This window comes from Spermophilus citellus (genome assembly GCF_964194105.1).
Source record: "Spermophilus citellus genome assembly, chromosome: 5".
Lineage (NCBI taxonomy): Eukaryota > Metazoa > Chordata > Mammalia > Rodentia > Sciuridae > Spermophilus > Spermophilus citellus.
The window spans coordinates 54,328,507-54,813,714 of record NC_138186.1 but is presented as its reverse complement, the minus strand read 5'-3'; the positions used below and the strand labels follow the sequence as shown (position 1 = coordinate 54,813,714).

At 40.4% G+C, this 485,208-nt stretch overlaps 2 protein-coding genes and 1 pseudogene across 4 annotated transcripts; all 3 read left to right on the top strand.

Annotated features, from left to right (window-relative positions):
* The first annotated feature begins 24,666 nt into the window (after nt 1-24,666).
* LOC308649408 (protein dpy-30 homolog) lies at nt 24,667-24,998 on the top strand (annotated as a pseudogene). Its single transcript has one exon. The product of its transcript is annotated as a protein dpy-30 homolog (transcript).
* A 3,414-nt stretch (nt 24,999-28,412) lies between these two features.
* GLO1 (glyoxalase I) lies at nt 28,413-47,718 on the top strand. The gene is made up of 6 exons (XM_081294492.1): nt 28,413-28,609; nt 35,829-35,911; nt 38,643-38,783; nt 40,310-40,377; nt 41,052-41,141; nt 45,879-47,718. Exons 1-6 carry the CDS (start codon nt 28,529-28,531, stop codon nt 45,971-45,973), a joined length of 558 nt encoding a protein of 185 aa, XP_081150618.1. The 5' UTR covers nt 28,413-28,528; the 3' UTR covers nt 45,974-47,718.
* A 24,000-nt stretch (nt 47,719-71,718) lies between these two features.
* BTBD9 (BTB domain containing 9) lies at nt 71,719-475,789 on the top strand. Of its 2 annotated transcripts, none has more exons than XM_081294490.1 (11): nt 71,719-71,873; nt 113,781-113,992; nt 117,302-117,665; nt 118,638-118,902; nt 127,595-127,814; nt 130,326-130,445; nt 334,609-334,718; nt 373,557-373,746; nt 399,653-399,760; nt 458,235-458,313; nt 474,250-475,789. In XM_081294490.1, exons 2-11 carry the CDS (start codon nt 113,808-113,810, stop codon nt 474,445-474,447), a joined length of 1,839 nt encoding a protein of 612 aa, XP_081150616.1. In that variant the 5' UTR covers nt 71,719-71,873; nt 113,781-113,807; the 3' UTR covers nt 474,448-475,789. The 2 variants fall into 2 exon arrangements, with proteins under 2 accessions (XP_081150616.1, XP_081150617.1); XM_081294491.1 differs by having other exon boundaries at nt 71,739-71,873; nt 113,845-113,992.
* Nucleotides 475,790-485,208: the final 9,419 nt, after the last annotated feature.

The window sequence follows — 485,208 nt, the reverse complement described above, 5'->3', positions numbered from 1 at the left end:
TTTTATTTATTTTTTTATGTGGTGCTGAGGATCGAACCCAGGGCCTCGCACATGCTAGTCAAGTGCTCTACCACTGAGCCACAACCCCAGCCCCAGACTATTTTTTTATTTTATTTTATTGTTGGTTGTTCAAAACATTACATAGTTCTTAATATACCATATTTCACAGATTGATTCAAGTGGGTTATGAACTCCCATTTTTACCCCGTATACAGATTGCTGTGTCACATCAGTTACATTTCCATTGATTTACAAATTGCCTTTCTAGTGACTGATGTATTCTGCTGTCTATCCCATTCTCCACTATCCCCCCTCCCCTCCCCTCCCCTCCCCTCCCCTCCCCTCCCCTCCCCTCCCCTTCTCTCTCTCCACCCCCTCTACTATAAATCGTTTCTTCCACTTATATAATTTTTCTCCTACCCCTCCTTTCCTCTTATATGTAAGATCTCATCTGAAATGCCACCATCTCAGGGAGCCTTTACTGACTCTCTGAGGAAGGTTCAGTACCTCTACTAAATACACTCATGGAAACCAACTTATATTAAATCCTTTCTTCAATTGATTTCAACAAAAATTAAACATTTAATTATAATTCTTTAATTTAAAAAAAAACATGGAGCTGGGGATGTGGCTCAAGCAGTAGTGCGCTCGCCTGGCATGCGTGCGGCGCGGGTTCGATCCTCAACACCACATATAAACAAAGATGTTGTGTCTGACGAAAACTAGAAAATAAATATTTAAAAAATTCTCTCTCTCTCTCTCTCTCTCTCTCTCTCTCTCTCTCTCCCCCTCTCTCTTAAAATAAAACAAAATAAAATAAAATAAAAAAACATTAAAACGTAAAAAGTCTGACAGATGACTGATGACTATTAATTTGTAAAAACATTTATAAAATTTATAAAACATTTTACAAAATTTGGAAAACTAATATTTACAAAATAACCATTTTTAAATGGGATTTTTTTTAAAAATGCAAAATATCCATGACAAAACCACAAAAGTGTTTTAACTGCTCAGTTTCTTCCTTTGGGTTTGGGGTGGCTGTCCCTCTGCTCTCTAGAGGACACCAGTCCCAGTCCCCTACAGAGATAGGAATGTGAAAATCCCAGACTAATGCTATGCCATGCAAGAATGTAAACCTTCAAATGAGACCCACAAAGCAAAAATGAGATTTGAGAGATATTAATCTGGTAAGGAATTCTAAAGAAATTGCCCTGAGATCCATGGAAATGTTCTATTCCTATCCTTGCCAAGGCCTAACTGTAGTTCAACTAGATCTAAATCATGTGAACCGAAATTCTGGTCTTGCTTGAATAGGCCAAAGTCAATTTCTGTTACTTGCAGAGGCCAAAGGACATACCATATGCCTGTAGCAACCTAACAGCCCAAATGCCCATTCACAGAGATTGCACCTCCCCTTTTATTCCTCCTCTTTTTCCTTGCTGAGAGAGCGTATTTTGTCCTGTTCAGCAATGTGTGCCTTCCCAGAGAGAAAACTACTTTCCTAGTTCCCTAGTCCCTTGAGTAGCTATGTGACATAGTTTCTAGCTGATAAGACAAGCTTGATCTTTCCTGAAAAGGTGGATGGATGGGACCACCAAGAGGGGAATGATTTCTAAAACTCACAGTCCAGCTGTAATGAAATACTGTATATAGTTTGTTCAAATGAGGGAAATAAGTAGTGACATGGAAAATGTCTAGGGTACACCAGCAAGTGCAAAAATCCAGTCAAGAATAAAATGTAAAAAATAAGTAAAATGTGTTGCTGTGATTCATTTTTAAATTATAATAAGCATTTGTATGTTAACAAATGCATATAAGATATGTAGTGAAATATTTAATAAACTGATAAATAATTACTTGTATAAGTAATGAAAATAATAATTAAAAATATGTCTACCTTGATCTTGCAATTTTCCCTGTGAGATTTCTTCCTAGAATGTCTTTCTCGTCCACATAGATTTAGCTTCAATGAATGTTCATTGAGGCATCATTTAAAGGAGCAAAACTTGTAAACAACTAAATTGTAATAGGAGATCAGTTTTGAAAATTATAGCAACATCAGCTTCATGAAATGAAACCATTAAAAATTTAATTGTAGAAATGTATTTATTGGCACAGAGAAGTTAATATGATCAAATTTTAAAAGCCACTCTAGAACAATACATAGAGTTGGATCTCATTTTTGTAAAATATGGGTATATACCAAAGCAATTACAAAGGAATATTCATCAAGGAATTAACAGTGTTTTCTCCTACCGAGCAGGACTGTAGGTAGTTTTTATTTTTCTTCTAATTTTAGATATTTTCTTATCTTTCTATAATTTTCAACTATTGTTTTCATTTTTAATGAATTATAAAAATACAGGCCCCCAGGATAAGAACTGTGATAAACAGAGAATCTATAGAGTAGATCTAGACACTAATTGTGAGTTTACATTATTTTGTTAGAGAAGCAGGATTTATGGTTGTCCTTTGGTATCTTAGGACCCCCAAGGACACCAAAATCCACAGGTGCTCAAGTCTCTTTTATAAAATAGCATAGTCTTTGCATATAACCTACCTACATTCTCCCATAGACTTTAAATCATCTCTAGATTATGTATAATACCTAATCCAGTGTCAATGCTATGTAAATAGTTGTTACACTGATGATTTAGGGAATAATGACAAGGAAAAAGTCTGTACATGTTTAGTAGAGTTATGATTTTTGAATCCAAAGTGCAAAACACAGACTGGGGCATAGCTCTGTGGTAGAGCATGTGCTTAGGAAACGCAAGGCCCTGGGTTCAATCCCCAGAACCACTAAATAAAACACACCACCACCAAGGTGCACAACCCACAGATTTGGAGGAATGACCGTATGTATTATTAAATAATTAGAGGAAATAGTCAAATGCTGTATTTATGATGCAAACTTTAAATGACCCAAGAGTCTGGAGAACAGTGATAGATATGGGTTGGAACACTCTAGGAAGGCTATGTAGAAAGAGCATGCATGAGGGGACCTAAAGGAAGATCAGAGAGAAGAAAGCTATGTGAGAAAACAGGTAAGTGGAGTTAGAAGAGTGGGAAAGAAGCCTAGAAATGACTCCGCGTGTAAGAAAGCAATGAAGACAGTAGCTTAAAGGGAGCAGCAAATTCACACCTGCAAGACTAGATCAGACTAGACAAGTACTGTGCACCCAGATTATAGTGGGCTTTGGACAATGGGGGATTTAGACCCACGCCAATAAAAGCAGGTAAAAAATACTTACTTGGCAGGAATCTGTAATGTGAATTTGTGAATCTCAGAGAGAAAATATGATAAGAGATATTATCAATTTTCAATCTAGATTACTAGAACAGGTGTAAAATAGTGGCCTAGGCTAAGGCAAGCAGAGGAGGAAAATGATAAAGAAATAATAGGAGGGACACACTGAAGGTAAATCCACAGTCCTTAGAAGATAAGTAGTCCAAGAGGACGGTCCTACTCATTAAAACAAAGGTTTAATAAGCTGGTTGCATGTTAATGATTTTAGGTATAAAGTGAACAATGGGGAAAACTAGATACCCCCCGCTGCCAGCTGTGCCAGCACAAGACACTGAGGCAGGACCACGGGGGCAGCCGATGGGCTCTGGGTGGCTTCATGGTCATTTCTAGTCACCTGAAAACGTGAACAATATGGCTACACCTGTTCCAGGAAAACGCAATTAAGTTCCAGTGAAAATGTGTGTTCCCGGATAGAGGGCCATGATTTCTATAAGGAGATTTCTCCTTACATCATTATAGCAATGTCTGAAATATGAATTGGGGGTGAAATTGTACTGTTCTTAAGGCACGCTTTTTTTTAACATAAGCTTCTAGTAAAAATAATATATAAAATAGAAGATTGTGCGGGTAGAAGAGAAAAAACATGCTACATTTTTAACACTCACTCACTAATCACTAGCACGGTACCCTCATAAGACATGCTTACCAAGGCCAGGTGCATCTCCTTCCTGGTACAAAAATTTCAATGTCTTACAACCACCTTTCTCAAAAAATTGAGTAAATGGTTCCAGCTGTTAAATAAAAGAAACAAACGATGATCAATAAGGGACTAGGGGATTACAATAAAATGAAGCAACCTCTGTGGGAGGCATTGCACATATCTTAATCACATCATTTTGTAAAGAAGAAAAATAAGGCTCAAAGATTCTATTGAAAGGACAAGAGGAAGGTGCCTCAGAGGCAAGATTAAAATAAAAACCAATTTACCTCCAACATTGCAACAGAACATACGGTGTATTCCCTACTCTACCTTCCCCCCATTCCTTTCCTTTTCTTTCCTTTCCAAGACAGGGTCTCACTATGACAGCCAGGCTGGCCCCAAACTCCTGAGTTCAGCCATCCTCCTGCCTCAGTCTCCTGAGTACCTAGGACTACCACCTAGTGAGTTCTATTTTTTTCTTTTATTTCTATTTAGTTTGGTGAATTCAATTTCTGAACCTACATTAGATATCTACCTATACCATTCTGGCCAGCCACTTATTTGACCCTGCCTCATAGAATGTCATAGAAGTTGATAATTAAGTCCAAATGGAGGTAAGTATAAGAAACTATTATTAAGAGAAGTTATTTTTAAAAGCTGACATAGAAAATAGAAAACTCACCTATTAACTGTTTCACTTGACCAGTTATTTAATCAATTATACTTTTAACAATTGTAATTTGATTCATATAATAGACAAACCAATATAAAAATCAAATAATTACAATAAGATTCTTTCATATTTATGAGCACAAAGGTTTTATCTTTTGAGGAATCAGTATAGTATCTTAGCAAGTAGAGAACTAGATAGGTCACATAAGCTTTTATATCATATGAAACGAAACACAAAGTTAGGATACCCCCTTCATTTAGTCCCACTGATCATAAAGAAGTCTCTCTCTTGGGCAGAGAGTTTTTCTTCATTTACTGACCAGTTGGGGTAAAGTATCTCGGGTTAGCAAAGCCACTCCCCTTGGGATGATGGTTTTCAATCATCTGCATGTGTCAGAAAATCATATAGAGGGATTTTTAAAAACATTCAAAAGTCTGGGCATGAGAGTTTGCATGTCTAACACATTCCAGGTATTGCTGATACTGCTAGTCCTGGGACCACATTTGAAAACCTCTACCCTAGGAGATGAAATAGAGCCACAGAGAAGTGCATAACTCTGGCCCCTAATTTTCTGCTCTTCCATCTCTTGCATGAACTTAAACCTTTTTGTATAATTACAACCTACAAGATACAAAAGCTGGAAGTACAGCTTTTCTTGCTGACCCTTTAGCTTTGAAGCATAAAAATTCTCAAAAGTAGTGCACGTGCCAGGCATGGTGGGGCACGCCTGTAATCCCAGCAACTCGGGAGGCTGAGACAGGTCAGTCTCAGCAGTTTCACAAGGCCCTTAAGGAACTTAGTGAGACCCTGTTTCAAAATAAAAATTAAAAGGGCTGGGGATGGGGGCTGGCTTTATAGCTCAGTGTTAGAGGGCTTGCCTAGCACGTGTGAGGCACTGGGTTCGATCCTCAGCACCATAAAATTAAATGAATAAAATAAAGGTCCATCAACAACTAAAATAGATAAATATGTAAATTTATCTTTTAAAAAAGACAAGTGTCTAAAGTTAAAAAAAAAAAAAAGGACTAGGGATGCTCAGTGGTAAAGCATCCCTGGGTTCAATCTCTCGTACCAAAAAAAAAAAAAAAAAAAAACAGTAGTGCACATGACCATGATAAAAAGACATCAGAATACCAAATGCAATGAATCATTGCTTTTTAGATACACTGTTACTTATAAGACTAGCAAAATCAATGTGATTGAGGGTCAAAATCATGACTGCAAATTTAAAATCCATTTATATTAGCTAGGTGTGGTGGTGCATGCCTATAGTCCCAGCTACTCCAGAGGCTAACAGGAGGATTGCTTATGCCTATGAAATAGAGATTAGCCTGGGAAATTCCCCATCTCAAGAAAAATAAAATGCACTTGTATTTCATAATATTTTGCCAACAGTTTGTCTGATCCACACTACAACTTTGAACTATAGGAAAGGTGGGATTATTACACCCTCTTATAGAAAAGTAAAACTAAAAAGATTTTAAGTGATGGTCTCAATGACACTCAATCACAGTACTAAGCCTGAGAGACTGGACCCCAGCCTTTGGTCACCAGATCTGCACTCCTTACCTGTCATGCAGAAGCAAGGTTCAGGGATCCAGCAGGTGAAAGAAGGCATGGTGGGAATATTGATCATCCTTTATTCAGAGGATAGCCCCTAGCCAGCCCCATGAGCCATTTCTATAGGCCTTTTTATGTATACAGGCCAAAAAAAGGAAACACACTGCCAACTGGTTACATAAGTGGGCACATGCTCACAAGCAAATGTTTCTGATCTTGAGTACATACACTGAATCAGAGTGTTTCTGACCTTGAATACACACTGACCATAACATGACATAATTCATGGTCTAGGTCACACACTAAAAGCACCACATAGCCTCCTGGAAGCCCTGGCAAGGGAGCCTAACTAAAGCTATTTTGGGCCTGCCCCTACACTACCACTACCATTTTGACTTTGGAAAACACTGCCAAATAAGCCGGGAAATGATTATCTCCAGCAGTACTTAACAAAGGGACCAGTAAAACAGAAAGAGGCAAAAGCAAGAATGTCAATGTCATTGAAACCTCTGTATTGGTCAGGTCCTAGCAAGAAAGGGAGACATTCAAAAAAGAGTTCTTGAAAAAACTTTAAAATATGGAGGCCCCAACTAGAGGCCAGATCAGGGTAACTGACGTACAGCCCTAGCAACAACAGAGGAAAACCATTTCCAACCCGAGGCCTGAAAGGAAAGGGAGGAAGGAGGAAGTAACTAAAAATGGCTGAGACCTGAAGGTGTGTGCAGAGGAGCTGTAGTTATGGGGAGTGAGGAGCGTGGCCAGTGGGGAGTGATCAGGTTTCTCTCCCCTTCTGCCCTCCATTCTCCTGTTGGAGCCTCTCAGTGGCAAAACCAAGTAAAAGCCAGAGAACAAGGGAGCCCAGTTCAGCCCTCTGAGCCACAGAGCAGGGCAGAGACAAGGGCAGAAAGATCTGATGGCAAACAGAAGAACCATCACACCCTCCGTTAGCTACCTTTTGGGGGTGCCTTTACTGAGCTGCCTTCACCCTGGAGTGTATGTCAGGTTTCACATGAAAGAAATATTTTACTGCTAGGTGCGGTGGCACACACCTGTAATCCCAGCAACTCAGGAGGCTGAGGCAGGAAAATCATGAGTTCAAAGCCAGCCTCAGCAAAAGTGGGGTGCTAAGCAACTCAGTGAGACCCTGTCTCTAAATAAAATATAAAATAGAGCTGGGAATGGCTCAGTGTTCAAGGGCTCCTGAGTTCAATCCCGGATACCAAAAAAACTTTTCCATATTCCATATACCTAATTTCTTTCTTTCTCTTTTTTCTTTTTTCTTTTTCTTTTTTTTTCTTTTTTTTTTTTTTTTTTTTGTATCAGGGATTGAACCCATAGGTGTTGAATCACTGAGCCACATCCCCAGCCTTTTTTATGTTTTTTTAGAGACAGGGCATTGCTAAGTTGCTAAGGCCTCGCTAAATTGCTAAGGCTGGTGTTGAACTTGAGATCCTCCTGCCTGAGCCTGTTGAGCTGCTTGATTACAAGCATGCACTCATATACCAGGTTTTTTAAACCACACCACACAAAACCATGACACTCCTTGTTCCTTCTTCCATCTTCTTATTCACTTCTTATTCACCTTGATGCCAATTTATCATATGTCCCCACCTCATCCCTTCAACTAAATAAACACTCGGATCTCAGAGTTTGACTTCTACCCTTGCTTTGCTAACTTCTCTCTACCATGGCTTTGTACATTCACAAACAACTCTTAAGGGAAACACATTTTCTAGCTGGTTCTTCTCTTAATGCTATATTTCCCTTTCCATGGACCCAAAGTTCAAGACATAGTCCAGGAATGGAAGGGTTTGCAGGCACATGATATTTCTACTTCCTGACTATCCTCCTACTTAGTGAGAAAGACTTCCTCTAAATAGAGACACGAGCCCAGAAAGCCAGATGGCAAATATTTAAGGTAGGAGTACCAGCTCTGCAGGTACCTTCCTCCTCCACTTAGATCTGGCAGTTGTCTTCTTTTGAAGGCAATGGCCGGGCCCCAGTATCTATGCCTACACCATTTGCAGAGTTGCTGGGATTCCGTTGTGGATGTAGCCAAGTGTATGGCCTAGCAATTTTCTGGCTTGATTACCCATCTAGTTTTCTCCCTAAACAGATGCAGAATGGTCCTCAGGACAGGAAGCCTATTGAGAAACACTTTTTCAGAAATCAGTTTCTCCTTCATCTCATTTCCATTATCTCAGGGATGTGCATAAGATTGTTTTGCACTGATCGTTTCTACTTAAAGACCAAGCAGACAAAAGAACTAAAATATTCATTAGAGAAGGGGAGCCATTAAAACAAACAAACACAACTTGAGAATAGCAAAGAAAATCCTCTTACTACATTGTGGTATCATCCACAGTCTGGACCAGCTACAGGATGTGTAGTCCCAGTGCAAAATGAAAGGCAGGACCACCTGTTTTAGAATTTAAAGATGGGCGGGCACAGTGGCCCAAGCCTGTAATCCCAGTGGCTCACGTGGTTGAGGCAGGGATTTCGAGTTCAAAGCCATCCTCATCAAAAGCAAGGCACTAAGCAACTCAGTGAGACCCTGTCTCTAAATAAAATGCCAAATGGTCTGGAGATATGGCTCAGTGATTAAGAACCCCTGGGTTCAGTCCCTGGTACCAAAAAAAAAAAAAAATTTAAAGATGAGCCAGGCCCCTTGGCACACACCTGTAATTCCAGTGACTCAGGAGGCTGAGGCAGGAGACCACAGTTCAAAGCCAGCATCAGCAACTTAGTGATACCCTAAGTAACTTAGTGAGAACCTGTCCCTAAATAAAATATTAAAAAGGCTGGGGATGTGGCTCAGTGGTTAAGTGCCCCAGGGTTCAATTCCCAGTACCAAAAAAAAAAAAAAAATCAAAATGGCAGCAAAAGATTGTTAAACCAAGCACAGGGTTCTGTGTGACTACACAGACCACATGCCCATGAAGACAGCCTTGACTACAGTGGCACATTCTAGCAGGGAATTTTGGTGATCTAGGAAACCATACTCTGCTTCCAGTTGCTTGCTGTGGCACTTCTTATGTTATGTACATATCTCCATGGATTCTCTGCCCTTGGTCATTATAGCTTAGGGCTATCAATGTCTTTGCATCAATCATATCACCATCTCACTGTTAGAACCATACACTAAGGGAGCAGGAAAATGAAATCCCATTCATACTGTCAGGGGACTGCCAGGAATAAGCTTTCATAAAGGTTCAAGAAGAGATAAAGGACAAACAAGATAGTAGAACACACAGCATCACTAAAGGAAGAAGCTCTTAAACTGAATCCCTTTCTCTCGCCATGCACAAAAGTTAACTCAAAATGGATCAAGGAGCTCGATATTAAATCAGAGACACGGCGTCTGATAGAAGAAAAAGTCGGCTATGATCTACATACTGTGGGGTCAGGCCCCAAATTCCTCAATAGGACACCCATAGCGCAAGAGTTAACAACCAGAATCAACAAATGGGACTTACTCAAACTAAGAAGTTTTCTCTCAACAAAAGAAACAATAAGAGAGATAAACAGGGAGCCTACATCCTGGGAACAAATCTTTACCCCACACACTTCAGATAGAGCCCTAATATCCAGAGTATACAAAGAACTCAAAAAATTAGATAATAAGATAACAAATAACCCAATCAACAAATGGGCCAAGGACCTGAACAGACACTTCTCAGAGGAGGACATACAATCAATCAACAAGTACATGAAAAAATGCTCAACATCGCTAGCAGTCAGAGAAATGCAAATCAAAACCACCCTAAGATACCATCTCACTCCAGTAAGATTGGCAGCCATTAAAAAATCCAACAACAACAAGTGCTGGCAAGGATGTGGGGAAATGGGTACACTTGTTCATTGTTGGTGGGACTGCAAAATGGTGCAGCCAATTTGGAAAGCAGTATGGAGATTTCTTGGAAAGTTGGGAATGGAACCACCATTTGACCCAGCTATTCCCCTCCTCGGTCTATTCCCTAAAGACCTAACAAGAGCATGCTACAGGGACACTGCTATATCGATGTTCATAGCAGCACAATTCACGATAGCAAGACTGTGGAACCAACCTAGAAGCCCTTCAATAGATGAATGGATTAAAAAAATGTGGCATTTATACACAATGGAGTATTACTCAGCAATAAGAAATGACAAAATCATAGAATTTGGAGGGAAATGGATGGCATTAGAGCAGATTATGCTAAGTGAAGCTAGCCAATCCTTAAAAAACAAATGTCAAATGTCTTCTTTGATATAAGGGGAGTAACCAAGGACAGGGTAGAGATGAAGAGCTTGAGGAAGATTAACATTAAACAGGGATGATAGGCGGGAGGGAAAGTGAGAGTTAAGGGAAATTGCATGGAACTGGAAGGTGAGCCTCAGGGTTATACACAATTACATATAAGAGGAAAGGAGGAGTAGGAGGAAAATTATATAAGTGGAAGAAACGATTTATAGTAGAGGGGATGGAGAGAGAGTAGGGGAGGGGAGGGGAGGGGAGGGGTGAGGGGACAGTGGAGAATGGGATAGACAGCAGAATACATCAGTCACTAGAAAGGCAATTTGTAAATCAATGGAAATGTAACTGATGTGACACAGCAATCTGTATACGGGGTAAAAATGGGAGTTCATAACCCACTTGAATCAATCTGTGAAATATGGTATGTTAAGAACTATGTAATGTTATGAACAACCAACAATAAAATAATTAAAAAAAAAAAAAAAAAAAAGGAAGAAGCTCTTTCAAGCACCATTCCACAAAATCTTGGCTCCACAGGAAACTAATGAGTTTTGCCCAAGTTTGCTGACCACTATAAAAACAGAGGATGTGGCCCCTATGTGACAACTCACCATAACCCCACCACACCTCAACTCTTTCACTAGTGTTCTCAGTGGGACAATCAAATCACCACAGCCTGTATCTGCTCATCAGTATGACTACAATTCCTGCCTGGTCTGCTCTTAGAGTTGAGAAAAGCCCAAGCTGGCAGGACGGAAAGTATGACACAAGTTTACGGTACATTATAATAATTAGGATGACCATATAAATTTATCTTCCACAACTGGGACATATCTAGGAGTGAAAGGAGGCACTGCTAATAATTATTCCAGGAAAACAGACACCATCCAGACATGGTAACTGATCTGTCATCACCGCATCTTTTCTACTATCTTCATACCATAGGCTCTGTGCCCTAGCTCATTTTGGTACTTTGTTTTTCTATACAAATGACTTGCAGGGGCTGGGATGTGGCTCAAGCGGTAGCGCACTGGCCTGGCATGCGTGTGGCCTGGGTTCAATCCTCAGCACCACATACAAAGATGTTGTGTCCACCGAAAACTAAAAAATAAATATTAAAAAATTCTCTCTCTCTCTCTCTCTCTCTCTCTCTCTCTCTCTCTCTCTTTAAAAAAAAATGACTTACATACATAGTTCATATAACTTCACTTATAAAATGCTCTACCGGTGCTTGACTGTCCCTCTAACTTCTGAAGTCATTTTGAGTTACAGTTTTAGCCCAAACCAAGGTAGAATTTTAGCCTCAATTCTTGTTGTTGGCTTCTCTTTTCTTCCTCCACAGTAACAGGCCTGACTAGAAATATCATGCAACTGGCTATAATTACATAAAATAAAACTTTCTTCTCTAGTCCATAAAATTCCGACCTAATTTTTCTAAATGTTTTATGGTGCATGTTGATGCTTCCAGTTTGTTTTTTTTTTTTTTTTTTTTTTTTTTTAATCAACTGCTTCTCAAAGAGCAACTAGAAAATAATGAAGGCGGAGGTGGCTCAGGGCTGGAGAACCAGCTTAGAATGCGGGAGGCCCTGGATTCCATCCCAAGTCCCCAAAATAACAAGGATCCCAATGAATGAGAAGACTTCAACTTACCGACGGGCAGTCCAAAATTAGTTCTTCAACAGTTACTAGGTCCAGGCCAAGTTTTGCTGATAGAATTTCAAATATATATCTGTAGGTCGGATCAATTTTTGATTTTCGGTTTTCCCTGGCATCTCTAAACCTTGCCTAAAGAAGGACAAACACTCAATAAAAGCTGTGGTCATCAAGAAGACCCACCAAAATAATGTCATTTAAAGTAAAAGCATTATCCATGAAAAAAAAAATCTCCTTGGAAGCCCACCTGTTTCTCTTTCAGCGTTTCCTGCAGGTTGGGAATGCCGCTCATACTTCGGTGGTACTTGGACAAGCGCCGGGAAGACTGGGAGAGCGCCTCGGAAATCCCCGACTGGGCGGGTCGCGGGGCAGCCCGGGGCCGAACCCGCGGCTGCTGGTGCTGCTCATCCTCTTCGTCAGAAGGAATGAGGTCGTGATAGTCGCTCACCTGGCTCACCGAGGGGGCGGCGTCCTCCGCCATAAGGTCAAAGTCGTGTTCGGGATTCTCCCCCCTCGGAGGGGGCGGGGCTTCATCTCCCGAGGGCGGGGCAGTGCCCTCTGAAGAAGGGGCGCCCGGCTCTCCCACGGGGAAGCTACCTTCTTCTTCACTGCTCATGGTGTCTGTCCTGGCCTCCAGCCGAATATCTAGAATCAGAAAACGTTTTCATCTAAAATTGTACCATAAATTGAGTGGTCTGTATTTTTATCACTCCTCTTGAAGCTAGCTAGGTGGCAAGATTATCTGTTCTTCCCCCACCACATTATCAGAAGAAGCTAAGATTACGGGGCTAGAGAGGTGATTTTTTTTTTTTCTTAAAAAGAGCACTGTATGTGAGCGAGAACGCGCATGCGCGTGCACACCCCCTCCAACACCCGGGTTTTTCAAGTTGTACTTCTAGTGATTATGATATGACCATAGGAAACTGTCCCTTTGCACATATCTCATCCCTGAGATGGTAACCACCCCAACTGATGGGAAGGCACCTATCTGTCCTTGGGTGTCTTAGGGCTGAAAAAAAACTGAAAGCCGGACTGACTGTAGGTCAATGCCAACATGCTAACCAGGCAAGAGACCAAGCAAAGATTTACAGGGACTTGAAATGTGACTTGCTTCAAGAAACTCGGTGATATAATACAGTTCCTCAGACAGACACCCAACTGTCCAGCCATCGCATTTTTAGAAGCATAACCAAAACTCAAAAACATAAAACGTCCTCTTAGCACTCAGAATCCCAAGTCCAAACACAAAGTTCATGGTGAAAGGTGACTGTGACTTTTTAGTGACACAATGGTAACTATATATAAAGAATAAATCCAACCTACCCAATCACAAAAGCTCTAATTACAAAGGTGTGTAGAAGTTAATCAGGAACATATAACCATGAAAACAGGGCATACCAGTAGAGTGGGAGAAAATGTCAAACAAAAAATCATACTGTAGTACAGTAATGAAGCCTCCATCAAAATAAGTTTTCAGGATATGGTTAAAACCTAGAAACCAGAATAACAGTAAATGCTTGGAGAACAAAAAGATAAGTTCCTAAGCAGACAAGACAGAGAAAGATGCTTTCTAGTGAGAAATTCTGAGGAGGACACAGTGCAGACCTGGCCTAAATAAGCCAAAGCATCTAATGGCAGAACACCAGGGCATGACACAGAGTCAGCCTGTTAGCTATGCCCCACAACCTCCCCAAATTTTCCAGAGAATTTATAAGCCGCTGAAATTGTTTTCTTGGATACCCTTGGTTAGCTTATTCAAGGACAGAAATACTCAAACCAATACAACTTTCAGTTTTTATTGTTACATACTCATACATGCACACAATATAACAATATAATTTGGCCAATATCATTCCCCAGTGTTTCTCCTTTCCCTCCCTTCCCTCCTCCTCCTTGTCCCTTTCCTCTGCTCTACTGATCTCTCTCTGACTTTCATGAGACTCCCCCTCCCCCACCTTTCTTTTCCTTTTTCCCCTCTTGCTTCCAACATATGAGAGAAAACATATGACCCTTGAGCTTCTGAGTTCAGCTTATTTATCTTAACATAATCGTTCTCAAGTCCCGTCCATTTTCCTAAGTGTATGTTTTTTAATCTTGCAAAACAGTTCACTTGAATCATTAAGAAAATCTTTTTTATCTTTTCTCAAAGGATACTGATAGGCATAATTGTCAAGTTTTTGGTAACCAGTGCAACATTTAATTTAAGTATAGTGATGAACATATGCGCTGGTTGAATGTTTTTTGTTTGGTTGGTTGTGTATTTATTTATTTATTTATTTTTGGTACCAGGGATTGAACCGAGAGGTGCTTTACCACTGAGCCACATCCCCAGTCCTTTTTGTATTTTAATTAGAGACAGGGTGTGGGAGACCAACCTTACAGGTGACTGGGTTACACTCCCTGGCTGGGTGCTGAGGCACTCAGTTGCAGAAATGTGGCAGAGCTCTCCCCACCCTTCTTGGGTGCGAGGGTCGCTGTCTCGTGCATGGGTGTGTTTTTCTATAGCCCCATGGGTGAAGCTAGGCTCACCTGTTCCTTTGTAATATAACCCCTTGCCCTGTTTAGGATAGAATCTTCCATGGAAGTGCCTTGTATGTAGTCGCCTTCTCTTACTGTGCCCTTGGGTGTGGCCTACCCAGGTGTCAACCTGCTGACAGTGGACATCATGAAGATACTCAGCCCCCTGAAACCTGACCCCTTGTCTCATTTGAATAGCTTCCCTCAATAAAAGAGGTCAATGCATGCTCTCTATCTCTCTCTCTTTCTGCGGACCCTTAAGGTCAGAGGAGCCATCACAGCGACCCCAAAGAAAAAGGTATTTATGTCTCTTGTGTGGTTATTTCGTGCAGCCCAGTTAGCCCAGTTTAACTGGAGTGACCCCTGAGCCTTTTAGTCACGAGATCAGAAACCAGGCAACAGGGTCTCTCTAAGTTGCTTAGGACCTCCGTAAATTGCTGAGGCTGGCTTTGAACTCACAATCCTCCTGCCTCAGTCTCTTGAGTCACTGGGATTACAGGTATGCACCACTGCACCTGGTCCTGGTTGAGTTTTGTAGGGCTATGGTGCTTCCCTATAGGTAATTGGTGCGTCTTACAGAGCCACACAACTTTTAAATAATAGTGACCACTGTTAGTTAGGCCATCAAAGAAAGGTTAACATTGAATCATAATACTTTGATTCAATCAGGGAAGTATGCAATAACTCTCAACTTTGCATCTTAAAAGGGGTACTGTAATTTTTATAAGTAAAGGTACACAGTAAATGTCATTACCCATCATTTATGGTGTAGATATGAGGTGTCCCCCCAAAGTTCCTGTGTCAATGCAAGAATGTTTGCCGGTGAAATGATTGGATTGTGAGAGCTGTAACCTAATCATTCCATCCTACTTTAAATGGATATTCCATCCTACTTTAAATGGATATTCCATCCTACTTTAAATGGCAGTAACTGTAAGCAGATGGGGATGTGACTAGAGGAGACAGGTCACTGAGGGCACTGGAAGGATTCATCTTCCCTGTGGCCCCCTTTACCCTGGCTCCAATGAATGGAGCAGCAGTCCTCTACCATGCCCTTCCTCCGTGATATTCTACCTTACCCTGAGCCCAAAGCAATGGAGTCAGCCAACCATTGACTAAACCTCTGAACTGTGAGTGAAAATAAACTTCTTCTCTTCTAGGTTGTTCTTGTCTGGTATTTTGTGTTAGTGAGTTAGTCATGTGCATGACTAACTCACTAACACAATGTTTTCCCTAATGATTCCAGGTAGTTAAGACTCATGGGCATATAATTTCAGAAATAGGGGGAAAGAACTTAGGAATCATCTAGTTTACATCTCTCTCTTTAATGGTAGTGAAATTTCAGAGAAATCACAGGTCTTTCCCTATTGGGTACATGGATAATAATCATCTTTCTGAAAACTTCAGACTAATCATTTCACTTCCCTATTTGAATTCTATGCCCATCAAATATAAATCCTTGTGTCCTCCAGGACATTCCTGATTGATCCCATTTCTCTCTTCCTCTTCTCCATCTCACCCACCCTAACCTCAGAGGAAGCAAGATTAAATTCTTCTCTTCCTAGGTCAAATTATGGGATTTTCAGCTCACTGACCACAGGAATGAAGAAATCCAGACTTGGGAGCTGGTACCTGGAGATCAAAGAAATAGCTGGCTATCCCTCAAGGCTACCACTTGGATGTGAATTTGACTCCTGCTAGGCACAACTGAACGTGTTCCCTCTTTAAGAGCCCACTGCTCCCTATGGCAGTTAGAATCACAGTCTCTGAAACTGGAGTCTCTTGAGTGTTGTCATTTGCTTAAAAAAAAAATAAAAAAAAACTTCTTTTTCTCCAAAATTTCGTTCTCATTGTTGGGTCAGCAACAGAGACAAAGACCAAGTTTCAGTATCAATCCTTAGTCACACCTAGGAATGTGAGCAAGGTGTATACCAGTGTGCTACATCTTTTCTCTGATACCCATCTCTGTAGCCCTATCCCTTCCAGTATTAGTTCATTACTGATTTTTGTGCTTGGCTGTGTAGCTAGCATTAGATTAAGGAGCCTCTCCGAAGCAGAATGTCCAAAGTGGGAATACAGACTGTTAAATACAGCACAGGGTCGTTGATGTCAATAAAAGCTGAATTAACAAAGGGCTGATTAGAACTTCTGAAGGGGAAAGTGACGTTTACTCACAGAGCTGTCAAGAGAGAATGAGAGGGCTGGGATTGTGGCTCAGTGGCAAAGGCTTGCCTTGCATGTGTGAGGCTCAGGGTTTGATTCTCAGCACCGCTTATAAATAAATAAAATAAAGATTAAAAATCCATTGACAACTTAAAAATAAAAATAAAAGGGAAAATAAAAAAGGAAGGGAACAGGAAAGGAGACTTCAGGGCTCTAGAGAAGTGTGGAAGGTAAAGGAACAGAAAATAAGTCTGGATGGACTGATGTTTTGCCGATTTAATGGGGGACGGAACCCAGGCCTGTGCATCTGTGCCTGCCAAGCAGGTGCTCTACTCCTGGAGCCACACCACCCGCCCCTTATTTTTGAATTTTCAAACACGAAATAGGGCGTGAGGTCACTTTCATACCCAATGAAGAGGCTGGGAATTAGAGGGCACAGTGACTTGGCTGGGGTTTCGTAGCAGGGTATTTCCCTGGCTCCCACGAATAGGTTTAAGGTACTGGATTTTAGCATGAATTCCAATCCCCAAAAAGGGAACCCGACGACGGAAGGCAGGGGGTGGGGCTGGAGGCTGTCTGGGGCTGGGCGCTGCGCTCAGCGCTTGCAGACCACACACTCACCACCGCTCCCCGGCTCCCGACGTTGCCTGCACCCGCAGACCTGGAAGTCAAGCCCCGGGAGGCTGCGCTGCCCGAAGGAAGCTGCTCCCGGTCCCCAAGGCCACCGCGGCTCGGCGGTTGGGAGTCGCGAGTGGCTCGCGCAAGGCGCTGCTGCCCGCGGGGTGCCAGACTGCGGGGCGCGGGCGACAGGAGCCCCAGCATCCCAGGCGCTGCCCAGGGAAGAATCCACCTCCCCAGACTGAGAAGTGAAACACTGTTCAGGAGGTCCTGGACAGGTAGGGCAGCTCCCTAGGACAGAAATTGGGAGCTGGAGCACCGTGCTAGGACCTTGGCTGGATTCCAAGGTACGGTTTGAGGACATTGGCATGGAATGTGTAAATATATAAAATAACGTTTCCTATGGCCTTGCCAGTTTCTGAAGTCACTTGGTGTTTCACTTTAATATGAAATGTTTCCTGTTGAGTTTGTTCAAAAACCTATGGAAAGACTGAAGGAACCAAATTCTCAAAATCGACCTCTCATTGGGCTGGGGTTGTGGCTCAGCGGTAGAGCGCTGGCCTCCCGCATGGGAGACCCTGGGTTCCATCCTCAGCACCACATTAAAAATAATAAGTGAAATAAAGGTGTTGTGTCCAACTACAACTAAAAAGTAAATATTTTTTAAAAATCGACCTCTTCTTTTCTGCGCATTTCTGCGAGGACTGTGAGGTTCGCCCACTTTATAAATAAATAAGTCAAAGAAAATGAAAATAAAAACAAACAATGAATATAAGACTCATAAGCCAGGGGCACCCTTGTGGAGAGATCCTCTACAGTGATGGGCAGGGGCAGTTCCATCCTCTACAGTGAACATATGATGTGATTTGATGGGCAGGGCGGTTCCCTCGCATTCTCGTCAGTGCTGCCTCTATATAATTCTGATATAGTAAGACACAAATTACAGGGCTGGGGGTGTGGCTCCGCGGTAGAGCTCTCATCTAGCACCCGCGAGGCCCTGGGTTCCAAGCCTCAGCACCACATAAAAACAAATAAAATAAAGGTGTTGTGTCCAACTACTTCTAACAAAATTGTTTGAAAAAAGAAACAAATTACAGAATATCATATCCCTTAAAGACGCTTAAATATATTTGTATGCCTTAACTGACAAATTCCTCTTTTGAAAATAGATTCTAAAGAAATAAGGCTACATAGAAACAGAGCTTTAGTTTTAAAGATGGGTGCAGCTGAATTAGGTTTGTAGCACCATGATCCACTCAATAGTTTCATTAAAACTGACAGAAGACTCGGTTCATGGAACACTGCCAAATGGTAGCACTCCTGAGAAATACTGAGATATTGGAAAACTATACCTTCCACGGAGTTCTCTTGAGGCTTAAAGAAGATAAACACCATGTAGCACATATGTGACATTAAGTGCTCAAGACTTTGAGAATGAAATGTCCCTGAAAATACAAGTGGATATATGTAAAAACACTTAATACAGTAGCAGATGGAAATGGCTTAATCAATACTAGCCGTTATTAGTAGTGTTTAATATGAACATATGTAGTGAAAGAAATTACTGAACAGGTAATCAGGAAACTGAGATTTAGTGCTACCCAGTAAATAACTAATTAGTTGAATAATCCTTAGGTTGTAAAAGTGCTCTAGTCTTGGGTGTCCCCATCTGATAAAATTAAAAGAAGAAAATGAAATAATTTCTAAGTTCCCTTCCAGTTCAAAAAATCTATAGCTCCATGATGAGTTTGGTTTTAAGCCTCATCAATTGAGTAAAAGATAATAAAATAAAAACGTCAAAACAACCAACTGAAAATGTCTAGATGTTATAGGGAATGCACAGATTATTAGTATTTGTTATAATTGTCCTAACATAGCCACATGATCATATTATCAGATAACAATTTAAGTAACCAGCCATTGAAACATAATATATATAAATACTGAACAACTATCCACAGCTCATTCCTTTGAGCTTTTCTTCCAAGATTATCAGTTTGTGGCTCTTACAGCACATTTATAGCCTGTTTAGTTGTCCAGTCTGCTAACAAAAAAAAAAAAAGAAAAAAAAAAAAGAAAAGAAAAGAAAGAAAGAAAGAAAGAAAAGAAAAAGAAGAAAAAAAAAACGAGTCAATGCAGAAATCCAAACACCTAACAACAACAGATTGCAGTGTAACAACCTCAAACACCTAAAATAAGATGATGTTCATTAAGGAAAATAATTGTAATCATAAAAGCATTTTATTCGTACACAGATTAGATCTCCTAAATTTGACTTTTGCTAACAAAAAAGAAAAAAAAACATGTGTACACCCCTTGCAATGGGTTGAATTGTACCCCCCACCCCCAAAAATTATGTCCAAGTCTTAACCCCAGTGCCTGTGAACATGACCTAACTTGAAAATAGTGTCTTGGCAGATGTAATTAAGTTAAAAATCTCAAAATAAGATGATCCTGATAAAGAGCAAATGCTAAATTCTATGACTTATGCCCTTTAAGAGGAATAAGAGGGGGATTACAGATACAGAGACATGAAGAAGTCCATGTGAAGACAGAAGCAGAAATTGGTGTAATGTTCGAAACTCTAGGACCCACCAAAGCTGGAAGAAACAAGGAAAGATTTCCTCATAGTGCTTTTGGAGGGAGCATAATTTCATTTCAGTGAAACCTTCAGGTTTGTGATGATTTGTTATGTCAGCCCTAGGAAAACTAGCACAACCTTTACAATACCAAAAACTTGGTTCTTATTCCCACTGCCAATCCAATACCAGACAAGAGGTTGTGAATCTAATTGCCAGGGGGAGCACTGGGGTCTTAAAGAGGGGATACAAAAACTACCACATATGCCTATCAGGAGTCATAATCCTCGTCCATGTGATAGCCCTTTCTTAGTTCCCAAGTTTGGATTTTTCATTCCTGTTGTCAGTGGTCAGTGATCGGAAGGACAGATAACTTAGCCTAGGAAGGGAAGAAAATTTTTCTTATGCTGAGGTTGGGGGGGTGAGAGAGAGAAGGGGAAGAGGCAAATGCTGGTTTTAAAATTAGCCACGGGTGGTTGAGCAGCAGTTTATCTTCAAAGCCTGAAGTGGGCCCCTGTTACACTTCTATCAAAAGTGGAAACTCTTCTAAACTTTTTTGAATTCATCTTCTCAAATAGGAACCATTTCTAAACTACTTCTTCCCTGCAATTGCTGTCTCCCCCGGTCCCACACTTTTAAAACAATTTGGTGTTTATTATTTTTTTAATTTTAAAAATATATTATAAAATCTTTAAGATATACAGAGAGGTATAAAGAGTAATACAGTGAGTATTGATTTGCCCACAAGCCACCTGAAAATATGAAACACTGTTGACATTTAAACCCCCGGAAGGTCCCTCCCCTATTCCTTCCTCTACTGCCCCTTAGAGGAAATCATGTTCCTGAATTTGGAGTTGTTTATTCCTAGGCACTTCCTGATAACCTTACTAGATGTACACTTAGCTATAAACAGTGCATTATATTATTTTGCATGTTTTAAAACTGCAAAAATGATATAATGCCATGTGTATTTTTCTACAACTCATAATTACTTAATTTCTATTTGTGAGCTTTTATCCATGTTGGAATAAGTGTCTCTGGTTCATTCATTTTTACTTATGTATAGTTATTCACTTAATGAAAATAACAGCTTCACTGGATACTGTCAAATTATTTTCCAAAGTGTTTTTTAAACCAGACACAGTGGCACATGCATATAGTCCCAGGTACTCAAGAGGCTGAGGCAAGAGGATCACTTTAGCCCGGGAATTCAAGGCCAGCCTGGGCAACAAAGTGAGACCCTGTCTCAAAACAGTCAAACAACAATAGGAGAGAGAGACAGAGAAATGAACACAAGTGTTTCTAAAAATTTAGGTTTCCATAGGCAAATGCCTATGAATTTCAGTTGCTATACACTGATACTTGATACTGAAAGATTTTTTTTTTTTTTTAGTTGTAGATGGACACAATGACTTTATTTATTTATTTTGATGTGGTGCTGGGAATCGAACCCAGTGCCTAATGCGTGCCAGGCAAGCATTCTACTACTGAGCCACAACCCCAGCCCGATACTGAAAGATTTTTAACTTTTCAATTTTTGTCAATCTGAAAGGCACTTCCCTATTAACATAGGTTTTTCACAAGCAATTTGTGTTCCTTCTTTTGTAAACTGCCTGTTCTCCTCTTTTATAATTTTTATTGTTATCTTTTGTTGTTGTTGTTGATTGGTAGGAGTTTTTACATATTCTGTATACTGAACTTTTGTTGGCTATGTGTATTTGCATATTTACCCATACCTTCTCCCAGACTGTGGTTTATCTTTTTATGGTATGTTTTAGTTTTCTTTATAATTTGTGCTTTTGCATCTCACTAAGTGTAATTAAAAACAACCAAAATGAGGGCTGGGGTTATGACTCAGTGGTAAAGTGCTTGCCTCACATTGTGTAAAGCACTGGTTTCAATTCTCAGCACCGCATATAAATAAACGAATAAAATAAAGGTCCGTCAACACTAAGAAATATTTTTTAAAAAATGAGCCTGGCGTAGCAGCGCATGCCTGTAATCCCTGTGGCTAGAGGCTGAGGCAGGAGGATCACAGTTCAAAGCCAGCCTCAGTAACAGCAAGGCGCTAAGCAACTCAGTGAGAGTCTGTCTCTTAAAAAAAAAAAATGACCAAAATGGTTTTGGCATCATTATAGAAGCACAAATAATTGGAATGGAAGCAGACCTCAAATCGATCAGCATGCTTTCCTTTATTCTTCAGTAGAGTCAATCAATCAGGCACTGAGGGGCTCACTTTCTGGGTAGAAAATGGTCGCCAGTTATAGATGGACTAGTGAAGCCGGATGTGTCGGTTTGGACAGTCAAGAAAAAAGGCCTAAAAAGTTCAAAACTTGGGGCTGGGGTTGTGGCTCAGTGGCAGAGAGCTTGCCTGGCATGCACGAGGCACTGGATTCCATCTTCAGCACTACATAAATGTAAAATAACGATATTGTGTCCACCTAAAACTAAACAAATAAATATTAAAAAAAAGTTCAAAACTTATTGTTACTGGGAAGGGATGAAAGTTCAGAACTCAACCAAAGTTCACTGCTTATCTTCTTCCTCTGGGACCCAGAGCTTCACTGTTTGTTTTTCTCCTTCCAGGACTCACCAGCAATGGGAAAGGGTAAAAGTCCAGGGCCTAGCATTTCAGTATCCACCCTTCAGGACCCATTGTTGTTGGGAAGTGATGAATGTTTGCTTTTGATGGAGATGCTGGGGATCAAATGCAGAAAAGAATGAAAGTTTGCTTTTTTTCTCCTCAGGGCCCATTGTTACTGGGAAAGGATTAATGTTTGACTTCTTCCTCTCTCTTCCTTCATGTCAGACGGTTTGGGGAAGTTGTCATTTCCCTGTCCTGGGGGTTGTCATTTTCCATGTCCTTCACTAAGAAATCACTATCATACATTCATTCATAAAAATATTGACATTTAATTCTTCAGTGTTTTTATGTTTCTTAGTTTTTGTTTGTTATTTTTGTTGCTCTTGTTTGTTTTTATTTTATTAAACCCAGGGCCTCACACATGCTGGGCAAGTGCTCTACCACTGAGATACATCCCCAGCTCTTTTTAAAATTTAATTTTGAAACAGACTCTCCCTAAATTGTCCAGGTTGGCCTTGAACTTTTGATCCTTTTGTCTCCAGAGTAGCTGGCACCACAGGCATGTGCCACTGTACCCAGTTCATTCTCTAGGCTTTTAAGTTTTGCCTTTTGACATTTATAACTTTAATCCACTTGCTCTTCTGTTTTCCTTTAAAGCATGCAATAGAAAATCACCCTTACTTTTGCATATAGATGACCATTGTCCTTGCACTATCTATTGAAAAATTCATCTCTTCTCCCACTATCTGCAGTGCTCCCTCTGACGTATATCAAGTTTTGTATGTTGTCTATTGCTGCTCAACAAATTACCCCAAAATTTAGTAGCTGAAAATAACACATATTATCTCACAGACCAGATAGAAAGGTCTAACTGGGGTGTCTTTCAAGGACAAAATTAAGGGGCCAACAGAAGCAACAGTCTTCTCGAAGTTCTCTTGGGGAGGACCCATTTCCAAGTTAACTGGTGACTGCTGGCAGGACTGTCCTCACTGGCCATGGACTAGAGACATCAGTCCCTGCCACAGGATCTCTCCACAGCATTGCTCACAAAGTGGTCACTTGCTTATCCTTTGGGTGATATAACAGAAAAACAAAGAGAGCACCTAACACAAGAATCACAACCTTTTAAAATCTCAGAAGTGACATACCATCTCTTTTGTCATATTATTCTATATATTAAGTGAGTCACTAAATCCCATTCATACTCAAGCGGAGGGAATTAAACAAAAGCCTGAATATCAAGAGGTGAAGATTCTCAGCTGTCTACTATAATTTCCATGTATTTGGCTATAACAGTGTCCTTACCATACTGTCTTAATTACTATTTATACTAACTCTTGTTATCTGGTACTGTGTGTTTCCCTACTTAATTATTCTTCAGTACGCCTTGCCTAGTTTGAACTTTAAAAATAGAATCTAGACCAGATTATTTCAGTTTAATGAAAAATTCTTTCAGGATGTTTATTGTAATTGTATTACATTAATGGATTAATTTGTAAATTGATATTTATGATATGGACTCTTCCTGTCCATTTATATGTGTTATCCCTCACATATTCTGAGAAGGTCACTAAAGGAGTTAGAGGGGAAAAAATTTGAGGTGTTTTTTCAATAATTGGGTGGTAATGCACAGTGTATGGAGGGTTTGTGTATTGCCTCAATTCCTGAGACTAATAGATTCCAGGCCTATCTCCATGTTGAAGTTCTTTAGTCCTACTCCACTGAGTTTTGATGAAATACACCCAGTAATTTAATAGTAGGCATGCACCAAATTTCTGTTGAAGTTCTTATCCTGCCCATCTTTTTGCCGTGGACAGTTTCAGCCAGTCAGTCTTAATCCAGGCTGCCAATAACAGTTCCTTCATCACAGAAGTAAGCACAGGGCCTCAGCCAGATCAATCCTGCTCCTTCTTGGATGTTATTAAACTGGAATTCAGGGAAGAGGTTCACTTTCTCTCCCACTGAGAGGCTGCGAGTTGCCTGATTTGTGGAGATAGTGTGTCTTGAAAAAAATGAAGTTGAGAGTCATGCAGCATTCGACATTCATCACTTAGGGCTGGAGTGGTTCGTGCTGGTAGTTGGTGGTGCGGTGCAGACCTTTTAGGAACCAACAGCTTGAGCTCTTTGCAGGGTCCACCATGGAGCCAGAGCAGATGCTGGAAGGACAGATGCAGGTTGCAGAAAACCCTCACTCTGAGTATGGTCTGACCGACAATGTTGAGATGATAGTAGGAAACGAGAAGATGAAGGCAGAAAAGTCATCAAAACAGAAGGTGGATTTACAGTCTTTGCCAACTCTCTAACTCGTGCCTACCTGGATCAGACGGTTGTGCCTATCTTATTACAGCGACTTGCTGTGCTTGCAAAGGAAAGACCACCAAATACTATTGAATTTCTAGCATCCTATCTTTTAAAAAACAAACTTATTGGGAAGAGCAGAAAAATATGGTTGCTACTGTAGATTTGACATGATTAAGAGGCAGCTTTAATTGCCATGATTTTCCCCCCTCTTTTGGAAGTATAAGAATCTTCAGGACAACAGAATTTATTTCCAGAGTTATGGAAGAAAACATATGTCCCTTATTTTGATTTAATCACCATACTTATTTAATGAGTGCATTCTGTGCAATGTTTTCTCAGATTGTCTTTAACTTTGTTTAAAAAATGACCTTCAAAATAAACTGTCATAATGCAAAAAAAAATGAAGTTGAGATGCAGAAAGAAGATGAGAAATGAAAATATGTTGGTGGCAGTCAGGTGACTAGTGTCATATGCATCGCTGCCCTTCTTAATTTTGGTTATGTAAGCCAATAAATTCCCATTTTGCCCAGCCCCTTGCAACCAAAATCTTGACATCCATCTATATTCTTACATATTTACATAGATCCTCTTATTCATATAAAATCTGTCAAAGCTTATTCTTCATTCACCTATTGCTATAAAGCCCTTTTTCTGCATTACATTTATACCAATTGTTACCATTTAGTCTTTTAGTAAGTGGAAATACTTATTGAACATCTATTATGAGCCAAAGTATGGAAGACAAGGCGAAGACTAAGGCTTCCAGTGAGCACAATCAATATATATGTCTTAGCTGGGAGTGATGGCTAGCAGATGTAACTCCAACTGCTTGGGAGGCTAAGAAGAGAGAATTCCTTGAGCCCAGTATTTGGAGGCAAGCCTGGGCAACATGGAGAGACCTGTCTCAAAAAAGAAGAAAAAAATACATTATATATATATGTGTTAGCAAAATTAATGTAAAAAGCATTGCAGGTTATGGAAATTTGGATTAAAAGAAGGTGTGGGGAAGTTTAAAACTTATTCTTTTTTTTCTAAAGTTTCTATCATTGAAATCTATGAAATAAATTGACAATAGATTAATAGGAAAAAGAACATGTATGTTTATTAATGTTCACAGAAAAATCTTAGCATGGGAGTCACACACAAAATATGAGTCTCCAAGAAAAGCTTGGAAATTTAAGTTTTTAAGATAAAAACAAAGAAATGGGGAATAGGGACATGGGTTCTGGTGGGAAGTAAAGAGGTGACAAAGTATGAAAAGCGGAGGGGAGGAGATACACAGGGAACAAGGGCTGTCTTGCTATGTAGAAGTCTGCCAGCAATAGCCACCTATTAGAAATTTGTATCTGGGCTGATGTCAGACTCCAGTCTCTGACTGTCAAAAGATCTTTCTATGTAGAAAAGGGGGTATCAGTAGACAATCGTGTTCGTCTGCTGACAGTTTGTCATTAATTTAGATTTTCTTTACTGACATAATTTCTCCTATGAAAGGGGAGCCTTTCAAAGCCATGCCTGTATTCCAGAGGTATACAGTTTCTCTGACATACTCAAAATATGCCAAACAAATATATTTCAGGGTCTTGTTGTAGGGGACAGATGGGGTAGGGCACCAAAGATAGCAGGAAACAGTTTTATTTGGCTGCAGCCAGGTTCAGAGGGTACAGCTTTTGCTGTAACCAATTAATCCCTGAATCTGGAGTTCAGATAGTTTCAAAATTTTATACCCAGCATTGAGGAGAGGGGCTCAGAAGTTCACAGACTGCAGAAATTCACATAAAAGCAGCATTTTCTTTCACTGTTCTGGGCAAGTGGTTAGATGCAGGGCAGGCTGAACGAATGTTAGCTGCAGGATAACCTGGGCACTCAAACCCTCCTCTGTCTTGTTCTCAAGGACCAACACTCAAACCTGCCCCCCTCCCCTCCAAAGGCTGAACACTTAACCCCCCTTATGCCAACAAGGCAGCTTGTAAAGCCAAAGACCCTATTAGATTTAGGCAGCACAGTAGAAGGACTATAAAAACTTTCTCCTGCTGGGCTCTTTCTCTCTCTCTCTCTCTCTCTCTCCTCTTCTTTCTCACTGCTGCAATAAAGATCTATTGGTCCCTCCAAGAGTGTTGTGGTCATTTTCCTTTCACAAGTTAACCCTTCAAGGAGAACACCTGAGGAGGGGACAGCTTCTTCTCCCTTTTCTCTCCTCCCTCTGCCAGCTACTACCATGGAGCCCAACTGGAAACTTCTTGAAATGTAGATAGCTCTGTGAAGCTCCAGCTCAAGGCCAGAGGCCTCGTAAAAATAGAGCAACAAATAGGAACACATTGAGCTCTTGTACAGACTCTTTTTTTTTTTTTAAAGAGAGAGTGAGAGAGGAGAGAGAGTGAGAGAGAGAGAATTTTTAATATTTATTTTTTAGTTCTCGGCAAACACAACATCTTTGTTGGTATGTGGTGCTGAGGATTGAACCCTGGCCGCACGCATGCCGGGCGAGCGTGCTACCGCTTGAGCCACATCCCCAGCCCCTTGTACAGACTCTTTTGCTGGTAGTCTTAAAATCTATTATGGTAAAGATTTCTGGAGAAGCTTAATTAAGATTTTCTTTGGAGGAGGGGGTGCCACTACAGTCCCACATAGTCAAATCATGACTCCTCTATCTTATTTAATTCTCATCAAATCCTTCAAGATATAACAGGAGTCTAATAATACTTAAAATATAAATCTTGCTGTTCAACCACTGACAGCTTATTTTAAAACTGACACCCCAATACACACCTTTTCTCCTCCCTTTCCCCCTCCCTAGCCTCTGGGGAAGCTAGACATTCTTTTCTTCAGCCAAGTTATAGCTTACTGTCCACAGGAATGAAGAAATCCTGAGTTGGGAGTTGGCACCAACAAATCTACAAAACTGCTTTCTCACATACTTTATATATAAAGATATGAAAAATTGTGCACTGTATGTGTAATAAGAATTGTAATGCATTCCGCTGTCGTGTATTCAAAAAAATAAAATCAATTAAAAAAAAAAAACTGCTCTCTCAAAGCTACCTCTTGGATGTGAATTGACTCCTGGCACAAGTGGAGTTTGGCATTTGTACCCCCTATTTAAAAGCTCATGGCTTTCAGTATCAGCTTATTACAAGCTTCTAGAACTAAAATAGAATGGGACCAAAACTTGAACATGGGTTTTTCCACTAAACCAGAGTTTTTTACTTATCCTGGTCTGCTTAAATTGAGAAAATAAACTGATAATCTCTACAATTTAAAAAGAATAACTCCCAATTCTCACTTTACATCAGATCCCTATTTTCTATAAAATTGCCGCCCTGACGTAGAGAGGGTTACCCAACTTTCATAACTAAACAGAAGCAAAATTAGGTCACTTGTAATACAATCGCTGCCTGCCAGCAGCAGATTTTCCCCCAACCCCCGCCTTAAGAGCGGGCCTCCATCCTGCGCACTGCACCTTGGGAGTTGTAGTCTCTAGGCACAGAGCCCTGTGGTCGGAGGCGCTGACTCACAGAGACCCAATCAGAAGATAGCCCACAGCTCTCCGCCCGGCGATTGGCTGAAGTCTGCGACCACCTCCCAGCGGCGCCGTCGCGCTGTCTCTAGCGGAGGCTGCATAGAGGCTGGGTAAGAGGGTGTTGGTGGCCTTCGGTTCCCTTGTTTCATCGTCGGTGATATTGCAGCGCAGCCATGGCAGAACCGCAGCCCGCGACCGGCCTCACTGACGAGGTCGCTCTCAGTTGCTGTTCCGACCCGGACCCTAGCACCAAGGTGGGCACTGGGCCTCCTCGCGCGTCCGGGCCCGGGGGAGCGGATCCCGGGACTCCGCAAGGCATTTGAACCCCATTCGGCCGGCCCTGCGCGGACGAGGCGTGTGCTGGGAAGAGGGATAATGGAGTCCAATCCCAGGGACCCTGAGATCGGCTAAGAACGGAGGGGATCCCTTACATCAGGTTGTTTCAAAAACCTGCAACCCTACTTCATTAACTTGTTTATTTTGGGACGGCATTTAGAAGCCAAGCCAAACGAGGGTCAGGTTCCTTGTCCATGGGTGTGACTGTCCCCCAAGTCAGTCGCCATGGCTGATAGAGGTGCAGTTTCAAACTTCTAGTCATAGGTTCAAAGGTGTGTCTATGCTTGTGGCTGCGATCATTTTCTGTAGTCACTCCCAACTCCAGCTTCACTCTCGTTTTACAGTTGTGACCCAGTGAGAAAAATGACCTGTTGCAGATTTATGCTTTCACTTACTTAACATACTATTCTGAGTCAGTGTAACTCACTCAGGTGTGGTGCGTCCTGCATTGCCAAGCTAGACACGTCATCTGCTTGGGAAATTTATTCCTGTGGTTATCAATGTCAGTAAATGTCTATGTGTTCATTTAATTGCATCACTTAAAAGTTTCTTGAAAAGTGAATATGGGGGGGGGCTGGGGTTGTGGCTCAGTGGTAGAACACTTGCCTCGCACATGTGAGGCACTTGGTTTGCTCCTCAGCACCACATAAATAAAGATATTGTGTCCATCTTCAACTAAAAAAAAAAAAAAATGAGAGGCTGGGATTGTGTCTCAGTGGTAGAGAGCTCACCTAGCACGGGCAGGACCCCGGTTGGATCCTCAGCACCACATAAAAATAAAGGCATTGTGTTGTGTCCATCTATACCTAAAAAATAAATATTAAAAAAAAGAAAAGAAAAAAAATTGAAAAAAAGTTAGTAAAAGAAGAATGAATATGGGCATTACGCAGATCTCTAAGAGAGGCCCATAGATTGCCAATTGTCCCTACTTGTCCTTTGCCTTCAGGGCAGTCACATACCTCTGATTACTAAAGCCTTTAACTAACTTTTGGTCCCCATGTAGGAAAAAAGTGTTAATCACTGCAAAATTAAGGGGGAAGGAAAAAAAAGTGTGTGTGTGTGTGTGTGTGTGTGTGTGTGTACCCTCTCAACACCCCCCTCACTTAACACCTAGTTATTTTATAATATAGATAGTTATTCCCAGATAACTGAGCATTTTATGTGCTGGGTTATTACAAATAAACACACACCAACAAACAGATTTAAGGGATGGTTTAGTACTGGGCTATTTAAAACAAAAAAATATTCCAGTGGCTGGAAGTCTAGCTCAGTGGTAGAGAGCATTCTAAGCATGCATGAGGCCTTGTGTGCAATCCTTGGCATAAATAAATAAATTCTGGGGAGTCTTTATAAATATATTAAATATGCTTCCTTGCATCTTAAGTTACACTCCTTATTAGCAAAATTTCTCTTGATGATTTGGAGTAATCATTTTTTTTTTTTTGATCAGTAACTTTTGGCCTTTGAAGTACGATGGACATAAAATGGAATACATTATACTAATACTAAAGTACTATAAGAAAAATGGAATACATAATATTTTTAAAATATTTTTTTTAGTCATAGATAGACACAATACCTTTATTTTATTTATTTGTTTTTATGTTGTGCTAAGGATTGAACCCAGTGTCTCACACATGCAAGACAAATGCTCTACCAACTGAGCCACAACCCCAGCCCTGAAATACATAATATTAATATTATTTGTATATATTAAGTGTGTGAAGCCTTGGGTTGGTGGCTTAAGTACATTACTTAATTTAGTCCTCATAACAGTCTTTATAGGAATGCATAATTATCTCCATTTAAAAAATATTTTTTAGTTGTAAACACATCTTTTATTTGTTTATTTATATGAGGTGCTGAGGATTGAACCCAGGGCCTCACACATGCCAGGCAAGTGCTATACCACAGAGCCACAACTCCAGCCCCTAATTATCTCCATTTTACAGAAGAGGAGACTTAGAGAAGTGTTGAGTAGCTTGTCCAGGAAAGAGCCCACATTCCCAACCCCTACCTTATCTGCTTCTGGAATACTGACTCAAGAAATAATTTTGGAATATTCCTTGAAGGAGGGGGGAAAAACCCTTAATAAATGCATTTTGGACAGACTAGGAGGATAGGCAAGGTGAGGTCTCCTCCCTTTACCAAACATACACCAATTCTAAAGTAAGATGGACCTGGGTGGGCATTCTAGGGGAAGGGAGCATTTTGGCAAGAATGTGGTAGGATGACAGATGCAATGCAGAGCATGTCCTAAAGAGTTAATTAAATATTTTTGGTTGAAATTCAGGCTATCCAGGCAACAGTGGAGAAGGCCAGTATGGTAGATTGGAGATAGAACATGAAGAGAACCTTGAATGTACATATAAGAGAGTTTGTGTAGGTAGGGAGAATGATCTAGGACTTTGTAGGGTAGGTTAGAAGGATCCAAATCTGGATGTGATGAGGTCATTTAAGCTCTTCCAGAAGGTGAGATAAGTAATGCAGGTCTGGTTTGGGAAGCAGAGAGCAGCAAGGGCAGAAAGTCAACTAGTTTAGTGAACATTTGCCACATCTTCATCTTGAAGGCACATCAAAGAATACACAGCTACACCACATCTTGATGGTCTTATTTGGCTTAAGAGGCCTAATTTCTCTTTGCAAATGGTGATCCCTAATGACCATTTTTAAATTATTTCCATCAGAGTGCTTTGATAGAATACACAATGTCTTCAATGTTGCAATTATGTCTTCAGTTGTACTACCAATGTCAACTTCACATCATTCTGTAGATATATCTCACACATACATGGCTCTCTCTCTCTCTCTCTATATATATATATATATATATATAATTATTATTTTTAATGTGTCTCATCTGATTGGTAGGGCGTGGTATCCAAGGAAATGTTCAGTGTTATTGACACTTGAACTGAGTTTTGTTAATTAAGGAGGTAACCAGGTAGAGTTGGATGCAGAGTAATGAACAGGAAGAAGAAAGAGGGACAATGGCAGGATAGATGGCTAACTGTTCTAGACTCAGTATATATAAAAACACAATGACATCAGTGAACTGAGGCAGAGAATGAAGTTTTAGGTAGTGGGAGTTGAAATATACAAAATACTCACTTGGGAGATGCAAAGAAAAATTGAGGACTCTTAATATGTTTCCTTGTTTTCTCACCTATAAAAATTTCTACTTGGCAATAGTGTATTTGTATTATATATTTATATTATACATATATATTTATATTTATTTATATACTATATATTATATTTTTTTGTCTTCAGGACCTTATGTGTGTTAAGCATATGCTCTGACGCTTATCCACACTCCAACCCAGTGTCATACTGGTATATTCATGTTGGTATATTAGACAAGTATGTAATTAAAATAAATACACATTTATTGGGGGGTACACCCATTTTTTAAGTGATAAGGTATGAAATTGTAAATGCTTGAGATAAAAGATGAGGTTAAAGACGTATACAATAACCATATATGCTGCTTTTACCCAAAGTGTTGAAAAACTACTGAAGGATTGATTTATTTTGGATGATGGGGTATTGGGTATTGAACACAGGGCTTTACACACTAGGCAAGTACCTATCACTGAGCTAGGTCCAGAAATGGGTTTTTCTTATAGAAGGATCACTCTGAATTGCATTTAAGTAAGCCTATATTGTCCAAGCAGGAACTTGTAAGTACCTGAGCAAGGTAATGGTCATTAGGGAGACCAGGAGGAGAAAGATTCCAAGAGAGATTAAGCAGACAGGTAAATAGAGTGCTTGGTTTGGGGAAGGAATGTTGAGGGAGGAATCAGGGAGAATTCAAGTGTCTGACTTGGGCTAACAAGGGGTAGTTGAGACGTTGACTCTTGGCAGTATAGGAAGAAGTGTTTGTTTGGGCTATAATGAATTTGATGTTCTAACCCAAGTGGAAATGATGAATAGGTGCAGGATGTGTAAGTTCATAGCTGAAGTTAGAGGTATGGGCTGGATAATACAGATTTGGGGAATCAATAGCAACAGTCAGTAGTGGAAACTCTGGGTGTTTGTTTTATAGTAACACAAGCGGCAAGACATATAGTAAGCAGAGTAGCTTGCTTTGGACCCAGTGTTATGCTAAGTACTTTCATGCATTATTCCCTTTACATTTCAGCTCAAACATAACAGCTAGAAACTGTAATGATCCTCATTCTAAAGATGTGGAAGCAGGTTCAAGGAAAGTATTGATTTACTCAAGGTTTCAGTTGTAAAGCCAGCATTTAACCATATTGCCTCTCAAAAATAATTCCTCTCACATTTGTGTATTTTTTTTCCTTTTCTTTGCATGAGAAATGAAAGACCTCATGATACTAAAGAAAAGCCCAATAATATTGGATGCAGCTTAGTGAGAAGTATATTATCTCATAGCTCTGTAGGTTAGAAGTTTGACATGGGTCATACTCGCTTAAACTGAAGGTATCGACAGGGCTGTGTTCCTTATTAGAGGCTCAAAAGAATCTGCTTCCAAACTCAGATTGTTCCCTGGATTCAATTCCTTTTCAGTAGTAGGGTAAGGTCCCGAGTTCCTTGTGGGCTATCAGTTGTTGGGGTGGGGATGGAAGAGATCTGTCTTTATTTCCTTCTGTCTGTACCCCTGCATCTCACAGTCAGCACCTGTAGGTCAGTGCCTCACCTTGGCATCTCTCTGGCTTCCCTTGCTGCCCGCCTCTCTTCTGCTGCCTTTTCATATGTCTCTTCTGTCTTTTCATACGTCTTGCTTTTTTTTTCATACGTCTTGCCTCTCTCCTCTGTTTTTAAGGTCTCATGTGATTACATGGAACCTATCTAGATAATCTAGGCCAATCTCCCTGTTTTAAAGCCAACTCACTAATAACCTTAATTCCATCTGCAAAGCTCTTGACAGTTAATGTTTGATAGAATAATCAGAGACCTCTTTAGGATTTAGTCTTTGCCTGCAACTCCCTGGCCAAGCACCAAGTCTAGCTGGGGAGGACAGCTTGCCCCTAGGAGGCCTGCCAAATAGACCCTTTGAACTCACCTCTGGTCTGGCCTGAAAAAGCACACAGATTTCTCTAGATTTGTCCTCCCCCAGCAAACATTGTAATTGACAGGGAAGCAGCAGTCACTCACATTACTGGGAGGGGGAGATGTTTTTGTATTGTTCTCGGTGCCTTGTTTTAATCTATGCTTAGACAACCATAAATTCTATTTTTGGTCTCTTAATTGCAGCCACAGAATGACTTTGTGGGTGTTTTTTGTGGCTGTGTGAGAAGGGAACTAAGGCCTAGCTAGTGCCCAGATACTGGGAGCCATTTTTCTCTTTCTCAACTGTACACTAACCGTGTGAGGCCTCTAGGAGGCCAGCTCCTGACTGAGAAAAGCAATCAGAATGCTTTGGAAACATGGAACCTCAGAGCCAGCTCACTTGTATGTGATTATACGCTATGAATAGAGAATTTAATTCTTATATTAATTTAAGGTTGGTTTTAATAAGATATAGTAGTTTTCAAGCTAGTTTTGTCTTAAATGAGAATTTTTTTAGTTGTAGATGGACACAATATCTTTTATTTATTTATTTATTTTTATGTGGTACTGAGGATCTAACCTAGGGCCTCACACGTGCTAGGCAAGCACTCTAACACTGAGCCACAACCTCAACTATAACACTTGTATTAAAAAAAAAAAAATTTGTAGTTGTAGGTAGACAGCATGCCTTTATGGTGCTAAGAATCTAACCCAATGTTACACACATGCTAGGCAAGCGTTCTGCCACTAAACTAAAGCCCCAGCCCCTACATTTGTATTTTATGTAATATGAGTTACAGGAGAGAGATGATGGTAACTGCAAAGAGAGTAGTGAGAGTTTTCAGACCCGTTTTGTTACATCCATAGGTACAGCAGAATAAAACTATTGGGGAACACTGACAAGGTTGACACATGGGCTTGGAAGGTACCTATGGTAAAAAGAGACCTGAACTTAGAATCGGGAGGCTGGAACAATTAATTTAATCATTTGGAATCAGCCTCGAATCTATAAAGCTGGGATGAGTTTTTACAAAGACAAACCCCTAAGCCAAATGTTACTGTTAATGCTAATAATGAAATCCATTTTGATATTTAAAAAAAACAATAAAAAATGCTAATAATGATCTTATTTCCATCAGTTTATATGCACTATCATTTTATCAGTCAAGCCTTCTATTTCCTGATGTGGAAATTATAGTTTCACAAAGGTGTTAGAGACAGTAGCTTTTTACCTTTTAGTTATTTTGGAGTATAGGGTCATGTGACTTTTTGCTAATTTATATAGTTACCTGTAAATGGTTCAGGAAACACATTTCTCATGCATTCACTCAACAAATATTATAGCAATTGTATTCTTTATTTCTAACATCAAATAAAGTCTTGGTTCAGGGGGCTGGGGATGTGGCTCAAGTGGTAGCGTGCTTGCCTGGCATGTGCATGGCGCTGGGTTCAATCCTCAGCACCATATACAAATAAAGATGTTGTATCCGCCAAAAACTAAAAAAAAATATTAAAAATTCTCTCTCTCTCTCTCTCTCTCTCTCTCTCTCTCTCTCTCTCTCTCTCTGTCTTAAAAAAAAAAAAAGTCTTGGTTCAGGTTGTGGAAAGGCAGCCTAGAATAAGGGTTGTAAATAGTTTCTTGGGGAGGTGGTCATAGAAAGCTCTGTGGTTTGGGGAAGGGTGGCCTACAGTAGTGTTTGCTTGTGATCACTGTGGGCACCTGGGATTCCATCCCTCTGAGGAACTGTGTGGAGCATGCCTCAGAATTGTCCCACCAAGGAGCAAGAAAGCCACATCTTTGCTATACCCTTGGTTGAGGGTAATCTTGGAGATACAAACTTCCTGGCACTTCAAGGCTACCACACTGGGACCTGCAACAAGAAAGCACTGCTGGGCGGAGCCACAGGAGCTTGTGGGTGATAGGAATGTTTCCAGGCAGTTTTCCTAGTAGACTGAAGGGACAAAGGTGTTTTCTTCTTTTTTTCTTTATTCCTTTCTCTCTTTCTTTCATTCATTGTATTACAATGGTGGACTGTCTGTATCTTGTTATAAAAAACACAATTAATGTTGGTAATGCATAGTAAAAATTAAAGGTTTTTAGTATATTCTGTTTTTCTTTAGGATTTTCTGTTGCAACAGACCATGCTGCGAATTAAGGATCCTAAGAAGTCATTGGATTTTTATACTAGAGTCCTTGGAATGACGTAAGACCATTTATTGGAACCTTATTGTTTAAATATATAGCTTTGCCAATATAGGTAATGCTTTCAGGTCCATTTAAAAATTGTAGTTTGTTTCAAAAGTAACAAAAGTTCTTTAGGTAAGGAGTCTGTAAGGAGGTCTGAATAAATGGGGTTTAGATTAACTTCCCTTTCTTTATTCCAGCCTGGCTTAGTGGCAACAAAAGGCACAAATACTTTCATTTTCTCCAAATTCTTTTCTCTTTGAGAGCTGCCTGCTAAATCCTTAATAATATTCAGTCCCTTTTTGATGTTCTGACCACTTTTAGCCTATTGTTAACTTCAGAAAACATATATATGAGGACATTTTACTCAGAAAACGAATGGTTTTACTTAAAATTGGCCCTCTTCCAATTTTATAGACTACATTCTATTTTACTGAACAAGTAAAAGCCACTGCTCTTTTAATCCTTAAAGCATATTTACTTATTTACACCAACCCTCCAGCTTTATTGTGGTATAATTGATAGTTTTATTTTTTTTTCCTTGATTTCTTTTTCCCCTAAGTAACATGAGTTTTTTGTTTATGATACTATAGATACATAAAGAATAAAATTAGGGCTGGGTTGTAGCTCAGTGGTAGAGCACTTGCCTAGCACATGTGAGGAACTGGGTTCAATCCTTAGCACCATGTAAAAATAAATAAACAACAAAAAAAAGGTATTGTGTCCATCTACAACTAAAAAAAAATTTATGAAAAGAATAAAATTAAATGATCTTTAATTTACTGCCTAGATGCTCTCCACCGACATTGAGAGAATAATTTAAGTAATACAGTAGGTTTGTTTAGAAAATCCAACCAGTTTAGAAAAACATAAGATGAAAAATGATAAGTTTCCTTCCCCCTGTCCTCCCTAAAGATAACTGGTCTTACAGTTTCTTTGATTTTGTCCGGCATGTGTTTATGGCATATTTAAAGGGCATAATGAACACAGATTTACTGGACACCTGCTATTTGCCAGGCACTTCTCCCATTATTTCCTCTAGTCTTTACAGTAGGTCTTTGAGCAGCTCATATCCCCATTTTTGCAGGTGAAAAAAGCAAAGCTTAAAGATGGAAGTTGCTGTCCCAAATCCCACAGTTGGCACATGGCAGAGCTGGAAATTGAATCTATGTCCAGTTGACTCCAGTGTTGACCTTATTTTTTTTAATGTTTTTTTTTAGTTCTCAATGGACCTTTATTTTATTTGTTTATTAATATGTGGTACTGAGAATCGAACCCAGTGCCTCACACATGCTAGGCAAATGCTATACCACTGAGCCACAACCCCAGCCCCAGCGTAGACCTTATTTTAAAAAGCCCCCAAGTAGGATGCAACTTGACAATGACCTAAAGATATCCTCCTCTGGGGAGAATCAAGTTGCAGCAGGTTCATTTGTTTCAGTTGCCAACTGATTGGCGGGTAAGGCTTGTGCACTTGACTTCAGGAGGTGCAAAGATAGTTTGTCATGATTAGACTGTTTGAGGTGTCTGATACTTTATTATAAGCATATTGGAGTAAATCTTACTTGTGGTAAGTCTGTAATGGATCTGATTGGACCAAGGTATGTACCTAGCAGTGATAATCAAATGAAAGATTTGGAGCAAAACTCTAGCAACTTTCCTTTTGATGTGCTTCAACCATCTGTACTTGTTGATTATGAACCAGGTCATCTTCGAGCATTTAATCCTCAGTAATTGAAAGAAAATGGCATTACATACATTCTCATTCTATTCTGCTCCTTGCAAAATAATCCTACATTCTTTAAACTCACTTTATAAGCTGTAACTTCAGTTATCTTTTTTAAAACCTCAGAATTCACTGTTTCTCTCATATCAAGTGTCTCCTTCCCCACTGACTTTTTCCTTTCATCCTACAAACATGCTTAAGCCTTCTAGAAGGATTGTTGCCCTGCTTTCTTGCCTCATGGAGAGACCATGCTTGCTGCTGTTTTACCTGCTCACCGCCCCTGTCTCTCCCAAGTCCAATGAGATGCAGCTTCTGCTCTACACTGTTGAAACTGCTCTCACAGGATCTTGCTGTATTTCTTGACCTTCTCTTAGTCTTACTTCTGTTTCACCCTTTTGCAGTATTTGCTACTGTTAGCTGCTTTATCTTATTGTTGATGTTCCCATCTTCTGTGATAATAATCTGTCATTTTTCCTTCTCTCATACCACCTGTCCTCAATTTTATTTCCTAGAAATTCTGGCATAATAAGAACTCACTAAATGTATATATTTAAATATCTATAGCGCATATTTGAAAGATTAGAGTAATGCATTGTATCGTTCACTAAAAAGAAACAAAATTATCTCTTTCCATTTATAAATGAGCACTACAATTCCAATTAAATTTCATTAAAATTGAAGACTGATGAATTACAAAAGTTTTCTTTTATTTTTGTATTTCCTTGATATTTACAGAGGGTGATGGTCCTTTCCTTGTTTATTTTGTTTTTGTGGTGCTGGGGATTGAGCCCAGGGTCTTGCACATGTTAGGCAAGCACTCTTCCACTGAGTTCCATCCCCAGCCCCAATTAGGTGTTTTTAAATAAGATTTTTTTTCCACTGATTTTTTTCTCTTGCTTTTTCCATTCAGATAGTTTTCCTATATACATAGTTCTTATTTATAGAACTTGAGTATTGGGTTATGTTGATTTTAGTATGAATAAACCTTTCCTTCATGAATTAGTCTTGTTTTATTTAATTTCAGGCTAATTCAAAAATTGGATTTTCCTACTATGAATTTTTCACTCTATTTCTTGGCTTATGAGGATAAAAATGACTTTCCTAAAGATAAAAATGAAAAAATGGCATGGGTATTCTCCAGAAAAGCTACACTTGAACTGACACAGTGAGTATATTTTTATCTTTCTATGTATTCTAGATTTTCTTAAGTTTTTTTCTTTTGTTACTTTTTTTTTTTTTTTTTGCTTATTTATCAGTTTAATTCAATTTGTTACAACATGTTTGAGTGTTTTTATATGGATCTTCCCGTCTGGTCTTTGTTTTATGGTATCGATAGGGTAAATGTCTTTCAGAGAATTTAAGACCCTGAAATAGTAAGATATTTGCCAAACTATAGTTAACTAATGTTTAGAGACTACAACTAAAATCATCCATCATTCAAAATTTTGTTCTTTTGTAGTTTTGCTGCATTTTTGATCCAGAAATGTTATATAATATATTTCCTTAAAAAGTCATCAAACCATTTTTGTAACAATTAACATTAAAATTTTAAGATAGTTTGCCAGGCCCTGTGGAACATGCCCGTAATTCCCACAATGAAGGAGGCTGAGGCAGGAGGATTGCAGGTTCAAGCACAGCCTCAGCAACCTAGTGAGGCCCTAAGCAACATAGCAAGACCATGTCTCAACATAAAAAATAAAACGGGTTGGGAGGTATTTTTTATAATTTCAACACTTAAAAAATGTAGGAAGAAGGGCTGGGGATATAATTCAGTTGGTAGAGTGCTTGCCTTGCATGTACAAGGCCCTGGGTTCAATCCCCAGCACTACACACACACACACATTAAAAAAAAAAAAAAAAAAACTAGAAAGAAAGAGGTATTCCCCCCCCTTTTTCCTTATTATTTTTTTAACTTTGTTTTTCTGTACTCTTTAACAACTGCCAAAAGAGCATTTGTTTTAAGATGTGTGATTTAATGTGTATCTGATTTAAAACAAAGTTTTTCTATCAGACAGGCCTAGATATGGGTCTTAAGCACTAACACTAATTCTATTGACCCTGAAAAATTCCCTAAAGTGGCAGGCTCATTTATAAAATGGAACTATTCAAATCTGGGCCATGGAGCTGTTTTGAGGGTTAAATGAAATATAAAGTGCTGAGGATAATAAATAATAGTTGTTGTTATTTTTGTTATTGTTCTTATTCAGATGCCTGATTTTAAAATCTTCTTAATCTAATTAAAATCATAAAATCATACTTTAATGATTACTCTCTGCAGTTGAAAATGTGATATTTGTAGTAGCAGGGGTTAGGTCAAGTATGTAGAGTAGCATATACACATGGCAAGAGTTTAAAGACAGGGATTTCTTCTCAGAATATCAATTCTATAACCTGGTGCAGTGGTACACGCATATAATTCCCTTGGGAAGCTGAGGCAGGAGGATTATAAGTTCAAGACCAGCCTCAGCAATTTAGTGAGGCCCTAAGCAACTTAGTAAGACCTGTCTCAAAATTAAAAAAAAAAAAAAAAGGGGGCTGGGGATGTGATTAAGCACCCCTGGGTTCAATCCCTCATACAAAAAAAATATATATATGTGTGTGTGTGTGTGTGTGTGTGTGTGTGTGTGTGTGTGTGTATAAAATCTTTTCTATAGAACAGAACTGTAAGTTATATTTTCCCTTCTTTTGTAGCAATTGGGGTACTGAAAATGATGAGGCTCAGAGTTACCACAATGGCAATTCAGACCCTCGGGGATTTGGTATGTTTGTCTGTTTATATGTAATGTGGATTTGTTGATTTTACATGAGATCCATACTTAAAATTATAGTAAACCTTAAACATCATGGCCTAATTAACAAATAAAATCAATTTATTAGAGGTATGTTTTATTTCCACAAATCTTATTTAGGAATTATATAATTTCACAGTAAATATACTCACAACAGTTTTACTTTTAAGTCTATATATTCTATTTTCAGTTGACTTTTTAATTAAAAAAAAAACTATGGTTATTAGAATCTCAATTTCTGTTAGTATGCACTTCCGTCTTGATTTAAAATTTGTCAATTCAGGATGACAGGATTACAGACTTCAGTTGGCTACTGTATAGTTAATGCCAACAACATACCTCCTAAGCATGATTCTTTTTTGTATAGATTATTCTTAACAGAACTATATGTGAGGTAGTATTGGTTTATTTTAAGTATCATATAATTTATAATTATTCTATTATACTCAGCTAGTCAGTCTACATTTGTTCTTTATGAGATTTTGAACCTAGTTGACTCAGTTTGCTTTCAAATGTTATGTTTTTGAAATACACAAGTTTCAGAAGCTACCATGGCACTTGGAGACCCTGGTATAATTATATCTTCCTTCTCTCTGTATTTTTCTTTTTTCTTTTTTTGGTGTGTGTGGGGGGTGTCATCTAAGGTCACATTGGAATTGCTGTTCCTGATGTATATGGAGCTTGTAAAAGATTTGAAGAACTGGGAGTTAAATTTGTGAAGAAACCTGATGATGGTGAGTCTTACTGATTTCATGCCTTTCTTTAATTAAATAATATTTATAAGCATCCACAGAGGGCACGGTTACAGTAAAATCCTTTTGGGGCTACAGGTAATGGAAGTTGACATCAGCCAACTTAAGGCAAGAAGGAAAATTATTAGAATACCTTGTTATCTTAGGGAAATGGAAGACAGGGTGGCTTTACAAGGGACTAGACACAGGATCTGGAGAGCTATCAAAAACCTAGGCTCGGGGATGTGGCTCAAGCGGTAGCTCGCTTGCCTGGCATGCGTGCGGCCAGGGTTCAATCCTCACCACCACGTACAAACAAAGATGTTGTGTCCACCGAAAACTAAGAAAATAAATATATATATATATATATAAAAAAAAAACCTAGGCTCTTTTTCCCACTCTATAACCCTATCACATTCTCTTTGGCCACCACCTTTCACTATCTCAGGGTTTAACTGGGGTCATCCAAAAATAAGTTTAAGCTGGGTGCAGTGGCACACACCTGTAATCCCAGCGGCGCAGGAGGCTGAGACAGGAGGAGAATTGCCAGTTCAAACTCATCCTCAGCAACTTAGTGAAGCCCTAAGCAAGGCAATGAGACCTTGTCTCTAAATAAAATACAAAATAGGGCTGGGGATGTGGTTCAGTGGTTAAGTTCCCTTGGGTTCAATCCCCAGTACCGCCCCCCCCCCCAAAAACAAAAATGAGTTTGTTTTATTTGATATTAACATAAAAATACCAGGTCTCTTTAGTTAATTATTATCTAGTATTTCTTTTTTAGTACTTTACAACCTTTGTATATACTTATATTTTAGGTATGTCTCTTGAAATAGTATTTATCTGGGTTTTGTTTGATTTGCATGTATTATGATTATTTTACTTGGGATCTGTTTCTGCCATCAAAATTTATTATTTTAAGTTAAAATGTTCATTATTTTATTTTAACCTTTTTTTAAAAATTAAAATATTTAACATCCATATCTCTTCCCCTATAAGAAAATAACGTATTCCCCTCAACCCCCATCATGTCACATTACATAGACTGGGATATTATTGATTCATATTTTCTTTTTCTTTGGTTGTGGTATTTTTAAAAATAGCATTAAATACATTAAGGTATTTTGAAAATCTTTTCTGCATATATCTCTTGTAGCATCTTTTGAATTTCTCTGTCCATATATATATGCATATATATTTTTTATATATATATCCCATATATATACTTTAGTTATAGATGGACACAATACCTTTATTTTATTTATTTATTTTTATGTGGTGCTGAGGATCAAACCCATATGTTAGGCAAGCACAGTACTACTGAGCTATAGTCTCAGCCCCTTTTGTCCCTTTTTGTGAGTACCTCAACCAAAACTGTTTTCCAAAGGTATTTGAGGCAAAACTTTTGAGACTTTGTATGCCCAAGAATCATTTTTTTATATGAATGACAGTTTTGTTGAAAATCCTAGGTTTGTTTTCTTTCAATCTTGAAATACTACTCCATTGCTGGTTTGCATAGTTTTACAGTTCAAAAATATACTGTCAATCTGTTTGGGTTTCTTTATATAGTGTATTCTGTGTTATTCTGGAAGTTTTTATATTCTTCATTACTATGCCTTCTTTCTAGAGATATTTCCTCAAACTGATATACCAGTTAACTAATTATTCCCCAAATGTATCTGTTCTGCTATTTAACTCAACTATTTTTTTTTTAAGAGAGAGAGAGAGAGGAGAGAGAGAGAGAATTTTTTTAATATATATTTTCCAGTTTTCGGCAGACACAACATCTTTGTTTGTATGTGGTGCTGAGGATCGAACCTGGGCCTCACGCATGCCACGCGAGCGCGCTACTGCTTGAGCCACATCCCCAGCCCTCAACTATTGTGTTTTTAATCTATTATTTTTTTGGGTTCCTTATTTTTGCTTGGATCCTTTAATATTTTCTTGTTCTTGTTTCATGTTGGTAATATTATTTCATATTGTCCATCAATTTTACATGTTTTAATAATTTTTGGTCCATATTGTCCTAATATTTCATCGTGTTGGGAGATAAGGTTTTGCTGAGTTGCTGAGGGCCTTACTAAAATGCTGAGACTGGCTTTGAACTTGCAATGTTCCTGCCTCATCCTCCTGTGCTGCTGGGATTATAGGCATGTGCCACCATGCCCAGCTATAATTTTATATAAAAAATAAAAAATAAATACACACACACACACATATACACATACATATATTCAATTGTTATGTTCTTTAAATTCTTGTTATTTTGACCTCTAAACTTACAAACACACACACACACACACACACACACCCCTACAGTTGTTTGCTATTTCAGTCCCTCGTATAGCGTGAATAGAAGAAGTCCTGTCCTTAACAACCTGAATGATGTTAAGAAAATGGGCAGGGTAAGCCAGGGCTGAAATTCCTCGGAACCTGGAAATGAGTCAAACTCTTTACATGCCCCACAACAACTCTTTCCAACTTTGTCCCTAAGGGAAAAGCAGTATTAGTAGGAAACCCTTCTGAGATTGTCATTCCCTACCCCTGGGCATGTGGAAGTGGGTAGGGAGATGAGGTAGTCCCTTTCTCAGGTCCTCATAAGCATAAGTTTTCTGTGCCATCCTTATTTAATCCTAAGACTGTTAACCAATGGTTTGAGCCCCTAAGTGTAAGGGCAGGTGCCGATGCCCCAGGTGCTGGGGGGAGCAAAAGCAAAACTCCTGCTTATTCACCCACAATTGTAATGTACTTCCTTCTGGTCTGACCCACAGAGACTAGGTTAAAATAGTCACTCTACCCCGCTTCCACCTGTTCTTCTCATCCATCCCCCCTGAAATCCTCACTTTTCCCCCCAATGTTTTCCATTTGTATCCTTTTGGGTTAGCCTTGGAGAAAACATCCAGGGAAAGGAGTCAAATCAATTCAGCATCTTGGTCCCAAAATAAATTTCTCAGGTTACATTTTTACATGTAAGCAAACAACTCTGACCTGTTAGCCTTTCCATCCCAGTTACGAATTTCTGGGAGAAAGAATCTGATTGTCATATTTATGTGACTCAAGTCTGTAGATATTTTTGGTTGTGTAGGTAGGACACACTATCTGCTCTCTTAAGCACCTTCCTATTTTCATCTTTAAAATAATGTGGGGCTGGTGCGTGCCTGTAATCCCAGCTGTTTAGGAGTCTGAGACAGGAGTATCATGAGTTCAAAGTCAGCCTCAGGAACTAAGCAAGGCCTTAAGTAACTCAGCAAGATCCTGACTCTAAAATAAAATACAAAAAAAAGTGCTTTGGATGGGTTCAGTGGTAAACACCCCTGGGTTCACTCCTGGGTACATAAAAATAAAAATAAATGGCACTTGCACAATGGTGCATACCTGTAATCCCAGCATTTTGGGAGGCTGAAGCAGGAGGATCACAATTTCAAAGCCAGCCTCAGCAACTTAGCAAGGACCTGAGCAACTTAGCAAGACCTTATCTCAAAAAGACAAACAAACAAACAAAAAAACAAGCTGGGGATGTGGCTCAGAAGTTAAGCACCTCTTGGTTCAATCCCTGGTACCCCAAAATAATACTAATATTATTATTATTTGTGACTGCTGAATTGGTATTATGAACTGTATCATGAAGATGAGGTAAACACTTGATACCTAACAGATGTTCAGTCCCATGGTTTATTTTAGGAGAGCTTGTTTTCAGCTGTGTGTGGAAAATAACATTTTAGTTATTATGAAAAACATAAATTTGGGCAACACTGACAAGATAGAATTTTTTCTATGCTATTGGGGATTAAACCCAGGAGTGCTCTACAACTGAGCTACATTAATAGCCCTTTTAATTTTTTTATTTTGAGGCAGGGTCTCACTAAGTTACCCAGGCTAGCTTCAAACTTTTGATCCTCCTGCCTCAGCCTCCTGAGTTGCTGGGATTACAGGTGGTCCAGCACAATATAGAATTTCTTTTAAAAAATAAATAATAGTTCACAAATTTACATATCATTCCTGTGCAGGGGCTATGCTAATCTCTATCATTCTAATTTTTAGTATATGTACTGCCAAAGTGAGCACACAATATAGATTTTTTTTTTTTTTTTTTTTTTTTGGTGCTGGGGATTGAACCCAGGGCCTTGTACATGTGAGGCAGGCACTCTACCTTCTGAGCTGTATCCTCATCCCCACATTATAGAATTTTTTAAAAGTATAAAACTACAGGGGCTGGGGCTGTAGCTCAGTGGTAGAATGTTTGCCTTGTAGGTGTGAGGCCCTGGGTTCGATTCTCAGCACCACATAAAAATAAATAAACAAATAAAGATATTGTGTTCATCTACAACTTAAAAAAAATTAAAACTACAAATATGGTTGTGGTTGTGGTTCAGTGGTAGAGCACTTGCCTAGCATGTATGAGGCACTGGGTTCGATTCTCAGCACCATATATAAATAAATAAAAACAAAGGTCCATTGACAACTAAATTTTTTTTTAAACCTACAGACAAAATAGTGTATTTTTAAATGTAAATTAAAATTTGAATTAATAAAACTATTTAAAAAAATTTTTTTTTAGTTGTCAGTGTACCTTTATTTATATGTGGTGCTGAGAATCGAACCCAGTGCCTCACACATGCTAGGCAAGCTCTCTACCACTGAACCACAACCCCAGCCTGATAAAACTATTTTTAATTTACAAGGCTTTTGTTTGTTTGATGGTTTTTTTGAGTTTTTCCAGTAATGAAAAATTTTAATTTACAGGTAAAATGAAAGGTCTGGCATTTATTCAAGATCCTGATGGTTACTGGATTGAAATTTTGAATCCAAACAAAATAGCAGCAACTATTAGTTCATGAGAATGCTCCTTTTAAGATGTCAGTGAAGATGGCGATAAGGAAGGAAACAATACGACTCAAGATATCAGATACCAGAAGCATCTAGAACTGATGGATCATTGTTCCAGTTCAAATTATTCTTTAGTCTATTTCACTTTCCTTTTTCAGCTGTGTTTTTCCACCTAAGTGATCATTCTAGTTTTAAAGTAGTGCTTTATCTTATGACCTTGAATGTAGTTCTGTAACTTTACTTTTTAGGCAATAATTATAACAATTCCCTTTAGAGGCTGCATTTGCTGCCTTCTGTCTCCTAAATATTACTTTTCTTCAGGTCTGCCTTTGAATCATCATCTTTTGAAAAAGAAACATTTATCATTTTTTTGTGGTGGTTATCTTCTGGGGTTTCAGTTCCTCAGAAATAACTTTTCACAATGGAAAGTAAAGAACACTGAACAAAAATGAATCTTCATGTGTACTTCAAACAGTATAAAGTGTTTATTTTACAAAAGAGAAGGTTCTCTTGAGAGCAATTCAGAATCATGCTGACAGGGATACTGATAGAAAAACTAATTTCTTTTTTATTTAAAATACTTTTAAGGATCAAGGACTAACCTCATTTATTTGGGATTGGGGAGGAGGGAGGGAATAGTATTTACTAGGTACCCATGCCTCAGACTAAGCTATAATATACTGTACATCACTTAATACTCTAGTATTAAGGCTAAAAATGTTTTAGTTAACATTTTTGCTGCTATGACTAAAAGACATGACAACAATTTTAGAGGAGGAAAAGTTTTATTTGGTGCTCATGGTTTCAGAGGTCTCAGTCCATAGATGACCAACTTCATTGCCCTGGGCTCAAGGTGAGATAGAACATCATGACCAAAAGGTGTGGAAGATGAAAGCAGCTCGGGCCGCAGTCAGGAAGCAGAGAGAGCTCTGCTCACCAGCAACAAAAGACAAACCCCAAAGGAACATCCCTTCCCTCTTCCAGCCACACCTTACCTGCCTACAGTTACCACCCAGTTAATCCATATCAGTGAATTATTAATACGCTGATTAGGTTAAGGCTCTACAGTCATTTCACCTCTAAACTTTCTTGCATTGTCTCACACATGAGCTTTTGGGGGACACCTCATATCTAAACCATAACACATGTAAAATATAATGAATTGAAGGCAATACGAATAGGCTCAAGTACTCAAGATCTCATTATTATTTTTACTATTTAGATTATGCCTCAAAATTCCTCACCATGCCTCCTGCACTAGTATCTTATTGTAAAACCTTCAGTGAGTTTGCACACTGTGCTCTTAACTCTTGGGCCTGAGTACCACAATGAGGGTGGAAGCTTAGAAGTCTATAAGACAGGCTACCCTACACACAATTACTCCTGCATGGGTGATACCCAACTCACAAGGAGTCTTCCCTACCCCATGGGCTTTATGCTTCTAGTAATCACATTATACTCACTGGTAGCATAACTTAGTTATCAGAAATCAGCTCTGTAGTCTTCCCTCCTATGATTGATGGTTTGCTAGATTTCAAAAAAATCATAGTGATTTTGAAAATGTCTTATGGCCCAGAGAATAAAAACATCCAGTTTGTGGTTTAGATTTTCTGTAGACTGTAGGGGAAGACCTTTGGATAGGCCATGCCAATTATTCTTGCACTGCTAGAAACACTTTATATTTCCTTTTTAGATGAAATGTAATTTGTATGAGCAATTTAAACAAATAGCTGAAATAAAATTTTAGATAAAACCATTTAATTTGTAAACTTCTTTCAATCAAGTTCTTTCTTCCAAAAGGCTATCCTTAGTACTGAAAGGATTTGAAATGGCTTGCAAGGTCATTCTGAACTGGGAGTAGTCACAATTGTATACAGCCTGTTAACCAGGTAGTTTGTATAGGTAAAGAAGGTGGGAATTACAAGAATAAAATCATAAAAAAGAAGGGTGGGAAGAGGAAAGGAAATAAGGAATAAAGGATTGTGGCAGAAAAGTACACAAAGAAGAAAAATCAGATATCAAAATGTGAGTCATAGAAACTTAAGAAAACCAGTTTCAGTGTTGAATGCTACAATTGTCAAATGGAAGCCCTCTTAGATTCATAAGTTCAATAACTTCAAACCTTATTTCCAGGAAAAGAAGATATCTCTACTTGCTAAATAAATCTTGCCAAAGACAGTTCTTGTTTATTTCCTAATTTCATTCCTATATGCATTAAAAAAATATTGTATAAGTAGGCCTTCCTAGGGATTAGAACAATTCACCTCCAAATTAACTTTCCTGACAAGAGGTGACAGGAAAAAGCAAACCAGAGGACAAGAAGTTTTCTTCTATGATTAGACAGTGGTACTGTGGCTTAAGGTCAGTGTGGAGTCATGGCCCATGAGCCCTACAGGGCTGAGGCTGGGATTCCATTATTATACAGGTGGTTTGAATATCGAGCTGATGGGTGAACAGTAATCATTTGTGGTCTCCCCACACAGTATTTTGACTAGGATTTGCTTAACACTGTGTTTTAGGTCATGCTGCTATAACAAAAATACCATAGACTAGAAGGCTTAAACAACAAACATTTATTTCTCACAGTTTAGGAGGCTGAGAGGTCCATGATAAAGCACCAGCAAGCCGACCCAGGGCTAGGTGAGGATCCCTTTCCTGGCTTGTAGATAGGCAACTTCTTGCTGTGTCTTCACACTGCCAAGAGAAATCATCTCTTATGTCTTTTAAAAGAACACTATTCCTAGGCTGAGGTTGTGGCTAGCCTAGACTGCGAGGGCCTGGGTTCGATCCTCAGCACCACATAAAAATAAATAAAATAAAGGTATTGTGTCAACTGCAACCAAAAAATATTTAAAAACAAGAACACTATTCCCTTTGGCTTGGGATGTGGAGGCAGGGGGATTATGAGTTCAAAGCCAGTCTCAGCAACCAGTGAGGCACTAAGCAACTCAGATTATGTCTCTAAAATAAAATGCAAAATAAGGCTGGGGATGTGGCTCAGTGGTTGAGTGCCCCTGAGTTCAATCCCCAGTAACAAAATACCATTCAAGAAGGCTCTGCCCTCATAGCCTAATTACCTCCCCAAAGCCCCAAAGAATTTGGGGGGAAGTTATGGATGAGATGATGCTTGTCAAGTTTCTCCAACAGTTATTCACCCATCCCCTTTCTGTACTCTTTGAAAGGAAGCCCACACGTATGGGGGAATTATACTTCAACTCCTTGAGAAGAAGAAATAGGGTTGTGTTGTTTTCTAAATTCAGTGGGACTTCCCAAGACTGTGCAGGCCATTGCTGGATGTCCAAAATTCCTGCTCCCAATTCACCAGAAACCAGTAGTGAAACCAACTGAAAATGTCCAAGTTTCCATAATAACCCCTAGGGGTCAGTACTGCCCTATTGAGAACCACTTATAGAAGATTTCCAATTCTGTGCGCGCGCTCTCTCTCTCTCTCAATATTTTTTAGTTGTAGGTGGACACAACACCTTTAGTTTTTACCTTTTATATTTTAACCCTTTATTTTTTTGTGGTGCTGAAGATCAAACCAGTGCCTCATGCATGCTAGGTGAGTGCTTTACCTCTGATTCACAACCCCAGCCCCCAATTCTGGTTTCTTTAAAGTGGAGCGTAAATTTAAAGCATTTACAAAGGATTCTGAGTGCAGAATCCATACTGTTATGCTTTCCTCCTGATTTACATATGATTTTCACATCTAACTCAGTAGCAATTTATATGAGCCATTTGCCTTGGAGAGTTCTATTAAATGTTCAACTTTCTTTTCATATGAACTTGTTTGAGGACTAGGAGTGTAGCTCAGTATTAGAGTGCTTGCTTAGCATATGTGGGGCCCTGGATTTGATCCCCAGCCCTGCAAATGGCGGGAAAAACCCTTAAATTCATTTTTAATGTTTTATATAACATCTCATTATATACTTAAAAAATTTTTTTAGTTGTAGTTGGACACAATACCTTTATTTAATTTATTTATTCATATGTGGTGCTGAGGTTTGAACCCAGGGCCTCTCACATGCTAGGTGAGTGCTCTACTGCTGAGCCCCAATCCCAGCCCCTAAATTATATACTTCTATAATGACAAAGATAACTGGATTGAATATGTTTGTATGGACACAGTTGACAACTCATCCACAAATCAGAGATGGAGCTATCCAGAGAGGACAACCAGTTACATTAACTCAGCCTTTCAATTCTCAGTTCTTTACTGAAGAAATGGTGAATCAGATTAGTAATTAGGTAAGTGGAAATTAATTGATAGAATTTATACTATAAATGCATAGGTTTGAGTCCCACAACATTAGCAAAGATTATAGAAGTTTTTTTTTTTTTTTTATGCCAATACCCAGGACTGCTGTAGAGGTAATGGAATAGGCACTTTCATAGACTTCAAACTGTTTACACATTTCATTTTGCAGTAGGTTTCAAGAGTTTAAAGATCAAAATGTCCAGATCCTTTTACTGGGTAAAACTGTGATATTCTGGGAATTCTATTTCCTAGAAAATAGTCAGATTTCAATTTCTAAAATATATACAATGTGTTGCTTGTGTTATTTTCTAGCAACAAAAAATTAGAAATAAAAGCCCCAAATGGAGAAATAGTTAACATTTATAGTACCCATAATAATAGAATATCATCTATTCTAACATGACTTAAGCACTCTGTGCTTGATTTAAACACTGTTTAAAGCTCTATTTAAACACCTGTGCCTTCAAAGAATACTTAAAAACAGCAGAATGCACCTGAGACAGTAAATGAAAAAAAAGCAGGATGTACACATTCTACCCTTAATCTCAGTGGCTCAGGAGGCTGAGGCAGGAGAATGTCAAGTTCAAAGCTAGCCTCAGCAATTTAGGGAGACCCTAAGCAACTTAGTGAGACCCTATAAGTAAAATATTTTTTAAAAGTGTTGGGGGTGTATCTCAGTGATTAAGCATCCCTGGCTTCAATCCCTGGTACCAAAAAAAAAAAAAAAAATACTTGGAGGGAAAATACCAAGTTGTTGTGGTTAACCCTAGCTGCTGAGATTACCAAAGATTTTATTTCTTTCCTGGTATTTTTCTGTATTTTCCAAATTCTTTAAAATGGTCAAGTATCATTTTTATAATCTGAAAAAATTGATAAGAAATATTGTTTAATATGCTAACATATTATTTACCTTTTGATTTAAATTAGATATTTTAACAAATATGCATTTTTTCTGCCACTCACATGTCTGTTCAGGATAATAATATTAAAAATTGGAAGATACATTCATATTAAGGTATTCAGAAACTCTTACAAGACTTACAATTCTCATGACCAAGTTCAATTGACATTCAAAATTTGTTTAATCATTTAAACATAATGTTTAAGTATTACAAAAGTTGAATGAAACATGTAAAACCCATAAAGTTGGCATTATATCTATATAATATTTATTTTTAGCTGTAGTTGGACACAATACCTTTATTTCACTTATATTTATTTTTACGTGGTGCTGAGGATCAAACCCAGGGTGTCGCAAGTGCAAGGCGAATGCTCTACCGCTGAGCTACAACTCCAGCCCCAGCATTATATTTTTTTTCCACATTTCCTGCTCTTAGTTGACTGATTCTGAAGAAACTTTCTTTTGTTACAATTTGGTAGCCACTACCCTACCAAACTATATTTTATTTAAGAAAATGTAGCTAACATATATCAAAAACCTACATAGCACAGTCATCTTACCAGTATTTTAGACAGCCTCCCTACTTCAAGGTAGCTTCTGTACCAGTAGCATCAGCATCACCTTGGAGCTGATTGAAAATTAAGAATTTCAGTCTTCACCTCTACCTTACTGAATCAGAAATCTGTATTTTTCATAGAATCTCCAGGTGATAGATATGGACAATAAAGTTTGAGAAGCACTATTTTACTACCGGCATCAACAAAAATGTTTACCACCAAAAATACAAATTTGTTTCTCCCAGTATTACGTAGTGAATCACATTATTTGTAGCAATGAATTACAGGTGGTGTGTCTAATCCACAAACACAAGAGTGTAAGAAGCAGGAATTTACTTTATTCTAATCATACATAAAGCTCCCTATTTTTTGAGGGTTAAAAACCAAATTTCAGTAAATACAGGCTCTCTCCTGCTACTTTCCTCTGGGGGAAAATCTTAAATTCTTGAAGGTGGAGGAAGGTAAGCATGTAGTCTTCCTAGGTGAACCATCCCACTGGCATTTGCTAAAATGACAGTCAGGGGCTCCATGAAAGATAGGACCTCCTTTAGGAGTGAGGGATAAAACCTTTCAGGGGAAGTAATACAGCCAAGCTAGCTCTCAGTTTTACAGGGTTAACAGCTGTACCAGAGAATTAGGAGTTAAGGGTACACCAGTCTCCAAGTTCATGGGAATGATAATGCCAGGAGATAGAAGGCTGGGAGGTTATGTGGTCAGCAGAAATGCCAGGTCTGAATAAAATAATATTAAAAACCTCGGATGAGAAGGACAATTCAGGTAGTGAGGGGCAAACCCATGTGTAGACTCTCACCAAAGTAATCCAATAACCTTTACCTTATTAGCATAGTAAAATGCACAGCCCTAGGTGGAGATTTAAGATGGTAAGGAGACAGACACATGAAGAAGCACGATGAAGAGGTGTGCAGGAGCCACTCAAGTCCCACCTCTACATGTGATGGCATCAAGAGACTAAGTTCCTGCCTACCAGTAGATATGACAGAAAAGCCACTTCCCTTTGCTATTTGTTTGTCTCTGATTTTTGTCCCTCATGTGCAGTTTCCCTCCTGGTTTGATACCATCGTTAACTATTATTACTGATTCCTTATTGCTGGCACCTCCCTTGCTGCTTCACTATTTCCATGCCATGTTGGCCTATAAAGAGATCTTTGTGGCTAAGACTTCTCCACAACCCTTTGCTATTCCATGGGAAACTAATTCTATGAGATTTATATAAGGTCCTATCTCACAGATACTTCTCTTGCCATTGCTTCTCAGGGGTCCTGCTGACTCCAGGAGGTATACCTGGGAGGCCAAATACAAGCCCCCTCTCCTTCTAGATCCCCAGACACCTTTATCTAAGGATTTTGTGGTTTATCTTTAAGTGAGAGAAAGGTGAGGCCTCTTCACGGGGACTCACTGAAGAGCCCTCTGTCCTGACTCCCCTTCTCACAAGCCAAAGAATATCAAGGTTGAGAGTTTTGAAAGTCAAGAGCCTTTTTTCTATTATACCATCCCTGGGTCCAGGGTCTAGCTGCCTGATGGGGGTGGAGCCATGGGTTACAAAGAAATGCAGGGAGGTAAGTTGATATTTTAAAATACCATGTCACATGAGTTATAGGACATAAAGATTTAACACACAGTCATGTTAAATGTCCTTTTAGAACAAGAAGGCTAAGAATATGAGATAGATCCTATATCAAGAAAAATTAGAATCTTTGGAGGCAAACTGCACAAAACAGCTAGAAAACAAGAAGCAGAATACCTACAGGAGTAAAGTAGGTTTAATAGCACCCTTTTGGCAGGGCTCAGTGGTGCATACCTGTAATCCCCAGCAGCTGGGGAGGCTGAGACAGGAGGATCATGAATTCAAAGTCATCCTCAGCAAAGCATGTTACTAAGCAACTCAGTGAGACCCTGTCTCTAAATAAAATACAAAATAGGGCTGGGGATGTGGCTCAATGGTTGGGTGCCCCTGAGTTCAATCCCTGATATTGGACCACCCCCCTAAAAAATAAAGCACCCTATTTGGGAGCTATTAGTGGTAAGTCAGAGCATTTGATGGAATAATTTGAAGCATTCACCTCTAAATTTGTGGTTCTCAAAACAGAATATGCATCAGAATCACCTGGAGACACTTGTCAAAACAAGTGTTTGGGCCCCACTCTGATTCAATGTGTCTGGGGTAGGTTCTATGGTGAGCATTTCTAACAAGTTCTCTGGTGATGCTGTTGCTGCCACTGGACCACACTTTGAGAACCACTGTACTAAGTATCAGTGTTCTTCTTGGTTTTGTGTATAAACAGAGCCTGGAGCTGTTGCAACAGGAAGTACCAAAGTCCCAAGTGGGTAACTGGGAGCAGTGTATGGTTACCCTAGCAAGAGAATGTCGTCCCTCCAGGGAAGACCTGGAGGAGATCATTACTGATTCGCTTTGCTGTGGTGTCATTCTTCCTGGCAACCCGATCTCAGTCAGTGGATTCTGAGTGTGAAAAACAAGTTCAGATGTGGAAATTGAGCAAAAATTTGTGGTTTTAAAAAATTATTGGATCAATGGTACTCAGCTTTTTCACTATCGAACTTTGATTTCTTATGATAGCATAGATTGAGCAGTCCGCTTGTTGGCTGCTCATCTACTGACCTTGGGGAGTGCAGGTTTTATTAATCTCCTCCGCAGTTCTCTCCAGATGAGCCTCTCCCCTCACTGACTGACACCCGAACTTTACACCCACCTTGTTTCTGAAGGTTAAGGGCATGGCCTCTATTGTGTTGGGCCCTTTCATCCCCGTTACTATCAGGCAGTTTAGTTCTATAACAGCATCTCCTAATGTCAGCTCTAGAGAATACAGAGCTATTGTGGAGATTTCGATGTCCTTATCATTGGCACTCTTTATTGTTTGGGTTGAGTGTCTTAGAGGCCTTCCTGTGGGATGTAGTCAGTTGGTGGGTTTTCTGTGTAAGATCAGGCAAGGCGGGCAGAGAACAAAGGAGACAGATTTTAAAAGGCCGCTCAACGAGGCTTTATTGTGATATCACTCCCGGGTAGAACTCATCAGACCCACAGAGTGGACAGGAGAAGGTTCTGAGGAGAAACCGCGTAGGAGCTCGACCAGACTGGAATTTTTTTTTTTTTTTTAAAGAGAGAGTGAGAGAGAGAGAATTTTTAATATTTATTTTTTAGTTCTCGGCGGACACAACATCTTTGTTGGTATGTGGTGCTGAGGATCGAACCCGGGCCGCACGCATGCCAGGCGAGCGCACTACCGCTTGAGCCACATCCCCAGCCCATGTTGACAGCTCTTTACTGCAGAGTATGGCTGGCACTTCAGTAACACACCCTGCTCATTAAAAGACTGTTTTTCAATTCAAGGGAGCAAGTAAGATTGGTCTCCTTGAAACACTCCTCCCTTTGTTTCCATGAAACTGTTCTCAACTATTTTTTTTTGTGTGTGGGGGGTGGGGGGTTGGGGGAATGGGGGGGGACTTGTGGGGGCAGGTAGCAGGGATTGAACCTAGGGCCACTTAACTACTGAGCCACATCCCTAGCCCTTTCCATTTTTTAAATTTAGAGACAGGGTCTCACTGAGTTTCTGTGGTTGGCTTTGAACTTGGTATCCTCTGCTTCAGTCTCCCAAACTGCTGGGATTACAGATGTAGCCACCTTACCTGGCTCCTCACCTTGTTCTAATCCTACATTCCTGACTATTTCTTTTGTCTCCATTTTCTCTTTCTTTTATATACAGCTGAGAAAGACTGAGTAGAGAAGAAAAGGAGCTGCCTCAGGGCAGAAGATCAGTTTCCAAACCTTGGCTCAAGCACTGAGTGGGCATTAGCATAGTGACACTCACTTTACTTCCTCCAGGGTTACTGGTGGGGGAAAAGAATGTGAACTATTTTGCACACTGTGCTGGAAGGAAAGACCTCTCCCTCTATATTCTGCTCTTTTCTTTCTATAGACTCTTCCTCCTTTGGTAATATCACCTATTTTCATGGCCTTAATTATCATCTCTTCGATAAAATTATTTGAGGAGATAAAAAGATTAAAGCAGAGGCAACATAGAAATATAGAGTATGGTTATACCTGGCTTCAGTGTCAGTCTTCTTAGACTTTGGGAACAAGATTGGTAGCTTACTTCCCCACATGGAAAAAACTACCTTTCACTGTTTGCTATTTATGTTCTCCTGGTCTCTTTTGTTTTCTCTCATCATCTGGGCATTCTTCTTTATTTATTTTTCTTTTAAAGAGAGAGAGAGAATTTTTAATATTTATTTTTTAGCTTTTGGCGGACACAACATCTTTGTTTGTATGTGGTGCTGAGGATCGAACCAGGGCCACACGCTTGCTACCGCTTGAGCCACATCCCCAGCCCCTGGGCAATCTTCTTTATACCCTTGACTTTTCACACTCTTTTTGACTTTGTCTTTTCCATTTCTACCCTAAAGCAGCAGTTTTCAGACATCAGCAAATCAGAATCCACGGAGGAACACGTGGTGCTTAGTGAGGGAAGCCGGTCCTAAAGGACTGAGTACTGTATGCTTCCATTTCTAGGAACAGTCAGGAACAGGCAAATCCATGGAGGGGTAAGCAGATGAGTTGTTGCCTGGGGCTGGGATGACAGCACTGAACGAGGAGTGACTGAGAATGGGAACAGATTTCTTTCCGTTGTGATGAAAATAGAATGTGGTGGTATTTGCATAACTCTGTGGGCACACTAAAACCTCTAAACGGTACACTTTGAATAAGAGACATATCCAATAAAGCAGTTAGGAAACAAAGAAGACTCCCATGGAGGGCTTGTAAAATACAGATTTCTGGGCCTTATCCCCAGAGTTTCTGATTCAGTAGTTCTGATTCAATAGGTATGACTTAGAATTTCTGATCTATTAGAAACTTGCATTTCTAGGGCTGGGGATGTGGCTCAAGCGGTAGCGCGCTCGCCTGGCATGCGTGCGGCCCGGGTTGGATCCTCAGCACCACATACAAACAAAGATGTTGTGTCCGCCGAAAACTAAAAAACAAATATTAAAAAAAAATTCTCTCTCTCTCTCTCTCTCTCTCTCTCTCTTTAAAAAAAAGAAAAGAAATTTGCATTTCTAACAAATTCCTAAGTGCTGCTGCTGCTAGTGGTCCGGGACATTGTGACAACCACTGCACCAGAGTAGTGCTGTCCAACAGAAATAGAGTATAAGCCACATGTATAATTAAACATTTTTATTTTTTAGAATGTAGTTGGACACAATACCTTTATTTTACTAATTTATTTTTATGTGGTGCTGAGGATCGAACCCAGGGCCTCGCACATGTTAGGCGAGCGCTCTACCACCGAGCCACAACCCCAGCCCTAATTAAACATTTTTAGAAGCCACATAAATAAGTAAATTTTCATCACATGCCTTAATACAATATGTAAGACTGGAAGACGCCACACCACACGACACAGATCACCAAAGAGGTTTCCACTTTATTACCCAAGGCTGTGCGTTTATATAGGTCTCAGGAGAGGTCGCCGGGCTGAGGTAGATAACAGGTCGCCCGTTTATTGGCAAGCTCTCCCAGATGTCAGTTCCGGAGCCCAAGAAGTGAATTCTAATTGGGGCTAAGGCTTCCTACCAGCAGGGTTTGAACACTGGCGCCGGTGGGAACGTTTGGTGCCAGTGAAAGAAACAAAGAGGAGAAAGAGGGTCGTTAGACGCCATGCTGGGGTTTTTCTCTGGGGTGCTGCTGCCATTATATGTTTTCCCAACACAACATATGCAAAATATTCTCAATAGACAATCAATATAGTATACTCATTAATAAGGCGTTTCATATTCCTTTATTTGTATAAAGCCTTTGGCACCTGGCGTGCCCAACACTACATGCACACCACATCTCAAGTGTTGGATGCCCTAGGTGCCTACTGTTGTTAGACCAGGACGAAAGAAAAGACCACTGACTCCAATTAAAATCAAATTAAAGCAAGCTTATTATTTCGACCGGCCGGGCTGCCTTTCCCTCCCAAAACGGCGGGAACAAGACAGCAGCCCCACCTTTCCTACAGCCCAGCTTTATAGCCCAGGAAGTTACACAAAAGGGGGGTTACGGATATCAGAACTCTGACAAGCATCACACTAATGGTAGTTTACATTTTTTTTTTTTTTTTTTGCTGGCTCCAACATCAGAATTTATGAGGACCATTAGAGCCTCAGAGAGGGTCGTTGACTGGCCAGGGAAGGCCAATATTTATGAGGTGTCACTAAAGTTTCAGAGAGGGCTGCTATCTGGTCAGAGAGCCAGGCATGGGTGAGTTCAAGGCACGGGCAAGCATTCCAAGCAGGTTCAGAATTTGCAGTAATTTATAGTAAAGCAGAAATTAGCTTTTCATGGCTTTGTGGCAAGATGGCTCCCAATTTTAATAAAAGATCAGGTTGGGTCTATCACTGTAATGGACAGCACAGCCCTGGAATATTCTCTTTTCTTCTTTTTGAAATGGCCTAGGGTTAAGCCTCATCTGTATAAGGACAACAACAGCATTCCATACCTCGTGGGATCTTTGTAAAAATGCTTAGAACACTTTCATCCAGGTAATAAGCAGTCAGTGTTAACTATTATTATTTCTCTAATAATAATCATCAAGTGAAAGAAAGGAATGTCAGGCTCAGTCAATTTTGAACTTTTGAAATGCTAGCCATTTCAAGGTCTAACCTAAATCATTGAAATGAAATAGTGGTAGATTTTAACCTGTTTGTATCAGATAGAATTCTTCTGGTGGAAAGAAAAAGAAAATTTAAGCAGATTTAAATAATGAGGAAATTAAAGTCTCATCTACCTGGGGTACAGAGGCAAATACAGTTCAGTTTCAGTTAATATAATTCAAACAACATCATCATCAAAGGGTCTCAGCATTTTTCTGTCTCTTCACTCTGAACTCCAATATTGTTTTTATCCTACAACTGGTATCTCTCTTAGTTTGGGAATGGCTGCTAGTAACAATTTAGGGTTAAATGCTTTTTGATTTATCTCTGGCAGAGAGTGCGACTCCTTCCTAACCTCTGAATAAAGTCTCTTCCCTTCAGTATAATGGTGGGGTGGTGGTGTCTGGTGTGCTAGTGACATTCTATTTCTTGACCTGGGTTTGCTTTGTGAAAATCCAAAATGCTGCATAATAGTTATTTGTACACCTTAGGGCTGGGGCTGTAGCTCAGTTGGCAGAGTACTTGCCTAGCCTGTGTGAGGCACGAGGTTTCATCCTTAGCACAGCAAAAAAATAAACAAATAAAATAAAGGCATTCTGTCCGCCTACAACTACTAAAAATTTTTAAAAAACCAAACCTCTTGCAACATTGATGGGAAAATAAAGGAAATACTTCATATGTGTTAGACCTTAAACAAAAACAAAAAGCTTTTTTTATACCAAGGAGATGATCTTAAGGTGGAAAAAATAAGTAAGAAAACGCTTTAGGTTCATGTCAAAATGAAGTATATTCTCTTAGCAATATATAGTATTATTTGGATTTAAAATTCATATTATAAGAATCATATATAGCTTGCTTTTTAATTCAACATTATATTGTAAGGTTAATCCATGTTGATACATATTTCATGTTGTGCAGTGTTTATTCATTTTTCTGTTACTAGATGTTGAAGAATTTTCCTATTTTTCTTATTAGAGGTTACACTACTATGAATGTTTTGTACACATGTCCATGGGAGAGACTTTTCTAGGGTTATATCTAGGTATTACACCTACAAGTAAAATTTCTGGATCTTGGCATATGCCATATTTCAGCTCATTATGTAATGCTAAATTATTTCCCAAAGTGATTTTATCTTTTAGAACTGGATTTAGTTGCAAGTGATACTAAGCTCAAAATAACAGTGGCTTAAAAAATAGCAACACAGTTGGGCATGGGGCTACATGCCTGTAATCCCAGCTACTCGAGAAGCTGAGGCAGGAGGATTGCAAGTTTGAGGTCAGCCTGGGCAACATAGTGAGATCCTGTCTCAAAATGAAATTTAAAAACATGGCCCTATGGGCATATATGATTACATGACCTGTGAAACTCTATATCATATACCACCAGAAGAATGAGAAGTTACACTCCTCTTATGTATGATGTGTCAAAATGCATTCTACTGTCATGTATAACTGATTAGAACCAATAAAAAATTAAAAAATAAAACATGGGCTGCAGCCCATGTAGTTCAGAGGTGGAGTGCGTGCCTAGCATGTGCAAGGCTCTAGGTACAACCCCCAGTACCATGAAAGGGGGAAAAAAAGAGTGAAGAAAAGAATAAAGCAGCACACTTCTTTCTCATATCAGTCTGGAAGAAGCAGGAAGGGGCAGGTAGCTTAGCAAATTCCTCAGGGACCCGGAAGACTTCACCCTTGCTGTGCCACCATTCTCAGCATGGCATCTTTCATCTCCCATTGCAATATAGCTTCACCATAATGGACACATTCTGGCCAGCAAGAAGGAAGAAGAAGAAAAGAAAGATTTCCAAGTATATAACATTGGCCCGAATGGTATCGCATTTAGCTGCAAGAGAATCTTTATTCTGAGTGACAACACAAATCATACCTAGTGAATCCTAGTGGGAAGAAAGAGAGAACAGTTCTTGGAAGTAAATAAGCAGCCTCTGCAAGCAGTTACACTGTGCAGTGTACATGTCTACCAACTGTTTAAAAGTTCAAGTTCCACAAACTTATCAACAACAGAAAAGATCAAGCTTTACATCTTTGCCATCAGATTGGTATGAACTGGTTTCTTTTTTTATCAGATCTTTTTAGTTATGTTTAACAGTAGAATCCATTTTGATATAATTATTTATTTATTCACTAATAAGCTTTTAATTAGGGTCTACTATGTGCTGGTTACTCTTAAAAGGGCTGGGGACATGGCAGTGGGTAAAATAGTCCCAAATTCACAAATCTTATATTCCAGTGAAGAAGACAATAAATAAGTTAAATTAGTGTGTGTATGTGACATATTGACAAATGCTGCTATGGAGAAAAATGGAATGCAAGTAGTGTGCTATTGGCTATATGATGGTAAGACAAGTGACACTGAAGCAGTAACCTGAAGAAAGTGAGGTAGTAAGCCATGGGAATGAATATATTGAGGAAAAGCATTCTGCAGAGGGAGTAATCAAGGGCCAAAATGATTACAATGGAGAGAGGAGGAGAGTGGTGGGGTTTGATGAGGGCAGGTGTGGCCTGCGCAGAGACGGGATGTGAAACAGGGCTTGTGCTCTGTGCTGATGCCATCACCACCCAAACAACATGCTCCCTGAGCTGCTGCCCTTCCTGCCTGGGCTCTAGAATGCACAATGGCCTCTTGTTGCATGCTACTGAGATTTTGTTATGCAGCATTTTGTGGCTACAACTGACTGGTACACTTCTACATTTTCCCTTCCCTTCCAATTTCTTAGTTTATCTTGGTTTTCTTTTTCTTCCTAACTTTTAGTGGAATGATGAATTCAATTATTTATAATATTTATCTCAAAAGTACATGTAAACATTCTTGTCTGAGAACTGTTTTGATCACATAAGACAGTTTCTTTTCTTTGCAGTACTGGGGATTGAATCCAAGGCCTCACACATGCTAGTCAAGTGCTCTACCACTGAGCTATATCCCAAACCCTTTTCACTTTGAGACAGGGTCTTGCTAAATTGTCCAGGTTGGCCTTGAACTTTCCATCCTCCTAGCTCAGCTTTCTGTGCCACCATGCCTGGCATAAGACAGTTTTTGTATATAAGGCACCCACGGCTGTTCTTTTATAAGTTCAGTTTTTATTTCCTCATTAGCTTAAAAAGATGAATTTTATTTTGCTTTTTTGCTTGGTGAGGGGTGGTAGGGATTGAACCCATGCATACTGTTTCTAGTGTACCAATGAGCTATATCCCTCCAGTTCTTGGTAGCTTTTAAACTATTAATTCTAGTTTTATTGCCTTGTGGCTAGAGAACATGAACTGCATCTTTTTTTTTGGACTGAGGATTGAACCCAGAGGTACTTAACCACTGAGCCACATTCCCAGCCCTTCTTTGTATTTTATTTAGAGACATGGTTTTGCTGAGTTGCTTAGGGACTTGCTAAATTGCTGAGGCTGACTTTGAACTCATGATCCTCTTGCCTCAATCTCCCAAGCTTCTGGGATTACAGGTGTGCACCACCACACCAAGCAGACTGTATTTTTTCTTCTTTTTGAAATTTTCTTTGTGAACAGTATATGACTGATTTTTGTGAATTTTTCTTGAACAAGTATGTTATTTTGTTATTAAATCAAGTTCATTGAAGGTTTAACTAAAATCCACCAACTTTATATTATTATTAGTGTATCTGGCACATCCAATTCTAAGAAACATATGTCATCTTGGATTCCACTATACCTGAAATTAATATCACCACCTCTGCTTCTTTATTTGTATTTACTTGAAAATTTTGCTCTTCTTTTACTTCTACTTTGTTATATCATTTTTGGTGGTGCTGTGTATCAAACACAGAGCCTTCCACATGGTAAGCAAGCACTACTACCACTGAACTACATTTCCAGCCCCAGAAGTTTTTTTGTACTAGGGATTGATCCTAGAGGTGCTTAACCACTGAGCCACATCCCCAGCCCATTTTATTTTTTTGCGATAGGGTCTTACTAGTTGTGTAGGACCTTGCTAGGCTGGTTTTGAACTTGGGATTCTCCTGCCTCAGCCTCCTGAGCTGCTGGGCTTACAGGCATGCGCCACCATGCCTGACCCCACAACTTTATTTTTAATAAATCAAAGTATATACTTAAAAAAAAGTTAATTTCTTCTCCATCTTAAAGAAACTAATGCTAACAATTTGGTATCCTTTGACATTATTCTTAAGTTTACAAACATGTTGTGGTAGGCTGAAAAAATGGTCCCCAAAGACATCCAGATCCTAATGTCTGGAACCTGTGAATGTTGTCTTATATGCATAAAGGATCACTGTTGATGTAACTAATGAGTGTGACATGGGAGATAATCCTGGTGGATACTAATGCAAATCATAAGTGTCCTTGTAAGGAAGAGGTAGAGAACAATTTGACACAGAATAGGAAAAGGTGATATGATGACAATTACAGAGACGAGTGATATGACCACAAGTCAAGGGATGCTGGCAGAAACCAGAAGCTGGAAGAGGCAGGGAATGGATTCTCCCCATAACCTGTGGAGAGAGGGTGGCCTTACTTTGATTTTGGCCCAGCAAATCTGGGACTTTGGGTTTCTAGTCATTTATAACTGCATGAGAATAAATATGTTTAGTTTTGGGCCATGAAGCACACGGCAGATTGTTATGGTAATCATAGGAAACAAACACATTTTCCTTTAGTTTTTTCTACAAAGATGACATCATGCTTTTCTACTCTTAGTAATTTATCACATTACATTATTACAGGTCAATATTTATAGATGTCATTCTTTTAAATACATGGTATGGATGTTTCATAATTCATTCTTCATTTCCCTATTGATGTTTCTAATTTTTTATTGCAAACAGTGCTACATTAAATGTCCTTACATGTATGTGTTTGCATGCTGGGATTTTTTTTTTTTTTGTGAAGAAAGGAGAATATACTCTTTGGAAGATCTATGAGTAAGTGCATTTTTAATTATAGAAGATGGCAACAGATTACTTTCCAAGAAAGGTGTGAAAACTCACTCCCCCATTTGATTTGGGTTTTCCTCAGGACAAGTAAAACTGTCATATTTTTAAGCAATTTGTATTTTCCAGTTTACGTAAGGCTTGTTTAGTTCCTTGCCCATTTTTTCTTTTGGATTATTTGCCTTGCCCCTTTTTCTGTCAAAGGTTTTAGAAACCCTTCTCTAATCTTTCAGTTGGTCTTTGATTTTACTTTCCTTCCATCAAACCAGAATAGAACTTCTCCTTCCTATTCCCATATAAACAAACCTGAGAATCCAAAATACCTTTCCACTTACCTTACCTTGATTTTTTCAAGTAGCCCACATACCTCCTCCATCAAAATATGGGATGTTTGTTAAAAATATAGACTCCTGTGCCACCCAGGAAATGAGGCTCTCTGGCAGTAGGCATCGACATGCCCAAAGTCATTCTTCTGCGTACTTTATACATGATTTTTCTCCATCTGAATTTATTTTGCTCTACCATATGATTCTCACATGGCCTTGGACTAGGACAATCCAACAGAACTTTTCTGCAATGAGAGAAGTGTTCTATACATGCATTGTTTAACACAGTAGCTATTGTGGCTACTGAGTTCATGAAATGTGTTTAGTATGGCTGAGGAACTGAATTTTTAACTTAATTTTAAATAGCCACATGTGGGGGCTAGGGTTGTGACTTAGCGGTAGAGCGTCTGCTTAGCACGAGCAAGGTCCTGGGTTCGATCCTCAGCACCACATAAAAACAAATAAATAAATACATAAAATGAAGGTTTTGTGTCCAACTACAACTAAAAATAAATAAATAAATATTTAAATAGCCAAATGTGGAGAGAGGCTAACATGGGACAGTGAAGTTCAGACTGTTAGTTCCTTTAGTACAAAAACTGATCTTTATATATCTTCTCAGTGCCTAGATCAAAGTGACCCAGTAAATGAAAACTGAAATAGGAAACAAGTGTAGGCTATTTCCATGTTTTAGGTTCTTGGCATATTAAGAAATGAAGAAATGGGGGCTGGGGATGTGGCTCAAGTGGTAGCGCACTCACCTAGCATGCGTGAGGCACTGGGTTCGTTTCTCAGCATCACATAAAAATAAAATAAAGATACTGTGTTCACCTAAAACTAAAAAATATTAAATAAAGGAAAAAAAATGAAGAAATGCCCAAACAGGATTACAGGAAATTGTGAAATATTTTAATGTTTACCTTACATTTACAAAGCAGCTTTATTGTCTTATTCTCAAGTAATAATAGAATTAAAATATTAAATCATAGATTGGCATATGATGATAACGTGTAAAAATGGTCATCACATTCAATTAACTTTCAGCCATCAGCTTCCCAAATATAAAAGATGTATTAAGACAACAATGAACACTGCCTTTAGCCCTTCCATGTACCTTCAGTTAAAGAGTGGATGTGAAAAAAAAAATAAAGTGTATATGTGGACATATACTAGCAAATACAATGGGATCACTAATATGTGAGGTAGAAAGGAGGTTAAAACAAAGAATATGACTTAAATTATACAGAGGCTAATTCTTCAAATCCAGGCCTACCAGAAGAGAATATTGAAAGAACTGAGAAAATTATATGATTAAAGAACTTGGGACCTTAAGTTTCCAACTTAAGCTTGTCAACCATTATTTTACCTATCCATCTCCCTCCAAAGGGGGAAAAATATCAAAGTTAAAGACATTGCAAAGTTAAAGAGTTGCAACAACATTAAGAATCCTTTGAAAGTAATTCATTGTTCTCTTATTTATCTCTTATAAACCCTGGAGAACTCATAAAGAAACATTTTTGTCAGCATGGAAGAGTGTTTAACTCCTGCCTGAACGGAGGGCAAATAATTAGGCATAAGAAAGTTATAGGCATATTTACCATTAATTTCCCAGCTTTTTCTATAATTTGAGATGACTAGTGCAATTTCACACAGAATTTTAAAATAATAGATAAATCAGAGCAAGAGATACCCCAAATTTATTTATTTATTTATTTTAAAATTTATCATTTAGTAATTTATTTTTTAGTTATTGGTGGACACAACATCTTTGTATGTGGTGCTGAGGACTGAACCCGGGCCATACGAATGCCAGGCGAGCGCACTACCGCTTGAGCCACATCCCCAGCCCCGATACCCCAAATTTAAAGAGAAAATTCAGACCAGGGAACAGATTAGAATGCAGATATGTAGACACAGGTTCTACCCAGGAACTGAAGTTGAGCTACAAATGTAGGTCAGAGTTTTGTGGTAGCCAAGGTGAAAAGGGAAACAAATTCAGTTACACATTCACTTGTCTGTAAGGAATATACATCAGTTACACAAGGATAACCAGGCATTTCATAACACTTGGCTCTGAAAATTCTCTTGTGGCATTTCTGATAAGCAACATAAAGTGATCAAGTGCAGAGAAACACCTTTACAGGAAAGGTACTAGTGGGTTTTGTGAAACTGTTCCTTCCTTCTACAATTTCTTAATATAAGCAGAAGAAGCCAAGACTCAAACAAGTCAACAGAACACTCCTGAAAGGGGATGAGAAGGTTTCTGAATATGTGAACTCAGGACAATTTGGCTAAGTATGCAGTTTTCTGATGGACTGGTTCCTATTGTGTGGCTGAAGGCAGATACATATTGCTCAGATTTCAGTAATGAGATCAGCAGATGGTAGGGTGTTCACTGCCTTTTGTGAAGAGTGAGTCACCTCATTAAGACTGTCCTCTTAATAGGAACATATGGTAGTAGATAGAGGGAGCTCCTCCCCCCCATGTAATCCAGGATTTTCCTTTAAAATCAACTCTTTGCAACTAAGAATAAAGCAAATGTTGAAGACCATTAAGTTCTAACCCATAAAGCAGTAAGCCTGCAAACTCAAACTTTTTTTTTTTCTTTTTTAGAGTTCACATAAGTTACCAATATTTAGAGATCAACTGATTTCAAGTCTGGCATCGATGGATGCTTCCTCCTCCTCCTCTTCTTCCTCTCCTTCTCCTTCTTCTTCTTCTTTTAGTTGTAGATGGGCACAATACCTTTATTTTATTTATTTTTATGTGGTATTTAACCCAGTGCCTCACATGTGTTAGGCAAGTGCTCTACCACTGAGTTACAACCGCAGCAGCCGGAAGCTTCTATTATTATATGACACAGCAACAATGAATACAGAGCACTTGCCCACTGGCCTGGGCTGCTGGACATTCAAATGCCCTGTTGAAGAATGATGAGAATGTGCACTAAAATATTTTCAAAGAAGAAATTTTTAGTTTCTCATTCCGACTATAGAAAAACCTGAATACTGCTGTCCTGAAATATATGGCTTTTAGCAAAACAACTGCCAGTAAATGTACCTGAAGAATTACTTGCAAAACATACCCTTAAGTGAAGAACTTAACCTGGGTTTTAGTTATTGGATCTGAGTCAATTAAATCCAAGGACATGTTAATAGTTTTAGTTTTGGAACAGGTCTTAATTCATTCTTTCTGATAAACAGTAAGCAATAAGATCAACTATATTCATCACAATATTATTCATCATAATAAAATATCACCAGCATATAGAAGATAATGGACCTTCTTATCTCTAAAGTATGTGTACAAATAACCTAAAAGTGGTTTCAAATTATTTAGATATAAGTAAAAAACTAGAAGTGCCACAATTAGGCTATTTTATGCTATTTGAAATACTTTCTGATCTGTCTGGCAAACAATTCAGTTAATCTGGACTTTCAAGGTCATGCAGTAGTCTTGATTTTTTAAGAACTGAGATTCTATATTTAACACATTCAATTTAACCTCAAACTAGTTTTTATTCAGAATCAAAACATGAAAAAATCAAAGTTGCACATATCCTTTTTAAAACAAGGCTTATGTTTGCTACTTTTAAAATAAGAAAAGTTTAGGGGCTGGGGAAGTGGCTCAAGCGGTAGCACGCTTGCCTGGCATGTGTGTGGCCTGGCTTCGATGTTGCGTCCACCGATAACTGAAAAATAAATATTAAAAAATTCTCTCCCTCTCTCTCTCTGTTTAAAAAAAATAAAAAAATAAAATAAGAAAAGTTTACATTATTATTTCCAACTATTTATTTTGAAAAATTTCAAACCAATTGCTGTAGTTTGGATCTTGAATGTCCCCTGAAGGCCCATGTACTAAAGTTTTGGTCCCCAGGGTGGCACTTTTGGTAGATGTAGAACCCTTAGGAGGGGGGCTGAGTGGAAAGTCTTTAGGTTACTGAAAGCATGCCTTTGAAGGGCGTTGGGGAACCCTGATGCCTTCCTTGTTCTCTTTTTGCTTCCTGGTCATGAGGCAAGCTGTTTAGCTCCACCACACACTCCTGCCGTATATACTGCCTCAGTCTAGGCCCCAAACAATAGCGCCAATTGATCATTGGTTGAAACTTCCAAAACTGTGAGCCAAAATAAATATTTTCTCTTTATAAGATGATAAGCTCAGATATTTTGTTATAGCAAATGGAAGGCTGAGTAATAAAAAAAACAGAACACAGTATGCAGAACAAGCCACTCAGTTACAAACACTGAGTCAACACATTTATGCAGAGCTTCTTAGCAAAGAGAAAAGGGAAGAACAGCCTGTTATATAATCCTATTGCTTATGAAGAGAAAGAACATCTATTACTCAAGAGTAGCCAAATATTTCATGACTTTTTACTCAGAAAAAATTCTTTTGCATTCATAGAAGGACCACAGAGAAATATCATATACAACAACCCTACAGTAATTATACATCAGTAAGTTCTGTGAGCTGTTTTCTAGAATCCCTCATGTAAGCAGAGGGTATATGGTCTGCAGGTAGCAGAATGGAGGTTAAGAGCATAGATTCTAGCATCTGACTATCTAGATCTGAATCTGGCTCCATCACTTATTAATTCTGCAGTGACTCTGAGTGACTATTTAGCCTTTCCTTTTTTTTTCTTTTTTTGGTCCTGGTGCTGGGGATCGAACCCAGGGCCTTAAACATGCCAAGCAAGTGCTCTCCCACTGAGCCACATCTTAAGCCCTTCATTTATAAAATACTGTGATAAACTATAGGGTTGTTGTATATGCTTTCACTCTGTGGTCTTTCTATGTGGTGCTTCTAAGGGCTGTTATAAAGTTTAAATGAGTGAATGCCCATAACACATTTAAACTCAGGTAAAAGAACAGGTACAGGAATTATGTACTTGGCACACAGCAAGCATCACTGTTACTGAAGTAAATGCCACAGTGAAAATACATTATGCTCATAGTCAGAGGACAGGCACTTAAATCAACTAAGGATTCAAGGGAAGGCTTTCTGGAGAGAGGACACCTGTGCTAGGTCTAAATTTCAGTCTGCTACTTAATAGTTTTGACCTTGGCCAAATAACTTAAATTTTATTTTCCATTTACTAATACTGAGCTATGTCAATGGCTGATATAATAAGCTAATGCTTGAGAAATTAAATGTGACAATATATAAAGATTAGATAAGCAAAGTACCAAAACATGGTATTTATAACCATGAATGTTTCCTCTTGGAGCTTATGAAAAAATAAAGTACTCTTGCATTCAACTCTCATTTGTGGCCATTTTCTCAATTAAAAAAAATTAAGTTTAAAAATATTTTTTTAAAATTAAACATTTATTCAGATTACAACCAAACTACTTGGAAGGAATGTTAAGTGATATCACTGGCTTAGCACAGCTCTCCTGGCCTTTTTCATACTCATGCTTTCATATATTCTTGTCCATTTTTGAGGTGTCCTGTGTCTACCTGTCAGTGTAGGAAATTCGTTCAATATCCTGACTTCACTAGGCAGAACGGAATGGTCCCTTTCTGAATCAGTTTATACAACCCTCATTTTGCCTTGTCCATATTCTATTAAAGCACCTGGTATACTGCATTATAGTTATATTTATACCTTGATTTTTAAAGAAAAATAACTATGGCAACTACTATACATATGTGTTTTTTTTTCCAAAATGTGAGTTTCTATGACTGTGTGACAGTCATAGAATCTGGACAGAAGTTGGCATATCAATATATTGACTTACAAGGTTTTTGAAATGATCTGAATGGGATTTGATGTGTGCTGTTATAAGCAAATGAATCTAATACAATTTTATATTTTCTCCCTGATTGATCTCATCAATGCCTATGGATTAACTGAACAATTATAAGTTCATGTTCTCCACATCTGGCTTATTTTAATCCGAGTTCTTTCCTAATTCATAGACCTGAAGAATTTGTTTATTGGACATTTCCCTCTAAAATGTGGAGGTTGCCTCCCTCAGGTCACATTCACACTATTATAGTTCATAGGAGGCCTAATAAATTGTACCCTTCTTTTCTAGATGAAACCAACTGCCATCTTCATTATTGCTAGCTTCCCACTGTTGTAACACATGACTACAAACTTAGTGGCTTAAAACCATATACATTTATTATCTTAAAGTTCTAGAGGTCAGAAGTCCTAAAATCAAAGTGTTGACAGGACTGTACTCCTTCTGGGAGCTCCAGGGAAACTACATTTCCTTGCCTTTTCAAGGATGTCTATATACCTTGGGTATCCCTACCCCCCTGCACCTGAGAATCAAAACCAGGTCCTTGCGCTTGGGTGAGGCAAGCACTCTACCATTGACCTACACTCCTAGCCCCCTTGGATCTATCTTGGAGGTAGACAGTGAAGCATTTTCAAATCTGTTTCTCTGACCTTTGCTTCCTTCTCCTTTTCTGACATTTCTGCCTGTAGCCCAGCCATTCATTCAGTATAATCTCCCTGTATTTGAAGACTTTTCACCACACCAGGTGACATATTCACAGGTTCTGGAGATTAAGATGCAGTCACCATTGTGGGCCCATTTTCCTGTATAACAGAATTGACAAAGCAGATATCTGATATCACCTGTGGACAGTTTCCTTATGTTATACTCTGGAAATAAACAGGCTTACTTGCTTTGTAGCTCTGGCCTAGAAAACTTTACCACTAGCCCTTGCCCCAGCAGAAGAGAGAAGAGAACACAAGGACAGTTCCTTGAAGGCAACTCTTTTCTTTAATTTTGTTTTAGTATAGGTGGACACAATAACCTTTATTTATTTATTTATTTATTTATTTTTATGTGGTGCGGAGGATGAACTCAGTGCCTCACATGTGCTAGGCCTGTGCTCTAGCTGAACCACAACCCCAGCCCAAGACAACTCTCTTTTGAGAGAACTGTTTCTCCTTTTAAGTTCATCAATCAGGAAATCACTTTTCCAGGGAGGAGTGAGTTGGGGATCCAGGCAGGGAGAAGCCAGAAGTATCATACTAATGGATGCTGCTCCCTACGGAAGGAGAGTGGAATAGTGTTTCCAAAACAAACAGATCTACATCTGAACTCATCATCCTATCTCACAGGTCATCGTCACTATGTAGTATATTAGACACTTTCTTCCCATCTTGCTAGTATCTACTCCAGCACCTACACTAGAATTATCCATTTATCCTCTACCCAGTGCTGGCAATTGTACCACCTAAACAGTGTTCCCTTCCTCTGCATTCCCACTGCCAATGCCTTAGTTAAGGTTCTCAACACTTCTTGTCTGAAGGACTGCAATGGCCTCAAACTGGGTATCCCTGGCCCAAGCCTTGGTTTTCCCGACTATTTTCACTTCCTACATTTACTCCTTTCCCTGGAATTAAGTCTTTCCTAATTAGTCTCCCCAGATCCCTGCACCTCGGCCCCCACCTTGCCCTGAAGGAAGTAACTTCCAAGGGGAACTGATTCTCCAATATCAGCCAGGCTCACATCTAATTTGCTTTCAGATTTCAGTGAATGCAAAGTCCACACTCTCCACTTCTCTTGCGCTACTGTCTTCTCATGAGAAAGTAAAGTGAAGTAGGTTTCATCCTTTACATAGTGTCTTCCGTTTAGCCTCAAAACTTTCTAGTGTGGGCAGGACGGATATTATAATTCCCACTTACAGAACGAGGACTCTGAGGCATGGCAATTCAAGGCTCGGGCCATCACACCCTGCTGCTAAGTTAACGAATGTCACTCAGCCCCTTCGGGTCCCACTCTTGGAGAACGTTCCAGCATCTGGAAGAACTTGCCGATCCGGTCCGCGCCGGTCCGGACGAGGCCACTGCTCCGTCCACAGGTGCCCTGGACCTTCCCCTCCGCAGTGACGCGCACCGGTGACGCTATACAGTGACGTGTGGTGACGTGACTTACCCGGAGCCAGGTGCCCGCAGGGTGGCCACACCCTGGGGGGCCCTGCTCAGCCGGGGCAGCGGGTCTGGGCGGTGGAGGAAAGCCGCAGAACCCGCCCGAGGCCCATGGGGGCCTAAACCCCGGCGGTTAGCCCACCCGAGCACGGTCGGTTGCTAAGTGACGCCAGCGCGCAGAGGCGCGTGCGCGGCCACGGCGGTGTGCGTGAAATCGGACGCGCGCCGCGGCGGCGGCGGCGGCGGCAGCGAGGACGGCACCGAGGACGGCAGCGACGGCAGCGACTTAGGGGGCGGTGGCTGCGAGGCGGGCGCGCAGCTAGCGGAAGAGGCGTCTGTGGGGGCGACTAGGTCGCAGAGGAACATCGTTGGGGTGAGTAGCCAGGGCTTCGCAGGGGAGGTGGGGCCTGGCCGCACCTGCTGCGCGGGCCCGGGGCGCGGGAACACGCGCCCCTACCGTACCCGCGCGCGCCGCTTCCCGCCCTCTGCCGCTTTTTTCCGGGGGCGGGGAAGGAGCGCGGACGGGGGCTGAAGAGGGTCAGTTCCGGGACCCCGGCTCCCGGGAAGCGGTAGTAGGAGGTCGGGGGAAACTCCTAGTCCTGGAAAGTGTAGTGGGGAGTAGGTGTCTGGGGTTTCAAGGTGGCTCGGTCTGGCTTCCAAACTGAGGAGTTCGAATTAGAAGCCCAGGTTCCCCAGCAGCCTCGCATCTTGCCTTAGGAGCAGTGGCTCGAGACCCACGGGAGGCGACACCCGAGGCCCCCAGGGTTGGGGCTGGGAAAGTCTGGGACTGCTGGGGCCTGCATCTCCCCTGCCCTGTCGCATCTCCGAGTGGGAGCCGGTTGTTATGGAGAGAGTTGTGAATCAGTGCCTGCGTGAGCGTCAGACACACCCACGACCTGGGGAAGGCGACCTGTCAGTGTAGATACCTAAGGCCAACCTGTTGCCTGCACTTTTCAACCTCACGTGTGTGTCCACGTGCTTCCCTGGCATTTTATCTCGGTGTTGTTACAGATTTTGAGGCCAAGGGGCTGAAACGCATCCTCAGTTGTTACTTCCTTTCCATGGAGTCAAATCTGCTGTTACTTTTCCCAGACCCATGTGTGCTTTTGTCATTATTAAGGCCAAGAAAGTATGGAAGCATTATTTTTGTTGTTATTTTTCCTCAAAGAAGTACAGGCTTGCTATTTACCAGGTGGAAAACAGAGATTCTGTTCAACGTGTGGGCTTGATTGGAGAAGCTGGAGTGTAGAGGTGCAGCGGATCATCAGCCCAGTGCTCTCTTCTCAGTGGGCCTGACTCCTTCGTAGGTAGTTGTGTGGTGGTTGTAATTGCCATCCTTAGGAAGAGCGGAGCATTGAAGATAGAAGTCAGTTTTTTTCTGTAACTAAGGCATTGCCTATAATCTGTAAAAGATAGTCTACTGAAATTTAATCAATATTTGTGCAAGAAATTTGGGGAATATTAAGTTTTCACTAAAATTCTGCAATTAAGTTTCATAACACGGGATCTGTAAAGAGTTATGTTACCCGAGATTCTTATGTCTTGGAACCAGTAAACCTTGTTTGGTAATACTTAAAAGTACTCTGAATTAAAACTTTCCTCTCTGAACTCCAGTACCTTTTAGAACAGGAATTGTCTGTTTTCTTCTTTGCCATATCTCCAGCACATAGACAAGTACTTGCCACAGAGTAGGCACATATTTGTTATGTATCACACTCTGCCTAAGTGGTTTATCTATACAGAAAACATTTTGTGCAGTCCTTTGTGTACTTAATACATGTGCCCTGTCTCTCCAGTGTTATGCTAGCTATGGGAGGAAGATTATGGGGTTGCAAATGATATGAAGACCTGGCACTTTTCCTTCAAGAGCAAACAGTCCAGCTAGTAAAAGAAAGCAGGTATATAAAAAAGAATTATGAACCCAAACGAGGTACTATGTAAACTGTGATGTGAGAACTATAAGTACAATGAAGATTTAGAAAAGATAAAACGTGGTCTGATTTACAGAACTCTTTGGAAGAAGTAAGATTTGAGCTGGTCTTTGTTATTTACTTATTTATTTTTGCTACTGGGGATTGAACCCAGGGGTCTTAGCCACCAAGCCACATCCCCAGTCCTTTACATTTTTAAATTTGAGACAGGGTCTCCCTACATTGCTTTGGGTATCACTAAGTTGTTGGGGCTGTTCTGGAACTTGCAATACTCCTGCCTCAGTCTTTCCAGTCATTGGGATTACAGGTGTGCACCACCATACCTGGCTTGAGCTGATCTTTGAAAGAAGTGTAAAAATTTGAATTAGAAAAGAGATCCAAAATCATATGCTGAGAAGTTGATGTGAATTTGGTTATTGGGAGAATATATTGAGGAGACTTACATGGCTAGAGCAGAAGTTCTCAGGGGACTAATGTAGAGATAAGGTTCAACAGGGTGGGAAGGGAAAGTGTTAAAGATAAGGCAGTCTTATCAACATCCCATTGATTAACAAGATAGAGCCTGCATGCAAGATGGAGTGGGGGTTGTATTAGAGTAAAGTTAAGATAAAAATAAGTGTTATTCTTAAAGGATATTCTACTCAAAGTAGTATCAGGTTGTTATACATAGTTTAGATTTCGATTACTAATTGGAATAAAGGCTCACTAATGCGCATGTATTTTAGGTAGTCACCAGCACATGTCTCTGTTTCTGAAACCTACCTGATTGTGCTTACGCTTCTATTGTAAATTTACTGAAATGATATACCCAAAGTAGTTATCCAGCCATACTTAGGGACACAGTTTCACTTGGGATTATATCTCATAGTGGCCTTCGAGGCTTGTAGTTACTGCTGATCCTACAAAAACAGACAACAACAACAACAACAACAACAACAATAAATATTATTGGGAAAGGAGTCAATCTGAAGGATACTCAAAAATATTGATAAAAAGATTTGACAATAAAGATGCTGCTGCTGAATATTGAACCTTTAGTCTTTATTTATGCCATTTTTATTGAAAATTCTTTTGAGTGGTGTGTAAACTTGCAATTGAATTGCTAACCAAGATGTGTAAAATTTCACAGCAAATGTTGAATTATTTAATGACTCAGCAAGTATTTATTGGGTGCTGGGTATGATTCGCCATGCTGTTGGGCATTGGGAAGATATAGATGAATAAGACACAGTATTCCCCCTGACGTGCAAGTGTTCATCAGAGATCAATCACTAGTCATCCATGTTGTGATTAGTTAAACAGTTTTGGAATGAATAAAGTGCTGGGGGAATAGAGAGATCATTTGGGGATAATAGTTGATAGTCAGGGAAAGCTTTAAGAGAAGAGGATGAAGATTAAGTAGAATTTTGCCACATGTAAAGGGAAAGACAATATTCCAGGCAGAGGGGTCAGCACAGTGTTGCTGAAGATCAAAATCGAATGGTTTATTTTTTGAAATATCCTGAGTTGTTTCTTGTAGGCTTGATGTATGACAGTAGTGATACTACTATAAGTGATGAAAGAAAGTAAAGACATGTTTTTGCAGTCAAGTTATGGGGGGAATCTTCAACTCCATCCTGAAAGTCTAGGGATTGGCCCCTTCCTCCCATTTAATTGGCACAGAGAGCCATGGGAAAGAGTAGTAGATCAGAAAGTTAATTGGCACTTGGGAGAAGATTGCATTAGAGTCAGCAGGGAGGGCATTTACAGTGTAAGTGAGCTATGTTGGTAGCCCACAGAAGGAGAATGGGAATGGATAGAATGCAGAGATGTGTTGGATGTTAAATCTTTAAATTTTATGACATCTAGGGTGAGGCAGAGGGAGAAGTCAAAGATGACATGTCTACTTTGAACAATTGGGTGATTATGGTGACATTACATTAAAAAATACAGGAGAAGAAATAGTTTTACATTGGAGTGAAGAAATGAAGTCATGTTAATTTAAAAGTGTCTGTGAGGAGTTTAGAGAGATCCACTAGGTAATTGAGGGTTCTAGGTAATTGGAGTTTACAAGATTATGAACAGTTGTAATGTAAATGACAACTGAGGCTGTGGGAATAGCAACCTTCTAGAAAGCATATTGTGCAGTTGTTAACTTCATGGCTTTGAAGTTAAGACCTCAGGTCAAATCTGTTAGATCATTCTTGTCTAGATCAGTTGTTAGTCTGTTTTGTATTTCGATAACAGAATACCAGAGACTAGATAATTTATAAAGAACAGACATTTATTTCTTCACATTTCTGGAGGCAGGGTTGGGGAGAGTTTACAATAAGATAGATGAAATGGGAAAAACCCAGTGGAAAGAAATGGGAAGAAGTGTAATTACAGAAATGTGGATGTAGGGGAATCTGAATTTAAGGATTGTCTGCTTGAGTCTTACCCATCACATATACTGAGGACTGCTGGCAAATATTAGCTCTATTCTCTAATAGAAAGTTGTAAGGGAATTTCACTATAGAAGGAAATCAAATAGTGGTTGTGCAAATTTACAAACACATTTGTAAAGAGATTTTAGGAGTTAAATTGAAGCTTCTTGACAAGCACCACCATGTTTCCTAGGTGCTTGTTCTTTCTCATTTATTTTCTCAGCTAGTATTCATTAATTTACTATTTCCCTAGAAATTGTGTGAAATGCTGAGCACAGAGAAATGATAATTGCTCTGGGCACCTGAGACTACCTTTAGTTAGGAGAAATGTGTGTTCCCATGTATATTTTGTCAGGAGAAGATGCCTCACTTTATAAACTTAAGATTATAATGATATGAATAGATATTGAGGACACGAAGTCAAATTCATTCAGTGTTATGTGTTCAAGAGGCCATCTTCATGGTAATTATAGTGACATATAGACTTATCATATTCTTTGTAGCACTCCAAATGTTTTCTCTTCTATGAAATTATAAATTTGATTGCAAAAAAATCTATATAAGTGTTGACTAGGTACTTAATACTTGTGGAGTGGCTAGGTGTGTTGTTTTGATTTCAACTTGTAAGCTATTTGATGTTTTAGAAATTATAACAAGTTATAATTCCATTTTAACCTCTTGGCTGCCTTTTGCATCTGAATATAAGAGGCAAAAATATTCTGATGGTATGTGTCCTTGTTTTCTTGATCTGGGAGGTATACTCACCATGCATTTTTTAAGCCAATGTTCTATTACTATAACAGATACCTGAGGTTAATCATCTTAGGAAAAAGTTCATTTGGGCTAACAGTTTTAGAAGTTCCAAATTGGGTAGACCCATTACTTTTTTTTCCAATGGAGGGGGCAGCACATCATGGATAGATAGAGACTAGGGTCCCAAAGTCCCTTTTATAGTAGGCTCCCAGTGACATAAAGCTTCCCATGAGGCTCCACCGCCTCCCAGTAGTACCACAGATGGGAAACCAAGCCTTTAACACATGGACCTTTGGGTAATATTTGAAATCCAAACTGTAGCATGAATATAGGCAAAAGAGTTGTTATAGTTTGGATTTTAAATATCCAAATATTCCCCCAAAGGCCTATACGCTAAAGGCTTGGTCACCAGCCTGTGGCATTGTTAGAAGGTTGTCGAACTTTTAGGAGATGGGGCTACTAGAAGGAAGTATGTCATTCAGGCCATGCCCTCAAAGGGGATATTGGGATCCTGGCCCCTTCTTGTTTGGTCTTAGCTTCCTGGCCACCATGAGGTGTGAGCAGCATTGGTCCACTACTTAATCCCTGCTGTGATGTATCATGTCACCACAGCCTGCCATGGACTATAAAAACCACATGAAACCATGAACCAAAGTAAATCTTTCTTGCTTTTAATTTTTTCAGGTATTTTGTCACAGTGATGGAAAGCTGACTAACACAAGAGACATTAATGACTAGCAGTCACTGAGTAGTTCTATTATGTGAAGGCTTTTTTTTTTTTTTAAATAATCTTTTTGTTTTGTTTTTTGGTATGGGGACTGAATCTAGGGGAGTTTTACACTGAGCTTCATCCCTGGTCCTTTTAATTTTTTTTTTTTTTTTGAGGCTAGGCTTGAACTTGTGATCCTTTTGCTTTTGCCTCCCGAGTAACTGGATTACAGTCATGCACCATGATGCTTGACTATGTATTACTTAATGTTAAATTTACAAGGTTATTATAAGAATTATCTCCATTGTACTGATAAAGCAACTCAGTTCCAGAATGGGGAGAACAGTTTATCTGTAGTTTCTGGCCAGTGAGAGATGGCACTGGGCTGCATCCCCAAACTTGGACTCTGAAGCCAGTTCTCTTTCTAGTTCATGTCAATTCCTGGTATCAGCATGGGGTTCTAGCATGCGAATGTCTTGATGGAGAAATATAATCTCATTTCTGCTGATTTATAAAACATTTGTGGAGGAAGTTAGGATTTTAGTAATTGCTCAAATGGTCAAAGATAATAACTAGGAATAGAAGGGAAAGGGAGCTAGACAATTAAAGGCCCCAAAGCTGATTTTCCTGTAAAGAGATGCACAACATTTTTAGTTGACTGTCAGGCAATTCTAAATTAACTACTTCTTTATAGACAAGTACAAAAGCTTCTAGAGAAGGAACTGTAGTTTTCAAGCTAATGACATTTAAAACAAATGCAGAATTTTTTAATCCCTTAAAACCTCACCCCAAATAATGTAATACTTGAGATTTCCCAGCTAATCTCCCTCTGTTCACACCACTATTTCTTCCATTAAAATGTTTATTTTTAAATCTATTCATAAAGTAAATATTTTCTATTTATGGTCTACTATAGTTATTCTGGTTTGATTCGTTCCTTGCACTTTGATCCTGTTTTCTACATTCCTGGTAATATGGACTGTGATTATCTCATAAATAACAGTCAATTTTATATAATTCTACACCAAATATTTCTACAAAATTATAATTCTGCAAATGGAATATCTCTTAAATACTGTATTTATTATCTGTTGCTAACAGGTTATCCTCAGACTTGCTTGTTTACAACCAATAGTTTTTATTTGACAATTTTTATGGGTGAGGAATTCAGAAGCTGTTTAGCCAGGTAGTTCTGGCTCAGAGTGATGGATGAGTTATAGTCAAACTTTTGACCAGTGCTGCAGCTGTCACCTGAAAGCTTCATTGGGCTGAAGGATGTGCTCCTGAGAGGGTCTATTTAGATGACTGTTGGCATGGGACCTCAATTCCTTTCTGGCTGTCAAGAGTGGCCTCACGTCTTTCTTAAGGTTGCTTGAATGTCCTCACAACATGTCTGCTGTCTTTATACAGAGCAGTGATTTAAGAGAGAGCAGGAGTTTCATATGCTTTTTATGTTCTATTTTGAATACATACATTTTTACTTCTGCTATATTCTCTTTGTTGTGAGTCACTAAGTCCAGTCTATATTCAAAATGAGGCAGTTAGAGACTCCACATTTTTGGAGGATAGATTGAAGAATTTGTGGATTTTAAATAATTATGTGGACATATTTTTAGATAACCATAAATTTTTATTCATATGAAATTATTTTATCAGCTAATATTGTTTCTTATACCACATGCTTGAATTTTTCTGGAAAAATACAAAATATTATATCCACAATATTTCCTGGAAATGCTCTTAAGATTATGAGTTAGCCAGGTGTGGTGGTACACACCTGTAATCCCAGTGGCTTGGAAGGCTGAGGCAGAAGGATCTCAAGTTCAAAGCTAGCCTGGGAACTTAGTGAGACTTTGTTTGAAAATAAAAAATAATTTTAAAAAAGGGCAGTGGCTGTATTTCAGTGTTAGAGCACCCCTGGATTCAAACCTCAGTATCTCCCCCTGCCCCAAATTGATGGTTTTTAAAATATAAAGCAAGTTTTCATAAATTTGTTGTGGATTCCTTGAAGTTTTATATCTATAACATTAGCTTCAGTACTGATATAACTAGAATGCTTTCATTTTTATTCTATTGTATAATTTTTATAAAATTTTATTTATACTTAATAGTTTTAATAATTAATGTGAAACCTAACTAAACATTCTAGGTAAGGTGATCTACCATTCAAACTTCTAGAAAAAAAGTACTTGCACAACCACTATCTGAAAGCACACGTTTCAATTTCACAGTGACTTTGGGTTGTAGGGTTCATTGAGTCCGTTTAATTTATATTTAAGTCTTTTGGGTACTTCATAATTTTTTTTTTTCCTTGAGTAACATCCTAAGTAAGATGTATCATATTCCAAATCTCGTTTTCCTTAGAAGGTGTATATAGGACATAATTTGTTTCATCAGGAGAGTTAGGTTTATATTTTGATAATTCTTGGATGTTAATCAGATCTTAACTTCACTACCTCTACCCACAGCTAGTATCAGTTGTCTGCTTACTTTTTTAAAAAAAAAATTTAACCTAATCTTATCTATATGGAAAAGTTGCAAGACTAGTAAAAAGAATTTTCCTATAACCTTCACCACATCTCTCCTAATGTTAAATTTTATCACATTTATTTTATCTTTTTCTCAGTTTCCCCTGAACTGTTTTGAGTTGCAACTGTAAATATCCAATCCTTCAGTGCGCATTTTCTAAAATCAAGAAGATTCTTTTACCACATTATAATCATCAAATACTACTATGTGACCTACAGGCCTTAATCATGTTTCATCAGTTGTCCCAATTGATATATCCATGAATATTATTTATAGAAACAAAAACAACAGAAACCTGTCATGCAAAACAAACAAACAAGGGAAAAAAGATGCATTTATCTGCTTTCATTTGGTCCCCTTTAGTCTGGGACAGTTCTTTACCTTCAAAACGTCTTTACCTGACATTTTATGTAGGTCCTTTTTTTTTTAATTAAAATTTTTTTAAAGATTGTAATTTTTAAAATACCTTTATTTATTTATTTTTTTATGTGTTGCTGAGGATCGAACCCAGCACCTTGCACATACTAAGCGAATGTTCTACCACTGAGCCCCAGCCCCAGCACCCCGCCCCCTGTTTTGTTTTGTTTTGTTTTGATACAGTGTCTCTCATTTGAGGTTTGCTGGTCATCCTTGGACCATATTATGCATTTTTGGCAGGAACACTATAGATGTGAAGTTTTGTGTTTTTCTGTTTCATGTCAAAAGGCTGATGATGTTATTTGTCTCATTAGGGATGTTCATTTGGATCATTTAAGATGGTGTGCCTAATTTCTCCACTGTAATCACTAGTTTTTCCTTTGTTAGTAATATCTTCTGGGGATATACTTGGAGACTATGTAAATCTCCTGTTATTCCTTGAATTTGTACCTGTTAATTTTAGCATCCATTGACTCTTTCCTGAATTATTGTCATGATCGTTGCCAAATTTTCTAATTTCATCATTTCCTTTACATTTATTGATTGGCTTTCCCTGTTAATTAATTGACTAGTTAATTATTAGCTCTTCAGTGTCATAGATGGATTCCTACGTTTTCAGTGGGTTTAATTCTTATGTCTGTTTACTCAAATTACCCCAGGTTTGCCCAATGGGAACCCTTTAAAGCTGGCTTTGTTTCTTTGTGACGTATTTCCATTATTCTTTTACTATTTTCTTATTTTCTGATACAAGATAGTCTATATTCTTAGTTATTTCTGAAAGGAGTCCTTGGTGGAAAAGTATATGTATTTAGAAACAAGATCTCAGTGTTAGATGTGTCCATAGCTACCCTTATAATTGCTTCTAGGCCCTTTTTAACACAGGGTGTGTGTGTGTATGTGTGTGTGTGTGTGTGTGTGTGTGTCCATCCCACACATTTCTATATTTTGTAATTTCCAACTATAAAAACCACCAGTTCATGCTGACACCTCCTATTCCAGGCCTACACTAACTATAGGGTTTATTCTGTCCATTCTGCTTTACTTATTTGTAACTCTTTTCTCTAGCAAGGAGAACCTAGCTCCCTTTATCAGCATATTTATTTGCAACTTCTAATGGACCCAGAAATTAGATTCAAAATTGCTAACCCATTCCTCTGTGAAAAAGAAATCCATTAGCTAGAGTTCAGTGTTCTTTTTTAATGTTAGCCTGTAGTTCAGATGGTGTGTTCCAAGGTTACAGGGATTATTTCTCCCCTACCTTCATTCAGTATTGTTGTTATTCATCTGAAATACAATTTGGTTCATATGATTTTGTTTGTATTTCATGTTAGGCTTTCCTTCCTCCATTTTTGTTAAAATTTTTTGTTGTCCTTTTTTTGGTCTGCGAAATATTAACATGGTTCCACAATCAAAAAGGTTTTTTGCAGAAGCATCACCCGTGTTTCTTCTGTCCTTTCTACTCTCTCCCTATACATTCCCCTGTTGATATATGTATTTATCTACTGAAAATCTCTGGCCTTCTTGCGAGCACACCTTGCTGTGGGTGTGTATGATAGAATTCCTAAGCTATATGGTATGCAGATCTTAAAATTTAGCACATAGTAGTAAAGTATTTTGGAAAGTGTTTTGGAAAGCAGTTAAACCAATTATATGTTTCTGTTTATTTTGAGTCTTATATTAACAGCCTGAACATCACTTATGTAAGGCCTGCTGATATTTATGCTATAGTTTTGTTACCTTACTGAAGTTTAGAATTGAAACAATCAGATGGAAATTCCCTTTGTAATATCTCATCTACTGTGAACTCATTACCTTTTTGAAAATTACTTTTTAAGGAGGTAATATATGAATACGGTACAAAATTTAAAACTAGATAAGAGATACTGCATCTTGCTCTTCTTGATATCATGGAGGCTATTCCATATCAGTACATTACTGCCTACAGAGTACATGGCATGATGTTCTTAATACTAACTTATCCTAAAATAGGCAAATTTGGATTGTGAGAATTTAAATTTGCTAGTTTTTTTTTTTAAACTCCTAATTTGGCTCATCACCTTACTAATGTGCACCAACATTACTCAAGATTTCCTGGCCTGCATTAAAAGCACCACTATGGAGCCATCTCTTCATTTACATACATATTTGGTGGCTTGGGGGAATTTCTCTCTGATAATTGGTTTGGTGTTTTGTAGGAGTAATAATCTTGTGTGCCTTTGCACCGTTTTCATTGATTCCTTGGCTCTCTATTGTTCTGCCACCCTCAATTAAATGTTTAATTATCTAAATATAAAAATATGCATACTTTGTTAACTATTGAAGTAATTATGTGCCATTTCTTTCAGTGGTAATGTAATTCGTTTGACATTGAGAAATCACCCCATGAGAGTTTGTCAGTTCTCCTAAGGCTAGAGAAACTGTTTTTTGCTACCTCTTGTCAGTGTTTCTCTAGGGCCTTCAATTAATTCTTTGTTGCCTGCATTTATTTGTCAGTGATTGAGAAACTTCTGAAATCACTCATGCATTCTGTTTCAGGCTGGATTACATCTAGGAGCACATAGGCATGAAGTGGGGTGGTGAGTAGCTCCCACTCTAACTTCTTTTCTTTTTTTAAAAGTTTTTTTTAGTTGTAGATGGACACATACTTTATTGTAATTTATTTATTTTTTTTAATGTGGTGCTAAGGATTGAACCCAGGCCCATGTGCTCTCCCACCTCAGCCGCACTCTAGCTTCTACTTCCACATAAGTAGTTGTATTAGAGTCTGGTGTGGCTTTAAGGTAAAAAATTAATCTCAGGTGGAATTGGGGAGTAGTGGTCCAGGCAGTTTCTCTTTCATTTAAGAAATGTGTAGACCTCTTGCTAGGTTATAATAGGTATAGTGTGTACAAAGGAGAATGTTTAATGGTCTGTTCCCTCAAAGAATTTGTAATCTTAGAGGGAGAGACAGTTTTAAAGTTAGATGTTTATAATGTAAAATGGTAAAAGCTGTGATCGAAATATATCCAGAAGACTATTAGAATTTACGTGCTAAGATACTTAGCTAATGATTTGAGGAGAAAACTTAATAAGCTCTGGTGCTTAGAGAAGGTGTCTTGGTGAAGGTGACACTTCACTAGGCTTACAAAATAAGGTCTTCCCTATTTAGTGGGTGAGGGGAGAATGTTTGTTAGAGAGATGGGGAGGTATGTAAGGCTAAGTAACCATAACTAGCTTCCTGTTTCTGGAGCAGAATGTGAGAGGCAGCGTGTCCTCAGAAGGGGCCTAGAGTGGTGAGCAAGGTTGGTTTAAAGAGGGCCCCTTCTGCCCTGGCAATGAACTTGTGTACTAGCCCAATAATGTGATCATTGTTGACTCTCATTTGTTAAACATATAATAGTATATGCCAGGAACTGTACTAAGTGCTTTATAGGTATTCTCTCATTCAATCCTGTGGGACATCCACAAGGGAAAATATAGAGGTTGAGATATGTTCCAGGCCATGCCTACTGTCTGTAGAGAGTGGTCTGACCTGAAAACTCTTTAATTGGAGAATCATTAGAAAAGTGTTAAGCAGGGGAGTAGCATGATTACATTTTCATTTTAGATTACTTCTGCAGACAAAGTGGAGGTGGAATTAAGGGGGACAAAATAGGAGGCAGGGAAATAGTTGTGAAGCTCTTGATGTAATTACCCCCAGGTGAGGGGTAATTGAAACCGGATCTAGAAACTTTTAGGTGTAGGAGTGATGAATTTGAGGAATATCCAGGAGGTGAAATCAGAGCTAATTAGATATGGTGGGGTCCAGGAGAAGGAGTCAAAGGAGACTTTCAGGTCTAGCATGGATTATTGTGTGGTGGTGCCACTTTTAAGACAAAGGACTCTGGAATAAAAAAAAAAAAAAAGAGAGATGATTAGGCTGTGGAGGCTTCTCCCTTCACACAGCATTTAGTTAGCTTTCCCTGTTCCTCTGCCACAGGGGGACATACTGTTTCTCTCCTCTGGAGGACACACCCGTCACCAGACAACTGAAAGTGCTAACTCCTTTTTTTTTTTTTTTTTTTTTTTTTTTTTAAAAGAGAGAGTGAGAGGGAGAGAGAGAAAGAGAGAGAGAGAATTTTTTTTTTCTTAATATTTATTTTTTAGTTCTCGGCGGACACAACATCTTTGTTGGTATGTGGTGCTGAGAATCGAACCCGGGCCGCACGCATTCGAGGCGAGCGCGCTGCCGCTTGAGCCACATCCCCAGCCCAGAAAGTGCTAACTCCTTGACCTTATACTTCCCAGCTTCCAGAACTATGATCAAGTAAATTTCTGTTCTCCATAAATTACCCAGTCTCAGGTATTTTTTAAAACAAACAAATGATAAAGGAGGGCTGGGCTTGTGGCACTAGGTTCGATTCTCAGCACTGCATATAAATAAATAAGAATAAAAGTCCATCGACAACTAAAAAAAATTATTAAAAAGAAAAAACAATAAAGGACAGCGGAGGCATATATGCATAAAGACACAGGACACCAGGGCATTCAGTAGGAAGCAGGGTTTGTTTGTGCTGTCACAGGCTCAGCGGATTCTTAACAGAAGGCTAAGCATTTAGTGTAGGGAGGCTTAGCCTTATGTACTCTTGTTTGCTTTTATACATTGGTACTTTGTTTCTCAAATGAGGTAATAAGCATATCTGATTAGGCATTCTATTTCTATACTACAGAGTAGCAATACTGTTACAACTGAGTTGTGGAAGGTTCACATTATACTGATGGCATCCTGTTATCTTTTTCTGTGCTCTTCAGAAAATCTCTACCAGAGAAGATTAGTTCAGTAGTTGAGCTGAGGAGCCAGTGGGGACATTCAGTGGCATCATACCTCAGGCATATGAATCTGTACTTGTGAGTCTGAAACTCAGAAGAGAGATTTGGGCGAGAGTTGGAGATTTGGAAATTGTTAAGTGGCAGTTGATATCCGGAGGATTGGTAACTAAACACAGCTGGAAGGCATCACCCTGGAGAATGGAACTCTTCTTAAGGAGGCAGTAGTGAAAGAAGAGACCAAGAGGTAAAAGGAGAACAGTGGAGTGTTACAGAGGCCAGGGGAGTAGAGAGCTTCAAGAAGACCCTGAGGAAGGTGTCATATGCTACAGAGTGACACAGGAAGGTAAGGATGGAAAAGTGGCTTGATTGTTTTAGTTCAGAAGTCATAGTTAGCCTTGGTGAGAGTAGTTTCAGTGGAGTGATGGGCTGGTTGTGGGACTTCCATAGATTCAGGAATGAAGTGGAGTTTGGAAAGAGGAGATCAGGATGATAGATAATCTTGGAGAAAGTCGGAATAAAAACTAGACAGGGGATTAGAGAGTGTATGTGGAACATGAGGTTGAAAAGCTAACTGTGAACTTGGCATACTCTCAACCTTGAGGAAGCTGGTTTGGGCTCAGTCCAGTGAGTTGAAAGTTCTTGAAACTTTTGGAGAGTAGAGACTTAACTAATGGGAGTTAGGATCAGGTGCTTGCTTCCTCTGGAGCCTCTCAGGTGAGGGTTTATCTGTTCCTGAATGGAGTCTAATTTACTTTATCTGTTGTGAATGTAGTATACATGTTAGAAAATCATCACCAGAGTGCATCATCCTAAATTATATTTTATAACAACAATAACAAAAGATGGGGATATTGAGGGAGGAAACTCTGGGAAGGAAAATGACTGTTAAATGTCAGGCATTGGGCTGGGGTTGTGGCTCAGTGGTAGAGTGCTCGCCTAGGTGGGTGAGGCACTGGGTTCGATCCTCAGCACCACATAAAAATAAATAAATAAAATAAGGGTATTGTGTCCAACTGCAACTAAAAAAATATTTAAAAAAATAAAAATAAAGGCATTGTGTTCACCTACAACTAAAAAAAAAATGTCTGACATTGTACTCTTTACTTCGGGCATTTTATTTTATCCTCCTTGGCACCCCATAGGGATAGTGAGGACTTTGAGATCCCAGTGCCTTATCTTTCCTTATGTATCTCAGGTTCTACCCCTGAACGGCTGTGGCCTTCAACAAGTCTCTCAGTTTTCTCGTTCGTAAAAAGCCATTGTTATGATTCTTAAGTTCTTCCCATCTCTAGTTTCTAGGTATCTGTGAATATTCACTAACTGTGTTCTTATTTGGGCACGAAGAAAAGGCTAATAAGGGAATTTCCCCCCTCTCAGTGAAGTAATAACTTCATAGTAGCACTGTCAGGTTGTTCAGACTAAATAATTTATTTTCCCATCACAAAGTGAGGACCCATTATGTATGTGGCTTTAGAAGGCTAGTGTAAAATAAATCAAGTAAATAGGCTTGGTGACAGGCCTTCCATCAATTGTTACTGGCCCTGGGCACATGGGCAAATAGCTACCTGCAAGATTGTGTGATAATTTTAAAGTGTGTTATAGGTTAAGTGCTAAATATTTTTATTAATTTAGGAATTACTTTGGCACGTGGTCTTTAAAAATAACGTTATTATATTATCATAAATCTTGATTAAGGCAACAAAACATATTTACTATGGCCAGCTTCACAGCTGGGGTGAAATATTTTATAGCATGTATAATGAGCCACAAGATGATGATTATTCTCTGTTCATATCTGAAAAATGAGAGTTGGGAAATGAATTAGAAGCTTTAAAGGTCTATTTAATTGTAAAAATTAATTTCAAGGAATGGCATCGTGTGCCCAGTGAGTAATTAATAATTGAGGAGGTCAGTGAAAAGGAAGTTATAAGGCTTTTAGACCTCCTCAAGTCCACTTTGGGAAAGGCTATAATAAAAATACAGTGCTAGTGTGACTATCACAAACTTGCTTTAGAACATGATGTGAAAAGAAACAAAATTAGCAAATACTAGGCATTTTAAGTTGAACCGTTCATCCAAATTGGAGTCCATGACCTGGTGTGAAAGGAGACGTGGACATCTCAGAACAGCTGTCAGCTGTGCATCCCTGGCTTTTACTGTGGGCTCAACAAATGAGAGGGCCTGGCACTAGCACAATCAGTGCTTATGTTGGATGTTTTTATGGTGTTGGCATTCTGTATAGTCATTCTTGTCCTGTGGTCCTGTTTGGGATGAGGGGAGAAGAATATATAGGTGCAGTGGACTTAGAGAACTTTTAGCCCTTCTTGTTTACAAGTGAGGTTAACAAAAGCCAGAGAGGAAAGCCGACTTGGCTGGTAAGAGAGTCAGGGCCCGGGTCCTACAGAGCCCGGGCCCTACAGAGCCCGGGCTGAAGTTCTTTACCCTGCTGTAGAAACACCAGCCAGGGCCCCTTATCTGTGTATTCCCATGCTTTCTCTAAACATTTTTATCTACTAAAATGGAGATGTTATTTCATAAGTTTACCCCCAGGGCTTTGAAAAGAGACTTTTCTATGAATTGCCTTGATTCTATGAAAGAAAGAAATCTTTCTCCATCTTTCTACCTACTTATATCTTTGTCTTTTTCCTCATTATGTACTACTAGTGAATAGTAGTAGTAGATGTTGCTGTAGAAGTGTAGTAATGGTAAATATTTATTGAGTAGTGTTTATAATATGTTAGGCCCCTAGTAATTGCTTTACTTTACCTCATTTAATTTTACCAATAGTTCTCTGAGATGGCATTTTATTATTACCCACATTTTCCAAAGAGAAAGATGTTAAGTAGTATATCAAAGGTTAGATTTTATAGAAGAGAAAGATGTTAAGTAGTGTATCACAGGTTACATGGTAGTAAGTAGTGGTGCTCAGATTTGAATTCAGGCAGTGTGACTCTATACTTTTTACTGCCCTTCCAAGACAATCTGTAAAGAAGTGCTGTCCACCAGAAATGTGAGCTACAATATATGTTACATACATAATTAAAAAATTTCCAGTGGGAATGCTGAAGAAAAAAAGCAAAAAGAATCAGGTAAAATTAATTTGTGCAACCTAATGAATTTTATAGTGCCTAATGTACCTAAAATATGATTTCAGTATGAACTCAATAAAATAAAGTGAAATTTACTAAGTCTCTGAAATATAATGTATATTTTAAACTTACAGCTTATCAATTTTGACTAACCATGTTTTTAAGTGCTTGGTAGCCACATGTGGAAAAGGGCCACTCTTGTGGCCACTGCTGCTTCAAAGTGACAGGAGAGTTGGTAAAATGTCTGATGCTGTGTTCTACTGAGGAGTGAACCAAGAGAGTGAAACCCCATGGAAAATCAGCAGATGAGACCATTGAAAGGGAAGAAGGCAGAATAGGAATACCTGGTGGGACCCAGTGACTTCCACCCCTCATCCCCCCAGCCCTGACTGGGAGCATGAGGAGGATGGAAAAGAGTTTGATGCCTATTTCCCTGGAGCTGATGCCCTTCTTTTTTCTTCCCAAATAGATCGCATCTCCCCAGGTTGTTACTCATCTGGTTAGTTTCCATAGCACTCATTCCTTAAGGCACCTTGGGAATAAATAGGCATTTGTGGGCTGGCCACCACATATTGCACCATCGTTTCTATGGAAAAGAATGCTAAGACTTATAAATAACTTGGCTTTGCAGTATCTTTTGTTAATTGTGGGGGAAGTAGGTCCAGGGAAGAAATGGTAGTTGTCATTTGTTTTGTAATCTCTAGGTTAGGGCATAGGTTAAGTAACAGTGGTGAACTTTTAGTTGGTATTTAGGGGTCATATTTATCACCTCCTCTCTCTTCCCTTGTGATTCTGCTGGGCTGCCCTCCAGGTAAGCTGTCTCCAGTTGTTGACTAGAATATTAGTTGAGAAGAGATCTTGGAAGTGAGCTGTGTGAACGGTTTCCTTTCAGAATTTCCATTTTTTTAAACACATTCTTCCCATAGATTCTCTTGCTTATAGAAAGCAGTAGAGGTTATGCTAATAAAGCAAATAACGCTGAAGTGTCTAAAAAACGAAGGGTCCTAGGCTTCCTCTGTTCCAAAAATGCAAACCTGTGTATTGTGTAAAAATACCAGAATAAGAATTTTGTATTTTTCTGAATTAAAAGGTAAAATAGTGAGATTTTAAATACCGAGTACTCTCAGAATTATACTGTGGTTAAGATTTGTTTACATTCCACTGAAAGTATTTATAAAATTGAAAAGAACCTCAATCACTAGAGACTTTGAGAGAGAACACCAAGAAATGTACTGCATAATAAAGTGATTTTGTAATTTTAAAAATATTTGAAAAGAAATGAGAAATGTGGAAAATGTGATAAGGGAATATAATCTTGATTAGTAAAGCAGAAATGAGGAAACCAAATACCTGCAGACTATTAGGGGAAGGGAGAACTTAGTGAAAATATTTGATTTAAATAGTCAAGAGATTTGTAAGATGGGCATATATGTTTCTATAACTGATTGCTAAGACTGGCATGGGGTCCCACATTTGTGTCTCTAGCCTAGGCTAAGATTATTTCAGCTCATTGAATTTATTGATGCTTCCTGTGGGACTCCAGGAAGAAAGGCCTACTCACTCCTCATCCAAGATTTGCATTTGGGCAGATGTTTAGCTAATTCTTAAAAATTTTGTGTTGAAATTCTGTCTGCTTCAGTGTTCACTCATTCTCATTGCATTGCCTCTCTGTAAGGTACAAGTCAGAGGTCAAATGCATTTAAACAATTCATCCTTTTAATAAAAATTTTTTTATTAAAAAATTTTTTTGGGCAGCTGAGGTTATGGCTCAGTGGTAGAGCACTTTCGTGCATGCATGAGGTACTGTTTGATCCTCAGCACCACATATAAATAAGTAAAGGTATTATGCCCATCTACAACTTAAAAACAAGTAATTTACTTTTTAAAATTGTAGATAGACACAATACCTTTATTTTAATTCATTTAATTATTTTTATGTGGTGCTGTGGATCAAACCTAGTACTTCACACATGCCAGGCACAACCCAAGCCCCAACAATGCATCCTTTTGACAAACTTTATCACTTTTCTAATGTTATACTTTAAAATTTTTTTAAATTTCATTTATATGAAAGACTTTATATATTTTTTTTAAAAGAAGGAAATATTTCAGAAATACACTGAGTTTGAACATAAAACTTTCCATTTATTTTTAATCTTCCCTCACTCCCACCCTCGTCCCTGGGGGTTGCTGTGTTAATAGTGTATGCTTGAAGTTCCTTTTTCCTATGTCTACGTTTATTTAATTTAGTTCAATAAATATGCAGGTGCCTTCTAAGTGCCAGATGTGTACATATACATATATGTACATAGACACACTTATATACATACATATATTTACATAAATGGATCCTATAGTACTGAGACTTGCTCATGTCACTGTCCTTTGGAATTTAGGTCAAAACTGCAGCTCTACTCCATTCTTCTCAATGGCTACATTGTTTGAATGCATTACAGTTTATTTTCCGCTCACTGTATTGATGGACATTTAGTACCTCCAGCTTTTTGAAATTATAAACAATGCTGTAATCTGCAATACTTTATGTATTTAAAATTTTGATGAGTTCAGCTACTATCCAAAAAGCTGAACCAATTTATACATCCAGTAGTATATGAAGCATCGTTTTCTACATATGTTATTTAGTTACTAGAGTTTCAGAACTTGAAGGATCACAGAATACAGCCTAACTCCCTACTCCAACCTTTTCCAAGGTAGAAACCCAGTCTTGGGGGCTTGAAATGATTTGCACAGGTCTTACCCAGCAGAACTATGAGCACTTCCCAGTTTCTGATCTTTGTTTCCTTGAAAAAATCTTGATTTAGACACATTTTATATCACAAGGTTCCACCAGTGTTTATCTGTGCCTTTATCTTCTGTTTTTACTGAAAACAAACATCCTTTTAAGTCTCACATTTTTCGCTTTGTGTTACTAAGTCTCCTGCCCTTGCCATGTTGTCTGCATGGAGCATCCTTCATTTAATATCTTTAAAAAGCCACCTTATCCACAGGGTGCATGGGTTACTTTAGATTTACTCATGGGTGCAGCAAAGAGAATGTTTTTATGAATGTTTTGTTTTCATCATCATTAGATTCCACCGTTTCAAATAAAACATGCATCTTCATTTATAAACTCTGAGAATGAAATAGACGACAGGCATTTGTCTATTACAGAATTTTTACTACACTTGATGGTTTTATGTTTGTCAAATAATGTGATGCCATTTCAGTGAAATGAAGTCCAACTTAACATTTAAAAAATTTATTAACCACAGTTTATTTTTTCTTTTAGAAATGACATTGAAAAGGAATTCTGCTTAGACAGTATAAATAGTTGCTCTTCTTCTGTGTCAATATATTTATTCCTAAGGTGCCTTTATTGTAGGCGCTCTTCCAAAGGCATGGCCCCAGTCTTCTCTTTTGATGGGCTCTGAGAATCTGTGTCAGTGGCATTCCAACTTGGTGCTGTAGCTGAGCTGGTCACATATCAAGATTATGACTTAAGGTAGAGAATCAACTGATGAAATTCTAAGAAACAGATCAGCCTTGTTGCATATTTTGTTCACAATAAAGGAGATAGAATTCAATATCAGATGTGAATTAAGTTTGGTCCATGAATGTTGTTCAAAACTGAGAGCAGCAGTCTAATCATAAGCTCATCAATTATTCAATAACATCTTGGGGGGATTAGTGCACAGAATACAGACGACCCATCCCCTATCCTTTAGAGTTTTTGTTCTAAAACAGTAGGAAAAAATACATTATTCTTCCCCTTTTTATGGGCTTTATTGTCCCACAGTATTAAGTGAAATATATATGTATGTACCAGAAAAGGCGAAAGGAAGATCACGTATTTGCTTATTCATGGGGACTATGGAAGTTTGGGCGTAAGATTAAGTTTGAAACATGAAAGAGTAACAGTTTTATAGAAAAAAAATTTTTGCTAATCTTAAGAGACATGGAGTTCTTGCACGTAAACTTTTTTTAAAAAATATTTTTAGTTGTAGATGGACACAATACCTTTATTTTATGTATTTATGTAGTGCTGAGGATCAAACCCTGTGCCTCAGACTTGCTAGGCAAGTGCTATACCACTGAGATACAATCCCAGTCCCAGACATGAACTTTTCTAAAATGCAGGTAATTGATTTGAGCTTGTTTGTTCCCTTATTCTTATGAAAGCACTATAGATTTGGATTTGGGAAGAGTTCTTGGTTGACTCAGTGACCCCTTATTTTTTGTTAGTCAGTGGCTGTAGTTTTGAATAATAACTTCTAGACTACCTGGGAATACTTTCTTTCTTTCTTTCTTTTTTTTTTTTTTTTTTGAGAGAGAGAGAGAGAGAGAGAGAGAGAGAGAGAGAAATTTTTAGTATTTATTTTTTAGTTTTCGGCGAACACAACATCTTTGTCTGTATGTGGTGTTGAGGATCGAACCCGGGCAGCACGCATGCCAGGCGAGCGCTACCGCTTGAGCCACATCCCCAGCCCCCTGGGAATACTTTCTCCTGAGTTTTATCTATTGTTTCTTCATTGCGGTAGAGAATGGTATGTTAGAATAAAGATAAGCCTCATGAAACTAAAGAGGAAAAGATTATTTAGGAGAAAAAGAACAAAGACTAATATGATTTGTGAATATTTCCTTTGCATTTTGTTCTAGAATGGCACAAATAAACTTATAAATCAAGATTGTAGTTTGAACTAATTTTTCAGAATTTACCTTGTTTTTTTTTTTTTTAGTTTCATAGAAAATAGCCAAGATATCGGTGTTTAACAAACTTTAGTCAAAGCATGCATAGTAGAAGGTTTTTATAACATTCTACAAATGAAAAGCCAGTTTCCTTTACACAGACAGTAATGCAGATGTTCACAGTAGCTTTGCTACAAAGAAATTAGATTGCTGCAATTGATGATTCCACTGCTTTAATGGGAGCTCATGCTATAATAACATCTATTAATTCAGAAAATATATCATTTAAATCTGGCAAGAATATTGTAGACCTGTAAGTTGCCACTGAAGAAATTAAACGGAAGTGGCTTGTCCTGTATTTTCAAATATTATTACAACTAATAACCTCTGCACCTATCATGATTTTTCATTGTTGTTTTGGCTCTAAGTGCATATATTTTTTGCTGTCAGCATACTGTTCATGTAGTTTTCAGCGGACTTGGGACCAGTATAGCTGAGTACAAAAAAGATTAGTTATGTAAAACCAAGATGTATAAATGAGCTACTCATAGAGTTCAGCCTGTGGCTTGTCTTTCACCTTCTGGAGGACTGCCTTATACAAAGTCACACGTGGAGCAAGTGAGAGCTGCAATTTAGGAGGGTTGATGACCGGGTGAGATAGGTCTTGGGTAAGCTTTCAGAACTTGGGTTAGGAAAATCTCTTAAGTCTTTGTACCTGACTCCTTTCTGAAGCATAAATTGAAGAATGTACTTGGAGGGAGAAAGAAACAGCAAGCTTCTGTATTTGGGGGAAACTTTAACCCATAATATGTATGTATGACATATCAAAATACATTCTACTGTCATGTATAACTAAAAAGAATAAAAAATTCGAAAAAACCTACAATAGAGTGAAGCTCATTTGGGTCATTTGATATTTACTTTGTCCAGGGATACTCTATTTGAGTGCTTTTGTTTGTATGTTTGCAGGTACTTGGGAAAGGTTGCTTTAATTAGAGATTGGGCCCTGAGAGACTGAGGCTTGAATTGAATAGAAAATAAAAATAATACTGTGGATTAGAAATTGGGCCTTTATTTTTCTTTTTTTGCCTTGGGAGTCTTAGATATTTTGTAATTGAATAATAAAGCAGTCCCTTCTCCTAGCCACCACAGAATTAGTTACATTGCTAAAGCAAGCCTGGAGCATTGCCTAGTTTGAAAGAACATTTTCCAAAGATGGTCCAAAGCCACTGATGGGCCCTGATAAAAAATACTGGCAAATAACAGGCAAACTCAAAGTCTCTCATTTATATATATCCTTTGGCAGCCTACTAATAACCAAACAAATGAAGCACTAAGGGTATGCAAATTGTGGCATTCATAAACTCACATTAGCATAATACAGAGTTTATGAAGGATACTGATTATTCTAAGTCTGGCTTCTATGTAATGTGTAGCAACACATGTCACGAACATGCATGGGTTAGAGTTATCTTACATTTCTGGAAAGACATATCATCAGCATATGTCAAATTGAGTTTTCCAGTTGTTTCTATTGTTTTTTTCTTGTAAGTTACTGTTTAGCCTTCTCATCATGTAATTTAGTTTTAGGTTGCTCAGTTAACCCAGTAGTGTATTTTGACGCATATTTGTATCAATAGCATTCTTGTTCTGTAACTTTTAAAAAATATATTTATTTATTTTCATGTGGTGCTGAGGATCAAATCCATGTGTGAGGCAAGTGCTCTACCACTGAGCCCCAGTGCTTGTTCTGTAATTTTTTAGTGACTATACATTGCACTTTGAATATGAAATAGTCTTATATTAGTAAGACAAATGGATATGTAATCCCTCAAAAGAAGGCCTGAAAAATGGCCCTTCATTGTTCGACCAATGGAATGTATTTTACTTGGTTTGAATAGGGTATGTTAAGATTCAAGAACTGCTGCCTGGAGGGGCTGTCAGGTCAGATCATTTCTTTCCTTCACTATAGCAGACTTCTTGTAAGTTCAGGACTTTGACAGACCTTGGTTTTTGAATTCTCTATTGATTGTGTCCTTGGAGAAGTTAACTTAATCTTGTGTGTAACTCAATTTCCTATCTGTAAAGTGGGAAATTAAAAAGTATCCACTTAATACATTTCTTTGAATATTAAATAAGATGATATATGAAAAGTGCTTAGGGGGGCTGGGGTTGTGGCTCAGCGGTAGAGTGCTTGCCTCACATGTGTGAGGCACTGGGTTCAATTCTCAGCACCACATATAAATAAATGAATAAAATAAAGGTCCGTTAACACTAAAAATATTTTTTAAAAAAGTGCTTAGGACTGCCTTAATAGATAGAAGCATTATTTATTATTATTTATTTATTATTATTATTAATTATTATTTTGATATGTGGTGTCACTATGTGCTGTGTGACTCAGACTCACTGTGAACTCTGGTCTCAAGCTATACCCACCTCAGTTTCCTAAGTAGCTGGAACTACAGTTTTGTGGTCCTGGAGAGTCCAACCCAGGGCTTTCATGTTTTCACATGCTGGGCAGGTGCTCCACTACTGAGTTACACCCCAGCCCTTAGCAATTTTTATTAAGTGAGAAGTACTTTCTATGTCCCTACTACAAGATGGTTAATTTACTAGCAGATTGTAATTTTGTTTAAGCTTGTTTCAGGTTAAAACAGTTAACAAATAGTTATTCAGCAAATATTTTAATGTCATTTGTTTTCAGGTTCAGGTTCATTGATAATTATAGTTTATGTTTCAAATGATCTTCTTGGTTATTCAAATTTTGGTGTCATTTTGTAAAATCTGATTACTTAGGAGTAGAGTTGTCGTGTTGCTGTTTTCTTATTTACCTGTGATGGGAGTGTTACATTGCCTTCAATCAGCTGTCTTCTTGTAGGACCGCTTTTTTAAAAAAATTATTTTTTAATTGTTGATAGACACAATATCTATATTTTTATGTGGTGCTGAGGATCGAGCTCAGTGTCTCACATATTTGAGGCAAACACTCTACCACTGAGCTACAACCACAGCTCTTATAGGAACTTTCTTAATTCACTTGTCATTTTGTGAGCAGCAATTTAATTAAAACTAGACCACGTTTGGAAAATTCACTGAAGTAGGCACATGTAAACTTAGTACTCCCCATAAACAAGGAAGAGCACTGCCTCAGGCCTGCCTCTTTGTGGAATTCCCATTCTTAAGACACCTATTTATCTTATGAGACAATCAGCTGTTTTTTTTAGAGGTTTTTTAAAAATATTTTTTAGTTGTTTATGAACCTTTATTTTATTTATTTGATTGTGGTGCTGAGAATCGAACCCAGTGCCTCATGTGTGCTAGGCAAGCACTCTACCACTGAGCCATAACCCCAGCCCCAAACGGCTGTTTTTGACATGTTGATCACAGGAGGGAGGCAGTGTCCACCCACATATTAAATGTTAGTAAAGCTTGATATTTTTAGTCATTTTTGTAGATTAAAAATAAATATCAAGAGAAGTGTTAATATTTTCTTCCCAAATCCTTACGTATTGTGCTGTCCCTGGGAACTGAGCACCCAGTTTTGGAGAACCAGTAGCCAAAAACTACTGAAACTAGTTTGTCCTTGGCAAAGAAGTAGAGAATCAAGGTAGTAATTGGCACATGGAGTTGCATGTCCTCTCAATAAAATAATTTTGTCATATAGTTTTGTTATGAGGCAGTTTCTTAGTGTTAAAGCTGAACATATCTATAAACACTTACTTACAAGCATATAAAAATCACAGAATGGGGCTGGGTTGTGGCTCAGTGGTAAAGCGCTTGCCTAGCATGTGTGAGGCACATGCTGGGTTCAATCCTCAGCACCACATCAAAAATAAATAAAGGTATGTGTCCATCTATAACTAAAAAAAAAAATAATTAAAAAACAAAAACAGAATGACAAGACTTCGAAGCTGGACTGGATGTGACTTTGTCTTTCCCAGAGAAAAAGTTATCAGGAATCCTGTCATGTGAATCTCAGTCATGCCTCACTGTAGCAGTTTACTGCCCTGGTGAGAGTTCTCGTCTCCAAGTTTACAGAATATCAGAATCAAGGTTACGCCTACCAGTATGGTCAGTCTTCACCTCTTTATTTATATGTTTGGATGACAAGCACAGAGTATATATCAAAAGAAGTGGAGTGCCCTTCCCATGAGATAGTGATGTGATTTTTTTTTTTAAAGAGTGTTTAAGATGCAGACAGGACTTCATTTATCTCCCCAAGCGATATTAATTTAAAGTTTAAGGAATACTACTTGAAATTACACACCACATGGGTACCAAGAGCAGAAAGAAATTGCTAAACCATATGCTTGTAAATGCCATCTCTTCTCTCAAGAGAAAGATCATTTATATTTTGCAATTAAAGAGCAGAAGGTCCTTTCCCCCATAAAGGCCTTTCAGTCAGGAAAAGTGCGGGGTGGAGAGGGCTTCCCAGGGGAGATTCAAACAGCAGCATTCAAGGACTCATTGGCATCTCCACCTTGTGGAACTCTGTTCTTTAAGCATTTCCTGATTAAACCCTGGAGAATAAGCTTTAATTCTGAAAAATGTAGTTAGCTCTTGTTATGGTTAAGTTTGTAAATGGTTCTGCTGAAAGTGAGCCTCAAGTAAAGAAATTGATGTTTGGGTCAACTTGGTTTTTTCCTCCCCAGCAGGCAGTTATGACATTGCAGTGTATGAGCTACATATGGTGCTCTCACTTTATTGACGGACATTGTTTATTATTTTGGTTAGAACAAATGGGTATGAGTTTCTAATTGCATAATAAACAGGCAGTAACCCTCAGGATTTAAGTACTGCTTCTTTAGTAATTTTTTAAATGTTTGGTGCATTTGAATCAATTAAAATGAATTAATCAAGAAAAATAATGTAGTTTATTATTCCTGGTAAATAAAAACATATGAGGTCTTACCCCCAACTAATAATTGTATGTGATACCATGAAAGGTACCATTTTCTAGTGGATGTATTTCTGTCCTCTCTTACACTAAGTCCTTGTTTCCCTGCCTTCTTATTCTTTCCGCCCACCTTGCAGGGACAGTTTGAAGGGAACACATTACCTTAGCCTTATCTTGTAGCTATAAGTAAGTTTAGACTTCAGGACTGTAACAAGAGTAAATCTCAGAACTCTTTGCTTGTTAGAAAATTCTACCTTAGATCTGGAAAAAGTCAGTTTGAAATCTCTTAGATGAAAATCTTAAATTGGGATAGATCAGATACTGTCCTTCTTAGAAGGACGTGTAGGTATCTGTTATACCTGTCTTAGTGTAATGGACTTTTTTGGGGGAGGAGGGGCTGTGTTAGTGTAATGAATTTTTTGTCCTTGCCTTCAAGTTGTAATTAATTTTTATCTGTAATATATAGTCCCTCTGTTTGCCATTTCTGTCTTAGTCACTAAATCAGGTACTACTGGTTGTGGCAAATTAAAACACTTGTTCTTTGTTACATCAGCCAATTCATTTTGTAATTTTAACAGCCAAACTTATTGAAACATTTGTTTCTAGTTTTATTACAAATATAACATAATTATTATAAACCGTTTAAAACATCATGGAAACAAATGGCACACTATATAAAATTTTTCTACAGCCTCAATCTATTGAATTACCCCTTATTAACAACTTAATATATATATATATATTTCTGCATTTTCAGTGTCTATATTTTATTTTTTATTTTATGAGACAGGTTTTACTATGTTGCCTAGGCTGGCCTTGAACTCAGGATCTTTTTGCCTCCATCTCCTGAAATAACTGGGATTAAAGGCATGTGCCACCACACTCAATTTATATTATATTTGATTTGTTTAAGTAAAATAAGAGTTTACTATAGTAAAATAATTTCTTAGTATGTTTTTTGCATGTAAATACATATATTTAAGATTTTTTCAAGGTCATAATATCTAACTTTATTTTTAATTATTCATAATATTTCACTATATTGATGTATCATTATTTGACCATTTCCTTTAAATGAACATTAAGGGTTTTTTTTCTTTCTTTCTTTTTTTTTTGTTTACAGAAAGTGCTGATGCTGACATTTATGTCTATTTAATTTTGCACTCTTGTGTGAATATCCAGGTTATTTTTTGAAGAGAGCCAGTCAACATTTTTTTAAAAATAAATACATATTTTTCTCCCATTGAATTGAAAAGCTACATTTATATAAATGACAAATTCCTTCATATATGTTTGTTTATTTCAGACTAATATGTTCTCAGGAGCTGTCCTTCTAATGTGACATTGTTTTGCTCTGATTTACAATTTTTTTTTTTTTAGTCTAGTAAGCTGGCCCTTTCTTTGCTTTTTTTTTTTCTTTTTTCAGAATATATTCCAACTCACATATTTGTTCTTTCATTTGAACTCTCTTATGTCAGTTAACTTTAAAAATTCTTTTGTGATTTTGCCCTAGATTATTATTATTATTTTGGACAGAATGTCTTTATTTATTTTTATGTGGTGCTAAGGATTGAACCCCAGTGCCTCACACATGCGAGGCAAGTGCTCCACTACTGAGCTAGAGCTTTAGCCTTAAGATTATTTTTAATTCCTGGATTAATTAGAATTTTGTTTCTCTTCATTTTAGAATACTTCTTGATAAGGGTGAATGTAGCTCAGTGTTACAGCACTTGCTTGCCATTCATGAAGCCCTGTGTTCAGTTTTCCAGCACTACAAACAGAAAAACCTGCAAACTTATTAATAAATACAAAATTCTTAGGGATAGGGTTGTAGCTCAATGGTAAAGTGCTTGCCTAGCATGTGTGAGGCACTGGGCTCAATCCTCAGCACCACATAAAAATAAACCAAGGCATTGTATCCATCTATAACTAAAGTATTAAAAAAATAAATTCTCTTAAGATTTTAGTTTGAACATGTATTTTTTTAAACTGTGTATCACGACCAAAGACATTTTGTTGAATTTCATTTTCTAGAGATTCATTACAAAAACTTTTTTTTTTAATTTTTTTTTTTTAATCTTTATTTTTTAGTTTTCGGCGGGCACAACATCTTTGTTTGTATGTGGTGCTGAGGATCGAACCCGGGCCGCATGCATGCCAGGCGAGCGCGCTACCACTTGAGCCACATCCCCAGCCCCACAAAAACATTTTTGTTCACAATATAAAGTATAATAAAACATCAAGTATCCGTTTTTCATGTGCTGATTTAAGAATGATTGATCTCTTTATGATATTGAGTCTTTTTATTCCAAAACAATGTGTGTTTCCTTATTTATTTTTCTTAAATTCTTCAGTAGAGCCTGCACCTCCACTTTAGGTTGGTTATTTTTCCCATATTTTTAATTGATGCATTATAGTCATATGTAATGACAGGATTTGTTGTTATACATTCCTGCATGCACACAATATAACAATATAATTTGGCCAATAGCATTCCGCAGTATTTCCTTTTCCCCTTTCCTCACCCCATTCCTTTTCTTTGACTTTTCATCCCCTACCCTGCCTGCCTTTTTCTTTTTCCTCTCTAGCTTCCATATATGAGAGAAAACATGACTCTTGACTGTCTGAGATTGGCTTATTTTGCTTAACACAATGGTCTCAAATTCCATCCATTTTCCTGCAAATGACAAAATTTCATTTTTATTTATGACCAAATAAAACTCCATTATGTGTGCATATCACATTTTCTTTATCCATTCATTTATTGATGGACACCTAGACTGGTTTCATAATTTGGCTATTATGAATTGTGGTGCTATAAACATGGATATGTTGAATTATGCAGGATAAATACTGAGGAGTGGTATAACTGGGTCATATGGTGGATGGACAGCATGCCTTTATTTTATTTTGTTTTATGTAGTGCTGAGGATTGAACCCAGTGCCTCACACATGCTAGCCAAGTGCTCTGCCACTGAGCTACAGTCCAGCCCCATTCCTAGTCTTTTGAGGAACCGATTTCCAAAGTGGTTATACTAATTTCAGTCCTACCAACAGTTTAAAAGTGTTCCTTTTTATCTGCATTCTCTCCACCATTTATTATTGTTGTATTCTTTTTTTAAGTGCACTTTAAAAAAAATCCATTTGTTTATTTTTATGTGGTGCTAAGGATTGAACCCAGTGCCTCACACATGCTAGGCAAGCACTTTATCACTGGGCTACAACCCCAGCTCTCTTTCTATTTTTGATGTTTGCCATTCTGGCTAGAGTAAGATGAAATCTCAGTGTAGTTTTGATTTGCATTTCCCTAACTGCTATAATGTTGAACATTTTTAAATATATTTCTTCTTTTGAGAAGTGTCTGTTTAGTTCATTTGCCACTGATTATTATTTTTTTACGTTTTATCTATTCTGGATATTATTCCTCTGTCAGAAGAGTAGCTAGCAAAGATTTTTCTCCCATTCTGTAAGTTCTCTCTTCACATTCTTAATTGTTTCTTTTGCTGCGCAGAAGCTTTTAAATTTGATGTCATCCCATTTGTTAACTCTTGGCATTATTTCCTGAGCTTTTGGGGTTTGATTGAGAAAGTCATTGTCTCTGTCTGTGTGCTGGAGTGTTGATCCTATGTTTTCTTCTAGGAGTTGCACAGTTTCTAGTCTAATTCCTAAGTCTTTGATCCCCAAAGGTCTCATCTCATTTCTTCTACATATGATAATCGGTTTTCCTTTGTTAAAAAGGCTTTCTTTTTCTCCAGAGTTTCTGGCACCTTTGTCAGGAATCAAATGACTTAATCTGGGTTGGTTTGTCTCTGTATCTTTTATTCTGTACTGTTGGTGTATGTTTCTGTTTTTATGCCAGTACCATGCAGTTTCTATTACTATAGCTCTGTCGAAAAATTTGAGGTCAGGTATTATGATGCCTCCAGCATTGCTTTTTTGGCTTAGAATTGCTTTGGCCATTCAGGGCCTTTTGTTCAAATGAATTCATTTTAGCACTGTTTTATATTTTACTTATATTTTCTAGTTCTGTGAAGAATGTCATTGGTATTTTGATAGGAGTTGCACTGAATCTGTATATGGCATTTGGTAGTATGGTCATTTAAACAATATTCATTCTGTCTATCCATGAACATGGGAGGTCTTTCCATCTTCTAATGTCGTCTTTAGTTTCTTTTTTCAGTGTTCTATAGTTTTCACTGTAGAGGGCTTTCATCTCCTTGGTTAGATTTATTCCTAGGTATTTTATTTGAGACCTTTGTGAATAGGATTATCAGCCTGATTTTTTAGTCAGCAGATTCATTATTGATATAGGAAAGCTATTGATTTTTCTATGCTGATTTTGTAACCTGTTACATTGCTGAATTTACTAACTTTACCATTTCGGTGGAGAGCTTTTTTTTTTTTTTAATATTTCTTTTTTAGGTGTTGATGGACACAACACAATACCTTTATTTTTTTAATATGGTGCTGAGGATCGAACCCAGATCCCGCCCGTGCTAGGCGAGCACTCTACCGCTGAGCCACAATCCCAGCCCCTTGGTGGAGCTTTTTGGATCTTGTTAAGTATAAGATCATCATATCATTTGAAAACAGTGATAGTTTTACTTCCTTTCCTATTTTTATCCATTTCCTTCTCTTGCTTAATTGCTCTGGCTAGAATTTCTAGTGCTATATTAAACAAATAGGAGTGGTAAGAGTGGGCATCCTTGTCTTTTTCTAGATTTTAAAGGAAATGCTTTCAGTTTTTTCCTGTTCACTTTGTTGTTGGCTTTGGGTTTTTCAGATATGTAGTCTTTGTGATGTTGAGGTAGGTTCCTTCTATCCCTAGTTTCTTCAGTGTTTTTGTCAGGAATGGGTGCTGAAATTTTGTCTGCATTTACTGAGATGACTAAGTGATTTTTGTCTTTAATTCTATTTATGTGATTAATTACATTTATTGATTTGCATATGTTAAATTATCCTTATATCCTCGGGATAAAACTCATTTGATCATAACGTACAATATTCTCTCTCTCTTTTTTGGTATTGGGGATTGAACCTAGGGCACCTTAACCACTGAGCCACACCCCCAGCCCTTTTAATTCTTTTTATTTGGAGACAGGGTCTCACTAAGTGGCTTAGAGCCTTGCTAAGTTGCTGAGGCTGGCTTTAAACTCTGATCCTCCTGCCTCAACCTCCTGAGTGCTGGCAATACAGACGTGCACCACTATGCCCAGTGACAATATTCTTAATATGTTGTTAAACACAAATTGCTATTATTGGATCAAGAATTTTGAATATAAGTTCATCAGGGATATTTATCTGTAGTTTATTTCCTTGATGTATCCTTATCTGGTTTTGGTATGAGTGTGAATTTGGAAGTGTTCATTCCCTTTCTATTTCGTGGAATAATTTGAGGAGCCTTGACATTAGTTCTTTAAAGGACTGGTAGAACCTGTAGTAGTGTTTTATATTTCCTTTATATGTCCTGTGAATGTATTCCTAGATGTTGCATGTATTTAGTATTTATAAATTATGAATTATTTTACTTATATTTTCTAGCTCGTTTATTTTGCATGGAAGAATACTATATATTTTCATATAGTTATTTGATGTGGTCATCTTAGTGAACTTCCCTTATGTTCTTTAATATTTTTTGGTTGATTCCTGTGGTTTTTTAACGAGGCAGTTATCATCTACAAATGACTCTTTGCTCCTTTGTTTCCTCATCTGTTTTTGTTTGATTTGGTTAATTGCATTATCTTTTGTTCCTGAAAAAATCTTAATAGTGATAAGAGTAGTCATATCTCAGTGTTTCTTGTCATTTATTAACCTAAAGCTTACATCTTTTAGGCTATATGTATGTGTGTATCAAATTAATGAAGTAACCTTTTATTCCCAGTCAAAACATTTTATAAAGTTGTTAATATTTACAAAGGTATTTAAGCTTTTACAGATCTAATTATATTTTTTCTCCTTTAATCTTTTTTTTAAATTTGTAATTGTATATGGACAGCATGCCTTTATTTGATTATTTTATTTAAAAAAATTTTTTAGTTGCAGATGGACACAATATCTTTATTTTCTTACAGTGCTGAGGATCTCTAACTCAGTGCCTCACATGTGCAAGGCAAGTGCTCTACCACTGAGCTACCGCTCTAGCTCCTATTTGTTTATTTTTATGCTGTGCTAAGGATCAAACACAGTGCCTCACACATCCTAGGCAAACATTCTGCCACCGACCTACACCCCACCCCTCCTTTAAGCTTTTAACCTGAAGACGCTTTAAAGAAGATTGAGTATCCTTTGAGACTTTTTATAGTACCTGAAGTTCTTTTATCACACAAAGTTCAGCTACCTTTCAAACCATACAAATCCCACTCTTAGAAAAAGGGATGAGAAATGTGACATTAAAGAAAAGTGAAGGAATGAGTACTGCTCAGTTTCTCATTGTAGGTTGTGTCTTTGTATGTAAAGTAAAATTTCTATACAGTTTTCAGTCTCATGGGAGATTTTCTCCTGAGCTAGAATACTGCTCTCTGAAGTGGTTGTGCTAATTTTCAGTCCTACCAACAATGTATAAGTATACCTTTTTCCCCACATCCTCACCAGGAATTATTGTTATTTGTGTTCTTGGTGATTGTTTTTCTGATTGGAGTGGGGTGAAATCTCATTATAGTTTTGATTTGCATTTCCCTAATTGCTAAAGTTGTTGAACATTTTTTTTTCATTTATTTGTTGGCCATGTTTTTTTTTTTTTTTTTTTTTTGAGAAATATCTGATTAGATCACTTTCCAATTTATTGATTGGGTTTTTTTGTGATAAGTTTTTTGAGTTCTTTATATATTCTGGATATTAATCTCTTGTTGGAAGTAGCTGACAAAGATTCTCTCCCATTTGGTAGGCTCTCCCTTCATGCTCTTCTTTCCTTTGTAGTTCAGAAGCTTTTCAATTTGATGCCATCTCACTTGTTATTTTTTTTAATTTTATTTTTTGAGCTTCAGGAGTCTTATTAAGGAAGTTGGTACCTCTGCCAATATGCTGGGGTGTCTACTCTGTTTTTCTTCTAGCAGGTATAGTATTTCTGGTCTAATTCCTAGATCTTTGATCCACTTAGAATTGGTTTTTGTGCAGGGTAAGAGATAGGGTTCTAGTTTCATTCTTCTACAATATGGATGTCCAGTTTTCCCAGCACCAATCGTTGGAAAGGTTATCTTTTCTCCAACATGTTTTTTGAGTCTTTCTCATTGCTGTGCCTGTGTGGGTTGTCTCTGTGCCTTCTGTTACATTGGTCCCCACATTTGTTTTTGTGCCAGTACTACGCTCTTTTTGTTTCTAAAGCTCTATAGTATACTTTGAAATCGGGTATTTTTACCTCCAGCATGGCTCCTTTTGCTCAGAGTTGCTTTGATTTTCTGGGTTTTTAATTCTTCCATATGAATTTTAGGACTTTTTAGTAGCTCTATGAAGAGTATCATTGGTATTTCGATGGGGATTGCATGGAATCTGTAGGTCACTTTTGGTAATTTGGCCATTTTAGCAATATAAATCCTGCCTATCCAAGAACATGGGAAAGCTTCCCATCTTCTAGTGTCATCTTTAATTTCTTTCTTCAGAGTTCAATAATTTTTATTATAGAGGTCTTTCACCTCATTGGCTAGATTTATTCCTAGGTATTTCATTTTTTGAAACTATTGGAATGGAAATGTTTTCCTGATTTCTTTTTCAGTGAATTCATTATTGGTTTAAATAAAAGCTATTGATTTTTGTGTGCTGGCTTTGTATCCTGATACTCTGCTGAATGTGTTTATCAGTTCTAGATGTCCTATGGTGGATTTTTTTTTAAGGCAAGAGTAAATAGAGAAGGATTTATTTAAGTGAGAGGAGAAGAGAGAACTCTTACAATGCAGGAGTGGACCTGTTAGCAGGAAAAACTCCTCTGGTGGAGTTTTGTAATCTTCTCGATATAGGATAATAATCTGCAGTGATAGTTTGAATTCTTCCTTTCTTATTTGTATTCCTTTTATTTCCTCCAGTTGCCTAATTGCCCTGCCTAAAATTTCAAGTACTGTATTGAATAGGAGTGTTGAGAGTGGACATTCTTGTCTTGTTTCTGATTTTTGGAGAAAATGCTTTCAGTTTTTACTTACTCAATATGAGATCAGCTTTGGGTTTCTTGTATATAGTCTTCATGATGTTGAGGTAAGCTTCTTCTGTCCCTAGTTTCTTCAGTGTTCTTTTTTTTTTTTTTTTTTTTTTTGGAATTTTGCCAAAGGCTTTTCTGCACCTGTTGATATGATCATGGGTATTTTGTTGTTAATTTTATTTATCTTGTGAGTTACATTTGTTCATTTGCACCTGTTGAGCCATCCTTGCATCCTTGGAATGAAACCAACTTGATCTTGATGTACAATCCTGTTAGTGTGCTGTTGAATAGGATTTGCTGGTTTTTTTCATTGGTTCTTTTTAATTATACATGTCAGTAGATTCCATTTTGATATAATTATACAAGCATGGGTGGATTTGCTAATAGTTTTATTAAGGAGCTTTACATCTGTTCATCTGGGATATTGGTCTGTAGTTTCCTTTTCTTGATATGGTCTTATCTGGTTTTGGTATCGGGTGGTACTTGCTTTATAAAATGAATTTAGAAGTGTCCCCTTTTTCTATTTTATGGAATGATTTGAGGAGCACTTGGCATTAGTTCTTCATTAAAGGTCTGGTGGGGTCCAGCTGCGAATCCATCTGGGTCTGGGCTTTTCTTTGTGGGGAGATTTTATTACTGCTTCAGTGTTTTTCCTTGTTATTGGTCTGTTTAGGTTTTCTACATCCTCTTGGTTCAATTTTGATAGGTTGTGTCTAGAAATCTGTTCCAATTTTTTGGAATATGGAATATGTTTTCAAAATAGACGCTACTGATCCTCTGGATTTCACTGATGACTGATATCTCCTCTTTCATTTTGAGTTTTATTAATTTGGGGTTTCTATTTCTTTTGATTAGTTTGGCTAAGGGTTTAGCAGTCTTTATCTTTCCAAAAAAAAAAAAAAAACCCACCTCTTTGTTACATTGATCCTTTATATTTTTTATTCTCTATTTCATTTATTTCTGCTCTGATCTTAATTTTTTCTTCCTTCTACTATTTTTTTTAGATTATAAAGACTTCTTCTTTAATCAAGGCTTTTAACATGGAACAGATTTCTCCAATAAAATGGAAAATTTCCAATACATTAAGACATGAATCCATAAGTCATAGTACATACAACACCCAGCAGGAAAAAACCAAAACAGCAAGTTCACACAATCCCTGTAACAGCCGTGCTCTGATTCCCAGATGCTCCCTCCATCTGCCAAGTGTGTTCAGCTGGATACAGAGCACCCTGTGGCTCCTGGGGTCACACCCACCTAAGGCTCTGGTCCACAGAGCACTCACTGGCAGGGCAACAGTGGCTCTATTCCACAGGCAAAGCAGTTTACCAGCACATTCAAACAGGGTATTGAAATCCTTTAAATATCAAAGTGGAAAACAAGAAGGCAACATAATCATGTTACCAGAAAGATATCAGAAAGTAAGGACAGCTGTGTAAAGCTCGAGGCTGAAAAGAGGCTCGCTAGCTTTACTTCTTTGGCTTCTTGGGTAGTGGCCGCGGGAACAGCAAGATGTGAGGTTCTGGTTCGTGGATCATATAATGAACCATCCCTGACTGCTGAATGCCAAGATTTCTTCATTCATATTCAGACATCAGTGGGTCTTAGGGACCAGTTTGGCTATGTCCTTGGGCAACATGACATGCTTGTCCATGACTGAATAGGCCCGTGGATTTGTTGGTGTGTGCCTGTGGGCCTGACAGGAGCAAAAGGTTTCTACCACCAGGAGATGGTGGTTTGGAGCCCATTGTGGTGATTAGTGTCCATTTTTAAGGGACCCCTCAGTTCCCCTTCTCTGGGTCTTCCCCTCCCTCTGGGCAAAGCTGTTGTCTGGGCATTAGGTTTTGGTCCCGGTCCTTTTTGCCCTTCCTTCTACTAGTTTTGGAAGTGTGTGTGTGTGTGTGTGTGTGTGTGTGTGTTTTCCCTAGGACCTTGCAGTGTATTATTAGGTTATTTATTTGGGATCTCTGATTTTTATATGTAGGCACTCACAGCTATAAACGTTCCTCTTAGCACTATCTTTATAGTGTCAGAGATTCTGGATGTTATATCTCTAATCTTGTTTGAGTCTTAAGAATTTTAAAATTTCTCCCTTGCTTTCTTTTGTGGCCCATTCATTATTCAACAGTGCATTGTTAAGACTCTGTGTGTTTCTGTAGTTTTTCTTGTTGAAATATAATTTCATTCCATTATGATTTGGCAACAGTCAAGGAATTCATATATGTACATATATATGAATACAAGTGTATATTTTTAATACAAATATAAACATGTATAATTAAAAATATTTTCCAAGACTTCATGTATTTGCTGACTTACTTCATGGTCTGTTTTGGAGAAAATTCCACAAGTAGCTGAGATGAAAGTGATTTTTTTAGTATGAAGTGTCTTTACTTGTTTTATGTCTGGATGACTTATCTATTAGTGAGAGAACTGTTAAAATCACCCAGTATTATTGTACTGGGGTCTGTCTGAGCCTTTATGTTGAGTAGTGTTTGTTTTATGTGGTTAGGTGCTCTGACATTTGGGGCATAGACATTTACTATTGTTATATTTTCTTACTGAATTATTCCCTTTAGCAGTATAATGTGGCTTTCTTTATCTCTTTCCTTCTCCCATTGAGCCACCATGCTCCTTGCCTGCCCCTTTGTATTCCTTTTATTAATTTTCTTCCTATTCTGGCATCCAATTTGGTTTTTGCTTGGTTGCTAGCTCTCTGAGATGCCTACAGCTGTTTTTCTACAGCCTTCCTACCTCAATATGCTGCTGCAAACTGTTGTTTTAATTCAGTCTTGGATATCTGCTATAATATTGTGGATTCCTCTAATTTGCCATTTCTTTCTCCAGATAAAGATTTATGCATCTAGTATAGGTGATAAGATGCCTGCATGTTTGAGAAGAAATCTCAATATTTCACATTGCATAATTTAAAAAAAAATACACCATAGTGGAAGTTCAGAGCCAGTCCCAATGGCATTATCTACTCTCTGTAAAGTATGTGTCTTTCTTAATGGTCTCTCCAGGTTTCTTCTCTCAATAAATATTTAAAATGAATGAACACAAAAAACTAATTTCAGTTACAGATTATTCTTTGATGATGTACCTTGGAGTTTTGTTTTGTTTTCTTCCCTCTCTATAGGTGATAAAGCTGACTCTTAAGCTTCTTGTGTACCAGTTTTGAAATTTCTACAATTGCAGTATTCATAAAGTAAATGAAATACTTTTCACATAATAATTCTTTGTTAACTATTGCTACGTAACAAAGCTTTCTAAAATTAATGGCTTAAATGGATAATGATTTTATATTTAATACAGTTTTGTGGATCAGGAATTTGAATAGGGCCCAGCTGGGTTGGTGTGTGTCTGCACCACATGATGTCTGCTGAAGGTAGAACATCCTCACATATCTATGCCCTTGACTAGAGGGGCTCTGATGACAGTGAGCAGGTTGTAATGACTTGACTGAGATCATATGTCTGGGGACTTGGTTTTCATTTCACCCAGGGTTCTTTGGTTCTTCCTTGGGCAGTATCAAGGCCTCTCATTTTCCATCTGACTTCTCCACATGATCAAGGTAACTCAGGATTCTCAATGGGCAAAAGCAGAAGCTGCCCAACTTTCTCAAGGCACAGTCCTGGAACCTCACTTCTGTGATCCCAGGACCATCCATGATTCAGGGAGAATGGAAATGGAATCCACTTCTCAGTAGGCAGATGGTATGTTTGTATAGGGAAGGGAAGACAATTGAAAGCAGCCATTTTGGGGACTATCTATCCCAATAATAATGTATTTGTCTGAACTTTTCGAAATTTCCATTCCTCCACATAAATTTTGATTCGAATGTTATATTCTGGTTTTATAGCTTAATTATCCTGATTTTATATCCAAGCTAAAACAAATTAAAAGGCAGTGTGGTAGAGTTATAAAATGTAACTTAAAAAACTATCTTCTATATCTATGTCATTACAGGTGTGAAAATAGTCTCATAGAAGTTAAATGTTTGTCAAAGGTCACATGTATAAGTAATGGCAGAATAACTTATAAAACTGAAGAAGTAAGTCAATACAGTTTCACTTTTAGACTTTAAAAATATTTTTCCAGGGGCTGGGGCTGTAGCTTAGTGGTAGAGTGCTTGCCTCACACATGTGAGGCACTAGGTTTAATCCTCAGCACCACATAAGAATAAAATTAAATAAACATAAAAAAATTTTAAAAAGTCGAAAAAATATTTTTTTCCAATTCAAAAGCTTATCAAAATAATTTGTGGCTTAAAAATTAACTTTATTCATGTGTGGTTTCAAAAAATATGCATTTAAGAAAGTTCATGTGTAAAAGCAGGTAGACCCCCAACTACCAGGTTGTAAATAAGCTAGCCCAACTTTTTCCATTTAAGCTATGAATTGATAACTTTGTTAGCATCATTAACCCCTTTGTAAATAATATTCATAATAGAATTATATCCTAAATGAATTTCTTGGTAGATATTTTGTGAACTTGTGGACTAAGGGATGTAAACTATAATAGCCATCTTTGCATTACTATAATTATCTGAAGCAGGATCACTATAAAGGAGAGAGGTTTGTTTAGCTCACAGTTTTAGAGGTTCAAGGGTATAGCACTGGCTTTGGCTGAGGACCTCATGCCAACATTGTTGAGAATGCATGTTGACAAAAGAAATCACATCTTGAAACGGGGAAGCCAGAGAGCTGCTAGGTGATTCCAGGCTTGTTCTTTTTATAGCAGTCCTCTAGAGAGAACTGTCTATTGGTCTCTTCAGAACTACTTTAGTCCTGTCCCAGGGCAATGCCCTCAATGACCCAAGGACTTCCCACTAGACCCCACCTCTTAAAGGTTACATATCACTCCCACCACCATCATCCCCAGGACCAACCCTCCAACACATGGCCCCTGAGGAAAAACAACATCCAAACCATAGGGTGTACCTACAACAACTGTTTAAGTCAGTGGCTCTTCTCCAGGCTGCTCATTAGAATCACTTCAGAGTGATGATTCCAATGCCTGGGCTCCATTCCAGACTCATTCAATAAGAATCTCTCAGGATGGGACTCGAGCATTACCCCCCCCTTTTTAAGTTCCCCATATAGTTGCTATGTGTGGCAACTCACTGAGAATCACTGGTCTAATTAAAATTATTTCTATTTGCTAATAAAATAAAAAATTCTGTTTATTCCACACTAAGTGGCTATTTTCCATACCCAGCAATATTCTCTTTATGTCTCCACTTGGAAAAACATAATTAAAATGTAAATTTAGCAAATGAAATTATATGTATTGAGAAGTGAAGAGCTGGAGAAACCTATTAAGATAGATATTTACATATGTACTATTAATGTTTATGATATATCAGTTGAAGAATTGTAAATTTCCCTTTTGAGCTAGTTAACCAAAAATCAATCATTGTTTGGCAAGAGTTATTCTGCTAATAATTTGAGTCTTGGCCATGACCTAGACAAAATGTTAAGAGATTCATACCAGAGTGTGTACACTAGGACTATGCATTGCATCCTTTCACCCAAACTGTGTTTGTACCTTCATCGGAATAATGGATAGTAATGTGTGCAGTCCTGGTAACAAGAATAGGATTCTGGAGTGAGTTTCTAGTAGCTTTCAGAATTTCCTAGCTAACATAAGAAATGAACATGTTATTTTGAATATCAGTTGGGTGGGTAACCCAGCAGAAAAAATGAAAAAACCTCATCTGATCCTTTGCCTAGAGCATAGTCAGTTCTTGATCACACATTAGGGAGGGATTGGCAAAATGGCCTGTTGACCAAATCCAGGTCTTTTTTTTTTTTTTTTTTTTTTTTTTTGGTATTGGGGATTGAACCCAGGGGCACTCAACCACCAAGCCACATCCTCAGCCCTTTTTTGTATTTTATTTAGAGACAGGGTCTCACTGAGTTGCTTAGGGCCTCACCAAGTTGCTGAGGCTGGCTTTGAACTTTCGATCCTCCTGCCTTAGCCTCCTAAACCACTGGGATTGCATGTGTGTGCCGCTGTGCCCAGCTCAAGTTTTTTTTTTTTTTTTTTTTTTTTTTTTTAATTTTAGTTGTAGGTGGACACAATACCTTTATTTTATTTTTATGTGGTGCTGATGATCGAACCTAGTGCCTTCCACATGCGGGGCAAGCACTTTATCACTGAGCTACGACCCCAGCTCTCCAGTTCTTTTTTTCTAACAAATAGTTTTACTGAAACAGCCTTGTTCTGTAAGGCTATTTGTTGTCTGTGGCTGCATTTAGGCTTCCGTGGCAGAGTCGTATAGTTGTGACAAAGGCTGTATAGTGAACAAAACCTAAAATACTTTCTCTGATCCTTTGCAGAAAGTTTGCCCTCCTTCGTATTGGGCCGTTGTCTTACACATTAGACTACAGTAGCACACATTATCTGCTATGCTCCTAAACAGAGTCTTTGAAGGTGAATTTGGTCCTTCATACACAAGTGACTTAGAGACATTTCAGTTTTGAGGCTGCACTGGAAGGAGAGGGATCTGTCCTGGCAATAACAGGAGGATGCTGCTAGTCCCCTGATGCTCCTACCTATTATAAGGGGACCAGGAGCTCTCTCACTTACCTGAGTGGATGTCTCTTTGCTAGCTGGTCCTTCCCTGTTCTCCTGCATCACAGTCCTTGCTGTTGATTCCTTTGTTGGGGGCAGGCGTGTGATAGTAGGTAGCTTCAGGAACTTGGTCTGTGAAGCTCTTCATTGTAGTTGTAGGACAGAAAGGCTATTTTTACCTTGCAAATAATGGATCTGGATATGGAAGTTTTAAAGCCTTGATTCTGGTCCAAGTAGAGAGTTCATGAAGGTATAGACGGCCACTGGGGAAAACATATCCGGCTCAATTCCCCTAGTGTCTGGTGCAACCGAGGAGTAGCTGAGTCGCCTCTGGGCAACCAGATCTCTCTCCACCGGGGGCACTGAATGCTAGTAAAGTCTACATATAATAATGGAAGAGAAGTACCTGCAAATACATTAGGGGCTTAAAACATAAGTATTTTTAGCTTTCTAAAATCATAAATCCCCTTTCTAACATGTAAAACTATTAATCAACCTATAACCTTTGATTTTCAGTTACTTTGTAGAAAGACATTGCGTATAAAAGCCAGGAAGTGCCTATAAGTGAAATAAAATGGAGTGAGGTTCTGGTAAACACTAGTAACCTAATCATCAGAACTACAAAATTGAGATGGAAATTAGTCTTTAAAAAAAAATTTTTTTTAGTTGTACATGGACACAATACCTTTATTTTATTTATTTACTTTTATGTGGTGCTGGGGATTGAACCCAGGGCCTCACATCTGCAAGGCAAGAGCTCTACCACTGAGCCACAACCCCAGCCCGGAAATTATAGTCTTGAGAAAAATTCTGGAGTTCTTCTTTTTTGGGAGGGGCTTGGATGCTACTGTAGACTTTCATTAATGTCAAGTTATTTTTGTGATTCTAGAAGATTACTTTTTGGAGAGTATTTAAGATGGTTTTACACCAAAGTATCTTCTGTGAAATCTGATAATTTTATTTATTCTGTTTGTAATTGAGGCCTAGATCTATGCCTGGGTGTATCTGGGTATAGTTATGCTAAACCTTACTAAATAAATGTATGTAAAATAATGTTGATTTTTTTTTTTCTTTTTCCTGCGGGTACAATAAGGAATGTGGGACCTGTACTTGGCTCAGTTTTCTAGAATATGATGGTTTTAATTGCCTGAATGTTTGAAGATCCTGGCATTTTGCTTTTCCACTGTGACAAGGCCTGAAAGTAGGTTGAGTGTTTCTCAGAATAAATCAGTTAATAAAGCAACCATTGATGAGTGCTCTCTCATGTTAATTTTTTGAGCACTTTGAACTTTTGCTTAGTTGTATTATTAGGTAGCTTTCTGAGTGCACTGTCTTCCATGCTAACTCTTACCCCTTCTTTGTGTGCTAGATCAGTGACTACCGTCTGTTCTACAAGATGAGTAACAGCCACCCTCTTCGCCCCTTTACTGCAGTGGGGGAAATTGATCACGTGCACATTTTGTCTGAGCACATCGGTGCCTTGTTGATTGGGGAAGAATATGGTGACGTCACATTTGTCGTGGAAAAGAAACGTTTTCCTGCCCACAGGGTAATTTTAGCAGCCAGATGCCAATATTTTCGGTAAGTGTGTAATGTTTTTTTGAAAATTTAAGTCGTTGTGTAGAAGACACTGGTATTTTCTACTCTGAAAAATATGCACCTAAGCAAACTAGCAAATTCTAGCAAACTTTTAATTCAGCCTCTCTAAGAATTTCATCTTGGTAGACTTTTTAAAATTATTATTATTTTTTAGAATCACCTTTTCCTTTAGGAACCATCTTAGAGTTAAGGAGTTTGAAGGCTTCCCAGGCCAGACAGTGCCCACTGACTATTTTTTAAGATATGAAGAATATTTCTTAGACTGAGTCTTTTTCCCCCACTACATGGAATGACATTTATTTTATTCAAATATATACATGCATTTTTGCTTTAACATTTGTGACCAATATTGTATAAGAACAATGCTAGTGGCCTTAGCTTCTCTACTGGGACCTACACACAGCAGGAGTTAGGTGTTTATATAATTTTTATTTGATTTTCAAATTAATAGAATTATAAAATAATTTAGTGAACCTGAATAATATGTATGCAAAATACAAAAGGATATAGATGATTTCATTGTAGTCTGTATTTCTGCAATTTTATATTCAAAACAGTAAATTAACTTTTTTTTAAAAACAGAATTCCTTTAATTTTGGATTGTATGCCTTTCACATCACTGATTGGCAGATAGACTTCTTGTTATTTAGGTAATACTCAGCTTCCAACCTGCTAATGAACATGTATGCCTCTTGGATTCGGGCTGCTGAGGCCTAGGACCTGTAGGTAACTTGAAAGATCTGTAAGACGAGTAAACTTTTAAACTCAGTTAAAAGAAACAAATAGGGATGGAGACTAAGTTTCATAGTTATATTAGAACTAAGACTAACAAAATATATACTTAATTAATGTAAAAATCCCACATAAATACAGCTATTGTTTGTCATTAGATCCTTTATTTTCAGATTATATTGATCTCTTAATTACCCTTCATTTTACTTACATTAGTTATAAGGGAATTGTCTCTGAATTATTGAGTGAGTAATAATGTATCTCTGATAATGGACCTTATTTATTTACAAGTAACAAATGGTTCATAGAATTATAGATTTTTCCTAAGAAGCTGATCTAAAAATGGAGAGAGGCCCATGCCTCTAAAATTTTAGTTGCCTTCTAGCGAAAATGGCACATTGGCTTTTATAAGATCTGTCTTGACTCTTTCCTGAGGTACAGGAGGTGAGTAAGGAAGGTTCCATATTTACTGTGAAAAGTTCCCTCTTATACAGTTAACTTGTCCTTTACTGGGAATTGTCAGACTCTTGTGACAGCGATTGTGAAGGTGCTTAGGCCTCTCCCAACTGCTGACGGTTAACTGTTTTGCATAAAACAAACTAAGATGGCAAAACAGCAACACCCAGATTCACACTTGTTGTAATAAAGTGTGTCTCTTGGAAATATGTGTTCTAGCTAGAACTGCTAGAGTCCCTTATGAACATTTTCAACACTTCCATCTTGTTCAAATAAAATACTACTATAGATGAAATCAGGAGCTTAGAAAAGATGGGAGGAGTTTTGTTACAGATTCCTGTTAACACTCTCCTTTTCAGTTTCCTTAGTACCTTAGCCAACTCATCTGACCTTGGCCAGGTCATTATTTTTACCAGCCTCTGACCTCTGCACATTTTTCCTTTTGTGTATCTTTAAGTTTTCTCACTTTTGGTCTACTTACTACTATTAAAGTGTTTTTTAAAAATTTTTTTTTGGTAGTAGTTGTAGATGGACAGAATGCCTTTACTTTATTTGTTTATTTTTATATGATGCTGAGGATCGAAACCAGTGCCTCATGCATGCTAGGCCAGCGCTCTACCACTGAGCTACAGCCCCAGTCCCTATTAAAGTGTTTTTTAAGAGTCTCCTCCTGCTGGGCATCATGGCACATACCTGTAATCCCAGAAGCTAGGGAGGCTGAGGCAGAAGGATCTCAAGTTTAAAGCCAGCCTCAGCAGTTTTGCGAGGACCTGAGCAACTTAAGGGAGACCCTGTCTCTAAATAAAATATAAAAAAAAGGTCTGGGAGTGTGGCTCAGTGGTTAAGTGTCTCTGGGTTCAATCCCCAGTGTGTGGGGGGGAAGGTCTACTCTTCATTAAGTCAGAATTTTTCAGCTTTATGTTTAATATTTTTGAATATGTATACCTTGCAGTTTACAGTATTCAAAAATAATTGGAACTAACTGTGGGCATCTTTGAGGTTATCAGTATATTCTTAAATTCAAATACTTTTTAGAAATTGGGAGGTCATATTGAGTGAATGCAGTGTACTTCCCTCACTTTTTCTTAATGTCTCTCTGAATATCGAACCTTTGTAATATTTGATGACTCATTGGCTAAACTCAGAGCCGTTACCAAGACTTTCTTGGATAGATTCTCATTGAACACTATTCTTGTGCAAAATAAACCAAACTATCGGCAGTCAGAAGAGGCCTAACCGCTGTCCCAAAAGCCTATCAATTCCCAGGTAAGGACAACCTAACTATACAAGAGTAACTTTTCACAGTAAGCATGGAACCTTCCTTACTTGTCTGCTATATCTTGGGAGAGAACCAAGATAGATCTTTCCAAGACAGTACTTATCAGTCTCCATTGGTCTTTGTAATCGCTGCATAGAATGTTATGTCATTATTTTTCAGCCATATTCAACCATGTTCCTATTGAGGTTTCCACAGTGTTTCAGTATATATTCTTTTGTATTTACCTTTACTATGTTATTTCTCTATAGTTGAGTCTTGAGAGAGAGATTACTGACTTGAATGGTATACACATTTCAGATTTCAATTACTAAATTACTTTCTGAAAATGGAGGCCCATTTTTATATACTCTCAAAGCAGTGCAGGAAAGAACCTTCTTATTGCTTTCGAAGCTCTGGATATTAAACGGCTTTCTAATTTATACCAGTCTGACAGGGGAAAATCACATCTGATTGTTGTTTTTAATTTGATCTGGTTACATCTTTTCGTATAGAGATTTAGTTTTTAAACTGCCAAATTGATTTTTAGCATCTTTATATTGATTTCATTGTTCTTCTTAAAGGATGACTTCCAATTTCCTATTTAATCTTAAGCTCTCAGGATAACTCATTAGTTCAGTTGTTTATGAAATTAATTCAAATGGTTTTTAAATTCTTCTTCTTCTTGCTTTAACAAATCATTTAAAATATTACTTTTCATTTTTTCACCTGGATCTTTGTGCCATTAAACAAATGTATGTTTGTATAACACTGATAACTATTATTTCACATATCTTGTAGCAAATTTTACTGAGGCTTTCCTCCTGTGTTTCTTCTCTGATGTGTAGAGCGTTGCTGTATGGTGGAATGCGGGAGTCTCAGCCTGAAGCAGAAATCCCTCTTCAAGACACCACTGCAGAAGCATTCACAATGCTACTCAAATATATCTACACTGGGCGGGCGACACTGACAGATGAGAAGGAGGAGGTGCTGCTGGACTTTTTGAGCCTGGCTCATAAATATGGATTTCCAGAGCTGGAGGATTCTACTTCTGAGTATCTCTGCACCATACTTAACATTCAGAATGTCTGTATGACTTTTGATGTCGCCAGTCTCTACTCACTTCCCAAGTTAACTTGTATGTGCTGCATGTTCATGGACAGAAATGCTCAGGAGGTGCTCTCAAGTGAAGGTTTCCTCTCCCTTTCCAAGGTGTGTTGTTGTTTGCAAGTAGTTTGTAGGCATGGTACAGTGGCAATACAATAATGAACTAAAAACAAAAAATAAAGAACCTCTTTGATACCAATGATATCTGTCTAGCCACTTGCTTCTGCTTGCTGGGACTGTAGATCAGAGAAGAAGAGAAGCTAATTGATTCTGTTTTCTTTTAAGAGTCTTCTGGCAAGTTTTATGTGCAAAAGAGACTGTGCTGTTGGGTGATTGTTTTCAGGATGATGACAGCCAAATAGGGTCCATACTACTTCTTGGTTTTGTATTTCTCTGACGGAGAGTGCAACTAATCATTCTTTAAAAAAAAAAAATACATATGTATATATTTTAGTTGTAGTTGGACACAATACCTTTATTTATTTATTTTTATGTGATGCTGAGGATCGAACCCAGGGCCTCACATGTGCCAGTCAAGCACTCCACAGTTGAGCCATGACCATAGCCCTTAATCATTTTTTTAGCAAGAGGGAAAATTGATAAAGTCTGATGAGTCATTGATGTATTTAAAACACTGATTTTTTTTTTTTTTTTTTTTTGGCTGGCTCAAAATTCACTATCATAGGTAGAGTAAAACTATTTTGCTCAAGTCTTTTAATTTTCAAATGCCAGATGTATCTTATTGATTTACAAGTGTACGTTCTCCTAAAGAACTTGTTATGTATTGAGAGCTCTTCACTTGGTCACTTTTCTTCCTGCTATTTTAAAAAAGACAGGTACAGATGTATTGGAGAGACCATCTAGTAGTACAAGGTACCTGGGCAGGAAGGAAAGGTGCTACCATCCTTTCTTATTATAAAGGCAGCCATAATAAGCAAGTGGCATAAGGAAAGATGAAGGTCAGAAGGAATTATCTAAATATAAGTGATATTTGCAGTTCTGTAAAGCCTAGGCTGATTGATTGTACACATGGTTGGTCTCAATCATAACTGGATTTTTCCTTTTTATCATTTTCAGACAGCACTTTTAAACATTGTGTTAAGAGATTCATTTGCGGCTCCTGAAAAAGATATTTTCTTAGCCTTGTTAAACTGGTGTAAGCACAACTCAAAGGAGAATCATGTGGAAATCATGCAGGCTGTGCGTTTACCTTTGATGAGCCTCACTGAACTTCTCAATGTTGTGAGGCCCTCGGGACTGTTGTCTCCGGACGCCATTCTGGATGCTATTAAAGTACGGTCGGAGAGCCGGGATATGGACCTCAATTATAGAGGCATGCTCAGTAAGTACCTGGTTATCCTAAATTCACCAAAAGTTTTATTTGCATCTTTTGCCATTTGTAGCTACTTGCTACAAAACCATAGTGCAGGTATAAATGGTATATGTAGGGCTAAACATCTCTAGTTCCTATGGAATATCTTTCCTGTTATTATCTATAAATTCTTCCTGAGATTTATTAGACCCCCACATGAATATTTCTAGTCATTCCTGGACAGATTTCATCTATTCCCCAGAATATCAGAAATCATTTTTCTGAAAAGCTGCTTTGTATCCTAAGACCTTTCTTCTCTTCCTCCATCAGAGAAGTACTTAGTACATGCTGTGTATATATTTTGGTATTACAGACATGGAGATTCTAAATAACAGCCCTGATATTTAACATTGATATGGCATTTTCAATACTTATGTGGTAAATTTTTTTATTAGTGAAAATAATAGCAATTAACACTTATCAAATGCTTACTGTGCAGGCAGAGCAGGTCCTTCCAACCTGACCATTTAGATTTCATAGCTCTTTGTGAGGTAGTTCTTATGTTTAACTAATTTTACAAATGAGAAAGCACAGAGACATTAGTAACTTGCCCAAGGTCTCACAGAAAAACAAGGAGCCAAGAATCAAACCTATGTAGTTTGACTTCAGAGTCTGTGTAAGTAACCACTAAATTATGCTGCATAAGTGTAAAAAAACAGTCTCTACCTTTGATCCTTTTAATTTCATTGTGATATAAGATATAACTTGCATGGAAACTTAAATACAGTGTCCAAGAGGGTACATGCTATGCCATTTCAGAGAGAGTGGCTTAGAATGAGGGAGATTTCATGGAGCTTATGAAGCTCAAGTTTGATTTGAATGGCATCAGTTTTGGGTGAATTTCAGGTGGGAAGACCAATGAGGCTAATTAGATAGAGGTTAGAGCATTTGAGGGGCCACATCTAGAAGAGCCTGATTAGAATAGAAGGCTTATGGGGCTAGAGTTGTGGCTCAGTGGGTGGTAGAACACTTGCCTAGCATATGTGAGGCACTGGGTTCTATCCTCAGCACCACATAAAAATAAGTAAATAAAATAAAAGTATTATCTATCTATAACTAAATAATAATAAAAAAGAATAGAAGGCTTATGTTGATTAATAATAAATTATGTATAGGTCATTTCAAGCCAAATCATGGAAGTCTTTGAAACTGCTTGGAATGTCCTTGTTATGCATGGGGAGCGCAGAGGGACAGCAGCAGGTGCACAGTTGAGGCCTGGGCAGATTGATCTGTGGTGCTGTCCTTGATGATTTGGAATAGGGAGTAACTGAATTTAGGAAGACCAGTGAGGAGGGCTTTTAATCTGTACACAATTGATAACAGTGTTATACCAGGTGGTATCAGGAAAAAATGGAAAATAATGGATGTATAGGAGGGATATTATGGAAAAATATTAGATTTTAGTGATTCAAGGGATTTAAAGTTGGGTACCAAATTTAGGATAAAGTTAACATATTTTTTCAAATTGAAGAAGCCAGAAATTCTGAGGCATTATTATTTTATGTACCACAAAGAAAAGAATACTGCCAATTAAATCATGGCACTCCATGATATCCTAATTTCAGAATTGTTGAAATTTGAAAGACATTCCTTAGAGTTAATGAAATATAGGCTGAGCTTGGTTTTTGATTTATTGCATTTGAGGGTTTCTGGGACATTTAAGCTGTAAATTCTGTCTAATGTTAGTCATTTCTCTGAGTGATCTCTTCCTTGACCATGGTGTTAGACATGCTTGAAATACTGATTGATCTTAAACAGGTATCCTTAGCCTGGATTCATCTCCTGACTCATCAGATCTAGATTTCTTTTCACTAGGCATAGACAAAAAGTATTGATTTTTGAGGCCAGACAAACTTTATTTCTAATCCTGAATTAGTCATTTACCAGTTATATGATCTGGTAATAGAAGAGTTTTACTTTTGTATCTCTTACTATTGTTACAAGAATTAATTGAAATAAAGTGTACAAATAATGTGCAAAAATAATGTGTGTATAGAAAGCTCAATATAGAAAGCCATTGTTGTAGTGTTCTTCCTCAACATCTGTGTGGGAGTTGTCCCATTGATCACATTATTTTAAACATATTTGTTTACATGTCTTGATCCTTGAAGGCAGAGATGATCTTTGTAGATCTCATTGATCTTTGTGTCATTACCATTTAACACACTGAATAGCATATAGCAGACTCTTGGTAACTGAATTAAAAAGAAATATCTGATAGGAAGCAGTCAAAGCTGGTGATAAAAAGAATTGAAACCTGGACTAGAATATAGAGAAAGAAATAAAAATCAAAGTCTGAGACATGGGGAAGACCTATGGCTAGGGGCCATAAGGTAGAGAAGGAAGGGTTGGAGAGGTGGAGAGACCACTGAGACAGAGGACTGCTATAGAGACTGAGGGGAGAGCTTTTATATGAAGGGCGTGGTTTATGGCATCTCATGATGCTAGGAGGTCAAGGCCAGTAAGAATTGAGAGGAGGCTTTGGCTGTAAAGTTGTGAGTTGGTAAGTAGTCTGAACGGAAGCTGGCTACACAGGGAATTAGGCCACATATGTTTGAACAGACAGCAGATAGGATGTGTCAGCTATCTGATATGTGGGGTAAAAGGTAGTAGAGAAATACTGTGGTAGTGGCAAAAAACAGGTTAAGAGGGTCCAGGAAGAGGTGCTGGCTGAGGATCAGCCTTGGTTGAAGTGTGGGTGGATGGAGGGTGGGGTAGTAGTTAATTTTAGACTTTCAAATCCTTGTTGTTGTATTCTTTCTTATGGAAACTCCCTGCCATCCCTTCTTGTTCTAGATTTGATCTGAGCTGCTGATAGGACCTTGGAATTGGATTTGTTAAGGGGACAGGCTTAGGACATGGCTGCAGGAATGAGGCGGTACTTTGGACATTTCACATAGTTACTGGTAGCTTGGATTTGTTCAGCTGGTACAAATAGGTATAAGATCTGGATTGTAATAAACCCATGAGATTACCTGTGAAAGGCATAATCAGCCAGGAGAGGCACTCAGTTATAGAATGATGCACTGATTATGATTATTGTTCATCAATGTTCAGTTCTTCATGTTGGAGTAATTCAGGGGGAGCTCCAGGAACAGATAATGTAAATGTTTGGTAATCTTTTATCTAGCTTCTAAACTTGAATAATGATTAAATAGCAAGCTGTTTTTTTCCCTGACTTTTCAAGTGTTTGAATAGTAAAATCAATAATATAAATACTAAGGAGGCATAGCATAAAGATGTTAATTATTTTCTAAGCCGTTATCCAAACATTCATGTCGTTGTTGTTATTATTATTATTATTATTATTAAAATTTATTTTTTAGTTATAGGTAGAAAAAATATTTTATCTTTATGTGGTGCTATGGATTGAATCCAGTGCCTCATGCATGGTAGGTGAGTGCTGTACCTCTGAGCCACAACCCAGCCCTAGCATTATTATTACTTTTTAAAATATTTATTTTTTTAGTTGTAGTTGGACACAATACCTTTATTTATTTATTTTTAATGTGGTGCTAAGGATCGAACCCAGGGCCTCGCATGTGCTAGATGAGTGCTCAACCACTGAGCCACAACCCCAGACCCCCTAGCATTATTTTTTATCAAATTTCTTCAATTAGGAGAAAAGTTCTAAAGTTTCAGAATTGTTTCTGATGGTTTGAAAAGATAGGTCTGCTTACTTTGGAATTATTGACAGAATTTATTTGTTTGGTTTGCTCCTCCCTGGCCCTATGTTTTGTGTCTTTAGGGACTTTTCATGAAACGGAAGGAGGTCCTACCTTGGGGACAGGAGCATGGACTCTAATGCTTTTTCTCTGAATTCATTATATTTGATTAGCACAAGGTTTAATTCTTAAAAATGCATGTCCTGAAGCTTTTATAAAATTAAAGAGATATTTTTTCCTCCTTAAAAAAAGAAGATCCAGGGGATATTTTTAACTTACCAGTGATGACTGGTCTTTCTGGAAAGTAGTTTAGACTAGTTTTATGCATATATAATGATGAGCATTTATCTATATGGCTGGGGGAGAGAAATTAACTTTTTAATGAAATTTTTTTTTTCTTTAGGCTATTTGAAATACCTGTAACATCTCAACATTTGGTTTTATCTTGGCTATGGAGAGATTTCTGTCTTGAAAGTTAGTGCTTTTTCTATTAAGGCTGAGCTACTTTGTTTTGTATATATCAGGCTTTAGACTTTGGGAAAGAGAACAGTAATTTCTTGTTTCTGCCTATTTATAACAGGGAGCTACATCACAAATGCTATTCTCAAGATTTTTGTATTGGGCAAAAGTCAATTTATTGGTGTGTGTGTGTGTGTTTAAATTTGTCCGTTCACCCTGTGCCTGTTTCCATAGTTCTAGTCATCAGATGGGGAGCTTTGCTACTGTGATATTCTAGTTGTTTACTTGCCTAGGCTCCTATTGGACTGAAATTCCTAAGGACTTAATTATGTCTTTTTTTTTTTTTTTTTTTGCATTTTTCCAGCGCCTAGCATAATCCCTGAATATAGACTTTTAAAATAAATAAATGAATCCTTTCCTGATTTCTAAACTAGAATTTGCTTCATCATCACAGAAAGATAGTGCATACTGAACCTTTCATGCTTTTAAAGCTCTTGGACTTTTGTTACGGTTGTATCTTCCCAGCTGTAGTTTGTTGTGTTGTGGAAATCCTGTCAACTAGGGATTCATGAATTGTCTCTAATGAGCTTCTCTCTGCAGAGGTATTTAGTGTGCATAGTTGTGCTCTTGTCTCATGAGATGGTGAGCTCCAGAGGGCTGGGTCCAGGACAGCAGGCACATAGTAGGCAGCTCAGGTCTTGTTGTTTTTTGTTGTTTAAATAAACAGAATGAAGTTCACATTTAGTTCTAGAATCTTTCTAGGTAACTATCCAAAGTTACCAAGTAAAGTCAGTGCCTAAGCTAAAATAAAAGTGCTGGACTTCTGCCTGCTGAGGCCAGTACTCTTCCTTAGTTTCTCCTGCTGCGGATCTTTTAAATTTCCACTTTGTGGTGTGTTCGAGTACTAGTATTGGTGAATGTGGAAAGGAGGCCTGTAGAGAGTGGGGATAATGGAGAAAACTAAGGTAAGACAGGAGTTGTTAAGAAAGTCATTTGTAATGCTGTGTTTGTTATGGGGAGTATCAGGGAGGAGGATTCACACATTCTTTAGGGAAATCAGGATGGGGAGTAGAAGATGATTTAGGTGACAGAATTGGGTAAGGAGAGTCCATTGAGCAGAGAACTAAGTCTGGATCCATATAATCTATTTTGAAGCTACATGTAATAGAGAGTCCAATAAAAGATGATGAAGAACAAAAAGATATTAAACTCACAGGATACTACTCCAGCACCACTCAGATTTTGGCACTATGTACCTAGGGACAGGTCCTGCCCCATTTTTCCTTTCTTATAATTGATTTGTTTCTACTAGTATAGAGTTTCAATAATTTTTTTAATATTTATAAAATTCATTAAAATTATAAGTATAAAGGAAATCATGACTTCTCTCTACTATCTTATTTGTTCCCTACCAGCTTGTATTTTTTGAGAACTCTTTTCTCTACCAATAGAGGTTACTAAGAAAATTCATGGTTTGGATTTTTTATGATTTGAATTTTTTTCATAATCACTTTTCCTACTGAATTCATTATTTAACTGTAACTCTTATGTTAAGAGAAAATCAAAGGTGGCATCAGTCTCTAAATCTGAAAGCTTGATGTTCCCCTCTTTGGCTTAAATTTATCTCCTGGTGGTGTCAGAAATAGAGGAGATGGTTCCAGTGGTCAGCAACCACAGATTTTGTGCCTCTACATTTTATTCCTAGCAAGGAGGGACAAAGTGGTTAATGATTGATTATATATATATATATATAAATTACCAAGTGGTTAATGATATTGAAAAGCACAAATTTGAAGCCTTGTTTGCTTGTTTATAAAGTACTTCATCTCTAGATTGGAGGGGTCAGAAGGACCCATCTTGGTCTGATTCACCAAGTCACTCCCAGTGCTGCTTTTACAGTACCTGGTATCAAATGAGTTCTCATAAATATCTTTTTCTTTTTTCTTTTTTTTAATCTTTTTTTTTTAGTTGTAGGTGGACACAATACCTTTATTTATTTTTACTTGGTGCTAAGGATTGACCCCAGTGCCTCACACATACTAGGTAGGTGCTCTACCACTGAGCTACAACCCCAGCCCCTCATAAACTTCTTGACTGAAACGAAGCCTATGTACTTACACAGTACTTTAGCATATGTTGCTTGTAGTATAGTTTTGTTTTTAAAGCGACCCTAGGAGATGGGTTAGAAAAAGATTATTTATTGGGGCTGGGGATGTGGCTCAAGCGGTAGCGCGCTCGCCTGACATGCGTGCGGCCCGGGTTCGATCCTCAGCACCACATACCAACAAAGATGTTGTGTCCGCCGAGAACTAAAAAATAAATATTAAAAAAAAAATTCTTTCTCTCTCTCTCTCTCTCCTCTCTCACTCTCTCTTTAAAAAAAAAAGATTATTTATTATTTTTAGATAAGAAAACACATTTATCTGGGTATGTTGACAAATACCTAGAATCTCAGTGGTGGTGGAAGCCAAGACCAGCCTTAGCAACTTAGTGAGACCCTATCTCAAAAATTAAAAAGGATGGGGATGTAGCTCAGTGGTAAAGTAACCCTGGTTCAACCAAGAAAACAGATTTAGAGAGACTAAGAAGCCTCACTGAAGGACAGTGAATAATAGGGTCTGAATCTCAAATCTAGATTTTTTTTTTTCACTTTAAAATTCCACTTCTTGGGCTGGGATCATGGCTCAGTGGTAGAGCACTTGCATAGCATGTGTTAGTCACTGGGTTTGATTCTCAGCACTTCATCTACAACTACAAAAAAAATATTTTAAAAAATCCCAATTCCCATTTTTATTTTTTTAAAAATCTGTATGAGATTGTTTCTTTCCTCTAGGTCTTAAGCAACCTTGGAGGGAAGTGGGGGTTAGAAAGAGAAAAGGTGTGGCCATGCCATCAGAATCCTCACAGGGAGGCAGCACAGCACTGTGTTAAACGTGGGGCCCTGCAGACAGACTGCCTGGATTCTGACCTCAGCTTTGCTACTTGCTGGTTGTATGACCTTGGGCAAGCAAGTGCATCTAACTTTTCTCTGCCTCCATTTCTCATCTGCAAAATGGATGTGTTAGAAGCACTGTTCTCAAAGGATTTGGTATTTGTCAAGTGCTTAGAACAGTGTGTAGCACCTAGTATACGCATTACACAAGGTTTGTTAAATGAACAGGAAGAACGTGCATGATTATCGTAAGCTAACAGACCTTAGAAAGTCATCAGTCTGTGCCACTCCGCTTCTGATGGCAAGCAGCTGAGAGTGACTGCAGTTGTGGTTGCTGAGTCTCCTCAGTCTCTGGCTAATTGCTTAGATCCCATTCCACCCTCCACTTTTCAGCTGTATTTATTGTCCTCTTCTGGAGCCACGCTTTTTACTGGTCCCCATTCTAAATGTTTTGAAAAACCAATTTTCCAAGAAATGTGCAGTGGTGAATTACTTACCATCTTTCCCCTAACACTTTGATTATAGCTCACACTTTACCTTTCTTCAAATCACACAGCCAAGACATATGCGTGCCATGAGGATTTGGTGTTTACTTACAGTCTATAAACTTGTATAGTTGGCTTATTGTGTGTTTATATATATATGTTTAATAATAGTAATGGCAGTTTTTAAGAGCATACTATCTGCTTTACAAGCATCACCTCATTCAATCCTTAGACAGACAGGGTAGTATTATCCTCTTAAGAAAGTGAAGTTTGAGAGGGTATCTTCCCTGAAGTGACATACGTGGTTAAAGGTGGAGCCATGTCTAAACTGTGCCTCCTCGGCCTCTTAACATGCAGCCTCTTTTCTTTTTATGAGAGTGTCAGTTTTAGAATGTTAGTATCTGGGAGACAGGTTCCAGAGCTGTGGAACATAATTTGCATAGTAAACTTTGAAGTCCCAGGCACAATAGATGTTTAATAAATCTGATATTGGAGAAGGGAGAGAGGGATTAATAATAATCATAATACTGATTTTGATGACAGACTCTGAATTTTCATTTAAAAAAATTCTCAAGTGAGGTGAAATATATTTTCTTCTAGACGTAGTCTTGGTTTTTAGCTAGATGAAGTGATCCAACATGTCCATGTGTGTCTCTCAGCTGTGCTACATTGGAACCCTTCTTTCTCTTCTCTTATTAGATGTCTGACCTGTTTGCTTTGCTTTTGTATGTTGCTCTTAGTCCAGATGGCAATACAGGTCATTCTACGTGCTATCTTTGTCCAGTAAATCTTAAATTAAAGCTACTAACAGAATGAATTCAGCAGAGCTGATTGGTTTATCCCAGTACATGTCTTTTCTAACATTATTAACTTTTTCTTAAAAAGATTTAGTTCCAGGCACATCGTAGGTGTGATAGTGACATTTCATTAGAACTTTGGATATTGTCTTAATCCTTACAGATCTTCTGTATCTTCTACCCTCATAGACTTGTCTATGCCATTTTAAAATTAAATGCAGATAAGAGAATCATTTAAAACCTAGAATTTTGTCTCCCCCCTCCCAAATATAGAATTATTTAATAAGTAACCATTAACCTTGCTTTTTCTATTTTTAATTAAAGTTCCAGAAGAAAACATTGCAACTATGAAGTATGGAGCCCAAGTTGTAAAAGGGGAGCTGAAGTCTGCCTTATTAGATGGTGATACTCAAAATTATGATTTGGATCACGGATTTTCTAGGCACCCAATTGATGATGACTGCCGTTCAGGCATTGAGATTAAGCTAGGCCAGCCGTCCATTATCAATCACATACGGATACTCCTGTGGGACCGGGACAGCCGGTGAGTCATTAGAGAGAAACGGATATTTATGTTTGATGGAGGTAACCTAACTTTGTGGCCATCTACTTTGGTTTTACAGATTTTAATGATTCATTTTAGTCATCATTCTGATGTTTATCTTGAAGCTCCTCCCACAGAACTAGCTTCAAGATAAACATCAGAATGATGACTAAAATGAATCATTAAAATCTGTAAAACCAAAGTAGATGGCCACAAAGTTAGGTTTTTTTTTGTTTTTTTTTTCCTTCTTAAAAAAGTAGTGAATATGTGTTTATTGTGGAAAATATCAAGAAGTACTCAGAAGAAAATAAAAATTGCTAGTAATCTTTTCCACCCATTATTCAGTTTTGCATGTATTTAACTAGTGTGTTTAAATCGCCTAGACACACACACACACACACACACACACACACACACACATACTCATAACACCTGCATATATAGTGTTACAAAATAAAGATAAAGATAGGATTTACAAAAGTTAACTTCATTTTTTAATTAATACATTTTAAACATTCTACTGTTTTGAGGATATTCCTCTAAAATGTTACTTTCAATGGTAGTCTTATATTGTACCTTTTAGGCTAACATTGTTCACTCAATTCCTTACTTTTGGATATTATAACAACCTTTTACATGCATTTTATCCTATGGATGAAGAAATTGTCTTTTAGTATGTGGATAAATATCCTCCTGAAAACAAAAGAAATTTGTGAAAAAATTTGTTGTGCTCCAGCCTGGGACCCATGTTCCTCAGTGGTTTCAGGATTCTGCCTTCCAGCCACTGGGATACTTTCACCCACAGTGGCTTCTAGGGTCCATCCATGATGGCAGAAGTACCAGAACTGAATTGTCTTGCTGCTGCTTATCATTGACCTAAGCCCTCCCTCCCAGGAAAGGGGCCCTATTTTTGCCCTTTTGGCCTGGTCATGAAGGGCTTACTAGTAATGGTGATGATGCCCTGAAATCCTCATGGGGCATAGTGTGTTTCTCCTTCAAGGCCACTGCCCTCGCCTCTTGGGCTATTTGAGTCGTATATGAGGGAATCTCTCTGAGATGAGCCGGGATTTCGCAGGTGTGTGGATGGACAAGGTCCCTGGGTTATCACTTTTGGTTTCCTTTTTATTAATATATATCCTGACATGTGTCTTGGTGGATATGATTTGATGTTTAATTGTAAAAGTGGAGCTAACTCACATCTCATTTCCAAGAGTCTCTGATTAATAATAACAATATAATGATAATATTTATATGAAACTTTTCATTACTTTTATGTGATAGGCATAGTTCTAAAAGCTTGAACATTTGCTCATCTAATTAATGATGAAATTAGTACAAAAGTACAAATTAATAAGAGAAATGGTTTGTGTATTTGAAACACAGAGTACTTATCATTGTTTTCATAATATTTAATATAGGCCACTTTGTTTAAATATCTGTGTTATATTCACTGGGGCTTAACTTTACCATGGAACTGTTGTTCTTTTCTCACAAAAATTGTTATCATTATAAGCAGAGGTGAAAAATTCAAAATCTTAAGCCAAAAAGATTTTGACATGTTGTAAAATTATATCCTGGATTACTGATAACCCAGAGAGGTTCAATAAAAGGTTATAACCAGTTTGAGACTGAGTGATAAAATGAATGGGAGGTGAGGGTACAGCAGAAAATGAGGGGATGACACAAAATAAGCTGACCTTTTCTGGTCACAACTGTAGGTTGCAGGCTGACATTTATGGTCACCTAAATCTTCCAAGATTGTTCCTGTTGATATTACAGTACAAGTAATAACTGCATCGCAAATTTAAATTTGGCTTTATGACAAGGAATATAGATTTGTCGAGTATGGGACCAGCATGTAATGGTGCAGGGTAGCTGACTTGGGGAGGATGATGGGCTATTTTCATTACTGCCAGGTTATTAGCTGGCTAGGTTTAAGTTGTATCCAAAGGAAACACTCATTATCTCTTCACCCATATCATTTATTTTTTTGCAGGCTGCTTGTGTGTGCTGGATGGTAGGAGACAGAGAGGTGGCAGGATATACACTAGCCTCTGTGGGGAACCATTCCAAGTTGGCTTTCCCCCAAGAGGGAAGGGATAAGCACTAGGCCAGGGACTTAGTGCTTCTCTGTTTTCTTTTTCCTCCCCTCTCTTCTCCCTATCAGCTCTATTAATCTGCTAATATGGTGTGATCAAGACATCCTGGCCATATTTGAAAAGGAACAAATGTCTTGCTTGCTTTTGATATTTACTGAGCTGTGGTCCTTGTTCTTAAGCAGTTTGTGATTTGATGAGGCAGACAGACGAGCTGAGAGAGAATTCTAATACACTGTGGTGAATGATAAGAAAGAGGGATATACGTAATTTTCATTATTATAAAAATTTGTTGTACAGAAAATATAATTAGTTAATTCTATATTTTTAGTACTTTTTAACATTTTATTTAAGTATAGCTTAGTATTGTTGTTTTAATGTCTTTTCCCCCTGTCTTTTCCCTTTTGATTCATAGGTCTTATTCCTACTTTATTGAAGTGTCAATGGATGAACTTGATTGGATCAGAGTGATAGATCATTCGCAATATCTATGTCGGTCTTGGCAAAAGTTGTATTTTCCAGCTCGTGTCTGCAGGTTAGTTCTCATGGTTAATAAGTGATTTTGATTTTTATTTAAGGAGATTTGAGCTTTGAGATGGAGACTGCATTTTTCTGTGTTGTGGAAGAAGTTTTTCAGGGTATCAACTACCAAATACAACCCAAGGGAGAAAAAACTTAGGGAAAATTATGCACCTTAATATTTAGAATGCAATATAGAACTATTCAACATGCCTTTTACCATATTTATGTGCAAAAATGTGAAGAATGAGAAGGGACAGGGAACACTTGAGAAGTGGAGATACCTTTGAAACTCCCTGCTGTACATGGAAAGCAGACTCGGTTAGGGGCGTGTTCTTCCCACGGAAGCCAGGAGAGACTTCTGGAAGCTTTTCTGGCAATGCTTGGGCCAGTAGGAGGTTTTTGGATAGTGGGTGCATGTGTTCTGTCCTCTATGTCCGTGGCTAGATGGGTTTGACAGAACAGGTATTTTAGGTGGGACTGGGTCTGGGGCCCGGGATACTCGCTGCAGGACTTCATACCCACACCTTCCCTCCCACCATAGCACCTCAGCTTCTGTTATTGTTAAGGTATTGCTGCCTCAGGTGAGATTGTTTTTTAAAATATTCTTTTTAGATGTTGGATGTGGATGGGCCTTTATTTTGCTCATTTATTTATATGTGGTGCTGAGAATTAAACTCAATGCCTCACACATGCAAGGCAAGCACTCTACCACTGAGCCACAACCCGAGCTCCAAGATTGTTTTTAAAAAGCTACTGTTCTAATATTTTGTATTCTCCCTTTAGGTTTAAATCATTATTTAAAATAACTTTCTGAAATTCTACAAAACTTATAAAATTCAATTGGAAATGGAGAAAGTGCTTAAAGGCCTCTGAAATTCTGTAGTTTTATTCTTTTGTTGTTTTCATGATGAAATTGCTCTCAAACATTTCTTTAGATTTTTTTTTTGTAGTTGTATATGGACAGAATGCCTTTATTTGTTTTATTTTTATTTGCATGGTAAGGATCAAACCCAGTGCCTCACACATGATAGCTAGATGCTCTGCCACTGAGCTATAGCCCCAGCCCTCAGATATTCTTCACATTCAAGTAAAAGATCAGAGGCAGAAAACCTTTGATTCATTTAATCAGCTGTGACAGGGAGAGAGGGGAAAGGATATGACTGGAGTAACTAGAGAGAATGTGGAGCTGGTTCTTCCCCTGTTCCCTTCCCCAACTCCCCTACAACCCCAGCTGACTTCCACTGTGACTGAGAGGATGTTCCACAGCACTTCATCTCCTGCTCAGAAGTCTCCGTCATACTTGTTACACTTACAGGCTAATGGCATAAGGCTGAACTCTTCAGCCTGAGAACTCCACAAAACCTTTCAGCCTCTAGTACTGCAAAGAATGTTGCCTACTTTTTTTTTTTTTTTTTTTAATGGGTAAGACTGGACATAATATTGTTCCTCAGAATATTTGTTCTATCCTCTTGTGTGAAAATGAAAAACATCAATTTTATTTCCCCAAAGAGGGACTAAAGTGACTGAGGTCTGGCATTTCTTTTATCACAGAAGTTTTGAATGGATTAAAATAAGAGGGACAAGAAATTGAGTGAAGATGCCATATCTCTGAGCTGTCTAGGCATTTGTGGAAAGTGAAAGAGGGGACCCAACGTGGAGGAGGAGATCAAGTCTACATTGACTTGGCTTATTATGGTCTTATCGGATTAAAAAATAAGCAGGATAACAGTCAAACCATCTGATATATGGAGTGTATTTGATTTGAAATCCTAAGAATATGAATCCCAGAACGAATCATCATGGCTATAATACCAGCCAGGACAGTCTATGTGCTCTACCCACCTCACAGCCCCAGTTATTAGGAGGGAGACATGTGCCTGTAGTCACGATCTCTGCCTTTTAGAAAACATACTTTCCTTTATGCATTAATGGGTATTATTTATCCTTCTCTTCTTTTGTCTCTCCTGTCTGGCCTTGACTTTGGTAGTATAGTTTTTGTGTGTTTAGACCTTGATTGCATTTATGATGCTAGATTTTGTCTTGGTATAACAGCTTCCTGCTCTGAAAAAAATTGAGCCAAGGTAGTATTCAAGATGGTGGTAATAAGAAAAGGAAGGAGTCTTGATACCCACATTACTGAGAAATATTTTTTTAAAACCTTATTACTTTATTAACAGCTACATATTTCATAAACTAAGCCTTTGGTAATTTTTAGAGTTTTTATAGTATTTTTAAATGAATCTAAGAATAAGTTTCTATTGATTATCTAAGAAGGTCTTGGTGTTTCTAACAATCATTTATGGACTCTCTAAACAGTGATCAACACACACTTCTTTCAGGAGTTTCACTTGGCAAATAAAGACTTTATTTCCTTAGCATGTTAAATGTTCAGTTTACATTATGTTAATTTGTGTGTGTGTGTGTGTGTGTGTGTGTGTGTGTGTGTGTGACCTTTTCTCTTCAGTGTCCTTTGCAAGTTTGTCTTGCTTCTGATACTAAAATTACAAGCGTTTAGAGGCAAGAAGTATAGATTCTAATCTTTTAGCATTTTGCATAGTACTTAGACTGTTTCCTTGTGTGCAGTAGATATTCTGTAAACCTGTAATTTTCAGTACAGGTTTCATGGTGTCAAGGTACCATGTAAGGAAGAGAAAGTAACATGAATACGTATAGATGTTCTTTGGTAGATTTTTATCACTGTATTCATTAAGGCGAGTATGAATCCTGGAAAACTACCTAGAAGAGTAAATGGTTCTATACTGTTTGCAAATGTCACTTTCCTTCTGTTCTTCAGGAAAGTGAATTTTGAGGTCAATCTTGAAGGATATAATTGTAATGTATTGATGAAAGATTTTGTTCATTGCATCCACAGAAGAGATACTCCATGAATTGGGGAAAGGGAGATTACTCAGTCCTCTTTCTAAGTCCAGTAAAAACTGAATAGAAATCATCATTGTAATAGAAAAGCTATGGGCTGTGGAGTCAGAACCTCTCTCAGATCCTGATCTCATCTCTTGCTGACATTGTGATGGAGTTGTGTCTCTGAGCCCTGGTATCTGCAATCTTAAGGAACAGAAGCAACACCCTCTTTAGGGAGAGTTGCATGGCAGCATATTTACAAGTACTAAGCACAGTACAGTGCTTGATTAGAAACAGAGGCTCAGTAAGTAACAGTTATTTTTATTATTTTTTCTAATTTCTGAGACTATCAACTGGTGTTTGATCTTCAGAGGAGAATCATCTTGCCATTTTCTTTGGCCATGCTGACTTTCACTCAGAGGACACTGTTCCTTATTTCAGGAGCCATATCTTTTCGGCATTTAATTTCGTCAATCTGTATGTAGCAGTCCAAAACAAGTCTTAAAATAGTTCTCTTTATCTTAACAATCTGCCCATTTTTGTGTGTTTCTAGCAGTTTTTTTTTTATATTTTGTTTTTGATAAAATATTTTAAAAAGTTTTTGTAAAATACATAGTATAACATAAAATTTGGCATTCATATATCTTGTGCAGTGTAATTCAGTCAGGATTTACCTTGCTAAGATAGTGGATGTTATCTAATAGCAGTAAGGATAATGTCAGGCATCAAAGCTAGTGATTGCTCCAACCATGATAGTGAGTGGAGGGAAATGATTTACTCTTTGTCAGCTCTTTTTAGGGATCTTTGTGGGTTAAGTGGAAGCTGTTCTATGTAGCCCAAAACTTACACCAATCATCCCCTTTAGTTCCTAGCCGAAGATGAAAGGGGCTTATCAATTCATGTGCAATCTTTTATGTGCTCTCAGAACTGTATTATGTTTTGTCAGCTGTTTCTTTCTCAGGAAGGCAATTTATGCTTTACCCTGATCTGCAAGCTTCACATTGCCATCTTGGTATCTAGTGAGCTCTCTCCTAGTCCTTTCCATAGTTTTTGTACATTGTGGAGACTAGGACTGAAGAGAAAATAACAGTAAGGAGTGGCAAATATCGTGTACCTTGGGGATTTTAAAAAAAATAATATCTAGCTGTTTCTCAACTTGCTGTTAATTTATCAGCCAAATAATATTGCTGAAATATAAGAAGACTTGATAACACCGTTGCTGTAACAAAATATCTGAGCCTGGGTACTTTGTAAATAAAAGAGGCATTTGGCTCACAATTCTTGTTGCTGGAAAGTCTGTGCAACCTGGTGCCAGCCATCTAGCAAGGGCCTTCATGACTATGTCAAAACATGGTGGGAAAGTGGAAAGAGAAATGGCCATGTGTAGAAAAGTCCAAGCACATGGAGGGCCATTACGTCAGAACAATCCACTCTTGTGAGAATCAGCCTGATCCTGTGAGAACTACATTAATCCCTTCCAGGGTGGTGTCCCATGACCTAATCACCTTCCAGTAGGTCTCACGTCTTAAAACTCCCCCCCCCCCCCTTGAAACTGTTAGACTGGGGACCAAGCTTCTAGCACATAAACCTTTGGGAGACACTCAGAACATGTCCAGACCATAGTAGCTTTCATGATTGGTGGCTGGAATTGCACATGTGATTTTGGGGTAAAACCTGAGAGCTGAGGGAGAAGAATAGTAGAGCTAAAAGCAAAGTTCTCAAAGAGATGAGAATGGATGGCAGAAGTACTTACCTACAAGGGCTGGTCAGAGAGACGAGGAGAATTGGAGGAGGGTAGTTTACTGAAGCCAAGGCAGATGGGCTTGAGAAAGGTACAGCTTGACCACATGAACCTGGTTAATGCAAAACATGGTTTCTTTCTTATATTTTTAATTGTCAGATGGAAATGTCTTTCATTATAATATTATCATGTAGCATATATTTTAAATATTGATAAAACTTGTCCTGTGGAAAGGCTTTATCCAATTTTTTCCCAATTGCATGTGAAAATACCTCTTCCTCATCAATGCAGGCATTGTTAACTTTGTGCCAGTGTAATTAATTATGGTTTGTAAGATCTGCCTTTTTTTTTTTTTTTGACTTTTTTTGACTTTGACAGTGAGTTAAAGTAATTTTGTTACTTCTTATTTAAAAAAATATTTTCTTGTGCATATTTTTTATGGATGATTGTCTTTTTTGCTGTGAGAACTGTGCATAGATACATTGATACATTTATGTGTATATATCATAGGAATTATCTTTTTGCCTATCATGTATGGTGCAATTTTTATTAGTTTTTAGTGTTTTATTCATATTTTCTGCCATATTGAACGTTTTTAAAATTTTCACTTTTAAAATTTACTCAAATCTGTCTTTTAAAATGATTTCTTGTTTTACAGCATGTTTAGAAAAGTGTTCCTTATTCCTTACTCCATCATTAAAGAATGCTATATATCTCATATATTTCTTCTACCACTTAAATTTTTTTCTCTCTCTACATTAAATGTATCCAGAATATTTTCTGCATGTATTTTCAGGTAAGATCAGTCAGTTGACGAAAACCATTCATTTAATAATGATTTCTTACCACATTTCTTAGTGTGAGTGGCTCTATTTATCATGTGCTGAATTCCAGCCTATGTACTTCTGTGTTCCATTGATTTCTTTGACTATCATAGAATGTTTTAATTATTGTAGTTTCCCTTCACTCCATTTTCCTCTTTTTTTTACAATGAGAAATTACAATGTGCCAAATGTGTCATAGAAAAAAGAAAGGGTGTTACAGATGCCAGCCTGTCTTCTGGTCTCGGGGGTTACATTAGAGGCCATAGTGATGATAAACATCTCACTGGAATGAATGGTTCTGTTTTCACTTACAACAAGAAATTTAGGCATGCTTCACCAGCCAAGGAAATAGATTTCTCCTCATTTATCCATCTGTTTATTCACTCACTTATTCAATGAATAGGTGTCTACTTTGTGCTGTACTTTATGCTCAGTACTGAGGTCATAACACTGAAGAAGACCCCTGGGGTTTCTGCACTCCTGGAATTTGGGAGAAACAGATATAAACAACATCAGAACACAAGCATTAGGAAGATGGCATTGGATAGTGACAGGGTGAAGGGAGGGAGTTTGTATTTTAGGGGGGTAGTCAGGGAAGACCAGAGAGGGGAGTGGGTGTTTTAAGGGAGATGAAGGGAGTGACATTTCTGGTGGTTATTTTCAACCCTTAGGCTTTCCCGGGTGTACGTGGAATGGTATTTGGAGTGGCTGGTCTACTGTGGGAGGCCTCATTAGATGAATACTAAAACTGTTCTGTTTTTTGCATAAGGTACTTTCATCTCCTTTATTGCTACCATACATTCCAGGTTTCCCCCTCATCCCTGCCATCATTAGATGCAGCATAACTTTTTTCACCCATTATCGTTAGATTCTAGTACCTACACTGTGCTGCAGATCTAGGAGACTTAAACAAATGAAAAAATAAGCATGCTATTTATGGAAGCGTCCTCCCTCTGCCATATTAACAGTGTATGAAAGCCTGTGTGTCTTCTTTCTTTTCTCTTTTGTTGCCTGTGGCTCCCTAACTGGGTGTTGATACATTTATTTACTTTTAAAGGCAGGCACTTTGACATTATTTAGTGGTTCACCAGGAGGGTTTAGAATCTTAGCAAAAGTTATGCTGAGCCTTTACTTTCTTTATGTATTTGGAGAGCTTCATAATTTAAGAAATGCCTTATTCAGGTGTAAAAGAAGCAGGAATAGTTTTACCTTGAAAAAATGGATTGAGTTCAATCCAGTTTCAGTTTTTCCTCTACCAAGAACTTGAATATCATAATTGAACTAGCATAGAGCAACCCTACTTACAGAGGAACATTTTCTTCTAAGAATGCAAAGCAAAATGTAGCCACATGGTGTCGCTAAATTATAACAATTTTACTTAGAGCCAAAGAGAATTTGAAATTTTTTTTTTATAAAATCGTATTTAAATATAAATTGTTCTGAAGCCTGTGATTTGTGAAATAACATGTGAAACTATTTGTACTATTTAAGTCTTCCTACTGATGTGGAGCATTAATTATGCCCCGAGTCCGTAAATGTACATTCAGGTGCTGGCTGGCCCTGGAGTCATCATCTGCAAAGCATAGTCTGTGGGCTTCTGCGGTACTGTTGTTCAGTTCATATAAATACGTTTTTTAACCTTCTTTTGGAATTTTAAAATAAATAGAAGAGTAACTTAAAAGGAAATATATTCACTAAATATTTATGAGAAATCAGAAAAGAGAAGAAAGGAGGAATGAGGATAAGGAGAGACTGGGTTGCAGGACCTCAGGGATGGGCAGGAGGGGAGCAGTCAAATATTTTTATTGAACATTTGCCACGGGTCAGGCAAATGCCATTCTCCTAATAGCCTTATGAGAGAAAAACCACTATCTTAACGGTAAAAATGAAGAAATTGAGCCCTGGAAAAGCTGAATTTATAACCAGATCTCTCTGGCTCCACAGTTGTCCCTTGCCACTGCTGGATGTAAGGTAAAGAAATAGCTGGGCTTGGCTGGGGGTGTGGCTCAGTGACAGCACCTTAGCCTGCACCAAGCCCTGGGCTCAGTCCCCAGCACCAAATGAATAAAAGGGACAGAGGAATAGCTCTGTTTTGGCACAGGAGACCTAGAGCCCAGAAGAAGGCTTGCTGCCTCTTTAGGAGGGGCGGTTTCCAGGAATGCTGGGAGAGAGGGCAGCCGTGACCACACTCTGGTGCTGGTCACAGGCACCCAGACTATAAGCGCACACATACTAATAATGATGAACAATTGAGGAAGTTTCCTTTTTAAAAATTCTCCAAAGAGAGTGTGGCAATCCTTTATCTAGATGAGTTTTGTCAGTTTGTCAATAGAGCTTTGAATTTTCCTGCCCCTTTGTTCCCCTTAAGATCATTTTAGACTTTGTTATTACAGAGTGAACCTGATGTTCTTTACTCCTGGTTTGTTGTGCTTTGGCTGTTTATAAACAAATTTCATATATTATGATTGAATTGCAGTTTTTTTTAGTTGAGAAATTATCTGTTATTTTTACCTAGAATCTTCTTATTTTCTTATTAAGAAAAGAAAAAAAAACCCACAACAAAAAACCCCACTGTGTTTTATATTCAGTAAGACCTTTGAGAAATGGCTGTTTGTGCATAAGTTATTCAATTGAATCCAGGCTTTTTTGTTTTGTTTTGTTTAAAGGATAATAACATGTTGAGATCCTTTTGTGTGTAGTGGGGGGATTGGAACAAGAGAAAATAGATCAGGGTTGTCCTTTTCTTTTTGCATTTTGTTTTACAATTTTAGAATATAAATTAGTGTCTTAATAAGCCCATAGCATGAGATGATGTTAATGACACTAATAACCCATTATTATTATCATAAACAGCCGTTGTCTGATTTTCGTTCTAGAAGGATACAAACTATATTTGGTTCTGCGAACAGTTGCTTCCCAAGCAGTTAGGCCCAGGATTAAGTTCAAATTGAACCTCCCTAGTGAATCATTAAACATTCTTTTTTTTTTTTTCATATTGTCCCTCAATACCACTTTATTACTGATAAGAGTTATTTATTCAGACATTCACCTGACAGGCATTTATTGAATACCTGCTGTACTTCAGGGATCTGGTTTAGGTACCAAGACACAGTCCCTCTCAAGAATTTAATAATATAGTGGGGATGACAACTTTCTAAAAACCGATAAAGTAAAATATGATAGGAGTGATAATAGAGATATACAAGGATGCACTGTAACATAATTATGGGTGGTCCTACTGCAGAGAGGATTTGAACTGAGTTTTAAAGGACCTAGACATCATTCAGGCAAATAAGGGAGAAAGGGTCTTCTGTATTCAGGACAGTTGTCATAGGCAGATCCTGCATTGGATTTGGCCAAATCTAAACCCTTCACTCAGAGCTCGCCACCATTGGGTCCTCTGCTTCCCTACCTTTGTCTTTTTGTTTCTTATGGAAAATGCCCCTTTTGTGCCACCTATCAAAATGGGCTATTTACCATTTGCCCACCCATACCTTGTCCCTATGTCCCTAAGCTCAGAGAATATACATGAATGACAGTCTCCTCTGTGTTACCTTTGATAAATGTGTTAGATATCTGGGATTTACTTGGTTTTAGTTAAAGTTATGTTTTTAAAATCTTCTTTGAATAAGATTAAGACTCCCTGCAAAGAACTCTTAATTGGGGTATTGTCACAGAGAACAGTGAAAATTCCTAAGAAGGAAAGAAAAGTCCCCTTTTGGAGACAGGATTTGAGCAAGTGTCTCTTTTGCTAAGCAAAATAATACATTCTTTAGGTTCTTCACTGTGGGGCATATGCTGCACGTGAGGAAGTGAATATTCATGTATGAGTGTTCATATTCCAGATCTCCTTTTGGAATTTGTTTTGGTACTACTGTTCTCCCAACATTTATTAATGAAACTTAGGAAACAACGATGGCATATACTGAACTATTAGGCCTGAGATGGTGGGTCTGTCAGGTAGAAAGCAAGGAAAAGAATAGAAAGCACAGCCTCCAAGAACCTTGGGCTCATAAGTGTAAGCCAGGGCCTCTGGCACAGGGAATAGACACAAGTGAGCCATAGAACTGGGAACAGGACCCAGGAATTAATGAAACCTTGGGGAATAGTTTCCAGGATCTCCCATCCAGCTTCTAGAGGGGATAAGAGTGTTCTCAATGAAACAAACTTCATTGACTTCAGTTTTTATGAGACAAAGAAGATAGAAGGGTAGTTAGATCTTGGAGGTAAAAAACCAAACTTGGACTCAGATTTAGTGTGAATTACATAGTCATTTTCCAGTATTGTTTCCTTTGGAAATGGTAATCCAAAGAAGATAATGGTTTCAGTAGTTAATACATTTATTGGTGGACATTTAGGCCTAGGTACATTCAGATTTCACCCCACTCTGCCTTGCAGTGATTGCTCTGACCTTTCATAACATTTATAGCTTGAACTATCTAATTTAGCCATTAATTATATATATCTTGTGTACTTCTCTAATGATTTTGTGGTCCATGGACCTTGCTCTTATATTCCTTCGGTAGAAGTTCATCAGATCTCTTTTTGGGTCTCTTTAGATCTCTTAACATCCCTGAATGCAGTTGCCTGGATAGTAATCAGTTTTTCTGGAAAAAATCCTTTTAACACTGCTGTCTTTTTTTTTTTTTCCTAGTGTTAGAAAGAGATACCAGGAAACAAGATTTTATAATATTTCACTCCACAGAAATATGTTTAAAGAGAACTGCACGTACAAGTCCCATGGTTAATAAAATCATCAGAGCTTTCTCGGTGATCATTATAAATGGTACAAGTTCCCTAGATCAGGGTGCTCTCTGTGGATAGGAAGTTAGCTCAGGGAAGAGTGGACCAGAAGTAAAACCAGATTGCCTGTCAGCTGCCAGAAATTCTGGGCAGAGTGCCAGGCTTGGTTCACCTTCTAAAAATTCATCTCCCAGTATGAAAATAGAGGGCTCGATCCCTGCAGGGAATGGTGGTAGCATGAACACTTGGACTTCCTTCAGCCAGAGTGCTTTATTGATGCAAAAAAAGGGGTGGGGGAGCTGGACAGTGTGGACTGGTGGCTTTGACCTCATTTAGGAGCTGTAATATTTTCTTTAACAGCCTTACTTCATTATGTTTCAAATTATAATTTTATAAGTTAATAATTGTTCTTCCAAATAATGTGGGTCATATATACCCATGAATATGTGCTGCCTGTTAGGAAGCTATAGGTTTAATTTCTAATAGTCATAGAAATTCTGTGCACATTATAAAGCTATTAGGATGTAACAGCTGTTTTAGTTCATTTCACCCTGCAAAAGAAATGTGATGCAGACTGAAATGATCAGTAATTATGTATTTTGAAAGCTAAACCTCCAGTTATAGAAAGAGCTAATTTACACATTAGATACTGATAAAACTACAGTATGCTGTGAGTTTCAAAGTTACTGTTATCTCCTGCCTAAGACTATGAAAGCGAATCAGTGCCAAAAGACATTTTTCTTTCTTTGAAATCCTCTTTTGCATTGCCCATTGTAATTTTGGAGTTGCAAATCAACAGTAACGAAAAACTACTTGATATTTTTCTAAAGAAAAAAAAATTAGAAAGACTGTTAGAAGGAGTAGGATTTAGAAGGGTTTTATTTTATGTCTGTTGATCAGTGACTACCATCTGCCTTCCATTTAATGTTGTAGGAGCTTGCATGCGTTTCCCAGTTCTGAACAGATGATGTGCATGGTTTGTTGAGATATATGTGTATTCTAGATGTGTGTGTGTGTGTATATATACCTACAGTGCTTAAAATCACACTTGAAGTGTAAAACAGATAATGAGTCTCCATTTTGGGCTAATTTGCATATTCATCTCTTGTACATAAAACAAAAGACTACAGTGACACTGATTTTCTTCTCTACTTCAGAATCAGCACTAACCAGCTGTCAACAAATATTTTGATTAAACACTTTTCTTTATTGGGGGAACTTTGGGGCATATTCTTTGTGTATAAACATATTGTTTTCTTTGATTTCAAGGGACATATTTTCAGTATGATTCATGAATACATCACATCGGTAAGCTGTCACACACACAAATATATTTTTTCTGTAAACTTCCATTTGCCATTGATTTCTCTGGGGCAAAAATATGGTTAAGAACAATATTCCAACTCAGGATATTTTCTTGAAATCAAGGTGGTGAATGTATAAACCTCCTTTAAGTGAACTAAAAAAATTAAGATATGGATTAGAAAGTTGATTTTTTTTCATGAGAGTTTTAAAGAAGAGTTAACAATTACACTAATGCATTTGAAATACAATTTGACATATATGACATATGTTCACTAGAATATAGGATGCATATTTTAGTGTTTTAAATATAATCATACTTAAACATTATTTACAAAAGTAGTTTTCAGATAGTACATGCTATTTTGAAACCTTGCATGTATACCTTTATATTTAGTGTGGCTGTCATTCTTTGTTAGTACATAAAAATATGATTTTTCCTTTTTAAAAGTAGCAGGTTATTCTAAATATACTGTTGTTCGCAACCATCTCCCCATTGAGGAATCTTTAGGATGATTCCGGCTTGCGGTGTTTGCCTACTTATTTGATTATTTGTAAACCAGAAGAGTCAAAGGATTACAATCATATTAAATTGTGAAACATCCTGTTTTGGTGGCTAATGCCTATAATCCCAGTTACTTGGGAGGCTGAGACAGGAGGATTGCAAGTTTGAGACCAGCCTCAGCAACTTAACAAGACCCCATCTCAAAATATTACCTTTATATTCAGCGAGGTTGTCATTCTATGTTAGTACATAAAAATATGATTTTCTTTAAAGTAGCAGATTTTACATGTTAGATACTGATAAAACTATAGTATGCTGTAGCTGAGGGTATAGCTCAGTGGTAGAGCAAGTCCTCAGTATCACAAACAAAACAAAACAGATGAAACATATTACCACATGCCATCCAAGAGCATTGTACCAGTTTACTCCTACCACTTATTTATCTTCATCCTTATTAACAATGAGTATTATTATTTTTAATCTTTGTCACACTGATAAGAGACCAGTTGGGAAACACCCCTTGTAGTGCGAGAGTGGTATTGGTAGTTTGTGTAAAAATGGTGACAGTGGAGTTAGAGGCAAGTGGACTTGGGACGTGATCTTCAGCTTGTGAGACTTCTGAGGAGCATTAATAGATATACCACAGACTTGGAGCTGAAAAAGTAGGTGTGGATTCTTGAAGCTATAGAAGTTAATTAGAGAGAGAGAGAGAGAGAGAGAGAGAGAGAGAGAGAGAGAGAGAGAGAATGAAATGTAGAGGAAAAAGAAAAGAGCTAGACCTGAGCTCAAGTAGAAGAGAAGTGTCAAAGAAAATGAGGAAGGGACGGCAGCAAGAGAAGAACAAGCAGGACAGTGTGGTTTCAAGAAGGTGGAAGAGGCCAGGGATGCCTGATGTTGCTGAGGGATCAAATGGATCAAGAATGGCAAGGGTCCGCTGGCCCTGGCAACACAGGCCATGCTGTTTACCTGGGCAATACCAGTTTTACTAATGTAGCAGGGAATAACGAAGTCTACTTTATAGAAAAATCTAACATGGATATGCCCATTGAGCTGCAGCTTCCTGTTGGTAAAATTCAAAGAAAATATCTATGTGAAAATTTCTATAGCAGCATTGTTTGTAGCATCAAAAATTGAAAACTACTAAAATGCATATCAATAAGGGAATTAATTAAAATGGAAATACAGCTGAGCGCTAAAGCATGTCTGGGTTCAATCCCTGGTACAAAAAAAAAAAAAAAAAAGAAAAGAAAAAAACAAGAAGTATAGAGATAGTTTAACTTAATTAAAATAACTGTATCCATACGAATTCCTGGAGGAATGTCCATAATATTGTTAGGTGAAAAACCACTATCATTATAGATATTAATTATGATGCTGCTTTTGTCAACAGTCTGTGTATAGAAATGTTTAAGTGGATTTATAAAAGCATATTGAACATACTTTAATTCCGATAACTTTAGGAAAGTGAAGATGAGGTGAGAACAGGAAGAAGGCTGTTTTTTATACTTTCTTTTTTAAAAAAATATTTATTTTTTAGTTGTAGGTGGACACAATATCTTTATTTCATTTTTATATGGTGCTGAGAATCAAACCTAGTGCCTCACGCATGCTAGGTGAGCGCACTCGCTACCACTTGAGCCACATCCCCAGCCCCTCCTTTTAACACTTTCTATGACATCTTTTCTTTTTAGTTTAAAAAAGGGTTGAATTTTTTGAAAGTTCTGGAAGTTGAGGAAATGGAGTAAGAGTCAGAACTTTCTGAGAAACTTTGCTGTGAAGGTAAGTCAAGAGGTGGGCTTTGTCAAGAGGAAAAGTACTAACACGTGTTCAGATGCTGATTAAAAGGATCAAGGAGGGAGGTTGAAGAGGCAGAGAGTCAGTGGAATGAGAGACACCTTCATTCTGTAGAACAGGAGGAAAGAAAGAAGACAAATAAGGTTCCAGACTGTGAGGGCCAGTGAGACAGCTTCTGATTTCTTTAAGACACGTGAAACAGAGTTGCCAGTTGAGTGATAGAAGGTGGAGGTTTGGTAAAGTTGGGGAATGTAGGAAATAGTTGTTGAAGATAGAGGAAGAGTGAATTGACTAGGGTAATTGTGGAAGGTCAAGCAGGGTTGAGCATTCATTTGAGATTGAATCACTATAGAGCCGTGCTTTCCAATCTGCCCTGTGTGGTTTTTTTCTCACTGAAGTTTAGTGTTCAGGTTAATGCTCAAAGAAGTAAGTGTTTTGGTTCATCTAGGATGGGAATCAACTAGTTCAGTGCAATACAAGGTGGGAAAGGCAGCAAAGTATCTGCAAAGACTCAAAAAGCAAAGTCTAAGGTGGGTACAATGGCACATGCCTGCAATCCTGGTGACTCGGAAGGCTGAGGTAGAAGGATTGCAGGTTTGAGGCCAGCCTCAACAACTTAACAAGGCCTTAAGCAATTTAGTAAGACCATGTCTCAAAATAAGAATAAAAATAAAGAGGGCTGGAAATACAGCTGAGTGGTAAAGCATGTCTGGGTTCAATCCCTGGTATAAAAAAACAAAAACAAAAACAAAAAAAATGAAGTATAGGGATAGTTTAACTAATTACTGCTTACTGTGACAATAATAATCCCTTCACATCTGGGTCCTCTCCTACCTTGTTTTTATCTTTTCTGTTGACACTGCACTGCTACCAATTCCATTTTCAAATAAACAACTCTAGGGCTGTGGGTGTGCCTCAGGGGTAGAATGCTTGCCTGGCATGTGTGAGGCCCTGGGTTCCATCCCCAGCACCACAGAAAACAAAACCAAAACCCCACAACCAAACACATACCCATTTCTGAGGACTATTAAGTATGAACAGGCATGGTTATTTCTTGGTTTTCTTATATTTATGGAAACCTATGTGTATGACAACTTACTTTCTGGAAAGAAAGCCAAAAAACAAAATAAAACAACAACAATGACAAGAACAAAAACCCCACCAAAACTAATAGGCTTAGTTGAAACTGAGAATATGGCCCAGATGGTACTTATTGTCACTGTCCACATTACACCTAGAAGAATGACAGGTTTGCAAACTTTTCAATTTCTTGATCAATTGGGAAAGTATTTGGATCATTGCCATTGAATAGTAATCATTATTTGATCATTATATCATTGATTTTATCAGTTTGTCATTTATGTTGTCATCTTAGAAGAGATATAGCCGGGAGATCTCTCATCTTTGGAACAACTTGGGAACATATATTATTGCTATCATAATATGTTTTAAAATATTACCTACAGAATCTAGGTCTGAAGGAATCAGACTCATCTTGATCTTGAAGGTTTGGGGCTTCTATTTTTTTAACTTAAGTTTTTTTTTTTTTTAACTACTACTAGTACTTATATAAGTTATCTTTTTCAATTCTTAAAATGACCCTTGGCATTACGTTTTATTATTTTCTCTTTACACTGCCTGGAGATAAATATCATTGCCTATTTGTGTATTTCACCAATAAGGAAACTGAGACTTAGCATAATGAATTTATAACCATTCAGCTAGAACATCATAGCTGGGATTGAAACTAGGTCTGTTGGACTCTAAAGGTCTTTTTAAACACACAACGCTGTCTTTTTCATCTCTGTTTTTCATCCTGTGGCATTATCCTTGCTTTTAGTGAGGCTTCAACGATAAAATTGTTTATCCTGGACTTCAGGATTTTGAAGTAATAACTGTCAGCGCAGAATGGTCAAACTCCCTCCTCTCTTCCTCCCTCTGGCCTCCTGCCCTTATAGGGCAAGTATGATATCCATTGCTATATATCTTTTAATTTTCTAAAAGCATTTCATATCCTCAGTAGGTCTAAATTCTGGCAGTTGCCAGATATGCATTTGGATGTTTAAATTAATAAATCAAAATTTTAATTTTGCTACTATGATTAGTGAATGGTGCCAGATTAAAATCCTTTCCATTATCAAAGAGTGAGATGTATACTAGGTATCATTTTGTTCAGTGTATTTGTACCGTGATGATAAGGCATACAGACAGGCAATATTAAAATGTAGAATGTGAGGATGTGCTTCTGGGATATGCTTCTAGTCTCCTGAGAAACTTATCTGGTTCAAGAAGACAGAAGCATTTCTGTGATGTCTGTGGCCTTTCATATATGGGTGCCCTTGCTATCTGAATATTCATTATCTCATGCCTTGCAGTCTCCAAGGTTGCACAGGGAGGCAGAAGTCATCATAATATAAAAATGTTCACTAATGAACTGTCCACGTGTAAAATTAGTTCCACTCAAACATTCATCCCTGATGAATACTATCCCTTCCCATCCCATTAGTTATAGTGTTTCACTGATTGTTGGGAAGATGTAAAATTGGTGTACTCAATGGCAAAATTCAATAGCAGATTTTGCAAAAATTCAGGACATAAACATTTCATGAAATCAAGAAAAGTAAGGCTGCAGAAGTGCCAGGCTCATATGCAAAAAGCCATTGGCAAATGAAATTTTGGCAGTGTTGGACCAGTGAACCACTGAAAAGGGGAAAAAAAATCCATCAACATGGCGACACAGTACATGTTTCAGAAGAGGAATCCGACTATTAAAAATTAACAGAATGTTAGTGTGCTAGATATTTTTGAAGGAATATCCCTCACTATAATTGTGCTGGTAATGTTAGGAAAGGTTAGAAAAACTATACTGAAAGGTTATCTAATGATCATATCTTACTAGTATTACTGTTTTAGTTAACACATAATTGCACTTAATAAATTTTGTTAAATAGACGATAAAATATACCACCTTGATCTCAGTTTTAACTTAATGAAACCCTTTTCCTACATTCACTATGAAAGTTTTGTTCCTATTTTAAGCGAGTTCACTTCCAATGTCCTTTTTAAGATATCTATTGTCTTGGAATAATGAGAACCTCCCATAATGAGTTGTATTTTTGTCCTATTTTTGTCTTTATGTATCAGTCTATCTTTCCTCTTTGAGTTTTGCAGGTAATGAACAGCAGCAACAAATACTGGTGTGGTGTGTTTAGAGGTGGGGGTGACTCATCCTGAGTAAAATGGTCTTTTCACCAGTGAGGCAAAGAAACAGAGCTTGATGAGCAATAGTCTCTTCTAGAAGAATGGCTAACCAGCAGATTATACTTTTATCTTGGAGAAAGGACTTCAGGTCACTCATTAAATGAAAAGGCATTACATAAATAAAAATTTCCAGTTTGAGGGGAGTTGAGGGAAATATAGCTGTATTGTTTTTGAAGTCTTTGTTTCTATTCAGTACCGTTACCCATAGCTTTGATGTTACTCAGACTCCAAGGTGAATACATTTTGGAGCTGACTAATCCATTTGAAAAGAAAAACGTGTTTGTGACTTTACCAGCCTTAATTTGGCCGGATGGTGGACTTGGCATGCTCAGTTGCAACAGCAAGAGTGGAACTTAATGTACCCTGTTGGCTGCTTTCACTAGAGCCAAGGTTCTGGAAGCCCATTAGTCCTAGAGAGGACATTAGCTTTTGGCTTTTTTTTTTTTTTTTTTTTTTTTCTTTTTTAAGGTCTTAGAGTCTGGGGAATATACCAGGGTTGTGGTGGTGTCAGGGAATTTAATATTTTTTGGGTCTTGAAATATGTGTAAGGAACATACTTTGGTTGAAACTAAAACACATAGTTGATTTTCTGGTATCTTCCAACAACATGTAAGCCGTGTTCTGACAAAATAAAAAAAAATTTATTAAGACATGAAAAACTAAATGTATACCTTAAAGCCATTCTCCAAATGGAGTTCATTCATTATAACCCACATTTACATTCATGCTTCCCTTGAACTTGGGCCAGAATATTTGTCTGTACAATTTAAGTGGCAACATGTTAGTTAAGTGTTTGATTTAAAGTAGCTGGCATTTCAGTTTATTTTTCTTTTATTGGAAAAGTTCATCCCTCTGAAAAGATTTGAATTGGTCATTGTGTAGTTTAGATAAATCGCTTGGTCTGGGGACAAAACATTTACAGGATTTGTGGAGCTGTCTATAGCACCTATGTGACAGACACATCATGAATCTCTTAATAGTTGTGAGATTGCTTTTCACTGAAAAGCATGACATGTGACTGACTCCTTTGCCTATATTTTATGGCAAATCATGTAGCTCATGATGTCCATACTAACCATAAATCTTAATTTATGCTGTCCAAGGAATTTACTCCAAAATTCACCTTCTAAGTAGAAACTGAAAAGGTTCAATACCATATGGTTTCTTCTATTAGTAGGATCAAGAATGTATTTTCATCAAAATATACCATCTGTTAAGAAAAGTATAAATGCATTAGCATATTTACTTTATTTTTTCCCTTTTTAACCTCCATTTAATTAGCTCCATCTTGTAGATTAGATTAATTAAAAAATAAAAAAAATACGTGAAGCAATAAGCTCCTTAAGAGCAAGAATGTCACACATATAGGAAAATTTCATAAAACTTGTTGAAGTTATCTGTAACTGTGGTGTTTTATGTTACGGTGTAAAACTGTAGAAATGTATTATCTGGTTGGAATTACATTTAGCTAATGCTGTGAAAAAAGAGGCATGACCGTCTTGAGAACATTTAATGGAGAACTTTGACCTTACTCTCACATAGGGGTGGAGGTGGGTAAAATTAAAAGGAATTATCTAGTCAGGGAGGGCGTAGGGGTAAGGGTATGAGAGGCAGAGGCATCTCTAGAATCTTCACAATGCTGCTGTCTGTCTTTTCCTCTGCGCCCCTGTGTCTCCCAGCACCTGATCCTGTTGGTTGTCTTCATCTCCAGATCTCTCCCTTGGAATGGCCAAGTTCTTCCCTCCTCATTAGGCATAATAGTTCTGCTATCTCTGGTCCTAAACTCAGATAAATTTTTATAAAAAATTCCATGCTCTTGCCAAAATTTCACACCCTGATCAAGGAACCTATTCTAAATCACACATTGACATCATTCATTCATTTTTTAAATTCATTAAACAAATGTTTACTTGGCACTTATTTTCCATCATTTGCCTTCTAGGGGGCTAGGGCTTTGACCCTTAAGGAATTTGTAGAAAATACTGGGATTTATGCGTCCAGACCTCACATTTCAACAAAATAAAGTATACTCAGTTAGCTTTTTGAGTTTATGAAGAACAAAACATTCTTTTGTGACATGTGAAACCATTATGTGTGTACCATAGATGCCTCAGAATGAAACACACCAAAAACTGTGACTTTCAACTAGACAGATCCTTGTTATTTATTTTATTGTAAAAATAAAAAAAATAAGGTTGCATATGGGTTAATTTTCTATACCAACCAACAAACTTATTAGGTATAAATCTTTTTTTGATGTATGTATAATTATTTTAAAATAGACTTGCCTAATGGTGGTGGTGGTGACCTGTCATTTTTGCCCAACTGATTTCTAAAGGAAATAATGCCAGCTATGTGGGTGATTTTGTTATAATTGGAAGAATATTTTGCATTTTTCTTTTCTCAGAGTCTATAGTAAATTCACCCCTCCCCTTGCACTTTGGTATTATGTATTTTTTAAGACAGGTTGGCTGTATTATAGTCATTTAACTTTCTATAACTGAAAGACACGCTTCCTTGGTAAGACTAATGAGCTTATCGAGAGGACTCTTTTGGTGTGAGAGGTGGGGTGGGGTAGGCAGAAAAGTTGACTTTATTACCAAACCAGTAAGCAGTATATTTTGTTGAATGTCTTCCATGTGCCCAATATTAAAAGCTAGAAATCCACTGGACCTAGAATTTCTTCCCACGAGTTTAGTAATTGGTCTTAGAGCTGTTTTCTTTTGTGGTTGTTGTTTGCAGTGCTGGGCATTGAACACATGCTAGGCAAATGCTCTTCCACTGAGATGCACCCCCTAGCCCTGGGCTTAGGTCTTTTAAGTTGTATTAAGCTAAATTACTAATGGGAATACTGCCATGATCTCTGATTTTTCTTGAGTAGAAAGATTATTTCTGTTGTGTTTTTTTTATGACATACAATATCCTATAGTATTTAGATATTCTCTCTCTCTCTCTCTCTCTCTCTCTCTCTCTCTCTCTCTCTCTCTCTCTGACTCTCCTTAAAAGACTCTGCTCTTGATTTTTTAGAAAGGCCATATGTGTGTCCCAATCCTCACCTAATATTGGGGACTTTGGGTAAGGTCTGTCTAGTTTTTTGTTTTCTAGTATTCAGAAAGTGAATATGAAAGCTGCTGGGATTCAAGTGAAGCTGGCCAAGGTGACAGCTTTGTTCTTGGACCTGTTTCAGTGACAAGCTGCCCCCTCCAAATCCAATCAATATCAAGTGAAAATTACAGTTGCCTCACCACTGTCTTGGATTAATTTTACTTTCAGATTGACCCACTGTGGAGTGGTGATCGTGTTTATCTTTTGCCTCCTTCATTTTCTTCAGCCCTTAATGTCTGGCTTTTTCTAATATAGTAACAATATACTAATCTAATTGGGCAAAGTCCAGGACATTAATCAGGCCATGTTTACCAGAGAGTAAGGTTTTTGGTTATTAAATAATCATGCAGCCATAGAGTCTGCTCTTTGATTTTCTTTATCTTTGGAGTTGGGTCTACTTTGCCATTATGGTTTTCCTCTGAAGTCTCCTGCCTCCAGGATGGCTCTGCCATTCCTTTCTCTGTCTGGACTACTTATATCCTTCCTCCTTCCATATAGTCATGTGAGTTCCACCAGAACACCTCATACTATGTGGGTTCATCCCATTATCTCATACTTGGTCTCATTTTTTCTGTTCTTAAGTGTGCTGGACCCTGCTTTTGGTTCCTGTACTGGGTGATTGGCTTGAAGATGGAGAAAATCCCAAGCTGTAGAACTGGTCATAAGGAAAGATAGAGGCTCTTAAGTGATTCTAAGTCAAATGCTCAAGTCCAGCTTTATTAGATTCCTGCTTTAGGGTATTTGGTTATTCACCCAGTTCATGATGTGATGATGCTTTTATTTGCTTTCAGTTTATTGTTCTTTCTTTTAAAAAACATAAATACCTGAAGACAATGGCAAAAGGCAGAACAGAAACTCCTGAGTCACATTATCAAAGCTCTAAAACTTTCCGCTTCCTGTTTTTTTCTCAAATCTGTCCTCCCTTCTTCCTACTCCTTGCCTTTAACATCTCTAGCTTGGACCTTGGTGGTATCTGCCCCTGATCTGTCTATTCTCTACATTTCTGTCTTCCTAAAATTCAAACTACCATATCATTCCTCAGCGTAAAACCCTTCAGTGCATCTTCTGTATCTGTACCATGAGCCTCGAGATCCTTGGCCCAGAGGCAGTAAAGTATAATGGTTAACAGTATGGCTCTAGAGTCAATCTGGGCTTAAATTTGGCTTTTATTTAATGGTTAAATGATTTTGGCCAAGTCACTTAGCCTCTCTGTCCCCAGTTTGCATAGCTATATAATGGAGATAGCAGTAGTGGCTTCTTAGTAGAAGAAAGGGTACTATTCTGATTAAATAGTTTTAATTCCTTTATCCTGGCTTCATACAGTGTCTGAGATATACTGCTAGTTATGATGGTCAGATCTCTGCTTCCATTGCTGGTCTCAGTTTCTACTAAAACTTTAAGCTCCAGCCAAACCAAACTGCTTATAAATTCCAGATGCACACTCTACTAGTTCATTATTCTGTATCTGTAAACACAGTATAACCTTTGCCCAGAATGAACCTTGCCTACCTGATGCCTGAGCATTGCCTTTTCTATGAAGATTTTTCAAACTAGTCTGGACAACCTGAGTCACGTAGGCATTGAGGATTCAGCAAAATATAGATTGCACAAAAATGCCTGTTTTTATGGAAATTATGTTCTAATGGGGAGAGACAGACAATAAGCAAAATAAAAAAGTAAAGCAGGGAAGAGGGACTAGGGTGTTTATGGCATGGGTTTGCAATTTCAAATAGGCAAGGCCTCGTTATGAAGGTGACATCTGAGTAAAGAGCTGAAGATTAGGAAACAAGCCAACGTGGCAAAGAAGGTTCCACGCTGAGGGGACGGCAATCAGTCCTGACATAGGAACATCCCTGGTCTGCTCTTGGAATGGCAAGACGGCTGCTCGGGTTGGAGAAGGGAAAGCAGTGTTAGACAATGTCAGAAAGGAAATGGGGCCACATGGCGCAGGGCTGAGGTGAGGGAGCTGGGGATCCAGTGGAGGGTGCTGAGCAGGGGAATCCTGTGATTGTTGGAACCGCTGGGTGGAACACATGCTGGATAGGAGCAAGGGTGGACACATCCTAACAGGAAGGATTTAGGCAAAAGATGGTGGTGGCTTGGATAAGGGTATAGGCAGTGAAGATAGAGAAAAGTGCTTTAAGTTCTGATATATTTCAAAGGTAGAGCCAGTGGCATCAGCTGATAGACTTGATATGGAGTGTGAAAGAGAAAGAAATCAAGGCTGAATCCATGGTTTTTGGCCTGAACAACTGAAAGAATGGATTGCTGTAGACTGAGATAAGGAGGACTGAGGCAGTTGAATATATAGATCTGAAGTCCAAGGGAGAAGTCTGACCTGAATACATGAATCTAGGAGTGATCAGCTCAAGACACTTCTTAAAGCTGTGAGACTGGATGAGATCACCAGTGTTGAGAGGTCGCGGAACAGGGGGAGCATCGGTGAGGCAGGGGAAAAGTGATACTCGGCAAGGGTGGTGTCTTGGAAGCCAAGGAAGGAAGTGTTTCCATAGGACCTAGCGATCAGCTGATTGGGCTGCCCAAATGTGATGCAAGATGAGAACTGAGAATCAAGAGAATATTTGGCAACCGGGGATCCTCATACCCTTGAGAAGTGGTTGTAGAGAGGTGGGAGAAAAATCTGCCTGCAGGAGGTGAGAGGAAGAGAAGGATTGGGAACAGCACATGCACACAATTCTTTGGGGGAAGCATACCTATGAAAAACAGGAAGCTTTTGGGTGGTGGTACCCACTCTGGAAGCTTAACTATACAGTCACTTCAGGAATCAACTGCCTGGGGAAAGTTGGTTTTGCAGAAACTTGGTCATTAACCATTAAGGTTTTCCTCTCTACTGACAGCTGTCATTTTGGGTTGCTTTCCTCCTTTCTCTGATAGTGCCCAAGTTAGGACCTACTGAAATCTCGCTTTCTTTCTGATTCTCAAACAGGGTGCAAAAATATCGAGGCAACATGTTTGGTTGGAGTCAGAGCCTGCCCTCCAAAGCAGGCTACCAGCACTGTCAGTTTGCAGACATGACATCTCTGAAGACCTGGGGTGATGCCATGTGGCGAGGAGGGAGAGCTGACATTGAGTGCTGCTTCTGTGCCAGCAGTGTTTTGTGTTTTCCATCCATTATCCATTTCACCATTGCAGCTACTTGGGGTGACAGAGCTTTATAAAGGGAATGTTACACGTAGAGGTCTGAGATTTGTGACAGCTCTCTTAGCAGCATCCTGCTTTATCTTTTGAACTTCAATAGCTCATTGGAGTATCCACGGATGTTTCATGACTGTCTCCAAAGTACCAGACACATTAATGGAACTGGTAATTTAAAGGAGTCACACCGTAAGTTACTTTTTAAAAACATTAGAAACTCCTGGTTAAGAAGGTAGCTTTCACTTTCATAAACGGAGAGGCTAGATTTTGGGGAAAACATTCCAATCCAACGAAAACCCTCCCCAAAGATCTTAAATCCTTAGAACTTACAGGTCCCTTTCTCCATGAGTCCTGTTGTCCCTTTCTGCAGTTATTGATTTTTCCTGGTGCCTTTTCTATAATATCTGCCTGGCTGTATCCACTTTCTTACGGATTTATTGCTCATCTTTTTACCCTGCCGTCTTTAGAGGAATACTATGTCAAACTTTTATTCCTTCCATCAAGTTACAACAATTTAAAGGTAGATTGTGCTCCTGGCCTAAACATGTTGACAATGACCCTTAACAGTTTATGAATTATAGTGTGGTTTTCAGGTAAACATCTGAAAGCGATGTTTTCTCTTTATGTCTAGATCTCACTTCTTTACTTATTTACATATCTCTAGGGAGAGATGAATGCCTGGAATGGGCAAAAAGGAAATTCTGCTCTGAAATTGCTCTATTCTTTTTTTTAAGGTGGCATCTAGGAATGCACTATTTTAAAATTTTGAACTTTGTAAGCACATTTTTATTTTAAAAGAAGAGGAAAATAACTCTTAAAAATGTGTTGGCAAAATCTGAAAAGAAAGCTCTAAAAAAAGGACTCTAGCCTGACAAGAGAATAGGAAGAAATGATTACTGATGATTTCAATTTCCAGTAAATTACAAAGCATACGTAATAGGCTTCCAAGAGAATGATTCCTATGGCATCCTTCATGCTGCCTTCACAGATAAGTGTGTAAATTAAAGGGAAATGAATTGGTTCAGCCTGGCAAATCTGTACCATTTTGGTAGAGTAAAAATGAGTGAAATTGAAATAATTCTATCACTCCTTACTGAAAATAAAACATATAAATGTTTTTGATGTGTTTCTAGAGAATAGTGTACATATAGATTTGCTACAAAGAAACAATTTTGAATCAGAGGTAACTGAGTATAAAAAAATAAGGGTATAATAGTGTTTTACATAATTTATCCTGCAAAATTTGAAATTTGGAAATACTTTGTGATTAGGATTTTTTTTAAAGAACAATCTAGAACTTAGTTTTTATTTATTTATGACAGCGGAATGCATTGCAATTCTTATTACACGTATACAGCACATATCTCTGGTTGTATATAAAGTATATTCACACTAATTCATGTCTTCATACCTGTACTTTGGATAATAATGATCATCACATTCTACTATCGTTTCTAACCCCATGGCCCCTCCCTTCCCCTCCAACCCCTTTGCTATATCTAGAGTTTGTCTATTCCTCCCATGCGCCCTCACCCAATCCCACTATGAATCAGCCTCCTTATATCAAAGAAGATATTCGGCATTTGGTTATTTGGGATTGGCTACACTACTTAGCATTATCTTCTCTAACTCCATCCATTTACCTGCAAATGCCATGATTTTATTCTTTTTTATTGCTGAGTAATATTCCATTATTTTTCACAATAGGAAAGAAACTTCATGTATTTGTTTAACACATATTTATTGAAAGCCTACAGTGTCCCATGTGATATTAATAGGATAGACATTTCCTGCCATTAAGGAGCTTCTAAGCTAGAGGAGACAGTGAACAATCACATATCAAATTCCATGATTTCACTTACCATGTGGTAGGTGCTGCACAGGAGAAGTTTGGAATTCTTTTGAGACGTCCCTCCTGAGGAAGACAGGAGGTAACCAGCTGAAGGGGAGGGAGGAAGGACAGGTGTGTACAGAGGCCTGCAAGCAGGACAGAAGCAGAGCGCTGGGCAGCGAGCAGGGAGCAGATGGGCCAGATCTCCTGGGGCCGGGCGGGTTGTGTTGGGGATCTTGATCTTTATTCTGATAGTAAGGAGAACTATTAAAGGATTTTTAAAGATAAGAAGTGAAGATCTTGAATAGACAGCTCTCCAAAGAAGATATACAAATGGCCAGTAAACACAGGAAAAGATGAGCCATATCATTAATCATTAGAGACATGCAAGTAAACACCACAGGGAGATAGTGCTGCACATGATTAGAATGGCTGTTCTCATTCCACCGTTGTTTATTTTTTTAAAAAAATAATAATAAAAAAAAAACACTGGGTTGCAGTGGTGCACTCCTATCATCCAGCAACTTGGCAGGAAGATTGAAAGTTCAAGGCCAGCCTCAGCAACTTAGTGAGATTGTTTTAAAATAAAAAATAAGAAGGACTGGGGATGTAATTCAGTGGTAAAGAGACCCTGGGTTCAATCCCAACTGCCAAAAACGAAACAGAAAATAACAAGTTTTGTCAAGGATGTGGAGAAATTGGAACCCTTTTGCATTGTCAGTAGGAATATGAAATGGTACATCCCCTGTGGAAAAGAGTTTGCCAGTTCCTAAAAAGTTTAAATGTAGAATTATCATATGACCCAGCAATTTCACTCCTAAGTTTACCCCCAAAGAATTGAGAGCAGGGTCTCAAAACAAAAGCTTATGTATCAGAGTTTATAGCGGCATTATTCACAGTAGCCAAAATGTGGGAATGTCCATTACCAGATGAATGGATAAACAAATATGGTTTGTACATACAGTGGAATATTATTAAAGCCTTAAAAAGGAGTGAAATTCTGTTACATACTATAACCTAAGTGAGTTTTGAAAACATTATACCAAGTGAAATAAGCCAGATACAGGCAAATATTTTATGATTTCTTTTATATGAGGTCCCTGAAATAGGCAAATTCCCCGAGACTGAAAATATACTCCACGTTACCAGAGGCTGGGGTGGTGGTGCATTGGGAGTTATGTTTAATGGGTATAGATTTTCCGTTTGGGGTGATTAACATGTTCTGGGAGTGGACGTTGGTGAAGATGATTGTACTTATATGCCACTGAATTGTACACTTATGAATGGTTAAAATGATGTAAAAAACAGTATAAAAATCACCGTTTATATCGGCTGGGAATGCATTTAGTACAAGTCACAGGAAATTTTGGCTTAAATAATTGGGATGCTGATTTTTCTTAGATTAGAAATCTGGAGGTTGGCGGGGTCTGGAGCTCAGCAGTGCCGTTAGGAGCCAGCTGTTTCTGTCTTTCCACTTTGATATCCTTAGTATGTTGGCATTCGTCCTCATGGTTGTCTCTGTAGGTCACCAAACGTCTGCTCTACCTCTGGGCCCTTGTCAGTACAGTATTCCAGGCAGGAGGGAGGAGGAGGACCAGCAGGGATGACGACATCTGTATCAAGAAAGTAAAAGTTAGGTGCTTAGGTACTTGGTGTAATCCTATGTTCTTTTTTCCCCTCATGTTTCACATCTAATTTGTGAGTGAATTCTGCTGGCCCTACCTCAGGATTTATCTGAAATTAGAACCACGTCCCCCGTATCCACTGCTGCTTTTCTGATCTAAGCCATCACTGTCTCTCCCATAGATCATTTTGTGTTCTAACCTTGTGTGCCTGCCTCTTTCTAATCTTGCACTCCTGTGATTTGTTCTCAATCCCTGGAATGTTTTGTGTTTTTAAAAATTATTGACATAATTCACATACCATAAAATTCAACTTTTAATAATGTGCAATTTAGTGGTATTTAGTATATTTGAAGGTCTGTGCAACCACCACTAAACCATCTAAACCCACAGATTGTTCCCTTTTAAACACACGTTAAAAACTCCATAAAACCTGCCAATCATCTTCATTTCACTCAAGGTAAAAACAAATTTTCTGAATAGTCTGCAAGGCCCTACATGATGTGCCTGCCCCTTACCCCTGGACTTCATACAAATACTGTGGGCCAAACAGAATAGCCTTGTAGATAGGGCTACAGGATTGGGGATGTCAGTTTCAGGACTGGGGGGATGGCAGTGGAAATGCAGAAAAGCAGATGGAATTGAGATATATTTTGAAGGTGGTAACAATAAACGAGATGATAAAGTGGGTGTGTGGAATGCAGGAGAGGGGGAGGGCAGGGAGGTCTCATCTTTGACTACTGGATTTCTGACATGGACAACTTAATCAGTGGTAGAACTGTCTACTGAAATAGGGAAATTTGGAAGAAAGGCCATCATGGATGTGGGAAGACAGAATATTTAGTATTGGTACTTACCAAATCTGAGATGTATGTGGGCTACCCAAATGGAGATTTTCAGAGAGAGTTGGATACATAGGGCTTGATTGGAGGTAAAAATTGGGGATTACTGTTGTACAGTTTGGTTGAAGCTTTGGGGGTAAATTAGGTCAACTGTAGAGAGAGTAGAGAAGATGACTATGTGTCCCTGTAAGGGTTTTAACTGTACTTTCTAGATGGCCATCTTAGCTCCCTCCTCTCCACAAATTCTTCCTATATAAATTTATGGGTTAACATGTACTTACATTTATATAAGTTTCCTACATAAGAAAGTAAATACTTTTAAAAAAATTTTAATAAGCATGACAACAATCCTGGGTGCCTTGGGGTTCTACTCATATGCAACTAGAAGAAATGACTGGCTTTTTAATTAAGCTTTCTAGAAGCAGAAGAAGAAAGCAGGGCTTTGACTAATTCTTGATAGAGGTTTTAGGGTGTGGTCAATTCCAAAATGAAAATTTTATAATTGGCTTCTGTGTTCATGCTGTGGTTATAAGATTCTTTCTTTTTTGAATTCCCCCCTCTTTCCAGTGCTCCTGCCTCTCTTCCCCCCTTCCTGTCTCCTCACATACAAGTACTTTCCATGTGTAAGACATTGTGCAAGCATAGGAAATGTAAGAGACCAAACCAAACCATGAAGCTTATTGTCTGTTTTCAGTAATAGTGTGTGACCAAATATTCTATTATCTGACATTCATTTTTCATGCTTTTTATATGGGAGAAATGGGAGGCCAAAAAAACCCCCACAAAAATTAGAATATGTTTTTCACTTTAGGAGTCTTTCATCTGGGAATATCAGAAACATTGTTCTTAAGTTTCTGTTTACTATTTCTCCTTTGTCTGGCATCAAGACAGCTATTGTGTTCCCTTGACTTGCTGTCCTTTTCAAGCCGTGACTGTGTAGGAGAGAGGCGCCTGCCCAGTACAGAGCGCAGGGAGGTGCTGCTGGGTGGAGAGCGTTGCCACTTTGCTACTTGGCATCACAGAACACGGCATGGGACGCCTCACAGCTCTGCTTTGCTTTGGAGTTAAATTTCGAATAGTGGTTTTATTTTAGTTTTTACATTTTAACTTAAGCCTTTAGGTATCTTAACACTTGCTTCCAGGGAGGCACCGCTGTAGCTCTCCTGCTAGTTAGCTCCGAGTCTTTGGTGTCCATGGATAGCAGCATTTTCTTGAGGTAGACTTTTCATTTTATAAATCTTTATAAAGTTAGCCCTTTGGGTTGACCTTCAGGTATAAGACGTACTGCTTTTGTTTAGTACTTTAAAAAGAGCAAAAAATAAATCTGAACACAGCCAGGCTTTTCTTTTTGTTAGAATTTTGTATCTGCTTTTATACCCTATGAGTGTCCAGAGGCATCATAAGATGGACATGATTTTATAAATCTTAAATAAAAAAATAAATGCTTTATAGGTTTGGGATTTGTAAGTGCATAATATGCTGGAAGTCAGTGAATCCGTTGTAATACAATAAAGTTTTTTGTAACATAAACCTATTTATCAAAAATATGGCTCATGGATTACTAGCCTAATCCATAAAATGGGCCCCACTGTGGAGCATTTCATTTTAATTTATGATACCTCCAATGTGTATTATTACTTAGTATTATTAACCACCAGCAGTTTCTTCCATACTGAACAAAACCAAGAGATGAAACTTGACCCAGGCCAAAAAGTTGTTTGACACTCGTGCACAGGAGCAAGATGCAGAAAAAAAATTCCTGCTTTTCTCTGTGTCCTTTTCTAGTGTCTGTGCTCTTAGTATACGTTTGATTCCTAAACTGTTTCAGTCCATCTCAGAATTTGGAGTGCCTATAGAAATGCACATCTTTCATGTATTATTAATTACAGGTGTGAATGGAGATCTTAACTTTTAAGGAGGAGGCATGAATCACATCAACAGTCCTGCCCTTTATCCTGTGAGAAACTGATTGTTGAGCCAACCACCTAGTGATTTCCAGAAGTATCTCTGAGCTTATGAATGCTGAGAGCACAGTTTTTCTTTGGTTACATATCTATGAGCCTGTTCCACATAGAGCCTAGTACAGATTCATGTTTTAAAATACCTTATTTTTAATACCTAGAGTCGAATCTCATTTGTCTCTTATAATTGGGCTATGTTCTATTTTATTTGTGGTGGGTTTTTACAATTAAGTTCAGTTGGTTCAACTACCAGTTTTGCTTCCATAATTTGGTTTGTACCCAGAGAATGCAAGTCATTTCTTATACTACTCTGAAAATAAGGTAATCAAATGAACCTCTTTAAAAATTAATAGACATTTCAAGGCTAACGAAAATGGATTTGTGAGTTGTTCTTGATCTCTGTCTTTGTTTAACATAAATTATCAACAGTTGGCTGTGGCATAACATTCTTGAACAGGGCAGTGGTTATCTAGCTATAAATACTTGAAATACCAGCCATCCACTCAGGCACCGGAGTGTCGGATTCTTTCCTTCACTTTTACTCACTTGGACATTAGTGTTAAACTTGCGTTCCCTAGGTTGGAGGAATAAATATACTTCAATAAGACTGATTTTGGTAGTATTGGATTGAACCGAGATACAAATATTAACGTTAAGTTAGTTGTTGACGTTAGTTAAACATGGTACAGTGATTAAAAAATTATTAAAGGCTATCGATTTAGTAAATTTAGATAAAAACTGATAAAGATAATAATTCTGGATATCAAAATTAGTTTATATATAAGAAGTGTTGAAAAAGAAAGTTGTGTAGGTAATACCTGTTATGCCTAGAATGTCCTTGGATTTAAAGCACAATGAATACTTTTATCATTTCTCCCACTCCTCCCACTCCCATTTGCCTTTTGTTGCTAGTGTTGACAATATGTATGTTCCTCAGAAACCCTTTACTTTCCCCAAAGTAATTTGCAGTTTTGTCTCTTGGGTTTACTATGGACTCAACCATTATTTATTTATTTAATCTTAAGCAGCTAATAAAGTCCTAGGCATCAAGTTCTACAAATAGATTCATACTGTACTGGGGAAAAAATTTTTTTTCCTGCCAAATTGGTACCTCAGCACTATGAATTTGCAGAGAGTGGTGGTGGATTCTAATATGTAATTTTGATGTTTAATTTTATCAGCATCAGTATTAGTAAGGGTGTAGATTAAGCTATTGTGACAGAGAGACTCAATGACTTTGATAAAACAAGAATGGTACTTTTCTCTCGCTGAACGGTGTGGGGCTAGCAGGCAGGCTTTCCTTGATGGTGTTACAGGATGCTGTCTGGTAAGGGGGCCCAGCCATCCTTCAGATGGGACTTCTATGGTTACTCTGATGGATTCTGATAGCAGTGGAGTACAGAGGCCCCATGATGTAAAGCCAAAGCTTGGAAGCACTGCATCACTCTACTCACATTCTGTTGGTGAGAACTTAGCTATTGGCCACACCTACTGGCAAAGGAGGGTGGGAAATGTAGTCTTAAGTTTGGTAGCCACGTGCCAGCTAAAGTTTTCTGTAGAAAAGGGGAGAACAAATTTTGAAGGCCTGCTATTCTATAATATACCTAATGTTTTCTCTATGCGTAACAGAATCCAATGCCATGTTGTCAGTATTTTGGAGCCAAAGTGAATTACTTTCTGTAACTCTTCCCCATTCTCGCATCTGAAAAATAAAACAAAAACTAAAGAGAGATACTTGCTTATGTGTAAAAATGAAGGATTGATTACCTTGATACATTAGATCTGCACACTCGGCTGAAATTGACAAATTGTTCCTTGTCCTACTTTGATAATCTGTGTGTATTTACATACCCACACAGATATGTTAATCAGAAAGTTGTGAGTCATTCGTGGAGGATAATAAAGGTAAATTTACTGAAGGTAAATTCTAGGAGAGCATGTTCAGGCGCTTCACAGGGGAGTGCTGTTTCCCGTGTCTGTAGTAGCCTAGGGCCTTTGTTCCTTTGGATCATCTTAACTGTCTTTTGAAGTACCAACTCATCAGGTATCCTCCTGATTCCTGCACAGTTCTCTCTATACACTGAGAACGTTCACCAGTCATAGGCTCTGTAAATATTTTTGAGTTATTTCTCATAAAAAAATAAGTTATCGAGAATCGTAGTGATATATTCTTCTCTAGAAAATCAGTTTCTGGTTAGTCTGATTTCTACTGAAGTGGTTTAACTAATAAGAGATAGAATATGCTGATCATGCCAGCATATATACTTTCACCCATGTGACAAAATATCATTATAAATTAATAAATCATTCTAGTGCCTGTGTCAACCTTAAATGAAGTTTATTGTTTGTTATCATCTGTGTGGGCTTGATCACCCAGACACTGTACAGAAAGCCAGAATTAGCTGACTTTCCCTTGTCGGACACTCCTCTCCCACGGATGCAGAGAGAGAGGGAGGGAGGGAAGGAGGAAGGGAAGAAAGAAGGGAGGTGATGAATTATTCTGATCTCTGTTAACTCCTTCATTACCAGCCTTAAAAACTTAGCTAGAGGGCAGAGATCAACACTGTGGGTTTACTTTAGAGTGTTTATCTAGCAAGGATGGCTTTAAGAAATAAATGAATTTGTTACCCCAATAGTGCCCAAATGGAAATCGGCTATGCCAAAACTAAAACAAGTTTCTGAATGGACAGAACTAAATTACCCTGTGTTATTTAGTCAATGTGTATATTTCCAGAAGACTTTTAATGTTGGACTTATTGAAATATAGTTCTGCATAAAAATGTGTTCTGCAGGATACAACTTAGATAATTTTTGTGGTCAAGGTAGCTCATTCATTTATTAAACAAACATTGATTTAATTCTTGCGATGTGCTCACTGTCTAATCCTAATCTATTTCTATACTTTCAGGCAAGACTATTCAATTTTTCCTTATAATTTTTTAATTGTAAGTCTTCTAGGGGGAAGAAATTTTCTGAGGTCATCTTATATTTAATATGTAATCATTAAAAGTTTTTTTTTCCAGATACTGTTCTATCATTCAGAAATGGAAACTCAGCAAATGGTCTGCTTTCCTTTAATAAACCTTCTATACTAAAATGGTGGGACATTACCTTCCCAGACTTAAAAATCTTGGCCAATTACTCTGTGTATGTCACTTTCTTATTTTTAAATTTAATATAAAAATATTAATTTTGATATATTTAGTTTAAAAAATTTGAAATAGTTGAAAGTTCAATCCCTTCTTTTTAAGAAATTAATCTGGTTGGGGGAGAAAACAAGCATGCCAGATACGGTGGTGAATGCCTGTAATCCCAGCAACTTGAGAGGCTGAGGCAGGAGGACCACAAGTTCGAGTCCAACCTCATCAACTTAGCAAGACCCTGTCTCAAAATAAAAGGTAAAATGGGCTGGGGAATGTGACTCAGTGGTATAACAACCCTGGGTTCAGTCCCTAGTACAACAAAACCATGAACACAGCTTGTGGTCTTCTAATAATGGAAGACATTTCTCAAAGCAGTTTATTTACAAAACAACAATTTAGCCAGCAATGCTCAAGGATTCTAGATAAACAGCAGAACACAGTGGCTAGGAGCACAGACTTTGGAGTCACGCTGCCTGAGTGGGAATCGTGAATCTGCTGTTCATTAGCAGCTGGATGTCTGATCAGCTGCTTTGCTTCTCTGTGCCTCAGTTTCCCCATCTGTTAAATATAAAAAATAAGAGGACTCACCTTATAGCATTTTTCTGATATATAAATTAGTTAATATGTATAAAGTGCTTAGAATAGTGTTTGTTACATAATAAATATGATTTTAAAGTAGTAAAATAGTGATGGTGAAAAGTACTTTAGGCTTGGCTTTCAAAGTCAGATAGAAATTTGGGACAATCTTAGAGGAGGGGAGGGACTGGCCCAGGCAAGGTTGGGAGGCCACAAGATGTGCAGAGGCATTGAATCCCCTGGTGTGGTTGAGTCAGAGATGTCTGAAAGAGGAAAATTTGAAGGTGGGGCAGAAAGATGACTTTGGCCCAACTCTCATACTTTCAGTGTCTCTGAGTATCAGGAGTTTGGATTTAATCTTTGTAAGTAGTAAGGTATGAGCAGCATTTAGATTTTGATATGAGATAGTTTGTTAGATTGGTAAAGACAGAGGTAAGAGTGGTGGCGGGGTAACCAGTTAGGATGTTCTGGCGTGGACTGGGCCTGGACTTGCACGGTACAGTAAAACTGGAGGGCAAGAGATGTCTGCAGGCAGCGTCATCGTGGGAAATGCAGAGGGTCTGCTTGCTGGACTTGGTGCAGTTTTCTCCTGTCTAACGTACACTCTCCTTCACTTGGGGAAGTCAGAATAGGGAGCCGTCTGTGGGTGGAATATCAGGCCTGGAGGGTATCCTTAGATTAGAAGGCCAGTTGGAAATGCCTGGCAGGAAGTTGGATACAAGGGCTAAAGCTTCAGGAAGAGGGTGGAAACAGAGAAGCCAGGGCTGCTGTTAGAAATGTGGCAGTCATCTCCTTAGAGCTGATGTTTTAAGCCACAGGAAGCATCAAGATCATGAAGAGACAAAATAGCAAGAGCTGGACCTATTCCTGGAGGGACATTTGCCTTAAGGGAATGTGACAAAGCAGCCAAGAATTAGGAGAAGACTAAGGTGGTAATGACTTATGTTAAAGAAGTGCTTGCAAACAGCATGTAGTCAGCAGTGTCAGAGGCTGCAAAACAGAGGAGGCTTGGAGCAGTTATTGGATCTGGCAATAAGGAGGTCATTAAAAATCTTGGTAGATGAATTTTCAGTAGAGGAAACCAGGTTGTGGGGCTTTTAATTTGACAGCTCTGGATGTGAACAGAAGAATAAATATAGGATAGCTCTAGTTAGTTCAAGTTAAGACTTAAAAAAAAAAAAAAACTGTGGACAATGTGTGTCTGTGGACAATGTGTGTATTTTCAGGCAGAGAGAGAAAAGCCAGTGGTGGTTGGAGAGGTTAACAATTTGAGAGATGAAGGAGGAACGAACTATCAAGGAGCTGGAGCAGATGGGAAGGATAAGACAGAGCCTGCAGGCTTCGCTTCAGAAAGTGGGCAACCCAGGCTCTTGGACATTGGAGTGGCGTCGTGAGCCTCAAACAATGCTGGACACCTGGCAGGTGTTGGGAAACAGCTTATACAGGTGTGACTGAAAGGAGGGAGTCGGGATAGGTATAAAATGATGTTTAGAAGTAGAGAGGAGGTGAAAATGAGTGTGGTAATAATGCCTTTGGAGTTAAATTCTATTATTAAGGTACAAAATGAGATCATTAGACAAGGTATTCATGAAGATGATAGCAATGATGTTTAATATCTGCATATCAAGCATCATACTAAGTATTATCTCATTTATTTCTCAAACCCAAGAGGTATTTCTGTATTTTGTAGGTGGATAAATTAAAACAAAAAAGATTAACTGACTTGTCCAAAACCTACATTTGGTAAAGGTCAGGAGGGGATTTGAATGTAGGTAATATGATGTCACAGGTCATGTTGCTGCTTCCCAGCCCCTGGAAAATGGATGGAAGATTTAAGACATTTATAAACATTTAGATAATTAATGGTGGGCTAGTAAGCCATAAAATATATACTTTTTCTTTATTTTTTTCTTTTTTTTGTGCTGGGATTAAACTCAGGGCCTCACACATATTGAGCATGTGTTCTATCACTGAGCTATACCTCCAGCTCCAATATATACTTTTAAATCTTTAATAGAAGTAGATTTTAAAAATTTGTTGTAATTAGTTATACTTGACAGTAGAATACATTTTTTAAAATTTTTATTGTTGGTTGTTCAAAACATTACATAGTTCTTGATATATCATATTTCACACTTTGATTCAAGTGGGTTATGAACTCCCATTTTTACCCCGTATACAGATTGCAGAATCGCATTGTTTACACATCCATTGATTTACATATTGCCATACTAGTGTCTGTTGTATTCTGCTGCCTTTCCTATCCTCTACTATCCCCCCTCCCCTCCCCTCCCCTCCCCTCCCCTCTTCTCTCTCTACCCCCTCTACTGTAATTCATTTCTCCCCCTTGTATTTTTTCCCTTTCCCCTCACTTCCTCTTGTATGTAATTTTGTATACCCCTGAGGGTCTTCTTCCATTTCCATGCAATTTCCCTTCTCTCTCCCTTTCCCTCCCACCTCTCATCCCTGTTTAATGTTAATCTTCTTCTCATGCTCTTCGTCCCTACTCTGTTCTTAGTTACTCTCCTTATATCAAAGAAGACATTTGGCATTTGTTTTTTAGGGGTTGGCTAGCTTCACTTAGCATAATTTGCTCTAATGCCATCCATTTCCCTGCAAATTCTATGATTTTGTCATTTTTTAATGCAGAGTAATACTCCATTGTGTATAAATGCCACATTTTTTTTTTTAATCCATTCGTCTATTGAAGGGCATCTAGGTTGGTTCCACAGTCTTGCTATTGTGAATTGTGCTGCTGTGAACATCGATGTAGCAGTGTCCCTGTAGTATGCTCTTTTTAGGTCTTTAGGGAATAGACCGAGAAGGGGAATAGCTGGGTCAAATGGTGGTTCCATTCCCAGCTTTCCCAGGAATCTCTTTTGCTGAGAAAAAACTTTTTAGTTTGAGTAAGTCCCATTTGTTGATTCTAGTTATTAACTCTTGTGCTATGGGTGTCCTATTGAGGAATTTGGAGCCCGACCCCACAGTATGTAGATCGTAGCCAACTTTTTCTTCTATCAGACGCCGTGTCTCTGATTTGATATCAAGCTCCTTGATCCATTTTGAGTTAACTTTTGTGCATGGCGAGAGAAAGGGATTCAGTTTCATTTTGTTGCATATGGATTTCCAGTTTTCCCAGCACCATTTGTTGAAGATGCTATCCTTCCTCCATTGCATGCTTTTAGCCCCTTTATCAAATATAAGATAGTTGTAGTTTTGTGGATTGGTTTCTGTGTCCTCTATTCTGTACCATTGGTCCACCCGTCTGTTTTGGTACCAGTACCATGCTGTTTTTGTTACTATTGCTCTGTAGTATAGTTTGAAGTCTGGTATCGCTATACCGCCTGATTCACACTTCCTGCTTAGCATTGTTTTTGCTATTCTGGGTCTTTTATTTTTCCATACGAATTTCATGATTGCTTTCTCTATTTCTACAAGAAATGCCGTTGGGATTTTGATTGGCATTGCATTAAACCTATAGAGAACTTTTGGTAATATCGCCATTTTGATGATGTTAGTTCTGCCTATCCATGAACAGGGTATATTTTTCCATCTTCTAAGATCTTCTTGTATTTCTCTCTTTAGGGTTCTGTAGTTTTCATTGTATAAATCTTTCACCTCTTTTGTTAGGTTGATTCCCAAGTATTTTATTTTTTTTGAGGATATTGTGAATGGAGTGGTTGTCCTCATTTCCATTTCAGAGGATTTGTCGCTGATATACAGGAATGCCTTTGATTTATGCGCGTTGATTTTATATCCTGCCACTTTGCTGAATTCATTTATTAGCTCTAATAGTTTCTTTGTAGACCCTTTTGGGTCTGCTAGGTCTAGAATCATGTCATCTGCAAATAGTGATAATTTGAGTTCTTCTTTTCCTATTTTTATGCCTTTCATTTCTTTTGTCTGTCTAATTGCTCTGGCCAGTGTTTCGAGAACTATGTTGAACAGAAGTGGTGAGAGAGGGCATCCCTGTCTTGTTCCAGATTTTAGAGGGAATGCCTTCAATTTTTCTCCAAGTAGAATACATTTTGACACATCATATATAAATACATAACTTCTCATTCGTCTGATTGTACATGATGTAGAAATACACCGGTTGTGTAATCATATATGTACAGAGGGTAATAATGTCTGATTCAGTTTACTATTCTTCCTACCCCATTACCCTCTCCTCTCTCTTCACTCCCCTCTTTCTAATCCGAAGTACATCTCTTCTTCCCAACACCCCCCTTATTGTGAATTAGCATCCACATATCAGAGAGAACATTCAGCCTTTGGTTTTTTGGAATTGGCTTATTTTGCTTAGCATGGTATTCTCCAGCTCCATCCAGGTACCAGCAAATGCCACAATTTCATTCTTCTTTAAAACTGGGTAGTATTCCATTGTGCATATATACCACATTTTCTTTACCCATTCATCTGTCGCAGGGTACCTAGTTGTTTCCATAGTTTAGCTATTGTGAGTTGAGCTATTAGTTCCATAGTTTAGCTATCGATGTGGCTGTATCACTGTAGTATGCTGATTTTAAGTCCTTTGGGTATAAACTGAGGAGTGGGATAACTGGGTCAAATGGTGGTTCCATTCCAAGTTTTCTGAAAAGTCTCTGTACTGCTTTCCATCGTGGTTGTATCAATATGCAGTCTCACCAGCAATGAGCCTTTCCCCACATCTTTGCCAACATTTATTATTACTTGTGTTCTTCATAATTGCCTTTAAAAAAATTTCTTTTCTTAGTTTTTCTATAATTAATATTTACTTATTGAAGAAAACTTAGAAAATAAAGAAAAGTATGAATTTGAACAAAATCATCTTAATCCCAGACATAAACAAAGTTGATAGTTTTGTGTATTTTTATGTAATTTTTTCTTTGTACAAAATTGAATCATAATGTAAATGTATGTTTGTGTTTGTATATATACGTGTGTGAGAGCAGTTTTGTAGAATTTTCATTTAAAATTTTATTCAGAATATTATCTCATGTCATCAAATAGCATAAAAGTTTCACCATTTTTCTTTTGTTGAATAAGCCGGTCATTTCTGTATTCTGTTCTTAGAAATAATGCTGCAGTGGCCATCTTTCTTTGTCTACAATTCTTATTGTTACCTTAGGCTATATGTTAGTCAGAACTGTGGTTGCAAACAGCAGAAATGCACCTCACACTGACTTAGGTTCTGCTTATGCGGCTGCTGAAATGGCAGGGAATGCACCTGGGCCTCAAGGATAGCTGGAGCTACAAGAAGACTCAGTCACCTCAAAAACCCTCCAATCCTTGTTCCTGGCTCTTTCTGCCTGTTTGTTTATTGAAACAAGTTACCTCCAGAACCTAGGAGACATGACACTGGTAGTTCCTAAGCCATGCTGATAGCCTTGTCAGCAAAGTGGGACTTCAGCTTGCTCCCCGAACCCCAAATTTTATAATGAAAAATTTCAAACAAAAAAGCTAAGTTGAAAGAATTTTAAGTTAACACTTTACTATACAAGTAGGTATAAATACGGATATACTTTATCACATATCTATCAATCCCGCTCTTTATCAGTGCATCTTTAAAAAATACACTTCAAAATAAGTTGTGGATATCAGTATACTTTATCCTAAATACTTCCATGTGCATATCATACATTTAGAGTTCAGTGTTTTCTTACATTTTACTTTTGATGTAAAAATTTCTTGCAAAGAAGTGTACAAGTCTTAAGTGTTTATATATTCACTGACTTTTTGACAAATTCAAATAACTTTTGTAATCCAAACTCTTATGATCCTAAGTTACAAAAAAAAAAAAAAATCCCTAAGAAATGGCTCTCCCTACCCCACTTTTGGTCTGATACTCATATAGAGTAAAGGAAGCAGCATATTGCATATGCAAGAGGATGCTGTGGTGGGCAGATAGAACTACAGATATCTGCAGTGGAGCTTCCTGGAAGTTGAATTACACTAATTGAATTTAGTGTTGTACAAAAAGCCTGCATAGGAATTCATCTGCCTGATTTCCTCCCATCTCCTGTTTTTAGTTGATAGAGGCTTACTCCATGGGGAGCTAACTTGGTTGTACTCCCAGGCATGCACATGCAGGCTTTTTGGCTACTCAGGATGCTGTATCCCAGGCTCCTTTAGAAAACTGCTTTTCATGCCCAGCAATGATTATTTTATTATCTTATGTACCTGAACTTTACTTTTTTTTTCTGTAATTGATAAATCATTTTTTTCTCAACTTGTTGTAGACGTCTTTTTTTTAAAAGTTCTTTTTTTTTTTTTAGAGAGAGAGAGAGAGAGAGAGAGAGAGAATTTTTCTAATATTTATTTTTTAGTTTTTGGCAGACACAACATCTTTGTATGTGGTGCTGAGGATCGAACCTGGGCCGCACGCATGTCAGGTGAGCGCGCTACCGCTTGAGCCACATCCCCAGCCCTGTTGTAGATGTTTTTAAAAAATAGATTGTAAGCTTTTGAAGCAAAGACCAATTCTTTTCAAATCTAGTATTATTTCTTGTGAAATGGCACATGATGGTGCATATTCAGATTCTTCCCCAACCAACCAAATGCTTTATGCAATCAAGAAGCTGCAAGAAGAGAAAACTAAAAAGGCTTAAATAATGAGGTACATCCTTATGTAAAAGTACCGACATTGGCAAGCTTTAGGGTTGGTTAATTTTGTGGCTTAATATTGTCAAGGACCTAGGATTTTTTCCATGCTTGGACTCTGCCACCATTATGATGTAAGCTTTGCCCTCAAACTAGATCTTTTTATGATCACAAGGTGACTGATACAGCCCCAGGCATCATGACCAGAACAGTAATATTTCTTCCTTTCATGGCTCAAAAGAGCAAAGAAACCTTTCCCAGGAGTCCCCTTGAGACCCTCATATATCATTGGCTAAAACTAGTTGAAATTACCAACCCTGCATCAGTTGCTAGGGAAGATAATGGAACCATGATAGTTCCTGTTCAAGGTTTATGCTTGGAAAGGGGTGGCATACCTCATTTGTTTCATGTGAGTTGGAATAGTTAGAACTCTTACAGAGTTCTACAGTTAAAACTCTTTAAAAGAGAGAAGGAAGGAAAATTTTTATAAGCAACAGATAGCATCTATCCCATAGCACCATTCCTTAATGAAAATGCCTGATTGTGACCTCTAAAGTTAGAGGTAGTGGTGCACCTTAAAAATAAATTTATATTCAATTCTTGTAGCTACCGAAGTGCTTTCTGTTTGGTAATACTAAATTGGCCCTGGCTTTTTAGGTGATTAATATCTATTTTTTACTTCTTCTGAAGATGTATTGGTCTTTGACTCGATGTATTTTGAAAATGCGTCTTTTAATAATTTCTTCTTAATTTCAACTGGAATCAGTGCCTATGTACCTAGTGTCTCAGCCTTGGATCTCTGGAATACAATCTGAATCAAAGATTCAGGAGTTGATGCTTTGAGAGGTGCAGGTCCAGGTCTGCAAGGAAAGAGGCAAAGAAGTGGATTTGACATGTTATAAAGCTACCTTTTGCTTCATACCAGCTATGAAGAGACTTAGCAGGCATGGTCATCACCCTTCCCAGCAGGACTTCTCTGAAAGGGTTGCAAAGAGGAACTACACTTAGAGGGGTCTTTGAAAAGAGAAAGACTGAGGAGTTTACTAGTGTCTCCTGTTCTGATTGGTGGAGGTTCACTCCTTAGGGAGTGTCCTCTTTTGTTCTCCTAACTGACTCACTTAGACCCCCTGTGGTGACTCAGGATGCCAGATTCTGGCACTGTGGTTATTTCTTACAAATACAAAGTTACCTGCATAGGTCACCGGCTAAGAGAGGTAGGGCAAGAGGGGAAGCCAGAGGGGGAGAAAAAAGCAACTGGGCCAAGGATCTGAGAAGATGCATAAGATTTGTGTCTCAGTACTTAAAAAAGGTTGAAGTAAAACCGTTGTAGTTGTTGTTGTTTGTTTTGCCAAAGCATTACTTTGCTATTTAATACTAGGAAACATATTAGTTTCTCAAAATAAGCTACCTACTACTTTGGTTACTCAAAGCTCTAAATAATCACCTTACAATCTGGTTTACTTTTCTTTGGTCTGTGAATCTCTTACAAGAAGTGTTGGCAGTGTTTCAGAGCTCACAAATCATACTGGTTGTGGATCTAGGTCAACATTGACTCCTTCTAGTCATTCTGAAATATGACTGAGACCAAGTAGAGTGGCTCTGGGCATCCTTAGAATGTCCAGTCTCTCCAGGTTTATCAGGATTGATGGGCTCTTTGGAGCTCTAGCCACTTGGGGATCCTCTGAGTGTTGGCCTTGAATTCTGAGAATTCTTACAAGGCCAACTTCTTTTCAAAGAGAGCAATTTTTGCTTTTTTATTCAAAGTGTAGTGAGAAAATTGTATTGAATTGGTGGCAGAAAAGGTACATTCTGATGGAATGAAGGCAAGAATGGCTGTTCTAGGTTGGTGTGGCCTTTGTATTCCTCATATATGTCTCTCATTTTCTTTGGTTAAACATCTTTTTGTTTTTTCCATTAATGTACTTTACTCAGATCACGATGACTGCTTAATAGATATTACAGAGTAATGGTAGCTGTTTTTGTGTGGGAGATTAAAGGATGAGCTTGTCAGAGATGAATGTTAATTGGGTGCATCTAATAAGCCTAAGGAGACTTCCTGCTTCTGTGGCATAATAGGAACGGAGGCAGAGCATTTGGATGGACATTGCCAGCATGCCAATAGCTGAATGCTTTTGACCCGCTTCTGAATTGCCCGTAGTGGGTGGTGCTGGCATGGAGGAGGTGGGGCCAGGTAGCCCTTTGAGCTGTGTTGGAGGCACGAGGATTATTATGGCTTGGATATGAAGTGTCCAAACAAAAGCTCCTGTGTTGACACAGTGATGGAGAGGTGAAATGATTGGACTGTGAAGCTGTAACCTAGTCAGCCCATCCTCATTAGAATGTAGGCAGGGGGCATGACTGGAGGAGATAGGTCACTGGGGCATTGCCTGGAAGGGTCATCTTCCCTGCAATTCCTTCTCCCCTTTCTCTGCTTCTTGGCCACTATGAGTGATGCAGCTTTCCTCTGCCATGCCCTCTGCCTCGTCTTGGGCTGAGAGCAAGGGATTTGGCCAACCATGGACTGAGTCTCTGCAACTGTGAGCCAGAATAAACTTTCCCTCCTCCAACTTGTTCTTGTCATGTGTTTTGGTCATAGTGACGAAAACCTGACTAATACAGGGATCCTTTGCTAGTCCCTGGTTTGCGCTATCCATATTTTTGGATATGTTCTGAAAGGATCTGTGTTCTTTCACTTGACTTTAGTGACTGTATTAACCTAGGAACATAAGGTCACGTTAAGTCTGTTGGTGTTGAAACACACAATTACAAATGTCATCTGGTTTATTGAACCATTCTTCCATTGAAAAAAATACTAAATTCATGGAATTTCTGAGTTTTGTTTATTTAATGTAACTTTGAGAATAAAATTTTCCTCCCACCCCTGCCAGCATCCTTTTTCTAGCCCTCTGAAGATGATTACCTTTTTCTTTTGCTTGCCTCGCTCGGGTACTTGTTTTCTGCCCTGAGGTATGAGGCTATAGCTGATTTAAGGTGAGATTTTTTATCCTTCTTTTTGAGGCTGTACTTATGAGTTAGAATCATAAAAATTCAAGGATTGTGCCAAATTTTCTTTTGTTGATGACTGTGATTTAGTCTGTTATGTAACTGTAATGTATAATTTACACATCCTGGAGATCATCCGTCTCTGTACAGAGACTATATTTAACCCTCACTTCTTTGGAAAAAGAGAACATTACCAATTATCTTTGAAACTATATTTGTGAGACAATGCACATTGATCCACCCTCTGTCTTCATTTAAAATTTTTGGTACATCATGTAGTACTTTCTGATTTCTTCTATGCTTTTCATGTATAAAGGCTCAGAGGAGAAAGAGCTTAGTAGCTGATGACTCTATCTCGAGGCCTCCCATGGCTTATATTGTCTAAACCAGGAGTAACAGACGTGATGTCTCTATCATCTCTATTAATATGCAGGCCCGAGAGAACAAAAGGACAAATCTCTTCCCACTGTTATCTTTTAGTTGCGGAAGGCAAATGTGGAAAGAGGGTATTGAAATAAATTTTTAAATGGCGAACAGTGCTGTGCTTAGTAGAAGAAAATAACGCTTCTTTTTCTAAATCATGATAGCATTAATTACTATGTGAGTCAAAGAGTTTTGAGAAAGAAAATGGTTAATGTCTGTTTCCTCGTACCTTAGACTTATAAGGTCCAATCCAGTTCCAGGCTCCAGTCCCGGACTGTGTTTGTAAACAGACGTGTTTCTCTGCCACCTCGCATTTGCCTCCTTGCCCTGCTGCAGGCTCTGTTCGTGTGAAGTTGTCACGTCAGAGGAAACGTTGACTGCTTTCACATATGACCATGCTCCCCTAAAAAGAAAGCGTTGAATGAGAAAATGACGTTCTCATTAAGTCGGCTCTTTGAGAGTAGGTGGGAGGAATTGCCATCGATCTAATGGATTTAATAGTTCGTATACAAAGTCTGTGGAATAGAAGTAATATTCTGCAGCTGAGTAACTGTAGACTAATCCATCTTCAGACAGCATTCTGGAAGCATCTGTAAAACTAGAAAATTACTTTTTCTTTCCTTTTTTTCAGGCACAACTGAACTAAATGTATTTCCCAAATACTTTAAAATTAAATTATATCCACATAAGTAGGTCTACTAAAAAATATATGACAAATTGAAATAAAATCATAAAATGTAAAAGTTAGGTTTTACTTGGCTGCATTTACTCTATCTAGTAACAGTCTGTTTGGAAGGACTGCAGTGTTGAAGGGTACCCAGAGGTCACTCATAGGAATTTTTTTCTTTGTTAGAAGGTTTCCTAGTAGCTACTGGTAGTCCATTTTAGTTTCCAGTTAGATGAAGTAGAGTAGTTCTTTTAGAGTGGGTGGTAAAGCCGACAGTAAGCTTATCTCCAGACTTTCCCTCCGACCCCTTTAAAGCCTTTTTTTTTTTTTATTGTTGGTTGTTCAAAACATTACATAGTTCTTGACATATCATATTTCACATTTTGATTCAAGTTATTCTACCCACTGAAAGCACATCACCAAGCCTTCCTCCTATGTCAGGAAAGGCCAGCCATCCCCCTTCCCCTTCATGCCCTAACCTTTAATGAGTGCTTGATTCTATGAAGATAGGGGAATTCTCAGGACATGTGAGAATTTTAATAGGTTTGAGTGACATTCTGAAGACAGGTTTGTAAGACGCGAAGGTGGGGGTGCTTTATTCATGTTTCATTCTCATTTAAATTACATACTCCACTCCTGTGTTGTCTATGAGATATTTAATTGGGGCAGCATATACTGTTTGAATGTTCTCAAGGGAAAACAGTAAAATAAGGAACTAATGTTAACAATTACAGTTGTTTATTGGAAAAGAAAAAAATGCAGAAGGAATTGGGACTTTTTATAAACATGCAACTGAAGCAGAGTAAGACACGTAATGGGAACCACAGCAGTCCCTGTGTTTCTGTACAGCACTGCCATTTACAAAGCACTTCTCACATACTTCATCTGAGTTTAGTGGCCTTATATGATGGCAGGGGGGTGGATTGGTTGGACTCCCATGGTTTCTTTCGCTTTAAGATCTCTGGATCTAATCCTCACGCCAGCAGTTTTAATTGGCATTCTCGCTGTACTGTATTATTAGACTCGCTGAATAGTCAGATAGTCTGCTGTTGGTGGCAGCTGTTCTTCTTCATGTTTAATCTTTTCCGTCCTCTGCTTCTCTCATCACTGTCACTTTCCAGTTTGAAAACTAGAGCATATGTAACCATCTTTATTTACTTTTGTTCTGTGCTAGCATTTGCCTTTTACTAAATGAGGTTGTCATTTACGAGACAGCTGGCACTTTGTTTCTACAGTCAAGACTCATATAGTGAGTCTTTGGAACCTGGGCTATGTAAGTAAGGCCACAAAAATAAAAATGTTCATCTGACTGAGCGTGGTACTGGTGCTGGTGAGTGTTAGACAGCCTTCCTGCGTGTGTGTCTGTAGATGGCGTTGGTGCTTTTGCTTGTCCACCCTAGCTCTCCTGATAGTCATAGAATCAATGGTAGGCTACGAGAATAGCTATAAATAGGTGTGTGTGTGTGTGTGTGTGTGTGTGTGTGTGTGTGTCTTCATATTGATCTTTTTCTCCGAAGGAGAAACATTCCTTGGATTCATTTTATGAGCAGTGTACTAATTTGATTTTAATATTAGTCCAAGTAACATTTTTTCTCTTCCATTTACATTGGAGTTGTTGAAAGTGTCATGGAACATTTTAGGCAAAATGTGAGTATTCTTAAAAATGTGTACTTTTTAAATTCAGTGAACCTTGTAAGAACTTTTTAATAAAGGTCCTTTGGGCTCTACTAGGTTCCATGGTCAAACTCTTGGTAAAAAGGGCACCATGAATGCCTTGAAATTTATACTTGGTTAGGAATCATTGCGCTTGTTAGCAAGAGCTTTTTGACTGGGTTCTTGTTATAACTTTGTTAATTTTGAAATTTTTAAACTATGCAGATTTTAACAACTTATTTTGACATTACGCGATGTTAAACTTTCACATTAGGCTACATGGAAATACTTAGGTCTTAACCACAAAGTTCTATCAGTATTGTAGTTATTCGAACATACTAATATAAAGAATGGTTTGTAATAATATGAATTCATTTTTAAAAACTGTTCCATTAGAGTTAAAAGCTCACTTCATAGAGGTGAAGATATTTCCTGAAACTTATTAAACTCTTAATGACCGCCCTAATAGAAGTCTTGTGTGTGTGAAGGGTCAGACGAAGTAGCTTACTGCTCAGCAGTACAATCTGCTGTGTTACAGAAGCTGGTAAAGGTTTTGCAGAGCATTCTACATAAAGGTGTTAAAAGAAGTCAGTTCATTTCAGTAAAGATGCTTCCACCCATTTCTTGGCACTGGAGATATAGTGGTGAATAAGCCCACATCCTTATTCTTAAACAGCTCACAGCTTACTGGAAGAATGAATTTACATGGGTCATCTCAGTTGATGACACCATATGGTGTTTGAGATGCACATGTTCCATGAGTACTCTGTGATTAAATGGGTGATGCAAACCATTCTGTCCCCTTTGTTCTTTAAACTTTAGTGCTAGGATTTTTTTTTTTTTCCCTTCAATTGCCCAGAAGATCAAGATCAAAGTCCCCACTCTGAGATTTGGAGAGTTCCCCAAACCATTTAATTTCCCTTTCTTTTGCTTCTGCACATCTAAGGTTACGTCCTTCCCAGACTTGTACGTCATGTTTGAAATAACCTTTCTGTCACCTGTCCAAGCAAATTTTTATTCTTTGCTCTTCTGTGTGAAACTTTTTCATATTTTTTAGAATAAAACCCAAATCTCTGATTTCCTCTTTTATTTTGAATTGTGCCTAATGAATATGCAGTTAATCATCACAATTGAGCTAGGATTCAGGCAACACTAAAGATATTTACAAAATACTGTGGGAGCAGAACACAGAGGAGGAAGTGATTAATTGTTTCTGGGGAATTCAGAAAAAATATAAGGAAGTTAATCTTCATCTAGTCTTAAAGAAAAATCAGGAATTTCCAGGTGGGAAGGGTATTTTAGGCAGAGGGAATAGTGTGTCTGAAAAGTTAACAGCATCATGAAAGAACATGGCATGTTTAAGGAAGGTGGCCCACACTTTTATTTGGTGGTGCTGGTGCTGGGAGGCAGTGCCATTGTAGGGAACAGACAGATGTGAATGGTGGGAACACGAGCTTAAGAGAATGAGTCTATTAAATGGGCCTACTGTGCTGATCCCCAGATGCCCTCTTTTCCAAGAAGCAATTTACCTGCAGCCCTGCCTGGCCTAAGTGAACAGCCTGTGTCACATTCCTCAGCAAACTACCTGTTATCTGCAGGAGAAATGCAGGCCCAAAATAATGTCCATGGGAGAAAACCAGGAGACTTGTGAAAGATCTTGAAACTCAGAGAGATGAGCATGATTCCTCTTAACAATGAAATCTATAAGAATGTATGGTTAGGAACCCAATTAGAACTGGCCAGCATAGGCCAAGGTAGCCTAGAGTTGCCATGGCAGTGGGTACTTGAAGTCTGATGTGATCTTGCTATCAGTCAAAAAGTCAAGAGATGGATGTGGGTGGGATTCTCTGGAAACTTCGCTGGGTTCTCCAGGAAAACTGGAGGGCAGTAGAGGCACATTGTCCCTCTTCTCTCTGAGAGTATCCACTCTCTTCCTTGAGAGTGCCCTCTTTCCCTTTTCCCATCCCTTCAATACACTCATTCCTGTAACTCTGAGCAACATGTTTGAAATCTTTTTGACTTGATCACAAGAATTGGGGTTTGAATGAAGGGGTCTTCATGCTGCCTTAGTTTCTTGTATAGTAATCTCTGATATAAAACCAAGCTGATATAGTTCTCTTAGTATGCTGTGCACTAATATGTTACCAGGTAGGTTTAGGCATGTGCTAAATATTTTTGTGATGAGACATAAAGCTAAGGGTAACTGGCTCTTTGATCAGGCTAGGAAATGTGAGTAGTCCTTTAAGAGCCATATTTATTCATTCATCAGGCATTCATTCAGCAAATATGTACCGAGGCTGCTGCATTCAGGGCAACAAGGGAAATATAAAGATGTTTCTGCCCTATTTGTGCAGTGCCTCTTCCCCAAATTCAGGGTTTTATTAGATTTTTATTTTGAGAAGTGTTAATTCTATGCCATTTTATTATGTTTTATGCATGCTCGCTACTAAAGTACTGTGTAGTTACTGCTCTTTCTGAAAGGTTCAGAGCCACTTTAGCCCACTCTACCGCTTTATTTCAGTAGTTCTCTCTGAGCATTTTGAGGAGAGACAGGTGCTCGAATGGCTGGCATTTTTCTGTATAGTGTGCTTTTCCAGTCAGTATTTATAAGATCAGGGAGGCAGAGCATGAAGAGTTACAGATGTGAAAACTGGTTTGTACTGAGCCTTTTAGTTCTAACATAGTTTTGGCTGCCATTCTTTACTTATAGTTGATGAAGAGAGAACATAGTTTAGCTGTAGCAAAGAAACACTGAATAACACTAAAAGCAAAACAGAAACTTCATTCTTAGAGATTGCATCCTGGCAATATGTCCTTTTACCCATGTGAGGAAGGGCATTCAAACCTATTGTATTCTGGAGGATTGTCTTAAATTTATAATGGCGTGTGTGTGTGTGTGTGTGTGTGTGTGTGTGTGTGTGTGTGTGATGGATTATAAATAGAAGCAGGGAGATCAGTTAGTGGCTGCTTAGATTAGGCTCATGGCAATAGAGGCCGAGTGAAGAGAGTGGCTAGTGAAATAGTTTGTGTGGAATCAACATGATTTGGCCGATATGTGAGGGAGGAGGGGTCAAGAAGGGAGGGAATGCTTTGGTATCTGATTTTATTATTCACTTGATCTTGCAGTGCTAGGGATCAAATCCAGAGCCTTGTACATTCTAGGCAAGTGCGGTTCCACTGGGTTATACCTAGAAAGCCCTTCTTGGTGTCTGATATATGTGCGTGCATATATGATGACACCATTTACTGAGGTGGGAAAAACTGAGAGGAACCCAAATTTCTAGTGTAGATTGGGGCTGGGGAGACATGCAGAATTAAGATTCTTACATAATATGTGCTAAAATTCAGTTGCATAGATTTTTTTTTTAAGTTTGGTAAATGAATATATATGGAGGATAGAGGAGAAGTTTGGTTTATGGATAGATGTTTACAATATGTATAGATGTGTGTGTGTGTGTGTGTGTGTGTGTGTGTGTGTGTGTGTGTATGTTGATGAGCATTGAACTCAAGGCCCCATGCATGCTGGATAAGCACTCTTACCACTGAGCTATAACCCCATCCTTCAGACAGATATCATATTTATGAGTTGGCATATGTATGTGTTTAAGACCACAAGAATGAATGAGATCACCTCAGAAGAGGATGCAGCCCTGGAGAGTACCAGTAGTTAGAGGTCAGATAGAGGAGACAGAATTTGCAGAGAAAACTGAGAAGACAGCTAATAAAATAGGAAGAAACTCAGGAGAAGGTGGTGTCATGAAAGTGGACAGAGGGGTGTTTCAAGAATGAGGGGAGTAAACAGCTCTGTTGAATGGTTCTAATGGGGTCAGAAAAGTGTCTATGGATTTGGCGTCATCTAGATTAATGGTTACCAATACGAAACCATTTTATTGTGGTGGGGACAGAAGACAAGGAAAGGAAGCAAGGTGGTGGAGTTCTGCCAATTGCATGGGTATAGATCTGGTTCATTCTTTTAAGGGCTGTTTGATAGTCCATGGATAACGTTACCATAATTTATTCAAGCTTTCACTACAGATGAGCATTTATTTGTATTCCTTTTTGTTACCAAAAATGATGCTGTAATAGGCATTCTTATCTCTGTTTCTCTCTGTATCCATCCTTACATAATGGCAAATTTGTTTATAGAAGACAGACTCCAGAAATGAGCTTATTGGGTGGAAGGTTATATGTTTGTAATTTCAGCCAGTATTGCTAATTATTTTCCCAAAAGGCTCTGACAGTTCACATTTTCACCAATAGAGATTGATGATGCAAGACAGAAGGGATCTAACTGGAGGTACAGAGTCCTTGAATAGGTAAGAGGAGATGTGGTCCTCTCACGGGTGGAAAGATTGAATTTTTCTAGGGAAGGGGAGGAGGAGGAAGAGTTTATATTCTCATAGCTATTACTAACAAGTGCTACAGAACTGTTGTTTGTAAAGGAAGGATGGACATAGGGGCTGGGAGTGCACCTCAGTGGTAGAGCATGTACAAGGCGCTGGGTTCAATCCCCAGGATCTACCCCTGCTCCCCCCACCCCGCCCCCCAAAAAAAGGGAAAGAAAGAAAATAACAGGAGGGAAAGGAGAATTGGAAAACTGAAAGTACAGCTGGGTGCAGAGGCCAACACCTCTAATCCTAGTGGCTTAGGAGGGTGAGGCAGGGGGATCACAAGTTCAAAGCCCACTTCAGCAACTTAGTGAAGCCTAAGCAACTTAGCAAGTCCCTGTCTCAAAATAAAAAGGGCTGGGGGATGTGGTTCCGTGGTTAAGCATTGCTGGTTGGCCCTCTCCTGCAAAAGAAGACGACAACTCAGAGTACAAATTGGTTCCTTGAACGTAGAAAAGGGGATATGATAGAATTCCTGGGCGTTGCTGAATTTGAAATTAAGTCTGATTGTGTGTTTTTTTTTTCCTATCTGTATGCGATTCCTGGTCTTATCCTGACAGAATGGGGACACTTGAGGTCATTTAGGGCTGTAGTTTGCCTGACAATCATGATGGAGAAGGAGAGGCAAAGGGAAGGGAGAGTGCGCTGCAAGGGAGTGACTGTACATAGACCAGGATCTTAGCTGAGCAGAGGGAAGAAAGGGGTTTTGAGTCTGTTGTGGGACCATGAATTAGAAAGTTCTGGGGGCGGGTAGCAATGGGGATACTAAAGCAAATGAATGGGAATGAGTATTAGAGCATGGGATATTTGAATTCAGGATTTTGACAGGGCTCTGCTTTCTTTTAAAGAGTTGCATGTGGATTTGGGTCACTGAAGTATAGTAGAAAGGAGCTCTGGACATGAGGATGTTAAAGCCCCCGGAGGCCATGATGTCATTTGCACACTGTGCAGTGTTGTTGACCCATGATGTCAGGAATGGGAGTGGAGAAGTGAACCAGGAGTGTGTTTTCAGTTGGTGCTGAGCATGGAGTTGGGGGATACTGTTCACAGGAGCAGGAGGGGCCTGAGGGCGGAAGGGGAAGGGAGAATTATAAGCATTTCAAAAAGGGCAGAAGTGGTTTGGAAGTAGTAACCAGAAACGGGGGAGCAAGGATAGGTGCCTCTCCTGTCTCCTGTCCCTGGGAATTATGGGACATTGAGAGGGGAAAAAAGGTCCCCTCTCTAGAGGACTGCTAGGAAAGCATGTTTAAATGCTGGTGATTAGAAGTCAGGCGGGAGAGGCTGGGGAGCAGAGGTTCCTGAGAGGGGAGAATAGATGGACGTGCTGGAGAGTCTTAGTGAAGAGATTAGCCTTGGCCTTCTCCTGGAGGGCAGGGGAAGGCAGCAGGCCCATGGGGTGGGTAGCCAGAGGCCAGTGCTCTTGTTTTTTCTCTGCATGAGGCAGCAAGAACCACTGCTAAGAGCAGGGATATTGAGGATCGTAGGGGATATGGGAGGAATGTAGAGGTGTGAAATAGCAGCTGTGGACAAGAGAAGAATGGATGTGACACACAGAACAGTCATTGGAGATGGAGAGGGCTCAGCTTTCAATAACTGTGCTGAACCCTAACTTAGACCATGAGTTAGGCACAGCTTCTCACTTCCCCACTTCCTATTACATGTGTATTGTCTATTTTTTTCTGTTCCCACCAAATTGAATTGCTTTTTCTTCTGTGTTTCACAGAACTGGCACCTACTTTTCTATCACTTCTGCATTGCTTTAGAGGGTCTGGCTGTTTCCCTTTCAGAACGTGAGTTGTTGGATGGTGCACACTCATGTCTCATTTATCCTCTCTCCATGGTCGCCTAGACTAATGACTGGAACATAACAGGCACTCAGTTAACGTTCATTGAATTGAATCGAATTACACAAGTATGGTCATTTAATTTTTCTAATAGTTCTTTTCCTTCATGGAGCTGATGCCATGTATTCTAAACAACTTAGTGGTTTCTGCGGGCACGGTATGCTCATTAAGGATAAGCCATCTTATTTCCATGCTGTGAGAGCAAGACCTGTGCAGAAAATTAAGATACCCTACTTGTCTCTACAAGTTTATATTTGCCCTGGGGATTTCTGTCAGCAGAATTTTGTTTGCCTTGTTATTGACCTTGCCACTTGGCCATAAGCACATCTTTGAAAATATGGCAAGTAGCTATTTTCCTCTGAGCCCTCTTCCCCTATTCTCATTTCCCTTCCATGTGAGTGGTACCAGGCTATGTGATATGAAAGTTGTACAACACTAGACATGAAGGAAATCATCTTGCTTCCACAATGTTGGAAATACTGTACTGACATCAAGACCATAGAACCATGGAAAAAATATTAATTTGCACATTGATGTGCTCATATTGTTTTGTGGATAGTAAAATGAAGGTACATTAAATATTATTCATACTCCATGTTAATAGCCACATCTCTGAAAGGAGGTTTCCTTTGTTCCCTTGACGACAGAATTATACAATCTTGTTTTAGAAGGAAGCATCGAGAGCAGTCGGTCCAGCCTCCCAGTCCCTTTGAATGCTCTTTTCATCGTCCCTGTCAGCGAGGGCTCCATCCTGTGATTATGAACCTCTAGAGTCCTGAGAACAGAACCCAGGTTCTGCATCAGCAGTGGACGTCACAGATTGCAGTCTCTGCACCTGTAGTTCTCAAAGTTTCTACTTGTAAAAATTATGGAGAATCCTCAAAACCTTTGTTCATGCAGGATATGTCTATTATATTTATTTGTTAACTTTAAAATATAATAAATCCATTACATATCAATGTAAATAACATTTTTAGTGAAGAATAGCTGTATTTTCCAAAATGTAATAAATTTAGTGAGGAGAGTAGCCTTGCAAATCTCATTAATGTCTGGTGTAATAAATAGAAGACGGATTCTCAATCTGTTGTGATATCACAGGCCGTGGAGCCTACGGAAGGTGCAACTGTATGTGCATGGAAGGTGAGTAACTTCTTAGGGTTAAGAAGTTTCCACCTGGGGCTGGGGATGTGGCTCAAGCGGTAGCGCGCTCGACTGGCATGCGTGCGGCCCGGGTTCGATCCTCAACACCACATACCAACAAAGATGTTGTGTCCACCGAAAACTAAAAACATAAAAATAAATAAATATTAAAAAAAAAAAAAAAGAAGTTTCCACCTTATGGATCTCCCCAAAGAATCTCAGGGACCCCTGGAATGCCCGGGCCATACTTTGAGAACTGCTGCTTTCTAAGATATGGAGAGGGGATGAATTAATGAAGTAAACTAGTAGGGGGATACAATGAAAGAAAAAATAGATGCCAAAGGGTGCTCACCCCTGTGGTCAGCAAGTATTGAGCACCTACCATGAGCACAAGTGCAAAGCACTAAACATTAACACTCAAATTGGTTGCTTTCTGTCTTTTCAATAAAAAGATACATTTTGTTATTGAAAAATATCTCAGGACTATAAGTTAACCCTTTTTCTCTTGGTATGCATTGATTGAGAAAATGGCAAGCTGCTGTGAACTTAGTTCTGGTTTTTAATACATTTGTTTTATTAATCACAGCAGTGTCTGTGGACATTAGAAAATGAATACTGCGTATGTTTCATACATTATACATTTGGTCTGCAGGCAGCGCTTGGTGCTCAGGGGGATTTGCAGAACTCTTGCAAATAACCCTGTGCCTGGCCTTTGTCACTGCACCACTACATAGGGCCCACAGGTTGGGAACTGAAGTCGTTCATCAGTTTTTGACACCAGTGCTGTATGTGCTAAGTGATGGATTTGTTTAGAGGTTGTTTTTAAGCCATTAAGACTTTTGATGCCTTTAATCAGGATGGCCAGATATCACAAAGAAAAGCCAGAGCGATGTGAGCTTCCAGCCCTTTCCCTAGTCCTTCTCTTACTAAAGACGTGGGATGGACTCTTGGAGACCACAACCTGCCTTGTGAGATGTTGCTGAGAGCTGATGGAGAGGATTGTGTTGAGAGTTAATACTGAGTTAGAGAAAAGTGGAAGTGTGGTAATAGTGCAAGGGGAGGAGTGAGGAATTAAATGGTATCTTTTTAGAAGTCTGCCTTATTGCAGTCTGCATTGCTCCTTGGGGATTTTTCTACTGAGTATAAGAAAATCAGCAAGCACTTCTTGAAAAACCCAGATGAAATTACTGCCATAAATTTTTATTTTTTTTTCATGGTACAAAACCCTTAATTTAGATGGGGAGGGTTTATTACCAGTGTTTTCTTGGCATGGCTAAGTTCAATTAATTTCAGATGACAAGCTCCATCCCCCCATCCCCCCCATATGTGGAAAGTACAATTTGTTATTGGTTTGCCTTTGGCTCTGGAGGCCTCATTAAGGGCCTGAGAAGGGGATTCTCTTTTTTTTTCTTTGACACCTTTCTGTTTTCTGCTGGATTCAGGCCATTTGCATTGTCACATGGAAAGTGTATGTGGTGTGTGTAAGGAGAAGGTATGCAGACAAAATTAGTCATATTTATACCTTTTAAATATTGATTTCAAATAACTTTTGCAAATTAAGAAATTGTGGCCACATTGTTCAGCTAAGATATGCAGCTTAGTTTAAGATGAGGTCTCTAAAAAGAGTATGGGCACATTTAGACAGGAAAACTCATTTAGCTGCTCTTGACAATTCATATGGAAGATACCTGGTTGTTTGAAAGCAGAAACAAGATGTCAACAGAATAGCATATTTACTCACACTGCTGAGGCATAGCATGCTGTACCTTCAAGTTGTTGTTCCTTTCAGAATACTGTGAGCATCTCTTGCAAACAAGGGAAATAATCTATGGTGTTTTGTTTTGTTTTTCTCTGCATGGTAATATAGAATCTATTGTAGTGTGAATAAAAGGAGCCGCAAGAGATTCATTACTGTTTGTGAAGTGTACTGTCTGTATCTTTCTGCATGTGATTCTTTATTTTACTTACATAGCAAATATAAAAATTAGAATTGAGGTGATAGAGAATATATATTGCATAAATAAGCAATTCAAACAAAAGCTTTACCATTATAACAAATAAATACCCTGCTTCAGAGGTTGGAGATTAGAATCTTGTTACATTAAATGCTTGACAATTAATTAGCTATTGTCTATAAAGTTCCCAAGATGACAAGCTACTTAAATACTATTATTAGGAATAGCTGGATTAGTAATAATAATGTTCAAGTGCCATTGGCAACAATGAGGAGATTTTAAAAATAAAGATAAATGTGTGTGATCACAGCGAAAGTGATTTGTGTGCTGAATGCAGAGCGGGCGGTCCCCAAGCGCAGCGTTCCCTGAGACTGCAGCAGGATGTGCAGTGCTTGGCACAATATTCTGAGGAGGATGAGACAAAAGTGCTTAATTTGTTAATATTTTTCTCCACTTTTTGTGCATTGCTTAACCCCTTGTCAAAATAGTGTTCACTTAGCAAAATTAAAGAGAAAATAAGAGAGCTGAGAGAAAACAGGCTTGGCAAAAGGCCAAGTGTGAAAGATGACCCTCTAGCAGTTACTGACAGGCATTGTTTAGACTCCAGATACACTAGATCATTCATTAGTGTGTTTTTTTGGGGGAAAAAATGGTACACAATTGATATGGATAAAATGTTTGGGGATTTAATTTCACTGTAGAGGTTTTTGTTCTGTGGAATTTATCCCTGGAAAGTCCCATTTGTTTTGGATATAGTTTTGTGAGAAAATCAACATGGAGCCACGAACCAGCCCAGTATCAATAAAGGGGAAAGTTTCCCAAGTCAAGGCTACACCTGATTCCTTATTTTGGAAAGTGAAGCTTATCAGAGTAGTATGGGGCTTCTTGAATTTTAGAACCGAATAATTTTTAAATTGGAAAGTATGTAGAAGTAGTATTGCTCATTAAATATTCCCTACATCTCCTACAGTACCCAGTCTCAGTTGTTGTTGGGTTTGGACTGTGTAACTTGCACAGGGCCGTGAGCTGTAAGAGGAAGGGATGGAGGGCACTTCCAGACTGAGGCATTGAAAGCCAATCTGCTTCTTCCAACCCTTTCTGGGCTGCTCTTGCTCTGTGAGGTTTTTTTTTTTTTTTTTTTTTTTTTTTTTTTTAAGTACCAGATAAACCACAGGGATAAAGAGAGAACCACAGGGCTGGGGATGTAGCTCAGTGGCAGAACATTTATCTTAACATGCGGAAGGCCTTGGGTATAATCCCCAGCACTACACACGTGCGTGCGCACGCACACAAAAGAACTACACAAATTTTGAAAAGTATATGTGCCTCTAAATAATGAAAGAAAATGAGCTTATGTTACATACAGCTGTTTAGCATAATCTGCTGTTTAGAAGTATGTCGAGCATCCCTTGTTCATGAATATGGAATGTGGACGACAGACTAGTTCTCTCTTTGTGACTTGTCCTTGATACCTCATGAGAGTCCTGGAAAAACCTCATTGTGGAAAAAAAAAAGGGGTTGATTTTTAGTTCTAGGTGTTATAGATGTGTGTCCCAGGCAGCCCAATTCATACAGTAAACAACTTTACAAGTGACCACAATTGTCTCTGATAAATTTATTGGGAATCACTTGAATGTTGGTTGCTAGAGATTTTTATTACTGTGGAAGTGACTTTATAGTTAGTGTTTCCAGAAAGCCAACAAGGTTCAAACAAAGCAGTGTTGAGCAAAGGGGCACCTTAGCATTAAATCCATTTGTTTTCAGCACACTAACACTTACTCTCTTATTGAATGCCTCCAACTATAAACCTGGCTATTGCTGCCTTGGTTGGTTGCTTGCGTTGTGACTCTTGCCAAGCTTGCTTAATTAAGACTTGAAGTAATACTTCAGATCTGCCTTTGCTTGCTGTAATGGTCACTTAGTAGTTGGTTGGAGTTTTGTAGCCACAAGGTTTGGAAATTCTCAGTGATTTTCATTGTTGATAGGTGAGTTGTGAGGACTGGTCATCTACATTGACGGTGTTATTTTTGCTGATTACTTTACTCTTTGCACTTTTCTTCTTCTCTCCCTTAATCCTCTTTACTGTCTCTTTTTCTCAACTTCCCTCCCTCTTTTTCCATATAATGAACTGGTAAATTTGCAGAAAGGAAGTACATACTGCTGCCCTAGGGCCTTACGTAAAGATCCAGAATCCTGATCATTTTGAGGAGCTGGCTGGTTCTGACATTATACTTAGGAAATATTTACTGAATGTAACATCTTTTGTGATGAGTAAAATGATATAAGAGAAAATACAGTGTGGGGGGGTGAAGCATATTTTGGGGACCTGCATTAGGGAATATAAATCAGAGATCAATATAAATTTCAGGCAAGACTATCCAGCAGTTGTATGTGACAGCAATAGGGGTGGGAAAAATTTCATCCATGTGTACATTTTGAGAAATAGTGTTTTTATTTGGTACAGTTGCATATTCATTTCTAACAGACTGCATCCTAAAAGAATTGGACTTTTATAGATTGTATGAATATTCAGAGAGTCACCAGAACCAATTCTGTCCTTTACCTTATGTGTCTAGACCCATCTGTCATTTGCTTGCTAGATGGTTCTAGTTCTGTATTGTGGCAATTGCCTCCTGAGAAAAAGGCATTTCCTGTGTTGACGAGGGGGACATGCTGGTACCTTTGTTGTCCTGCTTGAAAGTTTCTGCCCTCTTGGAGGGTGTTAGCATGAATGTGTGGGGGGAGGTCCTGCCTGATTTGGGGTACTGTTTGGGACTCTGATGCAGCAAGGGAAGGCATGATGGCTGTTGCCACTGGTAAGTCATCAGGGAACTTGGCAAGCTGTTGAAAGCTAGAAGCCTTATCCATTTGCATTTTAATTGGCATGACCATTAGCCTAAAGCCGGAATTTTAAAAGTTGTCCCATGAGCCCTTTCTCCTTTACTCTAATTTTCCTCAAGCTGATTTGCATCTTTAAAAAAAAGACATGTTTCTCAATATTTCTCATGCCCATTATGATAAACTTAGAAATCTTACACCTCCTTTAACATTATTTAAGCTATCGATTAAAAAGTAAGAATTATAAGAAAAGAATCCAGGCAATGACAGTCTTAGCAGAATTCCCTTTTTGTCCTAAAGTCAGGAGATCAGGGTGAAAGTGAGACCTGCTTGCTTTCCTCAGGTGTTTTTCCTGTTATTGCTACTGACAGAGCACAGTATAGGTCACTTTCACACCAAGCTGTTCAACTGCTTTGCTTTCATGGTCACAGGGGGCAGAGAGCCTGCTTTGCAAATACAGTGTGTTTTATTATAGTTCAAAAAGTGATTTTAAGACTTATACGTGTGCCCCCCCAAGATTTTGATACAGCTCTCATAACATCTCATACCACCACACTACTTTAAATACTTACATATGAAGAAACAGATGAAAGTAATTAAGATGGGATAAGTAAGACATTCTTATTCATGAGCATGTCTCCAGCTCTGTCACCATTCCCATGGGACCATGGTGTTACTCCTTCTCTGCCCTGTCTTTGCCACTCCAGACCCACCTGCTTTTAGTGGAGCCCTATCCTCCAGTCTCACCTGGACAAGAATAAGCCAGCCTCACTGATTTCCTATTTAGGCACCTGCTCAGTTCTTGGAGGCCTGTGGAACCTTAAGTGATAAGATCATTAGTATAGGCAGACTGGGTGCGGTGAGTAGCACATGAAGCTTCTACAAATGCTGGTTCTCTTCCTTTTCGTCCTCTTTGAAGGGTTCAGTGACTTTACTTCAGCATCATCTTTGGGTCTTCTAATATATGATAGCAAAGAACAGGGTTTTCACAGATGAAACTCTGAGTGGGTTCGTTGACTCATCAGTGAGACTCCATGTCTGCTAAATCTGGTTCCAGTTCTCTTTGCAGTGAACCTAGGTTTTCTGCATTCTTTCACTAGTAAAAATGTATGAAGAAGAGAACTAACATTCTTTGAAAGATATCCTATGTAAGTTCCAGGCAGTGGGACCTGTAATCTTCAAAATATTCCCATGAGATGGGAAAGATTATCTCCATGTCACAGATGAAAAAACTAAGCACAGCAGTGTCGTTTGACTAGCTTGACCTATAGTAATAGAGTCAAGATCCAAACCCAGCACTGTTGCTCTTTATATTACAGAGTTACTTCATTGGTTCTAGTGAGAGGAATGATGTTTTCAGACATGTTAAATTTTCCTATTCTTTCGATAGGCAAAAGAGGAAAATAATAGATAATCATTATTCTTTTGAAAACAAGCTACATCATTCTACTTAGTAACTATTTGGTGTAAGATCTGGGGCAATGCTTTCAAGCCTTACAGTTCTTATTGAGTAGAAAACCAAGAATATTATAACTAATTTACTCTACTTTAGTTCTTATTATAAATAGAATTATGATCTTTTTATATGAAAAAATCAGTGTATTTTCAAGAATAGAAGTATTAGATTGGCTTTAAAAATTTGTTTGGTTTTTGTAACTTCTAAAGGTAACCAAAGGGTCATCTTTTACTATCTCTAAAGAAAAAAATACTTGGAGTTATAATAATGAAATAAATAATGTGTATACAATGAATCTTTTATGCTACTATTAAAAACTGGAAATACTTACGTTCAGCAAAGTGGATAAAAGACACCTCTGTAATTTTAACTTACCATATGTGCTTACGATATATACTAGTAAAATAGAGTTCTATAATTTTTGTAATTTCGCTGAAGAGTTTAGATTTGAATACTTAAGAATTAGTTATCAACATCTGAGTGTTGGCATCTCAGCCATTATCCTGGTCTTATAAAGGATTTACTCATCATTGCAACTGGTTGCATTCATGTAATGTTTTCTTTTGTTTTTTATTGGTTTCTTTTTTTAAAAAATACTTTTTAAGTTGTTGATAAGACATTTATTTATTTATTTATTTATTTATACATGGCGCTGAGAATTGAACCCAGTGCCTCACACATGCTAGGCAAGTGCGCTACCGCTGAGCCACAGTCCCAGCCCTCATTGGTGTATTTTTTTTTATCTTCCAGAACATGTCTTAGGAGGAACAAATTCTTGGGCGGGGGGGAGGAGGGATTAAATTTGGTGAGGGAAATTTGGCAGTGGGAAGATGATCTGATATTGGAAATCTATGCCGAGGTAGATAATTGTATTTTTAAAAGAAGAGAAAGAAGTTTGTTATCAGTTGTCACTGTTAACTGTTAAATATGAAGATTTGCCAATGAACTTTGGCCTTTGAGAATTGCACTTTGAATATTTGACCACTGGAGAGCGCTGTGCTACAGCAAACCACTTAAGTCAGAAGTCATCAAATCTCTTCATTTTTCCTTCTCACTAAAAAGATAAAGGATTTATATTCTTGTAATGCCAAATCAGTTCATACTTAACATTCAGCCTTTAGCTGTGGAAACTTGTTTGAATGACAGTAATGGCTTCATTTCAAGTTATTTAAATGTTTAATGCTGTGTAATTTACTCAAATGTGTGTAATCCTTTATTTAACTAGATGAAAATAATATACTGTTAACATTGTTTTTAGCATTAATTAATGTGACTAATTGCAGCTAAAAACACTAAAACCAATTTCCCTCTTTGTTGCATGATCAGACCAGAGGGTTTCCCTATGACCCTGGTTGGCCTTTCCCCTCAGTGCTGCTGCTCTCTGCCCCATGCCTCCTCCCTGCTTTCTTAGCAGTTAATTTGATCCCAATATACCAGCAGCCACTCTTGGTGGCAAAATGATCTCTGTAGGTCCTTTTCCTCCCAAGACTTGGTCTTGCAGTGAAATGAACTTCACAGTATTTTGTTTTTCCAAATGAATGTAACCATGGTCAAAACCACTCGATTACTATCAGCACTTAAAAAGAGAAGAGGAATGTGTTGGTGTCACCAGTACTGGCACCTATGAGATGAGTGAGAACTCATTTTCAATAGGGAACCATAGAACCTCAGTATTGCTGCCTGCAGACCCTGTCAGCTCAGCTGTTGCTGCCATTGACTCTCAATAAAAAGGAAAAACAAAACCAAAAGCCCCTGCTGTTTTCAAAGCTTTCATCTGGTTTTGGAAATCAGATGAGTAAAAGTCAAAACCAGGTAGCAGGTTTCTGGCAGCCTGCTTGTACTGCTGTGATGTGTTCTCCTGAAACTGCCGGTTAGTCCTCTGCTGGTGGGCATAAATAGTTCTTCCTCATTAAACATGCTCCTCCCGGGTGCTGGAGAAAGGAACATTTTTACCCATTGTAATTGTTGGTAAATATCTTTTACTCAATGTAATTGTCAGATCACAACAAGCTTTCTTATTATTTGTATGGAAATTTTGTTCAAAGTCTGGACAATTTTTTAAGGGTTAAAAATACAGAAGTATCTCAGTATTTTTAGATTGAATTCTGGATTAGCATTGCCGTCTGTTTTAAAAATACCTGTAAAAAGAATTTGTCAACTCCTCATAGATTTTATATCATCGTGTATTTATTATATGCAGTGGTACTGTTTTGTTAATAGAATCCTAAATTGAAAGCTTAAATTTCATTTCATAAGAGAAATGTACTCTTATTATTCAGCACGTTGACTGAGGTTTATTTGTTTATCAACAGTTTTCAAGAGAATTTATATATTTTTGCCACATTAAATTTTTCTTACCATAATTTTAAATATTAGTTTACACACACACACACACACACACACACACACACACACATCCCATTCATGCCCCATACATTTCGCCATACGCACACTAGTTCTCAGTTGGGCAAAGACAAATAATTGAAAATATAAAGTTATACTAATTCTTACATGTAAAGTACCACACAGCACTTTTAGGGGATGAGATCATATTTTCATGAATGAGAGAGTGATACAAGTTTAAGAGTCATTATTTTAGTTGTTTTATTCTTCTTTGTTAAACCCCTAGATAACACACAAGCTCAGCACTGCCAGAGCCCTTCCTCCCACTTGATCCTCATGCTCACTGTAGGAGGTAGCGTCAACATTATCTCCATTTTATAAGAAGGAAATGGAGGCCTGGGAAGGTGAAAAATCCTTTCCCAAGGTCATAGCGCATGAGGAAATGCTGGGACTGAAGTCCAGTTCCTGCTCTCAGTATGTGCTCCATCTTCTACACTTTCTTTTTTAAAAACTTGGGGTGCAGACCTGGAGGGTGCTGTTTGACTCCAGATGGAGGCTGTGAACAGCATGTGAATGGGAAGGCAGGCCTTTGTTTCACTGTGCTGTCATAGATTGTCTAAGGACATTTCTGTGTGCCCATTTTCTCATCTTTAAAATGGGATCTGGTTTTTTTTTTTCCCATTTTATCCAAGATAGAATAAACCATAAAAGAGTTTTAATAAATTGAGAATCTGAAGTCTAAGGATAAAAGCTATTTGCAGTGTAGTTTCTACCATCTTTGTTTTTTGGAAGGGGAAAGTGGCTCTTTCTTTTTCTTTACATGAAAGACAGTAAACAACTTGGAAAAGATAGTATTGGAAGGGAACAGATGGATGAGGCATCCTCCATTATAATAGCACCAAGAAGTATTACTTCGATTCTTCCTAATATTCCCTTTGGGCCAGGTGGGGATTGGGATTTGGTTTTCTTCCTTCATTGCCTCTTTGCTTTGCAGTTTCTTCTCACTTGAGAATGGAATTTCCTTTTAAAAATATATTTCTGGTATCTGATAATAGATAGGCTGGTTTCCTTAACAGAAGCGACATTATCAGTGACTGCTAAGATTAAATTAAACTATAAATTAGGATATAACATTTCCTAAAGACATTTTATGTTTTAATCAGTGCTAAGATGGAAAAGATAAATAACTACTAAAGTAGCAATAAAGAGAAAAAAGCGAACAGGTGTTATTAATATTATGCCAAAACCCCACAATCACTTGTTAATACACATAAATAAATGCTAGTTAGTTAGCTGTGCCAGGGTAAGGCTTTAGCTCATTAATGTGGTGTCAGGGCCTGTCATGTGACTAACACTTTGCCCTCTCTCCAGCACCCTAAGTCTTCACAGCATGTATTATCATTTCCCGACAGTATGTTTGCAGGCTCTTCTAGAGACAAGACATGGCTTTGATGTGTACCACAGCCCAGCCAGCATTGCTCAAGCCCATGTCTTCTCCTGCACTTGAGATCCATTGTCTTTCGCCACTTTTAGTGTCCGTGATGTAATTCATACCTGCCTTGCAAGAACGCTCTCAATGTGCTGAGCCCCAACACTTTCCCCCTTTACCTCAAAACTTGCACCACTGTTTCTCATGTAGTACTCATTTTGGATCTTTTTTATTCTGGCTTCTGTACCCACATCCAGCATCCCTACTACCTCCACTGACCCAGAGGATGTCACAGGAAGACCACCCCTTAACTTCTCTGGGAAAAATCTGTGCACTGGTGTTGTGCCCTTTGTTGGCTTTAGTTCTCTCCTGTCTTTGATCCTCCAGATCACACCAGCTTATGTGAAATGAATTCTATAACCTACGTGTCAAAAGGACTACGCATTCCCTCCTGTCAGACCCTCGCTCTAGCTGTCTTTCAACTTCTTCATTCTTCTCATTGACAGGTCTCTCTGGGTTGTGGATCATGTAGTACTGATTCTCTTTTCACATGTTGGGAAGGGATGAGCCTCAAAACTGGATGGGGTAGCATGTAGTGCCTGCACTTTTCATTTGGTCAGGAAGGGTGCATTGCCCAGGGACGCTCTGGGATTTGCATAAGGATGTGTAACAGACAATCAGCAAGTCCCCTAGAATCCAAGCATCCCGACTCTTAGTCCATCTGGTAGCATCTCTGCTGCACAGTCCTTCCATCTGGCCACCAGCAAATGGTACCTCTTCAGGCTGTGTAGATTCAGGGGACTTAGACTGTCTGGTTTAACAGACTAGTAGATCATTAGCCAGCTCCACAAGATCATCCCTTATACGTTCCACATCAGCATTAGACTATTGCTGATCTCTATCGAAAAAAGGACAAAAGGATTACAAAGGATATGATTAGACAGAAACACTACATTTCTGGAATTAAAAACAACAAATTGGGGCTGGGGATGTGGCTCAAGTGGTAGCGCGCTCGCCTGGCATGCGTGCGGCCCGGGTTCGATCCTCAGCACCACATACCAATAAAGATGTTGTGTCCACCGAGAACTAAAAAATTAATATTAAAAAAAACAACAACAACAAATTAAAAAGACAAAAAAGGCCAAGTGGCAAAATGGGGAAAATACAGTATTTACGAATGGGGGAAAAGATTAAATCTTTGTTGTTTGACTTTTATAATCAAAAAGAGAAAGATGAACATCTCAAAAACAATGATAATAGGATAAGAACACTGGGATTAGACCCTCTGCAAAGAAAGGCATTAAATACAGTTGCACTCTTATTATTCGGCACATTGACTGAGGTTTATTTGTGGGTGTAAAACCCATAGAATCAGCTAGCTGCAGAACAGAAATATTAGAAAAAAGAAACCGTGTCTGTATTGAACAGGTACAGATATATTTTCTCCTTGCTATTCCCTAAACAGTATAGTATAACAACTATTTACAGAGCATTTGCATTGTATTAGATATTATAAGTAATCTAGAGATGATTTGAACTTTACAGGAGGCTGTGTGTAGGATATATGCAAATACTATGCATATATCTTTTATTTGAGTATCTTCAAGTTTTGGGATCAAGGTGTCCTGGAACCCAGTCTCCGGGCAGAGAGAGAGAACTGACTAAATGGCTGTGTGAAGAAAGAATCAACCTTATTGTGAAACAAAGAGAAACCATTTTGTGCTTATCAAGTGGAATGGTGTTTTGAATAATGCTCATAGTCAGTATTGGGGAGGGCAAAGTAAAACATTCTCTGTATCTGAGTCCTGGAAGATCAGTGATAGAATTATGATGCATAAACACATGGAATTGTACAGTCATTAAAAATGTTAAGAAAGTTTGTATGACACAAAAATACAAGTTAAGTAAAAGAAAATGCTAAAATAATATTCCCGTTTTAAAAATGACATGTGTGTATATACATTATTTAAAAAGCTGTAAGGAAATATACCAAATGTTAAAAAGCATTTTATCATTGAATGGCAATGATTATTCTCTTTAATTTTTTTTTAAGTTTTCCATAAAGAAAGTGTACTACAATTGCAATTAAAAAAAAGCATGACAAAACAAGAAAGATATTGGAACTTCACCTTCAGATCAGACATTCTTTGTGGAGCTGCTGGGTTTGGTCTGACCTTTTAAAAGGCTGTCTACCTGTCCCTCCGTTTGCAGAGCATGTCTCAGTGGTAAGGTAAAGGCCACGTGGCACAGTGAGAGCAGACTTAGCAGGAGCCTGGAGATGGGACTGCACTGTGCTGAGGTCACTGCCAGTCCCTGGGGTATTTCTTCATTTACAGAGAGAGAGCAGTGGTTCATAGTTTCCATAAGGCCCCTGGCAGCTGTATAATTGGGTAATTCTGAGTCTTCTCCAAGTCCTTTGGCTCCTCTGCTCCTTTTTATGTCTACTAATATCATTTCACCAAACCTAAGTTGGGAGGCCAGATTTACTTGAAAATCTGACTCTGGGAAGTTTTGTTGTAGATGGTTAAAAAATATAGATATATAAAATTTTATTTAAAATATATTACACATGTATATATTTTAACCATCTGTCATCTCTCTTGGATACGTTTGTAAACTTTCAGAGAGTTACTTTATTTTAATCGACTTTTTTCTCTATTATAAGCACTTCATTCTTTCTGTATCCATTTTAAAGGTTTAGACCAGGTCAACAGAATTGATAAAGAACCTGATAGTAAATATGTCAGGCTCTGTAGGCAGCATGAAGTCTCTGTTGCATGTTCTTCTTTATTTCAATAATCCATTTACACTGTAAAAGCTGTTCTTGGTTCACAGGCCATAAGGAGGGCCTAGTTTGCTGTCCTCTGTTCAAAACCTTAGAGGAAACAATTATTTTGTCATAGCCGGTGGTACTTGCAAACTTGATTCTTTTTCCCCACATTTTACAACATGTCTATGGACCATAGATAAAATAATCCTTCAGGATGTCAGAGGAGAATTTATACGATGGGTAACAAAAGGCACATGATTTTGTCCACTTCCTCAAATGTCTGTATGGTCAAAAGCTAGAAGGCAGAACATACATCATTAGGACAGTTTCAAGTTGTTCATATCATGTCCTTTCTGTTGCTTCTGGAAATATCTCAGAACCTTGATTTGGGTGGACTATCCAGTTGACCCCGTGTTGTTAGCTTGACTGCATCCAGGGCTTCCAAGCCTCCCTTCAAAACATGGGTAAGAGCAGATTTCAGACTAAGCTTGGGCCCACCTTGGCCATTTATCAACTGAGTGGCCTTTATAAGTCAGCCATGCTAAGACTCCATCTCCTCATTTCTCAAATGAAGGCAGTAGTAGTCCCTGTTTCGTAGCATGGCCGCAAATGTCAGAGGAGATCAGGCTTGTAAAATGGCCTTGGCACAGGGAGGCATGCAATCAATACAGGATTTTTTTTTTCTCATCTCTTTTTGTTTTAAAGGATATTCAGGACTTTTCTTCACAAACAAAACTTCTTCACAATCTCAAATAATAGCCAATCCCAGTAAGGGTTGGTAACTCTAACTCCCATGCTCTGGAACTTACACCCATTCTACTGCACCTGCAACTCATTTCTTTTTATTTAATCCCCATTAGACATGAACTACTAGTGATGACCTGGAGAATGAAGATAAAACACTTGCTCGGCAGTCTAGTTGTAGTTACTTTGTTCTTCCTCCTGCACACATGTTCTTTCATGTCTCCCTTTCCCTTCTCTGTGCTCCTCTGCAGTTGAAGAGCAAAGAGCTGAATGCAGGATCCTAAACAAAGGTTTTACCATCATTTCACTCATCCATCCACTAAGTATTTACAGAGCACCTACAATATGCTAAATGCCTTCTGGAGCCAGAAGTACAACCAGGGGAGAGACCAAGCCTCTGCATTGTGTAGCTTATGTTCTAGTAGAACAGGTAGACAAGTGAGATGTGAAGAAATAAATATGAGGCTTGTAGTGTTTTGAAGAAACTGAAATGGGGTCATGAGCCATTAGATGGCCGAGTCTGGGCAAGGGACACTTGAGCAGGATAGGCAGGGAAGGCCTCTGAGGAAGTCAGTTGAGCCAAGACTCTAAGTGTAAGGTGTTGGCTGAGCAGAGAGCCAGGGGAAGAGTGTTCCAGGCTGGTGAGCAGCAAAGACAAAGGCTGTGAACTGGGTCTCAGCTCTGGTGTCTGAGGAACAGAAAGGAGACCCTGGGTATCTGAAATCTGGTGGGGAGTCTGTAAGTGTTGGGGAAAGGTGTGGTTAGAAATGAGGGCAAAGGCATAGATAGGAGGCTGCCAGGTGCGTCAGGGCCTTGGTGTGCAGAGTGTCTTCTAATCATGGAAAGTCACTGGAGGGGTCAAGCCAGTGATGCCATAACATGGCTTATATTTTTGAAAGGTCAACTCAAAGTGATCGAGTTTGAGAATAGACAGTGGGAGTGAGGGGTCAGGAAGTCGGGCAGATAGGGGAAGGGGGCAGAGGAGAGTGGGAAGGAACTGCCAGTGAAGTGTAGGGAGAAATGAGGAGAGGATTTTCAGGGAAACCTAAAGGAGATGGTCTTCTCATGCTAGCAGCGGGGTGATGGGTGTGGGCAGTAGGTGCTACAGAAGACAACATGGATCTAGCAAGGTGGGGCTTCTTGTTGACCTCAGGAACCATTTCAGTGGAGTCGTGGGAGGAATGAATGGAGGTTGAGGAAACAGAGGTAGCAGTAAATGTAGAAGATGAAAGGAGTGTCACCAGGAAGGGAAGCAGAGAAAGGATGAGGCTGGGGGAACTTGGGGTCCAGAGAATGATGTCAGGGCAGGCACGTTTGTATTTGAGTTCAAATGATACCATGAGGGAGGGAGGATGCAGTAATGCAAGAGAGGGATCTCTACAGAACCTGTGTCCCTGCTACCGGACAGCAGCTGAGATCCTGAGCTCGGGAAGCTGAGTTATGTGTGCAGTTTAGCTTCTTTTCCCCATCCAGGCTGTGTATCTCAGATACAGATCTGTTTACACGTCTGTCTCTCCCACTAAACTGGCGTCTCTTCAACAAGAGCGGTTATCTTTGTATCTCCAGACACAGCTCTGTGTGTGTTTGGCAAGAACTGAGTTGAAGGAATGACAGCTACATCGGTACAAAGGACTCATATAACAGCTACACAAATATGCGCTACAAAGGGAAGTGACTTGAGAGCATGGATAAAATTAAGTGTTTTACATTACTTAGAAAAAATAATATGATTTTCCTTTTTTAAGTTGAATAAATTATCACCAATCGGCAAAGTTGAAGAGTAGCTAAAGGTTTAAAACTGACCCCTCAGGACCTCTTGGGAGGAGGTGGGGTTTCAGGAGGGATGATCAGGTATCTGGCATGCGCAGTCAGGAGCAGGATCCCAGGTTCAGAAGGTGAGAACCAGATGTGTTTGTATGGGAAAGCAGATCCCAACCTGCTTGTGGGGATCTCGGAGCAGCAAGAGAAGTGCAGTGTTTGAGGCCATGGTGAGTGTTGAGAGAGTTGGCCGAAGCAGATTTGTGCCCAAAAAGGTGGGAACAGCTTTGCAGAAAGTTTCAGTTTAGCTCAGTATAGCTCCTTCCAGATGCTTTCTGCTTGGCTTGGGTGAGGCAGGGGACCACAACAAAACAAAGTAGCTACTTTCCCCTTCAATATTATACAGCATATCCTAAATGAAACATGACTCTGAGTTACAAGCTGCCCCTGGCAGAGAGGCTGGTTGTAAGAGCATAATCTCAATGCATGCCCTGAAATTAATGTTCCGTGGGCGCTCCAGATTTGTGTGACGCACTGTAAGTTATATCCAACCCAACTGTTCTTTTAAACGCTTGCATTAAGTATCATGAAATGAGTTGCCCTGAAAGGAACCATCTGAATAAAGAAGCTTTTATGCCTTTATAACTTCTTACTGCATGACCCCAGGTCACTGCTGTTGATATTGGGAGCTTTCTCTCCCACTTTTCACTCTCTTGCCCTTAATGGATGGGAGGTCTCCAAACCAGGCTTTCTCTTTTGCTCTCTCTTGGCTGCCAGGTGCCATCAAATGGTGTTGCCAGCCCCACTGGGTGGGGGGTGGAGGCAGGAATGGCCTCTCCATCAGGCATCTCCCCTTCCCAGAGGCCCTGGGGTACCAGCCAAAGGAAGATCATATCACAGCTCCACCCCTCCGAGTCTGTTTTCTCCAGCTTCATTACAACACTGCCTTCATCATTCCCCTGGATTTTTACTTTTCAAAACACTTTAGGATGTGTGGCCTCATTTTATTTTATATTAAACTGACAACCTAACATCTCACCAAGTACCAGCTGGGAATACAGTTCTGCACTCACTGCGCTGTGCCATTTGCCAAGTTCTGTCTTTGTTACCCAGCTCTCATTCAGAAAGGAATTAATTTAAAGTACACGATGCTGTGATTGTCTCCTTGAAGAGAGCTAGGTTCTTGCATACCTTGGGGAAGCACCTGAGGACGCACTTGAGTCTTCCAGGTTATGTGCCTCTCCTCTCCTCTCTCCTTTTCCTTTCATGTCATCCTGGGTCCCCTGATTTGGAATCGGATCTCCCTGTTTTGCTTTGCCCTACTCAGTAGGATTTTTAGTTGCCCTTTGCTTTTGTCTTCATTTTCTTTTACCTGATAGGTGCTAGTACAGAGGAAAGGCATTTTTGAGTCCAAATAAAAGCTCTATGTTTAGAGAACATTTTAAGAGAAGGAACTCCTTCAAGAGATCCTTCATTGTTGGAGGTGCCTGGATGTTGGTATGCTTCCCAGAGCGCACACACATACCAGTTATCTCTTCCTGCCCAGCCTGTGTGATGGCTGCACAGCACCTGCCAGTAGGATGACCTGTTCAGAAGGGTCATGTCTTGCTTGGGCACTGGATCAAAAACTGATACTGGAATTGTCTATGAAAGGGAAAAGATATTTATGACAGTGGAGAGTAAAACAGGCAAGTTATCAGGCTTCTGTTCACATGGACATCAGATGATATCAGAGTTTGATGCAGTTACCGGATGTTCTCTACATGAACTGAAAGCAAAATGAGAGCTTCTCACCTTCATGCCAGTTTTCTTGGTCAGTCTCAGGGTCCCAGTTACTACTGATAGCCTGAAAAAAACTTGTGTGTCTACCCACAGTGAGTTTAAATTGGAAGCTAAAGCACAGTGCCCATGAGACATGACTTTTGCCTGGACAAAGGTCAGCACTCTTAAGTGTTGGATTCATGCTGTCTCTCAACCCACAAGAGCTTAGGAAGGAAGGCATCGCTCCCTTGTCTGTAGATGAGGACGCCCAATATCGGAAAGCATGCCCAGAGTCACACAGCTGGTGAGGAGCTGGGCAGTGTTCAGACTGCTCTGAGTCTGAGTCTGAGGAATGTGCTCTTTCCCTTATTTTAACTGGTGCTTTTCAGATAAGTCTTATGTATTTGCTTGTTTTCTCTTCTATTTTTCTTAACAGTCTATAAAAAAGAACATTTATTTAAGGATTTCAGTACCCCTTACTTGAGGCTTGAATTCTGAAATGGAAATTCTCGTTAAAGCGTGTGATTGAGCAGTAATGGCAACATTCGTCAGTGTGGCTTGGTGGCCCTGTCACACAGATGTGGTCTAGAAAGGAGTGTTACCTTGTGCACAGTAATTCAAGCCTTGGACTTCAAAATGTTGGAAAATATTGAAGAAATAAGATTTTTCTTCTCCAAAGATTGTAATAACTTTGTCATAGACTATTAGCTTAATCATTAATCACTTTTCTGGTGTAACGAATATATGTCTCTACTAATGATAAGAACAGCATTCTTTTTATTCTTTCCCCTTCTGTCTTTCCATTTTCCCCATCTGCCCTGTGTGGATTATCAAATAAATGTAACCAGAAAGGTCAATGGTAGGTCAGCCAAGTTTGGATAGCTCTGTGTGAGTGGGAGGCTGACCCGGGGAGCTGGATGGGTCATGCATCTGAACTCCTGTCACTGTGCTGTGACCTGCACTGGGCGCCCATCGGCTCCCACTCACCATCCATCGTGTGCTTGGGAACTGCCTCATGGCCAGAGCAACCCAGGGAAATCTCCACTCTGACAGTTTGAGTCGTTTGCTTGTAGTTTCCATTTGATAACAACATAGTTTACAGAGAACTTCTCGAGGCCTTTGAGGACTCCTGAGGCTCCTGTTTTGTCTTCATCTGCAGCCAAGGTAATTGAAGCGTTGTTGGTCTATTTCCGCAGCCCTTCTTCAGTTGGATGCGCTGCTGTCTGGGATGTTCAGATAGACCAAAAGGGACACACTTGTGGCTCCTCCTGGAGCTGTGATTCTGTTCTGTATGTGATGACAGTGAGATGGGACGTTAGCCCACAGCATACCAAAGTAGCTTAGTCATTACGCAGTAGCAGTCTTCCTGTAATTTCCAGTCTCCTCTGATACTCAGTCTGGTGAGTTTTCAGTCCCTTCTTCAAGGAAAACAGGATTCCTCAGCCCTTCCCTGTGGTTGCTACAGTGGATTCACCCCAAATTTGAAGGCACATGAAGTGGGTCAGAGTCCATGCAGAAGCCAAAACCCACGTTTCTTCCCTACTTCACTCTTCTGCTTCATCAGCCTGTCCGTGTTCCTCTTGGTGGAGAGAGGCTGAAGGTGGTCTTCTGAGGACAGCATGGGAAGAGGCAAGTTCAGTGACGCAGCACAGGGAGGGTTGGTAGAGGAATGATGAGGTTGACGCCATCCTTGCTGCTGGCCATGTGGTTCTCTAAAACTCCTGGAGAGAGGATAGAGACCGTCCAAGATAGAGACCGTCCAATCATGCTAATAGCCTATTTTTTAAGCATCTACATGCCCAGAGACACCTCAAAGACCAGAAAATAAATGTGCCAGTTGATGTATGTAGGCACACTAATATAGTATTCAAATCAATAAAGTAAAAGCAAAAATATTTTAAAGGTAGAAAAACTCATTGGAGTACAGTACTCACAAAAGCCTTTGAAGGAATAGAGAGGAAATAGCATTATTAGGCACCCACATATACTTTTGTGTCACTTAATACCGTACCCAAACTGTGAACTATACAGATAAAGAAATTGTATAACCTTTAGGAGTTCTAATTAAAAAAAAAAAAGTGATGGGACCAGAATTCAAAAAAACAGGTTTAGTCGGGGGTGCGTGCGCATTCCCATAGTCTCACCTCCTAGGGAGGCTGAGGCAGAAGGATTGCTTGAGCCCAGGAGTTTACAATCAGCCTGTTCAGTATAGCAACACCCATCTCAGACAGATAAACAAATAAACAAAAAACAGGTTTGCCTGGCTCCAAAGAACTTTGTATAGAATCTCTTTCCACCAAGCCACACTGCCTCCCCAAAGAGCTGCTGCTGTTTTCGCTTGATGTGTACATAGCTTCTGTGCTCCATTTGAGTCAAGTTAGTAATTCTTAAATGACTCTAGGATAAGAAGACCTCCTGTAGAGGCTTCACAGAAAACAAATATCCCCAGTTAGTATTGCTTTCATCCTCACTTTCTTAACTATAATCAGCATTGATTCTTTCTTATTCCCTGATAGCATTAAGTTATGATAACATTAGGGTGACAGAAAATAAAATCAGCAAATATAGATACTGCTCAGTAAATCAGTAAAATGTGAGAATTGGCAACAGTTAAAGTAGGTCTTATCTAAAAAGTATGGACATAAATACAAAGCACAGGCTTTGGAAACATTTCAGATAAAGATAACTTTGTTTGCTAAACAAGACACCCCTCCCCCTTGGGTATAAAGGAAAAGACAGTCTTGCTTCTGAGCATCTTGTTAGACGCATGATCTTATAGACCAGAGTTTGCTCTTATAAAATAAGCAATGCCTATTTGACTTTATTCAGATGTTATATCTAGCGCAGAGTAGCTATTAGGTAAGGGTTAATTGAAGTGAATCACTCTGTCTCTAGCAAAACATTTTTTAATCTCAGTACTCCCTCCCCCCTTTATCTCTGGTTTCACTTTCTGTACTTTCCGTGACTTGAGGTCAACCATGGTCTGAAAATATTAAATGGAACATTCTAGAAATAAACAGTTCCTAAGTTTTAAATAACTTTTATTACAGTATATTATAATTTTTCTGTTTTATTAGTTATTGTTTTAAATCTACTGTGCCTAATTTATGAATTAAACTTTATCATAGTTGTGCATGAGAAAAGAACATAGTCTATATAAGGTTTGCTACTATCTGCAGTTTCAGACATGCCCCGTGGGGGTCTTGGAACCTATCCCCCAAGGATAAAGGAGCCTTCTGTCCTTCATTTTTCTTCCATTGCCTTTTAAGCTGTCCCTGCCCCTACCCTTGGTGGTACCGGGGATCAAACCCAGTACCTTGAGCGTGCTGGGCCTACACTCTATTGTTGAGCTACTCCCTAGCCCTCCCTTTTCCATCTGGGTTGCTTTATTCTCTAACTTGGACTGTCATCCCCAGTGATTAGAGAAAGAAAGCACAGATGAGGGTTTCTCTTCTCCTTTCCTCGACTTCCTTGGTGGAATTCATGCCATTTCAGGAGCTCTTCCATTTTAGGAGAGCCATCTGTCTTTGTTTGTCATGACTGCCTGGTTCCTCAGCCCTTATTAATCATCTTGAAAACTCCACCCATTGCAGGTGTCACCTCACTTAAGCCTAGATGTCATTGAAAGGGCCCCTCATGGTGGTGGTGCTGTCCTTGTTCCCTGTGCATATTTAAAAAAATCAGTTGACAAAAGTTTCTATTTAAAAGCTCCAAGGGAAAATTAGGTAGAGTAATAACATTTTCATGTGATTATTTGCCATATTGGCATTGAGGCAGAGAAATCTGCTAGAAAAACTGTTTGCTCTTTTCCCATGTGTCCATATTGAATATGTGAGTTGGATGTGCTGTCTCTATTCTGAAGCTGTCATGTGTTATAATAACTGGGTTGACACTTATTATCTTTTTTAATGCAAAGAGGAAATTGTCAGAGTTCACAACAGTAAAATAGATCCTTTGTTATTTGTATTATTTTCACTTGAAAGTATTTTTTACCTTCTTTGCCTTGATAAAACTGAAGTTTATGTGGTAAAAGACGATGGCATGACATGAAATGCCAGAATCTGGACAGTATCAGAGCAGAGCAGGATTCAAATGAATCATTAATTGGTATTTTTTTTAGAACCAATGTTTATAAGCAAAGCTGTCCACTCAAATCACAGCCCAGCCTCATAGGATCTTAGTACTCTATCAGCATAATTTCTCATCAGTGACTTTAATGTGTCTTCTTGGAGTTTGTAAAAGCCTACTTCCACACCAGTTCATAAGCACACATCACACATTCTGGCGTCACGCCGGCCTTCATTCATTCAGTCCAAGGGTGTAAGGAGTAAGGATGTAGCTTTACAAGTACACTGAATCATGCTTTATATCCTATATCTCTGGGACGAATTTGCAATCAGATTATCCTGCCTTTGTGCTGTGCTGGCTTGAAAATAATTTTTAAGGTGCCTAATGGTTATACTTAAAAATAGGTACTTTCAGTGAACCTTTGATATGCAGTCGTTATATTATGCAAAGTGAAAAGGACAATGGCAATACCAAATTAATTTTCTCAAGCCTGCCAAATGGACATTCAGGAAATCAAATGGACATTTCCAAAATTACTTGCTTTAGACAGATAGGGAGAAGGGCTGTCTGAGTCAGCTCAGTAGGAAGGGCTTGATTAAGACCACTGAGTCTAGAGCCATAGTGTTTCCAGGGCAGGCTCCACCACCGCTGCTGCATCTACCTGGGACCTCTGAGAGGGTTCTGGGGTGGAGCAAGACCCTACCTCCGTTGTCTTCCTTCCCCTAACTGTCTGTGATTCAAAGTAGAAAACACGACAGCAGCTTTTGAGCCCAAGTGATTGTGCTGTGCTCTTCTCAGAACTAAATATAGTGGCCCCTGTGTCAGAATAACATTTTCATTCTGTATAACCAACACGTATTCAATGCCTGTACAGAAGGTGCTGTGCTCGATGCTGTGGGGCAGGACAGGAAAAAAACAAAAAATGGATAATGAATTTGACAATGAGAGCTAAAGGCACAGAAGGAAATTGATGAATCAAGGCAGCATGTTGTGTGAGCTGAGTGCCTTGGAGAGTGGATGTTGAGAGCAGGAATTGTTTGTTTGTTTTTTTTTTTAAAGAGAGAGTGAAAGGAGAGAGAGAGAGAGAGAGAGAGAGAAAATGAATTTTTTTTTTTTATATATTTATTGTTTAGTTCTCGGCGGACACAACATCTTTGTTGGTATGTGGTGCTGAGGATCGAACCCAGGCCGCACGCATGCCAGGCGAGCGCGCTACCGCTTGAGCCACATCCCCAGCCCAGCAGGAATTGTTTTGAGGGAGGCCCCCAGACCCATGGCTACAGAGCAGGGTGCCCTGTACAGGCAATGGCAGAAGCAGATCCACAGGAAATAGGACCTCAGTTTGGAACACAGACTGGGAGAGCAGTGTGGAGGAGGCTGAAGAAGTTTTTTCTTTTAGATGTAAACACTACTGGAAGATTTTTTTTTTCTTAGAATAAAAGTCTTACTACTATAGAAAATTCGAAAAGTAGAAAAACATACTGAGAAAGTAAAAATCACCAATTACCTCAGAGTTCATATATTGCAACTTTGATAAACCTATGTGTTTTTGTCATGTGTATGTGTATTCTTTTTAAAAACTGAACTTCAGATCATATTATATATGTTTTAATTTTTGCTTTTATTGTTTAACACTGTTTTACTTTTCCTCACATTATTAAATATTCTCTTAAATATTTTTGAGGACTGTATAATATTTTGTTATATAAAGGCACCATAATTTGACCTTTTCTACATTGAGGCATATGTTGATTGTTTCTACTTTTCTATTAAAAATAATGCTGTAATGAACTTTCTTGTATATAAATTTCTACTTATTTATATGACAGTGTTTAAAATTATGCTCCTAATTTCATACAGAATTGAAAGTGGCAGTTGAGGAGTTAAAATTTTAATTTTAAGCATTAGATTTCATCTAATTTTTTTATCATAATGTTGACTAAAAATTTGGCACTGGAAAATCACAGCCTTACATGCGTCTAAGAGACTGGAGGGAGGATGCTGGCACAGTTGGAAGTATCATGAAAAAAAGAGCTGTGAGAACCAAGGCTGATGTCTATTTATTGATTCATTCATTTAGACAAGCCCAGGGCATGAAGATGGCTTGTGTTACTTCAGGGCACTCTCAGCTCTTTCTAGAACTAGCCTCCTGACTAGTTCCCTGTTTCCACTCTTGCTTCCCCTCCATTTTCTACCCAGAATTTAGGGTGTTACTGACATCAGTCAGATCACGTGCATAACCCTTCAGTAAGCTTCCCACTGTCTGGGAGTATGGGATAAAGCCCTACTCCTACTAGGGCCTAGGGGGCCCCTGCCCATTTATCACCTCCAGCTTTACTGCCTTTTTTGCATTTCCTAAGATGTGCTGAGCTCTTTCTCCCCTGGTCTTTCTACCCATTGCCTCTTTTCCTTGACTATTCCTCACCTAGTGATCTTATAACTGACTCTTGAGTCTCACCTTAAGTTTCACTACCTCAGAGGAGTCCCTTGAGCCTCAACACCCCTTATCTTAATTGTCTCCTCATACTTACTTTCCTAGAAACCAAGTATTTTTCTTTAAAGCACCAGTCACAATTCATAATTAGCCTTCATTTAATGTATGTCTCCCTCGAAAGATTATAATCTCCATGACGGCAGGGATCACGACTGTCTTGTTCTCTTTTACCCAGTTCCTGTCATGTGGGAGAGGTGAAAGAATAAATAAAAAGTGAATAAGACAGACATGATCCAGGCTCCTCAGGATCCGCACTCTTCTTGAGCTTTCCATATTGGCTCTGAAGATAAGAGAAGAGGAGGAATCAGAAATGATGAACGAGGGCTTTAGTTTAGATGGGTGGTAGGATAAAGATGTCACTGACAGAAATGGTTAGGCTAAGAGATAAGTCAGATCAGGAGAGAAATGATGAATTCAATCTTAGGTATGCGAAATTTAAAGATGAAAGTTGAATAATCCACTGGAAAAATTCAGCATGCCAGTGCTAGTCTCTGCCTAAATAAAACAAAGTCCTGTTCATTTCTTATTTTGGAGCATTTTTTATGGATCAGGGAATTATTATTTTATTAATTAATTATATATAATTATAATAATTATTATTTCTGGTTAATGAATAAATGTCCCAAAATGATAATTATTATTTCTGTGATTGTCCTACCTGTTGCCTCTCTTCCTAGAATGCTCCTCACCTAGTGGCAATTATTATTACCCTATAGCCTTTTTTTTTTGGTGTGTGTGTGTGTGTGTGTGTGTGTGTGTGTGTGTGTTGCTAGGGATTGAACCCAGGGCCTATGTGCATGTGAGGCAAGCACTCTACCACTGAGCTAGATCCCCAGCCTACCCTATAGCCTGTTTTTGAAGGACATTGCTTTTGTCCTTCTGAAAATCAGGTAAATAAATAGGATAAGTCCATAATTTTATTTTTTCTTGAAGACCTGACATTTTGTTATCTCTGTTACTAACACCCTGCCACCTCCATGCTCTGTTTGGAGGAGAAACACAAGGTGGGACTTACCTTCTTTAACTCACCTCTCTAGCAACCCTCACTTCCCATCAACCTTCAATCCCATTATTTTGGGAAAATATCTAAATGATAAGCTTGAGGAGCTTCTATAGCATTTTCACATACTTAGTGGATCCAACCACGGAATCAAGTTTGCAAATTAGATTTTGAATATAGTGTTTAAAGTCTTGGTATTTTTGCAGAATCACAAAGATAAATTGACACTGGGAGCTGATTTTTTTTCCAAGAAATAATAGCAATATCTTTTGTTCTGTGAAATGTGAGTAATGCAAGAATAGGCTTGATATGGCTTAAGCAGGGTTATGGATCTTAGAAAGCCAAATGGAGACACGAGCTTATCTGTTCATATTACAGGCCTAGCATGTTTTTAGAAAATGAAGAAAAAATATGAACCAAAAATCTCACCTCATAGAGGTATCTTTTGGCTTTGTTATAAGAGTTATAGAATTTTATCAGTGGATTTTTTTTTTTTGTTTTTTTTTTTTTATATGTTTTCTGATTTAGGCTATCTTTGACATGTTAGTAAGGTAGGATCTGGAGGCCAGACTTAATTTTTCAAAGTTCTGTAAAAGACCAAGGAGTTGTCTTTTGTTGTTTGGGCACCTTTGTATGACAGTGCCCAACTCTCCTTTTCAATAACCAACTCAGCCTGACAACAGTTGCACTTGCTGCTTAACGCTCTGTAAAATGTTATTTAAATATTTCTAACTTATTGTTTCATGCTGAGTTTTATGGTACATAAATTTCTATTTAGGCCACTAATTTACAGTAGAAGTTTGTTACTAATATCACTGCAGGCTCCATCCATCTAAAAATATTGCTCATAACCTACGCTAAAAATATGTTATATATTTGCACTGTATGTAAACAGTGCTGTATTTTATTGGTGTGCAGTGCTGTGTCTATGGAAATGCTGGTATTGCAGCATATATTTAGAGGGGATAGGAATACAAGTATGGAGGCAGGAGCATAGAAATAGGAAATCCCTGCAGGATGGAATTTATGGAATTTTGAAAGCACTTTAGCAGAAAATCTACATATAATACTCACAATTTCTACAAAGACAAAGTGGAATCTTGCAGAATGTTCAGAGAATCTCTGTTATTTCCTGTTTTGTCCATAATTCTAACTGGTTTATAGAGGATTAAAACCACAAATATGTTCAGCCCCAAAGAGGCAGTCATTACTGCTTTTATGGCCATGTTTTTACCTTCAAAAATATTTGTTAAATGGGCCAGAAATAACGCAAGTTGTATCTTCTTTTTAGTAATGAAGAAACAATTTCAGGGAATGACATTTTGATTTTTTTCTCTGGTCTGTCTTTAACTGGAAGGACAATGGTTTGGAGGATGGAAGGTTTAAGGCTTTGAAAGAGTTTCTCTGTATTGTTTGGAGAAACCTTGAGCTCTGGAAGTTACTGGCCCTTGTGTTCAATTCTGAACTCTAATCTTATCCTTCACTATTAAAAATGAGGGGAAAAAGTAGATGAAAATTGTGAGTTGATCCTAGTCACACAGGTTGCTTTTGTTCCTATGGTTCTAATGGGTCTGGTTTCCTGGGTAAAGCAAACTATGCTGACCTTATCATGGTGACAGAAGTATCACTGCTGGGTAACAACTGACAAACAGAGGGTTGACCAGTTGAGAAGATTATTGTGCTTCAAAATCATACTGACATAAATCGCCAGTGAAGCTCTATGGAACTGGGCTTTTATCACTTTTCAGGGTATATTGAGATTTGATAACCATGTTCATAAATGCGAAATCTTAACAACTTTTTGAAAAATACCTTTGCTGAAAATTAAGGCCATTGGTTCTGCCTCTAAAATAGTGATGCTCTGGTAAGTTTACTATCCTGTATTTACATGGTTCCCCAGAGCACCAAAACCACCATTTATGATGAAGATTTTTTACAAACAACTCCCAAAGAATTTTAATGTAGCAAATGAATCTTGGAAAACTGCTCTCTTTCTAATTTAGTGCCTCGTTCCATGAATGTTAAAGAAGAAGCAGTGACTCATATAATTAAATGTGATTCTTAAGACCTCCGAAGTGGCGCTTTCCAGTTGATACTCGTTGGCACTTTGCTTGGCCTCCTGGGCTGAGCAAGGGGTCTTCCAGCACTGCTCTGATCTGCAGGTGTGAAGGTGCTTTCTTAGCTGTGTGCTGAGTGTGTGTCTTGAGATGCTCCTCGGCCGCCGTCTCCTTCCCTGCACAGGCATACCATGTCCCAGCTCTTCTTTCAGTGGTTACTTTGCTTAGAAATACTTCACAGATGTTCATATTAAGAAGATAAAATATTTTCTAAAATCAGATCACTAGATCATTAGGACAAATAGAAGAGAGTCTGTGTGATACAGGTTTTCTAAAAGGGCCTTTTCTCTAAATTAAAAATAAAACCAGCATTTCCTAATCAACATTTATAGTCCCAGACAGGGCTTTATGTGCAGCTCCCTGATCTGTAACCTACCCCATTTTAAAACCTATGTTGCCGTTTTCAAGACCCAAACATCCGTTGGTTAGATGGAGGTTCTGTGGATCATGGTTGCTCTTTCCCTAAGCTTGGCTCAACACGGCACAGGCCTGCACCGGGCAGGGTGATGAATGTGCAGATTGAACTGCATTTCATGGCTAGGTTCTTACTTTGTTCTTCTCTTTCCTCTTCTGTTTATTTTTTCTGTTCTTATATAAAGGAGAACAAAGCCCGTTTAACAACTGCAAAGCATACGGTCTGCAGAGACCTTAACGATTACTGGCAACAAAATATATTTATGTCTTTAATAAGGAATTTAAATTTACTACTTACGAAATAAATTTTCCCTCTCCTTGGAAATTGTTGGTGTTGGGTGAAGCAGTTTGGTCTAAAGTATATTTTATTGGTGTCTTTTGTTTCCTAAGGAAATATTTTACAGTATTTCCTGCCTAATAATAAAATTTTTAGGTAATCCTAAATTATTATGTATGTGGACAGTTTTTTTGTTAAATATTCAAATATTTTGTATGGTATTCAAATATCTTAAGATTAAAAGAATAGAGGGCATGTAATGAATGAAAGTAGCTGAGAGTTTATTGTATGGGCAAAGATGTGGCTATGGAATAGAGGTGATATATTTCAAGATGAAAGTTGATCATTTGTACAGTCCAGTTAAAATCACTTAGATGTAATGATCATGCTATCTGTGTAACGTTCCTCTGACAAAGTCTGTCTTAAAAGATGAGGAGATTATGATGCCACAAGTCACACAGGGTAGTTAAGAGTGGGCTCCTGAAAATACCCTGATCTCCCTTTTCCTTATTACGAGGATGCAAGGATAAGCAGGTCTCAGAGACCATTTGGAGAATGGGAGATCAGGCAGTACTATGGAAACTGAGTGGCATGGGATGGGCTTCATTCTGAATACTGTTGGTCATTCACACATTTCCTTTTTTCTTTATTTCTTTTTGTTACTCAAGTTTGAACCCAAAGGCACTTTACCACTGAGCTACATTCCTGACCCTTTTGTTATTTTGTATTTTGAGAAAGGGTCTCATTAAGTTGCTTAGGGCCTTGCTAAATTGCTGAGGTTGGCATTGAACTTGGATATCCTCCTGCCTCAGCCTCCTGAGTAGCTGGGATTATAGTCATGTGCTACCGTGCGCAGCTCATTCACACATTTCTGACTGGCTTTTTTTTTTTTTTTTTCATTTTGGATACAACTTTAGATTTTTACAAACATGCAAATGAGAATAGTAGACCTGTCAAATTGATATTTTATGTCCTTATTAAGGAATGGGATTATTTTCTTCCCTTCCTTCCCCCTCTCCATTTTCTTCCCCTTCCCAAGCCCTCCTCCTTCCCCTTCCCTTCCCCTTCCCTTCCCCCTCCCTCCTTCCCTCCCTCCCCCCTTCCTTCCTTCCTTCTTTCTTTCCTTTCTTTTATTTTATGAATTCCAATATATCTTCTTGGGATATCACCTATATAGTGAGACAAAGTTACATATTATGGATTGGGAGTGAGGCAGAGGAAAGCTTAGCTCAAAGAGAGGTAGTCAAATACTCTTTGATTAGAGGTATAGAAATTATATTTCTATAGAAAAAGCAGTCATAAAATTCCATTGGAAAAATAAGAGGCCCAGAATACCCAAAGCAGTTCTCAGTAAGAAAAGTGAAGCAGGAGGTATCACAAGACCTTAAATTATACTATGGAGTTATAGTAGCAAAAACAGCATGGTATTGACATCAAAACAGACATGACGACCAATGGTACAGAATAGAAGACACAGAGACAAACCCATAAAAATACAGTTATCTTATCCTAGACAAAGGTGCCATAAACATACATTAGAGAAAAGATAGCCTCTTCAACAAATAGTGCTGGTAAAACTGGAAATCCATATGTAGCAAAATGAAATTAGACCCATAACTCTCACTATGGACAAAACTCAACTCAAAATGGATCAAGGACCTAGGCATTGGACCAGAGACCCTGTGCCTACTAGAAGAAAAAGTAGGCCCAATCTCCATCATGTTGGCTTAGGAACTGAATTCCTCAACAAGACTCCTAAAGTATAAGAAGTAAAATCAACAATCAATAAATGAACTGGTATCAAATAAAAAGCTTCTTCACAGCAAAGAAAACAGTCAAGAACATGAGCAGAGGGCCTACAGAATGGGAGAAAATCTTTGCCCCCTGCACATCAAAGCATTAATCTTCAGGATATATAAAGAACTAGTAAAACTTAACACCTCTCCCTTCAAAAAAAAAAAAAAAAAAAACCAATAACAATACAAACAAATAACCCAATCAAGAAATGGGCTAAAGAACTGAACACATTTCACAGAAGAAATACAAATGGTCAAAACTATATGAAAAATACTCAACATCTATAATAATTAGAGAAATACAAATTAAAACTACATTGAAATTTCATCTCACTCTAGTCAGAATGGCAAATATTAAGAATACAAGTAATAATAAATATTGACAAGGATATGGGAGAAAAGGTACACTCATACATTGCTGATGGGACTGCAAATTGGTGCAACAATTCTGGAAAGTAGTATGGAGATTCCTCAGAACACTTCGAATGGAACCACCATTTGACCCACCTATCCTTCTCCTCAGTCTATACCCAAAGGACTTAATCAGCACACTACAGTGATGCAGTCACATCCATGTTTATAGCAATTTACAATAGCTAAGTTATGGAACCAGCCTAAGTGTGCTTCAACAGATGAATGGATAAAGAAACTGTGCTACATATACGCAATGGAATATTACTCAGCCATAAGGAAGAATAGAAACTATGGCATTTGCCAATAAGTGGATGGAATTAGAGACTTCGATGCTAAGTGAAATAAGCCAATCCCAAAAAACCAAAGGCCAAATGTTCTCTCTGATATGTGAATGATAACACACAATAAGGGCGTGGTGGTGAGATAGAAGTTCATTGGATTAGACAAAGAGAAATAAAGGGAAGGGAGAGGAGATGGGAACAGAAAGAAAAGACAGTAGAATGAATCAGACATAACTTTCCTATGTTCTTATATGAATACATGACCAGTATAACTCCACATCATGTATAACCACAAGAATGGAAAGTTATACTCCATATATGTATAATATGTCAAAATATACTCTACTGTCAAATATAACTAAAAAGAATAAATAAAAATTAAAAATTTCAGTGAATACACAAAGAAATTTTATATCTACTTATAAATGCTGTTTTTACTAAGAAAGTTTTATATGCTGAGGTTGTGATATGTGATATTCATTCATTGGTTCATTAACCAAATCCTTGAATATCTTTTCTGAACCCTCAGTGGTATACTATAATAGAGTGTTTAGTCTCCTCTGAGTTGAATTTTAATACACTATCCTAAGGAAACTTGAGAGCTACTAAGGAGAATAAAACATGATTCCTAACTTCAAGGGGCTTACAGTTTGATAGAGGCAAATAACTCTAATATGATCATGTGCCTTGAGATAACGGAAGTACAAAATGCTCTGAGTCTAGTGGAATGAAGCCTGTGTTTGTAGGGTTGATCATGGAGGGCTTATAAAAATACATCAATGCTAGGCCTTGGAAGATACCCAAGAATTTTTTAGACAGAAAGAGCAAAGAAATGTACTTCTGGCAAAAGTTAATGAGTGGGAAAGGACATATTTAGGGAATGGCAAGTACTTTTGTTTGACTAAAATATAAGGTGGATGTAGGAGCAATTGGAAAAAAGATTGATACACAGGTTGAGGTCAGACTGTAGGGTTTGACTGTGCCAAGCAGGTGGAAGATGAGTTTAGAAGACAGCTGATCACAAGGCTTGAAAGCTAAGAAGTTATCCACCTATAATGGTGCTTTAGAAGAATGTTCTGGAAGCCATGAGTAAAGTACATTGGAAGGAGAAGTAGAGGGTGCAGAAAGATTAGAATTCAGAAAGCCTATTTGGAATTTACTGTTACAAACTAAAGCAGATAGGTCCACTTTAAATATATGCAGTACATTATATGCCAGTTATACCTCATTCCTGCTTTTTAAAGTGTGTGTGCACACATGGGGGTGGGGGCAAGATCTGATAATGAAGGCCTGGATGTGGAAATGTGAAAGAAAGGTCAGACTGGAAAGGCATCTTGGAATAGAATCTGTAGACGTGGCAATTATGACTAAGTAGAGGAAGATGGAAAGAGAGAAGTAGGAGTCAAAGATGATCAAGGTTTTAAGCTTTGATTATTTAGGAAAACCGTGAAGCCACAATGGGAATGGAGAAGTCAAGAGGAGAGGGAGGGGCTGGGGCTGTGACTCATTGGCAGAGCGCTTGCCTAGCAAGTGTGAGGCACTGGGTTCGATCATTTGCACCACAAAAATAAACAAATAAAATGAAGGCATTCTGTCCATCTACAAAAAAAGAGGAGATTCTTTTTTTTTTAAAAAAAATATTCATTTTTTAGTTGTATTTGGACACAATACCTTTATTTGTTTTTTTATGTGGTGCCGAGCACTGAACCCAGCGCCTCTTGCTTGCTAAGCGAGCACACTATCACTGAGCCACAAAGTCAGCCCCAAGAGGAGATTCTTTTTGATGAATTGATGATCTCTTGGACAGACATATTTAACCTGAAATATCAGCAAGATATCAAAGTGGCTTTGTCTAGAATAGAGGTGAAAATGTAGGGTGGTGTGTTGTGTGAGTAGGCTGGGTTTTCAGCTAAACCTGAACAAATTGAAGTATGGGTAGAAGAAATTGCTTTATAATTTTTTAAAAAGTTTCTGTTGCCTGAGTTAAACTGTCCTTAAAATATATATAATCTCCAGGGATTGAATTTACGGGCATTTAACCACTGAACCACATCCCCAGTCCTTTTTTATATTTTATTTAAAGACAGGGTCTCACTGATTTGCTTAGGGCTTCACTAAGTTGCTGAGATTTGCTTAGGGCTTCACTAAGTTGCTGAGATTTGCAGTCTTTGAACTTGCAGTCCTCCTGCCTCAGCCTCCTGAGCCGCTGGGAATATTCTTTATTAATATCTTAATTGGCATTATGGCCTTATATGAGCAGAAATAATTTCTGTGATTTTTACATTGGATTTATTACTGAGATATTTCTTATACAGAGAGGTTGACAGCATAATTTAAAACAAATAAATACTTTTGTGTTTGTTAATTGAAAATGATAGGCATCCTCCTTCCTAAGTGTAGAGTGAGGAAATGAACAGCCTGACAATTTCTGGAATGGCTAAAAGGGATAAAAAATAGGATAAGATCCTTTTGTATAGAACTTTCTGTGGTTTAGGGAAACTAAATAATTTCTTATTCTGCAACTCTTTTTTTTTTTAAATTCAGGATCACAAATAGGAAAAGCTGTCATTTGTATTTTATTTCAATCAACTCTCACTAGGGCATTCTGATGTATTGAAACTTAATGGCTTCTATATGTTGGTTTGACTATACATAGACTTTTTTGTTGATTTTACTCTTGAATTTTGATGTTTTAAATTTATCAAATGGATTGGGGGGAAGGGAGGAGGGTTGGGGGAAAAGACAATAGAATGAATCGGACATAACTTTCCTATGTTTATATATGAATATATGACCAGTGTAACTCCACATCATATAGAACTACAAGAATGGGAAGTTTATTCCATGTATGTATGATATGTCAAAATACATTCTACTGTCATGTATAACTAAAAAGAATATAAGCTCCTCTGGGCTTAAAGGATATTCTAGATATTCTAGTATTCTTGAAATTATAATTGAAAAAAGCTGTATTTTAAAACGAGCCACAGCTACTCATTTCTAGCTCTGTTCATTCAGGGAAATCATTCATTCTTTGTGTGTTAGAACTGCCATGCCCTACACATTTATCTTTTTTGACTTTTCTACCTTGATTTTATTATTTTAAATATATGAAGCCATTTCCAGATAAAGCATATATTCAAAATAAATACTTAATTCAGTTGTCTTATGACTGAATTGCACAATTTGTATGGGCAAAATTTTGCCCATAAAAATACTTTTCAGTTTAGTGTCCTACCACGAACAAACCAACAACAACAAAAATCTCTTTTTCTTCTTTAAGAAGGAAAAGGATATGGAAAGCTTAAGAGTCTCAATCAACTTTAAAGAGGTTGACATCGCTATGGAATATAAAGATATTTATAGAATAAAGACTTATGAACAACTGCTTGATAATAAATTAGATAACTGAGTTGTTACGGACAAATTTATTAATAGAAAAAGCCACCTAAATCTATCAGGAAGAAATAAATAATTAGGATAGCCACATATCCATTAAAGAAACAGAATTTAAGGCTAAAAGCTTTCCCACATGGAAAGTTTAAATGGCTTTACTGGCAAATACTGCTAAATATTTAAAGAAGAAATGCCACCAATTCTACACAAACTCTTCTAGAAAATTTGGATAAAGAGTCATATCTCCCTGCAAATTAAAATTATACTGAGATTTCATCTCACTCTAGTGAGAATGGCAATATCAAGAATACAAGTAACAATCAATGTTGGCAAGTATGTGGAGGGAAAGGTACATTCATACATTGCTGATGGGACTGCAAATTGGTGCAAACTCTGGAAGGCAGTATGGAGATTCCTCAGAATACTTGGAATGGAACCACCATTTGACCCAGTTATGCCACTCCTTGGTTTATACCCAAAGGACTTAAAATTAGCATACTGTAGTGATGGGGCTACATCAATATTTATAGCAGCTCAATTCACAATAGCTGAGGAATGGAACCAGCCTAGGTGTCCTTTAATAGATGAATGGATTAAGAAACTGTGATATGTTTACACAATGGGATATTACTCAGCCATAAATAAGAATGAAATTATGGCATTTGATGGTAAATGTATAGAACGGGAAGCTATCATACTAAGTGAATTAAGCCAATCTCCCCAAACAAAAGGCTGAATGTTCTCTCTGATGCTGACTCATAATGGGGGTGGGTGGGTGGGTGGGACAGGTGTTCACCTGATTGGACAGAGTGGATTGGGGCAAAGGGAGGAGGGTTGGGAGTGGAAAAGACAATAGAATGAATCGGACGTAACTTTCCTGTGTTTATATATGAATACATGACCAGCGTAACTCCATATCATATAGAACCACAAGAATGGGAAGTTTATTCCATGTATGTATAATATGTCAAAATACATTCTACTGTCATGTATAACTAAAGAGAATAAAAAAGGAGTCATATTTCCAAATTTATTCTGAGTCCCGAATTATTCTACTACTAAAATTAGAAGAAGATAGTAGACCAAAAAATTATAGACCATCCTGCAAGGAATGTAGATTAATAAAATTTTAGCAAATGGGATCCAATAATCTACAAAAAGGACAACGTATCATAAATCGAGTGGAATTTTTTTATCCCTAGAATGCAAGGCTGGTTTAACATTAAAAAAATCATTCAACGTAATGTACTATCTTAACAAATTCCTAGTTTGCTAGGGCTGTCATAACAATGTAGCATAGACTAGGGGCTTAAATAACAGAAATTTATTTTCTCACAATTCTGAAGACTGTAAGTCCAAGATTAACAAGTTAACAATTTTTGTTTTCCCTGAGGTCTCTTTCCTTGACCTCTGTCTTCTTCCTGTGTATGGCTCTTCCTGTTCTGATCACCTCTTTTTATAATAACACTGGTCATGTGGATTTGGGTTCTCCCTAATGACCCAATTTTTTTTAAATGTTATTAGTTGTTGATGGACCTTTATCTATTTATTTATATGTGGTGCTGAGAATGAAACCTAGTGCCTCACACCTGCTAGACAAGTGCTTTACCATTGAGCCACAATCCCAACCCCTAATGACCCAATTTTAACTTAAAGGTTCTGTCACCAAATGCAGTCACATGCTAAAATACTGGGGTCTAGGACTACAAAATATAAATTTGGTAGGGGGCACAATTGCATCCATAACAAACTAATGATCATATGATTATTGCACTAGAATCAGAAAAAGAATTTTGTAAATTCTAACACTTATTCCCAAGAATTAATATCAGCAAACGAGAAATAACTCTTTATTAGTTTTAGGAAGTTTTCTTCTATCTGTAAAAAATGAACAGCTAACTTAAAACTTGATGGCAAAAGACTGCATCCTTTCCCCCAACCTCAGAAATATGTCAGGAACGTCCATTCCGCACTCAGCGCTGTATTGGAAGTTCTAGCTAGTGCAGTAAGGCAAGGAAAAGGACTGGAGGACGCCTAAATGACAACGAAGAAGCAACATTCTCTATGTAGAATATCCAATGAAATCTACAAAAAGGCTACTTAAGTAAATTTAGCAAGTTTGTAGAATATGAATTATTGTACAAGAATCATTGTTTCTGTATATTATCTACAAAAGTCAACCATTGAAATTAAAAGAATACCATTTATGACAGCATAAAAAATTGAAATTCTTGGAGAAGAAAATGGCAAAGTATTTGCAAGAAACTGAAAACTACAAAAAAAATGCTAAGAGAAGTTAAAGACTTAAATAAATGGAGAGAGAGATACCACGTTTATTGGTTAAAAGATTCAGTATTTTGCCATTTGTAGTGGTGCACACCTGTGATCCCAGCTACTCAGGAGGCTGAAGCAGGAGGTTCACCAGTTGAGGCCATCCTGGCAGTTTAAGGAGATCCTGCCTCAAAATAAAAGGGGTTGGGGGTATAACTTAGTGGTAAAGCTCTTGCTTAGCATGTGTGAGGCCCAGGGTTTAATCCCCAGTACAATTAAAAAAAAAAAAAAGAAAAAAAAAGATTCAATATCATTAGAATGTCAGTTCTCTCTAAATTTATCTGTAGATTCAACACAATCCCAATTAAAATCCCAGCAGGCACTTTTGAAGAAAAGGACAAGCTGATGTTAAAATTCATATGCAAATGCAAAGAAGCTTAGAGTAGTCAAAACAACTTTGAAAAAGAATAAAATTGGAGGCCTAACATTATCTGACTTTAAGATTTATTATAAAGCTACTTTTAATCAAAATAATATAGTATTGTTATAAAAGATAATGGAACAGAATAGAGGGTCTAAAAGTAGACCCACACAGTTATGGACAGTTTATTTTTAAGAGAGGTGCAAAGACAGTTCAGTGGAGAGAGGAAAGCTTTTCTCAACAAATGGATATCCATATATAAAAATGAACTTCAATCCATACCTTTTTCCATAGGCCAGAATTAACTTAAAATGGACCATTGATCTAAATGTAAAATCTAAAATTATAAAACTTGTATAGGAAAGAATAAAATATAAGACCTTGACTTAGTTGAAATTTTTTAGCTATAGCACCAAAAGCATAATTCATAAATGGAAAAAAATTGAAAAATTAGACTTCATCAAATATAAAACCTTTTGCTCCTCTGAAGATGCTTTTTAAATAAAACGGTAAGTCACAGTCTGGGGGAAAATATTTGCAAATCAAAGATCAGATAAATTAACTTGATTTTAAAATATATTTAAAAAAATGTATACAACTCAATTAAAACAAAACCTCCCTCATTGGGAAAAGGGAGTAAGGTTTGATCTGAAACTTCACCAGAAAGGATATATAAATGGCAAATACACATGTGAAAAGATTATTCAGCATCATTAGTTATTAGCAAATGCAAATTAAAACCAAAATAAAATATCTAGTATAGCAAGACTGAGCATACCTAATGTTGACCAGGATGTAAAGGAACGATAACTCTCCTACTCTGCTGGTAAGAATGTAAAATGTAGGGGCTGGAGTTGTTGCTCAGTGGTGGAGAGCTTGCCTCGAATGTGTGAGGCACTGAGTTCGATTTCCGGTACCATATAAAAATGAACAAATAATATAGAGATATTGTGTCCATCTACAACTTAAAAAAATGTAACATGTATAACCATATTGGAAAACAGTTTGGCAGTTTCCTAAAAAGTAAAATGTGTGTGTGCATATGATTCAGCTATTCTACTCCTAGGTATTATTCAGGAAAATGAAAGTTTGCCTCCATATAAAGACACACACAAGTGTTCATAGCGGCTTTATTTTTAATATCCTGAACTGGGAACAATACAAATGTCTAAGCATAGACAAATGGAGAAACAGAGTGACACAAATTACATGCAGTAGGTTACAGATGAGCATCCTTTTTAGGACAGTCCAAAATGTGAAATCCACAACTGTTTGAACACGGACAAAATGTTGAAAAACCTTCAGATTTGGGTGTATTTTTATTTTTGGATTAGGGATTCTTAACCATGAAGGTCTATGTAGATATTCAAATATCTGAAAAACTTCACAATTTGAAACACTTCCGGTTCCAAGCAATTCAGATAAGGAATATTCAACCTGCAGTATATAGCAATAAAAAGAATGAACTACTGATAACATAGAACAACCTGGATGAACTTCAGAATAATTATGTTGAGTGAAATAAGACAAACCAAAGAATATATGCTGTATGGTTAATTTATATAAAATTTTGGAAACCTTAAAATAATCTGTAGGCCCTACAGATAGGAATAGGGATGAGGAATGGGGAGGTACGGCAGGGAATCTTTACAAAGGGCACCAAGGAAACTTTTGGGGTGATGGATGTGTTCTTTATCTCAGTTGTAATGATGTTTTTGTTTATAAAAATATTGCCAGGTCGACTGGGCATTGTGGCACACAGCTGTAATCCCAGCTACACAGGAGGCTGAGGCAGTAGGATTGCAAGTTTGAGGCCAGGTTAGGCAACTTAGTAAGACTCTGTCTTAAAATTAAAAAAAAAAAATTATGGTCTGAGGATGTAGCTCAGTGACAGAGTACTCCTGGGTTCAGTCCCCAGCACCCCCCCCCCCCCCCACAAATAATCAGGTTGTACACTTCAAATAAGTGCAATTTATTTCAATGAAACTTCAATAAATCCATTAAAAAATCTCTACTTTCTTTAAGAAGGGAGTCTAGAAAAGATTGTTAGGAATCCAGGTTAGGTCTGACTTGCCTGAGGAATTCACACTGGAGACATCAAGGTCTGAGCTATAAATCTTTCTGTGTCCTTCGCTTTGCTTCTAGAAGGGGAACAGAGTGAAGTAAAGACTGCATTTGAGCATGAAGTGTAGTCTCACTGAAGACCAGGGAGGTGAATTCCTGAAGCACAAAATTTCATTACTTTCTCAGTTGACAAAAATTAAAGATTTCATCAATTATTATGTATTTTTTATTTAAAAAAAGCCTTGACTCTGAAATGATAGTAACAAATTCTACCAGTTGGCCAAGTGTCTATATGGTATATGACGAAGTGTTTTTTTGTTTATTATAAATTCACTAGCTATTAGAGTATCCTATTGTTCTTATATTACACTAGTAAATTCTTTTTCCTTTTCTCTTGGAAGAGGAAATAAATACACAACTGCAGCATGCATAATGATGTTTAGACTAATGTTGTTACTGGCCAAAAAACAAATAGCAATGTGTTGTCAGCTTCCTGGGTAAAAATGACATAAGGGGCAGACTGGTTTTATCATCTCTCAGATCCAACTGGTAGGTGATTGCTGTGATATTACTATAAGTTGGAAAGGAAGAAAACACAATGTAAATACATGGAGAAACTCATGTAGAAATAAGATAGTTTGCATTTTTTTGTACTGTGGAAGATCTAGATGCAGATCCTTAGAAGATCAGTGTTGTTACAGAGAAGTCTGCAAAGATTCCTCTCTGAAAAAAGCATTATTAACATTTATTCCCCATTGTATTAAATAGACTTTTGTGTTAATTGCTATAGAATAGAATATCAGTTGATATAGATATTATAAGTTAGCTTGAGATGATCCCCTAAAGATGATGAAACAACCTAAAGCTAAGGCTATGTATGTACTGCTGCCAATCATAATAGATAAATCAATTCAGGAAGTAACAATAAGAAATAAAATGGTTCTTTTAAAAATCAAAGACTACATGTGACCTCTACTTAAAAAAAATTAGTCTTTGCAAACAATTATGCTTGCAAATTAAATATTCATCTGTGCAGTGTGAAATGGGTTCTTTTGCCAGAATTAGTCTTTAAACTTAGCGCCTTCATATTACCCATTAGTATGAATGTGATTTTCAACTGTGAACATATATTGGTAAGGGATAGGCTAAGTTATGTTCTAGTAACTTAGCATGACAAAAGTCTTTTGAGTGTAATAAGCCTGTTGACACTAGTCATGTACTGGAGATCAGGGATTCTGTTCCACACAGTTTCTCAGGGACATAGGCTGGTGGAAACTCCATTACCCTATAGTTTGGTATATCATCTAGAGGAGCCTCTTTGGTTGCAGAGGAATCCAGAGTTGGAGGGACGTGCAGTAGCCTTTAAATTCTTCAGCATAAAAGTGACATTCCTTCACTCATATCTCACTATCCAGGACCAACAACCTAGCTCCCCCTAACTACAAGTTAGCTGGAGGATTGTAGGGAGCTTATGAATATGCAGTGATAAATGTCTTTGCTGTAGAAGAATGGTCAAATTTTTACATAATATGAACTCTGTTTTGCCTGGTATTTTTGAAATAATATGTTAAATAGAAAATTTAGTGTCATATAATTAAGTATTTAACTGGTAAAGATACTTATAAAATTTCCTTTTATGTCACATTTAAGATTTTTTTGTGTGTATTCTCAATTGTTAATAAGGAGAAGAGAAAGAGAATCGATATATTCTTCAGTTTACCATTATGTATTTAAATGGTAAATTGCTTGCCAGTTTCCATTTTCCAAATAATCAAAACGACCTTGCTTATGACCTTAAAATGAAGAGGTGTGTGTGTGTGTGTGTGTGTGTGTGAGAGAGAGAGAGAGAGAGAGAGAGAGAGAGAGAGAGAGAGAGAGAGAGAGACTGTATAGAAATATGTTACTATAGTGAAAACTCAGTTTTGAAAATTGTTAAAAATGATTTCAGTTATCTTTGGGTAGGGCGTTTCTCCTATTAGGTATCTCTTGATCCGATGTTTTGCTGAGTTATATTACATTTACTTTCCAATAAAGTTGAGAAGGAGAATCTTACATCCTGATAGAATTGTCTTGGGCTTTTGTTGAAGCCGTTTCCTGAGTCTTTGGTAGAACCAATCAAATGTGAAAGGAATCTGGGTACAGTGGCAGGGACTGTTGGTTCCTCTGCATCCTCAGGAACTCAGGGGGTGATTTGCACTTGGATCATCAAGTCCAAAGATAATCAGTCTCAATTTAGGCCAGTCATCTTGACCTGTTACCTTGTAAACTCTCAATAAAAGGAAGGAACTCATTTTGTAGATAGAGAATGAAAATAAGTAGAAAAGAGAATCCTTAGATTGGTTCTAGGTAAAAAGTGATTCACTCACTTGGAGACAAGCACTTCAATGTGCCCCCGTTTGCTTGAGATGCTAATTGCCCATCATGGACATTCTAAAACGTGACCCTGAAAGCTTCCACTGAGACTGCAGTCTACTTAGGGTGCCTCAGCCTTACCTGTCCTTGCATGCTGTGTTCATTCCCATGTCATCTCCACTCACATATCGTGCTATGCGAATCCACAATGCTTGTGAAGTGTCAGCCACTGGGATTTGTTAAATACAGACTTGAAAAGACTTATGTGTGCACTTGAAGAGTTACAGGCTGGTGGGTGGATGTGGGGAGGGAAATGGGCAAAATTACAGTTCAGTATAACGTTGGGGTACTTAGAGCTTGTTCCTGAATTCCTCTATTTTTTTCTGTCTCCTTTCTTAGACATGTTTGCGCTTTTAGAGCTCAAGTTTATCTCTCTGGTCCAGGCCTCTCCTTTGTGTTCCAGCTATTGACTTGGAGTCTCTACTGGGATATCTTCTAGGCATTTCAAATTTGACATGTCCCAATGGAAGTCTTGAATTTTCAGTCCTCCCAGTGAATGTCACTGTTAGCCTTCCTGTTCTTTCATCCCCAACCCTAGGAATTGGGCTTGATCCTTCCATTTTTCCTACTCTCCCTGTCAAGTCTCACTGGTTTTAACTCTGAAACACATCTCAAATCCCTCTGCTGCAGCTCTCGCACTGCCTCTGCTTCAGGTGACACCAGCATGGTGTCTTGCCTGGCTGGTGGCAGCCTTCTAGCTGGTCTTCCTGCTGGCTGCTTCTTGTGGTCCCCAGACAAACTTGAAGTTAAAGAAGATCAGGTTATTCTCTTTGCTTAAAACCCTTCTGTGATCTTGCCTTCAAACTCCTCCCAGGCCTTTTAAGACCTGACATGGTTTGGCCCTTTCCCCTGTTTCCTCCGCATCTCACACCGCATTCCACCTCCCTCACTGAGCTGCAGCCGGTGGTATCTTCCTTCTCCTCCTTGAGTTTGCCCAGCATTTCCCACCTCAGGGTTTTGCTTTGCTCTTCTCTCTCTAGCTGGGTATTCTTCTCTCTGGCTTTTTATTGTTTGGGCCGCAACTTAAGTATCACTTTTTCAGAGGACCTTTCCTTGTAGCCCCGGCCTTGTCTTGTCACTGTTCTTGTCCTTCAAAGTGCTTATTATACTGCTAGCCACATAATTTTATGAAAGTGTCTGGCAAATGATTTATCATTTTTTAAATGAATTAATGATTTTTTTTAAAGTTGATATTTGAGAAGATGTGTAAGAAAGACAATGAAGGGGAGAAAATATTTGCAAATCACATGGCACAGAATTTATATGTCAAATATATAAAGAACTTTCAAAATATAATAATAAATAAACCCATTTCCTTAAAAAGGCCAAAGGTTTTATTATATAGACTTCTTCAGAGATGATTCAGTTGACAACTAAACATGAAAAGATGCCCAGCATAATTAGTCACTGAGGAAATGCAAATCAAAACCATAATGAGATAACAAAAACTATGTTAAGATACTACTTCACACCTGTTAGAAAAACTTTTAAAACAGCCTGTGATACCAGGTCTTGGCAAGGATGGGAATCATTGGAATTCTCACATAATACGGTACAGACGCAAAATGATACAGCCATTTTAAAAAGCAACTTGACAGTTTCTTATGAAGAAAACATACACTTACATATGATACAGCTGTTCTATTCCTTAGACAAATGCAAACTTCAGTTTATACAGAAACCTGAAAAGTGTGTTTGTAGTAATGTTATTAATAGTTGACAAAAAGTGGGTATAACCTGGGTATCTCTTCGGTTGGTAGATGGATGAACAAACTGTGGTATATCCTTATTATGGAATACTACTCAGCAATGAGAAGGAATGAACTACTGAGAAACACAGCAGCATGGATGAATCCCAGATGCTTCATACCAAGTGAAAGAAGCAAGATTCAAAAGGTTACAACATGCTGTCAGATTCTATTTACATGTCATTCTTTAAAAAAGCAAAGCCATAACAATGGGAGACAGATCAGTGTTTTCCAGGGATGGAGTTGGTGAGAATTTACTACAAAATGATAATTCAAGGGCATGTTTTGGGGTGATGGAACGATTTTGTGGGTTGTTGTATCAAGTATTTGAGTCTATGGGTTTCTTTTTTTTAAATGTATAGAACAGTACACTAAAAGGGTAAATTTAACTGTCTATAAATATTAATATAAAAGTAAAAAGACAAGATCATGGACAATACTCTGTAAGTCCTGGGCAAACCTTGACTTTGTCTGTTTCATAATAATGATTGCTTTGCTGCCAGACCAACAGAGTTTTTATTCTTAAGAAAAGATGTGTCTGGTTATATGGAGTGTTGGTTTCTCTTGGGCAGTCCAGGTGGCAGTGACATTCTTTAAGCTAATATTGCTGTATTGAGTCTCATTTTTAAAATTAGCTTTTGTTAAATGAGTTAGGTTTAATATTATTTCCAGAATAATTTTATAGTAATGATACTTTTTTCAAAAAATTTTAAAAATATTTTTTAGATGTAGGTAGACATAATATCTTTATTTATTTTTATGTGGTGCTGAGGATCAAACCCAGTACCTCACACGTGCAAGGCAAGCACTATACCACTGAACCACAACCCCAGCCCAGTAATACTTTTTTAAAACCACTGTGTAAAGATTTTTAACTCAAATTTCCCTAAGAGACGATTTCTATGCTTTATAACCCACCATTCCATATGTGAACTTTAAAACTTTCACCTCAAAAATAATTAGACTAATAAGATATATAATAAAGTTTTTCCCCTATTTTTTAATACTTTGTGCTCATCTCTAATATCTGTATACCAGGACATGAACACTGAGTTAACATTTATCAGACAGCATTTTATTTTTTAACTTCACTATATTTCATAGCAATCCATTGTGTAAGTGTTGGGTTAATTACTTGAGACCCAGATCTCCTTGCTTGAAGAACTTTCATTTTGAAGTACATCAGAGTCATTATTCACTGCACCTTTTGATCACCTTTGAAGAACTTCCCAGTAGTTATTTTTATGTTATCTCCCTCAGCAAAAGGGAACCATGTTTCATCTTGCCAAAGCATGACCTGGTAATACAGGCCTGTTTTATGAGTATATAGAGTGCAGGGTTGGGCTGCAGATACATCCTCAACATGCTTGCATCATTCAAAATCTATCCCATTTTAAAAATTGGTTCCTTTAATTATACATGACAGTAGAATTCATATTTGATAAAATTATACAAGCATGAAATATGTCTTACTCTAATTAGGACCCCATGCTTGTGGGTATACTGATGATAGGATTCACTTTTAGGTATTTTTATATATGTACATAGGAAAATTGTTAGATTCATTCTACTATCTTTCCTATTCCTATTTCCCCCTCTCTTCCCTTCAGTTCCCTTTGTTGAATCTACCGAACTTTTCTTCTCTCCTTCAACTCCTTAGTGTGGGGTAACTTCCACATATTGGCAAAAACATTTGACCTTTGGGGTTTTTTTGGGGGGGCAGGGAGATTGGCTTATTTCACTTAGTATGATAGTCTCCAGATTCATTCATTAACTGGCAAATGTCATAAAGTCATTCTTCTTTATGGCTGAGTAATATTCCATTGTGTATATTTACCACAATTTCTTTATCCGTTCATCTCTTGAAGGGCACCTAAGTTGGCTCCATAGCTTAGCTATTGTGCATTGTGCTGCTATAAACATCGATGTGAAACATGTCCCATTTTCTGATGTCTTCTTCCAAAATAACAGCTCGATTTATTTATATAGCAGTTATTGTAGTTGTAGCATTTAATTCCCTCTATCATCTTCTCTCCCCATTTGGGATGATATGCAGGAGGACATTTGATGTTTCAGTGAATATCATCAGAGAATGTGGAAGAATGAAGGAGGGAACATCCTTCATACTGAGTCTACCCAGTTGTCAGGCTGTCCTCAGTGAGAGGGGTGATACCACAGCTACACTCTCATCTACATCATATTAGTTCTTTTAAAACTTGTCATTTAAATACTATAAAACCAAATATTTAAAAGCACTCTGGGTGTTTACTTGGCTGAGCTGTACTGTTGATTTTGTTGTTTTATGGTATGCTGTGAGGAGTCCATTGTTAATCACGTCCTAACCCTATAAAATATGTAACAAGCTGCTGAACAGAATGATGACAGCCGACAGAGAACGGAATCTCATTTGGATTCATGCAAATGCAGAGGTTTCCCAGAAAGCCATTTTTAAAGTAGGAGCCACATTTTGAAAATAAAACAAAGAATAACGCCTTGGAGTAGAAATCTGTAATGAAACCCATAATAGCTGAAAGAGTACAATAAATTCTGTGGGGAGAGCTTTCCATTTTCTGTTCCTTTTCAAATTCTAATACTAAACTCTATTAGTAGTCTGTATAAAATGATGAGACATGAAGCCCTGCTGGTGTAAAACTATTACTAATCTGTTACTTTGCATAAATTTTCACTCAAACGATTGTCTGTGGTCCTCTTATGAAGGACCTGTTATACGCTTTCCAGCTAAACAGATGAGACCTGTTAACTGTCTTCTAGGAATTGGATGGTATTGGAATTTGCAGGCATTGCATTTTTTACAAGTTGGGAAAAGAAAGATGCCACATCTGGGGAACACAAGGGTATTTACTCAGGTCAGAGACCTCTGTTCTCATGGGAATTGATATTGTTTTTCCATCATTTTCGGAATCAGATTAGGGAAAGACAGGCATTTTCACTCTTCTTTTAAAGATAAGTGTGTTCTAAAATGGTCACCTTCCTACATCTAGGTCACCTCATTGTTTTACTTTCAATAATTATAACAAGAAATTTATCACTTCCTCCTCCATAAACTGTCTTCCCCTTTTCGGCTCATGGTACCTTTTCTGTTTCTTGGTCACACAGACTTATAATTAAAATCAGCTTTGATTCTTTTCCTCTTCCTTCATATGTTTAAGCCGTCGCCAAGTTCTTTTGATTAATCTTTTACAATTTCTCTTCTATCCATCTCTCTTCCTATTCCCATTGCCGGCATCCTAGTGCGGACCATTATGGCCTCGTGCCTAAATTATTACATCTTTAATTGGTTTGCCAGGCTCCAGTTAATTCCCTTCCAATCCATCCTGAATACCACCACTAGATTTATCTTACTAAAACATGGCTTTCTTAAACATAACAATTTGAAAGTTTGCAAGTGATTGCAAAAATAATTGAAGCTATTAGTGTTATTAAGAGACAGCATAGTGTCCTAATATGTTGGCTTTGGAACCAAATAGTCATGGGTTAGAATCCCAGATTAATCCCTTAGTAGTAGTATGACCTTCAGGAATGAGTCTTGACCTTTCTGGGCTTCAGGGTCCTCATTTGAAAATTGGGAGAATGATACTATAGTATGAAGAATAACCACAATATGTAGAATACATAGTGGGCTTCATTAGTGATGTTATTGCCAGTAGAAGTATTGGTGCTGTTACCTGCAGGACAAAATGGAGAAAGGGAACAGACAGAAGAGACGGAACCAGGGGAATACCTCCTGTCAGAAAGCATCAGGGGAGGAGCCTTTCCACATCAGTAAATGCTTCGGAAAGAATAAGCATCTTTAAAATTTTGTAATTTTTGTAATCTTTACGTTTTTAAATGCATCTAGGTCTTTTCCCCCTCAAATCAACTACATACAGTATTTTTCAGGTACATGAAGTAAAACTTAAAACTCCTTTGCAAGACCAAGGATTGTAGACCATTAGTTGTTTTTTTTTTTTTTAATATTTTTTTAGTTGTTGATGGACCTTTATTATCTATTTATTTATTTACACGCAGTGCTGAGCATTGAACCCAGTGCCTCACACATGCCAGGCAAGCACTCTACCACTGAGCCCCAGCCCCAGACTTGTTAGTTTTGACAATTAGAAATTTAATGCTGCTTTCCAGATTGCAGTTTCACCTAGAGCGGTCAATGCCAGAAAGGAATGAAAAAGAAGGATGGCACGAGAGAGGTGCTGGAGGATGAAGCAGGGGCACCTGGCAGCAAATGCCGAGGCTGAGAAAATTGTGGTCAAAAGTGGAGACAAAAGGTGGTGGACTTTTCACCCAGAAGGTCTGGGTGAAAAAAGAATGAAATAGAGTGCTAGAAAGGGGGCCCTGGCACAAGGGAAGGCCTACCCCCCACGGGTGGGACAGTCTAGAGAAGAGGAAGGGGAGGTGTTGAGGGTGGGCGTGAAAACAAGGACCCCTGATTGGAGGACAAGACACTGTTTTATTTTTCATGGGCCTTGGGCACTGTCTCTTGGGTATTGCTTGTGTCAGAGAAAAGAAATGGAGTTGTTGCTCTTTCACAACTCTGGATCATTAGGATCTTTGAGGCATCTCAAAGTGTTTGCCACTTGCAAAACAGTTTTGAGGTATGCATTGGAAACTAGTGGGAGTTTTGAGAGTTGACAGCAGACACTATTTGATCCATCTGTTTGTAAAAATGTTTTACTGTCTGAAAACCCAAAAGGAAAGGGGCAGGTATTCATCAGTGAGTTTGATTCAAGGTTTCTCAAAATTTTGGTGTATTTAAGCACTGCGCTAGAGCTGGGACCATAGTGACTCCAGATAACACTGCTTCTAAAAACCTAGACTTAAGTAAGCACAAAATATCCACCGCCTAAGGCACTTTGCATTCAGCAAATACTTGTTGGGTTATGTTTATAACACAGTGTTTACCAACTTCTGGGCTAGGCAATGAGGATAATGGAGAATGAGACAGAAAACCCTTGCCTCAGAGCATTTCTGGTATGTGTGTACCTGGTGTTAACTCCATTGTGCAGGAACAGGTTCTGCTGGTGGGCTATAAAATAGCAGTTGAGGGGTTTGGAGTAATCAGGGATCACATGTGATAGGAAGATCAGAAATTATTTATCATTCCTTTAAACTGATCTTTAAGGAGTGGATAGACTTTCAGTAAACAAAGAGAAGGGGTTAGTGGAACTTGAGTGAGGGGTGTTTTCTGATAGAAGCAACAAAATGGTGGAAGCTGGGAAACTGGGCAGCTTAGTGATGGTAGAGGATAAGGGCTAGATGAAGCTCCTCCATCACCTGGTCTAGTTGTGCATTAGCACCACCTAGAGAGCTTATTCGCTTTTGAAATGCAGTTCCTGGCTACTTCCCCCTCTGAGTCAGTGACCCCTGAGCAGTGCTCTGGGAGCCATTATTTTCTGAACTTCTCTTAATTATTTTCAGAACTTAAATTGTCAATCTGAATTTTAGATGGCTCTAATTTAGTTTGTCCTTGGACTAAGAGAAACAATGACCTGTTCCCAAACCTTCAGCCAGTACTTAATCCCCTTTCTAAGCACCTCTGCTAAGTGTTCGTCCACCCTTGGTGTGTGACCTGGGATGTCTTCTGGGGCAGCCTATTCTGTATTTGAATAGATCTCCTGGTTAGAATTTTTTTTTTCCCCCTCTTACTGAGCTGAAATTTCTCTGTCTATTCTACCCATGATTTTAGCTCTACCCCCTGGAGGGCCACACACAAAAAAATAATAGGCCCTTTCCCTTGTGAGAGCCCTTCAGGTATTAGAAGGCCTCTCTTCTGCAAGCAGAACACATCCAGGTCCTCACTTGTTTTACTCTTGAGTCCTTTTCCTGTCCTAGACACATGCCTCTGAATGCATTTCAGTTTTCCTGTGACCTTTGTAAAGTGTAGCACCCAGAACTAAACACTGTTACTGTATGGTCTCTGAATTAGGAGTGAATAGTACCCAGATGGGCCATGTGGTTATATCAATTATTTCCTCATATGGTCCTCATAAATATTGTAATGGAAACTTGGGGACAAAGGGTTGATTGGAATAACCTTTATTAAGAGATTATATGCCAGCACAAAAAGAAAGGGACGGGAACTGGCTTGTAGTGTGCTTAGTAATTGTCAGCTACTAAATTTTGGAACGGAATATAATGAGATAGAACACTGTCCTTGTCCCTTTTTAATTTTACTATATATCTTGGCTTCTGAAAATATTCATTTTCCATCTCCATCTTCCTTGATATGTTTTTCTTTCTCCCCTTCTTTCTTTTTCCTTTCCTTTCCTTATGTGTTAAGGGTTTTTTTTTTTTTCCCCAAGGTGAGTTTATCTTTTATGTCTTAAGGATTTTGCATATGTCAGGTTAGAGAGGTCATCTGTGCCTTCCCCTCACTCTAGGTGCTCTGCTGGGGAGAGTGTTGGTGAAACAATACAAAACAAAACAAATACAGTTCTGGAGAATGTGGATCACAGAGGAGAGGCTTTGTTTGGGATGGAGCAAGCTCACTATTTCCATCCTGTTCTTCCTCCTGTGTGACCCTTGACTCACTGGACTGCTGTAGGAAGGCTTGGGCTTGGGGGTTAAGTTAACCCAAGCTGTAGCTGAACAGCCTGAATTTAAATCATAAATTGCCTTTTGGAGTGTTATGTAAATGTAGGTCTCTAGGTCTGTTTTAAAGCTGTTGAACCAGGACCAAAGAATGTTCATGCATTCTTCCTGCAGGCTTTATTTACCCTGTAGTTACAATTTTAATTCAGATTTTTTGCCTCCCACCAACTTTTTGATTTTACCCTCAAAAAGCTTAAATATCAACTGTGTCAGATGAGGTGTTTTCCAGCATGATAAACTGTATCATACATCCCTCTTCCCAAAAAGAGGCTGTTGGGTAGGAAAAAGGAGGGGAAGGGTTCAGGGCTTTTTTTGGTTCCTGAGGCAGGTCTATAATCTTTTTTTCTTGCTTTGTAATCTTAATTATTAAGAAAACACGTCTACTAATTTGCTGTGACTGGGCAAAGCCTGTGTTGTAACATCTTCGAATTTTTCCACTTTCTTGCCCTTTAGCAACCTACTAAGATTGTGGATGACTGTGGGCGTTCATGTTTCTTCTCCCACTGGTGTTTTCCTTTAGAATGGGGATGCCAGCAGGTTTTTCAGCAATTCAGTCACAGTTTTCAAGTATTGCTAACATTTGAGGTTTTTTTTTTTTTTTTTTTTTTTTTTTTTTTTTTTTTTTTACTTTGCTGAATTAGTCCTAGCATCTTTTGTTTGCTGCTTGTTATGCTGGGTGATTGAAAAGTCCCTTGGGCCTCTTCCTATATTTCTGACCCCAAAATTGACAGCTGAGTTGTAATAAATTGCTATATACACTGACCCAAATTCTATATCTCTAATTGATGGGTCTTCCAAATTTTTATGAGTGTTGACAAAGTGGGAGGATTTTTCTGAATTTCCACTCCTCTGCAGCATTTTGCTTCAGTGCTGTCAACTTTGAAGTTCTTGATATGTTTTAATTTACTGAGAAAGAGAAAGGAAGGGAGGAAGGAAAGAATGAAGGAAGGAAGGAAACTGCAGTTCAGTTCTCTTAGCAAAAATTGAAGCAATGACAGTTCTTTTGATGATTTATAAAATTTCCAGTAATAAAGAAGAAAAATATGAATGACACAGAAAAGAATTATTATTATTGATAAAAATTTTTTTCTTTTATGCTGGGTGATTGAAAAGTCCCTTGGGCCTCTTCCTATATTTCTGACCTCCCCACCATTTTTTTTTAACCAGAGTTTTTTTTTTTCTTTTAACTAGAGTTTTGAGGATTATTTAATTTTTAGTTAGCTAGATATACAGGAATTTTGCCTGCCCTGGTTTAATTTGTCAAGATGTATGTGCAGGGTGTGGCTTTAGGACTTCAAAACTTGTGCCAAACAGGTTGATTCCATTGCCTAGGTATTTAGCGTAGTATAGTGAGCATTTGCTTTGGCATCTAACAGAACTGGGTTCAAGTTCAAGTGTATGACCTTGGGCAAGATACTTTTCTAAACCTGTCTGCTTATCTATAATATATGACTAATGCTAGACCCTATCTTGTAGTTCTTGACAAGATTAAAAGAACTTGTAAATATAAAGATGTATCAATAGAGTTTGGTGTAGAGTTAACACTCGATAAATGGTAGAATCGGTGATGAAAAAGATTGTTCCCCAAATCTATAGAATCTTTCCCATAGTATACTGGTACAGATAGATACCAAACAAATCCTTATTAAAATAGTTGTTTATACACAGTGGAATATTACTCAGCTTTAAAGAAGAATTAAATGATGGCATTTGCCAGTAAATGGATGGAACAGTAAATGGATGGACTATCATGGTAAGCAAAATAAGCCAGTCCCAAAGAATAAAAGGCCAAATGTTTTCTCTGATAATGTGGATGCTAATTCACAATAAGGGGGTGGGGAAAATAGAGGTATTTTGGACTAGACAGAGAGGAGTGAAGGGTGGGGAGGGGCATGGGGGTAGGAATGATAGGGTAACAATGTTTAATTCATTTTACTAAGTGCATTTATGATTACATGACCTATTGTACCTCTACATCATGTACAACCAGATGAATGAGAAATTATATTCTATTTATGTATGATGTGTCAAAATGCATTCTACTGTCATGTATAACAAATTAGAACAAATTAAAAAAAGAAAATAATTGTTTAATTCTGATTGCCTCTGCCACAGGGCACAAGTACAGAGTGATTCTGTGGCTGGGCCCTGTGATGATGACCAAGTGTGCTGTGTCTTCTGTTAGGCACTTTGCTGCTAGAAAGGGGGCAAGTCCCAGTTATGTGAGCTGTATGAGTGAGCCCTCACCACTCAGATGTCTTGCTTTTTGGCTTTACTCTCATATTTTACCCTTGGGTTCAATGAAGACGTCTCAGAGGACCAGCAAGACCTCTGTATCAGGGATAGGAATTGCACTACAGACATTGAATATATTCTTTTTTTAAAATTTATTTTCTTTTAGTTGTCAATGGACCTTTACTTTATTTATATGCCATGCTAAGAATCGAACCCAGTGCCTCATACATGCTAGGCAAGCACTCTACCACTGAACTATAACCTCAGCCCCTGAATATATTCTTTAACTTCCATCTACATTATATGCATCTAGAACTGAGTTTTCTAATTTTTTTTCTTTTCTGTAGTAATTGGTATAATGTTCCATATTTAGGCTCTCAATAACTAATTTATATTAACTTATTTACCTTATATTAAAAACAAGCATATGGTCTTTGTTCTTCCCACTGTACCCATCTTGCCAGACTATATGGTAACATATCAATACAAATGTCCTCTGGAATTGTACATTCATACACTAATTTCTTTTTGGGGATGGGGGTACTAGGGATTGAACTGGATCTAGATATCAGTGAGTAGGAATACTGATGACATTTATGAATAAATGAATGAATCTTCTTCTAGTTAGTGGAAAGGTAACCATTGGTGTATATAGGGCTTGTGGGGCTAGCCTTTTATCACAGGGTCTGATAACCCAGATTGTTTCCAAAAAGCTGTTTTAACATATAAACTGTGGCATATATATGATATAAAATCTAGTGACTAACAGCAACATAACATTCTGTTTTCGGCCCTGTTTTCAGCATTTTATGTATTTCAGTTCATTTAATTCCTCACATAGGTGATAAAACATGGCGTGGGTTTTGTTCCCATTATATAGATGTAGAATCTGAAGCACAGAGAGGTTAAGTAGAAAGTCCAAGTCTTATGACTAATAAATCACAAAACCAGGATTTTCACTCAAGTAGTTCAGCTCTAGAGTCCAGATGCTAGTCATTAGAATATGGCGCCTTAAAAATATCACAGCAGATCATTTCTTTTATCATTATTTCTTAAATAATTATTCATATCCTATAATGGAGAGTCCATTTTTCTAGAGGGGAAAATTGAGACATTAACAGGGAGATAGATTAGGTGACCAAGAAATTTCTTTCCAGCCATATGATTCTATTATGATTCTGGATTAAGTTCATAAAATATTTATTATGTGTGTCAGGCACCATGGTAGGCTCTGGGACTTATGTCACAGAACTTTTGTTCACCTGGAGTAGACATTCATTGAAGAAAAGCACAGAAAATCCAGGGAAGGCATATGGCTGGAGGTGGTGTGGGGTGGGTGGCCTTTTCCTGATAGTTGAAGCTCCTTGTCATTGGAGCTGAGGCAGACAAGGAGGGAAGAAGGTCTATGTGAAGAACAGAGCTTAGTGAGGAACTGGAAGAAGACTGCTGTGAACGCAGCACGGACCCCAGAGTCAGGAGGTCGAGTGGCTGCAGGCCCAAAGAGGCAGGAAATTATTTATTTTTTATTTTTTAATTTGTTCTAATTATACATAACAGCAGAATGCATTTAGATCCATTATACACAAATGGAGCACAACTTTTCATTTCTCTGGTTGTGGAGTCGCACCATATGAGCAGTCATACATGTACCTGGGGTATTGACATCTCATTCCACCATCTGTCCTACCCCCACTCCCCCTCTCTTTCCCCTCCCTTCCTTTTGCCCAAACTTCCTTCATTCTCCCCATGCCCCACTCCCATTATGGATCTGCGTCCACTTATCAGAACATTCAGCCTTTGGTTTTGGGGGAATTGGCTGTACATTTACCAGCAATGCCATAATTTCATTCTTCTTTATGGCTGAGTAATATTAGTAATATTATATATATATTTTTTCTTTTTTTTTTAAAGAGAGAGTGAGAGAGGAGAGAGAGAGAGAGAGAGAGAGAGAGAGAGAGAATTTTTAATATTTATTTCTTAGTTCTCGGCGGACACAACATCTTTGTTGGTATGTGGTGCTGAGGATCGAACCCGGGCCGCACGCATGCCAGACGAGCCACATTCCCAGCCCTAATATATATATATCACAGTTTCTTTATCCATTCATCTATTGAAGGACACCTAGGTTGGTTCCATAGCTTAGCTATTGTGAATTGAGCTGCTATAAACATTGATGTGGCATTTCACTCTAGTATGCTGATTTTAAGTCATTTGGTTATAGACCGAGGAGTGGCACAGGTGGGTCAAATGGTGGTTCCATTCCAGGTTTTCAGAGGAATCTCCATACTGCTTTCCAGAGTGGTTGTTTAAGCAGCTGAGTGACAGGAGCAGAAGTGTGAATTTAAAAACCAATCTGAGGGCTGGGGATGTGGCTCAAGTGGTAGCGCGCTCGCCTGGCATGCGTGCGGCCCGGGTTCGATCCTCAGCATCACATACCAACAAAGATGTTGTGTCCGCCGAGAACTAAAAAATAAATATTAAAAATTCTCTCTCTATCTCTCTCTCTCTCCTCTCTCACTCTCTCTTTAAAAAAAAAATAAAATAAAAAAAATAAAAACCAATCTGAGCCAAAGGAGGCGTGGTGTGGATTAGAGGGGAACCAAAGTAGAAGCCTGTTTCAGCTACTGGGGGGTGGGGGAGGTGTTGGGGGCCAGAGGTTGGAGGTGTAAATAGATTTGAGAGACTTAGAAGGAAGACAGTTGAGGACTTGGAGTTGTGTTAGGGGTAGGGGAGAGATGGGGGAGGGGGGAGAGAGAGAGAGGTGTGTGTGTGCATGCGCAGGAGCCACTGCTCTGATTTCTGGCTTGAGCAGCTGAATGCTTGCTAATCCCTACAGTGATTGGAGGAGCTCTTTGGAGAGGAAGATGAGGGGGTGTCATTGTATGCCCTCTGAAGCTCGGAAGTGCCAAGACACAGGGAGAGTAAGACGGGGACAGCGTGCTTTGTGAAATAAACATGAAAGCACATCAAAGAAACAAGTGAACAGTTAGGTGGTGACACATCTCTTGAGGACTGAGGTGCCAGAAGTTGAGCCAGGGAAAAACACATTTGCACCCCTTCACCCAGAAGCAGGATCAACCTGCACCAATCTAGAGTGTGTTGTGTTTGCTTTTCTATTCATAGAGGACACTTGTTTGTCATGGCATGGATTCAGTTCCTGTTGATGTCCCTCGCAGCACTTAAAGCTTTTCTTCTTTGATCACATTAGTAGAGAGGTACTGTCTAGTTTCATATGGGAAATTGTCCACGTGGCCCTTTGTGTCACAAGATCATACCACTAGAAAGCTTGGCAAAGCAGGAATCAGAATCATTCTGTCCAACTTGAGTTCCTTAAGTGTTTAAAAAAGCAAAGCCTTGATTCTTCCATATTTGATACCACAGCTGCCACCTGTGCTTCTTCATGGGAAAGGGGCATCTGTTGCTGAGCAGAGCAGATACGGTGCAGCTCCTGGTAGCGTCACATTGGCATCTTTGGGCGCATTCTTCCTCTCTAGTACTTTGCACTTCTGTTTTTATTTTCAGTGTAGCTGTATGAATTCAGATTGTGGACTAAGTGTTGCCCCAGAAAGTAACAGTGGAGTCTCATGAAAGCCTGCTTTCCAACTCCAGCTTCAGGAAGGCACTGCCATTCTGTGACTTGTCTCTCTCTGCCTTCTGGTACCGGGAAGCTATTCTCTCTTGCTGTGGTTTTGCCTGCTCCTTAAAAACAGAACTTTTGCCCTCTCTGAAGAATTTTGAGATGAGCTTCTTACTTGAGGGAGTGGCTCTGGAACAGGCTAGGTTCTTTCCCAGCTCTGTGTGTCCTGATTGTGTAACTTCCGGCTGTGTGACTATACGGTTTTAACTTCTGTCCATACCATATATAAAACTGGACTATTTATCTATTTCATAAGTTCTTGTCTGGAATAATGTGGTAATATATGTAATACACTTAGAATAGTATCAAACAGATAATAAAAGCTCAATAAATATTAGCTCTCATTGCCTTTGTTGTATTTCCCAGGATGAGGTGATAGGTTTCCTCTTTGTAACTCTTCATTGCATCTGATACTGCAATCTGTAATTCCAAAACTTCCTGCAACCCCACCTCACCCCAGAAATGGTAGAAAGAAACTGGGAAGGAGTAGGCCTGTCAAAAGGATTCTACCACCCAACAGAAATGGATACCCTCCTTTCCACTGGCCCTTTTGGGCTGCTATGGCTGCAGTCCCATAGCACACTGGGCCTAGGGTTGGGTCATCCTATGTTCTGTGCTGCTCAGGAGTTTAGTTTTCTTTTACCTTCGTGTTAGCTCTCAGTTCTGAAGAACTATGATATTTACCCTTGGGGTTATGATTCTCTTTATTGCCTTCATAGATAGTCACCCAGCATCTCCACTTTTCCAAAGGGTGTTTCTGAGAAGCACATAATAAAATGGATTGTATTTCCTCATAGGAAAAATATAAGTGTAAATTACTTTGCTAACTTAGAAATTCAATATCAAAAGTATTGTAGATTTGGCCAACACAAAATTGGAAAACCTAGATCTTCTAGCTCTCTGACCAGCATTGTACCTGCTATAGCTTCTTATCTCTCCTTTAAAAGTTTTATAAAATATACATAAATATTTAATTAGTGTATGTTGGACAGAAGACCCTAATGCACTATAAAGTAGACATTCAACACATTAAAATTTGACTTAGGCCATAAATTTTACATACCTAAAAGTAATATGGTAACTGTAATGTGCACTAAACATTTAATTAACATTAATGTTGCTTGCCTTTTTATGATTTGGAAGGGACCTGATGGAGCAAGCTAGGAATGTTTGACACTTTGCAGATATATGAAGAAATTTGTCTAGAAATTCTTATTGTTTCTTAAACTCATTCCAAACAGACTTCCCTCAAACTCGCCTTGTCAAGGTTGCCAGTCATTGCCACAATGCTGAGTCAGTGCTCTGCACCTGAGTCCTTCTCTTGCTCCAGCTCTCAGCAGCGTGATTCAGGTGAACACGCCCTACCCCTCCAAACACGCCATTTACTTGACACTGCTCTCCCGTGTTTTCCTCCTACCCCACTGACTGCTCCTCCTTCTCCCCGACCTCTGAGCCAGAAGTGTCCTGGACTTTGTCCATGCTCTTCTCTTTTCCTAGTGCGCTCTAGCTCACATTCTTGGTGATCTCATCCAGCCTCAAGGGCTTTAAGCCACTTTTGTGCTGAACACTCCCAACTCCATATATCCAGCCCAGACGTCTCCCTTGAACTCCATAAATTAAGCTGCCTCCTTGACACTTTTACTTTAATAGATGTCTGAAACTTAATGCAAACAAAGCCACACTCCTGAGGCCCCTCCCGCCCTGTGGTCTCTAGCAGTTTGTTGACTGGCAACTCCATTCTTTTACTTAGGCTATCTTTCTGTCATAGCCCTCACTTTGTCTGAAAGTCCTGTTAGCCCGGCCTTCAGAATGTTTCTACAACATGATCTTTTCTTAATATTTTAGCAGCACCCATCCTTAATCAACCCCTCTCTAATCTCCTGCCTGGATTATTACTATAGCCCAGTGATAAGTAATAAGCTTCCACCCTCGTCCCCTGGCGTCTTCTCTCAACAAAATAGGGCCTTAAAGTGTCAGATCATGGCAGCACACCTAGCATCTCTCACAGTGATTTTCTGCCCTACCCAAGTTAAAAGTTAGTACGCCTTACAGTGGCCTACATAGCCCCCATTATCTAGTGCTCCATTTCCTCTTAGGAGTTCTTTCTACATTTTTCTTTCTTTTCTTCACTGAGTGCACTCTTTGCTATCCTTGAACACTTAAGGTATACTCTTGCCTCAGGACCTTTGAACTTGCTGTTCCCTCAGTTGGAAGTATTGCTCTCCTGATACTGCATGGCTCATTTCCTCGCCTCCTTCAGGTTTCACTTCTTTGTCATTTTCTCAGTAAGGCCTCAGTAATGCCAGATGACTGTCTTCCTTGTTTTATTTTTCTCCATATTATCCCTTTCCACTTACCAGATATATTTTACTAATTCATTTTGTCTTGTATAGTCTGTTTTGTCTCTTTGTCCTCTAAAGCGGACCTCCCTGCACCCAGCGCTGCACCATGATACATACCAGGTGCTCAGTAAATATACTTGTAAGATGGGAGGAATGAACTTTTGCTCTTTGTTTGTGCTTTTCAAAGGAAAATAATCAGTTCATCTAATTGAGACCTGAGTGACCAAAAAGTGCGTTTCCTAGGAGTGTTCATATTTGCAGATGTGTTGTTGGAGACACATCAGTGCTGCTTCTGGAAGGTGCTTTTCATTTTCTTCCCCTCTGAACTCACAACTTCCCCTTGCTCCCAAGCCCCTGCCAGAAGAATCAGTTACCTTCTTGCCTTTACCCCTGAAATACTGTTACCCATAGTATGTGCCTTGTATGGTGATCACCATTTCTCCATGTCTCCTGTTTTTCAGCTGCCCAAACTTATATTGAGGGTGAAGTATGGGAAAGTAGTTATCATATACTAAATTGCTATAAGCTGTAAGAAAGTAGAAGCGTTCCTGAAGCTAGATATACATTCCTCAAGCTGTACATATTTCAGAACTTCATATTCAGTGCTATCAATCTGGGTGAAAATGTCCTCTCTTCTCTGTCCCCAAAGATCACTGGACTTTGGATCCAGGTGGGCTTTGTAAAGTCACACTTCCAGCTTGCAACACTCACCCAGCTATGTGACCTTGAAAAGGTTGTTTAAAATACAAGACTGGGTCTGACACCATTCAACCCAGGTTGCTTCCCTTTGCCTTTCCTGTTCCTCGTCCTTTTCTTTTCCCATCCCCAACAAGGATGGAGACTGGACCACTGGACTTTCCAAGCCCTATTACAGAGATCCTATTTAAATACGTCCCCTGCTTAAAAATTGTATTCTGGGTTAATCTTGAACATTTCAGTCGGCTCTTTCTCCCTTAATTATTATTAATGAAACCGTCTTCTCTACGTGAACTATGTACTGAGCAGTAAGCCTGGAATCTTCACTTTGCAAGCATTGTAAAGTAAGACAGATATGTCTTGGACATAAGATTAAAGATGATTGCATTAGAAAACGTGAGGAAAGGGCATTACAGTTTTCACAGCCCTTCTCAAGATGTCTTTCTTTAAAAAAAAAAATCAATGCAGAAAAGGCAGAGACTTTCACACTTCTTTTCAGTGAATAGAAGTAAAAATTAATAATAATGTAAAAAAGAACAGGAATGCAGATAAGGTATTTGCATCTCCCTATATTTTTTTTTCCTCAGACTTTTGAGAGCTGACAAATCCTACAGTTTGATAAACCTCAGAACCATGGGGGCCCAGGGACATGGTACTGCCTAGAACCCTGCCCCCCCAAAGTCTACCCTGAGGCCCTAGGACATATGCAAAAGAGTGTTCCTGTTCTTCTTCAGTCTTCGGGTCACCTTAACCTTTCAACACCAAGCATATACTAGTGGTCATAATCAAATCTGTGTTAAGTATTTATATTCTTTAAGCTTGGAAATTATTATAATTTGTATCAGTCAAATGTTTAACATACATTATCACCAATCCAGCTCTCTTGAATGACCATGTTTGTTTTGCCTGTTTAGGAACATAAGGAGAAACTGGCCTGCTTTATAAAACATCACGGGAGAAGTTAGCCAATCCCAAAATAGCAAATGCCAAATGTTTTCTCTAATATAAGGAGGCTGATTCATAGTGGGGTTGAGAGGGGGAGCATGGGAGGAATAGATGAACTCTAGTTAGGGCAGAGGGGTGGGAGGGTAAGGGAGGGGCATAGGGTAAAAAAGATGGTGGAATGAGATAGACATCGTTACCCTAACTAAGTACATGTATGAAGACTCGAATGGTGTGAATATACTTTGTATACAACCAGAGACATGACAAAATGTGTTATTTGTAATATGAATTGTAATGCATTTTGTGGTCATATATAACAAATTAGAATAAAAAATTTTAAAAAGTAAAAAATAAAATCACAGAAAAACAGAGAAAGAGCTGAGTGACTGGCGTGGCACACATATGCCTGTTCTATGACTGCAGCCGTCGCTGTGTGGACTCCTCATTTAGAGCTCTTCATGAGTATAGATAGCACGAGAGGCTTGCTCCGCTACTTCAGTAATGCTGAGAGCCAGGCGATTCGGTTCTCACAGCTAGGAAACCTGGGCAAGGCATCCAAATCTGCCCCACTGCTTCTTTTTAAGAAAAACTTTGTGAATGAGAATGTTGATGTTAACATGTACTCAAATTAGAGAATTTGGGTAGATATTATTGCTTCATTAATTTCATTTTGGGAAGATTTTCTGGCCTTTCGATGTTGGATAATAAAGTATTTAGGGGAGAGTGAATTGGAGATTTAGATTTCAGATGGGGAATTAAAAGGTGTCTTTTTGGATGTTCTTCATTTTGTTGCTAAAATTAACTCTGGGCAGGAATCTGTACCTCAGCCTCATTTTTCACATTTAGTAAAATGGTGCTTCCTATTTGTCTGCTTGTCAGTAAAAGGCAGAAATTCTATATAGCTTCCAGTTTCAAGATACTTAAGAAATTTATGACATTTAATGATTTTGCTTCAAATTGTTAAGTTTATACTCAGAATGTTAATATTGAAAATTCCTGCAGACCTGTGGCTATACTAGAATACTCCTAGGCTTCAGTCTACAATCAGAAAGAGAACTTTGTGGGGTTCTTCATTCTAAAGGTTGTTCATTGGTGTGATGTAGAATTTTTTTCAGAACAAAACTTTAATCATGCTTTCTCTAAGGTTCAATTTAATAGTCTTTAGTGTCTCGTTCTTATGAAAGGCTGAGAGGAAAACCACATGTTCAGCACAAGATTGGTAGCATTATTTTGGCTAAGAGAGAGCTAGAACATATCCCCCTGGCTGTGAGAAAACAAGCCAAGCCAACACTGAACACTGGTTATGTTTCTAGGACTTTTCAGCTACAGAAGAAATAAACGCATATTTCCTATTCTCTAAAAATTTCTATGGAGAGACAATGTAGACATACATCTTTCTATCCACATGAAATAACTAAAACAAAATTTAATGTATAATCACATATTTTGTGAATGGCAGACTGCTATTGGGTGAGTATTCAACAAAATGGGATTTGAATTTCAGTTGACTCTTTCATCAAAAGGAGAATGAGTGTCAGGCACAGCCTAGTCACTAAGAATATAGCAGTGGACTCAACAAGACAAGGTCCCTGTTGTAGAATGTACATTTATGGCAGATGAAGGCAGTACAATAAACAATCAAATATGCATGGAAGTTTCAGATATGATGAATACTAGAAGGAAATAAAACACGGTAGAGGGTTGAGCAACTTTGTTTTGGGTCATCAAAGAAGGTAAAATTGGAGCTGAATTTTAAACGACAGAGTGAAATCAGGCAAGAAAAAATCTCAGGGAGAAGTGTTCTGGGCCGGAGGGTTACTCTGCAGAAGTCACAAGATTGGACCAAGCTTGGTCTGCTCCAGGACTAGGAAGAAGGTGTGTGTGTTCAAGAGTTCATTGACATAAATGGTAACATAAGAGGCTGAAGATGTGGCTAGGGGCCTGATCACAGATGCACTGTAAGTCACGTCCAGGAGTTGGGTTTTTCCCCCTCCTCCTTCCTTCCTTCCTTCCTTCCTTCCTTCCTTCCTTCCTTCCTTCCTTCCCTCCCTCCCTCCCTCCCTCCCTCCCTCCCTCCCTTCCCTCCCTCCCTCCCTTCCTCCCTCCCTCCCTTCCTTTCTTTTTAAATATTTTAGTTGTAGTTGGACACAGTACCTTCATTTTATTTATTTATTTTTAAATGTTTATTTAGTTGTAGATGAACACACAGTATCTTTATTTATTTTTATGTGGTACTGAGGATCAAACCCAGGGCCGCACACATGCGAGGTAAGCGCTCTACCGCTGAGCCACAATCCCAGCCCCCGATCCACATTTCTTTATTGGTGCATTGTAGTCATACTTAATGGTGGAATTCGTTGTTATATATTGTGTACACAAATATGTAACAATATAATTTGGCCAGTATCATTCCCTGGTACTTCCCTTTCCCTCTCCTGCTCCCTCCCCCTGATCCCTCTTCTCTATTCTACTGATCTCCCTTTAGTTATCATGAGATTTCCCTCACCTTTTCTATTTTTCTCTTGTTTCCACATATGAGAGAAAACATATGACCCTCATGTTATGGAGGTTTTTTAAAAATATTTTTTAAATTGTCTATGGATCTTTATTTTATTGGTTTATTTTTATGTGGTGCTGAGAATCAAACCCAGGGCCTCAGCTAGGCAAGTGCTCTAGCACTGAGCCACATCCCAGCCCCTAGGGAATTTTGGTTTTATTCCAAGTGAGATGAATGTCATTATGCCATTTAGAATATTTTAAGCAACTGTATAAAAACTATAAAAGAAAAAAGTTTTATTCTTGCTGTAATGGAAATATAGACAAGATCAGAAGCACAGAGACCAGGAAAGAGGTGGATTATTCCTCTGTTACTTCTAAAGGAGTTGTGATGGGGCTGGACCTTGCTAGCTAATAGGGGAAATAAAGAGCTGTGATCAAAGGCAAACAAAAAGGGGAAATAGTGGAGAGTGATATTGCCCAGATTATGTTGTTGTGTGCTTGTACGATGTACAATGGCAAATCCTACCTTTCTGTACAACTATAAGGTACCAATAAAAAATATGGAACAGGGGCTGGTGTTGTGGCCCAGTGGTAGAGTGCTTCCTTGCATGTGTGAGGCACTGGGTTCCGTCCCCAGCACCACATTAAAAAAATAAATAAATAAAAACAAAGATATTGTGTCCATATAAAGCTAAAAATATATGGAACAAAAAAAAAGAGCTATGATAAGATTGAACATATGTTCCAAATTTGCTGATGAAGTAATGCAGAAAGAATAGGAAATTTTTTATTTGAGCATGTGAATGGGGAAGAGCAAGTTGAGGGATGGAAATTGAGATTTTTTTTTTTTTTTTTTTTTGGCCGTGTTATGCCGCCTTCTTTGGTACTGTGGATTGAACCCAGGGGCACAGTACCACCAAGCTACACACCCAGCCCCTTTATTTATTTATTTAGTAAGTTAGTAAGTTACTTTTGGTACTGAGGATTGAATCCCCAGTCCTTTTTATTTTTTATTTTGAAACACAGTCTCACTCAGTTGCTTAGGGCCTTGCTAAATTGCTGAGGCAGACTTTGAACAAGCAATTCTTCTGCCTCAGCCTGCCAAGCCACTGGGATTACAAGCATGTGCAACCGTGCCTGGCTAGTCCTTTGATTGATTGATTATTTATTTATGTATTTATTTATGTAGCAGGGATTGAACTCAGGGGCACTGGACCACTGAGCCACAATCTCCAGCCCTATTTGTATTTAATTTAGAGACAGGGTCTCACTGAGTTGCTTTGCTCCTTGCTGTTGCTGAGGCTGGCTTTGAACTCAGATCCTCCTGTCTCAGCCTCCCGAACCTCTGGGATTATAGGCATGCACCACCATGCCCAGCACCCTTTGATTTTTTTGAGACAAGGTCTTGCTAAGTTTCTGATGCTGGCCTCAAACTTGTGATCCTCCTCCCTTAGCTTCTAGAGTCTCTGGGATTATAGCAGTGTACCACCACAGCTGGCTGGCCATGTTAATTTTGAATTGCATAGTTCTGATATTTATTCCCTGCATAATATTGAACAATTATTTTAGTTTTCTTGTCTATGAAATGGGGATGGTAATAGTACCTATCCAGTTGTTTGATATGAAAATAAAATGAATTAATACTCTTGAAACACTTAAAACATAATTGGACACCTTGCAAACTCTCAGTAGATGTTAGCTATTGCTACTATTGTTGTTACTATTATTACAGTTATCCATAGTTGTAGTAACATATCTCCAAATGAAATGTTGAATAGACTATAGGATATGTGAGTCTGGAGCTCCAGAAAGAAGTCAGGCCTGGAGACAAACTTTAGTAGATATCAGCATTAAGTGGGTATTTGAAGCCAAGGGACTTCCCCAGGACACCCCCCCCCCCGAATAAATAAATAATAAAACTAAGGGACTATATGAGATTGCTTATGGAGGAGAGAAGAGGAGCAGGACTGAGGAATGGGCTGCTTCATTAAGCCAGGAAGAAGAGGCAGAGTCAGCAAAGAGCTGAGAAGGAACCATCGAGAGAAAGGAGGGAAACCTGGAGGGTTGGCATTGAGGAAGCAAGGTGTAAAAATTGTTCAAAGACATAATTCCATTGTATCAAATAATGCTGAGAAGTGAGAGTTTGAAGACGGAACAGAATTGTGACTCCTATCCTACTTCTATTTTCTTCAGTAAGGAGTTTGAAGGAAGGAATTGAAGCTAAGTGAGTAAGAGGTTCAAAGGGGGAATAGGAGTGAGTGGGTGCCTGCGGCTTTAAGTTAGTGCTAATCTCTAGGTTCAGCTAAGGTATTCCCCAGGGGACTTAGGGCACTTTCAGATCTGGTTTTGGAGTTTTCTTCACCATAATTTCTATAAGGAGGGCTAATACTTCACAGAACCACCACCCCCCCAACCCCAGGAGAAATTCTGTATACAGAGAGCAATAGGCTGGCTTTTATCCCTGATGAAATTCTGGAACCAGTGATTAGCCTGATGGTTTATGAGCATTTGAGAAAAAATTGCATAGCACTGGAAACCAATCTGATTTGTCTAAAAATAAGTTGTTCCCTGGGGACAGGGGTGTAGCTCAGTGGTAGAGGGTTTTCCTAGGATGTGTGAGACCCTGTGTTCAATCTTCAGCACTGAAAGGGAGGAAAAGAAAACAAACAAAAAAACTTATGTAAAAATAAGTTATTCCCAAATAAGCAGTTTTTCTCTTAGGGTTTTGTTGGAAAACTAGAGCTATAGGAGCAGCAGATCTAGGTTCAACCAAGGGTTTGATGAAGCATCTCGTGCCATTTTGTAGGTTAAGAGGACTTAGAGTGCTGCCTTTGCTAAGGCAATGACTCTCTGGCCTTCAGGTGCCCAGTGGACAATTACAAGCAGGATAGATTTTGGTCTGTATCTTCATTTTTGACCTGTCTCCCTTATTACCTTTGTGACCTGCTCAGCTCTGCACATAGGCATGTTAATTATTTAAGGAACATTCATCTGGCAACACAAGGTTTATTAGTCCTAAATTTACTACCCTATCTGTCCCTCTTCAAGACTGAGGCAAAGTTTTTGGGGACTTGCAGTATAGTGTTTCAGACCCCTGGAGTGTCATGTATAAGTCCCCAATCATTGTCCTGCACCTTCCAGGTAGAGAGGAGTTTTGCAGGTGCACCACCCCATGATGAGACTGCCCCCTTCCAAGGCCACAGGTGGTGGTGATGGTGGTGGTGGTGGTGGTTTGTTTTTGTTTGTGGTCCTGGGGATTTAACTCAGGGCCTTGTGCATGCTAGGCAAGCACTCTACCAAATGAGCTATATCCCCAGTCAGACCACAGGTTTGACAGATAAATATTCTGATCAACAAGAAGTTGCCCCCTTAAGTTATAAGGACTTCTCTGTAACCACCTTGCAGAAACAGAATGGAAATAATGATCAATCAGATTAGTTTGACCCAGACTGTTTGATTATGCATAAGTCTCACCCCCTGCCCCCGTGCGCCCTCTCTTAAACTTAAAGCTTATGTTAGCATGCTGAAGACAGGGCTAAGGAGGTAGGTTCTCTTGTTTTCTCATGTAGCTGGTTTGCTGGAACCCCTGGAGTTAGGCCTCTGGCCATAGGAGGAAGGATAAGCTACCATTGAAGTACCTGTCTGTGCCAGGTGCTTGATAAGATGGTAAAATTACATTCAGAGCACTGGTTCAGTGATGCCCATGAAATTCTTTAGTGGGGTATCACAGAATTCTATTCTTGGCTGTGTCCTGAACAAAAAACTGAGAGGGAAACATTGAGATGGAAAGAGAATGAGTAAAGTAGAGGTAATAGACAATTATCTTAATAACTGCTTTATTATTTAACACTCACTTGAGAACCATTCATTGGTTCATTCATTTATTCTTTTTTTTTTTTTTTTTTGAGACCACCATATCAAATACTGTGCTTGGTGTTGAGAATACATGGGAAAACAAAGAGAAATAAGTTGTGGTTTCTTCCTTCAAGGACCTTTTAGATATTGCTGATAGAACAGGCATTAACATAGAGGTATGAACAAAGGTCTCTCAAAGCCTAAAGATGGGAATGATCAGTTCATCCAAAGCACTACTCTGTGAAGTGCTCCTTTTTCTTCCAGATGCCTGTCTGTCTCTTTTAAAAAAAAAATATTTATTTTTTAGTTATAGGTGCATACAATATCTTTATTTTTATGTGGTATTGAGTATCGAACCCAGTGCCTCATGCATGGTAGGGGAGTGCTCCACCACTGGGCCACAACCCTAGCCCAAGATGCCTGTCTCTTCAAAAGAGAGTTATTACTTTAAGATTCTCTGCCTTTGTAGAAAGTCCTTATATTGTTCTATTTTCTGCTGCTATAATGGAATGCCATAGGTTGGGTACTTTATGAAGAAAAGTAAATTTTACTCCACAGTTTTGAAGGTTGGGAAGTCTAATATCAAGAAGGAAGCACCTGGTGAGGGCCTTCTGGCTGTGTCACAACATGGCAGAGAGTATCACATGACGGGTGGGGAGAGGGGGCATGCACACTCGTGAGAACTCCTGAGTGTGTGCTCTTAACCACTCTCAAGTTAAACAGCCCACTGTGGAGATAAAGGCATTACTCTATTTAGGAGGGCAGAGCCTCCCAGACCTAAGGACTTCCTAAAGGCCAGGCCTCTCGGCACCTCAAATTGGCAGTTAAATTTCAACAGAAGGTTTAGTGGGAACATTCTAACCATACTAGTCTTCCTGGAGGGACCTTTTGATGGTTAAATGCCAGGGATCTATCTCATTAATCTCTACATCCTGTTTTGGTGACCCTCCCACTCCTAGCTCACAAGCACCTTCCCTGCACCTCCAACCTTGAAAGGAGCTGCTCTTTGTTCCTCACTCCTTTGAAGGGGCCTAGTTACCTCCTTTTATGCAAATATAGAAAAGTACCTTCACTTATGCAAATGTTGAACATTAACACTGGTAGTGCCCAGGAGCAATGTTCCCTCAAACATTCCACTGTTCAGGAGTAACAAACTATGAAGGTTAAGCTACAGGAGCAGTTTAATCTTGTAATCAAATAAGCCTTACTCCATCTAACGCAGCACACATAACTACCTCATTGTTACTGTGCTGCATTATAATTAGCCAAGTAGAGAATGGTTGACCTAAGAGAATGCAATTAGTATTTCTTTTATACAGTGAAAATAGATCTTTGTGGGTTTTCTCTTCTTTTTGTTAGTTCTCCATTACCTATAATTATCTTTACTATTGACGGTTTTTCTTGAGACCGCTATAATTTAATCTTTCTTGTATACTCATAAACACACAGCTCCTATGACACACAGGTTAGAAAACCAAAACTCTGGCTAGTACTCCTGTCTGCAGGATCTATTCTTTTCCCTGTTAGAGAGGCATCTTTTCTGGACTTGTTAACAGATGCAGTGTGTGGTGTGTGGACCTTTCTTAACTCCAGTCATATGCTGGAATCATTTGAGGAACTTTGACAGAACCCACGTGCCTAGATCCTGTCACTGGAGGAGGTCTAAGGATTTCCCAGAAAGGAGGAGCCTCAACTCAAGATGAATGGGGTTCTTGGCAAATGTCACAGAAATTAATTTAAGGACATGTCAATCAGAGGCACAGAAAATTTAGGAAAGCAAGTAGTGCACATTCAAATGTACTACTTCTTGAGAGTGAGAGACACTTGGGATTCTCAGGCTCATCATTTTAAAGGAAACCTGGTGAGGCATGGGCACAAGAAATTTTGTGGGGATGTCATCAGTCTGTTGACCACAAGATGATTTATGGTGGCCTGGCAATTCTCAGGTCCTTGGGCTGACATGGTCGCCATTATCTGATCAGGAGATGATGTTGATGTCCTCTAAACCACAGGTTTTTTATTGGATCTCTCTTTGCTTAACCTGTTTATTATGTGGTCTGGTCAACAGTGCCTAAGGTAATTTTCATACATGAGTGAATTTATGGTAATTCTAAAATTAACAGATTTTCCACCAATTTGGAAATGAGAGGCTCAAGAGAGAGAACTGGCTTGGAGAGTGGCAGGCCTGAGAGGAACACTGACTTCAGGAGGGAAGGCAGGAGGAGCTTTAGCATGAGGCTTTTAGATGAAAGTTATAGTTTTTGTTTTTCCTTTTGTCTGCTTTCTATCTAATCTTTTATATTTCTTCTATCTCAAGTCCTTCTTATAGAGAGTCAGACTGGTTTGGGGTGGGTCTGCCATCAGTATTTTTTATTTTATTTTGAAGTTCCTCAGATGGTATTGATATGCAGTTGGAGCTGAACACCATTGCCTGTAGAGGGACAGAGGTACAGCATGATGATCTGTCCAGGGAGGAGCAGTGTGAATATCACGGTGCTATAGAGGGCAGAGAGATCCTCCTGGCCTGGGAGGTAACATATAGAGTGTAGAGAGATTCGACCTAGGAATCTAGGGGACCAGAAACTGAGGCTTCATTCAGTTATTTGGAGGAGGTATTGGAGGCTGGATGGTCTGTCTTCTGGCCCAGAGGTGGCACCACATTAAACACCTTCATTATTGACTACAACCCATGGAAATAGGCGTAAAGCGCTCTAGACAGCCCCTCCTCATCTTGGATGTCCATCCTGATCCTCTCTGTTTTATACAGAACCAAGAATTGAATCAGATTTAGCTTTTGAGCTAGACTTACCACTAAACACCAAGTGATGGCAAGTGCCAACTGGAATGTCCTCTCCGTCCCCTCTCCTTAGATGTATCTTACACACAGACACATTGACAGCAATCCGAAGTTGTCCCTCTCATTATTAGATGAGCAAGTAAAACCTGCAGTTGTTAAATGTGCTGGTTAATGTTACACTAGTGCTTTAGAACCAAAGTATTAGAACCAAAATGAAGAAACACTTCTCTTGGCTGTAAGTTCATTACTTTTTCTAGTATATCACACTGCCATCTAGTATATTCTCCTATTTCCAGTAGAATAAAGACTTCCATATTCTGAGGAGAGGTTAACTTTTGGGAACTTCTGCAGCTCAGTCAGATTTAGGCTTATTAGGAGAGATCTATCTAATATTTGTGCTCCATAATTGACTGAAAATTTACACTGAGCTGGAGCATTGTTATCAAGCCAATTGTTGGGCAATGTGACACTTTTTCTGTGTTGCAGAGAATTTTCAATCACTTCAAAATTTCTTGCTTATAAACTGAAAGGGCAGTATGACCTTGTGGGATGAATTTTGAATGGACTATACCATTGGTTTGCTGATGCCTGAAATTTCTTTAAAGGAGGCAGAGATTTTCATTCCACAAATAGAAGTGAAAGCTTCAAGATGCAAATGCCTTAGGGACATAGTCCATGTGAACTCATTCACTTGTTCACAAGTTGTAGTCAGTGAGTGAGTATCAAAATGACATTAATAGCTACTACTTATTTAGTTCCTCTTAGGTACCTAGCTCCAAGACGCCTTGAATACTTATCTCCAGTCATTCATACAAAAAATAGAGCCCGGCAAGGTGGCCTGCACCTGTCCTTCTATCTTCCACCAGGGGGGATCATTTGATCCCAGGAGTTCAAGGCCAGCCTGGGAAACATGGCAAAATGTCCATCTCAAAACAAACAAACAAAAAATAAAGCAAAACCAAAAGGAATTGCCAGTATTATTTCCATTTTGCAATAAGGAAACCAAATTTCTGAAAGGTCAGGTAACTTGCCTAAGATCATGTAGCCAGTGAGTGAAAGAGCTGTACGTGGCATGAATCCTGTCATAAACTATTTTAAAATATAATCATTTATCCATCTAAGACCAAAGGCATGAACTGAATTTATAAGATTACAAATACATTCTTTTAATCCATTGTATCTGATTTATTGTTTTTAATTATGTGATTTAACTATAGAATCCCAACACTAACTTTTATTCTTTGATCTAATACATTACAGTTTTGTTAACCATTGTTATGCTTTGGGTGTGAGGTGTCCCTGGAAAGCTCCTGTGTAAAACAATGCAGGAATGTGAAATGATTAGATTATGAAATCTGTAGCCTAATCAAGTGGTTAGTCCATTTGAATGATTAATAATTTGAATAGATTACTGGGTGGTAACTGTAGGTAGGTGGGCCAGAGTAAGAGGAAGTGGGTCACTGGGGACATGATTTGGGTTATATATTTTGTCCCTGGCTCCTGGACTCTCTCTCTGCTTCCCATCTGTCATGAACTGGGCATCTTTCTTCTGCCACGATGTTCTGCCACCTCTCAGGCCTCGTGCAGTGGAGCTGGCTGACCACGGACAGAACCTCTGAAACCATTGTCTTCAAATAAACTTTCTCACCTAAGTCATTACTGTCAGGTATTTTGGTCCCCACAACACAAACCATTTTGGCTCTGATTCCCAAACAAAAATGAGGGATTTATTTATAATGACCTGCTTGGCATTAGTATGTGTTCTTTGGTCACTTTATTATGAAAGAATTTATGGATTTTAATGAAAGAATTAATGGATTTTAATCAATGACATCAAGAAGTATCTATGCCTAAAAAACCCTGTATAAAATCATAAGGTGGCCAAATCATGACATCTGAGAAAGGTTTTCAAATGGAGATAATCTCAGTGATCATCTCTAGAGAGCTTCATTTGTCACGTGAGGCCTAGTTTCAGAATATTAGATCCATGTTCTACAGGGGAAGATTCCACATATTTATTTCACTGAGAATATTGGTTCTTATCCCTATCAGGCCCAACATGCCCTTTTTAAAAGAAATATTATGCAGTGCTCCTTACCATCCTGAAATAAAATTTGTAGAAAATATAACCTACCCACACACATAAATTCTTCTCAAGAAATCAATATAACCTCAACTGGTTTTTTAGTGGAATTTAATATGGTGATTCTAAAATTTATAAAGAAACATAAAGGGTCAAAAATAGCCAAGACACTTATGGAAGAGAACAGGGTGGGAAAACTTGATTTATGAGCTATCCGGATTTATCAGGAAGGGGCACCCGAGGGCTTCTGAGGTGCTGGGTGGGAGTACACTTTACAACAGTTGAGGTGTGCCTTTGTATTTTATTTTTGTGTATATTGGTTATATCACAATGAAAAGGGAGTTTGAATAAATCAATATTATGTTCTTGCTGTTCCATAAAGGAGAAATGAAAGGAATGAATTAGTCTGGAAGACAGAATTACTCCAGCAGATTCCACAGTGCCCTCTGGGTGGTCCTACCCCCCATCGAAAGCCTCTGGTTTGGAAAATTGCTTGTTATGGAGTTTTTCCAATTGTGTTTGGTGTACTGTTTTTGTTTGTTTGTTTAAGCAATTGAAGAGCTATTTTAAAATATATAATTTATTTATATCTATATGTATACATATATATGTATAAATCTTTTACATATATATGTACATATAATCTGTAGCTATGGGGAATTGAATGAATCCAGGGGTTCTCTAGCACTGAACTATATCTACCCACCCCTTTTTAAAATCTTTTATTTTAAGACAGGGTCTTACTAAGTTGCCCAGGGTGGCCTTGAACTTGCAAACCTCCTGCCTCAGCGTCCCGAGTCACTGAGATTACAGGCATGTATCATCACACTGGCTATATTTTTATTTTAAATTTGTATGTAGTAATTGTACACATTTGTGTGGACATTGTGATATTTCAGTGCATGTATATAATGTGTAATGATAAGATTAGGTTAAATGGCATGTTTGTCACCTCAGACATTATTTCTTTGTGCTGTGAATATTCAAAATTCTCTCTAGTGTCTATTTTGAAATGCTGAATTAATCTTGTCAACCATAGTTATCTTATTGGCTACAGAATATTAGAAGTCTTTTCTCCAGTCCATGTGCACCTCTGTACCCATTAACCATCCTCTCTTTATCCCTCCCTTCCCCACACCCTTCTCAGGCTCTATTTCATCTCTCTCTCTCTCTCTCTCTCTCTCTCTCTCTCTCTCTCTCATTTTAATTGTAGATGGACACAATACCTTTATTTATTTATTTATTTTTATGTGGGGCTAAGGATCGAACCCAGGACCTCATACATGCTAGGCATGTGCTCTACCACTGAAGCACAACCTCAGCCCCTACTCTGTACTTTCTTTGAGATCAACTTTTAGCTTTCACATATATGTGAGAGTATGAAGTGTTCATATTTCTGTGCCTGATTTATTTCACTTAATGTACTCTGGGTCCATCCATGCTGCTATAAATGATAGGGTATCATCCTTTTTGTGGTCAAAGAATATTCCACTGTGTTTATATATCACAAGAATAGTTATATCTTGGCTATCCCAGATCCCTTGTGCCTGCTTTCTGTGCCCATGATGACTGATCCATAATGGAAACTGAGATCATGACAGTCATTGATGCCTCTGGCCAAGCTTTCAGCATTTTTGTATTTGTACTCCCAATTTCCTTTCTTTATTTCTTTTGCATTATTGATGTACTCTGTACTTGTCATTAATGAACTTTTAATTATTTATTCCATTGATAATAGAAGTTCTGATCAAAGTTAAATTATCTGGCTAATGCCTTACTGTTTGATGTCATCTCAGAATTCAGTTGAATCTACTTTTTATCTGTTTATCTGGTCATGGGTGAAAATATTAGGTAAGCATCATGGTTATGATTAGTCATTTTATCATGAAGCACTAAAATTCTATGTTCCATGTGCCTTTGTCCTAAGGCCAGGGCATAGAAGGAGACATGTTTGAGATGGACTGTCCCATTTATAAAGTAGCCTAGGACATGTATGTAAAAGGAATACTGAAGTCAGGCTCAAAAATCAATAAATTATTCATAAATAATAATATTTAAAACCAAAACATATTTTCAGAAACAAATAAAAACAATTCTGCCTATAGATTTACCTATTCTGGATGTTTCATGCAAATAGAATCATATAATATGTGGCCTTTTGGTTTTCATTTTTGGGTGTGTGTATGTATACACACGGGATTGAACCTAGGGCCTCCCACATGCTAAGCATATGTTCTATAATTATGTTGGACTTTGTATTAATCCATTTTCTGTTACTATAATAAAACACCTGTGACTTGGTATTTTATTTTAAAAAGATACATACTTAATTTCTAGTTTTGGAGACTGAAAGTCTGAATAGTATGGCATAATCTCTGGTGAGGGCCCTTCTAGCTGTGTTACCTCATGATGGATGACATCATCACGAAGGGCAGCATATGTACGAGGGAGAGGTAGGAGAGGAAACCATAGTGGTTGGGGAGTGAGCTTGAATATGAACTCCTCTGTGTACCATGAGGAACAGTTCTAATCTACACCGAGGAGGACCTCACCCTAGGTAAGACCTAAGGACCTTCCACTAGCCCCGCCTCTTAAAGGTCCCATTGCCTCTTCACCACACTGGAGAATCAAGCATCCAGCATAGGACCCTTTAGAGGACAAACCACATTCAAATCATATGAGACTTATTTCTCTTAGCATGACATTTTTATGGTTCATCCATGTTGCAGCACGTATCATGACTTCATTACTTTTTATGACTAATAGTTCATTATGTCAATATACCACATCAATTGAAATTGGAATTATTCAAGAGCTTAAAATATATGACCCTAGGACCTATGCTTAACTTGGCAGTAGGAATGAATGAGATTTTCCCCCCTATAACCAGTCTTAAAAAGAATAATCAGTAAATGAAAAAGGTGTTCTCAACCCCTTTATATATCCTTTCCTGAGATCAGAGATTGCAGGTGTAAAAAAAAAAAAAAAAAAAAAAACTTCCTCAGAACCTCCCTAAAACAAAATCCCCATCGGGCCATCAGGATAGGGGGAGAGGGAACAGAGGACGTAGGCCACTATTAGATTGAATCTCAACTAGTCATAATCTCTATAGAACTTGAGTAAAGAGACAGGATCCATACTTAAAAAGATAAAAAAAAAATACATTAATAGAGCAACTTGCCCATATTCCTAAGTAACAGTAAATCCCATACTCAGATTTCACCCATTATTTCCTTAAATACAAGGTTACAACTGTTTTCTAAGAATGGGTTTGTATCTGCTTTACTTAAGAACAGTGCCTGGGCTGGGCATGGTGGTGCATACCTGTAATCCCAGGCTGAAGCAAGAGGATCACAAGTTCAAGGCCAGCTTCAGCAATTTAGCGGGGCTCTTAGCAACCCTGTCTCTAAATAAAAATATAAATAGAGCTGGGGATATGGTTCAGTGGTTAATCCTGCTTGGTGGTTAAACCTGGGTTCAATCCCCAGCACCAAAACAAAACAAACAAAAAAACCCGGTGGCTATCATATTCATATACACTAGACCAGAATTTCTTTATCCAGGGTGATACTGCCTCAAGATGGTGAAAATTTGTTCTTGGGGCTGAAAAGAACTTACTCCTTTTCCCCTTCCTCCCTCCCTCCCTCTCTCCCTCCCTCCCTCCCTCCCTTCCTTCCTTCTCTTAGCCTTGTCCCTGTTAAGCAAGTGCTTTAACAGCCTAGGGCTTTCTTTTCTAGGTAGAATACAAATATACCTACAGTGTGCATACAGACACACAGTACAATTGTGGTACTCAGATTTCATAGGGGTGGGGAACAACTAGGCAAAAACGTCTTTAAAAACTCCGGAGGGGCAATAATGAAAAAATAGAATGGGAAGTCTTGCCATAAGGAGGAAAAATCTTTACTCTGAGGGACCTGGAAAATTTCAGGTCCATTTCTCTAAATCTTTCCCCCACCATCTTTCTGTTTGGTTGGAGGTCAGGGAGCAGGGTAGAAGTGATAGAGATGAAGAGGAGAAATGGAGCAGGATACACTTTGGTAGATGAGTTCAGACTGCCTGATTTGTTGTAAATGGACAACCTTATACACAATTAGACCAATTTCTGCATCTGAGCTATAACATTTACATGGTCTTTCTGCAAGCCTAAACATATTTCTCCCTATACTTAGAGTCAGAAAGAGTGATTTTGTGTAATTTATTTCCCTTGGAAAGCTCATCTCATACCAATAGTTTTGTTTCATCAAGATCCTTTATATTTTTCCCTTAAATTTCCAATGCAGTTAAGTCTGACTCTTTATGGGCCATAAGCAAAGACATAAATGATAATAGAAAAAAACATTCTTCAATTATGGAAGGCAAGGGTTCCAGGGTACTGCTTTCTTGGCCCATGCTAGCATGACAAAGCTGATAAATGACTTTTAAAAGGTTTTCCTTTTTTTTTTCTTTTAATTTTTACCATTGGGAAGAAGTGGACGGGGATGATTGGTTATCCAAAACATATGCCACTTCAAATTGTGGGGAAAATGGAAGATGAACTAGAAATAATATTCATATAAGCATGTGAATAATTTTTATTTATTCCGAAAATGGTAGTTATATGTCAATATTTTATGTGATGTTGGGGAACGGGGAATAAGAAAAAGCCTCTCCCCCTCTAGGAGATTACATTCTAGGCAGAGGGTATAGATTAAAAACCAATCAAGCCTTACATCCGCCATAAGGTAAATAAGAGAGGGGCCATGATAGAGAGCTCTCCTAGCAGCCTAGGACGAGCACACAGGGCAAAAGGAGAAGCCGGTGAGGCTCTTAAGTAACTCCTGAGTGTAAGGGACAGAATAAAGAAAGAGAACCACACATAAAAAAGAAAGGTACTGATGAAGAGCATAGGAAGAGGCAGGAAGAAAAAAAGGAACGAATAGTGTCACAGAAGAATGGGGTAGTCAGTCACATTAAGAGTGCACAGCAGTCAGCAGGACTGAAAAATATCTGAACAGATCCAGTGGAGTGGTGGGGGCAGAAGACCAACGGCAGCATGCTGAGGAATAAATGGAAAGAAAGAAAGTGGAGATTGATATGAAGGAAAGAAAGAGAAAGGGCTGTAGCCAGAGGGAGGATAGAGGGTGGAGAAAAGCTCTTTTTCTTTTTAAATCACATATGGTTGGGGGAAATGAAGAATTCAAATCAGCATGGCCTTGTGACTTGCATCTTCCATTATTCAAAGAATTAGTAAAATTTATTGGTAGACCCACTATTAGCTATTGTTTTCAAGGTGCCGTGGAACACAAAAGACAGCTGTAAAAACTGGAGAATAGCTTCTGAATGACCCCAGTAATTATCGATGTCTTCTTGTTTCAGATAGCAGGGAGGGTATTACAACATGTCATCAAACAATCCACTTAAAATAAGCACCTTGACAAGCATGAGGCACTGAATAACAATGACTGTGTTTTTGCTAACAGTGAATTCTGTCAGTTGTTAAGTCTTTTTAAGCGATTGGCAGTCTATGAACATAAATTGCAGATAATCAACCTAACCTTAAACTTTGGTGAAACTTTTGGGCTACTCTGAACTGCCGATGTTAAGTGGGCCAGAAGCTGGCATAATAGCTACAGTAACACCACCACTCATTTTGGTAAGTGCTATCTGTGTGCTAGGCTTTGTGCAGAACCCTTTTCACAGATCACTTGGACTTCATAATGACAAAGACACTTTATCATTCACATATTTTATTATCAGATACTTCATTATTCACATTTTTATGAATGGAGAACTTTTTGAAAGTTACACATGAGATCAGTGAAATGGGAGGGCTGAAGCAGGCATCAAAGAACAGGTTTCTAATCTGAATCGTGTTTAAAAGAAAAAAAAAAGCATCTGTGTGACTGTTGGCAAGAGCTAGCATTCTAAGAGTGAGGTCTTAGAATGCTTACACACGAAGTGACATGTAAAACTAAAATGTCATGTTGTATGCCATTTCAAGAAAATTATGGCTCTCTTTGAGAAGTGTGAAAAGTGAAGAGTAACTGGCTAGTCTAGGCAGAGCAACCCAGATGACCAATTGATTAAAGAAAAAAAAAAAGCCCCCCTGAGGAACAACTTAAAACAGGCCTTACACAGTAGAGGTCTAAACAATGGCATTTTTGTTTAGCCCATACTGTGTAAAGAATCTAAATCAGGTGCCAGCCATTAAAAAATAGGCAATTTTCTATTAAAATACACAAATTACCAGCTGCCCTTGAAAAATAGGAAGAATGTGGCTCAGTGGTAGAGTGCTTGCCTAGCATGCATGAGATCCTGGGTTAGATCCCCAGTACCACCACCAAAAAAAAAAAAAAACCAGGAAACAGGTACGACCACATCCAACTCTCCACACTGGCCTACTGAGTCTGTGCAGTTCAGCACCCCCCCCCCCCAGCTTCTCCACCCAGGCCCCCCGACACTGTATTCCAATGTGCCTTTCCTTGTCTAGGCCATAAGACTGGAGAGGAGTCTAACTTTGGGAAAGGATGCTTTTTTTAGAAGAGAGGTATTATTTCTTCTAGAAGGAATAAGAAAAAGGAGGGAAGGACGCACTGGCAGGCGTGTGGAGGGGAGAGGGGCGGGAGCGGGAAGGAAGAAACTGAATCAAAGCATCAGTTTGTTGGGTAGGCATGGTTTCCTAAGGTTTAGGCTGGTGGAGCATACCGAACCGCCCCAGGAGCACCACTTTATATAGTGCGTGTGAAAGTTGCCCTTGGCCTTGCACCCACACATTATACACGATATGCTGTTGGCTGGATTGGAAATTACTAAGGCAGTTTACAGAATTTCCAACTGTGAAATGTTTTTATGTAGCCCAAATGGCTGCTGGCTCCTCAGTACACTGTCAAATAGAAGTGAGACCTGAGCCTCTCCAAAGCCCCCGCTTTCCTACCCACAGTGTGTGAGGGCCTGTTTCCCACAGCCTTGCCAACAGAGTCTGGTTCTCAGAGTCTGGAGGTCTGGTTGGTGAGAGCTCTTCATTTCTCTTATCGGGAGGGAGGTGGAGCATATTCATGGTTTGGGGATACTTGACAATTCTTTTTTCTGCGTACTCTGTTCAAGTATGTCTTCCAATTTTCTATTACAGGCTTTAGTCCTTCATTTTTAGGAGTTCTTTTTATATAAGAACTATTAACCTCCAGGTGTGATAGCAGTTATGAATATTTTTTCTCCATTTGCTGTTTGTACTTTTGCTTATGGAGTTTTGTGGGTTTTGTTTTTTTATTTGCTGTGTTGAATTCTTTTCTATTTCCTCAGATTGACTGGTCTTTTTCCCTTTTGCTTCTGGGTGTCAAGTCACATAGGAAATGTCCTAACTCCCAGAATGAATTTACTACTTATTTGTTTTTCAAGTTTTATATTTGAATCTCTGATCCATTTGGAATTTATCCTCATGCTTGGTATGAAGAATGGTCTAATTTTATCTTTTTCTGTATGGCTATCTAGTTAACCCAAGAGTACTTATCAGAGACGTCACATGTATTTTATAGTGTACATGTATTTTTATATGCATTTTGTTTCTGTATTTTTTATTTTCTTCTCCATTCCATTGAGCTCTCTATTCATATGCCAGTGCCGCACTATTTTATTTATAGAAGCTTTGTAACATGTTTTAGTATCTGTTTTTCTTATTTAGAGTTTTTCTAGCCATTCTTGCTTGATTGCTCTATTAAATTAGCCTTATTGTTTAGTTCTGGGTGGAGGAGGATTATCGTATTTTTATTCAACTGTTATTAAGTTTAGGTTAAGGGAGTAGTGACATTCTGTAATCTTGAGTCTTCCTCTGAGTACATAGTATGTCTGTTTGTTCAAATCTACTGTTTTTTTTGTTGTTGTTGTTGTTGTTGTTGTTTTGTTTTGTTTTGTTTTTTTGGCATTACTGGGGATTGAGCCCAGTGGTGCTGTATCATTAAGCTACATCCTCAACCCTTTTCAGTTTTTATTTTGAGTTGTATCTTGCTACATTGCCCAGGCTGGCTTGTGATCCTCCTGGCCCAGCCTCCTGGGCCACTGGGAGTACAGGAGTGTAACCACTACACCTAGCTGTTCAAGTATACTTTTATGCCATGTTCTTTCTTAGGCATGCTCCCCGTAAATTTGAGCCAGATTAAATTTGAAGAGATGGTTAGAATATCCAAGGTGAACTGCCTGGCCAGCAGTCAAAATGTAAGGCAGGAGCTTACAAGAGAAAGAGGTCAGGCTCAAGATACATGCTGGGAACCACTTTCATTAATATGATTTCATGAAATAACATTTTCCTTGTTACAGCTTTAAGTTAGTCATTCTAACATTCTCTAAGGAACTTACTCACTGAAGACATTTAATTCATGGGAGATATATGAGCAGGTAGTGTTTTCATATCAATGAAAGTTACACAGCTATTTTTTTAAAAAATTTCTAAACCACAGTTATTCAGTTTAATAAATAAAAATGTTTATGCTTTTTAGATTATTTCATTAAATAAATTTTTGTTTCTAATCAAGATGAGAAAGTACATGTTTTAGATTTAATCGACTACATAAATATTTAAATAAGAATCTTTGGTATTATTTACGTCATTAATTTCTTGGAACAAATGAAGTGATGATGTTTTTTAAGAAAAACTCATTGATGTGCTATAGCCCAGAAAACAGAATGGCTTAGTGTCAGAATTTAATAATTATAGAATTGGGTTTACAGTCTGGGGATGTAGCTGAGTTGGTAGAGTGCTTGCCTTGCATGCCCAAGACCCTGGGTTCAATCCCCAGCAACACACACACACACAAAAGAATTGGGTTTACCATAGGAGATTACTAGATGAATTTGTTTAAATTATTCCTTGATTTTAGTTTTATATTTGGAAAATCACATACATGTAAGCCACCTATAAGGTTACATATTTTAGAGTTAGTCTGTTCAAGGAATTTTTAATCAGAAAAGTAAACAGAAGTTTCTGCACGATTTTCTGTTAATTTTAGGACTATTTTTACAGATTAAGAATTTAAAGGGGCTGGGGATGTGGCTCAAGCGGTAGCGCGCTCGCCTGGCATGCGTGTGGCCCCGGGTTCGATCCTCAGCACCACATACAAACAAAGATGTTGTGTCCGCCGAAAACTAAAAAATAAAATATTAAAAGTTCTCTCAAAAAAAAAAAAGAATTTAAAAACAATTGCTGACTGCTACACTATGTTATATATTATTTTCCATTTCAAAACTAGTTAACATCAATTAAACCCTCATAGACCATCTCAGAAAAGCAATGCCATGGTGTTGCAGATTAAGCTTGCTTAAGGAATTGATATAAGTCACATTGCATTGTAGACCACAACAGTTTCCCCACTGGATAGATGTCTAGTTGTCTATTTTTCCATAGTAACCACACCTGCAGTAGTACCTGAAGCAATAGAATTTCATATATAACTCTCCCTTGTACTATTTACTTTAGGCTTGGGGTGTGCTGATAGAATGAGATGTGATGGTAGAAATGCCACTCCCTTTAGCTTTATTTCAGAGAAAAGAGGGCTAAACACAAAATTTGGAAGCCTTTTGTCAGCAGGCTTAGGAAATAATATAACATGTTGTCTGTTCTTTGCATACATCTCTCTTTTCTGTCGATTCTACATAGCAGCTGTTTTCTTTAGAGTATTTATAGTTTGTGTTGAATGATTTTCAGGGATTTGTTGGGCCAATATGGTCATTATATATGACCCTCACGGCTATATCTCTTGACACAAGGCTAAGATGTCAAAGTAGTAGTCTTAGAATTATTTCAACCCAGGCATAAGAAAAACAAACTGGTATGTCCCATCTCCCTATCCATATCACAAAGATTTGAATTTTTCAGCCGTCAATGGATTTAATCTTTGGGCATTAGAGTAAGTGTGCTAAAGGAATAATAGAGTGTCAGATGTTTAAAAAAAATTGGAAAAAGATATGACATTGAAGTGTTTGTTACTCAGACTACATCATGACTTCCTAATAAACAGTATCATGGCAGGGACAGCCTTTGGAGAACAAGATTCCCGGGAGCCAGGGACGGTTGGCTGTTTCTCTTATCTTGAGGGCCACTACAGAGAAGCGTTCTTACTAACTAGGTGCCATGATTTTAAATCGTGTCCTTCAAGTGTGAATAAGTAAAACACCTTCTTTTAGGTCATATTTCTCTGGGATTCCATTTCTGGGGGTGGGGGGGGAATCAGTGATCTGTAGGAAGAAAGCAGATAACGGCTTTCCTTTGGTCATATATCTGATCGTACATCAAGTTGGCTATGCAGATCCTTGAATGCAAGGATTCTTGAATTGATCTGCATCATGGATTCTGTTAGTCTCCTAATTGAATCCAGAATTATTAAGTATTTGCATAGTTTTTTCAGGATTTCCTATTCAATATCTTGTGGCCACGAACATAGGAAAGCCTTGTGAAAATACCTTGGGAAAATTAAATATTAAAAAATATTTTAAACAATCAGTCTCTTAGCTGATTTTTCCCTGTATGTTTCTCCACACTTAACCTTTACCTACCCAGGACCTGACTCCCTTTTTCTCAGAACTGAAGGAAGTCTAGCACACTGGGAAATAACTTTAAACACATGCCTGGAATTCTTTAAAACCTCAGCAAGATTCTGCAAGGGCTGATAGAGGTTGCATTTAGGAATTACTGACTGGTCTGCTCTTTGTCCTGATCCAGGCATGGCCAGGTTGTTTTCAGGCGTCAGAGAGGGTAAACAATCTGAAAATTAATTGAACATAAAATTCAGGGAACCAGAATTCAAAATTGATTCACAACTGGAAGAGCTTCCTCTCTTATTGCTCTGAAATGATCTTTCAATTTGGTCTCATTCTGAAAGCTGCCACTTGAATTGGACTGGGAACAAATGTTGGAATTTACAGAAAACAATTCATTGCTTAATCTCTGGCAATTTCATTTTATTATGTGATCAAAAGATGTATTACAAGTTGGATTCAAAAGGAAAATAAAGTTTGAACAGTTAAAGTGTGATCATCAAATCATTTTCCCACCCGGAAAGAAAATAAAATCCATTTGAGAAATACTTGAATGCAACACCTTTTTTGTGTGTGTGTGTGTGTGTGTGTGTGTGTGTGTGTGTGTGTGTGTGTGCATGCATGCCTGTGTGTGCTGGGGATGGAGCCCAGGGCCATGCTAAGCACATGTTCCACCACTAAGCTGCACCCCCAGCCCTACAACACGTATTTTTCTGCTCTTTCCGGTTCACTCTCATCTCTGTCTGCTTGGTTTTTGTTTTGTTCATTTACATAAGGCAATCAGGGAGTAGAATGGAAAAGGGAATTTGTACTCTGAGTACTTCAATTCAGGACCTGGTTCTGCTATTTGCTAGCCGTGTGAATCTTTTCAGACTGGTCTTTGAGCGTCCCTGAGCAAGGTGATAAAACTACCTGTCCTACCTCCCTCACCAAGGCAAGTCTTGATTTCAGATGATAAGATTCCAATGGACAGTTTAATTTCTCCCACTGTGATTCTTCTTATTGAGATCACACATCGAGGACCACTCCTTTAATCGTATAACACTCTTTTTGAGGGCCAGGGAATCAGAAAACTATTTTCCCAAATCTTTTCACTACCATTGAACTCTCTGGAATTGAGAATACTAAGTCTTTCCTGTAAATGAAATTGTAATTCTCTAATCTAAGAGCTCTTTCCAGGTACCAGTTCGAACAAGAAATCTAATGGAATGGTAATGTATGTATATTCCTATACAGTGTGATGTGAAGCTTGCTTAAACTTGCTGATAGTAGAATTTATATATATATATATATATATATTTATATATATATAATATATATATAAATAAATATATATATATTTCTGAAGCTGTAGATCACAATCCCAGTAGCACTTGCAGCTTTGGCAAAGAATTTTGCCTTTGGCCTGTGCTGATGCTCTTACAGTTACTCTTCTCCAAGACTCTAAAATGTTCTATACAAACCAATGATTTGTAAGAAGGTGCTAGGTCCTCCTCCCACCAAGTTGCAAAGAAATTCTTTCCTTATCTTCCCTTGCCCGTTACCTAAGGACCTGTGAACATGTGTTGGATATAAGCTCATGTTTTGGATCAAAGGCCCAAAATTTTAACTCACTTAAAGGGTAGCTTAGCAGCACATCTCTCTGCTGATTTCATAGCCCACCGACATTCTCTCTACTATTGTTGATCCCTGAAACTCCCACATTTTACCCACCCCACCCCCAATATCTTCACAGCTCTACCTCCCTCAAATTCTTTTTCAAAGTTTAATTTGTGGCTATTGCACAGTCCTGACATTGAGAAGTATTTTAGGTACTAAATTATTTAGCATCTTAAAGACCACCAGAATATTTGTGATTGATATGGAGACTTTAGCGGGCTTTGTGTCTACTTTTCCTGATTGTATTGACTTCTATTTATTTGAGAGTATTTTTTTTTGTGGCTTTTAACAATTATAGAATAAATCTGGATTAAATAACTTGAGGGGCTGGGATTGTAGCGCAGTGGTAGAGTGCTTATCTAGCATGTGTGAGGTACTGCGTTCGATCCTCAGCACCACATAAAAATAAATAAAATTTAAATAATAATAATAATTTGGAGGTTTTTCAGTTATAAACAAGATATCATTTGCACTGGCATGCAACACTGTGTGTCCATGGGTGTGTGTCTGTGTATGTGTTTTACAACAGAACCAATAAAATGATTAATACATATTTTTGTAAGAATTTGATTCTCATTATAGCTTCAATATTGGAGCTGAGATTAAGTTTCTGAATTTGAATCTGATTTTTTCAGACTTCCAACTTCCTATAAGTTTTTATGTGCTGATGCAGGGTTGCTGTTTTTAGGTCACAGCTATTTGGCTTTTCTAGAAGCTATTCTTTCTCTAAGTGACTGACAGGAATCATTACTCTCTATGGCAAGAAACGAGAAGTTGGCAGGAGCCCTACAATGACTGTCCAGCTGGATTTTTTTTTTAACTATTGTGCCAATTTCCAAATTATCTTCAGTTATAGGGCATCTGCTTTCTTAAAAAGGTTCAAAGTGGGTGATACACATGTAGTCACAGCCCTGCCCAGGTTAGTTGTGAGAGAACCGGATGTCCTTCTGTAGATAGGCTTTTTATTTAGCACTCTGGAAAGAAGCCAGAGATCAGCATGTATTCCTAGAATTTCCCAAGTGAAAGTCACAACCATCAGGCAATTTCTGTATTTGTTCCTGAAATTCTCACTTTGTGACTTTGATTCCTTCTGATTGTTTAGAGGTCTGAATCAGACAAGGATTACTTTGTAAGGCTTGACAGTAAGCACTCACGGCCTCAGTGATGATAGCAATATTTCCTTCCTCAGCCTCTTCCCAGTATGAATTTAAAAACACTAAAAAGAAAAGGGCCAGGGCTTTAACCTGAAGAGATTTCTGAATTTCCCTCTTGTGTTAGAGAATTAATTGAGGGAAAAAGTATTTGGAGTGGGAGCCGCTCTGGAGCTGAGCTCTGCCATTTCACCTAGAGTTAAACATGCCTACTTTTTATCACCTGCTTTGCTGGCCAGGGCCAATTTGATAATAACAAGCTCAGAACAAAACACATCTGTTTGTTTTCCCTTATCTGCATTAACTACTAGAAATGTTTTTGCTCATTTGAGCTTTGCCCTCCCTAGAATCTTGATGTTTGTTTTGAATTTGTTTTTTGGCAGAGTGAGAGCCCATGCATGCCAGGCAGGCTCAGGGATGTGTATTTAGTAGTTTGGGATTTTGTTTTCTTTTTTTATTGACTTGCTTTGGGCTGCAGCTTTCAGTGTTTAAATGTCTGATTCTTCCATTGTCCTAGCTGTGCTCTCAGTAATGAATGCATCTTCTGTTTTGGAACTGTGCTGGATAAGATGCAAATGTGTCTGTCCTCTGCTTTTACCTAGTGAGTTCACCCAACTGGGTTTGCTGCTGTTTGAGGATATTAAGGACCCACATAGTCGTGCTGATAAATACAGGGTACCTGCTCTTTAGTCTGCTGAGGGAAAACAATGGGCTAGTGCTCTAAAGGAATGGGTATATATTGACTCTGTTTTTTAATTTTTAAAATTAAGACATAATTTTCAAACCACAAATTCACCACTTTAAAGTATAAAATTAAGTGGGTTTTAGTTTATTCAGAAGGTTGTGCAGCTGTCACCACTATCCAATCAAACATTTTTGCTCCTCAAAGAAGCCCTATCCCCATAAGCAATCATTTCCCTCCCCTCTCTCCGTAGCTTCTGGCAGCCACTGATCTGCTCTCTATGGATTTATCTATTCTGGACATTTCATATAAATGAAGTCACATATGGGGCATATAGTGGCTGGCTTCTTTTACTTTGCATGATCTTCTCAGGATTCATCTAGGTCATAGCAAGTGTCAGTACTCTGTTTCTGTTCATGGCTTAATAATGTTCTATCGTATGAGTATAAAACATTTTACTTATCCAATTATCACTGATGGATATTTGAGTTACTCTAATCTTTTGGCTTTTATGAATAATGCTGCTGTGAACATTCATGGGCAGTAAGTTTTCCGTTCTCGTGGTTATGTACCTGGGAGTGGACTTGCTGTCTCATGGCAGCTCTGTGTATAGCCTTCCAAGGAACTGCCAGACGGTTTCCATCTGAGCTGCACTGTCTCCCGTTCCCAGCGGCAGTGTGGGTTGGTTCTGATAGCCCAGCATCCTCATCAGCACATGCTGTGATCAGACTTATCGATTACTGATCCTAAAATTTACATGTGTTCCACCAGTAAGCCACACCCACAGCTCTACTTTCTTGGCAATGTCTTTGACATACAAAAGTTTTAAATTTAGGTTTCATATTTAAGAAAATTTTCTTCTAGAATAGAAGAGCTTAAGAGCTTGAACTCTTATGTTTAGGTCTTTGTTGCATTATGACTTAATTTTTATATGTGGTGTGAGGCAGGAGTCCAAATATTTCATTATTCTGGCACCATTTGTTGAAAAGATTATTCTTTCTCCCATTGAATTAATTTGGCACCCTTGTAAAAAATCAATTGGCCATAGATGTGTAGGTTTATTTCTAGACTTTCAGTTTTATTCTATTGATCTGTATGTCGATCTTTTTGCCAATACCACACTCTCTTTATTACTGTAGTTTGCAGTAAGTTTTAAAGTCAGGAAGTAGGAGTCATTCAAAATTTAAAAAAAATTAGTGGAAGGCAGTTGTTCTCGTTCTGGAGCCTTTCTATATAAATTTTAGCATGAGATGGTCAATTTGTCAGATTGTATAAGGAAACTAGCTTGAATTTTGAAAGGGATTGCATAGAATTTGTAGATCATGTTAGGGAGTCCTACCACCCAAACTATGTTAAACTTTCAATCCATGAACACAGTATGTCTTTCCATTTATTTAGGTTGTCTTTCATTTATTTCAACAGTACGTCATGATTTTCAGTGTATGTCTCACACTGTTTGCTAAACTTATTTAAAAAAAAAAATTAGCGCTGGGGATTGAACCCAGAACTTTGACGTGCTACATAACTGCTCTGTCATTAAGCTGTATCTCAGTGTATTATTATTTCATATGTGGATGCTATTGTAAATGTAATTATTTTCTTAACTCCATTTTCCTATTATTATTGTTTGTTCATAGAAATTTAACTATTTTGTATGTCATTTATAGTAACCATTAGATAAAACATCTTCCTATTAGAATTTTAAATATTGGAACCAATTTATAAAGCCATTTAATTTTTCTTGGGATTACTTTAGGGAAGAGACTATAGATGGTTAACATTTATTGAACACTTACCTGTTTTATGCACTAAGCAACAACATATGTTAACAGTGAATAATTCTGATTTAATGCTAACTTCTGTCTCCATTTTATGATGAGGATTTTTTTGCCCATGGTCTTGTAATAAATAAGTGGCATGGCTGCAATTTGAACTATGGGACTTTCATGATCTACCACTAACTACACAGCCTCTCCTATTTCATTCCTCATACTCTGTGTTTCAATAGTACCAAATTCTTGCCCCTTCCATGAATTTGGAAGCTGTTTACAACTCTACCTTTTCACTTGGTATTGCTTCTACAAAAAATGCTCTCTGTTTCTCCAGGGTATTTCCTAGATCCCACCTCCTTTATCCACAGGCATAAATTGCCCCAAAATCTGTGTTCTTAACTACTTGACTATTCTGCCTTTTGGGGAATAATTCATAATAGCTCTACCCTAGAATGCAGGCAGTAGATTAAGTGACATAGAAATGTTTTTCAGATCTCTAATTCTTGCCTCTCATCAGGGTTGATCATTTCACATTTGTACATGATTCCCTCCCTCTTTGATGGAATTTTAATTTCAAAGAGATTCTTTAGTGAGAATGGATGAGCTGAGCTGTTATTGAGCCTGGAAGCAGGAGTTTCTCTCTATAGGCAGGGGATGATTAAGGAGAGTACAGTAGGTGAGATAAGGGTATGGCTTTAAGAGGCATTTTGAAAGTAGAATCAAACCAATTATATGGAATGAAAAAGAGAAAGAAAATGATGGTGCTATCACCTGGATGGTAGATGACTCAGGTGGCAGAGGATGGTGGGTTCCCTGGAATACTTGAGGGAAGCTGGTGTTGTAAAGGTTGGAATATTAGAGTATAGTAAAAAGCAACCTGGTTCTAATCCCATCCCACCACTTACATGTTATTTAATTTGTATATTCAACAATATGCTGCTGATTGTGTAATAGTAAAGAAAGTAGACATGGCCCCCTATCTTCATGAAAGAGTCTGTTGAAGGAGTCAGATAAAGTAAACCCAAGGAAGATAAATACCAAATGCATATACATGTATTGTGGAGAGAAAGAACAGGTGAAAGATAGTAATAGAGGTCCCCACTGGGAAAAGGGGGTCATGGAGGGCAGTGACTACTGAGCTGTGGCCTGCCTGAAATATGGTAGAAAGTAGTCCAGTATCAGGTCAGGAAGGGGCATTGCAGAAAGAAGGAATAGGTGTCTGCCTCATAGGATTATGGCAAGCATTAAAAAAGCAACACATATAAGAACATCTAGCCCTGGTAGAGAGTAGGTGCTTTAAAAAACAAAATGAGCTTGAATAATCAGAAAGCAAAATAAGCCTTTTTGTTTAAAAGTATTGGAAACTGAGGGAGAGACTAAACTTGCTTGCTTTTCTCCCACCCACCTCCCTTCCATGATCAGGGGTGGTACCCAAGGGAATGACTACTGGAGTGGTTAAAGAAGACAGGGGCCTGAAAGAGCCTGGGGAGGAGTGACCAGACAGGCGGTAGAACCTGGGGACAGCCTTGGGAAAGGAGCCAGGAAAGGCTTTGGAGCAGGTGGCCAACCAGGCTGGCTGCTCGCAGGCTGTCTAGTGGGATGAAGACTGAGGGGCCAGTGAAGGTGGGGGCAGATGGCCATTAGGAGCATGTAGGGTGATCTTTCAGATCAGCTTTCATAGAACAATGAGGAAAAGGAGACTGAGGAAATGGAAAGAGGTTATCCGAACTATGGGTTCAAGAGGTTCCACGAAAAAGGCAAGGACAGAAGGAATGATTGCTGGACAGTGTGATGTGTAAGGATCTGTGTTGAAAGGAAGTACTAGTGGGGAGAGAGCCGTGGATGGTACTAGAGAGGAGGAATGTGATGGGGTAGATGGGAGAAAGAACTGGTGAAGGCAGGATGGGGCCAGGAACACAGGAGGGGAGGTATGCTGGAAAGAAAGTGACAGGAAAGGGAAAACAATATTTAGAAGATCTGATCATAGTAAAATGGCCACTCCTAGATGCAGGGTGGTTTTAGTCAGGCAGCTCTGTGCCCAGCTTTTTAAAAATCAAGGTTGTTTTACTAAGGAAGAAGAGGAGAATAAATTCCTGGGTAGGTCACTCACTGACTGCCCCAGATCATCCAACCCATCTAGGGTGGTTGGTACATCTATAGGGAATTAAATTCTTTACTCCTCACCAGTAGCCTCTTTTTCCTGACAGATAAACAGAACTCAAGACAGCTAAGTAAGTTCCCACAGGGCGTAGGCAGGCAGCAGGGCCACCACCTTCCCTGTCCAAGTCCAGCCTCCTCTGTTGCCTATTGCCTTTCGTGTGAGTCTGTGCGTAGTTCAACTAACAATTTAAGAATTAGGGCTGTACTTGCAGATATTCTAAATATTCCAAATCTATGTAGTATTGAGTGCATTATATTAAAATCTAGAAAGATTAAGAAGTCAGTGGGATTTAGATGTGGTCCATTGAAAAGCCTTTTATAATGGATTTAATTTAGTTTTTGTTCAGAAACTCATTTGGTTTCTGAGACACAGTCATTTCTCAGTGTTTTGGAAAGTGTTTGCAAATTCTTCCCACCATAGGACCTGCTATTATATCATAAGGAACACTCATGAAAACTGTTCCTGAATACCATTTATTTTAAAAACAAACCTTTTTCTAGTAGAAACAAATGTTTGTGCATCTTAGGGACACAGACTGTGTTTCATCTCAGAAAACCCATGAAGGAATGATAGTAGTGCAATGGAAAAAGGCTCTAACAGAGGGGTAGGAAGTATGTAGCCCCACTTCTCCCAGACATAAAGTTTAACAATTACAGGAAAAAAAAAAAAAAAGGATATAACCTAGGGATAAAAGTAAGGGCTTAAACTTGTAAAGATGAAATAAATAGATTATGTTAAACTCTGTTTCAGTCATTAGTTTGAAGTTTCTTCTCCTTTATTGTCATAGTGAACTTGTTTGAGAATTTCCTTCATTTCCACACCGTGCTTCTATAAAGGGAGGCTGGTGGGCACTGCGTCATTGAGAGCTGGGAACAGGAGGATGGAGGAGAATAGCCGGGCCTGGAGGAGGCCACTGATCGATAACCAGACTGTGACTTTTCTTTCTTTTTCATCCGAATGGCCCAGTGACAACCTCAAGAGGGTGTTTATTTCTTTCATCCCATGGATTTGCCTGTGCGATACGTAAAGTGAGCAGTGGTCCCTTGGGAGGGCCTCATAGTCCTAGGTTTCTGGCCTGCCGTGCCTGTAGTTACCTGAGAGCTAACCATGGGGAGAAGGGGACTTTAAAAACTGGCACAGATGCAGTTTTATACTTACCATTCCTTCCACCATAGACTGTTTAGGGTTTTAAGCCTAGAGAAGCAATTTAGGCCAGTGGTTTTCAAGTTGCGGTCCATGGAACCCAGTGATATTTCAGGACCAAGTGCTTCGTGGAGTTGGAATCATTTACCTTGAAGAAAGTTGTCAAGATCAAATGGTCACTCCTCTACTTAAAACTCCCAAGAATTCCTCTTCATCTGTGGCTAAAGTTCAAAATCAGTAGCTTAAAATGCAAAGTCCTTCATGATCAGCCCACTCCACGCTCACGCAGTTTTTCCTGTTTCATTCTCACACTCTGTACTCCAATAGTGCCAGGCCCCTGCCTGCTACTGGAAACTTGTCAGGCTAGCCACAACTGTCTGCAGATGCACTTGATATTTCTTCTACAAAGAATGTTCTTTCTCTGAGGCAGGAGGATTGCAAGTTTAAGGCCAGTTTGGGCAACTTAGTGAGGCCCTATCTCAAAATTAAAAAATTTAAACAGGGCTGAGATGTAGCTCAGTGGTAGAGCACTTACCTGGCTTACATGGGGCCCTAAGTTTCATCTCCAGTACCATAATAAAGGGATGGGGGAGAATGTTCTTTCTCTTTGTTTGTCTAGGATGTTTCCTTGCTCTGGTCTGTTTTCCCTGACCCTACATAACCACCCCCGTATCACATCCCACCCAAACACTGTCTTCTGACTGCTCTACTTTCTGTATGGTATCTACCACAATCTAGAATGATACCCTCAATGTATTTTTTTAAATATATATATTTTTAGATGTTGATGAACCTTTGTTTTATTCATTTATTTATATGTGGTGCTGAGAATCAAACCCAGTGTCATACATATACAAGGCAAGTACTCTACCACTGAGCCACAACCCCAGCCCGTCAATATATTTTTTAAATATATATATATATTTTTAGTTGTAGATGGACACAATACCTTTAATTATTTATATGTGGTGCTGAGGATCAAACCCGGTGCCTTATACATGCTAGGAAAGCACTCCACTGCTGAGCCACAACCCCAGCCCATCAATGTATTTTTTGTGTCCTCTGCTTTCCTGGCTCTGCACAGTCTCCCTGAGCAATCTCATGGGCTCATGTGGCATCAGTTAATAGCAGATTTTCATCTTCTGCCTAGATCTTTCTCCAGTGCTTGCAGCCAGGTCACTGAAATATGGCCACTGCATAGCTTCACTAGAGTGACACACAGGCATCTCAGATTCACAACTGGATGCCTCAGGCTAACTAATCTTACCCTCCAGAATATTCCTCTGCCTGTGAGCTCAGCTCAGTGAGTCGCCCTCTCTGCAGAAGCTGGGTGTCGTCCTTCGCTCCTGCCTCTTCCACAGTCATCTCATTTTGATTATTCTATCCTCAAGTTTCTTCCCAGTCCGTCCTCTTCTCTGCATTTCCACCACAGCAGTCAGTTGCCATTTTTTTTTTTTTTGCTTAAATTATGTACTGATTCTAAGTCCTTTAGAATGATACTGTCCTATAGGAACATATTCTTTTAAATTTTCTAATAATCACATTAAAAAATAAAAATAACATTAACTTTAAGAATGTATTTTATTTAAACCTATATATATATATATATATATATATATATATATAAAATCTGATCAGTTCAACATGTGATCATTATAAAAATTAGTGAGTTATTTTAAATTATTTTAAAAATACTAAATCTTTCAAATCCAACGTGTGTTTTATGCTTATAGAACATCTAAATTTGGATTAGCCACTTTTCTACCTTTATGTAGGTAACTACAGCTAGTGCCTCCTGCATTTGCCATTGCAGCTGTAGAATGTAGAGGAATTTAAAGCCTGAAGCAGGGATTAGAGTGCTGACATTTTCTTTGGTAGGTTCCAGCCCAAAGTGGTGAGAGTAAAGGATAAGGAAAATAAGGCAAGCAAAGGTGTGGTGATGTACCCTGCTGACCACCACCTCACAGCCAGGGCAAGACACAGCAGGCTGTCAGCAGACACCCACCTTCATCCTCTGTTCCACTGGCTTCTTCCAACCCCTTGGAAACTTCTCAGAAAGCAGTATGACATTGGATCCAAGACCACGAGTGGAAGGGTGACTCGTGTGAGTTGAAGAGATTGAGCAGGTGGAGGGACACTAGGCTAGGTTTTGTCCAGTACTCTGGATGAGCTGTTTGACTCAGGTTTTGTCTTTCTGCAGTTCGTTTTCTATAGCCAAATGTTCTTGCTAAATACAGACTTGACACTCTCATTGCCTTCTTTCAAAACCTTCCAAAACTCCCCCATTATTTTCAGAGTAAAGTCCAGTGTGCCTTTTGTTCAGTGTTTTATTTGATCTGCCCCAGCTTCCCTTCCTAGCTTCTTATCTCAGTCACCTCCTCCCATCTTGAATGTTATATATATTTGCAGAAAGCATTTATTTTCTCATAGTTTCTGTGGGTTAGAAGTTGGAAAGGTGCTTAGCTGGATGGTTCTTGCTTGAAGTCTCTGTCTTACTCCATTCAGGCTGTTTAACAACTCCCATAAGCTGGATAGCTTATAAATAAACAACAGAAACTTATTTCTCATAGTTCTCACAGTAAGTCCAAGGTCAAGACTCCAGTTTGCTTGGTGTCTGGTAAAGATACATTTACTGATTCATAGGTGGTGCCTTCTGTCAGTGGCCTCACATGGTGGAAAGGCAAACAAGATCCCTCAGGCCTCTTTTTACAAGGGCACTAATCTGGTTCACAAGAACTCCTGTCTCATGACCCAACACCCCACCCACCCCAACCATTGGAACAAGGGTTAGGATTTCAACATATGAATATTGGGGTGAAACAAATATTCAGTCCATAATAGTCTCTTATAGAATTATAGTCAAGCTGTCAGCCAGGGTTGTAGTCATTTAAAGTCATGACTAGGCTTGAAAGAGTCACTTGAAAAGGTGGCCACTTGTGTAGTGGGCAAGTAGACATTGGCTATTGGTTAATGTGTTCACTCCTCTGGAGGGCTGCTGGAGCATCCTCACATCATGGTGACTCTTCTCCCAGACAAAGTGATCCAGGAGAGATCAAGGCCAAATCCACAGCATATGTTCTGTGTTAACCTAGCCCCAGAAGTCACACAGCATCACACCACAGTATCCTTGCTTATAAGGTCTGGCTTATAAGGTCTGGCCTTTATGCTGACGTCAGAAGGAGGTTGTGAAGACAACCATGGGGGCCAGATTGGAGGTTGGCCACCACCGTATGACGCATCTATAGAGTTGCTATAAGCCTCTCTGGCATGCCCTGATTTGCTTCTGGACATTCCTACATATTGTTCTTTCTTATGAGAAAAGACTTTTCTTCTATTTCTCTTCTCTTTATTTGCCCTTCTAGCTCCTGTTTATCCTTCTAAGTTCCAGTTTTGATGTCTCTTACTGCAAGAAGAATTCTTCCTACCAAGGCAATCTCCATCCCACCACCACTACCACTAACGGCCCCCTTCCTCCATGCTCCCGGAGGGCTCGGTTTGACTCTTCATAGCACTCATTACATTTTGTTATGTGTCACATACTTCCTGGCTTGTCTTTCCCACTGGACTCTGAGTTCATCAGGGCAGGGACCACAGCTTACTGGTTCCTGCCCAGCACAGAACTCAGCAACACATCATAGGGCCTCAGTAAATAGTTGTTGGTTGAAAAGCTGAAGAAAGGGATGGGCAAATGGATGGATGAGGGACTGACGAGACATCCTGGCTTTTCCACTTGACTCTAAATTCCTAGAGAACAGTGCCCTGGTTTTTTCAGTTCCACATCCCCATGGTATTATCTGGTGCCCTGCACATAATAGGCCCCTAAAAACATGCCTCTCTTTCTTCTCTTTCTCTGTATTCTTTTTAATTGAATAAAGTTTTTGAGGGAATCCATGTCGCTGAGCCTGTCATTAGTGATAAATCTGATTATTTACAAAAAAATTCATTTCTTGATTATTTCTTATTATTGAATATTGCTTACATTCATCTGTAAGTCAACATTGTAATAAGATTTTAGGTAATTTACATTTGTGATGAGGTTTAATAACCTTGGCAGTGTTCATTCAGGCTTAAGTGTTGATCAGAGAAGGTGTTTTATGAATGATTGGTGAATAAATTCAACATTGATAAGTCCTTTTTATTGAATATAGGGAGTGTTCAGATTGTAGGAGAAGGAACAGTTTTATTAATACAAGGAATCACTAATAAGTTGAATAACTTGTTTCTGTTTCTGGATTTCAAATTCAGGAGAAAATTGACCTACTTCTGTAGCTTAATTATTCATGGCCAGTTTTCTCCAACTGTTCTGCTGGTTATGTAGAAGGTGGCAGTTGAAGAGGAGACCCTGAGAGTTATTCCTGCTTCCTCTCCTCAGACTGTGCAGAAGCTGGAGGTCAGGTGCCAAGAAACCTCTGGCGTGAATGCCTTGACCTTACATGGGGCCATGTGTTCTTCCCATTATTCCCCTTTTCTTTAAAATCTACTGTTTTATATTTTATTTTTATATATTATAAGTTGATTCTATATTTATTTTTGTTTTCAAATTCTCTCCTAGGGGTTCATTAAAAGAACATGAGCTTTGGAATTAACCAGAAGTATATTCAAGTTCTAATTGCTACTTCTTCCTGGAAGTTGTTGGTTGGAAAGATGAAGAAATGGGTAGATGAAGGATTGCTGGGACATTCCTTAGGATAGTTGGACAAGTTACTTTGTATTTCTGAACCTTATTATTATTATTTTATTGTGTAAAATGAGGACAAAATTGGCCTCTTTGTAAGATTGTCATCAGGCTCAGTAAGATTAATTTCAAATGTGGTCTTTGGCATATAGAAGATGCTCAATCAAGATTGAGTAATACCCCCTTCCTTAGACAGTTTGACTAGCTTAAAAAGGAATTTGCTGTGCCTCTATAGTGTCTACTTGCCCCAGTAAAGTGACCCATCCATCCTGGCAAGGTTGTCTTTCGCTAGACCGTCAAACACAACTCCTAATCTGCTCTCTTCCTTAGTTCCCTTCCCAGCCCACAGTACAGTCTGAAGGTATTGTGCTTTTCCTGGTGTGTCTGCTTTTTGTGGTGTTTCCCCTTTGACTTGGTTTTCTTCTCCCTCCCTTTGATGATGGTTGATATTTTTAGATCCCTACTTCTTTGCTTCTGCCAGTGTCACCAGGACTAGGTCCCTACCTGTCTTTGTCACACCATACAACCCAGATCCTGGGAGAAGGTCCCTACTCCTGGGAAGCCTTTGCTCCAAAAACCCACCTGGGTCAGCCACTCGGCTTTGCTTGGCGTCACGCCATGCTGTGGTTGGGTTGACGTGTCCTCATTTTTCTCCATCTGATCTTCAGAGTGATCTGTCTGGGAAGAATGTGATGGGCCCACAAATAGACTGTTTGGGGTATCCAGATCTTGAGTTGAGTGGCCTGTTAAAACAGGTCTGTGTCAAAAGTGATGAATAGTTTTTGTGGATTTTGAGCAAGTTGCCAATCGATCAGCTCCTGTCTAATGAGAGAGGCCCTGTAAGAGGAGCCGAAGCCCAGCTGCCTGCTCGAGCCACCTGCCTTTTCTCTTTACTTCATTTTCTTGCTAATGAAGGAACCAATTGGTTTAGAGCGATCAATGCTGACCTGTTAGGATCAGACATTGTTTTGGCATTGCCAAGGCAATTAAATTCAGCAGGGTGAGGATTAGAGAGAAAAAGCCTGTGAAAAAAGAGAAACAAGGGACTTTTTATTCAGAAACAACCTTTCTGGTGTTAGAGGTATAAAAAGGATTAGTTCAAAATGAATTAATCATTAGAGCATTTTCTTTCTTGGTAAAATAATCAGAAGATTTGTTGATGTTAGTTCTTAAATTTAGGGCAACAGGAAACACCACTTCACGGACCTGACTTGAGGTACATACTTTTATTATTGCCTTCTTTCCTGTTTAAAACTGTGTCTCCTCCAAAAAGGCTTCTCTAAGAGACCAGGTATGGAGGAATAGGCACTATGACCTATTCCTATGACTAGATTTTCTAAAGCGGCTCTGATTTAAAATAGTCTAGCCTCTTGTCATTCTATTAACAGATGACGTGATCCAGAAATTGTTAGCCTGTCTATCACTGAAGAACTGATAAAGAGCAAAACATGTAAGACCCTGGGAGCCGGATTCCTGAGCTTGATGGTCTTGGCACACCCTCTTCCCCCTGATCTCTTGGCCCCTAGCATGGCGTCTTACATTAAAATGCTCTGTAAATAAGTGAATAAACTGACAATTACCGACTGAGTGAAATAAGAAGCATTTAAAGATGGCCAGGAGTTGAAGATCTGGTTCCCTAGGGTTAGTGAAGCAAAAAGAACAGGCAGGTGAAAGCCGAGTGATGAAGTCACTCACAGACAGTGCCATTTCCAAAAGTGATTTTGCTAAGTAAAGATGTTGTTCCATAATTCCAAAATGTAGAATGATATAATTTTGGCAAAAAGGGGAGAACAGTTCTTTAAGTTGCTTACATTTTACTACACCAAAAAGTCGATGGAGTTCTTTCTGTCCTCTAGTAAGGAGATCTGTCTGCACAGACATAGGCGTTGGCTTCCATGGGTGTGGTCCTTGCAGGGCATCTCCTTTAGAATTATCCCTGAGGTGCCTCTCATGGACTGCTGGTGGTTTGCCAAGGAAGTGATTGAGGTATCACTGTCACCCCCTCTTTGTAATGAGAGCAGAGCCAGGAGTCAGTGTAAGCAGTGGTGACAGTTTCCACAAGTCAAAGCTGTTGGACTTCCTTGATTTAGAGGTAGTAGCTAGACCTCTGTCTGCTCAATCTTGAACCATCGATGCTTTTCTGTGCCTTTTGTCTTGATTTGTATCAAGACACAAATGAGGGTTTCTTGTCCATGAAGATTTAAATGTCTTGAACAGGAGTTATTATTATTTTTTCCCCGAAAACTTCCTCTCTGGGGGTTTCATTGAATAACTGCCCATGAAATTGCCAGGGAACTTTAAACCAATGGTATTTCAACCTTTTTTTTTTTTTTTTTTTTTTTTTTTGGATCATGCACCTATTAGTAAAAATAAACAAGAAAACTTTGCACATGAAAAGATGATCAACTTGAGTGTGGATCTCAAGGTGAAATCAGGGAAAAGCAAATCAAATTTCACTGAGATCCCACCTCACACTCACAAGAATGGCTAGAATCCAAAAGTCTGATAACTTGGTTTTGGGTTTGTTCCCCCTACTTTGAACAGTTTACAAACCTGTGCTTTGCTTTCCTGTAAAAATACGGTTTCACTGCAAGTCACGTGCAAGGCAAAACTTTCTAGTAGCCACATTAAAAAGTATTAGTGGCTACCATGTTGGATAAAGCAGTTCTGTGGAATGATTTCCTAGGTGAGTTGAATAGCAAGTGTATTTTTGATGTTAATGTATGATGCCAGATTGCTTTTTGGAGAAATATGTTGTCTTGATTTTTAACGTGCTTTGGTGTGATCTTTCTAATGTGTCTTATATATCTACCTCAATGTGTATGATTAAAAAAAAAAACACAACATGTTTGCATTTAAAAAGTTTGGTAACAACAAGTTGTGACAAAATATTAAGAAATTGGAGCTGGGCATGACAGCATGCCTGTAATCCCAGCAGTTTGGGAGGCAGAGGCAGAAGGATTATAAACTCAAGGCCAGCCTTAGCCATTTAGCAAGACCCTGTCTCAAAATTTAAAAAAATTTTTAAAAGTCTGGGGTTATAACTCCATGGCAGAGTATTCCTGGGTTCACTCTCCAGTAACACACACACACACACACACACACAAGCAAGAAATTGGAACCCTTATAAACTGCAGTAAGAATGTAAAAATGCTATAGCTTTTGAATAGTCTATTCCTCAAAAAGTTTTGTTTAGTTACTTTTTAACTCTGTAATTCCACCTCTAGGTCTGTACTCAAGAGAAATTAAAACATGTACACATATAAACTTGAACATAAATGTTCACAGCAGCATTAATCATAATAACATCTGGATTGTTTTCACCTTTGTGTTATCAGCTGACAAACAGATGAACAGAATGTGGTGTATGGATGCTATGAAATATTATTCAGTCATTAAAAGGAATGAAATACTGATACATGATTTGATACAAATAAACCTTGAAACATTATATTAAGTGAAAAGAAGGCCTGCAGTTGTAGCTCAGGGATAGAGCACTTGTCTAGCATGTGTAAGGGACTGGCTTCCATCCTCAGTACCACATAAAATAAATAAAAATGAAAGTATTAAAAATTAAAAGAATCATGTCAAAATGAAGCCAATATTTAAAAAAAGCAAAAAGAAATACATTATATGACTCCTTTTATATGAAAGAAACATCCAGCCAGAATAGGTAAATCCATAGAGACAGAAGATTAGTGGTTGCTTAGGACTGAGGGAATGGTGAGATGATAGCAAAAGGTTACTTTCTGCAGTGATGAATCGTGATGATGGTGGAACAACTCGGTGAATAGACCACAAACCCTCACACCCACATCTGTAGCTCTTTTTCATTTATTTATTTTTAAAATTTTGAGATGGGGTCTTGCTAAGTTGCTGAGGCTGACCTCAAATTTGGGAGATCCTGCCTCAGCCTCCCAAGTCACTGGGATTATAGGGGTGTGCCATTGCTCTTGGCTAGCATTTCCTTTTTGAAACCAGTGAGCCACAATCTTACAGACCTTTGGAGTGTATACATCCACTTTAGAAATCTTTCTTTTTGACCACATGATAGAGAATGTGTGTGAGGTGAGCCCATGTGGGAAGAATAGGCCTGCTGAGACCCAAGAGCCCGACGTGATTGTACTGGGAAGGTCTCTGGCGCTGTCGCCACATCTCAAGGAGAATGAAAACCTTCTGTGTTCTGGTAGCCCAGCACGTGCTGAAATAGGTGATAGCACCACCCAAAAGGTATTTCCAGTCACTTCATGGTACAATGAGAGAGACGTTTGAGTGGCATATGATTACAATCAATGATGACCCTGTAACATCACATTTCATAATTATTACTAGAATCTGTTCAATTTGTATATGGGTCTGTACAGAAGGAGAAAGGAAAAATCCTATTCCCAGCTGCATGACATAAAGCTGTATTTTTATTAAGAGCTTTGACTGACGATGAAAGTCATAAATCACCAACATTGAAACTTGAAGCACTAGAAGCCAAAGAGAAAATATAACCTGCAAAATGTACTATTGTGATCTAGTATAATATTCACAGTTTCTAGGATTTTAAAGCAATTATATTCCAAATTATGGAATCTAATTTTTTTATGCACTACTTTCTTTTTTCTGGCCCATCTTCTTGATCCTTTATGCCATTTCTTTATCTTGTCAGCTGGCAACTATCAATTTGTATATTCATGCATTTGGGGGATTGGCTCTTGAGAAAGGTGGTGAATAATTATAGCACATATAAAGCATAGTTAATTTGAATGAATGTGTACACACAACAACATCCAAAATAGGGCTGTGAGTGTGGCACAGTTGGTTCATACATGTTCCTATGTGGTGATGTTGAAGAGTTAAAAGAATATTTTGAATTTCCTGTTCTGTTTAAATGTACAAAGAACATGGTATTACATTTTTTTTTTGGTGCAGTAATGCATCATTAACAATTTATTGTGGTATATCAAGCCATGAAACAGATCACGTCTTGAGCATATTTCTCTGGCAGACAAAGGTGCAGATTTTATGTATTGGATTAGAGGAAATGAAATTTTCCCAGCAAGGGTAAGTAGAAAGAAATTTGGCCGTGGATATAATATATGTCTTTAAAATGTGGTGAAAATAAGTTTAAAAGATTCCTTATTAAATCCTCACTTCTATTAATTAATTTCTATACTATAAATTATCACAGATTTCCTGCCAGTTAAAGACAGTTAAAGGATCAAGTGAAAAGTTTAGTACATTGCATAGTCCTAAAATAAATTATTATTATACTATTTTCATTTCCCCCCTTTGTTTAAAGAGTTACTTTGCTATTATAAAGCCTGTGGTCTAACACAACTCAGATTTCTTTCTTGAGAAAGGATGACAATACATCATAAAACACAATTTATTAATGCCTTTAAAAATGTAGCTTCATGATGACATTTTAATATTTCAAAAGTCATATCCATTCAGTTTAAATGATCCTCAGGTTTTGGATATTAGTATTTATTAGAAACAGAGTCATTTCAAGGTTGAAGTGTAGAAACAGCATAGGTGTATTTATACACATATGAAACATTGGCCAAAGGATTGTGGGACCCTGCTTTTTTTCAACATACTTCATTTGAAAAGGACCATACTGAATCTGTGAACACACTGAATTCAGTTGATATGTTTCCTTTCAGTCAATATGAACTCATAGAGAGACAGGAAAACCTATTATATCATGTGCTGAAAATATACAAGTAGCTCAGAATCCTAAAGCATCTTTTCCCCCCTCTTTTCAGTGAGAAAAATAAAGCTGTAAAACAGACCATTATTATAAAAGTCTCAAGTAGACAGTAATCCTAACAGCTAATACAGGTACTAAGTTGTATTCTTTCTTTCTTTTTTTTTTTTTTTTTTTTTTTTAACAAAACAAAAAAGCCCATAATGTTGGAGCATTGCTGCTGCTGTCTAGGAGTCAAATAGGGGAGGGGGCCTAGTTACTGACAACACAGCCAGGCTCCAGCCAATTAAACTGTGAACCTCAAAGCTGTTTTACTAAAGCAAACTTTTTGTCAGGGGCAATTATACTGGAAGCATTTTCTTGGCACAAAGTGCACATCTGAACATTTAAATCCAGATATGCTAACAGATGTCTCTTGAGCAAGAGCATCATAAAACCAGATTTCACTTGAGTGAGGAAAATACTTTTTCCATCATTTTTTATTTTTCACTTGGAGATTACATTTCACTTTAGACGACAGCCTCATGGACTGTGATTAGAAAGGGTATCTGAGAAGGTAGAATTGGTACATCCTATCAGTGTGAGGTGAGCACATGCATTTCAAATGAAAGGGTGCTACCTACTTCTGAGAACATGGAATGCTAATGAAACGGGCCATTATTTTTCTCTCCTGGTTTTCAGGCCTCTTTCCCACAAATGCCTGACATGCTGTGAATTCGCTCTTCTCCTTTATGATTCTGTGTGAATGTATTTGGCAACTGGGCAAGTCCTTTTCCCAGGAATTTAGTGGAATAGCTTATCTATTGGCTGATTGCTCTTCTGGGCACAGATGGAACAAAATGAATAATTTACTTTTAGAAGCTTCTCTCAAATTCATATGTTATTTTTTTATAGCCATTACTCATAATCACTGTCATTCTGACCACTTACCAATTGGCTGAATTAATGCTTATTGGATACATGATACCTTCATTTGCCTTGTTTCTTTTAATTTCTAGATTTAATATTGTCTTCCCTACAACAAACAAATATGTAAAGATTTTCATTCAGAAACATAATAATAGTTGATAAATGTGATTTCTTTAATTTGAAGTTTCTAGGAAGGTGAATGTTTAAAGAGTGAGTTCTTAAATGTTTTCATGCCAGGTGTTGTGGTGCATACCTGTAATCCCAGCAACTTGGGAGGCTGAGGCAGAAGGAATGCAGGTTTGAGGCCAGCTTGGGCAATTTAGCAGGACCCTGTGTCAAATTAAAAAATAAAAAGAGGGAGAACACACACTGAGCCCGGATCGGCTGAATTCAAGCTCCCGTTCGCCTGCTTCCCGCAGACAAACAGCTGTGACTCAGCACTAATCCATCCGGCTGAAACAACTGGTCAGCCCTTCTGATCCTACAGAGGTAAATGCCTACTGAGCCTTCATAGGTAGTTGCCACAGGTTTGAAACGGGGCTTGGGAGAGAGAGTAAGGACCCACCCGTTGCATTGGTCGCCCGGCAAAGGGAAACGAACTGTCGCCATTTGCAAGAGACACCACCATGGCAGAGAACTGACGTCATCAGACTGCGGCAGAGGAGATAACTTCATTGAAACCTGCGGCTACAGGTGTGTAATTCCCTAGCCTTCCCTCTCCACACATTGGGGAAACCTTAAGGGCCCCTCCCAGCTCTCCCGTAAGGGCCCCTCCCAGCTCTCCCGTGAGCGCGATAGCCAGCCCAAGGGAATCAGAGGTGGCGCGGGACCCGCGGCACGGAACTACCACTCCCACCAGGGCTGACTGCTGAGGTCTCTTGCACCAGCAACCGGGGGCGTGGCTACCGGAGGGCAAGTAAAATTCACTGAGGATTCTCAGCCCCAAGCTCTACAAACTTAGGGTCTGAGGGAATGGCAAACTGGAAGAGTGTGCCCAGTCGTTCATGAAAACAGGGCTCCCGGGAGCACCAGACCTGGCGTGTAGCCAGTATTGTGGTGAGCGGCACTCGTGAGAGGGGTCTGGCTAGAGGAAAACTGGGAAGTGACTAGACACAAGAGGAGGCCCTAGGCACTCAGGATTGGAGACTTGCCCAGTCTGGGAGGAGCTGCTGCACAGTGATTGGTTCCCGCATATTGACAGGAGAAACTTGGCCTGGTGGGCACAGCGCCACCTACTGGAAGAGAAGTTAATCAAACTCTAAGACTGCATTTATTAGGTTTTTTTTTCCTTTTTTTCTTTTCTCTTTTTTTTTTGATTTGGGGTTTTCTTTCATTTTCATTTTTCTTTCTTGTTTTTTTAAATTTTTTTTTACAATTTTTTTAAATTTTTTTTCTTCTAATTTTAATTTTAATTTTTTTATTTTTTTTTAATTTTTTTTTCTTTTTTTATTTCCTATTTTTTTTCTTCTTTTGTCTTTTCATTTCTCTTATCCCCCTTCCTTGAATTCTACCTGCTTACTCTCATTCTCTTTAGTGACTTCTTCCCTTCCCTTCTAATACCTTTCCTCCCAAGCATCAAATAAATTTATAGGAGTAAACAGTAACTCAGCAGTCAAACAGAACAAGAAGTAACATGAGCAGCTTCAAAAAGCAAGGAAGAAAAGGAGTACAAACAATGCAGGACAGCCTAAATATTCAGGAGGACCTAGAGTCATCAGAAAAATGGTCATATAAAGAACTCAAGGAACACCTTAGACAGATGGAATGGAACCTTAAAGAGGATACAAGACAGCAAATTCAAGCAGCGAAAGAACACATTGAGAATGAATTACATAAACAGATAAAAGAAGAAGTTAAGCATCTTTATCAGGAGATAGAGATTATAAAAAATAATCAAACAGTAATTCTAGAAATGAAGGAAACGATAAACCAAATTAAAAACTCAATTGAGAGTATCACTAACAGAGTGGAGCAACTAGAAGCCAGAACATCAGATAATGAAGACAAAATATATCATCTTGAAAAGAGTCTAGCCAACTCAGAAAGGCTGGTAAAAAAATCACGAGAAAAACATCTAAGAGTTATGGGATAACAAAAAAAACAAACTTACGAGTCATCGGGATAGAAGAAGGTACAGAGATTCAAACCAAGGGAATGAGTAACCTGCTGAATGAAATAATTACAGAAAACTTTCCAGAAATAAAAAAGGAAACAGATATACAAATTGAAGATGCATACAGGACACCGAGCACACAAAATCACAGTAGACCAATGCCAAGACACATTGTTATGAAGATATCCAATATACAGAACAAAGAGAAAATATTAAAAGCTACAAGAGAAAGGAGACAGATTACATTCAGGGGTAAACCAATAAGGTTAACAACGGATTTTTCATCACAGACACTGAAAGCAAGAAGGTCATGGAACAATGTATTTCAAACACTGAAAGACAATGGATGCCAACCAAGAATTCTGTATCCAGCAAAATTAAGCTTCAGGTATGACAACGAAATAAAAATCTTTCATGATAAACAAAAGTTAAAAGAATTTGCAGCCAGAAAACCAGCATTGCAAAGCATTTTGAGCAAAACACTACACGAGGAAGAAATGAAAAACATTAACCAAAACCATCAGTGGGAAGTGCCTCAGTAAAGACAGAGGGCGAGGGGAAAGATAATCATGGAGAAACAAACTAATTTTTTTAAAAAAAGGATAAACAATCAAACATGGATGGAAGTACAAACCATATATCAATAGTAACTCTGAATGTTAATGGCTTAAACTCTCCAATAAAGCGACATAGGCTGGTATCATGGATTAAAAAAACAAATCCAACAATATGCTGCCTCCAAGAGACACATCTGATTGGAAAAGACATACACAGGCTGAAGGTGAAAGGATGGGAAAAAATATACCATGCACACGGTCCTCGTAAGCAAGCAGGGGTGGCCATCCTCATATAGAATAAAATCGACTTCAAGACTAAGTTAATCAAAAGGGATAAAGAAGGTCATTATATACTGTTAAAAGGAACCATTCACCAACAAGACATAACAATTATCAATATTTATGCACCGAATAATGGTGCTGCGACATTCATAAAACAAATTCTCCTCAAGTTCAAGAATCAAATAGACCACAACACAATAATTATGGGTGACTTCAACACACCTCTCTCACCATTGGACAGATCCTCCAAATAAAAGTTGAATAAAGAAACTATAGAACTCAATATCACAATCAATAGCCTAGACTTAACTGACATATATAGAATATATCAACCATCATCAAATGGATATACTTTTTTCTCAGCAGCACATGGATCCTACTCAAAAATAGACCATATATTATGCCATAGGGCAACCCTCGGTAAATATAAAGGGGTGGAGATAATACCATGCATTTTATCTGATCATAATGGAATGAAACTGGAAATCAATGATAAAAGAAGGAAGGAAAAATCCTACATCACATGGAAAATGAACAATATGTTACTGAATGATCAATGGGTTACAAAAGACATAAAGGAGGAAATCAAAAAATTCTTAGAGATAAATGAAAATACAGACACAACATATCGGAATCTATGGGACACAATGAAAGCAGTTTTAAGAGGAAAATTCATCGCCTGGTGGGCATTCCTCAAAAAAAGAAAAAACCAACAAATAAATGAGCTCACACTTCATCTCAAAGCCCTAGAAAAGGAAGAGCAAAACAACAGCGAATGTAGCAGAAGGCAAGAAATAATTAAAATGAGAGCGGAAATCAATGAAATTGAAACAAAAGAAACTATTGAAAAAATTAACAAAACTAAAAGTTGGTTCTTCGAAAAAATAAATAAGATCGACAGACCTTTAGCCATGCTAACAAAGAGAAGAAGAGAGAGAACTCAAGTTACTAACATACGGGATGAAAAAGGCAATATCACAACAGATGCTACAGAAATACAGAAGACAATTAGAAATTATTTTGAAAACCTACATTCCAATAAAATAGAAGATAGTGAAGACATCGATAAATTTCTTAAGTCATATGATTTGCCCAGACTGAGTCAGGAGGATACACACAATTTGAACAGGCCAATATCAATGGATGAAATTGAAGAAGCCATCAAAAGACTACCAACCAAGAAAAGCCCAGGACCGGATGGGTATACAGCGGAGTTTTACAAAACCTTTAAAGAAGAATTAATACCAATACTTTTCAAGTTATTTCAGGAAATAGAAAAAGAGGGAGCTCTTCCAAATTCATTCTATGAGGCCAACATCACCCTGATTCCGAAACCAGACAAAGACACCTCGAAGAAAGAAAACTACAGACCAATATCTCTAATGAACCTAGATGCAAAAATCCTCAATAAAATTCTGGCGAATCGAATACAAAAACACATCAAAAAAATTGTGCACCATGATCAAGTAGGATTCATCCCTGGGATGCAAGGATGGTTCAGTATACGGAAATCAATAAATGTTATTCACCACATCAATAGACTTAAAGATAAGAACCATATGATCATCTCGATAGATGCAGAGAAAGCATTCGACAAAGTACAGCATCCCTTTATGTTCAAAACATTAGAAAAACTAGGGATAACAGGAACTTACCTTGACATTGTAAAAGCTATCTATGCTAAGCCTCAGGCTAGCATCATTCTGAATGGACAAAAGTTGAAGGCATTCCCTCTAAAATCCGGAACAAGACAGGGATGCCCTCTATCACCACTTCTATTCAATATAGTTCTCGAAACACTGGCCAGAGCAATTAGACAGACGAAAGACATTAAAGGCATAAAAATTGGAAAAGAAGAACTTAAATTATCACTATTTGCAGATGACATGATTCTATACCTAGAAGACCCAAAAGGGTCTACAAAGAAACTACTAGAACTAATAAATGAATTCAGCAAAGTGGCAGGATATAAAATCAACACGCATAAATCAAAGGCATTTCTGTATATCAGCGACAAAACTTCTGAAACGGAAATGAGGAAAAACACTCCATTCACAATATCCTCAAAAAAAAAAAAAATACTTGGGAATCAACCTAACAAAAGAGGTGAAAGACCTATACAATGAAAACTACAGAACCCTAAAGAGAGAAATAGAAGAGGATCTTAGAAGATGGAAAAATATACCCTGTTCATGGATAGGCAGAACTAACATTATCAAAATGACGATATTACCAAAAGTTCTATATAGGTTTAATGCAGTGCCAATCAAAATCCCAATGGCATTTCTTGTAGAAATAGATAAAGCAATCATGAAATTCATATGGAAAAATAAAAGACCCAGAATAGCAAAAGCAATTCTAAGCAGGAAGTGTGAATCAGGCGGTATAGCGATACCAGATTTCAAACTATATTACAGAGCAATAGTGACAAAAACAGCATGGTACTGGTACCAAAACAGGCAGGTGGACCAATGGTATAGAATAGAGGACACAGAGACTAATCCACAAAGTTACAACTATCTTATATTTGATAAAGGGGCTAAAAGCATGCAATGGAGGAAGGATAGCATCTTCAACAAATGGTGTTGGGAAAACTGGAAATCCATATGCAACAAAATGAAACTGAATCCCTTTCTCTCGCCATGCACTTTAAAAGTTAACTCAAAATGGATCAAGGAGCTTGATATCAAATTAGAGACTCTGCGCCTGATAGAAGAAAAAGTTTGCTCCGATCTACATATTGTGGGGTCAGGCTCCAAATTCCTTAATAGGACACCCATAGCACAAGAGTTAATAACAAAAATCAACAAATGGGACTTACTTAAACTAAAAAGTTTTTTCTCAGCAAGAGAAACAATAAGAGAGGTAAATAGGGAGCCTACATCCTGGGAACAAATTTTTACTCCTCACACTTCAGATAGAGCCCTAATATCCAGAGTATACAAAGAACTCAAAAAATTAGATAATAAGATAACAAATAACCCAATCAACAAATGGGCCAAGGACCTGAACAGACACTTCTCAGAGGAGGATATACAATCAGTCAACAAGTACATGAAAAAATGCTCTCCATCTCTAGCAGTCAGAGAAATGCAAATCAAAACCACCCTAAGATACCATCTCACTCCAGTAAGATTGGCAGCCACTATGAAGTCAAACAACAACTGCTGGCGAGGATGTGGAGAAAAGGGTACACTTGTACATTGCTGGTGGGACTGCAAATTGGTGTGGCCAATTTGGAAAGCAGTTTAGAGATTCCTGGGAAAGCTGGGAATGGAACCACCATTTGACCCAGCTATTGCCTTTCTCGGACTATTCCCTGAAGACCTTAAAAGAGCATGCTACAGGGATACTGCCACATCGATGTTCATAGCAGCACAATTCACAATGGCTAGACTGTGGAACCAATCCAGATGCCCTTCAATAGATGAATGGATAAAAAAAATGTGGCATCTATACACAATGGAGTACTATGCAGCAATAAAAAATGACAAAATCATAGAATTTGCAGGGAAATGGATGGCACTAGAGCAGATTATGCTTAGTGAAGCTAGCCAGTCCCTAAAAAACAAATACTAAATGTCTTCTTTGATATAATGAGAGCATCTATGAACAGAGCAGGGAGGAAGAGCAGGAAGAAATGATTAACATTAAACAGAGACATGAGATGGGAGGGAAAGGGAGAGAAAAGGGAAATTGCATGGAAATGAAGGGAGACCCTCATTGCTATACAAAATTACATATAAGAGGTTGTGAGGGGAATGGGAAAATAAACAAGGAGAGAAATGAATTACAGTAGATGGGGTAGAGAGAGAAGATGGGAGGGGAGGGGAGGGGGGATAGTAGGGGATAGGAAAGGTAGCAGAATACAACAATTACTAATAGGGCATTATGTAAAATTGTGGATGTGTAACCGACGTGGTTCTGCAATCTGCATTTGGGGTAAAATTGGGGGTTCATAACCCACTTCAATCTAATGTATGAAATATGATATGTCAAGAGCTTTGCAATGTTGTGAACAACCAATAAAAATAAATAAAATAAAATAAAAAGAGGTAGGGAATACAGCTCAGTAGTAGAGCACTTCTGGGTTCAATCCCTGCTACCCGCCCCCCACAAGAAAAGGTCACATTAGAGGTACATCAAATTCAGTTTTCCCTTGTAGCCTAAAGGGATTGATTCCAGGATGGCCCACAAACACCAAAATCCAGGAATTTTCAAGCTTCTGATATATATTAAGGCATACTATTTGCATTTAATCTGTTGCATCTTCCTGGATAAGTCACCTCTAGATTACTTATAATACCTAAATACAATGTAAATCCTCTGTAAATCACTATTGTGTTAGTCAGCCTTCTGTTGCTGTGACAAGATACCTAAGAAAATCAACTTAAATGAGGATTTATTTTGGTTCACAATTTCAGAGATTTCAGTCAGTTGTCACTTGGCCTCATTGTTTCTGGGCCTGTGGTGAGGCAGAGCATCATTGTGAAAGCATATGGTCCTGCAGACCGGCAGCCAGGAAGGAAGGGAGAGCAAGAGAGGAGAAAGCACTGAGGACAGCACTCCCCCAGTGACCTACTCCCTCCATCCAGGCCCCACCTCCTGCAGTTGCCACACCCTCATTAGCCCATTTAGCTAAGAATTCACCCATGGATTAGCCCACTGATGAGGTTAGCACCCTCATGATCCAGGGGAACCTCTGAACACTGCTGCACTGGGGACAACCCTTCAACAATAGAAGCTCTTCAAGGGAAATTTCAGATCCAAACTACAATATTGTTAGGGAATAATGACAGGAGGAAAAAAAAAAGTCTGTACATTTTCAGTACAGATGCAATTTTTTTCCTTGAATATTTTCAATCTGAGGGGTCAAATTCGTGAATGTGGAACCCATAGATGTGGAAGGCTGGCTATGGATTTTGGCAACATAAAAAAAAATTAGTGCAAAAATATTACCAACATAGGGTGGACTTTCTGAGAAATGAGTAATTCAAAACATATATCCCAAATATAAATATTATTATTATTTTATTATGTACACTACTTAGAATAGAATTTAAAAATGTGACCTCGTAATGTAGGAGCCAGAATTCTTAGCACTATCACCTGTTAAATTGATCCTGTGAGCATTATATTCCATACATGTAAACGTCCACTTTCAACTGAAATATGTGGAGGAGCAATATATTTGGAGGTAATTCCTAGTTCTCTTATTCTATATTAATGTCTTCTTTTATGTTTTTTTACAAAAATTAAATATATTTAATGTGAATATTGTTATGTTGCTTTGGAATTTTCTGTTTTCTTTTTCTTTTTTTTTTTTTTTGTGGATCTGGGGTGGAACCCAAGGCCTCATCCTTGCTAGGTAAGTGCTTTATCACTGAATTACATCTCTTACTGATGACAGTTTGAAGTGGCAAAGTTGACATTCTTAGATTTATCCTTACATGACATAAACAAGTTTCTTTGAAACTTGTCACCTTAATGGAATAAAACAACTAGTATAAAAATTGAAGATCTTTTTTAATGTTTTGAATAATAGTTTACAAAATAACATTACAAAGATTAGATTTATAGTATTATCTAATCACTAATAATCTTGTTTTAAAAAATTTCATAGGCATATATTGATTCAAAAAACATTCTTCCTAAACATATCTAGCAAATTTTTTATTTCCTAATATTTGTATTGTTAACATGTTTGCACATTTATTTTCAGTTTTTAATAATTCATTTTGTACACAAAATTAATAATTTTATGCAGCCGTTTTTTTATAATTTTAGTTGTAGATGGACACAATACCTTTATTGTATTTATTTTTTATGTGATGCCAAGGATCAAACCCCTAGTGCCTCACACATGCTAGACAAGCCCTCTACCATTGAGCCACAACCCCAGCCCAGTCACCATTATTATTAGAGCATTTTATTCCTGGAATAATAAATACATCACAGTTGTGTGTACTGTCAAGATTTTAATGTCAAAAGTTCATAATGAGATTTTTCACACCAACTTGCATTTAGGATACTTACCTCTACTTGAAAGTGAGTAGTCAGATAGGTATATCAAGTCTACAGCCAGAGCAATGGCACGTGCCTGCAGTCCCAGCTGCCTGTGAGGCTGAGGCAGGGTGATCATCACTGAGGTTGTTATTGTGATTTAGAGTTGCTGGGAACCCATTTGATCACATGGTCACTGATCACAAATACATTCAGGAATGTCACATTTGACCTAAAGCAGACCTTAAGTTCCTAACACCCTTCCAAAGGCTGAGGTCAAAGCCAGATAGCATAGAGGTGTAAAGGCCCAACATGAGCACAGTCCTACACTAACATTGCACAGAACTTGGCTTCCCTTGCATTTTGTGTGCATGCTAAGAGACTCTTGAACATTTAGGTCTGATGTTAGGCAAGGTATTTTTGTCATTGTATTCCAGGAGAGAGGAGACAGATTTCCCCTGAAACCTGGAGGTGTTTTATTCTGGGAGTGTCTTTCTATTGAACTATTCAAGCATTGTCTTCTTGTGAAATTTTAGGTCATTCAGGAGTTACCATGTATCAGCTTTTTTCCACACTGTGATTTTCCTTATCAATTATGTGTCTATTTGTGAGGACCTTCTAATATGTATCTTATGGAGGTGGGTTATTTTAGTTTGTAAATGCTAAATGATCTAACTTCTATATGAGCTAAGCAGGCTTTTGTTGGTAGATATGTTTTGCATATCCAAAAAAACCCATTTGCCAAAGGCCTCAGAGGTAAGATAAAAAGGGATTTATATCTGACAGCAATCTTTGTCTCTTTTAATACCTTTTTATTGAATTCTTCATAAGGTGGAAACTACTCAGTCAGTCTAAAGATACACAAATTAGGTCTAAAAATCAAGCACATTCGATGTTATAGCAGTGAAGCAGTAAAACTTTATATAATGCAGTGTGCTTTATTTTTATATAGCCCAATTCACAGTATCACAAGACACTTTATAGAAAGAATCAATTGCAGGCTTAAAAGAAAAAGGAAACTTTTAAGGTGAGACTTAAGGACAAAATATACTCTCATTTGGCACTTATCTTACAACTGAGTCAGAATCATTGTGCCTTATGTGCTCTCATTATTAACATTAGACTTAAAGTTTTTCCCTGTAACTGAGCCCTAAAGTGCTAGCCTGCCAAAGGGAGGACAGTCCTGTTTTCCCATGCAACTTGCCAGTTGTCCAATACAAAAGGCACTGTCTCTGCCACAGCTGCTCAATCATCCCTGGACTTGGCACAATTCTAACAAAAGCCATGACTCTTATTTCTCAATCATCAACATTAGCGTGCAGTAGGAAATCAACATCTTTGCCATTATACCTTCTACTTTTAACAGCCCTACTTGCTATCATTAATTGTGTGTCATGTGTGCCTGCATGTGTCTGTGTATGCATTTTTTTTCCTGGTTTTTGCTGAGCATTGATAATCTTGTAGGATTTTGAATTAGTCTGTTTTGAGCTACTATAACAGGACACAATAGACTGAGTAATATATAAATAATAGAAAACCACTTCCTACAGTTCTGAAAGCGTGGATTCCAGGATGAAGGTGCTGACAGGTTTGGTGGCTTTCTGCTTCTAAGATGGCCTCTTGCTGCTCCTTGCTCCAGAGAGTAGGAATGCAGTGTCCTTGCACTGAGGAAGGCAGAAGGGCAGGGTAGCAGAAAATGCTGTGGGGCCTCTTTCATTAAGACCTTAGTGTCATTCATGAAAGAGGAGTCCTCGTGAACTGACCCCCTCTTAAAGGCCCCAGCTTTTAGTACCATCATGTTGGCATGTAAGGCCCCTGAAATTTGGAGGAGACACACTTAAACTATAGCAAAGCAGAATAAATTTTGAATTTTATTTAAAACAAAACAAGAACAAACAAACAACAAAAAAAAGCTCTTCGAGAATATCATGGTGGTGTGGTACCTATAACCCCAGCATCTCAGGAGGCTGAGTCAGGAAGATTATGAGTTCAAAGCCAGCCTCAGCAATTTAGCGAGGCCCCAGAGGCCCTAGGCAACGCAGCAAGACCCTGTTTCTAATAAAAATAAAGGGGCTGGCTGGGAATGTGGCTCAGTGGTTAAGTGCCCCTGGATTTAATCTCTGGTACCAAAACAAACAAACAAAAGAAACTCCCTTTTAATTTTTCTTAAAAATATTGTTATCCAGATTTAAATCATTTTTGAAATGTACAAAAAGTGTGTGTGTGTGTGTATGTGTGTCTCTGTGTGTCTGTGTGTGTATAGTGTTCATCAGTTTGAAAATGGGTGTTAGTTTGATATTAAACAATATCATAAACTGTTATGTTAAATATTAAACAATATCGTAAACTGGGTGGCTTATAAATAACAGAAATTTATTTTTCATAATTTGGAGTTGAAAAGTTCCAAACTGGGTACATTGGCCTATAATTCCAGCTATTCAGGAGGCTAAGGCAGGAGGATTACAAGTTTGAGACTAGTCTGGGCTAAAATTTAGTGAGACCTTGAATCAAAATAAAAAATAAAAAGGGCTGGGGATGTAGCTCAGTGTTTTCTTAGTATGTGCGAGGTTATAGGTTCAGTCCCCAGCAAACCCCCACCCCCCAAATACACACACACACACACACACACACACACACACACACACACAGGAGAAAAGTTCTTCCAGATCCAGGAGGCTCCACTATATTTCATGTGTGGGAGGGCCTATTTCTTCCTTCCTTCCTCCCTTTCCTTTTCTCCCACCTCCTCCCCTCCTCCCTTCTTTCTTTCTTTCACAGCATCTTTTTTTTTAGGCTAATTTGTTATACATGACAGCAGAATGCACTTCAACTCATAGTTCACATAAATAAAGCACAATTTTCCATGTCTCTGGTTGTGCACAAAGTAGAGTCACACCATTCGTGTCTTCATACATGTACTCAGGGCAATGATATCCATCTCATTTCCAGGCATGCATCCACCTCCGTGCATCTTAGTGTGTCTCCTTCCCCTGGTGAAGGACACAGTTAGCTCTCTGGACCCTCTCTCACTAGTCTCACTTTATTAGGGCTCCTCCTCATGACCCACTCGCCCCGAAGACCCAAACTTTTAACACATTACCTTGGGGGTTAGGATTTTAATCATGAATTTTAGGACAACACAAGTGTGAAGTCTATACCATGAATTTTAATAAAATGAAGATCTGTTACTTGCCACCTTACTTAGGACATGGAACATTACTGGTTTCTTTTGGTATTTTTACAATATTCGGTCCTTTTATCCACGGCCAGGATGTGTCTCCCTTTTTATTTTGGTCGTCTTTACTGCAGTCCTTTTCTCTGCATCTTCTACATCTTTTGTTAGGTCTATTCCTAGGTAGGATGTTTTTGTCATTATTGTGTCCAGTATCTTTTAATTAAATACATTCTTCCCAACTACTACTAAACATGTAGAAATGCAGTTGAACAGAGAACAATGATGGTCATCCTTTTTATGTTTGTTTCTTTTTAATTGTACCACTACAAAATGACATTTGCCATAGGATTTTGATAGATGCTCTCTTGCAAGTTAAGGAAATTGCCTTATACTCCTGGTTTGCTAAGTGTTTTTAAAATTTCTGAATAGTGGTTAAATTTATCAAATACTTTTTCTGGAAATATTGCAACAGTCATATTGTTTTTCTCATTTTAAGTTAATGTAGTGAATTACATTATAAGGGTTTTTTTTAATGTCAAAAATACTGCCATTCCTGGAATAAACCTAATTTGGTCATGATGAATTACCTATTTGTACATTATTGCATTTGTTTTGCTAAACTTCTGTTTCGGATCTTGCATTTGTGTTTATGAGTGAACTCAATTAGAATTTTTCTGTACTTATCTGATTTTGTTTTTAGGTTATAGGAGCTTCCTAAAATATGTTGAAGGGTATTGCATCTTTTTTTTCCCCTATGGAAAAAAATTGTACAATGTTGAAATTGTTTGTTTCGTCAATTTTGGTAGAATTCACCTGTAAACTTTCTTTAACCACTGATTAAATATTTTAAAGTTTAGAGGACAATTCTGGTTCTGCCTTTCTTGTTGACTTGATTTTGGTAATAAGAGTTTCTAGAAATTTGTCCATTTCAATCAGATTCTTCAAATTTATTGGCTTAACAGTTATTTTTAGTTATTTTTTAATTTTTTAAATTTTTTTTAGATGTTGATGAACCTTTGTTTTATTCATTTATTTATATGCAGTGCTGAGAATCGAACCCAGTGCCTCACACGTGCTAGGCAAGTGCTCTGCCACTAAGCCACAACCTCAGCCCTATTTTTAGTTTTTAAAATGTTTAAAAAACATTTCTTAAACGTTTAAAAAAACATATGGATGGACATAATACTTTTGTTTTATTTATTTATTCTTTTATGCGGTGCTGAGGATTGAACCCAGTGCCTCACAGGTTCCAGGCAAGCACTCTGCCACTGAGCTACAATCCCAACCCCTTAAAATCTCGAAGTATGCTACCTCTCCTTTCATGCCCAGGATTGATTATTTGTCCCTCTTCTCTGTTATTCTTTTCATTATGCTTGAATTTTGTCAGCCTTTCCAAAGAACCATCTTTGGCTTTTTTGATTCTCTGTATTTTATCTTTGTTTTTTGCCCTTGTCGAGGATTTCTTCTACTTTGTACTGTTATTGTTTCTCTAAGAACATTTTTAACAATAAGTTAATTAGTTGAATGTCTCATGTTTTTTATTTTCTAATATTTTGAGACTCTACATTTCCAACCTAGGACTACATTAAGTGTAGCCTGCAAATTTTAAAGTCTTTATCTAATAAGTCCACTGCCCAGGCTTCCTCTTGAAGTTTCTATTGCTTTCTCCCTTTCTTTTCCCCCCAAGTGAATAGACCATGTTTTCTATTTTCTTCACAAGTTTCATAATTTTTTCTTGAAAAGTAGACTTTTTGAATATTATGATGATGTTAATTGGGAATCGGGTTCCCCCCACCCCTGCAGGGTTTGTTTTTGCTGTTTGTAGTAGGTTGTTGCTTCTTTGATGACTTTCTAAACTTACTTTTGTAATGATTGTATTTTTAAAAATATTTTTATTCTAATGAGTTATACATGATATTAGGGTGCATTTTGACATATCACATATAAATGGAGTATAACTTCCCTTTCATCTGGTGGCACTTGATGTAGAGTTACTCAGGTCATGTAATCATATTCACACATAGGGTAATAATGTCCAATTCATTCTACTATCATTCATGAATATCATTCATGAATATCATTCATGAATTAGCATCTGCATATCAGAGAAAACATTGGGCCTTCAGTTCTTTGGGATTGACTTATTTCGCTTAGCGTAATATTCTCCAGTTCCATCCATTTACTGGCAAATGCCATGATTTTATTCTTCTTTAAGGCTGAATAATAGTCCATTGTGTGTATATACCAGTTTCTTTAACCATTCATTTATTGACGGGTACCTAGGTTGGTTCCATAGTTGAGCTATTGTGAATTAAGCTGCTATAAATATTGATGTGGTAGTGTCACTGTAGTATTCTGTATGCTGTAATATGCTGATTTTAAGTCCTTTGGGTATAAATCTAGGAGTGGGATGACTGGGTCAAATGGAGGTTCCATTCCAAGTTTTCTGAGGAATCTCCATACTGCTTTCCAGAGTGGTCATACCAATTTGCAGTCCCACCAGCAATGTATGAGTGTGCCATTCCCCCCACATCCTCACCAGCGTTTATTATTGCTTGCATTCTTGATGATTGCCAGTCTGACTGAAAGGATTGTATTTTTGTTATAGATGGCGTCTAAAGTTTGTGTTTCATTAGCTTATTGGACAGTTAATATTTTGGCAGAATTTCCTTAACACTAGGATCCCAAAACAACAAGAACTCCTCTGGTCTTTATAGATTATCTCTGTTGAGGCCACTTCAGTACTGAGCCAGGGCTTGCTTAGCCTGTTCTGCTTGTTGTCATAGAATCTGAAGACCAGCTAGAGAATGCTTAGTAGCTTCTGGGGCCTTCTGGGGACATGCGCTCAGTGCCAGGGGTGTACTTGGCCTTCCTTCTCTGTTCCCTGTACTCATAGAGCTTTACAAAGGCCCTGTGTGTATCTGTCTCCTTTTCCAACCTCTTCTTTCCCCTGCTTCTCAGTCTTATTAGTGTTTTACTGCATAGTTATCACAGGTTTTATGCCATTTTTTTTTTGCAAAAAAATGGGATATGACCATTATGTGAAGCTTTTCTGAATTTTTTTTTGCCAGTATTACTTAAAAATCATTTATTACTAAACTATCTTTGGTGCAAGATTAGGATGCACAGTATATTTGTAAATATTCCTTAAAATTGAATACTCTAAATCAACTCATGTCATTTCTTCTTGACAGTTTAGCAAACATTTTCCAGTCTAAAAAAACAAAAAGGTTAGCACATCAGCTGTTATTGATCTCTGCATTGTAGTTGAAATATTACACTTGAGATAAGTTACCACAATGTTGGGAGGTATGGACTTATCAAATTTAATCTGTGTCCACAGATTTTGTGTCACTATCATTGGTTTCCTTATCTGGCACACGGTCCTCAGTGCCATTCCTATAAGTTGTGTTTACTGTTAATTCTGCAGCATTCTAAACAAACCACACAACACACACAAGTTCCCTGTATTTCCCAATGGAAATACATTGAGAATCCCAGGCCCACAGCTGGGCTCACAAGCCTGCAAGAAGACAAACGCCCATCCTGGTGCCTCTGATGAATACATTGCTACTCAGTTTACCTTTTAAGGGGCATAGTGAACAATTATGCAATAATGTAATGGAAGGTTATAACCCAATTTTTGTACTAAAGCAACAGTGTGTGTCTATTACATGGTGGCAACAGTTCTGTGGTGAAATATGGTATCTACTGCTTCTCTCAACTGTTGTCCCTTGCCTTAGCCTGCTATGGCCAGTACTTACACCTTCAAATGCATGTGGTGAAAGCCACCTGGGAAGCTACCCAGCCTTGGGAAGGGTCTGAGTCAGACAAAACAAAGGCAAACCCTTGAGCCATCCTTAAGGAAGCTCCTGATAGGTCAAAATTCTTTGAGAATGGGATCATATTGCTTCTTCTGGAACTGAAGAGTTGCAGCAGGAGTGTGGGTTGTGGTCCTCACAGCTGCCACTTACCTGAGACGTAGGGACACTGGTGGGCAGTTTATAACACCCTAGTACTGACCACTACATCCTCTTTCTTCACCACACTTTGTCCCAGAATTCTGCAAAAGTTGATTTGACAGGTTTTACACCAGTTTCTTTTTCTTTTTTCTTTCTTTTTTCTTTTTTTTTAATGATGGAGCCCTGGAGTTTCTTCACCATTTTCAGTGGCTTCTGGGGCCTTTTGGGAGCATGCACTCCCCTACCCCCAGCCAAACCAAGTGTTTACTAAGTGTTACCCACTTTCTGCAACCTTGCGTATCTGAAAATGCCTTTATTCTACCTTCACATTGCTGTATACATTAGCTATAGAGAGAATCATAGGTTGGAAATTATCTTATAGGTTCAGAAATTGAACTGCAATTCTCCATCATTTTTCTGGCCTTAATGTTGTTGAGAAATCTAAAATTGTTCTGCTACCTGATCCTTTGTGTGTGATCTCCCTCTGTCCTCCAAACTTTATCTTCTCTGTCCTACTTACTGTCCTTTTGTCTTTCAGCTCTACATTCTGGGATATCTTCTCCTCCCCGCCCCCTGCTCCTGCTCCTTTTCCTCCTCCATCTCCTCCATGCTTGTGCAAACCAGGCAAGCCCTCACCACTAAGCTACATCTCCAACTCATATTTCCTCTGCTCAATTAGCTGACTTTTATTCCCTTTTATTTAAATTTCTATTGTCTTTTTATATTTTCAAGAACTTACTTTACTCTTTAAAAATTGTCTTAAATTTTATTTAGAGTTTGTTTCCTCCATTTTTTGTTTTGTTTTGTTTTGGTTTTTCTTTGCTTTGATTTTAGCTCTTCTGTTTTAGAGCTTACCTCAGCTCCGTGTAGCCCTCTTGTTTTTAACAGTGGAAGGAAGCTTTGAATATAACTTTGAGCTTTGCTATTGGGCAGCAGTTCTTAATCATGGCTAAACATTAGAATCATTTAGTGAGCTTTTAAAAATCTCTATCTCTGGGCCACCACATCAGAGATTAAATAGAACCTCAAGTGTGAGGCTTGGGTGTCACTTTTTCTTTTTCCTTTTTTTTTAAATTTTTTTTTCATTTTTAGAGCTTTACAGGTGATATCAGTGAGCAGCTAAACTGGTAAACCAGTTGGCGTAGAATCCCAGGTATCAATATTTTCGAATCCCCACCCTGTGCACCCACACACTAATAGCTTCCTCAGAGGAAAAACAACTACACACAGGGTGAAGGCTGACAGTATTTCGGGAGCCGAATAGAGAAAGAAGTACCTCAGCATTCCTTGGCCAGTAAGTGTGGTCACTTTACCCCGATTCCAACAAGATACTCTTGTTCAGTTGCCTAGGTCAATTTCAATCCAAAGATTGTTTTGTACTCTGCCAAGTTTTTTTTTTTTTTTTTTTCCTGCAGAAATGCAACGTGGCCTTACTCATCAGCTTGTAATGGGGAGGGGTCCTAGATATTTAACTTTTATGCTTAATAGTTAGATCTTTTCCCCATCCTCACCACTCTTTCACCCCAAGTTCCAGAGGCATTGATGGCTACTGATTTGTCGGACTTTCAGGATTCTGTAGCTTGACATAAGTTGCTTCTCATCTGCCCACTCCTACTGAGAAGCAGCTTGCTTAGGTCTGTTAAGCCAGTTTCCAGCCTTCAGAATTTTGTTGTCTTCTTTTCTCTTTTTCTTCCTACCTCTTGGCTTTTGGGAAAGTCTTATTGAAGTTTTAAGGGATTTGGGTAGGATTGAACTTTGACCAATGGTAATTTTCCTCTCAGCTCCTTGATATTATCCTCCTGTCCTTTGTCACTCTTGCTCAGGCTTATGATCTAATAAGCCTCTGGATATGATCTGTCTTTTTCTTCTGGCTACTTTCCAGGTCTATATTTTGGCTTTTATGTTATGCACTTTTGCTTCTATGTGTTTAGTTATGGATATCTTTTTATTTATCCTACTTGGGGTTCTTTGTAATTGTTTTGTCTCTCAGTAGTTCTGGAAAGTGTTCATCTATTACTACATTAAATATTGTCTCATTCTTTGTATTCACTCTTTCTAGATCTTGGTTAGATTAGATGTTATATTTCCTTACTTCATATCTTTTTTTTTTAAGTTGTAGATGGACACAATACCTTTATTTTATTTATTTTTTATGGGTGCTGAGGATTGAACCTGGTGCCTCACACATGCCAGGCAAGCGCTTTACCACTGAGCCACAACCCCAGCCTCTACTTTGTATCTTTGATATTTTTCATTTCTTGTGTCTCTGTCTAGCATTCTGAGTAATTTCTTTAGTTTCATCTTCTAGTTTGTTAATTCTCTCAGCTATCTTTGGTCTTATGCTAAATCATCTATTAGATACCAATTTAAATTATATTTTTTATTTCCATGAATAGTATGTGGGTTCCCCCCCCTTGATTATGCTTTGTCAACTTTGATAAGTCTTGTCTTGCATTATACTAACAATTTTAAATACACACATAGCACAATCATTTATATTCTGTGTCTGATCATTCTGGTAGCTGCAGTATGTTCTAGTGTGGGTGCCAGTTGTTATTTCTGCTCTTTAACTGAGGCTTGTTTCCTCATATTTTTAGTGATTCTTTTTATTATAAGCTGATATTTCTTTGACTTTTTCTGTATGTGTGAATTTTTTAAAAAATATATATTTTTCAGTTGTAGGTGGACACAATACCTTTATTTTATTAGGAAAGTTAGTATATTCTTTCCATTTTAATAATCACTATGTAGATAAGTAATGTTTGGGGTAAATGATTACAAAAACAGAATTATATCTTGATTAAAAATTAACCTCCTTACAGGCGTGGTGGTGCACGCCTATAACCCCAGCAGTTTGGGAGGCTGAGACAGGAGAATCAGGAGTTCAAAGCCAGCCTCAGCAACTGTGAGGCACTAAGCAACTCAGTGAGATCCTGTCTCTAAATAAAATACAAAATAGGGCTGAGGATGTAGCTCAGTGGTCGAGAGCCCCTGAGTTCAATCTTCAGTACCCCCCCACACAAAAAAAATTAACCTCCTTAAATATGACTGGGAGCTCCAAGGAGGGCCTGGAATCATTAAAGCGAGTGAGAAATAGTTCGGGATAAGTCTAATAGAAGATATGTGTATGTGGTATGAGTTTATGTGGTGTGAGTTTGTACATGTGCATAAATTTTTAGGAACCCAAGAATGAAATGCACAGAAAATTGTGACACAAAGTCAAAGTAGAGGTTAAATCTTTTTTCTCATGTTTGTATAATAGATTGCAGTTCTTAACAGAGGAGGCCAACGCATACTGTCATTGGTTTCTGATGTTCTGAAAGGTACCCTGGTAGATAATATCTGTCCCTTTACGCCTAAATAAAGAGGATGATTTTATTCCATGGTGAGTAATTACTTCCATCAGCAACACCAGCCCTTGCCCCAGAGTAGCTTTCTTGATGTGCCTGACATGGTTACTTCTGAGAATGAATTAGTTATATACTAAAATATGAGTTCCACAAAGCAGTAAGAAAGCATTATGTAAAGTGTTTACTTTTCACTTATCTGCACATCAAATTTGACTGGTAACAAGTTAAACCAAAATGTATATACTTGCTAAGCAGAATAGGATGGTTACAGAAGAGAAATACTTTAGGTTTACCCAAGGGAACCCATGAAATATTGGAGACCTCATCCATCACCTCAAGAAATTGGTTGAGGTAAGCCTAACTTTGCTTAAGGAACTTATCTCTGCCTGAGAGCAGTCTGTAGCATCAGGCCGGGAAGGAGGCGTGTATGTCACCAAGCAGGATAATGCACTTACAGGAAATTATGACACAGTATATTCAGATGGCAGTCATTGTAATTCTAATTATCCAGTCCATTCAAGGTACTGGATAGCTTTTTATGATTATAACCACTCCAAGAAGGACAAATATAAAGTAATAAGCATACAAAGCTATTGAGCACCCAGAGTGCAGGGACTAGGTAAAATGAATGATATCAGAATACATCAGCTTGTCTTCAATTTTCTTTGTACACAATGGCAATAAAATTTGATGTGCGTTTCAGGATGTCAGGAGGTTTCTTAGTGGTTAATGATTTACGTAATGATTTCCCTTTTATCAGAGAGTTAACACAGCTCTTGTTCCTGGGTTTAGAATAATTTTGTAACAGCCTTCATTGTATTGAACTTAAATGTCTATCTGTATACAAACCTTCATCGTTTGAGATGCATGTGTCTTTTATATTAACCTCTTTCTGTGATATTTGTATTGTATAGATTGTGGGGAAAGTTCTGGCATTTAGGATAAAATTTCCTTCTTTCCTATTTCAATATCCTGTTTTCTGCTACTCTAACAAAATATTACTAAAAAATATTTTATTCTTGGAATACCCTTCAACATTATTTGTAGAAAGCAGATCCTTAATTAGTCAGCCCTTAGCCAAGTGATACATGCTTAATTTTTGCAATTTTTCTGCTTAAATCATTCCGAGACCTTCTTCACATGTATTGCTTTCCCTAAATTTTATTTATTTTGTTTAGCATCTTTCTTTGTGGAGCATTAAAAAAAAATGCTACACGGAGAACTTTTCCTTTGTGGCTTTTCATGCTCATTAAGCACCAAAGAATAATTTGGAGGGTTTAGGGATTTAGATCAGTGTCAGAGCACTTATGTAAGCATGCGCAAGGCCTTGAGATTGGTCCTCAGCCTCAAAAAAACAGGGGTGGGGGTGGGGGCAGATGACAATTTGGAGTTTCCAGATTTGGGGTATGGTTTATGGTTGGAATTTTGAATAAGACACATATTATGAGACTGCAGGTATGTGGCTCTCTTTTCCTGTCATAGTTATCCCTCTACCTTTTTTTTTTTTTTTTTTTTGGCTCAAGGTTAATTGCTTTTGAGAAAGTTTTAGCTAAATCCAAATTTACATTTTTAGTTTAGTAATAACTGACGTTCCATTTTAAAGGAACTCGAGTTGCACAGAGTGCAGTGTTTGTGTTCATCCCTAGCAACCCAACCAAGGTTGGACTTATTTTCCAACATGCCCTTTCCCATAGACCTTGTCTTTCTTGAAGAAGTCTGTTCAATAATTTAGATAGTTAAATTCCTCTGAGCAAGAAAAGGTCTGATAGTGTTGCCAGAGTTCAAATATCTGGTAACCTTCCGTGCTGTGGTTAGCAGTGAAAGACAACAATCTGGAAGATGTTCTTGGCCCCCACTCTCTGACTGTAGGTGCTTGCTGACCCCTGTCCTTTGTTATTACTAGATGCAGTGACTATCATTCAGTTCTGCTTGGGCTTGCACAGAAGATTCCAAGCACCTTGAGGGCACAGCTTTTCTAACTCTCATGAAAACTTGTTAATACTAAGCCCCTAGCACAGTAGTATGCATCTTGTGTTTTGTTCAGTAAATATTTCATGCTAATAAAAAGCAGGATGCACAATTTAGTTGTCCAAATAAACCATTCCACTGTTTCTGTTGAACATGATTTGGACCAAAATTTATGTTTCATTATGGCAGGGACTGTCAGTGCTCTACATTTTGAGAAAGCTCCTGCCAACAGCTCAATGACATTTCTTTCATTAACTTTCCCTGCACTTATCTAGTCGGGTATACCTTGCCTCCTGACTCCTTCAATTCTGGTTTTATCAAGGGACTTAGAATTTCATAGATGAAGGAATATTGAGTGACTGAGTCTGAACTCTTGCCTTAAAGGAGAGAACCTATGAAAGACAAAGATAAGTCTCTTCGCCCCATCAAATCTCCAGAGTGATGGCTATCACCTCTCAGTTGCTCCAGAGACTGCCTTGTGGTTTTTGGACATTGTGTTCCAAAGATCACTAAAATGTCGCTGCTGACTCTGAATCTCTTTCCTGTCACTGTAGTCAGGGGGAAAAAAGCCAATGACACTTTTCTAAGACACAGTAGGTGTATCCATAGGTCTATCAGTGCTTTCAGGGCTACATAAAAGGTATTGATTTCATGCTGATTTCTATGCAGGGTTAGTTCTCTCAGTAGCTCTCTATTGTGTGCATGGAGAGGCGGGATTTGGCTGAATGCATGCAGAACTTTCTTAAAATTTTGTTTGAAGTTTAAAGCATTTTCATTAATTAATTTATTCTGTTGATTAGGCAAGAATTGAGAAGTCTTAGAGAGAGAGCTCTTTTATTAGGATATAGTAAGTTAAAATTATATATTTAATTTTTAAATAGTAATATTTATGAGTAACCAGAAATTTGAGTATTAATAAATCTAGCTCTAGGAAGTTTATAGAATGTAACTTTTCTGTGCTATCTCCCCTTACTCTGTACAGTGTGTTGATACTTAAAAATTATTTTTACAAAAGGTGCTAAGCATGGAAGCACCTTACCTTAATATCTATATTTTTCTTTTTCAGTTTTGATTTTAATGATATCAGCTTATAAGCCTGAAATTTAAACTAATATTAATGAGTTTATGTGTACCTTACAATACTAAGTGTAGCAGAAATGCTTTCTGAAGTGTATATTTTATGGTTTCATTAAAAGGAAACTGTCATAATAAATTTCCTTCAACATATATTGGGTACTTAAGTAATATACTAATAATGTAGAAAATACAGAGATGACTTAATCATATCCTATATTCAGTGAACTTAAAATCTTAATTCTGGTCCAATAGAGAGAAATAAATCAGTGCACAGAATAATTTGTTCCAAAGCAACATACTGGCGGGTAGTCTTTCAGTAATTGTATATAATACCACCTAAAATATACAGTCTGTCTCCTAATCAGCTTAATGAGGAATTTTTCTGACTCCTCAGTTATTTTTAGTGGTGTCCAGAGAATCACTGGAAACAGCAAAATGACTCTTGATCTCTTGTGGATAGATAGAGGCCTCTGGAGGGGAATAACCACCAAGGACCACAGTTCTTATTCATCGACAGTCCTTATGTTCTTGGTGCTGGTTGCTACACAGAGCCAGGAGCCCTCAAACTGCAGAAAAAACAATAAGAAGACCTAATTTCACTCTTCGCCAGTAGAAAAAGAAAATGTCCATTCATGTTGCTTGCACAGCTTGCAAAGAAACCCAGAGGAGGGCTATGGGGGAGACATGGAGAAAGACACAGGTAGAATAGGAAGAGGCCCAACATGTTTTCATAGACTCTGGTAGATCGTTGCTGTACTTGTTTCATGGAATGTGTAAGGCCCTTATGTCTGGAGGAGAGGGCATTAGGATATGTCAGAGGTAGAGAGTGGTAGAAGTTCTGTCTGGTTTAGGAAAATTCTTTCAATGAAGATTGGAAAGAGGCTCATGTGGTCTCAGTGGAGGGAACTGAGGAAAAGACAGGGAATCCAAATAGCCTTTCTAGGACCTTCTGGCACAAGATGAGGTGGTCATGGTCTCAGCCAAGAATATATCTCTTAAATAGGGAAAATATAAACACAGAAAATTATAAATTGGTTGTTTCCAAAAATATGGATGAAAAGGGTTTTATTTTGTTCTATTTCACTCTCTAAGTGGGCTTTTTGTTTGTTTTCTTTTTCTTTTTCTTTTTTGTGAAGGATCTGTGGATTGATGGAGTAGGATTTTTCTTCTAGCCACTAAAGCAATATGTTTGATTTTTAGAAAATGGGTTATGTCAGTCCACACCAAGCCACTAAAACTCCAACTCAGAGCTGCAGAAATAGCCTGAGGAAGTGACAAATTAGTATACCTCATCATACTGTGATTAGGCTTAGTGTCTTTTAATAATGAGTGTGACTCTGCATGGTAAGAGAATAACTGGCAATTTTTACAAAAATATAATCTCCCAGGAATTTTGATGATATTTAAATTTTAATCACTTTAGACTTTGGGTTATGAGGGAAGCTGAAGGTATGGCTAAAAATTCTGTCACTCATGGCCCAGGAGACATTTGTTTCATTGTTGACACATGCAACTGATGATCCAGGGGATAGGGAACTGTGTACAGTATGTGACTCCTGTGGGACCTGTGGGGCATGGGGGCATCTAACTGCACCTGCTTATTTTACATTGAGGGGTTGTGATTTGTTGCTGGTGGCAGTCTGTGGGTAAGATCATCTTTTTTTTAATTTGTGTCGTTCAAAAGTTATACAAACTTTCCTTAAGTTTTCTAAGAATTAGAAATAGATATTGAGGCTCTACAAGGTGCAATATCTTTTAAATAATTTTGTTGATTTTTCTCAATTGCAATCACAGGTTAGATACTGATGTAAACAGTTTGGAGACATTAAAGAACAGCCACACCATATTTATTGGATTCACTGTGGGTACATACCTTATTTTGTGAGCTAACCTTGTTTACATTATTTTCAATGTGCTGGTGTGCAGATTACAGAAAGATTGGGAAGCTGCGAGATTTATTATTTACAGAAGGTGAACAGTAGAGTCTATTGCTTTAGGAAAACACACTCAGAGCAGCAGCAGCCCGTCCAACATTAATGAATCATGGCAATGGCAGTGACCTTGAGAAGTCATCCATCTCACCAGAAGCTTCTGCACGGGTCTCTCTCTCTCACAAACACCCCTGGGCAGAATGGGCCTGTCTGTCATGTGCCTGCTGAGATTCTGAGACAGAGGGCCCACAGTCTCTCCTGGTCCTCCCAGCCGGTGGTCATCTGGTATCTTAAGTGTTCTTAGCATCTATAACAATTACACCAGGCTGGCTTCATTTATTGCTGCCTGATTGTTGGACACTTTGAGAGTTTAAATTTTTCTGTCTTTTGGAGATCGAGCCAAAGTTAAACTCTTGCAAAATAAAAGGTCTCATCTGTGCACAATACACAGAATAGTAAATTGTCCCAGGCGGACTGGATTGTCTTTCAGTAAACTAATACTGCTGAGATCCATTAAAGCCATGGGGTGCTGCCAAGTACTCACATCCTAGACTCATCAACTTGTTTTTTTTTTTTTGCTGACCACTCAGTCAGTCAGCAAGAGCAATGTGATAAGTCTTGGATGATAAACATGGTTCTGTTGCAGAGACAAAATGGATCACAGCAGAGAAGAAAAAATGTTTCAGATGAGGCAAATAAATGCCAGGAGCAAGGTCCTTTTAGATTAGAACAAGTCCTTTCAGATCCAAGAGAGTCTTATTTCCCATGTGGGAACTTGAAGGGAAAAAAAAGTTCCACCCCAGGCCCTCAGCCTCTGACACCTGCAAGTGTGCAAACAGCTCCAGGGAAACCCTTGACTTCAAGGCATGCTAAGGGCAAATTTCAGTACTCTCTTAATAGAGTAGAGACATTTGTTGCAGTGAAATGCAGATCTGCTGTTAGTGTGAATTTATTGTGCTGCTATAGCATCTTTATTATTTCCTATAAAATACAATCTGATTTTAAAATAACTGGTCCTATGACACTTACAAGGTTGAATCTGATGGGATGTCCATTGCAGATGAATAGCCCTGTAAATAATTTATGTCTTTCGTCGCTTGCATGTGGATTCTCTTAGACCTACAGTAATTAGCAATAAGTTCTAGGGTAAGCTAGAGAGAGTACCAGAAAGTCATGTAGGTTAGTGAGTGCTATTGATTCTTTAAAATAATTCTATAGTAATGACCATGGGAAGGAAGCCAGTGTTTTTCCAAGTCTGATTAATAGCCGATTTAATTCATAAGCCTTAAAGCCCAAAGCAAAGATTCATTTGTTTTCAATTCTGTTTTATGTTTTTTGGAACATTGAAGCTTGGGTAGTTTATTTAAATGAGGTACATTTATGACTTTTAATATGATTGCCCTCCCATTTACACAGAAAGTAATATATTATATTCAAAGAGGCAGGTTAAGAGAGTGATATTGGCCATGAAACGAAAAAAGGCAATGTGGATTTCACCCTGGATGTCACTTCTCTACCACCCGGACATAATCAAGTCTCCTACATTGCAAGGAGCAGAAATTTGCTCAGACTGACTAAAACAAACTGGAATCTATCATCAGGGTACAGGGAGAGTTAGTGGGGCTGAAGAAGGAAGTGCAGTCAAGCCTCGTTAGAGACGAGGATAGAGACTGGAATGTGGTCATGAGCAGTGGTTATTTTGGTTACTTCCAGGGCTGAACATCTTCTTGTTTCTTGCCAGTGCTTTACCTGCAGATCGTTTTTCTCTTTTTTAGTGAGAATATGTGGTAGTTTTCTTCATATAACATTTATATTCTCAGTGAAAGCAGCTAGCCAGTTAGGTAGCAAATATTTTTGGTGATTGCTTTAAATATTTCTTTTAGTTGTAGGTGGACACATACCTTTATTTTATTTGTTTGTTTGTTTATTTTTTATGTGATGCTAAGGATCAGACACAGGGCCCACACGTGCCAGACGAGTGCTATACCATTGAGCCACAGCCTCAGCCCTTTTGGTGATGTTAATTATAATGTGATTATAATGTAAAGAAGAAGATAGTGCTGGAGATATCTCAGGTAGAGGAAATCGAAGGAGCACAGAGTGAGGTCTGTTCAACTGATACTAGTAGAACCTCAGGTAGGGAATGGGAGTAGCATAAATGTGAGACTGCCAGCAGGTGAGCTGGGGATTCTGTTTGGGTCTAGGGCTGTATCCTGAAGGCCATTGGTATATTTGGTTTGTTTTTTTTTTTTTTTTCAGGGACTTAATTGTTAAAGGGCTTTGACCAGAAACTGTGATAGATCTTGTATTCTCAGAAGTTTTCTTGGGCAGAAGTTTGAAGAATGGGTTGGAGGGAGGCAGGCAAGAGAACACACAGATGCATCATTTGAATGTCTCAGGTGGGAGAAGATGAGGCCCTGAATCAGGGCAGAATGCTAGGAGTAGGGAAATTTTGAGAAATAGCATTGATTGATTAACTGTTAAGTAAGGATAGAAGAATTAAAGATAACCCAGGTTTCTACTTGGTAAACTGGGAAGATATGGTGGCATGAATTAAGATGGAAGCCAGAAGCAGGTTTGAGAGGAAGACAGTGAGTTCAGAGTTGGACAGTTGAGGTTGAAGTAGAGGTTGAAGCAATCGAACAGTTGTCTGTCAGCCTGAACACCTGAGTCTGACACGGAGGTCAGTGTTCAGACTAGAAATTAGAATTCAGGACTCCCCAGTGGTAGGCAGAGAGGTTGGTCATCCTTGGGGACCATGTGGAGCAGGATTCTTTTAGTTTGGAGTCCAAACATAGGCTCCAGAGGATATAGTGAAGGCTCTGATCTCGTATGAAAAGTCTGAACATGTTTTTTGGTGGCGGGGGGGGGGGGGGGGGTGATGGGGATTCAGGACAGGAAAAAGTCCATGACCTTCATTCAAATTCTCAAAGGGATCCATAAATCAAAAAGAGTATAAGGAACTCTGGTGTAGAGCATACCTTCTTAAAGGGGGCAGTTTTCCCCCCAAAGTTATAGCTTTCCACAGAGAACCAATTTCTATCTTAATCTTCATGTGTGAGGTACAGATATATAAAATTTCAAGATGAGGGTGGGGCTGTGGCTCAGTGGAAGAGCGCTTGCTAGCAGGTGTGGGGCACTGGATTTGATCCTTAGCACCACATAAAAATAGATAAATAAACTTCCAGTCAAAATCATAGGCAAAATACAATGGTGGTTTCCAGGGAATAGGGAGTTAGTTAAATGGGTACATACAGAGCTTTTGTTTTACAAAATGAGTTACGAAAATGAAATAGTGATTGTTTCACATTATGAATATGGTAAAATACCACCAAATGTACACTTAAAAATGGTTGTTTTATGTGTATTTTACCATAATAAAAATTGAAAAAATAGATAAATAAAGATATTGTGTCCATCTACAACTAAAAAAATTTTTAAAAAATTCAAGATGAATCTCTTTAGGTGAGCTAAAGCAAATTTCCTACTCTTGTTTTTGTTGCTGGGGACAAAATCCAGGGCCTTGTGCAGCTAAGCTTTACAGTTCACCCCTGAGCTTTACTCCTAGCCCAAACTTTGTACCTTTTGTGAGAAGCATAGGGCCACAGGAATGCTGCTGAGCTCCAGGTGGAGAATGGAAGGGTTATGCATTCCATGTGGTGGGAACAACAAACAAGGTTCCCCTGTGAAGCAGGGTGTCGTAACCTATAACTGTGTTCACCTGCTACTGAGGATGGGGCAAATCTGTTCGAGGTTGCAGTGTGGATGCCAATCTTAGCATTTCAACTTGGGTATTTTTAAAAAGCAAAAGTAGAAAGGGTTATTCCTAAACTGTTAGTATAGTACCTCCTCGCCTAGTCCCCAAAAGAGCTAGCTGAATCTACACACTTTTCAGTCTCTCTAAAGAAGATGAGATCCACTGGGCATGGTAGCACACGCCTATAATCCCAACAACTTGGGAGGCTGAGGCAATAGGATCACAAGTTGGAGGCCAGCCTCAGCAACTTCTCAAGGCCCTAAGTGACTTAGGGCCTTGTGTTAAAATGAAAAATTAAAAGGGCTGGGGATGTGGCTCGGTGGATAAGCATCCCTGGTTTCAATCCCTGGCAAATAAGAAATAAGATTATGTCCACAAATACGTTGTGAGAAAGCCCTTTAGAGGAAGAAGATGGGAGGGCTGGGATGTAGCTTAGTGGTAGGGCTCTTGTTTAGCATGCGTGAGGCCCTGAGTTCCATCCCTATCCCTAGCACCACAATCAAACAAAACAAAATGAAGGAGGTAAGAAACAACGCAGGACCAAAGCACTCAAGATTTGGCATCTTTCCCCTCCATGTGTCCTGCAACACAAAAGCTGGCATGTGGCCCTGAGGAAGAGTATACTTAGAAGAATAAGAAAGAGGGTGCAGAATGTACTAAACTTTGGACACAACAATGAAGGAGACCAGAAAAACCCCCACCAGGAACAGATTTCCAAGAGATGCAAACTGTTTCCTTTAGAGCTTCTACTTCCAAATCTGAGTCCAGTTAAAAATAAGAATTTTTAAGAATAACAAATGAATAAGCTGGGGGGAGGGACGTTTAAGGTGGGGAAGGATTAAAAATGTGTCCTAAAAGGCTCCTTAGGGAATGATAATGAAGAAAAGGGTGCAGAATATTGGTGTGGAATGAGAGGAGCAGGGGGTCTCATCCATTTTACTCTGAGTCTTTAAGTGTGGAGGATAAACAAATCTCCAGTGTTTATTGTTGACAGCAGTATTGCCATACCACACGTTTTCCTCCTTTCTATTATCGAATCTACCATTGGCTCCACACACCTGTCTACATATAAACCATCTGAAGAGTCTTATTACAGTGAACTGAGGATAGTAAGGGTGTAGGGAATAAAGGGAAAACATGGTATTTTTCAAGAAGGGGTTGTATTTTTTTCTCCATTCTTTCAAGATGATATACAGAATGACTGTTTTGAATATCCAGAGTTAGAAGCACATTTTAAATTCAATCTTGCACATTAATAGAGATGTCTAGTTACCCTAAGTGCTGACTGATAAGCAAGCACCATTTGTGGCGAGCTGAAAGATCCCACGAATTGCACTTTAGCACTTCTTCTCTACCACCTCTTCCTTCTATAGCTGACTGCTTCCCCCACTGAGTATTTATCAGACCCTCACTGCATACCTGACACCAGATCTAAATGTTGAGTAGTGTACAGAAGTCAGAGGACCTGATCCTGTCCCGGAGGAGCTTCTCTTCCCCACAGAAGTGAAGAGAGCAGTTCACTTCAGAGGCGACTGCTGCCCTGGAGAAACTGTGAGAAACCAAGTTCTGAATCCTCCTCAGGAAGACCCAAGTCACCATAAAGTATCAGGAGGCCGCCGCTTCACTGTGGGATGTGTTGTGTGCATTCCTCTTAATTATTTTATGAGTTGCTTATGAAAAAAAGATGGCTACATTAACCAAATTTCACTAATCCTCCCATTATTCTATTTTAATGTAAGTTACTGGCCACCCTTGGGGCCAGAGCTGAGAGCAGCAAGTCTTGGAAGGGGAAAGCAAGATCAGCAGGTTTCTGGCCACTGTGGTTCATTAAATCAGAAATCGTTTATCTGCATTAATTCTTATTCTGAAGTGTTCACATTTTTAAACACATGTGAATGAGGGTTTTCATAGGGCAAGGGTCTACTTTGTGTACTTCAAAAAAACAATTGGACCCTTTGAACTTAATTCATTTTGAAGCCTTGTTACCCAAAATGGAGCTGTTATCAGGCCTTCAGTCAGGACACCTGGGGTGTGCTTTTGTGCGCTTACCTTAACTAATGAGAGACCAGAGTTAGCAAAATTGTGATAGCAAAAATACAGGAGTGCTAGAAGAAACCGAGCATTTATCATTTGAAGGAAAGATCATTCCTCTTTCCATTCCTTGTGAGTGGTCATAAAACTGAAAGTCACCTTTTTTTCATTCTTCCAAAAAGACTCCATAAGACTGATCACCATTACATTTATCATACTTTTCTCCTTTCCTTCTTAGGATCAGTCACTGTTTTGTGCTTGAAACTAGGAGCATTTCAATATTTAGCAAGTCCCCAAACATTTGATGTTAAGCATGTCTTCTAGTCTTAATTTATAAACCAACAATTCTCTTTTGTTAAGGGCACATCAGGCCTCCAGTTAACATGAGCTTTTTGGTCCTGTCCTGGGATGAAAAAGGGTATCATGCTGTACATGGTGTGCTTTGGGGACAGCCTTCCTTTTCAGAACCTGCTTTTGGTGTCAGCTGTCTAGCACCCTCGGTGCTGGGAAATGGAGTGGTTCCTCAGCAATTTAGCCATCAGAGTTAATCTGTCTGCACAGGAAGAGAGTGCCCTGAAAGAAGCTGGAGGAAGCTGCAGCGTAAGGCCTGTGCCGTGTTGTAAGGAGAAGCTTAGGTGATGGCCGGGCGAGGTCAGGATGCTCCTTTTGCAAATTTTAATTGTGACCTTCTTTTCGGGACAAATGAAAATCAGATTCAGTGAGTTTTTAAAAAATATTTAACTCATAAGTTCTTTACCTTCTAATAAGCTAAACATATCTACTTATAAGCAAGTGATGGCCTTCTTTTAATTCTGAAAATCAAAGCTTTTATCCATCCTAAACCTGAAGGAAGTGAAGCTGAGAGCCAGACTTCGGGTGCTTTCTTCCTCTGAGTAAGCAGTAGCAATGAATGTGGACATGAAAATCTGTTTTCTGCTGTTTCGTCTGAACCTGGTTTCTGAAAGCCAGCCATTACGTAATTCATGACAGTCTTTCCTTCAGGTTTTTTTCTTTTATCTTGATTTTTTGTGGTGGTGGGGATTTAATGCAGATTCTTGCACATGGCTAGGCAAGTGCTCTACCACTGAGTGACACCCCAGCCCCTCCTTCCATTTTTTAAAAAATATTTTTCTTTAGTTGTAGGTAGACACAATACCTTTATTTTGTTTATTTTCATTTATTTATTTATTTTTTGCTGAGGATCAAACCTAGTGCCTCACACATGCGAGGCAAGCGCTCTACTGCTGAGCCACAACCCCGGCACCTCCTCCTTCCATTTTTTAAATATAAAAATTATTTTTCCATAACTTGTCTTCGTATTATTCATTATGGATCACACATAAATGTTATTTATGGGTTAACTATAAGGGATTCTGTCACCAATTGTAAGTAGCCCATGACCCTTCCTTTCCTCCTTCCTTCCTTCTTTCCTTTTCTTTCTTCAGCACTGGGATTGAATTCATTGGTGCCCTACCACTGAGTTACACCCCCAGCCCTTTTTATTTTATTTTAGACAGGGTCTAGCTAAACTGCCCAGTGTGACCTTGAACTTGCAATCCTCTGGCCTCAGCCTCGAGTTACTGGGTTTACCTACAGGAGTGTGCCATCATACCTTCCTGTGGCCTATTTTTCTTGCTAGTAGTAATGGCATTATTATATATCTTGTTTTTACTTCTCTTTTCAGTTCACTTCTCATAGCCATGCAAATTAAGTCCCATGTCCAAGGCCAGTGACTTTCACTCAAATGCAAATACAAGTTGAAGTTAAAAATAAAAAAAGCTGGATGTGGCATGTGCTTATAATATCGGCTTCTCAGGAGCTGAGGCAAGAGAATTGCTTGAGCCCAGGAGTTAGGGTCTTGCAATATAGCCCATGCTAGTCTCAATCTCCAAAAAAATAAATAAATAAAACTATATAACTCTCCAGCCCTTGCTGTTCTGCATAGGCCAAGCAGTTTTAATGATCTGAAATGAACCTTTCTGTTCAGTCGAGCTCAAGGCATACCTCTTCACTTCCAAGCAATGGGCTAGTAATAGTGCCAACCTCACAAGTTATGAGGGTTTAATGTGATGAAACAGATGAAATATTTAGATAGTGTCTGGCATAGACTAAGCATTCAATAAATCTTAAGTACTTCTCTAGCTTTTCATAGTTATTACATTATTACAAACCATTCAACATTAGCCTTGATGTTAAAGGTGTTATAGGTTAGCCCAATTCTGAAATCACCTTTGAAGACTAGATTATTCAACAGTCCCCAAGTGCTTTGGAATTTCTCTTGTCAGAGGATCCTGACATCTTCGAGCTTGATTCATGCACACAAAACCAGTGCCTTGCTGAACGGTTTTGACAGGATGTTGCTTTATCCATCAGCCTATTTGGTGGTTTTTCTTCAGTCTATGATATGTCAGGTTTTTCCATTTTATTCTGTTGTTTGAGCTGAAAAAGAGTGTGGTTAAGGGATTTACTCTAGAATACCTGGGCTTGGTAGCAAAACTAGGCACAAAACCATGGGACTTCTACTTGTGGATGTTGAGTTATTACATAGAAACTTTCCACAGCTCAAGTAACACATGCCATATCATATTTAGCTTCCAAGGTCAGGCAAGGAGTGCTGCAGTTTTTTATCTCATGGATTGAATTGCTTAAGTGTTAATTCTAGATGCTTTATCATAAATATTTAAAGCAAATAACCAATTTCCACTTAATCATAAAGCACAACTCTTGTTAGTCTGAAAGCATTTGCATGGAAAATTACACATCACTTTAATGTATTTTCTGTCTGTTTTTGTGCCCATATAAAAATAACAAACTGCAGATGCATGATGACATCATCATCACTGAACCAAAGAAGGAAGCAAAGAAAATCATTTTGTAAGCTAAGGATTTAAACTGACCCCACCAGCTCGGTAGAGCTTTTCTTAATATTTTTAGGAGGGAGATCCTGTGTGTAAAGTGGGCTGCAAGATCAAAGATAGTTCACACTCATTCCTACAAAATGAGCCCTAATTTTTTTTTTTTAAAGAGAGAGTGAGAGAGGAGAGAGAGAGAGAGAGAGAGAGAGAGAGAATTTTTTTTAATATTTATTTTTTAGTTCTCGGTGGACACAACATCTTTGTTGGTATGTGGTGCTGAGGATCAAACCCGGGCCGCACGCATGCCAGGCGAGCGCGCTACCGCTTGAGCCACATCCCCAGCCCAAGCCCTAAATTTAAACACAGTGTCCTCCAAATGTCCCTTGGCACCAATGAATATGATTTTTTTAAAAAATGCTACATTAGGTTCTCTAGTCCACCCCACTCGGCTCCAGTGCATTTTCTCTAATGTTGTATCCAATTTTAAATGACTTGAATGATGGGCCTTCTATCTTCTACCTGGCAAGTGTAACCCCCGAGTGCCCAGGACTCGCAGGCCTTGTTCCCTGTGGCAGCCATACTGCCGCAGACCTGCGGAAAGGGTGGCAGAGCTCTCAAGGCTTTAATTGCTGCCTAATCGGCTATAGCAACCTGAACATTTTATTAAGGGGGCATTTAAAATTAGCATTATTATTCCAGAAGATGCTTTCATACTGCAGTAAAAATCATGCTGAGAGAATGTCTGATATGTAACCTAATTTTACCACTTTCTTAATTTCTTCCCATTACTCCTAGTAATATACCTCTCAAGCCATTTTATATTCTTCTCTTTGTACTTCTCTGATTATATAAATAATTTTATCTCCTCCCTTTCTATTTTTCCCAGAATATTCATGATAAGCATAACCCTGCCAATAGAATTGGAGTGTATTATAAGCAGAGTTTCAGAACTGGAGTAACTTTTTAAAAAGCAGAGACTGATGAATCCCATAGGAGCAGGTGATATGCCCTTCCCATAGCAATAATCAGGGTAGTTTTGATTTTTAAAAATGTTCCTTCATTTTCTTCCCTTAGATCATTCAGTTCTGTCATTTCTGGGCCACTCTCTCCTATTACTAAGACTCCCATGAGTGAAAGCCAGATTTCAATAACATCATCCTTCTAGAAGGGAATTTTTCTCTCTCCTCGGTGATGATATCTGAGCATATACCTGCCATCATACCTGGTTATTTGATTCTATTGTATTTATAAGCAGTTCTCTAACCTGCTGACGGTTGTCACTTAGGAGCCTTACTGGTGGTTTTCCTTCCTTCTGCTACACTCATCAAATTCTGCCTCATTCCTGCCACCGTATGTGGTGGTGGTGTCCCCTGGCATATGGCTAGCCTACAAAAAGGATTTTTGAAAAAAAAGAAACACTGTCTGATTGAGATTTATATATACGGGACCTTGAGCATCAAGTTTCATACTCTCTGCACCAATGGGATAACTAATTGTCCTTTGTTCTTTGGGGATAATTTATACTTTTCTAAGAAGTAATTTTATTAAATATTATGTTATTTTTTATTGTTTTAACCAGTGACTGAACCCAGCAGTGCTTAACCATTGAGCCATAACCCTAAACAAATCCCTTTATTTATTTTGAGAAGGATCTCACTAAGTTGTTTAGGGCCTCACTGAGTTGCAGAGGCTGGCCTTGAACTGATGATCCTCATCCCCCCCGCACAGCTTAAATATTATTTGCTTTTGATGAATTTTAATAATTTTTAAACATTTTTATAATCTTAAGTGCAGTTCTTACAATGATTACCTTTTGTTTATATGTAAAGTATCCATTCATTTAGCCAACCTCAGTGTGTTCTAGTGGACACTACCCTGAGTGCCTTCAAAAGGAAAATGAACCAAGAAGAGTCTCTGACAGAGATCAGAGTTCAATAGGGAGGCCAAAAAATGAACATTTACCTCTTATACAATGTGAAACATGCAGAAGTAGAAGTTAAATGAACGCCAATAAGAGGAAAACTGAATGCTTCTTGAGATGAATCAGGCCTCTTGGGACATCATATTCGGTGTTGTGTCCCTCAAGCTGGGCTTTAGAGACATTAAGTTTCATGAGGGGAGAAGGAGAAAAAGGAATGCCAAGGGCAGAAACCTCCCGCACAAGGCAGCGACACCTGAAGGACTTTGGGGAACAGCCTGGGATTCAGATATAGGGCAGGGGACAGACATACAGCCAGCAAAGCAGCGGTGCTCTGAAGGGGGACCAGCCGTCTAACCATCCAGAGGAGCTGAACCCCACAGTGATTATTCTTTGCTTTTGAACGTGTGTTTTTAATGTGTGACTTGGTGGTTCATGGTGAGTTAGACCAAGAGTCCACCCTGAACTACTCTTTAGATTCTCGGCCCCATTTCAGTGAAGTCCCAGTCTCTGAGTAGCATCCATTGTTCTGAAGCTCACCACGAGGTTCTGATTCACAACCTGGCTCAAGATCCTCTGACTCAGACCCCTCAACACGTGGACAGGTTCATGGAGGTTCCCAAGGAGATGCTGTGAAACTAGAAAGGGGAACCCTCAGAGTCAGTTTTCCCTTACACCGGGCAGGACTCCCCCAAGCTCTGTTGCTCTTCTCATCCCCCCTCAAGACCACCCCGGCAGCATTTAAAGTTGCTCGAGTCACTCCTGCATGCTGATGAATCCCTCAGCTTCCTCTCCTGGCTCTATACTTTCCCTGTGGCCACCATCCTGACCTTCAGGCCTGGTGTTCTTCTGCCCACAGCCACACCCTGCTTCTGCTCCTGCTCCCTCCCATTCAGCCTAAACTCGGCCCCACTGCACTGCCCCGCCTTCCCTGCCTCCCAGGGTCTCGCCTTCCCTGACTTTGCACATGCTCCTCTTTTTTCTGGAATTTCTTTCCCCACCTACTTCTCTAGCATTCCCCTCACCCAAGCCTGTTATTACAAAGTGCTCACATCTGGGAAGTCTTTCATGCTCTTCTCTGTCTGGATTAGAAGCCATTCCCATGTGCTGCCATGCTATTTGTATAGAATTTGTACAACACTTTTTAATTTGTATTGTCTGCATTAAAACAGTGGGCCTTTTAGGAATTGACTTCATTAGTTTCTTATCTAGTGCATCTAGTGCCTAACCATGCTCATAGTATAGTAGTTGTTCAATAAAATGCTAAATATGTTGTTAAATATACTGATTTAACATTTTGGAACACCTGTAATATGCTACCTTCCATTTATTGAGTATTCAGTATGTGGCTAGGTCCCACAGGTTCCCCCAGTTAGGTAGTGTTATTTTCTCGTTAATAGATGAAGCAACTGAGGCTTTGAGAAGTTGAGAGAATAATCAACACTTAATTGATCTTTCAGATGTCTTTGAAATTGATATTTCACACTTAGTCTGAATTAGGCCTGAATGCTCCAGGAAGTCCAAGAATATTCTGCGTTCTTTCTTTAAGTTAGGCTGTAAAAATTTTAAAGTATAATCATATAATCACTCAATTATATTTATCTTATAAAGTACTAGCATTATCAGTTACATCTAGTATTTGTCAAGGATTTTAAAAAATGCTGTTAAAATAGTAATTTTTTCCTAACTTGTATAATTTTGCTAGCCCTCCAATTAAAATAGAAGCCCAATAATTCAGCCTATTTGAGAATTAGGAGAGACCCAATGATCAAAATCAACAGATTATGCTACAAACCCCAACTCCTGATCTTCTCTCCCCGCTGAAGAACCTCTTGAGCCAATAGTTTGAATATCCTCCCTAGGAAACCTGCTCATAAATGGAAAAATTGGCTGATTCGACTTTCCCCACCCACCCGCTGCCTCCTCCCCGCTGATGAGCGGTGAAGTGGCCTAATGACTAGGTCCAGAGGAGAAGAAGGCAGAGCAGAAAGCTTGAATAATGCACACACGGAATTATCAGCCCCTGTGTGATGGAGTTTTCTTGGGCAACTTCTTTTCAGAGTTCAGCAAGTTAAAGTCCTGGACGGATGCACTGTCTCTGGGTACCCAGAGGAGCCCGGTTTCCAGTGTCTGCCAGGACCTTTGGATGCAGTGGTGTGGGCTGGATGGCTTGTGCTTCTGACAGGGACTCCAGAAAAGGAGCTGGGAGAGCTCACAATGACACAGTTCCCTTTTCTGTTGAGAGTCAAGCAGGCAACGGCCTTTCAGTGCCCTTGTCTGTTACACTGAACGTGATACAGGCTGAAAGGCGCGTGTGTGGCAGGGGCGGCCCTGGAAGATAAGCGCAGCGATGAGTGGAATACGAAGCAGCCAGGCTTCCGTAGGTCCCACAGGGGAATGGTGTTGATGGCCCTGGGTGAGCCACCATCCTGGTTTGCCCAGGACTGAGCAGTGTCCTGGGCTGTGAGACTTTCCCTGCCAAAACCAGGACAGTTGTGGGCAAACCTGGATGATTGGCCATCCTGTGAGTTTAACCCAACTTTCCTGAGCTTAACAAAAGGGCATAGTCGGTGGAAACCATTTCCTATTGTCTTGACGTCCGTCTGACTCATTGAGTGACTGAGGGAAACAAAGAACGCAGAATATTCTTGGACTTCCTGGAGCACGCAGGACCCTGAATGGACCCTTGTTAGTGCTCTCCTCTGCCCCACCTGCGTCTTGCTCCCACTTGTCTGGTAGCGCCTTGGCCTGCTCCCCAGGCCCATGAGGTATTTCTTTGTTCTCCGGGTTCTGCCCCACCCCTCCCCCTTTGCTGCTGCTGTAATAACTGCAAGGATTAAAGAGGATGTACAGTATGTACTTTCTCCTACTTTGGCACTCGCTTCCCATGGCTCTGCTTAGATGCAGCTGGCTGAGCTGGGGCATTAGGAAGCCTCCAGGGGACCCACAGCTGAATCTATCAGGTCCCCCACAGCAGCTGTTATCTGAAGTGACAGCAGCAAAGGAAGGGTGCAGCTCGGATGTGCAGGAAGAACACCAGACAAGCCCGTCTCTGCTCCAGAGGGTCTAAATCAGCCCATCTGCATGTGGAGCCTGGTGATTGTGCTGGAGAGTGCGGGAAGGGGAGGAGATGGTGCTTTTCCACAGTTATCAAGATAAACAGAGCAGCCAATGCTGTCTGTGCAGCTGTTTCAGTGTGAGGATGAGCTGAATTAGTTTATTTTCACTCAGTGGGAATTAACACATCCCCTTTTTCTTTTGGGGGGGGGAGAGACGCTGTGGATCTTAAAACCACTCGACAATTTGAATCTTTCTGCAGAATGGTGATAATTTATGGGATTGTCCAGACATATCCTTGCTTGGATATTTAATTAGTGAAAAACTAGTCCAAGAGATAAAATAGCTAAGTCATCTGAGATGACCGTTTGTAGACCTGGTAGAAGGACTGGGACAAGAGGGGGTGGAGGAGAAAATAGGATTTCAAGACAAGTGGGAAGAAGGAGTTATAGCCCTCAGGCTGAAAATGGGGAAGGAAATGAGGAGACATGGTTGATATGTTCTGTGTTACTATCCTAAGTGCCAGACTGTTTCAGTGGTTGTACCTTGGTGGCCATGGCAACTTGGAACACCCAGTGTCTCTGTCTTGGTGAGTCCAGCAAAAGTCCCTTCTTGGACCCTTGCCTTTACAGGAATAACCAACAGGATGGACCTGCTCTTGTGCAGAACTGTTAAGGTTGTGGTTGATGATGGCAGGTTGACTCAAATCAGTTTTTACTCTTTTTCCCAATAAAACTCATTTAAAATAACAGTAAAGGGAATTTCTTTTAGGTGTAAACCCACAAATACAAAGAAAACGGTAAGAGGAGGTTGTCGAGTAGATGAGCAAGTGCCTAATGATTTATTAGGCCCAAGGGGCCTTGAATCCTAGGCTGTGGACCTAAAGGCATAGGAGCTAATGGCCCCAGCCACTTTGAAGCTGCCATGGCAAAGTGGGCAGAAAGAGCTGCCAGGAGCAGGACGAGGAGCTCTGCGCCCTCCCCCGCCTCATAGAGCTTTGGCTGCTTCTGCCCAGCCCTGATGGAAAAAATCAATTCTAGCTTGAGAATAAAATAGAGGTTCTCTATACCAGGTAAGGTAGCGGCACAGTTGAGAAAGGCTATACCACAGCAGGATTGAGTGGCCATATGCTGAGATCCCCTCTAGGTAACACGCCCATCACCCACAAATACTCCCAGCGTGTTTCACCACTTAGCTTCTAGGAGTGCAGTAGTCAGACCTGCATCTTCCATGCAGGGGGTCAGAAACATCTTCCTAAATAATCTCACCAGCCCAAGAGGGAAGAGCTAACAAATCCAGAAAGTGGGGTTTTCCTGACAGTTGACCTAGTTAAGTAATTCTAAAGTAAAACTAAAAATCCATAAGCCTCGGTATAGTCTCAAAATTTCCTGTTCTATTTCTAGTTTCCTACCTTACAACCTGCTTGAAAACCAGACATCTTCAGAAAACTAATATGAAACATACTAGAACAACAGGAAAACATTATAGGGAGATGAAAACTTAAACAATTCCCTACTCTCCGTAGAGAATTAAGGTACATATGGCAACCCTAGACCAAATAGAAGGTGCATAAAAAAGAAACATTTAGAGAATATGAAGTATGGTTAGAAATTTAAAATATTAAAACAAAAATGGAAAACTCAATAAATAGCCTAGATGAAGAAGATGAAGAACTCTCCCAGGAAGTAGAACAGAACAACCCAGTTTGGGCATAAGAAAAGACATAACTGCAGTTCAAGACTAGGAGGCCCCAAAGTCTAAAACTAAGAGTCTCATAAAAATTAGAACAAATCCAGAGGAAGAAATGAATAGCAGTAATTCAAGGAAATTTACCTACATAGAAGTCTGTGGGTTTCTCTAGAAACCTGCCATCTATGGCAGGGCCCCTCTGAATGCCCACCACATTAGAAGAAAATAAATTTTTATAAAGGCATAGCATCATGAAATTTTCCAATACTAGGGATGTGGAGACAATCGACATGCTTCCAGAGCAAGATATGGTTTAAAAAAGAAACAGAAAGAAACCAGGTCACATATCATAATGCCTTTTCAGTAACCGAACTAGAAGCTTGACAGGCAGGAAAACAGTACAAAGTTTGAAGGAAAACTATTTTCAACTTAAAATTCTGTTCCCAGCCAAATTACCAATCAGGTCTGAAAGCATGCTAGAGATACGTTCAAACAAAGTCTTAAAATTTTCATCTTCTAGAAGCCATTTTTCAGGAAGCTTTTGGTAGACACATTCCACCAAAATGACAGAACAAACCAAGAAGGAAGAAAGCAGGAGCTGCAGGGTGTGGGCTGGTAACCTGTGAGAGAGATCAGAGCCATCCCCAGAAGGATGGCAAAGACAGACCCTAGACAACAGCTCGTGTCAGGCGTTGAGGTCACCTAGACTTGACTGAAACTGGTCAGAAGGCTGGGGAAGATGTCCTGGAAAAGAAGGTATTTCTAGAAATGGCCTGATGCATCAGAATGTCTTGAGAGGAGTGTAGTCAATGAAGGGAGACTCACAGGAAGGAGGTGAATTCGTGTTGAGTGCATACAGAACTAAGCAAAATAAAAATCAGCTATTTTTAATTCTAACAGGGAAAAAATTGTGCAGAAAAGGAAAGTACTCCATGAAGTAGTCCTGAGAGACATCTACACATTCACAGTGCAAACACTGTCTCTTGATCCAACTGAAGTTACAATACAGTATAAACTAGGTGTAGACGGGGACACATGGAGAGGGTGAAGCTAAACCCCCATCTTATGTCACAGTAGATTGAACAGTACAGCCTAAAACCAGGATCATCAAGAAATAGCACTGGAAGCATGTTAATTATAGATGTGAGATAAACCCTAAAATAATAAATTAAAACAGGTAATGGTGTCTGCCTTGGGGGAGGGGGGGAAATGGAGCATGGAAGGAGATTTTTTATAGTAAACCTTGTCAGCTATTTGACTTTTTAAACTCTGTGCATGTATAACCGTACTTTAAAAAAAAAAAAGGTAAAAGAAGAAAAGCAGTTCAGCTGGCCTTGTTTTGTTTTAATAAAGAGGCCAAGCCCCACAACAGTACCAGTGACTATTAGTAATGGAATAGAAGCTTACTATTTATTTTTAAAAATATACATGCTACTTGATGTTCATTACACTCATAGGTTTTTCTTTTCTTGAATTTCTTAAACACGTGGAAGGACTGACATTTCCTTTCTGATCGCTGTCTTAGTGCTAATGCTGTACCAGTAGAGTCTAGGTCATGAATGATTGAATCCTCAAGAAGCTTTGAGGAGGGAATTTTTTTTTTTTTTTTTTGCCAAACTTTTCCACCTTCCAACCTGCTTGCTAATCCACCAGAAATATGGATTGGGGGCAGGCTTCAAATTGAGCTTCAGCAGCGCATAGGATTCCTAACACCAAGCGTGAATATGGTGAAAAGTCTTTTAAGATGACTGGGCTGATTGTGGGATTTGAATCTGTGGTGTCTGCTCAGCCCCTGCTGTAAACAACAAATTCTCTAGAGTCCCAGAATAGTGCCACTTGGAGGGTCTTGCTCTTTTCTATTTTGTGTGTATTTAAATTCTAACGTATTGACACATTTTAGCAGAACATCTCTGATACCAGTAGTTCTGGAATTAGTTCAGTAATCCTTCATGCTATTTGGAAACCGGAGTACAGGCTTCCACAGCAAAATCAGTCATACACTTCAACTTCAACAATCCCTGAGATGGTGCATTGTACATATCCATATCAGTTTTGGCATCCAGGACAAAAGATACTTGTATGCAGCTATCCCTCCTGTTCATGTTTGTGTGTCCTGCCTGTTGGTGATGCACATTCTTTTCCAGTTTTCTCTAATATTTTATCTGCTTTAACTTCTCCACCTCTTGTTAATAGCTTTCTGCAGAATTATACTGATGCTTGAATTCCATGCTAAGAAGATCTATGAATCTTTTTATTCTTGTTTTCTCTTTCTTTCCTATTCTTTTCTCTTAAATAGAGGTACAGAATTTCCTAAGTGGGAAAGGAGGTTCCCTGAAGTTTTCTGTGAGCACTGAAGAGTCTAGGTATCCCTAGTGGGACTTGGAGTTGGGCTTATTTCTGAGTGCACTTCAGTAAGTTGTCTGAGGAGCTGTTGCCTGAACATGGGTTTCTTTATATAATTGCAAAGAACACAGAGGCTTCTAGGACCATTATATTCTGTTGCTCCTTGAAATCTCTAGCCTGAAGATGAACTTGTATTACTGCTATATGTAAGACTGTATGTCAATGCAATATACATACAGTATCTGATCTTGAATTACAGTGTGTGCAGTTTGAGTTTTCCATGGAAGAAACAGAGCATGCAAAAGTTGCACATGGGATGTGTTCAGAGTTGTTAGCTTTTGTTTTAATTCCAGTGCTAATTTCTCAGGAGTCTGAAATGGAGATTTGCGATTTCCTCGCTCCTGTGCTTTCTTTATTACTCTTAGTTATGACAATTAGTTTTTGCTTCTGTTTTTTTTGGCAATTCTTATTTCTCAGGGTGATCAATGTGTACATTCTTAGATTCGCCTCCTTGGAGAGAGGCAAATTCTTTTTCCTTCTATTTTCCTTCCTTTCTCCTTTATTTAATCCTGTATTCTAAAGGAAAGAAAAAAAGAAAAATGATTCCTTCAGCCCTTAAAATGTCGTTGCAATAAATGGCATACACCGTAGTCTTAAGTTAAAGAAAAGAAAAACTTTCCTCACCACCATGATCCCAAAGCAAGAATGTTACAGGTCATAGTCACCAAATGGGTTCTTACAGATTCATAAAGAAACTAACAAATTTAATTTTCTTCCACGCTTTCTCTAGTGCACAGTTCCATGAGGCTCATTTGTCTATATTCGTGGAAATATGCAGCTAATTGGATAAGCTGAAAAAGATAATGCAACCGTTTTAAAGATAAAACTAGTGAAATTCTTTCCCCCCGCCCCCAGCATCATGGGCTAGGGGAAAAGTTAATGAAAAAATGCCAATGTTGAACTTTTGGTAATTTAGTTCTGTTTCTTAAAATATACTTTGTGTTTGTTTCAAATGTTTTATTGAGTAATAAAATTGGTTAACATTATTCCCACATAAGAATTTGTTCACATTAGCACGTAACAGAGACAGAAGAAAGGACTGGTTTATTTATATTTATTTCTTCTCTCCCTCTGTCTGTCTGTCTGTCTGTCTCTCTCTCTCTGTTCGCTCCCTTTTTCCTCCCCTCTTTCTCACTCCTTTCTTCCCTCCTTCTTTCCTTTTTTTTTTAATTTTTATTGGTTGTTCACAACATTACAAAGCTCTTGACATATCATACTTCCTACATTAGATTGAAGTGGGTTATGAACCCCCAATTTTACCCCAAATGCAGATTGCAGAATCACGTCAGTTACACATCCACAATTTTACATAATGCCCTATTAGTGATTGTTGTATTCTGCTACCTTACCTATCCCCTACTCCTCCTTCTTTCCTTTATTCATTTTTCATTTTATGTACACTACCCCCCATTTTCTCTTTATAATAACCTTGAAAATTACAATCTGAAAAAAACGGAAAGATGAAAAGCAAAGTAAACCATGAAATAAATATTTCTTCCCATGAAATTCAAATCAGTCCCCTTTTTAGATCATAAGAAGCCTACATAATTAGGGTTTTTTTTTAGTATACCCTGCTAAACACCCATGATAAGTGTACTATGTCCACACCTCAGACTCATTTCCATTAGAGCCGTGCTTTTCCTCACGGCTAGGTGTGCCTTCCCATTTGACCTGTCTTTTATTCTGGCAGGTAGAGGTTTTATTACTGTCTGCACTTCTGTTGATGGAGTTTGCTTTTAAAGTTCTGTGCTGAACAGATCACCTACCAAATAGTGGATAATTTCTAATTTTTTAATTTGTTGTTTGTCTCCTAATACTAAAGGTAAATTACATAGAGAGGGATTTGTCTCTGTTATCCAGTCCTGTAACCCAGACCTAACACCAGCAGATGACACATGGTAAATGTTCAGTTAATACTTGTTGGATGGGTCATTGATCATGGGGGTCACGGGGAGAAGGGGTTTATTTCTCCTTAGCCACATTTGTATTGTTTTGGTCTTTGAGTAGGGACTTCCCAGGGAGAAGGCCTTTTGAAGTTCATGCTGCTAGATTCAGGGTTTTAAGATTAAGCTACCATAAGTGAATTGATAATAAGCTCTGCTCTCCTCTCTACCACAACTGCCAGTGCAGAGCCTGAGACTGAGAGGAATTAAGGAGTTTACCTCAAATTTTATATTTGAGGCTAACATTACAAAGCTCTGATTAGAACCCAGGTCTTTCTCAGGGCTTTGTGTCCGAAGTCATAGAGTTTGACATAGTTTAGTCTTGCCTTCCAAACTGTACTGCAAACTTCAGATCCAGGTTTATGCCCTATCTTTCTAGCCTATTCCTCGCAGGGCTGAGCATAATTTATTATACCTAATAGATGTTTAGTGAATCTTGATTAATAGTAGATTTACCTAGGATACCTATAAAGGGCTATTGAGTGGTTAATGTAAAAGCAGAAAATTTAAATGAATTAAATAAATTTTAGCACTTATGTCATTATCATATGATTTCTATAAATACTGCAATTAAGTTTTATGTGATTAATTTCAAATATAATTTTATAAGTTGAAGGCATATTATAACAGGTGTTAGACTCTATTGGTGGGGCATGGCAGTACAAACTATTCAAAATTCATGTTTCCCCAATAAAAACAACAAATATTTATCTCTAGTGTTGGAGTGGCTTTCTGTTTTGAGAAGCACTGGGTTATGATGTATTAGTAATTATTCTTACCCATCTTATTCCCTCCATACACTTGATTCTATATAGCATCAATTCTCCCTGGAGACAAGATGACATCTTGTTTCATTTGCCCTTCAGGTTGAGCAGTGCAGGTGCTGAAACATGATTGCTCCCTCTGCAGGGCTGATGGCCAGACAGCAGCGGTCAGGGCTGCTCGAGACGGCAGCTCTGCTTAGGCTAACTGCACCCAGTGTTTAACCTTTCCATAATTCTTCTCTCCCAAATAAGCAAATGCTGCAGGGGCCCTTTGCTGAAGTCAGTAGAGGAGAATCTATAGCTCCACAGATCAGCCAGAGGGAAGGTTTTCTAAGAGCAACAAATCTTTTCTGTTGCAACATGCTTTTTCTAGAAGCTTTTTGTCATTCTGGCAGCAAACTCTTTTCCACTTGCTGCCTTAGCAACAAGAGCTGAAGTCACAGGCTGGGGATGTGGCTCAAGCGGTAGCGCGCTCGCCTGGCATGCGTGCGGCCCAGGTTTGATCCTCAGCACCACGTACAAACAAAGATGTTGTGTCCGCCGAAAAACTAAAATAAATAAATAAATTCTCTCTCTCTCTCTCTCTCTCTCTCTCTCTCTGAAAAAAAAGACTAAACCTGAATATTCAAAATTACAAAATATTGCTTAAAAAAATTAAAAAAAAAAAAAAGAGCTGAAGTCACTCCCCCTCTAGTCTATGGTTTGATTATAAGAGCACTAACATTATACCCAGGACTAGGAGAAAATATCATACTGGAGAAACCTGGTGTCATTACCTGCTTCTTGGTTTAGAGAATTATTTATGTACATTCTTAGTATCTCTTTGAAGGGAAAGGTCAAATAGAAGGACTTGGAAATGGTGACTCCAAACCCCAGGTGGTCCCCAATCTCTAGTAAATGCTGTATTCTGGCCACAGCATAGAATGTTTTTTTTTTTTTCCCCTCAGAGTTCTCCATAGCTACATGGGGGAAAGACCAAAATATTAAGGATCCCTCCTTGTGCACCAGTCTGAGGCCAATTAGTTTTCAGTATTCTTTGTTTAACCCAAAAATGTAAAGTTCAATTGGAGTATAAAACTTTGTTTACCAAAGAATAGGATTCTGATGGATTTTGACTTTAGTTGATCCCTTGAGAGCTCATTTAAATATCTCTAACCAAATTCAATTTTATCTTGTAATAGAACATGCCCAGTACAGACCAGCACATGACTGGAGTAAAGGTCAGGGGTCAGCTATGACCACAGATGGGCTGTGGCCCACCAGGGTGGGGCTAGAGAATCCCGGGGCTAAGGTGGGAGTGTGCCAGCTGCTGTTTTCTGAACGCTCTTTACTCTGTTGACAACCTATTGTGTTTGACTTAGACTTTGACTAGTAGCATTCTGACAAGAAATGATGGAAAGATAAATATAAGGTAGGGATTTATACCTTTTCAAGACAGATAGGGAATGCATTGAAATCTCCAAAGCAAAATGTCTCCAGGTCACAGTATTTTGGTTTCTCTCTGTAAGGAAATGCTTCCCTCCCCCCCCCCCTAATAAATTGAAACTCCCAACATCTGGAGTTTGCACATGAAAGAGTCCCTTCAGTGGGTGTGGTAGCTGGGCCATGTGGCCCTAATCAGCCTCCCTGGACTTCACCTTCTCTGCCAAAGAGGGATGCTTGGGGAGGTGAGCAGTGAGATTCAAATTCTAAGCCTGAATATGGTTAAAAGATTCTTCCCTTGCTTCCTCACGCACAGCTGAGGCAATTTTTTTTTTTTAAGACTAGGGAATCAGAGCAGAAAATATCATGGAGTCAGGAAATCTACATTCTGAATGACGCTTGCTTCTGTGGCCCATAGTGCCCATACTGAGCGACCCTAAGAGAAGAGGGAAAAGACCCCACTTGAGTTGGTGAAGTCTGCTCCTTGACCTGAGTCTTAATGGATGTGCCACTTTAGCATCCACAGTCAGGAGTCTCTAGGTCACTGTGATGTCACTTTGAAAGGAAATGCTATTTTTTCCTTTGTAAGTTAAAATTCCTAACTTCTGGGGTTTGGGAGTTACTCTTCTAGACAACCAGTATGCTCCAAACCTAGAAATTTGGCCTCTAATAATCTACTCTTAAACTTCCTCACTTAGCCGGGCAAGGTGGCACATGACTGTAATCCCAGCAGCTCAGGAGGCTGAGACAGGAGGATTGTAAGTTCAAAGCCAGCCTCAGCAACTGCGAGGTGCTAAGCAACTCAGTGAGACCCTGTCTCTAAATAAAATTCAAAATAGGTCTGAAGATGTGGCTCAGTGGTCGAGTGCTCCTGAGTTCAATCCCTGGTACCAAAGATAAATAAATAAATAAATTCCCTCACTTAAGTACCCTATAAAGTTCTCTTATTGACCTCTTTTTATACAGAAGGAAACTGAAGTTCAAAAACGGTTTAAAAACATTTATTTTCCCCCAAGTGACACTCCTAATTGTGTGGTGGGACTAGGCTGCAAACCTGTTCTGTTGGACTCTAAAGCCCATGCCATTGTAAAACTCTACAGTACCCTTCAGTTTTAGCATGCTGTCCTTGGAGGGCTTAGGCTTCATTTCATTAAAGAAGACAGAATCCCTTTCACCCTCAGCCTCACAGCTCCAAGAGACTTTGGTATTGAAACATCCTGTTCTGAATTGTGTTCCGGGTCCAGGCTCTGTCAGCCACTTGAAGACAGCTAACATAGGGAAGGCAGGAGAGTGTTAGAAACAGACTGGTACACTGGGGCTCATGCGGACAGCACTCGTCCTCCTCGAACTGGCCAATCTGCTCCTCTCTGCCTTCCCCAGCACCATTTAAGTTTTAATTACCTTCCAACTGTCTGAGCTGCTGTTGAGGACTTCAGAGAGAACAAAGGATACCTGTTACAGTTTTCAGCAGAACTCCTCTCTACACACTGATGAAGTCACTAGCTGCCACTGCCCTTATTACCAGGTTAAATCAGAGTCTGACTGCACTGGAGAGAAGGAGGTGAAAAGGAAAAAATAAATAAAATAAGCCTTAGGCTTTACCTCTTTGTTATTCAGGATTTCTTGTGACAGAAAAAATATGGTACCTACTTCTGTTTGGGTGTTATGACCAGGTTTTGCTTTATTTCTCAAAAAAGTAAAAAGAGGGATCTCTTCTATCCTTAGCCCTCGGGTTTTCAGTGACTCAGATGGTAATAACTCCTCTTCAACCTTCAGGATGCTCCATTCTGAACCCCATTAAGGTAATATGCTCACAATCAAGGACAGTGCCTGTGCTGCCTACCCAAACCTGTCATTCCCCAGGATTCAGGGCACTTCCCCAAGCTGGACAGGGCCTCTGCATGCTTAATGTAGAGCTCTCGACTCCCTCCACCATCCACTGAAGTTAGGCCATTAGTTGAAGTGATTTGCAATTCCTAGTCTAGAACATGAGTGTAGGAAAAGGTCCAGGATATTTACAACTTCTTCCTTGAGGAAAAGGAGCATGACTGTCTATATGCCTCTCCCTGAGTGCTCAGCTGTCTGCCCCGCCCCCCACCTCCTCTCCTCTCCTTCCTTGCTTCCTACCTGGGGATTGGAACCCAGGGCCTTGCAAATGCTAGGCAGTACATAACCACCAAGTTGTATCCCCAGCCCTGAAGCGTGACTTCTTTCTTTCAACGGTTATCATTTTTTAAATGTGTATTTTTATAAGATTATGCCATTTTAATAAATTATGCTATAATTTGTAGAAACTTAGAAAGTATTGTAGAACTAGAATAATCAAACTTGTTATGAGCATTACATATAGTGGGCTAATCAAGAAGTGTGATGTACAGCGGTGAATTGCTAATTTGACCTCAGAATTATGCAGCAGAGATAACATTATCTTCATTTATAGAACTTTTTTTATCTGGAGGCATCTCTTAGTGCTTTTCCAACCATATGTATTATTTTGTTTATTATCACAAACACTATCATTAAGGCTGTAAAATGCATTCCATTACCACTTTTTATTTTCAATTACTTTTAACTGTGGGAGTGGAGGTGGTGAGTTAGGGGAAGGTTGCATATTCTCTCCCATTCCTGACATTTGTACCAGGGTGAAATTTGGGAAATGACTATTAACTAAACTTGGAAAGCCTGATTCCATACAGGGAAAGAAAGGAAAGAAAGAAAGGAAAGGGAAGGGAGCTTTGTAGCATCCCCTTAGGTCAGTATGGGCTGTATTTGACCTTAGAACACCAAGGAGGGAAAGGCCCTGCTCTTCACTGTTGACCACTTCCTGGCTTACTACTCTGCACGGTAGGAGAGCTGTCTCTCCTTGGGATGATGCCAGACCTAGGGAAGAGAAAAGTGATCTGATCCATTTCCACCAAACCACATTCCCTGCAAGGTCTCAGACAGCAGCACTCAGGCTGTCAGGGCCTGTGCGGTTGAAAATGCTATGCTGGTTGAGTTGCTGTGGGTTTAAGGAAATGGACAAAATTAGATTCTGGTCCAGGTGCCAGGTTTAACACACCCCTTCCCTTCCAGAAAGCAACCAAGGAGATTGTTGCTGCCAGTAGTAGATGACTCCACAATCTTTCCTGCTCAGACCATTAAGAACATATTTTAAATGAACCTACCTACTAAACCCAGTAAAATCAACACCTATCTGCCTTAAGGACTGAAGAGCGGAGATGAGGGACAACCTCCTGCTTAATCAGAGAGCTCTGATTCTTGGTGCAGAAAGAGTGGTGTCTCTCTGCCGTGAGTCTGAGCACACTGAACAGCCAGTCTAGGAGATAACATTAATATCAGTTATGAAGATGAGCGATCAGCTTGTGTCAAGGAGCAGATGGCTAAATGAGGTACATAGGGAATGCCCAAGATTCAGGCCTGAAGAAACAGGAGGGAAAATAGCCCATGATACAAAAACCCTAAATATAGTCTTCTTAATGTGAATTTTAAAAATCAGCTTTTACATTATACAGTTAACCCGGAGTGATGAGAAATGTAAGAAAATTACCAAATTAGTGAACAGCGATTAACTCAGAAGTAAAATTTTATCATCTAAATCGAAGGTTGTTTTACACACAGAGGGAAGAAATTACTAAAACCTTGCCCAGTCTGTCATATCCTAATTGAAATCTGTTCCTTTAATATGCCCCATCCTTCCGAGTGCATAGTTCGTAATTTGGAAGAGCATTATCAGTTAATCTAGTTATTTTTCCTGGTTCTTCCTTTGAGTTCCGTAAGACAGTGTGTGCACATTCCCTGTAGAATTATGTGACACTCAGAAGAGTTTGTCTGTTCATTAACCTGTGAACTCTCAGTCCCTTTGGAGAGTGAAGGGAGCAAGTCACTCCAAGGTTAATGCTTGTTTGTCGAAGATGAAGCCTCTTGGGAGATAGCGAAGGGTGAACAGGCCAAGATGCTCAAGACCTGCCCGGTGAAACCCTGCACCATGTGTAGATGCCAGATGTGTGTGGTCAGGAGGGAGGCTGCAGAGCAGGCTGGGCCACCTCTGCTGATCACTTCCTCCGGTCAGGAGAAGGCTTCCCAGCAGTCAGGTGGGGGGCCTGGCGTAAGTATATGGGGTTAACTTACTACTAGCACTTAGGAGCAGTACTAAAATAAGACACTGGGAAGGGTTTTCGGTAGTTTATTTGCATTTCTCCTTTTAAACAGGAAAGCAATATTGATTTCATGCATTTGTCTCCAGTGGATGAAATCTTCGATTGAGTTGGAAGGCATTTGATTTTGATTATGTTTGTGCACATGTGCACAGATACATTCCTAAGCCTGGGCCAGGTAGAAGCTATTTGCTATTCTCCAATGTAAATGTTTTGTGGACATACACGAGTACTGACATTCAAGGCTTGACCTGAACAGTACCTATCATGATTTTCTAGGTAAATCTAAGTTTTACTTAATTCTCTGGGAAGTGACATCACTCTGACTTTGCTATAATTATTTTAGGCTTAGTTAGAGCCAGCTGAGGAGGAAATTCAGGATCTGAAGTCAAGTTCAAAGTCTCCTTTAGTTCATATCCTGGTACACTATATGTTTAAATGAAGGACCTTATCCTGTTTATCCTTGGATTATGATGGAGTTCATTTTAAAAGATTTTCTTTTCTTTTTACCCTTAGATATATTCGAATAGTTGGGACTCACAATACAGTAAACAAGATCTTTCACATTGTGGCTTTTGAATGTATGTTTACAAACAAAATCTTCACTCTGGAGAAGGGTCTGATTGGTAAGTATTATAATACTTTTTTTGTTATGTATACTAAGATATTTTGTTATTCCATTAACTCATTATAATCAGATCTAAGGACTCTGGCTTAATGACAGGAGATGGCTTACATTTTTAGAAGCAGTCAAAATAGTAATCCCAGTAAACTTAAAGGAAAAGAATATAAATATTGTACTAGTAGTTAAGAATTCAAAATATTCTAGTGATTCATTCAGAATTGCAATGTAGAGAATGCTCTTGATAGCCAGGCAAAGGCTTTCATACCAAAGGCTTTTCTATAGTTTAATGGCAGTTGAGATTGGGGAGGAAGTCGGTCTGATATTGATCGGATGCTCATACTTTCTAGGCCTAAGACAGTATGTTGGCTTTTGATTTGGTATGAATGGTGTGCTCAGCTGTGGGAGTATCTTCCTTTCACAAATGTGTCAGGCCATATTTGCCCTGCTTAGCCAAGTTCACCTCAGGAAAGTGCCTGCCTATAATTTCAGTGAGACCCGAGTGATTGAACTGTCATTGCAAAAGTCAAGTTATTAGATGGGAAATACTGCCTGACCGATCTGTTGAAAGGTATTTTGAATTTTGGATTAGTTGTTTGCTTGTTTTCTGATGTGCTTGTCTTTGGTTCGTTGTAAGGTAATGCTTAGCTGGGCACTGTGTACAGTCAATCCCGGGTTGATGGATCACAGTGTATCACGAGTGGCTTTTCTCATTCAAACTACCTATCCCTCTTCTCTTTTTCCCATACTCACATGTCTTTACTCCCCTCCTGCAAAGATCATTGTTAAACTAAAGAGATCTTTGAAAATGTGTCTCTACTCCCTATGTTCAGAGGTAATAGGAGGTTGAGATGCTCCTGCCTCACAGCACCAAAACAGAATTATATGTCTTTTCCAACGGACTTGGTTCTCTAGACCATCTCAGTCCTGTCACTGTTGGGACCCATGTCCATATCAACGCATGTCCTGAAAACTTGGTAATGATTAGAATGGGAAAGAGGAGTGTCACTCACGGATGTTCACCAGTTCTTTGAATGGTCACAGCCTAAATTGTCCTAACACCTGTTGTGTCCTGTTAATCCTTTACTTACGGGAATTTGGGAGAATAATATTAATAAAGTAGCAGGAGTTAAAAATTTCCAGTGTATAGAGAACTTTTAGAGCTCAACTAAAACCATTGTTTTAGTTTTAACTTTGTTATGGATATAACTTTTAATATTAAATATCAAAGTTGATTTCTGTATTTTTAAGTAACTTTGAAAGTTAACAAGTTTGAAGCATTACCTGGTGTTACTGTTTTTTAACTCTGTAGGCTGTATAGGTTTGAGGAAGGGCCCTTCTTTTCCTCCTTTTCACCCAGGTTCTTCTGTAGACTGAAGGCCTCACTGTGTGTGTGACCGTGCAACCTGGAGAGTCCTCACTAACCAAAGTCCTGCTTATTCACAACATAGGGCGCATCGGGCTACTCGATTCAGCCCCAGGTGCTGCATTTTTTAACATTCTCCACAGAAGGTGCCATCTACTTAAATCAGTCCTATTAAAGTGTTGGAGGACACTGTAATTATCAAAGAAACAGGCCCATCTGGTGTGAGAGGCCATTATAAGAGTGAAACTCAGGATGAGTTGTAATAAGGGATACTGTTGTTGGTGTGAGTGTTTTGTCCTAGCTGAACCACTTGGTACTGTCAGAAGCAGTGACAGTCGCAGGCATGTCAAGCTCTGAAAGAAGATTGCAGAGATGCAAGAAGTGTTTCTGGAGTCTGGTTGAACACTTTTCTTTGAGCCCTTTTCTGTGATGGTCACAAGCTTGACTACAAAAAGCACTGCAATCATCCTCCTGTCATCGTCCCTCAACCAAATGGGAGCAGTGGTGCAGGCAGGCAGCTATATGTGTACACTTGCCAGCAGATGGTCTGCAGTGGGATCCCCTCTGGCCCTTCCTGGGACGTCTTCCCAGCTCAGAGCTGCCTGTGCTGGGCAGACAGGGAGGTGGCGTGAGTGTGAAGAAGTACAGGGGGATCTCATTATCCTCTGTCTGACATTGCAGCTTTGCTTCACTTAGAGAGGTGTTTGAAATAGTAATGGCCAGCTTTCCATGTTGATTATCTCAGGTGCATTTAGCGGCCCACAGATCCCAGCCAGCTACCCTGCAGGAACCTCCCAGAAAGGAGTGGTACTCTAGTGTGGACACTGGTGTGTCAGATTCACCAGGAGTTTTAATTTTAATTTATTTATTTTATTTATTTATTTATTTTGAGACAGAGCCTCACTGTGTTGCCCAGACTGGCTTCCAACTCCTAGGTTCAAGCAGTCCTCCTGCCTTAGCCTCCCAAGTAGCTGGGAACATAGGCGTGCACTGCCATACCCAGCTCAAAGTTGTTTTTAAGTCATAGATGCATGCTTCTTATTTCTTCCTATGTCCTGTGAAATATGCTATCAACCATTAAGAACCACTGATATCAACCCTGCATTTTCATGGCAGGAAAAACCATATTAAAACTAAAATAATATCATGAATAACTAAACAGTATCAAAACTTACTTTTATGTTTCTAGGTTCAGAACTTCCTTCTTTTAAGATACCTGGTCATCCTTTCATAATTTGATAGACTCCACTAATCATTTTTCTATAGGCCTTAAAAAATGACTTTAAAAATATTTGTATTTTATCGATTTTAATGTTTATGCTTAAAATATGTAATGATGCCAGAAAATAATACAAGTAAAAATAACTGCATTAGCCACCAGGCGTGGTGGTGCACATCTGTAATTCCAGTGGCTCGGGAGACTAAGGCAGGAGGATTGCAGGTTCAAAGCTAGCCTCAGCAACTTAGTGAGGCTGTAAGCAACCTAGTGAGACCCTTTCTCAAAATAAAAAATAAATAAAAAGGGATGGCGATGTGACTCAGTGGTTAAGCACCCTGGGTTTAATTCCTGGTACACAACGAACAAACAAAAACAAGGTATCAACTGCATAAGATTTTAGTCTTCTTTTCCTACCAAAGAGTTTGTTTTCTATGTTTGATGACAACATGTCTCTCCTCAATGCTACTTTACTTGCACAGTTTCATGGAGAAGCTTTGAGGTTCTCTAGGGTCTTATCCTTGGGACTGCCTCCGAGCTCTACCAAACTGTCCATCTTAGCTGCTGCCACTACAACCCCTTCTCATTTTGTGGCTGCTTCTGGATCTTGCTGGGACGTATTCTGTCCTGGGAGAGTAGGCCCATGATGAATGCTCCTCTGTTAGGAGGCATTTATAGAAAACTGTAAGCTATCTTAGCAGTGAGGCATGGAAGAAAAATTAGAATAGAATTGGCTACTTTTTATAAGTTTTTTATCCCACAATGTGTTGGAGTCAGATTTTCATTGCTGTGGCCAAAAGACCTTACAAGAAGAGTTAGAGCAAGAATAATTTATTTGGTTCACAGTTTCAGAGGTTCAGTTCATGGTTGGCTAACTCTATATCTCTGGACCTGAGGTTATGCAGAATATCATGGTGGTTGAGTGTGGTGAAGGAAAGCAGCTCAGGACATGGCAGCCATGAAGCAAAGAGAGTTCTGCTCACCAAGGACACAACATAAACTCTAGCATCACCACCCCCCGTGACATACTTCCTTCCACTATAACCTCCCTGTCTAAAGTTACCACCTAGTTAATCCACTGTGAATTAATTTACTGATTAGGTCACCCTTGTCATAATCTAATCATTTTCTCTGAATATTCTTGCATTGTCTTATACATGAACTTTCGGGAGACCTAACATTCCACCCCTGGTCCCCAGAAGTTTATGCCCATCTCACAATGCAAAATACATTTAGTTCATTATCAGTAGTTCCCAAATTCTTCCAAGATTCAGAGCAAACTCTCAGTATGAACTGCTATAAAAAAATCAAAATTAAGTTATATATATCTACTATGTAATGGCATACAGTAAATATTTCCATTCCACAAGGGAGAAATATGGGCATATAAAGAAGAGATGGAACAAAAGCAAGACCAAAATCCAGCTGGGCAAACAAGTTCTGTAGCTCTACATCCAACATCTGGGGCACATGGCATTGTGATGTTTCCTCTGAAGGGCTTGTGTAGCTCCGCCACTGTGGCTTGCTAGTTGCAGTCTGGCTTGTCTCTACTCCTGCAGCTTTCTCAGCAGTAGACATTCATGTTACTAGCATCTCTTAATCTCAGGGGTCTTCACCACAACTTTTGCTTCCTTTCTACTTCTTTGCTCATCACCCTCTCCGTGGCAGCCCACGGGGACTTTAAACTGCTCACATTTTTCCTGGCTTTTTAGGCCTTCCTTTGAAATTACAGTGGAAGCTTCCATAACCCCCTAACTTCACCATCCTACAATCTTGTAGAACTAGTACCACATGGTTGAAGCCAAGCTCTGCCAACATTTTGAGAGGTAACCAGGCTTCCAGGCACCACAAATGCAGCAGCCTCTGAGTTACTGGGCAGCTGAGCATGGTGAAAGATCTTCCTAGACTGCTGTGTGCAAGTAGGGTGCCCAAGTGTTCTTTTATGAAAAAAAATTTTTACTTTATACCCTTCATCCTGAGATGGATGTGGTCTTGCCAATTTCTGAGATGCCCTCACGCTGTTTTTCCTATTGTGTCTGGGTAAAGTACTCAGTGAATCTTTAGTGGCTATAATCTCACCCAGTTTTACTTGCACTCTTTTGGACAAACTGCAATTTTTCAAATCTTTCTGCTGTTTCCTGCTCCTTATTATCACCGTTAATTTGGCTCAAATCTACCAGCAATATCCATGCTGCCACTTGAGTGCTGTGCTGCCTTGAAATTTCCTCTGCCAAATTAATTAGGCCATCACCTCTAATTTCAGCCTCACAGTAAGTCTCAGGACATAAGCAAGATGCAGATTGTTGTTGTTGTTGTTGTTTTGTTTTTGCCAGAATGTAATACGAACGGCCTCTAGTCCAATTCCCATAGAGTCCTTTCTCTCCTTTGAAACCTCATAAGCCAAGTCTTTACTGTCCACAGGCCTATTGGCATTCTGGTTTTCTGTGCTTCCTCCCAAATTGACTATTAAACTTAGAACATTCTAAAACTTTTCCAGCTTGCATTTCTAAACTTTTCAAAATTCCTCTCTAAAACTCCAAAAGCTCTAGAACCACGTGGTTAATTTAGTAACAGAAACAGCCCCATTTCTCAGTATCAATTCTGGGTTTTTTACCCCTCTGTCACCAATCTTCCTTTTCACTGCATCTTGCCCTTACATTCACACAGAAAAAATAGTCCCCATTACCTGTCTTCAAGAACTATCAACTCACAGACAACCTAGTTAACTCTCTGTGACTTCTTCCTCCATCAGATTATTTTAGAGCCAATCCCAGACATCTTATTATTTCATCCATAAATATTTCATTACATATCTCTAAATATAAGGCCTTATTTTTGTAGCCATAATCATAACACTATCAGTTTCCCAAAATTGAATAGTAATTCCTTAAAAGTATTAAATATCCAGTCAGTGTTGAATTTTTCCTAATTGTTTCAAAATCTGGAGTGAGAGTGTTTGTGCTTTAGGAGTTGTTAAAATCAGAATTTATTAAAAAAAAAAGCAGGGCTAAGGTTGTGGTTTAGTGGTTGAGTGCTTTCCTAGCATATGCAAGACCCTGGGTTTGATCCCTAGTGCCATCAATAAATTCAGATAAGGTCCAACTTATGCCAATAGCTGTTATGACTTAAATATCTTTAAATCTACAGGTTTCCTTTCATTTATTTTGTCTCTTGTCTTTCTTTCTCTTCCACTCCTCCCCCATTAAAATTTGTTGAAGAAATTAGATTTGTCCTGTAGTTTCCGACAGCCTAGATTTTGGTCACTGAATCCCCATGGTAATGTTTAGCATGTTATCCATCGCTTTTCTGCTTGCCTCCCTCCCTCCCTCCCTCCCTCCCTCCCTCCCTCTCTTCATACTAGGGAATGAACCCAGGGGTGCTTAATCACTGAGCCATATACCAACACTTTTTATATTTTATTTTGAGACAGTGTCTCCCCAAGTTGCTCAGGATCTTGCTAAGATGCTGAGGCTGGCATTGAACTCATGATCCTCTTGCCTTAGCCTCCTGAACCACTGGAATTACAGGCATGCTCTACCATGCCCGGCCATTGCATTTCTAATAACTCGGTAATTAGAGACTAAGTCAGATTCAACTATTATTATTGATGATGTTGTTTTGTTGTTGTTGTTGTTAGTAATAGTATTAGATAGCATTGCTCCATAGTAATGTTAAGTGTGTCTATCAAGCACGGAAAAGCTCTGGTTGTTTCTATTTAAGATGTTCACATCCATTGATAATTATTTCCTAGATCCATAACTTCATAAACTTGGTATTGCAAAGTGGTTATAGTCTGTCATTCCTTCTTCATTTAGTAGCTAGAAAGAGAAGAATTCCCTGAAAACTTGCTTGGTAATCCTAAGATGCAGTTTGCATAGGGAGAGAAGTCTAAATATTATAGCTTTTCCTTTTATTTACCAGTCTTTAAAGTGAAGAAGTGTTCCCTAGCATCCCCAAAAGGTGACCAAAGAGCTTTGATTGTGGGAATTATTAGGGGGTAACAGGTACATATCATTTTGAGATTATGGAATTAAACACATTTGGCATCTTTTAAACAATTGCAGTTATTATTATTGATCTTCACATTATTATCTTTAGCCTCTTTGAATTTGTTCTGGAGCCCTTTTGACACATCTTCAATAGTCCTCAATAGTTCTTTGATTTGTGGCTTGACAAGATGTACAAGATGTACCAGGTTTATCTTGTACATTTTGCCTTTGGTCTTGAATCAGCCATTTCTTCAAGAAACCTTGGTTCTGTTTAGTGTGAAATGACATCTGGAAACCTCAGTGTAGGCACAGTAGATGATCTTTGTATTGTGTCACTATTTCCAGGCCTTCAGTAGGCAGAGTAGAACATACCTGTACATATTCTTAAACATTTGTATATCACATATTTAACACATAAAATAGATCATGAATACATATGACACTTCAAATTCGATATTCCGAGATTGTTATTTAACCTCTCAATCTGTCTTTCATCATCTTTTCTCCATATTAAAAATCTTGGTTATCAGTGACACAGTTCAATATCCCCAGTACATACAAAATAGCTATTGAATAACAGTATCAAAACTCATGAGACATATGATTACTGAAAATAGTTTAAGATTTTTACAATTATTTTGTGTCCTCAGAACATATTGCACTGGAAATATCCCCCCAAATTACCGTATTTTTAAATTACTTGAAATAATTCTGTGTGGCTCACTATTTCAGTATACTGTTAGTTCTTCTATTCTACTTTGCTTTCATTATGTAGGGGTTGCCTTTAAAGCATTTTTTGCTTTAGCTCTTTCATCTCTGTGGTAGAAGCCAGTTGACAAAGGAAACATCATTGTTTGGAAAGCATCATAGTAGGACACACATGTCATATTGCTGTGCTCCAGGCCTGCCACCTCTAGAAGTTGTCCTGTGGCAAATGTGGCTACTGTGCCAAACGCAAAATAAAGTATACTGAAGTGTCCAGGCCTCAAAATAAAATTCCACCAGAACTGGTCAAAGGAGGCATCTAAAAGTTGTGTATCGCACAGTCAAGCATGGACTCTACGAAGGAGCAACCCTTAACCCAGAGAGCAACTGTTGGGGCACCCCATTCAGCTTGAGAGTTTCAGTAATTAGTCACCAGTGAATATTCTGGTTTTAAAACAAAACAAAAAAATTAATAAATTTTGTTTTATAACTGTGAAATACATGGTTTTAAAATCAGGTCTACAAAGAAAAGCTATAGTCAGAGAAATCAAGCTTCTTTTTTTGTTCCCTCTACCCCATAAGTAATCTCTTTTCCCTCTTTTTTATCCTATTTAATAAATGTTTGGTATATATAAATATATGTTAATATATTTTGTATTCCTCACTGTTTCGAGTAATTGGCAGCATACTTTTTCTTCACCTTTTCTGTATTTAATGCTTACTCTGGTGCTAGCTACATAGAAAGATATCATTTATTCCTGTTTGTAGCTTCACGGGTCTTGATGCAGATATGTTGTAGTTTATTCAAAATCTGTTCTCTTTTGATGAACAATTTGGGTTGTTTTTAGTCTTCTGCTACTAGAAATAGTAGCATAGACTTGTACATAGATCTTTTCCCCATTTGTGCTAATCTATCTTTAAATAGATTCCTAGAATAGGGATTGCATGATCAAATGGTAAATGCACAGAGGGTTTTGTTAGACATTGGTAAATTCACTATTATAGAGATGGTGCCATTTTAAAATTCACACTGGCATTATATGATTCAAACTACTTCCCCACAGCCTAACCAATGGATTTTAGCCAGTTTGATAGGTAAGAAATGGTATCTCAGAGCAGTTTTAAGTGCATTTCTCTTATGAGAGAAATTGAGCATCATTTCATAGGTTTAAGGGCCATTTACATTTCTTCATTAAATAGCTCTTCTCTTCCTCCGAGTCTTCTAGATGAATAGAGAATGCTTTTAGTAAGACCTGGGGGAGCAGTAAACACTACATTGATATTGGAATGTGATATTCAGCATTACAGAAATCTAGTTTTCTTTCTTAAGGTCTCCTGGATCTTCTGGAAAATATAAGCTCTATGCTTAAAATATACTAACTAGAACATGGAGTTCTAGGCTCAAAAATTCAGGATTCTTTAACCTGTTCAAAGAATAGGAAGAAAATCCTTTTATCAGCTCTAGGCTATTATGTATTTTCTATGTATCTACCAGGATGGGGCCAGAAAGACTGGTGGCTTTTTAAAATTCTAGTTTCTAGTTAGTAGTTGGCCTAAGGCAACCAAAATAGGTAGCATAAGCACAGGAACTCTGGCTGAAGCTGTCAGGCCCTCCTGTCTCCCGCCACCCTGTTTGAACAGGAGCACTGGTGCCCCTGACCAGCTGCCCTGCCATCATCATCACCACCACCAGAGGCAGGTGGAACGGAGCGTGCCTTCTTCCTCGGAGCGTCTTCCAGTCTCCCACCAGTTTCCCCTGTTGGCAGAACCAAAAGCCAGGCTAGTAAGGGAAGTCTTGAACTGCAGTTGGCAAAGGTTCAGCCTTCGAGGTGCAGGCTAGAGCCAGGGAAGGCGAGGAGCTCAAAGGCTGAAAGCAGCATGAACGGGGCTCCTTGCAGGGGGAACCCGCCCTCTGAGTCAGCACAGCCCGACATGGTGAGGCTGGAAACATGTGCCGTGGAGGATAGTAAAGGCACAAGCAGTGAGAAAGGTTAAATATTTAGTTGGGATATAAAGAAAACCTTTGTTTTTTCTTGCCTAATAAGATAAGGCTTCACGAAGAGCTGCATGTTGAGCTGAGCCTTGAAGAATTCGGTAAATTTTACAGAGCGCAACAAAAGTGCTAATTTACGTAGCAACAAAAATAGGTGACACTTATTTCCCTCCCAGGAGCTGAAGGCAGGAAATAGAAATAGTGGTCTAGAGTTGCAACTCTCATTTAGAAGTAGTTTAAGATTGTAACAGTGTGTTCAGAATTGCTGTAAAATTTCTCAGAAAGTAAACAGAGTTGGAAAGCTGCATGGTGATGGGCTTTGAAGCCACTGAACTAGGGCTACAATATGCCTTGGGTACTTCACAACTCCATATAGAAAAATAAGTGTCCCCCACAGCAGAAACAGAGATTAGGGAGAAGGGAGTCATTGGTGTAGGAAGGCATTAGAATGTGGCAAGAAGCACCCTGCCCAGCCTGACCCGGGGCCCCCATGCCCCCTGCAGGCAGTTCCCTGGCAAGTCTGGACAAGGCTGTTTCTTTCCCAGCTGATTCTTCTCACAGGTATTAAGGCTGGTTCTGATTGTCAGTGAAACTTAACTTCTTTAGCTACTATAAATAACTTGGCATTAAGCAGAGACTTATTAAGAGGCTGCCAAGCGTACCTTGGGCACTGGGGAGAGAAAGAGACACAGGTGTAGTTTCTGCCTTGAGAATCATGTGAGCGAATGGAGGAGGAATTAAAAGGTGACAACACAGTAAAATAAGTGGTGTATTGGGGTATTCAGCAGCTATGGTGGCGTCACTGAACAGGAGCAGAAGCCTGAGCTGAGGGAACGGCACCAGGGAAGAGCTCCCACCAGAGGGGTCATCGGCTCAGTCCTAAGGCGGAAGCTCCAGAGAATCACAATGGTCATCCTGTGAAAGGCTGTATCTGACCACTCCACAGCCAGAGCCCCTTCCCGTGGAGCACCTGGCATTGGGTGGGGCATGGGAGAAGAAGAGCGACACTGACGTGTGTAGTTCACTTTTCCCCTGCAGAAGATAAAGTGAAATTCTCTCATAAGAGATTTGGTTTTACAAAAATCTCAAGAGAAGTAAAGGCCCCACAATAATGCGTGATGTCTGTCTGTTTTTGCTTCCACAGGGCCTGTGTTCCCAAAAAGGAATGGGATGCAGTTCTTCTTGGGGAATAGTATGGGGTGATGGTTAGAAAATGACTTCCTACATTTAAGAATCTCAATTTAGAGTGTGGTCAGTTGGGTGCATAGTGTCCTTTCATTAGTCTCTCCACTTTTTATTTTTTAAATAAAGGCTGCCTGAAAAAAGATTTTACAGCTCTTGTTTTGTAGGGTTTATGCCTGGGTGTGTGCGCGTGCGTGTACAACTTGTTCTTAAATGGGACATTTCAGAGTATGTGTTCAATATCACATGGGAATATTGCTTCTCACAAACCATGATTTTGCCTCAGACTGGCATTATGAATAGCAAGATTACAATAGGCAAGATGTTTCTCTGGCACTGATCGTGCAAGATATTGTGGTGGTCAGGGGAACCTAAGATCTAATTTTGTTGGCTTAGTCCTAACCCAGTAGACCAGTCCTAAATCTCCAAACCTAGGAACTTTTAAAATTAATGTTTTGAATAGGTATTATACATAGATATTCTTATTGCTTCCCTTTTTATTAGAAAAGGTGGCACATATTCACATACTTTTTTCAGTTAACAGTGTTCTTGGAGGTCTTTCTTTACCAGTACCTGTAGAGTTTTCTCATTCTGTTTTACACCTGTACAGTACCCACTGGTGAAGGTGCTATAATTTATTTAACCCGTCTCCTTTGATAGACTTGTGGGTGTTTTTATCTTTTAGTGCCAATAACAATTCTGTAATCACCCACTGTATAAACAGTGAGTTTGATCAGTTTAGGCAGGTCTAATAAAGCCTAAAATAAAGAAGTAGCCATTCCCAGTACCACACACAAAGAAAATATACCTATTGTGACCTTAGAACCAGTGACATGATTTGTATGGCACAGTGCCAAATGAAAGCATGGGACCCTATGTTCAGAAGCTGGAAAAAAGTGTCATTAAAGGCTTTTTAAAATGCTTTTTCCTTTCTTCAGTCTCTCTTAACTTGGCATGACTTTTTTTAAGGGGGAACAAGGATTGAACCCAGGGGTGCTTAATCCTGAAACACATTCCCAGCCTTTTTATTTTTTGAGACAGAATCTCACTAAGTTGCTTAGGGTCTTGTTGAGGCTAACTTTGAACTTGTGATCCCTCTGTCTCAGCCTACTGAGCCACTGGGATTATAGGTGTGTGCCACTGTACCTGGTTACTGTTTTTATATTATACAATGGCAATTTTAGATGCAAATATAAGATCATTTATATCATATGCAGACTCACCAAAATTGCGTAGTTCTTACTTGGTAGCTGATACATGTTATGAATTTAGTTGTTACCATAACAGTGAAAATGCTGTACAAAACTAATAGAACTGATTTTAATTCACTTATTGATACATGCACATTTTATAAACACTTTCTACTTTTAGTTTGTTAATAAGTAAGGAAGGACTTAAAGAATCTATAGAGGCAAGCATGATGGTTTAACCTATAGTCCCAATTACTTGGACCCTGAGGCAGGAGGATCACAAGTTGGAGGCCAGCCTGGGCAATTTAGTTAGCAAGGCAGTGTCTGAATAGGCTGGGCTAGTCTAGGCTGGACTGGATAGGGCTACCGATGGAGCTTAGTGGTAGAGCACTGGTCTAACATGTGCAAAGCCCTAGGTTCAATCCCCAGTGCTGATCCCGCCAACCCCTGCCAAAACAAACAAACAAATAAACAAATAAATGACTGGGTTCTGTTCCTTTTCATTCTGTGTCATGATTTTCAGCATGTGTATTTGGCTAACACAGAGTACTAATGAGAGTAAAGAAGGATATGACAGAGTTCCTTGGTCATCAGTGCTTCTTTAAATGCCTTTACCTTTTTATTTTAAACAAATTTGGGTTTGAAGGGAAAGTGTCAGCAGCCCTGCTCACTTGGTTGTGAACATGTCAGGTTTCCCTGGCATTTGACTGTAGTCTCACAACCTACAGGCAGGGAGAGTCCACAGCCTGTCCATGCTTTGTGGGACATCATGAACACCATACACAAATTGGACAAGCAGAGAATGTTGGTAGTGCACATTTTGCACATCTCCTCTGCTTGTGAGCATTTTCATTACACTTGGACCTTTAAAAACGTAAGTTTGAAGATAAGATTATTAAGAAAAAACAGGGATAGTGGATTATCAAACTAAGTGCGGGTCTTCTCTGGGTGTAGCAAGCTGTCTGTAGAGGTCACGTGCCCACAAAGCTGGCCCTGATCACTGCTTCTATTTGACATTGCTGTGGTTTTCTTTAGTATATACAATAATCAGTTAGATGTATAATGTGGGGGAGAATCCACCTCATTCTTAATAACAATAAAAACTGTAAGGTAACTGGTAACAACCCGAGAGCTACATTCCTGATTTATACCTAGTTTATCCCTAGGCACCCATCCTGACTCATTTGCCATTAGAGATGAGGACTGGGTCAGGGACAAAGGTGGGAGCTGGTAGGATGCTGTGTGCCCACAGACAGTGTGGCCAGGAGGTGCTGATGCCAGAGAGGTCTGCTTTTTTTCCTCTCTCAAACTCCTACGTGGAAACATAAGAAACTATAAATCTTTAAGAAGAACTGAGTAATGGAATCTCACATTCCTGCATGAGAAAATAAAGTAAACATATTGGTTCTTTCCATCTTAATCTACAGATTTAATCCAAGACTGCTCAGAACCTCATCTCTTTTTTAAAGTTTTTTTCAGATTTCCAAGAGAATAAGTAAGTGGAAATATTTTACTCCCCCACAGAAAACAAAACCCTGAAGAAGTAAAAATTTTTTAAAAATGAGGAATCTCATGTCATCATATATTAATATTAGTATTACACACTAAAGGAATTATGACATTATTGTGAGAATAAGCTGGTAGATAAACTAAGCAACTATCTAAACTCTGAATTAGAATCCTAGTAGTTTTAAGAATATAGTGCAAGATAAAAGATGACATTTCCCATCTGTTAAGAATGGAAGGGTTACACAGCAAGTGATGCTGAGACACTTGACAATTGAAAACAGTTATGTGAAATTCTTCCTCATAGTGTATACCAAAATAGTTGTCTGTTCAAGAGTTAGATTTTATATTGTTGCTCCAAAGGAACTGTAGGGAGCCATTAATAAGTTTTTCTGATTTTAAGGTAGGGAACAACTTCCTCAGCATAAAAGCAAAGGAAGAAACCATAAACAGAATTCAAAGGTGTTTGACAAACTGGGAAAAAAACTAATTGCAACATACGTGACAACAAGTTAGATTTTTAATGTAAAAGAAATACATAAGAATGAACCCCAAAAAGAAAGTTTATATAAACAGTTTTTTTTTAAAAAAAGCAGATGAAACAGAATAGTCAATAAACTTGAAAGAGTTTAGCCTCACTAATAATTGAAGAAATGCATATTGATATTCCATTTTTTTGTTTAATTGCAAATATTTTTACATTTGTATTTATGTAAGTAACACATTCACCATTTCTCATCAAAAACAGAAATCTTTAGCTATTGGGCAAGAGGAAGAAATAAAGTGTATTACAAATAGGAAGGGAAAAATGACATTGTCATCATTTGCTGAAAACATGATCTTATATACAGAAATGCCTACAGACTTCAGACTCAGAGTCCACGAAAAAGCTTTTAGAACTAGTAAATGCAGTAAAGTCACAGGATACAAAGTCCATACAGTAAACTATCTAAATGGGAAATCAAGAAAATAATACCATTTACAATAGTTACAAACATAAGATAAAATACTTAGAAACAAATTTAACCAACAAGATGAAAGATCCATACACTGAAAACCAAAAAACATTGATGAAAAAAAATTGAAGACAGACATATACTATGTTCATAGATTGAAAGAATGAATGTTATTAAAAATGTCTGTTACCCAAAGCATCTACAGATTCAGTGCAGTCCTTTTGAAAACTGTAATGTCATTTTTCATGGAATTTTATTTAATCCTAAAATTCATATGGAACCGTAAAAACCTCAGTATGAAGCTTGGAGGTATCCTATTACCTCATTTTGAAATATAGTACAAAGCTGTGGTAATTAAAACAGCATGGAACTGGGCAAAAAAAGAAACACATTGACCAATAGAAGAGAATAAAGAGCCCAGAAATGATCCTGTACATGCAGAAATGATTTTCACCCAAGGGGCCAAGTACATGCAATAGGTAAAGGATAAAAGAGCCTCTTTAATACGTGGTACTGGGAAAACTTTCAGAAGAATGAAAATGGATCCTTGTCTCATGCTATATAAAAAAACTCAAAATAGATTAAAAACTTAAATAGAAGATCAGAAACAGTAGAACTACCAAATAAAATGAGGAAAACTATCCTACATTGGTCTGGACAATGATTTTTTGGATTCAACTTCCAAAGCACAGGCAAGAAAAGTAAAAACAGACAAATGGAATTACATCAAACTAAAAAGCTTCTGTACAGCAAAGGAAACACTTAACAGTGAGCAGAGACACCCTACAGATTGGGAGAAAGGATTGCAAGCCATACATCTGATAAGGGATTAATATCAGAGAGTGCGCACTCAGTTTCAAGAAAACAACAAAAACCAACTGAGAAAATGAACAAAGGACCTAAGTACACATTCCCCAAAAGAAGACACTCAAATGTCCAATAGACAGAAGAAAAAAAGGCTCACAATCACTAAGCATTAGGGAAATGCAAATTAAAAGCACACTAAGATATCATCTCACACCTGCCAGAATAGCTGTTATCAATAAGACAAAAGGTAACAAGTGTTGGCAAGGATGGGAGGAAAGGGAACCCTTGCACACTGTGGGTGGGAATGTAAATTAGTATAACCGTTTTGGAAAACAGTATGGTGGTTCCTCACAAAGTTAATATTAAAATTACCATATGATCCAGCAATCCCACTTCTTGGAATTTACCCCGAGAGTTTTAAATCAATTTATTGAAGAGAGATTTGTATTCCCATCTTCATTGCTGGACTATTCACAGTGGCTGAGTTATAGAATCAACTGTCCATCAACAGATGAATGAATGGAAGGAAATGTGGTATATATACTCAGTGGAATACTGTTCAGCCTTTAAAAAGAAGGAGATCCTGTCATTTGTGGTAATGTGAATGGAATTGGAAATCATCATACTAAGTGAAATAAACCAGGCACAGAAAGACAGATGTCACAGGTTCTTATTTATGTGTGGATTCTCAAACAGTTAAACTCAGAGGAGCAGAGTAGAATGGTGGCCGCAGCGGCTGGGGGTGGGGAGAGTGAGGACAGAATGGTCAGAGGTACAAAATCTCAGGAAGAAGAGGTTATGTTTTCGTTTTTTTATGTTGCATAGCATAGTGAAGGCAAATTTCATTTGTTCTTAGCATAAAAACGTTAAGTATTTGAGGAGAAGGATATGTTAACTAGCTTGATTTAATTATTCCACATTGTATTCAAGAATCATAACATCACTGGGTACTCCATAAATTCATATAATTATAAATTATCAACCTATAGTTAAAATCCCAAACAATGTAGAAGTACACTCAGTAAATAAACCATTTCTACATTTTAACTTATCAGACTAGTTATTTTTAGAATTATTATTTTGTGTGTCTTGGCCATTTCTATTTTTTGTGAATTGTGAATATTCATATGAGGTGTGAATGTTCTTTTCCAACTTTTCTATTTGACTGCTTGTTTATTGTTAATTTTGTATATATAGATATGCATTCTTTGCCTTTTGTACACATTGCAAATATCTTTTTCCAAACTGTGAGTTATCTTTTGATGGGTTTTTTTGGTACAGAAGTTTTGAACTTTGAGTTGATCGTGTCTGTTAGTTTTTTCCTTATTTTCTTTTTGCTTTTGGTTTTTGTGACTTAGAGACTCTGTCCACAGCCCAAAATAAAAGTATATTTTTTTTTAATCGAGGTTCTATGGCACATATCTATAATCCCACCAGGAAGAGGCTGAGGCAGGAAGATTGCAAGGTTGAGGCTAGCCTCAGCAACTTAGTGAAAACTAAAAACTAAAATTAAAAGGCTGGGAATGTAGCTCAGATGTAGGCTGCTCTGGGGTTCGACTCCCTACCACCACACGATGCACACACAAAATGCTTTTCTGCAGAGGTTGTTGGTAGTTGGTTGCTTTTTCCTATTGTTAAGGTGTATGTATATGCTTAGCATTTTGCTTTTTAGTCTATTTAAAATTTCATTTGCATTTGATCTGAGGTGTAAAGATTTAACTCTTTTTTCTAAAATATGTGACCATTTTGTGAAATTCCTTTTGATTATTTCATCTTTCCTTTCATTGATTTAAAATACTATATATCATGGATTTATATATCTATTGTAGCTTCTGTGCTTTATAATCTATTTTGCTATCTCATACTTCAAATATACATTCCTAGTTATTCTTTTTCTAAAATTTTTAGGCTATTTCAAATTTTCTTTTCCAATGAACTTGAAAATCAGCTTGTCAAATTTCATTTTAAAATCCTGTTGGCAATGATGTTTTAAATGAAAAGACTTAGTGAGAATGTTGAGAAATGGGCAGTCATGTGCCACTCAGATATGAATGTTACAAGTTTTCTAGATGACGGTTTGGCAGTATTTGTTAAGAGTCTTGAGAATACATACCCTTTGATCTACTACTTCTACCTTTAGTAATTTATCCTAAAGAAATACTCAGGAACAACATTTCTTCTGTAAAAAATGTTCAGCACAATGTTATTTATGGTAACCAACGAAAGGGGAAAGACTACAAATGTCCAACAATAAGGACATGATGAAATAAATTATGACACAGGTATCCATTAGAATTTCTACATAGCCATTCATAACATAGGTCAGTGCCCATAATGAAAAACAGAAGTAGGATCCATCATTATAGCCAGATGGATGCTAGTATTTTTAAATTAAATATATGTGCACGTATTAATTTACAGAGACAACTATAAAGATAATACATGCAGAGTGGCTCTAATGACTGAAATTTATTTTCTCACAGTTCTGGAGCCCAGAAGTCTAAGCTCAAGGTATTGGCAGTTTGGTTTCCTAAGGCCTTTCTCCTTGGTGCAGAGAGACACCTTCTCCGTGGCCTTCATTGCCTTTTCTCTGTCCAGTTGCATCCCTGGTGATTTTTCCTCCTCTTATAAGGACACTATTCATTGGATTAAGGCTTCACCCTATGACTGCATTGACCTGAATTACCTCTTTAAAGGCCCGACTTCAGATACATTCACATTGCAGTGTGAGAACTTCAACGAGTAAATCGTAGGGGACACAGTTCACTCATAATAGTGCATTAGAGGGAACACGAGGAAGAGCATCAGAATGTTAACAGGGTTTTTAGATGGTGGGCTCACAGGACATTTTTATTATATATATATATATATATATATATATATATATATATATATATATATATATATATATCTTTTTTTTTCTTTAGTGAAGATATGACACTTTAATATCATGGGGGAAAATAATGTTTCTCAGTAGTGCTATTTGCATGCTGTCCCAGGTAAGGGCAAGGCAGACTGCCGGGCCAACCCCATGCCCTCCATGTGCCCCATGCCCTCCACGTGCCTTAGCACCCTGTACACTCTAGAGACAGCACACTACTATAAGAACAGCCTCTTTATTGGTGAGATAAGGGAGTTTCTTCATGAAGTATAATGGTTGACCTGATGAATCTAATGAATAAACCAAGAGTCCTTAAGAATCTGGATGAGGTGCTGGGATTGTGGCTAAGCAATAGAGCGCTTGCTTAACACTTGTGAGGCACTGGGTTCCATCCTTAGCACCACATAAAAATAAATATAAAATAAAGGTATCATGCCCAACTACAACTAAAAAAATATTTTAAAAAAAGAATCTGGATGAGAGATGCTAAATTTTAAAAAAGGAGTATATACTTTGTGAGTCCATCCATGTCCAGTTCTGGATAATGACTATTAGTCTGCAGCAGCAGAAATGAGATCTGTGGATGTTGAGGCTGGTGGGGGTGGGGCTGAATCCCAAGGGGCAGGGAGGGGACAGGTTGTAGCAGGCTTTGTGTCTCAATTGTGCTGACAGTTTCCCAGCATCTACATAAATCCAAACTCATCAGGGCAGGGGAGGCTGGGGCTCAGTGGTGGAACACTTGTGAGGCACTGGGTTCTATCCTCAGCACCACAAAGAAATAAATAAAGCTATTGTGTCCATCTACAGCTAAAAAAAAATTTTAAAAATATTTTTAAAAACTCATCAAATTGCCCGTATTTACATGCAGTTCATTGTATGTCAAGAAAGATATTTAAAATGGGAGGGAGGATCTGGGAAAAAATATTTCAGTGCCTTTTGGACATTACAGTGTTACTTATTTCTTAAAATTATAATGCAAGGCTGTGCTTCCAACCAAAAGAAACCTTTAGGATTAGGGGGCTGTTGTAGCTGGTGAAATGTTTGGCAGCCCCACCCCCACCCCATCACCCCACGTGGCAGGGTTGGGTGTGACAGAGAATTGAGTGAAATGACAGGACCCTGGGAGAGGAGGATGGTGGGAGAGTCAGACTGGGGCGCAGCAATCTTTTTGAGTTTATTGGCTCATTAATATTGTGAAGATGGGTATGTTTCTTTTATAGCTGCATTAGATACTTATCTTTTAAGGACAGGAATCAGTATAGTGCTACAAGGAGAGAATGTACTTAAAAATCACAACATTACCTATGGTAAAATTACCATAAAAACTACCTAGTGCTCAAGCAGGGGATTACTGCAATTCTGCCCCCATAATGACAGGATTTGGTCGTTGGTGAAGTTGTTTTCCATGAAGCTGTGATGAAATCAACTAAAATGGTAATAAAGCGGTGTGTAAAAGAGAGGGACTCGAGTGAGATATAAAAGTGCAGAAGGTGTTAGAGTGTTGGAATTGGAATCTTCAGGAAATGATTCTGTAAAATATCAATATGAATTGAGTTCTTGGTTCAGAGCCGGCAGCAGTGCAAGAAGGTCCCATGGCTGCAGGGGAAACAGAGAGATGCTGTCCCACCCTACCCCTGTCTAGGCAGCTGCCATTCCCCCGATGGTCAGAGGAGCTGAGACAGAGCAAGGTCTTTGGTAGCAGATGACCGATGAAAGCCCATTTTCCTTCCTGCTGGCCCAGAGACCCAGTCACTCCAGGAGCATTCACATACTCTTTGCCAATGATTCTTTGATGAGTTAATGTTCAGTAGATGTCTCTTATAAAAACTTGGAAGCACATCTCAATAAAATCTCAGTGAGCTGTGGAAGCACACTAAATACACATGATGAGAAATATTTTATGTTATAGAAGTCACTTTTATATTGATATCATATTCCAAGTGACAGACCTGTCCCCTTGTCACCACTGCCACTGCCATCCTAGTGCAAGCCGCCACCGTCTCTGTCCTTGCTTGCTGGGCTCTCTGCATCTTCTCTAGTCCCTCTATTGATCCCCACTCCAACAGGACTTGTCTTGTCAGAACACTGCTTTGCTCACAGTCACTCAAACACTTTATCCATTACCTTTAGGTAAGGTTCAGAATCTTCACCCTGGCCCTCAAGGCCCTGCATGGTCTGATGCCTGTGCATTTGCTTCATCTTGTATAAATCTCCATCTGGCTTTCCATGTTCAGGACAGGGCCTTCTTTCTGTCTCTGGAGACCACAGGGCGTTTGCATTTGCTATTTTCTCTGGAATGCCTGTCTTTATATTTCATCTAATATCACTTGTTCAGAAAAGCCTCCTCTGATTCTCTACTGCCAGAATAGGTGAAGTTTTTTCATCTAATGCTCATAGATCTGAGATTTTTCTTTCAGAGCACCTACTTTCATTGGTAAGTAGACATTTTTTCTCATGGTTTGATTATGTCTGTTTTGTGCACTGCTGTATTTCCAACACTTGGAATCTTGATCTTAATAAATGTTGAATGAATGAATGAATGATGAATGGAGTGATGTGTTTCCAACCCAGATCCACATTCTCACTCTTCTACTGTTGTGCTGTGTGATAAATAAGACACGGTTTCTCAAGGCCTCAGCTATCTCAGATATCTCAACCATAAAATAAAAAACAAAATTAGCCTAGCCGGGTGTGGTGGCTCATGCCTGTAATCCCAGTGACTCACAAGGCTGAGATAGGAGGATTGTGAGTTCAAAGCCAGCCTCAGCAACTTAGCAAAAACCCTAATCAACTCAGCGAGACCCTGTCTCTAGATATAAAAATACCAAAAAAGGGAGGGTGTGTGGGGGAGTGCTAAGGATGTGGCTCAGTGGTTAAGTGCCCCTGGTTCAATCCCCAGTACAGAAAAAAAAAAAGGAAAGAAAACCCAGCCTAATGACCTTTTTTCTTTGTTTTTAATTTTTTTGTTATTTTTACCTGTAGTAGGACACAATACCTTTGTTATATAGTTACTTTATTTTTATGCGGTGCTGAGGATTGAACTCATTGCCTCACATGTGCTAGGCAGACATTCTACCACTGAGTCACAACCCCAGGCCCTCTTTGTTTTTAAACACCTATCCTGTTGCCGTATGGAATCGTGATAATCACACACCTCAGGTCTTAATGCACCAGGCGCAGTGGTCCATGCAAGGCCTTCTCATGATATTTTTACTCTGTCCCCAGTGATTCACCGTTTATGACACTATGTCTCTACTGTGTTTGATTATTTCCTTCATATTCAGACATTCTTATAAAATCTTTAAATACTGTAGGTTTTTGAATGTTTTAATTTTCAGAAAATTTTTGTGTTATGAATTCTTTATGTGCTTTTCTCATCCAATGTTATGTGAAGTTCTTCATATCATTGCGTCTTAATATTACCTGGCACTCATCATAATCATAAATGTATTATTAGCAAATTTATATAGTCCTACTATGTGCTGGACACTGTAGTAAGCACTTCACATTAAATAATTGAACCTTCACAACAGTCCAGCAAAGTTGGTGCTGTTATTGTCCTCATCGCCCTGGTGCTAGGTCCTTAGTAGTCTCCAGTTTCCCACTCCCCAAAACAAAGCTGCAATGAATGTTCTTGAGTCTTGTGTCCTCCCCGGGCCCTGTGTACAAGAGTGAGACCCCTGAGTATCGGTGCAAACACGTTGCCTTCTGCCCTGCATCCCAGCTTGACCCCTGCACATGCCCTTCACCAGGAGCACACGAGGGCCCTGTCCTCCTGTGTCCTCACCCACGTGGACATGTGTGCTTGCTACTCTTCACCAGCACAGGGGCCATAAAGTAGTTTATCACTGTGGTTTTAATTTGCTTTTCTCTGATTCCTGTTTCTTACTGTGGCTGCAGCCACACTGATACAAGCCACCAGCCCTCTCCTTGCTGTCACCGCAGGCTGTCTACCTGGTGGCCCCACATCCCCTCTAGTCCTTCTTATTGTGCTTCTCACTCCAGCCAGAATCACCTTGGGAACCCTCTGTGCTCAGTCACTGGCTCCCCTTTAGCCCCCATAAGGATAGGAGTTCCATGTACCCCACACTCACATCCCTAGGACACATGCCCCCTGGACCTGAGGTATTGGCTAAATAATTATTGGACTTGGATGGCCAATATTTATTTTAGAACTTTTCACCTGTTTCCTTAAATAAAATGGACCTGTAATATTTTCTTGGATTATCTCTGTCTTACAAAGTTATGTTGAAACAACGAGTTCCTCCCCCCTTTTTAAAAATATTTTGTGGATCTGTGTGTGATAGAGTATAAAATAAATTTTGTGATTGGTGAGCTCCCACACCTGTGGTTTGGTTTTGTTTTGTTTTTAACTAGCGTTTCACGGAGTGTGTGGATTAGTCAAGCAAATTCACATATATCCAAGACCACAGTGATGCCAGAGTTCACCTACCATAGGCTCCCAGTGGTGTTTTCCCTCATCCAGGGTGGATGGCTGTGAACCATGTCCTTGGTCAGGTGGTTTCTACAGTCATCCATTCATTTGTCCTAATATGTTTTAACTATAAAAATTCTTTTGTGTCTAATAGAATATTAAGGAGTTTTTAGACCTCACCCTCACCTCCCTGATTTCCTGGACCCTCCTGTCCTTCCCCATAGAAATACTTTGTTTTCCTCCTACTTCATCCCTTCTTTCCCTCTGAATTCTCCCCTCTTGTCTGCCTGATTTTTATGGCTCCAGAGGGAAATTGAGTTATTTGAGCTTAAAAACAAGATTGCCAGAGGTGTAGCTTTGGCAAGATTAGAGTAGTGGGCAGCAGAGGAAGGGGAGTGATCCCTGTACGTTTGCCAGGTGGTAGGAAACAGATTCTCCTGTCGGTGCATAGTTTATGACTCAGAGATTTGAGGGCAGAAACATGATGTTAGTGTCAACACAGAGGGGCTTGAGAAGACTTGGCAGTGCATACCCAATCTTGTTAGTTTAAACTACTTTGAGTCTCTGAATCTCAGTCTCAGCTAGAATGAAAATCACAGCACGTGACATTCCTGTTCAGACATCCCCCACTCTTCTGAAGTCATATTACTTTAAACCATAATAGTAATTTTCATATCATGTTATTTTTATTTTTCAATTGGCTGAAGACACAGTACATGCAGAGAATATTACTCATCAGTCAGTCACTGCCAGCACGCACAGTCGACATAATGGCCATCAAGCTGATGCAGAGACTGACAAGCAGGCTGGAAGAGCTAAAAGGCAGGATTCCTTGTGGTAGATCAGTTAGAACAATTTTATATCTCAGTGTTTTACATAGGTGACATTTTGTATGATAAACAATTAACTGCCTGCTTTTGACATTTCAGAGTTAATGTGGAGAGTTATAAAACCGACACTGTAAACGTCACCTCCAAAGTGAAGTGGTAAACAGCTCTCAGCCTCCGGGAGGGCGAGACCTAATTATTCCTCACTGTGCACTCTGTACCTTTTTACTACCAATTGGTGTTTCATTGTCTTTGATAAACAAGATAATTGATATAAATGAATGTGATCCTGTAAAATGGTTCCCCAATTGCAGGTTTTCATGCTGGGGTATAATTTTCCTTATGGCACATTACTGTTAATCTTTAAGTGGATAGATTAGTTAATCAGCCTTCCACACGAAGACATTAGGTGAGTCACCCCTTATCAGAGCTGACAAAAACACTGGGTGTAAATAGGGCACAGGAAAAAATGACTTATGGTCCCTTAGTGAGCAAGAGTGAGTGGAGTTCTGAGCTGGAGGCTTAGTATTGGGAGCGCCCTCTCAGGAACATGTCTTGGCAATGGTCAGGAGGTGTGACCTCCTCCGGAACAGGGTAGAGGCAGCGAGTGCTGAAGAGGGACACAGCCCAGCCTTCTCCTCTCCCTGCTTGTCCTGAACTCTTATCAGCCAGAACAATGATTTTGCGACACTTAATGACTTGAAGGCTGAGAATCTTAAATTTGAAAGTGCTTGCTTGCTTCTTATTTTTTGGAAAAGGGCTAGGGCTTTCCAGAACTACCATTTTGTATCATAAATTACCACTTGGCCTTCTCAGTCCTCTGTTGGAAGGCTCTCTTCAGGAAATGTCAAGGACCAAGGTAGCAAAGGACCCACATAAGTTTGCACCTAGTTGGGAAGTCTGGGATGAAAGATCCTCTGCTCTAAAAAACCTGTTCCTCTCTCTCCTAAATAGAGAAAAAAGTGGGTGAACACTTAGGACAAAATGGCACATCTGTGGCTTCCATTAAGGGAATGTAGTCACCTTATCCTTTGGAGTCATGTTGTTTTCAAAAGTAATAATTAATACTCACTTACATGACTAGGGCCTTCTAATACTTAAAAACTAATTCACACTCAACGGCAAGGCAAGCCAGAGTGAGACAGAGCCTCCCAGGACAGCTGTCTGGCAGGGCTATCGCATAGCCTTTCACAGATCCAGCGCACCAAGGGTGGTTTGCTGTCCAGTTTAATGTCATCTCTTCACCGAGCGGATGGGCTGCCTCCCTCCCCCTCTCCCACTCTTGAAAGGTTAGCCTTTCTCCAGAATAGAACAGGTTTCTCCTGCAACATCTGTCAGCTTGGCAACGAGCACACCCTAAGGAAATTATGAACATTTGAAGACCATCTAAATACTGCAGGGAACCTTTTCTCTCCCTCTCCCTCTTCTCTCCCTGCTGTCTTCCCCCAAGAAAGTGGGACAGCCACATGGCATTTTCAGTTTCAGTCTCACTAATAAATTATAAGCCCATTTGTGTCTGTGGTTTTTTAAAAATGTGTTTTGATTTGCTCCTTCCATTGTGATAGCTCTTGAAACCTCGAAGCGGCAGCTGTCCTAGAAGGCAGCTGTGAGCAGACCCTTTTGTTTAATGAAAAGAGACCCCCTAGCCACTGCACTGTTAGCACAAAGAAGCTTCTTTGGTCTAATGACTCAGATGATCTTGATCTGATTCAGTAGGTCAGAATTTGCTGTCCCCAGCAAATATCGACCAGAAAGGAACTGCTTTCTCGGTTATTCTCAAAACTGCCAGCTGCATATTACACTAGCAGGTGCTAATAGTTTTTTGCAGGTCAGTAGAATTGTTATTGGCTCTTCCTTCCTTTGCCCCTATCCTTGTACAATGACAAGGTGGCTCATGAGAATAAAAGTCTCCCTTCTTGTGCTGCACCCAGATTTTTGAAATGCTGGACTCACCCACCCGTTCTACATGGGAAACCTGGCTCTCCATGGCTGGGCAAGTGCCAAGCTTGGGTCTTATTTCTCTGAAACTCCCAAAATGCTTTTGTAAACCTTGTCCAATTTAGTTCTCTGTGTTCAGAGGAAGGTAGGGAGCAGAAGGGATTGCTCTGTTTTGTAGGTAGTGAAATTGAGTTAGGGTAGCTCAGTGGCTTCCTGGTGATTGCCTAGGAAACTGTTCCAGGGGGCTGACTCTGCTCTCTGGGGCCTGCTTTCCCAGCCCGTTGCCTTGTCCAGTGACTCCAGAGCCAAAGAAGCAAGGGAACAGCTGCCCTGCCCCCTCTGACTTATAGGGCAGAGATGGGATGGCAGGAGGGCTAGAATGTAGAATGAGACACTTCCTAACAGGCAGATATGAAAACGAGTGTCTTTTAAAATACTGTCTTTATTTTTTATTTCTCAAAAACACTAAGTAGAGACTACTAAAAGAACTAAAAACACTAGTAAAGGCTCTTTTAAAGTTACCTTTATTGTATTTTACATAAGCCCCTCCCCCCTTTTTATACCACGCTGTGTAAATCTACTGAAAACCATAGCATGATTCTATTTCCTCCATCTAGATTAACCTTGGCCTCCAGCATGTCCTGTAAACTGAGTGTTTCACCAGGCTGTGTTTCTGGTAACTACTTGAGAAGTGTGAGTGGAGTTGTTCAGAACACTCCAGGCTCTGGCTGCCTTCACAGCTGGGAGGTCAGATTCCCCCAGGTCCCAGGTCTCCCCTGGGGAGGCTTCACCTCAGTCACATCCAGGATTGCCCAGCTCACCCACAGCCCTGAGCTCCAGCCAGCTGAAACTGAGTGCCCCGGAAGCCAGCTGTTCCCTCAGGCATCCTGTGTGGTTTGATCAAGGTCTCTCAGTTCTAAGCCCTGTGTTCAGAAGTTGCAGCCATCTTTACCCATGTTTCTTCTAAATTCCATCCTGTTCACCAGAGATGCTTTCATACTACTCAATCCAGGATGGTATGTGGGGCTAAGACCTCAGAATTTCCCTTTATCTCCAATCTTTTTCCCCTTACTTCCACAGGCTGTGATAGGAAGACTCTGCTAAAGTGGAATTAGAGGGGCATATTTGCTACAGATTTTGGGGGGGCATTGTCTCTGTGGCATCCAGAACCTGATTTAGTGTTTGAATACCTCATTATTGAACTACATTTTGTAAAAACTCAAATTTTATCATCATTGATGCAATTTAAAGAATTCAATGTCTTAAGACTCAAAGGGTATCCCTAATCCCCAAACCAGTCTGATTTAAATTGTTAACGTTTGAACGAAGCCTCCAGTTTTAAAAAAAAAGAAAAGCTACTCCTTTATTAAAGGGATAGTTTAAAAAAAAGTATTAAATAAGCTACCACTTATTCTGTCGGACTTTTAACAATTTTTTTTTTTATTGGTCCTTTGTTCTTTGCACAAAGTGAATGAGAAATATTCTCCAACCTATGGTGACAGCTCTGCTCTTGGGTCACAAAATTGTTTTTGACCTGATAAGACCTTTAAACCAGTAGTAGTGTGGAACAAAAAATAAGCCTGTTGAGTTGAACCTCTTTTAGGACATAAGGAAAAATAAATCCATGTAAAACCCTAACAGTGCTGCTCATAAAAAAAGATATCCCTTATTCTAAAATTTTTCCAAAAATGTTGAGAAGGTTTCCAAAACTTACAAAACCATTTTCAATGATTATTTGATGTTGGGTATTTGACTTACCACATGAATAAATTCTCAGTGTGTTTAGGGAAAGATGTGGAATCTCTTTCTCTAACAGATTATGTCCAGAGAAAAGAAAAAAAAAAAAAACACCCAATCAGATATTGCCTATTAGTTCAAACACAGAATTAGGTTTTAGGACATCTTTTTTCTTACACCTGGAAATGCCTTTGTCCTCAATTTCAAGGCTCTCCTACAGAGTGAATCCCTCTTTGATATACTACAGTAGATACTGCTGCTAAAAATCTGATGCTTGATTCTTTAAGGCTTTTTTAAATTGAAGATTTTCTCAGCTAAAACCTCCAGCATTTAAGCTGCAGGATTGTCGAACTACAGAGAGTAAACTATATAGTTAGTTTTGGAAAGTCCTTTCCATCAGAGGCCCCAGAGAGAAGTGACAGAATTCAGTGGTCCTCGTGAACCTGCACATTCAAGATCCACTGTCCGTCCCCCATCTCACCTCTGCCCCTGAGGATCACCCCCTCTGATATCTCATCTTCTCCAGAGTGGGCTGCTTCCCCTGAAGGGTTTAGAGCTATAACTGTATTAAGTTTGCATATGTTTGAGGAGTTATGGGAGCACATTTGAAGTTTAGAATTGTCACCTCCTCCTTCTGGTCTACTTCACCAGCATAACAGGTGAAGTATAAACTTAACACATGGTTTGAACAAACTTGATGATATGAAAATTAGACTAGTACAAGAATAATCAGAATGCAGAGTTAAATGCTAATTAAAACAGCTGAAAATGAAGGGAGTAGGAATAGGGCCTCAGGGGAAGGGGAACCCAGTGTTGGAGAAACTGTGGCCTGTATTCTTCCCCTGCAGGTCTGGAGAGGTGGTCATGTTTGGGCAGCCTTCTCACAGAGGGACTAGGAGCACTTGGGGAAAGGAAGCTTAAAAATTGTATGCCACGAAAAGTCAATTTTATTTTTGGAGATGTGATGTAATCTATAATTGAAAAGTGATAGAAAAAACTAGGAGCCTGTGTTGAAGGGGGTGTTTTTGTAGCTTTTTGATGGCTTCTAGGAAAGATGGGCTTGTTCTCTAATTAGCTATTGTTCTTTTACAGCTGTTAAGACATAACAGCTGTGGGTATTTTTTTCCTTATGAATTACTCCACAGAAGGTTGGGCTGCATCGGGTTGGAAGGCTGCCTGATCAGCAACAAGTTCCTGTGTGGGCCTGGGCTAGGCTCTGAGGGTGCTAAGCCCTAAAGAAAAGTAGTTCTGTGGGGGATATGGAGGAGTGACCTGGAGCTAACAACAGCTGTAGTTGTCTTGTTGGCCAGAAATGCTTGGTGTCTAAAACTTAGCAATGGAGAAAAATCTGCTCTGAGCCTATTAAGTACTTGTTTGCCGAGTGAGCCGCTGCACTGTTAGAAAGCAATTTTGTAATGAAAGCAGCCAGGGAAGCATTGAATGAAGTCCACCACAAGTACAGTTTTTGAAGATAAAGTCCTCTGGAAGTGCTAAATGTTATTTCATTTTCAAAAAGCTGCTTCAGATGCGTTTTTTTCCCCCACCTCTCAAAGGTGATCTCTGGAGACAGTTAAATAACATGTCAGTCTTATCTTTAAATATAGCTGGTACAGGTGGCCCTCAGGTCATGTCCTAGTGAAGTAATACTGCCTTTTTAAAAATTTATTACTCCTGAATTAAATTTACTGGCAGGCTGTTGGCCACCCCGGGTGCTGTGCAAGAACGGGCAGCAGTAAAGTGGTTTTCAGTTCACTTTCTCCGCCATTCCCCACAGTGTGCGTCATTCCGATATCCACACACAGGCAGAAGGTATGCACTTTGTTAACATGCAACTTTTGCATTCAGAAGCAGCAAATTAAATTTGTCTGAGCAGAATTGCCGTGTGCATGGAGGGGGAAAAGTAATTTCTGCCCAGGCGGCTCCCCTTTGCCTTCTGCTCACAGCACGAGCTATTGTAATAGGTGCAGGGCTGAAAGATGGCAGAGGAGACCCAGGAAGAGACAGACTCAAGATGCTGGGTGTTGGCAGGTATGGGTTTGTAAACAAAGTGACACAAATTGGGGCAGAAATTCCAGTGGGACAAGGGAGGAGCCTGGAAGCTTGGAAGTACAGCACAAAGCCGAGTCCTGTCCAGATGGTGTTTTTAATAAATTTATCAGACGCATATGAAAGACGGTAATGAACATTCAGAGCGGGGAGTGGCCCAGTCCCTCTGGGAAGAAGAACAGCCCAGCACCTTCTGTGTGTTGCAGTCAGGTAGAGTCACACTCTAATTTCTCCCAGCACAAAGACCACAGAACATATTCAGACCATTAAATATTGGACAGCCAGCTAGGCATGCAGAAGCGTATGTTTCTAGAAAAAATAATTAATGGTAGGATTATTTCCTGCTGAAATGGAGGAAAGGGGGTCTATGTTAGTAAACCCGGTGGTGACATTCAGGACAAATCTCTTCTATCAGAACACCTATAATATAACTAAAGTGCAACACTAAAAAACCTTTTATATTTCATTAAAAACCACATTGTAATCTACATTACTCTTTCCCTCCAAAATGGTTTCTCCCAACGAAAATATTTTGGTCTACCTCAAGTGACCAAACTCTGTATATGGGACAAACTATTAGGGAGCAGTTGAGGGGGGAGGGGTGTGTGATGCTTACATAGCAACTCTTCTGCCATAGGTATATTTGTTTTCTTTTTTAATGTTTAGGTCAAGACCCAGAAATTGATCATACTTACTTTTCTAAGAAAACTTTCACTGAGAATGCATTTTTTTTCTGCTTTATTTAGTAACTTTTAGATTTTCTTAACTTTTGGTCAGGAACTGTATTAAGCAAGATGAAGTGCCTCGATCTTACATGGGCATTATTTTCCAACTCTAATTCATTCATTCAGCAAACATTTATTGAGAATCTACTCTGTGCTACACAGTGCTTCTTCACAACGGGAACATAGAAGTAAAAGAAACAGAAGTCCCTGCCCTTGTGAAACTCACATTCTAATCTCTTTAATTATCAGGTTAAGTCAGATTGACAAAGTGATTTGTCAATCACAAATTGGGGATGTGGCTCAAGCGGTAGCGCGCTCGTCTGGCATGCGTGCAGCCCGGGTTCGATCCTTAGCACCACATACAAACAACGATGTTGTGTCCGCCGATAACTAAAAAAAAAAAAAAATTAAAAAAATTCATTCTCTCTCTCTCTCTCTCTCTCTCTCTCTCTCTCTCTCTCTCTCTCCCTCTATCACTCTCTCTCTAAAAAAAAAAAAAAAAAAGAATTGGTACAGTGCTGGAATGATTATCTCATCTTGGTGACTTGTCAGAAGGTCATCATCATCTGGGAGTTTGTGCCCAGACCCCTGTCCTCCTCTTTCCACTTGGTGGCATTATTTTGTCATAATAGTATTAATTTGATTCATTATCAAAAAAGTAGGAATGATAATTAAGAAATATGCTAAGCTTTTGATGTTGCAACCCAATGAAGTAGAGTTGATTATTATGTTGCTAGTCCTGTGTGTGTGTGTGTGTGTGTGTGTGTGTGTGTTTTAAAGAAGTATGGGGTCTTCTGTTATAGCACTGGGGTAAAGCACTCGCATAGCATGTGTGAGGCACTGGGCTCCATCCTCAGCACCACTTATAAAAATAAATAAATAAAGGTATTATGTCCATCTACAACTAAAAATATATATATATTTTTAAAAAATGTGGGACTGCCAGGCGCTGTAGTGCACAACTGTAATCCCAGCAGCTCTGTGGGCTGAGGTAGGAGGATTGCAAGTTCAAAGTTAGCAATTTAGGGAGGCCCTAAACAATTTAGTAAGACCCCATCTCAAAAAAATAAAAAAGGCTGGGGGATGTGGTTCAGTGGTTAAATGCCCCTGGATTCTATTCCTGATACCAGAAAAAGAAAAAAGAAAGAAAGAAAAGAAAGAGTGGGTAGGACTTAGGGGGCTGGTGTTGTGGCTCAAGTGGTAGAATACTCGCCTAACATGTATGAGGCACTGGGTTCGATCCTCAGCATAAAAATAAAATAAGGATATTTTATCCACCTAAAACTAAAAAATAAATACTAAAAAGAAAGAGTGGGCCTTAGGGTGGATTTCAGTGAGGTGGATCAATTTCTATGTCTATATGTATGGAGCGTCTGTTTCTGTGTTAGGCTCCTTTTATAGATACAGACTTTGACTAATAAACATTAGTGAATAATTATGTCGAGATCATGATAGAAACCATGGTATATGCTTCTCCAGCACAGAGATGTAAGATTCTTTGTAAAATTCTTTACAGTAAAATTCTTTACTGTAGTATATATGTTAGACCACCACCAGTTCCCAGAGTGCCAGAGGGTTGTAGTACTGGAGCAGTTTTACTTAGAGAAAGTGTTAGAGACTGAACAGATCTTCTTTAATAAGACCATTTATAAATATGGCTATGGAGAAGGAATTGGAAATGCTTGTCCCAGCCTTGCTGCCCAAAGAGCTTGAAGCTACATCCATAATGATTTTGTGATCATCTCTGATGTTGATGTACTAATTGAATCAGATTGTCTAGGGACAAAATTGTGAAGCAGTAAAGTATAGCGTAGGTGGAAATTAACAAACTGAGAGTCGAGAAAGACCACTAGTGAGACCTCGTTGTGTCTGTAGAGGATATCAGCATTTGAAGTAATTGTCAAGGGTTTTATCCTTTCAGAGGCTTGCTGTCTTTCTGGTTTTCATAAAAATAGTGTTAAGATATGTGAAATTTAAAATAAGGTTCCCTGTGTGCAAAAGAATACCACATGTGTGAGGTTCGGATATTCGTCACCCAGCTTAGGAGACAGAGCATCACCAAACCTTTGAAGCCCCTCATGTATCCCTCCTCCAGGATCATCACCAGTGTCCTCCTATCTAGAATCTGAATTTTACTGTATACCATTCCCTAGCTTCCCATGACAGTTTCATCAATATAAGTTGAATTATACTCTATGTTTTTCTGTCACTTATTCTTCTTAACGACTTTCCTGTGTGAGATTGACCCCTGTTGATAAAGGGAAAAGCGAAAAAAGAAAAAGAAAAGAAAACCCTTTTTCTTCTCTTACACAGACAACACTAATGTGTGAGGGTTTTTCTCGACACACCAACGCAGTTCTCCAGCAGTGTCCTTAGTTCAGTTCTGACACAACAGAAGTTAGTGCAGACACCATAGGACACCAGTCACAAGCAGTAGGTCCCTCGGTTTCCCAGAACTTCTGTCCAACTTGGTTATAGACCAGAGGTTCCCACAGTCCCCTTCTTGAATTTGACATTTCTTGAACTCTGGGAAACACATTTGCTGGTTTGCTGTAAAGGAGACAGATGACCAGCCAAAGAAGAGGTGCATATGGCTAGAATGTGGGAAGGGGAGCAGAGCTTCCATGCCCTCCACAAGTGGACCCTCACCCCAGCACATTCACATGAGCCATAGGCACTATCAATTATGAACTCAATCTGCAGCCCCTCTTCCCTTTCCAGAGGATGAGGAGAGGCCCTGAAAGTTCCAGCCTTCTAATCATGCCTGGTCTTTCTGGTGATCAGTCCCCATCTAGGCGCTCACAAAGTCACCTCATTGGAATAAAAGACACTCCTATCACCCTGGAAGTTCCAAGGGATTAGAAGCTTATGCCAAGAACCAGAATCAAAGGTTGCATATTAGAACAAAAGATTCTTTTAATATCCCTGTCACAAGGATTTAGAGTTCTGTCTCAGGAATCTTGGGCAGAGAGCAATACATACGTAGTATATTTACATAATATTTATTATATATACATATACATATAAAGTACATAGAAATAAAAAGAATTACACATAGCTCATTTTATTTTCATTTTTAGTTCAGTAGTGAAATTGTAACTAGTAGACAAGCTGAACAGAGATTAGACATAAGTAAAGAGAACCAGTGAATACAATTGACTAAGAAATTACCTAGAATGCTTCAAGGAATGTAAAAAAATGCAAGGAAAGTTAAGAAGCAGGGAGGGTGGAATGAGAAGTTCAACATAGACCTGATAGGAGTCTAAGAAGAACGAAAAACAGGAAATGAAGGAACCTCAGTATTCAATAAAATAAGGGCCCCAAATTTCTAAAACCAGTGGAAACCTTGTGGTGGTGAATTTGGGGTGGGGATGTGGCAGGGTTAAGGGCGAAGCACTATCGCTGAGTGTGTCTGGGGGGTTTCCAGAAGACACTGGCATTTGAATCAGTGGGCTGAGGAAGACAAATTTGCCTTTACCCAGTGTGAGTAGGCACCATCCACTCAGTTGAGGACCCGGGTAGAACACAGAGGCAGAGCAAAGGCAAATCTGCTCTCTCCCCCAAAAGCTGGGGCATCAGTCTTCCGGCTTTTGGTCTTCAGAACTTCAGGTTCTCAGGCCTTTGGACTTAGACTGAGCTAAGCCACTGGCTCCCTCCTTTTTCTAGCTTGCAGGCAGCATGTTCTGGGTCTTCTCAGCCTCCATAACACAAGTCAATTCCCATAATAAGTCCCTTTTTTCATGTGTCTGTCTCTTTCTGTGTATATCTTATCTATTCTGTTTCTCTGTAAAACCCTCAATAATATAGCTATAATGTTCATATTTAGTCCATAGCAGGATCAATTAACACATAGGTACAATATAGTATAATTGCAAAACCCCAAAACCAAGGAGAAAAAGCCTTAAAATTAATAGGAGAAAAAAAGAAATTGCTAGAGTTTGGGGGATAGCTGACTGTAGTGGACAAAACAGTAGAGGCCAGAGATTATGGAATATCATCATCATAGTACTAAAGAAAAAGAGCTTATACCAATTAAACTATTTTGAAGAGTGGTGGCAAAATGTACTGTTTCAGCTTTTTCGTTGCTGTGATCAAAAGACCTGACAAGAACAAAATTTTAGAGGAGAAAAAGTTTATTTGGCACTCTTGGTTTCAGAGGTCACCCATGGCTGCTGATGCCTTTGCTCTGGGCCCCAGTGAGGCGGAACACGAGGGTGGAAGGGCCTGGCGGAGGGAAGCAGGACATGGCGGTCAACAAGCAGAGAGCTCTGCTCACCACAGACAAAGTGTATATGGAAAGGCACAGTGCCAGGAAGCTACCTCCTCCAGCCACACCCTGCCTGCCTGTAGCTACTATCCAGTTAATCTGTGTGGGTGGGTCAATGCACTGATTAGATTAAGGCTGTCTAGCCCAATCATTTCTCCTGGGAACATTCTTGTATTGTCTCACACATGAGTGTTTGGGGAACACCTCCTGTCCAAACTATAACATACACCTTCAGACAAAAACTTGGCCGAATACTAATAGATATGCCATCAATTGAAGAAAGTTGAACCAAAAGGAGGGGGGATATTTAAAAAGTAATAGCGAACAAATTGGTGAATGTGGATAAACTGAGCCATAACCCCAGCCCCTAGTAATGACTAATTTAGAGAATATAAAACAGAATAGAACTAAAATGTTAGGTAATAATGACAAGCCACTAAGCGATTGGTATTAAAAAATATTAAGGTCTTCTGTATTGTTCAGGAGAAGGGACTATGCAGTTTTCAGCTTTAGGCATTGTTAAGTCTGATATGATTATCTAAAAATAACTAGCAAAATCGTAGAATGGAATGTACAACTTCCAAACCAAATCAATAGAGAGAACTGGTGAGGAAAATAAAGGAAACCATCAAATTGTTAGCTTTCTGTCCACTCTGCTCCAGTTTTCTAAGGAAAGCAGCAAAGAAGAAACTTGTAAATAAATCTGCCCATTAAAAAACACAGAACACTGAGCTTATTTTAAAACTATTGTATGTTATTTACAAGAGACTAGGAAATTAAAAAGTAGTGTGATACTAAGAAAATAGTACCCAAAGTAAAGATATCAGATAATGTAGACTTCGGGGTAAAGCCATTATTAGGAGTAAGAGCAACAGTATGTAATGGGAAAGGTCTAGTCCTCCAGGAAGGTTTAATAATTCTAAAATGATGTGTATGAAATGATGTGATCCCAGAATATATAAAACAAAATTGAAAGAATTATAAGGAGAAACCTGACAAGACTACAGTCATAGCAGGAGATTTTTAACAAATGTCTGAAAAACTAGTAAGTATATAAATGATTTTAATACAATTAACAAGTTTGATTTAACAGACATATAGAACTATTCAGCCCTCAAATTAGAGGATACACACTTATTTTCAGATACACATGAAATATTAAGAATTAGTCACATACTATGCCACAGAGCATCCTCATTACTGCACAGACCACATGCTGCATGCTCATTACTACACAGACCACACCTTTTGTCCACCTTGCAATGGAATTAAAAATTAGCAATGAAAAGATGACATGAAAAATTATATTTGGAAAGCTAAACACATACTCTGAATAAACAAAGAAAAAATTATAATGAAAATTTGAAAACATTGAAAGTAGTCAGCTTTTGAAGTATCAGACAAATGCAGGTTGAAGGACATTCTACATAATACCTGACTAGTGCTCTTTTAAACACTGTGTGGTATGTTAAAACTTGAAGATAAAGGTGAAAACAGGAGTTTGAAGTAAAATGTTAGCTTTAAATACTTTTGTAAGAAAAGAAAAAGATTAATGAGCGGAGGGCTCGTGAGATGGAGATGTGGTTCAGAGGCAGAGGACTTGCCTAGCACATGTAAGGCCCTGGGTCCACCCCCAGCACTGCAAAAAGGGAAGAAAAGAAGAAGGGGGTTAAGCGTTCACTCCAAGTAGTGGGTGGTTGGGGTGAGAGGGAGTGAATCCAAAGGAGCAGAAGGCAGAAAATAATGAAGAGAAGAACTTAGTGAAACAGGATAAAAAAGAAAAATTAAGTGTTAGTTCTTTGAAAGCCTAGATAAAGTAAGAAAACGAGTATAGGACTGATCAAAAAAGAAATAAAAGATATAAATAAATGATATTTGAAATGAAAAAGAGGGTATAAAGCAACTTAGCAAGACTGGCTCAAAATGAAAAATAAGAAGGGCTGGGGATGTGACTTAGTGGTTAAGTGCCCCTGGGCTCAATTGCTGGTACTAAAAAAAAAAAAAAAAAAAGAAAGAAAGAAAGAAAATTATGTCAGTGTATTTAGAAACTGAAAATGTAAAAATTAACTGAAAGGACTAAAATATCTAAAACAATTTTGAAGAAAAAGAAGAGAAAGATGGGGAGGAGAAGCACTAATATTAGGAGACTTTATGATTACTCTAAAATTATGGTAACCGAGACATCATGGTGGAGGCACAAAAGCTGGGCAAAGCAATCCATGAAACAGGATAGAGATCTTAAAGAGAGGTGCCGGCACATAGGAAAACTTTATACATGACTACAGTAGCATAAATTAGTGGGGAGAAGGACAGACTGTTCATTAAATGGTGCTGGGGAAATTGGCCATCCTTATGAATAAAAGATGAGAATAATTCCTATCTCACAGCATTCCAAAAATAAATTCTAAGCAGATTAAAATGTGAAAAGGAAAATCTGAACACTTTTAGGAGAAAATACAGGAAAATATCTTTATGGATTGGGTATAGGAAATAATTTACAAACCAGAAAGGGAGAGCACAAATCACAAATGAAAGATTAAATATTTCTACTCAGTATTAACCTACAAAAGATTGTCATTCTGCACATCAATTATAGAAGGATAATAGAAAAATAGGCAAAAGGTATAAAAAAATAGGCAATTTACAGAGGAGAGGTAGGAAAAAAGGTTCAACTTCATCTAAGGAAAAAGGGTGAAGAACTAAAACCACACTGATGTATAATTTCATACTCTCTGTCCAGTATTACCAAGAGTTACTTTTAGTGAGTTGAAAGTAAATGTTTATAACTGCTTTGGTGAGTAATTTGGCAATACTCAGGGAAGTTGAAGAAAAATATGGGTATAATTCTTTTCTATTGTTTCTATTAATTACCTTCTATTATTCTATACAGCAAGTATATATTCCTTTAAGGAAATTCTTAGCCAGGAACACAAGGACACACTTCTGTTTGTAATGAAGAAGAAAATAATGGTAACAGTCTAAATACCCTTTAGTGGGAAGCTAGATGTATACATTTTGGAATTTATACATAGAAATACTTTATAGATTTTAAACAAATGATCATATTTATGTTTCTATTGAATGTTCCTTTGTCCTGATATGATAGATGTTAATATTGTTCACTGAATATCCATTTTTTCCTCCTAGTACCTCTCCTATGCACACAGCAGGATGGCTCTTTCTGCCCTGCCTAACCTTTTAGAGCCATGTGACTTGCCTTGGCCAATGAAATGTGAGCATAATGGCATATTGCTTTGGGGAAATATTTTAAGAGCCAGTGTCCAGATCATTCTCTTCCCTGCTGCTGTGATTGTCAATATAAAACTCTTTCATTGGGATCTCTTGTGATATTGTGAGCAGAGCCACCTGGCTGATTAAGTACAAAATGTGAAATGTGAAAAATAAATGTGCTACATGAAGCCACTAGGGGACTGGAGGGCTGTCTGTCATTGCAGCATAGCCTGCGCTGGAGTGCTGTTTCAGGGCTCAGCTCCATTCACTGTGCGTCTTGTGCCACTTCTGGAAGTCCTCCCTTCTCATTAGGGAATGCTACCTCTTTTCCTTGAGATGGAGATGTCTGGACTTGCCCTCTGAAGATACTTCTTTACCTTTGTTTTGTTCCAAAGTCATGGGACTTTACGTCAGTGTATTTAGAAACTGAAAATGTAAAAATTAACTGAAAGGACTAAAATATCTAAAACAATTTTGAAGAAAAAGAAGGGAAAGATGGGGAGGAGAAGCACTAATATTAGGAGACTTTAAGATTACTCTAAAATTATAGTAACCGAGACAGCATGGTGGAGGCACAAAAGCTGGGCAGAGCAATCCCATGGACCCCTTTTCTGCTATGAAATTTTCTTCACTGGTGGTTTCACCAGTGTTTTGCTTGTTTCTTTGGAGTTAAAACTTCAGAGTCAAAAGAATTTGTCACCAGAAAACCATCTTGTCTCTCTCCCTCCTTCCCTTCATTTCTTCCTACTCTGTGGCCATTCTCATTTTCAAAAAGCAAAGCAATTAGTGAAGTATGAGATGAAGTGTTAAGTCCAGGCTTGTCCAACTTTGGAAAATAAATGCATTGCTCAGAAGATACATGTAGGATTATTTACTTCACATCATTATAAAGTTAGGAGTGTTTTGACACGATGATAGTATTGCTCATTCTCTGTATTTTCAGAGAGTATAATATACTGAAAAATATAGCAAGTTGACATTGTCGATTTTGGTCTAAAATGTCTAAAGAAAATTGCAGATTTTGGTAGAAACCCTGTAGAAAAGGCCTAGGGACTTAAAATGCCCTTATCTTGTATTGCTCTCTCCTCAGTATTTAGAGAATCTTTATCATACTGGGCAGCCATCATTTTGTGGAAGCTCTTGACTTTTATAAATGAGCAGGTTGATATGGACTTGGAGTATATAGAGAGACTGAGAATCAAAACACAGCTGGTTTTTCAAGATACAGCAGTTCATGAACAAAGGAAAGAGCAAATGTGTTGCAGTGACAGAATAGTAAACAAGAAGAGGAAATGAATCACGGCTGAGGCCAACTGTACTTTCTGAGAAGCGATTGGTATCATGTCCTCGATCACTTTCCTGCTTTGTGAATTCTAAAATACGGAATTTATGAATTTCCCACTTAACATATGTGTATGTTTACAGCTCATTAATCTCATTTACTGGACCAGGGATGTAGCTCAGGGTTAAAGCTCCTGCTTAGCGTGTGCAAGGCCTTGGGTCTGTTCCCCAGCACCACACCAATCTCAATTTCTATAGTTTCTCTTTGTGGTAATATTCTATGGTATATATATCCACTCTGTATTTAATATGTTATTATGTTCCTTCATAATAAAATACTATAGGATTAATTGCTACATATGGTTTGGTTTGTTCTAACCTTAAGTTCAACTTTTTAAAAATTATTTGGCATGGAAAATTCATGTATTAAGATAATCAAGATGTTCTAATTTCCCTGTTATTGTTGATTTGAGATAGTAATTAATTAATCTTGTTCTGCTCATGCTTTTGGAATCTATTTGACTTCTCTTATCCTAATGCCAAATCTTGGGTTTGCATTCACAGTTCCCATGGAGAATGTTGCAACAATTGCTGATTGTGCCAGTGTAATCGAAGGAGTCAGTCGGAGCCGAAATGCCTTGCTGAATGGGGACACTAAAAATTATGATTGGGATTCTGGCTACACGTGTCACCAGCTAGGAAGTGGTGCAATTGTGGTTCAGCTGGCACAGCCATACATGATTGGATCAATACGGTAAGATTATTTCTGCTCATTAATTAGTTTTTAAATGTAACTATTTTTATGAAAATTATATTTTGGTAAAATGATGACCTCAATAACTTCAGTGATGAAATTCTGCTGTTCTCTGATCTGAACATGCAGAAGGGAGTAGGAGTGGAAGGCTGAGGCAGTAAGATTCCAGATGTACATTTGGATTTCTGGTGGGGAGAGGCACCGACATCAGGCACGGGGGACTAGAGAAGAGGCCCACCTGGGCCAGGTTCACTCCCTCCCAAGTCTCCCTTTGCATTGGCTAGAGACAGGGTAACATGTCAAAAGAGGTCTTACATAGAATGAAAAATTGTTTTCAGTGTTAATAAATGACTGCATATGAACCAAACAGATCTGAATATGATACCTGGTTCTAAAATCTTGTTAGTAACTTTGTGTCTGGGTTGTTTTTCATTATCCCTTTTTTGTTTTAAGAAAGGCACTTTAACTTTGCTTGATTTGTAGGAATATGTAATTTTTAAGTGGAGACTGGTATTGCTCCTTGACAGAATACTTTTAGTTGAAGAGGGCTATCTGGATCTTGAGTAGGCTTCCCTGCCCTGCCCTGCCCTGCCCTGCCCTGCCCTTTCCAGAAGACCTCCAAAGTCCTCCTGTAAAAAATGTCTTTCTATGAATCTTTCTCAGTCTGCCTGGAGTGGAGGTGTTGGAGGCTCATGACTGCCTCCCCCACCCCATCGTGTGCCACATTTGCTGTGTCATTTCCTGTTCTCTTCTTTAAGACAGTGTGTTGAAAGAGAGAACTAACAAAAATAAGACAGAAGGAGTGTGACAGGCACAGATTTGTCAAGGGGCTAATAACCCCAGAGGTTTCCCAAGCACCCTGAGGACTTGGTGCTGAATTTCTTGGCAAATTCAGACTATTTCTTCATTAAATTGGCAACCCCTTTTCATCAAGGGCCATGTCACAAACCAAGTACCATAAGGCAGCAAATCAGAGAAGCCTTTAGTTTAGACTGAAGGCCAGATCACTCACTTAGGCTTACAGAGGGGTACAAGACCGGCCACAACCAGTCTTGACAGGCTACCAGTACAAATAAAAACTGTCACACTGCAATACAACCCCCTTCCTTTCATTAGCTGCATGGATTAACTAAAGTACTCATCAACCACCTACTTAATAAGCTGTTTGAGAATTTTTGTCACAGATTATGTGAAACTTGCTTGTATATTTCCCATTATAATCTATTCCTCTTCACTTTAAAAATCTGGGAAACAGTTGTCCTTCTTTTGTCTTCTGGCACTCCTTATAGTCCCCACAATTTCTTAAAGATTACCAGTCGTGTCTCTGAGATTACATCTGCAATTTCTTTCAGCAGGCTTGGGGTGTAACTCATCTGAGCCAGGAGACTTGAAATCATTTAAATTGACTGGATACTCTCTTTTCTTTCACTTCACCTATTTGGGACTTCAATTTTCTCTTTATTATGTTTGTTCTGCCATTTCTAATTTGAAGGCCAGTCTTCTTGCCAATGAAGATTGAAGCAAATGGGCAGCTTAGTAGCTGTACCCGCTCTCTTGTGATATTTTCTTTATTCCATTCGTTTCCTTGGTACTTTGTGCCCCCTCCTCACCTCTGCCACCATCTTACGGTGTTCCATGTGATCTCAAATCAAGATGTCTAAGGTGAAGTTCTTCTGTCCTCCCCCTTCTTCTCAAGTTACCTTGTGGGGAGACTCCCTATCTCAGTCAGCAGCACCCTTTCTCTCCAATTTATTTGTTGCCTGAGCCAAAAACATGAGGCTCTTCTAAATCTCGACCTCTCCTGTTCCTCCCCCTCCTACCAGCCAGCCCTGAAGTCCTGGCAGTACCGTCTGCAAACACCTCACCAGCTCACCTCTCCTCCACCCATGCCATGACCACAGCTGTACCTTTGTAGTTTGGGTTCTCTATCCAACCTTCAGACTTCCACTGACTCTCCCTCCTCCATGTGTAGCCATCCCTCACCCTTACCATCAATCTAATGTGGCTACAGCCCTCCCTAAGAGGATTCATGGCTGCTCTTTGCCTTCAGGAGAAAGTGCCAACTAAACCATTTAACAACGTTCTGCCTTGTCTGTACAGCCTCTTCTCTCAGCCTCCACCTTGCCATACAGCCTCTACATCAGCACCTCAGCCTGTCTTGCTGTTTAGTTGTTAGCATTTATGGTGCCTGTCCTTTCTTACTCCCTGCCTTCCAATCTCTGATCATCCTGTTCTCCCTGCTTACACCTCTTACCACCTTCTCGTTCCCTTCTCTTACCTGTCTTTCTTATTCCCCTTTATTGTTATTTCTTACCCCCTCTTATTTCTTATTCACCCCTTAGGGAGTGCGTCTCTAACCTTCTGTCATCTCCTGGGCTTATTGCCATCCCATGCGTTTGGTCTAGAGTTCCTGTCACAGCATTTGTATTATGATTATTTACTTGCTGGCTCCCCCCTGCCCACCTGGCATGTAAACCTGTGGCAACTCCAAATAAGCTTCTCTTGTTAGGTTAAATGTACATGAGGCGGGCTGTCAGATAGAGGGGGAATTGTAGCAGGTACAGTAGGAAATCTATAATTTTAGATTCAGCAGGAACCTGATATGGTTGTTGCCAGGGTGACAATTGAAGACAAACAGGCTCTTCATGGGACAAGGCCACCTTGGCCTCTGCCTCTACCAGAGAATCAGAGATGTTGAATCTGACTCCAGGAAAATGTGTCATTGGTGCAGGAGAGAGCAGTGCCCATTTGGTTTTCTTTAAATGTGGAATGAAAATGATTCCCCCCCCAAAAATTCTTCTTTTCCTGACTCAGAGGGAGGATGATGAGCAGGAGCACAACCAGAGGCAGAATTGTGTATCTCAGCACAGTATGAAGCCTCCAACTTCCATCAGCCCAAGTATTGTTTTTTCAGTAAGAAGATCCATGCAATTGAAGCTCTGTATAACTAGCTGAGCGCCCAAAGAGACACGTCTCGGTGAAACCAACATTATGTTGTGAGGAACTGCATTTGCCTCTTCTGTGACATTATTAAGAGGAAAGGGAGAGAGATTTCCTAGCCACCAATGCCTGTGGACGGTGCTGGATATCTTGGCAGGCTGCAGTTACAGCAGCTGATGTGCCCAGATAGACATTTATTGATAGGAAACTAGATCAGTGGCACCTCTTCATGGAGATAGGTAATTGACCAATGACGGGTTGATTAGTCAGTGACATTTGACCCACAGCTTCTATTGCTCGTGATGACTAACTTACTTTCCTAGTCACTGTATCTGCTGCAGCCCATGGTTCTGCATCAACCCCTAGAGAGTGGGAGCTGCAAAGCTCAGGCTGGGAGGGTGGAGAGCTGGGACGCCTGGACACACGGTCCCCCCCTGTGCGAGGTAGGGCCCAGTCACATGTCCTTAAGCTTTGGAAATTCAAGTTTCTTTGTAGTTGGTGACTTCAGAGGCAAAGTTCTCAAGCATGATTTATTTTGATCACTTCATTCTTTATTCCTAAGAGAAGATGTAATTGTTTTATGGATAAGATTTCTTTTGTTTGAGTATTTTATCCACAGAAACCTCTGTTTCCTTCCCTGAGAGGATGCCCTGTGGCTGGAGAGGCAAGCAGAGCCTTCTTTTCTGACAGAAAATGGTCAGCAGGAGCCAGTCCTCCTAGCATGTGTGGCATCAGTCCCCTGTGGTTTCCTGGAGAGAGGAGCATGAAACAGCATCTCCGGCCATCTTTCTAGCCTTTCTTTTCTTTCATTCATTCAACATTCACTAAACACTTTACTCTGTGACAGGCACTGTAGTCGACACAGCCCTGAATAAACAGAATAACACCGCTGCTGTCCCGGAGCTCCTGTCTAGTGCATGGGGGACCTAGACAGCAGACAGACACTATGTGCAATATGTCAGACGTTGACAGGTGCTACAGGAAGTCAGCTCATGAGCTCTGCAGCTCCCTCTCTCTAGGAGGAGGAGATGTGGAGATGGTGCTGTTTTAGGCTGGGTGGTCTGGAAAGGTTCACTGAGAGGGGGACATTGAGCAGAACCTGGCAATCCAGGTCGGACACCATGGACATAGTGCCAAGATTCTGAGGTGGGAACATACCTGGCACACTCTGAGAGCAGAGGGAGGGAGGGGAAAGTAACAGGAGGGCCAGGGAGGAAGGAGTTGGAGAAGTGACAGTCTAGGATGTTTTTTCATTGTCTATGTACACAACACCAACTCCTAAAACCATCACCCCCACCCCACTCCCATCCCCCAGCCACCCCTCTCCCACTCCCATCCAGTGTTTCATGAGCATCAGGAGAAGAGAGGAGGGTCAGAAATGGGAGGCCCTCATGCCTTAACAAGCATGGCGCCTTCTCTGCTCTTTGCTTCCTTGCCACACCAACTCCTGAAGAAGCAACAACAGGTGGGTTGGTTGATTCGTTGGTTATTTATTTATTATTTTCACATGAGATTCTCTCTGAGTTGCCCAGGCTGGCCTCAAACTTGCTATCCTCCTGCCTCAGCCTCCGAAGTAATTGGGATTACAGGCCCTCAAGTAGCTGGGATTCCCAACTGCCACCATTTCTCAACAGAGGCATTCTAGTCTCAACTCATATGACTCAAATGAGTCAAAACTCTCTCTCCTCTTTTGCAAGGCAACGTAACTGGGAAATAAAGGAGTTTGTCTGGGTTGTTGCTAGGTTTATAGACATAGCAAAATTTACGCATTTTATTTTAGAGAAAAAGAAATTACCTGGAATGTACCTTAAAAGCAGGTAATTGAGTAGTAATTATATCATTTCCATGCCATTTTAAAAACATTAAAATTTAAATAACAGCAAATCTTCAGAGGGCTGACCACATAAAAAGACCAGGGTAGAGTCATAATAACCAACCAAATCTGCCTAATGTCTTAGTTTATAGGCCCTCTGTCGCCTTAGTTTAAGACTTATTATCTTTCTACTTGCTAATCATGATATCCTTTTAAGTGTTTTCAGGCTAGGATGAGAAATCAAATATGCTATGCATTAAATACACCTATCACCCAGTCTTTTTCAGCTAATAAATGACAGCACTTTGTTGAAACCCTAATTATAGGATAGTCAATTAAATTAACAATTTTTACATTAGTCTGAAAATAATGGTTTTATAATTGATGTGTGAGTAGTGTAAGTAAAATACCCATAATGTGTTAAGTAACAAACCTAATTGCAAGTAGACAGGATGTCCAAAGATGATGCCAGGCCAGCAGAAGCAGCCAAATGTGCCTGCAGCCCCTCTCGGTGTTGTGAGGATCAAGGAGTTAATGACAACAATATTTTGAAGTCCTCAGTTGGGATGTACATAAATGCAGTATATTAGGGAAAAAATGGGTCTAGCCCCAAGTGTGTTCTTGATGGGTATCCATAGTCTCTTTATTCTGTGGGATGAAGCAGCCCTACCATTTACGGAACAATAACACAGAAGGTCTACACCACAAGTCAGTTTATGTCTTTTAGTTATTAAACCTAGATTACAAAGAAGAAATAGCAAGTTGATTCTTTAAAAAAAGTTAATTGTCTATGCCACCGTGGTGCTTATTTGTCCTAACCTGTTTTTCTTTCTCTCTGAACTGTCAAGCCCATGCCGGTTTCAGTTGCCTACTGGGTGGCTACAACCAACTCTAGATTATCTATTCAGTTTGTAGATTACCAAAATTCCTTTTAGACTGCTAGTTTTCCTCCTTCCTACTGCTTACCATCCTGCCAAATCTGCTGCACATTCGCTTCTCTCTCAAAGGATAGGCACAGAAAAAAAGGAGAGGAATCAGATCATTCCATTTTGTTTCCTATTTAATAGCTCCACATGAGGGCTGGGTAGTAAGAGTAGGGAGAGGATTGGAAGCTAATGGCTCAAATAATAATTGTAATTGAGTATTTTCTACATTTGTGCTGCCTTCAATCTCTAGTAGGACCATAGATAATCTCAAATTGAAGATAGTGATTTTTAAATATTGTGATGGACTTGGATCTTTGCAGCGGATTCCAAGCACCTACTTGCATGGCTCCGTGTGCTGCGAGTACTCAATAAACACTCATTGACTGAACTGACAGCACAGTGTGTTAGTGCCACTAAAGGGACTTCTATCTATCAACTAAATTGGACATCATATTTGCTCAGTGTTGTCTGATCTAAGTGTATGTGAGGAAACTGTTAAAGATCTGGCACCCCCAGCAAATGACTGAGAGATTAAGCTCTGGAGTTGGGTGCTGGCATTAACGCAGGTGAGGATGCTAGCCTCCCTCTTTGCGTTCTGCTCCCATTTCATTCTGCCCGAGTGCTGCACCAGCGAGCAGTACATCTATTTACATTATTAAGACAGCCTTCTTTGCAACCTAGAGAGCTAGAAATGTCCTTTTTATAGTCTGAAGAATCCAACAAACATCTAAATATATGACTCCTCTGACTTGGATTAAGATTACCTATAATTCTAGTCAAAATTGAAAAGATATTTTACAAAATTTACTTCATATCAGTCACACTGAGTGTCGTCTGTCACAGCCCTGAACCAAGGGACTCTTCCTTGTCTCTCTGATCCATGATTTATTTACTAAGTGGTGTTCCTCTGTGCCTATCTGCATCACACTGAAGTCTTCTCTCATCACTCTCAGATCTCAGAGCTCTGGTTCCCAGAAAGATCGTTGAAGAAGGAATTATATGCATGGTTCTCAGTCGATGCTGGAGTCTAAACTGTGTGAACACTTCAGGGCACTAGAAATGCTGGAGCCTAGACACAGCAGAATTTGGGGACATGGTAAATAGGCCTTAGCCAGTTTCATCCTAGAGAAATTTCAAGAGCAGAAAGTATTGCTATGGCAACTAAGTTGTGTGTGAAAAATACAGGAGGGGCACTAGAATTCAGATGTTGTTTGGAAAAGCAAGAAAGGTTAAATGCCAAAAAAATGTATTTTTGTGTGTGTGTGTGTGATTTACCTCTCATGTCAACCATTTATCTCCCTTGAGTGATTGGGGAACTTGACAACTAGTCATCATAAAATATAGCTGGATACATGAAAGGAAAAATCCTTTTAGTTTTCAAAGATTAACCCATCAAGAAGACATCTTTACCGAGGATTCAGCCCCGTTTGACCTAGTATTTCATGCACAGTACATGTTTAGTAATTGTCCAGAATTATTCTTTAAGAAACCTCTAAAACAAATACTCACTTCTCAGTCATCTTAAACACCAGAATCGTTCTCCTTGGAAGGTGTCCTCCTGTGGCTTTGCTTAGACAGATGCTGTACAAGTTGCTGCCCTGGGATGGGTTGTGCAGGGCCACAGAAGTGTGGCTGCTGTCCGGCAGCAGAGGACTTTTAGCTGATTGACTGAAATTCCCACAAATTTAATACATCAAATTGCTTTAATATATCTTTTAAGTTTTAAGTGAATAAAGCTATTTTGAATGCTGATGAAGGGTGACATCACTTAAAATTAAATCTTTAAATTAATCCAAAGAAGTAATCTACCTTTGAAAATCTTCATATTCCCCAAGCACCTTTAACTCAGAGACTTCCCCACCCAGGAGCCCAATTTTATCACCTCATTAAGGTGTTTGGGATGTATCTTAGTAGCTCCTGATGTTTGTCTTGTTTCTTTCTTTCTCTCCTTTTTATGCTTAACCATTAGCCCTTTGTAAACTAGTGACCACAGAGGCACCTGACCAAAACATTCTTGTCTATCTAGTTAAGAAACTCCAAGACCTTGAAGAGGTCTTCCACTACCTCCTCTTGACTCACCCAGCTCTCCACCCCCATTTCTGCATCCTTCTCCTAGGAATAACTACCATGGTGATGGGCAGCTGCCCCTCAAGGACTCCTTTCAGCAATTCTCTGAGGCCCTTAGGGGCTTCACAGATGCTGAGGAATCATATTTTTTCTGCTGCATTGCCTCTTTCAACGATGTATCAGATTCAATATAAGGGGCATTGCTTATGTAGATAAATGCAGAGTATGCTCTTACTTCTGCCTGGATTTTCTTTCCTTGCTGCCCTTAAAACCTAATGGTGAGGATCCTCTTTCTTCCCTCTACCTGATGAAACCTAAAACCAGGTCCCTTGATGATTATGACATTACCAGCCTTGCCACATGATTGTTTTACTGTAACCAAACACCACCCAGGATGGTTTAGGTTTTCCGTAGTTTAACATTTAGAAATGGCTAATGGTTCTCTTGCTTGCTGTGTCTGACAGTAGTTCTTGAGTGTTAGCTGCTCTCACTGTCTTCATTAAGAAGACAAAGAAACCGAAGTGTAGTTTGGGGTCCTTCTCCTTCTTTGCACTGTGAGCATGGCAAGACAACTCATGCTAAAACTTCGTCTCCCAAGATTCCAGTTTGTCGCTCAGTGCTACCAACTCCTGTGGCCTAACGAGAAGCAAGGGAAGGCAGCTCATTTTCTGGTTCAGCTCACTGGTTTCCTACGGCTGTGAATTATAGAAACTTCCATTAAATGTTACAACTAAGACCTGACAACATTTGTTTTTTTGTTGGTGGTGGTTTTGTTGTTGTTGTTGTTGTTGTTTTTTAAGTTGTAGATGGACTCAGTAAGTTTATTTTGTTTTTATGTGGTGCTGAGGATGGAACCCAGTGCCTCACACGTGCTAGACAAGTGCCTATCACTAAGCTACAACCCCAACTCCACATTTGTTTTTGTTTCTAGCACTCACTGCTCCAAGGAAGCTTGCATATGGGTCGCATTTGGCTGCAAACAACAGAAAATCTCACTGAGAACAACTTGTAAAAATGCTTTTTAAATTTTGTTTTTGTTTTGTTTTGCTTTTGACTGTTTGGGGCTCATACAACAAGTCCATAGGGGTGTGGTTTTACAGTTCCGTGAACTCTGCATTTTTCTTGGTCTTTCCCACATGTATTTTTTCCCCAGAGAAATAAACTGCTACAATTTTAAATACCATGTCTGTGCTGAGGCAGGAAGTATCAGGGTGAAGGGAAAAAAAAGTACAACAAGCCCTACCAGCCAAATCTTGTCCCTTTCCATTAGGAAAAGCCAAAGCTATATTTGAAGCCCGACTCTGCTGACTCCAACTTGCAGTTTTCAGGTAGAACTGTGTTATGTGGTCAGCCCTAGCAAGATTGGTTAAGAAATCAATTGGCCATGGTAAGGAGTTAGGCTCACCTAGCCAATAGCTCTGCCTTGGAATACTGCCTTTTGCATGACATTTTACATCTGCTTTGGAATTTTTTTACATATCTTCACATTTCACGTGTCCTGTTTATTTTTTAAAAAACAGTTTTGTTAAGATGTAATTCACATACCATACAACTCACCCATTTAAAGTATATAATGCAGTGGGGACCCCCCCACACACACCATTTATTTTATTTTTCAGAATGCTTTTTGTTGTTGTTTATTTTTTATTGGTAGTGCTGGGGGTTGAACCCAGGGCTTTACGCTTGTTAGAAAAGTCCTTCACCACTGAGCTACAAAAGTGCTTCCCCAGCCCTTTTTCTTTTATTTTTATTTTGAGACTGGATCTCACTAAATTGCCCAGGCTGGCCTCAAAACCTGTGATCCTCCTTCCTCAGCCTGAAAGTAGCTGGGATAACAGGCGTGTGCCACTATGTCCAGCCCTCCATTATTTTTAAAAGCAATCCTTTGAACCCACAACTTCTGGATGTATCTTAAAAAGTACTGTAATAATTATATTTTGTATTATTTTCAGCTTCAAAAATGCTCTATAAATTTTTTAAAAACCTATCTTTTTACTCTCTAGTTTGGATCCAAAACGAGAGGTATTACTGATTACATATGTTTAATTTCTTATTCATGAAATTTGCTTGAAAAAAACAAAAAACACCTAAGTTTCCATGACAAACATTTAATCTGGTTTTCTCTAACTGGTCTCATACTTTACCAGCATAGTCCTAACTCATGCACATAAGGAAATTTGGGGGACAGGGCAAGGTCCCAAGTACTTTTTCTCATTGATCAAAATAGGGGTTGGGCTGACAGCTTAGTGGGACAGTGTTTGCCCAGCATGTGTCAGGCCCTGAGCTCAATCCCAGCCCAGGAAAAGAGGGGGAAAGGGGGGCGGTTAATTGTGTGGTTTTAATATTGTCAAGTTGACTTTCTCATACCTGAATTCGTTTTTAAATTGACAACCCATATGGAATTTGTTAACTAGAAGTATTTGGTTAAACAATGCATCTGTTTACCTAACCAGATTATAGAGAGTTGACTCTTCTTCTGTACACAGAAAATTATTCCAATATTAGAAACTTCACTGCATATCCATGTTATCTTTTAGTAGCAAATTATGTCAAAAGTCCCTCTGGAAATAATATTTTCCGTGTTTGATATCTGAAGTTTAAAAACTCATGTCCGCCTACCCTGGAATGAAACCACACAAAAGACCTGTGACTTTCGAAAGGGAAATGGGCAGTGACCCTAATGCTGCCTCCAATCTGTTATTCCTCGTAATCTTCTTGGATAATGTGCTTTTTGTTGGCGGTGGTTTGTTTGTATTGTTTTCTGTGGGGTTGCAGTGAGTGTTTCTGGCTTTGGAAATGAGAAGTACATTCAGTGGGAAGATAATGAGAGCAGTACTGGGATCTTAAATCTTAGAAGAAATTCGTGAGTTGCGGTCAGGGGTTTAGCTGCTTTCCAACAGAGATGCCAATCAGAGTGTGAGTCTGCAAGCCTGAAAGAGTGAGCCACAGTTCAGTGGAGTCACTTCATGTCTCTCTGTCTCCTGCTGGGCCTTAAGTGGCCTGGGACAGAACCACTCCTGCCTTGGAGGAGGCCCCCCTTGCTCCTTTATTCCTTCCTCTCCCTCCTGTCTCCTCTCCCTTCTTCTCTTTTCTGTCTTTATAACAAGGTGGTGAGCAGCCCCATCCTTCTCTGGCCTTGGAAAGTCTTACTTCCTCTTTTTTAGAGAAGCCAGGCTAAGGCTACTGGCTCAACCCAGGGACGACTCAGTGCTGGGCAGGGGGGAGAGGCAGTCTCTCTCCCATACTCCCCCAGGGTTTGGTACTGGAATGTGTATTGTATTGATGACCCTTAAGTTCTAGAGGTCAGAACCAAGTGCTGAGTTTTGAAGGGGGAGCAGCCTCCTGACTTGTTTTGGTTTGAAACTGTTCAGGCACACCCAGCTCCAAAATAGGTAGTTTCCCATGTTCTGTGCCTTTTGCTTTAGGGTTTTTAGCCAAAAATTCTGTTAGCAATAGTGTTCCTTTGCTTCTTATTTGCTGGATCTTTCCTTGTCATAACTTAAGAACTTTGTGGGTAGGGGTGATTGGAGTCTAGTGTGATAGATCTAAGTTCCTAAGTCCCCTAGGCATTTACCATTTAATTGTTCCCTAATGTCTGAGTCTGATGCAAACCCTTGTCCATTATTTTCCTGAAACCTAGCCTATCTGTGTTCATTTCATCTCTGAGAATAAAAATATAATAAATCACATATAATAAAGTACTATATTTATGAGAAAGTCCACAGTAACCCTTTTAGAAATAGATAAAGCAGGGAAGGAAGGAAAGGAAAGGAGCAGGCAGGTAGGACAGACAGATGGACATCATCACCCCAAGTACATGTATGAAGACATGAATGGTGTGACTCTACTTTGTTTACAACCAGAGACATGAAAAATTGTGCTCTATATGTGCACTATGAATTGAAATGCATTCTGCTGTCTTGTATAACAAATTAGAATGAATGAATGAATAAATAGATAGATAGATAGATAGATAGATAGATAGATAAAGCAAAGCTAAGGATGTAGATCATTGGTAGTGTGCTTGCCTAGCATGCACAAGGCTCTGGGTTTAATCCCCAATACTGCTTAAAAAAGGGGAAAAAAAAAGAGAGAGAGAGAAAGAGAAGGAAAAGAAATAAAATAAAATAAATAAAGCATTATCTATAGAGAATTGTTTGAGAATTGCTGATAACCAGATAAATAATATTTTGTTAATAACATATTTCCTAGGAAAATAGTTTTGTCATAATTACGGTCACTACAGTAAAATTTTAGCTGTCCGTTTAAAACTAAGAGACAAGCAGGGAATTCACGAAGATTAGTTGGATCTGTTAGGGAAGAACATGTTAAACAGAGTCATCCATTTAAAAATTGGGTTGAAGATTCTGAATGAGCAGTTCTGTTAAAACACCAAGTGCCGGGGCTGGGGATGTGGCTCAAGCGGTGGCGCGCTCGCCTCTAATGCGTGCGGCCCGAGTTCGATCCTCAGCACCACATGCCAACAAAGATGTTGTGTCCGCCGAGAACTAAAAAGAATAAATATTAAAAATTCTCTCTCTCTCTCTCTCTCTCTCTCTCTCTCTCTCTCTCTCTCTCTTTAAAAAAAAAAACACACAAAGTGCTGTAAGGTTTTCCCTGTTCTGTGGTCACACACTGCCCAGGCCAGCTATCTTGTAGAGTGCCTTTTATAATCACAATAGACAGAACTGGAGAGATGGCAAGGGAATAGCAGATCTATACAAATCCATTTTCTCCCAATGACCAACAACACTACTGTGTACTTACGTGGTGTGGTTTAGTCTGCAGTGCTGTCTTCCTCCATGACTGGTGTAGCATTATTTTACTGTCATCATATTAATTGCCTTGTCAATGACTGTATGACTTTTTTTGGCATATTGTTTATTGACTTTAAATGTCTCTGTGACTTCTTTACCCTACCCTACTGCTTCCATCCCCTTTGGTGTAGGGGCCTGGAACGCAATGACTAATGACTGTCCTGTTTGAAGGACTCCAGCTTGTGAATGTAACTCCTGGGCACTTCTTCAGTTCAGGGAGTAAGATTGGGAACAGTTTTCATTTTTAATTAAGAGCTTTTCCTCCCATACCCTTCTAATTCTTTTAGGAAAAATACCAGAAATTTGGTGTGAAAGTCAGGCCAACATTGTCAGTACAATTGTCACAGTAACAAAGAAGGGATTGTGAGTATAGCAGGATCTAAAAACTCCATGTGGAATTTGCTACATAAAATTCTATTGAAACATTGACTAGAAGAAATTTTAGACATTTCTAGGTTAAACTGAACCCTAAACCTTACGTTTATTTCAAACCTTGATGCCATAACTTTTGACTGCTAGATGAGAATGGCTTTAGTCTTATGCCTATTCCTGGAGTTGGCACACTATTCTGGTAACTGGACGGCTAGTAGGTATTTCAGACTTTGCAGGCTATACAGTCTCTGTTGCACTACTCAACTCTCCTGAATGGCTGTGTCTCAATAAAACTTTACTTATAAAAATAAGCCTCTGTGGGCCATCCACTACTAATGCTTTGTCTATTCAGCTCTTGTTTGCTAATATCTGGCTTACACAGGTAAAAGTGAAGACTTGGGGGGATTTATTTGCCTTTCACAGTCTCACAAATTTGAATAGTAGTAAATCTTGTTATCTAGACGTGAGTGTTGGAAGTCAGCATTTGGAGCCAAAATACACGACCAAGTGGTTTTTCCCTCTGAGATAGGAATGAGCCCTGGGGATTGCACAAGGAGAGGGAATCAACGGGGAAGTCCTGGCAGATGAGCTGAGCTGTTAGACCCCAGCTCTGACCTCAATAGAGTGGGGCCTCCTTGGTTTTTTTGGAAGTACTGAGGATGGAACTCGGGGCCTAGTGCATGCTAGGCAAGTGCTCTACCACTAAGCCACATTCCCAGCCCCTTTGCTGTACTTTCATCTGTTTTAGATATTACGGTTATTCTAAGATGTTGTTTGTAAAATAATTAGTCTGCTACTAAAGAATATTTTTTAATATATTGGTTCACATTTTTTTGTAATATAGTATATTAACTTTTTTACTTTTTAAAATCATTTATTTTTTGGTTGTAGATGGACACAATACCCTTATTTTATTTATTATGTGGCTCTGAGGATTGAACCCAGGGCTTCACACATGCTAGGTGAGTGCTCTACCACTGAGCCACAACTCCAGTTCAAGTATATTACCTTTTATAATAGATATTTCAGAAAAAGTTTCCAAAGGATTTGTCATATATCACTTTGTAATTAAATGGAAGAAAATAGAATAAAAAGAATCACAAATCATCTAAATGAAAGATATATCTGTCTCCCTTTCTTTCCCTACCCCTCTTCCACCACCCATTTAACAGATTGAAATCTACACATCTATGGTTGCAAAGAAATAGAGACAAAATAGGGCTCCTGTCTCCCCTCTGGTGCTATGGCTGCTTGTGACACCACATTGCCTTAGCAGTGCTTATTTCTATCAGAGGCTTAAGGAGATCATTAGCAACCCCACCACTTTCTTTTTACCTGCTCATGGGGTCAGAGACCCCAAGCTCCTCAGTGCTGTCAGGCTGTTGGGGTGCAGCCTGTGCACTGAGTTCTGGCACTAGCTCCTTGGAGATTACCTCCGGGATATTTCCTAATCACTGGCGCTGAAACGTTGATTATCAGAACAGTCTCCTGTGACTCAGATAGGTTGCCGAATCCAGGTCCTGTTCTGCCCTCAGCATAAATCTCAGCGTCTGCTCTTTGGGATTAGATGCCAGAATGGGAGGATCCCCAGAAGCCTGAGATCTCACCCCCTCATGCATGGTTCCTTTGCTGGCTTGCAAAAGTACCGGATTTTCTCTGTCTGTACTTGGTGAATATGAGTCAGGGCAGTGAATTGAGGGCTGTGGGGTAGTGTATGCACATTCATCTGCCCTGGGTGTCTATATGGCACCAGGACCCTGTCCTCAGGAGGTCCTTCCAGCCAAAATAAGAAAACAGGAGCCCAACCCACAGGGCTGGGAGGCATAGGGGCAATAAATGTTTGTTCTTCTTGATGAGGAAGGGTGAGCCCGCTGAACAAAAGAGACAAGTTGAATTCACAGAGTGCAGTATTCTAATGAAGCCTCCTGCTCTGCTAGAGTCCACTTAGCAAGATCTAGCACAGCAGAGCCTTGGATAGGAGCGATTTATTCATCTCTGCCTTCTTCATCAGGTTTCCTTCTTTCAGTCTTTCAGTAACCATCACCAGAAAGCCTAGTTTCTGTATGGGAGTTTACCCTGGTAGCTTGCCTGGAATACATTTCGGAGGATTAGTGCTCATGGCATGGAGACTGGCCCCGGTGCCCAGTACACTCTGGTGAATATTCATGTTGGCACCTGGAAGGTTTATTTCTAAATAGGCAGCTCTTGCAGAGCACATTCCAGAGGGGGATGGCTTTTCTCCTGTCAGCCAAACAAATATGGTAGGGAGGGGCAGCTGCTGGGCAATTCTAGTGTGCATTTGTGAGACAGAATCTGCATCCCCATGTGTTCTGCCGCCTTGGGGAGAACTGAGATCCCTCCCACCAGCGAGCTGCTGGGAAGAGCCTCCAGCTCTGGGAAGAATAGTGTAGGCGATTCCAGAGAAAGAAAATGGCAACTGCTCATTTAGCCTTTGGTACTATAGCCCACACCAGTTTAGTTTAATTACAACTGTTTATCAGTTAGAAAAGTTAAGAGTTATTAATGTTCAGCTGAAAATGTTTGAATTAAAACTTGTGATCCCAGCTTTGAAGACCTGGATCAAGAAGACTGTACTGAGTGGCCAGTGATCAAAAGAATCTCATTGAAAAACGTAATTAGCCATTTTTTCCTCTAGCCATTACAAAAAAAAAAAAAAAACTTTAAATGTTGTGTTTTTTTTCCTGGCTTCTTACCTTTCTTCAAAAGATTTATCACACAGTTACATATTAAATTGATTCATTATCTTTTGTTTGTAAGAGCTCGTAGATATAGTATGTTCACCTTTACATACTGGTGGAGAAGTCGTTACTATTAACATTCTCATTAATGTCTTTATTTTAATTGTAAGTCATATACCACATGGAGAATTATGATTTATCAGACACCTCAGACAGTATAATCTACTTTAAAGGTTTATATTGTAAAACTCTTGAAACTTATTATAGTTTAGTGTTTTCATGTGCAGTTATTTTCATGTGAAAGCTTTCACAAAAAGATTTAATGAAGGAAGTTCATCAGAAAATGGACTTATGGGGAGGAATTTTTAAAACCAAGAGATGAGAGAGACAGACTTTGTACAGGCCATACCATCTCACCACCAGGTTGGGTGCAGCGGGAGGAGGTGGGGGGTGGAGGAGGAAGAGTGGCAGCACAGGTGGTGCTGAAGGGGCTGAGGGTCTGGATTGCATGGGCGAGTGTTTAAAATCATTTCCAGCAAGAGCTCAGGACTTTGTAGATTGTGTCCTGTAGGGAAAAGAAGATGATTCACAGCTGGAGCAAAGGTTGAAATCCAGATCTGATTAAGGTGAAGAGGTCAGGCTGATAAGAAAGAGAGGGAGATGTGTGAAAATAGTACCGGCTGTGTTAAGAGAGACCAAAAAAGAGGTTTGGTAAGAACAAAAATAGAGGACATCATTGAATAGAAGAGTTTTTGCCTTATAGTTCACCCCTGCTGGAATGTCCTCTTGCCTGTAATATTTGGAGTCGAAACTTCCTACCTTATGGCCCTTCCATTCTCTCTCTTTAGCACCAGGTTGTGAGAATACAAAGATCTGCCTATAGCTAAATTGTGCATTCTCCCACAGAAACGCATTCCTATGAAAACGTGACCCAAGGGAATAGAAGAGAGCTGTGGAGCTTATTAAATTTCTTTTTGACTCTGCTTCTTGGTGCTTTGTAGGCTGAGCACATGTGGGCACCTATTAGCATGTGGTCAGAGGAGGGACAGGAGAAGAAGCAAAGAGATGAAACAGCAGTCAGAGTTGATATTTGTCATAAATTGTCTCCAGTGGAAGACTTGGCAAAATGGTGGTAGGGGCTGGGGATGGAGGACTGGTTGCATCTAAGGGAGGCAGGATATTTTTTGATTGAAACATAATGAAACGTTAAATATGTTACTGGAATGAGCTACCTGGATTTTGTGACTTATTTGTAATTCCCTCTCTCAATCACCCTTTCCTGTCCTGCTCCCAAGTCTCCATCAGTTTAACTCAGTAGAGCCTGTGATCCATAAGCCATTGTGTTGGGGAGCATGAGGAACCCCAAGTCCATTCACCATGCATGGTCCCTGTACTCTGAAACCATGGTCAGGTGGTTCCTCCTGAAGGATCTTGGTCCTGGAGGCTGAAGGGAGAGGACCTTGGATGATGATATGCAAGGAACCTGGAGCCAGGTGACTATGTTCCCCAAACTTTTGGATGAAAGCCCTCAGTGGGTCCATTTTATTCCACAGAGGTCATATATGTTAAATAGAAGTTTAGGTGGTAAAAAAAAATCTAGTACTCAACTTGTAGCTTAGTGGTTCCTGAGCTCTTTATTGAGCCTGTCTCTTCTCACCTCCCAATAATTTCACAGAATTAAGATCAGGGAACAGAAAAGTTCACACTAATGCACATTACTTTGAGCTGTAAAAAGAAACTGATTCTGGCCTTTTAAAGTCACAACAGTGACTAATAATCTTTCTAGTAAATGAAGCTGAAAGTGAGCTGAACTCAATACCTGGGAAGCTAAGCCTTGTGGTCTGGGTGGGACTTTGCCATTTCTGCCTCTTACATATCCTTTTCTGATCCTGCCAGTGAGCCAAATCAGACAGGTCTCACTGATTGTGTGCACGCGCCATGATGAGGAGGCTGCTGGGATCAAGGCAGATAGCATTGCTGCAGAAAGGGGAGTTAGATAATGCCAAATTTAAACAGGGGAAGATCTGTAAAAGCTGCATACCTGCTCACTGTGTCACGGCCTGAAAGGTCTGTAACATAAAGAGACTTCACCTTTAAAATATCACAAGACCATTTGATCAGTTCCTGATACTTCTGATGCCAATGTCTTGCTTAAGAAATGGCTGTATTTGGAAAGTCACCTTCAGAAATGTAAGAAAACTGCTTTTATTCTCAAGGACTGTTTGGCCTGAACAAAATTTTCTCACATATCCACAAAGTATAAAATGAAAGAATTTTCTTCAAATTGAACTGTGTAGTATGAAATCTAGATCATTAGCCTGGACTTAAACTTATTTGTTAAATAAGGGTTTGCTAAGTGATTGACTAGTCTGTAAACCGTGACTTGGGCAGTGTTTTGCCCATGTAAGAAAATTAACCCAGGAACTTAAAAAAAATAGATTTGCACTGGAAGCAGGACATGTATTGATTATAATTTTTCCAAATATAATCCAAAAACATTTTGAAACTGGTGAGATCTGTGTGTGTGTGAGGCTGAATGGTGCTTAGTCCTTCACCGTTCATTCCACACTTGGCATTTGCTGAAAATCTCAGCTGCAGCCATGCTGTTGGATAGTACACGGATAGTTTTTATGTTGTCACCTAAACCTTAAAATACAAAATTTAATATCCCACCAAGGAGTAAAAAGATGGTGTCAAGTAGCCGTTAAGAGTTGATAGCTTCATATTGTCTCATGGTTTTGGAAAGCTCTGCCCCATTTAGTTACACACAGCTATATCCTGCTGGCATCTCTCCATTAATATCTCTCTACTTTTAAGTAACTTACCTGGATTACCCAACCCCTCCTTTTATTCTGCCTCCTCCCAGTGAGGCAGTCTGCACAGGAGCCCAAGTGAACACTTTCTTCACTTCATTTTACTCCTAGAGCGTCAGGGTCTAAACACAGAAACTACACATCCAGACAACCTAAAGCCTGTGCCTGCCTTTTTTCTGGCCAGTGCCATCATTTCTTACTTTCTTAGAGAAATTACCCTCCACATCTGTTATAGTTTGGATCTGGAATGTCCCCCAAAGCCCCCATGTTAAAGGCTTGGTCCCCAGTTCTTGGCGCTATTTAGTGGAATCTTTAAGAGGAAGGACCTAGTTGGAGGAAGAGAGCCACTGAGACTCTCCCTTGGTGGCGATACTGTGCCCCGACCCCTTCCTGGCTCTTTCTTTTTGCTTCTAGTTGCCATGAGATGAGCAGCTTTCTCTGCTATTACACGCTTCTGCCACGATGCACCTCCTTGCCACAGGCCCCAAAACAAAACTACCAAACAACAGGGACCGAAACCTCCAAAATCATGAACCAAAATAAACTCTTCCTTTTAAGTTGATTATCTTAGGTCTATCTTATCACAGTTACATAAAGCTGACTAATGCAACATCCCAGTTTTGAATAATTAAACTATCAGATAAAACCTAGACTCTCTGATGTCCTCCAACTAACGTAGTTCCCAAGAACCCTTTCCATCTGGGGAACAATCTGTATTTCCCTCCTTCTGCTGTTGGAGGAAGACAGGTATCCCCTTTGCCCTGAAAGGTCGTGGTCCACTTAGAGGCAGGGCCCCTGTGGCGACAGCTCCTCAGGAGTCCTCGTGTCTGGAATCTGCAGGGCAGCCACCTGATCTCCTTTGCACACTTCTGATAAAGCATTGTAGCTTGACTCTGGTCTCCTGCTGAGAATCTCATTTTGGACTTGCAGTCCTCCAGCAGCTCTTCTCAGCTGGACCTTGCTCCCTACCTGAGGATGATGCTACCTAATCGAACCTTGTGACAGCTGACAGTAAGGATCCCTTTCATGTTTGGTAAAATCCCGTTTCTCGCAGGTAGAGTTGCTTCTCTGAAGCTGTATTGAATCCTCTGGCAGTTGTTACCCCTACCTCTCCTGCCTTGCAGAAGCAGGGGGTAGAACGGTGCCCCTCACATGTTATCTCTCTGCTTCTCTATTAGAAGAGTGAGATCTGGGCTCTGCTGGATGAAGCAGAAGTGCTGGCATTTCCCTGTGTCACCAGAGCTTGTTACCTTTCTCCCTCGCCATCACGTCTGTGGCCTCTGTTCTTCTACATTGTGAACTCTAGGTCCTCCCTTCTGAAAGGTTGTCCACCCCGCTCCCCAACCAGAAATAGTCAGAAATCCTCCTGGTCCTTCATTCCTTGACCCTGATCTGGGTCCTCTGGCCCCATGCCCTTGTGAGGAGAGTGCTGAACTCTGGGGACTATCCCACCTCTGCAAGACCTTCTCCCTGTGGCCCTGCTGACCCAGCGAGTACTGTAGGGCCCACTCTACAGTGCGCCACTCCCCTTCTTCCCCTTCTCCAAAGCACCTTCTTTCACACTTGAGTGAAAAAACTGCCCCCCCCTGCAGGGAGTCCTCCCGCCACCCCGTTCTTTACCTCCTTACTGTCAGCTGTTACAAGGTTCGATTAGGTAGCATCATCCTCAGGGAGTAAGGTCCAGCTGAGAAGAGCCGCTGGAGGACTGCAAGTCCAAAATGAGATTCCCCGTGTTCCTGTCTCCGTCCAGGCGTCGCCGCCATTCTCGTCGGCATAGCATCTGCTCTTTGCTGAGTACCTTTGCTTTCCAGTACACTCTGCTAGGAGCTTATCTTAGACCCTTTCAGTTCTAAGTGACAAAAACCAAGTAAGGTGGCTTAAGCTAAAAGTAATGACATTATTTAAGTGAATATGATTTCCCATGGAATACTAGGGCAGAGACTCTGAAGGCCATCATAGGGATCGAAGGCAGACCTGAGGATCTGTCCAAGGTCCAGGCCACCCTCCCTGAGCTGCACTGTCTTCACTGCTTCTCACTCAGGTGGCTTTCTTTGCTTCCTTGAGCCTGTGCTAGGAGAGGGCCACCCCAGAATGCCTGTGTTCTCATTATCTTGTTTAAGGGAGCGGGACTAATTAAGCTAAAATCCTACATAATTCACAAATTATGAGAAAGGAAGTCTGATGAGCCCGGCATGGGTCATGTGGCTTCCCAGCATGCAGTCAGGTCTACAGGACAGGCTGAGCTCAGGAACTCCCCTCATCTACTTTGAAGTTGAGCTGGAAACTGTTCCCAAGGAGAGGAGCTACTCTGTAATGTACAGACACACCAAAAAAAAATTTTCTACTGCTCATGTGATTGCAGAGGATCATAAACCGTTAGAACTGCAAGAGCCCTGGGAAACCAGATCCAGACACTAAAGGTCACCAAGACTGAAACCGAAGTAAGTAGCTTAACTAAGTTAAGTGACTTGTCTGAGTGTTACGTAGTACTTAGTAAATAACTCTTGGACAATAACTCTTGGACTGTTGAATGGAAAACAGTAATTTCTCAAGAATTCAAGGAATCTTTAACAAAGAGTCTTCTGCATATTTTATTCATTTATTTATTTTTATGTGGTGCTGAGGATGAAACCCAGTGCCTCACATACCCCAGACAAGTATGCTACTGCTGAGCCACAACCCCTCCCCCTTCTGCATATTTTTGTATCTTTAAGTTTGACTGAAATATTAGAAATGGATTTGATGATGCTATTACAGCATTACCAACAGCCTGGTAGTTGATCTTTCTTTGGTGTTTTTTTGTTTTGTTTTGTTTTTTGTTTTTGTGTTTCACCCAAAGGAGAAAACTATTCACAACAGGATTAGTGTTGGCCCCAGGGCTTTCAGTGGAGTCTCCCACAAATGATGGACAATTAGAAACAAGCAAAACAGGCCCTGGCTCCTGGTCTGAGAGGCCCCAATTCATTGGAGAAGCTGTTGATCTCAACTGTTAGGCTTCAGCCATTGTTCACAATCTGGCATAGAATTAATCCCTTAAGAAAGGCCGGAAAAATGCCATTCAGCACAACATAGTTTGTCATCGCATGCATAATGCAGGCTTTCCAATTAGAATGCTACAATTTGGAAACTTTCTTCACAGACTGATGAGAGAGCAATTATTTTAAGAAGGGAAAACTCAGTCCACTGGGTTTGCCTCGAGTCACTTCTGACTCAAGCCGCAAAGACAAGAGTTTTGAAATCATATTCACTATTGAATTTTGTATCAAAACACCAGCAAGGAGAGCAATTAGTTGCTGTAAACTGAACCCCTAGTAATCAATGATATGCAGCCAGCCAGAGCATTTATGGAGGATGTAAGCAAAATCACATCTGCTAATCAATTTAAAAAAACCTAGCACTTCACTGCTTTTAGGGAAACACCACAGTAAGAAAGAGGAAAGATGGAGGAGATGGTGTTTAGTATCACCAGGTATTTCATGCAGTGCTCACTCCGTAGAGAGGTTTGTGGCCCTAGCTAAACACTCTTCATTTGCTTCAACAGATCTTGGCCAGTGGTGTCCATTATTCAGCTCCTTTTGGAAATGGCTTCTGCTGAACAGTGGAGGTGTGTGGATGTGTGTGAGAGATGGGGCCTGTTTAAAGAGCTCACACATACACACACACACACACACACACACATCATCGAGGTGTCTGTCCTGGGCAAGCTCCCTGCAGACATTCCCGGTTGGATACAGGTCAGCAGTGTCTCTTTGTCACTGCAAGTACAAAGGCATAAGAACAGCAACTCTGTGCTGTTGGCAGGAGAAGAAGTGGAGGTTGTCGGTGGGCCTTCCACTTGTGCCTTATCAGAACCAAATTCCTATCCATGGAGAAAGAGATGGAGTCAGTTTTCCTTGAGTGTCTTAAACTGTACTTGCTTTTTTGCTTGAATCAACCAGGAGATTTTTATTCTCCGTGAAGCCTAAATTCCAAGCAAATATGCATTCTGACACATGAATTAGACTCTCACCAAAAACCCCACTGTGTAGGTGAGTCTGAGCCATGGTCTTGATAACCTGAGATCCATCAGTGTCCCTTTTCCACTCAGGAGTCACCATGACCCCCCATTCCCAGCCCCTAGGGACTCCTAATAGAGGAATAGAGAACAAGATTTCCACCAATATGTGCACCTGGCTGCTGTTCAGAAAAAAATAATTTAGACCAGGAGAAATTATTGAGGTAAAGATCGATAGTCCAGGCTAATAAAAATTAATATCTTCAGCATGCAAACTATGCTAGGCAGTGGATTAATATTCTTTAGATGTAGAGGACATTTTGTAAGTCATTAACAAAAGAATAAATGTAAGTAGGAAATGGGTAAAATGTTCAAGTTCAATGATAAGTAAAAAAATTGCAAATTAGCTAAATATATTTCATCTATCAAATTGGCAGTATTTGTAAACCTAACCACAATATTGGTGATGATACATGGGCATTTGTTACACACTGGTGGTGATGTGAGTACAACTTGTTATAGATTTTTGTTTGGGATGGGGGAGAAGAAAGATATACAGCTATTTTATGATACATACCAAAGCTTCAAAATGTTTGTATGCCCTACTCTAGAAGTTTTGTTTATAGAAACTTTCAAAGGCAGTGATCATGTATTTAGCTAAGAATGTTCATCACAGAATTTTTTAAGTATTTATTTTTTAGTTTTTTAGGTGGATACAATATCTTTATTTTATTTTTATGTGGTGCTGAGGATCAAACCCAGTGCCTCACATGTGCTAGGCGAGCGCTCTACCACTGAGCCACAACCCCAGCCCTCATCACAGAATCTTCATACCAGTGAAATAATATCAGCTACCTAAGTGCCTAATAATAAGAGACTGATTAAATAAATTGAGATGTCCAAAAAATAAAATACTACAAAGTCAGCACATGTGATGTATAAGAATATTCATTTTCAGTATACGAAAAGATGTTCATAATAGATTGTTAAGCAAAATAAGCAAGTTGCAAATAATAGGCACTTTGTATTTGTGTTTACAGTATTCTTAGAATTACAGATGATCTTCATTTTAAAATAATGATTTGCCTTAAAACAAAATGGAGGACTTTATAGAATAGGCCACTTAAAAATTCTTCTAGTGTGCTATCCTTTCAAGATTCTCTACTGGAATGTTTATGATACTCATAATTGGTCATCCTTTTTTATCTTTTCTATAGCCCATATCCTCAAGGCAGTCTTTTTCAATGAAATATTTTGAGGTCTGGTTAGATTCTATTCCTAAAGGGACTGATTGTTTTTGTTTGGATACTCTGTAGCAGTACTAACTCTCGATTATCTGAAAGTTTGACGAATCTTGCTGTCCATAAGTAATCCAGAATCCCAATGAGAAAATGTCTCAACATTGTCTCCCAGCAAACCTGTTTCCAGAGCTATTAATGAAGAGAATGATTAATCAGTTTGAAGTCCTTTCCTAATTTCAGTAGCAAACATATATTACTTGATAGCAAACAGCATTACAATTGAAAACAAAGAACTAATGGGAGAGGGGAACATGGGCAGTCCTAATCCTCAATAATAGCTATGTAGAGGACACTAAACTGAACTTTTGCAAAGCCTTTTCATTGATCATAATTATAAATTAAAGGAATGTAATACAAACTACTTTTATAAACTGATAGGTTGCAGGTTGAAAATTCTGACTGGGAATAAAGAAAACATTTGGCAGCAGAATAACAGAACTGGGCTTTGATTCAGGATACCAGGTTGGAATCCTTATCAATCATTCAGCAACCATGAGTTTAGACAAGTTGTTTGATAGCATTAAGCCTTTTCCACCATCTGTATAATTTGACAGGAATAATAGTACTCACTAAGAGGATATTTGGAAGGACTTAATAAGACAAATTGTGTAACACTTAACATAGGGACTGAAACACAGTAAGCATTAAGGAAGTACTGTCTTTCATGGTCATTATTACTGTTGTTGGAAGGAATGTATTTGCCCAGACATTGGTTGAGCGTAAGCTCTGTGTGAGACACTGGGCCAGGTACTAGGAGGTGAGAACTCAGTGTGCCATATACGCTGCCTTCAGGGTGCTCGCTGTTCTAGCTGGTAAAGGAAGCAAATGCCCGTGACCAACTTATAAAGCAATAAGATACTGTGTGAATTTTACATAGGAAGGACTTTTAAGTCTGGAATCATAAAAAACATAGATGATAGAAATCATAGATCTCCTTGGAGAACTGTCAGAAGCAAAATGTAGATCCCATATTGCTTTTTTTATTCTTACTTTTTAATTGAAGAATAATACAGAGTGCACAAATAATTTATGTGTAGCTTAATGAATATTTACCTGTCTATACTCAGGTACTACTACCCACATCAAAATTAAAATACTTCTGGCGTTCTAGAAAGTTCTTTCATGCCATTTCCCAATCAATACCTTCCCCAGAGGTAACCACAGTTCTGAAATCAATAGATAAATTTTGTCATCTTTGAGCTTCACAACAGTGGAATAATATTGTCAATGCTCAAGTTCTTGTCTGGGTAGAAAAGTGGGATAAGAAGAAAAGGACCCAAATAATAACTTCCTAAATAATATTTAAGGAAGTTTTGCTAGTGAATATATGTTTGCCTATGTAGAAGATCCTCCATATGTGTGGGTTTGTAACAAACATGTACAGACTTTTTTCTTGTCACTATTCCCTAGAAAATACAATGCAACAACTATTTGCGTTGAACTCACTTTGTATTAGGTATTATGAGTAACCTAGAGATAATTTAAAGTGTACAGGAGGATGTGTGTATGTTATACACAAATACTATGGGACTTTTTTGGTGTGTGTGTGGTGGTGCTGGGGGTTGAACCTAGGGCCTTGTGCAAGCTAGGCAAGCACTCTGCCAACTGAGCTGTATCCCCAGCCCCCACTATTTTTTTTTTTTTTTTAGTAGTTTGAGCATCTGCAGGTTTGGGAAGATCCTGGAACAACCCTGCCACTGGTCCTTTGGGATTACTAAATCTCCAAATCAGATAATCTTACCAAAGTTAGGCAAATATACAGGTGAGAATGAGAAGAAACCTAAAACATGATAAATAAAGGTCATGGGGCATGCTAGTTATCATCAATTAGAAAGCAGATTCCTCCATGAGCAGTGGTCTCCAGGATGTTACATTTAGTCAGCCCTGCCAAGTGGTGAATAAGGAAGGAGGACATGGAGACATCTCCTTCCAGAGCCAGTCTTAACCATGCCAGTTAAGTGGACAGAGACTACCCAAAATTGGGGGACGTGCTGCAGACTATTCTGTTCGTACCTTTGGGAAATTCACTTTCTTTCCCCAGTTCTGGAATTGTGATGTGCAGAGGAGGCAGGTTAGAAGGATGAGGTAGACACAGATTGTCCCATGCCTATGTCTCCATGCCAGTGAGAACATTTACAGCAATCTTGTTTTTCTCTTTGTTTAGATTGTTACTTTGGGACTGTGATGACCGCAGCTACAGTTACTACGTTGAGGTTTCTACCAACCAGCAACAGTGGACCATGGTGGCTGATAGAACAAAAGTCTCCTGCAAGTAAGTTGCCTCCTTTCAGTAATTTATTCCAATTGCAAGAGCAGTCTTTCTGATGGAGTCAGCAGTTCCAAGTATGTATTACTGGGACCACCAAATTATATTCTTCTTTTGAGGTTGAAAATGTATTACATCGGCTGGGGTTGTGGCTCAGTGGTAAAGTGCTTACCTAGCACGTGTGGGGGGCCCTGGGTTGGATCTTCAGCACCACATAAAAATAAATAAATAAAACAAAGGTATTGTGTCCACCTACAACTGAAAAATAAGTATCTAAGAAAAGAAAATGTATCACAATAATCCTTTACCATAGTTTGACTATTAAGTACATATGGGAATTTACTTGATAGGACCAAATAAGCTTTCTGTTGAGATTTGAACTTGACTCACACTTTCAAAAATAATGTATATATGTAAGTAGGAAAAAGAAAGATACTTTCCTTATGCAATCCTCTCTCAGATCTTTCCCACATCCCACACTATTCCTTTAAGATATTTTCTTTTTCTTCCTTAGAGAATTTTGCTGACGTGATACATACTTCAAAAATTATTCTGGGGCTCTATCTTACTCCCCACCCTCATACCAGTCTCAGAGTTAGCTAAAAATTTATCTCATCTCCGTGTTAGCTAGCTGTTACCAGAATTAAGGAAAGCCTTGTGCCTTAGGCTCTTCGTGGGCAGAGGCATTTAATGCACTTAGCACGGGAGCTCTGAGCTTACCTAGTTGCAGGAACAGCTGGCAGGAAGGATTCTGTGGGTTCTGACCAGCCTAGAATCAGTATGTGAAGAGAGCCTTTTTGTACAGCCAGATTCTCTGGGAGACAAGACAGCAAATGGCTGATTTTTCTTTCTTTCTGTCTTTCTTTTTTTTTTTGGTACTGGGGATCGAACCCAGGGGTGCTTAACCACTGAGCTACATCTCCAGCCCTTCTTCTCTTTTTTTTAAATAATGTATTTTTTACACCTTTATTTTATTTATTTATATGTGGTGATAAGGCTTGGATCCAGTGCCTGCCTCACACATGCTAGGCAAGTGCTCTACCACTGAGCTACAATCCCAGCCCCCAAGCCCTTTTTTTATGTTTTATTTAGAGACAGGGTCTTACTAAGTTGCTGGGGCTGGCTTTGAACCCATGATCTTCCTGCCTCAGCCTCCTGAGCTGCTGGGTACGCTACCACACCCAGCTCTTTTTTAAATTGCATTATTGTTCTGTGTTAGTCCAATTTCTATTGCTGTGTTAAAATACCTGGAAAATCAACTTATAGGGAGGAAAAGTTTGTGTAGGTTCTTGGTTTCAGTCCATGGTAACTTGCTCTTGTTGCTTTGGGCCTGTGGTGACACAGTAGAGCAATCAGGGCAGGAACATATGACTGAGGAGGCCTGTTCACCTCATGGCAGCTGAGAAGCAGAGAAGGAGGAAGGAGATGGGGTCCTAATATTCCCTTCACGTCCTTGCCCCCAGTGACCTAACTTCCTTCCATCTGACCCACCTCCCAGTAGCAACCATAGACTGACAACCAGATCTTTACCACAGTTGCCTTTGGGGGACATTTTCAGTCCAAACTTTGACAGATTCACATACTATAAATTCATCCCCTTATAAAGTGTATGATTCAGTGCTTTTTAGTATACTCACAGAATTGTGCAGCCATCACTTCCAACATTCTAGAACATCTTCATCACTCCAAAATGAAGCCTTCTCTTCATTAACAGTCACCCACCCCCATTTCTTTTCAACTCCCCCAATCCAGCAGCCAGCAATCTACTTTCTCTCTCTATGGATTTTCATATAATGGACGTCTCATATAAATGAAATCTTATATGACCTTGTGTTTCTTACTTCTACTTAGTGTGATGTTTTCCAGGTTAATTCATGATTGTAACATATATCAGAGCTTCATTTCTTTTTAAGAATAAATAGTATTCCATTGTCTAACCAAATTTTTTTATCCATTCATCAGTTGGTAAATATCTGAATTATTTCCACTTTTTATTATTATGAATAATGCTGCTATGAATAGTATATATATAAGTTTTCATATGAACATATTCAGTTTTCTTGGGTATAAACCTAGAAATAGCCATTGAGTCCTGTGGTAACTGTGTTTGACTTTTTGAAGAACTTCCAAGCATTTATATAGCAGCTAACACCATTTTCTGTTCCTACCAGCGCCATATGAGGCATTCTAATTTTCCACAAGCACTTGTTATTGTCCATCTTTTTGATCACAGAATGTGGAGGTGAAGTAGCATATCATTGTGGCTTCAATTTGCACTTACCTAATGGTTAATGATGTTGAACATCTTTTCAGGTGCTTACTTGACCAAGATTTCTAAATAGCATTAACAATGGCTTGTCTGAGGGCATGTTTGACACCATCACCATTACTATTATATTATCACAAAGCACATGTATGTTGGTTAAGATAGCACTTGCTGCTGTAACAAATAATTTTCAGTATTTCAGTGACTTAACACAATAGTGTATTTCTCAGTCTTCTAACAGTCACTGTAGGTGTTCTGGTTGTCAAGTGGCCGTTCTCCACAGATGAATGAGGAACCCACGCATCTCCCTTCTTATAGTTCTACCATCATTTAGAGCCTCCTCAGCATCACGTACATCTAGCTGGTAGACAGGAAAAGAAAAGAGAAATAGATACTTGTATGCTAATGTGGATGTAGTCCATTCCTGGCTAGGCAGGAAATTCCCTTGAAGCACAGATTTTGTGGGCATTTCTGCCACAGCTTAAGAAAACTAACAATTATATCCTAATTAATATTCCAGTACCTGCATTATTTTATCTCTTTTTGTCTGAATACAAAATGCTTGTGGGGTATTGTCCTTATTTTATAGAAGAGGAAATGAAGCTCAGAGAGAGTATCTTTTCCAAGGAGTGGAGCTAAGATTTAAACCCAGGGCTCTTTCCAGTCTACCACATTGCCTCCTAGTACCAAAGCGTTACCTGAGGGCCAAGCCAGGCTAAATGATAGAAAAGGGCAGATGAAATGGTTAACTTTTCCCAAGCTCCTGGGACCCTTTTTATGAAACTAGAGGGTCTCTGAGGCCCATGAGCAACCAGCCATCCATTTGTCTTTCCAGAGTGTCTGCTCATTGAGTGTGTAGCTCTGGGACCAGATCTGTGCTTCCTCAAAACTTGTCATCTTTGATGTTTATCCATCCCTTATGACATTTTGTATGTTATAAAATATATTCCTCATCTCTCTCTTTTATTTTCCTCTGCAAAAGGTGCTATATCAGGTGTGTTTTTAACAAGATCTGGTTGACTGTTGACCAGGTACATGTTATAATGATGTTGTATTTAGTGAAAATTTTTTTTAATTAAAAAATGCATTCACTAATAACTCCTCTCATGTAACTTTGCATTAAGTCATCAGTATCTTTGTTTGCTTCCATTACTTGATGGATTTAAATAATTTATGTTTTTAACTTTGTATTTTAGCACTTAGATGCTCCAGCAGTGTTTTACATATTAATAAATAAATAATACAGTAGAAGAACAAGAGTAGTGAAAAGACAAGTACCTTTTAACCCTATAAGGATCAATGGAACCCAGGGTTATGATTTTACATTTACAGGCATATTCTGAATTTACTGTGCTTCCTATTTTCAAGTTAGGCCTTAAGAAACTGAGAATATATATATATATATATATATATATAAATGATTTTTAAAAAAAAGACTTCTTAACTAACATACTCCAGAGCAGACCTCAAGAGAGGATTCTATTAGCTTTAAGAATTGTAGCGTGTTCTTATTGAAATAGAATGTGAGTCATGTTATAAATAAAATTACATGGAATATTTAAAGATCATAGCTCTGCCTCTTGATAGCATTTTTCCTTGTCAAGAGATGAGAGCTCAGATTTCTGCTGTCCTCAGAGAAATCTCTCAGAATGAGCAGCTCCCTGTCTTTGTCTGGGATTGGCATTTTCCTTTCTAGTTTTCAGGTCCTTTCTGCTAGACTTGACCCTTCTCTTGTTTTCATTCAGGCTGGGGTCATCTTCTGCTGTAGATAACCTTGCTTTTGTATTAACTTTTTTTTTTGGGGGGGGGGTTCAGTGGATTGAACCCCAGGTGTTGTGCATACTAGATAAGCACTCTACTGCTGACCCATCCCCAGCCCTGTACTAATTTTTTAAAATTAATTTTTACCCCTCTTTCCTTACTTAATATAATAATGTACACTTTAGCCTTATTTTGCTTTTCCAAGCATTGATTTCTTTTCTCTGCTGTCCTTTAAATTGTTGAACAGTTGATCTGTTTATTCAGCTCTTAAGTTATAAACGCAAATACGCACATGGAAATTAATTTAAGTAATGCAGAGATCATTTTGTAAAAAGTAAAATTTTACCTTCCCATCTTCTGTTCCACTCCTTGGAGGTAACTACTTCTGACTTTTTTGTTTTGTTTTTAGTTTTTGTAACTTCTTGATTTTAATATTTTGAACCTCTAATAATTAAATTATCAGCTTTACTAACTTTTGCTATAATTCACTTCAGCACTCTTCATTTTTGTTAGTTATGATTTTCACTTTAGTTCTATTATTTGCCTTTTAAAATTAAATGATATACTTAAACCTCTATTTTTTTTTATCATCTATCAATTGTGGACAGTAGTTTCTGGTTTCCTACTATGTTGATGAAGAAATTATTCCCTCTATTTCCATTTGTCTTTCTTCTTCCAACTTCCCATCTTCTGTAAGCTGTCCAACCGCACTGACCTTATAAAGGTTTATGATATGGGGGCTGGGGCTGGGGCTCAGTGGTGGAGCACTTGCCTTGCACGTGTGAGGTACTGGGTTCGATCCTTAGCACCACATAAAAATAAATAAATAAATAAATAAAGATATTGTACCAACTACAACTAAAACAAATTGAAAAATGTTTATGATGTGTACATTTTGTTCTGTAACCTATGCTGAAGTTTTCCATGTGTTAACTATAAAATAATCCTGAGAAGGGAAAACAACTGAGAGCTCATTATAATATTCTGATTATATAACATTGTTTGTTCACAACATATCTAGTAATTGGATATGCAGTGAGAGAAATATTCTATGTCACTAAGCATGCGCCCCTCTGGGAAGAATTGTACCCTGTTCAGATCTAATAGATCAGATTTTCTTATGAGTGTCAGAATTATTCCACATGTTGAATAGCTTTTTGTTTTCCTGAAGTTCCTAATTGCCTCTTTTTCCTGTTATAGAGCTTTTAAAACATATTGTTTATTCATTGGTTAATTTTGAGAAGATTGTTTCCTACACCTACTCTACAGCTGTGGTCCTAAATTTCCTTTCTCTTTCCTCTCTAGATTGGCAATATTGTTTCTTGAATTTTTTTCCTTTTTTTGTTTCTTCCTTCCTTTTATTTTTTTATATTTGTGTGTGTGTGTGTGTGTGTGTGTGTGTGTATTGTGGAATGTAGTAAAGGCTTAACAGGATCCTTTTCCATTTGCATGACATACTGACCTTGGGTCCCCTTACTTTCTAGATCCATTTCCCTGAAAATCTATAGAAGTGGAACGTTAGCTGTTATTCAGTAGCACTGCTTCTGATAAAAATTGCCCTGGTCACTAAATTGCATCTATCCTGGGAAGACTGTAAATATCTGGTCAAGAGACAGCTTTGGGCTTTCCTGAGTGTGAAAACTTTTGTAAATTCACATGTTCCATGCGATTCTGGGATCTGTGCTCATGGAATGGTTACAAGGGATATTGGTTTCTATTTGGAATGTGAGGCTTCTAAGCCATAGTGTCTCCACACCTGCCCATTATTGAATCTTATCCACTGTTACCTGATTATCACCTACAGGGCAAAAAGAGTAGCTCCTGGGACAATTATGTAGACTGCTAGAAAGACTCCCACTGGGAAGAAATGCCTGAAGCTGCCCTGATGGCTGCCATGGTTCCATTCTCTCTCCTGGGTGAACCTACAGCCAAGTGTGGCTCGTTGGGTCTTTTGAGTCTGATCATTTAGTTAAGAAAAGATCATTCCTGGCCATTGCACTGTGTAAATCTGTAGGTTTTGTTTTGTTTTCTTCCAGAAAAGGTATATGGAAAGCAAATTTTCAGAATTCTTGCATATCTTGATCATAATTTGCGTATAGTATTCAGAAGTTTGAAATCTTGGACTTATTACCATCTAGCATCTAATGTTGCTGATGAGAATCTGATATCAGTCTAATACTTAGTCCTTATAGTAATTTACTTTTCTCTATAGAAGCCGCTAAAACCATCTCTTTATCTCTGGTGGTCTTAAAATTCACAGTGCTACGCCTGGCTGTCAGTTTTCCTCCATCCTGCTCAGCTTGCTTCACTGTGGAAGTCTGCCTGGTTGTCAGTTTATGAGAGTGATACTTCATAGAAGTATCACTTCATTGTGATATCTTCTAGAAATTACTAAAAATCTTTGATGGCTTCCCTTCCAGTTTGCAGTACCTTTACAAATGTATTCGTTTGTATCTCTTTGAAGGCAGGCAATGGTTTTCAGGAAGCGGGAGAGAGAGAGGTAGATGTGCCCACAGTATAGGCCATCTTGCACTCGAATTTCCAAAAGTTGTACTGCGTGGACTGACTTATAGTCAGCTATTGATAATCCTGAGTGCCTGGCTGTACCTCTGCCACATTAGATAGTTGTCTTGTTTCATTCCAAAGTGCACTTCCTCACATATTGACAGCATTTGTGTTCACATTTTCAATCATTTTGTCCCTTTGCCATGGTCCTGTTGGATGTTTGCCAAAGTGTGAGTTTCCTCAGCCATCATTCCTCCCAGACTGTGTCCTTGGCAAACATTTTGGCAAATGTAAATGATTAGGTACGAAGACTTGGGTAATCATGAGGGCTGGGGTTGTGGTAGAGCGCTTGCCGAGCATGCTTGAGGCACTGGGCTCGATCCCGGCACCCCATAAAAATTAACAAAATAAAGGCATTGTGTCCATCTACAATTAAAAAAATATATTTTTTAAAGAATTGGGTAATAATGAAAATTTGACTTTTCCACTTGAGAGTTCTTTGGTCATAATCTAGAACTACCTAGTTTCTCTAGCTATTAACTTCTAATTTTCTCACAAATGTTCTGTCTGCCTGCCAGATTTACCACCCAGATTCCCTTCTGAATAGTTTTTTTCTTCAACTAAGTGTTCATTAAAAATGATGTTGTAAAGACTTTAATAACTCAAGAAAAATACTTACATAATGAGATTTTTTTAAAACAGGGTACAAAATTATAGAAGTATTATCAAAAGTAGAGGAAAATGATGAAAGAAGAAAACCAAAAGGAAATTTGCCAAAGTAGGACTAATGGTTGCCTTTGTGGAGCAGGATTATGGAACTTATTTCTAATTTTATACATTTTTTACTAATTTATATATATTTATTTTAAAGTCTAAAAAATCATATTTGAAGAAAAATTTTTCTTTGCTGCAGCTGTTGACGTTTTGTGGATATCTGTCCTTGTCATTACTTGAGTAGCATATGCCAGCAGAGTGGCACACTTTATTCACTGCCAGCAGTAAATCAAAGAAATTAAATAAGTGCTGTACATGGCAGGAGCCCAGTAGCTCTTCAGGACCTTGATGCCACTTACCCCCGGCACAGGCTGTGCTTCCCTGAAAAGGATACTTGAACCGCATTCTGCTCATGCTTCTCCCAGGAGGGTCCCGAGGGCCACTTCTCCTGGAGCAATTCTTTCTTTGCCTTTCCCCTGGACTCCAGAAACCCATTTCCATCCGAGTGTCCCTTCACCGAGGGGCCTGGTCTGGGGGAGGTGGGGGCACCCCATGGGAGCACGCAGTTTCTACAGCATCCTGACTTAGGAAGTGTTTCCCCTCTGCCCTCCCTAAGAGACATGCAGGTGGGGCCAGCTCATCTGTTGTCCAGGCGTCAGCATGATTGTGTTCATATCTGAACCCTCTTGCTGACTGTGCTGTCCCTTACAGTCAGTAAGTGGCCTGGGGAAGGGCAGCACTGTGGGTCCTGATTCTGTAGGTAGTGCTAGTTATTCACCTGGGAACCTTTGAAAGAGGAATCATGTTTCTTCCCAGTGCTGAAGTGGCTGAGGACAACAGGATAAATTCAAGGTGGAGAGTTAGAGGCTCAGTAAAACCTTCTGTAGAGCAGCAAGATTGAAAAATGGCACATTGAAACCTAGACAATTGACTCTGAATGCTGTTTTCTGCATCTTCTTTCCCGTTTTTGGTGACGGTTGAGAAAGCTTTCTTTCTACCCGTTTGTTTCTTAGCCTGACACTCAACAGCACAAAGCCATTGGGCCTGTTCCAGGAGGTCACTGGTAGCCATGTGATTGGAGGTCGTATGTAGAGGGCTTGGTGTCACTAATGTGATGCATGAGAAAGCCCGTGGGTTTGAGAGGAGGAAACGCCATCACTGTCGACACTGCTGACGAGAAGTTCACAGTCAGTGTCAGGTTGTTTCCAGGAAGGGATTGAAGCTCGTGACTGTCACATAGATCCTGTGCTGAAATATCACTGTTTTCTTGTGAGTTTCTGCTGTGGTAATTTCTCAGCTTTCTCATTCCTGCAGGGCTGGAGGAGTGTGTTTACTTGTTCCTTCTGGAAGTGTGAGCCAATTAATAGACTCTGGTTGTGTAATTGTCACTTTTAAACTGCTCGATGGAGATTTTATTTCTCTCTTTCCATGCTTAATTCCATTTTTCTACACAGCATTTGACAACAATGAAAAAACAGTCATGTTCTTTCTTGAATTTTATTTAAAGGGCAAACATTGGTGTTAATTTTGTCAAGACTTTTAGAATTTGAGCATTAAAAAACATGTCCCTATAAGATGAATGGAAAAAAAAGAAGAAGAAAGAAAGAAAGAAAGAGAAGGAAAAAAATTCAGATAACACACTCATAGAGGTCAGTTTTAGTACTTGGCAGATCCCTGTGTTAGTGACAAGATATCAGAGCCTGCCCTGTGGAAGGCATCTCTATGTTTGACCAGGCTTGGAGACACCTGTTAATCAAACTCTTGTTCATGAACTATGAACTGCCTTGAACAGATGAATATTTTGTTTATGTATTTATTTAGCAGTGTTGGGGATCACTTCCAGGGCCTTGTGCATGCTAGGCAAACACTCTACCATTGAGCCACATCCTCAACCTAGAAGACTGTGTTAGAGTAGGAAACATTAATAGAGAGTCTGTCATTTGTACTTCAACCTTTAGAGGGGACTTATCTTTTGTATTTCAGAAGTTTTTTTTGTTTGTTTGTTTGTTTTGTTGTACTAGGGTTTGAACCCAGGGCTTCATACTTCACACTGTATACCTGAGCTACATCCTTAGACTTTTTATTTTTTATTTCTTAGTTTGAGACAGGGTCTTGCTGTGTTATCCAGGCTGGCCTCAAACTTGTGATCCTCCTTCCTCAGCCTCCCAAGTAGCTGGGATTACAGGTGTGAACCACTGTGTTAGTCAAGTTTCCATTGATATGACAAAATACCTGAGAATATCATCTGGAGGAGAAAGATTGATTTGGGATCACAGTTTCAGCCCACCTTAGCTGGCACCATTGCTGTGGTCCTGTGGTGGAGAGGGCTTGGTGAACAGAGCTGCTCATCTCATGGTGACTGGGAAGCAGAGAGGAAATAATGGGGTCAAAATATAGTTCCTAAGGGCATGCCCCCAGACACCCTCTCCCTCTAGCTGTGTTTCACCTCCTACAGTCTGTACACCTCCTAGTCCATTCAGCTATGAGCTCCTCAGTGGACTAATCCACTATATGAGATCGCAGACCTCATGATCTGCTCACTTCCCCAAATCCCCACCTCTGAACATTGCTGCATTGGGCACCCTGCCTTCAACACATGAGTCTTTGAGGGACAGTTCATATCCTAACCATAACAACCCCCATACCCATACTTTGGAACATGTATGGAAAATGGATTTTGATGCTAATATGTGAACTTCCTGAGTTCTAAATTTAGAGCTATCTGCAGGTCCTGTGGACCCCCAGGGGGAGGCTCCCCCCACCCAGAACACTTGATAGGTGAAGAATCTGGAAGGCATGAAGTCCTCTTGGGTAGCAAATGAGGAGGAAGGAGAATCTGAGAGCTCTCGTTTCCCTCTTCCTTACTTAACCAGGAACCATGTTATTCTGTAAGTGTAATATTTTTTTCCATGCGTATTATAAGAAAAATGAAACATACCTCAATTCTTAGTGAACTGTGTGAGCACCCTTAAAATGTACATGGTCAGGAAGATTCTTCTTTTATTATAGACATAATTTTCATATTAATATCATATTCCAAATGACAAAAACACATCGGGTCACACTAGTCCATCACCATCACTTCTCTTCCGCTGTTCTCCACTGGAGCAGCCTCCCCCCGCTCCCTGCAGCCTCCCTCAAGTTGTCTTCACTCACTGCAGCGAGAGGAAACTTCTCCAGCGCACCTTTGCCTCACCCTGCTTAGGATCGTTCACTGTCTGCATCGCTCCCTGGATTAAGATCAGAATTCTTCACGTGGCCTTCAGTGCCTCCCCTGCCTCTCCTGGCTCACCACCCCACTCTCCTTATTTTCCACGTTCCCGTCTCTCGAGTTCTTTTCCCTTCCCACCATGCATCATGCTCTTCCCCACCACAGACAAGAGGCTTTGCCCTTGTCATGGTGGCCTCTGTCTGGGGCCCACGCACCTGCCCTTTGCCTGGTTAACCTCCATTATCCTTTCTCAGCTCAAGGGCCGCTTTCTGAGGAAAGCGTGCTCCTTCCACTCATCCCCATCAGACCACTTTGTTGCTCTGTCTTATAGATCTGAGCTTCTTTCCGTCACAGCCCATACTATAGCTTGCAGTGACCATTTCTTTTCCTAGTGGTTAAGCTCCTGTTGTTCTTCCCCCTAGAAGGTCAGCTGCATGAGAGCAGGGGTTTGGTGTCTCTACCTCCTCTCTTATCCATAGCAGCCTGGTGAGGACCTAGCACTTACAGGGGTCAGTGTGTATTTGTCTGAACTTATGGCTGCCCGAGTGCCATCACTGTCTCCATTTATGCTGACCCGCTGGTTTTGTTTATCTGGTTACAGTCTAGACATCCTGTAAGTGGTTTTTGTCACAGAAGTCTGTACATCTGGGTTCAGATGTGATCACATGGAGCAAGGAAGGGTTTGTGTGAGAACATACACGTTTCCCTACCTAGTCTTTGTAGACTATGAATGTGTCTTCCCCTCTTTATTAATCCATCATCGATCTGTCATCCTTGATTCACTTACAGCCTTATTCCACAGATTTTAATTCAATCTTTGCCAGAGGTTCAGTTTTCTCTGGTCTCCACATCTTTCCTTGCCCCTCAAGTTAATGACTTGGATCCCCAGTAACAGTTTATCATTTGAGGTTGGTTATTGGCTAGATGTCCATTACCTTTATTTTTAACCACTCTTCGGAGAGAAAAGTTCTACTTTATGGAGGGGCCAAGTGCTTTTAGAACTGTTTGCCAGCTGTGTCCCTTTCACTTTGGAAATTGATTTGCTTTAAAATCCCAAGTTTGTCAGGTTAATATGTTTCAATTGCTTCTCTGAATTTTCAGAGTAAAAGGTTAAAAAATAAGAGCTGACCTTAAACTCTGGAGAGGGACTCAAAAATCTCTTGCCAAGGCAGTCCAGTCCCTCTTCCAGCGTGGTAGGAGTCTGAGGCACATAAGAGATGTTGCTCTGAACTCCTGGAGAGCTCTCCTACCTCCTCTGGTCTCAGGATGGCTGTAGAAGGTTCCAGTCCCAGCACCAGGTGCCCAGTCAGCACCCCTTACTGTGAGCCAGGCTTGATTCACCCCTTCTGTGAGGCGGCATTGCCAGTAAAGGAATGCAGACGTGGGACCTGCCCCTCAGCCCTAGTGTAGGCAAGCCGCTGAGCACCACAGTACCTGTCAACACAGATCTTACCACATTGCCCAGGTTGGCCTTGAACTTGTGATCCCCCTGCCTCAAACTCCCAGATAGCTGGGATTCCAGGCATGTACCACCATACCCAGCTTTGGTTTGGTCAGTGCTAGGGATCAAAACCAGGCCCTGATGCATGCTAAACACATGTTCTGCCACTGAGCTACACTCCCAGCTCATACATAAGCATCTAAAAATGAATACCAGCAACTACAGAAAAGGAAATTAGAACTCATTTGTTGATAGTAAGGAAAGGCCTTGTAGTTTAAGTGACCCACCTCTGTTTACTAAATTATAGTCAGAAATCTGCAAAAGGCTCTGTCCTGGTAATCATGCTATGATTTATGCTAGTTCAGCTCTATCCCAGAGTGCCAAGAGATTTGTGTTTTCTTCCTGGGTAAAAAGAAAAAAGAAGAAAAGAGGAAGGGAGGAATTAAGAGGGTTGATATGAATTCAGAGATCCAGCATGTGCATAGATTAACTTTTAGAGCTGAGGCAATTGTGAATGGGGTAGTTTTCCTAATTTCTCTGTCAGAGGATTCATCATTAATATATAGAAATGCATTTGATTTATGGGTATTGATTTTATATCCTGCTGCTTTGCTGAATTCATTAATTAATTCTAGAAGTTTTCTGGTGGAATTTTTTGGATCCTCTACGTATACAATCATGTCGTCAGCAAATAGTGATAGTTTGAGCTCTTCTTTTCCTATTCATATCCCTTTAATTTCTTTCACCTAATTGCTCTGGCTAGAGTTTCAAAGGACTATGTTGTATAGAAGTGGTGGAAGGGGTGCATCCATGTCTTGTTCCAGTTTTTAGAGGAAATGCTTCCAATTTTTCTCCGTTTCAAATGATTTTGGCCTTGAGTTTAGCATAGATAGCTTTTACAATGTTGAGGTATGTTCCTACTACCCTTAGTTTTTCTAATGTTTTGAACATGAAAGGCTGTTGCTGTATTTTGTCAAGTGCTTTCTCTGCATCAGTTGATAGAATCATATGATTCTTATCTTTAAGTCTATTGATGTGATGGATTATGTTTATTGATTTCCATATGTTGAACCAACCTTGCATCCCTGAAATGAATCCCACTTGATCATGATGCACTCTTTTTAAAATACGTTTTTGTATGTGATTTGGGAATAAACTTAACGAAAGAGGTGAAAGACCTCTACAATGAACACTAAATAAAAATAAATAAAGACCTTAGAAAATAGAAAGATCTCCCTTGTTCTTGGATAGGCAGAATTAATACTGTCAAAATGACCATACTACCAAAAGCACTATACAGACTTAACGCAATTCCAATCAAAAGCCCAGTGACATTCCTCATAGAAATAGAAACAGCAATCAAGAAATTCATCTGGAAAAATAAGAGATCCAGAATAGCCAAAGCAATCCTTAGCAAGAAGAGTGAATCAGGAGGCATCACAATAACAGACCTTAAACTATACTACAAAGCTATAGTAACAAAAATGTTATGGTATTGGCACCAAATTAGGCATGTAGACCAATGGTACAGAATAGAAGACACAGAGACAAACCCACATAAATACAGTTATTTCATACTAGACAAGGTACCAAAAATATATGATGGAGAAAAGATAGCCTCTTTAATAAATGGTACTAGAAAACCTGGAAATCTATATATAGCAAAATGAAAATAAATCCCTAACTCTCACCATGCACAAAACTCCAAGTTAATCAGGGATCTAAGAATTAGACCAGACACGCTGCACCTAATAGAGGAAAAAGTAGGCCCAAATCTTCATCATGTCGGATTAGGCCCTGACTTCCTTAACAAGACTCCTGAAGCGTAAGAAATAAAATCAAGAATTAATTAATGGGATGGACTCAAACTAAAAAGTTTCTTCTCAGCAAAAGAAACAATCAGTGAGGTGAATAGAGAGCTTACAATTTGGGAGCAAATTTTGCCATACACACATCAGAGCACTAATCTCCAGGATATATAAAGAACTCAAAAAACTTAACACCAAAAAATCACCAAAATTTTAATTGATGCAATCTAGGTGTACATAATTATTTGGCTGCCATCACTCCCTAGCCTTTCCCTCCTCCCTCTCCACCTCTAAGCAACATTAAAAAAAAAAAAAAAAAAACAACCAACCCAATCAATAAATGGGCTAAAGAGCTGAACAGACACTTCTAAGAAGAAGATATGCATTCGATCAACAAATATATGAAAAAATGTTCAGCAACTCTAGTAATTAGAGAAGTGCAAATCAAAACTACTCTAAGATTTCATCTCATGCCAGTCAGAATGGCAGATATTTCAAGAATATAGAGAACAATAAATGTTGGTGACGACGTGGGGGGAAAGGCACAGTCATTCATTACTGATAGGACTGCAAATTGATGCAACCAATCTGGAAAGCAGTATGGAAATTTCTTAGAAAACTGGGAATAGAACCACTATTTGACCCAGCTATTCCACTCCTTGGTCTATACCCAGAAGACTTAAAATCAGCATCATAAAGTAATTCAGCCACATCAATGTTTACAGCAGCTCAGTTCACAATGGTTAAACTGTGGAAGCAACCTAGATGCCCTTCAATAGATGAATGGATAAAGAAACTGTGGTGTATATATACAATGGAATATTACTCAACATTAAAAGAGAATAAAATTATGGCATTTGCAGGTAAATGGCTAGAGTTGGAAAATATCATGCTAAGTGAAGTAAGCCAATCCCAAAAATCCAAAGACTAAATATGTTCTCTCTGATAAGTGGATGCTGATCCATAATGGGAGGGACATGGGAAAAATGGAGAAGCTTTGATGGGGCAATGGGGAGGAAGGGATGGGTAGGGGGAATGGGAGTAGGAAAGACAGTGGAATGAGATGGACATCATTACCCTAGGTAATGTATGACTGCACATGTGGTTCGACGCTACATGGCTACATCGTGTACAACCAGAGAAATGTGAAGTTGTGCTGCAGTTGTGTACAGTGAATCAAAATGCATTCTGCTGTCATGTATACCTAATTAAAATTTTTAAAAAATGTTGCTTAGAGGTGGGGAGGGAGGAGGGACAGGCTAGATGGCAGCCAAATGATTACATACACCTAGCTTGCATCAGCCACAGCCACTCAAAAAAAAAAAAAAAAACACTTTTAGAGCTAAAGGGGACACTCTTCTTGACTCTGTCTAGCTTGTCTTGTTCTCTGGCTTCAGCTGTCTCCATTCATATTCTCTCTTGGCCCCTCTTGGGATGCTGCCTGAAACTAAAACTCATCATCTTCTCTGCCTTGGTGATCTTGGCGTTCTTGGCCTGAGCCCCATCTCCCAGATGGGAAGCTGAGACAGCAGGTGCAAGTACTTTCCAGACTCTTGTCTGATGGCAGGACCAGATTAGTGCCCAGGTCTCCCGATTCTAAATCATTTTCCCCCAGAAGTTCGCACGGCCTAAAAGACTATAGTGAAAAAACTGACACAAGTAAGGGTATAGACATGATCAAAGTAAGGAATGCAGTTAGGGAGGTTTTCTGAAGAAAAAAAAAAAGGCATTTTGAGCCTTCCTACCTGCTGTGGGCCCATGTCCTATCTGGGATAACTGACAACTTCCCAACCAAAGGACCTGTGAGCTTCAGATTTCAAAGCCATATAAAGGTACAAGGCAGAAATAGACTTATCTTCAGAGGTGTGATGAAAACTATAGATTACAAAGAAGTCCACCTAGATTTTTAAAAATATTTTTTAGTTGTTACAGACTTATTATTTTATTTATTTATATGTGGTACTGAGAATTGAACCCAGGGCCTCACACATGCCAGGCAAGTGCGCTACTGCTGAGCCCCAGCCCCTCCACCTAGATTTTAATATGATTTCCTATCCTGCCATTATTAACACTTCTTCCCAGAATATTAATTTGACCAGCCTATTAGCTGTATCTGAATTCATACTTTGAAAATCGGTTTTGAAAGTATAGCCTCTACACCAGTGGTCAGGTCTAGATTATCTAGGGCTTCATTATCCAGGCTACAGAGCATATTAGACTCTGTTTTTCTTCCTTTTTCCTTCCTATTGCCTACTTTTGAAAAAATCATTACACTGTTCATTAGGCCATTTATTAGACTATTTCCTTCCACCAAGAGAGACTTGCACGTGTGTGTGTTTTTCCTTCTGTTTTAAGCCAAGATCCATAAAGCATATTTTCCCCACAGTTGTCATTTTCTTTTCATGATCCCTTGAAATGGGATGTAAGTGAATTTCACCGTGGTGTTGTAAATTATGCACTGAGTATCAGTAATAAACATTTCTTACAAAGTTTGAAAGTGCAGTTTCAGAGTGGTGATCGTCTGGAATTGCACACATTTACCAGCTGCTTCAGAAGGAGTTCGTGCAGAGCCCACAGTACAAAGCTAAACAGAGCACAAGAGTGTTTGACCTCCTGGTGCTGAGGTCAGCGGTCTTGGCCTCAGGAGTGGTCATCTTGTTCTTCCTTCTACCTCCAGGCAGCATTGCATGTTAAATTTGTCCTGGAGACCTTGTGGCTTTCCTTTGGTGAAGAAGCCTGGGTAATATCACTTGCTTACCTTAGTGTAAATTTCCTCTGGGAGGGTGAGTCTCAGGCAGAGGAGGACGGCACGCACTGGTAGTGCTCCGCTAGAGGAGAGCACCCGGTTCACATTGTTCCTTTTCCCTTCCTAATTCTCTCGGGAGTTCCTGGACTATGGGATTTGGCAGTTCTGACTGCTGAGCTTTGAATACAGAGTCTTTTCTCTAGGTATTCTGGTGTGGGGGGCAAGACAAGAAGGAGGGGCTCCTAGAACCTTAGTTACAGTTTGTTTTACATTTCTGAATCTTCTGAGTTCCAACCCTGTGCTAATCTAATGTTGAGGACTCCAAAGTTCCTGTTTCCCACAGCACCATTGAGCTACCCCTCTATCACAGCCTCTGCCCATTTCCAGGCGCTTCCAGTAGCCCAACCGAGAGCCACCATGCAGAGAGCCACCAGAATAGTGGCAATCAAGTTTTTAAGACGTGGCCTCTACAGTTACAGTGCATTCCATTCATTTGTGGATTTCTAGTCTTATTTTCAAAGTTATACTTTCACATTGCAGTCTTATGCTTAATATTAATATTAGCTAACTTTACACATTTCTGAGGAAGTGAGCAGGGAACACAGAGCACAGTCTTCTAAGCCTCTTATATTTAGGAATGGAACAGCTGATCATTTTTAGGCACTGTTTCCTTCTTTTGAAACTTCCTATAATTATCATTCAACCATTATTGAATAATTCCCCTTCCAGGACCCCAGTCTGTGTGACACAGGCTCAAGTTAGCTTTAAAAAAAAAAAAATCTGATTTTTACCCATTTATTACCCACTGTGTTACGTCAGGCCCTGTGCTGAGCACACCCCTCCTCTGTGGGCTTACTAGTTGAACCTTCCCAGTCTCAATTTGCTCAGGACCAGCAAGAATGAGAGGCCTCAGCTGAGCACAGTGGTTTACTCCTATAATCCCAGTGACTTTGGAGCTGAGGCAGGAGGCTCATAAATTCAAGGGCAGGCTCAGGTAATTAGCAAGGCCCTAAGTAATTTAGCAATTCCCTGTCTCAAAATAAAAAGGCCTGAGGATGTTGTTCAGTGGTAAAGTGCCCCTGGGTTCAATCCCCAGTACAAAAAAAAAAAAAAAAAAGAAGAGGAGGCCTCCATCCAAATGCAGATAGAAGCACTGTGGATACACACCCAGGTCTCGTCCTCTCGTAGTGCATCAGTAAGGATACCATGTTTGGGAGCAAGCAGCAAGCCTAATCAGGAAGACATGCTACACAGACCGGTGGGCTTGGCTTTGGTGGATGAATAAAAATCACTCCTCCTCCCTTCAGCCTGCTAGAGGGGAATTCACGCATGCCGCTGAGCTCAGATCCTGAGATGGCAGGATTGCAGCCTGCATGTTCAGCCCATCCAAGGTTCTGTTGCCTTCTGTATTGGAAACAGACCCCTCAGCCACAGGATGCTTAGTAAATTGATGGTGTCCTACTGCACTCCTGTACCAGTGCTCCAGCTGCCTTCTCTGATGATAAGTGTGACACTCAGTTTGTAATGAGCACTTGCACTTTATATAAACTGTGTAATACAGTAATTTCCCACTTATTCTTGAGAACAGGAGGATTCTGCTTGGCTCTTAGTGATAGACAAAATATGGGGAGTTTTTCCCCCACCAATATGATGAATTTTCAAAGGCATCTCTTCTTTACAAGACAGATTGACAAGTTGCTTCCCAAGTTTGTCCAAAATGTGTAATGGTTACTCTTGCCTTCAAAGAGCCAACGTCAAATAAAATGGTTCAGAAGTAGCCATTTATAATAAAATGACTACATAGGTTCCTAGGCTCATTTCAGCTTTCTCCTTGCTGTGCTTTTCCTCAGGGGATTGGTATCTTGAAGCCAGCCCAACAGCATGGATGATGAAACTGCCAAGTCTCAAGTTATTGTTTTAAATTTCCTATAAGAGATTATGTCTTAAGTACAAGGGGACTCACTCAGGGACTCAGAGCCTTCCCTGAGAGGAGAGTCTTTTATGCTGTGTGCTCTTCTTACCTGCTTTCAGGACAGGGTGCTTGCTCTGATTTTTATATTTTTAATCATCAGGAAATACATTCAGAGTGGAAATCGACAAAAACTTTGCCTTGTAACCCTCGCTACTTCTGATTAAAGTTATCTCCCTTACTTTTCCTTAATGCTTGTAATACCATAAGATTCAATGTTTTTCTATAATAAATGAAGATTGTTTTCTCATCCGACTGCCTTTCCCCCCTTTGAGGTATGGCTTGCATTATCTATTTGTTGGTTCATTTTTGTAGGCCTCTTGCGCCAATCAGGTGACTTGAGCAAAACCAACAAATGTTGATGTTTCGATATTGGGGAGGTCTTATGAATCACCAGGATGGGAGCCCTGGTACTTCCACAGTTGCTGGACACTGCCATTTATCTGTCACAAAGCTTGGCTTCCTGCAGATTTCTTGCCTAGCCTTCGATGTGTCTGACTTGCTAAAACCAGGATAGCAGTGAATGGCGGCAGAGAGAGGCAGAAGTTGTGTGAGCTAGCCTTTCATTTAAAAGATGATTTTGCCTTTTTGGCACAGAGGTTGTATTTGTTCATCAGAATGATGGATTGATCCCCTCTGTGCATGGGGCTCTGTGTGGAGTTATGAAGAAAAGGGAAGATAGACCACTTGCCTGTGGTCTGGTTCAAAAACAACGTACACATCAAAACCCTCCCATCAGCTGACTCTTCCCAAGTGTCACCTAAAAAGCAAACCTGACTTGAGTGATTGTTTGCTCCCTTTGTCTGCCTAAAAATTTGTCCAAATCATAGAAGGACAAGTGAGCAGTATGAAGACAGTCTATTGGAACTAAAAGTCTCATCTTTCTAAAGCCTGGCTGCCGAGCAGTGAAGTGCATGGGCGTGTGCCTGGGCAGGGACCAGGCCTCCGTGGGGCCCCGCACTTGCATTGTCACTCAGGGAAAGTGCTTCCCATCCATCTGGTGCATCCATTCTCCCAGAGCCCTTTGTTTCCCAGATCTGAATCTGGGCACATCTCAGTGATTCCGGGATTTCAGGAGCTATTGTTTTCTTCCTCCCACTGCGCCTTCCATTGAAGCTGCTCTTCTGTGTGTGGAACTGAATCCACTCTGCACATGAAATGCACTGACCCAGGTGGAAGCAGAATTCTAATCAAATGTCAATAGAACAACCATTTGCTACCCAAATCTCTGGAGTCCTGGTATTATTGGTACCCACATTTCCACTTGTTTGTCTGCAATTTGATTTCAGCCCTGCATGTTGTCATTGGGGTTTACTTAGGCCATTTGAGTAAAATTAGTATTCACAATTCTTGAGGTCCTTTTATGTAGGAATTTTATATAGGAATCCCTTCTTCTAATAATCTTGTGTATTAGCAAACTGGTAATCCAAATATGGGTCTTTCCTTCAAAGCAGAGGTGGTTTGTCCTACATTTGTTTTGGGTGTCATTGTTTAGCCTCTATTAGGATGTTGGGTGTTTGGATTCCAGGTTGTTCAAAATGATGTTATAGACCCGTGTTCTCCTTTAGAAATATCTGTCATATGATTTGTTGATTTTACTGCAAACAAAAAATGGTGAGAGCTATGAAAAACTCCAGATTGTGTTTTCAGAGAGCACCTAAAGTCTCTACTGATGTTGCTAATTCCTGGTTCCCATTCTGTTTGGAAAAAGGTCTGAACAGGAAAAGTGCCTAAGAAGGTGTAGGGAGGCACTGTCATAATGACTGTTACTAAGTGGAACCCTGTTTCCTGTCAGAGTCTTGGCTTGGTTTTGTTTCCTATTTAAATGGCGCTGGGTCTGGAACCCAAGGGCCTTGCACATGCTAGTCATGTGCTGTGTCCCTGAGCTACACTCCCAGCCCTTTCTCTTCTGGTTATAAAGAGATCCATAGTCTCAAGTTCCTGGCTCTGAGTCCTGTCCCAGGAAGCCCTGTCATCCCAAGTGATAAGGCCTGTCATTTCACCCTCAGGCCAGGGCTCTTGCTTTGTGGTGCACAAGTGGTCTCTAGTCACAACTGTATTTCAGTGTCACTGGTTTCCTTCTGTGTTCTATTCTTATGCATTTAAAGACATTCTGAAAAGTGTTCATAGATTCTCCAGACTTCCAGAGAAATCTACAATATGAGAAAGAAAGACTCAAGGGTCAACTGAACTTTCACATGTATACACCTTCAGGTAAAGCAGACATTTAGATAAAAATAGGAAGTGGTGGTTACAGGTATCTTTGTTTTTGTGTCCTTCCTTTACCTGATTTCTGTTAGTCTTTTGGGACCTTTTCCATCCCATGTGTACCCTAGATCTGGGCCATTTGCCACCAAGATGAGCATGTCAGGCTCATTTTTGTCACTGACCTCCCCATCTTCAACCTTGAAACGTGGTGATCTCTGTTGTCAAATTTCAGCCAGTGGTTCTGAGAATCAGCTTCACAATGAAACCAAACCTTCCTGCCAGCCCAGGTTTTAGAGTCAAGACCTTTTTAGCTGCATTTGCGTATCAATCTAAAAGGTCTTTTCTGAAAGATCAGGGTTCAGAGCTGTGGCCAGCCCTTGCTTGCCTTCAGCCCATACTCGCTCTCTCCAGTCCTGCCTGCTTGCTTTCAGAACTCCCTTTCTGGCAATAGGAGAATATAATGCCTACCTGCAGGAATCACTGGTGCAGATCTTTATCCATTCTTTCAGTCCTTTTTTGTGAAGTTCCTGCTGTGAGGTCTGGTATTTTTCCATGCAAAAATCTCCCTGACTGTAAAGTTTAAGATCCTGTGGGAGGGAGCTGATGCTTGCATTTTTGTCTTTCCTGAGTGAGTGGCAAGAATGCAGAGTGGAATCCCTATGGTTCAGCAGTTTACTGTGTACCTACTGAGTGCTGGACACTTAACTGGGGGAGAGCTCAGAGTCTACCCACCCCCAAGAAAGTACAGGCTAGTAGCTGAAATAAGCATGCAAGTATAAAAGTGCAAATCTGTCAAACTTATGTTTAATATACAAGTACTTCAGTCTTGGCCTTTATGTTAGTGATTATGTTCTTGGAATACTTACCAGTACCTTGCCACCAGGAAGAAAAATGTGAAATATTTCAGATTTAACTGCACATGAAAGAAGTAAAGCAAGCAAAGTAACCATCCCTGGACTAGAAATTATGGCTCTGCCACTGACCAGCTAAGTGTCCTTGGGCAAATCACTTATTCTCCCTACAACTTTCTCTCCACATCTGTAAAATCCCATTCCTAAAACAAGGCTTGGTACTTAGCTCAGAAGGCTGCTTTTATTAAAATTGGTATGTTATCAATAAAATGTATAATAGTTATGTAAAATATAACATAGAATGGATTTTCTCTAAAATTCTTTCTAATGTTTGCACATACACGTCTAAAGTGCTGGGATAGTGTGTTAGCTGGACAGATGAATGCACAGATAGCCACGTGCATGATGCTATACATGCACATGACCTGTGAACTCTGCCATGTGAGGTAGAAACAACTTTGACAGTTGCTTCTCTCCCTCTCCTTAGCCCCTTAGAACTATCAGTAACTGGCAGGTACCTGAGTCCAGCCACCACAGGTGATAGCTCCACCTCTACAGAAAGGCCTGTGACCTCAGATAGTCTTAAAAACAAAAGAACAAAATGAAATGTATTAAACACCTCACTCCCTGGAGATGAAGGCTGTAACAGATATAGCTGTATACCTGAAACAACAAACAACAACAAAATAAAAAACAGACTCATCTAGAACAGCAAATAAAGGTGCTGAAGCGCAAGGTCAGATGGTCTTGTGTTTAAAGAAGGGCCAGGAAGTTAGTTGTTTCCTTCTAAAATCACGTTGTACGTCCTCATGATTAGAAACCTTTTCCTAATGAAATATTAACACTCATTAGATGTTGGTTGTGCATTAAAAATGCCTTAACGCTTTATATTTTTAGCATGGACACAGTGGTATCGGTTAAAATAATTAGCCCTTGCCTGTAATCTAAAAGCCTTATCTCTCTTACTTTTTTGGAAGGCAGATGTTTTAAAACTGATTTGAAAATCAAATTTGCCCTTCAGTGATTTCATTTGGAAGAAACAGAGAAGTAAACATTGTAAAAAAGGCTCTGGGTGCATTATGCATGCAAATGTGGCAGCAGAACTCAAGTTCCCTGGTAGAGGTAGATGATGTCTGGGTGAGAAAGGTTGAGTTGTTTAAATGAATACAAAGGTCATCAACCCTCAGATCATGTTCTTCTGTCATCAGGTAGCAGGGCTGTTGCCTCGTGTTAAACTCCACCTGCCAAAAGGTAGGAATTGAAAGGTTCTGGCAGGCAGAGAGGCCACATTAGCAGTGCAGTGGCTGTGTTTAAAGTTCAGCCTTTTTGAGTCCTTGTTACCGCCCAGCCCTGTGCTGGGTGCAACAGAATGGGACTAGGAGGAGTCTGCTTTTCCCAGAACACCACACTGCTGGGGTTGGACATCTGGAGGCTTTGGTCAAAAAAAATTATAAAATATGTGTTGCAAAGAATCTCTTTGATATGCTTATGGGTTTATCTGATAGCCCCTTGAGGGTCAGGGGGCTGTGTAGTATTCAACTTCAAATCAACACAACTTGGCACAGGGCCTGACATGATTTTGTGAAAAAATGATTGAATAAACTTAGAAATGAATGAGTGGTTATATTTTGGGTACAATTTTGTCTTTTTTTTTTTAAAGATGGAATTGCAACACAGATTTTTGTCACTTACAGTGAATTTAATAAAGGTTATCACTATGGAAGAGCAGAAAATGAGATTTAAACTAATCCAAATCAAATTCTTGCTCACTGTCCTGAAGATTAAAAATTGGAGCCCTCCTACAGATCTGGAAAGAAGAGGTCTCCCACTAAGGAAGCGTGACTACCCTGCCTAAAATTTGAATTAAAAATCCAATTGGCCCAACTCCTCAGTGAGTGGATTCTGGGAGGGGATGGTTCCCCAGGGTGAGCACAGCATCCTCTGGGCAGGGCTTTCTGGAGTGGGCCGGGCGGGGCCCCCAGCCTGGGCTTTGAGAGGAAGCCTGGCTTCTTTATGTGATACTAATCCATAGTCCAGAGAGACTCATTTCAAAAGGCCTCATTAAGTGAACTGCAGCACGAAAGTCCAATGACAGGAGCCTTTGGGGAAGACTTTCTGCTGCATTACGCTCTCTTGTATCTTTTTATCTTTTTTCTGGGTGAGAATCTATCTGTCTCAGGTTTCTTGGGGAATGTGATGAAAACTTGTCTGGGCTGTTCTAGTTTCCACCCTCCCTTCCTGCTAGGAGGCTTGGTTCCAGGAGAGAGCTCTGCCAGGAGGAGCTGCTGCTCCTTCTAGCCTTGCCTTTGCCTGCACAGACAAGATCATTGCACCTCTGACCTTGAACTGCGGCCAGTGTCTGAATATTTATCTGAATACACCTAGCTAGAGCTGTTTATGTCTCTAATCCTTGACGATTCTAAAAGGGCCTTCTTTCAACAAGTATTTGCATACCTCTGCACACGAAGCAAGGTAGTCAAGCACTGCGTCCACCCTTGTCCTGTCTTATGAGTCAGGTAGAGAATTCACTGAACCCACTCCTGCACCTTGTATGTGGATTTCCTGCATCACAGGCCTACCTGCGAAGCTTTTAGAGGCAAGATTCTCAGTAGACTGTTAACAAACGAAAAAGACAAGTTTTACAAAAACTATAAGAGATCTGTGACTTCCATAAGAACTTAGCCATTCGGGATAGAAAAGGTATGATGTACAAACTAGGTGACCAATCAGTAGAAACCGTGCCAGCCCTGCTCTGAATGTCCCTGGTAGCATTCATTAGTTAGGATCATCCCAAAGTGGAAACAAGTCATATGTCCACCAGCTGATAAAAGGATAATTACACTGTGGTATGTCCACAGTTATTATTTGGTAATAAAACGGAATAAAGCTCCAATGCAAGCGACAACATGCACGGACCTCGCAGTTACTTTGCTGGGTCAAAGGAGCCAGTCACAGAAGGCACAGCACCGGACTGAGGCAGATACACAGAGACAGAGCACGCCACTGGTCTCCAGGGGCTGGGGAAGTTTGGGTGGGAATCTGGAATGACTGGCTGCTGAAGGTGCAGGGTTGCTTTTGTCATGATGTAAACTTCTAAAACATTGTGGGGACGGTAGCACTACTCTGCGAAGATACTAAAACCATCAAATTGTACTCTTGGATTTTATGATATGTGAATTATATTGCAATAAAGCTGGGGTGGTTTTTTTTGTTTGTTTTTTGTTTTTAAAAAAAAGGAAAGGAAAAAGAGACTGTGGGACATTCCAGACCTGGGCTGAAACTGCCTGCAGGAGACTTCTCAGTGTTGGGGAGCAGGGTGCCTATGTGGGGAAGGAAGGCCACATTTTGTCCCACTTTGTTTTGTTGACATGAGTACTCTGGATTATAGGGTGCCCACTGGTCCCCAGCTTTCAGCTCACAGAAGGGCCACGCGCTGTTGGTGGGGCTGGGGCTGTTGGAGAAGGAAGCTGGACTGGAATTGCAGCAGAGACGCTGCCAGTCCCTTTGAGAAGGAGGAAGAAAGGTTAGGGTGACAGACGCACTCTGCCTTCTCTCCTGCTTCTGCTCGACTCCCTCCCCTCCTTGTTTCTCAGGGTTCTCTCTCCACAACTGTGTGCAGTACTTAAAGACATTTGATTTACATATTCAAATCCATAGCTTTCCTGGTGCAGCCTTTGGGTGAGTGGAGGGTGCAACACAGGCCCTAGTGTGCCCATCATGTGGCTAGGCCATGCTATAGCAGACCACCAGGAGCCAGCAGAGGCTTCAGGGGAGTCGGCTCTGTGGCATTGGGGTAGGTGAGCTGCCCGCCTCTGGATGAGCCATCCCAGCCCCTTTTACAGCCCACATTATGTGCTGGCCGCTAGGTCAACGGTTTGAGTTCCTACTGTAGACAGAGTCTTATGATGACATTGTAATGGGGTTCCAAGTCAATAAAACTCAGGCTTTAAAATCAGAATGAGCCTCGCCCTTCATCTTATATTGGACATACATATATATAAATGCAAGAGTTAGCGACATTTGCATGAACTTGACCTGCCTGAGCAGCAGCTCTCATAAATGGCTCTTTTGATATGAAAACAATCTGATCCTATAGCCACAGAACTACACAGGCAATGTAGAGGTCTCTCATAGTGCGTGGTTTTTAAGTAGCCTGTCTGTATTATCCCACATAATGCATTTTACTACCAATTATTGTCTGACCTAACTCAGTACTGGTAATTCAATTTGATTCTTTGATGGCATCATAAAATATTGATAACAAAGTAGATACTAATAATGGTGTAACAGTGGAACCAAGAACACTTTTATTAACGCAAGTGAAGTCATAGCAGGTTCATTAGGTTTTTCTTGATTCTCTAATTCTCACCACAATACATTCATTCAACAAATAATTATTAAATCAGCACTTAAGTATTAGGTGCTGAAGAGGACCTACAAGATCCCTACTTCCCTCAGGTTTGCATCCTGTGTGTGTGTGTGTGTGTGTGTGTGTTGCAGGGTGGGGGGTGGGAGTGGGATAACGGATAGATGAGAAAGTTTCAACTACTGCAAGTGCTAGGAAGCCAAGGCAGCCACAGGGGAGGGCGTGATTAGGCTGTGACAGGCAAGAAGCAGCTACTGTAGGCCAGAAAGGCCTTGAGAAAGTCACTTGAGAAAAGATAAGTGATAGTTAGAAGCCAACCTTCTAAAGGCCAGGGGAAACAGAATTTTAGGAATGGTGAAAGCCCCCAGGGGATGATCTTGGGGGGAATGAACTTGGCACGAGTTCAGTGCAGAAAGGCAACTAGCATAGTGGGGTGGGGGGCCAGGAGCGCTCTGATTGTGTGTGACCTCGGGTCTTGGTATGGAGTGCGCATCTTGTTCAAAGTGCAGTGGGGAGTTATTGGAGGGTTTTAAACAAGGAAATGGTAAGAACATATTTCTGCTTTTTAAATTATTATTATTATTGCTGGGGATTGAACCCAGTGAGGCATGTACTTTACCACTGAGCTGAACTCCCAGTCCTATTTTTTCTTTTTAAAGTTCACTCTGGCTGTTATGTGGAGAATGAATTGGAAGGAGGTAAACATGGAACTGGGAGACCAGGAAGGAGGTGGTTGTTGTAACACAGATAAGAGATGACAGAGATTTGGACAGGGTGGTGACAGTAGGGTGGTGAGAAGTGTTGGACTGTGGGAAAATGGCCCATGGAGTGGGCTGGGGGTCCAGGCTTGGACCAGAAGGGGAAAGAGTACTTTCCTGCTCTGTCCTTGGTCCTGAACATTTTATCATTTTTCCCCCTGCTATTCCCTAAAAGGCATGCTTCTCAGGCTTCTGTATGAGTCAAAGCTGGGAGGGATGACTGATGCAATAGATGACAGATGTGAGATTCAAAATGATCTCTCCAAGCCCTAATGTGGGACCAAACCAACAGGATGGGATTTAATGGGGATAAATGTGATGCCCTCCATTTAGGTTCAGAAAATCAATTGCATAAGTACAGGATGGAGGCAGTTAAGCTTGAGAAGTTTATGGGAAAAATATCTGTGGTTTTAGTTGGCCACAAATTCAATATGAGCTAATAGTTGATGTGGGGCTGCTACAAAGCTGAGGACGTCTTCGTCTACACTGCTGCGTGATGCCTGTGTGCCCAAACAACTTTCCTGTTGGTGCTCTGAGTTGGTCAGGACATATATGTCCACTCTTTAAAAAAAACACACTTTTTTTGTTATAAATAGACATAATATCTTTATTTTATTAATTTATTTTTCTGTGGTGCTGAGGATCGAACCCAGTGCCTCACATGCACTAGGCAAGTGCTCTACCACTGAGCCACAACCCAGCCCTGTATGTTCACTCTTAAAGAGGCACATGGAGCTGGGCACAATGGTACATGCCTGTCACCCCAACAACTCGGGAGACTCAGGCAGGAGGATCTCAAGTTTGAGGGCAGCATCAGCAATTTAGTGAGGTCCTGTCTCAAAAAATAAAAGGGACTGGGAATGTAGCTCAGTGGTACAATGCCCCTGGGTTCAATAACTAGGACCAAAAATTATTTTACCTATTAATTAAATTTTTTAAGAAAGAGGTACATGGAAGGTACCAGATGATGAGAGGTCAAGAAGTTATTTCATAGGGGGACCAATCCAAGGAACTAGGGATAAAACAAGATCCAGATAAATCATCAGAGGGATCATGGAGTCATGATAATTATCTGTAAAAATGTGTACAGCTATCCTGGGGGTTGGAGACCCTCATTCTGTGTAACTCCAAAGGCTGGCACTTATACCTTAACACATTCTTAGTGAGCATCCCTCTATTCTTTACTAGTTACTATTTTTTCATATCTCAAATAAAATGCCTGATTGATTTGTTTTTTGTTTCTTTAGAGACTATTTATTTGTTTGTTTATTTATGGTATTGGAGATTGAACCCAGGAATACTTTACTTCTGAGTTGAATCTCCAGTCCTTTTTATTTATTTTTTAAATTTTGAGACAGGATCTCACTAAGTTGCTTAGGGTTTTGCTGAGGTTGGCCTCAAACTTGGCAATCCTCTTGCCTTGGCCTCCCAAGTCACTGGAATTACAGGCATGAGACACCACACCCAGCTTTTTTAGAGCAGTTTTAGGTTTACAGCAAAATTGAAAGGAGGGTACAGAGATTTCCAATGTCCCCTCTGCCCACCACAAACAGCTCTTCAATGTCAACATCCCCTACCAGAGTGGCATACATATTACTTTTGATGAACCTATATTGCAAGTAAAACATCACCCAGTGTCTACTGTAGAATTCACTCTTGGTATTATGTAATTCTGTGTGTTTAAACAAATGTCTAACAATGTAGCTACTATTATAATATCATAGAGTATTTTCATAGCTCTAAAGATTCTCTCTGTTCTTCCTGTGTATACCTCTCTCCCCCTAATCCCTGGCAGCCACTGGACATCTTTACTTTCTAGAGTTTTACGTATTGTTGGAATTACATAGCCCATAGCAAGTTACTACTTTTAGAAGGAATAAAGGTCCCTGAACTTACGGCCCTCACTTATGATCCAGAGACACATATATAAAAATAAGTGCAGTGAACTATTCCAGATGCCCTGTGGAAGTGTTCATTGAGGACCAAGGGTACGAAGTGGAGGGAGTGGCCAGCCTCCCGAGATGGGTTGAGCAGGTTCTGTTGATGGGATCATCACTCATGCTGAGCCTTAAACAGTGGGCGCGCGCAGGCCGGCAGTGCAGAGTGTTGGTGGAGACACTCGGGAACTTCTTCAGGCAAAGGGAGCAGCCTATGCAGAGGTGTGGGGCAGGAAGTAGTCTGGTGCTTCCAGATAGCCAAGTGTGGTTTGCTGTGAGTGCAGAGCTGGTGGGAGGTGCAGGGTGAGGAGGATTTGCCCAGGTGCCCTAAGGTCAAAGAGAGGGAGAGAAAACTGGCAGGGCCAATAACACCAGAATATGGAAGCCCTGGATGCAATCAGGAAGTTCAGCCTTATTCTTTGTGGAAAGGTGTGATGAAGCTGGGATTCATCTAGCAGACTGTTCTGGCAGTGCCAAAGTAGAATGGATGGGTAGCAAGAGAGACTAGAGTCAGGAAAACCAACGAGCAACTCTTGTAAAGAGGTAATCACAGTCCAAACTAAAACTATGACAGTCAAGATAGAAAGTATTCCAGGAGAGACGCTGAGGGGGGCTTATACAGAAGGCAGGAAATTCACTTTGTAACTCTGTGCCCTGGTTGCGTGAGGCAGAAGGTGGGCAGAGTTGGGGCATCCAGTCAGCGGGCTGAACAGCAGAGGGCAAATTGTCAGAGGCAGGAAGACTTCTTCAGAGAAAAGCACCGCACATCATTCCAGAAGTGCCAGCTCCAACAGAACCCACTGTTCTCAAGTCTGTCTGCTAATCAGCACAAGGTGCCCGAGTTCTCTGCGTGGAGAGACCGCAGGCCCCACGCCGCCTTCTCCATTACGCTCTTGCTCAGAGCTCGGCTAGCAGTCAGAGCTGCAGCCACAAAGGAAAGCGATCCCTCATTTGTTCCTGGATGTGGAGCTGTGACCTTCTGCAGGCATCTCTGTGGCCTCTGGGAAGCACTCTAGACGCTGCTCAACAGCTAACACAGCCCACCCTGTGGCCAGCTCTGCTGTTGGATCACTTTTTCTTTCCCTGCTGCATCAGAGCAGAGGGGACAAGGACAGTAACTGGTGTGTTTGAGGATCTGTAGCATTCGGCCAAATGTCCTTCTTGTCCAGCTTTATTTGAAAGGCTCATTGTTTTTGGCCTTCAAGAATCTTTAGATTAGAAAATGAGGAATTAGAGACTGAGATTTAGAGGATTGAGAGCAGGAGTGAATTGCCCAATAAATTTGTGTACCTAAAACAACACTAAGTGGCACCTCTAATGACTGCAGCCAAGACTTCAAAGTACAAACCCCCAAAGTGGTCTCATTTGGAGAGAAAATCAGAATCCCAGAATTCTCAAAGAACTTGAAAGGAAATTCTGCCCTGCCTCTCTAAACAATGTGCCGCATCTCCTTGCAGTAAGGCGTGTGGTTTCCCTCTTCAGTGGCTTTGCACTTGGGAGACTTGAACACAAGCTGGATGAGAGCGCCACTCCAGGACACGCTTGTTAAGTGGTGACCCTGCTCCTGCCCTAACCTGTGCTTGTCTCAGCTGTAAAATCCTGGGTCAAACTGTGGTTGCAAAGTCGATTGCTTCCAAGCAAACCTGCTGTCTTTGAGTCTTTGTTTTATTCGGCTGCTCTGTCAGCTGCAGGCCTGCCTTTGATAGGCCTCAGCAGTGTTTTTCATGTCTAACTAGTGTTTTAATGTTTGTGAGAGACTGTGGTTAATTGGATCCCCATGGTACCACAAATGGCTTTAGAAGCCTTTTATGTCAGGGGAGATAATTCTGTGACTGTGTGTGTGTGTGTGTGTTTGTATGTGTGTACACACGTGGGTCCTCCACCTGAGCAAGATTTAAGTGTTCTTGACTCTAGTCTCAGGGCTTTGTTTTTAATCGATACACCGTAATTGTACATATTTACAGGGTGCGATACAGTGTTGTGTAATAATCATATCTGGGTATTTAGCATATCTATCCCCTCATTTATTATTTCTTCATGGTGTCAATATTCAGAATCCTCTCTCCTCCCGATGTCTGGAAACACTTGATATAATATTATTAACAGAGTTACCCTCCTGTGCCATAGAACACCAGAACCTCTTCCTCATGTCCAACTGTCCCTTGGTACCTCTTGGCCAATCTCTCCCTGTCCCCTCCACCCTCCCTCCCCAGTGTGGTAACCATGCTTCTACTCTACCTCTATGAGATTACCTTCTTTAGGTGCCATGTATAAGTGAGATTGTACAGCATTTGTTTTTCTGAGCCTGGCTGAGTTCACTTAGCGTAGTATCCTCCAGGTTCATCCGAGTTACTGCTAAAGACAGGATTTCATCCTTTTTTGTGACCGAATAGCATTCCAGTGAATGTGTATGTTACTATATTTGTTCTTCCAGAGTTAAAAACCTTGATATTGCTGGGCCACAGTGGTATACACATGTAATCCCAGCAGCTCGGGAGGCCGAGGCAGGAGGACCATGAATTCAAAGCCAGCCTCAGCAAAAGTGAGGCACTAATCAACTCAGTGAGACCCTGTCTCTAAATAAAATACAGATTAGGGCTGGGGATGTGGCTCAGTGGTCAAGTGCCCCTGAGTTCAATTTCCATTTTCCCCCCAAAATATTAAATTAAATGTAAAATAATAAAGTACTAAAAAGGGCTGAGGATGTGGCTCAGTGGTTAAGTGTCCCTGCATTCAGTCACTGGTACAAGAAAAAAGAGAGAGAGAAAGAAATCTCTCAACATCACTCCTGGCTCCTTAACCGTCTTGCTCTCCCACATGGTTGTGTGGCACTGCCCAGTCAGACTCCTCCTGGTCCGTGTCTGATCTGCATCCCAGCTCTGTTGTGACCTCTGCCATCTGGCTGACTGCTGTCTGTCACCCAGTTCCAGTTTCCTGAGTTCTGCAGAGTTGCAGCAGCAGCCAGGACCCCACTCTCTCATCTCTGGAGTGCTCTGCCTGCCAACTGGCCCTGCTCTGTCCTGCGAAGGCTCCCATGGGCAGTGCGCACAGGTTGCCCTGCTTTGAGTTGTGCAGCCGCCTAAGCAGGGACTGGCATCTTAGCAGGTCTCCACTAAGGAGATGATTCACACTCCCAGCCCCTCCCCGAAATCCCAGGCTACCTATTCCTAGTAACCTGAAGGAGCTTAATAGCTAGCATTCCTATGTGCTGGAGCAGAGAGCTGGAGACGACAGGGTCAGGTGGGTGTCCTTACAAGGAGCCAGGCACAGCTAGAGCTAATCCTAAAGCAGAACAGACTGGTGTGCCTCAGGGTTTGGGACCTCTGTGCAGGACAGGAGCTAATCTGCCGCTGGCCTCAGGCACCATCCTAAGTGATGGACCCTGCCCACTCATTGAGCACTGGTGTTATTAATCTTTTATTTGTGTGTCAAGCCACCTTCAATGAATTGGTGCATGTGGAAGTGATCTCTGAGCAGTAGAAATCTGTGTAACATAGGGTAGAATTGGTTCTCTTCAGCTAGCCTTGAAGTTCAAGGTTGCCCCTGATGCTTCTTGGCACTGTCAGAGCAAGTCCTTGGTATCTCTGCTCTTTGCCTGGCTGGGTTGGGGACCCTTTCCAGGCAAGCTAGAGTTGGCCTCTCCTGTGATTCTCTTTCACAGCACTGCGTTCTTTTCCTTCATAACACCTGTCACAATTTGTAATTTTATGTTATTTATAATTTACTTTTTTATGTATGTCTTTCCCACTAGGCTTTAAGTTACATGAAAATGGAGACTTCGTCTGCTTTGTTCTTATTGACATTCACAGCACCTATATAACACCTGGAACATACTAACATTTTTAGTTTGAAGGAATTTAGGGCTGGAGAGTGGCCCTGTTCTCCTAGCTCTTACCAGCTGAGGAAGTCTTTACTTTTGGTTTCTGTTGGGCTGGCTTCTATTGTCCCCTGAGCACTTTGCCCTTCTCATTACCTCTGAATTTAACTACTGGTGGCCAAGTGAATCTCAAAGCCTCTAGGACAGACTAGTGGGCAAGAGGTGGCAGGCACCTACACTGATCTGTTCCTGCTCTACTTGTCCATGGTGTTGTAGGAAATGGGATGGTGGTGTTAGGGCCCAAATGCAGAGAGGTAGGCAAGTGGACTTCTGATCAAGCATTTCCACTCTTTGAAATTTTGGTACAGATGCAAAGGCTGCAAGGGGGCACCCAGAGAGAGAGAGCATGTTCTTTCATGACCTCCTGTCCAAGGGAATGACATGTACCCCTCATAGGAACCCATTAAAGCATACACCATATGCCAGCAAGAATTCAATCAAAAGCTGTTATTTTAAACTACATTTGACTCTCTGACCCACGTTTATGGATTTACCCTAATTAGATTGTGGACTTGCAGCATGACATTTCATTATTACCTTGAAATTACAATTTTGTTTGGGTGACCAAGCCTCATAAACAATATAAGTACCACCTGACACACACACTCTGGAACAAGCTCAGTGCTAAGCTGAACGTTTAATGGGTGATGTTTGGATAACTCCAATTAAACATCAGAAATGGGGAGAAAGCTGTGTGCTTGAATGCATTATGTACTGGTCTTGGGTTCGGTGATGGAGCACCCTGTCTCTTGAGAGTCTTGGGCTTACACAGGCTTTTTCTTTTCCATTTTACCTTTCTTTTCTGGCACTCCCTTACCCTGATTCAGACCTTCCAATAGACAGAGCTTCTCCATTTCTGCTTTTTATACATTGAGTGTACTTTGGCTGGTAATCTCTAAAAAGCCATTGTATGAGGTTTTTAAATATTTTTCTTCCAACATTGGTTTTGCCCCAAGGATCCTTCCCCCAAGCAGTGGCCCGGGATTTGGACAGTCCTTTTCTTTCTCCTCATAATGAGATGGCCCTCATCCAGAAGCATGCTCATAGCCATGTCTGAGATTAGGGATGCTGCTCAGAAGGCCAGGGGCTTGCCCGCTGAGCCAGGCAGACAGATAAATCCAAGAAGAGAAATGACAGTGTAGAAAAGGAGCTTCGGCAGGCCACGAGACTCAAATCTTACTGCTGAATTATCCATATCTCATAATTTTAATGAGTTTCTAGCTACTTTAAAAGACTGTATCTGAAGAAGTAAACCCGGGACAAGGATTTCCAAAGCAGGATGAGAGTTGATAATGTTTTATCCAGTTGGAGCTGGATAAAACCAATTTTAAAAAATGGGATAAAAGAAAATGTTTGAGGGCTGGGGTTGTGGCTGAGAGGTAGAACACTCACCTGGCATGCGTGAGGCACTGGGTTCCATCCTCAGCACTACATACAATAAAATAAAGATATTGGGTCCACCTATAACTAAAAAGTAAATATTAAAAAATTTTTTGGTAAAATTGAGTAGGTGTGGTATGACACGGGGGGCGGGGGGGGCAGACCTGTAGCTGGAGGGGCACTGGGCAGGGAAAAAGGTACTCAATACCTAAATTCTGGATTCCTGTGCAGGGCTAAGTTCCTGGTTTAGAAAGGTGGACATTGGCCTCCAGTCTCTTGTTGTGATGATCCACAAATGTTTCCCATCTCAGGATCAGAACTTCATTTCTGTGGACTTGCCCACGTGGATTTTTTTTTTTAAGTAAAACAAGCAGGGGACGAATGCTGCACTGGGATGCCAGGTAGAACACATCTGGCCGCACAGCTGCTTACATGGGGTGAGGTGAATTTAGCCCACGTGGATGTTTTACATGTCTGTCTACCTTGCATTTGACATACGTGGGTGTTCTGTTTCTGAGAAACAGAGATGAGTGTTATATTCTTCAACTAAAACCTTTACATTCTTGGTGCCCCCCACAGTATTATATAATACATCTCATTTTGTCTATTATTAAAAATCAAGGTTCTTTTGTTCAATAAATAAACTGAGTGAGTTATCAGTACTAATTTAGCCCTCTCTTTCTTCATTGGTGTGATTTTTAAGCATTTTTATTAAAAGTGTTACATTTGAGTGACTAAGAGCCCTGTTATTTAAGGCCAATGTTATATTGCGCTGTCAGATGTGTCTGATTCATGATGAGTGCTTAGACCGGTCTCTTCCTTCTCGGGGCTCCATTTCTTCTTCTGAATGATGGTGAGTGATTATTCCAGCTCCTCCCTCTGTGTAGGGATATTTGGAAGGTAAATGAATTCGTACCTCTGACAGCACTGCCTGCTTCAGAGCAAGTCTTTTGTCATTAGGTCATTATTATTGTTCTCTTCCAAGCTGCACCCCACATAATGCTGGTGGCACCCACAATCTGGCTTCACTCTTCCTGGCACGTGCTTTTGGTGCGGGGGCTTATCACGAGACTGCACTCAGGGCTTACTGGTGATGTTCTGTGGATGGACGTTCAGTAGTGCTCCTGTGGTGTGTGTGTTCATCCGGGTGTTAGGGTGTCTGAGACTGAAGGGAAGATGTGGTGATGGCGTCCTCTGAGGGGGCTCTGGGTAGGAGGTGGTTGGAAGATTACAGGAAGACAGGTGCTGATTTACCTGTTTGCCAGTTTATTTTCTTTGGGGAGGTAGTGTTTCAATTTACTGCATTCCTTGGATGTTTGACATATCAATTAGATGTTATCGACAGTAATAGAGGGGCAGTTGCTGTAAATGTGAAGTTTTTACTGGTAGGCCATGAAATGACACCCCAAGGGACTGTAACAGAGTGGCGTGATAAATATCGTGTTACCTGCATATGGGCAGAGAGACTGATTAATCGGAGAGGATGATTCTATCTCCTGCAGTAAATGATATTTATTCATTTGCTGTCAATCAAACCTTCTGTTCTAATTGTCTGAAAGGTTAAATCATCAAGATCTGCTCATAAACCAGGTGATGGTAGGAAGGAAAGCAGTGCTAAATCATAATCAGTAGCTTGTTTATTTACTGCATTATTGCATCTGTGTGACCTTGGAGAGCCTTCCTTTCTACCCTCTAGTTACAGTAACAGCTCTCAGAAGGGACTCCTGCCTGGGTAGAAGGAGCTGGAAAGGAAGAGATGGTGGCCACACCCGGTGGTGCAGCCAGAGTCTAAAGAAGGCAGAGGCGGGGCTTGGTTCTATGTTGCCTCAGCATAATTAGACAACTGCTCCTCTTTCTGCTGCATTTTTAATGTATGATTCTTGTATTGCACAACACTTGTAAAAGGAAGAATTACTTTCGAAAAGACAAATATATTTCCACACTAACAGTTTTATAAAGATGTCAGTGAATAAGTATAGGCACCATTAAATCACATTTTAAAGGCTGGCTTCTCGTTGTGATAAATCTGCATTATCAAGTCTCATTTCTGAAATGAATCAAACATTGTAAAACTTTATGAGAGTTGAGTAAAAGATCCCTTGTTGGCCAGTACAAGTGTATATTGTCAAACTGCAAGAAGTACAGCATCAGATACCAGTGAAAACACTGATAGGGTTGCACCCTTTTCTTAGAAGCAGTGTTTCAAGCACTATCGACTTTGGGGTGGTAAGGAGATTTCCTCACTGCCAAAGTAACTTGTTCAAAGAAACCAAGAATAAATTCCCATTTAAAAGGAGTCTACTCAGTCCCGAGCTGGAGAACACAGCTTTCTCTTCAGAAGGGCTGCAAAGGTTGGAATCCAGGAACCACAGCATGGAGAAAGGTGGGGTACACCCCCCCATCCAGGGCTCCCCAGTACACCTGCCAGTCACCACAGCATCCTGGGCCTTCTGCTCATCTGCACCAATGGAGTCCACCAACCCAAGGAGCAGAACACTTCAGCTGAAGAAGTGAACTGTTCTTTCATTATCTTGACAGTCAACAAATTCGTGTCTGTGCTTGGTTGAGTATTTTAAGTACAGCCACATCAAGTCATGCATTATATACCTTATTACCATATCAAATTACATGGGAAATCCTATTGATATGCCATATTAAAAATACATTGAACAAAGAGAGCCTAATTTGTCAGCTCTTTGGAGAGCATCTATGGGAGAGATGGCAAGGGTAGACATGTCTCCCTGCAGTATTTAAAAAGATGTATATTCATGCATGTATCTCAGATGGCTGTGTTGTAGAATGGTAAAGCACATGTTTATTGGTGACTGGCATGGCAGAACCAGTCCACACTGACTACTGTCTCGCTCTTTTAGTGACTCTTTTAGTTATTCCTATGTTCATTGCAGGAACACACACCCATCTTAAAACTATCTGGCTTTATTTAAGATCTTAGTGAATTACAAAGCTTGGATGTTGTTTCATTACACCATAAGTTCACAGGTGAGGTGTATGGCCACCAAACTCCTGGATGAGATGAAAAAAATAAAAAAGTTTGAAGTTAGAGAGCTAATCAGAAAGATTAAAGTTGAAATATAGACTCAGGTGGCTACTTCAGTAAAGAGGAGATTCCTCAGTCTAAAGAAAATAAAATGATAAGGTGATGACTAAGTATGTCCCCTTCCGTCTGCTTCTGGAGAAGTAGACTGAGTAGCACTGGATGACCAAAACTCCCTAGAAGCCCAAGAATTCATCAGTTGCCTGTAGCCGTGGGCATGGCCAGACCTGGGGCTCAGTCTGGGTGGGCACTGGCAACAAAAGTGCTTCCGAGTGATCCATCCAAGGCACAGAGGGATAGTTCTCCCAGATCAGAGTAAACATCTGTGTAATCAGAAACTACCACTAAATTTTTGTGCTTGAAAAACATTCTGTTGATCAATTTGGATTTCAGAATTACGTCAAATGACCAGCCCAGACTTTCTGCAAGGCCCCAGACATGGCTTCAGTGGGACTGTTCTTGTGAACTTCCGGTGCTGCTTCCCACTCCAGCCTGAGGGTTAGTGCCCAGGTACACACACCAGGAGAGTCTGGGCCTGACCATAGGCCTCCCTCCTGGCATCGGACAGAGTACTGGGGAAGGCGACTACAGGAGAAGGGGGTGAAAGTTGGGATTAGCAGTTCTGAGGGGATGCCTGCCAGGGCTGGGGCTCTTCTGAACATGGACAGTAGCACAGCTAAGAAGTTGGCAAATTGTAGCAGGGACACAGCCTTGGAAACTGAAGCTCAGAAACAAACCGCAGCTCAAGGAGGGCAGAAGAGGTGATGGCAGGACTTTAGACCTTCTGGGATGTTCAGAGTTAGACGGAGCAGGGTTCGGGGCGAGAGTTGACCATGGTTTCCTTTTTTACAGCTCATGAACTGAGAGTGTTTTTCTTTTCTTTTTAAAAAAATCTTGAAAGGATTATAAAAGATGAAAATTGTGTGACAAAAATCCATGTAGCCTACAGGGATTATTAAAATATTTACTGTCTGGCCCTTTAAAGGAACCATTGCTGACCTGGGGGTAGGCATGAACTGGAATATAGACTATTTATTGCAGCCAGGGCCACGATGTACGTCTCAGGAGTGAGGGCCACATCTCAAGACCCAAGGACACAACCAGAGCAGGGTGCAGGGCAAGCCACTGCTGTGTCCCCACTTGATAGGAGGGAGAGGACTGCAGACAGAGCCAGTAGAGCTTGGAAGTACGGGAGGTCCCTGGAGGACACAGGTGGGGTGGCATTTGTGCCTTGCGTTGGTAGTGACAACATACCTGTGCCCTCCCAGCCTCTTTCTGTGTCACTTGCACCACCCCCTGCAGGAAGGAATTTTCCAGGTGTGACAACAAAGTCTAGTCTAGAGATCAGATGCTTCACTCAGGACCATGCTGCTAGCCAGAGACCAGCCCTGCTGTGACTCCCAGTGTGGTGGACTTCCTGCTTCTCTGCAGCCCCTCTCCTGGGGTGATGATGGGGCGGTCGGACCTCCCCAGCAGCGTGCCTGTGGAGTAGTGCTTCCAGGAGCTACATTTGGAGCCCTCCTTCCCTCAGTACCAGCTCCATACTGGTCCCTCATCCTCACTGTCACTAAAATTACCTTCCTAAGGTTTGCAGATGCCTTTATCCTGAAGCCTCCGTAGTTTTTCCAGGCTGTTGCTTTTCCCTCGTGGGGGTTGGCCATGTTGTTTTGTTGTAGAACACAATAGTGGTTCTCAAAGTGTGGCCCCTAGGTCATCATAGTCCCCTATCTCCACTCTATATCTCCTTCTATGAAATCACCCTTTTTAGCTTCCACATATGAGTGAGAACAGAGGGAATTTGGATAATGGGTATAAAAATGCAGTTAGGAAGAATTTTTTAAAAGAAAAAGAAATTCAGGTTCTTGGGAGCCAGCCACTCCTGCCGAATTTGAAACTCCAAGGAAGGGGCCAGCCATCTGTGTCTAGCATGCCCTCCAGGACAGGTGGAGCCCCTTCAGTTTGAGACACACACCCCTCCCCCAGCATAGCATCCAATGTGCATCAGTAGATGTACCCTACACCTGCACACACCTGTGGGGAGCCCTGGACTCTGGCACCACAGTGTTCTCCCTAGAAGTGACTGCTGTGTCCCTCACTTACCATGAGGGTCTGTGACAGCTGCAGCACAGTTCGCTGTTCTGTGGTGCTGTTACAACATCACTGAGGATTTCACTGCCACTGGGACTCTTCAGATGCTGCCACATCTGCTAAGCGCTTTTGTTGGGGGGATGCTAGAGTTTAGAGTGTGGGACATAAATCTGCTGTGAAACATGCAGAAACCCTCTTCTCCAGGGACCCAGACTGGAGAGCTCCAACACTTCAGGCCTTCAGAGGGAGCCCGTGTTTCCCAAATGCTTGCACTGACATAGAATGCACAGGAGAGCATGCGACAAGACTCCCTCGGCTACCACGGTCCTTGCCAGGGCTGTCGGGAGTCTGCTGTTTCCCAGATCTGTCTGCAACCAGAGCACGACCCAAGGTTATGATCTCTCCTGCAAAGGTTATAAAATCGAAGATTGGAAATGAAAATCATAGAAACCAAGATGAATATGCGAAAGGCACAGCCGTGGCTCAGTGGGAGTGAGGACTAAGGATGTGCTCCCAGTCAGCAGCTATATGGCGGCAGGCTTACATTCTTAATTCAGCATGGGCCCTTCCATGATATTTGTCACACCAAGAAGAAATGGTCCAAAACAGCCCTGGACCCTGGGCTGTTTACTAAGCAAGCCCAGAGGCCGACTGGAAGCTTGCCCACTGGTCTCGCCACTGAGGGCTTGTTATGTTCTCATCTCCAGGAGCCCCAAGGTGTAGAGTAGAGCAGTGGCTCTTCACAAGGACAGAAGGGTGACAATACAGATATCCTGCCCAGAATCTTCAAATGATATCGAGTACCTTCTCCTTTATGTTCATCTTTTGGTTTATTGGTTGTTGTTTTTGGGGTTTTTTCCCCTAGATTTTGTTTAGTTTTTAGTTAATTTCTAATTGAAAGCCTCCTCAGTACAGAATTTCAGATACAGAGTTCTGCTGACTTAATGGGAGGAAAAAACAGCTGAAGGAGAGTGCATCTGAAATTTCCTCCTCTTCTGCCCCTCATGCCCAGGCCTCAGGACTGCCCGCAGGGCACCAGTGTGATCCTGATGGCTTGGAGCCATCACCAAGGGAGTGATGGGTAAATCACTGGGCAACTTTAGAAAAATCTACTTTGTGCTTTCACACACTTGGTTGAACTTTTCAAAAATATTGACTAAACAACTTGCCAGCTGATCACCAACAGCTCTATTTGACGATCTCTGACAGAAAGCCAGTGGGCACATGCAACGTCACCTAGCACTAACAGCTCTTCATTAGCAGCTTTTGAGGGGATGAGTGCTCTCCTGGCCCTGCAAGAGTGATTGCTGTCCCCTGGTGCTGTTCGCTGGAGCATCAGCAAACTTTGCTTAGCGAGCCCCGAGGCAGACAAGAAGCCTGCCTGTACGTCTCCATCACTCCGAGGGCTTTTTATGTTCTGATCTCCAGGAACACAAATAATATTCTTTCTGAGCTGCTCCAAAATACAAGTGATAGAAAATATCATGGAAAAGGTGAATTGCCATACAGTAAGCCCTCATGACTGAGAGCTTATTCATAAAATGATGACAAATTTATTGCACATATTCACTGCTGGCTTTCAAAGATTAATAGCTGATCTATCTGATTTTAAAGCCTGACAATAGAATCAAAAAGAGTTACTGGTCAGTTTTCTCACCCATCCCCTTCACCCAGCAGCTCTTCTCCCCAAGAAATAATACAGAAAAATAAGCTGATTTAGCTTCAGCAGCAGCCTTGCAGTATTTTATTGCAGGAGATTTCCATGTGCCAAGGATAACTTTTAACCTTGTTGAGCACAATTTGACTTCTTGGCATCTGCCTTCAACTCTGCCAGCCCTCAGGGCAAGAGACTAGCATGGTGAATAACCGGGGGTAGATTGAAGCACAGCCTGAAAGGAAGCCATATTTCTTGTGTGCCTGATGGCTGCTTGTTTACTATGAAGTAGTAAAGAAGTCATTTTCTGATGTCTTAGCCTTGGGGGCATCAACAAAATTCAATGCAGGTGTGAAGAAATACTGGGCATTAAATCTTAGGTGCTTGTGTTTGCACACAGGTGTGTATGTGTGAACACTCGTGGAGCCTAGCTTTGCAAAAATATGGGGAGGGAATCTCCAGGGTTGCAGGTAGGAGGGGAATCAGGGTTCTCACAAAGAGCAAGGCCTCCCACGCAGGCTCTTCCTGTTTTTGTTCTGATAGCCAATTAAAATGATCCCACGATTCCCCCTGGCCTGCCAGACCTCCATCTCTCTCAGTACTCAGTTAAATCCCCCTACCTGTCTTAGCATCTGATTTTATGTCATAAATTGTTTTAACTATTTAATGTATGTATTTAAAACATGCCCTGTCATCACCTGTCCTGTCTCGGTGTCCAGCTGTTCTGTGAAGCCCTGGAGCACCGGCAGGTCGCTTCAGCCCTCTGCACCACAGCAGTCTGCCTGCAGGGACGCCTTTCTCAGCTGAATCTAGACCACTGCACAGCAGGACCTCAGGAAGGGGCCACTGACTCAGTGACCAGTGACCCTGGAGAGCCCTCAGGTAGATGTGCACCTTTTATAAATCTAAGGGAGGCCTAGGCCAGCAAAGACTGGACCCAGATAGTCATTGACACCAAATTGAGGAATGTGGCAGTGCTTTTCTTTGCTTTTAGAAAGTGTTTGAAAAGAAAGAGAAACAATTTCTTAAAATTCAACATTTTTGTTGACAGAAACTGCCCCAGAAGATGGTTTCGGGCTCAGGACTGCCTCACCCCAGCTTGCGGATGGTTCAATGTCCTGAGTGTTCACTAGGATGCAGCTTTACTTGTGTTGACTGTGGTACTTGGTGCAAATTCTGAAAGGACCCCTTCCAGGCTTCCTGGAAGATTGTCACCTTTTTCTTGCAGCACTCATATTCAAGATTCCAGTGTGCTACATGGCCCTGGGCTAATCGTGGGTGGCTCTGTGCTAAGAGCAATAGTTTTCATCATAGAGAAACGTTTTTCAGACTCTAAGATTTTTTTAAGCTCTCCCCAGTGTCCCCAATTTCTTATCTGTTGAGCTGCAAATATCAGGTCCTTAATGGCTGAAAGGGGGAGTCTATTTTTAAAGTTTCTATGGACTATCTTCCCAGTGTTAGGTGCTGAATGAGTTTGGCGTGTCATCAGATCTGAAATACCCGCGGGCTTAGTGTAATTTTTAGGTATGAAATTGATCAGGTGTGATTCTGAGAATGTCTAGAGATCCTTCTAGAAGGCCACTTGCTTGCTTAGTTGTTTATACTGTGGTGTTCTGAATTCAGGGCTGGATTTTGTTTGTGTGGGCTTTTGGCCTAAATTTCCATAAAAATAGCCTTTTTTTTTTTTTTTTAATAAACCTGAATTCAGGGTGCATTTAGTCCTCCTCATTGTGCTCTAAATCCCTGTGGTATTGAAAACACTAGGAAACGAAATTGCCAGATTCTTAACATTTGAAACTTGGCTGCTGCCCATGCCTAGTCCTCACATTCCCAGCACGTGTCTTGGAGGGAGTGCGCTGTGGGGACAGACTGTATGGGACAGTGACAGAGTGGAGCCCAGGAGGAGGAGGTGCTGCTCTCCTTGGAGACAGCAGCCTCTTTCAGAGTAGGCCTGAACCTCACAGGCTGAAAGGAGCCACTTACGTCACAAAATCAATAACTTTGTTGAACATTGTTTGCTGGGGACAGGAAATCCTGTGGGCAGAGCAGACTGAATTTGTCCTCTCCCCTTGCCAGCCTCCAGAGAGGCCTGCTGGCAGAATTGGGGTTGAGCTGCTAGCTTTGCCATTGCCAGTCAGTGGAGACCTCAGGCAAATTTCAGCAAAATTCCCAAGCTCTTAAGCTAGGCACCAAGAGGTCGAAAGTAAGCATATCCCGTTGAACAGCCTGGAGCAATCAAGGTAGTTGGAGCATGTGCAGGACCATGTCTCATGCTTCTACCTCGCCCTTCCTCCAGCCCACTGACACCCAGCACAGGCCTGGCTTAAAGTAGGCCCATCTGGTCTGATTAGGGACTTCACACGGCCCAGGTGGGCCCTTCAGCATGGACATGTCCAGATCTTCCTGCCCAGCTGCCAGGCTGAGGAAGGAGGGGCATTAGCCCAGAACCTAGGCCACAGTTCAAGAGTCCTCACTCTGAAGGAGTCCTATCCAGGCCCTCCCACTGTCTTCCAGGGAGAACCAACCCATGGGCGGGACTCTACAGCCTCTCCTGGTCACTGCCTCGAGTGCTTTCTGATTTCTCTGTGGGCCTAGAGGTGACTATTGAAACTTGCAAGTCTGCAAGTCACTGATTTCCTTTCTGCCCATCAGGCGATAGGGAGCCAGGCTTAACAAGGTGGTGGCAAGATGCTGGTCTGGACACTGCGTGTTTCCTGAAGTTTTGTCTGAGTATTTTCAGGGTCAGCTAGAAATTTGGCCTCCCAAATGAGTGGCAACAAGGTCCCTCTATCTGTTTGTTGCACAGACACACCCTGCTCAACCTCTCACTGCCTGTCCACCAGGCACAGTCTACTTGGTAGTGTTTGTTCTTTAGAAGGCAGAGAAAGGGTCTTTTGTCTTTCTTGACTTAGAACCTTATGAGTAATCAATTTATTCTGAAGAAGATGACTGATCTGTAGCTAATGGATAATCCTTCAGTATCGGACACAGTTGACCCAAAGTGAATGTTTTATACATCCATGTTTTATACATTTATGTTTTATACATCCATGCTTTGGGAGCCTTCAAGAGCTTCAAGGACATGAACAGAGCCTGGAGAATTTGGGGGTGAGGACTCCCCAACCTCCCATCTGCACACTGTATCTTGTGAGTTGGTTCATTTGAGGTTCTTTCAGACTCATTTTGATCCCTACATCTGAGCAAGATTAGCTTGAATAATAGCTGTATCTGAACTCATTTCTTATTCCTTTATTTGCTCAAAATCTTAAAGGTTTGAATTTGCAGCATAACATCTTCGTACCTAAAGACTTTGGGTATAATGCCTCACCTAGAATCCCAGCAACTTGGGAGCCTGAGGGAGGCAGGAGGATTGCAAGTTTGAGGCCAGCCTCAGCAACTTGGTGAAACTTTCTGTCTCAAAAAATAAAAAGGGCTAGGGATGTAGTTCTGAGGTAGAGCACCCCTGGGTTCAATCCCCAGTATCAAAGGAAAGAAAAAAGAGCAAAGACTCCTGTGGAGTCGCTTTTGCCCTGAGGGGGAGGGGAGGGCAGCTCTGAGGCACGGGAACTCTGATGTGCTGGGATGCCCCTTGGTGTGTGAGGGGCCCTGGGACTCTGACCCATGTGTAGCAGTGTGTTCAAGACATGCTGTCCCTGAAGAATCCCAGGTCTCTCCCTCATACCTGATGGTCTCTTGGAGAATGCAGATAATAGGCCAGGGTAAAGGTCATTAATTATAAGATCCAAGTGTGACAGAAACTCTATTAGGAAGAACACTTCTCTTCAAAAGACCAGATATTTAAAACTGTTTCACAGAGTTTAAATTTGTGAGGAAAACCATTAAACCTTATAAGAAAGAAATACCAGACCAAGAGGGTGCTCTGTAGACACTAATCTGATTGACAAAGCCCCGTTTCTGTACCACACCAAGGCTCTGGCCCAGATACGTCACTTTCAAACACACATACACACACACACACACACACACACACACACACACACGTTCTCTCTCTTCCCCGCCCTCCCACCACCAGTTGTGTACAGACATGAATCCAAAGACAGGAGGAAACAAGAGTTGCTCCTGCATGATATTCCAAACCATTGCGCTTCCAGCACAGCTGTGGCTGCAGGAGAGAGAAAAGCACTTGGCCCCAGAGTCTGTTTATGTGTTTGAGCCGAGAAAGTGATTTTTGTTGCAAGGAGCTCTGAGTGAGACAGACAGAGTCAGAGAATAAGAGAGAGAGATAATTATCTAAATTATGTTCGTGCTATTATCGAAGACGAATATAGTTAAAATGTAATTAAATATGACGGGCTAGCAGGATGTAAGCCAAGCTTTGGAATGCTAATCATCAATTACTGCATCCCCTTAGGGGACTCAAGGAGCGTTGTGTGGCAGAGTGTGGGAGCGGGGAGCTTGGGGGTGGGGTCTAAGTGAGATGGAGAGTGTGAAAACAGTCCCCCCTAAACCCTCCATGTATGTCCCTGGGACACTTACCTTTCTGTAGCTGTCACAGGGGTGAGAAGCTTTCAGCTCAGCAAATGTGAAGAGCTGGCGGGGGAGGGTCCTGACCTCCTCTTTGAGAAGAAACTCCTCTAAAAGGGAAAATTATGCTCTGAGCAGAGCAGGTAAAGCCAAGATCAGCTTATATTAGGGCAGAAAATGCAAGTGCATCTGCCAGAGAGCAGGTTGCAGCCCCCCACACTCCAAAAAAATCCCAGGAGGGAAGTCGGGGGAGAAGGATGAGATGGACTATAATTGGGGCAGGAGATACAGTTGTCCATTCTTGCAAGCTTCTGCCCCTCCTTCCCTTTCTCCCTTTCTCTCCCTCTTTTATTTTATTTTTTTTTAGTACTTGGGATTGAATTCCGGGGCACTCGACCACTGAGCCACATCCCCAGCCCTATTTTGTATTTTATTTAGAGACAGGATCTCACTGAATTGCTTAGCGCCTCGCTTTTGCTGAGGCTGGCTTTGAACTCATGATCCTCCAGCCTCACTCAGCCTCCTGAGCCTCTGGGATTATAGGCATATGCTACCATGTCCGGATTCTGCCCACCTCTCTGTCACCAACTGGGCCTAAGAGCCACTTGGGTGCACGTTGAATAACCTGAAGAGTTTAAAAGCACTGGGGCAGGACCCACCTGCCTCTGGCCTGGGGAGTTGTTTAGAGGCTCCGCAGGTGCTCCTGATGCACAGCCAGAGTGGAGAGCTGCCAGTCCAGCAAGAACCAGACTTCTCAGCTCAACCCAGAGGAAGGCAGGCAGCAGGGACTAGAAGCCACCTACATTATGTGCCTCCACCAACCTCATTGTCCCCGTCTCAAGGCCAAGAACACAACAGTATAAGGAGATTGATTCAGATGTATATGGAGACCGATATGAGGATATTTATTCATTTAAAAAATGCTGAAACATAATTTGTTATGGTGCTAGATTCCCAAAGAATTTTGAAATTGGTGAGATTCCTGTACAAAGAGTTAAAATTTCAAACCATTCCTATATTTATTTATTTATTCATTTTCTATACTGGAGATTGATTAAACCTTAGGGACACTTTACCTCTCAGCTACATCATCCCCAGCCTTTTTTATTTTTTTATTTTGAGATAGGGTCTTGCTAAGCTGCTGAGGCTGGCCTTGAACTTGGATTCCTCCTGTTTTAGCTGCCAGAATAGCTGGAATTATAGGCCTGTACCACTCCACCCAGCTCAGACCATCCCATTTTAATGATGCCTGAGCTCTGTAGAATGCTGAAGTGGAAACCTGACCACCTTCTTGGGCCAGGCAGGTGACAGGAGTAGGTGGAGCAGTCAGAGCTGCCTCCAGGAATGAGGAGGGCCACCAGGAGCCAGAGGGCTTAAGTTTGTCACACTTCTCCTAGCTCCTGCCAGACCTTCCAGTTTTCAAGAAAAACTGGACATCTATATTTTTTATTTAAAAGCTAACACAACTTTTAAAAATACCCAGTAAACTAGCAAAATATGTCTTATAAGCCTCTGTGGACAGCTTTTGATCTCAGTGAGCCTTATGCCTGCGACTCCTAACACAGTTTTCCTGCTACCTCAGGTCAGTAGTCAGGTTGGTCCCATTTTTCCTAGGCCTGGCATGCAGGGGGTTCTGAATAAGTAGTTGTTGAATGGACAAAGAGGGTAAATGGAGGAGCCCAGAACTCCCACTAAGTCTCTGGGCCGTGAGGTGCTATAAAATCCAATTAAGCAGCATACAGAATAACTTATTCCTGGGTACAGAGGCCTGCACAGTGAGGCGTCTCTTTAGATCCGCATAAGACGTCTGGGCCAGGGAGCTCTCTGGAAGGGGAGACACAGGATGTGGGCTGACGTAGTGTCCCTGCTGCATAGGACATCCTCTCTAGCTCTGCCTCAGAAAGCCAGTGGGCAGACATGTGGCCCAGTGTAAGGTGTTAAAACACAGTCATTCCCACCTCACCCAGTGTCGTGGGAGTGCTTTCTCCATCACGCACCAGTCCATAGATCATCTTCAGATATGATTACAGAGATGAATGTGGTCCTTGGCCGTCACAACAATGGCAGACAATAAGAGCAGCGTGTGCGGAGGGCCAGCAGGCAGCTGTGGGGTCAGCACGGGAGGGACCCTCATAAAGAACTGTCAGAGGTGTCTTCCAGCGAGTCCCCATGCTCAGTGCGGCCTTTAATACCCGTCATGTCTCAGTGCCACCGACAGAGAGGACGTCGCCGCAGGACGCTCAGTTGGCAGGGGACAGCCTTTATTATTTCCTCCCTCCTTGAGAATCTTTTCCAAAGGTGCATGTTTGCCTTCCAGCCCTGCTCCCCACGGTTGTAAATAAATCTGTTCCCACAGAACCTTTCCATGGCTCGCCAGTCATTCCCCTTCTTGGTTCTGCGTGCTGGGTTTTTTAAACTTTAAAAAAAAATAATTTTTATCAAATATATACATGTACATAATTTAAACAGTCCAGTAGAGCCGCAAGAAAAAGCAGCAGTGCCCACCTCACCCCTCCCTACCCCAGCTCCCGCTCCCCCAAAGCAGTCGCTTTCTTTTTTCCTATTTAAAAAAATTCATTATTCAAGTGTTTTCAGATAGTGAAGTATATTCAAAGAAAACACATTTAATATGGCTTCAAAGTGACACACCTTAGGTAGTGAAATGTCTCCTTCTCACTCATCTTCCAGAGATAGTTTAAAACAAATGTGTGTGGGCTCCTTTTTTTTTTTCATTTTTAAAATTTTAATTTGTTAGATATGACAACAAAATGTACTACAATTCATAGTATACATATAGAGCTCAATATTTCATATCTCTGGTTGTACACAAAGTAGGGTCACACCATTCATGTCTTCATACATGTACTTAGAGCAATGATGTCCATCTCATTCCACCCTCTTTCCTACCCCCATGTTCTCTCTCTTCCCCTCCCTCCCCTTTTCCCCTTTGCCCTATCTAGAGTTCATCTAATTCTCCCATGCTCCCCTACCACATTATGAATCAGCATCCTTAAATCAGAGAAAACATTCTGCATTTGGTTTTTGGGGATTGGCTAACTTTATAGAGCATTATATTCTCTAACTCCATCCATTTACTTGCAAATGCCATGATTTTATTCTCTTTTAATGCTGAGTAATATCCCATTGTATGTATATATACCACAGTTTCTTTATTCATTCATCTATTGAAGGGCATCTGGGTTGCTTCCACAGTTTAGCTCTTATGAATTGGGCTGCTATAAACATTGATGTGGCTGTGTCCCTGTAGTATGCTGTTTTTTAAGTCCTTTAGATATAGACCTAGGAGTGGGATAGCTGGGTCAAATGGTAGTTCCTTTGACCATACTGCTTTCCAAGGAATCTCCATACTGCTTTCCAGGTTAGTTGAACCAATTTGCAGTCCCACCAGCAATTGATGAGTGTGCCTTTTCCCCCACATCCTTGCCAACATTTATTGTGTTTGTATTCTTAATAGCTGTCGTTCTGACTGGAGTGAGATGAAATCTTAGAGTAGTTTTGATTTGCATTTCTCTAATTGCTAGAGATGTTGAGCATTTTTTGATATATTTGTTGATTGATTGTATATCTTCTTCTCAGAAGTGTCCAGTTCCTTGGCCCATTTATTGATTGGGTTATTTGTGGGTTTTTTTTTTTGTTGTTGTTGTTTGGTTTTTGGTGGGTTTTTTTTTGGTGTTAAGATTTTTTAGTTCTTTATATATCCTAGAGATTAGTGCTCTATCCGACATGGGTGTGGTAAATTGTAGGCTCTCTGTTCACCTCACTGATTGTTTCTTTTGCTGAAAAGAAGCTCTTTATTTTGAATTCATCCCATTTATTGATTTCTTGATATTAATTCTTGCACTATAGGAGTCTTATTAAGGAAGTTGGGGCCTAACCCGACATGATGGAGATTTGGGCCTAATTTTTGTAATTTTTGTTCTAAAAGACGCAGTGTCTCTGGTTTAATTCCTAGGTCCTTGATCCACTCTGATTTGAGTTTTGTGCATGGTGAGAGATAGGGTTTAGTTTTGTTTTGTTGCATATGGATTTCCAGTTTTCCCAGCACCACTTGTTGAAGGGGCTCTCTTTTCTCCAATGTATGGTTTGGGCATGTGGGCTCCTTTGTTTTTTTTGTTTGTTTGGTTGGTTTTTTTTTTTTTTTTTTTTGGTACCAGGGACTGAACTCAGGGGTGCTTAACCATTGAGCAACATCCCCAGCCCTTTTTGTATCTTACTTAGAGGCAGGGTCTTGCTGAGTTGCTTAGGGCCTTGCTAAATTGCTGAAGCTGGCTTTGAACTCTTAGTCCTTCTGTCTCAGCCTCCTGAGTCACTGGGATTACAGGCATGTGCTACTGTTCCTGGCTTCCTTTTTTCTTTCTTTAATACAAAGGTTTCTCTACCTTGAAGGTCCTTTGTCTTTCCCTCTGGCTCCCCCTCCTGCTGCATAGTCTTTTACGGTGTGGGTAGCAGGGATGTGCCATCTTCTACTTAACCAGTCACCAGTGACAAGCATTTAGATTGTTTCTGTTCTGCTGTTCAAACAGGGCTGCAGTGCCATCCCTGTCCTGCTGACATGGCACACTGGAAGCCTGGCAAAAACTGAGGCCAGGTGAGGGGCTGGCTCTCAGGGACTATGCATTTCACATTTTGCTACCGGGGAGTCTGTCAGTTCACACTTCCTCTGGCAAATGTGTCAAAGTGCCTGTGTCCCCCGTTCTTTGTCCAGCATAACAACTGATCAGACTGGAAGATTGTCAGGCAAATGTTATAGACCTTTTTTTATCTGTATTTTCATATTTCTAAACTGTATACTTGTGTCTGCTATGTCTTAATTTCATTACCAAAATCATCTGTTGTCTTGCTACTTTGGAAGATCTCTGGCAAACATATACCAGCTCTTCTCTCCCCTTGCCCTTGTTTACAGCTTCTGTTTGTATCATATCAGGGTGGGCATTAGGGTGGCATCTTACTATAGTTCAGAGCCATGCCATGCGCTACACTGTGATCATCTTTCGTTTTTTTCTTTTTCTTAGAGGTAAAAACTTAGCTTCATTTTCTGTATGCCTGTTATTTGTTGATTTTCTACGTACTTATTGCTGGTTCTTCCACCTGTCTTTTATTAGAGGAGCATAGTTTCTCTGGATTTGGTCCGATGCACATGGTGAATCAGTTCTTTCGTCCCTGGAGTCCTCAGTCCTGGAGGGGGCCTGGTCACTCCCTAGCCCTGCACTGCTCTCCTCCTGGGGCTTCCCATCCCAGCTCCCGAGGAGTTCTCCTTCCTCTGCTCCATGCCTGGATTTCTTATCTTTCCTTTGCCTTGGTTTAGTGCTTTGCTTTGGCGAGGCACTTTTTCTGGTAGTTTCTTAGGAATGCTTTGGAGGTAAATTTTTAGAGATTCATGCTTAAATGAGAGTTTCTTCATTCTGTCCCACACCTAACTGGTACTTTGCTGGGAATAGCTCTCTGGCAAGGAACTAATTTTTCCCTCAGCGTTTGGAAGGAAATGTTCCATTATCTTCTAACTCCCAGCCTTGCTTTTGGAGACTCTCCCATGAATCTGATCCTTGGGTCTCTGTGCTCACCTGCTTTCTCCCTTCCTGAAGCACGTAAGGTCTTCTTCTTTTTTTTAATATTTATTTTTTAGTTGTAGTTAGACTCAATATCTTTATTTTATTTTATTTTTTTATGTGATGCTGAGGATCGAACCCAGGGCCTCGCCCATCCTAGGCGAGCGCGCTACTGCGGAGCCCCAGCCCCACCCCCACTTAAGGTCTTCTGAAATGCCTCAGTTCCACAACAGGCTTCTCTGTGGATCATTTCTCCTTCATCATGGTGGCTACTTGGCACACTCTGTAACTTAGAACCTTAAGTCCTTCGTATCTGGGAAGCTTTCTCACGTGCCTTTGGCAGTTTCCTAGCTCATATTTTCTCTGCTCTTTCTTACTGGAACATCTCATTTGAGAGGTGGGTCTCCTAGTTTGAGCTTCTCCTTCTTTCTCCTGTTTTCTTTGTCATTTTGACCTGTTGGTAAAGTTCTTCCACCTAGGTGTGTGTGTGTGTGTGTGTGTGTGTGTGTGTATACTGGACCACTGAACTGCATCCCCAGCCCTTGTTATTTTGTGACAGGGTGTCACTAAGTTGCCAGGCTGGCCTTGAACTTACCATCCTCCTGACTCAGCCTCCTGAGTAGCTGGGCTTACAGGCGTGCACCACCACAACCAGCCTCCACTTAAGCTTTCTAACCCTTTTGTTGAATTATTTATTTCAGCTCATAGTTTTAATTTACAGGAGCACTTTCTTATTTTCAAAATGTTCCTTTTTTTGTATCATTTTAGTCTCATTTCAAAGGTACAATGATCCTTTCTTTTATCTTTCAGAGGATAGTTTTATTCTGCCTACTAAATTGTATCTGTGTTCTGGAATAGTCTTATTCTGTTTACTTTCCGTCTTCCTCTTTCATGTAGAGTCTTTCTTTGATGATCCTTGGTGAGCTGTTCACCTTTGAACCTTAGACTTTGACAAAGCTGGCTGGAAGCTTCGTGATTGGGATGTGGGCTTTCCTGAGGAGGGTTATCAGGCAGGGATGGGGTGTCACTGGGGGACCCCATCACGCAGGTCAGTACCCCCTGGCTTTCGATCCTCCTTACTGAAGTGCTCTTGGAGCTCTGCCTGGCCAACTCCTCCACTGGCTTCAGGTGTCCGCTCAGATGTCACTTTCTAGAGACCGTCCTTGGGTCTGTTACACCAACAGCGTTGCTTTCCCTGCTCACCTGCTTTCCGCTTCCCCGTAGCATCTTTAAGTGCTCAGCCTGTCTCCCTCCACTGGCATGTAGGCTCCTGGGGGCAGGGACTTTGCTCTCTGCTCTGTCCCCCCAGCCAATTTCCAGTGAGCACCCAGTCAGCATTTACCTGTGGAAGGAGGGCAGGGCGGAGAGCTGGAACAGGGGCCAGCACTTTAGGTCTTTCCTCCAGTCTCCTGCCAGGGTCTGAGTCTGGGTCTCGGGGCCTAAAGGGAGAGGGAGGGATGGGGCCTGAGATCTCCCCACCTGGGATGGTCACTCGGTGTAACTTCTCTGCTCAGCTGCCGCAGGGCCCCAGCTTCCGCTGTGCCTACGGTCCCTGGAGTCCAGCCTTTCTCTGTCCAAGGCCTCCAGAGTGAAATGTCTCTCTTGCCAAGGCAGAGGGGGGCTCACCCCACTGTGCAGGAAGTAGGTGGTGGGGGAGTGCATCTGCTCCTTTGACCAGCCTTCAGCCAGTCCTCCGGGTGCTGCTCCTGCTCACCCGCCTGTGCAGCCAGCTGGGGACTCAAGGGCCTGAACCTCCCCAGGGTCTGCAGTGAGTCCCCACTCTGTGCACAGCCTTCTCCACAAGGTGTCAGCCGGATGGTTGGATTTCCTCGTCCTTCCTCTTTGTTTTGTGGGGTGTGTGTGTGTAAAGCGTGCATATTTGATGTAAATGGTGCATTAAACTTCTTCACCACCTATTCAGTGGAGGGGACAAAGATTAAGCCATCGGTTTACTTAGCCATGTTTAACTGCCAGTCTGGCTTCGGGCACACAGACACTTCCTGCTCATGTATTCCACAGAAGGCTCTGGCGTTTGCATTCTCTCATAGCATATACAGCAGAGTCACTAAATTTCCAGACCCTTTGGCACAGGTCCCACAGGAGGAAGCAGAATGGGACTTAGAGAGCCATGCTGGGCGAGCTCTGGCCTGTGTGGTCAGCATTGGGCCACTGGGGCGGGCTCTGGGGCCTCACGGATGGCAAGTGCAGGTCCTACCCCATCTGAGGACTCCCCCGTCCTCTGCTTCCTCAGACAAAGGTGCAGCTGTCTCCAGCCAGCAGTGCCACCTGGAAAATCCACAGCCCTACCGGGGGACCAGCTCCACTTTCCCCAGATTTTTTATAATTGCAGTTTGGTTAATTCTACCTCTGGCAAGTTCCTTCACACACAAACACAGAAACTGTCTTGATCTCTTTCTTCTCTCCTCCCCCTCTTTATTTCAAGAGCTGTTTAAAATACATAAGGAATAAAAACTGATATAACATTCAGTCACGTCCTCATCCCCAGAATTGACCGTAGTTAGTATTTTTCACATACACTTCAAGTCTCTTTTATTTTAATCAAAGCAATGAGACATTCCAGTTAGTGCTGAAGTCTCCTTTGTTCCCTTCCCTCCCTCTCCTCTGAGACCACCGCTGTCACAAATTGAGCACATACACTTCCAGAATATTTAAGAATATTTAACAAGCATGTACATTTCGTGGAGAATGTGTAGCTTTGAGTGTGCCATCCCACATTTGCTCAGGGTCCTGGACCTCGCTTCTCAGTGCAGCCTCTGTGTTGGGATCCATCTCCCCGACTCACCTCTCTGTGGAGGAGAGCCTGCCATGCAGGTCCCCACAGGAGAGGACATAAAGACATGCTAGTGGGGCTGTGTGAGGGCCTGGGTTTCATCTCCAGCACCATTGAGGAAAAGAAAAAAAGACATACTGGTGCTCGCCAGCAGACACTGTGCTTTCCCCATGAGCCGTGTTCCTGTGTGTCTTGGGGAATCCATCTGACCCTGCGCAGTAAGAGCCATCACTGTGGTCTCCCCAGGAACCATATAGGAAATGAGACTCCAGGGGCCAGTCGCTGGCCTGTGGTTGGCTTGTGATCCACTTGTGTGGGATCCCCATGGTTCTGGCCACTGTCATCCCCAGCCCTGGAGTCGTGACCCACCTGTGAGTGAGGCATCACTAATACTCTAGGGCCCAGGAGAATAAAATCCAGGGGATGGGGATGGGGCTCGGTGGCAGAGCTCTTGCCTGGCACGCATGAGGCACTAGGTTTGATCCTCAGCACCACATAAAAATAAATACATAAAAGGTATTGTGTCTATATACAACCAAAAAAATATTAAAAAAAAAAAAAAACAGGGGACAGTGAGTAGTCAGTGGCCCCCAATTCCCAGCCACATTTTCTGAAAGTTCTTCATTGTTCTTTGGTGGAAAGAACACAAACTAACAGACACTAAATCCTGCTTCTGTCTTGACTGTACACCTGGCTGCCCTGGGATGCTACGCAGATGGCCCATCTTCTCTGCCTGGTGCCTCACCTCTGGGCGGGGCTCCTGCTGGCTGCCCACCTACCCTACAGCTTGTCTAGGGACCCAGACGTGGTCTGCGTGGTCTGACTCACTGGGCCCCTTCCCTCACCTTCAGCAGCCACCTGCTGTGTTCCTACTGTGTCCCTGTGACTTTAAGTGCATGACAGCATTTAATCCTCATTCCTCAAGCAGGGGCTTTGAGAAGATTGCTTTCAATCCCTTGTTTTTCTGATGTGCTTGATTACCACTATGGCAACAACATAATTTTATTTTCTTTTTTTAAACTTGATATATATAATATTTCAGCCTTATTATGAGTTAAATTGAGTTTTGTGGGTGGGCCTGGGAACCCCATCAAAATTTATAGCTCTATTTCTTTGGAAAAATTGCTTTCAGGCATCACACAACCAATTACAAGGGAAGTTTGGAACTCCACCAGTTAGTTGAGTCCACTGTACTGTTTGCATTGTTCCCTAATTAGTTTGTGGAAGGATAGTTAATCTCCCTGGTGAAACAATAAATTTCTTTTTTTTTTTTAAATATTTATTTATTTATTAGTTATTGGCGGACACAACATCTTTGTTTGTATGTGGTGCTGAGGATCGAACCCGGGCCGCACGCATGCCAGGCGAGCACGCTACCGCTTGAGCCACATCCCCAGCCCAACAATAAATTTCTTAAGGGCAGGCAGTACAACTCGCAGAATCCCCCATCACACCCGGCAGGTGCCAAGCTCAAGAATATATCAACACATTCTTGTTTAATTTCTCCAAAGCCCAACTTCCTGTCTGCCTCAAAGAAATGGGTGCTGATGGCAGTCACCTGGGGTGCCCCTGGTGGTCATTGACTCATATACTGTCAAACTTGTTGACTCCTAGATGAGGCCCAGGTTCGTCTGTTCCAGGTTCATTAATTTTTTCTAGAACTTAGTGTATGTTAACACTGTTCTGGGTGTTTTATGTTTGTTAATGTATTTAATCTTCATAAAAATATTTTAAGGGGCTGGGGGCTGTAGCTGAGTGGCAGAGCGCTTGCCTAGCATGTGTGAGGCACTGGTTCGATCCTCAGCACCACATTAAAAAACAAAACAAAATCATAAATTAATAAAAAAAAAATTGTGTGTTCCTCTACAAATAAAAAAAAATAAAATAAATATTTTATTTTCAGTATTCCCATTCTACAGATGACCAGAGAGGTTAAGCAATTTGCCTAAGGTCATAGAACTGTTGAAAGTTTAAACTGAGATTCAAACTCAGGCAGCCTGGCTCCAGGACCCAAGCTGTCAACCATTGCACCCTTGTCTGTGAAAGACCAGGATAAAACCATTCCTGTCACCTGGAAATGCTCTCCATAAGGGCACAGCACTGCATTTTCACCAGCTTCATACCGTGTGATCTGTGTCAAATCCTTGGGCAACAGACAAGGTAGATACATTTTCTACCAAATTCAAACAGTATGGAAAAGTCAAAAAATAAAGTAAATCATTCTCAAAGTTCTTCCATCAAAGTTAAGATCTTGGTTGACATATTGGATTCTATGGACGCTCCTCTATGAGTACATGTGTACGTTGGGTGACATGGGACCTCCTTCCAGATGCATTGACAAGTGAGGAAACCACGCCTTAGGAAAGTGTGTGCTTTGTCCTCTACAGAGCTAACAGGTTCAGGGTTGGGACTTTGGTCCTGTGTGGAGTTTTCAGTTTATGGTAAACTCTGAAAGTAAAGTGCACAGTTATCTTTTGACCCCGTTCCTCCCATTTAGACACCTTCCTCCCAGGACCCAGTCCTAGTGCTGAGCTGAGAAGGCTGCCACAGCCGAGGCTGTGTTAACTTTCCTGGAAATTGTGCCTACTGAAGAAGAGACTCTGGGTGCGTGGTGGGTTGGGATACTTATGCAGATGTCAGTAAAGCTCACTAAAAGCCGCTGTTGAGCTTCTACTTGGATCAAATCCCCTGGCCCTGTGAAATCTCAGCTGAGGTGGTGTCCTTTGAGGAAGCACAGTGATTACAAATGCAGCTCAGTTGTGGTGATGCTGTTCCAAAGCCACCTTGTCTTTCCCTGTTGAGCAGCATCTCCAGTTGTCTTAAAGAAGTCTAGGGGAAATGGAATCTGGTGGCTGGGGAGAGAGGCGCTCATTACCTCCCCCCAGCCAGCTTCCTTCCTGCAGATACTTTAGTCTTAGGATTGGTATCTACTTCTGCTGAAAATGAAATCATATATTCAACTCTCAAGCTGTGTTAGTGAAAATGAACTCTAATGTGATTAGATATTAATGCAGCGTAATGGAGGATCGGTAGTAAATTGAGACCTTCTGATCTTATTACTCCACAAATGCTCCCTCCTACTCAGGCTGCTGCCCTGCCCAGAGCCCTGAACCCCAGAAAGCCTGGGGCAAGGAGAAAAGAGCTGCGGGAGGGGAGAAGGTGGGAAGCGGGGGCTGGGAGCCAGGCTGCTCTGAGGCCCTGACCACTGACAGCAAGCCTCACTTCTCCCTGAGCCCCTTCCTCTCTGCACTGCCCGGGGGGGGGGGGGGGGGCACCTGTGGAGGACCTAGAGCTCCCAAATGTAAAGTCTTACCTTAAATCCTGCATCACTAGGAGATAGACAGGCATAGGGCTGGAAAGCCAAGAACAAGATCTCCGTGCGGTCTGCTCTGCTCCTCCCCGCCACCCCTAATCCTCTCGTGAAATGATGACTTAAACCCAGTAACAGTGGCTGTAACTTGTGCTGGTTGTTCCCTTTCCTGGTCTGGGAGGCAGGTGGGTGCCATCAGCTTCCTTTACGGACAGGGATGAGACACTTAGTTCAAAGTGGCAGCCAGGCCTGTGGAACCCCAGGACCTCGCACACCTCCCGGCCCGCAGGCTTGTCAGAGTCTCCTGCCAAGAAATGGGCAAGAACGCAGCTCTGGGGATGTCAGGTGGCATCACCTTCGTGTATGAATAATGGTGTTTTCACAAGGAGAATGATTTTTCTTACTCTGTTTTTAGAAAACTGCTTTCAGAGGCGCAGCCTTTGCACACAGGATGGTAACGACTTTTTAATGACCTTAAGAGGACTGGTGTCCAGGCAGCAGTGAATCAATCTCAGTGGGAGGTTGGTAGTGAGAGGGAAGATGGAACACCTGAAACAAGAGGGGAAAACAAACTGCAAATACATATATTTCCTTTGCTAGCGTTCCTTGGTAATTAGACAATTACAGGAAACAGCTTCGTGGCAGCTGGCATTTCCACTGTGTGAATGGAGGAGGGATGGCAACGACTGTGAACTCCTCACGTTTATTATAGAAAATATTATTGGAGTTTATGGTCGCGGGTGCCTTGTGCTCCTCCAGTGCATTCTGATGAGCTGCTGGGCACTAGCCAAGAGCCAAGTTCCTCCTCTCCAAGTTTGTTTGGGGCCTGCTCTGCTAGCTTTTAAAGGAGTGGCCCTGCCCAGGCTGATCAGAGCAGAGTTGCCTTTAAAATTCTGGGTTTGGGGCTGGGGATGTGGCTCAAGCGGTAGCGCGCTCGCCTGGCATGCGTGCGGCCCGGGTTCGATCCTCAGCACCACATACCAACAAAGATGTTGTGTCCACCGAGAACTAAAAAATAAATATTAAAAATTCTCTCTCTCTCTCTCACTCTCCTCTCTCAGTCTCTCTTAAAAAAAAAAAAAAAAAAAAAAAAAAACTACTCAAAATTCTGGGTTTGCTTCTGAGAGCTCCCAGAGCCAGGCCAGGCTTTGGAAATGGGAAAGCTGGAGGCCTGGGGAGCCCCGCCTGCCCCCAGGTGCCCTCTATGGCACCATAGTGAGTGGCCTGCTGCTCCAAGCCCAAGTTCTGGGCTTGCCCACCCCTGCCCTGCTGCCCTGCTGCGAAACTCTCCTCCCGGAACCTCGAGGACCTGCCCCCACACACACATCCGATGAGTTGCCCTGGTCATTCTGCCCACGGCCCTCTGGGGTCACCATCCCATCCTATTTTATGGATGAGGAAATGTATTTTATGAGCTCCCGTCACCCTAATTGTGTTTATATTTTGCTACACTCTTGTCCCATCAGACATGGCCTACACTTGGTGTTCATTTTTAGAGGGCTTTATAAAAATCCTAAGTGCCAATCTCAGGGTATGGGGTGCCCTCTTTGATGAGATGTTGGTCTGAGTGGGGCACCGTATGTTCCTGCCTCTCAACTGCCACCCTTCCTACAACCCCCACCCTTCCTACTGCACAAGCACCCAGGCTGGGAGGCCCCCCTCATGTACAGGGCCACCAGCATGGGTCAGTTGCGCCGTGTAACCAGGCCAACGGTTGTGTTTGCTCTCGCAGGTCCTGGCAGTCGGTGACTTTTGAAAGGCAGCCTGCCTCCTTCATCCGAATCGTTGGAACACACAACACAGCAAATGAGGTAAGGGCCTCTTTCCATGAGCAGCGCCGTGCCCTCTTGTGATGTCCGGTAAGTGGTGCACCGAGCTGAGGGGAACCGTTGGCTTTGCCTGCTAATGGCCTGCTGTCCCCACAGCTCGGTGCAGAAGAAAGCCCCTCTCTGGCCCACGGGGCTTTTGTGATCGCGCCTAGCTGTGCCTTCACTAGCAAATGAAGCCAGCACCTACTGCTCTGCTTATTCCTCCCACCCCTTTGCAGAACCCGCCATCACAGAGCCCTGGAGAGGTCAGGCGGCCTGTCCCTCCTCTCAGAGTCCTCAGCCCTGAAGATGACGGGGTTCATGGGGGCCCTTAGCACTCTGAGTGTGGTGTCCAGCATATGGATGTGCTGTTAGCATCATGTGCTTATTTCTCACTTTGATGTCCTCGTCCCTCATGTGGTGTGCCCCACTGAAGGGACTGCTGGTCAAAGACGTGACATGTAAGGAGTAACAATGTGGAAATTCAGGAGGTAAATGAGAAAGAAGCACGAAAGTGGGAATGATCCTAGTTTTCCTCTATTGTGCACCTTTCTCAGTCTCAGTTCTGGTGGCTTCGTGGGTGTCCACCAGAGCAGTGGCCTGGGGCCCCATGCCTGGGCCTGGTGCTCTGCAGCATCACCTTAAAGTCCTTGTTGTTTTGACCTTTGAGTCCTGTTTTGTGGAGCGCGCGCCCAGGGCTCTCCTGCTCCACCTCCTGCCACTTCTCGCCTTCCCAGGCCTGGCTCTCAGCCACAAGCTCCCTGGGCCCTGGCATGGGTGCTGGAGGGCTGGGGTCTGGTGCGATTCCTAGTGCTAGTCACTGGATAGGGCCCTGGACACCACGAGGGGCTGCGATGGTCTGAGGGTGTTCCTGTGGAGCAAGTAGCAAATACAAGGATGGCAGGGTAAGCTGGAAGAGGGTGGTCACTTTTCCTGCCTTTTGAACACAAGGCTCTACATTTTCATCTTGCAACTAGCCCTGCCTGTTTACAGAGCTGGCCTAGCTCATGCATTGTGTTTGTGGAATCAGGATTTTCCCAGAGCTTGTTTACAGGCTCCTCTCTGCAGGAAACACACTGTGGCTATGGATCATTTTTATTTAAAAAAAAGGGGGGGGGCACCAAAATTAACCTAAACTATTGCATTATTTTTATTTATTTATTTATTTGGGTACTGGGGTTTGAACCCAGGAGCTACATACCTCCCCAGTCCATTTTATTTTTTTATTTTGAGACACAGTCTAGCTAAGTAGCCAAAGCTGGCCTCGAACTTGCAATCCTCCTGCCTAAGCCTCCTGAGTTTCTTGGAGTACAGGACACGTTTCCTACAGTTAAAATATACTGGCTTTTTCTAAGAATGCTTTGAAGTGCCAGACACACCTCAGGTTTTTTTCTCTTGTTTCTTCATTTTAAAACAAACCTGAAAATTATAGTAGTAAACTAATTGTTATTTTTAAAAAGCAAAAATCAAGAATTCTAAACATCAAGTCATAAAAGCACTTTTTTCTTACTTTGTGATGTAACAAAAGTAAATTTTTAATCTACATTTTAATATACATTTGATTCCTAACCAATAATATTGTAATAATCCTGCCAATAAATTTCCAGTTTTTCTTACTACTTAAGCTACATTAATTATGTGTTACTTACTAAATTTGAGAAAAACTGAAATTTATTTTTACAGGTAACATATTGAACTATTACAATTAAAATTAAATATTTTTCATTTGCAATCTTTACTTCTAGTATAGTACACTTTATAATACACATAATTCACTTTATGGCCTAGCCAGGGTCTCTTCCAGGCCTGAACTCAGTCCCAGCCTCATCACCTCTGGGGCCAAAGGAATGAAAAAGAACCTTGAACATTTTATTTCAAAGCTGTTCTTGATGGAGAATATCTTCCTAGACAAGGCTCTAAAGTTGGCAAAAACCTCTTTTCCATGAGGAATTTCCCCAAAATATCCAGGACCCTGTTCCCTTGGGTGAAGATGATGCCAATCAGTTTGCATGGCTGGCCAGCAGGCACTAGTGACATGGTGGTCCATCTCATAAAGCTGATGAGTAACTTGCTCATTGCCTTATTGAATCAGTTATTGATCATAGTGTTTCCAACTGGAAATCATAAAATGAATGATGAACAGGACCATAAGAGAAGATCCATAAGCTGCAGCATCCTCAGAGCACACGGGAGGACGCAGGGTCCACACCGTCCTCGGAGCACATAGGAGGACATGATAAAGTTGGTTTCCAAGGGTGTCAGGGATGTAGCTATCTGTAGCTGTTCCGAGGTTCTGGGACATCCTTTGGAAGAAGCAGTGTCACCTGCCTTAGAGAAGCGGCAGCCCAGAGGTAGAAGGGATGGGCTGCTTCCTGCGAAGGAGGATGCATCTGGAAGGCTGGGCAGGACTCCTGGGAAATAGCACTAGAGGAAAACCGAGATGCCCGACAGGAAGGTGCTTGCTGCCGCATGGGCACAGCCAGGGAAAGGACACTGGGGTGGGAGTCCAGGACAGTCCTCATGTGTATTACCATGGGAGCAGAACTGTGCCATCAGAAATAGGGTTCCAGGCACCTCTTTATCACTGCGGGGGGTGGCCTGGAGGGCAGGGTTGCGGGGTTTCCACAGTGTGTCTCCTCTTGGTTGCCAGGCAATGCCAGTGGCTCTTAGCCCAGGCCGTGGGAGCAGAACACGTCAGCGGGGCCTGAGCAGCAGATGTTCGTTTCTCCCAGCTCCACAGGCTGGAAGTGTGAGGTCAGAGTGTCGGCAAGGTCTAGCACTTCAAGGGGGTCCTCTTCCTGTCCCCGCCCTCACTGGCCTTCCTTGGCGAAGGCACTCAGAGTGTGATGAACTCCCACCGCCCTTTTCCTTCATGCAAGGACATTGGTCCCCCCAAGGGGCTCCGCCCTCGTCACCTCATCTAAACCTGTCCACCCCAAAGTTTCTGCCTTCTACTACCAGTCCACTGGGGATTAGGGTTTCAGCGGTGTGTCTGGGGGATCCAGAAACGCAGTCAGTTGTCGCGGCTGTCATTTCAGGCAGAGCCAGGACTTGTTCCCTTTTAGCTACTGGGTGTTTGTGAACCCAGAGGCTTCGTGCAAATTGCCAGGAATATAGAGGGAGTTGAGAGGTGAAACTGTGTAAAAGACGAGCCGTTTGCCACGTTCCCAGGTAGGTCTGCTTGCTGCAGACACTGCAGTGGTGGGGTGGTGCGGGGAGCCCTGTGTGGAGTGCTTCTGGGAGTGGAAGAGCTTTCAGGGAGGTGGGAGCTGTTTCCACAGAAGGTAGAAAGTGGCCCAGAGAGAATGTCAATGGCCAGAGCTGCCTGCTCTTCAGAGAGACCATGGCCAGGAGCCCAGGGAGTTGACCGCCGTGACCTCCCACCATCCGGGTGCTATTGGAGTAGCAGAGGGCACATGCCCAGCCATGAGTGGAACCGGCTTCTGAGCCCAGACGGCTTAGGCTTTTGCCCACTGTGGGTCGCGCTCGTCTTGCTCTGGTGGGCCAGGCCTCCTGCCTCCAGAGGGGCTGGCATCTGTGGGCTCCACGGTGGTTTTCCCCTTTTCCCTTCATCAGCTGGCTCTGGGGCATCAGCGAGCGGCCTGGCAGGCTGTGGAGGCCCAGGCTTCCCCATCACCTGTTCCACAGGCTCTGATTTCCTGCAGCTCCCGGGCCTGTCCTCTGGGAAGCGCGCGTCTGCTGCTGGCATCTGTCTCTCATCTTCTGTCGTGAGCACCACAGCAATGAGTTCATTAGGTTTTTTAGCTTCGTTTATGACTTCTGTCAATAGAGTCCCTAATGCTGGCCTCTGAAGACGCCCACCCCGCTGCTCCCGTGTGCTTGGCGCTGCCCTCGTCATTTGCTCAGCGCCTCACACCTCTTGCCTGTCATCTCCCGCCAGTGTGTCTTCCTGTCCCTCTGCCCTGCAGTCTCCTGCATGGGACTGGTTCTCACGTGCCTGCTGCTCCTCTCTTTGGCCTTGTGTGGTCTCTCCATGTCTTCTCTGCCCACTCTCAGGGCTGCCCTTGTCTCCCCTGTGCCTGGCACTAGATGGCAGACTTGTCAACTTGTCCTCGAGCTCACCCACCATCCCCTTCAGTTGGTCACCTGATTCCCCAGTGCCTGATGCTACCAAGCCCACTCTTGGCTATTCCTTGGCCACTTTTTGGTGGTCTCAGTGGCTACTTCAGCAAGCTTGTGTGCATTCGTGGTCATCTCCTTGCCTCCATGGCTGATTGTCTCTGAGCTGCCTGTGGGAGGCAGACATCACTCCCCTTCCTAAACCTCTCTGGTCTGGAAAAGGTCTTGTCACTCTCCCTGCAGCATCAGGGCAGGCCTCAGTTCCAGCTGGCAAGTGCGGCAGAGCAGGCCTGGTGTCTCCCATCATCCACCCCCCCTCATCTGGTGACCTTAGCATATAACGGAGGCACACACCTGCACCCTCGAATCCACGGAATTCAAACAAGATCCAGTCTGGGGCCCTGTGAATATGGTCAGTGGTATTAAAAGTGATAGAAGTGGCGTCTGTTTCTTGTTATGGCTTTATGAAGCCCTGAGTTTGAGAGAAAGTTCTGGAGTGATTTTTCAGTAGACAGGAAGCTGAGGGTTGACAGGACCACAGGAAGAGCGAGCTCTGCGGCACAGAGACGGGCTCCTGCCACAGGACCGCGGGAAGGCATCTGCCATGTCAGTAGCAGAAACTGAGGAGGCATTGACGGGTTGCACCGGCTCTCTCGGTTCCCCTGTGCTCTTTGGACTCATGTGGCAAGAGGAGAGCTGTGTCACGGTCACCTTTGCATCTTCCACAGCTAGCGTGGTGCCCCGCATGTGTAAGAGTAGAGTATCTGTGAGCCACGCAAACGGAATAATCTGTTCAGCCATCTCTGCTCCACTCAAACAGGAATAAAGGGAAAGATTTAGTAAAATAACTTGTCGTTACCAAGTGGCCGTGGCATTCCAAGACGGCCTCCGTGATCATACTGAAGGTTTCCTGAACCCAGAAACCAAAAACTTCTATAAGTGAAAAAGTGTGAGTCCCAAGCATTCAGCATCTCTTAGGTTAGGACCCTTATCATAAAATAATAATGACCTGAAATGACCTACAGGTGGCTAGCGTTGACTGAGCACTGATCCCAGGCCAGGCCCTGTTCCAGGCCCTGTGTCCTCATCACATTATTTAACACGTGTGCAGGAGGTTCTGCCCAGCCTCCTCTGAAGGTGAGAAAGCTCCGGGGAGCAGCGGGCAGCTGTTGTCCATCCAGAAGTGTGGCTCGGCCCAGATCTCTGGAGAAGTTTGGTGTGCCCAATATACCTGAACAAACGTGTGTGCCACCTTCTGAATACAGGCCTGAGCACTTCCGCTCCTGTGAGTCCTCTGAACGAACTCTCGTGCAGGTCAGATTACAAATGAGTACACCACAGCAGGATTCACAGCAGGACCTGGGGCACCTCCACATCCATCCACAGAAGAAGGGGAAAATAAAGCACAGTGCGTCCCACAGTGGCTGATGACCCAAGTGGGTGAATGGCAGACCGTCTGGAAGGACAGCAGAGAACGTGAATAGTCAGATCACATTCATCTGGGCGTGGTGGTGCCCCCCTGTAATCCCAGCAGTGCCAGAGGCTGAGGCAGGAGGATCACAAGTTTAAGTGCAGACTCAGCAATTCACTGAGACCCTGCCTCTAAAACAAAAAATAAATAAAAAGGGCTATGGATGTGGTCTAGTGGTTAAGCACTCCAGGGTTCAATCCCTGTTAACAAAAAAAAAAAAAAAGAGGTTATATTATAGAAACTTCCAAACCCGTCCCTGTTAACCGGCATGTTTGCACAGGGGGAACTGCTAAGAAGAAAAGGCAGGGGGGCCTCTGGATCCGGCAGAATGGCAGCTCCCTCTGGTGGGGCTTGCAACTGGGGCACGTGGAGGCCCGCTTCTTGACCTGGGTGGTGTTTGTGTCAGTGTTCATGGCATAATCATTCAACAAACTTTCAGTGTATAGTTTTCACAGTGAAAAATTTTGGTTTTAAGCAAAAAAGAAACCTTGATTAGGAAACTGAAGCTAAGAAATGCTAACTAATCTGTGCAAGGACCCTGCCATTGAGTGTCAGAGCCAGGATTCAAATCCAGGCAGGCTGGCTGTCAACACCCCGGCTGCTGCGTCTCCCAGGAAAGCCTGGAAAAGAACAGGAGCAGAAGTGTGCCCTGCTGTGCCCTGGCCCACAACTCAGCCACAGACTTGGCGAGTAGGCAGCTCCCTGGGCTCACACTGCACAGGAGCCCATTTTAGGTCAGAGGGGACACTGGGAACCGAACCGCCCTTCCCACAGGGATTGCAGCCTCACTCCCTGGTGGACATCACCCCCAGGAGGTGACATCTCAAATGGCTGTGCCCAGTTGATGGTGAGGGGTGAAGTGCGTGGGGTGAGCTGCAGCCACCACAGCTCCTTCAGGTGCGGGCTGGCCCCAAAGCAGGGGGTCTGTAAAATGCATCCAGGGGACATGACCCTTGGGGTTGGGTCTACATGAATGAGACCAGGTCGTGGAGGGTCCAGGAGGGTGGGGTGCAGATGACACTGCAGCTCGCTGCCCGCCGTGTGAGGAATGGTAATGGACCTGTGAGCTTGTCGCGGGAGGCCTGCGCGAGGAGCACCGGCAGGACAGAAAGTCTGCGAGTGGCTGCTGGAGCTGCCCTCCAGGACCACTCAGCTCAGAGCCTCGAGTGAAGCAGGATTTATTTACAGGCTTCTGTCAGGCCAGCGAGTGGCTCTGGGCTCCCAGTGCCATCCTCGTTCCCATAGCAACATGTGGCTCTAATGAAAAAAAAAAATAGGGAAACAGATTCCGTTTAAAAAAAAAAAAAAAACTAAACTAAATGCTCCTTCCTGGCCTGGTGGTGATTCTCATCCAGACCCTCTCCCAGAGCTGACCTCACCCGCCTGGCTCCCCAGGACTTCGCCTGGAGTCTCCTCTAGAGGGCATTGATCCAGGCCCAGAAGGTGCCTCAGGGCACCCACTTGCTCCCCAGGCCAGAGCTCTCAGTGGGGCAGCGCAGGGGCAAAGCAGACAGCCCGTGGCCAAGCTGCAGGGAGAAGCAGCCCAACCCTGAGACCGCTGGTCTGCAGCGGGGACGGCCCAGCCTTGAGGCTCCACTGCTGCCCAGGGGAGCACCTGGCCCTCCATGGTGTCCCGTTCAGGGGCTAGGGAAGGGCTGCACGTGGGGAACCTGCTTGGGCACAGGAATAGCCCAGACACACCCAGGCTGGAGATGGCACTGAGGACCGCCTGTGCTGTATGTGCCAGAACAGGGTGCAAGGCCAGAGAAGGTGACACCGGAGTGCCTGCAGGGAGCAGGGCATGGGGACCGTTGGGCCCAGTGGCAGACCCCTGTGAGCTTGCGTGATAGTCCCAGCAAGAGGCTCTGACTGGGTCCCACACCACATGACAGCATTTTTTGCAGGGGTTGGGGGGAAGACTAGGGAATTGATCCAGGGTGCTCTACCACTGAGCTATACCCCCAGCCCTTTTTATTTTTATAAAAAGGGTCTCGCTAAGTTGCCCAGACTGGCCTCCAACTTGCAACCCTCCTGCTTCTGCCTCATCAAGTCCCTGGGGTGACCAGTGTGTGCTCCCATGCCCAGCTATACTGCAGTATTTGAGGGTAGAGACTGTGTTGTGGCATCTTTGTGTCCCCAACACCTACCCCAAGGCCTGGCCCACAGTTGCCTCTTCACGCATCAGACCAGGGCCAGAGCTTTGGTGCAGGATTCTGTACAAAGTAAGCCCTGGGGAATCACCCGTGGCCACCCAGAGCTGAAGGACAGGGAGAGCTGAAGGAGGCTGCATCAAGGCTGTTCCCCTGTCCTTGGAGAACTGAGAGTGGAGTTGGTGAGAAAGTCGGAAGCTTTCGTTGCATGAAAATATAGGGCAAGGGAGGAGCCTTGGGATGAGTGATCCAAACCAAAACACGGATTTAAGGATTACACAGGCTGGTAGTGATCAAGGCCAGGTGGCTCAGAGAGTCCGCAGGGAGGGCCTGGAAGGGAGCTCTGCACAGCGGGAGGGGGCTGGTGAGGCGGGAGGAGAAGGGAGGGAGCCACTGCAGCGGCTGCCAGCCCTCAGGGTGCCAGCCTCTGCTCCCACCCGTGCCACCAGGTCACTTCACCTCCCTGCCTCACAGGACACTTGCCTTTAAGGACAGTGAACTGGATGTTAGAGGTTCCCTCTCGGCAATTTAGGAAGAAGAACAGAAAAATATTTCATTTCTTTCCCAATTTTAAAAGAAGACCTTTTTATGGGCATAGTTCTGCTTAAGCTTCTCTCATGAAATAGGAAATAGGAAACGTGGTGACACTGAACACGTGTCATTGTTTCAAAGGCTGCACAATTTGTGGATGTGTCATGTGGGGCAGTTTCATTCTGCATGTTCCACAGCCTGGGAGGAAGTGTCCACAGACCTGGGCAAGTGAGTGCCCAGGAGCCATAAAGCCATGAGACAAATGGAAACTTCCAGCTCCTGAGGATGACCACAAACAGTGTCCCCATGCTGAGCTGGCAGTTTGGAGAGAGGACAGAAATCTCCAGGCAGCTGGAGCTCTTTGAGACAAAAGGCACCCGTGGAGTGGTCAGCTAAGGTGAAGAACCGCCTGGGGTGGGGCCGCATGACCCCAGCTGTCACAGGGGCGAGAACAGGGCCACAGCTGGGCCTTCTTGGTGCCTGTTAAGTGGGAAGGAGCCTTGGCAAGGCCACATCTGCCAAGTGGGTTATTCAGGCCTCCCAGAAACCAGGGAACAAGACTTTCTTTGTTTCTTAGTAGAGTTTTTCATTTTGTTTTGTTGTGTTGTTTAAAAAAAAAATAGAAAAATACCTCTACCACCTTGTGGGCAAATTAATTAAGATAAAAGAGCGACTCACTCTCCCTGGAACAAAGGAGTACACAGGCATTTAAAACCACACGCCGAAATACAGGCTACCTGGGGAAGGCTTGTCCCCAGAACTTTATCTGTGGATATGGGAAAGTGGCATGGAAGGAAACTATTGTCATGTATGAGCTTTGTCGCCCAGAAATTCACTTCCACACCTAGTAGGGATAAGTACCTGAGCAAAAATATTTGGGTTCCATTAATAATACAGGAAGGTTTGAAAATGTCTCCTCATGAAATGATTCCTTAACTAGAAACAGGGTGTGGGGCTCCTCAGATGCACATGTAAAACCAAGGCTTATAAAAGAGATGCTTTGTTGGGAGGGCTTGGTCTTCCTCTAAAAAGGAACAAAAATAAAACATCTATGCAGTCTGAGTCTGGACGGGTTTCAAACTCTTTCATAAGAGAAGCTTAAGCAGAACTGTGTCCATCCCAGCCTCTGCCCTGGGATGAGGAGAGGCCCCTGTGGTTGCCTTCACAAGTCTGGTAAATGGCTGCTCTGATGCCACCACCCGAGCCTCAGGAGGGAACCAGTCTTCAGGGGATGGATGTCGGAAGCTGTGGCCTTGTGTCTGACTTATGGGCAACCATTGAGAGGTAGGTATCTATTTTATAAAGACATGTTGCCTTGTAAATGTAAGCTGAAAGCTTGGTTCAGAAATCCTATTTGTATTGGTTGGCATGAAAGCAGGCTACGGCAGTTCCTCAGGAGAGACCTGGGAAGCAAGGCAGAGTCATTGATCAACATTTATTAAATTTTCCCAATTTCTGCTACAGTTCACAGTACTCTTAGGCCAATTTGGGAAAATTAGCAGATGCTTCTTCTCCTAAAAACCTTGAAGATATGTCAAGCAGATAGTGTTTGGGGATTCCCTCTAATGAAAGGCGACAGGCAGTAGCCAGCTGAGGAATGAGCCTGATGGCCAGGAAGGGGCCGGGCATTTGCATACATCCTGTCCAGGGTTTGTGGAGAAAAGAACACCCTGGACTGTTTCCACACGTCCAGGATTACAGCTCCCAGAGAGCAGGGCAAAGTGATAATAAACAGCAGCTACCAAAGGACGCCCAGATTGTGACTAAGGCTGTGTCAGATTCATACACACGACTACATTGCAAATTAGCCGGCTCCTCTCGGGGGATAGATCCAGAGGCCATTGAAGATGGTTCAGCGAAGGTGCCCCTTTGTGAGCAGCGGCAATCAAACAGGCTAATGGGATGCATGATTGCCGAAAAGGGGAGCGAAAATGATGCGGCGGCCGCAGTAATGGCTTTGCATAAATCAGAAGCGCGTCTCTGCCCTGTATGCCTCATTCACTTTTGGTCACATCCTTTCCAAGGGGTATAGCAGTCTCGGGAAGGTTCAGAAGGAAGAAATTGAACCACACGAGCTTCTGAGTGGAAAGAAGCCCGGGACCCGGCTGATTGGCCCACAGGGAGGCCCATGGGAACCTGTGGGAAGAAGGGCTGAGGAGCGTGGGGTGGGGCATGATTCCAGGTCCCCTCCCTCCCCGAGGTAATGACAGTCTGCTCAGGCCATTGGTGCCCTCCTCCAGCCTCCAAGAAAAGAGCAGAGGCATCAGGACTCCTTTCCTTCTGCACCTCTGTGTGGGGCAGCAGCAGCCTGGGCCCAGCTGGGATAGCCCGGCCTCCCATGAAGGAGCTCCCGTGAAGGAGGTAGCTCCCTACCACAAGCCTGCTGGTCACCCCCACTCCAAGAGAAGAGGGCCCAGACCACCCCCAGTCCTCCTCTGGTGGCCAGTTGTGAATCTCATGGTCCCAGGGGAAGGAGGCCCTGTCCTGCACAGGACACTGAGGAAGAAGGATACCACAGTGTCCACTGAGCATCTGCTACGGTCAGCCCTGGCTGGCGTTGGCCACACTGTTGCCGCGTGTGGCTACAGACGACGGGCTGCATCAGCAACAGAGATGACTGAGCCAGGTGCACCTCCACAGGGTGCTGGGTCCCCCCCGTGGCCTGGAAGCCCCTCTTTGCCCTCGTGACTGCTTGCAGCTCCTCAGGCCCAGGGTGGGCCTCCTCTAGGCTTTCTGAGCCTCCCTTCCAGGCAGAGTCTGCCGTCTACCTGTGCTGTCAGAATGGTGGTGGGAGGCAGGGTCTTGATGCTGTGGAAAGTTCCAGACTTTGGTGCCGCCCAGCCCTGAGGGTGAATCCCAGCTTCCTGCTGTAGGCAGAAGAGCTAATGCGCTGGCACAGAGGCGCCTCTGCCCGCCCTGCCCCTGTCCCTGAGGTCCTGACCTTGGGCTCATGTGCTGGACATGCCTGGTTAGAGCTGGTGCCCAGCAAGGTCACTGGAGGGTAAAACAGCAAATCCAGCGAAGGGTGGAGGACCCTGAGTGACCGCAGTGTGGCAGCCGCCACGCCTTCCCCAGTAGCCGACAGTCCCTGGTCCCTGTGGACCCTTTTCCTTCCTTTATCAGTCCTTAGTGAGTCTGTTGTCAAATTCTGTGTTGTTTTTCTTTAAAAATGACTCCTTCCTCTTGATTGTAAGCTGCGCTTCACTTCAGGGGATTTCAGAGTGTAAAGGTCTGTCATCTACTTTCTTTAAACACTTGTATTATTTGAATTTGTCACCACAAACGTGCATTTCTTTTGCAGTTTTTTTAAATGTGAGAAATGGTGCTTCTCCAGAGCCCTTGCGCTGGCTCCTGCCTGTTCTGGGCTGTGCCCTGCCCCTCCTGTCCATCCCCTGCCCCCTCCTGTCCATCCTCTGCCCCCTCCTGTCCATCCTCACCTCCCGCGCCCTCTGCTCCGGAGCCCTCTGTCATTGTCCTTTGGCTCAAGAGCCCAGAGTGGCTCATCCGCACCAAAGGCAGTGGGGGTTGTGGGTCACAGACTGGAATGCAGCTCTGATGCCCGGTAGCTGTACCTGGGCCACAGCATGCAGGGGACTGTTGGGGCCAGTATGGCCTGGGACTTTCCAGGGTACCCTTAACTTGGATGGGAGATCCTGTCATGAGCTTGTGGTGTCAAAAAGAGAATAGTTGTGATTTCTGTGGAAGAAGGACCTGCAGGAACACACAGAACCAACTGTGGAGGCTCCCGTCAGGGTCCCCAGGTATATTGGGAATCGGCACCATTTGCATTATTATTTGAAGACGGGTTGTTGGCGGGCTCAACACAGGGTGCAGTTCGCAGCACTTGCAGTAGATGAGAGGAATTTGTCTGGAAATGGGGATAACGGTGGGACGAGAGTAATGACCAGAACCAGGCCATCGGCCTCTTTCAGGTCTCCCGCCGGGCAGCTGGTCTCCCCAGACCCTCCCCAGCATAGTGGAGCAGGCACCTGTCCTGCGTGATGTATGGGGACCATCCTTGGAAAAGAAGCACATTGTACAGGATAAGCCACCAGGCCATCCTGAGACCTTTTTATTTCTCAGTGCAGGGTTTTTATTGATTTGTTTATTCCTGGGCAAGACCCTGAGCTGCAGCGTGGACAATGAAGCTTGGTCCTTGAGGGTGATGAGAAGTGACAGATCAGGGGCCAGAGGCTGGAGAGGGGCGGCCACAGGCAGGAGGCGCCTGGATGCTTGTGGGCGTCTGGGGAAGAGCTCACCTGGCTCATCTGGACAGTCACAGTCCTGGAGAGGAGGCAAGAGCGAGAGGAGAGGGGACCATTCAGCAGGAGAGGGCACAGGGAGAGTTGACAGGGAGGAGGCTCATGTAAGTCAACTCAGGGATCAGTGTCAGCAGAACGGCAGCTCAGCCTCCAGAGGTGTTGACAGGACTGAGCGTGGGGATTACACAGAAGGACAGGCAGGACGGAGAGCCCCCCTGTCAAGGGTCCGCAGTCCAGGCAGCCCTTCTGGAGCCCTCCTTCACGGGCGCTGGGCTCAGAGGGTGCCTGGTCGTCTTGCAGAAAGGAATGGGGTATGCATCCAGCTTGGAAGCTGTAGTGTGCGGCGAGGATGCTCCTCAGAGCCTGCCCTGTCCCCTGCCTGGCAGAGGTGTGTTCCTAAAGCAGGAGGGACTAAGAGTCAAGCCCAGAGACCCTCCTGTTCTGCAGAAGCTTAAGAACGCAAGGCTGGTAGAGGAGGACAGGTCAGTCCTGGCCACCCAGAGGGAGGTCTTCAGATTCCCCCTGCTCAGCCCAGGCAGTGCTGTGGCCCAGAGAGCCTGCAAATCTCCACGTAGGGCCCCCGTCTGACCCTGGCCCTGCTGGTGCTTGACAGGTGTGGGCCCACAGCTGGACCAGAAGTGGACTTTTGCACCAAGGGAAGGGAGGAGGGGGAGAAAAGGTGCTAACCCAATGCGGCCACCAGCACTGAGGAGCAGTAAGGGTCCTCAGGAAGCCCTCTGTCTTCGTGACCAGCCTTTAAGGAGAGGAAGCAGTTCACCTAGGAGAGGACAGCCGCTACCAGAGGGAGAGGGCAGGCCCGGAAATGCGCAGGCTCAGGGAGGCTTCGTGGCCGAGCCTGGAATGTGAAATTCAGAACAGTGGTCACTAAATGAGTTGAAGCCAGAGTGTGCAAAAGCCAGTTGAATTGGGAAGGAAAGCACAGCATTTACATCCTCACATAGTTCCACAGCAGATAGCACGTGCGTCTCCCTCCGTGGACATGATTCTCCAGCAGAAGGGCACACATGCTCCGGCTCCCGCTGGGCAAGACCAGTGCTCCCCTAGGAGAGCACCGCCAGCTCCTCCAGAGTCCCTTGACTGCACCTCCTCAGGAGCATGGGGGTGTCTAGCCGGCCCTATCCTGCACCTATGTGGGCCCTTACCACGAGCACGGTCACCAACTACCAGCAAATCCAGAGCCCAGGGAAGGGAATGGAGATGAAGCTGCTGGGTGGGCTGGGAGGCCCAGCAGTGTGGCCCTCCACACGGCTCCGTGGGACCTGTTGCTCGTGGCTGTCCACGTAGGTGCCCACCTGCCAGGCCTCCATGCACATCTCCACAGCCAGCTGCCCACCTGCCCTGGCCTCGGCATTTGCACCCAGAATCAGTGACAGTTTGCAAGTCACATCTCCCCCACCGCATCAGGCCCTCTTCACTGTCCCCGACCCCTCTCTCCTCGCTTTGTTGGTTAGATCTCCTCAGATACCACTCAGAGGTCTGAGGTCTCCTCCCTGAGGCCTCTGTCCCTCTCCAGACCCTCCCCTCGCGTGGACTCTTCTCATCCGAGTCCTCTACTTCCCTCCAGGTCCTGCCTGGACGTTTAAGAAGAACTACACCCGTGGCCGAGCTGCTCCCAAGTGCTGTGGGGCTGTGGCCTCAGACACGGTGTCTGCATGGCCCCGAGGAGAGCTTGGAAGAAAGTATGACATGTTGAGTGCGTTAGATTGAGACGTAGATTAAGTGTTTCACCACAGGTTTAAAAATAGTTTTGTAAATATGAGAAAAATAAACATAAGATGGAAGATGTGGGTTGACTAAATATCAGGAACTATTTGAAGACATGATTTGATAAAATAGATTTTAAGTTGAATAAAGCACACAAAAATCTGATAGTAATTATGGAAAAGTTTTATCCGTGGATTTTAGCCAGTGAATCCTGAGAATATTTTCATAATTCTGGAAAAATTCCAGCTGCATTAAAATAATTCACTCATGTGGACCCTTCAGAGGCTCTGAATTCAGAGCTCTAAGCCAGGCCACCTATGGGGTTCCAGGACACCTCAGAGCCCAGTGACATGACAGGCCACACCCCATCCTATGCCTGAGCTGGCAAGAGGGAGCCTGGGTGCCTGGGTGGTGCTCCTGGGTGAGTGGGCACGCGGGGCCGCCTTCGCGGGGTAGCAGAGACACCCAGACTGTGAATTCAGGCGCGCCCTCAGCAGGTTCAGAAAACACACCTTTGAAATTGATTCCCTTAAGACTGCCGCCTGCACCCTGGGTGGCTGATCTGACCACCACGACTGAAGAGGGTGGGATTCCTGCCCCTCAGAGCTCGATGGGCACTGGGAAGTGGAGCCCCAGAAAGATCCGGCTGATGGACAGCAGAGAGGATTTTCCGTGTGAGGCTGGGCTGCGGGCAGCCTTCCTGTCTGGGCCTCTGATGGGGCTCCTCGACTCCCCCCAGCCCACCCTCCAGCGGTCACTGCCTGTTCGGTGCCAGGCATGTTGGGGTCTCTCTGGAGCCAGGGGCCAGGGCTCCCCACCCGCCCAGCATGTTCAGCATGTGCCATGTGCACAGGGGCCAGCAGCACTGACTTGGGGCTCCGTGGTGCTTCCAGTGAGACCCGCTGCAGGTGGGCAGCCTTTTCCTGGCTTTTGGAGGGGGGTCACCTGCCCTCAACCAGGTGGCCAGCTCCTCGGGTGAGGCATTTGTTCCAGGCCAGGCCAGGCAGGGTTGGAGTCCATCCCTAGCACAGCTACCCGCGGGCTTCGCTCAGCCCTCCTAGGCCTTGCCAGGGTGCCCGGGTCCTCTCCAGGGGTGATCCCTGCTGGCTGTCTTGTTACCACAGCCTATGGGGAGAGATTTCCCATCTGTGCTGCTCACCCTGCAGAAAGTGTGCCCTCGGTGGGTTCAGAGTTGTGTGACCACCACCACAATCCACACCTGCTGACTGGACCCGGCCACCACCTCAATGGTAAATTAATTAAAAGGGAGAAAAAGCCAGGCGCAGTGGCACACGCCTGAAATCCCAGCCTTAGGCTGAGGCAGGAGGATCTCAAGTTCAAAGCCAGCCTCAGCAATTTAGCGAGGCCCTAAGCAACTCAGTGAGGCCCTGTCTAAATGAGACAGAAAGAAGCGGGTGCAGTCTGGGGATGTGTGTAGCCCAGTGGCAAGTTGCCCTGGGTTAAATCCCTAGCACCCCCCAAAATTAAAAATAAACAAAAGGAGAAAGAGCCCATGAGACAAAAACCACCCAAACGTGGTCATCCTATGAGAACATTCTGCAGGAACCTGGGTCACGGTGTCCATGACTTTGGTGCCTGACTGGTTAGGTGCGTCCAGGGTCTCCTAGTTGCTGCTTGGTGTCTGGGCAGGACTGCCCCTGGCAGCCCGAGGTCCCCAGCCAACCCCTCACTCACCAACTCCTTTCCTCTCTTCACCCAGGTGTTCCACTGTGTCCACTTTGAGTGTCCGGAGCAGCAGAGCATCCAGAAGGAGGAAGGCAGCGAAGAATCAGGGACAACGGACGACAGCCTGGCCAGTCAACAGCTTGACCCTCACGCCCTGCGAGCCCCCAGTGGTGGCTCTCTGCCCCCCAGCCCAGGCTCCAGCTCGCGCTCACCCAACCGGCAGCACCAATAAAGGAGGCGGCAGACATGGTGTGACTGGGTGGGCCTGGGCGGCAGAGGAGGTGTCCCCCGGGCACGGTGTTTGTGGACTGCCCTCCCCACGTCCAGGGAGGAGCAGGCTCGGCTGCAAACTCGGACACAGAACAGGTTTCCTCTCAAGGACAGCAGGGCCCGCTTTGTTCTCCTCCATTTGTCCAAATCAGGCTAGTCTCCAGGGGGAGAAACGGGTCTTCAATCTTCATCAAGTCCACCATTAAAACCCTACCTCTCTAATCTAACCCAGGCAGAGGGACAGAAGGAAGTGACACTCAGGCCCCAGCCCACTGCAGAAATGGCAGCAGACCCTGAACAGAAGAGAAGGCACTAGGCCCTGCTGGCCCAGAGCACCTGTAGGATTGGGTCCCCTGGAGCGTTTTCTTTACCCACACCGGCCCTGGCGGCTGGTGTGCCCTCTAGCTCCTCTCCTCCGCTGACCCCTAGCTTTCCTCATCTCTGAGACGCGCTCCAACGGCAGATGGCTTGTTCTGATCCCTCCACACACATTTCCCTCCCTTGGTTTTAAACGGTTTCGGGGCAGGGCAGAGACTCTTGTCCGTCCAACTCCTGAATGAGATGCAGAGGCATCTCGTGGTGACACCTGGTCTCACAAGGTAAAGCCTCTGAAGACTTTCAACAAAATACAAGTGAGCACATCAGTCTGTGGACATTCGAGTCAATAATCGTTCAGGTTGCTCAGTTATTAACCTGTCATTCCTGAAATGTATCCTGCCTTTAAGCTTCGGCGGCTGACAAGGAAATAGTTACCATGCCAGCTGCTAATTTAACACTCAGAAGTCTGTGGACAAACATGCCAGTTTCTGGCGGGCTTGGCTCTGTGGCCTAGCATCGGGAGCACAGACCTGCGCCTCTGCAGCCTCGTTGTGCTGCTGTGTTTTCCCCATACTACGGCACCCCCTGGGCATTGGAAAAGGCATTTCTCAGAAACTTCTCTTCTAATCGTCCCCGGGAGGATCTCATGCGACTACGACAGCTCCATCTGGCTTTCTGTCACTTACCAGTAGTTTCCTTTCCAGTGCTGGTGACCCCTGATGATGTACACCTATGATCATCTGTAGTCCCGCTTCTCTCCAGATGCTTTGCGTCCGGGCCGTCAGCTCTGGCCTGAGAGCCTCCCTGGCAGTGTGGCGAGCCACTGAGCTGCCTGGTGGTCCCCAGGTGTCCAGCACACCCCGGGAGCCTGCTTAGAGGAGTGGGGCAGGCCTGAGGGCTTCCTTCCCAGTGTCTGAAAGACAGTTGGGGTGTTGGTCAGCACCTGTTCCTCCCGTTCAGCTTGGTTCTGAGTCCACACTGAATGGTGAGGTAGTGTCCAAGTACAGGGCTGGGGTGAAGTCATGTTTCTGTGGGAACACAGGCCAGCAGGAAACAGAGGGTCATCTAGGTGGGAGAGGTGGTCCTCTGGGAGAGGCGCCTGTCAGCAGAACTCTGCCTGCTTCTTTGCTGTGGGCCGGGTGGGACCCCCTCCGGGTGCCCAGCATGTCCGTGTGACAGGCTCCTTGGCGGGGTGCCCACTATGGTGGGGCGCTGCCGCCTCTGTCAGCATCCAGCCTGCAGCCACCAGTTGGCACCCGAGTCCCCGCCCGCCCAGCAGTCCTTCCATGCTGTTTGTCCCCTGCCCCCTGGGACAGAGGGGCCAGGTCAGTCCCAGAGGCACAGAGACACATGTCCCAGGTAGAGGGGGACCCAGGTGACTGGGCTAGTGACAGCTGAGAACCCACCACTGCCAAGTGTCTCCCCTGCAGGTGCCAGCAGCTCCCGCCACATCCTAGAGGCCACACCTGTGGCTTCCTGGGCCATGACTGGCCTCTGTCCTCTCTGCTGGGACTTCCTTGCCTGCTAGAGCTCTTCCTGCCTCCCCCAGCACCTCAGGTGCCTCCTTTACCAGGGCTGAGGGGAGGATGGGGTGGCACTGGCAGCAGGTGGCCACAGAGTGCTCTGCGGGTGACTGTCTCCTACCCTGGCTCCATCTGTGTCCCTGGAAAGCCTCCTCGGGTGCCAGGAGGACACTGGCCTCAGTAGGCTGGAGGAGCCCTCCGTCCCTGGGTCTTCTGGTTGGGGCAGGAGGTTCTTTCCTCATGTCCATCTGGCCCAGGGGCCACAGTTGAGGTGTGACACACCACACAGGCCTGCAGCATCTCCGGGCCAGGGACGAGGGAGCAGCCAGGAAGGAGTCTGGCCTGGACATTTCCAGGGTTTGGTGGGCCCCAGGGAGAGCTTCTCTCTGCCACCACCTGGGTCAAAACGGCCGAAACCTTGGAGCCAAGTGTGTTGCTGGGCTGAGGCAGGGACGTCTGCCCAGCAGGGCCCTGGGCCGCCTCCAGGAGCCAGCGGGGATCTCAGCCAACCGCCTGCGGGGGGCAGCGCAGCAGATGAGGTTCCGAGGCTCCCCACACCTGGGAGCCTCAAGGCGACTGAGCAGCGTTAGTGCAGCCAGGTGGGATCTGGTTAGGGGAGTGGCCAGGGAGACAGACGCTTGGTGGACACAACCTCTGCCCTGTACCATGATGCTTCTGGGGATCACGCAAGGACACCTCTGCCCCACTGGAGATGAGTCACTGCCAAAACCCCCTGCCCTCCTCCTCCTCTTTTTTTTTTTTTTAATGTTTTGGGGGAAAGTAGAAAGAAACCTTCATCAGAGCTTTGGGAAGAAGCCTTCAGGTCACCTCCCGCAGCTCCTAGGGGGTCGGCTGGGCAGGCAGAGCCCCCCACGAGGATTGCACAGCTCAAACCCCTCGCGCACCCGCGATTCCCTGCGCCCTGGGTCCTGTTTCTCTCCTGATTCTAGTTAGAACCCTGAGCCCGTGACGGGTGCGGGGCACTTCTCAATGCTCTTTAAATTGTCGCTTTTTAAATCTTATTAAATGAAGTGTCGATTCCTGACAAATACATTGAAAGTGTCTCATTCCTAGAAGAGTTGGGAAGAGAGATTTTCAGCAAGAGTGGGATGTGTTTGTTAGGCTGATTCCTTGGCCAAAAGAAAAAAAAAGAGTTTTGCATTGTGCGAAAATTGCTCAGTAGTTAGCCATCGCCCCAGATGCTCGCTGCTGTGCCCGCCAGCCTCACCTTCTTTCTAATTTAGAAGATAACAAAATTGTGGCCACTGAGCTTTTCTGGAGTCAGCGGGAATAAAGGAGAGTGTGATCCACAGGAAGAAGCAGAGGCCACTTGGTGATAGAGATGGAGGGTCCCCGTCACAGACCGCCTTTGAGCGCCCCCTTGGGACAGGGAGGGAAAGAGCATCCAGGGCAGCTCTTCGGGGCCTCTGCTCTCTGGCTGCACTCTTGCCTTTGGTGTCACCAATGCCCCTGGCGCTCGAGGTCCTGGGCACAGCAGCTGCAGGGTGGACCTGCCCTCCACCGGGTGGGATGGCGGGCGCAGGCTGGGCTCAGGCTCCATTTGTTTGGCGGCTGCGGCCATCGACTCTGGTGTCCATCCTGACGACAGCTCCAGCAGGACTCGGCGCTCATTAGTGGCCCTGGGACTTTAAGCTGCCGTCTGCGGCTCTGCGCCACCACGGGTGTCGTCATTATGATATTAAATTACAAGTCTTCCTTGTGCCCGCTGTGGCTCAGGAGTCACTGGAGGAGGGGGGTCTCGTCGGCCTGCAGGGCCACTGGTCATCCCACCTCCCTGGAGTGGGCCCCGTCATGCCCAGCGCTGGGTGGATTCAGAGGCCCCCATTGTGTGAGAACGTGGGAAGTTTTGGGGGGCCACAGTGTTCCCCAGGAAGTGAGGCTGAGGGGGGAGGGGAGGGAGGGTGAGTCTTCGTGGTGGGTCCCTGGTGTCCCTTGGATTCCTCCTCCGTGGCCCCGGCTGCCCGTCCAACCCCACGCTGAGGCCCACACTCCCGCTTCCTGGGCTCAGGGCAGCTGGACCCCGCATGCCCGCGTCTCCCTGGCCAGGCCTCTCTCCAGGGCTAAAGCAGGGGCCGGGGCAGGCACATAGAAAGCCCGAGGAGGGCCCTCCCCGTCTTCATCACTCAGGTCCTAAAATTATACAACCTGCCCCGGAAGAGGGTCATCCTGGGAAGGGGCAAGGGCACCCGTCCTCCAGCTGTCACTCCTGCCCTAGGCCTGGGTCGTCTGCTCCTCCACTACCAGGCCCCACCCGCTCAGCGCAGTCACTTCAGGCCAGCCGCTATTCCCCGCCAGCAGCAGGCTGGGCGGCCATTGCCAGATCTGGTTAGTTTGTCCTTTTTTTTTTTTTTTTTGGAGACCTAAAATATTCCCCTAGGCCTAAAGACTCACAATCATCCACCTGTAATTTATGATAAATGTCGCAGAGCACATTTATTTGCATGCGTATTTATAGCCCTGAGCAGGGAAGGTGGCTGAGAGCCCAACACCTGTCTCCACTGTTGTCCCTCAGTCTTCTCCCCAGGGCCGCTGTTTGGCATCCCTGTCCCACCAGGAGGTGCCAAAGGAGGGTCCTGCACTCGCTGCAGGCAGCATGGTGAGAGGCAGAGGGGCTGAGAGGCCCTCAGGTAGGGGTCTGTGCCCTGGGACACTGGGGACATTGTCCATCCGTGAGCTCCAGAGGTCTATGGCCTTGCTCCCTGAGAGCACCCTCAGATCAGCTGCACCAGCTGGTCCTCCTGGGCTGGGCTCTGCTGCTGCCCTGCGCTGCCCCTGGCCCCACATGCCCGGTGTGTGCCCAGGCCCCTCTCCTTCCACCGCAGTTCTACATGGGCAGCACATGACATGGGGCTCCAAGACCTCGAGGCCACAGGGTCTGCCTAGGCCCCACCATCAGCTGCCCCAGGTCCACGAGATCAGGCGCTTCAGGTGAGGACCACAGGGCCAGGCTGGCCAGAGCTAGGACTGCTCGGGACTTGGGGCTGGACAGCTTGCTAGTGCCCTGCGGCCTGGCCTCTTTCCAAAGTGGCTCTTCCCACCCTGACAGATGGCCAGGGATCTCCCCATCAGACTCTCCCAGTCCTGAGGCCACCCACTCCTACCCCCAGAGCCTGGAAAAGCAAGAGGAAAGTGACCGTGGCTGTGCCTTGGAGCAAATGACAGGAGAGGTGACGATCCTCCGGGTGACCATGGACTGGGCCCTTGTGCTGTTTTTGCCAAACCTGTTACAACCTGAATGCACCAGAGACCGCGAACCACCTCTCCCCAGGGCTGCTGGGCCGGGAGGGTTGTGGGTGCCAGCCTCATGCTGCTCCCAGGCCTCTTGGAGGCGGGACAGGGACCTTGCTAGGCCTGTGTCTTCTCTACTTGGTTCAGAAGTCTGAAGCAGCCCAAAGGGCACTGTCGCTGTTCAGAGTGTGTCCTGTTGTGAGCACGAAGCGGCTTCCTCCCTCTGCAGACCCTCTGAAGTGGGCACACGCACAAACCGTACGTGTGCGTTGACTCCAATCCCCCAAATCTCTGCTTGTGAAATGCTGCTGTGGGTTTTGCTGTAGAAATAAAGCGTGACTTCTTGTGCATGTGTCCCTGTCGTCACTCTCCCAGCCCCCCGCAGCCCGGCCCCTGCCTGTGGGGCTGATGGTGCAGGCCTGTCCTCGGGGCTCTCCAGTTGCCCCCGCTCTGCCTCTAGCGAGGAGGCAGACAGCGTCCCCTTGGCTTCCCCCTGGGCCCCTGCCGCTGTCGGGGCAGAACCCATTTTGTGTTCGGCAGCCCAGGGGCCGGACCTGGACCCTGTGTGACCGCCGCCAGCGCCAGCGCCTTCCTCACAGGGCCAGGCCCTCGCTTCCTTCCCTGGGCACCTTCTCCACCTGCCCTCTGGCCCTACTGGTGCCATTTTTGGTGGAAAGAAAATTCCTGTCACCCTGAACACAGGTCCTCTTCCCATGTCATTGTCCTGAGCCCGACCGCAGCTGCCACCTCTCTCCTTCATCATGACAAACCCGAGTGTGTGGACGTGGTGTCCCGACCCCAGCTTCCTCCCGTTTTGCGCCCCCTCTTCTGCCTGTGGCCCCACAGCTGTGCACAGGCCTCCTGGGTCTGCAGTGGGGCCCAGATCTTGAGGCGCTGGACTTGAGGATGCACTTGGACACCTCGGGCCTCAGCTTCATGCTGGACGGTTGTCACAGGAACCAGGTGTTTGCTCCCATGCAGTGTGATTTGTTTTGGGAACCTAAGGCGAGGGCTTGGCGTTTGCTGACTTAGATCTGGAGGTTTTAGCCGGCAGTGTGCAGGGCTCACAGGCCAAGGGAGGTGTCCAGAGGGGACAGCTGTGCAAGATCCTGAGGGCTGGGGACCATTACTAGTGACTATTTGGGTGGGAGAGCAGCAGGGGCCAGTTAGGGCTGGGCAGTGGGACAGGGGTTTCCTGGGTCATGGTGGACACTGGGCTCATCTCTGAGATGGGAGTCAGCCGGGTCCTGAGTACTGGAGGGACGCACCAGGCCCACACTGGCTGCTGCCAGGAGAGTTCACCGCAGGGGACACTGGGGGGGGCCAGGTGGGAGGTGGTAGATCCAGGGGAGGGAGGCTGTCTGGACCCTTGTGGTGGAGGAGGGGAGGGGTCTGTGGGCGGGCGGGATTTGCCGCGTGGAGCAGTGGAGGGGACGCTGCAGAGCTGGGTGGGTGGCGGCTGCAGAAGTGCTGGGTTTACCAGATGCCTGCGGCAGGACCCCAGGCTCTGGCTCTCCAGACAGAACCCAGCAAGAATTTAAAGGAAAATCACACCAACTTCACGAGGTGGTCAATTTCCTAGTGACTTGTGATGGAAACACAGCGACTGCCTCACATCCTAACCCCAAAGATCTGCCTCACCTTCGTAGCCAGGCCACCCAGCACCAGGCCCAAGATTTTGCTCCGCAGCCAGGACAGTCGTGACAGCCTTGGTTTGCTCAGGGTGTAAATTGTGTTCTGTGCTGTTTTTCTGTGGGAAAAGCAAGTTGCCACCACAAAGCGCCAGTTTTGTTTCTGCAGGTTGAGTGGCTGTGGTTCGGGGGTTCTCAGGCTCACAGAGGGAGAACCACCCGGGAACACCATGAAATGACATCCACACCTGCTCCCAGGGCTCCGGTCCCCGGGGTGGCCATGTCCTTACTGCTGCTGCTGGTTCTGGTCACCAGAAGAGGCTAACAGGACACTGCACCCTGAGCCTGCCGGGAGGGACGAGCCTGGCCAGGGGAAGAGCGGGGTTTCCAGGGGACGTGGCCTTGAGAGCCTGGAAGAGGGGTCCCCGGCTGAGCCCTGTGTGCCCCAAAGGGCCCATCTGGCCATGCCTGAACCCCAGCACCCTAAACGCCACTGGCCCCATCAGGCCACAGGATGGGGGGACTCATCACGGCAGCTGAAGGTCAGCGGTTTGCCCAGGGCCTTGCCCACCCAGAAAGGCCAGAGCCCTGGGGGAGGGAGGGCTGGGCTATGGGCCCTCAGCTCCCGGGGGAGCCCTGGGAGCACCACGCGGGAGCACCACCCTTGCGCCTACAGAGGCTTAGCGGGGTCAGATGGAAAGAGGGTGTGAGGAGGCGCACTCGGCACCCCTGCTGTTTTGACCCTTGCGAGTGTCTCCATATGTGCACACACCAGGGGACCTCAGATCGGGTGGCGCGTCCACTGCGTAACCACTGATCACTTTTTTGTGATGAGAACACGCACAGCCCAGCTATTTTGAGACAGACCCTACGTTATTGCTGAGTAGAGTCATCCTACCCTGCACCAGGACACGGGGACACACTCCTCCCACCCACCTTTGTGCCCATCAGTCACCGCTTCCTGCAAACCCTCCAGCTTCAGGCGATGGCTCTTCTCTCTCAGCTTTTTTCTTCCCTGTGTTTTATTCGTGCCTGTGGCAGTGCCCAGCGGTGGGACTTGTTGTTACCTATCCCCACGTGCACACAGTGTGACATTTCACCCCTCCCTCTCCGTCCCCGTCCCTTTCCTCTGTCCTCCTGACCCTCCGTCTGTCTTCACGAAGCGCCCCACACACCCCTTCCTCTCTAGCTCCCACATGTCTTCTCCCAACTCCTAGAGGTCAACTCTAGGTCCGCTTGAGAGAGAGCATGGACATCGTGTCCTCCAGATGCACTGATGTGACCACAAATGCCAGGACTCCCTCCTTCTTTATGAACAGAGGGTCCCATGGTGCAGTCGCCCCATGTTTCCCCTACCCATCAGCCGCCGGTGGACACCGGGGCCCATTCCATCTCTTGGTCACTGTGAGCGGTGCTGCAGTCAACACAGGGGCACCAGTGTCACCTAGTAGGTGATGTCACTCCCTCTGGAGACCCAGTGGTGGGATCGCTGGATCAGATGGTGAAAGGTGCTGTCCTCCACGCTGGCTGTGCTGATGGACATTCCCACTGGCCGTGTGAAGGGCCACCTCCTGTCCTCGCTGGCACTCCTGCCTAACGTCACTGGACTGGGGGGAGGGCCCGTCACGGTTTTTTATTTGCATTTTTCTGACGACTGGGAATGTTGAGCATTGTATTATAGACCTGTTAGTCTTTCTCCCATTGTCTTTTGAGAAATGTCAGGCCTTTTGACCATTTTTAACTTTTTTGAATTTAAATTTGTCTCAACTGTTACATAAAAACATACATCACCGAGTGAGGTGCTGATACAAACATACGTTGTGCAACGTTTCAATCTGGCTAAACATACCTGTCTCCTCAAAGGAGTTTTTGAGTTCCTTACAAATTTTAGATACTGACCCTTTCTTAGATTTGCAAATATTTCCTCCCGCTGTTTCCTCCTGTGCAGCAGCAGCTTTTAGCTCCTTGCAGTCCCGTGTGTCTACTTTGTGTCTGTGGCCTGTGCTTTTGAGATCTTATTAAAAAAAAAAAAAAATCCTTGCCCAGACCAAGGTCATGAAGCGTCCCATTTTTTTGTTTGTTTTGTTTTTTCTTACTGGGTATTGAGCCCAGGGGTGCTTACCCACTGAGCCACACCCCAGCCCTTTTTAAATATTTTATTTAGAGAGAGGATCTCACTGAGTTGCCTAGGGCCTCACTAAGTAGCTGAGGCTGGCTTTGAACTTGCGTCCTCCTGCCTCAGCCTCCTGAGCTGCAGGGATTATAGGCATGTGCCACTGGGTCCAACTTCTGTTTTTTTTTTTTAGTAGTTTCATTCCTTAAATTTAAGCCACTTTGATTGATGTTTGTACATGGTGAGAGACAAAGGTCTCCCATCATCGGTGCATGTTTTCCCAGCACCGTTTGTCCAAGAGAGACCGTCCTTCTCCAGTGTGAGTGTTCTTAGCACCTTTGTCAAGAATCCACAGTGAAGCACGTGGGTTTGCTCTGGGTCCTCCGCGCTGTTGCCCGGCCGGTGTCTGTTTTCAGGCTCTCCTCTGTCCTTCTGTCACTGTAGCTTCGTCAACTACTTTGAGATCAGGTGTTGTGATGCCTCCAACTTTGTTCCTTTGGCTCAAGATTGCTTTGGCTATTTGGAGTCCTGTCATTCCACATGAATTTTAGGATCCTATTTCTGTAAAGAATGCCACTGGGATTTTGATGGCAATTGCCCTGATACCTGGTACCTTTTTTTTTTTTTTAAAGAAAGAGAGGAGAGAGAGAGAGAGAGAGAGAGAGAGAGAGAGAGAGAGAGAGAGAGAGAATTTTAATATTTTTTTTTTTAGTTCTCGGCGGACACAACATCTTTGTATGTGGTGCTGAGGATCGAACCCGGGCCGCACACATGCCAGGCGAGCGCGCTACTGCTTGAGCCACATCCCCAGCCCCTGGTACCTTTTTAATCTGCAAACGGGAGAAGGGGCTGTTGGCTGGGAATGGCAGTTTGGCAATTAGTGTCTTCGTGGGTGCACAGGTCTGTGCCCTTTTAGTGTCTTCGTGGGTGCACAGGTCTGTGCCCTTGTGCCCTTCTGCAGCTGGGCAGCAGTGATGCTGCATTAGAGCAGTGGCGTCAAACCGGCTGTACCCTGGGATGGCCTGAGCTTTGTGAAAAGCCACCCACCTGCAGAGCCTGTTGTGTTGACTGACATGGGACTGGGTGGAGCTGGGCATAGAAGTCTTCTGAAGAGCTCTGTAGGTGATTCTGAAGTCTGTGTGACTGAGGGCCACCTGGTAATGCAGGGTGGTGGAATTTCCTTATTCTCCAGCCAGGACCAGCCCAGAGCAGGTGAGGGCCTCTTCACAGGTGTCCCACCCGGGGAAGGGCTGAGCTGGGCTGGAACTGCATTCTGACTCTGAGGCCAGGGCTCCCTCCCCGATACTGGAGCTGACCAAGTGCAGGGGTCACAAGTGCTGGGAGGGTAGGTCACCTTGCGAGGGCCTCGCTGAAGGTGCCGGAGCCCTCTCCACCTGCCGGCCACTGCCTGTCTACATCTGCAGGATGGCTGCCACCACACACCATGTTCCTGGTGGCCCTCTCCCGAGCCTCGGGTTCTCCTGCAGCTTTCCAGGACCTTCCTCCCCTGTGAGACCCCCTCCACCTCCAGGAACTTGCAGAGCCCCGCCTTGGCCTGTAGCTGCTACCGGAGCCCCTGCAGTCCGTGGACATCTCCTGTTTGGGTCTTATTGCTACAGAACTGCCACCCTGGGAATTAGTGTGGTCAGGGATGGGTGGGGCAGCTCATCTCTGCTCCACCTGGGTCACTGGGTCAGCCAAAGATGGGACTAGGTCACCTGAAGACCCTCCCTGTGTCTGGTTTGTGCCTGCAGAGACTGGCAGCTGGATGTGGGGCCTTTCCCTTGGTCTGGTCCTTCCACATGGTCTCTCCAGAATGGTGGCTTCAGAGCAGCAAGACTTTGAGGGGATATTCACAGAACGTCAAATTCACCATAAGATGAACAAGT

Coding starts and splice junctions, on each gene's coding strand:
- GLO1 (XM_081294492.1), top strand. CDS start 28,529: ATGGCAGAACCGCAGCCCGCGACCGGCCTCACTGACGAGGTCGCTCTC. Junction 28,610..35,828: donor ACCCGGACCCTAGCACCAAG/GTGGGCACTGGG, acceptor GTTTTTCTTTAG/GATTTTCTGTTGCAACAGAC. Junction 40,378..41,051: donor TTCAGACCCTCGGGGATTTG/GTATGTTTGTCT, acceptor GTGTCATCTAAG/GTCACATTGGAATTGCTGTT.
- BTBD9 (XM_081294490.1), top strand. CDS start 113,808: ATGAGTAACAGCCACCCTCTTCGCCCCTTTACTGCAGTGGGGGAAATT. Junction 118,903..127,594: donor CAATTATAGAGGCATGCTCA/GTAAGTACCTGG, acceptor TTTTAATTAAAG/TTCCAGAAGAAAACATTGCA. Junction 373,747..399,652: donor TACATGATTGGATCAATACG/GTAAGATTATTT, acceptor CTCTTTGTTTAG/ATTGTTACTTTGGGACTGTG.